The sequence below is a fragment of the Xenopus tropicalis genome, chromosome 2, assembly GCF_000004195.4.
Source record: "Xenopus tropicalis strain Nigerian chromosome 2, UCB_Xtro_10.0, whole genome shotgun sequence".
Lineage (NCBI taxonomy): Eukaryota > Metazoa > Chordata > Amphibia > Anura > Pipidae > Xenopus > Xenopus tropicalis.
In genome coordinates, this window is record NC_030678.2 from 105,151,191 (window position 1) to 105,643,511 (window position 492,321).

Sequence of the window (492,321 nt, forward strand, 5' to 3'; positions counted from 1 at the left end):
ATATATATCACGAAGCGCCACCACAGAAATCATCATACTGCATTTCAGATTCCAAGGCCTCTTAACAGTAAGTTGACCCCAGGAAGGGGAGGGTTTGTGGCAGGAGCGGGGAGCTGCGGAATCTTTGTGGCAGGAGCAGGGAGCGGAGGGGGGGCGGGCTTGTGCTTTTCAGCCCATACAGACACGCTGGACAAGATGGCGGCGCCGTTCACTGAAACAAGTATGTAAGTTCTAGTATGTGTATCTCTGGAAATCTTTTATTAGGCAAGCCAGGAATATAGTGTTTTTACACAGCAATACTACTATTTAATAGTGTGCTTAATAGATTTTTACTTTCCTTCTCCTTTAAGAGAAGAAGTGAATCGCCAGCTGCACTTCATCTCTACCTCATATAGTTACATTGGGTTGAAAAAAGAGTCCATCAAGTTCAACCCTTCCAAGTAAACACAGCACACACAAACTTATACTGACCTATCTATAAACCATATATACCAACATCAATACTAACTGTATTGGGGAGTCTGTTGTACCATAGTTCCCCCCCCTCCCCGGCTCTTCTCTTACCTTTAAATATAGCAGCACAGTTGGGGCAGGGAAGTGCAGGGGTAGGAGGGACTGTACCAGCATTTTACTTGCCATTCCCAGGTGTCGCTATCGAAAGACCAAGGTGATGCCTAATAAGTATGTAAAATCGTAACATGGGGGTACTTTTTTTGCCTGCTCAGTCTTCCAAGAATGCACAAGAATCAATACCTCTGGGCTACATGAAAAGACTTCTTACTGTTTACTTAGAAGCTATAAGGGATGAAGCCTCAATTATTATGCAAATCTGTATGCTGCTTAAGTCTAATTTTATTATTTTCCTTGCTATAGGGTTAAAAATTTGTTCTGCAGTGTTTCACACAAGTTTGTTTGCACCATTACAATGAAATGACAACAGCAAATACATATGTATGCTTAGATACCTTGCAATTTTCTAAACAGCATAAAATGTATAAACAACTTTTACAATTCTGCAATGTCATGTGACCTCTATGGATTTTGCAGTTATTTTTTTTTCTGCACTTGCAGGCATGAACTAAATCTTGCAAATTTGTATATCAGTGTATAGGAATTACTTTAATTTCTTTTTGTTCTTCTAGTTACAATTGTTTGAGATGGGAAGTTTGAAAGTCTTCGGGTTTTTGAGGACCTAGTAAGGAATCTGAAGATAGAAGAGAGGCTTTTATAGGGTGCAAGTTCATGGTTTTCTGTTCCAGCAGATACCTTGGGGCAGTCAAATTTCATTAGGGAGCCAGTAGGTCTATCTAATGGCTTGTTGCTAAGTACCCAGCTTCGGCAGTTTGTGTGCATCCAAGTCTGTATTTCAGGATCAGTCCTAGCCTGATGTTGAGAATGGTGCCTTGAGTCTATAAATGCTACTGCGCAGACCTTGCTCATAACTTCTTTTCTTTTCTTGCACAAAAGATCAAGAAAGACTAGTCCCCCATAACCATGTGCAATAAAAGCCACATTCTTAGCAGCACTTGTTGAAATGAAATGATCCCAAACATAACTAGTATGCTCTTCTGGGGAACTACAACATCTTTTAGGTATAAGCAGCTTTCTGCTCGTTCTAAGCAAATCACTCCCATCACAGGGTACAGACATAGATAGCTCTTCTTCCTTTTTAATAATCAAGTGAGGCTCTTCTTTCATTTCAACAAAATTGTCATTTGGATTTAACACAATCAAAGACCCATACTCCCTCAGTGCAGTTTTAATGTATGGAATTTGTGTTCCCTTTTCTAGAGAATGGTGAAATATCACTTTTTGCCCCCACTGACCAGCTCTAATAACACCTTTGTCTTGAAGAAGGACAAGTAGGCTTGTTGGCACGCCCAAGCCTTCCTTACTCATGAAAAAAAATGACTTTGGTTCTTCTTCTTTAGCATCGATTGGAATGGGAATCCTCTCAAGATTGCATTCCTTCTCAAGAAGTTCATATACGTGAAGGGTTATCAACTTTCCAAGCATTTTATAGCGTTTGTGGTTCCTTTCATGTTCTTTTTTGTAATAGCTATAGACAAATGGCTTTTTTGTAAGCATGTGTCTCAGTTCACCATTTTCATTAAAATAGTACTCCAGATCTTCCATGTTTTGGGAAATTTCAACATCCATTTTGAACCTCAACAGTCCTTCCATCATACCTAAATTTTACAATAAATTGTTAGTACAAATAACATTTAACATTATTTACTCAGTAAATTTAACTTGCCTAATGTTACATACAGTGTTTCTATGAGAACTTTTGCAGTTTACATTCTTTTTTTTATTTTCAGCTGTTTGTGTTCTATTTAGAATGCTAATGCCAGGTTTTTGGCTCATCTGAGAATTGGGGTTAAGTAATTCCAAGAATTGCATAGAAAATGCATAGACATGTCTCTGACACTCTGAGAGCTATTGACCTGAAGCCTGCCCAGCAGTAGCAAACTGTCTAACACAAGTATGGGACCTGTTATCCAGATAAAGGATGTTTCCCTTTTGGATCTTCATACTTTAGTCTACAAAGTCTAAAAAAAAAAAGTCTACAAAAAAAATCATTCAAACATGAAATAAGCCCAATAGGATTGTTTTGACTTCAATAAAGATTCATTATATCTTACTTGACATCAAGTATAAGGTACTGTTTTATTATTACAGAGAAAAAGAACATTTTTAAAAATTTCAATATTTTGATTAAATGGAGTTTCCAGATAACAGATCCCATACATGTATCATCAAACTGTTGAAGATAGAAAATACATGTAAATTGCAAAATTACTTAGAAAAGTACTCTGAATAAGTTTACATTGATCATTTATCATTGGCACTCCTTCAAAACGTAAACTAAATGCTTGAAAAAACAAAAGTGAAACATACTCTACTCCGGCAGTTTAATAAAAATAAAGCTTTAATTGTTGCAGGGCCAGCTGCCCAGGGGTTGATGTAAAAAGCCTCCCAAATTAAAAGCCTGTATTCAGCACATCCAGATGTCATAGCTCTGAAAAAGTAGTTTTAAAGGAATAATGTAATGGGAAACATGTTTTTTTTTAAAACTCATCAGTTAATAGAGCTTTTCCAGAATAATCCTGCATTGAAATCCATTTTTTCAAAAATACAGATTTTTTTTATATTTAATTTAGAAATTTCACATTGGGCTAGCCATATTCTTCATTTCCCAGGGTGCCACAGCCATGTGACCTGTGCTCTGATAACCTTCAGTAAAACTTAACTGCTAAACTGCAAGTTGGAGTGATATCACCCCCCTCCCAGCAGTCAATCAACAGAACAATGGAAAGGTAGCAAGATAGCAGCTCCCAGTAAACATGAGAATACCACTCAATAGTAAGAAATCCACATGATTTTCCATCCACCTTGATGCTGTTAATAATCAAATCTATCTTTCATCTCCAATTCTCAACCCAGAGCTCTTAAATGGCATCTCTTTCTGCCTGTCTGCTATATCTGTTTGTCTGTCCCAACGCTACCTTAAATGAACCCTTTCCCTGCCAACGACGTAGCTCCTACGTGCTGGCATTAAAAGTAATTAGACGCCAAGTACGTCAGAGCTACGTTTTCTTTATCTTGCACTCGTTCTGTGCACTCACCGCTTAATCCGAGTGAAGAGAACGAGCGCAAGCTAAAGAACACCCTAGAGCAGTGCTGTCCAACTTCTGCGGTGCCGAGGGCCGGAATTTCTCGCGCATACATGGTGGAGGGCCGCTAATGGAAGCCAATTTTGACCACTCCCCCCTTTTAAACCACACCCACTTCAAACCACACCCATTTTATCACAATGGTGTTAGTGCAGAAAAAACCCAAATGCTTGGTCCTCACTGCAGGGATATCAACCATCATTCATTTGTGAAATAATTATATTATGTCATATTAAGACACACCCTAAAATCCATATGACTTCTCCTCCCCTGTGGATAGCACAGCAACCCCCAGCATATAATTACACACCTTAGGGACCATTTAATGGCTATTTCCAACTGCTAACAAACTCCCAGAACAAACCCCTGCCAGGTTCACCTCCCACAGGCAGCATAGGGTAGAAAGAGTATGGCACACACAGGCAGCACTCTGCCTGGCCTACGCTACCTGTGTGTGCCATACTCTGCCTGCCCTATGATGCCTGTGTCTGCCATATGCTGCCTGCGTGTGCCATACCCTCCCTGCCCTATGCTGCCTATGTGCCATACTCTGCCTACCCTATGCTGTCTACACACAGGCAGCATAGGCCAGGCAGTACATACAATGTCTGAGGTGTGAACAGACGAACAATGTGAGTGATTACAGCCCAAGCCTGAGGTGTGAACACTGCAGGGGTGAACAATGCATAGATTAAAAACAGTACAGGGGATTACATGTTTAAACAATACAGGGGGATTACAGCCTGAATCTGAGGTGAGAACCATTCAGGGGGGGGGCAGTTAATCTCAGTACTGATACCATTTAAAGCTTACACAAGGGTAAAACATCAAAGCAGCCAGACAGGTGGGGGGCCACAAAGAGGGGGGTCGAGGGCCGCATGCGGCCCGCGGGCCACCAGTTGGACAGCACTGCCCTAGAGAATAAGCACAGGTGGGAAATAAGTGGCCTAGGGGCCTCATAGGAAAAGCCAGACGCGTAGATTCTACATGCCTGGCTTTTCCTGCTCTCCCCCTCCCTTCCTGCGCCGCCAACTCACCGGATCCAACACAGAAGATGTCCCTGCGTCCCCTGCGATCTCCAGCTTCTTGTTCCCAGGTTAGTGCCACACACACAAACAAACACACAGTCACACACTTATTGCACTAATACACATTTATACTTACACAAACATACATCTTGGGGGTTTGGGGGGTTTCACACATTCACAGCACTTACACTTACTTGCACACACACACAAACAATACACATTTTGCCTAGCGTACATGCACACTTATGCAATTTTGTGAATTTTTTTTTTTATCGTTTTTTTTTTTTTTGCCTGAAAAAAATGTTTTATTGCCATTGCGGATAGCGTATTTGCTAACCATACTGCACAATACCTTTTGTGTATTGTGTTGCATTTTTAGTCATTTTATTGCATTTTTAGCCATTTTATTGCATTTTCAGTTATGCATAGTTGTTGTTCGCTTGACTTTGTAAAACTAATTTGCCCAAGCCAAAATATGCAAACTGTGATTCTGACAGCAGATATCACTAGGAAAAAAACACACCGATTTTAGTGATTTTTTTGGGATGTTAGCAATTTTATTGCATTTCATATTGTTCTTTGTTACTTGTGGACATTTTGTCTGCTGTATTTCAATTTGGCTTCTTCTGTACACCACATACTTTGGTAAATCTATGCAAATTGGGCATCAAACTGTTCAGTAAACCCCTGGCGTTCATATTTACAGTGTTTTATGTTGGTACGTTATGAAATGTGGGGTACATAATGGGGCAAAGTGCAAGCTTTGTAACTATTTTCAGAAATGTTATAATAACAGTTCTGTTTAGAATAGCTTTGTAGTTTGGTAATTTGCAGTAGAAAGATGTATTTACCCATTTTTGTTTTGTCAGAATGGGTATTTTTGGAAACTATATGGTTTTCTAGGGTCTCCATACTGTTAGGGGGTCTTATGGCACATAATACACATACCGGGTGCAGTAATTGCACGAGCCGGAGTGTCATATGTGAAAATTCATATGCACTATTTTTATTTGGGTGCCCCTGTACGCCACAAATCTATGCATATAGGGCATCAAACTGTTCAGTAGACCCCTAGCGTTCATATTTGGGGTGATTTGCCTTTCTATGCAAGAGATAAATGCAGCAAATTGCAACATTTTTAAGCTATTTTCTGAAATGTCATACAAACTTTATGAAAGCTTTGCAGATTGGTACTTTGGTGTAGAAAGAATGTGTACTTTCTATATATATGGTTTTCAAGGGTCACCCTACATTTCTTCTATCCCACATAAAACTAATGTGTTTATGAATTAGGTAAAGGTAAGCCATGAAATTAGTGTGCACCAGGTTAATTTTGGGGTCTCTAAGTGCCATGTGCTTTGATAAACCTATGTACAGTGGGCATCAGTTCAGTAGACCTCTGGGGTTCATATTTAGGGCGTTTTATATAGCTACCTAATGACCTGTAGAATATAAGATGCTGCATATTGGAAGTTTTGAGGTGATTTTTGAAAATGTCATCAAAATTGCTACATTTAGAAAAGTTTTGCAGCTTGGTACTTTGGAGTAGAAAGACATGGGTACCCATTTTAGATTTCAGGGAATGTGTACTTTCCAAAAATGTATGACTTTCTGGGGTGAGTGTACTTTTTACTAGCTTTATCCCACATAAAATGATGTAAATGTGTTGATTTTGCAGAAGCTGAAATGACAGAAATGATAGTTCATATGGGGATATGTTCACATTGGGGCCCCTACATGCCACATACTTAGGTAAACCTATACATATTGGACATCAAACTGTTCAGTGGACCCCTGGTGTTTAAATTCAGGGTGTTTTATCTTGGTACCTAATGATATGTGGGAGATAAGATGCTGCAAACTGGAAGCTTTGAGAGGATTTTTTGGAAATGTTATCAAAATTGGAATTACACAAAAATTCTACCATATTTTGAAAGCTGGACTACTGTAACTCTCTATTAATTGTCCTTCCCTTCCAGTGACTGTTCTCTCTCCAGTTCATAATGAATAATGCTGCCAGGCTCATATACCTCTGCCAATCCTTGCTCTGGCTTCTGCTACCATCCAGAATAACATTTAAACGAATGAACCTCACATTCAAAGCAGTTTACAACTCTGCCCACCCTACATCTCCAAACTTACCTCTAGATACTCACCAAACCGCTAGTTATGCTACTCTTCTCTCATACCTCCTCACACACTTGCATTCAAAACTTTGCAAGGGATGTACCCCTTCTCTTGAAATCTATCCCATGTTCTGTTTGACACTGTCCCAATTTCTCTGCCTTCAAAATATCTCTAAAAACACTTATATGTAATGAAACTTACCCTCATTTAGTTTAGCTTAACTTCAGTGTGCTGCTAGAAGCAATACCCTCTGCTCTTAACTTGCATACTTCTGGACTTGCCCTTTCCCACACCTTGTGTCTCAACCCCTCCTCCTTATAGATTGTCTTTTTAAGACAGGGCCCTCTTCACCTCTTGTATTGGTTATTGGTTGCTTTGCATGTAATTCTGTTCAATGTATAAAACCATTTATTGTACATCAGTGTAGTATATGTTAGTACTTTTTACAAATTAATAACAATTACAAGAAGTGCTCAGGGGAGAAATTACTGCTTGTGTACTTTTACTTTCTAGGAGTCTTTAGTTCTCTGTAAAGGGAACATATGTGTCTTCTGTAGAGAATTATAATTGTTTTACAGAGCTTCTAAGAAAGTTTTTTTTTACTGTTCAATGCAGTGGCCCACAGAAGCTGCACATCACTAAACACCCCTCAAGAAAATAATGCCTGACTTACCTATTGTGTTTTTAATCCCATTAAAAAAAACATCTAAATATTTTAGCTTGTATCTATAACGAGCAGAAGCCTCTTTAGCTCAATTTTTGGTATGTATTTGTATGTACACTAGTCCAGTTTTTATACAGGCTGTTCTGTTCAAAACTGTCATTCTGGGCTTCAGTGTTGTAGAACCTAGACAAAACTTGGCCAATCCCATAAAAAAAAAATCAGAATAGTGTGTGGCATTACTGGGACCTGGACAACCAAATGGGGCAATAAATGACCTTCTCCCAGTATGGGGGAAAGCACTGCTTAATCAAATTATTAGTTGAGGCTTTAACTCCCTGTAATTAAATCCTCCTTATTGACAAAATGAACCTTTATGATCACAATACACCCAAACACCAATCCACTTCCTTGATAAGCCCACCCTTTCCTGGGGTTTGTGTATTGAGGCTGTTCCACCTAACAAGGGACACTTGGGAATACAAAGAATGGCACACAAATATCTTCCAATAGTTCAGTTTCTTGCAGTACAGCATTGTATAGCAGACCTGAAAAGGAGGAGGTCGGTCATAAAAAATGGGCAGGTTTGAGCAGATCTGGCAAATGTCAGGGTGTAGCTGGCCATTACTTTTTTTCTTATAGAAGGCTCGCACACTGGATTATAATTATTCAAAATCTTTTCCATCAAAACATTAAAACCGCCTGGCACGTTTCGTCCACATTGGACTTAATCATGTAGCTGGCCATTAGCAGGTAAGAATGGGCCATGATCTAATTTTTCCCTCATTTTCTAGTACAAATGTTGGGCAGTTTGACATATTGTTGTTAGTGCTATAAAAATGATGCTTGCATCAGAGAGCTGGGTTTGCCATCTTCGCCTGGCCAGTAAAAATGATACTTGATGCCAAAGTTATTATGGAAGAATGATAAAAATATAGGAAGGAAAAAAAATAAAAAGGTTATTTTTATAAAAAAAAAAAAAAAAGACTACCCACAGCTCCCATTTATGTTGCTCTAGCTCCCATACATATGCATATAATAAGATACGTACTGAGCTGCAGGGTTTACAGTCACTTTACAAAGGGAAGAGGCAGAGCAATATCCTTCTGCAACTTAAAAGCTTATCTTCATTAGCGTCAAAATGCAAAAAAAAATCCTAATTTTTGTATAAACTTACTAGTGAATGGGATATAATTTCACTTTTGCAAAGAATCTGCTCCGAGTTTCTAAATAGGACTACAACAAACATCCCCATAGCACATCTTCAATAAACATAATCCACAGCAGCCGCTGAAGCTGAATACCGAACACCAAACTCCATTTTTGCACTACTCCATCTATGTGCCTTAATCGAAAAGTTACACACACAGTAAGGTAAGAACACAACACTACTACTAACCCACGCCACTTCCGCCTCCACTCTACTTGTTGTCACGTGACGCCTCCAGCTGAGGACATTTACCACGTGATGTTTTAGCGTCTCGTCAAACCCAAAAGTATTACGTCACATCCGCGACAAAAAAAGAAACAAAAAAAAAACCGAAAAAAAACCCCCACAAACGAACAAAATGTTATATCATTGCGTAGAGGCTGTGAGCTAACATAGAGAAGATGTGTTATTTAAGACTATAGCTTTGTCTCTTTCTTTACCGATATTGTTGGTTCCGTGGATGTAATATATGTGCTTATGCTTGTTTATCAGATGGTGCCAGCCTGTAGTCTTTTATGTGCTGCGATGCTCTTCCAGAACGACTTCGGTATGAACGGCTGACGCTTTAACGCCTCAGCGACGCACCATATAAAGGTGAGACCAACACGATATCTCTGCTGTTTGTAAGTACACATAAACACAAACAGTGTCTTTACATTCAGTTCTGAATTTCAGTGTTCACCTAAAGAGATTAGGCATTAAGGTTTTATGATGATGAATTTAGTATTTGTGGAGAAAAGAAAGGCAGAGTAAGACAAAGATCTAGAAATGTTTGAGAAAATCTGGTCTCCCCTAATATTGGTATGTACACTACTTGGATAAATCCTTTTGCCTATTCGTTTCACGTGTCTGATTAATCATTGTTTTTTTGTATATTATTTAATTCATGCTGTGAATTGAGTTATTTTCAATTAATTACACATCCTTTAATTTTCAGTGGTCAACTTTATTATGGAAAAACACAATCAAGAATCTCCATCTTCAATACAGTCAAGTGGTAGAGGCTCTGTGGTATGTAAAGCTGTAACATATTTAATTTAATCTTCTATGGCTCTGTTCTTTTCCTCTTTTCTTTTATGTAGATGTATGCAGTTTTTGGAATGAAGACATGAAAAGGGAGCAAATCTTTTCATACTACTTATTATTTTTAAAGTTTTTCCTTGAGGCAACTAGAGTAATTCTGATATCAGAATTAAATGATAACCGATACTGCACTTGTATTATATATTGGTCTTGACCTCTCAGACTCCACTCATAATATAAGTAGTACTACAATAAGGGGGAGGTGCACTGTATAAATAGGACGTTCTATGAAGGTCACATGGAGCTGATTGTCAGCCAGTGGATAGCACAGGATGATAATCTGCCCCTACATGTAAAAAAAAAAAAAATCATCTTGTTGTGTCTGCACCTGGAACTATTGAGTATGTCCGGGTGCAGGCACACCAGCCAGTATCCACCAACAAACACAAAACGTGGCGTTTCTTGGCGGATATCGACTGCATGTGCCTGCAACCAGGTGTATTCATTTCTTCCGGGTGCAGGCGCAACTAGAAGATTTTTTTTAAGCATAGGAGGCGGATTGTGAGCCTGAGCTTATCCGTGTGCCCTTGCCCTTAAAGGGAACTCAGACCTTGATAAAATATTATATTATCAGTTTAAAACTGCTTATACCTTAGAAAAAAATAGAAAATTTATGTAAGTTGCAGACTTAAACAAGGATGTACTCTGAGTAAGTTTGGATTTAATTATTTTAAAAAGCGTATGTTAAAGGAACAGTAACACCAAAAAATGAAAGTATATAAAAGTAACTAAAATATAATGTGCTGCTGCCCTGCACTGGTAAAAGTTGTGTGTTTACTTCAGAAAGTCTACTATAATTTATATAAATAAGCTGCTATGTAGCCATGGAGGCAGCCATTCAAAGGAGAAAAGGCACAGGCACATAGCAGATAACAGATAAAACACTATTGTATTCTACAGAACTTATCTGTTATCTGCTATGTAACCTGTGCCTTTTCTCCTTTTTTCCAGCTTGAATGGCTGCCCCCGTGGCTACACAGCAGCTTATTTATATAAATTATAGTAGTGTTACTGTAGCAAACACACCAGTTTTACCAGTGCAGGGCAACAGTGCATTATATTTTCATTACTTTAAAGCTCTTTCATTTTTTGGTGTTACTGTTCCTTTAAGTTATCACATAAATTAATCACAACCATACACAGTAGAAATGAATAATTTGTATATATAGATTGTATACAATACAAAAGAGCCAGAACCTATATCCTGCAAATTCTATCCTTTGTGAGCAGGGTCAGATGAACAAGCAGTTCTTTCAAACAAAAAACTAAAATGTCAACTTAATTCTGAAAGTTCAGCTTTCCAGATACTTTCAGTTCAATTGGGAAAAAAAGGAAAAAGCTAATGGCAAACAAAAACCCTTGTCACCCTGGGCTCTAAATAAACACAGGATTTAGATTTAAGTCCCTTACTATGACTGGTCTCCTACTGGGATTCACAGCTGTAACCAAAATACAAGTTCACAGATTCACTGTGCCTTTTTTAGAACCAAAGCTTCCCTTTTCAGAGTCGTTTTTGGTTTTGGGATTTAATAGACTTGGGCTCACTTACTACTGCAGTTGCACAAAAATGAACGCAGTTTTTGCTCGCATTGACACTATTCATTAAAGGAACTTGTGTCCGAACATCCTCTTTGTAGTTTCCTGTAGTGTCCGTGTCTTTTGTTCTGATTAGCATGCAAGTGTGCCTATTGACGCAGGGGAACCCTAAAGCATCCATAGACTACAAGCTGGTGGTAATTACGCCTTCCTGACAATTTTTAGTGCAATGCATTTGGTTTGCATAAAAACACAAGGACAGCTGTGCATGTTTTGATGCATTAGGTGCAATTGCATTAGGCTGCAATTACACTGGATTTGTGAGGGGAAAAAAGTGGCATTCCAGGTAAAAAAAATGTTGAACACCGCACTTGTGTTCCTAAATGAGCCTTTTATGGTTTGTGATGGGGAGCCTTCCCCATTAGAAGAAGACTGATAGGGAGAAAAAACCCATCATGTCCCTTTTATAAATTCCACCAAGATACATTAGTCTCTAGGACCCCTGCCTTGCTGTATTATTAATAACTTGTAAAACATTTACTGTGACTGTACCATGGTGAGAATTTGGCAGCAATGTCATGCATCCATCTTGGGCTGCATCACTTTCGGTTGTCGCCTCGGTGGCCCAGGCATGTGCAGTGTTTGCTGAATCCTGGGGCAGCTTCCAGGGCACATGCTTGGGTTGTTGATCATTATGCATTTTTTGTGAATGCCACAAGCAACATCATTCCATAAATGACTGATTCCTAGCAGTATTTTGACTTTTTCCAAAATGTTTTTCAAGTATGGGTTTGTCACGAAATGCCACCACAGACGTACGTGACCAGGCGGGCGGCTGTAATGGTTAACACATCAACTACACAGTTTCTCACTAACTTGTGCAATCAAACCCCAAGCAGCCCGAACCCACCAAACTTAACAACTGCCGCCACCACGTTTTAAAGGCCGCAAGCACCCAAGTCTAGAAGTTCTATTGCACACTTCACGCTTTACAAGCGAGGCAAATCACCCTTGACTTTCTAGCTAAGCACTCTAGCAGACACTCCAGCAGACAATGCAAGTTAGTCTACAGACAACACACAACTTTCCCGCAAGCAAACAAAGGGTTAAGCAGACACACTTTCCTTCTAACTAGCGAGGGGTTAAAACACATTTAACATACACACTCCGCTTAAGGCATAAAAGTTAATTTAGATTACAAAGACAAACTTATTACATTTTATATTTAAGAATCCAAAGTGGACAGTGCATATATTATATAAATACAGTTAATGTTACAAAATGACATACAAGTTGCAAACAGTTATAAAATAAAAAGGGATACAAAAGTCCTATGTAATTCCTGTTCCAGGGGGATGGAGAAATAGCGACATTTGGTAACTGGCTGTTCTGGTGATATTTTTATTTTCCAGCTAGCCTTAAATACTTATGGGTATTCACCAGAATTATCGAACCATGAGCTTTATGTGGGAAATGGAGTTCTCTTTTCTTAGACACCAAACACACCAGGCCTAACACATATTATTCTAGTTTTATCAGAATATTGGATAATCCCGAGATGGATCATCGTAACATGGTAGTGTTTGGACTCTGTGGGGAGCTCTATGGCTGGGTGTATGATTTTTATCTTTAGTAAAAGATATTTATTTTATGAGCCTAAAGAAATATTAGCTAAGAATCTTTCCTGAGATAGACCACCCCACTGTAGCACAAGTATGATAATTTAGTTATTGTTGATTCATTTGGCCCTGTCTGGCTCTTCACACCTCACAGTCCCCTAGCCAGACAGTCTGTCTTCAGTGTCTTTTAGGGGGTATTTGTGAATTACCCCCTACTGTGAAGGGTTTCCCTCAAATGTGGATTCTAAACAGACTTCTAAATTGAAAACTTAACCCTTTACTGCTCCAACATGACAGGGTTACAAAGTGCCACTAACTTAAGACAACTGAAAGGCATTGCCTTTTGCTATTCTAAAATTTTAAATAGATAATAACACTGCACAGCAGATTGTAGAAAATAAATATAAATAAATAAATATATTACCACAATGGTGGCATTCCGCTTCAAGTTTGTACTCTGGTGCATGGTAAAGCAATAATACACAGTCCAAAAAAGATCAGCAACACCGGGATTTCTGTACATCAAAAAGTATATATAAATGTGCATATACAGCGTCTTGTGCTGGCCATATAAGGTAATGTATTATGTGACAATTATCCAATCTGGCTCTGCAGCTGTTAGGTCAAACATAGTTATACAGTACATAGTTACATTACATAGTTAAGTTGAGTTAAAAAAAAGACCAAAGTTCATCAAGTTCAGCCCCTTCAACCGAACTCAAACGGCTAACTCTTTCAATCTGTCATCACAGTTAGCTTATCTGCTTTTTAAAATCTGCATGCAGGACACACATTGTTGTAATTTCTGCCATTTGAAGGACAGTATCCACCTACAAACACTTTTGCTAAAAATTAGCACATTAAATATTACTTGTGTTGAAATTACATTTTGAATATTATTATATTTTTAAAAAAATTATGTTTTCCCATTTTTTTGCAATTATAAACCATGTATTTGAAAGCTGGGCAATTTTTACTGAACTAACTCCCATCCTTGCTTTAAAACAGGGCAGTTTGTTCAAAGCAACCTATCTACCTTTGCAAAAGCAAACCCCTTCCAGCCTTTCAGCAGTAATTATTTAGCTTGTCAGAGGTTCTGCAGGATCAGGAAGTGACAGGAAGTACTAAAGTGAAACTAGCGTCATATACTTGTTTAGTGCCAGAATATATATTTATATATGTTTGTGTGTGTTCAGTACAAGATCTCTTTATTGAGCTGTTTATTGACCCATATGTTAAAACTCTACAAAATTAACAGAAGTGGCTGATTATATATGTATACAAAAGCAAAAGCTATGGAATTTAGTATAAACCTGCATGTTTAATTGCAATCATTAGTGTAATTTTCTTATTTTGTTTTTAAAGTTTCGTATACCAAAGAAAAAAGCAGATGATTGGTCAGAAGAAATTCATTTGAGTTCTCCTTTATCAAGATTAACTGAGCCTAGCTTCAAAAATGTAACTACCCGAAAGGTAACTGGACTGTTTTACTTTTTGTTAGTCAAAAGAGCTAATAACAGTCCTTTGTGTAATGTTATCATTATGAGCATCTTATAAGCTTTTAAAGGAGTAGGAAAGGTTCAATCACTGGGGGGTGCCAAAATGTTAAGCACCCCACAGTGATTGTATTCACTTACCTGATGCACTACAGGGCCCCGGTCTGGTGCTCTTGTTAGCAAAAAAAAACACACTGGCCAGGGGACATGCAGGTACATGCAGGCAAACAATCCTCTTCCGTCTTCAGTCTTTGCTCTGGCTGTTCATGTGCAGTAAAGCGAAAAGCCACATTTTAAAAAAAAGTTGTCTTTTTGACTCTATTGTGCATGCGTAGGCCCCAGGATTACAGTGAAAAGAGAAGGATGGATGGAAGAGGATCGCTCACCTGCATGTACTATAGGCTGTTTCGATTTTATGCTAATAGGAGCCACTAGCCCAGGGTTTCAGGTAAGCGATCTTAATCACTGTGGGGGTGTCTAACATTTGGTACCCCCAGAGATTTCCTTTCCTTCTCCTTTAAGGAGATAATTTAATTCATTTGAAACTTTCGGGCTTGAGTTGCTTTGAAAATAAAAATTAACAAACAAATTGATATTATAAAGATTTAAAGTCACATTTCTCTTTTCTTGATTAGGAGGCACAGAAACTGTAAGCAAAAGTGCTTTAGCTGTAGAGGGGATACTAAAGACAAAAAAGCTTCTTAGTTTATATGTGATGCAAAGCCAGCAGGTTTAAAGGAACTGTAACACAATTTTTTAATATTCAAAATATCTTTTTAAAATACTTTTATTAGAAAATATATCATGGAAAAATTACAAAAGTATAAGTGGTTTTCTTGAAAATTAACCTTTCCATTAATTTATTGAACTCAGGCAGCAGATCTCCTCCAACTCTCGTAGCAAGCTTCCGGGCAGCTCACCCCTCCTCCCCCTCCCTTTCCCCGTGCAGGCTTACATAGCGATCCGTTGTTACAGGCAGGCAGTCTTAGCTGTCAAGTAGAAACGCTCCATCCCCCATCCCTCTCCCTACACAATCCCCAACAAAACCATAAATCACTCCAAAAAACGACCCCCGAAGACTCTAAAGAATGCGGCAAGATAACTTCCGGATTAGCACGGAAGCCAAGGAATCGCCGTATCGCCTTTTGAAGGTTTGCCCAGTAAATCAGTTGTAATATAAATTATTCAAAAACCACTTATGATGCTGCAATTTTTCCAAGATACATATCTTAATAATAGTATTTAGAAGGCATATATTAAAACTTAAATATTTGTGTTACTGTTCCTTTAAGCTGTAGTTGCCCCCCCCCCCCCATCACTACAGGACAATTGCCTTTGGTTCCTGCCTATATCCATCCTGAGCATCAGTGGTGTAACTAGATGTTACTGGGCCCTACAGCAAATTTAATTTAGGGCCCCAAAGCATTGGTATGTTGACTTATTTTATCAATATTGAAGTTGCTCATTTTTAGGGCTTTGCTGGGCCCTTTACAATCCTTACCACTCCCTACAACTGCAGGGTTCCTCTCCTCTGTAGTTACCTCTACAGCCTTTACACTTTGATGTTTTAAGCCCATTTTCACTAACCCACTGTACCCAATCCTTTCTTTTGTGCCATATGTGCTGTGCAGGCACCTGCAAAACATGTTTCCCTAGTTTTTTCGTTCTCCTTTGGCAGCTGGAAAGTTGTCACTACTTCCTTTGGCAACTTTTTTGACCAAGAGTAACAGATTCTTTTCAGCTGTAGGTTGCAGCACTCTTTTCTGTGCTGATTTGTTTGGTTGATCTTCCTCTCTATCTTTAGGGCTTTTTCACAGAAAATCTTGTGTTCATTTGTCTCCCTTCAGTAGAGCTTATTTGGTAAACAACTCCAGTATACTGCCTTGCTGCTTATTTCAGTTACTTGGTAACATTTGTTTTCTGAGCATTTTCTGCCTGCCACCCCCTAAGGAATAACTTCCTTATTCAACTGATAACGTTCTTGTCATAATGTCTGACACTTAGGACAACACCCCAAGTAATCTGGTTCTTCTTCCAGTCCTGTTTTGGGTAACTTGTAGAAGTAACAAGACAGTACCCCCTTGCTCCTGCAGTTGACAGCACCTTACACCTGTAGTTTTACAGACCGTGGCTGATTAAAGCTGCTTATTTTACCCCTATCTGGCTTCCAAAATATAGCAACAGTCTGTATAGGACTCTTTGTAGAATTTATTCAGGTCTGCCATATGTATTCGCACCCAAGTTTATGTTAAAAGTCAGTCTTCTGAAAGGAGGTGAGAGTCTTCTTAGACAAAAGAAGCAAGCCGGTTTCTTGCCAGCTTTTAAATCCCTTATTCCCTTAATGTGCTTAGATTTATCCTTGCTTACAGCGATGCAGTCATATATGGTCTTTCCTTATGGGAATAGACTTTTTTGCCTCCCGCATCTACAAAACCTTCACGCTAGATCTCTGTCTCATTTGACCTCTCACCTACTGGGCCAAATCAAGCTAATTGATCCTTGGGCCAGTGGCCAAATTTCAGCCAATACAACTGTTTTCTGAGAAGATCTCCATTGGGCAAGCTCTTCTGTGCTCCTCTGTGGGTCAAAAACTGTCGACTCAGTCTGGAGGGGCTGAGTTAGATTTGATTAGCCCCTGTATGGACAGCTTTAGTTTATTATCACTGTTTAAGGAGCTAGTACAGGTATAGGATTTGTTATCCAGAAGGCTCGGAATTATGGAAAGCTCGTCTCACGTAGACTCCATTTTAATGAAATAATGTCGATTTTTAAAACCAAGTTACTTTTTATCCGTAATAATAAAACAATACCTTGTATTTGATCCCAACTAAGATATAATTAATCCTTATTTGAGGCTATTGGGTTTAATTCATGTTTTATTGAATTTTTAGTAGATTTATGGTATGAAGATCGAAATAACAGAATACCGTTGGTCCAAAAGAGCATTCTGGATAATAGGTTCAATACCTGTAATGGACAAGATATTAACACACTTGACTAGATGTAAAAGCAAGCTTCTCCTTCAGATTAAGAATTGGCCCTTTATTGTCATCCATTCTTATTTTCATCTGTGTTTAGGAAAAAGTTCCTAAGGAGAACAGATTTCAATCCAAATCTTCCCCATAAACTAAATGAAAAAGCTTGCCCAGATCCTCCTAGGATATGTCTTTTATCTGAGGGTGTACCAACCTCAGGAAATATTGTCTCTATTGTGTCAGACTAGTAGACCTTAAAACTGCTTAGATGATTAAAAATTTTAGATGTTTTCTGGCCACTTACAAGCTTTGAATTTTCTGTTTAATGGATGTAATTGGCATGGTAACGGAAAGCCTTCAGTGGATCCTTCTCTGTCAAGGACCAGTCTTCCACCAGAGTTGCAGTCTCAACAGAGGCAAATAGGCATCTGAAGTTACGTTTCACTTTTTTTGGTCTGAAACTGGAAAGCTGGGGTGGTCATCAAGGGAGCAACTTCCATCAACTTCCCATCAATAGGACCTTTATCCTGATGGTGCACATTTCCTTCAATGTTGGAACAAGGAATTGAATTTCTGTATTTAGAGAAATTATCTTTCAAACTAGGAAAACGGTGACAGCACAGGGTGATGATCCTCAGGACACATTTAAAAATGATTTTTCTCTTATCTATATGCATGTGTAGTCAAACACTTTGCCGCATGGTGACTTTTATAAACCCAGTGTGGCAGATTTGCAGAGCTCAGAGAGTCTTTAGCCATTTTTGAAGTTGTGCTAAAGAGGTACAGAGTGAATTTTTAATGGAGAATGTTAAGGGTTTATTCTGACATATAAATAATTAGTTATTCTTAGTCATTAATACTATTATCGTTATTGCAGCGCCCCGGGGATTCCTCTTATGCCTCTTTCAATAGAACTCGAAATAAGGACTCAAATGCCTATTACCAGTCAAAATTTGATCCATACCGGTGTCGTAGGTAAACTCATTTAAATATATATATTTTTTTAAATGATCCTCAGTAGTAGTAGCAATTGTAATCGTAATGCTCTTTGTATAACTGGGCAGCCATCTGACATTTCTTTCCTGCCCAATCAAAGATCAGGATAGCTTGTTAAAAGCAATTACCATTGTTTTGGTTTTCTTTTCCTTTTCTAGCTTCCCCTGAAAACTAAGCACTGATGATGATTTTGAGATAGGATCTGTAAGCACTGTAACAAAATAGTTATCATGGCTACTTTTAACAGTTTATGCACTGTACAGTTCTAACTGCCATCTGCTTGACTTCCAGAACCATGGATTAGAAGTTTCTCAGTCTGTCATGTCATGTGTGGATTGCACAATGCTATCAATCCCACACATAAATAAAAACCCTTTTCACTGAAATTGTTGAAATTGGCCACTTGTATAAACAACTGCACTGCTGTCAGTCAGACAGTGTACACTGCACCAGTGTATGGCCACTTTTAGACTAATGTCATTTGTAGTTAATTCTCTTACGGTAGCATGTGAAAAGAGCTGCTTCTTTTAGGTTTCAGCATTTCCTCAAACTGCATTCATAAACAAATCACAAGCAGGTGAATATGGATTATCAAAAGTCGCACCAAGCATAGGTTGTATTATGACAACTTTTACAGCTATGAAGTCTTCAGTTGCATTTTGTACCTTTGCTGCCATAAAGATCCACTTAGTTGATTCAACACTGGTTGAAGTTACTGCAATATGCACGTTACTTGCTTGGTTCCAAGTACTTATTTTCATCTAGCTAATTGAAGAATCACAATAGCTTGCTGGATCATGAGTAAATGTGCATGTGTGTGGTGGGACTGATTTGAAATTTACAGTCTGTTAATGGTATGGGGTATGTACTGAAATTTAGGATTTTTTTTCAATTAACTGTGATCCTCAAGTATGAATTTGACTATTTTGGTGTTTCCAATTTTATTTTAAGAAGTGAACTCTGGGGGGTATATAACGAGCCAAAGTCACCAAGTAAAGAAGAGCCCTGTGAAGTCTTTAAAGCAAGAAGGTGTTCAGTGGAACTGATAAGTAAGTTAAAACAAAAATGCTCTAAAAATTGTTGAGTCATTGTTCAAAATTAAAAACGAATATGTTATTCTTTTTACACTACTCTATTCAGCTAGAATGGGAAGTACCAACTGCACATGGGACCTGAATGGACTCCATGTGTGTAGAATTGAAAAAGGGGGCATTGTAAAGGAGAAAATGTGGTAAAGGGAGCTTTTTACAATAAATGGGGAAGCCAGTTCATTGGTTCATTATATAAATTGCATTACATATTAAACATAATCCCTAAGACTATGGTTTTTCTTAATCTATGTATATAGAGACTGACTTTTTCCCAGCTTTACTACATGCCCCATCCAGCCAAGGGAGAGAATTTGGCCCATCTGATGAATCACAAGGCTGAGGGATTTTACTGTTCCTGTAAAGAATGTTAAAGTATAACTTTTCTTTTCTTTAAAAGGAATTCAAGAAACAATTCAGCAAAGTAAAGCGTGTAGAGATGTTAGTAATACAAGCAATTCATCCCTAAAAGAAACGAACAGTAGAAGGAGTTATTACGAACAAGTTACGAGTGGGAGTTCTCAAAAGGAACCTGAACAAGAAACTGTAAGAACCATATTGAGCAGAGTGTGTTTAAAAAAACTTGTACAATAAAAAAGCATTAAGGGTCACTTTTTAACTTTGGAGGCATAACACTCTCACACCATTGTGCTCCTAAATGCCTAGGTCTATAGACTGGAGGGTTTACAACTGCAAATTTGGATGCCCTGCCTTATGACCAATTAAAATGATATTTAGGATGAATGATATTGCTCTGAAATAACTATATTTGGGAAGATATGAGTATATAATCCATTGCAGTGTAATGACCCTTGGTAATCCTCATGAAATGGCACAGAGTTTAGTTTTTGGGTTGAACCCAAAAAGTCTTAAAACCTCTGGTTGACATTCTGTACATAATTTAGCTCTGATATCATAATCACTGTTCTTGAAAAAAAACTGTATTTGTATTGAGTCTTTTTATAACATTTTAACTACGGAACTTATAGCACTAGTGAATTCTGTATTATCTGTTTATCTCTAGAAAAGTCCTGTGAATATGATTTCTTCTCCAAGTAAAAGCAAACGTGATAGAACATACTGCCAAAAACTTGCAGAACAGATGCATAATAAATCAAGTTTACTGCCAGAACAGGATTCTGTCTGTGTGAATGCCTCTCCTCTGGAAGAAAATTTGCACTTATCTACAGATTCACCCAACATTGGAAGTGTTTCTACATTGAAGAGCAACAGTGGCACCACATTAACTGGTGATATTTCTGGCAGTCCTAATTTAGTTAAGCATACATCAAATAATGTACAGTTGTTCAAAAGAAATGTGAAAACCCATATCTCCAATAAAGCAACTCCATCTTCATCTGAACCAAGTAAGAATTGTACTAACATTGGTATTGTGTCTGTTACAACTGTGACCAGGATTTGTCATGCAAAAACTAGAGAATGTAATTTATTTTACCATTTATGTGGGAGGTAGTATACAGTTAGGGGCAGATTTATTAACATTCTGATTTTTGTGGTTTTAGAGGTTTTTGAAACCACACACATCTACCAAAAATGTCTACTCATTTATTAAAACATCTAAATCAAAAAAGCATGAACAAATTAAAATGCGGAACATAAACAAAATAACAAATTTTCCATAGTTTTTACATTTTTTTACAAATCTTTGTGGATCTTTGTAAAAAAAACTGAAAACCTCTAAAACCACAAATTAAATAAAGATTTTTACAATTTGCCTAGGACAACTCCCATCAACTTCTACATGACCACAACAGATTTTAGATGATGATTTAGATAATGATTTTGTATTTCTGTTTTTCTTGCCTTACTTGCCTTAATCATACAAAAGTATGCAGGATATGCTCCTGTTTTTATGATCATGCCAAAATGTGATAGAAAATTCTTTCTATGCAGATGTTCACAGAAAAGAAATTTTGCTTGCACATTTAAGAATTATTTGTACTTATCAAGCCATTCTGACTTGGGAAGACTGCTTGAATCTAGCTTCTCACTGGAACTGCCATTAACAAGTTTATGCCAATGAACTAACAGGCTTCTTTCTTTTAGAAAGATACTGGGAAGCATTCCGTTTTCTTTCCTTTACATACACTGTCCACACTGAGTATCTTTATTTTCAATTGGCTATCCGAAATTAATTACCGTATTTTTCGCCGTATAAGACGCACTTTTTCTTCCCCAAAATGGGGGGGGAAAAGTTGGTGCGTCTTATACGACAAATATACGGTACAAATATATGCACACATCCCCCGTGAATGGAGGTGAGCACGGGCGCGCATGGACACATGTCCGTTCAATCGCGCATACCTCCCCCGTACCTCCCTCCACTTGTCCTGCCGACACTTGAGCTGAAGCTGAAGATGTAACGCGCACGCACTCACCTCCGTCCACAGGGGGGCGGGGTGCGTGCGTGTTACATCTTCAGCTCAAGATCACCGCACGGCCAATCACAAGTTGCTCAGTACAACCCAGTCGCGCTGCATTTTGGGATATGTAGTTCTAAGGAGGCGATTGGGCACGGATGGGCTTGTCATGAGTGGCAGTCTCTGGCCGTTCTGGGGAAGCAGGATGGGACCAGCAAGGGGCAAGTCATTGGTGAGTAGGAGTGGAAGTGTAGTGGCCATTGTAACTGTGTAATAAGAGTGTAAGCTCTTCGGGACAAGCCATTAGTTAAGTACAAGTAACCCCTTTCCCTGCCTACCAGCGCCTATGCACCAAGTAAGTCCTTTTCACACTGCCTTTTGCAGTATTTGGTTCAGAATCTTTTTTTTCTAGATATTCCTCCTTTAAAATTGGGTGCGTCTTATATGGCGAAAAATACGAATATGAAAATATGAATTTTTTATTCAATGACTTTATCAATGCAACTCTGAAAGAGGTATATGATTATACATTTATGTCAATGTTATACAAATGTCTTAGAAAATTTATTTGAAAATATACTTTCATTTCAGGGGTGACACAAGCACTGGGAGGGTTTAATCTGCCTTCTGGGAGGAAAGGACACTAAAAAGACATAGGCTGATACCACCTGTTTTTCTTGAGGAAGACACAGTTTTTAAACAAATTAAAAAATTTAACAGGTTGGCTGTGGGGCAGAAGCTCCAATTCTGCCCCCAGAGACCACAGAGCTTCACAGAATGGCAGAAGCTTTGGCTCCCTGCTTCACTGCACAAGTAGGGGCTCTCTGGGGGACCTGTCATCTATGAACTGGCCTCCAGCAGAAAAGTATCATCTCTGACACCTCCACTGCCAACATTGTCATGCATGTACACCTTCTCCCACTCCCCCTACCCCAGATGGCTAAGATATTTTTGCTGATCTCCTTCTCTTGCCTGTTTGTTTTTCATTCTTTGGCAAGGCAGGTTGTGACATAATGCACTGGATGTGCTTTGCTTCCTTTTCTGCTGTTAGACCCACCTTTGCCATGGCATGGGTCAGTCATGCCTTCTCGAGGTCTAGGCTGAATAGATTTGTCAGGCAGTCTTAGATGGCTTTGGCAAAGCTGCCGTCCTTCCATTTTCTCTGTCAGGCCTCTGGCAAGATGATTGCTACGTTAAACTTCCACGATTTTGCATATTGCATGATTTACAACTTTGTTGGTGCACAATGGTTCTTTTGTTTTAAACACTGGTAGTGGATTTAGCTTCTAAAAAATCCCTGGGAAGGGTATGTTTCGGACTGAACAGGACAAGATCATTAACCAGGAAACTATGGGCAAGAACACCTTATTCCCTGTAAACAAATCTAAGAAACCATTCTCCAGTTGCCAGTTCTGGCCTGTAAGTTCCTTTTATTCCAAACAGACCAGACAGCCATCTTCCTTGAAGGGCAAAGGGAACAGGCTGGCCTGTCTTCTGTAAGACTCAGAGGTCTTAGTTTTTTCCTGCAGGGGATTGACAAAGACCTCCGTTTGGCCTCCCTCAGGACCTTGTGGGTTTCCTGAGCAATCTGCTGTTGGAACAACATAAGGACCTCCCTCCTAGAGGTGGCCCATGTGGCTTCTATAAATTCGGTGGTCCATAGTTGGGACCTCAACTGGGTTCTGTTGGCCCTGACGCAGCCCCCATTTACGCACCTTGCCCATGAATCTCCTCACATGGCAAACAGCTTGGATTTTTTTTTTGGTATCTTTCTGCCCTTTCCTGTCAACCTCCTTCCTTGTTTTCTATCAGTATAAGGCTGTGCTCTGGCATCTGCCTTTGTGTCTACTTTTCATTTAAACCAGGAGATCATTGTACCATTGTGCTGCCCTCATCCCATACACTCCAGGGAGGCAGAACTTCACACACTTATGAGCTCTAAAATATTATGTCCAACAGTCATATATTTATTCGAAGGTCAGTGGGCTGCTTCTTGAGCATCTAAAGACCTTGCTTTCTTGGAACAGATTTGTAGAGCAGTCACCTGGTCCTCCATTCACACCTTTATCCGCTTCTATCAAGTACATATGGCTTCCTCAGCAGAGTTGCCTTTGGCTAGAAGGTACAGCAGGCTTCAGTGCAGGCATATGTATAATACATTTTACCCACGCTTTTTTGAGGACTGCTTTTGGACATTCCTCCAGTGTCTATGTCCCCTTGAAATGGAAGAGAAATTAATATTTGTGTTACTTGCAAGATCCTTCTGTCTCTTCATTGAAAGGCAAAGACTGACAACCCCCCATACATTGAAGTTTTGCTCAGGTGCTCAGAGTGTCTTCTATGTTTGTGCTATACTACCTTGGGTCAGGCTCTGTAGTGCGACATTTCTGTCTCCCCCACCCCCTTCATTCCTGTCCTCAGTTGCTCCCCAGTGTTGTGTATGTATGTATGTATGTATAACTTTATTTATAAAGCGCCACAAGGGTACGCAGCGCTGTACAGTCTTACAGAATACAAAATTACACACAGGGAGGACAAGTGATATAATAAATAAATACAATAAATATATATATATATAAGTGCCATGTGGTATGAGACACAGTAGGAAGGAGGTCCCTGCCCCGTAGAGCTTACAATCTAAGTGGTTGGGTAACATACAGGCACAAATTGGAAGGTAAGAGTGCATCAGGTATGGGCATTTGCCCTTAAGCGCAGGACTGGGCAAAATAATGTTTTAGTGCTCCAGAAGGTAACAGCTGAGTTTTTTCTTAAAGAGAGTAGGTGAGTTTTCCTTACGGAGGGATTCAGGGATAGAGTTCCAGAGGTAAGGAGCAGCGAGATAGAAAGGTTTAAGACGAGAGAGCGCAGTGGGTGTCGATGGTGTAAAGAGACGGAGGCTCTGAGAGGAGCGGAGGAGACGACCAGGTACGTGCAGGGAGACCAGTGAAGAAATGTAGTGAGGAGCAGAGGAGTGAAGGGCTTTGAATGTCAGCAGAAGGATTTTGTAAGCTATCCTTTGCTTGACAGGCAGCCATGCTAGTGAGCTTAATTGAGGCTGAGCAGGATCCCTCTTAGGAGAGAGCAGGAGGATCCTGGCAGCAGAGTTTAAGATTGATTGCAGGGGAGAGAGGTGGGTGTCTGGGAGGCCGGTTAGTAGGAGATTGCAGTAATCTAAGCGGGAAAGGATAAGGGCATAGATTAGTGTTTTAGCTGTTGCTTGTGAAAGAAAGGGGCGTATCTTGGCAATATTGCGGAGGAAAAAGCGGCAGGTTTTGGCAGTGTTATTAATATGGTTAGAGAAGGAGAGAGACTGGTCAAAGATAACCCCAAGGCAGCGTGCAGAATTTACAGGGTTGATGGTCATGCCATCAATAGTAATGGTGAAAGGAGGAGGAGGGCCAGGTTTGGGCGGGAAGACCATGAGCTCTGTTTTAGCTAGGTTAAGTTTGAGGTGGCGTCGGTTCATCCAGGAGGAGATAGCCAGGAGGCAGTTACCAATCTGGGTTTGGACATCAGCGGTTAGTGCAGGGGTGTCTAAATATATCTGGATGTCATCTGCATATAGGTGGTATTTAAGACCAAAAGAAGAAATAAGGTCTCCTAGAGAGAGAGTGTACAGGGAGAACAGCAGGGGACCAAGCACAGAGCCCTGAGGCACCCCCACACTAAGCGTAACCGGGGTAGAGGATTTGTTAGTAAGAGCGACAGAGAAGGAGCGGTTAGAGATAGGAAGAGAACCAGGATGCAGCTTGATCCCGGATACCCAGAGAATGGAGAATTTGCATAAGAATAGAATGGTCGACAGTATCAAAAGCAGAGGAAAGGTCTAGGAGAATGAGAACCGAGTAGCGTCCTTTGGCCTTGGCAGTCTGGAGATCATTTGCCACTCTACATAAGGCCGTCTCAGTGGAGTGCGCAGGGCGAAAACCAGACTGCATAGGGTCCAGCAGATTATGGGTGCAGAGGAAGTTAGTTACACGAGAAAAGACAAGACGTTCCAGGAGTTTAGAGGCTAGGGGCAGGAGAGAGACAGGACGGTAGTTAGAAAGGCAGGATGGGTCCAGTGTAGCCTTTTTAAGAATGGGTTTGACACATGCTTGTTTGAAGAGAGAGGGAAAAGTACCAGAAGCCAGAGAGGAATTGAATATGTGGGTAAGAGCTGGAGTAAGGGCAGGGGCACACTGTTTTAGTAGGGATGAGGGCATAGGATCCAGCGAGCAGGTAGTAGGCGGAGAGGATCGGAGAAGCTGAGAAACTTCAGACTCTGTTACGAGACTCAAGGAGCTGAATACGGAGAGAGGAGATTTAGGAAGGTTGAGATTACAGGGAGTGCACTCCAGGTCAGTTGCCTGTGAGAAGTCGGCTGTTGTTTTCAACGTCTTGTTCTATTGCAGTTTATGGCTTTAATTGTTTTTATACTTTTTAACTCTGGGTGGTATCTGCCTCTAAGGGGGTGTAACCTTCTGGGGTGAGGCCAACCGGGCCAACCTTTGTCCTTTCCTTCAGGAAGGCAGATAAAACCTTCCAGTGCCTGTACCACCCTTGTGATAAAGAGAGCAAAGGACTTCACAGGTTAGACAAAAAAAACAAAAAATGCAATATATATAACCGAGCACAGCTAAAAGAGCAGCTTTTACGCTACTCACCATATGATGACAGTCATAAAGGTTTCTTATTGGTCAATTGCTTGAATTGAATTGGGTAGGTTGTAGTTGTGCATTTTAATAGAAGCCACTCTGGGACTACAAGTTCAGCAGGATCTGCTGCGTTAAAGTTAGGGTGAAGACACATGGAGCTACTAAAAACAGCTACTTGTCACAGCTACTAAAATATACAATGCTGATCTTTTAGTGGTAATTGTTCCTGCGTGTGTTTTAGGCATTTCTCCCTATTGTCTATCGCAGTGTATTTTCTGTCATTTATTTGCCATGACAAGGAGCTGCTACTGAGTAGCTCCGTGTATCTTCACCCTTTATAGAGACCTCCTGCTGTCTGTTAGAATATATGACTTGTCCTAACTATGGGTTGGCCATACAGCACCAATATTATCGTACGAAACCTTGCAAAAAGATGCTCTTGGTAACTTAAAGAGCCTAAAGATTTGTTTCTTTTTCCTTATAACCTCAATTCTTTAAGTTGTGCTGTCAAGTGATGAAGAAGAAAGGAGCCATGGAGAAACTGCAGAATCTGTTATGGAAAAGCCCTTGACTGAAATGATTGACATGAATGAAGGCACTGAACATAATCAATTGTCATGTAATGAAACTTCAAAGCTTATGGTATGTAATTGTTTGCTTTCTGTCTGACTGATTAACCTGTAGGAAAAAAAACTTGTGCAATATAAATGAAAAAGTAAGAAAGAGAGAGATTAAATGGTGTACTCTGGGGCAGAGTATCAGGACAAGTAAATCTTTGGTGAAATGAACTGAAGCACAGGAGGGGTTGGATAAGTAGCTACATACAAAAGGGGTGCTACTCCGTTATAACCACAAAAACACAAATAAGGTAGCTATTATAGTGCATTGTCATTTATACCAGGTAGTCTTTTGGGAGGTGTTCAAAGGACACACACCCCATTTCTGTGGAAACAAAGTTGTTAATACCTCCATATGGGTACATGCTATTTTTTATGAATAAGGTATAAACTGTAATAAATATATTTTTAATTTGACATGTCTACTATAACAGTACAATTATATATTGTTTTCTGAGTGATCTATGTCTCCTTAAAAGGAGTTGTAACCCTCCACAGATTAAATGATATAATTTATATAATTAATAATATATTATTAGTATTTAAACATTTATATGGCATATTCATAAGCAGTACATGATTTAAAGGGATGGTTCACCTTTAAGTTAACTTTTAGTATGTTATAGAATGTCCTATACCTAAAGTATATTCCTATAGTATGTTTTATATATTGTTTTTAATTATTGCCTTCCTCTTCTACATCTTTGTAGCTTTAAAATTGGGGTCACTGATTTTGGAATCCAAAAAAATGATTGCTCTGTGCATCTACAATTTTATTATTAAGGTTACTTTTTATTTCTTATCTTTCTAGTCAGGCCCTCTCCTTTCATATTCCAGTCTCTCTTATTCAAACCAGTGCCTGGTTGCTAAGATAAATAAGACCATAGCAACCAGACAGCTGCTTAAATTTCAAACTTAAGAGCTGCTGAATAAAAATGCAAAAAACTGGAAAACCACAAAATGTAAAATCAGTTGCAAATTGTCTCAGAATCTTAACATCTGTAGTCTACTAAAAATTAATTTAAAGGTGAACAATCTAATTTAAAGGTGAACAAAGCTTGCCTTAATAGCATTGTACACAAAATGGTGCCTGCTTGCTTGCTGTGAAAAAAATATTAATTTATATAGCATAAGTAAAGTTTATTTTGCTCAACTAACATGATAGAAAAGGATCTGGAATTATTTCTTAGGGTGACGGGTCCCGTTTAAATGCTGGTGATCTGAATAATCAGAAAAATGTGACCTGAACTTGCCAGATATTCTTTGGTGATATCACTATCCAAACAGATTTTCCCTTGTATGGTCATCATTAGCTTAGGTTTAAAGAGAATTTTTTTTTCACCAAATTTTGAAAAGGACGACAAGCATTCCAGACTCAGAGGGATCTATAAAAACTTATACTTTATTCCAACATGTTTAAAAACAAAAGCCTGACGCGTTTCGTGCGTTTGGGGCACTTCATCATAGGCCTATGATGAAGTGCCCCAAACGCACGAAACGCGTCAGGCTTTTGTTTTTAAACATGTTGGAATAAAGTATAAGTTTTTATAGATCCCTCTGAGTCTGGAATGCTTGTCGTCCTTTTCAAAATTTGGTGAAAATCTCCCTACAGCTGCGGGTTCGGGGCTGCAAGCACCCGGACCACCACAGGACTCTGGTGAGCATTTGTTGATTTCTCTGCTTCCGAACTATTTGCTGATTATATCCAGATCTTAAGCGATTGACTCGGGGTTTCCACACCCGGGTCGGACTAACCGTTTGGTATTTATTCCATCTTCTATTTATTAAATAGGTGGATACGTTTAGCTCTGTGGCCAGATCGTGCTAATTATAGCCTAATTGGCTAGCTGTTAATTTATACATTAGCCCAATATATTAGCTATATTTATTTACTTAGTTTTCGGTAGTTGAGAAATTCAACTTAAGTTTACGCTCTTAGAGCGTTTACAATTAGGTTTAAAGAGACGTCTCTTGGAATGGCCAAGAGGGGGGGCGATATGGGACATAATGCAGCCTATCCATTTTACCCAGTTTAATTTTTACACTGAAATGTTTGTTTAAATAGGCAATGAATTAAACCTGCAGAAACAAGATGGTTGCTCTCCCAGTCTTGCAAGATTTCTTTCTTTCTCACTGTCATAGCTAAACCAAGCAAAGACTACTCCAGGCAGCACTGTAGTAAATGTAAACAAACCTTGTAGATAAGGCGTAGTTGATTCAGTCATTTGTTAGCGTAATGATGTCACTTCTTTACACCACAGTAACACATAATGAATCACTAAATGTATTCGGTACATTATCAATTTAACCTCTTACCTGTTAAATGTAATATGTCTGACAAAATATACATTGTCAATGTATCCACTAACTTTTTTTATGAATGATTTTTTGCTTTAGAAACATGTTTATCTTCCTGGAAAGGAAATCTTGTTTAGTGTTCTCCCAGAGAGCAAAGTCTTAGAATTAGAATTTATGAATGCATACATTGGCACAAGGAAGGGACGAACAATTGGCCCTGCTAAGGTAAGAACTGTAAACTGCCTTTTTAATGTGTATTAATTGTACCATTAAAGAAACTTTAAAGGGGCACTATAAGCCTTTGGTTATTTAGCCACCCTGCTCCCCAGCCAGGAATAACTATGAGGCTAGAGGTAAAACATTTCTGTCTTTCTCTTACATTTCTAAGAAAGTGCCATGTCTGCTATGAGTCAAAGCGAAAAAGAGTGTAGAGAGTGCAGCTGAACTCTCTACATTAGTATATCTGACCCCCCATGTACAAAGATAGATCTTCACCCCTGCCAGTTGCTTAATAAATAAGGAGAGTAGGTCTAAACCATCTACATCTTTAATTGTACTCTACATGGAGGGACTGTATTTTCTATTTAAACTGATTATTTAAAGGAGAACTACAACCCCAGTTATAAAAGCCCCCTAAACTGACCTGCATTGACCCCCCTTACCTCTCCCTTCTCGCATAGTCTATAACTTTACCCCCCTTACCTCTCCCTTCTCGCATAGTCTATAACTTTAAAAACTGGCCCTATAGAAAAACCCAACCTAAAAAAGCAGAGCATCGCAGAAGCATACCTGGGCGCCATCTTCCATTCAATAGAAAATGCTTTCAGACCCTGCTTAAAGGACATGTATCAGTTGGGCATGTCTCCCCCACCCAAATGGCATCATTTGTACTGCATATATCCCCTCTGTTTTCTAGCACTATCACATTTTCCTGAAGCAAATGGCAGCTTTTACCCGGTGACCATTTTTCCCCTGATACATAATCAGATACATAAATCTGCAAACAGCATACACACACACAAACCCTTTTTCAGCATACATTTCATCAAGAATACAGGCTCACACAGGCACAACTGTCTTTGATAAAGTTCTGCTTTGTTTGAGCACTGTAAAAATAAAGCTGAGCTCAGGAGAAAAAAAACTAAAGCAGACAACTAGATCTGAGTTTCTGTGGGAACCAGCAATGCCATCTCTTCACTGGATGCTAGACTGGAGGGCGTGATTAGTAATCTGAGCTGAGAACAACTGAGCATGCCCACAAGCCAACAGCCAAAGCAATTTCCCGAGGGAGGGGGCTGAGTGGGTTAGAGGAGAAGGAGGAAATCTAAGTGATAAAGGGGACGCTGCAGCCTTACTATTAATCTCTGGACAACCAGAGTGGCAGGTATTGAAAGATTTCAAAGAGGCTGTTCACTGATTAAATTTTTGTTTGTGGGGTTTACATGTCCTTTAAGCAAGCACAGTTGGGGCTATATCTTAGGGCATTGCCACTTTAATGCCATAGTACAACTGTTCTGTGGACTTCATTGGGTTTGGTCATGTCTGTGGTATTTCAAATATTTATATAATTTTTAATATGTGGCAGGCTTCAAAGGATCACAAAAGGCATTAATCCTGATCATACAAAAAGTATAATTAAAGGTAAAAGTATACTTAAAGGAACAGTAACACTAAAAAATGAAAGAGCTTTAAAGTAATACATATATAATGTACTGTTGCCCTGCACTGGTAAAACTGGTGTGTTTGCTACAGTAACACTTCTATAATTTATATAATAAGCTGCTGTGTAGCCATGGGGGCAGCCATTCAAAGGAGAAAAGGCACAGGTTACATAGCAGATAACAGATAAAACACTATTGTATTCTACAGAACTTATCTGTTATCTGCTATGTGCCTGTGCCTTTTCTCCTTTGAATGGCTGCCTCCATGGCTACATAGCAGCTTATTTATATAAATTATAGTAGACTTTCTGAAGTAAACACACAACTTTTACCAGTGCAGGGCAGCAGCACATTATATTTTAGTTACTTTTATACACTTTCATTTTTTGGTGTTACTGTTCCTTTAACTCCCTGCAGTAACCATTTGTAATTGAATGATGGGAAATGAAGTTGGAACTTCTGGTTATAAATTCTAAATGGAGCAAGTGGATATGTAATTCTCCTTTTTCAGCCAGTGCATTTGTGTGATAACTCTGAATTAACACAACATTTCTTTCTTTTCTCTTCTCAAGTTTACTGCTAAATCTATTGATATACCACTGAGAGGTAAGAGCTTCAACATAGTCCTGTGTTTTGGTTTTTTTTACATTTTAAATATTTTTTAGTAGATTCAAGGCATGGTGCTCCATATTATGTAGCAATTATGAAAACATAATAGATACTATCTGCCTGTCTGGCTGGCATCCTAAATCTTTTTTTTTTTCCCAATATAGTCTACAGTAGTGTAGATAATGTTGTTTATTATCAATGTATTTGATAAGTGTTTTAAAATCAATTATAATCAAACTCAAAAGGACATCTGTTGTGACCATTTGATTACTCAAAGCACACAAGCGATTGTCAGTTATCACAATCGTTCACGGAGACCTTAAGGGCAGGGGTACATGGGGAGATTAGTCGCGGGCCATCCCACCAGCTTGAATGTAAATCGCCAGTGGGATGGCATACACGTTGCTGCGATATCCCGCAGTCGCCCGAAGTTGTCTACATTCAAGATGGTGGGATGGCATTGTGGGGAGATTAGTCGCCCGCGACAACGGAGATTTGTTGTGGTGCGACTAATCTCCCCGTGTACCCCTGCCCTAAAACTACCAATTTAAAGCCACACTGTTAGGTTTATTGATTATTAATGTATTCTGACTAGCAGGCATAATAAGGTACTTTGTTTTTACGTGCTATAAAAAGATTAGCATAGTAATACTTCTAGAATTCACAGATTCTACAAATCGGGAACAGGATACTATACGAGTAGATCAAAAAGGACATTATAGTTACCCAGATATGCAAAGAAAATGTAACTACTTGTATTGCATATTTTTTGTAGAACTTTTCTTTGCTTGTCAGCGACAGGAGTCATATCTTCAGTTTGCAGTTAGCATTTTCATCTGTGGAAGTGTTGAGGAAGATGTAATTCCAAAATAAATCCTTGTGTTCTGTTTGTAAAAGAATGCTAACACAGTATGGTTTTGGCTGTCTTAAAAACAGTCTACTGTAATAAATCAGAACATTATAACAGAATGAAAACAGGTTTTCTTGAATTTTTTTAAAAAAATCCATGTTTCTGCTCTCATATTACAGTCTATTATCTGATGTGTATCTAAATTTGACCAAATCAGACTTTCACAAGGCTCTTTAGAGAAAAGCAAAAGTTCTCAGTGCCTATTCTGCTGCCAGGTGGGCAAGTGTTAAATTAGCTGGGGGAATAAGTGTGATAGATGTCACTGTATTTCAAACATGCAAATAAAAAATGTTGCAGTATTTTGCAGTGCAGGCACCTGATCTGGGACACTTTTTGATGTCAATATTGACACTGTATGAGCTCACTTTTCTCGAAATATAAAGTACTGATTTAGCTACCAGTGACATACCTACACTGTGCAGGAACCCTCTGCAAAAAAATCTTCGGAGGGGCCCAGTGCTTACTGCAACCTTTATCTTTACAACATATTTTTATACATAACAGCAAATGTTTACTTTAGCTGTCATTTTCCATGAATATGTTGCTAACAACATCTTGTTTATAGGTTCTGATAAACAAAGATGAGAGAAATGTTTTCATTTATATTAGGGGCTGCAGAGAGATATCAGTGGATAATCAGTGCAGTGATTTGCAAACAACCTTTCTTTTTATTGTAGTGACCCTACAGAAAAATTGTACAGTTTCATTCAGCACAGCGGTACTGTGCAAGTATGGTGTGTGGGAAACCGACAAAGACTTTGTGAGGAGCCGTGCTATAATCTTCCTCTGGGTATCTTCTGACAATGACATAGAAATGCAGCTAGGAACCAGCATAAAAAACCCTGTGTGTAAGTAGATGATCACCTGCCTTTAGTAATTTTACTACTAAACAAAAGTTTAAAAAGTAGGGAAACAATACAGCATATCATTTGCATTTTTATTTTCTGTTATGTAATTTATAACAATTCTAAATGTTTTATAAATGTATCATAGCCTTCCAAACTATGCTAAGTATCCACCCTTCCAAAAGGCAGAGTTTGGTATAGGTGAACTCCTTGTATCCATCTATTTTTTCATCTATCTTTTTTTTTTTTTAACCTCTCTGACCTGGTTCCTCAGTTAGAAGCTAATCCTTTCTTTTGCTTCCCTGTGCAGAGTGAGTTCAGGTCTCTCATCAAAAAAAAAAAAATGCACAGACTTGCTCCTGCTGCCTCTAGGCATGCCCAGAAGGCTCTCCAGGTCGACTAGAGTAGTCAAATTGAAGAGAGAACTGAACAGGAAGTGGGGGCAGGGCTTCACTCTGCACAAGGAAGCAAAGGAAAAGATTAGCTTCTAACTGAGGAACCAGGTCAGAGAGAATGCTGGGACAAAGGTAGGTAATTCTGGAGGCTTTTTAGAGTAATTTTACTGATAGAAAAAAAAAAGGTTTACCCAGCTACTTGTCATGGCTCCGTGGGAAAATTCGTCGCCCTGCGACAAATTTTCGGTATCGCGGGCGACTAATCTCCCCGCAATGCCATCCCACTGGCTAGAATGTAAATTGCCGGTGGGATGGCATATGCGTCGCTGCGATGTCGCGAGGCGACTAATCTCCCCATGTGCCACTGCCCTAAATGCCAGAAAATATCCTGCCATAGACAATACTGAGAATTGCCTCTGCTAAAACACACATAGAGACAATTATCAGTAAAAGATTAGCATTATATATTTTAGTAGCCACAACAAGTATCTGCTACTTGTAGCTCCATGTTTCTTCACCCTAAAAAACATCCAGAACATGTATGGGTGAAGACACACAGAGCTACTTAGCAGCAGCTACTTGTCATGGCTACTAAACACCAGAAAATACCCTGCCATGGACAATACTAAGAATTACCTCTACCAAAACACACGTTGAGACAATTATCGGTAAATGATCAGCATTGTCTATTTTAGTAGCCATGACAAGTAGCTGCTAATAGTAGCTCTTCACCCTAAAAATTATTTTGTGCTATATAAATAACTGCACAGTGTTGTGCTGTAGAATACTATCAAAACCGTATTGAATTGAGAGAAAGAAAAGGAAAATCAGACTGACATTTAGCCATGTATATTTTCATTTTTAGATCAAATTTTCAGTCTGTCGGTTATATTATCTAAATTATATTTCTAATTGCTTACAATGTGTGTTAACTCATCCCCTACTATTCTCCATTTTTTAACAGCAAAACCAGTTGAATTTATTTTCCTTGAATTAAATGTCATGCTTTCTAAAAAGGAACAGGATGTACTGAACGAAATAATGAATGAAGCCAGCAAGAAGGGATCACCTGGTCTCAAAGATATCATGTCTTGGCAGATGGCTTGTCCCCTGTTTAAAGATCTGCCACTTGCAGAAAATGCATTCATGTCAAACTGTTTACCTGCCTTTCAAAAACAGCAGCCTCACCCACCAGAAGCTCTAACCCTCCCAGAGCATTCATCAGAGGTATGCTGTGCATTTAGAAGAATGATTAAAGGAACAGTAATATTGCATTACACTTTATAGTACCATTGCCCTACTCTTTGTAATAAATGCATTTGCTTCAGAGGCACTTATACAATTAACATAAATAAGCTCCTTTGTAGCAGTGGGGGCTACCATGCGGGGCTGTATGACCTACTTTGCATAGATGTCAGCAGATAAGCTATTTAGAATAGTACTTAATTGCTTATAAGAATTACCTGATGCCATTCATGACTTAAAACACATACTAGGTGATAGCCTATATATAATATAATGACATCCCCTGCCAAGAAGACCATTGTTTGCTCTTTGGCCTTAAATAAGATTTTGCGTCAGAATTTTAAATGCCAAGCTATGATGTTTGGTTGCCTTTTGTGCCTGTGTATTTAACAATTTAAAAACACCCATACTCTTCAATGAAAGGGATGGGAGCCACTACATGAAAAAAAAAAATCGCCACATAATTTAACCTTTGACTACATGTATAATAGCCAAGTTCGTAGTATAGAACATGCTTCCCACACTGCTGACTGGGTAAAATAATTTGTACTTTACTTTTGTTTATCATTTTTAGTGTTCAAGCCCAAAACAGGCTCCAAATACTTACACTCTTTTGCAAAGGCAAACAGGCAGGCTTTATTCTGCATCCTTGGTACCTAAGCAAGATAACGGATGGACAGAAATGAGGCATGCTGGTTCTCTGCTGAAGTATGTATAGTGTGTTTGTTTACATATTAGTACCCATAAAACTAGAATTATTTCCGAGGCAAATGTAAATGTTGTCTTTTTGTTTAAAACTGTTTGTTTAAAATCTGTAGGTGATGCTAGGAGATGTAGGCCTATGTAGTGAACAACCATTGTTTAAAATATGATTTTATATTTGTATATTTTAAAATTTGTGCTTAAGCAGATTGTTTCTTTATTGTTTAGCCTTAGCTTTATTGTTTGAACCAAATACAGGTGTGGGATCCGTTATCTGGAAATCCATTTTAATCAAATAATTCAAATTTTTAAAAATGGCATCTGTTTTCTCTGTATTAATAAGTGTCTTGTACTTGATCCCAGAAAAGATCTAAGCAATCATTAGTAGTTGCAGAAAAATGCTATTGGATTTATTTAATGTTTAATGATTTTTAATGACTTTTTTTAGTAGCCTTTAGTTATGAACACACACACTTCTGCTAATGATTCACGCTGGGTTCTGGGACCTTTTTTAAGATATATATTAATCATGATTGAAATAGTACACTCAATGTGTTAATGAAAGCAAAAGGGTGACTTTATTGCACAGTTGAGGTTTCAGCCTCACATAGGGCATTTACGAAATAAGAGGTTTTTCTGTTGGGCTGTTAAAGTTATAAATTTTCTTTTACTTAGACCCGGAGCTTGCAAAATCCCAGTTTTATATTTTTCATTTCCCAGGATGCTACAGCCATGTGACTTGTGCTTTGATAAACTTAAGTCGCATTTTAATGTTGCACTGCAAGACACCTATGGTAGATATCAGAATAGCACTTAACAGTAAAGCTGGCCATACACACACCATTAATATCGTACAAAAGATCGAAAATCGCCACGTGTGTGGCCAGCTTAAGAAATCCAAGTGTGGCTTGGGACTCCTCCAGTTACATGGGAGTAGGAGAAACAATAGGTTACCTGAAAGCAGTTCTAATGTGTAGTGCTGGCTGCTTCTGAAAGCTGAGACTTAATGAGGCACAATGCACTAAGATGGCTGCCTACACACCAATATTACAACTAAAAAAATAAATTTGTTGGTTTAAGAATTTTAAATAGTACAGTGAATTATTTGCTATGTAAACAGTGTAATTTAGGAATAAAAAGTACATCATAAAAATCATGGCAGAATCCTTTAAATTTGGTTGGTTTGTGCATAAGATCTTATTGGAATAATTGTATTCATTTCTGTTGGAGGGTTCTGCAAGAATGTTTAATCTGATTAGGACTACAGTGCAGATGAGACTTTGTTTAGACAAAAAAATGGTTAAACACACAATAGCTGATAAACACACTGTAGAAAAAAAGACAGGACTTCTGCTTCAATGAAAATAATATGGCAAGTACAGGATAAGAATAAATACTATGTTGGGTCAAATAATTTTTTTCAATTTTTTTCAATTTTGGTGTTATTGACCTTTCAATCCAATTTGTATAGGGATTTTTGAAATATAAATGTATTACAGACTAAAGGAATTTTCCCACTATTTTTAGACTGATAGTCTATCCTCCTCCTCCAACAAAAGGAGGTTTGTGTGTAACAAATGAAGATCTGGATTGCCTGGAGCATGGAGAATTTCTTAATGATGTGATAATCGACTTCTATCTCAAGTGAGTAACATAAAAGTGCATACAATAATATGAAAAAAATATTAAAGGCTAAATATTGCAATACATGGGATATCAGTAAATAAGATTTGTTTCTTTGGAGACTGTAGTACTGTATTAATGATTGTAATCATTAATGACATGCCAGCTGGAGCTTGTTAAGTAGAAATGACTTGGAAAGCTAATTATGTGCCTAGATAAGCAGTTTGATGGGAATTGTATTGCCAGATTGTGGATTGTTCAAAGACAGAAAATTGTGGTTAAAGCAGAGGATAATGTGTATTGGATACACAAAATACCCAGTGTCTGTTTTAGGGAAAAGATGAATGCTTGCAGAACTGCTTATTTAAAATCCAATTTACAAACCTAACCAACATCCTCACTTTTTTCAACTCATTTTCTCCAGACTTCTTTTAAAATATACCACTTGTTCTTCTTTGGTATATATTTATCATGCTGTGTAAAAAGTGGAGTAAAACATCACCGCTGATTTTGCTTGATTTGATTAAAAATAATCTTGTTTAAGTGTCCATTTGGAATATGCTAATATTTTAGTTTTTTTATTGTCTGCAGGTATCTTCTGCTGGAAAGGTTTCCAAAACATTTTGCAGAAAGATCTCACATTTTTAGTAGTTTTTTCTACAAGTGCCTGACAAGAAAGGAGATTGCCGCAAATGAGAGCTGTGCATCACTTCCGTAAGTTCTTAATCGTCAAATTTGTCATTTTCTACAGATATTTATTTCTGTGTTTGTGTGGGAAAAGAATTATAACCCCCTTTGATTTGTCCGTTGGATAAGGGGGATGAGGTCCCTAAACCGACATCACCTATGTCCGCCGTTTTAATTAGCCTTATATCGCCCACGCGTAGGTGAACATATCGGAAAAAGATCTGCTTGCTTGGCGACCTCATACAGTGTATGGCCACCTTTAGGATTAAAGCAGATTATCTCTGTTGGAGGTAGAAAGATCAGTAAAGTAATCATGAAATGCTACACTCATATCCAACCATGACTATAATTAATTACAACTATAAGTACAAACACAATTTCCAAAAAGATAGGCATTCAATTTAGCATATTTCCAAAGTATGGGACCTGGGGTTTTCCAGTATCGTGCTTTTTAAAGTACAAAAAATTTGTATTTCAAAATACAAAAAAATCGTATCTGATCGTATAGTGGCCGAAAAGCACGGTTTTTCGTATTTGAACGATCATACAATGCAGGAAAACCTTGCTGTCTTTAATACTTTTGTGCATGACTTTGGAAGCCTCCCATAGGGGACTCAGTGGCACTCTGCATCTCCAACCTGGCCCAAAGAAAGTCACAATACCGAATCTTGAATGAATCCGAAACTTTCATACTCGGCGCGACAATACGATTTTGTTGCAATGTGTGGAAAAAGTCGCAGTAAATATGCAAAAGTTGTAACCTTTACAAAAAATAAAAATTTTTTGTATTTGGGCTAGTCGTACTTGATTAATTTGCCCCTAAGTCTACTAAAAAATAATTTAAACATTAACTAAACCCAATAGGATTGTTTTGCCTCCAGTAAGGTTTAATTATATCTTGGGATCAAGCACAGGGTAATTTTTTATTATTACTGAGTAAAAGGAAATCCGTTTTAAAAAATTTAGGATAACGGGTTTCCGGATAATGGATCCCATGCCTGTATATATTGTATATGTGTATATATATATATATATATATATATATGTATATATACAGAAAATAATAATCATCTGTGGCCAGCACACCCTTCAATGCTTTATCAAAAATGTTATTGAAAATATATTGTTAAAACCGACGTTTCAGTCCTCATTAGGATCTTTCTCAAGCCTTTTTTACTGGAGGGGTATATAGAGGGGGGTGGGTTTGTATGGTCTTTTGGTTTGTCCCTGAGGAAGAGTACAGTCAGTACTCGAAACGTTGGATTTTTTTCAATAAATTTTTTCACTTTATTGTTAAGTCCTTGTGTGTGCGGCTCTCTGTCCTCATTATATATATATATATATAATACACACACAATCTATAGGTTTTCAGCACACCAACAGGCCGAAAGCCATAAAGCAAGTGAAAGTGCTGAAAAGTACTGTGAAGTGTTCAGTGCTAGGCAACATCAGCCTAATAAAGTGTTAAGCAGCATTAACATAATAAAGTGACTTAGTGAAAACTGTTAGTCCAAAAATTACAGGTATGCATAATATCATATAAAAATTCATATAAAATTCCATACAGTAAACATTTGCAGTGAGAGGCTGATGTTGCCTAGCACTGAACACTTTACAGCACTTTTCAGCACTTTCACTTGCTTTATGGCTTCAGCCACTTTATGGCTGTACACTGTGATGTCACTTCCTATTGATTTACTGGTTTTTGGTGATAGAAGGCATGGATGCCCTGAGAAAGGTCCCGATGGGGACCGAAACGTTACGCCGGCTGTTTATGCTGTTTTGAATATATGTTTTGATTTTTCACAAGAAATCCCGGGGTTATATAAATATAAACAACGAAAAGACATAGCACTCGCAGGGCACCCAGGCAATGTATATATATATGTGTGTGTGTGTGTGTGTGTATTGCAAATCTGATGCCTAGCCTTGTACTATATTTTTTTGTTGGGTATTCTTTTACTATAACCCTGGCATGTTGTTATAGTGTCATAAAGAAATTTTGACTTGCATCAGTACAGTACTTAAAAATTATGTAGCTACCTAATTGTAGCACTTGGAAATGTATATCCCTAAAACTTGGTATGATACAAACTAAATATGAAATAATTTGTATGCATATAAAAAAATCCTTAAACACAAACAATTCTTGGCATATGCAAGACATTGGAGGATTTGCAGACTGTGCACTCATTGCTTAACACTAGTATTTTTTTTTTTTCTTTGTCAATTCCAGAGCAGCTCAGCGGCGACATCAGAGAGTGAAGACTTGGACTCGTCATGTTGACATCTTCACAAAAGATTTCATATTTGTGCCAGTTAATGAGAAGTAAGCAATAGTATTAGGTACTCAGATATCATAAAAAACATGTTGGTTTCCTTAAAGGAATACTGTCATCAGTTAATAGAGCTTCTCCAGCAGAATCCTGCATTGAAATCCATTTTTTAAATTATGTTTAATTTTGAAATTTCGCATGGGGCTAGCCATATTCTTAATATCCCAGGGTGCCACAGTCATGTGACCAGTGCTTTGATAAACTTCAGTTACACTTTACTGCTGAGCTGCAAATTGGAGTCATAGCACCCTCCTCCATTGCCTCCCCCCCCCAGCAGCCGATCTGCAGAACAATGGGAAGGAAGCAAGATGGCAGCTCCCAGTAGATATCAGAATAGCACACAATAGTAAGAAATAGTAAGCTTTCTGAAGAGTTACAAAGTGCCATTGTGATTTGGATTAGTGGAAGAGTATATATGCTGAGGACTTCCCATACCAGTCAGTTGAACTGAAGAAGCTGCTCGGATGAGTAGTGAAACGTCTTCAATGATTACTAAACAAGTCCAGTTGCTTTAAATTTATTTATACTAGATTAAGGGGCCGATTTACTAATCCACGAACGGATTGAAAGCATCCGAATGCGTTTTTTTCGTAACTATCGGTATTTTGCGATTTTGCCGTCGCGACTTTTTCGTAAATTGTCATGACTTGCGCGAATTGTCTCGACTTTTTCGTAGCCATCGCGAAAAAAATCGGAAAGGTTTGCCCGCCGTTTACTTGCACTCAATACGAAAAAAGTCGCGACAATTCGCGCAAGTCGTACCGGCTACGAAAAAGTCGCGACGGCGACGAAAAAATCGCAAAAAATACGAAAAAGTCGCAAAATGTTAGTTTCCAATCCAATTTTTTCCCATTCGGGATTCGGATTCGTGGATTAGTAAATATGCCCCTAAGTGTTTGTTGATTTTATTTAAAACAATTCATTAAAAAAAGAGCAATAGAATAAAACCTGTGGAAAATAGACTTGAAATTTTAAATTTGTATTCTACGCGTCATTTTCAAACAAACAAGGTCTCAAAAAACCCTGAAGGATATTAAATACCCGAATTGAAAAAAATTGCTTAAACATTCAAGTTTAGGAAGCCCAAATTTGGATTTATAAGTTGTTTATAAGCAAGAAAATTTGCAAATCACAGCAAAAATTTGAATTTAAGCGTTGATTAACCAGTCTCTTAGTTTAAATCATTATGCACACTTATATAGGTGTGTGTGAAAGTTACTCGCTAATTACATTTTTTTGTTGCATTTGTATATTTTGACGTAATGGCTCTGTGTATGTTTGTGTTTGTGTTTGATTTGTTTTTAATTTTAGACGGTTTTCTTTTGCAGTTCCCACTGGTATCTTGCAGTGATATGCTTCCCTTGGTTAGAAAGTGCTGAATTTGAAGAGAGAAACTTTGATTCTACTAACCTATGTGGTAAACCACCTAAAGAGGCCTCAAATACTACATGTTCAGTTATTGTGTTCAATGACCATCTTGAAAAAGAAGAGGAAACTATAGTTGATGACAGCAGTTCTGATGGTGTGTTTTGTTAGCATGACTCGTTAGTTAATACTACTCTGAAATGTATATGTAGCTTACCTCAGACGTGACCGCTTTCTGTCCTCGTCCTAGTAATTATAACAAGTAATTTGCTCCCTATATGGTGAATATGGTTTAAAGAGATCTCTATTATAGGAATCTATACAACCTATTTTATGTATGTAGTGAAGAGACTAATATAATGATAGCACATGTTGCATTATTAAAAGTAGGGGTGCCCAGATTTTGTCACCCTGCGATATACTCTTGCCGCCTGGCCACTGCCATGAAATCTACCCTAATAAGAATAAATAGCAAAATCTATCACATGGTACAAGCCTCAAGAAAAAGTATGGTGGGAAATTTCCCACCAGCGCAACAAGCCAGTGTTAGCCTGTTCAGTGTTTGTGGGTCAGTTAGCATTATAAACACGAGTTTATCAAAATCTGAATTTATTTTATATCAGGGCAGGGGTAGTCCATGAAAGGTGCGCTGCTACTTACTGTGTATAGCGCTCATTTTTCCTCTTGATGTGCTTTCCTCTTGGCGCGACGTATGCATTCCCCCAGACACAATGACATACGTGCGCATTCCCCTTAGACACGCCGTACTTACGCATTCTCTTCTGCGCGTTCTTATGGACGAAGAAGAATGCACTCTTAAAGGAGAATGTGAAAATAGCTTGCGGTCTACCATAACTTTAACTGGGATCGACTGGTAGACAGTGATCAACCCCTGGCCACCCCTGATTTAGAGTATGAGAAAACAATTTTGCATCAGTTTATTATGCCAACTGACAAGATTTGTTAATTTATCCAATATACACAAGAAACATGACTGTTCATATTTCTTCTTTAACCCTTTCACTGCCAGCCTTTTTGGACCAAAGTGGCAGTTTTTGAACATTTTGCACTGTTTCACTTTAGGGGCCTTTCCTCTGGGGGACTTTTAGTTTACCCAGGGAAACAATATATTGTTTTTTTTTCTGGACAACCTAAGCTTTCAAAATATGGTAGAAATTTGGTGTAATTCCAATTCTGTAACAAGATATAGGCTTCTAAATGTCTAAATTTTTTTTAAAAAAATCACATTTTCCATAACATAAACACAAATACCAGAAACAAAAATTATTTTATGCACAAAAATACAACTGATTTGGAAACTCCCATGTCTCCTGGACGTGCCAGTACCAAATATATATAGTTTTATGAAGATTTCTCACTTGTATAGGTCAAAAACTCCCAGCAGTACACTACCAAATTTCCAAAGCACTGCTTCAGAAAGCTGCATACTTTAGATTTCAAGGCCAAAAAATCCACTAACAGAAGGTTTATCCCAGAAAATTACACATTTCTGGAAAGAACAGATTCTGGGGAATCCAGAATAGGCACAACTGTCTGTCTACTCCAAACTATCAACTGTCGCAATGCTTTCCTATGTATATTGGTTTTTATCAAAATTTGTGATGAAAAAAAAATCACTTCAAAGCTTCCAGTCTATAGTATCTGATCTACTATAGGTCATAAAGTAACCAAATAAAACACCCTAAATATGAACGCCAGGGGTCCACTAAACAGTTTGATGCACAATATTTATAGGTTTACCAAAGTATGTGGCATGTAGGGTCCCCAATGTGAACATACCCCCATATGATCTGTCATTTCTGTCATTTCAGCTCCTGCAAAATCAACACATTTACATCATTATATGTTGAATAAAGCTAGTATAAAGTACGCTCACCCCAGAAATCCATATATTTTTGGAAAGTACACATTCTCCCATGTCTTTCTACTACAAAGTACCAAGCCGCAAAGCTTTTCTAAATGTAGCAATTTTGATGACATTTCCAAAAATCCCCTCAAAGCTTCCATTTTGCAGCATCTTATCTCCCACATAGCATTAGGTACCAAGATAAAACACCCTAAATTTGAACGCCAGGGGTCCACTGAACAGTTTGATGCCCAATATGTATAGGTTTACCCAAATATGTGGCATGTAGGGGCCCCAATGGGAACATACCCCCATATGATCTATCATTTCAGCTCCTGCAAAATCAACACATTTACGTCCTTCATGTAGGATATTGGTACAAAAAAAGTACACTCACCCCAGAAAACCATATATTTTTGGAAAGTACACATTCCCCTGAATCTAATGGGTACACATTTCTTTTTACTCCGAAGTACCTAGCCGTAAAGCTTTCCTGTTTGCCGATTTTTATGACATTTCAGAAAATTTCCTAAAAATGTTGCAATTTGCTGCATTTATCTCACACAATTTCTTGCATACAGAGGAAAATCACCCCAAATAGGAACACCAGAGGTCTACTGAACAGTCTGATGCCCAATATGCATAGATATACCAAAGTCTGCGGTATGTACTGAACCCAAAATGAAAATAACGCATATGGATTTCTCGCCTGCCAACTAAGCTTTTGCACAGAGCCCCCTGACAGTGTATTATGTGCCGAGACCCCCCAGAAAACCATATATTTTTGGAAAGTACACATTCTGATGAATTCAAAATAGGTAAAGTTATTTTTCTACACCAAAGTTACACATGGCAAAGCTATGCTAAAACAGATCAAGAATACTAATACAGGAATAAAAATGCAATAAAACCACAAAAATTGTGTGAATTAGTGAAACGACAAAATAAGTCACACGACAGTGTAATTAGTGGTCAGAATATCTGATCCAATAGTCACGCTATCAAAATAAACAGTTTTTAGGGAAAAGAAACTAAAAACAAAGTGGTAAAAAAATTTTTAAAAAAAAAAAAAAAAGTGTTTGTGTATACATGTGTGTACATGTGTAAAAGTTGTGTGACCGTGTGTAAGTTTGTATATTAGTGTATATGTGTGCAAAATAAAAAAACAAAAAAAAGGAAAAGAATAAACAATATATTTTTCCCCTCCTCCCACATTTACCATGCAAAATCAAATCCATGAGGAAGCAGTTTAAGTAATACTGACACTGAAAAACTACTCTTCAAAATATTAATGTACATAAAAAGTTACTTACACAAGAGTCTAGGCTATGGGTTCCTAAATGCATTCTGTAAGTAATTACTTTCAAACTGATCTACAGATGGTACAGATGTAATAGTAACCTTTACATGCTTCCAGGAATCGAATACCAGTTAACTATTTTTGTCTTGTATAATTTAATAAAGAATGTTACATTACAATAATTTTTTTCTTTTAATTTGTAGATTCTACTAGGCCATCTCCTCATTCTGGATCAAATAAAAAAAAAAGTCGGGTAAGTTGAAAATTTACAGGGCAGGTTAAAAGATACATTTGCCAATGAAAGTAGAGTACTGCATTATTTGTTATATGAAAGGATTGTTCTTTTGTGTTTTGTTTACCAAATCTTAAATAATCTGATAATTTACTAACACGCCAGTATTTTACAGGAAACTAAAGGGAACCTGTGTAGGAAAGTCTGTAAGAGGTAAAAGCACTTTCTTTTGTATTGTTGTATGAAACTGTCCCTGTAGTGATCCATAACAAATATACTCATAAGCCAATAACATATATTTCTGGTAATTTACGTTTTCCCCCAAATGAATCATTGTCTCTTGCCTATTTTTGAGATTCAAAAAGGATGCACTTACTGGGGTAATAGAATTGATAGGCTACTCCTGGATATGTTTAAAGGAACAGTAACATCAAAAAATTAAAGTGTTTTAAAGTAATTAAAATATAATGTGCTGTTGCTCTGCAAAAAAATATGGTGTTTTTGCAGAAAAGCTACTATATAAATCAGCTGCTGTGTTGCCATGGGGGCAGCCATTCAAGCTGGAAAAAAGGAGAAAAGGCACAGGTTAGAAAGCAGATAACTAGTAGATAAGCCCCATATAATGGGGGTTTGTCTGTTGTCTGTTATCTGCTAAGTAACCTGTGCCTTTTCCCCTTTGAATGGCTGCCCCCATGGCTACACAGCAGCTTACTTATATAAACTGTAGTAGTCTTTCTAAGGCAAACACACCAGTTGTAGCAATGCAGGGCAACAGTACATTATATTGTTATTACTTTTATACACTTTTATTTTTTGGTGTTACTGTTCCTTTTAAGGGGGTGTTCACTTCTTAGTATTTTATAAAATGGACGGTTCTTACCAACTTAGCTTAGCTTTTTTTTTTTAAATTTTAATTTAGTTTTTAAAATAGGGGTCACTAACCCCTGCAGCCAAAGAAAAAAACTTACTCTGGGAGGCTATAATTTTACATTGTTGTTGTTATTTGCTATTACATATCTTTCTGGTCAGACCCTCTCCTATTCATATTCCAACCTCTCTTCCAAACTGCTGCCTGGTTGCTAGGGTAAATTGCACCTGCAGCTGCTACAATTTCAAAATGGAGAGCTGCTGAACAAAAAGTTAAATAAACAATTTAAAACTGAAAGAAGACTAATTGCAAAGTGATCATCACTCTTACATCATACTGAAAGTTAATTCAATGGTAACAACCCCTTTAACCAGTTTCTCCCTTGGTTCTGCTTTTTCCTCTAAGCAAGAAAATGCAGTTCTGTTTTAAAAGGAATGATAGTTTTTAAAAAGTGTCTTTTAAGTTACTATAACTGTCCTTAGGTTACCTTCACAGATTCTTTTGTGTGGACCCCTATCCTTCAGTGTAATATTTAAGACATTGAAGTGGATTCCTACCCCTGCTAATCTTCTTTTACCATATGGTGAAAACTATTTCAGCTGGTTATTTTCTAGTGTGTAATATAAGTAATTGCCTACTTACTTCCTCAAATATATGATGTTGGCTATCAGTTTAACTGTCTACTTACATGCCATCACATTAATGTTTTATACTTTATTTAGTGAGGAATACTTGAAATAGGCTTCTCTTGGCATTACAGATTTTGCTTTGTCACGGCTCCCGGCTTGTTGGTTTGAAAGCTCCAAAGAATTGTTCTCTTAATAGCTCTTCAACGTAATTTATGACATACAATTCTAGCAGAATTTGTGAGAGGGATTTGACCAAGGGACATTTCTAATTCCGTTCCCATGGGGTGGGTTTATTGTGCATAAATTTGCTTCACTGTGGGGGCTGTACTGGAAGGAGTGCGCTGAAACACTAAACACAGACATTACTGTGCATATCCAATTTAATCTGTGTTTATTTTATCATTGCACTCCCATCAATAAAGTCTCCATAGTTTATACTGGAGTCACTGCAGTCACATGCAGTAAAATGCACAAAAAAGCCACCACAAAAAAACTGTCTAGGGCCCTAACTGTGCTGTTTTTATATTTTATTTATGCAGAAGTGTTAACATGTGATTTTGTACTTTCTAGACCATGCCTTCTGATCTTCGATTCTTTGAAATCTGGATCTGTTCAAACTACTGTACAAGTTTTAAGAGAGTGAGTAATAATTAAGTTTACTAAGTAAATTTTAAGTATACTAAACATATCTTTCTCTTAACTTCTGACAGTGCCAATATTTTCTATATTTTTCTGCAATATTATAATTAGTACAGAGGAATAATAGTCTTTAATGTAGTTTCATGGTTTTCTTTCCATATATATATTTAGCAGAGAAAACAGTGGAGCTAATATAAATATTTTCAGAAGAGATATGTACTTATAAATGATAATGTATGCCAGGGCAAACTAAAATTCTTTAATGTTACAAAAAAAAACAAAACAACCCCACCTTTCTTATTAGGAATTTGCAACATTTTTCATCAGGTTTCACCACAAGAAAATGCCCATAGACTCCAAAGGCTTAAAGCAAAACAAATTTACTTGTCACAATTTCTATTATTTGGTTATTGTAAAACATCTTTTAACAACTCCCTCCATCTTTGAGTAAGAACAGCCCAGTGCTATAATGGAGAATGAGCACATTTTATTTTTGTCTGAAACAATATGTAATCAGCCATTTAATATACAAAGGCATACTGATAAGAGTAAAACATTTCTCTCTCATTTCTCACTGTCCCAGTGACTTGGTAAGAAATTAGTTGAAGGCCGTCTGGAGATTTATCAGTGCTAATTTATTTTAACATTTCATTGCAGACAGCTAGAATCACTGGAAGTATGCCTTATCTACATAACTGACATCTTGATAATTGATCTCTTGATAATGTGGAGGTGCATTTTTTCAGGAGGCAGTTTTGAAGACATGCCATGTTTGTGGCACTTTCTGTTGTCCGCAATGGAAAGTAATTGCAGTCTCCTTCACTAGGGTGTTTGGTGTTGTACTTCAGTGTCTGTTATTATCTTACATGGTGATATTCTAAATCAGTGATACCCAACCAGTGGCTTGCGAGCAACATGTTGCTCACCAACCCCTTGGATGTTGCTCCCAGTGGCCTCAAAGAAGGTTCTTATTTTTGAATTTCTGTCTTGCAGGCAAGTTTTGGTTGCATAAAAAACAGGTGCACTGCAAACAGAGTCTCCCGTAGGCTGCCACTCCATAAAGGGGCTACCAATTAGCCAATCCTAGCTTTTATTTGGCACCACAGCTACATTTTTTATACCTGTGTTTCTACCTAACACTTTTTCCATTTGAATGTAGCTTGCAAGTAAAAAAAGGTTGTGGGATCCCATGTGCATTCCACACGGGGCTGATTCTCAGTCTGCAGAAAAATGCTTGCCTAGAATCAGCCCCTCCTCTGGCTTCAGCCTTCTACCTTGCTTGCACCTGGAAGGTATCCGGCCAGGTCCTGGGGCGTGCGGCAGATATCAGCTTTGAAATTCAAACTCTCACATTTTTTGCCAATATCCGTGGCATGTACCTGCACCCAGATGCATCGTGTCCGCCTGGGTGAGGCTAATGCTAGCGGATGGGCTGATTCCCAGCCTGTGTTCTTCCACAGGACAAGAATCAGCCACATGGGGCTGATTGGTATAAAAAAGTCAGTATAAAAAAAAGATTGCTGCACTATATGCACTGTTTACTAAAAGAAACAAAAACTGTTAACTTTCAGTATATATTTTTGCATTCTAGTTTTTTGTTTTTTATTTATTACTTTTTCTTGTAGGTACCTCAAAGTGGAATGGGAGGTTAAACGAAAAACTATGCGCGAGTTCAGCAGGTCAAATATGCGAGATTTTTATCCTAAAGTTCCAAAGCAGAATAACAGCACAGACTGTGGTTTATTTCTTTTGCAGTATGTAGAGAGCTTTGTTCAGGTATGCATCAAGTTACAGTTATATTTTAACTGGTAGACTTCCAAGCTAGATTACCATTTACCTAATGATATCAAATCATAATTCATCTGGTTTGTATATTCATATTTTTATATTTTATTTTATAGCAACCTATTGAAAATTTTGATTCTCCAATACATTTGGAAGACTGGTTTCCACTCACTGTGGTAAAGAGCAAAAGAGAAGAAATTAGAGACCTGATCCTGAAACTACATTTACAGCAGGATGGGAACAGTGGGAATAAATGTTAACCCATGTACTTTGCACTGAAAAATTACACAATTGCTAGGATGCAGTCTGCCTTATTGTTTGTGTGAAAAGATACAACGAAGCTTTGTTATTATTTTAAATACCAAGAAACTTTATTTAAATGAAAGCTGTTATGTAAATATTTAATAAATATTTGTAATTAAAGTCTAAGAATCCTGCTTCTAAAAAAGATCATCTTTATGATAAGCTTTTAAAGGAATGTTGTTCAGGAAAAACATATGCTATTTGCTATCCTGAAAATATATAAGCTCCCTATTGAAATGAGAATATATAATTCATTTATAAAAAAGGTTGTTCAGTGTTAGTAATATGTCTCTCTGCATGTAATCTAGTTATGTAAAATTTATTGGTATGTGCTCCCTTTGCTTAGAAGATGTATTAGAGCAAACTGTGACCGCCACAAAACTGCATGTAGGGGGTATAGGGAAGTGTACATTGATTATTTTAATAACATTTTTAATTGATTATATTTAGAAAGTTTCATAGTTCCATGAGATAAAGCTTTAATTGTAATTTTCATGATAGTTCCCATTTATTATTATTTATATAGCGCCATCAATTTACGCAGCGCTTTACAGAATAGAGGGGTACAAAAGACAGAACAGTTAACATGTACATATAAACAATTCACAAAAATGGTTTGCAATTGCATTTGGATGAGGATCAGAGACACTAGGGGGAGGGCCCTGCTCGCAAGAGCTTACATTCTAAAAGGGTGGGCTGAGACATAAGGTCAGGGTAACTAGCATGGCGTTAGAGTTCATGTAGGTGTGTAAAGTGACAGTAAGTGCGGAGTGGAAGTTTAAAACGAGTGGTTAGTGAATGTTTGGGGGGTTTAGGTTATAGGCTTGAGTGAAAAGGTGAGTTTTAAGAGACTGTTTAAAGGCTTGGAGAGTCTGGAAGTGCCTAATGGGACGGGGAACAGAGTTCCAGAGGATGGGTGCAGCGCGTGATAAGTCCTGGATGCAAGAGTGAGAGGAGGTGATGAGTGAGGAGGAGAGGAGGAAGTCATGTGTAGAGCAAAGGTTATGTCTGGGGGTGTACTTGGGGATTAGGGTGCTTATGTAGAGTGGTGCGGTACCAGTGAGTGCTTTGAAGGCGAGCATCTTGAACTGAATTCTGTACGTGACAGGTAGCCGGTGCAAGGATTGGCAGAAGGGGCTGCACTTGTGGATCAGCAGGAGAGGTGTATGAGTCTGGAATTAAAGGGTTTATCTTTTTTATGTAGACATGAAAGGGTACAGTTGACTGAATTCCCAGAATATTCATCCTTTAATTTTGTTAAATACCGTAACAGAAGTTGCCATATTGCCTTGAATTGTTAATGGGAAAAATATGTTGTCTTTTCACTACAGCATAGTGGTATTTATTTAATAGAAGGTGGTGAAGTGTGTTTGTCAAGTTGCTTTTTTTTTTTTATACTAATGTACATAGATGTATGTATGTATAACTTTATTTATAAAGCGCCACAAGGGTACGCAGCGCTGTACAATCTTACAGAATACAAAATTACACACCGGGAGGACAAGTGATATAATAAATACAGTAAATATATATATGTATATATAAGTGCCATGTGGTATGAGACACAGTAGGAAGGAGGTCCCTGCCCCGTAGAGCTTACAATAGATATAAAGTGCTGCTATATATGGTGCCTCACCAAACTTTCTGGGAGTTCAGCAGTAGATGGATGTTCCCTTAAAAGCATAAAGTATTTGAACCTTCAAATGCTCATGTATAAAATATACAGGTTCTTATATATTTGTGTTACTTATACATACAACTGCTGGAAATGGAAAAACAGGATTATTTGTTAAATGAGTTATGAACAATTTAAGTAAAAAGGTGCCATTCATCAACACAGTATGGTGAGCTGTGCAAAAATGCGCTGAACCCGTTAACCACCTCCTTTCTAATAGTGGATTTGTGTTGACTAATCCTATCATGTATTGGTTGACCCGTTTCCCCCACATACGCAAGTCCGCGCGGAGACTTCTGAGTCACATACATAATGACTCTTTATTTAAAACCTGCGTCTAAAAGTCACAAAGTATGAAAAAGTTGCAGAAAATACGCACAGTACGACCAAATACGAATTTTGTGTACCTGTCGTACTTTGATATATGTGCCCTTATATGCTTAACATTAGCCCTAGGATGTGCACTGTCAAAGCGCAAAAAATTATCATTATGTGTTGGTTTTACGTATAAACCATGGTGTCCAAAAAGATAACGGGACACAGGTATCCCAGTAATCCTTAAATTATTTAATTGTGTAGATCAGTGCTGTCCAACTTCTGCGGTGCCAAGGGCCGGAATTTCTCTCACATAGATGGTGGAGGGCCGCTAATGGAAGCCAGTTTTGGCCACTCCCCCATTTTAAACCACACCCACTTCAAACCACACCCACTTTATCACAATGGTCGCTGATATCAACCATCATTCATATGTTAAAGAATTATATTATGTCATATTAAGACGTACCCTTAAATCCATATGCCTTCTCCTCCCCTGTGGATAGCACAGCAACCCCCAGCATATAATTACACACCTTAGGGACCATTTAATGGCTATTTCCAACTGCTAACAAACTCCCAGAACAAACCCCTGCCAGGTTCACCTCCCACAGGCAGCATAGGGTAGGCAGTGTATGGCACACACAGGCAAAACTCTGCCTGTCCTATGCTGCCTGTGTGTGCTATACTCTGCCTGTCCTATGCTGCCTGTGGGTGCCATACTCTGCCTGCCCTATGCTGCCTGTGTGTGCTATACTCTGCCTGTCCTATGCTGCCTGTGGGTGCCATACCCTCCCTGCCCTATGCTACCTATGTGCCATACTCTGCCTACCCTATGCTGCCTATACACTGGCAGCATAGGCCAGGCAGTACATACAATGTCTGAGGTGTGAAGAAGTGAACAATGAGGGTGATTACAGCCTGAGCCTGAGGTGTGAACACTGCAGGGGGTGAACAATACAGAGATTAAAAGGTGTGAACAACACAGGGGATTACATTTTTAAACAATACAGAGGGATTGCATCCTGAATCTGAGGTGATAACCATGCAGGGGGCCAGTTAATCACAGTACTGATGCCATTTAAGGCTAACATAAAGTTAAGCCATCAAAGCAGCCAGACAGGTGGGGGGCCATGCGGCCCGCGGGCCGCCAGTTGGACAGCACTGGTGTAGATGATTATGAGCTCATAATGCCATTACAAAACAGGTGATCTAGAAGCTGCTAAGTACACCCCCAGAACTAGCAGCAGGTCACATCCTCAGTGCAGAAATGCTGCTGTCTCCACGTGAGATGCCATAAATACATGGTGCTTAAAGTACTCTAATATTGCCAGGCATTGAGCTAATCCTTTGTCTGATGTCTGCTGCTTTTTAGTGACCTTGCTCTGTAATGATAAGATTTGCTTGCAAACAGTTTTTTTTTTTTTTTTGCATCTGCCCAATAAGGCATGAGGGATTATTTACTAATGCATAGAAGCCCACCACTTGTAAAGTCACAAACATTATCATTAGGGCTACCATTGGGATCAGTGGGGTGTTCAATCAGGGGACCTATTGTAGAGGGGGGCCCCAAGAGTATATATTAGATTTGCAGGGGATGGAGTATGGCTAGGAAGATTGGGGTGTGGCCTGGCTGGGAGTGGACCAAAAAGATGTGTATTTCTATTTCTGTGCTATTTTACACCGCTTATGACCATTGTGGCAAACCCACTGAAAAGAATAGCTTGTCTTAATTATAAAAGCGCATATGTCAGCATGCATACACCTATTTTTACACTATTATTTTTCCACCATCTAAAGGTGCCATACACCTGGCAGATTTCAGCTGCCAATCTGGGTCCTTCAGATCAATTCGACAGCTTATCTGCCAGTGTATAGTCACCCCCCAACAGGCCAACCTGACCAACATGTAGCCTAAAATTGTCGAGATCTCAATTGGGCAGGTTTGATTTTCCTGTTGGATCAGGTACCGCTTTGGCTTGTTGATGTGTTCCTCAGTCCAAAAGCGCCTGTACCCACTATATTAATGGCAAAAAGGTGCCCATACACGTGAAGATCTGCTCGCTTGGCGACCTCGGGGGGGCCATATTTGGGAACATGTAATTCTGTTCCCAAATTATAGTGGCGACAATGGGGCAGTCGGTTTGGGGGACTGCATCAACGAGCCGATGTGGCCCCCGATCCGACTAAATCTTTTAACCTGCATGATCGATATCTGGTCAATTTCAGGCCAGATATCGGCCGGCACTCCTCGTTCCTGCCCCTACACGGGCCGATAAGCTGCAATCGGCCCGTGTATGGCCACCTTTAGTTGGCCTCTCGATAGCGGATCGCGACGAGTATGGCCATCTTTAGACATGGTGTGTGCAAATCTCTTCTTTCTCACTAGAACAGGAAACTGGCAAATTGCTAGAGTTTTCCCTGAGTAGACTGGAACAATCAACATATCTAACATGCTTTAGCTCTTTGTGTTTAGTTTGATATGTTGTAATTGGGAATGTGGAGTGGCCTCTTATGAATAATGCAGCCATTCAGAGTGGAGTAAACAAAAACAATGGATGTCCCAATAAAGGATGCTTCCAGTCCCAACCTCTAAATGGGCTGTCTCTTCACACCATGATGAGCCTGGCTAAAGAGCTTAAGTGCGTAGATTAAACCTTAAAAAAACTGTGTCCTGTCTCCATCTGTTACACAGAGCTGTCAATTTCCCTCCTGTGTGGTTTCAAAACTAAATAGAATGTTTAGTCAAGCAAACATGTATTTTTCTCTAGTGTCTTAAGGATCTGAACTTTGTTTTTTTAGAATTTATCTGATTAATCACAGACACGTATACACATTTCTTACTCCAATCAATTAAAAAAAAAATGGAACATCTTCTATGGCACCTCTTCTTGGGGTTCCTTTGCCTTGCACTGATGGATGGAGAGAGGCAAACTCTTGCAGGTATGAGATCTTCCTCTTTATTGCACTTAAAGCAAATGTATCCTTGCTTCTTGTTAGGTTGTACCTCCCTTCTAATAACTAGAAGTACCTTTTTTAATATTTGGTTGTGGTTAGTTCGTGTTCTACCATGTATGTTCTATGATAGTATTTTTGATAATTATTTGTTATTATTATTTGGTAACATTGTGCACTACTAACGGGAAGAGGGAATTGTCTGTACTAAGCTTGAAGCAAATTAACAGAGCATTAAAGTATAGGGAGGGGGCACAGGGCAATGCAGGAAGACTTGGATCTTCAGACTGAGGAAAAGGTACAAATACATCTTGACTGCAACTCTTCAACTATTTAGAACTAAATTTCCCATCACTCCCTGACAGCATTTGGCTACTGGTGGAATGCTAGGAAATGTAGTTTGCAGTTTGAAGGCCCATAGTTTGTCATTGCTTAAAATAAAATATGTAATTAATGATTTTGCTTGGCCTCTAGAGCAAGTGTTTTTTTTGTTTGTGTATTTTCTGCCCGTGGTTTACTAAATAGGGATTTTTTTACATGAGGTTCCAGTATAAAACACTTGAGCAGATGGAAAAGGCTTTGAGTAAGTGTCTGCTTAATAAATCTTCATCAGCAAAATTTGCAGGAATCTGATGCTAAGTATAAGATGTGGTTTGGGCAGCAATCCTGTGTTGTATTGAGTTGTTTATACTGCCCCAACAGTCAATTTTGTCAAACCCCACCTTGCAAAAAATACAGCAGCAATGCTGCATGGTGGTAAATGACTTAGACCCATGCCTGCTGGTGGGATACTCCAAATGGCATTGCCTCACAGGGGCCTGAATTTAAATAGTCGTTTCCCTGTATGAGAAAGCTTATCATTAGGACTAACATATACAGGTAAATTCAATAAAAGCCATTACTTGAAAAAATATTTGCAATGCAAAAATGTATTGCTTTGTGCCAACGGTTCTTCCTCTGTGCAGATTTAATATAGCTTTTGTGAACCTGGAAATTGTTTAGTGACCACATCTGCCAGTGGAAAAAAAGCATTTTATAGTTTGTTCCAGTGTACTGTATAATAAAACTTCTTACTGAAAAAGTTATTTTTATGCCAAAAGAATACACCATCTTTATGCATGCTTTAAAGTGCACTATGTGCAATGCAATGATTTATAAAGAATAGTACATTGCAAAATGAATATTTTCATTCTTATTTATTTATTCTGCTTACAACTTTTGTTACATTTCACCCATGGTATTTTGTAAACAGTGGCCCTGCAGATTGTACAAGGTATTTTTGTGCAGTTGCAGTGAGATAATGAGAATGCACTGGTGCAGAAGGAATGTCCTACTTTCAGACTTTCTGGTTTCCTGTGCTACTTGATCCAACAAACAGAGGGACACTGACAAAATGAGTAAAAGCCAAACAAATATTGAGAAGGCATAAGATATATACCTGGAGAATCTTATTTGTTGGCTTTAATGAAATATAATTATTCAGTTTTCCCTACTGTTTCTATATATCTTCTCATATCTTACTACGTGAGATATGTACTGTTTTGCAGTTTGTAAAATAAACTTTTGCAAATTCTTATTCTAGAATTTGTAATTTGGTTTGTTACAAAGTAGCAAAGGAATTTAAAGGAATTCTTTCGCTTGGTTGGTATTGCTATGTAAATATGATATATATATATATATATATATATATATATATATATAAAATCTTTGGAGCAGTCTGTGATTAATATATACATTATATATTATACAGGTATGGGTTCCCTTATCTGGAAACCCGTTATACAGAAAGCTCCGAATTAAGGAAAGCCCGTCTCCCATAGACTCCATTTTAATCAAATAATTCAGAGTTTTAAAACTGATTTCCTTTTTCTCTGTAGAAGCAGAACAGTACCTTGTAATTGATCCTAACTAAGATATAAATAATCCTTATTGGATGCAAAACAATCCTATTGGGTTTAATTAATGTTTTATTGATTTTTTAGTAGACTTAAGGTATGGAGTTCCAAATTACGGAAAGACCCCTTATCCGGAATACCCTTGGTCCCGAGCATTCTGGATAATGGGTCCTATACCTGTACAATCAAATGCACTCTATCTATCTGGTACATCTACATAGTTAAACAACCCACTACTTAACTATTTGCAGAAGGTGTAAATCCAACTTCATTTTAAGTAACATTTCCCATTAATTGGGGCACTTGGAGAATGCAGCTGTGCAAAAAGCTCTTCTGGGCAGGGCCCTCTTCACCTCTTGTATCAGTTATTGGTTGCTTTGTATGTAAATCTGTATTTTCAGTGTATAGACCCATTTATTGTACAGCGCTGTGGAATATGTTGGCGCTTTCAAATACATGTTGTTATAATAATAAACTCTATAGCCACACAGCTGTATTCCTTTTAATGCACTCCTTTTAAAAGTAAATCTAATTAAATACACTTAATTTTAAAACATCATTCCATATGTAATAATTAATTCCCCTTTCAAAGGAGTATAAATGTTGTAGGTACGTGACTTTCTAAGTCTCACAGTCATTAGTGGACTGGTTTTTGATCTGAAGGTGGCCATACATGGGCCAATCGTAGCTGCTGATATCGTTCCCTTAGACTGATTCGCCAGCTTATCGCCCTGTGTAGGGGCAGCAATGACAGGTCTGCCCGACCGATTTGTGGCCTCAAATCGGGCAGATATCGATTGGGTAGGTTAAAAATTGAGTCGGATCAGGGACCGCATTGGATCGTTGATGCAGTCCCCAAACCAACTGCGCCCATTACAGTCGTTATAATTCGATAGTTTGTAGTTTGGCCAAATGACCGAATCAGCTTAAATTCCCCCGAGGAATTAGGTGGGGATATCGGGAGAAAATCGTACGATATTTGGTGCCTGTATGGCAAGTCGGCGAGTCGACCGATATCGCAGGAGGTCGACTCGCCGAACACCAGGTTGAAAGATTTTGATCGGGCGCCATAGAAGGCACCTGAGCAAAACCTGCCTTCAGGACTGAATCGGCAGAAGGAGGTAGAAATCCTATTGTTTCTACCTCCTTATCTGCCGTTTCAGCCCTGAACGGTTAGTGGCTGATTGAACGATCTTTCGTGAGACCGATGGTCGCAAAGATCGCAAATCGCCACGTGTGTGGCCACCTTAAGGCACAATCTCATTCAAGGCCTTACCAATCAGGTATTAGCCTGTGCTGTTTTTCTTGAGTATTATAAATGTTGATGTTAATGCTTTTTAGAACTATTGTTCTCAGACTACAAACTCTTTGGTGGTAGCGTTCACTGTTCCTGAAAGTTTTAAATGTAGAGGGAGATTAATAAAACTACCAAAAGCACCAATACACACAAAGAAATCCTTAGGAATCTTCAAGAATAATTGACCTCTATAGAGCAGTTTATAATTTTAAAAATGATTATGAAACAAAGTTTGGAGACATGATAGCTGGAAATCGTTGTATTTATTATTCCCATAACCTTAATGACCTTTCCACTACCTCATAATAATGGACAACTACAGCCAAACTCCTAGAGTTTTAGGACCATTCTGCTACTGGTGACAAAAGAGGCACTCAGGTACATAGATGACTTCATCCTAATTTGGTCTGGGTTGGTATGTAGGGACTTCTATGATGTTTTCCAGATGGTATCATTAAAGATATTTGTTTCAAAGGATGACAGCTGTCATCCCTATCAGTCATTGGGCATTTACTTGCTGGGCATTGAGATAAACACACCTCTAGAAGATGCTCAGTCACCTCTATGAAACAGAATATGGTCTTGCAGTTTGTTTTTTTAAAGAGGTACTATGAAATGATTACATGAAATGACTATGAATTCATGTTTATCACACAATGTACAGTCTAGCTGATTAAGGCAAGGGCAGGTCAGACAGAATTACAGGTATAGGATCTATTATCTGGGACCTTGTTTTTTTATATAAGGGATTCTCTGTACCTAGGATCGTCATACATTAAGTCTACTAAAATATTTAAACCTTTAAAAAAACCTAATTGGATTGTTCTGCCACTGTACAAGTTATCATTTTATTATTACAGACAAAAAGGGAATCCTTAAAAATCATTAATTTTTTTGTAATAATTTCCTTAAAATGGCCTTCTTGTAATTCAGAACTTTCTGGATATTGGATTTCCAAATAAATGATCCCATACTTGTACATAAACAAGGTATTCTACAAAAATAACTGATTTTAATAAATGGATTTATCTATTTCTAAATACATTTTGACAACAAAACACTACTTATTTTGACACCATTAAATGCAAGATACAGTTATAAAGTCTGAGAGTGGTTCAGGGAACATAGCATCCAGTGATATAATGAAGTAATGGCACATTTTACAAAGCAAAATGAAAACAAATTTTGTGATGTTAGATTTGATGCTACTGAGACGGTTTCACTGGGAAGGTGGATGCACAAGATTTCATGAAAAGTGGATCAATGCAATGTTTTTATTTATTCATGAAAATATATGGCAGTTTAATATATGTGGTCATTTTAACCTGGATCTCATGAGAAGATTATGTTTATGTTAGATTTCCTCCTAACTTTCTTTGCATTGTATTTCTAGAAATATTTTTTACTACCATGTAGGGTTAAGGGTTAATCCCATGCTACCTGAGAACTTACCCCAGACAGCTAAATTATGTCACATGTTTCCTCTAATCTTGATGTCAGGATCTGTTCCCTTTAATGTATTTCAGCAAAGAAGTTTGCTTTTAAATTCTACCCCTGCGTCATGGTTGAGCACACGTGCTGGAAAGAAGCTTAAGCCAGCAAAACATGCGTATCTGCCATGCTTTGCAACTAAAAAAAGAACTTTTTCCAAATGTCTGTCCATATGTTTTTATGGGTTTTAGAGGCCTTTTAAAATAATTTCACAGAATAGGAAATAAGAATGCTTATTGGCAGAAAAAGGAAGTAATTTGTATGAAGCGAGTCTCCATTCTCTTACATATCATTGTGTTTGATTGTTTCACATGGTGTAATTACAACAGGGGGGCAAAATGCATGTGTAAATCAGCTTTATATTATATGTGAGCTGCTTGTAATTTTTGGTGGTTTTATTCTGCTTTTAATGTAAGCAACACTTGGGGAATTACGGATAAATGGAAACTCTTCAATACACACACTCCCCTTATTGATAATGTCTGTTTAATGATTGAGTGACTTATGAACTGATGGAAGTCATTGTCAGTAAGCTTATTATATTGAAAAAATTTGAGAAATAAATGTTATTGTTACAAATTGTATTTTGGAAATAAAACGGTTATAAAAGGGAGTTTATACAGCTACACTGTAAGTGATAGAACAGCAACCATTTACCACTAACATAGAGGCAATGAAAACTGCAATGAAGCCTTGCAATGCAATGAATGTGTCGGTGCTATATAAATGAAATGAATTTTCAAAATGTTTATTTTCAGACCTCAGCACATCTGTGGAAAATAGCTTACAAAAAGAAACAACAGATTTATTTGGAACAGAAGTTGGAAGTGGCTCACTGCATGAAGCACTAAAGTCGCCTCCAGCCAGTGCAGCACCGCAACTCTATAGAAGTTTCCTCAGGAGGAAAAAAAGATCCATTTTATTTCCAAATGGAGTCAAAGTATGCCCAGAAGAAACTATCGACCAGGCCCTGGCAAATCATATGAAATTTTTTAAACTAAGGGGTAAGACAAACAAATTTCAATAAATGTTAAACTTAGAAACCAACAGTATTTCATAAACCGTAAGTGTAAGAAGCCACCACACCATTTCACTCCTTCTCAAATTCTTGCAGAGGCCTCCAAAGCCCTATCAGACATATTTTTTCATTCCAAAAAACAATACATTTTCACCATATTAATATTTTTATCTGACTTGTCATGCCAGTAATTTTTAGTTCTGTCTTTTTTATTAAAGATCCCCCTTTTATTTCTCACAAAAAAACTGTTATGGAAGAGGATAGGATTTTGTTAGGATAAAACATACCCATAAATGTGCATTCCTTTGCAAACCATCCCACTAACTGCAAGGCTCCATGAGATTGCAAGATACTGCAGCCCTAGAAATAGTCAAAAAGGCTGATACCATTTTGCTTAAAACTAGGGGGGGTGTTATATGAAATTTATTTACCCATCTTGTGATACTAAATGCTTGAATCCACCAAAACTTCATAATACACAATAAGGGGGATGTGGGAACACTCCAAAGCTGAGTAAAAATATATAAGTATAATGGAAATGCTACTGATCTGGCAAAATTAGCCACAAGCATACAATGCTGTTTCACCAATAATTTTGTATCTCTGCAAGGGCCTATACTTTTTAGAAAGTTATGATCATATGATCAAAATTGGCAATTCTACATCAAAGTAAAAATTACTACATGAAGGTAAAACCCATATCTCCCAGCTACATTTTTCATAGGCTGGCACCTCCATTGCATAGTTACATTTCTTGGGATAAGTGTCTACTGACAAGGGCATTGGTCCCAGTCACAGGGCTTAATCCTCCCCCGCCATTAGCTTTTATAGGAAAGACGTTGCCAATGCCACAGCATTGGTTACACTGGCTTAATCCTTCATAAAATTAGGTAGTGGGAACAAGACTTTAAATAATGCATATTAGGGTTGGTTTGCAAGCACTGGTTTTAATTTGTCCCAATTTAGTTTCCTACAAGTCAGAAAATTACATCAAACATTTAATTGGTTTCTACCTATTGCACCTGTTTGAACGTATGTTAGTAAATTGGCTATTTTATTTGGAAATACTAGTATGGCAAGGGTACTTGTGCTGTCTTTCCTTGTAGGACAACTTTTTTTTACTAGATAAAAGGGCCTGCTTGTAGTTTACATATGTACATAGAAAACAAACATTTTGTGGTTAAATCCCTTCTGTTAATGTAATGCTTGTGTGCCATTCAGGAAGATGTGAGTGGCATAGTGCAGGTAAGGGGTATATTATCTGTACTGCTTGGGATTTGGGTTTTCCTGGACAAGGTGGTCTATTTGGAACACCATCCATTAAGGCTACTAAAACATTTAAACATAAAAAAGCAATAGCATTGTGTTGACTGTGTTGACACAAACACTAGGTTAGTTATCATTATCAGCTATAAGGTCCCTTTTTTTAACGTAAAAAAAGGAATTAGTAAAAAAATAAGAATTAGATACTGTATGTTAGTGTAACATCAGTGCTTTGGGCCTATTACTGTAGAACCACAGCCTAAAACAGCTGAACCCCAAATATTACAGCATAGATAACTTGACTCAATTTGCACACACAATATTGACTTATAGAAAAGTTTGGGAAATAGTACTGGTTTATGCATATTAACCCAATCAGTCTACTGACTGAGGGAATGAGACAACCATAAGCTCCTGCCAGGTTTTCTTTAAGACTATAGTATATCCCTAAACTAAGCTGGTTAAACAGCTGACATTGTCATTAATGAAAGGAGCAGGATTTGAAGGTGATTAATAGGACTGCTAAACAGCAGGACATCAGTTATGTAACATTTATAACCTTGGTCTTAGGAAACAAATACAATACTGTAAAAAGATCTTTGCTCACATGTTGACTGTTAGGAACAGAACATTGCTAATCTAACTAGCAGGATAAATTATGTCATAGCTTAAAGAGTAGGTATCAACTGCATACTTATAATCTGGGTAGTGCTATGACTTCTCAGGATTCTTATGGCCCTGTTTAACTAGACGGGGAGAGAAGCCAGTCATGCCTACTTTCCCTTATGGGTAATGCAGTTGTGTTCAGGCATTTGATGTCTTCTGTTAACCTTGTCTACCTGAGCTTACCAGCAATTTATAATAAATACAGTACAATGTAGTTTAAGAGACCTGCAGCTCTGTCAACAGTATTAGTGTATATTCCCTGCAGGCACTCCAGCTGCTGGATATACTGAGGTTCAGAGCTGGGACGAGGAGCTCTGGAACCCAAGGCATGAGTACCCATGTTAATGGTGAACACAGATCAGGTGATACAGGTGTCACAAGACAAAGATCTTTCATAAAATAACCTATAGGAAGTCAAAAACAACGTGGGGGGGGGGAGGGTGCCAAATAGATTGGCTATTTGTATCCCCTATGTGAACTGGTAGCCTATGGGAGGCTTTGTTTGCCAGTACTTGTTTTTTTATGCAACAAACATTTGCCTTTCAAGTCAGGAATTAAAAAAAAAGCTGGGAGCAATATCCAACAGTTTGGTGAGCAACTAGGGCATCAAAGTCCTTCACACTTTATATATTCTGTTTGTTTGTAATGTTCTTTAAACTCCCATCAGTACAGCAGTGGTGATTCAGTGTAGGATAATGCATAGCCTTGTCAGACTCTGAGTGTTGGCACCCATAGCCCACAGTACATAACCCAGTAGTCTTTTTGGGAGCATTGTGCAATGAAGGGTGTATATAGTGACATGCACAATTTTAAGTAAAATTACTACCAGCACTACATAGAGGCAGATCGACTGACTCCTAAAAAATACAATTGACCCTACTTTGTGTGCATGTGATATGGTCCGTAAATTGTAAGCTCCACAGTGGTAGGGAATGATGTTGAGTTTTGTGTGTTTGTACTATATAAATAAATGGATAATGATATTTGAATGGGGTAGCCCTGATGCATCCCATATTTGAGCTTCTTTTTTCTATATCTTTTGTCATTTTTCTTCCAATTTGGTTTCCCTGCTTACATTGCACACCCATGCTCAGGAATGCACATACCTAAGTGCACGTGTGTGCGCGTGTGAGTGTATCATGTAGACACACACGTGCAAATGCTTCTCAGTTCCTGACATGAAGATGAACCCTTTGTAAGTAGGAGAAAATGAGGTCCTTCTCCAGTGGATTCATTACTTCATAAATAGACGCTACTGGCACATTAGCCAGATTACACTTCCCCTTATTGTGTCTAGTATAATCTCCTGCACGGCTTACTGACAGAATGTAAAAGCAGACAGCCAATTATGGCGTGTGTCTTAAAGCCTTTCATTGACTAAGTGAAACTACAGGGTCATTTAAATGAACTTCTAGTCTTGACTCATTAACCTATGCAATAAATATATGGCACCAGGAGAGCAATGAAATCTGTAGGCCAGTTACAGTGACATTTGGGGAGAAAACATATACTCTGAATGCTCCCCTTATAATTAGACCAATATTTGGGGGAGCATGGTCTTTCTGCTGTCCTGACAGATTTGATTGACTTAGCATTTTCTCTGCTGGCCAGGCAACTAGCATTCATAATTACACTGACATATTTTTATAAAATTGTCAAGGCTTGGCTTATGTACCTTGTCTGTGTGACACTGATTATTGTCAGTGGAACCACAAGACCCAGTTTTCTGACAGAATCTAACACTACTAAATATCTTGCACAACACAAAACAATTACATGTTTATGTCTTCTCATGCATCTGCTAAACCTATACACATAAGTATTCATTTAATATTCATTTAAATAATGACACCATATCTGTGGTGCAGTAATGGAATTACTGTATTTTTCATTATTGTACCTACACTTTATATGACATGCATGATGGGACTATGCATGGATTTAGTTATACAATTTACCTACCACTGGAAAAACCGAGATGTCATGATGACTAAACAACAGCAGAAAACAACTTGTAATTGATCAACTGGAATAGGGCTTTAGTTAGCTAGATTGATCACTAATCAATGGGGTGATTTCTTAATATATGATTAGTCTGTTTTTGTGTTGTTTTGACTGGATATTATTATTACCCTTTTTATATAGCAAGGACATATTATATATCTCTTTACAGAGATATTCTATAACTCTGCATTTGTAACCATCATTAATCAGTGAAACACTGGGGGCAGTCAAGTGGAGCTGCTGAGTAAGAGAGAGTCTGACTTATATTTGGCACATCATTAATCTTTTTATCTGTTGAGTCCCAGTAATTAGTGCTATTTCCCTGACAGCTCTACTAATTAATGCCTAGCTCTAAGAACAGACCAGAAACTGCTGGGAATCAATTATCTACCTTACTGTCTAACCTGAGTTGAACTTGTACTTACTCTGCTACCCTCAAAGTAGAAAGAAGGACATCGAGCATGATGTCCTTCTTTCTACTTTGAAGTTATTTCCCCTCAGCTGCGGGTTCGGGGCTTTGAGCACCCGGACCATTGCCGGACTTTGGTGAGCATGCTGTTTCTCAGACCTTAGACCATTTTAAAGTGATTGACTTTAAATTTCAAGCGGCAGGCTCGGGGTTTTGAACACCCGAGCCTTATTTGATTACTTGGTACTTATAATTTGTTTCTTTCTTTATTTATTCACTTATTTACTTTTCATTTTGTTACACTTTGTCTTCTGGGAAACTTTGTTTTGAGGTTTGCTCTTGGAGCGACTTCTTTCCTTTTTCTTTATTGTACTCTGCTACCCTGCCTATAACCTGATGCAACAGGGAGGCACATTACTTCAATCAAGGCAAAAAGTATAAATAGAGATGTCATATATATGTCATTCCTAGGGTCTGCACAGAGCACATGTAAAATTTTGGATATGGGGATTTTCCACAAACATTTTCCCAAACGTAACATGGGGTCAGAATTAATTGAATAATTATGAATCTGTGTTACCATAAATTAAATGGCAAAGTGTCATATAAAAAGGTACTAATAATTACTTAAATATGAGGTAATACCAGGGCTATCAATCACATGCATATTTTTATGTATTTTTTTTGTATTATAATTGCTCAAAAATGTTGGTGGTATAGTGGTGTAACATTAGTTTTTAAACGAAATTGATGAAACACGTAGGGCAGTGCTTGGCGGTGACACATGGGAAAGCTGTTTTGTCCGTGCTAGTGCGACAGCTCCCAAACTTTTGTTGTGCTGTAGTCTAATACAGCATCCTCTCTAATACTAAGGCTAGTTTGAGCAGATGGAAGCGTTTTACTGTGTGCTACAGGCAATAGCGCTATTGGGAAAGTTGATGAATTTGGAGCCAGTGGTTGGTTGATAGTGTGGCAGCCAGGGGGAAGGTCAGAAAGCTGTATGGGCAGCAAAATGGGGTTAAGGACAAGCTGCACACTTACCATTAAACTGATTAATTTGGTCCCAATTGATTATATCTAGATTTAGTTTAAATTGGGAAAGATGTGAATACAGCACATGTGCCTTTATTGAACAGGAATGAATATTTCTCAGTCAATTTAATTGGTAGGTGCAATACAGGCAATTAAGAATTAGATTTAGTTTATATTTAGTTTTTAGCAACTTTTTACTTTTTTCTCCTTATATTCTCTGTAATTTTGTAAATACAGTTTATTAGCTGATTCATAATAAAAGCTATATTTTAGCTACAGGCACAAAAAAACATTTATTTAGCTTGAGCCAGAATTTATTGTCAGGAAAACTATTTTAATTGAACAAAACACTAATAGGTGTCAGGCTTTTAAACCAATTTTTGATTTCTGGACAAATTTTCTAGATTAAGAATTTTATATCCTCATGCCAGTACCCAAACAATTATCACTCAAGTCATTCAGTTTCATGTAATCTCACACTAAGCTGCTGGCGCCAATGACCAAGTGCCAAGCTGCTGAGAGAATTTATTTGGCATTAGCAGTTTCTATTGATAATAAAGAGTAACTTCACAAAACACACCTTAGCTTGCTGTTTTAAATATTTGTAAATTAACAACTCACTTTGCCTATGCAAGCCACAACATCAAACCAGTGAGATGCCGGATATCCTATCCATCCAAAGTTTTAGCCTGGTTACATAGGCCATAGGATTAGCAGTGAACATTCTACCAATGTGCTTAGTGCACATGTATATCTTTATTTACATACCATGTTCATGCCATAAATTGCTTCAAATATTACAAATTGCCCAATCACAGTGGTTGGCCTGCATCTGGTACAGAAGCATTTACTTGTCATTCCTCTTGAATACTCATGCTATACCCTAGGGATAAAAAGGATTTTGATCAAGAGTTATCTGTATATTGACAAATCAGTGCTCTTAGACTGGCAAAGTTTAGTACACTACTGCAAGAACACTGTAGGCATCAAAGATGCTCCTTCTGCTAGTTGAGACAGTTGGCATAGCATTCTATTATACCAGAAGCAGCGTACCTTTTAAAATTATGAGTGATCATTTTGTTTATTATAGCACAATACAACAATTCTGTAAATGGAAGCCATACTCTTTGGTTGACAGTTGTCTGTATACAGAAACTTTTAAACAGTAAACACTGTCGTATTATTTAACCTTGTTTCAAACATCTGCAGTAAGGGAATATGCACCAGCATATGCACTTCGTTTTGGTAACAACACATACTAGTAATATCCTGTAAAAGGTGGTGGCAACCTTTTCCATCTAACTCTGTATTAATTATGTTAAGGGTCAGATAAGGAACTGATCTATCTCAGCTAAACAGACTACAAAAAAAATAGCTATTAAATGACTGTGTGTGTGTAGCAGTGACCCCACAGAAAAAAAAAACGTAGCATTATCAAAGGTTATGATACCTGTATTGGCTTAAAAAATAAGTCCTGGCTCTGTTATCAAAGTTTTTGCATTTTGCTCATTATTTATCTAATAGTTATAGTGTGCCACACTGGTACAGTGCATTAAGTGTTATTTTTTTTGTGAACACATTTATCTATAGTTTTGATAATTATATATATATATATATATATATATATATATATATATATATATAGTGCCTTTTCACACTCTCCAGTTCAATCCCTTCAATGCAACATTTATGAACCATGTAATGTTAATATATATTAGCCCAAATCCTTGTAATATATATACATTTTTAATAGTGGAGAAATCTTTGCCGGCACAAAAAATTGTAAACGTGTGTTTCTGCAAAACAGTTAGAAACTAGGCTTATGCTAATAACTTGTTCCATTCAGCAAAGTCTGTTTGTTTTTGTGCTGCTTGTGTCTAGTATGCCAAGAAACAGTCTGGGAAGTTTTCAAGATATTCTGGGACCGTCTGCCTAACCAAACAGAATACCAACGATGGATAAAGTTGTGTGAAGAGGGCACTATGACAGCATTCGACATTGGAGCCAAATTTAGTACTTCTCAAGAACATCACCAATTACTCACAAAGGTACATAAGTGATAAACCTAAATCACATGGGGCATACAATAATTTATGTATAAAATTGGAGTATTGTGCAAGATATATATTTTATTGTGAGGCTCTTAATACACACTCTATATGCAACTATGAAAACCATAAAAATTCTATTTATATTAAGCTTAATATAAGCTTAATAAGCTTAATAATATAACGCTTAGCATGTGTTGCTATCTTTTCCAGCATGGCTGGCTATGCTATATACACACCACAACTGTGGTACAGTAGTTGGGTTCCCTCTGTAACCCTTTGTAAATGATTTGCCATTTTTTTATTCATATCTCTTTCTTTTCCTGCTAAAAATAACCCTTCCCCAAATCTACTATTTAATTTACAATTACAGGTCAGTTCCAGTTTATTTTATTAGAAAAATTGTCATTTACAATATATGCTGTTATACAGAGTATAAACAGAAGCAACATCAATTTCTGTTAAAAAGCTTAATGTACTTTGTAAAGTTTTTGATAACTGATGTCCTTCCACCTCAACTGAGAAGACTATTTATTCAGGCCATCTTTTCTTTTTTTTTTTTTTTCTTTATCTTTTCTTGCAGAAACTGTCAATAACTAAACACGCATCCAGTGGGTAAGTTCCTTTGTTAAAAATACACACACTTTTTATTGTAGGTAATTATTACAACTGAAGATTTTTAAGGGACATTTTAATACTTATAACTTTGTACGCATCAGGGTAATGTACTGTGGTCTTTCTAGGCCTTGTTACCTGATTACATGTTTATTTTTTATACAGTAGACTAAAGAATGGGACCTTCAAGTTGGTTGCAACTAGGGAATATTTTAAGCTGAATTTAATTTCCCCTCGCAGTGTTTTCACATGTGTTGTTTACATTACTTTTGCCAATGAGAGACCAGTCATGTTTGTAGCAGAGCAAATACACATATTAATTAATATTAATTAATGATAATGATACTGATATCTAAGATGTTATTGGATTCTTATCTCATCATTAAATAACACCTTATACATAGCACTTCACAAATAAAGCAGTTTTTCTCAGCAGTCCTTACCCTATGTTTTTGTATCACAGGATATTATCACACTGAAAAGCTATATAAGTATGGTTTAAGTATACCTCAAAAAATAGGGGCACATCTAGTATATGCAAGTGATGCATGCATTTATCTTAAATCAGTGCAGCTCTTCTATCTGAATTTTCTATATGCAGCAGTGATTTTCACATGATTTGCTAATGTTTTCATAATAATCATAATTTAAATAAGAATCCATGATTAATTAATTAATACAGCAGCTGATGATATCGACACTAGTAAAAAAGGGGTTTTCTGTGGTCTCTTAAATGTAAGACTGTTGATGCTGGTTGTACAACCGTAAAAAACATATACATCCTGATTTATGACAATAAATTGGCCCAATAACTGTGTACAACTTTTCTCTTGTTCATTTATATTTAATATACATTTTTGACCAAATGTTGTCTTTACAAAGGTCTTGCAATGATTGGTCCTGTGGGTAAGTCACTACATATTATACATACTTATATAAGGAATTTTGCTGCAGAATTCCGGTTTACATTCTGGGCATATTCTGTCTGTTTTACAATTTATTTTTATTTATAAATTCATAATATAATTGGGTATATATTTAGTTTAAAAAGGGATGTGTAAAAGTAAGCACTAGATCCAAAGGCTCATTTACAACTGCACCCACACAAAAATGGATGCAAAATATGTGGAACTGCAATTTGTGACAAATTTCACTTTAATTTAGACAACAGGCTTTATTTCTATAGCGTTGAATGTGATCAAGCTCTTTAACTTACATATTGTACTTGTATTAGAGAGCAATGTAGCTCTTCTAATTACTCATTCGCCAATAACCTCGCCTACACCCCAAAAAGGGGATTAGTGATTAGCAGAATGTTTAATTTCAAATAGAATGATTCAGCAACACCCCACAGAATAACCAATGGTCAAATTACATAATGTGGTGCTAGCTTAAAAGGTGGGAAAATAAATTATGAGTAGGAAACAATACATGTCTGATTACTGGCAAAGCAGAATAAAAAAAAAATCTTATAGAAGAAAGAGAAATTCCTGTAACTGGAATATATGATCATATTTTAATATTCTTTGTCAACTTTAATTGAACAAAATAATAAAAAATAATATGTGTATTCAAAAATGGAACCCCATCTGTATCAGTTTGTGGTTGACGCCTTGCATGCACACAAAAATGTCTCAATTTTTAATTTTTATTTTAGTGAAATGATTCTGATCCATTAATTCTCAAAAATGTGGACCCAAACACATGCCCTATAAACATGGCCCCCTATCTGCAGATAGAGTGATGCTCCAATGATAATGATAAAATAAGCTGGCCATCTTGTACTTTCTGTTTGCGTCCGTCTTTTGGAAATATGTTTCAATTTTACAGCACTGCATTCCAGTATTACATTTAATTTTGCTGATAGTTTTCTATATTCTATACTGAAATGGGGGCAGACAATTTAGTCAGCTTAGTAGCAAGACTCCCCAAAATAAAAAAGATGGACTTGCTAAAGTGTACAGTGAGAATACCCTCCCACAAAAACCAGCTAAAACATGGCCAAGAATTTGTAATAACCATGAACACATGATGCATCTTCAGCTATACCTTTTTGTCTTATTTTGAATGATGTTCAGCAAAGACATTGCTCCATGGTTTCACCAGTGCAGGTAAGGACTGCCTTGCTTGGAGATGCTGATTCCATGCTCATGTAACGCTAGTCTGCTTCTAGGTGAGAAGGTTACTTGTTAGTTTGCCTTACGCTTGCCTTTTACTCATAATCTAATAGATAGCTTTAGCTGCTTTACAGCAGATGATAAAAATCTGTTCTCTTCTGAGAAAGCTCTAGATGGTATTGATCTGCAAATACATATGTAAAACCTGCAGCCTATTGTAAATTAACCTCATAATATACATAAATCACTCATCAATCACATAAATACAAGCTGTCAGTGCTACTATTTCTATTACCTACTAAATTCTGCAAGTCCCTTACTTACCAACAATTCACTACATTGTAGCAGATGTGTTTAAAGGACATGTCAACCCCCCAAAGATTTTTGCCCTATAAAAGAGAACATAATTCCAAGCAACTTTCCAATGGGAATTTATTGAACTTTTTTAGTGCTTCATTTTTTTGTAAAAGTAACTGCTATTGAAACCAGCATTTGCCGAACTCCTGGTTATTACTTTTTAAACAATGTTGAAAAGGTCAGTCTCCTCCAGCAAGACAGGTCTGTCAGTCTGCTGCTTTGTGTTACATTGTTTCAAATGCCAGAGCCACCAGGGCAGAGAATAGAAAAAGACAAACACTGCTTTTAATAGCAATTATATATACAAATAAGTAAAAAACACTGCAAATTTGTAATAAATGTATATTGCAAAGTTGCTTAGATTTGTGTTCTCTTTTATTAGGCAAACACACATTTTGGGTTGACTTTTCCTTTAATATGTATTATATAATGGCTCATTTGCTGTATAGCTAGCCATATTTCTGATATAGCTGAAGTTGAGATTCTAGTTTAAGAAGAAATATACTTTTTATAGCATGTTTTTCTCTAAAATTATTTCACAATTCATAAATAATCAGGGCACAAATGATTGTGCCCAATGAATACTTTTCAATAGATTGAGGAACAGGGCACACAGAATATAGAAAAATAGAAAAACCTTTATTACATCTTAGGGTTTTTGTATCTAAGATGTAATAAAGTTTGTTTTCTATTTTTCTATATCATGGTGTGCCCTGTTCCTCAATCTATTGCTTGATTTTCCATACTTGGGGACTTTCAGATAGCCCCCTTACAGTGATCACTCAGCTTGTTGAATGAAATTTGATTATGGTGTGCCAACCTGATATGTACGGTTCAATTAATATTTTTTAGCTATATGGAAAGTTACATTTAGTATAGGGACTAGTTCATGCTGGGTTTTGTTGCCTGGCAGATAAGAAGCTATAAACCCATTTCTGACATCCTAGAAGCCTCATTGTCAAAGTAGGCAGGGGACCAGTGAGACCAGCGATGGAGAACCAGTGGTGCAGCTGTGACATACTCCATTGTTGCTAAGGCCCTGAAAACCAACAATTGGACTTCAGAAGAACACTTAGAGCTGAATTAAATAACTACATCTTGTTTGTTAAATATCAAATATTAGATTTATCAATTTTCAAGGTTGTGTTTTAAAAAAATTTTTTGTTTACTGTGAACACATTCATTTCCTTTGATTACACATCAGTTTGTTTAAATGCTTAAGCTAAATCCCCCATAGACTCTAGAAGTTCAGCATGAAAATTGTTGAGATTTTTAAATTTGAACATTAAAAACTGTAACACAATCATATTTGAGGTCACATGTTTTGTCTTGCTTTTCTCAAATCACAAAAAACCATAGATCCAAATACAGATATATTTCCCTCAAAGTGTCCTTGTTAAAAATAATTTTTTGTTGTTTTTTCTCTGCATAATAATAAATTAGTGCCATATACTTAATGTTAACTAAGCAAGCATGAATACAAATTGATTGCAATAATAATATTTTTTAGCCACAAGGCAAGCAGAGCCAGACTGGGGGGTGCAGGGCCACTGGGGATACTGCCCCAGGGGCACCCAGCAGCCCCCAGCTGCTCACCTTAACCCCTCCCCTGAGATCAGCGCCCAGGGTGAGCGCAACGAGGATCTGGTCTGGGCTAGTGGGCCCACAGGATTTTTTCCTGGTGCCCCACTGGCCAAGCCTGAAAAGCAAGGGAATCCGCATCATGAAAAGATGTATGATCTGTAAAACCCTATGTCTATAGAATATTTACCCTATGTATACATTTACTGGGCCTTCTCAAATCAAACACTATGATGCAATTGTATTTTAATAGGATTGGTTTTAATGTCTTGCAGATCAGAAGCAACCCCTTTGCCTTCAGCACATGAAACTACAACATTTCGAGGTATTTTCATGATTGATTAATTTTCTACTTTTTCTTAGTTTTAATTTCTTTGACTATTTTTGGAAACATTGTGATTAAAATGGATGTATGCAGCCGCTTCATGATCTTTTATTTCTTTCATTTGCTTTTAGATGCAGCTGCCAATGTGCCACTGTCATATGAAATATCAGTGGAAATTGATTCACCCACAGATTCTTCTGAGCTAGTGTCTGAGGAAATTGTATGTGCTTTAAAATATATCTAACCCTTTTGACCACTGGATTATATGCATTTTTTTTAGATATGTTAGAATAACAGCACAATGGGCAACTTTCAGGGGCAGATTTATCAATGTTTGAGTTTGATTTTTTTTCACAATTCAAGTTTTTTTGCACTAAAAAAAACTAAAATTATATTTCAAAAACTCAAATGTCTGGTGTTTATTAAGTTCAAAAAATTCCAATGTAAAAATTTGCTATCTAAAAGCTTGTGAAATTCTAAAGAAGTTAATGGGAGTTGCCCTAGGTAAAGTCAAGCTTGAAAAATATGAGGTACTCGAGTCTTTTATTCAAACAGTTGATATGGGATGTTATATATAAGTCATTATATGTTTCAGAAAGGGAAAAGTAAAGGAATAGGTCATACAGACTGTACATTAGATAAATGCTAATTTAACATGGTGATAATAAAATACCATTCATTTACTTTTTTGGATAATACCACATAAGTAGAGAGGGGGATGACAGCCCAGTTATTGTCCATGGCAAATGGTTGGGTGTCATCTGAAAGGTTTATTTCACTGACTGCCAATTATGTTACAGGCTCCTCTGAACCAGTAGGAAGTAGGCTCAACTACATCTTTAGAAATAAAAATCCCCACAAGCCAGAGGACTAAAATTATGCACACTAGATGTGGTTACCAAGAGGCATACTTTCTTTTTATGTCCAATTACTGTCTTAATTAATTAATAATTAATTACTAATGAGTATAGGGTTGGTTGAAGGCATCCTTTCCTTCAACAAAAGGAAAGAACTTATTAGATTGGTGCTCGGTTATGCCAAGAAGATGGTGGCAGCCCTTAATGGAGGCCGAATGGTCAGACCTGGTATATAAAGCACTTCATCTCACTTAGGTTAGTTTATAAAGAACTAAGTTGCCACATCAAATTTAATAAAATATTGGACCCCAAGCTTAATGCTAATTCCTTTGATAATATAGCTGAATATCAACAAGTGAAAGTATATTATTTTCACAAGTTTTTATAATTTGTATGATTGTTTTCAGATAAACAATGAAATAATGCTGATGACAGAGAAGCCATTAATTCCAGTGTTAGAGAAGATGGTAGAAATAAGTATCATTCTTCCCAAGGAGACATATAACACAGAACTAAGTGACAAGTCTTCTACAGCACACCATAAGCTTACAGAAAAGTTTCTTGATCAGGTATGGTTAACATAATTATTCTAGTTCTGTTATATACAGGTATGGGATCCCTTATCCGGAAACCCGTTATCCAGAATGTTCCGAATTGCGGAAAGCCCATCTCCCATAGACTCCATTATAAGCAAATTCTAATTTTTAAAAATGATTTCCTTTTTCTCTGTAATTTTAAGACAGTACCTTGTATTTGATTGATTGAATAAACAAAAGGTGTTTATTCAATCCACATCTAAGATCTAGATGTGGATTGAATAAACACCTTTTGTTTCACCTAAGACCTGTGAGTGCGGGACATTTTCACTTGCTGTTGTTCTTCAATTCGTTGGGACTGCACCCAGGCATTGTTGTTTCTTCCGTAACATAGTTCTGTGATTATGTGTAAAAGCATTTATGGAACTTTGCTTTAAAAGTACTGAACCTTTGAGAACTGGTAACAAGTTATATATTATTAGATAAAAATAAAGGGTTACACACAGCCAAATTGAATTCTAGAATACATTTTTCCTAAAATCATATATTGTTTGATTTATATGACTATTTTTTTTCAGGTGCAAAATATATTTGACATTCTGCCAGGATACAAAACAATGTTTGTCCAAGAAATAAGGTATTGTCATATAAATCCCTTAACTGTATTATAATGCTGATTGACGTTTTTCATGAGCTTGGGAACTTTTGATCCCTGTAACCTGAGTGCCATTGCTGTGGTTTCTATGATCTAGACTATAAATTAATCTTTTTACTTATATACCTAAATATAGATAGAAAAATATTAATATTGATTAATATTTTTCTATTTATATTTAGGTATATAAGTAAAAAGACTAATTTATAAATTGCTAAAGAGTAAAAGAAATACCAAATTATTTCCAAATATATATATAATTACAGAGAAGGTTGGAGCATTGATATCAGAATGAGCTTAACTGGTTCATGATAGCAGGGAAAAAGATACTTACTGAACTGGTATTATTCTTCTGTTTACACAAATGAGTTCCTTTTAACAGACCCACTTTGAATAATTGAAGTATTGGTTGTTTGGATGATTTAGGATTATGTTTAAAAGAGACTAGACCATGTGAAAGTAAACAGAGGTCCAAGACCTGATGGCATTCACCCCAGAGTACTAAAAGAGTTCATCTATGTAGTTGTCAAACTACTTTACTTCACCCCCCCAGCAGACAATCAGCAGAACAATGAGAAGGTAGCAAGATAGCAGCTCTCAGTAGATACCAGAATAGCACTCAATAGTAAGAAATCCAAGTCCAGCTTGGGACTCCTCTAGTTACATGAGAGTAGGAGAAACAATTGGTTACCTGAAAGCAGGTAATGTGTAGCACTGGCTCCTTCTGAAAGCTCAGACTCAGGCACAATGCACTGAGATGGCTGCCTACAAATCAGTATTACAACTAAACAAAATATACATTTATTGGATCAAGAATAACATTTTAAAAGGAAGAGTGTACTTGCTATGTAAACAGTGTTATTTAGAAATAAAAAGTACACCATAAAAATCATGACAGAATAGTGGATAAAAGGCTGTTCAACTGTAAGCAGTGCCTGTCAATAGTTATTAAAGCAAATAATGCAAGTACTCTCTAACATAAATAAGAGCATTTATGTAAACATAAATTTGTTACCTGTCTGGTTTTGACCAGGAGAGCCTAGTTTTTGGAAGGGCTGTCTGGGTCAAAACTGCTTTCCCAGTTTTCCAAATTAGGAAAACCAAGCAGGACTAGCTCATATTATGATTGGCCAAACGCCATGCCATAGCCCCGCCCCATTATGCCACCGACCTGCCTCCATGACATCACCGCCACTCCATCTGTCCCCCTTAATGTCACCGCTCGCCCCCTGCCCAGAGTAAGGAGCTGGGAAAGGTGCCAACCCTATTATATATAGGCATTATGGTTGAACATGATGGACTTATGTCTTTCTCAACCTAACTTACTATGTTACTATGCTTCTATTCTTTATAGATTCCTTTATAGATTCCAAGGCCTCACCTTGAGTGTGCAGCATAGTTTTAGGACCTAGAACTAATAATGGGGTAAAGAATAGCAAAAAGACTTGCCCAAGTTTTACATTCAAGGACATTATAGACAGATTGCAGGAAAATACTTTTTCACAAAGGACATATAACAAGAGGCCATTCCCCTAGAGGAGTAACAGAAGCATTAAGGGTGGTTCTTTACGGTGAGGTTGTGGAATGCCCTTCTGGATGATGTCATGATGGCAGATTTCATTAATAGTGGCATGGACAAGCAAAATATTTAAGGGTAAAGTAATCTCAAGATCGACAGTTTGTTATACTGTATTCTTGTCAATGTAAGTGTATCACTGGGTATTTATATATATATGTAACTATATGGATAAATATATAATATAATAAATGTATAATTTTTGTTAAGCTTTTCTGTACTAAATTTATAGACCTGTATCTGTTTTGTAGCGATACTTATATGTTATTCTATTGACACAGTAAAATAAAGTTTCTCTTTTGCTTTTTAGTCCTTCCCTATTGGATGACAGGTAAACATTTCTATATGTAAAGCATTTGTAATATAACAAAAAAATGTCAAACTAAGATTTACATTAACAAAAATTGTGAAATACAGAATAAACTAATTACACACAGACCTCCTGCAGTGCAGAGAGTTTTAGCTGTCCTGACACACCTGGAGCTCCCTCCTGGTGCAGAAGGCTTTGTGCCAAGGGGGGGGGGGGTGAATGGGTTGGTGGGCATTAAAAAAAAATGTGTTTCCCCCTTACTGAGCCTCTATTAGACCATACCTCCAGTGGCAGAAACCTGGGTTAAGTAGAAAGACTGTACAAAATAAAAAACTGTTTGTAATATAGTTACTTAGACATCTGCTCACTCCAGCCTTTCTAGATTACATTTTTGCCTAACATAATGGCCAGAACACTACTTCCTGCTTTCAGCTCTCTAACCTCTTAGTTAGTCAGTGACTTTAGGGGGGGGGCACATGGGATATAACTGTCCAGTTAGTTTGTGAGCAAGCAGGTCATATTCAAAAGCAAATTAACTGAACAGTTATGTCCCATAAGGTCCCCCTCAAGTCACTGCTTGGTTACTGGCTGGAAACAGCTTAGAGAGCTGTAAAGCAGGAAGTAGTTTTCTAGCTATTACGTTAGACACCTGTTCACTCCAGCCTTTATAGATTACATTTTTGGCTAACTAACTATTTTAAAACATTTTTAATTTTGCACAGCCTATCTATTTTAGCCAGTTTAATTTTTACACTGAACTATTTCTTTAAGAACTATGCTGTAAGAACCAGGTCTATGCAGAGGTCCACTTGCCACAGGTACTTTAGAAATTGCCAAATCTGAATCCTAAAGAAAAATCCTAAAAAATCCCAAGTTTGGCCAGGTTCCAAACTTAGTCCTGGATTTAGTGTATCCCTTATCACCCATATAAAATGGTCCTGTATTATCTATATCAGGGATCCCCAACCTTTTCTTACTGTGGAGCCACAGTCAAATGTTGGGGAGCCACACAAGCATGAAAAAATATTCTTTTGAGATGCCAAATAAGGGCTGTGATTGGCTAATTTGTAGCACCATGAGGACTGCTAGACTGCAGGAGGCTCTGCTTGAAGAAAAACTGTGTCTCTGTGTTTTTGAAACTTACCTCCAAGCCAGAAATTTAAAAATGGGCACTTACTTTGAGACAACTGGGAGCAACATCAACGGGGGTGAAGATCAACATGTTGCTTACAAGCCACTGGTTGTGGATTTCTGAACTAGGCAAACCTTTTCAATTGTTCTACAATTTGATTCAGATAAGCACACTTTCCACCCGTGTATGTTTCCCTACTGGCAATTCGCATTTTAGCCAGCAGGAAGGAAAAAAGGGATGTTTTGTTGCCCACTGTAGCCACAATTTATCACAAGTGACAAAACATGTCATGTGCCATTGTCCTATGTCAGGACATATATAAATGACCCATATTATATGACAATGGAGTCTGTTAAATATTTAAATAGAGATGTAGCGAACTGTTCGCCGGCGAACTAATTCGCGCGAACATCGGGTGTTCGCGAACGCGGAAATTTGCGGACTTTTGGCGATGTTCGCCATTTTGGGTTCGCCGCGTTTTTTTTCGCGCCGCATTTTTTCGCCTCGGTTTTTTTCGCCGCGTTTTTTCGCTTCAGTTTTTCTCCTTTGCGTATACATAGGAATAGCTTGCGGTTTTTTTGGCGTTTTTTTGGCGGTTTTTTTTTTGGCTTTTTTTTGGCGTTTTTTTTACAAAGTATTTTTCAGAGAAATTTTTGCTTGATCCCCCTCCTGCATGCCACTGTCCAGGTCGTGGCACCCTTTAAACAACTTTAAAATTAGTTTTCTGGCCAGAAATGGCTTTTCTAGGTTTTAAAGTTCGCCTTCCCATTGAAGTCTATGGGGTTCGCAAAGTTCGCGAATATTCGCGAGTTTTGCCGAAAGTCCGCGAACGGGTCCGCGAACATTTTTGGCGATGTTCGCTACATCCCTATATTTAAACATCGTTTGAGTGTGGCAACATGTTGTATCCTAATTAACTCTAGGATGCCTGTGTGGAGGAATACCTGTTCATTTAAATTTGTGCTTTCTATTTCTATATATCTCTATGTCTGTATATTTGTCACTAAATGTTACACTTTTTGAATATTTAGAATTGCTGTGGAAGTGCGCTTCGCTGTGATTTTTGACGGCGACGCAGATTCTATAAATAATGCTTCTATGGACCTCATGAATGATAAAGATGAAAACAGTATATTTAATGAAATTGAGGACAATCCTACAGCAACTAATACAGGTGGTAGCTTTAGAAGTTACATAGAAGAAATGCTGCAAAAGCAAATGTTACTTAGAAACCATACCCTGGACTTAGCCGTTGACTCACTTCAGCTAATAAAAAGTAAGTGACATTTAGAGAGACAATAACATTTTTTTTTCATTGATTATTTTCTTTATACTATTTAAAGTTATTTTTATTGTCAGATATATTTTAAACCTAATATTCAAATGTATAAATATTTATTCTTGCATATAACTATGCATTTGGAGTACTTTTTCTTGTAGAGGTTTCTCTTTTCAGTCCTTGCACCTAAAATATGCCCCTAAAAGAGAAAAGTACATATATTTTACAAATGGTTACATTCTATTTGTTGAGCTTAGTTCTTTTGTTCATCTCTGTGCTAGGGTAGCATGGTAGTGTCCAGATTTAGCCTGATATAGTACTGATATAACATTTTTACCAGTTATTTTGCACAATAGTCTAACTGCACAAGACTGATCAAGGATAATTGCTGATTGGCTGACATGGGTTACTGTACAGGGACAACGTAGCATCTATTTTCCACTTATCCACTATATCTCCTTCCAAATATACGCTGCCTTTGGTGATATATGTATACTTCTCGGTTACTTTTTTTTTTCTACAAAAGAAGGTCCATTATTTATTATAATAAAGAAATTACATCACTGAGCACCAATTATAATTGTTGACATCACCAAGCACAGTTTATATAATGAATTAAGTACCCCCTATTGCAAAAGAGAAGCTCCACGACCATATAAAAGCACAATGCCAAAGGCAGAGGGCTTTTATACAGGTCCTGGAACTATGAGGTGACTTCGAATATCTTGATATTTTACAACAGAAGGTACATTATATAGTATAATGCACAAGGTTCAGCGAGCCATGTGCCAGAAATTACATCACTAAGAGCACCGAACTGCTGACATCATTAAGCACTATTATAAGGATATCTTTTTTAGGATATTGGTGGCTCTTGTGTAATCCATTGAAACCAGCACCAGTAAGACATTTTAGAAGTTTTGCTCCCTCTATACAGAGATTTTGGGAGGTATTCAGGCTATTATTTTTTTTTTTTTAAATCTATAAAAAAAATGTCTCATCATAGACAAACAAGATTACAGTTTACTAAAGGCAGTATATAATAACAACCTGTCATTTCTTTTTAACTAGTAAGTAAATGTTATTCTCTACATATATCCAATGTGCTGAATATGTTTCAGAGAGATATTTGCAGTTTTTGACATTTTTCTCTTAAAAACCAGCAATGTAACAAGATTTTCTGTTATTTTAGTAGAAAATGCTCCATTAGATTATTTTAATGAGTGGACATCTATAACGGAGAAGCCAACATTTCCACTTCCGTCAACTGCTGATGTTGTAAGTTAATTAAATGTTTTCTGTGGAAGTTCGTGATTGCATCTAATGGGATTGCTAGAAACTGAAAATACCCTATTACCAAAACACAAAAAAATAGGGTTAGGATTTACAAAGCTTAATCTTTAAGACCCCACCCACTATTTACTTGTATCACATTAACACATTTTTGGAAATTATTTTGTTTTTGTAAAAGGCCAATGCTGCAACTGGGCTTTAACATCCCATAGCACTGAAAGGGGGTTTGAATGCTTAAAGCAATTGAACACATTCCAATGAACTGACACACTAATCAAAGCAGTAAAGGATTTTAACCCATTAAAGACTTTATCACTGCCAGGATAATTTTCCTGAAAGTCAAGAAAATGTTAATCTATCTGGATTAAGAATGTCTTTGCTACCTTTGCGCTACATACAGTATTGAAAAATGTGTATCTGTGGTGCTTAAACCATTTACTATAAACCTATTGGGGCGTCAATGTATATCAAAGTCATAAAGATATGAACCTGAGGAATGTAGTGTTTATTTGCTTCCCCCGAAACACTGAATATTTGTCGCATCTGTGGCTAACAGACCAACTATTGGCCATTTTGCAGTGCATGCACCTTCCTATCTTTCTGGCTTTAATCTATCTGGATTCCCCAATTTGATAGTAAATCTGTCCTCACATAAACATTTAATTTCTTTAAAAACATTTGTTACTGCTGACTAAAGTCAGTTTTTATGCTTTAATTTTGTAAAAAATGTGAAATAGTTGTATAGGCTTTTACCTATACCTTTAATTTAAAGCACATGTTCATGAATATGTCCTATTTCTCTTTTATAGAACAATGCATTACAAGCTGAATGGCTTCCAACATCACATTCAACATTAAGGAATATTGTGCCTGCAGCAGAAAATAATGAACAGCAAACTACAAAAAGTGAAGTTGTAGTGGAAAATGTAGTTATTGCAGAGAACATTGCAAGCACAGTTGAAGACACAGACCTAATTATTAATGGGTCTCCTGGTTTTAAATACAGTTTTACAACTCCAGCTGTGCCTACTGTTTTGCAGGAGAATGACATTATTACCTTGATGGAAACCAGATTGACTACAGTTCCTAGTTTAAATATTGAGTTAGATATTCAAGAGGAATCTGGAGATAATGAATTGCTTCTATATGAGCAGTCTACTATATTGTCTGAGCAAGTGCCAAAAAGTACATCAGCTTCTACCAAAACCAATATTTCACCAACCATTCTGCCAACATTTGAGACTTCTTCACCAGATGAAGAATCTAGTGCAGACATTGTGACATCTGCTATAGCCGCTGAAGAGCCTGCATTAAGTGAATCTTCTTTTGAAAACAAAATAAAGGAAATTGGAAGTACCATCCTTACTCATACTGAAAATGATGCCTTAGTGCTCTCAGTTGACACTTTAACAAAAGGGAATAAATTAGAAAAAAATGAGCTACTGATAGAAGACAATTTACTGCCAACTAGTGTACAGCCTGAACATGTTATTCATTCTCATGAAGGATCAGGTTTAGATTTTGTACCTTTTGTAAAGGAAGATAAGACTGAAAATATGCGTTGGACTATATCAACAGTGGAGCCTCAGCATTCTGTTAACCAAAAATATAATGGTAATGATATAATGGAGATTCCAAAAGTACATGACAACAAAGACACCTTGAATGAAGAGGCTAACAGAATGAATAGTGTTTCAATACTTAAGGAGTCTGAACAATCTGTTACCTATTCATCTACAGAGGAGCTGGTAAATCTACCAGAAATGTCACCAACAGAATCTGCTCCTGTGTTATGGACATTCGAAACTTTGGCAATTGAGCAATCGTCAGAAATGGATATATATGACTATTCATTCACTGAATCAAATAGTTTAACTGAATCAGCTGTGGAATATGCAACTGTAGATACATCAGGTGAAGAGATTTCATGGATAACAACCAATTCTCTACAAAGAGAAGAACTGTCGTCTTTGAAAATCATGTTTTCAGAAGTGGACACTGATGGGACTCATAGCTCCGCATCTACTGAAATACAATCATTAAACCCAGAGGTCCTTCATTTTACCACATATCCACCAATCAGAGAATCTGGATCTCTTTTTAACACAGAATCCAATAAAGATAATGCAATATTATCAACATCATTAGATGCTGGAAATGAAGAAGTGGAGACAGACGTGACAATTAGCCCAAATAATGAAATACAGGCATTAAATCAGCAGGTCCTTAGTATCATTACATCTCCACCAATCAGAGAACTCAATTCTCTGTTAAACACAGAGAATGCAGTTTTACCAACAACAAATTTTGGAAAGGAAGAAGTGCAGACAGATGTGACAGTCAGCTCAGTCTCTAAGGAATTACAACCATTAAACCTGCAGATCCTTAGTCTTACTACACCGCTACCAATCAGAGAACATGATTCTTTGTTAACCACAGAACATGCAATATTAGCAACAACACTAGATGATATCAGTGAAGACGTTCAGACAGAAGTGACAGTCAGCTTAGTCTCTACAGAAATACAACCATTAAATCCACAGCTCATTAGTCTTTCTACGTCTCCACCAATCAGAGAACATGATTCTCTGTTATTAACAGAACATTCAATATTAGCGCCGTCATTAGATGCTGGCAATGAAGAAGTTGACACAGATGTAACCGTTAGCTCCATCTCTAATAAAATACAACCATTAAACTCGCAGGTCCTTAGTCTTGGTACATCTCCGCCAGTGAGAGAACATGGTTTTCTGATAAACACAGAACACACAATATTAGCAACATCACTAGATGCTGCCACGGAAGAAGTAGAGACAGATGTGACAGCCAGCTCCATCTCTAATGAAATACAACCATTAAACTCCCAGGTCCTTAGTCTTAGTACATCTCAACCAATTAGAGAACATGTTTCTCTGTTAAACACAGAACACGCAATATTAGCAACATCACTAGATGCTACCATGGAAGAAGTAGAGACAGATGTGACAATCAGCTCCATCTCTAATGAAATACAACCATTAAACTCGCAGGTCCTTAGTCTTAGTACATCTCCACCAATGAGAGAACATGGTTTTCTGATAAACACAGAACACACAATATTAGCAACATCACTAGATGCTGCCACGGAAGAAGTAGAGACAGATGTGACAGCCAGCTCCATCTCTAATGAAATACAACCATTAAACTCGCAGGTCCTTAGTCTTAGTACATCTCCACCAATGAGAGAACATGGTTTTCTGATAAACACAGAACACACAATATTAGCAACATCACTAGATGCTGCCACGGAAGAAGTAGAGACAGATGTGACAGCCAGCTCCATCTCTAATGAAATACAACCATTAAACTCCCAGGTCCTTAGTCTTAGTACATCTCAACCAATTAGAGAACATGTTTCTCTGTTAAACACAGAACACACAATATTAGCAACATCACTAGATGCTGCCACGGAAGAAGTAGATACAGATGTGACAGCCGGCTCCATCTCTAATGAAATGCAACCATTTAGTTCAGAGGTCCTTAGTCTTATTACATCTTCACCAATAAGACAACATGATTCTCTTTTAATCAAAGAAAATTCAATATTAGCAACATATACACCATCCAGAGAATATGGATCTCTATTTAACACAGAACCTGATAAAAATAATGCAATATTAGCAACATCATTAGATGCTGGCAATGAAAATGTAGAGACAGATGTGACAATCAGCTCAATCTCTGATAAAACTCAATCATTAAACTCGCAGGTCCTTAGTCTTATTACATCTCCACCAATCAGAGAAAGTGATTCTCTGCTAAACATAGTACGTGATGACGATAATCAAATATTAGTGACCTCATTAGATGCTAGGAATGAAGAAGTTGACACAGATGTGACAGTCAGCACCCCCTTTAATGAAATACAGTCAATAAACCCACAGTTCTTTATTCATAGCACAATACCACCAATTCACCAATCACAAGTCACAGAACTTCATTCTTCTGTTAGCACAGAAACCACAACTCCACCAATCAAAGAACATGCCCCTTTGTTTAGCACAGAAACTAATAAAGAGAATGCAATATTAATCTCATTATCAGATGCTAGGAATGAGGAACATACATTATTTACAAATGATCAATCAAATATAACTGATGAAATGCTGAATACAGTCCCAAACATTATTTCTAATAAGACAGATATGTTACTTGACTTTGACAGTACAATCAAAGTAGATAATATTCCCACTACTTATAAAGAGGATTTTGACATAGATTCGGTGACAAATTATAAACACATTTTTACTGATGCCTCAATGGAACCAAAAGATACGCTGAGTTCTGCTGTTCTTTCAGTAAAAAAAGAGGAAGAAGTAACAGTGGAGGTTCAGAACATATCCTTAGAGTTAGATCACTTAAGTACAGTTTATTATCATCCTGACATGAGTCCAGAAGAAAGAAGCATAGTGGCTAAAAACATTCATTCCCCAGACCTGGCTGGTGTGATTTTCTCTTCTCATGAGAAGGGTGGAAATGTTTCAGCTTCTGCAAGAGCACTTGTGGTGTTTTTCAGTCTTCGTGTCACAAACATGATATTCTCAGAGGATTTGTTTAACAAAAACTCCCCTGAATATAAAGCTCTGGAACAACGATTTTTAGAACTGGTGAGATATATTTTCAAGGGTTTCTGGGGCTTAGACAGATGGGACAGTTGTTGGGAAAGATAAAGTATTAGACTTACACAGCCTCAAAATCATATTGAGAACAGAAAACATAAAAACTGCCTATGCATCTGCCTGTAGAAGAAAGAAGGGGGACAGCTTTATAAAGGTTTAGAAAATAGGTTTGATAGTGATTATTTATCATTATTTTGTAGAAATGTATGTAGTAAAAATTGATGGGAACTGATAACATTTTGGACCCAGTTGTACTGGTTGCCCATATATTTGTTACACTGCTTATTAAAAGTTGACAACATAGACAATGTCTTGAAAGAAGTCATGGTAGATGTGGTGAATGCACATTAGTATGATTTTTACTTGGCAGCTTAAATAGTGCATAATTAGCTAGACGCAGCATTGGGGTGAAGAGACATACAGTAACTGCAATATGAGAGGAATTGATGCTTTAATTTTTGGGGGAATTCCAGTAAATAAGAACTGTGCAGTTATAGTAAGTAACAGATCTTTGGGGAATGAGCAACATGGGCATATCCAGAGGAGATTAAGGCCAAAAAACCTGCCCATACACTTAGGGGCTGATTTACTAACCCACGAATCCGACCCGAATTGGAAAAGTTCCGACTTGAAAACGAATATTTTGCGACTTTTTCGTATGTTTTGCGATTTTTTCGGATTCTGTACGAATTTTTCGGATCCAATACGATTTTTGCGTAAAAACGCGAGTTTTTCGTATCCATTACGAAAGTTGCGTAAAAAGTTGCGCATTTTGCGTAGCGTTAAAACTTACGCGAAAAATGCGCAACTTTTCGCGTAAGTTTTAACGCTACGCAAAATGCGCAACTTTTTACGCAACTTTCGTAATGGATAGGAAAACTCGCGTTTTTACGCAAAAATCGTATTGGATCCGAAAAATTCGTACAGAATCCGAAAAAATCGCAAAACATACGAAAAAATCGCAAAGTACCGATCATTACGAAAAAAACGCAATCGGACTCCATTCGACCCGTTCGTGGGTAAGTAAATCAGCCCCTTAGAGATCTTAGTTTGCTAACGGCAAGGCAGGCTATCGGGAGGGCCTCATACATTGGTCTTTAACTATTGACTCTGTCTGGAGGGGACAAGTCAGCAGCTTTTATTGGCAGGTGTATGGCCACATTTCATATCTGCTAAAGCTATATGTGCAATAGCAATTTTGTTTCTGATGACTCCTCCTTAGGAAAGTTGCCATTATAATAGTTTTAAATTACAGAACTGTTCCTGCATTGAACTAATGTTGTTTGTGGGTTGTTATATATGTGTGTATGTGTGTGTATATATGCACTTGAGGGTTAACTCTCCTAATTTTCCTCTTTATGTGTTTTAATATGGTTTCTCCTCGGTACAGGGTTTCTGTCTCTTTGGTGTCTGTTTCAGTCACGGGATTGGGTGGAACCCTGTCTCTGGGGGGTGTGTCTGTCTTGTTTTTACTATTTATATTTGAATTGGTTTTAAAGTGACTATGGTCTTGATAAAGGTCTCAGATACAGACCGAAACGTTGGCCTGTCGTGTAATGTATTTATTATAATAAAATTTATGTTTTAAATGATTCCCGGTGTGCACCAATATTCACTAGATTTTATAAATATAAATATAGGGATAAAAAATATTTTGTTATAATGAAGGCAAATCTTGCTGGATGTTGTATATACTTGGGTTTAAGGCATGCCAAATGGTTAGCAGTTAATATACATGTATGTATAGTACATGTATATATGTAATATTGTGTATATACATGTATTTACAGACCTGCAATATCTTTTTTTTTTTAGTTGGTTCCATATCTCCAGTCCAATCTTACTGGCTTTCAAAACCTTGAAATTTTGAATTTCCGTAATGGCAGCATCATAGTAAATAGCAGAATGAAGTTTGCAAAACCTGTTCCTCGAAACGTGACCAATGCAGTGTATGTCATTCTTGAGGACTTCTGTAACACTGCCTATCAGACTATGAATTTGGCCATTGACAAATACTCACTGGATGTTGAATCAGGTACTTAAATATTTATATATCTATGAGGTAGATTGTGTGCAAGGTATTTTGTGTTTGAGGCACACATAGCCTTGTATCAGACATAACTTTCACTTTTGCATGCATTGTGGACAGTGGCGTAGGAGCGGGTTGCAGCAGCAATATATCCCTGATTGTGGGATCTTTTTTACTTTAATAGTAATCTCCCAAATGAAGAGGTGGCCTGCAATGCAATGGATATACATATATATACTTGCAATGTATATTGCTTGCAAGTCAGAATGAACACCTTTGCATTTAGTCAGTACTGATTTACTCCTAACAGTGTGCTGTGGCAGAAAAAGTAGGTACACAGTTAACAGCCTAGTCTGGGTAAGGGTAAGAGTTAGTTAGTAGCAGGATTTTGAGGGTTAGTAAAGGATAAGAAACTGAGTTTAGCATGTTTAGCACACAAGGGGAATCCTAGGATTACAGATCCAGAGATCAGTCATCAAGAGACAGAAGGCATAAAATAGGATGATTTGAGGATAGAAAGACGATTACTGGAGGTGATGGTCGAAGAACTGAAAAGGGCTGATACGCAGCTTTGAAAGAAAGAAAATAAAATTGGTGAAATTATTTTGTAAATTAACATTTAAGAAGATGTTGCCCTTCAGTCATTCTGGGATGCAGTTTCCAAGCAATAAATATATACAATATATAAAAGTCATACAGTAAACATGCCTATGAAGCCACATTAGCACATTTGACATAAGAATAGCAATATTACCTATTGCTACAAAATTCCAAGTTTTCATTGGTCACAAAAATCAATGAGCTTGAATTTCCATTTGCATAGACATGGCATTAGTAGCAGGGGTCCTTCAAGGTTCATCTCAAGCAACATTGAACATACTTTATACTTGAATTATATGTATCTTTTCTCCAGGCAAACAAAATGACTTTTAACAGCCTTTCCTCCTAACTAAATCTAATTCAGTAATTTTAGACCAAATTGGTCATCTTTGCTCCTTGTGTAAGTCCACCAGTTATATTGAGTGACAGACATCCAGTCTGACTAAGGTGGTTGCCTAGGAGTTTAACATCATGTCAGCCAGTGACCTGATGTACCTGTGCAGTAACTACTAAACAGTTTATAGCAGTGATCAAATCAGTGCAACTTGTGTGGCCAAATTGCATAAAATCCAGATGTTTAGCCCCATGGCCAAATGATGCTCATCACAGAATGATGAGTAATGATCCAACTATAAAAATAAAATCTTATTCTTAAAACTGGGTGCCCAATTTTCACCACAAAGTCAACCCATAATAAATGAAGTCACCTTCTCAGAATGACTGAACGCCCTTTGCTACCTGGAGATGCATAATAGCAAACAAAAGGCTTTGTTTTATTAAAATAATCTTCATATGATTAATAACTGTTCTCTCTTACAGGAGATGTAGCTGACCCATGTAAATTCCAAGCATGCAATGAGTTCTCTGAGTGTCTCATAAACAAGTGGAGTGGAGAAGGAGAATGTGTCTGTTATCCAGGATATGTTAGTGTGGACGGCATGCCTTGTCAGAGTCTGTGTGACCTAGAAATAGAGTTTTGCCAGAATGATGGCAAGTGTGATATTATCCCTGGACAAGGTGCTATTTGCAGGTATTAGCTTGATGCTTTACTTCCATTTATGTGTTTGCTTCTGTTTCTGCGACAATGTGTGAATTTGCTGAACTTGTCAAGCTGCTAAAAATCTGATAACTTAGCTTACTGTAGCTGCTCAGCACTATCACAATCTTTCTACCTAACCACCAACAAAATCTTTACCAATCAGATTAATTTGATTTATAATCTACATTTTTTCAAATCGTTTTATGTGAGTTTTAAGTTGTTACTATCGTTGTTACAGTGTTTCTGCGATATGATCTGTGACCAGCTGCTTGTTTTGTGCTGTGTATTGCAGTAATGTAAACCTTTGTCACCTTCAGTCATCCTATATAAGACATGGATAAAGTCAAATATCTCCAGGTAGTGAATAGAGCATGGGGTACATGCAACTCTGCTTTAGCGGGGTGGACCTTTGCTATATGGAAGGTGCTTATGGTGGATGTTGCAGAACTATACCTCCCACTGCCACTGTGTAGTGCAAAACTTAAATAAATGACACCAGGAACCCTTGCAAACCAAACTGTTACTGTTTATTATAGTAATAGTGCAGGGAAATCAATTCTCACACAGAGGAAATAGCAACAGTACATCTGAGGATAGAAGAGAGGATGCCCACCGGTTAATCCCACCTCTGATAAGTCTGGGCAGGGTAAGACACCTGTCAGCACGGCACCACAATGAAGGGCAGTCTGGTAAGATACCTCAATCCTCTGGTTGAATACCTTTAGCTTTAAAGAGTCCTACAGCCGACTATGGATCAAGTTTTAGGTACTAGCCTGTATCCTGTGTCTTAACTGTGGCCCTATGCTAAGGCAACGGTGCCTGTATGGAAGGGTACTTCCAGCTAACCTTCTGTTTAGAGCCAGAAACTGCTCTTACTATCTGTAGCTAACTATCTCACTCTTCTAGAGAGTTCTATTCAGGTGTCCTTTATGCTTGCTATTCCTCATTCACGCTCACTATCCCCGACTTCTAGAAGATAATATGGTTTCTTTAGGGTAGGCTGGCTTTACTGGGGCACTGTTGATCCCAGGCTCAGAGGAACTTTCACCTGAGTCAGCAGATGCAGCCAAAGAGGAAGACCGACCCCTTTGCTAAACACTATATGAGAGTGCAAAGGGAGTAGTCAACCAAATTACCAATAAGGCATAAGTGCAAAGGATAAACTAGATACAGTGGCTTGCAAAAGTATTCGGCCCCCTTGAACTTTTCCACATTTTGTCACATTACAGCCACAAACATGTATCAGTTTTATTGGAATTCCACGTGAAAGACCAATACAAAGTGGTGTACACGTGAGAAGTGGAACAAAAATCATACATGATTCCAAACATTTTTTACAAATAAATAACTGCAAAGTGGGGTGTGCGTAATTATTCAGCCCCCTGAGTCAATACTTTGTAGAACCACCTTTTGCTGCAATTAGAGCTGCCAGGCTTTTAGGGTATGTCTCTACCAGCTTTGCACATCTAGAGACTGAAATCCTTGCCCATTCTTCTTTGCAAAACAGTTCCAGCTCAGTCAGATTAGATGGACAGCGTTTGTGAACAGCAGTTTTCAGATCTTGCCAAAGATTCTCGATTGGATTTAGATCTGGATTTTGACTGGGCCATTCTAACACATGGATATGTTTTGTTTTAAACCATTCCATTCTTGCCCTGGCTTTATGTTTAGGGTCGTTGTCCTGCTGGAAGGTGAACCTCCGCCCCAGTCTCAAGTCTTTTGCAGACTCCAAGAGGTTTTCTTCCAAGATTGCCCTGTATTTGGCTCCATCCATCTTCCCATCAACTCTGACCAGCTTCCCTGTCCCTGCTGAAGAGAAGCACCCCCAGAGCATGATGCTGCCCCACCATATTTGACAGTGGGGATGGTGTGTTCAGAGTGATGTGCAGTGTTAGTTTTCCGCCACACATAGCGTTTTGCATTTTGGCCAAAAAGTTCCATTTTGGTCTCATCTGACCAGAGCACCTTCTTCCACATGTTTGCTGTGTCCCCCACATGGCTTGTGGCAAACTGCAAACGGGACTTCTTATGGTTTTCTGTTAACAATCGCTTTCTTCTTGCCACTCTTCCATAAAGGCCAACTTTGTGCAGTGCACGACTAATAGTTGTCCTATGGACAGATTCCCCCACCTGAGCTGTAGATCTCTGCAGCTCGTCCAGAGTCACCATGGGCCTCTTGGCTGCATTTCTGATCAGCGCTCTCCTTGTTCGGCCTGTGAGTTTAGGTGGACGGCCTTGTCTTGGTAGGTTTACAGTTGTGCCATACTCCTTCCATTTCTGAATGATTGTTTGAACAGTGCTCTGTGGGATGTTCAAGGCTTTGGAAATCTTTTTGTAGCCTAAGCCTGCTTTAAATTTCTCAATAACTTTATCCCTGACCTGTCTGGTGTGTTCTTTGGACTTCATGGTGTTGTTGCTCCGAATATTCTCTTAGACAAGAGCAGCTGTCACAGAGCAGCTGTATTTGTACTGACATTAGATTACACACAGGTGCACTCTATTTAGTTATTAGCACTCATCAGGCAATGTCTATGGGCAACTGACTGCACTCAGACCAAAGGGGGCTGAATAATTACGCACACCCCACTTTACAGTTATTTATTTGTAAAAAATGTTTGGAATCATGTATAATTTTCGTTCCACTTCTCACGTGTACACCACTTTGTATTGGTCTTTCACGTGGAATTCCAATAAAATTGATTCATGTTTGTGGCTGTAATGTGACAAAATGTGGAAAAGTTCAAGGGGGCCGAATACTTTTGCAAGCCACTGTACATGGGTCTTTGCCCACTAACAGCATAAAATAGGAAGTTGTAGGGTTTAAAGCCATAGGGGCATATTAACCCTATGGGTCCCTACACATGTAATGTATTTCATCCGGTCATCTGTTAGCTACTTTATTAGCTACTTTATTAGATAAGTGTATCAGAAAATTAGTCTACAAATGCTACACCTGAAAGGTAAATTACAAAGGTAGAGCAGTGGGCAAAGAACAAAGCATAAGTTAAGGTCAAAATTGTTAGAATAAGGATTGAGTCATTTGCGACACTTGGCATTAAAATGGCATTAGTGCATGATTCTTCTGGCATCAGTCTGTTGCACATATTAACACAATCCACAATGGGAGCCCTGTAATTACCATATGCTAGGGAGCAATTAGCTGCAGCGGTCCCCAAAGTCAATTGTGCACGATTCATCAGAGCAGACTTGACTGACACAATAGTGCTTAAAGCACAATTCAATACACTATGGAGTCAATATGCCCAACAGTTGTGGGCATTTTAGTACAAGAGCATTTGCAGCTGCATTCATAAATTCTTCTTCTTATATGTTGGCCTCTGTAAAAGCAAAAGCCACCACAGAGGACAAGAAGAGAAAACAGGCTAGTCAGTAGAACTGACCAACATATGGCAATGTTATTTCAGTTTCCCTACAAAACAAGAAAAAAATTGTAAATTACAAAATTGCTCAAAAGAGTAATTTTATATTAATTTGTTTCTTAGGTTTGTATGACCTTTAAAAGTTTATCTGCATGTTTTCTAATCTTGTAAAAGATAGTCAATGTGACTAACAGATTACATTTTTTCTCAAGAAAGTATTAGATGTTTATGTCCTTAGGATGCTTACCATTTATACCTTATAAGTTTCTATGTAGTGATTTATTAAGGTGAAAATCATCCTGTCTTAGTAAGAAAGCTAAATCTCCATGTTAGAAAGGGATCCATGAAAACTAGGTTTACTATCAGCATAGCTATGGCTTATGTATTGTAATATTAGCAAGGTTTTTTACTGGTTAACCAGTAACTTATCTAACATATCTAGAAGTACAAAATTAGAACTTGATAAACTTGGCTAATTCCTTCTCTCCTTGGCTATGAGAGTTGATGTCATAAAACAAAAAAAAATTCTGGGATTTTGAGAGAACGTGACAGTTCTTTGCACAGGGCTGCTGATCCTTACTTTTATTAAGAAATCACAAGCATTACCCTGATTTATTACCTAAATTAAACAACACACAATGTTCTTCTTTATTGCATTCTTGCATTCTTCTCATAACTAATGATATTTTGCAGGTGTAGAGTAGGAGAAAACTGGTGGTACCGAGGAGAACATTGCGAGGAATATGTATCAGAGCCTTTAGTGGTTGGTATTGCCATTGCCTCAGTAGCTGGCTTTCTCCTTGTAGCTTCTGCTGTCATTTTCTTCTTGGCAAGGACGCTCCGAGTTCAGAACTCAAAGGGTGATCAAGAAGAATCCTTTGGGTAAGTCCTCTTCAGTAAAATGTCAGAGGTGTAGAACTGATGTTAATTTGGCTATATCTGTCTACAAAATTGTTTTTATCTAGCATATGAACTATGATTTAATTATTTCTTATTTCTAAATATTTCTTCATGTTTCATTAGTTACTGTAGTTAATATAATGTATTAGTTTTGTTCAGCAGAACATTTGGAATAAGAGAGTACCTTCACTTGAAACACAGAAAGAAATCGCCAGCGCTCGGTCTAACCCACGTTGTAGTGTTGACCAGCTGTAGAAACTGCTGGGGGACTTTATTTTAGTTGCATCACAGACTCAATGTCAATAGGCAGTGTAGGACTCATGTACAATGAGGGGCCTTGACGTGGCACGCGAGCTTACATATTTTGGCCAAAGTGTGGTACTAACACCTCATTTTTTGTAAAAATTATTTTTAAAGGCAAACTAAGCACTGGCAATCTCTTTTTTCTCTTTGTGTACCCTCACTTGAACCATACATATGTTACACTACAGGAGACCAAATGACAGCATATCATCTATTGAACATCCTGTGAAGTACAATCCTATGTATGAGAGTGACATTACTGGTTACAGCCATTACTGTAAGAGATATCCCCATTACTCCTCGACCACATCTACCAGTCCTGAGACCTCTGCAGACTTTAGCAGTGAGGAGATTCGGCATATCTATGAACACAGTGAGCTCTCCAAAGAGGTAAATATTGCCATATACCCTTTCCCCAAAGCCGCCTGCATCAGTGTCTGTTTACACAAACCCATGCTAAACAAAAACAAAACAAAAAAAACCCATAATGTAAACAGTACAAGTTGACATATACTGTATATTGTAAATAGTAAAACGACCTACTTAGGTCTTCATCTTTCTTTGGCTTTGATCCAACACTGCATGTCAATCATGTGATGCAGACATTAAACAGAAAGAAAACAGAATACACCTGACACAAGACCCTGAACTATGTGATTAGTAATCAATTTATGGAAAGTTCTACAGAACCCAGGTCTCATTATTACTATTTTTTTTTGTTCTTGTTTGTTTTAGGAAATTCAGGATCGAATAAGAATCATTGAGCTTTATGCAAAAGACAAACAATTTGCAGATTTTGTGAGGCAGCACCAGATGTAAGTTATAACTGTTGCAAACGTCATACATACAGGATTTAGGTGTTGTTTGGTTTTGTATAGTTAACAGATAAACCTACTAACAACTACTGATGAATAAATGCACGTGAAAAACACATTTTATATGAACTTTAGTATTGGTTAAAATTAAGGTTATTGAAGCTACTGTTTCTCTTAAACTTTTTTAAGCTTACATGTCATGCCATCTAGTGGCACAGTGGGTATAAAACCATTTATACATCAGCATGATGAACGTATTTATAACTTTATTAATATAAGCTATGCAGCCTGACACTGAAAATGATCCAGGGGTGTCTTGATCATGCCCACTCCACCCCATGCCCCTGTTCTGTCAATACCACTCCTCTGTTACACCCAGGCCACTCCATGGTCTGCCACTGACATGAGTGCCACTTCTGTGTTTTTCATAGCCAGAGGGGGAGGGAATACTGCAGGTGACCAGGTGAGGGGGAAGATCAGCATGATTTCTAAAAAAAAAAAACTCTGTATATATACAAATCTTGAAAAGAGGTCCTGGTGGGTGTTTTAAGGAACTTACACACTTCTCAAAGAAGATGAAAATATGTGTCAATCCATGAAAATGTGAATGCGACTTCTTTGAGCAGTCAAACATGCTTCTACTCTATGGGAAAATCTGCAGTTAATATTAACTGCAATTTGCAAGGGGGTTTTAGGGTTTTTTTAGTTATAGTTCAGTTATATATAGTTTATATAGTTCTTTCATTACCATTTTACCTGGGATTTACCAGGGCATGCACTTCAAATTAGTTAAACAAAAAAGCCGGAGGAATAGGAATAGATGCGAACCAGCAACGGTAGGAGAGAAGAATTCCAACATCCCCACCACGTCCAGTGGTCCGGGGGGTGTGGGAGAAAGACAGACCGCCATGAGAGAACGCAGCTTCAGTGGCGGTGTCATTCTGCAAAAGCCAGGTTTCTGTTAGTGCGAGGAGATGAAATGATTTAGAGCAGAACAGATCATGGATTAGTTTTTACACCCGTTTCGAGAAACATTCCGCCAACGGCGAAATGCAGACATTTACCAAGAATCCATGCCTGGTGAAAAATTTCACTTATCACTATTTGCGACATGATTACAGGGGATTAGGGGTGTTTGGATAACCTCTGTTTTCTGCCTGAGCTCATGTTGTGTGTGAAATTGTTCTAAGTTACCTTAAAGCAGAAAATGAGCCATGATTAGTGGTCTTGCAATCCTGCAGTCTGAGAAAATAAGATATATACAATCATTTATTGTATATATTCTAAACATAAGAGTATATATGCTGAGAATTTCCCATACCAGTCAGTTGAACTGAAGAAGCTGCTTGTATGAGTAGTGAAACGTCTTCAATGATTACTTAACAAGTCCAGTTGCTTTAGATTTACTTATACAGGTATAGGACCCATTATCCAGAATGCTCGGGAAGGGTATTCCGGATAAGGGGTCTTTCCATAATTTGGATAATAAAAAAATCAATAAAACATTAATTAAACCCATTAGGATTGTTTTGCATCCAATAAGGATTATTTATATCTTAGTTGGGATCAATTACAAGGTACTGTTTTATTTCTACAGAGAAAAAAGGAAATCAGTTTTAAAATTCTAAATTATTTTATTAAAATGGAGTCTATGGGACACAGGCTTTCCGTAATTCGGAGCTTTCTGGACAATGGGTTTCCGGATAAGGGATCCCATACCTGTACTAGATATAGCATGACCTGGATGAATGAAAATCTTCATAGTCTAAACATAGTTGTCAGTATTCCTCCTACCACTATTACAGTTTAAATGCAGTGCAACACCATCCAGAACAACTAGCATTTCTCTCTTATCCACAAGCAAAGTTATCCACTTCTGTTCCAACAATATTTGCTTTGCATTCCTTTCTTCCACAAACAGTTCATTAGCAAAAGCCACAACATTTGTTCTCAGAGCCATCTTGACCTTCTGCAGATAACATACACGACTAGGTATTGGCAGTTTATTAGAGAATCTAGGCAGCTTTCTTTATTATGTAAACATGTTTCTTGTGAAATTAAACTGAAATTTCCAGCTAACATGCTAGTGTGTAAATCAAGCAAGTTGCAGTTAACCTTGTGGTTCTAGCAAAACTCTTATTTGAAATGTACTTCTGAACTGGTCAACCATATTGCATTCTGTGTGACTAACAATATAGACCTTGAAAGTAAAAAGTACAGTAGTATGCACATTTCCAACAAAAGGGTTTAAACCTATTATAGTAGACAGAGTAATGTTATAGAGCAGTCTCTAAGTTTGCTCCAAGTCCAATAATCCATAGGAACCAACAACATTTTTAAATATAAAATTTTAAATTCTACCATCTGATCAGCTGCTTTTAGTTTCTGTTTCTTGTCTGAGCCTGTTGACCAGTTTGGTTCCTGTTGGTCAGTTTGGTTTTACATGTTACATACATGTTCAGATTTTAGTCTTCTTCCAACGAATGTTCAGATATTGATCTAACGTTTAAATGCAACGATCTAAAACTAACATTCAGACTGAAATTGTAGGATAAAGCCCTAAAAATGTTCTGAACATGAAATAGTTGGTAGACACCAATCATATGAAAGTGACTTCCTGGAAATGCATTGTAGGTCCCCCGAGGATATCATCAGATACACAATATAATGCCCAGATTTTATCGTAACCGATCAAAATGTTCTAACCTGTCCAAACGACTAATCAACGGTCACCATGGTACGACAATTATAGGTTCATAAATCATCCAAAACTAAGTACGATTATATCAGTGTGTGTATGGCCAGCTTTAGAGCTTTGATATATTCCTGGAATGAAATAGTTAATACAGTAATGCTTAATATGTAAGCCAATAGACAATGCCTGCTTAGATAAGTACAACAGCTCTTACATATATATATTTTACTTCTAATGGATAAATTGTTGTTACCTACACAGGTCTGTGGACAATGTCAGAAAAGCAAACCCTACAAGTTAAAAATTCAGATATTTCCAACAGTTAAAGGTAAACATTTTTCTTAAAAACTCAATGAAACATTCCATAAATGTCTTTTAAGCAACACTGTTTTAATGTTCAAAATTGCATAGCAGAGGTCTACCTTCTAATAATACAAAATGCTGCAAATTGCACTCAAGAAAAACAGTTGTAGGTATGATATGTAAATAACAATAACATTTAGCATTGACAATATAACAGTATTGGATATTTACTTTTATATGTGTTGTGTATACAGATAGGACTGATGGACTTTTAGAAGTAATAGGGTTTTTCAAAAACCAACATTGTGGCTTTACTATAAGTATCACCATATACAACTTCTTTTTAGAGTATGCATTCTTTATGCCTGTCTAATTTATAACAAACTGGCTTTAACCAACAACACAACATCATTCCGTTTTAATGCATCATATGGTATATCTGCCAGTGACAGCAACACATAAAAGAAAATGATTATGTATTATATGATTTTATTTAAATAATAACAGTATTTTAAATGCTAGTTTATATAAACCTAAATTACCAAAGGTATCTGGGAAGTAATATGAAGAATCTTTCATAGTTTCTTTCCAAACAGGATACAATGACTGTTTACTTAACACTCATGTGGTTACATTATTCATCAGCTATCATGATAACCAACTGGCCTTTTACTGTCATTTCAGGAGGTTTTCAGGATGGAAGATGAAAGGATCCCAACCCATCACTCTTGCCATTACAGTAGAGAAGCTATTTAGTTAAACTGTATTAAAGTGAAGTGCATGTGTGCAATGTGTATGATATTAGTATGGCTGTACTGAAGTGTATAAGTTGATATGCTGATGAATGCTGGCTTACAGACAGGGAAAACAGCTTTATAAAATAACATTTTAGGTTTGACAGATGTTTGTTATAGCAATATTATTTCATTTTAATGTAGAACATAATTCTATTTTTTATACAGTGACATTAGGCTTCCTGGATTTTTTTGTAAAACATATGCAGCTGTACATAAAAATGGATAAAACAATGTTTTGTTGCTGTCTTAACTGGGATAGGGCCAAAAAAGAGCTTTTCCTCAAGGGTGAAAGAGAATGTAATAGCTTACTTTATTGTTGTTAATTAAGAAAATGTAAGTAGATGAAAGTTTACAATATCCAAGCAGGTTTTGGTCTGTGAAGAGAAATCCCACCCATAATGTACAGGTTTAGGTCAGTGTCAACACAGCAGGGCACTTGATGGGGATTCTTAGTCCTGTCCCACATTGCAGCCCAGCATGTATGTGTTGTATTGAAGGGTACTGGAGGCTTCCTGCATGCTAGGCTGTCCCCAACAGCTAGTGGCAGTATATATTACAGCTTGATACCCTCTGTAACAGTCATGCACCCAGAATACAGGACTCAGCACTCTACATTATAGGTCTAACCCAGCCACAGCCTGTAGCAGAAAAAGAGAGCACTGGGCTATGGTTTATGACAGTGCTAGATGGGGTAAATAATATAGAAAGTTGGTATGTGGTAACATACCATGTGGTAACATGTCATTTTAATCATCAAAAGCAATGATCAGGTAACAAAAAAATCCATGGCGCATGGTTGGGTCTAGAGAAGAATCAGGTGGTGCTTGATATATGTACAACCTTCCTGTGGGATTTTACAGGATAATAAGGATAAAAATGGGATGAAGCTAATCTGGCAAAGTGCAGACCCATTTACAGTTCAATGTGTTACTTACTTCCAGCCTTCCCCATCAGTGTCTAATCTTGCAGTTTTGCAGCTCCTCTTCAAGTCTTGTTATGCCTATAATTTTGGTGGTTGGCCCTAATGAATGGAACAACTGAAATGGGGCCTTACAAGTCTATGGCATTATGTACTGTATTTGTCAGTTTGGCAGCAGGTGGATTGATGGCATACTATATGGGCTGGCCCATGTATGGCCGCCTTTAATTATCTGTAAAGCAAGTCAAGGTTAACAAAATGTACTTCCAATTTAAATAGCTTTATCTATAGTGGACAGGCATAAAGAATTTATACAAATGAATTTATACAAAGCATATCTAGCATAACTAGCTTCAGTACAGTAAGCTCATTGGGATATGCACATTTGGCACTAGTACGTTACACCAAAGTGGGCCCAAATGACATATCCTAGACTATACAAAATGTGCATTCTATATGATTACTACTTTATTGCTACTGAAGAAATGTTTGCTATTTGTTGTTTTATTACCATAATTCAATTTGATCTAGGACATTCTTCTAAGTACTGTAGAAATATATATGAAAACTCAATTTTACAATTCACTGTTTAATGTCTTTCCATTTTTCTTATAGTTTTTGAGAAAACAAATTGATTTATTTTTGTCCTCCCTGAACATAACAATTGTATTCATGATACAGCCAAGTGTTATGCTATCTGTAGGTGTCTGAAGTCAGGTTAATACACTGAGAAAATCACTGACTACCTCATCCTTACTTTATACTTATTTTTTCCAAATGCAGCCAACTGGCTCTTGCTGTCTATTGGGGACTCACATCATGACAGGTTGCACTTGGTTGCAAGAATTAAATATAAAAAGGTTCTGGAAGAACATTATTAAAATATGAAATATTGCAAGAACTGAAGTAAAATAATAAAACCACACTTTTAGTGACTTTGTTTTATTAATTATGAATGTTATTACTTTTTTATTATTATATTATTTATGACTTTATTAATCATCCTCTATGGCTTTGGGGATTTTTTTTACTATTCATGTAAATGTACCTTAAAGGTGTGCCTTTTGTATTTGTAAAACAATAGCTGTTTCGTAGAGCTCAAAGGTACACTTAAATAACCACAGTTAGTTGTTAAGGGCTATTTAAAGGCCAATTCTAAGCAGCTTTTCAATTGGTTTTTTATTTTTTAATCTTTTATATTTTTTTAATTATTTGCCTTTCTCTTCTGCCTCTTTACAGCTTTCAAACAAGGGTCACTGACCCCAGAAGCCAAAAAACTATTGTGAGGCTACAAAATTCTTGTTATTGTTACTTTTTATTACTTATCTTTCTATTCAGCCCCTCTACTATTCATATATCAATTTCTCAAGACACTACCTGGTAACTACGGTAAATTGGACCATAGAAACCAGATAAATTCCCAACTGGAGAGCTGCGGAACAAAAAGTGAAATAATTCAAAAAAATGCCTATAATAAAAAATCCCACAGAAACGAATTATATCTAATAAAAAATAAAAAACCTGAATGTATCTTCCATTTGCTTTTTCTTAAAACAGAGCAGGCTTTAGTAGTAGCCTGTTGCTTCTCTGCATACAGAGAGAAGAATAATAATATACATAGACAACAGCTTTTCTCATGCTTGTACTGTGTATAGAGGAACATCTTAAAGGCCTCGCCAATCGGAATCCTTTTTCATAAGGTGCCATCTGGGAGAATTCTCTTCATCTTTGCTTAAAGGGGCATTTTTTTGTGCTAAACAAGGCAAACATGGAACTTGAGCTACTGAATACTTGGTTCTTGTGAGGTATATAATTAAATATCGGTATGTGACTTTCCCTTTGTTGTGACTATTTTTTTAGCAGGAGTTCATTATGCAGGCAGATTATCTAATAATCTATGCTGCAAGGACAAACTATGGAGTATCTTCAAGAACTAAAAAAATACATAGATTTTTTGTGACTAAAACAATAGTCGAAAAGTATATTTAGCCCAAGCCTTTTTAATTGAATTTATTGAAATATACAGTTTCATACAAATCAACAGCTTCAAAAACATGTCTATAACATTTAGACAAATTGCCAAGATTATGGCTGTATGACTGTGTCTGTTTAGGTACTGCTCATTCAAACATCCCCAATGAATCAATGGACCAGGACATTTCTCTATATTGAATGACTTATAATGATATAAGATTTATTGAAGTTTAACATATTCTTGATATGCATCTGTTGACAGCCCAGTAGCCACTCAAAGGATAAAAAAATATATAGTTCAGATGCTTGTAAACTGGGCAGGGCGCAGCTTGCGGCAGTATGTATTACAGCTGGACTGGGATGTATGACAGGGATATGAAAAATAAAAATATAGACAAACAATCAAATGTGGTGAATAATAGAAGGTTAGTTACACATCACTCATGTCATGTATCGTTACCTGACAATACCAAGGATCACTGAAATCCCTTTGCTTAAAATAGAATCCAAGGGTTAACGTTGGATTTGGAGAAGACCCAGTTGGTGGTTGATGAATGTACAAACTTCCAATTGGATTTTGCAGGATCATAAGGATAAAATGGAGTTAAGATAATCTGACAGGGTGTGGCTTATCCACTCCATTCCCACTGCAAAGCTTGCCTTATGGTATTTTCCAGCCTTTCCAATTGATAGATCACCTAACCTTGAAAAAATGTGTGTTGTGGAGCACATTGTTTTGCCCTATTCATTGACCAAATATCTGATGGCTTGTTCAAGAATGGTTGAGTTAGCATTTAGTAATGACATTTATATCGCTTTCTTTACACACAGAATTTAGACTGTCCCAAATGTGATTAACTGGACATGTAAATGGGACACGTGGCTTGGTGAACATGAGCATTTTTTGTTTGTGTGGATAATTCTAATAGATAGATTTAAGTATGTCCCTTCTTCAGTGCAAGGGAACTAGTAGTAATACTGTCTGTGAATTATCCCTATATATCAGTATGCGCAGAAAGCAAGAACCATGTCTTAATAAACTACCTGTAAATAATAATGATATAAACAGCAGTCAGAATATGTCATTCACTCTATACTTCCTTTTTTTAGTAGGTTTTTAGGATATCTGTTACACGTTTTCTTATATGTAGTATGGATATTGCAGCTGTTATTGTTTAGATCCTTTACTGAAAGGGACTAGAACACCCTCTGGCACCAGAAGCTAAACTTTTTTCATTTTGTACTTTCTTACTTTCTGTATGTTCTTAAATGGAAAGTTTGTGCCAATATATTTTTCTGTTATAGACATAAGTCTTATTGAGGAGAAATGAAAGCTGACATTTACACTTAGCCATAAAATATATAGTATTTAGTTATATTGTCAATGTTATCCTAACGTACATCTGTATAGAGTTTGCACATTTTGAAATAAATAATCTCAAATCTCTCTTTTCTTTGGATTTGTTTAGAGAATTGTATTATTTGTCTTCTTCCATATAGATCTCACCACACATGCAATGTATTGATATCCATAATGAAATCACACCTGAATGCCAATAAACCACAGAACATACCTAATGAATAGTATGAACATAATGGCCAGTATTTTACAGGCCACAAGAAAGATAACAGAGATAGGAAGGTTGGTATTTTTTTCGAGAAAAAGTGCCAACATATACACATCAAAAGACAAGATACTATGGGGCTGATTTACTAACCCACGAATCCGACCCGAATTGGAAAAGTTCCGACTTGAAAACGAACATTTTGCGACTTTTTCGTATGTTTTGCGATTTTTTCGGATTCTTTACGAATTTTTCGTTACCAATACGATTTTTGCGTAAAAACGCGAGTTTTTCGTATCCATTACGAAAGTTGCGTAAAAAGTTGCGCATTTTTCGTAGCGTTAAAGCTTACGCGAAAAGTTGCGCATTTTTCGCGTAAGTTTTAACACTACGAAAAATGCGCAACTTTTTACGCAACTTTCGTAATGGATACGAAAACTCGCGTTTTTAAGCAAAAATCATATTGGTAACGAAAAATTCGTAAAGAATCCGAAAAAATCGCAAAACATACGAAAAAATCGCAAAATACCGATCATTACGAAAAAAACGCAATCGGACTCCATTCGACCCGTTCGTGGGTAAGTAAATCAGCCCCTATATGTTGCCTTAGTCTGTATAAAAAAGATAGCTCCTCAGAAGCTTACCCACCCTCTGTCCTGGATCCAGAGAAAGGAATATCTAAAATTTAGCAAGTTTTCTTAACTAAAAGTTGAAGCTTTATGTTTTTTTGCCTATTAAAATGGCACCTGGAGACAAGGTTTGCAAAATTGCACCTTCGAGACTCTTTCACTAAGCACTTGCACCATATTCAGAGCCAGTTGATATATCAAAGTTCAGTGCTAGCAGATGCAAGGGAGCCCTATATCTATCCTGTGTCCTTGGGGTTCTGGAGCTTTTTGTGTCCCCTGTCCCCTGGCATGTTTTTCCCATGACTCCTAAATGACATCTAAAGAAGTGGTGTGCCAGGGGATGCCCAAGTCCCATCCATGTGCTGCCACTTCTGTATGCCACTTTGGCAGGTGCAGGCAGCACTGAAGATAAAGAGAGGATCAATTTTTCCCCTATCCCAGGAATACCTAGTTAGATGCAAAGCTGGTGTAAGAGCCCCATGTAGTTACATCTTACATAATAACATATATTTACTGCCAAAATTAAGTTGTTGATTCCTGAATTCTAATTTTGCTTAATAATCTTAGGTGTAAGTCCTACGCCTTGTGACCCTGGACTAGTCACCTAATCTCCTGGTATCCCAGCATACTTAGTGTGCTTGTAATGGCTGCTTTTCTTGGGGGAAATTCACAAAAGTGGAAATATCTCTTTTTTGGAATAAAACACTATCTACATATTCACAAACAGAAATCCACCTAAATTCTGACTCAACCACTCCTTTTCAGTTTTTGGTAAACTTTTGTGAATTTGTCTATAAAAAGACAATTAAATGACATCTTTCCCAACATTTTCAAAGTGGAGTTCAATGTAACTCTGTCAGATCAATTCTAAGCTGTTCTGTTTTATTTTGTTTCACCCAGTCTTGTTGGGGGGCATTAATATATTAATGGGGATTAACAGCCTATTCTCAGGTGACAAAAACAAAAAAGTGTAATTTATACAATCTTGTATATAGTTTTACCTCACATTTGCATTATTGTGCTAGTTTTATTTTAATAAATTAGGCAATAATAGTGTTTTGAGTGAACATATTGTATAAATCTTTATTTAAAGGAAATGTTGCCTCCCAGACAAATTCTAAGTTTTTGCAGCAGTTTAATCACCTTAATCACTTCCCTGACACTTTCCCCAACTTATCTGTGCCCCCAAAGCATGTCCAGAACTACAGAGCTGCTTTAAAGAATTGACCACCACCTTTAGTGGTGTCACTTCTGTTCCCAGCAGCCATCTTGGTGATCAGCAAGCAGCATATGCACACTGGAAGCCACACTGGGATATTGGGGTGCTGTGTATCAAGCCCAGCAGGGCACTGGTAAAAAAAACCTGGGGAGCTCTGGTCCTGTTGGATCCCTTTTCACTGGGCACATTGGTGGGTGAGCCAGATTGCTGTTGACCAATAATCAGTGGGTGGTAGAGATGTAGTGTGGTGGCAGAGTAATGCAGGGGGTGGGCCCTTAATTCACTTCCTCCCATGAGCCCCAAATACACCACTCTGACACTATGTGCATGTTTCTAGTTGAAATTGAGACCCCAAATGAAGGAAAGCTTTGTTGTTTGGTAGTTTGGAATGTAAAGCCATATTTACCCATTTTGGATTCTGCATATGAACCAAAAATATATGGTTTCCTGGGGTGAACCTACTTTTAGAGGATTTTTGGCCTTGGAATCTTGATTTCTGTGGCAGTGCTGTGAAATTGTGGTGGTAAACTTATTTATTTTTACTCATACAGGTTAGAAATCTCTGTAAAACTATACATATTTGTTATGGGCACATTTATGAAACATGCAGATCAACAGATTATATCTTGTTACAGAGATGGAATTACACAATAATTTATAAACCATTAGAAAGCCCAGCTTGTCCTGAAAAAAATGATGTATAGTTTTCCTATGCAAACTAAAATTTCCCCTTCAGGAAATGCCCCATAAAGTGAGATGACTGGCAAATCAAATCCAAATTCCTGCTGGTAATATCATTATTCCAAGGCTCATGTGAATGTGAGACTGGGTTTGATGGCACACTGACAGACTTAATAAGAGCTATTTATTAAGAGAAAAATTTCTAAAAAAAAAAAAAAAATGTTGGTAAAATGACATCTAAAAGAAGACAACATCTGAAAACTGTTTATAAGACATATTCACAAAGGTGGAGATAGAGGTTTTTGAATGAGGAAGAAAATGTGACAAATCTATCCCCACTTTTATTTGTCTCAATATCACCACTTTTCTGAATTCTCCCCTTTGAGTCCCAGGGGGAAAAGTGCTATATACATTATACCCTTACTCTCAGCTCCTTTCCCTGCACTATTGGAACATCTAAGAAGTGGGACTTATCCAATGAAATGATGAATATTGCAATTCTGCTGAGCAACAAAAAAGAAAATGCTACTGTTGGTATTGCCTTAAAAATTCAGTGGTGATTAGATTTTTTTTTTTCACTAAGGCCTCACAGAATTAGAATTGTCAAGATACAGGTACAAGCAGGCCTTGGAGTTACAACTGTAACAAAAGATAAAAAGGTTTGGCCAGGTTCTAGTAAAGGTGATTACATAAAGCCCTAACCATAGATTAGTGGAAGCACTGGGAGCAGAGAAGTGCTCTAAGAGTATTAAAACCTAGAGGCAGATATCTGGACAGATGACCCATAACTGAACCTTAGACAAATCTTTGAGTACATAATTGCTTTTGTCACTAAGCTTTTGTCACGGGATTATATGAACATTGCTTTTTAGGTTTATACATAACCCATTGTGTTCTTCTTTATGCTAATAAACCTTTGGGAATTATATGCAAGGTGTACTGCAAGACCCATTTACCTTAGATGCAAGTTTTAGTTTAATATTTACAAGGGTAATGTAAGACAATGTTCTGCTGGGCTTCAATTTTTTTAAACATTTTTTGTGGTTTTTGCAATAATTTACTTTTTATGTTCTGCAACTCCCAGGCTTGCCATTTTATCTCATCTTTGTTTGCTTCAAATAGTGAGGCCATGTAAGGCAGCGGGTAGCACTGCTAACTTGCAGCTCTGGGGTCCTAGGTCTGATTCCAGACAAGGTGCTATCTGCAATGAGTTTGAGTATTCTTTCTGTGTCTCTATGGCTTTCCTCCAGGTCCTCTATCTTCAAAACATCAAAAACAGAAGGTTAATTGATTCCTGATTATAGTGTGTGTAAATTTGTTTATATAGTGCCTGCAAGTAATGCATTGCTCGCAAAAATGTAACAATACAAAATACAAAAATATAAAAAGTGTTGCCAAGTAAAAAATAGTGATAGGGACTTAAGATTGTAAGATGCAGTGAGACAGGGAATTATTTCTAATCACTGTAAAGAGCTGCACAATATGTCAGGGATATATTTAAATAATGAGTAAAAATAAAATAATATAACTAAACCCTCAGCTCTAGAGGACTCATTTACATATGCCCTAGTGTTAATTGCTAAAATGGATACAGGGGGACTTTAATTATCTGGACATTGACTGGAGTAATGGGTTGGCCAAGTCAGAAAAAGCTAGTAGGTTTGTAAATATGCTAAATGACAACTTTCAGGCAGTTCAAGAACCTACTAGGAATGATTCTCTTTTGGACCAGGTAATAAGTAATAATGCTAAACTCATCTTTAACATTTGTGTGAATGAGCATCTTGGGAAAAGTAATCATACCATGATCTCCTTTGAGATTATGTTGCAGAGACAGCTCTATAAGGGAGTAAATAAAACACTCGATTTCAGAAGGACGATGTAATATCTTTAAAATGTTGCTTAACAAGTATACAGGTCAGTATATTTCCCTTGTAACCTGTGCATGACATCACTTATGCAACATCAGTGCCTGTGACATCACTCATATAACGTTGATGCTTGCGTTTAGGTCCAAGGTGCCTAGGGCAGCTAGATACACCCCTGAAAAAAGGCAAGCTAGAATAGAGTTGAAACGGGTATTGCAGCAAGGAGTAAAATAAATACAAAATTATTTTTTAAAATGTAAATAGTAAAAAAATGAAGCAAGAAGGGGTGGGAACCTTATTATAACAGGGGGGTCAGATGGTTGATGAGAACAGGGAAAAAGCAGAAATTCTGAACTGCTATTTTTCAGCTGTCTACACAACTGCGAAACCAGCTAATCAAGGCTTCCCTTTTAATAGACCCAATTCTAGTAATGTAACTACTGATGCATGAGTCACTCAGGAGGAAATTTAAAAGATACTTGAACATGTAAAGGTAAACAAAGGTCCAGGACTGAATGGGATTCATTCCAGGGTATTAAACGAGCTTAGCTCTGTGATTGCTAAACCTCTTGACTCAATTTTTCAGGAACTCTGGCATGGTGCAGAGAGACTGGCTAATTGCTAATGTGATGCCGTTATTCAAAAAGGGATCCTGTTCTCAGCCTGAAAACTATAGGCCTGTTAGTCTGACATCAGTGGTAGGAAAGCTTTTGAAGGGGTAATAAGGGATAGGGTAATTGAATACATTAGTAATCACAAAACTATATGTTTGTGCCAGCATAGTTTTATCACTAACTTGCCAGGCTAATTTAATTGCCTTTTTATGAGGAAGTGAGCAGGAACCTTGATACTGGAATGGCAGTCATAGGCGGATTTTCAATAAGGCTAGGGGAGGCTAAGCCTCCCCAAACCTGCTTGGCACATTAAAAAACACAAAACAAAAAAAAATTTCATTCCATTTCTGCACTGTTCTGGAAATCTTCTGTTCCTGCAAGCTCCGGTTCTGCTGTGCTCTGATTAGATCTTTCTTCTTGTGGATTCTCCAATCAGAGCACAGCTTTCTTGACAGACAGTAACATTGACCATTAAAAGCACAGATGCAGACAGGGCTCAGGAGATATTACAAACTGAAAGCAGTGCAGAAATGAAGACTGAAAAGAATTATCTGCAGATTGTTAACTTTACCTGAGAATCAACCTTTTGCTGCAGATTTCATCCCACTCCCACAGGTACTATACAGTCCTAAAGGCTGAATCACTAGCTGAAATTAAATAGTTTTTTTTGCCTGACCTGACATCTATAATATCCCTACAGTCTACATTATATTAAAAATGAATTTAAAGTTGAACTACCCCTTTAAGCTAACTGAGTACAAACACAAATGTTTGCAGATCCCCTCACAGAAGTGCACGTATGAATACTTTTCCATCCTAAGCATTTTAGGGTAAAAAAAAGCCCTTCCACCCATACTTTTGCACAGAATCCTTGGAAGTCAGTGGGAACCGCAAGGTAGTTGGGAGGTTCATTTTTTACACCAGCAGCGAATCCACTAAGTCTCACATTAGCTATAGGTCAGGCCCATTTTTAGCCTCCCCAAACAAAAAAGTCACCCTCCGCCTATGGGTCAGTCCTTGGTCCTTTACTTTTAAACTTGTTTATTAATGACCTGGAGGTGGGCATAGAGAGTACTGTTTCTATTTTTGCTTATAATACTAAATTGTGCAAAACTATAAGTGCAGGATGCTGCCACTTTGAAGACCAATTTGATAAAATTAGAAAACTGGGCCACAAAATTGAAAATGACGTTCAGTATTGAAAAGTGCAAAGTTTGATAGAAATAATTTAAATGCAAGTTATACACTAAATGGTAGTGTGTTGGAGGGATTGAGAAGGATCTGGGGATTTTTGTAGATAACAATCTTATTAGAATAATCTAATTCCAGGCAGTGTCATTCTGTGGCTACTAAAGCAAAAAAAGTACTGTCTGCATAAAAAAGGGCATTGACTCAAGGGATGAAAATATAATTTTGCCTCTTTATAGGTCCCTGGTAATGCCTATTATTAGACATTAAGACGGATTACCTAAGTTATTGTAGCATAAGGTGACCAGATTTTCAGAATGAAATCTGGGGACAGGGGGCAAATTTTTAGGCCATTTCCACTTGGAAGCCACACCTCCAATAAACCACTCCCCAGATGGTGGCATGGCACGGCAGCATTTCCATGTATAATACCCCCCAGAACTCACAGCAGAATAAAACAGTGCCTATTTCATGTATAATACCCCCCAAAACTCATAGCAGAATAAAACAGTGGCTATTTCATGTATAATACCCCCCAAAACTCATAGCAGAATAAAACAGTGGCTATTTCATGTATAATACCCCCAGAATAAGAACGTCATTTGGGAAAGCAGTGCAACGGTAGCAGCGCAAGAGTGAATAATTCCAAAGTGAATCCTTCCCAAGTGAACTGAAAACAGAGTTTAACAAGGAGTAAGACAAGAGGAGCAACAGCAAAAGACCGGCCAGCTTCTGTCCATGTGATTTGGGACCCAGCTTACTGTATATAACTGCATAATGTCATTGCTCTTGTTAGTTTTATCTTTTATGTTTGTGCTTCCAAAGGTAACGTCTTTCTTTAGCCCTCCCGCTGACTATCCCCACTCCATAGTAATATCTTCCTTTCTGCTCCATTCAACACACTACTGCTCTTATAATTTATATAACTTTTTAAAAAATCTAACACCTCCAATTAATACCTCACAAAATATTAAAAAATTCAAATCATTCTCCCACCTCCTCTCCCTCTCCTTACTGCTACTACTTGCCGCAGGCGATATCTCTCCAAATCCTGGTCCCCGCCGTATACATATCTGCTTTAGCCCACACAATGCTTTACATCTGGTAAAACCCTCACAAACCACTAACCTGTATAACCAAATTCCCGCTCTCTCCTCTTCTTATCTCCCATTCTCTTGTGCTCTTCTTAATACCCGCTCTGTAACTAACAAAGCCGCTTTTATTCATGTTTCATCTGTTTTGCTCTAAGTCCTTTCACCTTTTTGCCATAACAGAGACCTGGCTCTCTCAGAATGATAATGCTATTGAGGCAGCTCTCTTTTATTGCAGCCTTTCCTTCTCCCATACTCCCCGCATTACTGGCTTTGGGGGAGGGGTTCTGCTCTCCCCTCATTGCCGTTTTAAACTAATCCTTATACCTCCTTCTTCAAGTTTCCTTCTTTTGAGGTGCATGCGGTTCAGCTGTTCCACCCTCTTTTTGTGTGGGTGGCAGTCGTTTACAGACCTCCTTTTACAAAATCCTTGGCTACATTCCTTTCTGATTTTGAATCCTGGCTCTCTTTTTTTCTATGTTCTGACACCCCTGCAATTATTTTGGGAGATTTTAATTGCCACATAGATGACCCCTCTCAGCCCTGGCCCTCTCGATTTCTCCATCTAACCACCTCCTTTGATCTCCGGCAGTGGACTAATACAGATACCCACAAGGATGGTCTTCCTAGATCTGGTCTTTTCCAAAAATCTAGATCTATCTGCATTTAACAGTGAGCCTTTCCCTCTTTCAGATCATCATCTTATCTCTTTTTCTATCTCGCATGCGTCTCCTTCACCTTCTACTAACGCTCAGCCTAAAACCCTGATTTGCAACACTCAAAGGGTGGCTATAACTGCTCTCTCTAACTCTCTTAGTTCTAACCTTTCCTTTCCTTCTGTGCTTCCTCTGATCCTGAGTTACTGGTAAATACCTACAACTCTATTTTATCATCTGCAATTAACACCCATGCCCCCCTGCAGCCGCAACGCAGTCATGCACACAATCCCCACCCCTGGCTTAACCCTCAGACGCGATTTCTGCGCTCCTGTGCACGATCTGCTGAACGCATTTGGAGGAAATCTCGCGCAAAAGCGGATTTCCTCCACTATAAATTTCTTATGGTGTGCCTCAATACTGCCCTATCCCAGGCCAAGCAAGTATACTATAACACACTTAGAAATAATAATAAATCAAACCCATGGTGATTATTTTCCATATTTAACTCGCTACTTCATCCTTCACCTAATGAATCATATCTGAACACATGCCCCAGGACTTTGCTGACTTCTTTAAAAGCAATGTCTATTCGCAAACAATTTTCCCAACCTTCACATACCAGTAATCTCAGCCTTCGAGAATCTCCTCTTTCCGTATTCAGCTCCTTTGATCTCGTAACAGAGTCTGAAGTTTCTCAGCTTCTCTGTTCCTCTCCGCCTACTACCTGCTCACTGGATCCTATGCCCTCATCCCTACTAAAACAGTGTGCCCCTGCCCTTACTCCAGCTCTTACCCAGTTATTAAATTCCTCTCTGGCTTCTGGTACTTTTCCCTCTCTATTCAAACAAGCCTGTGTCAAACCCATTCTTACAAAGGCTACACTGGACCCATCCTGCCTTTCTAACTACCGTCCCGTCTCTCTCCTGCCCCATGCCTCTAAACTCCTGGAACGTCTTGTCTTTTCTCGTGTCACTAACTTCCTCTGCACCCATAATCTGCTGGACCCTATGCAGTCTAGTTTTGGCCTGCGCACTCCACTGAGTCAGCCTTATGTAGGATCCTCCTGCTCTCTCCAAAGAGGGGACCTGTTCAGCCGCACTTAAGCTCCCTTGCATGGCTGCCTGTTAAGCAAAGGAAAGCTTACAAAATCCTTCTGCAAACATTCAAAGCCCTTCACTCCTCTGCTCCTCACTACATTTCTTCACTGGTCTCCCTGCATGTTCCTGGTCATCTCCTCCGCTCCGCCAGGCACTAATGTTCTGGTTTAAACTTTCGCACCTTTCGCTTCAGTTTAAAACTGAAGGAGCAAGCAGGAAGAGCCATCACAATGCTGTCGGGCTACCAGAGAGAATACCAGAGCTGTAGTGCAGATCGCTGCCTTAACCCGTTACCTAACCAGAAGCAGGAGAGAGCACCGCATCACAGTAGGCAGGAGAGCAGGTTCGGGAGGAAGCGGTGCAGGCACAGGGAAGGATATCGGAGGGCGAAGGGGCGGGGCTGACGGCAGATCTCTTGTTCTTCCTCTGTGTCCTGCGATACCAATGGTTGCTAGGGGGATGGTTTTCTGAGGCAGTGATTGGCGACATTTGGTTCACACTTGTAGCCAATGATAAAGCAAATTACTTGACAGGCATTTGCTTTGCTCAGTTTGTTTCTGGACTGGGTGTTGCCTGTCAATACACGGGACTTTTAAACTTTATTTCAGCTGCCGGTGATGGTCCAATGGGCAGGAGGTCTTGAAACGGGGCATGTCCCCGTGATACGGGGAGGAATGGTAAGCATATTGTAGCATAGTGTGGCACAACTGAAAGTTACTGCCTGCAAAAACACAGAACAGAAGACATGCTTTTGAAATATTTATTGTAGTTTCATATCTGTTAGGATTCCATTGGGAGCTATACATGAGTATAACTCTAATACTTTTTCCATTTTTAAACATTAGCTACATTACAGACTCCTCTAGTAGGACAAATATATATCAGAGAACAGGCTAATCTAAAATGATATCTAATAAAGATACTTTGTTTTTACTGTTATAACCTGCAATGTTGGAATTTTGCTATATATTTGGTTTTCTCCACTCCCCTTTGCTGTAGGTTTGGGGCTGTGCACCCAAACCCAACTTCTCTACTGGTGAGTGTTTACTATTCAACACTTTTGGGGGTTATTTCTTATTCTTAATACAGCTAGATTCTCTGGTAGGACACCCTAGAGGTCATTTATGCCCTGCAAGGCTTGATGCAAAAAAATGACTCAATCTGTCATATTTTTTTTTTTTTTTACTTTGTGTCCTACAAGTCTCACACAATACAGTTCAGCACATTGGGTAATAACATAGGTGCTAAATTGCATCAGTGCAGTTAAAAGAAAATATCTGACTAATAAAAAAACATTATTCTAAGCAACACTGCAAAATGAATTAATTATGAATTTGTAATGGTTTTTAAATTATTTGTTTATATTATTGATATTAAAGGCAGTGTGTGTCTGTCCTTTTCTATTCCCTGCCCTGGCGGCTCTGACTTTTGAAACAATGTAACACAAGGGAGCAGATGACAGACCGGAGGAGACTGAGCTTTGCAATAACCAGGCCATAACCAGGAGTTAAGCAAATGCTGCTTTTAACTGCAATTACATTTAAAAATAATTTTAAAGCACTAATGGGGGAATGTAATATAAGTCATAAATGGAAAACTTTTTAGGACATGCTTGAAGGTGGCGTAATCTTTTGAAGCACACATAACAATTTTTTCATAAAGAATTTTTAGGACAGACACTCAATACTGCCACAAACTATAAAATCTGCAAACTTTCTTTCACTGTCGGAAGTGACGGCTAAACAGTTTCTGTGTTCACAAAAGCTATATTAAAGTAATGCAAATTTATTTGCACGGAGGCTTTCATTTTCGCATTACGAATATTTTTCCATTTTCATTTATTACATTCCCCCCCCTACAATTTTTAATACATTTATTATGGAAAGTTGCTTAGTATTCTTTTATTAGACAAATAAACTTTTTTTGGTTGACTTTTAACAATACCAGGTTTGAAGTCTGGAGATCAAACCACTCTTATTAAAGGAGCCATAAGTCTATTCCTTTAAATTGATTTTAACAACTTTAGATGCATAACAGGGAACAAGAGCTTGATACTGTGCACTTTTAGCTTTTATATGTACTAATTATAGCAAACTAGGGGAAGGTGTGCTCTTCACTAAATTTAGGAGCAGATGCAATGAGACTGTGACCACAAAGAAACAAGAGGTCATCTGCACTCACCCATTATCAATATATATAAAACATAAAGAAATTCTGTGCATTAAGCTACCAAGATATGCCCTCCCCTTTAAGCAAACATGGGATTGTTTGTACCTATATTGCAATATACTGTATTTAATCTGGCCAACTACGTCAAATTCATCCCCGGTCTGGCCAGTCCAACACTCAATTTTATGTATGTATGTATGTATGTATGTATGTATAACTTTATTTATAAAGCACTACTTATGTACGCAGCACTGTACAGTAGAATACATTAATACAAACAGGGGTATTAAAATAGATAAATACAAAGTATTACAATAAGCACAAATAAATACAAGATACAGCTGCAATAAGTTAAGAGTCAAAGGACAAAAGAGGATGGAGGTCCCTGCCCCGTAGAGCTTACAATCTATATGGGAGGGTAACTTACAGACACAAATAGGCAAATATAAGTGCTGTAGTTGACAGTGGGTGACATTACAATATAAGTAATATTAAGAATGCTACTGCTTTATTAAACATATACATTATACATCTACATATACATATAGAGTTTTACCTGCAACTTTCTTGCTTTAAAGGTTAAAACTCCCAAATACTTGCTTTTTTTTTTTTTGTCACCGCAGGGATCACCTGACTGTAGCTGGGAAGGTGGGAGCTACAACATGGAGCTGGCCACTGCTCTTGTATAAACTATAGCAAACAAGGGAAAGTTGTGCTTACCACCAAATTTTAAACCATTAGGTAGGGGTGCAATAAGGGCTGTGAAGACAAAATTTATACCAACAGAAACAAGATTTTTCTCTGCACTCACCCAATATTAATATATAATACACAAGAGCCATGAATATGTTGTAAATTATATCCTTATAAATGCAGTTTAGGGAAGTCATTTGTTATAATAGGTGCTTAGTGATGTCATTTCTGTCACATGACTCATTGAAACTTGTGTATTATAGTAAATAATGTACGACCTATTGTAGGTCGTAGGCCATTATTGTGCAAATGGTTGCTCTTTTATTGGCCACCACTGGGACTTGAATGTAGCTAATAATGGAAGCTACATCATGGAGCTGGCCACTGCTACTGTATAAACTATAGCAAAAAAAAGGGAAATTTGTGCTCACCACTAAATTTTAAACCATTAGGCAGGACTTAAGGTGTGTTTGCCTCTTGTTTGTTATAGAAGAGAACTAGTGTGTGTTAAATTAATGGAAAATCTTTATTATACAACTTAAGGGCAAACTCACACTGAGTTGTGTTTACCTAAAACATATTAGGACAGTTCCACAAGAAAGACATTTGTCTCTGACCAAAGGACCTGTATGTCGCTTGAAATATAATTCAAAAATATGAACGCAAAAAGTAACCCCAGCTTTTCATTGTTATAAAAAGTTCTCGGCAGATATGGTACTTTTGAACAGGACATGATACAGATTTGGGATTAACAACAACTACTCAAGCAAATGGCATTTGGGGTCTGGGAGTCTGAATCCTAACAGTCTCAATAAAATTTATAACTTGCGAGGTCCCTTTAAATAATTTACCTTAGTTTCAGAAAATGCTACACCACTTACTTTTTACATTATGATAACTTATTGACATTGATGGTCCATAGATGTGTCTTTCATTATGAGTAATACTTAGTTTTTGCTGTTTGATGATTAGCCTAATACGAAAGTCATGCAAACCAGAAAAACCTCACCAGATAAGAATTTAACGATTAAATGTTTGTAGGGAAGTAAGAGAAATCCCTTTATGCAAGTTAATTTATTATTACTTGAAACATCATCCCTGGCCACAGAATCCACTGAATAGATTTTATCATTAATATTGTAACCAGGCTCAATCAGCGCATCGCAATGTAAGTCTGAAAACATTCCAAATGAATTTTGAATTGTGACCACTAGATGGCATTGTTTATCCTTCCTCTTAAGGACACATCAAGCGGTACCACTTAACTGTAAGAGTTAGTCACCTAGCCTGAGTTTATATTGCTTATATGTGCTGTCAAACACTATGTCCAGAGTCATGTAATAGGCCCAAGTATGCATAAAAGGCATAGTTATTAATTGTTGAGCATTTTACCCACACAGGTTGTTCCTGAAGGATGCCCTACAGCACTCAGCATGTCTCATCAGCTGAGGGAGGAAATTGTAGTTCTGAAGCTGAAGTACTATATACTGGGCACTCCTGTTGCCTATTGACTGTCAAGGAATTTTTGTTTGCATAATAATTCTGAGTTGCCTTGTCCACATGTTAATGTAATAGTATTTTGCATCTATATTTTGCATTAATTATCTGAAATTATTGGGACCTGGGGTTACCAGTTAAGGTGCATATATGCATAAATAAATCCAATAGGATTGTTTTGCCACCAACATGGATTTATTTAGCTTAGTTAGACTTAAGTACAAGATTCTGTTTTATTATTACAAAAAAGAGTAAATTGTTCCAAGTTAGAACTTTTGTTTAAATAGGATTCAATAGTAAACAGCATGTGTGTTTCTGAAATATTCTGGGTAACTATTCTGCATAAAATATACCTATATTGAAATAGGAGTGCAGCCATTTATGATGCTATAGTGAAAGTTATTTATTTTTTCAGTGAAGAAACATCACATTGTTATGGAGCTACTGTATAACTAGGTAGGGAAAAAAAAACATATTTTCTTGGTACAACTGCTGCTGTCAAGCAAGTCACTGCCTTTGTTCTACAACTGTTTAGATAACTTAAGGGAAGGTTGATAAAGGTATTTTTGGGTGAAACACTATGTCTCAGTCAGGGTGGTCATTCCTAGCCAGGAATTTAGCTTACCGATCAATCCCTGGCAGAATGATTAGGTATTTTGGATTTTGGAGCACACAGAATTGTGAGGGGAAGCTTCAGTCCCTCTTTCTTCTGAACTTACTGATGCTTCATCTGTGCCTGACATTGGCAGACTCGCTATGTTTAAATAGAATTGCAGGATGATCTTGTGTCCCTGCCCCGATTGCTTTGGCCATATAGGCACTGATGGTAATTGTGCCTTGTGATCTATTGACTGAAAAGCATATGCTGGTGATCAGAGGGACTCTTAACATGCTGTCTTGTGGTGCTATTATATTCATTTAACTACTGCACTTTATCAAGTTTGTACTGGCAGACACTTCCGCAGCTCAGCACCCATGTGTTTTGATTCATGTGTGTTTATGTAAATGTGACTAGGAGGGAAGTGAGTTCATTTGCTGTCTGATTTGGAAAAGGCAAAGAGACGCAACAGGAGAATGAGGTAAGCACAGCAAAACTGTGTCAAGAGGTGAGATAGAAACCACAAAGTAGAGGGGGATACAAGCAAGAAACTTGCCAGGGGTAAAGCAATAAAATTGTCAGGGCAAAGATGCAGAAATATTTATTTAGAAGTGGAGAGGACTGTTGATGTGTCTCTAGAAATAAAGTTTATTCTAAATAGTAATGTGTTGCTTATGAGAACTAACAGCATTTATTATTTGTCATAGTGGCAGTTTAGTTTCAGTAGGCCAGGAAAATTATTTGCCTTCTGGTTGAATTCACTTGGTCAGAAGGTGCCTTATTGCATTCCTTAGGCACAGTGTCAGTTACTTGTTAGTAATGGGCCATATTATGAAATGTAAGAGTATTAAGAAAGAAATCTGGAAATGAGATTAAGATGCACTGGTCCACCAAGATGAACTGTTTTTGTTAGGGAAGGGTAATGTAGGCAGGGTTGATGAGATCCACTGTTTTATGCTAAAGACATACCCCTTCCTCACAGCAATCTCTTAACTATGGTGCAGTGCTATTAAGAACCTTAAACAACCGATTTATGTTTGTGTTCCCCTTGACAAAGGATTGTGGCGACATGTTATGGCGATTCTTACTTTGTCCAAAGGTATCCGCTTTCTTGTATTTAATCTGTACTGCTGGGTGGTTTGTATTGCACATTGCATTTATCTGACTATTATATGTCATGTTCTTCTGTATGATGAAATGTTGTACTAAATTTGCTAGTAAATTGAATATCCATTTGCAACAAGCATACCACCATTGCGTATTCATTTACTAAAAGGGTGTGTGGGGTGTAAGATAATTATATTATGTCTGTGTTCCCACCTGATTGGTCCTTTGGAACAGGAGCCTGTGTTAGTGTTGCGGTTTACTAGACAGACTCCAAACATGAACTAAAGCATAAGTGCATGGAAAGCTCTAGTGGAACAGAAGCAGCATAACACATAAGTACAGGAAAGCATACACATATATACAACTTTTTTCAACATGAGAAAAATACATTGAATTTATGAAAATATACTTTGCCTATTCATTTTATTTTTTTATTATAAAGCATTGTTTTGCTTTCATGTTTACCATCTTACTAAGATAGAGAAACTGAACTCATTATAAAGGACCCATGCCTTTCTGCAGAGGGGTATTCTCGTTATCTGATTATCTAACGTTCAGTAACCAAACATGGGACAGCTTCAGTGGCCCTTTGTGTCCTGTTTAGCTGAAGAAATAACAAAATACTTGATTTTTCATAATTAAAACAATAGGCAAAAAGTATGTTCAGCATAAGCCCTATTCACTGCTTCATGTAAGACAATTCCCTTTAATGAGGATCTTAAATGAGCTAAACCAGTGCTGTCCAACTGGTGGCCTGTGGGCCAATCCCCCTCTGTGTGGCCCCCCACCTGTCTGGCTGCTTTGATGGCTTTGTGTAAACTTTAAATGGTATCAGTACTGAGATTAATTGGCCCCCTGCATAGTTCACACCTCAAATTCAGGCTGTAAACCTTTTAATCCCTACATTTAATCCCTCTCTACATTGTTCACACCTCAGTTTAGACTGTAAACCCCACATTGTTCACCTGTTCACACTTGTAGGAGCAGAAGAAACCCACAAATAAACAGTGCACACTATTAAAAGAACATATACTGAGGTGGTACTGCAATTAAAAAGTTTTTTCATATATAGTTATTGTGCAGACTGTGGGAGCAGTGCCAGCATTGTGTCACTGTATGCTGCCTGTGTGTGCTATACTCTGCATGCCCTATGCTGCATGTGTGTGCCATACTCTGCACACCCTATGCTGCCTATGTGTGCCATACAAACAGGCAGCATAGGGCAGTCAGAGTATGGCACACACAGGCAGCATAGGGCAGACAGAGTATGGCACACACAGGCAGAATAGGTCAGGCAGAGTATGGCACACACAGGCAGCTAAGGGCAGGCAGAGTATGGCACACACAGGCAGCATAGGTCAGGCAGAGTATGGCACACACAGGCAGCATAGGGCAGGCAGAGTATGGCACACACAGGAATGGTATGACAGGCATATAATGGCACACACAGGCAGCATAGGACAGGTAGCGTATGGAACACACAGGCAGCATAGGGCAGGCAGAGTATGGAACACACAGGCAGCATAGGGCAGGCAGAGTATGGCACACAGGCACAGTGGGGCAGGCAGAGTATGGCACACACAGGCAGCATAGTGAAGGCAGAATATGGCACACACAGGCAGGGTAGGGAAGGCAGATTATAGCACACACAGGCAGCATAGGGCAGGGAGAGTATGGCACATAGGCAGCAAAGGGCAGGCAGAGTATGGCACACACAGGCAGGGTAGGGAAGGCAGAGTATGGCAGGTTTTTGCTGTACTACCACCATTAATATTGGTATAGTCATGTGATAACACAGGTGTGGTTTCAAGTGTGTGTGGTTTAAAAAAGGGGAGTGGCCAACACTGGTTTCCATTATCGGCCCTCCGCCATGTAGGCTGGAAAAATTCCGGCCCTTGGTACCACAGAAGTTGGACAACACTGAGCTAAGCAATAAGGACTATGGCACATGACGTGATTAAGGGTGTTTTGTCACATGGATGATTAAATGCTTGGTAGACAGACAACCGTAAAATAAGGTTGTGTTTAGAGCCATAAAGCAATAAATGTAACTTGGAAAATAAACAGGTGTAATTTTGCCCTACTAGACAAGGTCTTTATTTTCTGACTCCTTAAAATGCAGTTAACTGAAATGAATGCAGAAAAAGACCTTGAACTATACTGAAGGAAGCTGCAATTGTTGTTTAAAAACCATGTACTCCTTATGTAAAGAAACTGTGTATAGTATATGTAATAAAACTTCTCACTGAGAAAGTCACAATATTTGAGCAAAATATAGTTCAAATTCATTTTGTACTCAAATGAATATAAAATGGTTTGCTAGATCTACGGTGGCCATGATTGTTTGCAGTGAAGGGGTTAAAGATATTTGCTTTACAGCTTTGGATACAATAAGACATAAAAGGCAATGCTTGTATTAAAAATGATGGTAAAATAATGATATATTAGTGAAATATGCTACTTTGATGAAACTTCCAGTAAATCATGAACTATTTCACTTTCATTCAACCTTAACATGATAAATAAAAATGAGGATGAAGTTTTGTAAATTGATCAATGCACGGTCGAAGTGTGTCAGAGTAGGAAATGTTCCTCCACTTATGGTTGACTTTTAGGGTCATTAGTCTATGGTTAATGCATCCATAGTAAGTACATTTTAAAATATTATTGTTGTAAAGTGATCTACACATTACAAACGAATGACTGAACATGGAAAACCACATCTCTGACTAGCATAGATCAGATCCAGAAGGCGCGTGCAGCACTTCCATGCTTTACATTTGAAAACTCAAGACCTTACATTCAATAACTACTTCAAGAAAATACTTTAATACCCCTCAAAAAATATCTTTCCGCACATAGGCAGATTATGTTGACCAATTTTAGCCAAACTGGCCTGACTGTTTGTTATTTATCTTGAAATAAGCAGAACTGAATTTGCCATTTATCGGTCATCAGCCAATAAATACCATAAGCGCCTGAGTGATTTGGATATTTGGTAACTACTAGTAACTACTGCTAGGCTAGGGCTACGCTAATTGAACTGAGGGACATGATTGCCTCTCACCATGTTGGTGTTACAATAAAACTCCTGCTTGAGTTGTATCACCTGCCCCTTGTAAACATCCATCAGAGTATTCTGTGCTTCTATTCTGTGCTTCTTAAAGGAGATTATTTGGATATTTTGTAAAAAACAGGATTGAGAATGTTACTACAAATTCCTTCCAATTCTTTCAATAGTAATTGCAGCTCTTATGGGACTCAGGCTAGACATTTGAAATAAATAGTCATTTCACATTTCCAGAAACCAAAGTCCTGCATTAATTATATTTTCTTAAAGGCTCCACCCTATAACGGGTTAGGCATCTGTTCTCTATTTTATTTTTCTCCTAAAGAACGGATCTGTATAAACATGGTTAAATAAAGATAAGTATATTTACATTTTTAAATATAATATTTGTCTATTTGACAGCTGTACAATTGGATGTATTTAATTCATATGACTAATAAACAACAGATATACTGTGAAATTGTCTCACTAATACGGTCAGTCTCCCACTGCCTCTGTAATGCGCAGTGTTTCTCATTTAGCCATAACACACAGAATAAGCCAGATTTAGAGGAGACCCATGCTCTTTTGTCTGGCAGGCATCTTGGATCAACTACAGAGCTCATTTGATCAAAAGCAAATTAAATCAATTCCATAAAACACTTCATGAAGTTATTTGTTAATTGATGACTTGAGCGGACAAAATAGAACATCTGATACGTTCTTATGTTTAAAAAAAAATGAAAGTCTCTAGTGCAATATTTTAATTGTAATGATTTGATTATTCTAGCTGTTTAAAAGAAAATGCTGCCCATATGCGGAGCCTGATGGTTTTCAGTGCAGCTTTGGCATTTGGTCCTTTGGGATATGCGAGGAAATGTCAAAGAATTTTAGGTCTCATTTACTAAAAGTGAATAGTTACAACTGTTATTACCCATAGCAACTAAACAGTCTTGATTAGCCTTCAGGGATTCTTTTTTTTTTTACCTAGGCCTCATTGGCTTGTTATTAACACCTGGCTATGACTTATTATCTAAATTCAAGATAAAGATTTCTTTTCTCCTGAGGCTAAATGGAGAAAGCTTCAGATAGGGTTTTTTGTTTACAAAGGTTTTTCTTAGGCAAATGTCTGAACAAGATATACCTGTATCTTTTTTCCTATATGTAACTGTGTAATAATTTGCCATATAAATCAAGCTTTTGACTGTTTCCAATCCTTCTTCAGATATGTCTCAATATAGATTAGAAGCGTATGGGAGTAGCTGAACATTGTATCATGCAAGGGGAAAAATACTGGCAATAAAAACAGAGATCTTGCCTGATATTTCCCAATTTATGCAATAACAGGCACGGATGGGATCAGCCTATCACTACACACAAGGGGGATTTTGGCAAGAAAATGCACACATAAGCATTTTCTGGAATGAACTGCCAGCATTGTCATTTTCTAAATTGCCGTTTTGTCTAGAGATTGGCAGGCCTTCCTTTGGCAACATTTCTCTTTGTGTAAAAGTTTGCAACACTTCACCAAAATGGATTGGAGTCAATGTGAAATTACATTGCAACTAAGATGGTTTTAGCTCTCAAATAGCATACACATTGCCCTACCTTGTTAGAGAAGCTTCTTTATACTATGCGACAACTGTTATTCATAGAAAAAAAGGCTCCCATGTTGCCAATCTCTTTCAAACATGGCACCCACAAAGCTCTTTAGACAAGGGGAGGGCTGGTGAAAGCTCAGATCCCATTGGTTGATGTAGAAGGCAAGTGGCAGATAAGAATGACATTTTCATTTTTTTCCAACACAACAGATTGCATTTTTCCCACAACAAAACAGACTACATGGCAAAATTCTAGTGTGAAACCACAAATAGTTGTGACATTAGCCTTAGGGAAAATAAGGTTTTTTCCTGAAAATGTAGAAAAGTTGCACTAATAAACTTTAACCTTGTTTTAATAAAAGTTGTCTACATTTATATTTGAACTAACAATCTACCGTTATGGCACACCTCATCAATATTAAGTGCTGTTTTTAACTTATCCCACCCTATCAATGTGGTGAATTCATTTGGTGGGTTCCCATAGCTGACCACTGGCAATTTGCTGTACTGCACATAGGGCAAAGACACACACCGATGCGACTAATCTAAATGACTTTCCTGCCATAGGGTAGTGTATAAGTCGCTGGGACTAATCAGATGCATTTTTTAACTGTGTAGATTAGTCGCCCCAACTATTTAAAAAGTGCTGACTAATCACCACTAGTGATGGGTGAAATGTTTCGCCAGCCATGGATTCACAGGGAATTGACGTGTTTTGCCATGTGGAAAAATTTTCCGCACGTCCAAAAATTGTCGCAAGAATAGTCGCAGCCATCAAAAGAATAGGCGCACATACATACAGTGGAGGAAATAATTATTTGACCCCTCACTGATTTTGTAAGTTTGTCCAATGACAAAGAAATGAAAAGTCTCAGAACAGTATCATTTCAATGGTAGGTTTATTTTAACAGTGGCAGATAGCACATCAAATGGAAAATCGAAAAAATAACTTTAAATAAAAGATAGCAACTGATTTGCATTTCATTGAGTGAAATCAGTTTTTGAACCCTCTAACAAAAAAAGACTTAATACTTAGTGGAAAAACCCTTGTTTGCAAGCACAGAGGTCAAACGTTTCTTGTAATTGATGACCAAGTTTGCGCACATTTTAGGAGGAATGTTGGTCCCACTCCTCTTTGCAGATCATCTCTAAATCCCTAAGGTTTCGAGGCTGTCTCTGTGCAACTCTGAGCTTGAGCTCCCTCCATAGGTTTTCTATTGGATTAAGGTCCGGAGACTGACTAGGCCACTCCATGACCTTAATGTGCTTCTTCTTGAGCCACTCCTTTGTTGCCTTTGCTGTATGTTTTGGGTCATTGTCGTGCTGGAACACCCATCCACGACCCATTTTCAGTTTCCTGGCAGAGGGAAGGAGGTTGTCATTCAGGATTTCACGATACATGGCTCCGTCCATTTTCCCGTTAATGCGAATAAGTTGTCCTGTGCCCTTAGCAGAAAAACACCCCAAAAGCAAAATGTTTCCACCCCCATGCTTGACGGTGGGGACGGTGTTTTGGGGGTCATAGGCAGCATTTTTCTTCCTCCAAACACAGCGAGTTGAGTTAATGCCAAAGAGCTATATTTTGGTCTCATCAGACCACAGCACCTTCTCCCAGTCACTCACAGAATCATTCAGGTGTTCATTGGCAAACTTCAGACGGGCCTGCACATGTGCCTTCTTGAGCAGGGGGACCTAGCGAGCCCTGCAGGATTTTAATCCATTGCGGTGTAATGTGTTTCCAATGGTTTTCTTGGTGACTGTGGTCCCTGCTAATTTGAGGTCATTAACTAACTCCTCCCGTGTAGTTCTAGGATGCTTTTTCACCTTTCTCAGAATCATTGACACCCCACGAGGTGAGATCTTGCGTGGAGCCCCAGAGCGAGGTCGATTGATGGTCATTTTGTGCTCCTTCCATTTTCGAATAATCGCACCAACAGTTGTCACCTTCTCTCCCAGCTTCTTGCTAATGGTTTTGTAGCCCATTCCAGCCTTGTGCAGGTCTACAATTTTGTCTCTGACATCCTTGGACAGCTCTTTGGTCTTTCCCATGTTGGAGAGTTTGGAGTCTGCTTGATTGATTGATTCTGTGGACAGGTGTCTTTTATACAGGTGACTTGTTAAGACAGGTGTCCTTAATGAGGTTGACTAATTGAGTAGAAGTGTCTAACCACTCTGTGGGAGCCAGAACTCTTAATGGTTGGTAGGGGTTCAAAAACTTATTTCACTCAATGAAATGCAAATCTGTTGCTATCTTTTATTTAAAGTTATTTTTTCGATTTTCCTTTTGATGTGCTATCTGCCACTGTTAAAATAAACCTACCATTGAAATGATACTGTTCTGAGACTTTTCATTTCTTTGTCATTGGACAAACTTACAAAATCAGTGAGGGGTCAAATAATTATTTCCTCCACTGTACATACATACATTGGAAGAATAGTCGCAGGCGTCAAAAGAATAGTCGCGTGGCCAAAATTGTCTCCAGAATAGTCTCAGGCATCAAAAGAATAGTCCAAAATTGTCGCAAGAATAGTCGCAGCCATCAAAAGAATAGGCGCACATACATACATACATACATCGGAAGAATAGTCGCAGGCGTCAAAAGAATAGTCCAAAATTGTCGCAAGAATAGTCGCAGGCGTCAAAAGAATAGTTGCAGGCATCAAAGGAATAGTCGTGGGCCACAATTTTTTTCCGCGCGACATCACTAATAACCATGTGTGTCTTTGCTCATAGTTTTTCTGTAATTACTTTTATATTTTATGTTATTACATTTTTTGTCAGTATTTTCTTCACTCTTTTTTATTTATTATTTGTCCTCGTTGGAATTTATGTAACCACTGGAAAATGGAAAGCTTTTCCATTTATGTTTTCCGTGTTGATCACGTAGAAGCCTGTTTGCTAACAAAAAGTCAGATGCCATCTTTTTCCATGAATGTTCTCCATATATATATAAAACCTGTTTGTAAGGACTAACCTCTTCCCCAAGAAACAGAAGGGAAGGGTAAGGATATCTATACAAAATATGGGTGACGTGCATTTGCATGACCAGTGACAAGGCAGGACTACTATAATGTAAATAATGGAAATAAAGTGAAGTCTGTTCAAATTATATTCCATTTAGAATCTACTCTTTTTGGCAAATGAAGTCATGCTGGAAAACTAGTTTCAACTTAAATTCATGATTGAATAGTGCATCCAAATGATGACAGATCACTGCCTGCCAAAAATAGAAGGGTAAGTCTTTGGCTTGTTACCTTTATTAAAGGGATCCTTCACTCAAAAACGTTTTGACATAATGAAAGAAAATATGACTCTTATATAAATTAGTCTCAATTGCTCATTGGTTTTAAGGTTATATGTAAATGTAATTGCTAAAACTCTGTCTGTTTGGTTCTTTATATTCTCTGCACAAGATCAGACTCCTGAAATGGGGTAGCAGAAGACATTTAATTAACAGACCTGGAGGAGAACAGAACATTGTTTCAAGAATCCAAACCAGGAAACAAGAATGGGTAAACAAATGCTGCTTTTAGTTGCCATTACATTTATAATTAAAGGGGAACTATCATGAAAAATGTTTTTATAATATTGAAAATATAAATTCTAGACAGACAATTTGACTTGAATTTATAGCTTTTAAAAATTTTGCACCGTTACAAAGTTATGGCTAATTATTAAGTCAGCCTCCCATCCCCCACCCTCCAGAATCTCTGGCTCCCTGGTCTGCGTCAGTGACCCAGAAATGTGTGAGTGACGCAGAAATGTGTGAGTGACAGAGCAGAGTGAAAGCTGATTTTATGTGGCATGTCATATGGCCACACCTCTCAACAGCAAACGTGCAAAGGGAAAGTAAAGGAATGGAGCTGGGCTGGGTGCTTTATTTATACATATAACAGTCCCCCCTGTCTTCCTGGCAGGGACGCCTGCCATCTTCCCTGACGCCATGTCAAACTCAGGGGCGCTCCCTTTATATTTGACACATGCGTGCAATGACGTCACATGGCGCAAAAATTCATATATTTAACGGGCGCTTTGCAGAATGTAGGTTCTGTTTCTCTAAAGTTCCTGGATGTGTTTTTGTCTCATTTCTCTGTGTTTGACCTTGCCTGATCCTGACTTTGACGATTGCTGCCTGTCCTAACCCTTTTGCCTGATTTTGATCATGCTTTTGGATTCTGATTTTGTACCTCACGGTACGTCAGTACGGCTTTTGACCTTCGCTTGATTGTGACTTTGCCTGCTCCTCCATAGTAATGCTTAGGTTCCCTAGCCTGCTCAGAGCACTTGCCCTGATTCTCTCACATAAGTCCTGGCGGCACCCGAGTAGCAGAGGGCTCCTCCTGAAGCGAAAGGTGGATGTTATAGGCGGAAGAGTGAGCTCAGACCAGGGACCTTGGCTTTTGTTCTGGGTTTTAGGATACCGTGCGTGACATAAGCCCACAAAAGATGTTAATGTGAACTATTTTATCTAAGTAAACAGATTTCTAACACCAGCCATAAATGATAGACGAATTATCAACCATCACTAGGGGGCACATTTACTTACTCACGAACGGGCCGAATGCGTCCGATTGTGTTTTTTTCGTAATGATCGGTATTTGGCGATTTTTCGGAAAATTGTCGCGACTTTTTCGTTGCCATTCCGAATGTTGCGCAAAATCTGGCGATTTTTTTCGTAGCATTACTACTTGCGCGAAAAGTCGCAACTTTTTCGTAGCCTTCGCGCCGAGTACGAAAGATTCGGATTCATTCAAGCTTCGGTATCGTGACTTTCCTTGGGCCAGGTTGGAGCTGCAGGGTGCCATTGAGTCCTATGGGAGGCTTCCAAAATCATGCTAAGTCTGAAAGTTTTGCCCGCCGCTTACGAGCGCTCAATACGAAAAAGTCGCGACAAGATACGAGCGCATCACAATGGCTACGAAAAACTCGAGTTTTTTCGCGCAAATCGTATTGGTAACGAAAAAGTCGCGACAATTTCCGAAAAGTTGTAAAGGCGCAGAAAAAAAATCGAAAAAAAATACGAAAAAGTCGCAAAATGTTCGTTTTCCAATCGGAATTTTTCCAATTCGGATTCATGGGTTAGTAAATGTGCCCCTAGGTCTCACTGTATTAGACCCCAGTATATGCACAAAGGCAAAAGTGTGAAAGGAGCAACACAAAACACAGTGCTTAGCTGCTAATTGTTGTTGTTCTCATGTCCGAAACATTGTGAAACCAATTACAATTAGCAGCTAAATATTGTGTTTTGTTTTGCTATTTTATTTTATGCAAATATCAGGTTTGTTTTGTGATGCCAGGTTTGTTTTTGTGATATCCATTTTGTGATTTCATGGGGGTCCGACTATGACTATGTGAACTCATCCAATGTAGATGTACACATTTAGAGACAACAGGAACCATTATTGCTCCAGTCATACCAAGGTCTCATATATTTGTGCCATGGTGGGAAATTGGAAACATGGCAGCACTCAGTTGTACTGAGACCATAAACTCCTTCAAATGGATGTCCAGAAACAAATATGTTTGCATCAGTCGAATGGATATATGCTTCCTAAATATGGAACCAGTAGAAACTTCCTTCCAATTAACACTGCTACAAACTCAGCATATTTTAATTAATTAATTGAATTTGTTAGCATTTAGTTAGTATTCAAGTTAGTAGTTAGAAATGTCAGTGCAACCTGCTGCTGTTGGTGCCTGTATTTAGTTAGAGAAGCCTATTTGAATAAATGTATTCTTTTGTAATACTGTATTTTATGAATACAGCCATCCTTTCCTCCTCTCCAGAATATTTTTTTGTATTTGACATTAACAGGGCATAACTGAGGTGAGAAACAGATATGCCAAAAAGGTGAGCAAACTGTTATTTTTCCGTATAATAAATGGAATGTCTTTTGGCCTCTGCCTGGACACACCTAGACAATGCTAGCCCAGAACCTAGCCTTTAGCAACAAGGACAAAAGGTCATTCCCTATCTTTAATATATTATAGAGTGTTCTTTTTGTCCCATTCTAGATCTGAAAAACTAATACATCAGCTCCCTGGTTATCTGTTTGACCTTTCTTAAAAAATGGAGATTAAGAAGAAAATATATTGACCTTTAGAACCCAGTGACCTAGCCTGCTAAGGTGACTAACTAACTCCTTTAACCTTCTGAAATTCCATACATATATTGCACATTGTTATGCTTTTGTTCATACTACTACTAAATATATGGAAATGTATATATAAACTGATTTCTGTTTAGGTTCTGAGCCATGTGTGCCATAAATAATATGGTACAAATAATACTTAATAAGGTACAGGCATTAGTATTTGCATACTAGTGTATTATAAGCCTTCTTTACTTCACAAGCATAAGTACAAATCACTAAAGTGGATGCAAAATGAGTTCACAGCACTCACCCAGCACCTGACCAGGGAACTAGCACTTATATTGTAATGTCACCCACTGTGACTTACAGCACTTATATTTGCCTATTTGTGTCTGTAAGTTACCCTCCCATATAGATTGTAAGCTCTACGGGGCAGGGACCTCCATCCTCTTGTGTCTTTGACTCTTAACTTATTGCAACTGTATCTTGTATTTATTTGTATTTATTGTAATACTTTGTTTTTATCTATTTTAATACCCCTGTTTATATTAATGTATTCTACTGTACAGTGCTTCGTACATAAGTAGCGCTTTATAAATAAAGTTATACATACATACATACATACATACATACATTTACAAAAGTACTGTGTACATATGTTCTCCTAACAACCTGTAGCAGCACCAATATGCCTGTCCAGCCTGTTCTGATGAATGAAGTGCAAGTATGCTGAGCTATGTTTTATATATTTATGGTAACTGTTCTCATTTGTCAGCTATGATTGCTACTTGTTTCTACTAATACATCTAGACTAAAACAATCAGCAATATGCCTTGTTCAGTTCCTTGAATTTAGGAGCTCGCTTCATAAATGCAGCCTGTAGTCTAGCTTTTTTTAGTTACTTTGTTTATCTTCCATATAGATCCCAAGCTATAATGCTATATTCACTAATTAATTATTTGCTATTTTAGTGACTATACTCTGCTATGCATTAGTGTGTAGCAGTTCCTAGAACCTACCAGTACTATTCAGGTTCATTCCTTTTGTGACTGCATTTCAAGTTTACTCTGCATGCCTACCCAGGTTCCATTTCTGTATCAGTTATCACAATCGCTATTTAAATAATATTGTATTGTATTGCATAATTCATTTATTAAGGGTAAGCTTCTGTGCTACTCTTTGACATATGACAAGGATATGACAAGTGATATTCCAAAAGTAATCAGGTTCCAGGCATTCCATCACAAAACAGTCTTCACAATAGTCTGGATGCTAGTAGGTGAGCCAGCAGATAAGCATCGTTCAGACGCTCTGAGCGTATTTTCGCGACTTTTTCGTATTTTTTGCGACATTTTTGTACTTTGCGACAAAATTTGTGCGACAAAAACGTATTGTCGCGCCGAGTACGAAAGTTTCAGATTCATTCAAGCTTCGTTATCGTGACTTTCCTTGGGCCAGGTTGGAGCTGCAGAGTGCCATTGATTCCTATGGTTGGCTTCCACAATCATGCACAGAAGGATCAAAGTCAGAAAGGTTTTCCTGCATTTTATGATAATTCGGTACAAAACTTTCGTGACTTTGGGATCGCCAATACGATATTATCGTGACTAATACAATTTTTTTCGTAAGCACATTCATGATATTTGTGATCTTAAGAAATTATCGTATTCAATCCGTATTTATCCTATTCGGGATTTGAACTTGTGTTTTCATGAATGTGCCCCTAAGTCTAGCTTTAAAGGAGAAATGTGGCACTGGTGTTGCTTTTTGTCCCAGATATAATTCATCACTTTTTGTTACAGCTCACAATTTGCTGTACTTTAAACATAATTACCCTGTTCACTGGAGAGCACTCATATACAGTAAATGATGTTTAAAAGAATGAAGTAAGGCACAGACTTAAATTTCAGGATAAAGAAATGGCTTACTGATTAAAATATTTCCTTTAATTTTTAGATATTAAAGTCTGATAAATATTATTACAGCTGAAGAAAGATACCAGTTATGTGGTTTTAGTGTATTCTTAATAAATGGACAATTATTGTTGCATCATTTATTTAATTGCCCTGAAAAAATGTTCCAGGGTTAAAGTGAAATCAAACAATTCCAAAATAATTGTTCAAATAATTCATGAACAAAGCAATAAGGTTTCCAACTGATCATACAAAAGGGCCCTATATGTTTGCACTCAAGCTGAGCCCTGCAATCATCCTGAATACCTCGAGAGGGAGAGCAGTACCAATGCAGCATCTGTTATTTAGCTTCAGTTTGCTTCAACCTTTGAATACCGATGTCTCTTTCATTTTATAACAAAGGATTATGAAATCATGAGGGGCAGATTTATCAATATTCGAGATTGAGTATTTTTGCCATTTAAAGAGAAAAGCCAAAGAAGGTGAATATGCTTGAGAATTTTTTTCAAAAACTCAGTCAAAATGTAGGCAAAATATACACATAAAACTCAGCTTTTGAGTTTCTATAGTGGCAATTGTCTCTGAAGCTTTCAAGCAAATGGATTTTATCCATTTATCAAAATGTGAGTTTAGAGCCTAATACATAAAAGTTCACCCATGTTCTATTCATTCCTAGGGGTTTTTCAGAAGTGTATTTATCAATTGGCGAGTTGTAACTTTCACCCATTGATAAATATACTTCTAAAAATCCCATTGGAATCAATAGAACGTAGGTGAGTTTTTATGATTTAAGATGTAAACTTAAAATGTAAATTTTGATAAATCTGCCCCTAGATGTATTTTTTCACAAAGTTAGTTTGTCAGCCTGAACCTAGTGAAATGTGCACCAGTTTAAACTTTATACACCAAAACTTGTCATACTCATATTTTAGTAAATTGCTGATGTCAAGGGGAATTTTCCTTAAGCCATGGGGGGGGGGGGGGGGGCACATTTACAGTGTAATTCAAGAGGAAGAACTTTTCCACATTTTCCTATATACCTCAATGGAGCTTTCATGCAATAGATGATGTGATTCTTTTTAAACCATGAAAGATTTTCTCTTTAAATGGAATCTGGCCCTTTATTTCTATAAAACTATAAATCCTATTGATGATAAAGCAACACTAAAACAATACTGGCAACACATTTTTCAAATTTGTAATGCAGCACTGCCATCTCCAGTACCCAGTGTCTCAACAATGTCACTTAGTTTTGTCCAAAGTACTGTGTTTTTAGAACTACAGAAACTGGAAACTACAGACCCAAATATGCATGGAGCATGCATGGTTACTACCCAACCACCTAAAGTATTTTCTAGGCATTTGTACCTGTATTTGCATTGGTATATTTAAACTGCTGTGGCTTTAAGCATCTCTTGTAGTTTGAGTATAGGTTCATATCGATGACAATGTTTAGCTCAAGCTGCAATAATTTTCATGCAGCTGGCTCAGTGGAGGCAAATTGCATCATATGAACATTGCTTTATGGGAAGCACAAAGTTTACATATTGTTGGTGACATCGCTCTGACCTGTATAGTCATATTCTTAAAGACATTTATGATTTATTTTAGCGCAGTTGGGAGATACTTATTTTCCAAAGAAAATATACAATTGTATGACATTTGGGACAATGAATTATTATTTTCAGCAACTGTCTTGAGAACTGAAAAAAGGAATCTTAGTTTGTTTATGCACCAGGTGTATGTGTAGAACAGCTGGAATGGATAACCTCAGAGGGCTCTGTGGGGGCTTTGGGACAATACATCAATATAGGGCTCTGTGGCACGAATGCTGGTATAGGCTGGTGTAAGCCAACATGCCCCACTACTTGGCTAAGTTGGGAATATTAGTTAGTGTAACTAAATAGTGGCTAGTGGTTCTCACACACACATAAAAAAAAAACCCACGGCAGCCCATAGCACCAGATGTTACAGCTCCACTGTAGAAAAAGGAATGTAGCTTTTTATTTTTTGCTGGTTTATTAATGCTGGATGCTTGTAGATGTGTAGGGATAATAGGGACAGACCTTGCAACAATCATTTAGTGGCTGTTACGCTAGCCTATGTGAAATAATGCTTTGTGTAACATATCTATATAAAACAATGATGCTGCACAAATTGTACACACTGGAACTTTTTGTTATTCTATATTAAATGCATAACTGTTCTGGTTAGACTTATTCACTAAATAGACTTAACTATTGCATTTCTACAATACTAGGAAATAGTTTCCCTTAGTGCCAATGTAGAGAGATCTTGCTGTTCTCTCCCCTTCACACTGAATGAAATAAGCTAAATGATGAACAAGTTTGATGGACTCTGGTCTTTTTTCAACCCTATGCAACAATATAACTATGTAAGTTAAAGGACACGTAGAGGGATGCCTATGACTACAGTGCTGCTGAATGCAGGTAGCATTGTATTCATGGATTCTTTATAGAGTTGGAATGCCCTCTTCTTGTTAGACTCTCAGACTGGGTCTTGCTGGGTATAGGCTCAGAAATAGAATATGGGAGAAGAGAAATTAAAGATATGATACAGATAGGAGGTTATCTCCTATAAAATCTTTTAGTGTGTAATAGTTAAGTTAAAAATCTCAATCAATACTGTGCAATATTCAGTGCCTCCTACTCTAACTAGAGTCTAACTAGAAGGGGGCACTCCAACTCTATAAAGAATCCAGTTGTGTTAACTCTTGTTTTGGAGTGGGTAATCATCATATAATAACAAATCTTTTTGGTGCTATCAGCATTATATTCATGGGGTGCTGCAGGTGAATGCAGAGACCTACAAGTTTGGCCCGTGGGCTGCCCGAGGGGGCTCCTTTGAGCGTCGGAGGGGGTCCAGGGGTGTGGGGGCACATCGCTAGTGTGGAGAGCGCAATTGTGGCTTTTATCCACTCCTGTGCCGGCCACTAACAACTTGTTTGACCTAAGCCATACACACCTCAGAACGCGGAAACATAAGAAATAAAGTTAGTTAAGCATGAGCATATGAGCCTACTGTAACCAAAAATCTCCATCTCTTAACAAAGCCACATTCTCCACATCTGTCATATACATAAAATATATTAAGGGATTAGACATTGCACAAGAAGCAATTAGTTACTTAAAAAATGTTTTCCTTTTCAATCCTGTTAACTTCTTTGCATGTTTGTTTAACACACATTGGGTATTCCTTAGTTTTTTCCTTAAGGGAATAGATTTTGAACAGTAATGGTAACATCAGGTTAAAGGAACAGTAACACCAAAAAATGAAAGTGTATAAAAGTAATTACAATATTAATGTACTATTGCCCTGCATTGCTACAGCTGGTGTGTTTGCCTCAGAAAGACTACTATAGTTTATATAAGTAAGCTGCTGTGTAGCCATGGGGGCAGCCATTCAAAGGAGAAAAGGCACAGGTTACATAACAGAAAACAGATAAACCCCCATTATATGGGGCTTATCTACTAGTTATCTGCTATGTAACCTGTGCCTTTTCTCCTTTTTTCCAGCTTGACTGGCTGCCCCCATGGCTACACAGCAGCTTATTTATATAGTATCTTTTCTGTAGCAAAAATACCATTTTTTTGCAGAGCAACAGCACATTATATTTTAATTACTTTAAAACACTTTAATTTTTTGATGTTACTGTTCCTTTAAATAACAACCATTTTTGTTCTATGTTTTTTTGCTGGAAATATCATGCCCCAGTCTATGTTGGCCACTGATTATGTCTAAATTTCTGCTACAGAGAAACCTAGAACCAAGAACATTTAAAGAGATGCAGAATTCACAAGCATCTTTTTAAAACAAAGCTAAAATAATTAATTACTTATAAACCAACATTCCGTAGAGCTATACAATTTAATTGTTAACATCATTTTTAGGAGTAAATAAAATATTTTTTTTTTGTAGATATTTAAGGTGTCAAATAGAAAGGGATCTTTAAATCTACACTTTTTTTTTTTTTTACATAGGAATGTTCTTTTTCCCTTGTAACTGCACTTAGTGATTTACACAGAGTGAAACCTTGAATTCTATTAGTACGGGACTGATGTAATTGGTTTCAAAGGTGCCACTAACACTAGCAGTTAAAATAGGACTTATGTAGGAAGAAACCAAAAATGACTTCCAAAGATGACAGGGGCTTAATTCTGACCTTTAGCAAAACCACTGTGATTTTTTTACCAGTTTTCTGTACGTAAAATGTGTGCATGTTTTGTGATATGCATTTCTAAAATTGTAAACGAAGAGTTTCCTGCTTTGAATATTGGCAGTGAAGCTGAGTTAACATATGCATTATTCTATTTGCCAAGAGGATGTGAATTAAAAGGGCTAAGTCAATATCATCAGTACCTTGTGGATAGTGTAAGAGCTGAAAACATTTGACAGCAATAACTAAATATGTTCTTCATATTAGGGATTGCAATAACTCTCAGCACTGTGGGTTCCTGGAATTTATATGTAGCACTGTTGGCTGGCATGGCTATGAGGCATGATATATTAAATAACATTAGTGGCGGAATTAACTTAAACTCCTAAAAAAGCAGCATTGAGTCCAACCTCAATAATACTCCACTGTTTGATTGCTTTCACAGAAATGCTAAATTTTGCATTGCCAACTTATAAATGGGGCCCACAAAATGTGAGCATTGTGAAAGAAATAAGAGCAGAACAAATGGAAAGGTAATAAACTAGAAAGGCTCAAGTTAAGGCTTTTGGTTATGCCACCAAAGGACTAATATTATACTTTTTGTGCTGCATTCTTTCAAATTTCCTTTATTTGTATTTATAAGGGGTTAGATTCATGTTCTAATTGTGTAATTTTTCCTATTATGTATATGAACTGGTGCAGGTGAAGGTGAAGATGAAAAGGTATTTTATATAATATGTTTCCACCTAAATGTATTCATACTCTCACTTATAGTAAAAAACCCTAGAAGCTCCCTCGGTTTGTTTAAGATTGCAGCTGCCATTTTAGCTTGGCCTTTGATAGTTCAGATCCCACATTCCTAAGGGAGGGGGGAGAAAGTTTTTAGCATTCTTAAGGGGGGGGGGGAGCAAGAGAGGGGAGAGAGGAGAGAACTGAGCAGACTCTGGCCCTGGGAATTAAGAATTTTTCTGATAGAGGAATTCAGATACCCTAAGAACATGTTTACAAAAAGGAGGACTCAGTGCAGCGTTTCTGTGAGTGCTTATGGCTGTATTTACATAGACCTTTCTGATAAAGCTTACTTAGTTTTTACCTTTCCTTCTCCTTTGATATGTACGTTTTCAAGCATTTACATAAAAAAAGCCTCCAAAAGTCAAATCTATATAAATATATATAGATAAGGGAAATGCAAGAAACAGAAGACTCAGCACTCACAGGTCTCGATGAAAAGTCGACATTTCGGTCACATATAAAGACCTTTCTCAAGAAAAATAGAAAGGTCCTAACGTGTGACCGAAATGTAATTTTTTGCACGTTCAAGAATCCTTTTGTTTTTTCATCAAGTCCTGTGAGTGCTGAGTCTTCTGTTTCCTGCATTTTCCAATTTCCTATGGCAGCACCCAGGCATTTAACAACTTTGTGGAGAGTGCCCTCCCTCTACTATGTTATAGATAAGGGACTATCTATGTATATAGATAAAGGAATATATGGATACACTCTGCATATACTCTATCTGTATATAATCAAACTGGAGGCCTGCAAGAATTGCCCCAGGAATGCCCAAGAACTCCATGGATGTTATTGAATAATTTTTATATTATTTGGCTCATAAAATGCATGGGATATATAGTTCATTATATACAAAATGGACACTCATATACTGTATAGTATAAAGCTAATTTTCACTAATTTCTATTAGTCACTGTATTGGAGTAAATGTTAATAAATTATTATGGTGTTACTCTTAATGGTCTAATAATTTTTGCTACTCTGGGGAAGTTTAAAAATTATATATATATATATATATATATATATATATATATATAGAAGGATATTGAAGAAGCCGCTCACGCAGGACTTAAGTGCAAGCAAAGTAGTTTATTCGGGTAAGTAAACTGACGTTTCGGCTGACCCTCAGCCTTTCTCAAACTTTGAGCCGAAACGTCAGTTCACTTACCCGAATAAACTACTTTGTTTGCACTTAAGTCCTGCGTGAGTGGCTTCTTCAATATCCTTCTTTGTTCCTGTTTGGAAGACTGCACCCAGACATATCTATATTAACTAAACTCTAATTTCTCTATATATATATATATATATTTTTTTTTTTTTTGCACATGGTCTACTCTCTGTTACCTATTACCTTTATTGTTCTTATTCAAATTGGACTCGCCTGTTGCAACTGCCTGTATGGGATTCTTGTAGTGGTGTATTGGTGGAGAAAGTTAACTACAGTGAAGTACATGTACAATATTAAATAATAATGAATTGGGAACCAGTGGTTCTTGCGACAAAATGATAAACTGTTTATTAGGGGGATCACAGTATATAGTAATTATTGCTTTCACACAGGTCATTTGTTTATTTACTAGGTTAATGAGGGATTGCACAGTTTCTGCATTAGCTCTCTGGCAAAGCAGTTTAACATATAAACCAAATAAAAGAACAAACAGAATACACACAGTTTAACTGATGTTCCTTGTGAAAGGCTAAGAAGATGTTTTGGTCTTCATTTCAATTTTTTCCATAAGCAACCATTCCACTAAACTTAAGAAGCAAAGCAATTTCAAGATGTATCTCAGGAAGTATGGTGAATCCATTTTCCAAAACTTCTTGCATTCTGAGCCAATAATAAGAAAAGGAGGCAAGGCTTTCTAAACTATAGTCTTATGTGTGCTATTGTCTTGATCACAGTGCGGTTTAAAGCTAAGCATGCAATAATAATTTTGCTGCTTTGATTCACTTGAAAAAACTCATAACAAACGGTATGATCATTTTTATATATTTTTTTTTATAGTTGACAGTTAAAATCATGGCTGGAATTTTATTTTGTGTTTACAATCTTTTCGCTTTACAGCCATTGACATCCCTTTAAGCTAAAACTTGTGTGCAACAGAACTGAAATGAATGACTGCACAAATGAAACCTCAACTCTTTATTAAGATAATTATTTGTATTTCTCATAAATTTGATTTCCCATTATGTTTACGGGTCCATCTTTGGTCTTGCCTATCATGTCATATGTAAGTCCTCAAATGTATATGCACTGAGTGAGAATAATGCAATGTGGCTGATAATGATGAAAAAAACAATTAAATGTTACTTAGTTTTACAATCATACTACCTTAAGTTGTCCAGCCCCTTTGTACAGGTATGGGGCCTGTTGGGGATCTAAGGTTTTCAAGGGATCTTTTGGTAATTTGGATCTCCATACCTTAAGTCTACTAAAAAAAAATATGTAAACATTAAATAAAGCCAATAGGATTGTTTGTCTCCAATAAGAATAAATTATATATTAGTTGGGATCAATTACAATGTACTCTTTTATTATTACAGAGAAAAAGGAAATCATTTTTAAAAATGTGAATTATTTGATTAAAAGTTAGTCTATAGGAGATGGCCTTCCCGTAATTTGGAACTTTCTGGATAAGGGATCCCGGATAACAGATTCCATACCATAACTTTTTTTTTTTTTGCTAACTCCTCCTGATTCTGACACTTGAAGCAGCATGGCAGAAGTCATGTAAAAAGGCAATTATAATTATATTTTCTTTCATTTTGCAAAAAAGTTTTTGCTTACAGAATGCATTTAAACTGATTACAGGTCATTGCGGGACTAGATGCATAGTCTTTTGTAGCCAAAATCGAATCAAGGTCATGATACCAGAGTAGGGTAAATGAGACTTTAACCCAAATTCCAGTCAGAGCAACAGTATGCATGGGCCTCTTCATGTCACATAATCATTACATCTAATTTGTTGATATGCTGCACTACTTGCACATTAATAGACTAATGTATGTGTACCACATGGTCTAGAAAATAATATTTTTCACTGTTAGAATGTTAGAGTACAATGTTAGCGTTCTGTCTGTTGCTTAGACTAAAAGGATCTCTCTGGAAGGACAGAAATGAACATAGTGTATACTTCACTTAACAATGTGTTTTGACAGACGTACCATTTTGTCAGAATCACTTGGTGAGGTAATAGAAAGAGTATTCAAAGCTGAAAAATATAAAAACAAGGAATGAGTGGGGAAAATGATGATGGATTTAAGAAATGGCAATAAGTGATCTATGGTTAATGGCGCTTTAAAGAAAAATAGGGATAGCAGAACTAAAAAGTCTTACTTTATCTAATTATGTTTATTCTAGCACAGAAATACCCAGCTATAGATATCAAACCACCCAGAGCATATGGTTCTGATTCAGTACTGCTAGGAGATGAATTATAAACCCCCCAGATTTCCAAAATACTAGAGGCATACAATTATTATGTATTGCCCTACTTTATTACTCCAAATTAAATTATAATGTGCGTTTACATAACAGCACTTTAGGGGCCTACTTTAGCCACAAAAGGTCCCTTTCTACCAGCCATGAAACTTCTTTCCCCTTTTGTTTGTTTATGTTAGGACTGCATTCATTGGTTGCATTCTTATTGGCTTCTCATTGAAAGAGGGCCTGCAGTTGGAAATCACCTTTATCCTTCAAGTATCTTGAGAACTTTTCCACAAACTGCCTGCCCCCTCTAAAACTCAAAGGGTATATTTCATTAAACAGTTTATTTTATTTTGCCTCCTGAATTAGTTATTTCAAGAAATTGACAATATTTCTGCCTTCCCAGCCTCTGCTTTTTTGTTTTTAAAGGATTGTATTAGATGACCAGTCCTATTATTTGGTAAGGCTTTTTTTTCCAAGTATATCATTCTATAATACTACAAAAGATTGGACAAGAGGAGTTGATAAAAGCCAAGTAACTAATCACTTAGTAGATCCATAGTATTGAGAAGAGACTTATTGCAAAGGAACTCATTGTTGCTTATTGGGAAGAAATGCAGGTGTGGGCTTACCCATGTTCCTGGCCCTTTACTGAATTAGGCCCCCTGCTTTATGCCCAATGATCTACAAGATTCAAATATTGGGAAATAAATACAGGTGTGCATTCCTACTTTCCTAGCCTGTGCGCTAATTTAGCCTCCCTTTTAATGGTTATGTTAAACTTTAAGAGATTTCTGCTTAAAGGAGAAAGAAAGGTAAAAACTAAGTAAGCTTTATCAGAAAGGTCTATGTAAATACAGCCATAAGCACTCACAGAAATGCTGCACTGACTTCTCTGAAAAAAGATTAGTTGTGTCTGTAATTCCTGTGCCAGAGACACACAGCTTTCTGTTTTCTGCTCTTTCCTGCAAGAATGCTAAGAACTCACTCCCCCCCTTAGGAATGTGGATCTGAGCCAATCAGCAGGAAGCTGACTCATAGTCTAACTAACTGAGCATGTTCACTTGGTCTGTATGTCTGTGCAGGAGTGAGGCATTATGGGAACTTTCTTTACACAGCTCAGCATTTTTTCTTCCTGTTTGGCTTCAGATCTTCTGAACAGGAGAAATATGGGGAGACTTAAGGGCACTATTGAGAGAACTGAAGGTATGTCTACAGCTTGAGATTAACTCTTTGTTAGCCTTTCCTTCTCCTTTAAAGGGAATGTCAAAAATAATTGTATAAAAATGGTATAAATTGTTTAAAAGAAAATATAATTGTAAACTTTCCAATATGAATTTATTACAAATTATTAGTGCTTTAAAAGTTATTTGTAAATGTAATTACTATAGAAAGCAACATTTCCTGAACTCCTGGTTATTACTTTTTAAACAATGTTGCAAGTGCCAGGCTCCTCCAACAAGTCAGGTCTGTAAAATCTGCTGCCTTGTGTTACATTGTTTCAACAGTCTGAGCCACCAGGGCAGAGAATAGAAAGCACAGGCAAACACTGCTTCTAATAGCAATTATAAATACAAATAACTCAAAAACCATTACAAACTTGTAATAAATGTATATTGCAAAGCTGCTTAGAAATTACATTTTGGTTGACTTGTCCTATAAGTGAGCATGATATAGGATTTAGGTGTCCAAATATTTTGGACAAAAGGGCCATGGGTATGGATATGGGCTAGTTATAACAAAACCTGAGTATGATTTCTCAGTATCCACTGAGCTCACTGGGAAGCCTGCATACTAATGAGTTAATTATGTCCCTCAGCTTAAAGCTGTCTGGGTCCCTGCTGGAGGTTCCACCCTGCCGCAAATCACTGCTATGTGGTAAGGTGCATGTGTTCCTCTACGGCTCTTTGCTACTGACTGACTGGCTAAAGTTTTTTTATTTATGGATTCAGACACAGTGGGTATTTGTACTCTTTATTATACCAGGTGATTTCAAGACTGACTGGGGGTTCACACTGCTGAAGCTGACCTTTGTTATGGCTCTTGACTCCTGTGGCATTTTCTATGGTCCTTGGCTTGAGTTGCCACTGGCTTTTTCTATGGCCCTTGGCTTACATGGCTGCTGGTCCTCTTTGTTCTGTTCACCTCAATATGTGCTTAAGCAAAATTGGTTCAGTTTGTTTGAAGTTTGCTTTGGCCTTGTGGTGGCTCACACTGCCACTGCAGGACTGTACCCCATAACTGTTCCTAAATATGACTGAATAATTTAATCTGACTAAATAACGCAATATAGCCTGTAACTACACTCCTAACATTGAAGCAGGCAGTAACTCCAATGCAGTGCATGCTCTAGTGGGCTGATTCTCCTTGGCTTTGCACTAACTAGTTTCAAGATCAGAAGGCAATTTCTCTCAGTATGCCCTCAATGAAGCCTCCAAGGTTAGTGCCCCATGCATGAGTAGTGCAGCAAATTGCAGAACAGAACAGCTCTCTTCCCCATAATCTGTCAAGCAGATGATATAGAAAGCAGCAAACCTAACTATGGCACCTCAGCTTTGAAATATGTTGTTTTTTTTCTTCATACAGTGACTTAACATATTTACGCTAAGAAATATTTTTATTTTATTGGGCAATTTATTTGGACAAAGTGGAATATTTGGACACATCTCTTATACATTTTGTTTTGGAAGGATATATGGTATTCTTTGTCTGGCGAACACCAAAACATGAATAACATGCTGCTTGGGGTCCTGCCAATCCACTTTGGGCTTGATCCGCACTGTAATGTAAACTGAAAAAAGCACTCCGACCCTAAAGAATACTGCTAATTCAGCACTAATGAAGTCAGAATTCCTGTAAAGCCTGACATGTTATATATTATATAATACAAAAGCCGTGAATGTCCTGTAAAATATATCCTTATAAATGGTTCTTGGTGATGTTATCAATAATAAATGGTGGTAAGTGATGTAATTTCTGTCACATGGCTCACTGAAACTTGTGTATTATAATGAATAGTGCACCCTCTGTTTTAAAATATGAGAATATTAGTTGTCACCTCAGAGTTCCATGACCTGTATAAAGGCACTGGGCCTTTTATTTGGTCATGGAACTCCTCAGTAACTTACAATATCTTTATATTGTACAATAGGGGGGATATTATTCACTATATAATCTTGTTATCTGGTACTGGTGCAGTTTCTGTGGGCTAGGAGTTTGATTTCAGTTTTCATGTCAGTATCAATATAAGTGTAAAGGAGTGGCAGTCACACCAGCAGCATTTTTTTCATTTAACCCATTCCTTACTGAGTCACAGGGATATCAGGGGTGTGCATCCAGACCCACACCCCCTTGGGTCCTGCTGGAGCAGCAATAAGGCATATTGCCCAACCATGGCTACAGTCCCAGTCCACAATTTATTGGCCTATGTTTGGGGGCTACTGACCAATATATGGCAGGGTTGAAAATCGCATTGGATGAGGACCGGTTCTTTGAACCTCGGCCAATGGGTCCTGGGTCAACAATTAGATCAACCTGATTTCATCCAGCGTGTAAGTTGTCAAATCAGACTGAGACCTATTCATTTGGTGACCTCTTCAAGCAAGCAGATCAAACAGTTGGACAACTTATGTCAGCACATAACAACAAATTGTTAGGTACGAAGAAAATTTGAAAACACATATTCTAGTCCTTATTTTGACTCATGAGACTGGGACTGGCAATCAGCAGGGCTGCTGGAAGATGCATAGACACTATTTATTGGGCTCATGGGGGCTGTTTGGGCCTCTGCATATTGGAAATGCCAGGGCCTATTTAGCTATAAAAAGAAGGCATGGCACAAATAAATACTACAGGGGCAGGCCAGAGCCAAGTGACCAGCAATTTATCAGTTACACAGATATCACAGCAAAGAAGATCCTCTCTTTTTAGCACACGCACCCCCCATTTCCTCTCTCTCCAGAAGCCTCCAATATCCATGTCATGTGGAAAATGTGCTAGCAGAGTGTCATTAACCACAGAAAGAGCTTCTTCTCCTTTTGTCTACCAATTTTCCTTCTCTGGTGTGTCCAAATACAGTGTATGAGATTCTCTCTTTCTCACTACAGATTTACCTGGTGCTTTCTAAGGATAAGGGCACAAAGGGTAGATTCTCAGCCTGACAATCAGCCCCTATGGTTAAAAAATCTTCTAGTTGCGCCTGCAGCTGGAAGCAGCTGATATCCGCCAACAAACGCCTGACCTGCGCTTATCAGCAGGCTCTACAAAATCCAGTTTCCTAACAGGTGCTATATCGCTATATTGCCTGGGGGCTCTTCCCTAAATACTCACTCCTTGTTGGGACACGGGCTGAACTTGCTAGCTCTCCTATCTGTCTCTCACTCCTATAGTGAGTTAACCACAATATTCTCTCTATCTAGTCCAGGTGCAGGAAGGTGCAGCTTCCAACCTGGTCTGGACTCAGTATCATCTGTCTGTCCTGTAGATGTTCTTAGGACACAAAGGAAGTGCCTGACTAATGCACTAAATTATATAGGGGGTTGTGTAATAAAAGGTACTAAGTTTGCTGAGGAGCAGTCACCCATAGCAACCAATCAGCAGGTAGAATTTACTGGTCGCCTGTTTAAAAGCAAACATCTTATTGGTTGCTATGGGTTACTGCTCCTGGGCAAACGTAGTGCCTTTATTAGATAAGGAAATTAGGAATAACTCTGCTACAGGCCAACCTTATGAGATGGTGCCACCTAGTGGATAAACTAATTTTAGCCTAGATATATACACCAAAATTATTTAGATCTGTGACCCATTTCTCTGTGCACACAGGTTTTACAAGTGCACAAAATAGATTAGTGGAAACATTTGCTTTGAGATTAGCTAATATCACTTTCAGAATTTGCCCAAGACCTAGTATTCCACAGTAATCTATTAGATGTTTGCTTTCAAACAGGTGACCAGTAAATGCTACCTGCTGGGTACTAGACCTGGTACAAAATGTACAATTTTTATTACATTAACTTTGCAGAATATATTGTTTGTGCAGAAGGGCAGGGTCCATTTTTGTTACAGTGCTGTATAAATAAAATACAACAAAAATTATAAAGGCTTTGAGTGCTAGTTTGTTAATACACTTCACTGTAAGGAATATTTTTGTCTTGGAAGTGTTAATAATATTATAACTGCTAAATCCATATTCAAATACATATGAGCTTTATTCTGTTTTATCTGACTTTTAATCCAATTAATTGTTATAGTATACTATGACAACTTTTTATCTAAAGGGTAGGGAAAGTGAAAACCTATTAACACATTCTGTAATTGTGCAAGATAAAACATGCATATTTCCAGTGTACTCCCATTAGAAATTAGTTACTCTTCTGCCAATAACAGCAATTTCTTCCAATACATGCTTATCTCTTAATCACAAATGATTCAAGGTAGCTGTTCTCCTTGCTGTAAGGATGGGCATGATCATATTGCTTGGCACTGCTTGACTGCCAGCCAAGAGCAACAGGAAATAACAAGCATGCCTTCTGCTTTACCATTGGCAGTTGGTCTAAGTATCACCCAAGGCCATCCTGAGAACAAGAGAACAGATTCCTAGAAGAAGCAGGAAATATAAAAGCATTTGAAGGAATCTATGTTAGTGGTATATATTTTCTAATAGCGCACATAGGGCATTTTGTTGAAGTAGAAATGAGTGTCACCCAACTCTCAGACCCTACTCCAAAATCCATAAATGAATAGAAGAACACGTCGTAATCCAAATTTGGTACTACTGTACAGTTATTTGTTTTATTTATAGCTTTGCTGATATCTGTAAAGGCATCTGCATCCTCTTTAGCACCACATCACTATAAATTTTAATATACCTTTAGCCCATTTTTAATAGGTTTTGGTTATGCTATAAGTTTGGGTTGGATAATTGGTTAGTGGGTTGTACACTAACCCAAATACAGACCTTAAAAAAACTATAAACGGTCAATTGCAGTAATCAAAGTACAATTTTGGATGCGAGGTGCAAGGATTTTTACTTACAGTACAATGCCACAATGACCAATAGTGTGCTTTGCACACTGTACTTGCTCTTGTAAATGAGCCCTGTTAGCTCCAGTTGTCCCCAGCGTCAATAGGCACTCTTGTACATAATTCCCTACAGGAGGTTGGACAGATACAGCAGCGTCAAGTGCAACTATGCAGAAGTTTTAGGAGCTGCTTTGGACATAAATACCTTCAATGAATGGTGTTGATTCAATCATCCACTGCATTTATGTGTAACCGCAACTGTTGTGATCTTAAATGAGAACTATAGTCTACTGTATGTTTTCAAATAAGAGCCTTGATTCTTCTAAAAGTAAAAAAATATTCTGTAAGTAGGTTGAACAGGTATAGATGCATACATTTTGTTGTTATTCTAGTAAATTGTGGTTAGACATAATAACAGACATTTTAAAAACCTTTTATCAGTAATGATAAGAGTATTCCAAAAACAGATATATGGCAAGCCAAGAGTAACAAAGTGAAATAACAGCACAATAAAAACTGCCAATGGATTCTGCACTAAGCAATGCCAGTTTTATTGAAAGAATTTGCTAATTCCTTGTTTATTTCATATTCTGTGAGGCACTGTTTCCATATGGAAGTGAATGCAGTCACTGTCCAAGCCAGGATTCCTCTTTTACCCCCTACAGATCAGTAAATGCGTGCTTACTTGCTTTCTAGTCACATGCCCTTTAAAAGTTAAAGTATGTTCATGCTGAGTTGATCTTTTCACAGTTACTGCTTCATTGTTTTTTTATCTGTAAGGCTTACTGTAGCTATACAGTGTTCACATCAAGGCTGGAAAACAACAGCTATCTGGCTGTCATCAAGACAAAATGTTAGCTTTCCAGAATCAAGTTACTGCATCCTATTCTATAACCCTCTCCCCATATTTACTACTTTTGATGCTATTGTTGGCTGGGGAAAATGCCTAGCAACAAAAATACCAGTCTAATGATCTGAGTAAAGTATGAAGGCTGATTACCACATTTAGCCCTAATGTAGAGGAGGGGGGTTACTGTAATAACAAGTACAAAGTTTGGTTTGGGCAAAGGGGGTTAAAAAGGCAAACTAATTTCTAGCAGTTTTTTTAGCAGGACATTATTAGTATTACTATACTTCCAATATCAAATGATGTACCCTACTCTACTCTCATACAAACTATAGCCTCACTAAATGGGAGACTTCTGCCCTATTTGAACTCTTCTACAGTCTACATCCCACAATCTCACATCCTACAATAGACCCTCTCTAGTGAGGTAATTAAAGAGACTGAAAATAACTCTACCTCAGCTCTTTATACCACTATAGGAGAAACCTGATGCTACCTGTACCAGTTGTATCTAATCATCCTTCCTGACATCACACCGGGTTGGATTAGAAGAAATATAACTGAATAAGGATTAGTGATATGTGTATAATTGGTACTTCGTGATGTAACTTATTTCAAAAGAGTTACTGAATTTTGTGTTTTATAAAGCAAAATGGACTTTCCTAAATCCCTAAGGTTTCGAGGCTGTCTCTGTGCAACTCTGAGCTTGAGCTCCCTCCATAGGTTTTCTATTGGATTAAGGTCCGGAGACTGACTAGGCCACTCCATGACCTTAATGTGCTTCTTCTTGAGCCACTCCTTTGTTGCCTTTGCTGTATGTTTTGGGTCATTGTCGTGCTGGAACACCCATCCACGACCCATTTTCAGTTTCCTGGCAGAGGGAAGGAGGTTGTCGTTCAGGATTTCACGATACATGGCTCCGTCCATTTTCCCGTTAATGCGAATAAGTTGTCCTGTGCCCTTAGCAGAAAAACACCCCCAAAGCAAAATGTTTCCACCCCCATGCTTGACGGTGGGGACGGTGTTTTGGGGGTCATAGACAGCATTTTTCTTCCTCCAAACACAGCGAGTTGAGTTAATGCCAAAGAGCTCTATTTTGGTCTCATCAGACCACAGCACCTTCTCCCAGTCACTCACAGAATCATTCAGGTGTTCATTGGCAAACTTCAGACGGGCCTGCACATGTGCCTTCTTGAGCAGGGGGACCTTGCGAGCCCTGCAGGATTTTAATCCATTGCGGTGTAATGTGTTTCCAATGGTTTTCTTGGTGACTGTGGTCCCTGCTAATTTGAGGTCATTAACTAACTCCTCCTGTGTAGTTCTAGGATGCTTTTTCACCTTTCTCAGAATCATTGACACCCCACGAGGTGAGATCTTGCGTGGAGCCCCAGAGCGAGGTCGATTGATGGTCATTTTGTGCTCCTTCCATTTTCGAACAATCGCACCAACAGTTGTCACCTTCTCTCCCAGCTTCTTGCTTATGGTTTTGTAGCCCATTCCAGCCTTGTGCAGGTCTACAATTTTGTCTCTGACATCCTTGGACAGCTCTTTGGTCTTTCCCATGTTGGAGAGTTTGGAGTCTGCTTGATTGATTGATTCTGTGGACAGGTGTCTTTTATACAGGTGACTAGTTAAGACAGGTGTCCTTAATGAGGTTGACTAATTGAGTAGAAGTGTCTAACCACTCTGTGGGATATCAAGAATCCAGAGAATTCTGAATGATACGGAAGACTGGACAAATTGGATTGTGTATGTTGGAGAAAAGATGCTTCAGGTTGGACATGATTATTTATTAGTAATGTTTGAATCAGTCCAGTTTCGCTTTGCCGGAAAATTTGCGAAACAGGTGAAAAATTTGCAAAAAGTCACTACTGACTTTTTTTTAATGTGCATTATTTTTTTGATGTGACCGAAACTTTTTTGACGCAACCACAACTTTTTCCTCACTCGGCACATTTTTTGCGGCCTTTTCGAGAAAGAAATTGCCAATGGCGAAATGCGTAATCATTATTTGCATCCAGGGGCATCCCTTGAAATTTGAAGAAAGATAATTTATCTTAAAGGACAACTAAAGTCTAAAAATGAAAATGGCTAGCCCAGAAGTAGCCCTATAATAATAATGATCTTTGCCTTAAAAGTTGTTCGCAGAACTGCACATCTTGGATCTTATTAGACCATCTTTTAAAGGTCAGTGACACCGCACATGTGCAATGCATGCTGGGCTACTGTTGAGAAGTTTATGTAGGGAAGTTTAGGGGTCATCAGAGACCGTCCAGCAGAAAATTAGGTTTTTCTGTCATTGAAGCTGATGCTACAGAGCTGATTAAATTGAGTCAGATTAAATTCTGATGCAGTATTCACTTGTTACTGACCTGTCATGCAACGGGAATCTGAATTGATTACTAATTAGCCTTACACTGTGATTTTTAAAAATCTGAATACAATGTTTATTTTGAGTTGCTCCCTGGTAGCAGCTTAGAGCATGTGCTGTGAATCAGCATTGGGATCTACTGTGTGCATCTTTGGAGGCTCAGATCTTCACTGCTTAAGAGCTGTGGTTGCAATGGGCTGGCACAAAAGTGCAAAACATAATGTGTAACATTTCTAGCCTACATCTGTGTTAAGCTTTAGTCCTCCTTAAAATTTAAAAAGTGTTTTTTAAAGTGGGAACTGTAAAGTACAATGCACTCTTTGATGTAGTTGTATAGACGGGTGCATGTGAAAGTTTGGATAATTCAGATACCACCAGTAAAACTACTAATATTAATACTCCAATGTTGTTTCAGGGACTGATGCAGTTGACCCCTGTTATGAAGAAAGACTGGACGAAATTGGATTGTTTATGTTGGCGAAAAGATGCTTCAGGTGGGACATGATTATTTATTAGTGACGAACAAATCTGTCCTGTTTTGCTTCGCTAAAAAATAAGTGAAACTGTGGAAAAATGTGCAAAATGCTGAAAAATTCATGAAACACAGCCACCACATGACTTTTTTGACACATGCAACTTTTTATATGTGACCACAACCATTTTGAGGCGACTGTGACTTTTTCTTTTCACCAGTAAAGCTACTAATATTAATACTTCAATGTTGTTCCAGGGACTGGTGCAGTTGCTCTTGTAAATTGTTGAACTTTGCTAATATATACAGTATACATACTGTACAATGACATAAATACAGAGGAATCAGACTCAATAACTGCTTTCTCTGTAGGGGGGGCTTAAGTTTGACCCTTGACCTATGTTTGCAGCTGGGGAGCCGTTGCGGGCCTGGAAAAAAATTTTGTCAGGGCGGGGGGTTGACACTGATACTGTATGTCATCCTTCGCTAAGAATCTTATTCTTTGTATTAATCAAAATGAAAAAGGTAAAATCCAAATAAAGTCAAAAGGGGTAATTTACAATGTTCCATATAGTGTGCAAAGTGCAAAAAAAAGGCTGCAGTGTGTAAATAGCAGCAGTTTCAGAGCAAAAAGGCTCCCATTGCTAACAGATCACTGACTGTGTTAGTGAGCGCTAGCGTATTAGTGAGCTTATACACCCATTAGTACTGTTGCACTTGTAACCCTTTCTTTGCACACTCACTTAATTAAGCTGTGTAGGGACCCATAGGGTTAAGTTCCCTATGGTGTTATCCCCTACCTTTATGTTATCTATGTTGTAATAGGGCAGAGCCCTCTACACTCAGATTACAGTATTAGGCTACCCCCTATAGGTTTAGCCAGGTTGACCACTCCCCTTGTGCAGACTATATAGTGTCTGGCACAAGGGAGTGTCTTCCTCTTTGGCTGATGTTGTCCTGAGGCTTCATGTCATCGAGCCTGAGGCAATTAGGCCCCAGTAAAGAGAACTGCTGATTTGTAAGTCGGGGACAGGGCCCCGTGAATGAGATAAAGCCAGCACAGTCAGTCATATGTAATAGCACCCTCTAGGAGTGGTGAGCATAGATAGCTTATTTAGTAAGGGCAGCACTAGCCCCATCAAAGGAGACTGTAAGGGTTTAGTCTAACCCAGGCTTTGTATGCCTTGCTGTAGGGACCACAGTTAAGACGCAGGATTCAGGCAGTTCCTTACCCTGAACCATAGTTGGCTGGAGGGGATCCGTTCCAGTAAAGGGCATCCATTCCTGGCATACAGCTAATACTCTGCATATCCTCCAAGTGGGCTATACTGTTACCTTGAGTGTCACATCTGCTGCTGTTCTCTGTGACCAAGTTCTATACTGCTGTGACTGTGAGTATATACCCTGATGCACTATTCTATATGTGCCTTGTCCAAATAAAGTATCAATTCAGTTAACTGCAAGAGCTCCTGGCGTCCTATCACTTATTATATTGCACAACACCAGTGTGAGTTGTAGTTCAACTACCTCATCTAGCCTGACATAGCTCCCATATAGCGGAGGCCCATTCCTGGGAAAGGGGGTTGAATGTAACCCATGCTCTAAGTGCCCAACTAGCCTGGTAATATACCCCTATTAAGCCAAACAAGTGTTACAGCTGTATATAGGCTTTAGTACAGGAGATTTTCGTTCTCTTTGAATTATAAGACACTGATTTTAGCGCAGTGCCTCCACCTAGTGGACACTGAGGAGCACACCTCAAGGGGGTTTCCACTAGGAATAATCACACACAGTTGCAGCAATATCAAACTTTATATAACTGTTGAAATAGAATGTAAAACAGCTTAGGGATAACTGAATTTCCTGTCCTGAGGAACTTGTGCAGTCTATCCACTCCTGGCACAGTCTCTGTAGGTGCCCAGTCCCAACTTGGATCCAGATAGACCCCAACCCTTAAATCAGTTCAGTCCCTTCCCAAAGAGCTTTTAAGTACCCCCAGGTAGCGCTACCTGCCCCAGAGTACCTTCCCCTTGGAAAAGGTGTCTGCTCCCACGTAGCAGGCAAACGAGCGATACCTGTTCACACCAGGGGACACTCACAGATATTCCACAGAGGACTTTGTAAGCACTGGCAACCAAGCAGACTCTTATCCTTTCAGTCTGAACTCACAACACTTGGTACTGGCTGCTCACTCTGTATCTCTCTTTCAACAACTGGCAAAAACAACAGGGCTCCCTTTTATCAACTCTGGGCCCGCCCCTTGATTTTTGGCTCCAAACTTAAGCACACCTCTTCCCAGAAGTGCACTGGGGCCTCCAGCCAATCGGGTTCCTCCCCAGTCTGGATGATGTCACAGACTGAGAAACAGGGGACAGAGTTCTCTGATCCCCTACACACTTGTGCCCCCATGTGTTGTAAATGTAGTGATTTTATCAATTAAATGAAAAAATTGAAGTCTGTAGAAAAAAACTGGAACTGAATTGAATCTCGTCCATAATTTTTACACAGTTGAACTTTTATATAACTTTTTCTCACTTATTTTAACCTGGCCCATTGTTAGAAAAGCTCCATCACACTATACTACAAGTGATCTTGCACATACTACATATCCTTAGTCCCTTTACTCAGGCCAGAAATGATCAAAATCAGGTTGACTCAAACTCCCATTTAATGTGGGAGCAAGGGGCAGAAATGACATCTGCTGGGAGTGTTTTTTAGTTGCAAAGCAGACCACCTGGAAAAATGAAAGCAAGTATTTGTGAAAAAGTTAACCTTGGGCAAAAGCAGAAATTTTGCTGCAAAACAATACCTGGTGAACACATTTGCTCATCCCTTCAAACAATCCCTTAAAATAGATATAATTGTATAAATGTATCTCCTGCAGACATACTGTGAACTCAAGGTACTGAAACAACCAGAAACATTAATTTCAGGCATTTATGCCTTCAGCAAGGTTCTCTATCTTCCAGCTATTATCAGCAAGGGTGTTCAGACATGCCATCACAACGGAATGCTTGTTGCCACTTTGTCATCCTCTAGACTGCTGACCCTCCAGAACCATTCATTTTCACACGTAACATGAAAATAAAGTTGCATTCTGGGGAGGTTTGGCTTTGTCTTTATGCTTGCGTATGCTGTTTTGCTGTATAGGTCTACTTTGGGCTCGGTCACAAGGATCTCTGTATTGTCAACTGTTTTAGTGAGATAAATATAACATTTTAACCCCAAACGTCCCAAAATAGTCAGCAATAGTCAGCAATAATCAGCACATGGAAAACTTACCATAAATGTACTTTTACCTACTACTATAGGCCATAAGGCTATGTATGGGGAATACTATTTGCATAAAAAACCATTTGGTTTCTAGAAGTGAGTACCGTATATACTCGAGTATAAGCCGAGTTTTTCAGCACCAAAAATGTGCTGAAAAAGTAACCCCTGGCTTATACTCGAGTATATGGATTTAAAGATTTAACTCTCTGGCATTCCTTGCGCGCAAAAATTTTGTGACTTTCAGAACGCCAATACGGCATTATCGTGACTATTCCAAATTTTTCGTAAGCATTTTCGTGATATTTGCGATCATCAGAAATTATCGTATCCAATCCGAATTTTACCCATTTCGAGCTTCAAACTCGTTATTTGATGAATGTGGTCCTAAGTGTATGACCAGCTTTACTCTCCCAAATCATCCTGACTCAGTCTGTGTAGTCTTTATTCCATCTAATATTCCCTATACCCTGCAACACATATCATTTAATCTTTTTACGCAGGCTGGTATAATTTACCATACCCCAATCTTCCCTATCATTACTTTTGATAACTCCATAATCTTTTTTTATTCACGAGTACAGAAGAACATTAAGCTCAAAAGGCACATGCCCCTTCACATTCCTGCCCAAAATGTACTCTTCTTATAGATCCAATGTTGAGCATTGTAATTTTACCTTCATTTTACTTCTGATGATTTTTCTCTGGTGTTTTTTGAAATTCACATCTGTAACTTGAGGTCTGCAATCTATAACACTTTTATGTCAAATTCTTTCTGCTGCTAGCTGTTACTGAATCATGTGCTAATTGCCTTGTACAATTAACTTACAGTATACTAGTGTTTCCTTCTTTCATAGCCTGCAATATGCATTTCACCTACAGCTGTATTCAGCTTTCACAATTTTAGGCATACCAGTTTGATAACATCAACAGAATTATTATAAAATAGTCAAAAATTATAACTTTAATTTTAGAGAACATTATATGTCCCCGTTAAACCTGCTAAAGAACTCCCTACTTTAAAGTTTCCCTGAAAAGAAGGAAAGCATGGCAGAATTTCTTGAAGGAGCAAAACATATTTTGGGAAATGCTACTGCATCAGAAAAAGGGTATCGCCCTCTCTAACAAACTAACCAAAAACATTTTGAGTGGTATTGTCTGGATTGTTTTCCCATCAATACTGATCTGAAGAGGAATAGTATTGCCAGTTTTTAGAAAATCCTGTTTAATAGGTTTCTAGCAATAGATCCATTGCTACATACAACATATATAGGTACTACAGTTAGGGTAAGACACTTCAAATGCTTTGCTGCTCTGTGTGTACGTATGTTATCAAATGGGGCCACAAAATATGTTTATGCCCCTAACTTCTCCAGGGCTCTATAGACTTCTAAATGTTTTACAGAAAAAAACTAGCATGTAGCATATTGATAATACACCCACATTGGCAATTGTTACTGAAGTAAGGCAGGTAAGTTATAAAAAGTTGTAGTGTGAAATGGTAAATAAGTATTAACACATTCTTTGCCCTAAATTGCAGGAAACATTCACTAACACCAGTCAGGAGAATTGAGCTGCAATAGTAGGCAAGTCAAAGACTGTTCTAATGTAAATCAGTAGGTAAGGAGTAATGAGCCAAGTTTTACTTTATTTTTGAGTAACAAAGACAATGTGAATACTGCTTGTATTTGACAATAAAATATCAGGGGTAGGGTACAAGACACTGTCAAACCCTAAGCAAACAACAGAAGGGAGAGAGAAGAACTTTGATCCACAAGCCAGGCACAATGTTAAGGAACACAGTCAAGAAAATATGAATGTTAGGTCACAGGAGCTGAGCCTAAATCAGCTTGGAACCTGAGGTACGGGCAGTCCATAAATAGGTGAGAGACTGGAAACATGCTCTGGACTAGGCCTAGAGGAAACAATGATTATTTGTTTAGTTTATTACTAATCTAATTTTAAAATCTATTTATTATTTTTCCCAATAACAGACTTTTAAGCATTTGTATGAATCTAAGTCAAGTCTCCTATAACATCAGAGGAAAAAAATGGAGATGTAGGACTCAAAATATGTCATTTATATAAGGGTGAAAAAGCTAAAAATAGTCAAGCTAACTGAACTTATTTGCAAGCCCTCCTGCTACATATGAAGTCAGTGTAAGGAAACAAACATTGACTCCATAGTCTCTTTTAGCTACATTAGGTAAAGTGTATCAGGTCAGTTCTGCATCACCAGTTGTGGGGGTACTAATAAGAATACCTTGAATTGTGGTGGGCTTGTGTCCATGCCTCCAGCAACACATTAAAATACTAGGCATATTCTCATACTTAGGGGCAGATTTACTAACCCACGAACGGGCCGAATGCGATTTTTTCGGAAAATTGACGCGACTTTTTCGTTACTAATACGATTTGTGCGAAAAAACGCGAGTTTTTCGTAGCCATTCCGAAAGTTGCGCAAAATCTGGCGATTTTTCGTAGCGTTAAAACTTGCACAAAAAAAACTTTTTGCACAAGTTTTAACGCTACGAAAAAAATCGCAACTTTTGGAATGGCTACGAAAAACTCGCGTTTTTTCGCGCAAATCGTATTGGTAACGAAAAAGTCGCGCCAATTTCCGAAAAGTCGTAAAGACGCCGAAAAAATCCCAAAAAACGAAAAAGTCGCAAAATGTTCGTTTTCAAATCGGAATTTTTCCAATTCGGTTCAGATTCGTGTCTTAGTAAATGTGCCCCTTAGGCTCTGCAGATCTTTCTGAACTTATATAACAATGCCCACTTGTTGATATTCCATATCCAGCCAGATCTGGTAGACATGGAACTATATACAGACAAAAAAAAAATGAGGTCCAAATAAATATGGACAGAGATGTACAGGCGTATGGTGATTTATCCCTTAAAGTTCAATTAGTATGCATTACTGTCCTCATCGGTTTTACTTTTCTAGACTATGTAGTGGCACATACTGCAGTGTTTGGACTGAAATAATATCCTACATATTCTATAAAAAGGTGTGGTGTAGGGTGTATTTTATTCTGAATACATGTGAAGTAAATGGAAATGAAGCGATTGGCAATCATCAAGTAACTTGCAGTAAACACCTCATAATTTGGCAGATGTTTCTACATAAAGTAGCGGTTAAATAAGTGTCAGTCTGTTCTTGAAAAATTAAAGACAAATTCTTGTTTACAGATTGAAAACCCAGAACATATTAGTGAACTGTGTTGGGGCAGACACATTTAAGAAAGCTCCTTTTTAGATCCTGAAGTCAGAGCCAAAATCCATTATGGGAGTAATAACTCTGCTTACAGTTCTCTTTCTCTCTCTCAGTGGCACATGGTTTAAGATTTACTTCATTCGCTCTTCTATCCTCAAAGGAAAGTACATTTAAACCCAGTCTTAGATATTGTATTGTAATAGTGCAAAAACTATACCAATAAGCCAACAATATATTTTAAATGAATGGAACCTTTTCAGCAGGCCAGCAGTCTGCTTAAAGTGTGTGAGGTTTCGTCTGTCAAACACAATGTGATTAAATGTCATAGTTTCAGACATAAATAAATAATCTTTATACATCTGTATTAAATAAATTTTACATTGTATTGATCTTGCACAGTCTGTAATTTTTTTTCTTTGACTGTAATTTTCAGAGTTTTTTGGGTGAGTAAAGCACACAGAGTAGTGACATCAAATGAAAACGGCTAAAGTGAGTTTTATTCAGGAAAAAATAATTCTTCTTTTACATATATTTGCTCTGGTTACAAAAAGACAAAAGTCTATAAAATTCAACCCTTTTAAATGACCCCTAGTGCACATATATATTTAAACACATATGTATACTAGACTTATCAATACACTCAAATATATAAATATATGTGTACACATACTTATACTAAGATAACATCATTATACTTGTCCAAGACATCATCCAAGCCACTTTTAAAGGCATTTCTAGAATCTGGCATCACCCTGCAGAAACCTCACTGCCCTCACTGTGAAGAAGGATTTTTGCTGCTTTCAATGAAAGTCTAAATGGGTGACCTCTGGTTCTTTGATCTTTTCTATGCAAAAAAATATATATTATTTACAAAAATACCCGAAATCATTCTCAACTAAGGCGGCCCCTGACACTTTTCATTTGGTATAAAACTAGCATTTAAGTCATTTCTACCAAAGTGCATAACCTTGCATTTATTAACATTAAACCTCATTTGCCAAGTCTCTCTGCAATGCGGTAAAATCCTGTATTGAAAGTTTTGGTATCATTAACAAATATAGACACTTCTAACAATACCAGTCCTTAAGGTTGTGAAAAAAACAAATTTAAAAGCAAAGGACCAAGGACAGACCTTAGCAGTATCCACTAACAACACTGGACTAGTTAGAAAAGGTTCTACTTACCATCACTCCTTGTAATCTATCTTTCAGTCAGTTTTCTATCCAAGTATGGTGCTGTATCAAATGCTTTTGCAAAATCAAAGTGATCACATCCACTGCCACAACAATATCTACCTTTCTTCTTAGCAGCTTATTAAAGGCAATTAGAATTGTCTGGCAAAATCTATTGCACATAAAACCATGGTGGCAGGAATTCAAAGAATTAGGATTTGAAATTTTATTCCAGTACCTTAAGCCTTATTACCTCAAGTTTCCTGCCACAAATGTTTAGGTCTGCTTTTTTAGGCTGAGTGCAGTATGACTTTTTGAATAATAGCACCACATGTGGTCTATAGTTTTCATACTGACAGCAGGATCCCATTTTGAATGATAGGAGCACATTAGCAATCAGCACCTTGCCAGACATCAAAGGATTCTGGAAATTAAAGTAGAGCTGAGCTCTTTTAGTGCTCTGGAACAAATACCATGAGGTACTGGCCCTTTGTTTACTGTCACTTGTTCTTCTGAACTTCTCTCACCAGCCATCAATAGTCACATTAAAGGAGAAGGAAAGGCTAATAAAGCATTAATCTCATGTTGCAGGCACACCTTCAGTACTCTCAATAGTGCCCTTAAGTCTCCCCATATTTCTACTGTTCGGATGATCAGAAGCCTCATAGGAAAAAAAAAACGCTGAGCTCTCTAAAGAAATTTCCCATAATGCCTCACTCCTGCACCAGTACCAAGACTGGTGTACATGCTCAGTTTGTAAGACTATGAGGAAGCTTCCTGCTGATTGGTTCAGATCACACATTCCTAAGGGGGGGAGTGAGATCTTAGCATTCTTAAAGGAAGGGGGAGCAGGAGAGGGGAGAGAGGAGAGAGCTACGTGTCTCTGGCACAGGAAAACAAAGAGACAACAAACCTGTTTCTTTTGACAAAGAACTCAGTGCAGCATTACTGTAAGTGCTTATGGATGTATTTACATAGACCTTTCTGATAAAGCTTACTTAGTTTTTACATTTCCTTCTCCTTTACAGATGAAAAATAAAAGTTCAAAATCTCTGCTTTTATCATGCTCTCAGCAACCAATTTACATCGATCAGATACTAAAGGTCCAACCCCTTCTTGCTTCTATTTATATGTTTAAACAATCGATTTTTTCAATTTAGTTTACTTCTTGGTGCAATGCCCTTTTTATTCTCGGTTTTAGTTTGTCCAGAATTCCATGTGATGACTCAAAAGCACCAACCAGGAACCTTCAAAGTAGTTTGCTCTACAATTTATCTCCCGTCCCTCTGTGCGTATGCTCAGGGCCACGTTAATAATGGGATGGATGGAGCTGTAGTTCTAGGAGCAAAAGCAGTCTCATGATTAAGTCCTGGAAGTTTGTTGCAAAAGACTGGTCCAAAACTAGTATAAAGTAAATGATTTGCTATTGTGCTAATTATCTGAAATGCTGTGTTTTCTTTTTGTATAAAAATTAAAGTGTGATTTTGATAACTATGTACATGTATACATGTTGCACATGAATGCTGCATGGCCCTGTCCCTATAATGTATTTTATAAATGTTTCTTTTGTTTAAAGCCTCTGTAAAATTGGTTTGTTTCAAATTTTCACCTCTAGTCATGTAAGGTCTTTAATCCAGCCCTGACCATGGAGTTAGTTTATGTGCAATGTAAGGGTCGTAAACTGCAAGACCGGACTTAAAGAAAGATTGCAGATATATACTGGGTAAAACATTGTTGGGCTAGGGGTCCTGGAGGTCAGCAGGGTCCATGAACAAGATACTCCTCCATGCCTGCGATAATAGATAGAATTTTTCAGTCTGTAAATAAACCTTTGGGTGTGACAGAAAGTTTATATTCATGACAGTGATAGTGACACAGATGGGTACTAGGCATTCCTTCACTTGCTGAAATATATGTAACATTAGCTTTTGAATCCAAAGTTAAGCCACAGCATACATTGCAAGGTCAAACTAGTAATAAGCAAAATTTCGCCATCTGCAAACGCAAAACTGCAAAAAAAATTCACAGAGACAAAAAAGTCAGCAAGAAAAACATCGCAGAGGCACAAAAAGTCACCAAGAAAAATGTCACACGGACAAAAAAGTTGGCACAAAAAAAAAACCCCCATTGACTTAAATGCATTTGGAGTTAGAAAAAAAAGTTATTCATAAAAAATGTTGTGCATTGAAAAATTTGCCTATTGTTTCCAGTGTGTTTCACAAATATTTAGGTGAAGCGAAATGGGACAGATTTGCTCAATACAAGTCAAAACATCAGCACTGGATAATCACCTATTAATAGCCCTTGCAGAAACACTATAAAGTGTAATAACACATATATATTCACAGTTAAAAACCACTGCACAATTCCTATAACCCTCCCCATTGCTAGGAAAGTCATTGCTGTTTATCTTTTATACCCTGTGCAGGCCAGATCCTTTTCAAAGGCCATACAGAAAAAGAATGCGGAGGTTTGGTTAATTTATTGAAAAAAACACCTCCATCTGTCAAACCCTGAGACATACACTCCAAATAATATTATCAATAAGCAAGTACAATTGTGTAGCTATATATTTATACTGTAATCCATTTACTAGTCTCTATTTCCCAAGAGCCTTTCATCCTATGAAGTTCTTTAGACAGCTTCCTTTTAACTGGATGATCTCAACCCATGTTATTTTATTAGGTAACGTCTGCAGTAATACGACAAGCTGCTTTTGAGCACAGATGCCTGTTACTGTGTGCTGGTCAGCAGCTGCTCAAACAAAAAGGGTGCCTGAGCAATGCTATTTTCTTATGTGTGTGGTAGCCACCCATTGTGATGCCCTACTTGGTCCCTTGCATACAGCCACTTTTTTAAGCAAATGGAACTTAAATGTTTACAGCTCCTTAAGTTTAAATCCAGTTGTTAATACACAAGCAGCTAAACGTGTGTCTGTGTAAAGGATCATATACTTATTAAAAACAGAAAGTTGATGAGCAAGATATATATTACTTTATATGAATGAAAATGTGTAAATAATTAACTGATACAGGCATAATTTCTTAATTGGTCTGAATAATAACATTCCTTATTGTGTTTTTAACTTGAAATTTTAAAGGAATCGTAACACTGCCAAGTTCCATTTTAGCTTAAAATGGCCAGGTACACTTGACTACATAATATAAACTTTAGTGAGGAGAATATATAAATATTTCTAAAAGGTTTGTTAGTAAGTTCACTGTATGTAATTTACACAGCATGGGCATGTGTACTGTCAGTGTAAGAAAGCCTAATAAGGAATAAAAAGAACAGAATTTTGGCAAATAAAAAGGACAATAACTACTGAGATTTAGCTTCATTGTTTTGGAAGGTTTCTGTAATATTTAGTTGCAAACAGGCTGGAGCTTTCTATGAATAATAAGCCCCAGTGCATAAGGAAAACTGATCTGTAAAATTGAGTCAGCTGATACATGTTTGGGAATTCTATTGCTTTGGATAAATATGCCATTACTTAAGAAAAATAAGGCAACCTGGAGTTTCCCATATGGCATCCCTCTGACCAGACTAAGATGTGGGGAAAAGCACATGCATCAGATAACATGCTATATATACTTTAAATACACAGCATGTATTCAGCTATGGAACATTCTGTCCTGTACACATCTATGTGATGTTTAAACTGCATCAGACTTAAACTTCTCAGCTGGAAGGAACCCTTGGGGGATTTCCACCTAAACCTAACCCTGATCATATGACTAAAATAAAAATGGAGTTGAGAGCTCAGTGGGTGAAAGTGTTAGCAACCAAATATCAAGGACAGGTCCACATTTGTCAATAAGATTGGAAGTCTAGATAACTCTAAATTGTCAAGTGGCTGATGGAGTCACCAATCCCAAGATGAGAAGGAAATGATTTCTGACTCTTAACCCAGATCATGCCACTACAGGTCATTGGGAGCTATTACTAAATTGCATCTATTCAAATCCACTGGGGGTTGCTGCAGTACTGAATGAAAACCTTGTCTACTGGACTCATGCCAAGTATATCATGTTATGTGATAACGTTACTACACAATGACCAAATTCATTCACCCCCGAAAGCTTTCTATCTCTATATGAGGCAGGGAACTCATGTCATCTGGTAAAGGGTGCACAGTAATGTTACAATAATTATCCTTTATCCTGACCTGTTCCACAGCTGCCCCAGTGGTGGTTCCAATTTATGGCCCCTATCACATTCACAAACACTGCAGTTAGTTTTATCAGGAGCCAATTTGGCTGCCTGTATGATATAAAAAAACTGCTGAGAGGCTAGAATGACTTATAATACAGAGAGACCATTAATTTTAAATGTTGGTAAATTTTACTAAGGGTAAACTACAATTAAACCATCTTATTGTTAAATCCTTTGCCCATGCATGCAATTTGCATTTGGGAATAATAATTCAGATGCTACTGCAAAATAACTGGAACTATGTACCGGAAAGCAGCATAGGGAAAGGAGGAGAGTGTCACAAAGCAAAAACTGTTTCTGGGTAGCAGGCTTTTAAGAGCCACTTTATCTCAAGGCTGAATTTTTGACATTCTAGAAACACTAAAGGAATGCACCCTGTTGGAATGAAGAGCTTTTTGTGAACACAAAGAGGACTTAATTTTTGTTCATTAGTGTTTTTCTATTTGAATAAAACACCTCCCAATGTCAGAGGACTTAGAAGAATGTCTACAGCATGAAAGGATAGATAGGCAGGTGCTTAAGTACTTTTATGGGATGCCTACTCTCTTTTGTTTTAAAGAAAATGAGGTTTGTTTTATCACTTTATCCACAAAAAGGCATTTTTATGAGGCCAAGACCTTAAGTCTTGTTTTCAGTTTACTAAATGTACAGTAATTATAAACTGAAATGTGAGAGCAGCAAGTCAGACAGCAGATGCTAGCACTGGAAGGACAAAACATTTAAGGGTGCCCACTATTACTGTTCTTTTCCATGGCGGAGGAAAAGTCAAGATTGGCAGTGGTTTTGAGAAGTAATTTAAAAGACATATGAATCTGCCAGGAAAGGAGAGGAGAAATACAACAGTATAAAGATGTCTAAAGAATAAAAACTGGCCTGGAGTCACAAAGCGGCGTTCTGCCACAACAGGAAGGAAACATCAACCAATGTTCTGTTTTTCATTTTCTCCTGGTGCTCAGCGACCAAAGTGCACTGTTATTAAAGGAGTGGCACTGTTTAAATATATAACTCATATACAATGACAGTTTTGTATCAATCTGTTTTGTTATACTAGATGAGCAACATTTCTTGTACTTCTACCTTTAAGTAGTTTTACAAAATAGAAATTGAAACTAATGAGAGTACTGTACCTTTAAAAATGTCAACTGTGGCAATGTCACTACCCATTTATTTATTGTCTTACCCTTGCCTTCCCTTCTTTTCGTTTAATTTTATTGTTAGTCTCTCCACTTTTTTCCTTTATGTTTGTTACAGACTGCTAGTCACAACCTTTTAGGGGAAATAGAAGAGCCCTGGCAACCCCATTTTTCACCAACGCCCTTTGGGGCCCCAGACTTTTTGCTGCAGATTAGACAGGGGTTCTATACATTTCCTAGAGTGTTACAGTAATGTGGTACAAAAGGGGTCAGGCAGAAGCAATGTCAGAGTCAAGCAAAGGGTCGAGGGCAGGCTTCAAGATTCAGTGTTAGTGATGAGCATATCTGTCCCGTTTTGCTTTGCTGAAAAAATTGTGAATCTTAAATGGAGCGTCAATTTTGACGCGCAACAATTCTTTTGACGCCTGAGACAAATTATTTGACGCTAGCGACAATTCTTTTGATGGGGTGACAATTTTTGAACGCGCGGCGAATTTTTCCACTGCAAATTTTTTCAGTCGTTTCATGAAACAATCTGCCAATAGCGAAACACTGAAATTCGCCACCAATCCATGCCTGGCAAAGCATTTCACCCATCACTATTCAGTGTCAAAAAACCAGATGAAGAGTCAAAACCAGTGGAACAATTGAAGACAAAGCTTAGCTTAGTCTGGATACACAGAGTGAGCTTGGGCAATGAAAATAAGCAAAGGTGCGCTATTTAAGTGACACCAAAGTGACGTCAACGCGTCTGCTGATGTCACTTCAAACACAAATGAACATGCGCGTGCCACACCAGAACACGTGCTAATTTGCGTGACTGCTATGCCTGCAGGAAAGAGCGCGCTGGTCTCCCAGCACTATCTACTTTCCCATTCATCCTCAGCTCTCCCCTTCTTACCCCCTTACACTTTAACTCAGCTATGGCCTTTTTTGTTCTTCCTCTCCACACTTCCCCTGTCTTGTGCTACCAACAAATTCCATTTTGTTTTCTGCAGTCTTCTTCTCTCTTCAATTTCTTCTGCTTTCTCTTTTTCCCTGTCACTGCCCCCTTTCTCTTGTCTAATTCTGCTGTCCTTTTCATTCTGCTCACCGTTTCTCTTTTGATCACTCTCCTAATGCCATTGCCTCTTCTCTTAAGTAGTTCCATGTTACATTTTTTGCAAGCTCTTTTGTGATACTTTTTCATGTATTTCTTTAGGCCGCTTTCATCTTTAATCCTCTTTAATCATCTTTCCTCTTCCTCAGTGCAGTAGAGCAACCATGACCCATACAAGCAGTTGCATGACATAAAGCCATTAGATTTTTTTTTTTTTATTTCTGAGTAATCTGTGTTTCCTTTGCTCAGTTATTTTGTGTGCCAACATACCAGCAATCAAAGGAGTTATACAAAGAATGGAGAAGAAGCAGGAATAAAGAGCTTGAACTGAAAAATATGGCACAGATTGATAGAGACCTGCAGGTTAAGAAGATTTTAAAGGGAAAGAAAGGGCATGATGTTGGAAAACCATGCTATAAATGATTAGCTTTCGGATAATGTTACTTCTTAAAGGAGAAGGAAAGTTACAATGTGCAAAAGGAGAAAAGTGCAATGGCCAGGGTGTACACAAGTGAGCATTCCTCTTCTTCATTTGGTCTTCGCGCATGTGCAGTAGAGTGAAAAGCCAAACTTCATTTGTTATTTTTTTTTTTAGACTAAAAGACTACAGATGATTCAGTTTTCTCTGAAGGAAGAATAAAAAAAATATTTGTGGAGGCCTCAACAATCTATAGAGGAGGCCATATTTTTAAGCACTTTATAATATGTTATCAGCAAGTGGGACATCACAGGGTTCTCTGGGAAATACATCTTTTTCCTTTTATATACATGTAACAACACAGTGCTTCAGCTATAATAGGGAGTTATTTGCTAACCTTTAGGGGAATATGCATACATGGTAGCAAGCTTTACCTTGTGCTTAAATACAGGAGACACATTAAGCAAGTGATTTATCAATGGTCAAGTTTGATTTTTTTTCTTGCGCTTAAAAAATTCAGATTTGAATTATGGTTCAAAAACTCTACTGTCTGGTATTTAAGTGCAAAAAATCCGTCGACGGATCTCACAGTTGGTGAGCAACATGTTGTTCATGAACCACTGGTTGGAAATAACTGGGATAAAGTATCAAAAAGTTATTCCCATATAGAAACTCATAGATGTTTATTTTTTAAACATATGACTAGTAAATGCTATCTGCTGGTTAGTTAGCTAGGATTCTAGACAAGTAGCATATTTAAAGTGATACTTACAAAAAACTCCTCTTCAAAATAATAATGTACATTAAAAGTTACCTATAGGTTGTGCTGACCATTTTCCACAGATAGGGCTGCTTATATCACTTAGACTGTAAGCTCTACGGGGCAGGGACCTCCTTCCCACTGTGTCTCATACCACATGGCACTTATATATATATATTTACTGTATTAATTTATTATATCACTTGTCCTTGTGTGTAATTTTGTATTCTGTAAGATTGTACAGCACTGCGTACCCTTGTGGCGCTTTATAAATAAAGTTATACATACATACATATAAGTAATTGTTACTTGAAGTTTTGAAAACTGACAGTTTTGCCAACCTGACTGTCCCTTCTTAGCCTGGCAGTTATAGCTTCTAATGCTGATGGACTCCTGCTGCACAAATATGGCAGCCCCTTCATACAGGAACATCGGGGATCAGATAAATAATGTAAAAGTATCAAGCAAATACTTGTATGGCAAAATTATAAAGAGCATAAAAAGACAATGTTATGAAAGATGTAAAAAAGGATTAATTTCTGGTGTCAGTTTGAAGATTTGTATTTTATTGTCATTGGGGCACAAAGAAGTTCTGCTAACTGTTTTGTGAATTTATGGAATATATACCTGTAAGAATCTTGCTCCAGATCTATTTATAATGAAGTCACCTTCTAGCTGCCATGAAAGCTGTCTGTGTCCTCACAGAGACTGTACTGTGGCAAATATGTAGGTTGTCTTTTGAAGCAAATAATTGCATGATATGTGTGTTTCCCTTTAAGCTCAGTTACTAGGAAAACCCTCCATCTGCAACAAATTAGAAAACTATAGAATATTCAGAGCAGACCAACAATGCCAAAAATTCCTTCTAAAAAAAAATGTGGTCGATTGAATTTTCTGAGAATAAATGCTGCAGTAAATATATGACTTTACACAAATTACGTAACCTCATGCAGTATGCCTGAAAATGTAATAAAACTGAGTTAAGCAAGAGCTGGAAATCATACCAGTGTGTCTTTTATTGGTATATTTATTTTTATTATAAAACCAATTTGTCATATACTGCCGATCCCCAACAAACAACATTTAGGCACTTTTTACAAATATAAATAAGTGCAATTTTCAGTGTATGCTCCTCACTTCAGATACCTCGTGTCCCAGGTATTATTGAACATTTAGGCACTGTAAATATCAAATATGGACAATTGAAAATGACGCAAATAAATTCCAAATTATTAGAGTCATATTATTCACATTGCTCAAATGAACAACAAATATGGATTCAGACAGAGTTGGTCTGGGGGGGGGGGGTCCCCCGCCGTGCCCCCCTAACCCCACCGCAGGGGCCCCCGCTCCAGCCCGACATCCTCCCCTGAGCATGAAACTTACTTTTAACGCATCAGGGGAGGGACACTGGCAGCTGGAGGAGTGGCGAAAGCATCGTTTCTGGGCCACCAGGGCCCACCAGGCCCAGTCCGACCCTGGATTCAGACCCTCAGGCCATCATTTATAACTTATGTAACTACATTCAACTTATAGAATGTGTCCTGATGATCTGAGACCATCCTACAAAATCTCTTGTGTAGCTTATCCTTCACTTGGTGGGTGATGGCAACTAAAATATTAGCTCTTAAATTAATAAATTCTTCCTGGTAATGCATGTAATTTCCATAATAAGCATCAGTTTGCCTTCTAGCCAGCTACAGCTCTTTCCACTCTGCTTCTTGCATCAAATAACACAGGGAAGGCTTAATTTTAGGTTTAAGTTAAAACTTTTTTTTTTATTTAAAATAATTTTTACTACAGCAAGTCTATTCATTATGCATATCTTGCCCAGAAAACAGTTTGTCTTTTTAACATTTGCATCATTGTTTGAGGTTAATCTAACTGTGTCTAATCCTTACCTAAAACCCAGGCATCATAGGGTTGATTCACTAAAGGTCGATAAGCGTTAACACATGCTTTTTTGTGTTAAAATTTATGTGAAAAAAAAGTGTGATTCGTTAAAGTATTATCGCATGCGTTAAGTCACATATCGCGTGTGGTAAATAGTGCGCAACAAAATGCGTTAATTTTAACGCATTGCGTTAATTCTCGCGTAGAAATAATACTAATGCATGATTCACAAACACTTAGACGCGCTAAATATCTCATTAGTCTATGCGAAAATTAACACCTACTTGGGGCAGGCGGTAATTATAGAAAAGTACAGTTCATGAGCTTTTGACAACACAATATGGACTTTGCAGTGTGATTTATTCAAGTATGTGTTGGCCCTAGAGCAGGGGTCAGAAACCTTTTTGGCTGAGTGAGCCATAAACACCACATATTTTAAAATGTAATTCCGTGAGAGCCATACAATATATTTGACCGTGGATGCTGCGGGGCAAGGTAGGGTGGGTCCCAAAGATGCCGGATGCGGATGCGATGCAGAGGAGGGCGTGGCCTGCACTTGGCGGATAGAAGACGTGTTCTAAGGCTTAGAACAGGTCTTCTATCCTCCGAGCGCAGGCCACGCCCCCGTTTTTCTTTTTTTATTAAAGATTTGGCAGCGAGCCAGATGCAGCCATCAAAAGAGCCACATCTGGCTCCCGAGCCATAGGTACCCTACCCCTGCCCTAGAGTGATGTAGCCTCCAGTTTGCAGGGAAATGGTCATTTTCAGAACAGTAGTTTTCCGAAAGTAATGGCGTGTATGGCTAATATGGCGACAGTTTGTGCGTGCTGCGTTAACTAGCGCGCATTGCATCAAATACCGCACGAAAATAGTATTTGCCACTTAAATAACGCAAACAGCATCGCGTCTAAATTAACGCAAGTATCCTTTTAGTGAATTGTGTGTTAAGACGCGAAAAATAAGACCCAATAAAATTTTTAACGCATGCAATAAATAGGGCTTGTTTTAACGTACCTTAGTGAATCAACCCTCATGTGTGGTGCTAATTGTAAACTTTCACAGAGTCCTACTGTTTTATTTTTCTGTTTGTTGCCTGGACATTTCCCTAATATATTGCTCTGTAGAAACTGCCAGCAGTTAAAGGGGTCCTCTACCCAAAAACAATTTTGTTGCACAGTGAAAACAAATGTTAACTTAATTTTTTCAATACGCAATCAGAAAGGTCTATGTAAATACAGTCATAAACACTTACAGAACTGCTGCTCTGAATCGTCAGTGAAAAGAAACACCACATTTATGTTCTTTTATTCTGTATACATGATCTTCTGTGTCAGACTTCCTTCTTAGAAAAATCCTTCAGGTCCCAGCACAAATCTGCTCAGTTTGCTCCTCTCTCACCCCCTTCAGCGCTCTCCTCTCTCTGCTCTCTCCTCCTCCAATCACTGCTGTGTAATCTGAAACAGAAACAGAGGGAGATTCTAAAGCATTCTGCAAAAAAAAGTCGCCGTAGAAAAAGTCACCACTAAAAAAGAGTTGCCATGTAAAAATAAGACACCACTAAAAATGTTCATAGACTTCAATGTATTTTGCAAAAAAAGAAAAACTGTAAACTTGCTGTGTAAAACGTTGCTGCAAAAACATTTTGCTGCAAGAAAAAAGTCACCACGGAAAAACACCCATTGACTTTAATGTGTTTCACAAATACTCCAATACTACAAATTTTCCAATGGTTTTGCAACTTTTCCGGCAGATTCACTCATCACTAAAGAGAATCAAAAATAACCAAATAGGCTCTGATATTTAACTATTAGGGATTTGTACACATTAGGGGTTATATAATAAAATGCACTAAGTTTGCCCAGGTGCAGTAACCCATAGCAACCAATCAGCAGGGAGCATTTACTGGTTATCTGTTTAAAAGCAAACATCTTGGTTGCTATCTGTTACTGCTCCTGAGCAAACTTAGTGCCTTTTATTACATATGGGAGTTTATGTTACAATGTATGTGATATTAGGGTGTAATGACATGTGTTTGACTGTCTGAACCATCGTACACATCTAGTTTAACATTCTTTCAGCCAGTTGATTTATAGCTTGTCTTACTGGCAGCCCTGTAAGATTTAAGTCTTACAGATTTAAGTCAAAAGACTTTTGGGGCCCTGTAAATGTATCATGTTTTATTACAGTGCATGCTTCTTCCAAGAATTAATAAAAAAGATACTATCATCCTCACTATCATCAGTATATGACTTGCCTCCTGCTGTTCCAGCCTTAAAAATTGTTTCAATAACTATCATTATAGGGGAAGTGAAAGATTTTGCAGAGCGAACAAATCCATCTTGTCTTGTAAGGCACATTCTTCTAATCATCAGACTTGCTGCTAAACAGTATACCTGTATCAAGATACCTTTGGCATTTACACATTTTCTGCTTCTGATATTTGATATGAAGCCTGCTGGGCTAATATATTCTTACACTCTAATAGTGTGATATCTTGCACCTTAATGATTAATGATCACGTATAGATACATACTGAGTATCCTGCAGTTGGGGCCTGGAGCACTCAGAGTTCACCACACTTGCAAGCTAATACAGCATGTCTATTCTCCATTTTTCATGAAGAGGCCCCAATGTTTCAAACATACATGTGTATGCAAGAGAATAACTTTAAAAAAAACAGGGTGCTTTTAGATACTAGTTACTTACAAGTCAAAATCAAATCAGAAAGGTGCTAAACAACCATATTACATCAAGACAAAATCTATATGGTAATTCAAACTATTTTTCTAAATCACAGCTCAAGAGACCAGAGCACATGTAAAGGGCTATTGCAATCACATAATTTGCTTTCTTTTATAATAAAAACACTCTATTATTACTATTTTTTTAAACAAGCATTATATGTGTTCAGTGATTTTGTTATATTATAGCTTCAGAATTCTTGTATTTATTTCATTTATAAGACAGGTATAGGACCCATTATCCAGAATGTTTGGGGCCAATGGTATTCTGGATAAGGGGTCTTTCTGTAATTTGGATCTCCTATCTTAAGTCTACTACAATAGGATTGTTTTGCATCCAATGAGGATTAAAGGAGAAGGAAAGACTAATAAAGAGTTAATCTCAAGCTGCAGGCATACCTTCAGTTGTCTCAATAGTGCCCTTAAGTCTCCCCCTTATTTCTCCCGCTTATAATCGAGTCAATAAGTTTTTCCAGTTTTCTTAGCCTCGAGTATATACGGTACATCTTTTTGAAACATGAAAATAAATAAATGTATTCTTTATAATGCATATATCTACCACATAATCAAACCACAAAAATCAAGCCTCCATATACAAATATGAGAGGTTACTGTAAAACAGATTCACACCTTAAAAGATGTTACTAGCTGTTTTTACATTTCTAAGAAGACCCACTGCTTATGTCCTGTGCACAAACATTACCTCACGCATGTATTGCATGCAGTCTCCTTTGAATTGAAATCAGAAAGTGCTTTTTTTTGTAAATTCCTCATTGTCTTATTAGAGAATTGTGTTACCCTGGCCCCTTTAAGTTTTTCACAGTACATCTGTTCAAATACAGTGCTGCTCCAATGCACTGTCATCTCAACAACTCATGTTGAAAGTCTGGTTTAAATTTGGATTTAATTAGTTTTCCTTTGGTTAGAGACTCAAGGAAAAACACTGTTGCATGTTAAATTCACTGCAGTTTTGCCATGTAATCCATGTAATCTAAGAAATACTTCTTTTGAGTAGACCAGTACCTTGTATCTATTGCTCTACAAGATATTTCCATCAGATGGATTGGAGCAAAATAGAAAAATATTTCAAGGTTACTTTCTAACCTGTTATTTTAACAACTTGAATCCATCTCTCAGAGATCATTATCTGGAAATTTCAGTCTTGTTTATAGGGTTTCCATCTTGTATCCAAGCCTTACAAATAAACGAATGATGTAAAGCAAGAGATAGAAAACGTAAGAACATTATGTTACATTGTGACACTGTATAATTAATTATAACACTCAGTTGTGCAATCACAATTACGTCAAAATTGTGCAATAGATGAAATAATACCAAATGTTATGGTCTTCATTAGCCACAAAAAGTTTGAGGTGGAAAATGATACAGGAATTATAGCAGATAGCAAACTAATCACTGTGCTCGTAATGAAAGTACCCCAGGTTGTTGCCTTGTTCATGTGATTTGCACTAAGTGAAACTTGCACTGTGATTTACCAGAAACAGAACCTAATTTTCAGATGCATTGGCTTTCAAAGCCCTATATGAAACTGCTTAATGTTCAGGTATCAGGACATCAAGCACATATATACTGTATGTATATATATATATAATATATAATACATATATATATATATGTACATAAGTAGAAAGTACCGCACTTAGTGGGACTTAACACTCAAGTCAATATCATATACAGTTATGGGACCTGTTACCCAAAATGCTTGGGACCTGGGATTTTCAAGGTTTTATTATTACAAAGACATTATGGATTTCGAGAAAGCTGATCCCTGTATAATCCAATATTTCAAGCCCCTTTTCAGAATCATTCCAGCGAACACAAAAAAACCCTGAAGAAATGTTGGGTTATATATGATGCAATTACTTTGACTTAGGTATAAAGGATTTGGGTGCTAAGTCCCATTAAGTGCAGTAAGGCCAACTGATTATATGTTGTTTTTAGAGTGTGGGAGTAAACCAGAGTACCTGAAGAAAAGAAGATACATACAAACTTATTGCAGATAGTGGTATCAAGTACAAGGTTTTATTATTGCAGAGAAAAAGGAAATATGTTTTAAAACTTAGAATTGTATAATTAAAATTGAGTCCATAGGAGATTACCTCCCTTAATTCAGAGCTTTCTGGATAACGGGTTTCCAGAAAGCTGATTCCATACCTGTATAATCCAATATTTCATGCCCTTCTTCAGGATAATTCCAGTGAACACAAAAAAACCCCCTAAGGAAGACATATGTGAGTGACCAAAATGTTGGATTATATTTTATATAATTACTTAGAATTAGGTGTAAAGGTTTTAGGTGCTAAATCCCACTGAGTGAAGTAATGCCAATTGATTATTTGCTTTATTTAATCAAATGTTTTTGGAGTGTGGGAGTAAACCAGAGTACCTGAAGAAAAGAAGATACATACAAACTTATTGCAGGGCCAAAGTTTTGTCTGACTCAGACTTAGGACAATATTGCAGTGAAGCGAAAATGCTAAACACAGAGTCAGTGTGCTCACCACTAGTAAGTTTTACTTTAGTCATAATACAGAATACTATTATCATCATCATGACTTTTTATGCCTGTTGGTACTTGTTATGCATCTTATGTTTGGCTAATTTTGTGACTGCACTATACATATAAAATATAATGTACTTGAAAATAAGGTACTGTATGTAAGTGAGTACTGGGTAACCCCCTTTAACTCCAGGCAGCGACGTACCCATAGAGGAAGCAGGCACCACAAAAACAAAAGGGCCTGGACTGTGGGGTCAGCTTCCTCTATAGCTGTAGAAATCCCTATTCCCAGCATTTCTCCTCCTAAAAATGAGCTGGTGGCACAAAGTGGCAGGAAGTGGAGGATGTGAGCCGGTGGGCAGGTAGCAGGGGAGAGGTTGCTGTGTGCACCATGTGCCTCTGAAGATTTTCTGGTAATCCAAGGGGTCAGGAAAAAGTCAGGATCACATCTCTCCCAGTAGAAAAGGCCGCCACAACTAGATCATTTATTGAAAAACTAGATTGTGTTCTTTCATTGCAATCACAGTCTGCATCCAATTAAACTAGGCTACATAAACACCTGATGCAATTTTAGGACACTGGCAAACAATAATTTACCAATTACAAATGAACATATGCTTTAAATTACTGTTCCGTTGTTGTATCACTGTTTTGACATTAAACTGTACAAAAACGTCACAACAAAAATATGCTCAGTAATGCACAAATACTATGAGATAATTATTTTGCATTCCTTTAATATGATTGATATTAAATGAGGTTTTGTTCATTATGGGTGTTTTTCATGTTTGCCTAATCTCCCACCTGTTAGCACATTCAGAACTTTTCTTTAAAAACCAAGATGTGACCTCACTATAGACATTAAAGGTCAAGTTGCAAACAGATTCAACAGAATGCAGAAAAAGTTATATGCCAAGCATAGATGAATTTACATTAACATTTACTTGAATTATCAATTATGTGTGACTTTTACATTTCACCAATGAAAAATCTGGAAGGTTTGTAAAGACAAGCTTGTTAAGTTCTTTTGCCAGAATAGTCTAAGAAAGTTTACTTAGTTATCAAACCTGCATTTGCTTGCAAACTGGATTTACACCAAGATTACATTATAGACGTTATATAGAAACATATGGGTCAATTAACTAAACGTCACAAAATTTGCACCATGTCTAGTTTCCTATAGTAGTCAGGTGTTAGCTTTCAAAAAAGTGACCAGTAAATAGTACCCACAGATTGCTTGTTATTGGTAACTAAGCCAGATGAAAACAGACATTTTTGATATATTACTCCAAGGGGCACATTTACTAATCCACGAATCTGAATCCGAATGGAAAAAATTCGGATTGGAAACGAACATTTTGCGACTTTTTCGTATTTTTTGCGATTTTTCTGTCGCCGTTACGACTTTTTCGTAAATTGTCGTGACTTTTTCGTAGCCGTTACGACTTGCGCGAATTGTCGCTACTTTTTCGTAGCCATTACGATTTGCTCGTATATTGTCGTGACTTTTTCGTATTGAGCGCTCGTAAACGGCGGGCAAACCTTTCAGACTTTGCATGATTTTGGAAGCCTTCCATAGGACTCAATGGCACTCTGCAGCTCCAACCTGGCCCAAGGAAAGTCACGATACTGAAGCTTGAATGAATCCGAAACTTTCGTACTCTGCGCAATGGCTACGAAAAAGTCGCAACAATTTGCGCAAGTCGTAACACTACGAAAAAGTCGCGACAATTTACGAAAAAATCACAAAATACCGATCATTACGAAAAACCGCATTCGGACGCTTTTCGGACATTCGTGGATTAGTAAATGTGCCCCCTAGTGTCTTCTGTCTGCCTTGTGCTTACTCCTGATATTGCCCAATATTTTGAAACATAAAAATTACTTCCTGGCCAAGTGCCTGGACACCTTTGACTTGAGTTGCTATCAACCTGCTGTCTGTCTGACTTGGCTTTTATTCTGCCTGTCTAAACTTTTGATTGTGACCTTGACATGACATTTTCTTGGTGGTATGGTGCTCCGGCAGTAAGACTTCTTGACCATTAACAAAATTTTTGTGGAAACCAAAAAAATTTGCGAAGTAATATCTGTCGGTACTTGAGTAACTGAAGGTCAGACCCAGTCCCAAAAGTTACTGTTACAAGTAGATGTGCCTAGATCAGATCTCTTATGCTTCTACAGGGTTTGTATTGAGTTGTCATATATATAAACTAATGCTCCTAAAAGTCCAAAAAATGTATATTATTCAAGTTATTAAACAATCTTATATTGATCCACAATTTCCCTAAACTATCAGTCACGGTTATTGCTGTAAGTGTAGTAAGGATTTACTTCTCATGATCTTCAATTCTACATGGACTTCCAGATAATAAACACGATATTAAAAAATAATTGGACCAATACATAAACCTGTTATTCACAACAACTGTAACCCAATCTGAAAATATTCTATGATTTTGCTTCCTGTGTGCGAGATTTAGTATTACATTTTGAAGGGACAACAAGGATAACTGTCTGAAAATAAAATTTGTTTAAGAAAACAGGTTTTAAAAAAACCATTGGAAGCAGTTAGGGATTAAAGAGCATCTTTAGTAAAGGTTTAAAGTAAAATCTTGAAGTATTTTTGCCAGCTGCTAGAAATGATAAAAAGCCATTATTTGCACACAAAATGAAGGAAAAAGATTGCCAGCACTCAGTTTGCCTTTAAAAATAATTTCACACTTTGGCCAAAATATGTAAGCTCGTGTGCCACGACAAGGCCCCTGAATGCACTTCTTACACTGCCTATTAGCATTCCATGTCTGTAGTGCAATTAAAATTAAATTAGCAAACAGCGTGACAGAGTAGTAGCACTTAACTCTACCGTTAACTCAGGAGCTCTAGTGAGAAAGTAGGGAGCTTTTAAGCTCCAGATAATTATCCTACACCTGTAAATAGTTCCTGGTTCTAATGGCTGAATGGAAGCTAGAAGCAATATTTGTCTAGAACTTGTACACAAAGCAGCAACTTACATGACAAGTTTTGGTGAATTAGCTTGAGACTAGTGAACATTCTTACTGCCCAGTAAAATTTCTCCAGTGCAAAAGTGAATATTTGCCCGAGAACAAATTTTTGCCAAGTGGAATGTTCCTTACATTTCTGTATAGTTGCGTCACTCAATCCTTCTGATCTTCTTTTCTGAATTGAGTGCTGCTGCACTTAGGGAAACCCTGAAGCTACAGTCTCATCCTGACCAGGAGTTAATCCCAGGGTCCCCTTTGGGCCCAGTTCTGGGCATACTTGCACCTAGAGAATAGCACACAAATATAACTCTCCATGGAAAATATATCTGGGAAATATATCAGACCATAATCTACAGGAAGATTTTGACATCAGTAAATATTTTCACATATTTTCCTCATGGAAAATAAAGCAAAACTTCCTAACACTTTTTTTTCCCACAGGTGATAAAACAAAAAGATTTTTTTCTGATCTTTGATAGATGTGCCCATAGATCTTCACACAGAACAAAACTGAAACACACTGTAAAAATTTCAAGGAAATCTGTCCAAAAATTCTTTCAGCTGCATATCATAAACTTGTATATACCTTATAACTCTTACCATACAATACATTCTAGAGTTCATAAAGCCCAGAAGTATAGAGCATTCCAGGATCCCCAAAGAGACACTTTAATATTGTGGGTGAAGTTATAAAGAAATTATAAAAGTGCACCAAAACATGTTGATCCGACACCATGCGCCTAAGATTACATCTAAATCACAGACTAGTTAGACTACAAGTGAACCAAAGATCATAAATGTCAGATGGTAGGCTATTTATTAAATAAATTGAGTCTGCAGAATAATTTATGCAGTTTAATTTTACTTCCACATAACATGACAGCTTCAATTTAGCAAATCTTTTAGAAATCTGCTAGAATTTTATAAGCAGGGATCATAAATTACTCTGTGCCCACATGCAGCTGCTGGAAAGTGCTGCCAGAACTTAAAGGTCACGAAACCTAACCCAGGCTGCTAATGACTCTTCAGTGATGCTAGCTCTGTTAAGTGCATACTATTGCTTACATATACTGTACTAAGCCTCCTCTGTTTTACTTTCGACCCCTACAGAATAGTCATGCCATACTTAATAAAAGCACTTTGCACTTGAAGTATGAGTTAAAAGATCATGAATGTGTGCTGATAAATATAAATGCATCACAATTATGTAAAAGTATTAAACAATAAAAGACAAAGACAATATAAAAATAGAACTGTCAGATATAAAAAGCTATGCTTTACTTCTAGAATGTTTGAAAAATAGCACAGTTTCCCTCCTGAAAATAAATGTAAATAGTTTTGGTTAGTCCACTGAGCTGAAATTTCTTCTTAAAGGAGAACTACACCCCCCAGCTATAAAAGCCCCCTTAACCTCTCCCTTATTGCATACTCTGTAACTTAAAGAACTGCCCCTGTCGCAAACCCCAACTTAAAATTGCAGAGAAGTGCAGCTGTCTACCTGGGCGCCATCTTCTGTTCAATCATAGAAGCTTTGTGTCTCACCACCATCACAGACCCTGTTTGAGCATGCGCATTTGGGGCTATCAGGAAATCAGCTTCAACCGCGCACGCTCAAGCAGGGTCTGTATTGGCGGTGAGACCTGAATCTTCTACAATTGGTACCAGCCAACCAAATGTTTCAAGAAGTTACAGGTCACTACATTACATTCTTGATACCATATCTTGTGCAGAGAATGTACTGTAAAAATATACAAGATCAGGGCCGGAACTAGGGGTAGGCAGAAGAGGCAGCTGCCTAGGGCGCAACGATTGAGGGGCGCCAGGCAGGAGCCTCTCCTGCCTACCCCTAGTGCTACTTTGTCATTGCCTCCGCCGCTTGTCATTAGCGGTGGAGGCAATGACCGATCTAATCGCACCGCCCCCCTGCACCTCCTCCTGTGCTTTGGCGTGCATGCGCCGTTCAGGGGGAAGGGGGCGGGGAGGTGGGCGGAGTTGGCCGACCAGGTTGCCTAGGGCGCCTGGTATGCTTGGCCCGCCCCTGTACAAGATACAGATCTTCCCTGAAGTAAGCAAAAGTTAATGGATAAGGGGCAATTTAAAAATTGACAGATTGCTTTAAAAATTTCCTACATATGTCATAGCAAGTGTCAACATGATTTGATTGTTGCTCTTTAACGTGATTCTGATACCTGTGAACATTAAGCATGGTCACATACTCTTTGGAAGTTAACTACATATTGTACTATTATATTTTTTGCTAATGGCTTACATTAAGCACGTTATTTCCTAAATTTTTAGCTACCGCAGACCCTTTTCTGCATAAATATTGTCATGCTGCTTCATGAGAAGTGTTTGAGAATAGGGAAAACTAGGGAATGTAGTCTGCCCTCCATCTGGATGTATATTAGCTAGGGGCCGGACTGTGACAGCAATAGCATAGTTGGTTTGAGAATAGTTTCTCTTTTCCCACTGACACTTTTTATGATTTATATATATTTTTGTAAAGCTTCTTACAGTTCGCACCCACGACTCCATCCCAAGGGCTTGTCCAAACGAATTGCATTAGAAAGTGTACTGTTTAATCCTTTATATAAGGCTAAAGTAGATCAATAACAGAGGAAAATGCATGAAATTTGCCAAAATGTAGGGATGCATAAATTCAACATACCCCTGGACAATAAAATCCTTCTGGCTTTTCTGTCAGAACTGAACTTTGTAAAGAAAATGGTGCAAAGAATTATGTACAGTTTGATGACTGCAGATGTTCTTTACACGAGAAGAAATCTTTTAAACTGTTTTCATACAGCTTTGACTTTTTTTTGCCAAGGCACGGGCTTTGAATAACATTCCTGTGGAATTTTTTTTACTTCTGAGTTTAGCATTAATTTTTTTTCATGAACCCTTGAATGGTAGTCTGGAACTAACAGAATGTAACAATTTGTCACAACGTGGATTCGTTCTTTTACAAGGGTTTACACAACGGAAATACCATTTGTGTGGCTATTAAAAATCAAGTCTGAAACAGAATAGAATAAAAAGGTTTCTGTCTCATACTGTGCCATTCAGATGGCCTGTTTCCTAACCATCTGGTATTTGCACTTCTCACATGTAGATCAAAGTAATTTTTTTTTTTAAAAAAAACTTTATTGTAATAATTAGGACTTGATACTGAGACTACAACATTGTGATCATTACTATGAGCTATACCTTAATAAGAATTAATTTCTTTACAACAGATGTAGCCATGTCATTCAATAAAATGGGGGAAAACATTAAAATAACTGTGATAGTGTATTTTTCTCCGATATTCTTTTATTCTTCTATTTCCATCACCACACCATTGTATTCTGTATTCTGTTATCTGGTATCGGTAATGTAAACTTTTTTCCTATAGCACAATTTACTTATGGACCTGTAGTGCACAAAGTGCAATAATGGACACAATCATCAGTTTCTTTTTTACCTACAATGTAGTATTTTTCCCATAACTCCAGCATCATTGCCAGACCCGGATTTCAACAGTGGGTGCCCCTATGCCTGCACCGCTTGTCGCCCCTTGCACTCTCCTTGGTGTCAAATGTGCGGGTACACATATGTGCACGTTTTTTTTTTGTTGGGAGCACTGGGGATTGGCGTCAGGAGATTTAAAGAGTGATCAAATCTCCCACACCTCCCCAGCACTACAGAATGAATTTTGATGCAGCCGCCAGTATGCCGCCCTACGCTCAGGCCTTTGTGGCCTTCACAAAAAACTGGGCCTGACCATTGCAGTCTCCAGGGTGTAATGCCCTTTGGAGAAATTGCGCACGATGAAGCATTTGCTTCAATGTAAATCAAACACATTTGTGCTGAAAATTTTGTGAGTCCAGATAGCATCACCCCCATGATCAGCATCAAAATAATGAGTAAGCCTGATTCTTTAGGTGCTACTGCCACTTTGGGAGGTGGCAATAGCTCTAGGGTTCCTCTGCAAACATCATAACAGGAGATGGGTTGAAAGCAGCAGCACCAAGCACAACTATACGAAAGTACAAGGAGTAGCCTACGACATAAGCACCTTTAACAGACAATGACTACAGCAAACTTTGAGCAACCACAACTGCACTTGTTGTAAATGACTCCTGTAATGTTTACCTGTGCATCATATAAATACATACCAAACCCTTTGTGCTACCAAAGTCAATTTGCTATATATTAGTATTAAGAATTGGTTGATTATAATATGTAGTGAGTCCCATGAAGTCTCAACTATATAAAATTACAATTAGGGTTAAAGTGTCTGCAAATATTATTCTTATTTAACTGTTTATATTGCTTGGATGGTAACCAGGAGAAGTACTGTAGAATGCAATGCTTTATGGTATAAGTACAGTCTCTTTTTGGTCTTTAAACTGTAGTTAAGTTAATAGCTTTGCCTGAAACCCACTCGGGTCCCACCTGAACAGAAAGAGGGCCTCACAAATGATACCTGTTTAAGCAACAGTGCCCTATGGAAAGCCTCGTTGTTTGGAGAAAAATTTTTGCTTATGTGCAAATCCCACTCAGACGGGACAGGATCTTCCTTCTTATAATCCTTCCTGGTTTGAAATTACTCAACTTGGACCCAAGTGAAATATTGCAATGTGCATCTCTGGGAAATACATGCTTGATATGTTTTTATTTTAAAAGATTGGCCCAACACTCTTTTTCATGTCATCAAAACCCTGCCCAACACTGGCCAAAAAGAATTGCGTGTGCTCATCTTCTGTAAGGTATAGCATGGGACTCACCAAAGCCAGTACTTTTAAACAAGTCCCATTTGAGCACTGGTCTCCAGTGCTTAAACAGGACATTATTGAGTTAGAGAGGGTCCAGAGAAGGGCAACTAAGATGGTAAAGGGTATGGAAAGTTATGAAGAAAGATTGGCCATTTGGGTCTGTTTACACTGGAGAAGAGGCGCTTAAGAGGTGACATGATAACTATGTATAAATATATAAGGGGATCATATAATAACCTTTCTAATGTTTTATTTACCAGTAGGTCCTTCCAACGAACACGAGGGCACCCACTCCATTTAGAAGAAGGGAGGTTCCGTTTAAATATTCGGAAAGGATTTTGTACTGTGAGAGCTGTGAAGTTCTGGAATTCCCTCCCCGAATCAGTTGTGCTGGCTGATACATTATATAGTTTAAGAAGGGGCTGGATGGCTTCTTAGCAAGTGAGGGAATACAGGGGTATGGGAGATAGCTCTCAGTACAAGTGAGGGAATACAGGGTTATGGGAGATAGCTCTTAGTACAAGTTGATCCAGGGACTGGTCCGATTGCCATCTTGGAGTCAGGAAGGAATTTTTTTCCCCTTTGCAGCAAATTTGAGAGGCTTCAGATGGGGGTTTTTGCCTTCCTCTGCATCAACTATAAGTTAGGCAGGTTATATATAGGCATTATGATTGAACGTCATGGACATATGTCTTTTTTAAACCTAACTTACTATGTTACTATGTTACTATTTAACTATGTAACAAGCCATATTCATATCTACATTTAATACATCTGCACATAGGCTTATTGCATACATATGGTTTTGAAGAGATTTGCCTTACAATCAAAACCAAGCCTAAAATTGTTTTAAAAAAGAATTTATGTGCACATTTTCTGTAAAGGATAGCATGGAAATCACCCAAGCCAGCACTTTCAAGCAAGTCATATTGATATCTATATGGGCAGTATGCTGTGTTCCCTGTGTTTTCAATTTGGAATAATGTGGTGGGCAAAATGCCTAAAGTTGTTCTGTATGCCATTAACGTAAGCATGTTATGGCTTGACAAACATTCTGTAAACAGAATAACTGCTCTTTTTGTCATGACTTGTTTGTCTGTAAATCAGTAAAATTCTAATGTCTGCCTAATAATCTTGTAATATCATAATCACATATGGTATACACAGAACTGAGAACACTGGTGTTGAATAGCTGTGACCAAAAGTATTATTAGCATCCTCTGATTGTCACCCAAAGTTATGCAACTGTATTTAAGCTTCAACATTTCATTCAACATTTAATTGTAGGAAATTATAGAACAGACCAACAGAATGGGTTTAAAACATAAAATCTGTCTTAAAGAATTGGCAATAGGGAATAAAAAAAATGTTTAAATTGCTTACTGAGAAAGAACAGAACTTTTCATTATGTTTTTTACTGGCCAAGGAGAAGGTCTGGAAATTACAATACATGGAGTAAAAGTAAATGGCCAGACCAATGATATATCTGTGTAGCCTAGACATCAGAGGAGAGTACAGGTGGTATAACCAGATGTATCCTTGAGAAAACTATGTAAAAAATGTACTTTCAATGAAAATACATGGCATTTTGGAGTTCTGCTTTTTTTCCTCTGTTATTATTTGTTTGTGGTTAAAGATGCAGTCTGTATACATAGGGGTTGATATGTACTGTATATATATGGTATAAGTAATCAACTGTTGGGTCTGGTTCATAATCATGCTACTGTTTTTTTTAAATTTAGGGTATTAAAGAAAAGAAAGCTATGATAAGTTATACACTGTAATGGAAAATGTAGTAGATCTATATCAGGTAGCAGCTGCAAAAATCTCATTAAATAGTAGTCAAGCATAAAACATATAGATAAACAGATAGAGAAACCACCCTGGATTGTGGTGTTATGTTTTAGGCACAGGTATACAGACATCTTCATGGATATACTCTTTGACCGATCAATGCATCCAAAATAAATAAGGTTAATTGTTACATTGTTACAAATAAGGCTAATTGTTTACATTCCATGAAGCCCAAAAAAACCACATCAGTGCAGTGAATGATATAGAGCAGTGCTGTCCAACTTCTGTTGTACCGAGGGCCGGAATTTTTCCGACCTACGTGGTGGAGGGCCGATAATGGAAGCCAGTTTTGACCACTCCCCTTTTTGAAACCGCACCCACTTGAAACCACACCCATGTTATCACATGAACATACCCATATTAATGGTTGTAGTACAGCAAAAACCTGCCATACCCTGCAATACCCTGCCTGTGTGTGTGCCATACTCTGCCTGCCCTGCCCTACCCTGCCTTTGTGTGTGCCATCCTCTGCCTTCCCTACCCTGCCTGTGTGTGCCATACTCTGCCTGCCCTACCCTGCCTGCCATACTTTCACTGTGTGTGCCATTCTTGGCTGGTTTGTGCCATACTTGGCCTGTGTGTGCCATACTCTGCCTTTCCTACCCTGCCTGTGTGTGCCATACTCTGCCTTTCCTACCCTGCCTGCGTGTGCCATACTTTCCCTGTGTGTGCTATTCTTGGCTGGTTTGTGCCAAACTCTGCCTGCCCTACTCTGCCTGTGTGTGCCATACTTTGCCTTCCCTACCCTGCCTGTGTGTGCCATACTCTGCCTGCCCTACTCTGCCTGTGTGTGCCATACTCTGCCTTCCCTACCCTGCCTGTGTGTGCCATACTCTGCCTTCCCTACCCTGCCTGTGTGTGCCATACTCTGCCTGCCCTACTCTGCCTGTGTGTGCCATACTTTGCCTTCCCTACCCTGCCTGTGTGTGCCATACTCTGCCTTCCCTACCCTGCCTGTGTGTGCCAGACTTTGCTTGCCTTATGCTGCCTGTGTGTATGCCTACAGTGACACAATGCTGGCACTGCTCCTACAGTCTGCACAATAACTATATATTAAAAAACTTTTTAATTGCAGTACCACCTCAGTATATGTTCTTTTTGTAGTGTGCAGGGATTATTTGTGGGTTTCTACTGCTCCTGAGGTGTGAACAGGGGAACAATGGGGGTGATTACAGCCTGAGCCTGAGGAGTGAACACTGCAGGGGGTGAACAATGCAGAGATTAAAAGGTGTGAACAACACAGGGGATTACATATTTAAACAATACAGCCTGATTACAGCCTGAATCTGAGGTGAGAACCATGCAGGGGGGGGCAATTAATCACAGTACTGATACCATTTAAAGCTTACACAAGAGTAAGCCATCAAAGCAGCCAGACAGGTGGGGGCCACACAGAGGGGGGTCGCGGGCCGCATGCGGCCCGCGGGCCGCCAGTTGGACAGCACTGATATAGAGGTATAGGACCCGTTTTCCAGAATGCTCGGGACCATGGCTATTCCGGATAAGGGGTCTTTCTGTAATTTGGATCTCCATACCTTAAGTCTACTAAAAAATCAATAAAACATTAATTAAATTTAAAGTGATACTGACACTAAAAAATGACTCCTCAAAATATGAATGTACATAAAAAGTTGCCTATAGGTCATGTTGATTGATTTTCGCTGAGAGATTTGCTTTTGTAAATAATTGTTACTTGAAGTTCCTAAACCTGACTGTTTTGCCAACCTGACTGTCCCTTTTCAGCCTGTCAGTTATAGCTTCTAATGCTAATGGACTCCTGCTGCACAAATATGGCAGCCCCTTATAGGGGAACATGGGGGATCAGACAGGTAATATAAAAGCATTGGGCAAATACTTTTATGGCAAAAATGAAGGTCATGCAAAGACAATGTTATGATAGATGTAAAAAAAAGGTTTGGTGTCAGTATCTCTTTAATAGGATAGTGTTGCATCCAAAAATGATTAATTATATCTTAGTTGGGATCAAGTATAAGGTTCTGTTTTATTACTACAGAGAAAAAGCAAATCCGTTTTAAAATTCTGATCCATTTGATTAAAATGGAGTCTATGGGAGATGGGATAAGTTCCACACTGCAGCTCCAGTGTCTCACCTCTCTCCCAGGAGAGAGCAGCCCAGACACTACCCTTGGAGCACCTTTTAACTCCAGGTGAGGCTAAGCAGCCCTTACAGCTGCACAGACCCTTAATTTCACAGCACTTTGTGCTGCTTCACAGAGGATTCTAGGAGGTATTTACTTTCCTTCTATGATTTCCCCAACCATATTGTGGCTTATTTTACAGATATTAAGTTTCTGAACTATCAAATGTTTCTTTTATTGTGCTTATTAAATAATGAACATTCATGTTTCAGAAACCTTAATTCAAGTTTGTAAGTTTTAGTGCAAAAAAACTTAAGGTGCTGTAAAAACTTGAACTCGAACTTTATTAAATCAGCCCCTATGGGGCCCATTTATCAAAGTACAATCGCTTCCAAATACAAAAAAAAATCGTATTTTTTCGAAGTTTTCTTGCTGTGCCTTTTTCAAGCTTCGGTATCATGACTTTCCTTGGGCCAGGTTGGAGCTGCAGAGTGCCATTGAGTCCTATGGGAGGTTTCCAAATTCATGCACAGAAGGATCAAAGTCAGAAAGGTTTTCCCGCTGTTCATGATCATTCGGATATGAAAATTGAATTACTTTTGAAACGCCAATACAATATTATCGTGACTAATACGATTTTTTCACAAGCATTTTTGTGACATTTGCGGTCATCAGAAATTATCGTATCTATTCCGAATTTTACCCATTTCAGGATTGCCCAGCCCAGACACTACCCTTGGAGCACCTTTTAACTCCAGGCTAACCAGCCCTTACAGCTTTTTTCTAAGTTTTTGTACCTTGTGTATTTTCGCTGTTTTTTTTTTTTTTTGCTAATTTGCGCAACTTTTTAAAGCTTCGGTATCATGACTTTCCTTGGGCCAAGTAGGAGCGGCAGAGTGCCATTGAGTCCTATGGGAGGCTTCCAAAAACATGCACAGAAGGATCAAAGTCAGAAAGGTTTTCCCGCTGTTAACGATCGTTCAGATACGAAAATTTCATGACTTTCGGGTCTCCAATACAATATTATCGTGACTAATACAATTTTTTCATAAGCATTTTCGTGACATTTGCGATCATCAGAAATTATCGTATCTAATCCGAATTTTACCCATTTCCGGATTGGTACTCGTACTTTGATGAATCAGCCCCATTTAATGTCTCCACAAAATTCTACACAAAAATGCACACACATTGCATTATGGGGCAATTTTTATTTTTTGCTCTTGGATAAATATATTTTCATATGGTTTGATAATTCTTTGTTTATGTTAATGTATTAGATATATCCATGTCTATCTTCATCTGTTTGTTATTTGCTTAAATATTGAGTGTAATATTTGTTTAAAATATCCAAGTTCCTGCAAAGTGCATTATCTTTACAGTTACCACAGTTTCAAAGCAAATAGAGTAAATTGCCAGTGGAATTACAAGGTAAAATGATTTGCTGGAAAGAACAGTAACTTTAGCCAAGATATAAAGCTGTTCAAGTATATACTGTATATATAGCTGAATGCAAGTTTGGACACCCCTTGCTGAATTACGTATTTAGTTAATTTTGTAAGTGAATACTTGTAACAACCACTGCAGAAATCTGTGTGGTAAACAACATATTTCCAAATATTAATGCACAGTTACATATCATTTCACATACTTTAAAAAATAGAGACAATGAAAGCAGTAATTGTGTTATGTGCAAAATTTTGGAAATGCTAATAAGTCAATATTTTCTAACACCCCCTTTGGCACAGGTCACATATAGTTAACATAAACAAAAATCTTCAGCACACCACTTACATACATGTTCTCAAAGGGTGCTTAACTTCCACAGCCTGCACCTGAAGAAGGGGTCACCCCCGAAAGCTTCTGCTGTTTGTACATTTCTGCAAATAAAATGATTTAAAGGCATTGCCGACACACTGGAGTGCTTCTTCCCCTTTGCAAAGACACATATAGTTAACACCTTCTGTAACAGCTGAGAGTCTTTGAGTTCTTGTTGTAGAGTTTTTGCTCACTCTTCCTTGCAGATGTCTAATTTAGAGACCTTCTTGGGCTGTCTTGAATGTTTACTATCAACCCACAGATTTTCAATGTTTTTTTAGTCATTAGACTGTGAGGACCATTCCAAAACCTTCAGCTTCCTTTTCTTTAAGTAACTGGTAGGTTTTGAGGTATGTTTAGGATCATTGTCTTGTTGTAGGAGCCATTGTCTTTTCGGCTTTAGTTGCTTGACTGTTTCACATTAGCGTTCAGAATTTTCTGCTATATAGTGACATACATTTTCCCCTCTACGTGTGCAATGTTTCCTGTGCCTCTGACTGCCACACTACCCCAAATAATAATGGATCCAACCCCATGCTTGTCTAGATGTTGTTTTGCATACCTCAGATGTTGATGTTAGGTAAGACTTTCTCCTGAAGACTATTCCATGCATATCATGCTTGTTCAAGCAACACTGATGTGGCTCAACAACACTCCTGTTTCAGCAAAACCTTGCTGTAGGTTCTTTGCTGGCATATGAACTTTCCTCTGAACATTTCTAAGGACAAATTTTGGTCTTTGAGATTTTGCATTGACTTTCACAGGTATGGCCCTAATATGATCACCTTACTCCAACGATTATAATTACCTGATACCCGCACCAGGTGCTTCCTCCTGTTGTGGTGGCCTAGCACCAGCAGGGACTGTTTTAAAAAAAAAAAACAAAACTATTGTTCCCCCAACTGGACTCCAGACCTGTTAGCCCGCACCTCTGGTGGGGAAAGCAAATGTAGGGTGATTGGTGCCCTTTAAGCTCTGCAATTGTCAATAGGTCATAACTTTTACTTAGTGATGAGTCAAACAGCCCTGTTTCACTTCACTGAAATATTTGTGAACTGACAAAAATTTGTTGAAGTATGTGTTAACTTTATTTTCTATTCTACTTCACTTTTTAAATAATATTGTGTTCCTTTTATATCTGAAAAAGAGTACTTAACTGGAAACATGTGTGGTTTCTCAATAAAACAAGATTTACAACTGTTTGGGTGTCCTGTTCCTCATCTCTCACTTTCATAAATTCTTTAATATCTGCATACACTTCTCAGATTATCCCTGCAGTCTATGACAGTTTATGACATTACGACTGAACATTTTTCAAACCCTAAATGCCTATTTATAAAACACCAAGTACTGATTTAAGCAGCAACATCTAAAACCAAAGATCTCATTTACAACTGCCACAAGTCCAGGAGTCATATGGAAGGCAGGAAATGTAGGGCCCAATGTGTGTGAGGATGACACACAATTAGGGAGTGGTGGGGGAACACCTAACTGTCTCTACCCTCCAATTTCCATTTATTTTGCATTAGATATCTTTTGATATCTCTTAGTGTCCCCTCATCATCCATTGAGATTGCAGGTGTCCCTTGGCTTTTCTAAAGCTAATTAGACAATTTCAAGAAAAAGTGTTTTACACCTAGAAACCATAGGGTTCATTTACTTATAACCCAGCCAGTGTAAGAAGTGTAAGAAAACCCACTAAGGGGTAAAAAAATGCAACTTAGTAGGTAATATAAATGGAGAAATCCAGTGAGTTAAGGAGTTTTGTAAATGATGGAAAATGCTACATAATTTGTAAACACAATATAATATATAGCCAATATGACTACTACTCATCTATATTTTTTTCCTGATTTTATTGTAAATTGCCCATTTTCCATATAACAAAATATACCTTAACTTTTTCAGCCTTTTAAAGTCTGTTAAACAGATTCTGATACCCATAGTTAACTATGGTTAACTACAAGATGGTTTTCATGTATTTTCAGGTAAGGGACCTATTATATGGAAACGCGTTGTCATCCAAAATAGCAGAAAGTCGTTTTTTAAGCAAGCCAATGTTTCATAATAAAACAGTATCTTTTACTTCATAATAACGTAACTAGTATAAATCCATGTTGATGACCAAACAATCATATTGGATTATTTAATGTTTAAATGTTTGTAGTAGCTTTAAAGAATGGTGCCTGAAAAAAAGGAAAAAATGCCTTATTCAGGTCCCATACTTATATTGAAAATGTATACACAATATAATATGTCTTTGAGCTATTATCAACAATTTTAAACCCAAGGCGTCCAAGTTAAATGCCTGCCTGTCCTGCCGTAATACCAGCCCTGGACAGTAGCACTACTGTTTGAATTTCAGAAAAAAGTTGACTATTTGGCTTTCTTGCCCCTCCCAAGTATTAAAGGAGAAGGGAAGGCTAGTAAAGAGTTAATCTCAAAATGCAGGCATACTTTCAGTTGTCTCAATAGTGCCCTTAAGTCTCCCCATATTTCAATCATTCTGATGATCAGAAGCCAAACAGGAAAAAAACCCCATAATGCATCACTCCTGCACAGACTGTACAACTACAACCTTAGTACGCACATGCGCAGTAGCAGGAGTGCCCCCCATAGAGTCTGGTAGCCATGGTGACGCCTGCATAAGAAGTGTATGCAGGGTGAGCCGAGGCCACAAGAAGAAGATGCTAGCTGGTGCAGGGGGGGAGCAGAGCAGATCGTTCGCCGCCGGTGCTGGGGAGGGAAGCGGATCGGCTGGGGGGGGGAAGGGCGAAACCATGTAATGTGAAGAGGCGCCGCAGGTGCAGGGGGGGGAGCGGAGCAGTGGCGGCAGGGTCGCTGGGGGGGTGTGGCGGCGGTGGTCGGTTGCGATACCATGTCAATTGAAGGGACGCCGCCAGTGCTGGGGGGAGCGCCCAAGGGGAAGGGGGGGGTGCGACACCATGTCACTTGAAGAGGAGCCGGAGGTGCTGGGGGGGAGGGGAGCGGAGCGGCGTGGGGGTGTTATTGATTGGGTGCTGCACCTTGTCACTGGAAACTCTAAGAAGCTCATAGTAAGCTCCATGTGCCCTCTCTCCATCTCTCTCTTTCCCTGACTCTCTCTGTCTCTGGGGGGGGGGAGAGGATGTTGGCGCCTGTGCAGTGGAGAGTAGTGAGGGAAAGGAAGTGGGCATCCCTATTAAAGATGGCGGCGCCGTTCACTGAAACGAGTAGGTAGTATGTAGTAAGTGTATCTCTGTAAATCTTTTATTAGGCAAGCCAGGAATATAGCGTTTTTACACAGCAATAGTAGTACTATCTAATAGTGTGCTTAATAGATTTTGACTTTCCCTGTCCTTTAATATGAATGTTAACAAAAGCATCAAAGTCTGTCGTTCACCACCTTATACTTAATTTATTCTCTTATAAACATCTTGAACAGTAATCCAAACAAGCATATATATCAGAGACGAGAGTATGCATAGTAAAGAGGAATCCTACGAAGTGTAAAATATGACTTATTAAATTGTTTCATTTCAAATGCTTCACTGCGATTAATCAAAGGTAAGACATCTATTTCCAAGAAAAGTATTTGTGAGAAACATACATGTCTCCTTTACAACCTCTGGAATACTAATAATCATAAATCAATGTCAAGTGGTAATTAATGGAAATTGCTGATAGCTCTATGTACATATTTTGGCCTCAGGTTCTGTTTGAAGGCGACCAGTTCATGAGTCTAGCAAGTCTTCCTGTTTGGAAGCCTGATATAATTTCCTTAAAACTCTGTCTCAGGAGATCTTTGTACATGCCACAGATTATATAATAGAAGGGCCCTGCACAAAATCAAATAGCAGTTATACTCTGTCACAAAAAATAACCTGCATTGCCAGATCTAAATATATTTGTGAAAATTGCTTGTCTACACTGTAAGGCACCTCTCTTTAAAGTAGAACACTGCCAATTTGTCCTGCTTTTTCTTGTAAATTAAATCATTCTTTCCTTCTACAGTATATATACTTGTAGATGGTACCCTAAACTGGGCCACATTAGGTTGTTTTATAAAGCGCCATACAATCTGCCCAGGTTCAATGACCCATAGCAACCAATCAATAGGTAGCATTTCCTCGTCTTCTGTTTAAAAGCAAACATCATGTTGGTTGCTATGGGTTCCTGCAGCAGGGCAATTACCCATATGGGGAAAAATGTCTTAATGCCGTAAATATATTGATATGAGTACAGATTTTTTGTCTTTGTCTCTCCTAGTGTGCCCCCTTTTTCTTTCTCTTCTTCTTTTTTCTTTCTACTCACACACTGTTGTTTTTATGCCCCCCAATCTATATTGTTCTTACTGTTCATATCTGCTCAACCATTCCCTTTGTCTACTATGTTATCTCCTCTCATATGCTGTTTTTTTACTGTTCTGTTCTCCTTCTATTCCTCCATTCTCTACCACCATTCTTATTCCTTTTCTAATTTTTTTGTTGCTTACCCCATATGGCATTTTCAATATTTATCTGATATTTATCTGATCTCCATTTAATTCCTAAACCATTTTATTACACTTTGCACACTGTCATCTTTCCTCTATTTCTTTCTTTTTTTTATAGCAAAATGCAAAAATGCAATGTTTTATTCGGCCTTGTGCCTTTTTTATGTTTAAAAAAAGGCTCATGGCAGGCAGAAACTTTGTATTTGTTTGGAGTCTAAGCCCACAATGAGCTGTACATTCTCCTGAATCATAAACACATTTGCTTCACAAAAATAGTTCAGTGGTTCTTTAAATCTTTGTAGAGAAAACTTGATTTTCCTCTGACATTGTACCATTGTAACCCCACTTGTTGAGCAAAAGTCATATCAGTGAATATATATTTAAATAAATACAATAATCTTGTGATGTCAGCAGTTCCAGTTATGAGACACTATCTTCCAGTAAAAGCATAATATCCCTGGAACACAAACAAGGGAAGTCCCACACTGCTGCACTTTGATGAACTAATGGGAACAAACTGCAGTGTTTATATCCAGACTATATTTGGCAGTATCTGTCTAAGGAAGAAGTGTCAGTGCCGGAGAATAATAAATTCAACCGGTGAAATGTCCACTCATTTTCTATTACAGGATTCCCACTTAATTTCAAAGTTTTCTTTACTGCTATACTATGCAAAACTGAGTGTATAGAGTATATGATCCTATACCACCGCCAGGTCTAAAGTCCAGCTTAACTGCTCTTCAGAAGTGGGTAAGAGCAAACAGTCTAAAATTAAATCCTGATACAATAGACATACTGGGCTAGAGGGCTTCCTTTGACAATATGATGGAAAAGTCAGCAAACTATCTTTTAAAAGTTGGGTTAGAAAGTAAAGGGCTGATTTATCAATGTTATAGGGACAGGTACTTAATTATATATCTAGCCAAAAGTGCAGCATACCCAGGCTCAAGGCAGCACTGTTATTAATTCCTGTCAGAGGCAAGTGCAGAGTTTCCTAGCACCTTGCATTGCTTAGCGCTCCATTAGATTGGATGTTTTGAATAGTGTGAAAGCTAGAGGCATTCCCTGGGGCACACTCGTGCAGCCCTTTCCCCATCTCTCCTGTATTGCCATATTTTTTACTTGTATTTTACCCATGCATTATCTCAAACTAGAGACCCAAGTTTAAATCTTGGCAGAAACTCTTTGTGACAATGAGCAAATCACTGAAAAGTTCACTTTCACTAAGGTTCTTCCAGATTATTTGTACTTGCACAAATAAGGATTTTTCCAAGCTTGATTGAAAAAATTATAAATAGTTAATATATAAATAGTATAATATATAAAAAGTTCTGTTCAAATATGTGCACACTGATGTCTTGCAATGACACAACATCTTTACATTTCTTCAAATGGCAAATTGCAGACTCCTGATGTAAGGCATGATAAAATTAAACTTTATTCCTTCAGTTTCTTACAAATGGAACACTGATCTCTATTTTAACAAACAATGATATTTATATAATATCATTAGAATTTAATTAGATACAATGCCCTCACATATTCCAGTTGAATTGCACTTAGTAAAGGGGATTTTGTATGATAAAAAGTACCTCTGGAATCTCTGCACAGCATATGATAAAATCCAAGGGGTTTTCTGGTGTGAAGATAACCATTTCCAGACCCATTTTAATGCACTGCTCATCTATATTCAAGGCTTACCAATTTGCTGTTTAACTCTATCACTCCCTAACACAGAATGTAATTACTCAAAGCAACTGAATACATTTTTACAAACTGACAAATACAAATACTTTTTAAAAGTTTCTTTTAAAAGTTACCTGACTTCCCAGCTCAAGCTTTTCTAAACCTACCCCCCCAAATGTTATCAGTATATCTTTATTTTTAGCATGCCATATTGTTCAATCCAGGTACTTTAGTATTACTCTAAATTAATATAAACATCACACTGTACAAGGAAAGAAATGTGTTCTCTTTCGTTGTTATTATCCTAGCAGGGTCAAATGAGGTTTTGTTCTTTGAAGATTTACAAGCAGAAGACACCTCATGTATTACAGTATTACAAGCACAATTTTTTTTTAGCCAAAAGAATAAATCATTATTAGCTTCAGGCATTACTAAAAGTCAGAAAAAGAATTAGTGACAGAAAAGCTTAAAACATTGCTGCTCTGTATCTGAAGAAAAAAAAGGTGGCTGGGGAAGAGACATATCTCAAGGCTCTTATCAATTAAGTGTCTGCAGTACCACATGTAGTGTAAGGTGACTTGTGTTCCTGCAAGCATAAAGTATGTAAGACGCTACTTCTCATGCCTTTTACACTCTTTTTAAAATAAATCCACCACAACAAAAGAAACAACATTAACATATCAAACTCTTAACACAATGATCCCCAACCAGTGGCTCGTGAGCAACATGTTGCTGGCCAACCCTTCCGATGTTGCTCCCAGTGGTCCCAAAGCAGGTGCTTATTTTTGAATTTCCTGTTAGCAGGTAAGCTTTGATTGCATAAAACCCAGTGTCATTACCAAACAGATCCTTCTGTAGGCTGCCAGACAACATTTTGGCTATCAAATAGCCAATCATAGCTCTCATTGGCACCTCCAGGAACTTTTTTCATGCTTGTGTTGTTCTCCAAAACTTTTTCCATTTGAATGTGGCTCGCGGGTATAAAAGGTTGGGGTCCCTGTCTTAACACATTTGATGGGTAGCAAATAGTAAAAAATCTAATGACAAAAAAGAAGTATTGCATAATCTGGGTATACAGCCCATGCTTTTGCCAGTAGGAATAAAATTAAATTTTAAAATAGTATGCTATTATTTACTATATTCATATAGTTAATTTTTTTCTCAATTTCTGTAATAACTACAAATTAACCCTATATTTGGAGTTTTTCTCAAAAGGTAAATCATTGTTTTTATTTTATCCAGACAGCTAAAGAGGCAGCACTGGCTTTATTTCCCTCTCCTTTCCAATTTTACACCCTTTCTATTGATTTATTGTAAGTACTGGTTCCTATGAAGTAGAACATCAGGTTCTGAGCATGATTTAGGGTATGCTTTCAATACATGCAGTTTAAGGTCCACAGCAAAAGGTTCCATATTCACGCATACATAATCATACCTAATGTCATCTGGCTAAAGAATGTTCAAAACGCTAAAATCTCTCATGTGTCTGCCACATTTTGCAGTAGCATAGCAGGGTAGGGTACCCCTGTCCTAGATAATATTGGTGAATATACAGCTACTTTCTAGTGTGGAATGTGGAGATCAGGGGCTGTTCCAAGGTCCACAGTTTCCTGACACCTGTTGTACTGATTCATTTAATACCCAGCTTATCTACCATATGATTCCATAACCTACCAACCCCCAGACAAAAACATTCCTGAGGTCTATTATATACATTATACACCTGGTGGTGCATCCGTTGGAATGTAATAATAGTTGCCACACTAGAAAACTGTGTTTCACTATGTAAAACTGTTCTCCAAATAACTGCATCAAAAAGACTTACTTTAAAGGGGACCTATCACCCTAAGAAATAATTCCAAAATCTTTTCTATTGTGTGTGTCAAGCAAAATAAACGTTACTTACCCAGCATAAATTATATGAATCTTGTTTCCCTCAGTCTTGGTTCACAGTCACAGCCAACAGGCAGGCAGGCATCATTTATAGGAGCTTTGTATTATCCTAAAATTTAGTTTATGCAAATATAGAGGTCATAATGCCCATTACACAATTATAGACCGTGAGGAGGGAGGGTGAGTGTGAGGAACATAGAATGAAGAGTGGAAAGTGAAAGTTATTGCCAGCCCCACCTGAGGCATAGAGGCAGGAAAGATTGACAGATAAAAATTTAAAAACCTTTATAATGGGTATGGATGATTTACTAAAAAAGATTTTGGGTTTCAAGTGTAATTAAAAAAGTTCCTTTATTATACAGTGTTTTACGTCTGGGTTACAGGTCCCCTTTAATGAGCTACTTGAAGGTTTTGTTTGTGTGTGTTTTTTACAACTTTTCTTGCACAACTATTTGTAAGTAACAATTTGAATTATTATAAGAAAAATAAATTTTCATTTCCTTTGACTGGTGGCATATGATAGACCCACTCTAGCTACAGCAATAAAACAAAAATAGTTATCCACCAATTCAACCTCTCATGGGAAAATCACTGTAAATCTGTGTCATGCCAGCATAGTATTTCCCTGGCATGTCCAGAGTTAAACTTTGCAGCATTTGGCTTTGTGTCCGCAAGAGACCCTTAATTAATTAAATATGCCTTTGGGGACCGAGCTGCTCTGGAGGTATATGCCGCTATTTCGTCTGTCCCCCCAGAACAGGAATTACATAGAACCATTCTATTGGTGATGTATGTAGGTTTCTGCATTTTTAGCCCTTTTTATTTTATAACTGTTTGCAACCTGTATGTCATTTTGTAACATTAAGGGGCCGATTCACTAGAGGCCGAAAAAACAAGTTATATTTATAGCATGCGTTAAAAATATTATCACTTCTTATATTTTGAGAATTTTAGATTCACTAAAAGGACCTTTTTCTGAATTAAGATGTTATTGTCATTATTTATCTGGCGATGACATATTTTTAAGCGATATTTTAACGCATGCAATATATTTATGCATTATTTCATAGCACACGATATTAGCGCACGCTATTACGCATGTAACCATTACTTTCTGAAAACTACCATTTCCCTGAAAACTGGAGGATGCATCACATACTTGAAAAAATCCGACTGCAAACTCCATCTTGTCACCACAATTTTGTTTAGTAACTCCTACTCCTGGCAGGCGTTAAGTTTCACAGTAATTATCGCCACATTTTATGCTTTTAATGCTTCAAAGATGTCTGTGAATTATGCATTAGTATTATTTCTATTCGATAATTACCTTAATGTGATACTTTATTATCAAACACTTTTTAATGCATAAAACTATGCGTTAAGCGTTAACGACCTTTAGTGAATCGGCCCCTAACTGTTTTTATATAATATATGAACTGTCCGCTTTAGATTATTAAATATAAAATTTAATAAGTTTGTCTTTGTGCTCTAAATGAACCTTTATGCCTTAAGCGGAGTGTGTATGTTAAATGTGTTTTAACCCCTCGCTAGTTAGAAGGAAAGTGTGTCTGCTTAACCCTTTGTTTGGTTGCGGGAAAGTTGTGTGTTGTCTGTAGTCCAAGGGACCGATATCGGCAGCTACTATCGGCCTGTGTATGGGGGACCTTAACTTGCATTGTCTGCTGGAGTGTCTGCTAGAGTGCTTAGCAAGAAAGTGTAGGGTGATTTGCCTCTGTGAAGCGTCAGTGTGCAATACAACATCTAGACTTGGTTGCTTGCGGCCCTTAAAACATGGTGTTGGCAGTTTTTACGTTTTGGCAGGTTGGGACTGTTTGGGTGTGACTGCACAGGTTGTTGAGAAACTGTATAGTTAATGTGTAAACCCTTTACCCGCACGCCTGGTCACGTACGCCTGTGGAGGCATTTGTGACAATCTGTAAAGTCAATCATTCTTTAAACCAAGAATCTGTATTGTTTTAGAATTATGGATTGACATGCATTTTAAATCTAATCAAGGAATTAACTCCAAATAAACCTTAGGTAGTGAAGTTAATAATTTTATGTCCTTTAATGAACATACACAGATGAGGTTAGGATCCAGTCATCAAGGATATGATAAAGAGAAATCAGGTTAGAAAGCAAGAAAACTGATGGTGTAATGGAGAACTTCACATTATTCCATTCGCACTGATAAGATATTGGTTTTATTAAAAGGATTCAGATATTTCCATGAAATTGTGGCACCAGCATCTGCTCAAAATGTACATCTGATACACATTACAGTGATCTAATAGACATTGATTAGTTTCAGTGTAGCTTGTGTTCTACTGAGAACTGGCAGAAGCAAGAAGGAAAAATTGAAGCAGTTGCATAACATTAATATATCTAAGATTAAATTTGTGAAGATAGACAATGAAAAATATTTTATGGTTTGTGTTTTACAATGTAAGACAGCTGCATTTATCCTAAAAAAAAATCTTCAATGAAATAGCAATTTTCAAATTACCACTGGTCCTTATAAAGTAAAACATCATGTTCTGAACATGATTTTGGGTCTGCTTTCAATACATGAAGGTTAAGGTCCAAAGTTGATAGCTCCATATCCATACATACAGAATGCCATGTGGCTAAGGCATGTAGAAAATGCTGACGCTACTCATACTTCTGCAGCTTCTGAATTGATTAATTGCTACAGTTAGTAAGAGGTTCATACTATAAATATTCAGAGGATGTACAAAAAAAGGTTGACACTGTATGTGAGTATAAATATATAGTGTATATAGTTAAAATAATATATTATTACTATAAATAGTATTACTAAAATGTATGCAGGGAATCACTGCATTGAATGATACTGGGCCAGATTCAGTTCAATCAGAAAATCTAATCTCACATGGGTCCCCATTTACCAGCAGTGGGAGAATTTGTACCTGGGCAGTAACTCCTTGCAACCCATATGTTTGCTGACCTAAGACAAGTGCCTTCCCAAATGACCACTAAGGGGCAAGCCCTTGCGTCCCTTAGTGCTCTCGCACCTCCCAAAATCATAAATACCCCTTTAGAGTTGATGTGGTTGAAAGTAACTTGATGTTAGTAAGGTATGATCAAGTACTTGATTTAAATACTACAATTAAAAAATTTTGGGAACAGTGGCTAAATAACAACTTAACATATACCTTTTCATGCAAAGAAGCCATTCATTCATTTTTAGGGATGTAGCGAACCTCAAAAAAAAAGTTCGCGAACCTGTTCGCGAACTTCCGCCGAAAATTGCGAATATTCGCGAACTTTGCGAACCCCATAGACTTCAATGGGAAGGCGAACTTTAAAAAATAGAAAAGCCATTTCTGCCCAGAAAACTGATTTTAAAGTTGTTTAAAGGGTGCCACGACCTGGACAGTGGCATGCAGGAGGGGGATCAAGGGCAAAAACCTCTGAAAAATTGACACACGCCGTTTTTCGAAATGATCGGTAATTTTGCGACTTTTTCGTATTTTCCGGCGCTTTCGTAAAGTTATCGTATGTTTTGCGACTTTTTCGGAGCTTTCGTAACGTTATCGTAAGTTTTGCGACTTTTTCGGAGCTTTCGTAACGTTATCGTAAGTTTTGCGACTTTTTCGGAGCTTTCGTAACGTTATCGTAAGTTTTGCGACTTTTTCGGAGCTTTCGTAACGTTATCATAAGTTTTGCGACTTTTTCGGATCATTCGTACCGTTATCGTAAGTTTTGCGACTTTTTCGGATCATTCGTACCGTTATCGTAAGTTTTGCGACTTTTTCGGATCATTCGTACCGTTATCGTAAGTTTTGCGACTTTTTCGGATCATTCGTACCGTTATCGTAAGTTTGGCGACTTTTTCGGATCATTCGTAACGTTATCATAAGTTTTGCGACTTTTTCGTACCGTTATCGTAAGTTTTGCGATTTTTTCGGTGCCGGCGAACCCAAATTGCGAACATCACGAAAAGTTCGCGAATTTGCGGACTTGCGAACACCCGATGTTCGCGCGAATTAGTTCGCCGGCGAACAGTTCGCTACATCTCTATTCATTTTATCTCTATATCAAAATCACACAACACTACCTCTCTCAGTAGTATGTATGTACTGTATGTATGTATGCATAACTTTATTTATAAAGCGCCACAAGGGTACGCAGCGCTGTACAATCTTACAGAATACAAAACACACAGGGAGGACATATAATATAAATGATAAGTGATATAATCCATGACTGCTTTTAAAGCAAGCAAAGCATTCTTATGGCAAACCATTCTTATGCTAAGAGCAAGACCCATGTTTCAGTGGATGTAATTACAGTATGTCACCTACATCATCACTAGGAAAAAAAATGGATTAGAAACATTTCTGTATCTGATTTTTCTTTTTTGTATTATATTCCCATATTATAATTCAAGTTTAAGTTTTAGTTTGGCTAATCCATTACCCTTTATTTATCTGGATGCTTTGAACTTTGTCCAGTATGCACTTTCTATTGATGGTTGTCCAAAACTATGCTCTGAACTCGAGATGTGGTCTAACCAATGATTCATGCCAAGGCAAAGTTAAAAATGAATTGATTAAGGAAAAAAAACGGAAACATTTGAAAGGTTTATTTACGGAAATAATTCAATAGGTTTGACTGCCTTTAATTGTGTGCTAAAGCCATTAGTGAAGTTATTATCCTAGTTAAATAGTCATGCATGCTTTAGTGTTACCTGAAAACATGTACATTCTAGCCTGTTTCTTAATGAGCTGTTACATATGAAAATAGATTATTTATTCTATGTATTTGTGCATTTTGGACATGCTCCTAATGTGTATGCAGTCGCTCTGTGGCTTTCCTGCCCTGCATTGTACTTTTTAGATTTTTTTCTAAATCTCCTTTTTATTTTTCTTTGAACTACAGTTACAGTGCCCTGGGCACAGTGTATGGTTTATATTGAAGATTATTTCAATTATTATAGTGACACAATAAAATAGATAATTTTTATTACTCCCTGAAGTTATTTTTACATCCTGAATGGAAACAAATGTGCCCTTTTATGTTTAAAGAATTTGCTCTTTGTTTGTTATCCTGAATAAGACTGCTATCATACTTCAAAAATAAAGTGCCAACTTGTTTTACTGATGAAAGTAAAGAAAACCAACTACAAAAATATTAACACAATCTGTTAAACTCTTTTTTCCATAAAGTCACAAAAGCATTTTTTTCCTTAATAACTTTTATCTTATTAATCAATATAAATGCCTGAGAAAATGCATGCTATTAAATCAAAATTGTAGACATTGGATTAGGGGATTGTATTGTTGTATAATCCAGTTTCTTAAAAACCCTTTTACAGCACCTACCCTGAGGTACCACTGATGAAGTCACGCCAGTTCTTTTCTTCTGAAATCTCCCAGTATTGAAATTGGACACTGGATCACATGGGTCATTGATATGGGTGGACATTTCCCTATTGATCTCCATAATCTTTAGGTGGCAATGAATAGTTTTAGATGGGACAGACATAACCCTATATGTAATTAAGGCACTAAGTTTGCCCAGATGCAGTAAACTATAGCAGCCAATACAATGTTTGCTTTTAAACAGGGGACCAGTAAATGCTACCTGTTGATTGTTTGCTATGGGTTACTGCACCTAGGCAAACTTAATGTCTATTACATATCCCATAGTGTTTTGGGTACTAGAAAGTAGTGTGGTTTCATGGCAAGTACCATCGGCGGTGATGCCTACATAGGCAAGCATGCTGCAGCAGGATAAAGATGCCAGCATCCAGAAATTAAACTTGCCAGAGGGACTTGCCAGGACTCAGAGACATCTTTATTCTATATGCTTGTTCACTCTACAGAATACAGTATGTGAGTGCATTTTACAGTTAAAATTGAGTTTAATAAAAAGTTTTACGCTATTGGCACTACATTTGCCATACAGGTTATTGCGCATAAAGATTAATTAGACCTACTGAGAAATCAATACTCCACCTATTGGAAATTGGTGGAAGGACTTCTGATACAAGTAATACTGGCTAAAGGGCTATAGTGGAAGGCTAACGTGGTTCTTTATAAGACAAGCTGGATTTCTGGCGCCCAGAGACCGCCCCCATTCCCCATCCCCTCATTCAAGATCACATGTGTGCGCATCCACTCACATACAGAGGACTGGGGACAGGACATGCTGAGGTTTTCTGTGCGTCCTTTCCGCAGTGCTCCATATGTGAGAAAAGTTCAGGTGTGGCTGAGTGGCATGCTGCTCCTAAATTTGTGCCGACTTAGGCCCGGGCCTTTGTGGCCTCGCCACAAATCTGGGCCTGAGTGCTTTCTTGAGTGAATTTTTTGGCACATAAAGGTGGTTCCTCCATGTTTTAAAGTACTGCTACACTATATCATTTTTATGCTTGTCTTTCCCTAAGCCCTTTGGGCGTTGGTTTATTTCAGGTAATGATGGAGGACTGGGTAAAAAGGCCTCATGATAAAATCTCTGCTATTAATGTAAAGTACATTTCAAAGTATGACCTGTAGCTCTTCTCTCCAAAAGATTTGTTATATCTGAGATAAGAATATCAGAATTTCTAAAATATTTACATCTTGGGTTTTGCCTACTAACTATTTCAAACAGAGGAATTATAAACACTCCACCCAAACTGCTAACTGTGTAGTGTTTTAGGGCTATGACACCTGTAGACTTTGGGATCACCATATGGAAGGTTTTTAACATGTGGCAATCCCCATTTTTCTTTATTTATAGGTATTTTTGGACCCTTTCTTGCACACAGGTGATATGCAAGTGCTACTTATGTCTTTGCTCTTAATGCTTGCATGGTGTACTGTGGAGTACAATTGCAGTGCATAATAATTGAAGACATGTCAAAGAAATAATTTGTCTACGATCCTTCAACATTAGATGGAGTAGAAATTGCAAAAGCTCAAAAATCATCTAATGCTTAAATATGCATCTTTTATATTTATAGCATTGATAATATGTTACAAGAATATGGAAGCCACCCCAAATTACATATCTTCTCCTTCTTTAGACTACTACAAACAGCATTTCAACATAACCCCTGCATAAAGAGAAATGGAAGCTGTACCAGTATATGTGTAAAGTATCAACAGAATCATACAGTATCCCACTCACTTGATGCAACAGATTTTTGGTGAGTTATAAATAAACAATAAAACCCAGGAGTGATGCAATAAAAAATGATTTTTTTGGAACAACCACCAAATGCATACATAAAAAAATTTAGATATTTCCCCGAAATGGCCAGAAGGTGGCTTCAAAATGTTTTGCAAGGTAACACTGACATTTGGCTTAGGAAAAATGTTATACTCTGAACTGGCTGTCATTTTAGCCCTTGTCTTTCTACAAGAATGTCAACAGCCTAAATGGTATAATCAAGCACAGATAATCATAAAAAAATCTGAGATTCCTCTAACAAAGGACATTTCACAGAGCTTCTTGTAAGATCTTTCAATGAATGAATTATATGGCATTCCTGGCCAACTCTGGGAACTGTGCTGATGCAAACTTTTATATATAAGTATTCAAGAACACATTTGTACTCTGTGAATAAAATATATAATTTCATAGCATGCAAGTCATTTGTTGTTTTCGGTACATGGCACAAGAGGTAATATAGCTCTATATATTGGTGCTATCATATTACCATAACATGTGAGATATACTGTATACAATTCTTTAACATATGGGAAAAAAACTTTCCCTTGACATCAACATTTCACAAACTTGTAGCAGTCCAAATAGGAGAAAGGGTTCATGGCTAGGAGGCATGGGGTCTTGCAGTCAACAATGGGCAGTACTTGGCTTGAAGGGTTTATAAGTAGGGTTAGTGGACTGGTTTGAGCAGTTTTGCTTGCAGCTGTTGGAAATGCTGCAAGCAGGAAGAACTAAAAGTAATCCAACATGGTTGCAGAAGTCTCACCCTATGGATATAGTGCACTGATATACACACAAAAATAATAAATACAGAGGTAGTAGATGCAAAAAGAATAATTTCAGTACAATTGTTTAAAAGCATGCTATACTAAAATGGTAGACATAGCACCAAAACATTATCAATAGAAAGAATACATGGACAGCACACATTTTAAAAGTGTCAGAAAGTGGACAGTTTTGCCAGAGACTGACATCAATGCTTAAAGGGCATAAACTACAGATAATTGTGGAAACTTACAACACCCTTTTAATTATGAATTTGCTGTGTATAGTAAACACCGGTGGTTAGGCCAACTTTCAGATAGCCATATGAGTTAAATGTTTCAACTCTTTTTAGAAAATGACGTTACAAGCAGCATGCCAGAAATCAAAATTAAATAATCATTTGTTTGTATGCTCACACTCCATTTTGTTGCATTTTGACTGAGAGGATAAACATACAGTATTCATTCTGAAAGTATTTAGTCCTTTGGAATGCAATTTTTTAGTATTATTTCTAAACATGTGGGTCTTGCCCCCTATATGAGGGGGCCCCTATACATTCTAATTACTATATGGGGGCCTACCCTAAAGGCCAGCGAGGGTGAAATCTGAAGTATGCTTTGGATAACCATATAAAATAGCAGGGTGTCAGTTTTATCCATGTTTCCACATACAGGTATAGGACCCGTTATCCAGAGTGCTCGGGACCAAGGGTATTCCGGATAAGGGGTCTTTCTGTAATTTGGATCTCCATACCTTCAGTCTACTAAAGAATCAATAAAACATTAATTAAACCCTATGGAATTGTTTTGCATCCAATAAGGATTATTTATATCTTAGTTGGGATCAATTACAAGGTACTGTTTTATTACTACAAAGAAAAAGGAAATCAGTTTTAAAATTCTGAATTGTTTGATTAAAATGGAGTCTATGGGAGATGGGCATTCCGTAATTTGGAGCTTTCTGGATAACGGGTTTCCGGATAAGGGATCCCATACCTGTATCTGTAACTTTCTTATAAGCTAACTGAGAGGTTTGAGTCAGAGGGGGGCCTGCTCACAGAAAACCAATGCATTAGAATAAGTAATATAAAAATTAATAAGGTTACAAAATTGGAATGAAGGCTGTCAGCCTACTAAACATTTTGCCTTTATAAACAGATAACTACAATAATTCCCCAATTTATCTTTATAAAGCAAAATTACATCTAATTAAAGAACTTAAAAATTTTTTTTATTCAAAGCAGAGATCCCCAATTTTTTTTTACCCATGAGCCACATTCAAATGTAAAAAGACACGGGGAGCAACACAAACATAAAATATGTTCCTGGGGGTGCCAATAAGAGCTGTGATTGGCTATTTGGTAGCTCCTTTGTGGACTGGCAGCCTAAATTAGGCTCTATTTGGCAGTCAACTGTTTTTTTATGCAAAACTTGCCTTCAATCCAGGAATACAAAAATAAGCACATGCTTTAAGGTCACTGGGAGCAACATTGGAGGGGTTGGTGAGCAACATGTTGATCTACGGGGCTGCAATTCATAATTGCAGTAGAATATATGCAGAGGCATATGACCAGAGTGAATGAAAAAAAGAGCTCAGCTGCAGACCTGTTTATATGCCTCCTATGCCAAATCAGTAAAATCATTATATCTATATATACTCTAGGAAAATGTATGCCCTCCTCTTTGTTTGTCTTTTTTCAGTAGTGCCCTCTCCACCTTTGTCTCAACTCCTTGCATGTGAATATATTGACTATATAATTCCAATTTCTATTAGTTGAAAGGCAATCATGTGCAACAACACTTCACTATAACACCACACAGTACTTTTATACAGATTCCTTTGTACTCCTTTGTAGTAGCTGAGGCAATAGATCTGAGACAGTCAGGGGCATATTTTAATTAAGGCTTGGGGAGGCTACGTCTCTTCCAGTTTTTCAGCAGGGGGTGCTCTTCCAAAATATTAATGGCCTGCTCGGCAGAAGAAATAAGTACACAGGACAAAACAAAGAACCCTGTAACTCTTTTGGGAAGGCCAGGAGTGAAAGGTATACTGCAGGCAAATGAACAGCCACAGCCGTTCTTTCTGCTGTTTTTTCTCTGAATGGTCAGTAGGTCAGGTGGCACACCACTGAGGTGGTAGGAAGGGGCAGACCTAGGCAGACAAGATGTTCTCTCACACCCAGCTGGAATGGAGATGGATAGAATAGGATGTAGTCTGTGGGCCATTCAATAAGGTGGGTGCCACAATTCTTGGCCGGCGCATGCGCAGTAGAGTGAAAAGGCAACTTTTTTATTAAAGTTCGGCTTTTCACTCTACTGCGCATGTGCATGCACAAGTGCGAACATGGAAGGAGGAAGCGCTCACTGCAGGTACCCCAGAGGAGAGAGTTGTGTGTTTCTGGCAACACAAAACAGACACAACAAATCTTTTGACAGAGTGCAGCGTTTCTGTAAGTGCTTATGACTGTATTTACATAGACCATTCTGATAAAGCTTACTTAGTTTTTACTTTTCTTTCTCCTTCAATAAATCCTGAGCTTTATTATGGTACACTTCACTTCACGGGGAGACAGCATACATACAAAGGTGTCATATTTCCCAAGCACTTTTCACTGACAGCTAATTTTATTCAAGCTTTGTACAAACCAGTAAAAGTGAACAAAACCAAAAATATTAATTCAATTAGGCATCATTTATAGACACCAGCTTCTTTGCTGCGTTGGTGGGCTGTCCCCAACAGGTTGTTTAATCACATTCTTGAATTCGCGGCTCAAACAGTTGCAGTTTCTGTTCCCCAGAAGAGAGAACACTGAGTTAATTACCTTCCTGTAACCTGTGCAACTTACTAATCAGTAGCCAAAAGCCAAACCCTGACTTAGAGTAGGGGCTTCCCACATATCTGGCAGGAATCTTAATATAAGCCTCCCTTTCTAAACTTTTCCTACAGTTATTTTACAGAAGTGTAAAAAGTGAATTCCCATACTGTATTGGCCAGGTAAACAAAGATGCTAAATGTGCACCCAACTTAGTGCTTTGTATGTGGGGCAGTACAGAACTGGACCACAAACTGTGAATATAAAGATTAAAAGGTTAGTCATCTGAATTATTAATTCAGCTAATAGTTTCGTCCTCTACATGATCCATATGTTCACCCATTTAAAAAAAAAAAACCTACATGAGGTGGAGATAATGGGCAGCAGCAGTAGTGGGAACCAAAGAATCTAATGGATCCACCTACACAAATAAAAGAGAATTTTTCCTTGTGTAGAAAAACCTGCAAAATGATTTATTATTGTTGGGATATCCTTAAATATTAATATCTTTTGTAAGAGGAGAAATGAGAAAGGTATGAAAAGTGAAAAAGCAGTGTGATTTTGTTTGAAGCTTAGGAGTTGCAATGTGTGATTTGGGATTGTGGGGTTGTCAAAATATAAAAGAATGTCTAAAAAAAGTGACTTTTGAAATAAGAAAAATTATATTTGCCAATTGTAATTCTAAGAGGGATTATTGAAAGAAATGGAAAGAGTGATTAGTGCAATAGTGAGGGATGACAAAACTAGCAAGAACACATAGGGAACCAGCCAAAGAAATCATATGCTTAGTTTAATGGCTACACTAGGCCTAGTGGTAAACCTAAAAGGGATTTATATTATATGTGTAAGGGTAGGTCAGTCATTTACATTATGATGCAAAAGGTAGAGTACTAAAAGGATGGTTTCCTAAATAGTTCAGTAATAGCAAAATAATAACAATATTTTGATTGTTAATGGACTTTCCTCTGCTTTTGAAAAAATCTTTGAGGAGAAGTCATGAACAGGGTCAGTACAAATTGTTTTACAAAAACTGCTTTCTCCTTTCTGGAGCCCATCTAGTGCTCTAGTGTTCTGGCATCTGTCAAAGAAGCAGATTCCCAAAACCTAATATGATCTGTTATGGCATATAAACTTCAGGTGATTCTCCTTGTGTGTCAGTATCACAGGACCTCAGGACCAAATAAAAGAAGGGTAACACATCCCACAAAAGGAACAGCTCCTCAGGGTGAGGACAGGGCTGGTTCTCGCAAAGAAGTAGCGGCTGGGCAATATGTAGGAACTTAATCAGTAGGCATGGTAAAAAAAAATCCCTGGATCAAGGCAAGCAGAACTAAATTAGAGAGTATGGAGTTTGATAAAATGCTTACACAAAGCAATGGTATCAATATTGCCAATGCGCTGGTTGTGCCTATTAATGTGAATAAGATCCTCAGTACAAGGTACAGCATACAAGGTCACTACAGAGTCCTGTACTTTACATCAGCCATTGACTAGGCATAAAAGTTACAGCATTCTTAAAAACATTATACAAGTCCTGTCTGAGATAATTGGGGGCTCCAGTAACCACGTTGTAGGGGAAATTGTAGGGGAAAAACACATCTCTGCACATTTGTCCCATTTATATTGGATATATCTCATCATTTCATCATATCCCCTTTTTTAAGTAAGGCCCACCCTTTATGTTGTGCTGATCCATTTGTGCAGATAATCATGTCAAATGTAGATTGGAAAGGATTAACCAAGGTTAAAGAACAGATATTAGAGAGAACAAAGAATTATGAGAGTACTGACATAAAAGACCTACAGTAGAGGGATACATAAACTCTTCTGTGATGGTCCTAATTCAAAACAGGAAGGGGGTGGGGATGTTCCAACAGGAATGACTGGAAAATAAAAAAAACAACAGCTTTTTTTCTCTAAAACTTAAAGCTTACATCATCCTGGCCATACACTATAAACTTGAAAAGCACTGAAAACATATAAAAAGATAAGTAATCTCTATATATCAGGTTTTTTTTAGCAGGATGCCACTGTCAAAGACACTTTACCATAAAAAAACAGATGGCTAATCCACCTTGTAAGACATATTGCCAAATCCATCCTTCCTTTATTTACACCAGATAGGTACTCATTATTTACAGTCTTTGCTGCAAAAAATTCACATATAAAAAGAAACACATTTTCTGTTAGATGAAATAATAGTTGAGCAGTTTGTAAATTAGGTTTTTGAATTACCAATGGGGATGTAAAAAATAATCATAAGTCCATACTATTTATTGGCTTAACCCAAATATAGCTGCTGCTTCTTTAAAGGTTAAACCCCCGGAGGATTTGTTTATGATGACTGGGCACTGTGCAAAGTGCCAAGTGCACTTCTCACATTGCCTCGATAAATCCCTGCTTGTGGAGCACAAGGGGTTTTATATACAGCATTGGCAGTGAGGTGACACAGGCTTCCCCTGGCACTTCCTACCTTTTGCCTCATTCATGATTTGCAAAGACAGGAGCACCAGAGGGAGCAAGATGCAGGCAAAAGGTATATGGCGTCATTGCACCTGTGCAAGCTGCACCTGAGTACAGTTTTCACAAAGGATGAGCAGGTGCAAGTGGAAAGAGCATGGGCTATATGGGGTGCAGCTTTGTGCTCCTTATAGTTCTGATGCATGCAGGCCTAGTCATTTATCTGATCTTTTTTGGAATTGCAACATGAAGATATATATTTCCATGTTGTTTAATTAAAAATACAAGAAAATGCCAAGTTAATAGATCCCACTCTTCTGTTACCCTATGGCCTCTTACATTTGAACTAGCTATTATCTCACTGACTTTAAAGAAGGCCCTTTGAATTTTAGGCATCTGAAATGTACTGCTGTGGTATATAGAAAAAGGTGGGTACTATGCAATACACAGCAATGGTGCTAGAGTTTCAATATATAAAGAGTTGGAGTCTATGTGCTCGAGTATTGTGGATTGTTCTTTTGGGGTCTGGATGGCTTTACAATGGACAATGGCATATACAGTCATTTTTATGCAAAAAGTTATTGTATATGCACTTTGTGGCCCCTGGCACACCCTAGCCTATGCATCTCAATAAAGCTAGGGGGCATTTCAAGGGTTGCACATGTACTGCCATCTCTGAATTCAGCACTGCTCGGCACATACATGAAATCATTTAGAGCAAGGTTGTTTGTGCATTTGTGTCCTAGTCTAGGTTTGCAAAGCACTGCAATACATTTTTGTATGAACCATGCTATCCATGTTTTATCCTTAATATAAAGAGTGAAGAGAGTGAGAAGAAAGTTTATAGTAACTTTATTATTGTGTAAGCATGTGATTTTAGTGCACGACAACTTTCCAGACAACATTGTTTTCAGCCAACTGCATCTTGTGATTACATTTTCATAAGCTGAAAACAGCTTGAAAAAGCTAAAAAGCTGTTGTTGGCCTACAGTCTCTGGCTGCTCAGGGATCCTGGGAGTTGCAACACAGTTATATGGCTGCAGTTAGGCATTCGTGCCTCATTACTGAGGTCCCAATTAAACACAGACTGCATTCTAAAAATGCTGATATTGGCAGGGACTTGCTTGCTGATGGTAAAGTGCTCTGCAAAACATATTGTTCCTGCTGTATGAAACAGAAACACATAAAAAACACCAAAGTGAAACAATCACTGTATGCAGTCACCTTAGAAGCACACAAGGTTTGTATTTTAGCTTGCCTCACACTTCTTACAGACCTGCAAATCCAAAAGCAAAAGCTACTATGCTCCCAAAAACAATCCCAAGAACATTAATTAATCAATAAAATAGCTCCTCTCTCTGCCAACTGTTTTGCTCTTGGCATTGGTGTAATCTCAGTAGTTTTACATCTGGGTCGACCTATGCCAGACAAAAGTACTCCCCTGTATTAAGAACATTTAAGAAGCAACATTGCAGGACAGTCTGAAAAATAGATTAAATATTCTTTTGGTCATCTTTCCTTATTTATTAAAACATCCAAATAAAAATGCATTTTAACGAAATCATAAAAAAAAACTCAACTACCTAGAATTTGTCTTTTATTCATAATTTTAATGGGTCAACAAGTTTGAAATTAACTTGAAAAACTCAAATTGACTAAACAGTTACAGTTTTGCCTGGGACAGCTCCCATTGACTTTTACATGACCTTGCAAACTTTACATTTCAGTTTTCCTATAATTCACCGTCAAATTGAGGAAAAAAAAATTACAAATGTTAATAAATAACCACTTTACAATTTGCTGACGAGAAATGTTGTGGAAAATATTTCTTTTTTTTTTTAATAGGAATGAACCAAAGCCAGGATTTGGTTAGGGGTGCTATCAAACCCTTGCACTTTTTGCAGGATTCAGATCTGGAATCCTGCAAAAAGAGCTAGTGTTTGATAGCACCCCTAATCAAATCCTGGCTTTGGTTCATTCCTAGTAAAAAAAAGAAATAATTTCCACAACATTTCTTGTCAGCAGATTAGACGTAGACAATGACCCACAAGCAGCTGACATTATCACCAAGTTTTCCCGGGATAAAAACATGTAGCTGATGATGTGGAAAGAGGCCAAGAAGGTCTAAGCGAGGCACCAAAGAGTAGGCAAGCGGAGGAAAGTGCAGGGCCAAGCTGGCTGGGCCCCCTAGGTAGCCTCACCGGCCTTTTAGCTATCTTGCCTCCCCCTCTACAGTTTGACTGTCTGGCACAGTACTGATCAGTTAATGAATTGATTGCACACTTTGTCATCTGTCTTCTAAGCCTAACATTTTCCCTATTAAAAGGTTTTTGAATGCTGTTATTTCATAAAATAACTAATTTTCCCTCTCTAGGAAAATTTGCAAAACACCATTTCTCTGTACCTGGTATAAGTAATGTAGAATTCTCTCTGCATCAGTGCTGTCACATTTTGAGAACATGACAAACTGACAATGTTTCGTGATAGATCTTAAAATTTAAAATAGGTGGTGTTCTAGGTTCTCTGTTCTTCAGTATGATTCATGGTTTTAGAAGCTGGGAAGAATTAGCCAGCATATGCTGAACATAAGATTTTTTTTATATATCGAGTGATATATGCTCTAAGCTTGAATAAAAGGTTTGTGTCTTGCCTGCTGTACTTTTATATATTTCAAAGTTCAAAATGCTCATCTGATGTACACGGGACCATGATAACAGAAGTTATGCACTATGTATGGACACCTGACAGGTCTACAAGACTGCAAAGACACTTAAGATAAGTAATTCCTAACATGAAATTTGCAACAAACCAAGGCCAAATACATAGTTACATAGTTAAGTTGGTTTGAAAAAAGACCAAAGTTCATGAAGTTTAACCCTTTCAAGTGAACCCAGCACACACAAACCCATACTGACCTATCTATATACTCACATGCACAAACCATATATACCAACATCAATACTAATTGTAGATTTTAGTATCACAATAGCGTTGGATAATATGCTTGTTCAAGAAATCATCCAAAGCCATAACAGAATCTGCCATCACAACATCAGTAGGAAGGGCATTCCACAACCTCACTGCCCTCACCGTGAAAAACCACCTACACTGCTTTGAATGAAAGTTCTGTTTCTCTAATCTAAAGGGGTGACCTCTGGTGCTCTGATCCTTTTTAGGGCAAAAAAGAACATCCCTGATCTGTCTATAATCCCCTCTAATGTACTTGTGCAGAGTAATCATGTCCCCTCGCAAGCGCCTTTTTTCCAGAGAAAACAGTCTAACCTCATAGCTTAAATCTTCCATCCCCTTTACCAGTTTAGTTTCTGCACTCTCTCCAGCTCATTAATATCCCTCTTAAGGACTGGAGCCCAAAACTGCACTGCATACTCAAGCGACATACTCAATGCTCTTTTTTATACAAGACAGCACTTTATTTGCTTTAGTAGCCACTGAATTTCATTGCCTGGAATTAGACAACTTGTTATCTACAAAAATCCCCAGATCCATCTCAATTAAGGATACCCCCAACACACTACCATTTAGTACATAACTCACATTCATATTATTTCTACTAAAGTGCATAACTTTGCACTTTTTAACATGTAACCTCACTTATATAGAACTTATAGTTTTGCACAATTTAATATCATCAGCAATGCCCAGGTCATTATTAAACAAGTAAGAAAGCAAAGGACCAAGGACAGACCCCTGCAGTACTCCACTAACAACACTGGCCCAATTATGCGGTTTAAAGCACTAGTTAATATCCAGAGGAGGTACTTAAAGGTGAACTATAGCAAAAATGAAAATGTAATACAAGTTTAATCTTATAGCAATAACCAACTTTATAAACATGGATAATTAAATATTCTATATTTTTCTGAATAATGAAATTACTCTACCCTATAGCTCTCAGCAATTAGTAAACTGATTATCTCAGAAATGGTACACAGTTTTCAACTGACTATTTTTAGAAGTGTTCTTAATTTCATGAGCTGAAGCTTATGTGATTCTGGTTTGGATTCTGTTCAGAACTGTAAGGTCGAGGTCAAAGCGTCACTAAAACCTTGCGTCTTAGACTCCCAGCACTATCCACACTACTTCACAGAAGCCAAAAGTCTGAAAATGGCTACTGAAAGGAAAAGACACCTGCCATCCCTGAACCAATGAAGATTCCCAACCTGCCTACAGGGCAAATTTACACTTTCATGATGTCACACATATTTCAATAATAGAGATCTAAACCAAAAAAAACCCAATATCAGTATATATTGGCTCAGAGAATTTCTTTAAGAATATCTACATGACCTTGCCAGCTTTTAGATGAAGAAGTTTTGTATTAGTGTTTTTGTGGTTTTTATGCTTAATAAATTATAATCAAGGATTTAGTTCGTGATTCGGGAAAGATTTTCAGCAGGATTCATTTTTGTCTGAATCCATGCCTCTGGCCAACCCGAATCCTTAAAATTACATGACTTTTTGTCACAAAAACATGGAAGTTGACATTTTTTTTCTTTTTAACCCTTCCGTATTCTAATTTGCATATGCAAATTAGGATTCAGATTCAGTTCGGTAATCGGCCAAATCTTCGCAAAGGATTTGTGCTTTGGCCAGATCCTAAAATAGGTGCATCCCTAATAAATTATGAATTTTTTTGTGGTTTAGAGTAATTAATATAATTTCCAATTTTTACGCTAAAAAATATGATTTGTTAAAACAAACAAAATACAAACGTTAGTAAATCTTGTCTTTATTGTTACTGTAAATGAATTAAGTCTTTTAGCAAAAATATTCTACATTATAGCTCCACTTACCAAAAAAGCACACAGCATTACCTGTTCACCTTATATATGTTATTTAACATATTACTCTAAATACTAATTTAAAAAGTAAAAAAAATAAAGATGAATGAGTAAAAAAATAACATAACATATAAAACATAAAAGCTTTTTTTTGCAACCTGACATAGAGTACTCTGTCAGCATCAGACTAAAAGGCAAATACCCCTTAAGTGTATATTATTTTTTCTGTCTATTCTACACAAAAACAAAGATTTTCATAAAGAGTAACAAGTAGTGATGAGCGAATCTGTTCCGTTTCGCTTCGCCGAAAAATTCGCGAATCTTTAAAAGATCCGCGAAACGGCGAAAAATTTGCGAAACGGCGAAAATGTCGTGCGACAAAAAAAATTTGTCGCCCGCGCCTATTATTTTGTCGCACGGCTATTGTTTCGTCGCCCGCGGCTATTATTTAGTCGCGCGGCTATTGTTTCGTCACACGCAGCTATTGTTTCGTCGCCCGCGGCTATTGTTTCGTCACCCGCGGCTATTTTTTCGTCGCCCGCGGCTATTATTTTGTGCCGCGGCTATTGTTTCGTCGCACGCGGCTATTCTTTTGACGCCCGCGACAATTCTTTTTTTGACGCCGGCGACAATTTTTGGACATGCGGCGAATTTTTCCGCGGCAAATTTTTTCATCCGTTTCGTGAAACAATCCGCCAATGGCGAAACGCGGAAATTCGCAGCGAATCCATGCCTGGCGAAACATTTCGCCCATCACTAGTAACAAGGTTTATATTAAACTAATTTTAATTTTTCTGTAAATATGGAATTGCTTAGAACATAACAAGGGCTCTCAAACCACAGGTTAGACAATTGCACTGTTAGCTTGTATAGAACATGTTGGATATATAACTGTAGCCAAATTTTATTGCTTGTGACTTATAATGACGTTTTATTTTACAATATTGCAGTGACTTTGAACTTAACATTTTTCTGCTGAACTCAAAACAATGTTTTAAAAACATGTCAGGTTTTTTTCCTCTCTCTTTGTGTTTTCAAGGCAGGGATGAGGTAAGTGTTAATTATGGGTGGGCACTGGCAAGTTTAAACTTTCAACACAGCAATATTGTTAAATCTGGCAGTCGAACAGGTACTGCAATGATCAGCTCTGGGGCTGGTGGCAAGAGAATATGTCATTATGGGCTTGATTCAAAGTAAAGTGCTCTGTCACTAATCCCAAACTTTCAAAAAGCAGTAGTAATATGGAAACTAGTTAATCCCCCTCAATAATGGATTCCTGCTAACAAAACATTCATAACAAAAGAGAAAAGTGAAGATATTGTATACTGGTAATCTACCTTGCAAGGACCACACATGAAATAATATCAGTTCCTCAGTTTGCATTGTTAAGCTCAATACATAACAAAAAACATAATTTTTCGGGATTAAATACATTTGGCAAAAAGCATGTTCAGCACAAGTCCTATTCATTTAACTGAAGGGGTATACCCCCCCTTTTTTTGTATGGCCTCTCATTACAAATTAGTAGTAGTTTTAGATGACGTAAACAAAATAAACTAGACTAAAAACATATGGTTAATCTTACGAAAACTCCACTAAATCTTCTGACACTATTTGTGACTGAATTATTATATAAGTATATCTCACTTACTTAAATCTGATCTAGTACTTGCTAGTAAAACACTTCTTTACTTTTAACCCTTTGATCTATTTTAAATTCACAGTCTTAGGTTTAGGGTCGTTGACTTCTGCAATGGCAGTTAATGCACAATCTCTGTAAATGATAGGAATACTAAAAGTTACAGTGTTTCATGACATCATGTCAATATGTAAGACTTTTTAATATTCTTAGAAACATATGCTATAACTGATAATGCGGAACATTATTGGTAATAACTGCCTGTGCAGAATTACAGGGACTCTAAACCCCTGATCTTCACAGGTCTTTATAAAAACACATAAAACAAAATGTATCAGTTTTTAATGATCTGAAACTGCATGTAACTTGTGTTTATCAGTTTGACAGGGAAACATCTTCTGTGAGTACATTAAAGCTAAAGAATTCCCTCCCAGGGCAAACTGTATTTGCATACAACAAGACAGATTTTATGCAACTGACAAATACAAGCTTACTTTGATAATAATTGAAAATGAACACCAGGATATATATATAGTATATGTATATATATATATATATATATATGCAATTTTATTACATTCACATATCTATAATGTTTTTGTTGCATTTAACAAACCCAGTGTCAGACTGGGCCGACTCATTCCTGCTTCCAGGGCCGCCATGGGAGAGTGGGGCAGTCCCAGGCCTGGTGGCTTTTTAGGTGTTGGGGGGGGGGGGGCTGGAGGTGCTGCTGGGCCCCACTACTGTCAGTTACCTGCAGACCTCACATAGGAAAGCAGGAGCTCCTGTGCTGCTCTACCATGACTTTCTCCTACACAGTAGGGAAAGCTGTGTAGAGTACAGAACATTCAGGCACAGGTGCTCCTGTTCTCCCATCTGAGGTCTGCATCTTACTGACAGCAGGGGGCCCCGGCTAAGGACCTCACTGACAGCAGGGAGGCCCTGCTAATCAAGTAAGTGTAGCATTGCTGGGCCCCTATTGGGGGGAAGGTTTGTGACTAGGGCGGGGAGCCCCGGAGGTTACAGCCCCAGTGGGCCTCAGACACCCAAGTCCGACACTGAATAAACCTCTTACATATATTAGAAATATGCAGGACTAATACAGCAGAATACACTGACACAGTAGTTAGATAGTAGTTGCAGGAATCATTTTTGTACCACTTGTATTCCTTTTAGTCATTTTATGCCTAAGGCACTTTTTAGTTTGATGGATATATATTTAACAAATGCAGATGTCTTCACCTTCACTGCTATAAAATGGTAGCAAAATATTTTATATATGAAAAACCATCTTGAAAAAGAGAAGGTTAGAAAATATTGCAGTAAAAAAAAAGGGTTTTCAAAACTTATTATGAATATGCTCAGTAGTATAAGTTTAGAGGCAGAAGTAACTGCTAGGGTACTAGGGGGCCTGTTAATGACCACTGTTCCCCTTCCCACACTACCTGGTGTTTTTTAGTGCGGGGAGGGGCTTGGTAAATACCTGGTAAATAATTTTATTACGCTAAGCACAGTAATCCCTTTAGTCATTAAGTTTTACTGGTGAGTTCTGCAGCCTCTTTATTTTTTTGTATTATCCTTCATTTATATAGTGCCACGTGTTTTATACAGAATGATAAATTAATCACATCAGCTTCAAATGGAGCTTATATACTAATTTACAAAGTTTGTGAACCTGTGAACCTACTAATAAGTTTTCAAAGTGTAAAAGAAATTATAGCATTTAACAGGAAACTCACAACATGAGAAGAACATACTAGGGGTAACTTACTATGTGCGAGATATGCTGCAAATGGAAAAAAGGGCATAATCCTCTAAGATTTTGCACATTGCAACTATGCCCTCTTATGGAACCTTTAGAATTTGGAGAACTTCTTCTCAAAGGGGTTTTTAACCTTTGTACAGTACATCAGTCACAAATCTAACAGTTCACATTAATAGAACAATCTTTGTTCTATTAATGTTCATCTGAAGAGAGATTCACTTCAGAATCATCCCTATGCTGATCCTACACTTCTGCATAGACCCTGTACTGGGGTCAGTGACCCCTATAAATACTACAGTTACTTTTTTACTTCTTTATTTGATGTCACACATAGTACTGGCAGCAGATGTAACTCCTATTGGCTGTGCCTCCTGTCAGTCTGACACTGCTTCCTGCGCCTGTGACAGAGTGCTGTAAATCTAACATAACAGTATGTTAGACTTGTGATATGCCGAGTCTGTTTGCCTATGTCATTGCAATGGAGAAATTAGCCAATTACCTTTCTCTTTATGCAACTGGTTAAAGTGCACAAGCAGTCAATGAGTTGGTCCAATAGGAAAAAAGTAAGGGCAAAGCCTGAACTAGATAATGTAAGCATATAGGAAGTTCTCAGTGTGCCAGTTGTTGTTGGTGGTTTAATAAGATTTTGATATTGAAGGTGAACAGCCTCTTTATGTAAAAGTTAATAAGCCAGGACTGGAGAAACTTAACAGTACAGTTAAGTTAATGTTAACTTTGTTACTGGTAATCTCTACTTCCCATTAAAAAGTCACATTGTATTTTAGCAACCAAGACTGTACAAGCAACACACATATATAAAAGCAACTTCTAATTGAACAAAATATGTGTCCCATCACTTACTGAAAAAATGCGTGTCAGCAGCCCCCTTCTCCAGCCACTTGGATAAGACACACATCACATAGGGTATATGAGATTTAGGAGCATTGTTTGGTGTGGAGAGTCACACTTCCCAATGGAACTGTTTTAAATGAGAAGTAAAGGTAAAAATCACTGGGGGTACCAAATTTAAGGCATCTCCCAATGATTGTAATCGCTTACCTTATACCCCAGGCTGTTGCTCCTGTTAGGAGAACAGCCTCAGCCCAGGTTAGCGGCAAGACAGCAATTCTCTTCCTTCTTCTGTCTTCGCACCACTTGTACATGCGCAGGAGAGTGAAAAGCAGAACTGTAACATAAAATCTGTATTTTCACACTACTGAGCATGCGCAGGCCCTGGGCTTTGGAGGAATGAAAACGGAACGAAAAGGGTCGATCCCTTGCAGCTACCCCAGACTGGTGCAGTTTTCTCCTAACAGGACTACCAGCCTGGGGTAAAAGGTAAGCGGTTACAATCACTGGGGGTGCCGAACATTTGGCACCCTCCAGTGATTTTTACCTTTCCATCTCCTTTAAGATAAGCTTTCATTTCTCCTACTCAGTGTAACTGGAGGAGTCATGACTTGGGTGAGCCGGGCTTGGATTTTTCAGTTTTCAGGGAGCTATTATCTTTCTAGCTACTCATTGTTCTGCTGATAGGCTACTGTGGAGGAAAGGGAGGGGGTGACATAACTCCAACTTTTAGTGCTGCAGTAAAGAGTTACTGATGTTTATCAGAGCATGTCACATGACTGAGGGCACCTGGGAAATTAAAGGGGACCTGTCACCTTAAGAAATAATTCTAAATTGTTTTCTATTGTGTTTGTCAAGCAAAGTAAACTTTACTTACACTATATAAAATATTTTAATCTTATCTTCTTCAGCCTTGGAATTCACAGTTGCATTAAGCACGCCAGCACCATTTTGTGGCACTGCTATCAAAGCAGGCATTGCATCCTGCCAAAATCTTGTTTCTGTGCCAGTATGGGGGGACCTGATGTCCATATCCATGCACTGGTTACAAAATTACATGGTGAGGAGGGAGGGGGAATGTGAGGAGTGCAGCAACATCTAAGAAGTTCGGAATTGAAAGTGAAAGTAACTCTCTTCCCCACCTCTATGCCTAAAGGGCCCCATACATGGGCCGATAGAAGCTGCCGATATCGGTCCCTTGGACCGACTCGGCAGCTTATCTGCCCGTGTAGGGGCAGAAACGAGCGGGCTGGCCGACCGATATCTGGCCTGAAATTGGCCAGATATTGATCGGCCAGGTTAGAAAATCCAGTCGGATCGGGGACCGCATCGGGTCGCTTGATGCTGTCCCCGAACCGACTGCCCCATTGCCGCCTACATAATCTGGTCATTATACCATTATACTGAATTCTAAATAAGTACATATAAAGATATGTACTTATTTAGAATTCAGTATAATGGTATAATGGGTTTAGTGCTTACCAAACAAATATGAATTAACAGAAGGATATAGGTGAAATCAGACAAAGACAAAAGGTCCACTGCACCCACCCATTAACAATATACTGGATAACTTTATCAGTGTCATGCTCACTTTAAAGGAGAAAAGAAAGGTAAGAACTAAGTAAGCTTTATCAAAAAGGTCTATGTAAATACAGCCTTAAGCACTCACAAAAACAGTGCACTGAGTTCCCTGTCAAAAGATTTGTTGTGTCTGTTTTCCTCTGCCAGAGACACGCAGCTCTCTGCTCTCTCCCCTTTCCTGCAGCAAGAAGCTGACTCATAGTCTGATTAACTGAGCATGCACACGTGGTCTGGGTCTCCGTGCAGAAGAGAATGGGAACTTTCTTTACACAGCTCAGCATTTTTTTCTTCCTGTTTGGCTTCAGATCATCTGAACAGGAGAAGTATGGGGAGACTTAAGGGCACTATTGAGACAACTGAAGGTATGCCTGCAGCTTGATATTAACTCTTTATTAGCCTTTCCTTCTCCTTTAATGCAATTCATTAAGAATTCTACAATTCATTATGCATTTTTCACAAGGACTAAATTTTATCTGCAACTTGCTAGTTTTGAAGGTTAAAACTACCAAATGGTTGCCCTTTTATTAGCCACCATTGGAATCACTTGTCAGGAGCTGGGAATTATGGGAGCTAAAATATGAAGCTGGCCACTGCTACTATAATTAATTAATGGATAAGCCATAAAATGAATTAAAAACTGATAAATTGAAAAAGTAAAAGCCAAACTTACTATCCATATTTGATCATAACTAGTGAGGTGTCAACTCTATTGCATTCGAGAAAATTTTGTCTTCTCTTTAAAACTGTAACAACTGTTTTAAACATATATTTAAGAGCAAGCCCAGTTCTTATTATTAAACAAATTAAATAAAAATAAATTTTTTTAAGCACAAGCTAAATCTGCTCCAGACCACAATTTTTTAATTTCTTTTTTCAGTGAGCACTAAAATGGTCAACATTTCAAATGGAGAATAAATGTAAAATGTATAGAAAATAAAAAAGCTGAAATGTATATATTGTGTCAAGATCTAACCTAGTTACCTAAGCTATCTTTAAAAAGATTGATATAAAAGAATAATGCGCTTGACACAAGCAAGTGCAAACACATATCCATGCACAGTTTCTTAGTTACATATTAAATAATCAGTTGGCTCCTACATTTAACATTCTTGGGCTTAAATCCCTCTGTCCAAGAACATGGGGATTTATCATGTGTGTGTGTGTAAGTGTATATACAATGATCTTTCTTCTAAGCAAGCTTTCAGGGTTTCCAGAACTTTGACAAATGAACCTGAAGTTTGAAAATGATTCCGGGAGCTGTCAGTATTGCTTAAAGCAATAGTGTGTCACTATGTACTCAGTTTTATTTGTATTATGTGAAGAGTTAGGTGATTTAGATTTGAAAATATGTTAAATCTCTGCTCACCACAAAAACAAAAGGACCACATTCTTTATATTCTCTCCAGATAGAAAAGAAAGCAGAACCAATAAGCCACACATACTGTATATACTGGCAACCTTCTCTGTGCCCTATCCATGTAACAAAAAAGCAGTTATTTTTGCAGAGTTGCTAGTTTAAAATAGTCAATTATTGACTTACATAAGCTGTCCCATCATCACTGCTCAGTTATGTTCTGGGCACACATGATAGAGGACCTTTGCAGCAGTGTGTTGAATATTTTGGCAGAATCTCATGGATGTTTTAGTGCCCCATTTGCTTTCTTTGGGCCAACGTCTTGATGTAAAAAACTGCATATTAAAACATTTTCTCCTAAGCCAAATGTAAAAATGTAAATAGGGTAAATGTCAAGTTAATAATTTTGTGTCTTGGCATTGCAAAATGATGCAAATAACCCTTTATGCAAAATGCTTTATACTGAAGAATCCAGCTGTATGGCAATTTAGCTATGTGGGCAGGAAAAATGTAAAGCCACATTTTTGTTATACATTGGCATTACAAGAGACTAATCTGTTCGTTTGGAGTCAGTTTGCTAATTCATTTCTTCCATTCACTAACACAGCAAATGGCATCACACAAATTGCCCCTAACAGCTTATGTGACTAATGAATGAGAAATGTCATTGTTCTGAATTGATACTATTCATAGATACACAAATTTTATATATACTAAGAATACAAATAGTTTGACCTTTAAATTCAAACACATATTAACTCAAATGCTTTTTTCTATTTGGAAAAATCTGGTATTATAATTATAGAAGGGCCCATCCCTTCTCCCCTGGCATTCCTAAATTTAGCTCTGATTTGAAATAGCTATCAGCTAAAACCACATGTGGCGTAAGTTAAAAAAATTATATTTAAGCATTATTACAACTTAATCAGAACAAATTTATATGGGAGAAAGTGCTCAAGGAAACGTTTGAAATTTTTCTTAAAACTGTAAAAGTTTATGTTATCCAGGCTCTAAACAATAGACTCTAGACTCTAATCTTGTCAAACATGATTGTGTGCCTATTTATAAGCTTTACAATCCTTCCATAATTGGCAGCCTGTGGCCTACAGTATATAACTAAATGGATGTGAGGAGCTGTAGGCTAGAAAATATTCTAATTTTAACATAAGAGATCTGAACAAAATTATTTTGGGATTATTTATAATCACTAGGACCATTGTTACTTAAAGAAATGGGTATAAATTTGCACCCAATAAAGCATCATGCACAATTAGATTGCACCAACTTGTACTTAGCTGTACAAAAATATTGCACCAATTTGCTGGGTGGACTGACTTTTTGACATGAGATGCAAAGTGCAGAGATCTCCGGCTCCGTGCAGCCCTGTACATAACACATGCCTTACCAGAGGTAAATACACAGGTCCCTTTAAGCGGTGTAGAAGTTGAAGTGCATGTTAAGTATACTCTCTGCCAGCATGTCACCCATTCTCTTACAGCTACAAGTTGTGCCATTTATGAACTATTAATTTACATGAGCAAACATCTGCATCTCCAAGAACTGACATGCAATTTTACTTGGAATTGCAGCAATTGGTTGGCATTCTCACAGTAACTATTTTAAGGGGTGGCACATTTTGCCATTTACAAGTGTAAAAAGTCCTTAACTCACTGCAAATACACCCCATATTCTTTTAAAAGCAAACTTTATTCACAGACTGTACAATGTTGTTGGTACCTAAGGAAGGGAATTGATTTCTTGCCCTTAAACATGCAACATGCAATTTTGCAATTACATTGAAAACCTAGAAACGAATGTTGCAGTGTGAAAAAAACACATTGAGTGTGTGCATTTTTTTCTGCAATAAAGTCCTTCAGTAAATGAGCCCTTATTTGCTTTAGTAGTTCATCTTGCTGACATTGTCAGCACCAGCTTGAGAGCTGCAGGCTACATCAATGATGTAGGCAGAATTATTGCTAGGGGTAAAAAATAAGCATTGTGATATTTGCACACTAGGCATTAATAGTAGGATAAAAACAAAAAAGCTTTCAATAGAATATCAATGGATCTATGACACAGTTTTCTTGTCTGCAATTAGGGTAGCTTGAAGAGATTTAAGCCCAGTCCTCAACATGACTTATAAAACTATATTTATAGGCTTCCTCCTAGCCAGTTACAAGAAGTGTTTGATGCTGCCAAATCCCCATATCAATTAAATTTAGATTCATTTGTGTACCAGTTAATTTCACTTGCCCTGTTCTTTTTATATCTTCTGTAACTATAGCAAAGTTACCTTCTCAATCCATGAATTAAAAAAAAATTGTAAATGCAAAAACTTCAAATTGTATATTGAAATTGAGATTTAAGAAATATACTTAGAATTTATTAGAAGTGGCATGAGTATTTTTTTCCCCAGTCTTTGGAAATATGATTTGATATCTACATATACAGAGCACTAGCTGATATACCATGTCATTTAGGAAATGTTTTACTACATCTATAAATTAATGGAATTTTTCTAAAATAATTTTTCTAAAAAGCACTCTCTATTGCAAAACAAAATCAGTGCTATTGTATGCCACAATGTCATCTGTCAGAGAAGTAGGTAGGCCTTTCTGATCATTGTATATATGAAGTTATATATAGTTATGTTACTCTCTTGTTCCTATTTATATATACATACATATATACGGTATATATTGTGAGAGTTACAGTAAATAAGATTGCTGTTTTTATTTTCCACCAGCATTAAAGGTGATATACAGGTAGTACCAGCAAGTAGTGCTGTTTTCTTGTTAGCGGCTTAGGAAAAGCTGGATAAATGAGTCCCTGACATAAATGGTAAGAGTGTAGGAAAGACCTTGCATTCCGTACTCCATTTAGTATTTCAGTTGGCCAGCAGTAAGTAGCTGCCTGATTGGGCTGCAGGTGAGCACCAAACAAAAGGGCTGTGGGATTACACAGAATTGTTGGTGGTTGGTCGTTGACTGACAGAGTGGTTTGCTCTTAGAGCGGGGCACAGGGCAGTGTGTGTGACTGTGTGAGGAACTCTCAGAGAGGCTGGGGGTGTTGCCTGCCACTGCAAGAAGCAGAGGGGCCATGACCATGTCTATGAGTGCTGGAAAGTCAAGGCTTAGTGAGAAGCCAAAGTGTACCAGAAGCTAGTGAGCTGGTATCCTAGGAGGGGAGAGACAGCAAGACTACATCAGTAGCCTGAGTGTTCACCAGTGTGAGAGTCACCGTGGATGTCTGAAGCTCATTGGGGATGGTGAGAAGCTCCAGGAAAGGGTCCCAAAATGTGAGAGTTACCCTGGAAGGTGAGAACCCCAAAGTGTTGGGAGGAGTTTACCCCGAATAAACTTGTGTTCTTTGCCTGACAAAGTGGTGTCCCTGTCTCTATGTTCCTGATTCTCTGCTTACCTGTCTAGCAGCTAATTCCCCCAAAAATTACATGTACAAGCAGACGGCATGTCACAATATATATTTGTACACACACACATATCTGGGACCTCCAGTATCTTCTGTGTACATGATTTTATTTTTTTGACTGACTAATTTGCCACAGAAGGGGAATTCCTTTGATACCACAAAGCACCTATCTGACTAGTTTCTTGACCAACTGTATTAATATTGGTTACCTTGCATTTTTCTCTTGCTTGCATACATAAATGTATGGTTTTGCGTTTGATATGCTAGAATTGGAAAAATAGGTTCTATAGCATTGGTATGAGGTCTCCTAAGTAAAATTTAAAGTCTACTTCACTAAAAGGGTTAGACAGCCTATTGTATTTGCTTCAAGGAAAGATTTTACAACAAGTTTAAAAAACATGTTTCCTATTTTATTTATTTTGTTTCTTTTAATCTTAGTGAGTGTCTTTATGTCCTCTAGAAAGATGGATTGGCAAATCAACATAAAAGAAATATTGTTGCATGGTCCTCTCATATATTTATAGAAAGTGGTCATAATCACCCATTATGTGCTTCTTCTCCAGTATAAACAATATCAACGTGACCAACGTATCTTTACAAGCAAGATCTTACAATGCCCCTTTTGTGTGCTTTAGATATAAACTGTACTCTGTTCTCTAGAGGGAGGCTTTGAAGTGTTTAGTAACACTTCATTTACTTCTTTTAAGTATATTAAGTTATATAATAAAAGTCACAAAGCTCGCACATGGTCTTCCAAACCATATAACCAATCAGGTACTGCCTTTTAAACAGGTGACCAGCAAATGCTCCATGATAATTGGTTGCTATGGGTTACTAGACATGTTGCAAACATTATGCCAGTTTAACCTAATGCAGGGCAATATTTTATAACTGTGAATTGTCAATGCATGCTACATAGTTATGTCTGTTGTCTGTTAATATTCTAAGGTCCATCTTCACCAGTGATTCCTCTAATGCAACCTACATATTTTAAAACTTCTGATGCAAAATGTATCCATTTTTCTATTAACACTAAGGGGCCCATTTACTTACTCACGAACCAGCCGAATGCGTCCGATTGCGTTTTTTTCGTAATGATCGGTATTTGCCAATTTTTTCGGAAAATTATTGCGACTTTTTCGTTGCCATTCTGAATGTTGCGCAAAATCTGGCGATTTTTTCGTAGCGTTAAAACTTGCGCGAAAAGTCGCACCTTTTTCGTAGCCATTCCGAAAGTTGCGCAAAATGTTGCGATTTTTTCGTAGCGTTCGGATTCATTCAAGCTTCAGTATGGTGAATTTTCTTGGGCCAGGTTGGAGCTGCAGGGTGCCATTGAGTCCTATGGGAGGCTTCCAAAATCATGCTAAGTCTGAAAGTTTCGCCTGCCGCTTACGAGCGCTCAATACGAAAAAGTCGTGACAAGATACGAGCGAATCGTAATGGCTACAAAAAACTCACGTTTTTTCGCGAAAATCGTATTGGTAACGAAAAAGTCGCGACAATTTCCGAAAAGTCGTAAAGGCGCAGAGAGAATCGCAAAAAATACAAAAAAGTCGCAAAATGTTCGTTTTTCAATCGGAATTTTTCCAATTCAGATTCGAATTCGTGTCTTAGTAAATCAGCCCATAAGGGGCCCATTTACTAAAGTTTGTATTTTGTTCGTGTTCAGGAATCGTATTCGTGGATTAAATTAATTACTCAAAATACAACAATTTGTAATTTATTAAGTGTAAAAACCATGAAAAACACATTTATACAAAACTTTACTATCTAAAAGTTGAGGTCATGTTGAAGCTGATGGGAGCAGTCCTAGGCAAATTGTAACAATCTTTATTTAATTTGTAGTTTTAGATGTTTTTATTATTTTTTCAAAGACCACACCAACTATTAAAATCAGAATGTTAATAAGTGGGCCTCCCCCTTGTGGATTCTATTGATCTCATAGTCATCAGAAAACATAACAACAGTACTAAAAATAAACATTTCTAAATTATTGAATAGTTCGTTAGTTAGTGATGTCATTCTCAGAACCTGAAGCCCCACTTTAGTGCAGACAGATGACCCTAATTACCTTGTTCACAATGCAACACTGGTGTGCCTTGCAATAAAAAAGGTCAGTTAGTAAAGCCAAATGCTGCCAAATGCAACCTAATTAAGTTATTTAAGTACTGTAATTTTTACTGATGATCAGTGATAAAATTACTTTCAATTAACTTTACTTTAAAGGGATTCTGTCATGGTATACTTTTTATTTCTAAATTACACTGTTTACATAGCAAATAATTCACTTTACCATTTAAAAATTTTTTCTTGAACCAACAAATGTATTTCCTTTTAGTTGTAATATAGGTGTGAAGGCAGCCATCTCAGTGCATTGTGCCTGATTTTGAGCTTTATAAAACTCATAACGAGCATATGAGCTTTAGGGCTCTGGCACACGGGGGAGATTAGTCGCCCGCGATTAACTCCCTGTTCGCGGGCGACTAATCTCCCCGAGTTGCCTACCCCTGCCATCCCACCGGCGAACATGTAAGTCGCTGGCGGGATGGCAGACGCGGCGGGGCGATTTGCGGAAATCGCCGAAAAAGCCTCACGAGTCTTTTTCGTCGATTTGCGCGAAATCGCGCCGCCACGTCTGCCATCCCGCCGGCGACTTACATGTTCGCCGGTGGGATGGCAGGGGTAGGTAACTCGGGGAGATTAGTCGCCCGCGAACAGGGAGTTAATCGCGGGCGACTAATCTCCCCCGTGTGCCAGAGCCCTTAGAAAGAGCCAGTGCTACACTTAAAACTGCTTTCAGATAAGCTATTGTTTCTCCTACGCAGTGTAACTGGAGTCATGAGTCAGACTTAGATTTTGATTGCTATTCTGATATCTATCACTTTTCGCAAGACAGGTGTCGGGGAGCTGCTATCTTGCTACTGTCCAATTGTTCTGCTGACTGGCTGCTGGGGGGGGCAAGGGAGGGGTGATATCACACCAACTTGCAGTGCTGCAGTAAAGTGTGACTGAAGTTTATCAGAGCACAAGTCACATGGCTGTGTCACCCTGGGGAATGAAGAACGTGTCTTGTCCCATGTACAGTTTCAAAATTACATATAAAAAAAATCTGTTGTGCTTTTGAAAAACAAATTTCAATGCAGGATTCTGCAAGTGAAGCTTTATTATGGGAATTTGCCAGGCATGCAAGTATTTTAGTTCTTTTTCAAAGAACATTTATTATTACAAATATGCTGAGGGTGTTGGCCACATTAAGTTGGAAGATTTACATCCTCCTAAATATGCTTGTGCGTTTGCATACAAAAAGTCACGGTTGCATAAAAAGAGTCGTGGCATAAAAAAACTTACGGTTGTGTTGAATATTTTGTGGTTGCATCAAAGTGGCTTACTTAGCTTAAAGGAAAACTATATCCCCCAAAAATACTTTTTTGGTAGTATGTGCTATTGGGTAATCCTAAATAGAAAATTGCCATTTTAAAAATGCTTAAGGGCTGCCTCTTGGGATCATAGGATTCACAGTGCACACAAACAAGCCAAGGCACGCATACATGCTAGGCCATCAGCCAATGGACAGAGTTCTGTCTTTTGCTTCCACACTTCTTCCTGTTATAGTTAGAGCTGCATTATTTCTGGTCATGTGATCTCTGAGGGAGCACACAGCCCATCACTAAATTGTGGCTCAAGGGAAAGGATGTAAAAGGGCAATAATGACTAATATATATTCCAGTTTGGTGAGATTTTTTAATAGGTCACATAATATAAACTGTTAAGTATTCATTCTGGGGGTATAGTTTTCTTTAATACTTTGTGGCAGATTTATCAATATGTGAGTTTAGAGCTTAATACATAAAAACTCACCCACGTTCTATTCATTCCTATTGGATTTTTAGAAGTGTATTTATCAATGAGTGAAAGTTATGAGTTCACCATTTGATAAATACTTCTAAAAATCCCATAGGAATGAATAGAATATGGGTGAGTTTTTATGTATGAAGTTCTAAACTCACATTTTGATAAATCTGCCTCTGTATGTTACAAAAGTTTATTTTAAAGGAGGCATTTGTCAAGATTATGTTGAAAAGTGTTTTATATGTGACAATCGCAATACCTCTAAACGGCTGGTGTGTGCCATTGCTCTAAATCCAAAAGGTTCCAAACTGCAGGGCTGTAATCCAATCAAGCAAAAACAGTGAACAGCGTGATGTTTAGCTGAAAGTATGAATTGTAGGGATCTATGCTTTTTGTGATTTTTCTGGAAATATATAATAAGGTGACTATATTTTTATATCTGTAACCCTTGTTATAATTTAAGGGGGCCTGCTGGATTGTAAAATGGAACCTGAATCCAGCATTCCATTAAACCACTGTTATATGCTAAGCAACTCATATAGCAGCACAGAAATAAAGCTTAGAGGTTTGCATCACACTCCTTTCCAAATTTGTCACATACTTCTGTTTTATGAGGATCCACGTACATCATCGTAGTTTGAACTTCCCAGGAAAGCTATGCAAAAAGAAAAAAAAAAATCACTCTGTATTCTTTGTGTTCTGCTTTGCAGCACTACCTAATAGTAGCCAGAGAATCATTACATAAGCAACCTGATATTACATATATGCAAATGAAGAGCAACATTTTCAGAGACAGTGTGGGATGTCGTCATATCTCCTCCCACTAAAGCTCATGTCAAAGTTGCAGCCTCTGTCAGTGCAAGAGCAGAACTGCAAACTCGAGATACCTTGCACTGTGTTCCATTCCAGCATCTCTCATTGTGCTGAGGGATTTCAATCATGATATCAACAATCTGGCTTCTGCTCTTCTGTGGGATTATTTCAGAACACCTTGCAAGTTCACAGAAATCAACAAAAGGCAAGTAGCATTTCTTTTGTGTATGAGTTTAGCTCCAGCAAACTTCAAAGCTAAATTCCTGCAAGGGATTCTTTTAAATGGGGGTATAACATATGGCTTGCTGTTGGACAGTGTGTGGGCATGGCAAGGTTTGTTTTAACTCTGATAAAGCTTTCTTTGTTGTCATATATTTTTTTAATTAAGCTTCTCACCTAGTATTGTAATTTGTAATAACAGTTTCATAACAGTGATATAGTGCAAGAGAAATGTGCTTTTAACATACAACCTTTGCCTGTATGTGTTTCAGCTTGATATTATTATATATGTGCCTGTTGTAGTACAGTGTGCAGGGAAAAATCTTTTGCAGAACACAGACACTCCCCCTTTCCTTGCTGGGCTCATCATTCTAAGTAATTTCGTTCTGGCATATCATTGCTCTGCTGCTCTAACAGCTGGTGTCAGATTCAAATATTTTTGGATCTACAGATGTTTGGATTTTACAGAAGTTGGCATGTGTTTGCTTCCACGACCTGATAGTGATTTTTGTTTTTTTGTCCAATAACAAACATAACGTTTTGTTGGTATGTTATGTTTTAGTAATTAAAAAAATGATAGACTTTTCAACATCAATGCCATCCCTTTAAATGTGGTCCCATGTAGTCAGGGTTATGTGAGCGAGCTCTGAGTTCCTGCCCCTGGGTGTGGGGCTTTAACATGAAGTGCCCTTGCTAAAATTACATGTTATTTCATTGGGTGGGAACTGTTAGATGTTATGAGTATTTAAATCAAAGATGTCAAATGTGGGTCCCTCCAGCTGTTAAATGAAAACAGTCTCCTGCCTCCAACAGTTATAGGCTGCCAGGTAATGCTGGTAGTTGTAGCCTAATAACAGCTGAAGGGCCAATGGCTGGGTATTCCTTATTTATTTAATAGTTTTTCAGATGGGGACACATTTAATGGGGTCCTCACATCCCTAACCCTGGCAGGCAGGACAATGACAGAATGTGAAAAGGATTAGCGACACATGGTTTAGTTTGCCATTACTGAACTGATTCCAAGATAGTGCAAATAGGGATACATTATGAACACTCTGACATTAAGCACATTATTAAGTGTTTCTTTTTGCAAACATTAGAAGGAATTTTCTGACTGAAAAATGAAAGCTGAGTAAAGTCAATAAAGAACTTTGAGAGAGTAAACTTTGCACACAGAATAACAGAAGGAGGTGGGGGTACATTACACCACAGTAAAATGGTCATATTGTTAAAATTGGAAGCAAACTGGTAATCATGAAAAAGGACAGCCTTCTTCCCTCATTGTTAACTCATTCATTGGAAGTTTGACAGAACAGAAATGGAGGGAAATGCTCCGGGTAGTGATAAAAGTATTTAGCAATATAACATTTTCCAGCTTCTCTGTTCTCTGGAGACTTATTTTACAGCAAAAACAGCCTGTTTACACGGATGGTATTAAAAAAGGGTATAATAAATATGTTTATAAAAGTAAGGCCAACTTTTATTCTAACCACTACCCCACAGCAACCAATTAGATGTTTTACTTCATTATTCAAATGCACTAAACCATTGCTGTCCAACTTTTCCACTTCAACAGACAATAATCTGATATACAACATGTTTGCAGTCTGACTTGTTGAACCAGTGATGTCATACAAATAAGTCTGTGAAGTCTATGAAGCCCAAGGGGAGCCTGGGGGCTTTTAAAATGTCTTATAGAGGTTCATAGTGCAGATAACTTACTGGATCTGGAACTACTTTCACATACAGTGGCATACAATATATCAGTTGCAGATGACCCTCAATCCCAGATACTGTTACTGATTTCCATTTTAACCAAGTATTTAGTATGCTCAGTATGTCCACACATGTCTAGCCTATGGATATCTAAGTTGCATCTGTATCAAAGAAATACCATTCTTCTTCCCACCCAGGATGGTCACTCCTCTTTTTAAATATAAGACACCTTTCCAAAAAGCATACCAAAAGGAACTACTTGTTCTACTGTTACCATGTAAAATGCTTTTTTTCATAGGTGCTTCATATTAAAGGAGAGTTATGGCCACCAAACATATTCATAGTCAAGTCTAACCTCCATGTCACCTTTCTTATATCACTGGTTTGTTATCAGGGGAAAGCTAGCAACTTCTCTGTGTATTCCTTCCATCATTTTCATTTACATAGATACACTTGTGGGAGATTTAAGGGGAATGTACGGTAGTAGTTGCACATTAGGAGGCTGTTTTCATTTTTGACTTCAATGTTTTTTTAAACAATATTTGAGATCTTTTTGATGGATAAATCTCAAAAATTCAACTTTGGGAAAAACAATCTTGAATTTGTATGAAGTATATTTATTTAAAAAGTCTCCCTTTTCATATGTATATATATATATATATATATATATATATACAATAGAAAAAGGACATTGACCCTATTTGCAACAACAGTTTCATTAAGCAAGACAACCCAGGACTAAGGATAAAATGGACAGCCTAGATCTTTGAAATTTTGGAAGATAAGTCAGCATGGTTTCCCAAACTATGCAGATGTTTTTTATTCATGTTCTTGTTACTTGGAATTTATCTGTAACCATGCTAACTGTACACTTTTGGCAAATAAGAAAGCATTGAGTCTGATGTTGCAAGCGTGGTATGTTGTTTGCTGTGTAGCTTTGTCCCATTGCTAATTGGTACATTTTGGGAAATCCCTGTACAGGCTCATTCATCCTGTATACAAATGTTTCTACTAAAGGTGGCAGCACCCACTTGTCAGATGCTGTATGTCAGCTTTGGACTCTAGTTAGTGTGCATTTAGAAGCAAGTTAATCTGCAGCATTAATCTCTTTGGTGCCAGGGGCGTATCCAACACATTACTCAGATAACTTTGCCTCTAGCCAGCTATTACTGAGCACAGCTCCACGTGCACTCGCATTTGCTACATTTTAACAGACTCTGCCTCACATACATCAGCTGGATAAGTGGACATTTTATTCCAGGAAAATCTGAAGAACTGGTATGATTTTGTCACATTTTTGTCAGTCACACAATTCTGAATAAAATTCTCATGGGAATACAGGCATTGGAACTTTTATCCAGAATGCTCGGGACCTGGAGTTTTCCAGATAAGGGGACTTAGTACAAGGTACTGTTTTATTATTACAGAGAAAAAGGAAGTATTTTTCAAAACAAATTAGTTGATTTAAATGGTGTCAATGGGAAATGACCTTCCAGTAATTGGAAGCCTTATGGATCATACATTTCCAGATAACAGATCCCATACCTGTACCTTCAGGTCGTCCACTCTATGTTTGCAACAAGTAAAGCTAGCCAAACACAAGTCAGTATTAGCTGCTTATTAGCCACGTGGCAAAGACTGCACTGGCTGTTTAAAAGGGTCCTCCCCCAATAGGTATGAATAGGCCTACAGCATGATCTGATTGTGAGCCTGGGAACCAAATAATTAAATCAGCCTGATTTGCTCACCCACATGCTAAACCACTTGTTCTGTATGTGTATTGCCAATTAAGGGCTTTGTCACATGATGAAGATGGCACCCATCTGTCACTGCACTTCAAATAAACAAGCATTTTTGAATCAAAATCTGCTATGTGTGCACAGTGAATGGTGCCATTACTGTCAAAATCTGCAAAACCGGGATGGGTTCAGGCAGCATATGTCATGCCACAAGTTATATAGCACTAAACTGTCCATTGCAGATAAACCTTAAAAAACCTTATTAAACACTATTCAACAGAGCAAGCTAGAAGTACATGGCCATATATTTAACAATGCCAATGACATAAGTATCGACTGCTTAAGCCCTAAGGGATGCAATTCTACTCCAATTGTGCTCCAGTATGTGCCCCTATTCTTTTGATAAACCCTACTCATTTTGGCAAAGCCAAATAATGTTTAAAGGAACATGGAATTTAAGGCAAAGAACTGAGACATCACAAATATTGTAAGTGACATACACCCCCCTGTTACTTTTGATTGCTGCCTGGAAAACCACCAAAACATTTCAGCTGTAATTTGAAATTGTAATTTAACATTTCTTCCATCCTTAAAATATGTAATCAGCATTTGGGAAAAAGTGAAGCACAAATACATATAATGATAGAGCTAACAGTATATAGATGAAAATACCAACACCCTATAACAGGGATCCCCAACCTTTTATACCTGGGAGCCACATTCAAATGTTAAAAGAGTTGGAGAGCGACAACAAGCATGAAAAATGTTCCTGAGGTTACAAATAGGGGCTCTGATTGGCGATTTAGCAGCCCCTATGTGGACTGGCAGTTTACATGAGGCTTTGTTTGGCAACCAAAACTTGCCCAAAAGCCAGGAATTCAAAAATAATCATCTGCTTTGAGGCCACTGGGAGCAACATCCAAGGGACTGGTGAGCAACATGTTGTTCATGAGCCACTGATTGGGGATCACTGCCCTATAAGGTCCAACACAAATTCATTCAACAAACACCACATGTGGTCTGAGTGGCTGTTTTGACCTCTGTCTTGGATTTGCTGCAATAATAATAAAGAGTAATAATAATAAGAGTAATAATAAAGAGTCACTAGTACCATTGATGTCATTGAGAAAAACACAAATCATTGAAACATGATTATTCAATACTTCATATAGTTGTATAAAGCTTTAAACGTATGATGCATTGGCACAAATATGCGTGCAAACAAATTTTACTTTTATATTTTGTCAGTATATAGCTGCATACAGGCATAGAAAAGTATATGAAATATGAAATAAAGTAGATGAATTTTAAATATAGCACATATGTAGCACTTTATCTTGGTCCGTTGCTGCCCTAGGCACCAGACCACAGTGCACCCACCCACCCACAAATGGGTGGAGGAAGGCCTCAATCAAGAAATCATTCATGACCAGTTTCTTGATCATTTTTTAGTTAAATTCAGTAATATGGTGTTTTCTTATATATCAAGAGGGCATTCATCCCGTTCTTGAAACTAAAGTATCTGCCAGTACAGGTATAGGACCCGTTATCCAGAATGCTCGGGACCAAGGGTATTTGGACCTCCATACCTTAAGTCTGCTAAAAAATCAATAAAACATGATTGTTTTGCATCCAATAAGGATTATTTATATATTAGTTGGGATCAATTACAAGGTACTGTTTTATTATTACAGAGAAAAGGGAAATCAGTAGACGGGCTTTCCGTAATTCGGAGCTTTCTGGATAATAGGTTTCCGGATAAGGGCTCCGATACCTGTACAACAGTTTCAGGGAGAAAATTTATCAACTTCAAAGCGTTCACTTTAGAAAACCCTTAAGTATGGATAAATCATGTCTCAGTTACAATTGGTAGAGACGCTCATTGCTCTTCATACCTTTGAACACATATAAGAAAACGTAAGCATTCATAATTAAAATTAATCAAAAATACGGTTGGTGTATATGCACACACATAGTAGGGATCTTGGAACCTCAGCTGTGAATGATGTTAATCATAACCAATAGATAAGTAGACCACTACATTTCATGCCATTGCTTTTTATATAAAGGATAATAATAGACTAATCTGATTAATTATTTCTATGGCAACGGCATACTTGGCTGTATTCCATAACAAAAGTCATAGTGTCTGCAATCATTCTGACAAGATTCTCTTTTTGTCTTGAGTGGGTTTTACTTCAGGTGTTTTATGTCTATAAAATGTATTGTCTTTTCCTTTGGCCTTGATTAAGCTGTTGTTGAATCTGGCTGATTCATCCTTCTTGCTAATCTTAGCTGTAAATAAAAGTCATGAAGACTTTATATGGGTCATCGTGACAGCTTGCAAGTTTTATTCACTGAAATTATATTTTGGCTGCTAATTTACAAAACAAAAACCCATTATATATTGTATTGGCAGTATACATTTTTGGATACTTTCCCCAGAATATTATATTTCTTTGAGCAAGATTTAGCTAAAGCAATAATGTATTTTGCCATAAGTGTTAGATGTTGCATATTTTACATTATAAAGCATCAAAGTGATTTCCAAATGTCTACAGATATCTTTCACAGCCATGCACCTATACACTGATGTCATGTATAATAGCAAAATATAAATAATTATTTAGAATTCATGTAAGCATTAGAACTGTAAGAACTTAAAACACAATACTTGAGGAAGCTGTTATCCAAGAATTTTTACAACTAGCAAGAGCCTTCACGGAGCATGACTTGGAGGTCAGATGTTACAGAAACACCTTTAAGGCATAATAAAAGAAAATGTTCTTGTGCAGAGAGTGCACAGCGGAGATCGTGAAAACTGTTTTTTTTTCTTCACTGCTTTCTGTTAGCCCTTTAAGTGCCCCTGTATTATTATGGCAAATTTATTATTGTACATAAAATTCAAAGCATCCTGTAAATATTTTGGAGGAAATATGGAGCATGAGTAAATCTATTGCCTGTTCTTTTCCAAAACATTACTCATATACAAAGATCATGAAGGTGGAATATTTGGCTGTAAGGCCTATCAACACACTGAGCATAGACTATATGTGACACATATTTTGGTGTAAAGTACAGGGCAACACTGATGTCATAGGGTCTCATCCTAAAGCCTAGACCGCAATTACTCTTGTGAATTGCATCTGAAATTGCACTATTCACACTGCACAAATGAGCCCTACAGAATCTAACTGTATACTTCCATAATTTGTCTCTTGCTTTCTAATGTGCTCTTTGATGCGCAAAAAGGCTTGGTTGTTGTAAAAAGATTTTTTTCTCTGTACACCTCAAAACTGTACATTTTCATAAGCACAGCCCATGTGATTTTCTTCATTCCCATTTGTTTGTCTATCCGTATAATCTCCTGTTTGGGTAAAATGTTGGTGATTTATGAATTACCTGTAATAGTTACACCATTCTTTATCCTGTCCATTGCCTGATATTCCATATGGCTCATCATTTGATCTTCTCTATTACTTCTTCCTCTACTGGCAAACATATAAGCAAACATATAAGCTATGTTTTGTTTTCACGTCATTTGTACTAGGGTCAAACTGATGACCTTTCCATTTTAGAGTCTGACTCTAAACATCAATATCTGTACATTTTAAAAACTAAGGCCAGGGGCAAATGGAGAGGATTATCTGCTTTCCTCAACACACATTTTTTTTACCAAGAGGAAGGTAAGAGTATCAACTGTCATGCACTTCAACTGAATGCATTTTAGGGACCAATATTCCCTCTGTGTAGCCCCACACAGAGTTCAGTGGAACTACAGAAGAAGTGCATGACAGAGGAAAAAAACACAAGACAAGTGCAAGTCCCAGCCCTGGTTTGTCCACAGACCATATTTTGACTAGTAAAAAGTATATATATATATGTGTATAAAACTCAATTGTTTTAACAAAATTGCACTTTAGATCACTCACAGAGATGGAGGATTTTTTTACAATGTTTTAACAAAATTGCACTTTAGATCACTCATAGAGATGGAGGATTTTTTTACAATGTTGTACTTTCAAACCGTCCACAGTAGTGGAGATATTTCTAACATTGTTGCACTTTGGATTATAGTGTGATACTTAAATGCAATGTATTCAATGTGGAAAACTAATGCACTTTTTTTTTGTATCAGGAAAGCAATGATTATTAATACTTACATGATGTCGGGGGTTAATGGTCACTAGGGGTTAATGTGCATATGATGTCACTGGTACTCCCTGGAATCATGGGAGGAGGCTATTTAAACACAGTTGTTGTATGTAATTGTACCTTGAAAAAGGTCCCAAAAGGGACCGAAACGTCGGTTGTACATGCAATTATAATACACTAATATTTGTTTGAACCACAAGACCCTTGGTGCTGGTTGTGTTTGATTTGGTATATATGTGTACATATATATTATGTGTAGGACCTGGAAGAAGTGTTTGACATCAAAAGTAATAACATTTTATATGATTGGCCATATCATAGAATCAACAACTGGACTGCATAAATGTGAAAAATCCTGAAGGAAAACATTATCCCTAAACAATGTAGCTCTCTACATAAAATATACATTATATAAAATAGCTTATATATAAAATAATATATATATATTATTATATATAATATAATAATTGAGCTACTGTAGCTCCCACTTCTTATCTCCTACACTTATCATGGATAATATAATGTTATAAAATATTTCAAAATCATAACAAATTCCACCCATATCTTCTGTAAATAACTTTCTTAGCCACACAAAATATATATTTTCCTTTTTCTTCCATTCTTACTGCTAAATAAATGACTTTTTTTTGGAACTAACACTTTTGTATTCTTGTTCGCTATTTTTTTCACTTTCAAATATCCCCATGAAAACACAACATAAAATATATTCTACAGAGTATTAGACCACATTCATATGTTATTCCTGCAGTTTTAAAATTCTTGCACCAAATTAAAATGGCATTGATTTTGACACTAGTTATTACTTAAAAAAGAGGTATCTAAGAAACCAATTCTGCATTCAGTTTCTACTTTACCTAATATTGTTAATATTATGAAGAACTGTTTAACTGGGGAATTTGGAATCCAGTTTTGCACAGATGAAACCCATTAAAGAAGATTTTTACATTAGCTAGCTATAAATAATCCTTGGCCTGACACCTGCAGCTGTGTCTGCAGCTGAATTTTGTCCCATGGCAGCTTCAGGATTTGCTGTTGGTTCTAAAGCTTCTTCAGAGCTCAACATAGATGATTTTTACATTTGTCTTACTCTGCATGAGTAGAAAGTATCCTTTGTGGATTCACAATTTCAGTTTTTAGTATTTTGAGGTGTATTTGTACCTGCATGTTTTACAATTGCATTTAACTGGCTATTTTACCAGGGTAGTTGCCAACATACTAAAACAGTGTGTTTGTGTTTCATATGAACATCAAGGACTTGGCTGCCGAGAGGCCAGATGAGCAGGGGGCCCTTTCTCTGACAGATGTACCTTACCAATAAATAATGACATTGACATTTAGTGGATTAAAAAACAGCTACAACTTTATTAAAAATGAAGCAACCTAAATAGCATTATATGCCAGGAAGGCATTTAGCATTTTGATGGCTTTATATGATCAGGAAGGATGGGAAGGGCACAGTTTGGAGAGAGCGTGGCATTTGTGCTCAGGGAGCCCTATAACAATACAGGAAAAACTAAAATATGGGTGGGGTAAGTTAATGAATCCTGCCTAGTAAAACAAACAGCCCTTGATTGCTGGCAGGCAGCCATGGCCCCTAATCCACCAGGTAGGAGGGAGGGTTTCTAATAAGATTTTTCAGTGCCTTGGTTACATAGCTTTTAAGGTGACAGCTCAGAAATGTTTTTTCTAGTCCAAATCTAATTTCACGATACTGTAATACCATAGATATATAACTAGAGTGCACAAAAGTTCTATCATATATCTGAGAAATAGCCCTAAATGCAATACAGACAACAACACATTTAAAGCCTTCTATACCGGAAGAAGGGTTATTGATTTCTAGATGACAAGATGTTAATTGATAGTAATTTCAAACCAGTATCTTTCTTATAAGTGTCAGCCTTATGTAGTTTATTAAAGGGTTGATAGAATAAAGCACAGTTGTTATAGGGGGTGGGATTGTTGATGAAATAAGGTCAGGCAACAATAAAGGGCTTTTTGTAACCCTGTTCTATCCCATATGCTGAGAACTTTATTTCATGAACTCACACAAGCCCTTAAATTACATTTAATATTGGCAATTGATTTGATAAATAGAACAGAACTTTAGAAAGCAGTATGGTTATTCTGCATGTATTCAGGTTTTGTCCACCAACATAATTTTGTTTAAATCTGTAACATGGTATGTAAGTGAAGGGAAAACACATTTAGATTTGTTTGTAGGTGGATTGAAGGTGACATTGCTAGTAACATATCTAAAAATCTGGGAGACACAATATGTAGGCAATAGCTCTACTGCATTTTTTGAACAAAGATGGATAGCATAACTTTCTTCTTTCACCCGAGTTATCCCTAAAAGCCTATGCTATCCATCTTTTCTTTTTGTGATAAATACAGTAGAGCTTTTGCCATAAAATGTGTGTTTTTCACAGTTTATGATTATGGCATATGCTGTGATACCAGTGTGAGCAACCAGGTCATCTAAGCCCCAGATCAAGCATAGTGTTGTGACACCATTGTGGTATGGCATTACTAGTAAATCATGTAATCATTAAAGTTTTTTTTATAACTGCTTTGAAATTAGTTTCATTTGCATGTTTTCACTCATTACATTACTATAAGCAGACCCTGGGACTTGCTGGGAACCCATGAGGTATAGGTGGGCCCAGAGGGGCACTGACTGAGGGGCGCTAAAATGATTTTGCTGTTGGGTCCAGTAACAGACAACTTCAGCAAGCCGAATCGATGCATTTATTGGAGAGTAACCCACAGCAGTGGTGATTTATTGCGGGTAACTAATCTCCTTGTCTGCCATTGCCCTTAATGTTAAAATAAAAATCTACAAAACAAAATGCAACAGTTACCCATTTAAATACAAATGTGATCGAGTGTTAAAACTCGGATTATTTTCAATAAAGCATATTCTTTATATTACCTGTATTATATGTGTTAGGTCTGCAGTAATGGAGGTAAAATGTATTATAAACTAAGAAGTTGTTGAAAGGATGGAGTATTTCGCTTGTTTCCACTCATCAACAGAAAAATGTTCCTTCCCTTTCCCTTGCAGCTATCTAAGCTGGCATGTTTAAACCTGCATTCATAAACAGAGAGCGAAAGAGGGCAACATCTAGGCCTCAGTGACATTCTGGAGAGCTTACAGTGCTCTCCATGTTCTATAAATGGAACAGATGCATCATACTTGTCATTTTACCAAAACATAGAAGATCAGATGGAACTGTGTTGAGCTATGTCTTCCTAGATATTATAATTTTGTTCTATGCTGCACATTCTGTGCTCATTTACACTGTAATGTTCTACTTACACGCTTCTCCATCTGCATGTGCTACAAATTATTTTCACATGCTGACATATCCCCATACATTACTTTAAGTATGTTTCCTCATATAGTGCAACCACAACTGATAAAAGTCACTGTTGGTGTGGTGTTAACATTCCCACAAGTTCCTTTGCAGTGCAACCAATGTCTTTTACTATTTTCCAGACTCTGACTGGCCTTCAAAATACTCTTATCTTTGTAGCGAAATTGCTGCTGATTTTGTTTTTCTTGAAACTTGCTTAACAACAAATGCCAAGTAAGGAAAAGCAGAACATAGAATTGCTATGTTTAAAACTTATTTTACATAAAGGTAGCTACAACTACAAGTCCCAGCATCCCCTGATAGTGATGTGGCTAGCTTATCCTAAAATATAAATATTGAAAACTGGCCTGCTTGGATTTCCAAGACTCAACTAGAAGTTATTAAAAATAACCTGGTTAAGGCTTTAAAAAATAGAATGCAATAAAAGTATGTTTAACTTGTCCTATATTGCTATCAGCCCATACATAGCTTTTGTTATTATTTGTCTGTGTTCCTGACATGCTCTATCTACTAACTGCAAATTCTGCTATTACTACTTCTGGTTTTATAGTAAATGAAAATATAATTACATTATCTAATGGCTTCCACTCCTTTTATAAAAGACACAAGCTATGAACTACAAATGTGTGAATTATTGTGTGTTAGTTAAAGTGTTAACTCACTCGCCTTTATAGTTTCCCTATAAGAAGTACAGACAGAAAGTGTATCTTGATATGTGAGGCAATCAAATTACAATTATTGCTCTTTGAAATTGGAATTTCTTATTTGTCCTTGACACACCTATATTTCTGGGAAGTAATTTATTATATCATCCTTATGAAGAACATACAGTTATATCTTTTGTAATGTTCTCCAGTAGAATTGCAAACCAATGGCAGAAATGTGCCATATTCCTGCATGCCAGATATGTAATAAAAGTAAGCAAGATGCCGCTTTGTGCAAATACCTGTGTGTTCCCTATATTCTAACACCAGGGTAGTCAGGCTGAATATAGCAGAGAGAAGGTACAATGGCAGTTTCCAGAGATGAATGTTTTCCTCAGAATATTTATGAAACAAAAGCATTTGTGAAAACTGTGACCCTCTCAGGTAGAACTGGTTTGATCAAAGATTGATCAAAGTGCCAGTCTTCACAAACATCAGTTACTTATTCAATTTTTGAAAAGCTCAGAGTAATGGATGAGAGGCTAAGTCGCAATGAGAGTTTGGGCTTCCTGGGGCTGTATTATAGTTGCTGGTATTATGATATCATGAACACTTTTATATGTAACGTTGAATGAATATCTGCAATAAATAGTGTCTTGACACAACATTATTTCTGCAGCAATAGGCTCTACATTAGCCTCTAAAAGTGCAGCTTTTAAACACACATAAAAAGACTCACAAAAGGAATTTATTTTATGACCCTTGTTGGTAATAATGTGCTATACACAGAGTGCATAACTGACAGCAGTAAGAGGTTCAGTACATAAAGCCTTATTTTAGCAGGCAAAAAGTACCAGGTATCCATTCACCTTGTGTTTCTTGGTGCTCCTGCATTGTGCATCCTCAGAAACACAGTAGGGGCAGGGGCTGTCCAGGGGAAATCTGTGTGCCTCAGTATGCTTTTAGTATGCTGCTTGTTGTGCATCATTTTAACAGCTCAAAAATATTGTCCATGGTGCAAATTATGGGTGTTAAGGTGCAAATCAAAAGAAGCATGGTGTTTTGGGCACCTTGACTCTTTTATAGTAATGGATTATAATAACAGAATCATTGAATCTGAGTTTACATAACAGTATATTATACATGTTATTCTTACAGACTGGCATTGGAGTTGTTTACATTTCATTCAAGAACAGTGGTTGTTCTATCTATACCAAGCCAAACTGCTCACATTCATTTTATTCCATTAAAATCTGCAGATGCAGTGGTGAAAAGTGGTGTTGCCTAAAGGATAAAGCTGGCCATACACGCACCGATAATATCGTACGAAACCTCGTTTCGTACAATATTCGGTGCGTGTATGGCATGTCGGCGAGTCGACCGATATCGCAGGAAGCTGCTTATATCGGTCGACTCGCCGATCGGCCAGGTTAGAAAATTTTGATCGGGTGCCATACAAGGCGCCTGACCAAAATCTGCCGTCAGGGCTGAATCGGCAGAAGGAGGTAGAAATCCTATTGTTTCTACCTCCTTATCTGCTGTTTCAGCCCTGAACAGTGTGTGGCGGATCTGACGATGTTTCGTGCGACGATGGTCGCACGAAACATCGTCAGATCGCCACGTGTGTGGCCACCTTTAGTATCAGTAACAGGAACAAAAATATGCCAGTTTGTGACATTTGCTTAGGATCACTTTATTAAATTTGAGACCTTACAGAAGCATTTTATATTGCCCATAAATTGTAAACGTCTGCCCATGAAAATTAACTTTGTGCTGATTTTGATGGCATTTTGGGCACATATTTAGAATGACCTATTTAGAATGACCTGAAGCAAAAAGAACATCAGTTCATTTGTAAGAAAGACATATATATTTAAATTGTAGATCTTACTATGTGTGTTACATGAGTATTTCAATCCTGTTAAAATTACCGTATATACTCGAGTATAAGCCGATCCGAATATAAGCCGAGGTACCTAATCTTTCCTAAGAAAACTGGAAAAACTTATTGACTCAAGTATAAGCCTAAGGTGGGAAATATAGCAGCTACTGCTAAGTTTCAGTAATCAAAATAAATACCAATAAAATTACATTAATTGAGGCATTAGTGGGGTATATGTTTTAAATATTCATTTTAAAAGAAAAACAGTAAACTAGCTCTGTAAGTGAAGAAGAGGGTCAACAAAAACAATATGAATACTACCCCACGCTCATTGCGCATTGGCAAACTGGCAGCAGACCCGGTTCCGGAGAACATGTAAGGGGAACTAAGTATTGCGACTGGAAGTGGGCCAGGGCACTGGAGGGTCTGGTTGCGGGGGGCCTAATTTGCACACAAAGGACAGAGGGTGCTAGTCTGGAGGGACCCTTGGCACCTTGACTCGAATATAAGCCGAGGGTAACTTTTTCAGCACATTTTGGGTGCTGAAAAACTAGGCTTATACTCGAGTATATACAGTATATAGATCCATTCTATGAATGATTTATAACTGATATTTTTTTATTATAAAAATCTTCCAATAAATAACCTATTAAAAAATCTGTATGTCATAGAACCATTATTAATATAACATTTTCTTGTATACTAGCTGGGAAAGTCCATCAGTTAAGCAATACATGTGTCAAGTATTGCCAAAATTGTACACTGAAGCCTGTTGTACAAGCATTCCAAACTAGCAGTGTTAGCATGTTTTGAATTATAGGCAATGGAAAGAGTGATCTTTTTAATAAAGATTTATTCACAACAAATTGACAAATTATTTTGTTAAACAGCCTTTTACTTGTAGCTGGGAGTTTGAAGCATTTCAGTGTTGAGTAACCAACTCCACAAGGATCAGAAGTTTATCTCTTAAGGCTGCACAATTTTCTAGCCATGTTGGCTAATTATGGCAAAACTGGCATACCAACTTGTACTTTGTGTTGCCTACTTTATGTTGAACGATGTTGGTGTGGGACTCTCAATCTGGGATTAAGTACTATGAAACGTAAGCAACGACTGTGGTGCTCTGTTGTGAACAGCTACTAGTGTATCCAGGTAAAAGCTTGCATTGGCGCAGTCCATGCTTGTATAAAAAAAAATACCACAGAAGAAATCGTAACTTAATGTTTTAGCTGGATCCCCGTTATTTGTCAAAGCACACTAGCATGTTGACAAAAGCTGGGGAGAGTAGGTTTGTTATATATAATAATATATAATAAATCACATAAGTTCTGTGAGTTCAAATTTCTACCATATATACAGGTATGGGGTCTCTTATCCAGAAACCTGTTATCCAGGAAGCACCACATTACAGGAAGGCTATCTCCCATAGAGTAAGTTTTAAGAAAATAATTGTTTTTAAAAATGTCCCTTTTTCTCTGTTAAAATAAAACAGTATCTTGTACTTGATCTCAACTGAGCTGCACAAATCTATATTGGTGCAATAATAATTCTATTGGATTTATTTTGGAAGCCTTCATGTCCTAACCATTCTGGATAACAAATCCTATACCTGTATGTATCTTGAGAAAGATGCTGACCTAATAAATCAGTGCCTGGTAAACAAGTCTCTGGAGTGCACCATCTTTTCTGGTTGTGCTCCTTATGGTAGCACTGTGGCTACAGGAATGCACTTGCCACAATCAGGTTGATGTATCTGCCCACTGTGAATGGAAATACCCTAGAGGACAGGAATATGGTATGTACAGGAAGTGGAGTGAGTGTGCTCATGCAAAAAAAAAGCTAAGGAAAAAACTTGTGAGTAAATGTTCATATGGTTTTGGATTAAATAACATTAATAGTCACCATAGGCACTGTCAAAGGCAAGTTGTACAGTACAGTCTGCCAATAAATCAGTCTGTACTGCTTTTAGAGGAACAAGCTTTGATTTTGTTGAACATATTATGTGGCTTTGATTTTTGCAATGTTATTTTTGCGGAAACTCTGCTGTAAATAAACACAGTCAGGTACCCTAGGTTTTGCTGTCTTTTACAAAAAGTATTACCACCTCTGCCATTTAAGAGAATTCCTCCAAAACAAAGTAAGTTTTTATCAGTGGACGCAACCCCTACCCCTGTACAAACATTTCATGTTATATGCCAAGATTTATTAAAAACATAGCAACCGATTTCTTAAAGAGATACTGACACCAGAAATTAAACCTTTTTTTACATCTATCATAACATTGTCTTTGCATGACCTTCATTTTTGTCATAAAAGTATTTGCCCTATGCTTTTATATTACCTGTCTGATCCCCCATTTTCCCCTATAAGGGGGCTGCCAAATTTGTCCAGCAGGAGGCCATTAGCTTTAGAAGCTATAACTGACAGGCTGAGAAGTGACAGTCAGGTTGGCAAAACAGTCAGGTTTAGGAAGTTCAAGTAACAATTATTTACAAAAGCAAATCTCTCAGCAAAAATCAATCAACATGACCTATAGGCAACTTTTTATGTACATTCATATTTTGAGGAGTCGTTTTTTAGTGTCAGTATCACTTTAAATTTTTTTAAAAATTTTATTGCCTTTCAATAAAATCCACAAACAGCAAATGCCCTTTACTTGTTCTTCTTAGCTTAAATGAAAGTTATTTTTTTATGGCAAACTTTCTTCACTGACCATCCTCTGAAGTTCCACAGAGCATACTTCAGTGTCAAATGTCGAAATGTCATCAATGAAGAGCCTTATTGTATGGTATTGCCCTTAAAAGCTTTCCAAAGAAAGACTACAGTAGCGAAAACCATACATTCGGTACCTTATGCATGAATATGCAAAACTGCTATTTAAAATCTGGCTCCAACATTCCATCTTTGTAAGTAAAAGTAGCAAAAATTACCTAAATGACTCATGAAATTGTAACTTTACTTCCACTACAAACCTAAAACTTCACACCCCTAGCACAAGTCAAGTCTAGCACTTAAGTGAATCTTTCCTCAACAAACATATAATATTTCATTGAAAGTAGAATGCTATGTTCCTCTAAATGTTTGTTGTATCTTAGCCAAGTGGCATACTTTCAAATATGTCAAAAGTGATAAACATTTCTAATATGAAGGTATGGTCATTAGAATAACAAAATGTATACTGCTTCTTCCTTTGCACCCTTGTTCATTTAAATCAATATAATATGATTTCATCACACTTTAGGCAGGTCTTAACTTAGTATAGTGGTTATTGTGATATTTTGGTATGACATTTATACCTGTATTTGATTATATTGCTCTATAATGCTTAATTTGAATTGAAAAGATAAGCAAAACACTGTTCTATGTGATAAATAGTCTTGGTAGTTAACACTTGTTCGGGCTAAGCAAAGTTGTACCAGACCAGTGTCTCAAAACAACTAATCAGATGCATTCATTTATTGTTCCAATAGCCCTAGTTTAACTGTTATGCAAATACAAATAATAAAAATTGAGGCCTCTTTTTGTTAGGCTTAAAGGCTTTACTGTTCATTCCTGCAACTAGCTACATATGATCTGTCCATGTATAACTGCCATAACTTGCATAAGCTGCACAACCAACATCACACATTTTCAGGGGTTCTCCCTGAGTCCTTTTTGGATGAATAGGACCTATACAGGAAGTAGGCTGTGAAAGTACAGTACTTGAATAGTCTTATTGACTCTTATGTTGCCATCTATACAGTAATCTGTATTTTGTACAGTTTAATAGGAATGATCTGGTAGTGCAATACATGAATAGAAAAGGAAAATAAATAAGGGGCAATTTAGGAAACCCCTGCGTGCAAGTGCAAGAACACCAAGGGGTGCAAGACTGTGCCCCTTAGTGCTCATCTTCGGAGCACTTTTGCACAGGGGTGTGTTACTTTTTGCACTGAGAGCCACTTCACCCTGTACCTAGTTTGCATGGTAGGGGTGTGAGTACAGAAACTTATGGACAAAAAATTTCTATTAATTCTATTAATGTTTCTATTAATTCAGTTTAAATTTTTCCAATAGACTTCAATAGAGTTTTCACGTGATAAAGTTTTGATTAATTGAATTGCATCTCAAGGAATCAGTTCTGGGCTTCTGCATCTATTCAATAATCTAAAGGTAAAAAATGTTTATTTGAAAAATCCACACTGAGGAATGTCACCCAAGGTAACAGAATTGCCATTTTGACAAAACCTTTATTTCCATTTTAAAAAGGGTTGTTTATTTTGTTAGGTTTACAGTACATTTACTCGCTTTTATGTGCACACTACAATAGAATTCCAACAATATAATATTTTTGCTTCACTTGACAAGAACATTTGTTCAGCAGAAACAAGAACACATTTCATGCAGTGGCATGGTGCCCAATTTAGTTTGCGGCTGTGGTGACACCGCAGTGACAAAAATATTTACATCTCAAAGAATGTGCCAACCAATTTCCGGAAATATCTTCATGATTATAGTTATTAATTTAAATTATTTCAACAAAGTCTGGATACATTGAAAGTCTTATATTGCCAGAACTGGGAACATCTGTAGAACAAATGTTTCAAATATAGTTTATCAAGCGTGCTTCCTTTGTAAAGCAATACAGTATTTCCAGTGACGTGACTTAATTTTATAGCCTCCAAGATACATTTTTTTTCATACTGAATATTGTTGTCTTATGGGTGTGCTTATTCACTATTGTACTGACTAAATTGTCTTTTCATTTTTTATTACATGCTAATTTAAATCAACACAAAAGTTTTTTAGTGAAAAAAACAGACATTTATTGGCTCAGAAGATTTAACACAAATTCAAAAAAACATAAACCATACTATACCACAGTGGAAAGGAAAACCCAGTGCCTCATGGTACCACTCTCCTTCCTTAATTATGACATTTGCAACAGATTTAAGGAACACAGCTGCTTTTTAAACCTCTTTTTTACAACAGGCATCTTTATACTACTTTACATCTATATACAAATGCATGTTTTACATGGAGTGTCATGGCATTATTGTGGATATGTTTGTTGTACAATGAACGCTTTATATAGAGTCCTATTTAAGCAAACAATTTTTTTTGACAAATTACCTTTTTTGTAATAAACATAATATTATAATGTACAAACATTATAATATAATAAATATGAATTACCTTCTAATATATAGCTAGCATAAATCCACATTGATTAAATTATTATTTGTTGTTTCTATTAGCCTTTAGGAATGGTGGCCAAATTAAAGGCCTCATATCTGAAAAAAAACTCAGATCCCAAGTATTACAGATAATAGATCCTTTATTTATATTGTAAATGAGCACTCACAGGATTTGGCATGAAACTCATTTATTCAATGTTTTAGTCTACCGGTAATAGCTTTCTAAACACTACTTAGATATAATGCAACCCATTTACAGTATATTCCATACTCCTAACTGATTTTTTTCCATTGACATGAATGAGTAACACAATAGAATAATGGCATAAAATATTCATAGTAAATATGGCAATTAGCTTGCTCAAAATAAAATATAATTTTATAAATCTGCCATTTATTATACACTGCTTTTTACATGTTTTTTCCAGCATAAACAATTTTAATTAGCATGATAAATAGGCCCCCTTAATAAATTTGACAATTAAAACTGCTGGGAAAATGCCAGAAAACATGTTTGTTAAATGACCCCATTTATGAATTTCAGTTTTTGCAATAAAAATATAACTAACAACATTTCAGTCCAGGAATTGCTATTATTTACACCATCACCATATTAAGATCACCAACATCAAGTTTGTGGCCCTCAACAAACTCCCTACACCACTACTTTCTCCTATAACCAGTAGTGTGAGTACTTATCTGAGTTTATTAAGGGAGATTATTATGGTTTTAATTTATTCTCTCGTCAAATGATTGTTGGGAGAAAGGAAGCTTAGGGGAAGACCAGAAAGAAATGTGTGTTGTTTGCATTACTTTGTTTAACTGAAATAGCTCAAGGCAACACAAGGGTATTGAAGATATGTAACAAGGGGCAACATTACATCTGCAAGAAACAATGCAGACAGCATGACATTTTCCAGAGGTTTGGACCATGCTGTTTTTTTGTGTGGAAATAATTTATAATGAGAACATACTTATAAAGGGGAACATTAACCTTGAATTCAGAATGTGTCTATCACTGCCTTGCTGGCAGGAGGCAACAACCTTTCTGTTTGCAGCTTGCTAAAGAATGTACTGTACAGGCAGTACAGAATAAACAATCCAGTTCTAAAGACTCCACAGTACTGTTAAAATGCAGAGACTGGTTTGAAAAAGCTGCAATAAATTAAGAACAGACAATAAAATACAATAGTTTAGTTGCCAAACAAAATCAAATAGTGACATTATAGTTATTGATTTTCAACAGATACAGCTCATATCTCTGATGTGTTTCTTTTTTTTTTTTAAAAAAGGTTTCATTTGAATGTAGAGTAAAGATTTGTCCCTTATATCAGCCTCAGACACTGTTTTTTTTTTTTATTTATACTATAGTGCCATAAAAGTAATCCCACTTCACTAGTGATAAGCAAATTTTTTCAGCAGGCATGGATTTGCAGCGAATTTCTTCGCAAAACTTTCAGAAAAATTCGAGGCTGAAAAATTCGTTGTGCAGAATTTTTTTGTTGCGCTTCAAATTGGGCGTGGTCGCGTACAAAAAAAGAGCGTGGTCATGTCAAATTGGGCATATACAACCTATAACATATTAACTTATGGTGATGTCACTTCCTTAATAGGTAGATTATTATTGGCTTTGTAAACCTTATTTGGTGTGGGGTGTGGTTGCCTTGAAATAGGTCCCAATGTGGACCGAATCAAGGGTGGCACACCGCTTCAATCCTCATCCCGGGTGCAAGGTAAAATAAATATTGAAAAAAAGACCAGCAACACCAGATCTATTGGAAAAAATTAATTGTGTATTAAAAAAAATGCATGAACAGCCAACGTTATGTTTCGGTCCCCGTCGGGACACACTGTATCACTTCATTGAACGTTTACGATATTTTAAATGTCATGGATTATATTAGAGCACTTAGTATGCACTTTTAACATTTTAACAATTATTATTTATTGCACAGATCACTTTGCAGCATAGATTGTTCACTTTCCTGCAACAGTCACTTTATGGCATGTCTACATTGATGTCATTTCCTGTTTGTTTGGTCACTATAGGTATAAATAGGTCATGGGGTTGAAAAACATGTTGCCTTGAGAAAGGTCCCGATGGGGACCGAAACGTAACGTTGGCTGTTCATGCATTTTTAATACACAATTAATTTGTTGCAATAGATCCGGTGTTGCTGGTCTTTTTTTCAATATATATATATATATATATATATATAAATATGTTGTTGTCATCAGAAAAATGTTTACTTATCCCTGCAACAGCACTCAACTCAAACTGGAAGTCAAGAATGGCTGAGCACAACTACAAGTCCAAAGAGTGCATTTTGATGCAATTACCTTGAATGGGGTTTAATGCACAACTTGCAAGAGAGCAACTGCACTTGTGATCGTAAACGACTACTCACATGTTCTGCCCTACATAACATGTAGCATATATAGCATATTGAAAAATACCAAGGCTCATTTATAATCAAAAGGGCAAAACTCTAAAATAGCTGCAAAACTAAGGATACACCATTCGCAAAGGTTCTTGCACCCATACGCACTTCTAAAACTGGGTGACAGCACCAATGTGCCCATCTAGCCTGCAGCATTACATGCAAGCATGGGTGGTAATTCTTGGGAACCCTTAGCATGTTATGTCATGTTTATATTCACAACTTAATTGCACAGAGCAAATCAGGTGCTAAAACTGTGACACTGTCCATTGTTTGCTGCAGTATATATTAGTGTGTTCATTATTGCTTCAAATGCTAGTTGGGGCATTTTCTGTTTTGAAGAGGAGAGAGCCACTAGGACAAACATGATTTTGGACAAACAATAAAAACTGTAATAGGAATATGAGAAAATGTGGTCAGATATTTTTACATAAAAAATATTTACCAGCATCATTCATAAAATAATTTATTCAAAGAACAGTAGGATAAATATTGAATAATAAAGTATTATTATATTAATTCTGGACAGTTTTACAAGGCATAAGTGCACTTTTCAACATTTGCATCCTTGGGTAAAATATGAAGTTAATAAACATTGTACCATCAATTGCCCTTTATTCTATGTGGAATTGACTCATCAGTCCTAAAATGTTATAAGTGGAATATTGCTTCATTCTTCCAGGAGGACAGATTCCAAGTTATTTGAGCGATGACAGGGAGAATCTTCTCAATCTTAATTCCAAAATCAACAAAAGTTGCTATATTCATATTGCCCATGGGAGAAGTTAAACTTCTCATGATTCTCAAACTGGGACTGCATAGACCTGGCTGTGTAAATAAAGACATTATCATCTTAACCACTTTATAGCTATAAAAAATATTTGTTTGGTAATGCCCCTGGTTATGTAAAATGTCAGTGTAAAATTCTACATTTCTGCCAGTGCCATTAGAGACCATGGTACTAGGTTTTAGGATTGTAGGCTTCTTTAGACATTGCCCAAACTGCCCAAAGTTGACCAAACTGTAAAGGATGAATTATTTGACCACATGATGTCTTTCCAGTCATTAAATGCCCAGTTCACTCTTTTACGGGAAGCAAAATCTAGAAGATGATCTTTTTTATTCAACGTGAATGCAATCATAGCCTCAAACACAATTACTTCACAAAAATTTTTATCATGAACTCCTAGTACATAGGAACCAATGACCTGTCCCCTTGGGAAATCAATGAAGCCATAACAGTTAATACACCCTATACATAACAGGAAAGTGCATCCCTATACTGCCACACCTTTAACAAAGTTCATTTGCAGCCTTTTGGTATAATTAAGGTGGGGGCGTAATAGTCAGGCATAATAATCAGGCACAATTTTATTGGTTACAAAAAAGTCTTTTAACAGAAATTTCATAAAACCACTTAAAAAGTTATAACCCAGAACCATTTGCATCTGCCACTGCCCCAATGCTCCAAATGCGTAGTATTAAATATTAGTCTACAGTTACTTAAGAGTAGCTGCCTGCATCCGCAGTATAATCCAAAACAAAATATCAATAAGTTGTTAAAGTAACCATAAGTATAACTGCAGTAAGTGTATCAACCAAAATGTTATAGTAGTTACAATGTATAGATACAGTTTAACTAAGTCAGGAGGACTATTAATAACTAAGTTTAATGCATAAAACAGGTGACAGCTATTCACAGAAAGCAGGAAATAAAAGCACTGGAAGTTCTGATGGTAGCAGTTCCGACCTGATATAATTAGAATTTATAAAATATCTCTTATAGTATCACAATAAGTAATAACTGTACAAAGTATTACCAAAGTTAGGAGCGTGAAAGAAAAAATCTTCCACGCATCTATTGCATTAGATCAATTCATGTGTCTGTTCATAAAACATTTTCATACTATCATGTTTTATCCAGTATTTTCATTTACATGCATTTTATTTACACACCCTAAATACACATGCATTCCATCAACTTGCAGTGCATTCAAACAAATGCTTTTTGCACTATAACTTTTGGATTAGGATCAGTTGAAATGCTTTGTATGTTTGGAGTTTGATGTAAGTTTCTGTATTCCAATGTGTCTGTGTTTAGCGCTTTGGATTGTCTTCAAACTTAGTTGCCAAACCTGCTACCTAAACATTATGATAATCTTATGCCAAAGCAATATTATAGACTACTGTATGTGAAGCAATGCACCATGTTTGCAAACACAAGGAAAAAGCCAAGCACTCGAATCTACACAAAAATGAACATAATCAAACACAGTTTTTAAAATACAAAATACAATTTTCTAAAAATATTTATATTGTAAATTGCTTATAAATACAAAGTCAATACATGGCAAGTATTAAGTACCATAACAAACATGCAGAAAATATATTAACTTTATTTTCTAGTTCCACAGCCTTTTTTTCTTGCTGCTACGGACACATTCATGCTGTGAGTTGATGACATATTTTACCTGCTTTAACTGGCTGATTTTACCATGTCAGCAATTTGGCATTTACTACTGACAAATAGAATGCTTAAATTGTTTACAGGAGGAAAAAAATGTTTGTTTGACGAAGCACACTAATGAACTATTTATATCTTCAAAACTATTATGAACAAATAATAAAACCTGTTAGTGAATAAGATATAATAATTGTCTCCTTTTAAGGTTGGATGCTGATGCACTTTTGTATTGTAATTTTGCTTTATGCTTAGTAGGGACATTTGCTCTGACTACCCTGTGGCTTAACTGGGGGCAGACACAATGATGCCCCATATGTTTAATTGTCTACCTAAGGAAAAATAATTGAAAAATGCAGGTGGTATACAATTAACAATTCATATTTTACTACAATTTAAACATAATCTGACAATTTGTATTGTACATTACAAGGGAAATGGTTGGCTTGATTGATTTATTTAATGTGAAAATTGTAAAATATTTCTTATATAAAGAGCTACACCTAGGCATAATAATCAGGCACAATTTTATTAATTACAAAAACATTTTAACAGACAGAAATTTCATAAAACATGGCCTATGGTGCCATCCGTGTGTTTGTACTCATTTTTCTGAATGAGCTTGTTTGTTTAGGACCATGTATCTAAGCATTTGCAGTCTGTTGGTGTAATAAATAAAGATAAAGTCTAAGGGGCTAATTTATTACTGGCTCATGTACTGGAACACTAAGGGGCACAAAAGCACCCCTTTTATTTCTTATTCACTTCAAACTTGCCGTTGAGGTAGTGCTGCATTATGCAGGTTGAGCTGGATAAAAACGCAGGCAGCAACATATTCATGAAGATGGCTACAGGACTCATTTCAAATAGCTTGAAAGGCAGGGTACAAAGAGCAAGAACATGGCTGATTGCACCTGCTTTTGCACTTTGCACCCGGCCTTTCATGTTGTAAATGACCCCCCAAGTATTTTCAGACTTTTCTGAATGTTTTGGTTTATACTACAAGCACGTGCTTGTGAAGTTTACCACTCCAACCCCCCCCCCCCCCCCAAGAGCGCGTTAAGTGCAATGACACATCCCAAAACTATGAAGTGCAGGACACTGCAGTCACTGTTCCTTCATTTTATATATACAGAATCATCTGTTTTTCTGGCACAAGCAGCATATGATCTTTGGCATTTAAAGTGGTCTGAGAAAAATGTGTGAACAAATCAGCTTCTCAGATTTTCCACTTTCTAAGACTTTTGCTCTTTGCATTTGTGAACACTTAAAAGGAAAAAAAAAAACAACCACAAAAAGGTTAGGAATAAATACATTAATGAATAACTGTATTGTTTTTTTAAAAAAATAATGTTTCTTTATTTTAACACATTCAGAAAACAATCATTTAGCTGGTTTGTAACAATAAAAAGACAGGACATGGAAATACTGCATAATGGTCAATAAACATATAGTCGATGTTTACTGACTGAAGCTCAGTTTTGTTACCGTTATATACTCGAGTATAAGCCGAGTTTTTCAGCACAAAAAATGTGCTCAAAAAGTAACCCTCGGCTTATACTTGAATATACCTCCCCCAACCTCCCTCCACTTGTGTCCGTCCTGCCGACTCTCGATCTGGCGATGTATCGCGCTCGCACCAACCCCCCCCCCGTGCACGCACTCACCGCCGGGGATACATCACCAGATCCAGCACAACTACTGGAACGCTCCCTTCATGAGAGCGTGTGCCTGTATGGGCTGCTGCGATATAGTCCCAGGCTCAGCAGCAGCAGCAGACATGTTCCCTGCGCTACTAAGAAAAAGTCGGAGCAATAGAGAGACACGCACCTTCACATATAAACATACTGCCCTGCATTAAAATGTACTTCTGCTTCTTAATTGTAAAAGCTTATCTCCGCTTATAAACAGTGATCATGCTGTTTAGCTAAGCACCTGCAGCTCTGATTTAAAAGGATTGAAACCAGATAAGGCAAATCAATCTAACAGGGAAGGACATGAGCAAGAAAAAGCTGGAGAAATAGAGAGAGCCTACAGTGCACATCCATCTGCACAATGAGCCAGAGTAAGTGATTGGTACAATAACTTGTTATTTACAAAAATTAAATTTGTATTAAGTCCAGCATCAACAATTATTTTGCCCTTGTAACTACTATTGTAGTACTGTGGTGGGACTTGTACACTGGTGTCCAAGTACTTGATAATTAGTATGGCACCTTCCTTAGCATTCCCAAACTTGCTTTTGTCTGCTGCTGTAGCATTTTTCATTCCCTAAAGTTATCTATTTATTTATCTGTTATTTATTTGATTATTGAAACTTAGCAGTAGCGGTTGCATTACCCACCCTAGGCTTATACTCGAGTCAATAAGTTTTTCCAGTTTTCTTAGGTAAAATTAGGTACCTCGGCTTATATTCGGATCGGCTTATACTCGAGTATATACGGTATATGTATTGTAGGGACCCATAGGATTAAAAGCCCCTATGGATTTAAATCCCTACACTTCCTTATTCCCTAGTTGCTGGGCAGATGCCTAAGTATCTTTTTTTTTTTGCTCATTTCCATTTGTCTATCATTGGCCCTTAGGCTTATGAATACTTCCTGCCACACTTTAATACAGTGCTTGGCTAGGTGTGGATCTTCCTCTCTGCCCTTCAGTTGCTGGACCAGCTGGATGTGCTCCAGGGAGACTGGGATCAAAAGGGCCAGAAAATGTGCTGCCCTAGGCCTAGAGGGACCATACCTCTAGTGCAGTCTGGGAGCAGCCAAGCCGCAAACAAGGCCTAGTCAGCAACAGGGGACCAGTTGTAATAGCACTTTCTAGAAAAGTGAGATAGACCTAGCTAGATGTAGCTATAAAGAGCAGCCTGTGCTCAACAAGGATTGATTTCAGGGAGTTTCTCTCCCCTAGGCTCTGCTTACCTAAGTGAAGGGACCGCACTACTGACAATGGAATAGTCGTCTCTCTGATCCAGTGTTAGCACTACTTTTGCTAACTGCATCTTTGTAGCTTTTCCATATTTGTTTTGCAGGGTAAAATGTTATGACCAGTTACACCAGTAGATTTGTTACCTGTGTCATCACTTGAACTATAACTGCAGTTATAGCAGTTAACCCAATCAGAAATATAGCTCAGTCATCTATGTATATCTGAATACAAAATGCGTGTCCCACTTCTACTACTATCTTGTATATTTTTTAAATCATAAGTATATCTCAATTCTTCAAATACAATCCTGTTTGTAATTACAGAATGTCCCTATAACAAATACTGTTAATCCTCTAATGAAAAGGTCCAATATTTTGTGACTTTATTGTCCTCATTTGCACTACATGCATCAGTTAAATTAACTTTCATACCAAAGAGCCAAAGTTAATTCCAATGACACATTAGAAAACTATGTAGTGCAAGGACATACAGTGCTTGTTCTCTATTTTCTCATGTACAAAATCATCTGTTTTCTGGAACATGCAACACATGATAATTGGCATTTTAAAGTGGTCTGAAAAATTGTGTGAATAAATCAGCTGCTTTATAGTTTCTGCTTTTCAAGACCTTTTGCACTATGATTTTGAGAACAGTTATTGAAAAGCTGCTTACAGACAATGCCATCAATGTAGATTGCATTTCTCTTTCTACTCTGCAGAACTAAATTAGTTTTAGATATAAAAGATGATTATATTTGCATATATAAAAATATATACTGACAATTCTTTACACCATCATCATAATTAGAATACAGGCATCGGTAACACACTATCACCTAGTAAAGCATTGTTTGAAATATATGTCAAGGTTTTTTTTCCAGTTTTTACAATCCTTGATCAGTAAGATTGAATATGCATCTTACTGATCAAGGATTGTAAAAACTGGAAAAAAAAACCTTGACATATATTTGCCTGTTTGTGTACTTATTTGGTTTATATGGTAATGTGATATGGGTTGATTAGTTTCCACCCAATCTAATAACCCATAGCAACCAGTCAGCAAGTAGCATTTACTGAGCACCTGCTAAAACTAAACATCAATTGGCTCCTAAACAAAGTGTGAATTATATTACATTTACCCAGTGTTACATAACACAAAAGTGTGCCATAAAGCAGACACTGAAACTAGAATACAGGTATTGGACCTATTATCCAAAGTGCTTATGAAGGTGGTTTTTTTTATAAGGGGTCTTCCTTTGTTTGGATCATTTAAACATTTATTAAACCCAAGAGGATTGTTTTACCTCCAATAAGAATTAATTATATCTTAGCTGGGATCAAGTACACAGTAGTGTTTTATTATAACTGAGAAAAATGAAATTATTTTTTAAAATTTTGAATTATTTAATTAAAATTAAGGTTATGGGAGATGGCATTTTCCTAATTTGGAGCTTTTTACATAACAGGTTTCTGGATAACTGATCCCATACCTGCATATGTCAAACCAATATTGTACAACAAACTGAACAAATTCATACACTGACAGTCAACCATTACACTTTTTGTCAACAGACAAATTGCTCTCATAACAGAAAAAACATGACATATTCAAGTCTGACAAGTTAAACCAGTGTATAGCTTAGCAGTTAAATAATATTATAACATAAATTAAGGTATGACACACAATGAGCAATTTATTGTCTAAGGAAATGTATTAATTAAGAAGGGTCAACACCAATGTCTTGGCAATTGCACATAAAATGATGTATTGCTATTAACATTTATAATGAAAATTTGCAGTAAATTGTGAGGAAATAAATTAGCTTTTCCTTTCAGAAACCATTTTTCCTTTACATATCATATAAAGAGCAATATCACAATCAACCTGTAAGTTCTTCCACAGAAACAGAGACTGCTTAATTCTTAATATCATGATGACTACTTTCTATACATTTTTCAAAACATGTCTACATAACATTAAGTACATTTGAGGGTGCTACAGAACAAATTCAAATGCCCACCCTGCATGTACAACTTTATTTAAGCCTTATAATTCCCTGACAATGAGAACCTTACTAGTCAAGTAAGCATGATCTTTTGTCACTGGGGAAAGCATGGTTTAAAGTGGTTACTCATGTCAAAGAAAACTGTCTAATGTTGCTCATTACTTGTAGAGAGATACTGTAGATACTATATAATAATAGGCATTAACCTAATGTAAGCAAAATAAAAAGATTGTCAGCCAGTATTGGACTACTATATTAGCATATTTCTTTTAGTTTTAGCGCAGTGTAGACACTTACCTAGTCATGGTCATTCCTGACAAATTTTACAAGCAAAGTCTGCAAAACGAAAGCCATCATTAGATAACTATATTTTCTGTTTTAGGACGACCCATTTTGTGTTTCATATTGGAAAAACTGTTTGCAAATGCAGCTAGTTATTGGGGAATCATTGCTCACTGCTGGAGAGGCCAAAAAGCTGACACTGTAATTTATTTTATGTTTATATCCATATAACTTTTGAAATGACGCCATTCAGTGATTGATGCTTGGTTGTTATGGCATTTATTACAACTTTACTACACTGCCTTGGGCTTTATCATAAATATTGTTTCAAAAGAAGAGAGGCTATAATAGTTTGTTTGCGTATGCTGTCAGTAGGTCAATACCCTTTTCTTTCTGGTAACTATAATGCAGCAATTTATAAGAAAACTACTTAGCAGAATTTCTGGAACAATAAAAATGCTTGTCAGAGAAAAGTGATCAGGAAATTGGTGCTATTCAGGGGAAAAATGGCACAGGAAATCACTTTCCTTTATTGTTGTCATTGAGAGCATGTGGCTTGTTGCACACCAGAATATGACAAAATATCCTATGGCATCAGCAATGGACTTACCGCATTTAGTTCTTGAAAGTATGATGATGAAAAATATTTGAAGGCCTTTGTGTTTAACTAATTTGTTTCTATAAAGAACAGTTCTTCCTCTTTATGTAATTTATACCAACTTATTCCACATGATAACATTTTGGAAAAACAAAATTCTCTTTAGGCTGTTTTATGGCAGCTTAATGCGTTAAGTTTTATATTTGTCCATGTAGATAAAACCATTGCATTCCCCAAAGCAGAACACAAACCATACTATCTATCAATCTATCTATCATATATTTATCTATCTATCTATCTGTCTGTAAGAGTACCTGGTGGTCTAGTGAGGCGGCGGGGACGCCCGCCTCTCCATGCGTGCCGATGTGTGCCGACGCGCGCGTCCTGCTCTTCTGGCGAGCGGAGGTGTGCGCGCTTCCTTTTAAGCCAGTGCGATGTGTGACGTCATCGCGCAAGGCGCGAATTTCAAATATTTAAAGGCGCCTGTGCATAAATTTGTTGCCCAACTTCAGTTTTGCCTCCTGGTTACTGTTTTCGCTTGACTCGTGTTTTGACCCTTGCCTGACCCTGACCTTGCTGATTGCCGCCTGTACTGACCCTCTGCCTGTTACTGACTACGTTTTCCGGAATTCGATTTTGTACTTCGCTGCCTGTTCGGTTTGACCTCGGCCTGATCATATCGTCTCTCCTTTTCAAACCTTGCATAACGCTAGGTTCCCTAGCCTGCTCAGAACATTTGCCCTGGTTCTCTCACAATAAGTCCTGGCGGCACCCCAGTAGCGGAGGGCTCCTCCCGAAGTGAAAGGTGGATGATATAGGCAGAAGAGTGAGCTCAGACCGGGACCTTGGCTTTTGTTTTGAGTTTTGGGATACCGTGCGTGACACTATCTATCTATCTATCATATATCTATCTATTTATATATTATCTATCTAATGTTGAAGTCTGAGCATAATGGGAAATGCAAAAACAAAAACAAATTTACAAACAAACATAAAACTAACTAGATAAAAACACCCTCTATCTCAATTCTGCTTCAGAAGGGGGATGCAATGTTATCAGTAAAGAGTTGCCCCCATGCATCTTTAGTTCCCTAGTAAGGTCATAATATTTACACATAAAATTCCAAATCATTGCCATAGTACTTATGTGTTATGGTTCAAAAACAGGGCTTCCATAATATTTTTACTACTTGTTTCCTGCAGTATAAATGTGGCTGTTCTTTTCTCTCATCCTAGGATGGGTGGCAGGGACATCCTAGTACTGGTAGGGCAGAAATTTTATGGTAGGAAGCCTTCTCCAGTTACTATATGGCGAAGGTCCACAAAATTATTAACAAATATATACCTGTTACAGAAAAGCTAATATTTGTATACACTTCTAGAGAAAAAAATCCTGCATCAGGGTCAGGTACCTGTGGAATAACGACAAAGCAGTTGGTAACAGGATGCAGGCTATTTAGTTGTGGGAAGAATTTTTTGAAGTTGAATTTTTCTACTGTGTTATGATCTACTTAAATGTAACATCACTTCCATTTTTTGTGACATCACTTGACTGGGATCACGTGGCTCTCATTGGGGCAGGTCGGAAAATTTGGAAGATGTTTTTGCGCTGGTTTGGGTTGCCTTGTGAAAAAGCAGATGCATGGGTAAATGCTGTTAATAGTTAGGAGAATGGAAAGATGCACATAATTCCTCTTCTGTACACAGTAATACGCTGAGATATAAGCTGTTATAATAACTTAGCTTTATTTGTTCTTCAAAGTAATCCAAGGAACTACATGGAATGTAACAATAGAAAGAATTAAGTATTTTTAGAGGCAAACTTTTCCCTTTTAGCTTCTGAATGCAGCTATGGTGTGATATTGAATAGTATGTCTCAGGATTGTTTTATCATTTTATAACTCTTGCACGTGTTGGAAAAGCACTATTGGAATCAGTGTTATCTTAAATAAAAAACAGATGTGTTTTGTGAAAATTTAAAAGAAAAGAGCTAGAGTCAATGTGAAGTCACATTGTGTATTTGTTTGTTTTGTGAAATACCAAGACAACTCATGTTTGATATTGCTGGCGCCTTTATCTGCCAAACCATGTCTCATCCCAAAAGTCTTCTTTAAATATTAATAAAATATATTGGACATATCTAAAGAATAAACCACACACACATAACGTGTAGCTTTCCTTAGAAATCCTCCTATAACATTAGACAGAAATTAGCTTGGCCGTTTTGAGTAGATCATTTCAGAAAAATTTAAAGCCAACAGTTTGAAATGTTTCCTAAGAATCATCCTAAATATAGATATAGAGGTTGTCAGTGTATTCCAAGTTCCATGAAAAAGCATTATTAATGATAAAATAATCATACTAAATATTATTTTGATTACAAAAACATGTGCCATTTTAAGAGCTACTTATCTAAATGTGTTTTGCAGATTTATATTTAACTGTCATCTGACAAAGCAACATAGTTTGATATACAACCACAACCATTCTGAATAATTATTTTAAAAACTTTTATAGCCTGTTTGAAAGATATATAAATATTACATAGGTCCAATATAAATACGCAACCAAAAAAGCCGTGTCTGGTGTAACCCCTATTTGGCTGTTTTAGTCAAAATGTCCATCTAGGATAGAGCATGGAGTACATGTGACTCTCTTTCCACAGGTTGAGCCTTCGCAAAGTGGAAGTGTCTATACGGAGGTTGTTGTGTAACCTCCCACTGCAACGTGTATGTGAAACGTGCAATAATTAAGCATGTGGACACCCAAGGAAAAAGCCCTTGCAAACAAAGAATAACTGTTTTTTTGTCCCAGACAAATGATGGTAATGCAGGGCAAATCAATACTCACTCTCTGATGAGGTATAACAGGATTTCAGCAATACAATTGATGTTAATGCAGAATAAGCAATTGAAGTATGGAGAGGGTGTTTATCCCTCTCATATAGAGTTTGGGTAGGGTAAGACAACTAACAGAGTGACAGGGTAGAGTATTGGCAGGTAAGACTCACCCAGTCCCTGGCACTTCTGTGTCCCTAAGCTAAGGAAAGTAAGCCTGTAGGAGACTACTCCTTGACTCTCTTCTCCTGGGTGGAGCAAGAAAAGCTGCTCTTTTCCAGGCTTCCTGGAGGCATCCACTTAGGTCAGATGCTGCAGGAAGGAAGAACCACCCCTTTCCTAACACTATGTTAAAGTGTGGTAGAATGTGGTCTAGCCTTGGGCCAATAACAAGGTATATGGTAATACCAAATAGATACATTCATCCTTGCCTAGAGACAAGGAGAAAGGAAAGGTAGGGTGTAAAACCATATGGCCACATTAACCCTATGAGTCCCTACACTAGCTTAGTGGCAGTATACCCACCTTTTCAACATTAGAGGAATGAATACGGTTTGTGTAGAACATACAGTACTGCATAATGTTATAATTAGGAAATATATGTGGTTTTTGTTATTTATTGAACTAAACAAGGCAAATCTAAGTTTGAAATTACTGTCACATTCTACTTAAAGTTCATATGAACTAATTAAAATAAATCAGTCCACTGAGAAGCCCTCTGTATAGTGCAAGAAACAAAAAACAGTGAAGTATACTAGTACAAACCCTATTTATTGAACTAATATTAAACAACATTTTATCCCTATTGATCTCCATAGGTTGCCTAGAGGGGGTCCTCTGGCTCGGCCCGGCACTGGGCAAGACTTAAAGCTAAACTACACAGAAACTTTTGAAGGATGGTATTGAATTGACAGAACGTATCCTACAAGTTAGATGTAGCTTTGTGGCTCAAACAAACATTAGGACTGATAAAAAAATGGAATGTAAATTGCATATATTTGTTGCCATACACCACGACATGCCACAAGGGAACACTGCATGCTGTATTTTTTTCCGACAAAACAAAAGGGTGCATTCACTAACCTAGATGCAGTGTACAAAGTACAATTTTGAGCGCAGTCACCATGTTTTTTTCCCACAATGCATTGTGTTTTCCCAGAATTTTTCAGAACTGTCTCTTGCAACAAGTGCAAATTTTCACTGGCAACAAATCTCATCAGACAATGTCCCAAAGACAAGAAACTCAAACTGCAGATGATAAAAAATTTACACTTATACTTCTGCGCCACTGCTGCCTTCTATGTAGACAAGCAACCTACCTACAAGCAACTGGCAGTGCTAGGGACGGGCTTGGTCACTCGAGAATGGGGAGGGCAGTGCAGCGAGGGTAAAGTAAAGGCTCCTAGCTTTAGGTGCAGCAAAGCCGGGCCCCCCTTAAGAGCCAAAACTCACCCAGGACAATTGTCTTCCCTGTACCCCCCTGATGGTCAGGAGGTGGCAGTAGATCCAGGGTTCCCCTGCATCAAGAAAAGGAATTGCTGCTTGTATATCTCATTGAAATGCATTCAAATGCCTGTTGTATGTAGATGCAGAAACAAAACACACCATCCAACTTTATCTGACTTTCATTTACAGCTGTGGGGATCAATTTTTGCAGGATGTGGAGTGGAGTGCTGTTGCATGACAAGATTTTGTGGGTCCCTTAAAACCGGACCCACAATATCGGATCAAAGTAGTTTAACCCTTTGGGGAAGATTTGCAAAAGATTATTATATTTTTTCCTGAGTCGTAACAATAGTTATTGCTTGCAAAAAAACAAAAATAAAATAAGTCTAATCACTTTTGCGCTATTATTTAGGTAACTAAATAGGGCTGAGAACAGTTTAACCACTTTAGGGCAATGGCACATGTGGAGATTTGAATTGCAGCAAGTTAATTACATTACTTGCAGCGATTTGGCTTATTTGTAAGGGAAATGCCTTCTTTTGCATTTTCCAGTGATTAAGCAAAACAGCCTCAAGTAATGTAAATGTTAGTGAAGGGAGTGGCATTTTCGTGAGATTTGTCACCCATGGTAGCGAATTTTTACAGCAAGCGACAAATGTCCTTGTGTGTCATTGCTGTTAACCTAGAGAACAATTGACAGTGGTGTAAGTGGAAAAAAGGTTAACAAATGAGATAAAATTTAAACCTTAGGAAGAGTGCCAGAAAAATGTTAGGAATCACAGTTTGACATTTGATAGAGTTCTTCCTAAATGTTGTAAATATGTTATTTCTTTATGTAGTAGGATGTTTGCAAGTTAAATAAGAATGTGTGGTAATAGAGTTTAACATAAAAATGTATTTAATTTTCATTATTACATATTCTTTAGTATGGTACAATACAAGACCTATACAAAAATTGGATATTAATATACAAAGGTTTTTGATATATCATCAGATATGAGATTTTACCTAGCATGTTTGCTGTAGTTATACCTTTTAATGTGTAAACGTGGGTTTGAAAAAAAATGTCAGAAATGCAAACGGGTAATACCAGAGAATATAGCAGAAAAAGAGGTTGCATTATATGGATAAGTTTGATGTCCTTAAAAATAAATTTCCCAGGGGAAAATATATGCTACGGGTCTAGTCATCTATAGCAACCCATTAACAAGTGCCTGGACAAACTTAGTGCCATTTACTTTATACAAAAAAAATAACCCACCAACCCATTAGGATAGGGGGTGTAAGAATAGTACTAAGCTCACCTGCAATTTATGGGAGGAGTTTAGTGTCACGTTATATCATGCCTTTATTTCCATACTGGTTGTGATTGTGTATAGGCAAGAAGAAAGTAGTAGGCTGGGGTCTGGACTACTATCAATGGGGTACAGGGGGTACTGCTGTCAGGGGCTCTGTAAGAGAGGATACCCCAAGAGATGTAAACATGTGTGTTCCACAAAGGGGTTGGGGCTTGTGAGGACCAGGTAGGGTTTGGCTAAACATTGTCAGGGTTTTGGCATAATGGGGCATGACTGGGGTGGATCAGGCTGTGTGTGCTGCCTATTCTTTTATTGGAACCCCATTCTACTTGTTGGTGTGGCTGGAATGTAAAAAGTCTAATATTCTCTGACAACATGTAGGGCTTTAAAAGTGGTGCAGGTACAGCATGAGGCAGGTGTTAATTCCAGTGCTCCGTTGTGTCCTGGACATGTTACATTACATTTTACTTCTCAGGGAAGCAGACTGAACCATAGACAAAAAATACTATACCTTATTTGTGCTTGCAGAATATTCATGGCTCTTGTGTGTATTATATAGCAAACGAATCATGCACAAAGACCTAGTGCTTTTAAACAGGTGACTAATTTTTTACAACAGGGTTACATTACTTATTAATACCATATTTAATCACCACTTACAACCAGTGACATCACTAAGCACTGTTTATAAGAATTACATTTACAGAATATTTATGGCCCTTGTGTATTATAAATTAAAGAAGACCTAAACCCTAAAAATGAATATCTCCCAGGTCTTCAAACTTCAAACGTCACAGGGGGTCACCATCTTGGATTTTGTTAAATGTGTCTGTGACACTCACATGCTTAGTGTGCTCTGAGCAGCTGTTGAGAAGCTAAGCTTGGGGTTGTTGCAAATTATCAAGCAGAAAATTAGGTTTGTCTGTCATATAAGCTGATGCTGATTATTACATTCTGATGCTAGCTGCACTGGATTAAGAGCTGTATGCAGAAATGAACTGTATTTATTACTAATCAGCCTTATATTGGACATTTATATTCTGTATATACAATATATTGTGAGTCTCATTAAGTGACAGCAGCACAGAGGATGTGCAGGGAAAAGCAAAAAAGACAATGGGGAGCCGCTGGGGTATCTTTGGAGGCACAAATCTTCCCTGCTAAAGGGCTGTGGTTGCCTTGGGCTGGTACTGAAGCCCAAAACATAATGTACATCAGCCTATTTCTTTAGTTAGGTTTTAGTTATTCTGCTCTGTAATCAACTTTATACATGTTTCATAGATAAAATGTTTTATTGGGTTCAAAAGGGATCAAATGTCTCCACTCTCTCCATTACTACAATATTGTTTGTAAAAGCATGTATTTTGTTTTAATAGTGGGAGTGTCATGCTTGGCATCTAACAGTACAGTTTTGAGCCATTACTGTGATTATACTCAGCTGAGAAAACAGTGTTTGATTTGTTTGCAATGCTAGCCTATACCACTTATTTCCAGGAAATGAGTGTATCATTTTAGTAAATGATGCATTAAAAAAAAAACTCAGATATAGAATCTAATGAAGCTGCAACCACGCCATAGAGGTCATTTGCTGACACCCCAGACACAAGCACTAAGGGTAGTACTTTTGCTGGACTTGTATCCAGGATCTAGCTGCAGTTCACACTTCACATTAGATAAAAAATACACCTCTGGAGGTTGTAGTACTAAAAGATGCGCAAGTTAACGGACAGATGGGGGGAGACCTACTGCAATTCTTCTACCTGCAGAGAGAGAACAAAGTGCAAAAAGCATGATGGATTCTGACCATTTTTTGCACTTTGCACACTGCCCAGCAGGTAGTAAATTAAAAAAGTATCTGCTTCAGGTAGGATGCACTCGTACTAGTAATAAGACTAAACACAATATACTCTATTCCCATATATAGAAGGTTATTTTAGTAGTTAAAAGGCAAACAGTGCAACAAATACAATTACAGATGTAACCAAAAGTACAAAAGTTCAGTGTATGTGCAGCTTCCTTTAAATAGTATAAATATCTTTTACTACTTTTATCTTTCTAAGATGGACTTATTTACTAGCAGAGAACTAACTAGTACTCTAAACATAGAACCAATCACATAGAGGAAAATGACTTCACCAGCAGCCGTAGTTTAAAGTGACCTAAGACCAAGGCTCTTTTCTCTTATAGTATTTTCTTCTTTTCTGCCTTATGTCATGGCAGTGTTTTGATTTTCCCACTGTCACATTAAACTTTTTACTGTATAACACTGTATCCATAAATGAAAATAGCTTGAGACAGTCACACTCAAATAGTACATGTAAATGAATATTAAATAGTAAATAGGAGTGATAGCTTTACGCAGCTTAACTCATATGTCTACTCTTTCTGGGATATGTAAGTACAGCATAGAAGTCACCCCATACAGACAATCTAAGTATCCTTCAGATTACTCAAAAATCTGAGGTTATGTTCTGCTCAACAATGCACGGAGAACCAGGACCTCTGGCATACTTTACAAGATCCTCATTCCTGTTTCTAATTATCAAAGAAAGAAAACAGCTAATGTCTCCCAACCTTTTCTGACCACTACATAAGGATGTAACTACAGAGGAAGAAGACCCTGTGCCTGCCAGATGGCCCTGAGCATAGAGGGCCCAGTGAATTTCTAATTAATGCAAACTTTCAATAAATCATGTAGAACAGGTCAACTTACTAAATTGAATTTGCGATGGGGCTTAGTTACATCTTGTTACACTACTGCCAGACTAACTGATCTCCCCCAAGGGTCATTTCAGGGCATTCATGCTTTCTATGACATAGTTCTATGACATTCTGATCCTATCTCAGTAGCTAGAATCGCTTATCAAATAAGAACAGTGGGATATTTTGCACATTTAAAAATGACAGCTGCACCTTTGTGGAGATATTTACATTTGCTAAATCTACCACATTGCCTTGTATGAATGTTTTTAGCTTTTGTTTATATTAAGAACTCAATGGGTATCTAAGAGAAAAGCAAGCATGCTGTTTCTGGCATTGGTTTATTTAGTAATCATATAACTTGTGAGGGGAACCGGAGAATATGCTAGAATTGCTTAAGTAACATTTTTTAATTTACATTTCCTCTTTTTTTCTCTACTGGTCCCAAAAACAACATTTAAGAAAAAAAACATGAAATGATCTTTTTTCACATGGGAATTAAAGAAATGAAGGAACATTTGCTAATTCTACGGAAACGTATTACATTCATGTCCATAGAATAAGCACATTAAAGGAACAGTAACACCAAAAAATTAAAGTGTTTTAAAGTAATTAAAATATAATGTACAGTTGCCCTGCGCTGGTAAAACTGGTAAGTTTGCAACAGAAACGCTACTATAGTTTATATAAATGAGCTGCTATGTCAACATGGGGGCAGCCATTGAAGCTGGGAAAAAGGAGAAAAGGCACAGGCACATAGCAGATAACAGATAAGCTTTGTAGAATATAATGGGGTTTTATCTGTTATCTGCTAAGTAACCTGTGCCTTTTCTCCTGTAAATGGCTGCCCCCATGGCTACACAGAAGCTTTATTATATAAACTATAGTAGTCTTTCTAAGGAAAACACACCAGTTGTACCAGTACAGGGCAGCATTACATTATATAGTAATTACTTTTATACACTTTCATTTTTTGGTGTTACTGTCCCTTTAAACACTAAAATGTTTTAGTTATTTAAACTGAAATTAGTCTCCTTAATGATATAATTGTTTTTTCTATATTTTTGAAAATTTTTCATACATTTATTTACATTCATATATATCACATTCACATGACATTCCAATATTTACACATTTAACAAAAGCAAAAATGAAAATGTCATACATAATGGCATCTTTTTATTTAATTGTAGTGAAATCCAGAAACTTGTAATGGAGTGCACTTTGATTAGGGGGCAGTTACATCAGTGAGAGGTGATGATCAACTTCAGATTTATCAAACTGTATATAGCATAGTATATTTTATTGACTTTACTGACTTATTTTACTGATTTTTGTTTTCCATTAAATTAGAAAAGCTACCATTCAATTTAACCTTTTTTCTTAGTTATAGTATTTGAGCCTTGCTACTTGCCCACATCTGTGTTATATTCACCAGTTTGTGTGTAACTTTTAAAAATTTTAGTCTGCCATGCCAACACTAAACCATTAAGACAAGGTGTCACACAAGTGGCTTTTTGGATTTAATTTACAAGTAACCTCCCTACACTGCACAAGTAACTACATTTCTAGCTAACAGTATTTAATAATAACTGTATTTGGTTATTGAACTTAGTGGCATTTTGATAACATAATTTTTCCAAAATTGTTTACATATACTGTATGTGAAACATTTAAATCCAACTTGTTTAAATATAGTAGCAGAAAAATATGACACCCCTCCCCAAAAAAGAAATCATATTTATAAAGAGCAAAAAGTACCAAGTCACAAGATTTTTTCTAAAACCTTATAACAGAGAGTAAAGATGAAAATATATTTTACTGTAGTTCCTAATTGACCCTCTTTCCTTTTTTAAAGTCATCAATCACATTCTCAGACAGCTGCATTCCGCTTCAATCTCTTCTTCACAATAGACTTCCAAGAATCCAAGAATAAATCGTGGTTGTTGAAAATTCTCTTTTTATTTTGTAGTGTCCTTAACACAGAATATTCCCCAGGCTGTTTAATTTTTAGCGGGTGGTATGAGAAAGAATGAGACATATGCCACCAATTTTGATCCACAAACTAGTTATTGCTGTTAGAAATATTGTTTTCATTTACATAGCTGAAAATATAAAACAAACCATACTTAGAAATTAATATTTGAGCTTTTTTCCTATTTAGTGTTTTTTACGTGTTTTACCTTTTATATGAGTTTAACATGTGTTTACATGTATCTTAAATATCGTTGTGGCAAAAAAAAAAGTTAATAGGTCATCCTGTAATTAATCTCACACCTCTGACATAAATCCCTTTTTTAAGCACACACAGACTCAATAAACACATCAGTCTCTAAATAAATAGTGTTCATTTTAGACTTGAAAAAAATGTGCCCTAGCGCGACATTGCTTAGGAACCAATTAGCAGTTTTTGCTGCTCTAGGGCAATTAGATAAAAAGCAGACATATAATTGACTGCTAAAGGTCACAGGCCTAAGGCAAAGTTTACCCACTTAAGGCCTTTCCCTTTACGTATCTAAGCTTATTAGCTGGTAATTAATCATGTTATTTACCATTTCAGATATTTTGTAGGATATTAATGAGATAATTTATTGCTACTGTCCAGAGCAACATATGTACGATGTAATGTTGCTCACTATTGCTTTTTACAGTGATTATACATGCCTTAAATGAATGTGTAATGTTGTGATGACAACTATTCAAGAAATAAAACTTAGTGCTGTATGTTTTTCTTGTACATGTACATAGTTTACAATGTAATATAAGAACCTGAAATTATCAGGTCAGTAGTTGAAGGCAAAATCAGTTTTCGGTAATATTTTTAAATGTTTTTTTCTCTCACCACAGTGAAAAAGAATAACTTGAAAGTGCACATAAACGCAACTGGTGACACGCTTGTTATGAAGTTTCTTCGTCCAAATGAAAATCTGAAACTTGAAGGCTTTGTTTTGGGATATGGGAGCAATTTTTTTTCAAACCAATATATACAGTGGCCAGAAAATGGAAAGTCTTATGTAACAGAAGTTGGTAAGTGTCAATAAACAATACCACTGATCAGAATTATGAATATGCTGCAGAAAATACATATATATACATAAGCTAACATAAAATGTATACATAAGAAATACATTTACTGGAAATCACCAATACCAAAAAAAAGAACAGAATGAAGCCTAGTAATAAATCTATATTAGTACAGTAAAGGTAAAACATGGGCCACGAGTTTGGTCATTATTCATATCAGTAGGATTTCTTCAATTAGAAGGGGACAGAATATGTGTTTTGGTTAAATGTAGTTCAGTTAAAATTGATTATTATGGTATGTGATTAGTGCCAATTTTTGTACCATGTTTTCCCCAAGAATAGAGTGGTAATAAAATGTCATACCATGGATATTTAGTAATAAGAATTACAAATTCTCAACAAATCAACATTTCTTAAGAACAAATCTTTTTATGTCTATTGGCATAATAACTGTATAAAGCTATTTTAAAACTGTTTTACAAACAAAATAGCATTTGTAAGTACACTACTGAATCATATTAACTATTATAATGACAAATGACAAAAGAAACTAAACAGAGCTCCATCATATATTTTTGTTACTGAGCAACATAAGTTTAGGCTTGTTCATAGTGCATCACCTGAGGCATAAACTTTTATTTGACATGAATGCTTAGTAAAATGTGTCAGAAGGAAAAATGCTGAAACAATCTAGTCCAGTTTATCCTTAAGGCATTTAAAAAAAGGATTAGTATGTTTAATGTTATATTGAATGCTACTAATATTCATTAAGCATTTTAATCCCGATTTAAAGCAGTATATAATATCAGTCAAATGATTTTTCCATATAGTGTCACTTTAGAAGTAAAGTTAAAGATAATATAACATGCTATAAACTATACTATAAAGTAAAACGATTTCTAAAAAAAAAATCTCCCTGGATCAGAGCTCAAAAGTGAAATCTCAGGGGTTGATCTGTCTGTCCATCCCATGTCCTTAAACAGAAATTAACAACATGTACTGTATGTTAAGCTACTGAATATCTGACATCAGGTAACACAATTTAATTCATGCAACATGAGCTTTAGGCTAATGCCCCATGGAGAGATTAGTCACTCACTATAAATCTCTGCTACCGCGGGCAACTAATCTCCCTGATATGCCTTTCCACAGGCAACAAAGTGAATTGCTGGTGGAAAAGCATATGCAGCCCTTCAATTTTTGAAGTTGCATGAAGTTGCCTGCAAGAGGAAACTTTCGGAAAATTCGGAAAAATAAAGCAACGCATACGCCTTTCCACCTGCAATTTACTTTGTCACCGGTGGAAAGGCATTTTGGAAAGTTTAGTTGCCAGCGGTAGCCTCTCTGTGGGACCTTAGCTTAAGTTGGAACAAGGAACACAACCTTTTCAAAGCATTTTAATAAATTTCAAAATTGTGGGGGTGATGTGACTTGGGTCCATGGGACTTGCTATTGGCTCTGCAGGTTTGGCTGTCTTTGTATGCTTTGAGTTAAAGTTCATCCACTGGATCCATGTATAAAAGCATAATTACTATTTTACCTTACAATACCACACCCACAAACCTTACTATGCTATAGTTTAGTTTGGTTGGTTTCCATCATCACGAATGTGGGTCAGAGACAATCATCATAGTTGGCACAACGTCATAACATTTTGATTGCAAACCATTGTATTGCAAAGTGACCTTGACAGGCCAGTACAAAGCTACTCAGCTACCTCCACCTTGGTGTACCTTTTGATCAATTGCCTACCACCCTGCTCCACCTAATTACCTGGTTATTTGGCCAAATAACCATGTTGCTCACCATCCTTTGGATGATGCTCTCAGAGCCTTTTATAGGCTGCCAGTCGATATGGGGGATGTGGCTCATGGTTCAAAAAGGTTGGGGATCCCTGTGGTAGTCAATAATTTTCATCAGTTGCAATTTTCTTACAATAGACACTTTTAATCTGTGGTCTGATTATCCAGCTCTGTGGGATTTCCAATTTCCATGCATGGCTAAAGTGTATAAATTGATTTTGTCGTTTCTACAGAGTTTACAGCCATATGTCACAACAGGCCAAACAAATGCCTTATAGCTTATAACCACAGTCAGTAGTTACAGGGGAACTATCATAAACATCCACATTTTTTACAATTTTAACTTAATCTCTTGTAAATAAGGAACATTATACATACAATTAAAATGTTTTCACTGTTCTTGATATGATCAAGTTACCCTTCACAATCCTACTTTCAGAGCCAGATTTTTAACAGTTATGATAGTTGTGTCTTTTAAAGCTCCGACACATAGGGGCACATTTACTAACCCACGAACGGACCAAATGCGTCCGATTGCGTTTTTTTCATAATGATCGGTATTTTGCGATTTTTCGGAAAATTGTCGCGACTTTTTCTTAGTCATTCCAAAAGTTGCGCAAAATCTGGCGATTTTTTCGTAGCGTTAAAACTTGCGCGAAAAGTCGCGGCTTTTTCGTAGCCATTCCGAAAGTTGCGCAAAATATTGCGATTTTTTCGTAGCGTTCGGATTCATTCAAGCTTCAGTATGGTGACTTTTCTTGGGCCAGGTTGGAGCTGCAGGGTGCCATTGAGTCCTATGGGAGGCTTCCAAAATCATGCTAAGTCTGAAAGTTTCGCCCGCCGCTTACGAGCGATCAATACGAAAAAGTCGCGACAAGATACGAGCGAATCGTAATGGCTACGAAAAACTCGCGTTTTTTCACGCAAATCGTATTGGTAACGAAAAAGTCGCAACAATTTCCGAAAAGTCGTAAAGGCGCCGAAAAAATCGCAAAAAATACGAAAAAGTCGCAAAATGTTCGTTTTCCAATCGGAATTTTTTCAATTCGGATTCGAATTCGTGTCTTAGTAAATCAGCCCCATAGTAGCTGTATGTAGCGAGACTGATCAGTTGCACTTGGCCACAGGCAGTTCTGTGAAAGATTCATTCACTGAAAGTACTTGTATCAATATGCACTCCTTGCACTTCCTCCTGCCTCCTTTTCCAAATTTCACACAGTGCTTCTACAGTACTGATGCAGATAAATGCTGGAGCTACCACCACCTTTGTAGCAGGGGATTGCTTCAGGGTTCCCACAGCATCATTTGGCACTCTGCAGTTGCAATAAAGCAATATGGCGCAGACATCACTCTTGTGCTGAATGCCAAAATGATACTAACTGGACAGGGCAATTACTTTGCATCAAAGTACCTGGAAACCACAATTACCACAATAATTGGGTGGGGGGAATAGCATTGTAGGTAAAAACATGGTAGTTGGGTTTAGTACGTGTTTTGTATGTAGCAATATACTTTTATAACTTAGAAGCAATGACCTACCTCCAGAATTACTGTGTCTTCACCGTGGTGACTGGGTTGCAATGGTGACAGGGTTTTTGTAGCTGTTACACAAGCAGCCAGCACAGCACCATTTAAAGATTTGTTTTTTTCAGTTTACTCATTACAAAGAATGCCGATGCATATACAGGAACTTATGTTCAGTGCCCCTTGCTCGTCTCTCCAGAAATATTCAGCTTCCTGATGCGATAGGAGCTCCATGTTTCTAAATTGCTACCACTGCTGTGCTTTGGGCTAATGTAGAAGCACGCTTTTTCCCCCTGGAGCATTTTCTAACCAGTGTTTTTGTGGTGAGAGCTGTCTGTACTTGCTGAGTCAGGCAGTTTCAATTTACATCAATAGGAAGTGGTGGAATGGTTTCAAGCAATTCTCTGCTAATAAAAAGACTGGGGCTCATTTATAAACACAGGGCAAACTGAAAGATTGTACTTAACAGACCCCATAGGCCTACATATGACCAACAATATGAAACCTAACACAGAGCCACCAACTACAATAAGAATACCCTAAACTTTATCAACTGCAACCACAACAGAAATGACATCTATCCAAAAAGAGAACTACAGAGATGGCAGGAGTTTCAAAAACTACCTCTGCAACAAAGGACCCCAAGGACACCATAAACTAGTAGCATGGTCATGGAGGAGATAAGGACCCTCCCCACAACATAAAGAAACTAATTTAATGGCGCCTGTTCCAAGGTATATTTATAATAAATTCACTCATAATATGTAGCTGGAATATTCATGGCCTGAAGATCCAACGTAAACAATCCAGACCTTAAATAAATGTGGCATTGACACCCACTGGCTACAAAGAAGGAATTTCCTGTCCCAGCATAGTAAACAAACCAGGAAGAAAGATATTAATTCTGTGTCAAAGCCTCAGACTTTATATTCTTAATGGCTGCACCAAAGTAGATTCACTAGGGAGATATACACAAAACACCCATGTAGTTAGCAGAGTCAAGCACTATGACATACAGTATACCCTGCAAACAAGTGCTTTCACAGTGAAATACTCCTGTTATATCACAATTACATGCAACCCCCCACAAGTCCAGTCTCTACAACATGCCAGCTTCCTTTAAATGGTCCATAAAGTTTGCCATGAAGTAGGAATTGGTCGCCAACAGACCTGATGTTAAACAGCTGCTTGAAATCACATATGTGAAAACTACACAATGGGCGAAAAAAGCAGCAAAGGACCTCAATAAAATATTGCATACAATGTCTAAAATTGTGACCTAAAAAGACCCACTAGAAGGGTCTAATAAATGGTTTAACATTGAATGGAAGGCAATGAGAATCTAACCAAAAACACAGAGAGCCAAACAACCCAGACCTGAAGGTAGGCCACAATGACATAAAGAAATTACAAACATTAAAAAACAAATTTATATCTCTGACAACTTGAGGATGGTCTGCAAGACAACACATTCTTGGAGAAATAATCACATCATAATATAAGTATAATATAAATATATATTGTAATATAAGCTTTATCTCATGGTAATGTATAAATATAAGGAATTAAACATTCAGTCCCATTTCTGAAATAATCAAGTTATTTTGCTGAGAGGGGGATAGTGAAAAGTAAATTGAACATTTCAGAATGTGTATAATATATAAATGTTTATATTTATAAAGTTTCTTATTCCAGTGAGATGAAGCTTACATTACATTTTCATAATAGTTCCCCTTTAACTATTTCAAGGATTTCTGCAAAAATAGAGAAAACCCCAGAACTAAATCATATCCTCAAAAAAGCTAAACGCCTTAGAGGAGAAAATCAAGAATCAAAGTCTTTCAGTGTGAAAAAGCTAGAATTCTTCCAGAGTTCTAAACGTAGCTCCCCAGAAACCCATGCTGCAATAGCAAAACTGTTGAACCTGGTCATGACTGTTGACTGCTTCCCATGGGAATGGAACCAAGGCCTCATAATACCTATCTACAAGAGTAGGGAGAGGGATGAGCCAGCCGATTGCAGAGGGATCTGTGGGGGCAGAACACTGGGAAAACAACATTTTGGATAAAATAATCTCACTTTCCTAACAAAGCACAATGTTCTCAGTCAAAGCTAAGCAGGGTCCACGCCAAAGCATTGCACCACAGATCATGGGCTGGGTAGAAATTTATATATAGCTTTTGTGCAATCACATTCCTTCTTTAGAAACTTGGGAAGGAATAAATCTTTAGGCCCCAAAGCAATCAAATTTACTGTCACAAAGCATTTAGAGTGTTCCCAGCAAATAATAAATTTGTAACTGCTACAGCAGACAGGTAATTAGCAGTTAGAAGGCGACAGGTAAGACTTTTTTTATTGAGCTTTGCTGTTTTGCATTATTACTATGATTTACCCAGATCATTTCTGTAAGATGAAGTAAAGTATTTTGGCATGTTTCCAGCTATAGAATTTTGTACATTTGAGGTACAGTGTATAGGAAACTCAATATTTCATGTTTTTGAAACGGAGTTCTTAATAGTATAAACAGAGAGGAAAAGTACTTTGCCAACTAAAAAGTGAAATAAGTGTAGAGTGAAAGAAACCACTGCTTATACTAAATAAATAATTGTCTTTTTTTCTTTATATACTGTCAGATCATGTCCTGAAATATATGGTACCTTAAATTAGCAGGGAATAAAAGTATCTGCTTTATATCACTTGGACTGCTCTGTGCATAAGTATAAATATTGGAGATGTAGGATTAAGCTAAGGCAAATATTTGGATATATGTACATTATATCTGCAGCATTAAGGGGAAAAGAGGCTACAGCTGCAGATGTTTTATTATAAAGTAAGTTATAATAGTTTAAAATTTATTTTGAGATCATAAACTAATGAATGTAGTCAATGTATTGTTAATATACAGGACTTCACACTAAATCCTGGATTGAAAATTTTTTATGTATTTTGTTCCACTGCACAATGTGCCTTGCTCTTCCTTTATATTTTGCAACAATTCCATTGGTTTATACCAGCTGACAACCATTGGTCTGGCTCCTGCAGCAGGAATGGAGAGCTCTGTAGGTACCAGATTTCCAACACCATTCAGAATCCCTGGACTTCAGAGCAGGAAGGACACTAGTGGGAAGAAGGTCAGGAAAATGTATAGGCCAAAGTCAGCCCTAGATTGTGGAAGGAAACAGATAAAGATCTCAGACAGTAAACTGAATGAATTAGGGAAAGAGATTAACAGAACAAGAGCGCATTGCTCACGACAAAGGGCACTTGCGGTGCACGGCGGTGCATTACATGTTCCTACATTAAACGCTTCACCACATTTACCAGTACAGCAATGGGTGAGAGTTTTGAGTTTATGTATATGTATGCCAATTGCAATACTTGTTTTGTAGTATACTTATTGACCTGTTTAGTTTGTAATGTTCAATATGTGGGCTGCACCATTAGTCCTTTAAAATGCAGAATGCGGGAACATATTGGACAAATTGTATCTAAGAGTGGCAACAGTCCAGTTTCAAAACATTTTATACAGTTTTGCAATGGTGATGTGTCCCAGCTACAGATACAGGTGATAGATGAAAGCAGAGATAGATCCACTAGGTTACTGCATTTGGAGGTTAAATGGATTTTTAAGTTAGGTACACGTCAGCCAAAAGGATTAAATTCTGTTTTTGACATGAGTTGTTAAATTGCCTCCAGCTGGGTAAAACCCTTTGATAAAGTTAATATTTGATATGGTTAAGTTTATAGTAGGTCCTCTTTATTCGCATTGTTTAATTGCAGTTTAATTTATTGCTTTATTTATTTTATTCACAGAGGTGTATATTAGTGCTGAATGTTATTTGTTTACAAATAATAAGTTTTGTGATTTGATGTATTGTATTATGCTATAAGGAAAAGAGAGGAAAAAAATTGTGATGTCACTAACTGCACTCCCTTTATAACCTTGTGATGTTTTGTATGTTATCCATGCCTATGATTTAGTGCGCCTGTGCACGAAACTAGTTAACCTTTGACTTGTAAATGAGCGAATAAAATTCGATTTTAATTGACTCCTGTGGATGGTCCTGCTGTATGAGCACAGCTATTTTTTCATGTACGCATTGCTGCTAGGTGCAAACTTCAGTGTCACATAAACTAGTGCCCAGTTCTATAACTAATGGCTGTGTTTCTACTTGTAAATTAAGACCCTGATATTAATAGATACAGTATACTGTAAGTTACTGGAGAAAATCATTTGAAATATAAAATGCTATTCTCTATTGCTGATGTAAACTGATGTGTAATACTTTTTTAGACACAATGCATAGGTTCTAAAGATATATGGTGATCATTTAATATGTATACACTTTGCTAATTCCTTTGTTTCCATAACTAGATGGTTGTTCTTGATAAGACATATAACAAGCAATACTGTATATTATGAAATGTCTTTCCAGTCACTCTAAATAGACAGTTAGGAACAAGTCCATCAATAGCATTAACAGTAGTATCATCAAAGAATCTCAACTGTTAGTTGCCCCATACATGTAACCTGCTACAAATACAGTTACCTGAAAAGCATCAGGTGACAAAAGTCACTTTTGTGGCACCAGCTTTATCATAAAAACGTCTTAAACACATATAGCTGAAACAAGTGTCAAAATGTCACAGCAGATCATGCTCTGGATTTGAACCCTAGATAGTATGAAGGGTAGCTGACATAGTGTATGGCTGGGGCAATCTAAAGTACTGCTGTTCATTTAAGACAGATGTATAATAGCCACTTCTAAAGCTTGCTATATGTTCATGCTCAGACTTGGCTGTGCACTTTTGTAGCTTTAATTGTACTGCCTGATCCTCTGGGCATTTATACAAGTTCAGGGACTAGTTTTATGGAACAGTCTCTTAGCTGATTTGTCTGAAAAAAATATATTTGTCTTTCTCTGATATCTGAGTGAAAAATACAAATGCTAGCACAAACCCCCTTATGTAAATGATACAAATTAAAGGCACTAAGTTTATCCAGGTTCCCATAGCAATCAATACGATATTTGCTTTTAAACAGGTGACCAGTAAATGCTACCTACTGATTGATTGCTGTGTGGTATTACACCAGGGTGTGGGTTATCAACACTGGGCAAAACTGAACCTGGCAGTAACCCATGGACATCCTCAAATTATTGATTTTTATTATTCTTCCTGCAGCTGGCTGAAAAGCTAATAACGGTTTGCTTTTGGTTACTGCCCAGGTGCAAGTTTGCCCACTGTTGAGGAATGAGCCCTATGTCTTTTATTACAAGTGCTTCTATATCAGTGCCAGTAATCTTATCTCAACAACCTTTTCAACTGCTACTGCTACTGTCTTCCCACTCATCCTCTTCCCTTTTCTAGCTCCTGGAGTAATCCTTATTAAAAGAGAAAATAAACTTTCCTACCACAGTAACTTCAGACCAACCCATCAACCCATCAAAAAAATATAAATATAGTATACTTTAAAAGGTAACTCTAAACAAATTCTAGAATACATAAATAAAACAAAAAAGGGCTTATACAACAACACACCATTGTATGAAGGTTGTACAACCTTTATATGATTTATTATCCCATATATATATATATGTTATATAATATATGAAACTATTGGCAAAAAAAATTACAAATATGCAATGATTTCAAGGAAAAAGAAGAGATAATAATATACCCATTTGGGGACTGTAGAGAAATGCACTGTATAATGGTACAGGTATAGGACCTGTTATCCAGGTTCAGGATAAATGGTTTTCTGGATAAGGGGTCGTTCCGTAATTTGGATATTCATACCTTAAGTCTACTAGAAACTAAAAAAAAAAATAGGATTATTTTGCATCTAAAAGGATGGTTTTAGTTTATATGGGTTTCACATTTTATAGTAGCTATAAAACTTTTTTTAGCACACATTTTGAAAATGTTCTAAAAGAATTATATCAGCAATAGACCACATAAAATCTTATAAACTTGATCCACTCTTTCTTTAGCCATACTCTGGCACCAAACTGTGTGGGCTGCCTGAGGCAAAGAGGTGTCTTATCTATTATCTGTCTCTATATCCTACTATGTGGGCTATTATACATTAGGGCTTATTAATCTCTGTAGACACAGTGGTCAACTTGCATTGAGTTGCTTCTAAAACCAATTTCATTAAAGGTACTTGAGTCCAAATGTGCTCTACGCACTTTTGTATAGTGTGTTCAGCAGTGATCAGCCCTTCCTTCCATTCTAAACTGAGTGCTGCTGCGTCTATTGGCCCATGTTGCTGTGTTAATCCTGGAGCTACTATTATCTCCTGACCAGGCAGTAGCTTTAGGGTTCCCTCAGTGCACTGCGTCAATTGATGCAGCACACTTGCAATAAAAGAATCTGGCACAAACAAATTCATGAACACTGGAACTGACACGAACAAACACTGGAACTGATGCAAACAAACACCAAAACTGATGCCAGGCAGACTGATGAAATATTCAAAGCAACTGCGTCTGCAGTTGAGCCAGATGCAGCACAGTTGCATCTGATTCAATATCTACATTGCACATGGAATGCTGCATGAATGCTGGGAAAAACGATTCACTAAGGGAAACATGGCAATGTGTAAGAAACCACTCACTGCACCAGGGTAAGTTAATACACCCTATTATGTTTTGATCACAACCACCTGCTGCAGATCAAACAATCATTTGTCGATCATGATCTCACAGTGGTGAATGGATTTTGGCTGAATTTATGTGGCGGGGGGGGGGTTCTACTTTATTTTGACTTTATTTGGCATATTGTTGCAAGTCATCATGCTATTTTGCAAGTTTGTACCATGGCCTGCACAGCTCCATGGATGCAAATCTTTGCACCGAAGAATAGAGTACACATTTAGCAGGGCTCGATCCATAAGAGATTTCTTGGGCAGGAAAGGAGGTGTCATTCTGATGTGTAAGTTATGGATTGCCTGCATCTGCATTTTTTAATGAATTCTTAATCTGCAAGGTGCAGTGCACAGTAAAATTCAAAATTGCAAGATCCTACTGAATACCACTGTAAATAAGGCATACACAGCTTCACAGATGCAAATCTTTGCACTGAAGAATGGAGCAAGTATTCTACAGGGTTGGATTAATAAGAGATTGCTGGGGCAGGAAAGTAGGTGTCATTCTGATCTGTAAATTATGGATTGCCTGCATCTGCATTTTACAATAAATCCTTAATCTGCAAGGTGCAGTGCACAGTAAAATTCAAAATTGCAAGATCCTACTGAATAACCACTGTAAAGGCCCATAGTGGACCAAAATCAGCATCAATCCTGCTGAGTTAAACAAAGTACAGAGTTTACATGTTTACGCCTGTTAAAAATTGCCATCACACTTGCATGCTTACCTTTCCAGTAAGGTCACACTCAGCTTGTGCATACATGTTATCTGTACTGAAATGGAAACTTTTGTTGCAGAAATATAATATAATACTTTAATAAACTATGGTTATTGCAGAATCAACTTAGATTTGAAAAGGTGCTGAAATATATATTTACATTTCCCTAAAAATTGCACCTTAAATCATAAAATGGTATTTTGTGGATTAGTTTAGCATACACACCCTGGGACTAATATATTAACACAGTTTTTTCTGATGCAAGTTAGACTGATCAGAACATTAGGGTTGATTCACTAAAGTGCGTTAAAATGTGCGCTATTTATAGCATGCTTTAAAATTTTTATCGCGTCTTAATGCGTTATTCACTATGCCATACATGGCCATACAATACTTTCGGAAAATTACTGTACTGAAAATGACCATTTCCCTGCAAACTGGAGGCTGCATCACTCTAGGGCAGGGGTCGGGAACCTTTTTGGCTGAGAGAGCCATAAACACCACATATTTTAAAATGTAATTCCGTGAGAGCCATACAATATGTTTGGCCTCGGATGCGGCAGGGCAAGCTAGGGTGGGTCCCAAGGATGCCGGATGCGGATGCGATGCAGAGGAGGGCGTGGCCTGCGCTCAGCGGATAGAAGACGTGTTCTAAGGCTTAGAACACATCTTCTATACTCCGTGCGCAGGCCACGCCCTCGTTATTTTCTTTTTATTAAAGATTTGGCAGCGAGCCAGATACAGCCATCAAAAGAGCCACATCTGGCTCCCCAGCCACAGGTTCCCTACCCCTGCTCTAACCCTTTATCATATGTGAGATTTGTGAGAGTGTTAAGGGCAGTTCACCTTTAAGCAGTATGTTATAGAATGTCCCATTCCAAACAAATTTGTAACTGGTCTTCATGGAGATTTGGGGATACAAACAGCAGTATCAAAATTCTAACATGGAAATGAGAAAATGCTTTGTAAGTAGGGATGCACCCAATTTTGGGATTCGGACAGACCCCCAAATAATTTGTGAAGGGTTAAAGAGAATCACATGCACAGTGCAGAGAAAAAGTCCAACTTCCCGAACAGCTTCCCAGTTTCTGACAAAAAGTCACTTGATTTTAAAAGGGTGGTTTAACTTTTAGTATGTTATCGAATGGCCAGTTCTAAGCAACTTTTCAATTGGTCTTCATTATTTATTTTTACAAGCTTTTGAATAATTTGCCTTTCAAGCAGGGGACACTGACAAAAAATGATAGCTTTGTGAGGCTACAGCTTTATTGTTATTGTTACTTTTTAGTACTTATTATTCTATTAAAGTTCTCTACTAAAATCAGTTTTTTATACAAATCACACCCTGGTTGCTAAGGTAATTTTGATATTAGCAACCAAATAGTTAGGATCCAAATTGGATACTAGATTTGGTGCATCCCTATTTGTAAGCCTATGTTATTTCATAGAAGTAATACATAAAGGAAACCATAGGTTGAATTCATAGTGTATGGGACATCCCATAACCCATGGGACCTTGGCAGATTCATGTTAAAGAAAATGTTTGTCAGTATTAAAATTCTGCTCTGATAGGTGGGAGCCTGGCTACCAACAATGTTATCCCATAGGATTCAGATGCACCCCTGATTATTCAGATCACATTCCGGCACCTCATATTTAGCAAATAACTAGAACTTCTTTAAATAACAGATATAAAGCCTGTTTTGCCATACGTTCCGAAAACTGTATTTAATAATAAATGGGGCATTCTGTTATTTTTCATAGGAGCCGGCGCATAAGGAAAAGTATTTCCAAGAACAAAATCTTTTACCTGACGAAGGGGCCTTAGAGCTCCGAAAGCTTGTAATGCATTTTTATTGTTAGCCAATATAATTATAATTTCTACAATACTCTATTAATACAATACTACAATATTTGTGTGTTTTTTTTATTATGAATTTATTAGAACAATCAGATTCCCAACTACAGAGCGGGTTTTGTCAGTCTCTTCTCCGGCCTCTTCATTATCCCAGGATTAACGTTGCTGGGAGAATATATCGTTTGGCTGGCCTTTCCCATGATATTGCCTTCCTTTTTTGAATGAGTAGAAGTAACTTACAGTATCTCCATCTTTTGGCAGATTAGATTCAGAAGCTGATTCTCTCATTACGTTGCAGCTTATTTTCTATCCAGCCATGTAATGTTTAGTTTGGGTTCCAATTCAACCACACAGGAATCTACTTTTTTAGGAAATTCAGTAAACTTCCTTCTCTCAAAGCAACCAATGAGATGTCTTCTCATTTTCTTGCTCTCATATTTGCAGATGGGGGTTCCGCCGGACAGGAACTCAAATGCATTAGCAATAGCATAAACCCCACAGTCATAAGTGTTTTCTTGTTCATCAACATCCAGTATTTCCATAGTTCCTTCAGGATCATTCACTAGTTCACTATAGCATTCATTTATCTGTTTCTTCAGTAAGGTACCGTGGTGTTTAGTCACAGCGCTGTCTGCAATCTCCACATGATCCATTTTAAAGCAGCTTGTCAACCAATGTCTCTCTACACTGTCATAATGTATCTGTACTGATGGTCCTTTAACTGCATGAAATCCAATTTGGGAAAGGAGGCAGCTTTGAAGCCCCTCTGCCTCAAACTGGATTTTCAGCAAGGACTGAGCTGCATCAATGATTCTGTCGTCCAGACATTCCCTGCCTCGCAGGGCCATTTTATGCTCTTGTGTCAGGTTCAGTTCAGGGATCCAGGCATCAGTCCCCTCAGGGAAGGGCTGGCCTGGAACTCCAATGTACTTGCAAGAATCATCAGAGAATTCATTCTCTTCATCTGCATAGAATCTTAAGCATGATTTGTATTCATCCGTTATCTTTTCTCTCTTATTCTTTTCCTCGGCCTTGATAGTCTGTCTGTTGTACTTTCTTCCTTTCCTTGCCTCCTTTTTGTCCCTTCTCTCATGTGAGAAGGGTGTGATTTCATGCTCCTTATTCATCCAAGGAATGAAATCCGGATCAGTTTTCCATTTGTCAGTTTTGTAAGTGGATGGCTCATTTGTGCAGGCATACAGGGGTCTGTATAAGCCCACAGAGTCCCATTCTGGTTGTTTCTGTATTTCTGCCTTGATAAGGCGTTTCTTAGCTTTCCTCTCTTTTCTGGCCATCGTTTTGCTATTTCCCTCCGTTAGGCAGATAGTGGAGGGTTTTTCTTCTAATTCCACCTTGATGGTCTGTTTCTTATTTTTCTTTCCTTTCTTTGTAACCTTTCTGGTCTTTTTCTGCGTTTTGCTTTGATGTTCCTCTATTTTGCAAAGAGGGGAATCAGGTTCAGGTTTCTGTTCCTCCTTTTTGCAAGTGGTGGAATCATCTTGATTTTCATTGCATGTCTCAGGTCTCTCTTCCTCTAGGCTGTTGGTTGAGAGATTCTGTTCCTTTTCATCTTTGCATTCGGATTCTGTTATTTCTTCAGGTTCCAAATTTGAGAGATTCTTTTCATCTTCACATTTGGATTCTGTGGTTTCTACAGATTCCACAATTGCTACCTCTTTGGTGCTTTCCTCTATTAAGCAGAGGGTGGGAAGCTCACATATCTGTTCCTCATCTGCGCAGGCACTGAAGTCTGTGCTTCTTTCTTGCTCTGCTTTGCAGGGGACGGGGAGCTCGTTTCTCACTGTTATGCAGGTGCATAAGGCAGTGTTTAGTTCAACATTATCGGTGCAGGTTTGCGGTTCTTCTAATTTGTTTGTTTTCTTAAAAAAACAAAACTTTGAAAAACATCCAGAACGCTTTTTTGTCTTTGCTTTATCTTCTGCACTACATACATTTTTTGTTGAATTTTTGCTTATATTTTTTATAGAACACAGTTGAAAAAGTTTAAAAAGTCGTCTGATACAGCCAAAGCGCCTAACAGAGGCCATGGTATAACCACAGTCTAAAGTGGAAAAGATAAATTATAATTAGTAATTATGTTATAAAAGCAAGTTCTTACAAAGTCTACTAATTCTCATGATCACTAGTGTAATGTAACAATAACTATCATGCACTCATACACAGCTGGTGCACAATTAATCCCAAACAAAAATGACAGTAACTTGGGATTTCTGACCCTCTGCTCCTCTTAGACAGTCACCAAATCTAAATATAAAGAATTGTGATGTAAATTATCTATTTTGACCCGGTCATGTCCATTTTGACACAACTGCGCCTAATTTTAGCAGAAGTTTTGCGTAACAATTTGCCATTGGCAAAATTTGCTGCGAATCCATGCCTGCTGAAAAAATTAGCTCATTACTATATATAAGTTTTTTAGTGCAACTTTTCTAAAACCTTATGCTGCTAGTGTATACTGGTTTTATAGAAACAGACAGTCATGTCATGATAATGTCACATGACAAGGCATTTAGGTACTGGAATTAAAGATCAGAATTACAATTGGAATATCAGGTTCAGGTTAAAGCAAATTTTGTCGTTATAATATTTATAAGATTCTTTAAGATCTTTAACTTTTACATACAAATGCATTTATAATTTTTTGTACGTGTTTATGTACACACACACACACATACATAAAAATCTCTTGTGTAATCAGGACTTAAGAATAATAAGTGAAATGTGTTAAACAATTCCTATGAATATAAATATAAAAGGCTAAAGAAGTGTAACACTACAGTTATGGAAACCCATTATCAAGAAAGCTCCAAATTACAGTACAGCCAACTTCTATAGACTCAATTTTAACCATATCATTCTAATATTTAAAAATGATTCCCTTTTTTTTCTCTAATAATAAAACAGTACCTTGTATTTAATCCCAACTAAGATATCATTAATCTATCTTGGAAGTAGAACACTCCTATTGGGCTGAGTTAATGTTGAAATTATTTATTAGTAGACTTAAGGTATGGAGATCCAAATTAGGGAAAGACTCCTTTTTCAGAAAACCCCCAAATCCTAAGCACTACGGATAACAGGTCCTATACCTGTACTAAATTGCATTCAATTCTATATTTAAGCATATTAGAACTTGTAGCTGGAACTTGTCAATCCCTGTGTATTTTTTGCAGAAGTGTCTAATTCTAATATGTGTTTATGCAGCTTTTAATGCAAATTGTAAGCCCTTATGTCATTACACATTTATTTATAGTAATTTCATGGTAGACATTCTTTATTTATGTATAAATAACATACTTTCTAATAAGCAATAAAGAGAACGATCAGTTCTGAAACACAACTTTTCTAAAACTTTTGTTCATCTCTGCCAGTGTATACAGATTTGCAAATTGTAATAAATTAAAATAAACACATTTGGCCACAATTTGTACTCACCTCTGCCAGTCACTGAGTCTGAGTAAAGACTGATCACACTGTGCCTGTGATGTGTGTAACCCTTCTTGGGCATTGTGATGTCACAATGTCTGTATCATGTCACATGACCAAGCATTGTGGCACTAGAGATAAACATCATAACGAGTCATATAAATGTTACAGTATTGAAATCTAAAACTGGAATTTCAGTTTTGTCATCGTAGCAATTATAAGACTCTTTATGATGTTTAACTAAATTACATGCAATTGCATACAGTATATAATAGGCATATATATATATAAATACCTCTAGTGTAACTAATACTCAAGTGAAATGTATTGAACAACTGAACAACTGCAATAGATACAAATATAAAATGTATATGGATTGCTGTATTGAAGTATATTAAAACAAGACTGTACAACAATGGCAGGTTTGGGAAGCATCAAGTAATTTTAGCTGCAGCGACTAATTCTGATACTGTAAGTGTTAATACAGACTTTAATTCACATTGAAAGTGCTTTTGTTATTATTCATTGTTTGAGGTTTATATATATTTTTATCATGTTTATACACATCTTTTAGAATAATCTTTGTTAACACAATTTAGGTTAGTTTACATAGGCTTGCTCATTTATATAGGAACAACATACTTTCTAATAAATTAAACATAAACATATTTGACCAATTTGTACTCACCTCTGCCAGTCACCAAGTCTGAGTATAGACTGATCACACTGCGCCTGGGATGTGTGTAACCCTTCTTGGGCATTGTGATGTCATAATGTGATGTTGCAATGTCTGTATCATGTCACATGACCAAGCATACCTCTCTAGTGTATCCAGTACTCAAGCAAAATGTGTCAACAGTTGCCATGGATACAAATATAAACTGTATATGGACTTCAGTCCTTCAAATTTGTTATAAAATTGTATAAATATCTTATAACTGTTACAGTGCCAAATAATAAAATGATGAAATCTAATTGATGCAGACTAAAAGCCATTAGTTAAAAACATAGTTTTGACTCAGATATTGCCAAGTGTGTGTTTATTTTACTGTGACCATATACTTGTACACCTGTATGAACTGTATTGCCAGGCAGTGTAGCAATAGTTAAAAATCATAAATGTACATCTTTATTCATAAACAAATAAACATTAGATGTGCCCTAACCTAAAAACACAAAGCATTGGGTCATAGATTGGTGAGGGGCCCCTAGTTTTTACCCAAACTGATCATTTTTAAAATGATGTACGTCCAACTATGGTTATGGGCTGCACTTGAATCCAGATGGTTAAATCAATATCAATTCAGGCCGCTGATGTTTTACTTCATAATTGGCAAACAAATACATTTAAGAATACATTGGAGGTGAAATAGTTCCTTACAAAGGGTTAAACATATCTCAGTTATCATTAGTACATTATATGTATCTGTACCACATCATGTGCAATCTACATCCCAGCATACAGATTCACACTCCAAGTGAGAACATTGAGGCCCATATAGTTTACATATAAAGGCGCAGGCGTGTTACATACTTAGCCAGAACCTTTTTTAACATATTCAGATGTGAGCACATTTACCTGTCTGGACTAAGTCTGAAGGGGTGATATGAGACTACATATGGAGTTCATATATGCTTGCCAGCTACAGCTGCTCAATTTAGAGAGGTGTAGTTCAACATTAATTGTAAGTTGTATAACTGTGTGTATATACTTAAAGATATGTATATAAGAGGTTACTTGAGTTTTAGAGCAAGTAGACAAACATTTTTACATGGGGCTAATCTGACAAGCCAATGCTGTAATGTAAAAACGCTTCATCTTTGGATCAAGTTAATATAAAATTAATATTAGGGAGAACATGGCGCTGCTTTATGAATCCAGTGATACAACAGAATTTTGACTCCCTGTACCTTTTCTACCTTTGCTGCTTACCTAGTTACCTGTCATTCAGTTGTTTATACTGTATGTCACTGTGGTCTAGAAGCAACTCTTATGGGTAAACTGCAAAGAATAAATTGCTAACTAAACCTGGGAACAAGGAATATGCTTTGATCATTTTGTGGACTTCTAGTCCTGAACATGCTTTAACACTTGATTAACTGTATGTTCAGATCAACAACACGAGGATCATTTACAAAGACCCAGATAAAAGTGCAATAGCACTAAGGGCGTAAGAGCCATAAGGTGGTAAGTACAGGGATCTATTGCAGCCTGGGTCTGCCACCATAACTTGGGTTTCTAAATGATGTTCAAGTTAGGGAGACGGGCTCTGTGTAGTAAGAAGGGTTCATTGGGACCGGGATTCACTGGGATTTTTCTTAGTTTTCGGGTGGGCCAATCTGACCCTGAGCCAAAACCAAAGATCATATTGTTCCATTCATTTACAAGACATCTGTAAAAACTGAAAAAATAAAAATGTATGTGTTATGAGTCATTTCTTTATTCGAATTTTCAAGAATGTTTTACTGATAAATCTTGAAAATTTGAGTTTGGCAAAGCTGAATTTGTAAATTAGAGACTGCAATCTTGAACTAGAAAGGGAAGTTTGAGAACAAACTTCATGTTGGGTTGAAAAACGTGAAGTCACTGAATGAAATCTGATCTGTTGTTGATGCCGCCCACATTTTCTAACCTTGGACCACAGTTATACAGTAAAAACCACTGTGCAAAGTTTGGGGACCTTGGTTTTAATAGTGATGGAATGGCAGCAATTTAAATGTCAAAGATTGACATCTGATTGGCAGTTGGTGGCTCCACCCACTTTTACTATTTTTGCACTGCAGTCCCCTAGTGACCAACTATGCAAAGTTTGGGAACTCAGGCATAAACACTTCAGCATTTTACACTTCACAATGGAAAGTAAATAGGTGAAATGTGATTGGCTGTTGTGGCTCCGCCCACTTTTCCAACCCTGAATACGTAGTCAACCAGTGACTGACTGTGCATAGTTTGGGAACCTTGACATAAATAGTGTGAGAAAGGCAGCATTTTAAATTTAAACCAAAAGAATTCAATAGGTAAAGTCTGTATATGTCTCTAGATTTTGTATCATGAAGAGCATTTGCAGTGTTCCCTTATGCTGTATGGTTGGCTAGTCTTTTATTTTAGAAACCTCAAAACCTGCAATACCTTTACTAAACTCCAGTTTTACCTTGAAAATTTTTTTGTTTTTTATAGTTTTTGAATTATTTGCCATTCTCTTCTAAATCATTCCAGCTTTTACATAGGGGATTTACCCCAGCAGCTAAAACTATTACTCTGTGAGGCTACATTCATTGTTATTGTTACTTTGTATTACTTATCTTTCTATTTAGGTCCTCCTCTATTCATATTCCCAACTCTTGTTCAAACTGCCTGTTGCTAGGGTAAATTGCATCATAGTAACCAGATAGCTGCTAAGATACCAAACTGGAGAGCTGGGAACAAAACCCCAAATTGCTGAAAAACCATAAAAAATGAAGGTCAATTGCAAATTGTTTTAGAATATAAATGTCATTTTTATACTAAAAGTTAATTTATAGGTGAACTACCCCTTTAAAGGAGAAGGAAATTTAAAAACCAAGTAAGGTCTCTGTAAATACAGCCATAAGCACTCACAGGAACGCTGCACTGACTTCTCTGTCAAAAGAAACAGGATTTGTTGCCTCTTTGTTTCCCTGTGCCAGAGACACGCAGCACTCTCCTCTCTCCTGCTCCCCCCTCCCTCAATAATGCTAAGAACTCCCTCCCCCCCTAGGAATGTGGATCTGAGCCAATCAGCAGGAAGCTGACTCATAGTCTAACCAACTGAGCATGTTCCTGGGTCTTGGTCTTGGTGCAGGAGTGAGGCATTGTGGGAACTTTCTTTACACAGCTTAGTGTTTTTTTCCTATGAGGCTTCTGATCCTCTGAACAGGAGAAATATGGGGAGACTTAAGGGCACTATTGAGAGAACTGAAGGCATGCCTGCAGCCTTTCCTTCTCCTTAAAATAAAGAAAGTGATCAGTATGTGTAAAAGAATGAATGATAAGGAGCATGGGAGCATTCTCTACCTAAAAGTATCATTTTATTGAAAGGGTACCGCACACACAGGGGCTTGATGCATGACCAGTGCTCTTCCTCAGGAAGGGAGGATTTTTTTGTCCCTGAGGAAGAACAGCGGTCGTGCTCGAAACATTGGAATTTTTTCAATAAATACATTTTTCTTATGCATCAAGCCCCTGTGTATGCGGTACCCTTTCTATATATTTTCCCAGTTAACCTGCACCCAGGGCATTTGGACTTGTTACGGTGTGCTCCTCTCTGTTCTCTCTCTCTATATATAACATATATTCAAGGGTAAAGCATGCTGGGAGCTGTAGTCTAGCACCATTAGGACTGTTTTCTTAAAGCAATATTTCTGAATAAAACCCAGCCCCCAGCTCTCTACAGCCAGCGGCTGCAATAAAATGCTACAATGAGAATCCCACCTGACCTGTATAAATCTGCCTCCATGCACTTTTTATCTGTATTTGATGGAAGCATTAAGCACAGTTTCTCCAGCCCTGAACAAGTCTGTCTTTTCTCCCCATGTCTGATTCCAGTGTCATATAATGGAGCCAAAATGCCAGAATAATCTCTGTATGTAAGGTAGCAGAGAGATGCCTGACACAGTGTTCGGAATCGGCATTCTCAACAATAGGAAGAGCTGAACTGCAGCTCCTTCATTGCTGCAAAAATTTGGCCCGGCAAAAAGTCACAGTCTTGTAAAATAAGTGGAAAAAAGCTATGAAGCATCAAACATGCTGTTCTTCTTACAATGTACATTTTAATTAGCATGCAGTAGGTTTGTATGTAAATACTAACATTGGACGAATCTGTCCTGTTTCGCTTTGCCTATAAATTTGCGAAAATGCTGAAAAATTTAGTGAAATGCTGAAAAAAATTGTGAAATGTGGCTACTGTGTGACTTTCTTAACACATGCAATATTTTTTTGCATGACCGCAACTTTCCTCACTTGTCAAATATTAGCTACATTATATTACACTGTAACTAGACTTGGGGGATAAAGGACAGACTTGTTTAATGTTGGGAAGGCTGCGCTTAATGCTACAAATACAGCAACAAAGAACATGGAGCCAGATTTACACAGATTAGCTGGGATTCTCATTGGAGCACTATTGTCCATTAATACAGCTGTGGGCACTAGAGAGCTGAGCTTGAATTGTTATTGAACACATTTGCTTTAAGAATACAACCCAACATGCTCTAACCCAGGGGTCGGGAACCTTTTTGGCTGAGAGAGCCATAAACACCACATATTTTAAAATGTAATTCCGTGAGAGCCATACAATATGTTTGGCCTCGGATGCGGCAGGGCAAGCTAGGGTGGGTGCCAAGGATGCCGGATGCGGATACGATGCAGAGGAGGGCGTGGCCTGCGCTCAGCGGATAGAAGATGTGTTCTAAGGCTTAGAACACGTCTTCTATACTCCGTGCGCAGGCCACGCCCTCGTTATTTTTTTTTTTATTAAAGATTTGGCAGCGAGCCAGATACAGCCATCAAAAGAGCCACATCTGGCTCCCGAGCCACAGGTTCCCTACCCCTGCTCTAGGGCCAACACATACTTGAATAAATCACACTGCAAACTCCATATTTTATTGCCAAAAGCTCATTAACTGTACTTTTCTATAATTACCGCCTGCCTGAAGTAGGTGTTAATTTTCGCATAGCCTAATGCCATATTTAGCACGTCTAAGTGTTTGTGAATCATTGTGAATCATTTCTGCTTGCAAATTATGCATGTGGTAGCGATATGCGACAACGCACGCATTAATACTGTAGTGAATCGCGCGTTAATTTTCGCGTCTATTTTAGCACAAAAAAGCATGCGATAAAAATGAACGCACTTTAGTGAACCAACCCTATTATTGTTATACTTTATATTATACTTTTTATTATATTATATATGATAATGAGTCATCTTATGGCTGCACAGTGATTCTTACAATTTATATTATGAACCATTATTATTTTCAAAACTTCTTGATTAAGGAGCCTTTCTTCAGTCTTGTTCTGCTTGATTGCCTATTTGGCACAAGCTGTGGGCTTGAGGTGTGCATGACCTAAGTCATTTAATATAGTTAGGATGAGTTTTCTGTATGAAGTGTCATATTTCTGCATTGATATAAATATATGAGCAAACTCACTTGGGTCTAAGACATTAGTATCCCTCCATGCAGAATGAGTGCCTCTAAATTGTTTAAAATGTAAACTAAAAAGTTTCACTAAGCCTCCTTGCTTTCAGTGATGGGTCTGACGAGTCAACACATGGATCACTTTGTATGTGAAAACAATGCAAATTATTCCTTGTCTCTGATACTAGTGATTTTTTTTTATTTTATTTTGAGGTATATTGATACTCATACCTGACACACTCATCAAGGTTAGTAATAGCTGAATTAGCATACTGTTCACTGTTGTCACTGTATAATATAGCTAATTTTTCTCTTGGTGCAGAGACTATTGACTATTGACTATTGTAGGGACCCATAGGGTTAAATGGTCCCTATGGCTTTAAATCCCTACAGGTTCAGTTCCCTTAGTTGCTGGGCAGAAGGGAATGTATCTAAGTGAGTTCATTAACATGTGTGCTATTGGTTAGAAGGTATAGTGACCACATCCTGCCTGACTTTGGTATAGTGTGGGGAGAGGAGTGGCACCTTCCTGTTTGTTTGCTTCCACCTTAGGGACAAGGTGGATGTGTGCTGAGAGCCCAGGGCATGGGCCCAGGCCCAGTTGAAGTCGGGGAACAGGGCCCCGTGAATGAGGCATTAGATAGTGGCAGGTGTAGCTCCCTTTATAGTACACTCTAGGAGTGTAAGGCAGTTAGGGTTGAGCTAGAATGAGCAGCATTGAGCTCCTGCATAGGATTTGCAGTTTTTCTGGAGATATTTCTCCCAGGCCACATTGCCTGTAGTGTAGGGATCCAAGTGAATAGGGAATCAGGATAGAGAATTCCCTGAGGCATCCACTACAGGGTGTGTCGCAGAGGTGAAGGGAGATTCCTGCCAGTCTGCCCGCAGGAGAGTGTGAGTCTGAATATACACTCGGTATGTGTTGCATGTACCACTGGCCTCTGAAGCTGTATTGTGAGTAACCTTATGGATGTTCAATAAACACTTATTATTTTGTTATTTGCAAGAACCTCTGGCGCCCTCTGTTTTCATTTTTCTGCATAGCAGCAAGTGAGGTGTAGTTGCACACAACACCCTCACCTTCCTCTTCCACTTAGCGAAGGCCCATTCTGGGTAAGAGAGTACAGTGTAACCCATGTTCTACTGGTACTAGTCCGGGAAGGCAGCTATTGGGCTGAAATAGAGGTTACACTATGTACTGCTGCCTAAATACTTGAATGTATTTTACAGTGTGTACATTGAAGGAGATCTAATGCTGTTGAATATTTTTATACTTACATCACTGTTTTTAGTAAGTGGAATATGTCCCAAGAGGATAAAGCAATGAGTGAAATACCATTTTTTAAATAATTATGAACCCAAATTTCTTCACTCGACAGAGCATGTTAAGGGAAATGTATGTTTGTTGAAATAGACTGACTGCAGGATGTGGAATAGCAGATTTAGGTTTCAATGTAATGCATGCTGTAATAAAATGATGCCTCTCAATCTTGTGAGCAATGTGCTGTTTTCATTAAACATGCAGTCAAGGGAAAAGAAGTATTTGCCCTGAAAAATTTTAGGGCTTTACAAATTTTATGCTGGAATTTGATTTTGACTTTTTTCCAGGTTGATTTCTTTTCTTGCATAAGCACCTTGATAATACTAATAAATATGAAGCAAAATATGGAAAATATATTATTCTCCAAATTCTCAAACGTGACTAAAACAGCATGTTTTTTGCATATTCTTTAATACATTAATGCATTTTAAAGCAAAAGTTATGATCCCAAGCTGGTCAACTAGTCAACAGGAAGTAGTACCCTGGTGATCTTCTTCAAAGGTCTGTCTGTAGCTTTCAGTTAAAGAATTTCGAGAAGAACACAATTAGAACATCATGCTGTAGGAGGTAAAAAAGAGAAATCCTTAGTCATGGAATTGTATCTGTTATTTTTACAATTTTCTCAATTAGTCTATTCTTTTTTCATGTTCCCCTCTTTTCTCTTTGGTATGGATCCAAATTTTACCATGATTTTAATGCAGTTCCCAATTCATTTGCGGAATTCTAATCCAGGCAAATATCCATATTATTAAACTGTGTAAATTTGAGGTATTCTGTCCCTGCATTTATTTATTAAATGACAATATGATTCCTTTACTGTTCTATCAGTGAGTATTTTCTCTGTATTATTCTGTACTCCTTTGTCCATAAGTCATGTTCTTCATCGGGACATTTGGCGAGTGAACTGGGGGGGTGAATTTTTGTTGTAAGTTGTAATTATTGGCCGGCATGTTGGTCTGAGTTATGTTAATTCTTTCTTGTGAAGTTTTTAATAAAAACACATAAAAACCCAAGGTGGAAACCACCAAAGTCTAGATTGTACCTTTTGTTCTCATTTAGTAGAGGTCCAGTTTTCCAAATAATGACAAAGAAGTGTGCAACCCATTATAATCACCACAATAACCTGCTTCACATATATATTGCTTACTACTGACATTTTAAGTACAGAATTTGTTGCTACCCTGCATTATTAGTTGCATACACTATTACTATTAGTGCTCAGATAGGGCTTTAACAAACAGGTCTTTGCTTGTGCATTTCCCTACCCTGGGTTTTTCATGACTTCCACCACAGGGGAAGACAGGAGTTAACGCAGCACAATCTTTTCTATCATGTTTAATTCACTGATCTGCAGGGGAAGTGTCAAATGCAGAGGACATCCAACTAGAGTTGAGACTGAGTTTAAGAGCCCCACAAACAATGATTTCAGCCATCACTGGGAGTGCTGCTAAACACCAGTGACCCTCAGAGCTGGTTACTCTGTTTTGTTTTCGAGTTTTATGGATAAAAAGTTCATTCATTTTTGGGATATTTAGTTAAACGTGCTACCTATAAAAAAAATCGGTTGATAGCATGTTTTGGCAAACAAAAAATATCAGTAGCATTACATAGATGTTTTTGGGGTTTGGTAAAGTGAGCTACACTTTGCAAAATCAAACCATACATTACAACAAAATGTGTTATAGTGGGAAGCTAAACCACAGCTGTGGATTAGCATTCTAAATATATGGTTTGGGCAGACATTTTTATTATTTCAGTATACTTAAAGCAGATGGTCTGAGGTTCTAGCAAACACATAAAAAAATCCAAGACTTTTTGTTGTATCATACAGCTACATTTGCATTGAATATGCACAAATGACTTACATTTAAACAAAGAGATTACATGCTCTTATGGACAGGTCTTTCTTTTTGATTGTATACCTGTATATATAGTAAGTTCCGCCTTTGTAAGCCTGCATTCTTGATGAACTCTGAATAAGGATTTTTGTGCACCTGTGTTGCTGATGATGTGTAAGAGGGAAAATGGCTTTTGGGTGAAAGCTGCTATTTGTTTTAGGAAATGTAATAGTGCTGGGAAACAGAGGTCATTTATGAGTACATGCAGTACAAATGATGTGGTTTGTGGGGGGGGGGTGTGCCCAGCTTAAATAAGGAAAATGTAGGGTTTACATGTCCTTTAAAACTTCTGTTTTTGCTTTCTCCTCACTTGCTTATTGAAAATATTCTGAAATTTCTCATTTACCTCCTTTCTGGGGTCTGATTAGTGGCCATACATTACAAAGCTCATACTGCTTTATAAACATGTTGTGCCACTTGATAAAAGACACAGTAGAAAGGAAATCTCTGCCCCAAACAGCTTACAATCTAAGTATAACTACACTGCACAAACCCCACTGCACAAACAATTATGTTTGGCAGTAATTGTAGGCCAGAGGGTACTCTGTATGTTCCATTGCAGCCAGTGGGTATTGTCATTTTTAGATTCCCACAGCATCGAACTGGGCCGCCAGGGTACCGGAAAAAATCCCGGTGGCCCCAGGCGGCCCAGATCCGATCCCCCCACCCCCACAGGGTGCTCCCGGTGGGCCCTGCAGTCCCCCTCTCCGACCTTGGAGCACTAGAAGCTTCATAATCCCATTAACCTTTAAAAAATACATTTCACACATTATATTATAGGCCATCTACTTGTAGAGGTAGAAAAGTAGGTGTCTGAATGAAAGTAGAACTATTACCCATTAAATGCAAGGTTTTTTTTACTTTCCTAGAAGTCAGTGGTTTATCCTCTTTTATCACAATATTTATGTCACGCTTCTTTTCATAAAGCATTGCAGTACGGCTAACAGTCTGCTGCATGTCTTACACTGAGCTTTGCCAGATGCTTAATAGGTACAGGAACATTTTTATTAGCTTCATGATAGTGTTTGTATTATAGACCAGATATAATGGTTTCTAACTAATCAGCAAGGTGTATTATTTGTGCTCAGTGTCCCTAGAACTTAAGAGTAGGTTATAGGTATTCCACAGGATTGAAAATAAGTTACTGTAAGTTTAATACAGCAACAGCATTTTTAAAGATAACGCTAAGTGGCATATTTATTATAGTATGTAAGAAAGCATAACCGGTGATGTTTCCCATAGGAACCAATAAGCAATTAGATCTTAACGGTCAACTACCAGTTATAAAACAAAAGCAAAATTCTGATTGGTTGCTATGGGCAACATCATCTGTGATGTTGGTTTAAACACTATTATAAATATGCCCCTAACAGTTTTATAAGAGCTAGCTACAAATTGGGTGCGGTCGCGTCAAAAAACACGGGCAACAAAAAAATAGACAAAAGAAAATTGACGCGGGTGACAAAAATAGACGGGGGGCGGCAAAGAAGATGAGGGCAACAAAAAAAAATTCTGCAACAAATGCAGATTCGCTCATTACTAATGATGGCATGACTGCAGAATTATTGAGTGTAGCTTGCCATACAAGGTTGCCAAACTATCAGCTCGTTGGCCTAAATAATGATCCAAGATGGGCTGGTTAAATTGTTGGCCCATACATCATCATTTTGGGCCCTTATACAGGCCATCTCAATAAGGTCCAAGTCTGCAGCTCCAGTAATCTCTGGCCATGTTTGTACACCCTGATAGATTTGTGACTGCCTATTCCTGTCACAAGCATCTATCAAAATCTGTCAAAATTTCAAGTACTTTTTAGACTGCACTTCTACTGGATTAGTGTTGCAATGAATTATAATTAGGAAAAAAAGAATAGGCTTAGGATGCAATCTATACTCTTTTGATTGTGTTTATATAAAGCCTTCCTCCTTCAAGCTATTACTGCAATTTGATATGTTTCTTTTGCTAGTTGACTACTGCCAAATGTGTAAACTTGAATTAATCTCTGTTGTTGAAGAGCTTACATAATTATGCAATGCAATACTTACTCTTGCTTTCTGCATTCGACTGTATAAATTGAGTCACACAATACATTAATTACTCTTATTAGTGAAAGACTATTACACTGTTTGGTTACATGTATTTACAGAAAAAGCTTGAACACTGACAAATTGAATTTATTAGAGGTCATTTACTATTCCTAAGGGCACAAATGTTAGAGCACCAAGGGGCTAAGACTGCAGTGTCTGAAGGCTCAGACAAGCCCTGTCCTTCCCACCATATTGCAGGACACCGGTGGCCGGGGGAGCGCAGACAGGGATTTTTCTGGGTTTTTACCAGGTTTTTTCCCGTGCTTCATAATGCTTCATAGAGCACATTATTCAAGGGGTTAGCTGCAGGTCTCTGCACAGTGGCCTGCAGCTACTCTGCAGTAGCAGCGTGCAAAGTGCAAAGCTATGGGCAATTATGGGGTATTTTTTGAACACTGCCTTCTATAACGTAAATGACCCTTATTGAATTGGTTTGCATTTTCTTTTTATTAAAGGAGAAGGAAAGGTTACAACTAAGTAAGCTTTATCAGAAAGGTCTATGTAAATACAGCCATAAGCACTCACAGAAACGCTGTTTCTCTGTCAAAAGAAACAGGATTTCTTGTCTCTTTGTTTTCCTGTGCCAGAGACACGCAGCTCTCTCCCCTCTCCTGCTCCCCCCTCCCTTAAGAATGCTAAGAACCCCCCCCCCTTAAGAATGAGGATCTGAGCCAATCAGCAGGAAGCTTCCTCATAGTCTTACACACTGGGTATGTACACCGGCCTTGGTCTTGGTGCAGGATCAAGACATTATGGGAATTTTCTTTACAGAGCTCAGCGGTTTTTTTCCTATGAGGCTTCTGATCATCTGAAAAGGAGAAATATGGGGAGACTTAAGGACACTATTGAGAGAACTGAAGGTATGCCTGCAGCTTGAGATTAGCCTTTCCTTCTCCTTAAATATCTATATGAGGAGACCTTATCTTACTCAATCTAACCACTCATGTTGCACTTTGTCTAATTTCACAATAAATTGTTTTGCACAAGGTTATTGACAAATCTTGTTAACTAGTGGGTTCTACTGGCATCTTCACTGGCCGGTCAGGAAGTACATACAGGCTTTGGAGTAAATGGTCAAATTGCTGCCTTTTTGTGATACATGTTTGTAGCAACAGTGCATTCAATTCAGTCAAGTTAACTGCTCTACTGGAAAGTGTGTATGAGATTTAACCTCTCCTGCATCCTAACCCACAAATTATCTTTTTTTCAATCCAGTCATATTAGTGCACTTATATGACTTAATATATGTTTTAAAGGGACAGTATACAGGTAAACTGAAACTACTCCAGGTTTGGTTCTTGTAAGGATAACCAATAAGATAACCAATTCACAGATAAGATTACTAGTTCAAATATTGATATCTGCTTATATGATTAAAAATCACAGCAAAGGGTAAGATGAGGAAGTTGTTTACTTATAATCTAATTATTTATCTCGCAAGGGCCAAATATGGGGTAGCTTCGGTTTCCTTGTCTTTGTATGTAAGGCTGAAGATTTGTATTGACATAGAACAATGCTGGCTAATGACTTCTGTTATGGTTTATATAGGTGCTGCAAAATGTTGCCCTATATTGTAACTTTATTGTAACCTTATAAATGATTGTAGGTTACTTATAAACAAGCTGTGATTGGGGTGGTTCATTTCAAATTCAGGCAGTGACAAGTGTAATGCTTTTTTTAATACTTACTATGTACCATATAACCCAAATTTCCATTTTGTTTCAGTAAACTGCTTCTACATGGTTTCTTCACTTCTGGTGTCCAAAATAGCTTTGCGTACATTTATTGGGCATCTCATTTTATAAAAGTACATTGTACATACATTGTCCACACAAAGTATAAGGGGTTTTAGTGTAATGTTTTCTCTGCTGCTGAATTGGAGAGGAATTTAAGCCTAATGGCTATAGTGTTATAGTACCTTTTTAAGTTCAACAAAATCACTAGCATAAACTAGGACTAACTTTTGCTGATTGTCTTTTGTACAGTAATGTATTTTCTATTTCTAGATGCAGAACCAAGATATTTAATTGCTCTAAAACCCAATGAAAACAGTAAGAAGACCTGCAAAGGTAAATGTCCTCTGATGTGCTATATGTTTTTAAATCATGTTTTACTTTTATAATAATATTATGCATGATGGAATAAATACCAATTTGGAACAGCTATAGCATTAATTTATACTTAATTTATACAGCAGCTGTTCTTGTAGCAACTTATAACATGCAACAAAATTATGTTTGCATATGTATCATAAACCAAAAGGAAAGTAAGCCACAATTATTTTGTACATTTTATTTCATCATATGGGATGCTTAACTTTATTTATATAAATGAATATAAGCAAGCATTAAAGGAACAGTAACACCAAAAAATGAAAGAGCTTTAAAGTAATAAAAATATAATGCACTGTTGCCCTGCACTGGTAAAACTGGTGTGTTTGCTACAGTAACACTACTATAATTTATATAATAAGCTGCTGTGTAGCCATGGGGGTAGCCATTGAAGCTGGAAAAATTGAGAAAAGGCACAGGTTACATAGCAGATAACAGATAAGTTCTGTAGAATACAATAGTGTTTTATCTGTTATCTGCTATGTGCCTGTGCCTTTTCTCCTTTGAATGGCTGCCCCCATGGCTACATAGCAGCTTATTTATATAAATTATAGTAGACTTTCTGAAGTAAACACACAACTTTTACCAGTGCAGGGCAGCAGCACATTATATTTTAGTTACTTTTATACACTTTCATTTTTTGGTGTTACTGTTACTTTAAGCAAGAGTACAGTTCAAGTTTCCCACAAAGAAGCTACAAGTAAGCTCTCCTTCCTGGGAGGAGAAAGTTTCATCTTTTTTCACCCACATATCTGGTTGCAAACACCAAACCATATAGGGCTTATATTTAAAGGTTCCATATTCCTGGAAATTACTTCTCCCATGACTTAAAGTTGAATTACCAGACTTTCATATGTAGTTAAATTAGATTTGTCTTAATCCATTACAGTGAATGAACCTTATACTGCAGTTATTAATCACAACTGTAATAATACAGGTATGTGAATGTGCTGTATTCTCCTTGAAAAAAACAGTTTAGCATAGCCAGAAGTACATTTTAGGTTTTAACTTCTCCTGAACTATAAAAAAATAATAAGTTATATAAAATAGCCATTTCTAACTAACATTGTTTTTAGATAAGAACCCTGCTGCGAAACCTCTTCAACTGGTTATTGGCACCTTGACCCCAACATCAACGTTCCTCTCCTGGGGCATCCTCATAAATCCACAGATTGACTGGTCTGTTCTAAACAAATGTCCAAATGACAGGTAAATGCATAAAAATGTTATGTTTAGATCTACATTTCTTTACTTTTTTGAAACTAGCAACTCCTTGATGTTGTGTTAAAACAGTTGTGTTAAAACCTAATATCCATAGGAAAGTATAACAAAAATATTTAAAAGAAAAAACCATCAGCCATTTTTTGAAAGGGAAGCTACAGTATGTAGCTAAATTAATGTGCAAGCTAGGAGCTAGTATTTCTGTTTCCTGAAAGGATCAGGTATATTTCAGTCATTCATGAAGTACATCACATGTGATATGTTATGAGCTGTCTTATTAAGAGGAATACTGCTAGGGCACGTTCAGTTACTAAGGTCCATTTTCTATTTTTCAGTGTAGTGCTACCCATAATTTTGGAAACCGAATTCTGCCAATTTAAGTACCATACAAATAATAAAAAGAGGTCCTCTGTACTTACCCATTATCAGTATATGCATGAGTGCAGGACATTAAAGGAGAATGCAAGTCAAAATTTAAAAAGCATACTGCCCAATATTCCTCCTATTGTTTAGTAAAAATGCCACACTTTTGGCTCACCTAATCAAATATTTACTCAGTCACACTTACTTCACATTTTCTAGAACAGGCAGCCATCTCTAAAAAGATATTCTCCCTTCCTTTCCCTCCTTGCTTCATACTGCACATGTGTTTCATTCCCTCCCCCCACTCCCCTCTGCCAGATCCGCTTCTGATTGGCTGGTGGGCATGTGTAGCTCAGAACAGGAGACAGGATCAAGTTAAATACATGCTCAGAGAATAGGAAGGCTGCCGCTGGCAGCCTACAGGAAGGACAGAGAGATTTCAGTGATGTCACTGTAGTCTTCACACTGCTGTAGGCTGCCAGCACCATATCTCAGAGAAGCAAGCAGGGATCTGGGAATTTAGATATGCATTAAGTACTTAAAAAGAATGCCTTTAGACTTACTTTTAATTTATATTAACCTTTCATTGTCCTTTAAGACATTTTGTGCATAAAACTAATAAAAATGCCCTCCTCTTAAGCAAAACAGGGATTGTTTCTCCACTGTAACATATTCATATAATCCATTGTCTCACCAATCCTACACTCACTTTCATCTGAAAGTAAATGCTACTACTTCATTTTATATTTTTTACAGGGACTAAGCTTTACCCAGAGCTTGCTGTTAAAACTCAAAAATGGTTGCCTTTTTAATTGGCCAACAATAGGATCTCTGTAAGTAGGGATAATGACAGCTACAACATGGAGCTTTGAGGTAGCTGACATTTTTTTGATGTAGCTGTCCAGCTTAAATATATTGCAATATGCAGACAAACAAACCCTATTTTGTTTAAAGGACAGGGCCTTTAGTAGCCTTATGCACACAATATTTTAATAACCTAATCATATTTATGATGGGTGTCTGCATTGGGATGCTTGTCTTTTTCTGTACACATTTTGTAGTCACACTCTTGTTGCACCCCTTCCCAAGACTTTCAAATTGTTTAGCGGTAAGCACATGGTAAGAATAAGGCCTTCTTTTGAGCATTGCACCCAGGCATGATCTTTTTTTGCACCAGTAAAATAACACACAATTATAAACCCTGGAAGAGATGACAGCATATCATCTAACTGAGGGATGTTTGCATGCTTAGGTCCAGGTAGACTAATTTGATTTACAGAGGAAAAATGTAATTCTTATGCTTCCTCCCACAGTTCAGAGACAATCCGCATGGAACTGCAAATGACTTGTGACCCTAGATATCATACTAAAATTGAGACATTGTTTTGCATTTAAGATATGATGTTGCATCCTAAATTTTTTTTATCTGTGACAGACATTTGTGGATACAAGTCACTAAAATAACTACACAATTATTGGCAGGTTATTGGCCAGTAATTCCAGGGTCCCCATGGCTGGTGGGTGTATTGGTAGTAGCCACAAGTTCTATAGAACAGGTATAGGTGCATGTACCATTGTTAATAAATGCATGATGAACATGCATTGTAGCTATTTGCAGTTGCCCCAAAGTTGGTCTTTCATTTTGTGAAGGTAATAAGAATCAAACCTGGAGTTTTCCGGATAAGGAGTCTTTCCAAATTTGTATCACCATACCTTGCAAACTAAAAAATAATTTTAAACATTAAATAAACCCAATAGAACTGTTTGCCACTAATGTGGATTATCTTTTAGTTTGAATCAAGTTCAAGTATGGTAAACATTAATCATTTTCTTAATATAGAGTCCAAGGGAGATGTCCTTCTTGTAATTTGGAACTTTCTGAAAATCAGGTTTATGTATAAGAGATCCCATACCTGCATTATCTATTTTATGTATTTATATTTATGCAAGTACATTATTAAAATAAAATATAACACATAACAATTATCAGTTCTCAATAAACCAACACGCTGATGTCACTTAACATTGATGATCACACTTAATGCTCAGCTTCTCATCAGACTAATATGCTTTAAAGAAAATACAGCAACAACTACCTAGAGTAGGTTATTTAATTCTGAACTTTTTTAGACTTTGGAGGACGATTTACCTGCTTAATACAAACCCCATCATACCCCACCCCAGTCAGTCCATAGATAAAACCCTGTTGGACCCCAAGCTACCCATGCCATTCTACATTTTCCCAGACCAGTTAGACATCCTCTAGTGGCACATCCCCACACTGGAAGATAAAGTATGTGCCTATCCTGCTTAGCTGTAGCTGTAGCTGCAGTCATTAGACTGCTATGTGACAGGACCATGCTATAACTGCAGAGGAAAAGTCATTCTCTCTTAAGTTGGAAGCATAATGTATCTCCAAAGAACAGCAATCAGTTAAAATAAAAGGCCTTTATCTGGGCACACAAGTAGTTTTTTTTCACCAGGCATGGATTTGCAGCGAATTTCCGCATTTCGCCATTGGCGAATAGTTTCATGAAACTTTTTTGCAAAACTTTTTGTTTTAAAAAGGTCAAGTAAAAATGTTTAATGTTATTATTGACCTCTACTTCACAGGCGTTTTTGTCTAAGTCTATTGTATGATACCTTGGCATATGCCTGTCTGTGTAAGTAAGAAGTTCTGTAATGTTTTATAGTTTTCACAATTTCCAGTAGTCTAGATTATATATCATTGTTTGTCATTAAAGAAGAAGTAAACCTTTTTCTAGCTTTAAAATGACTCTAAACAACCCCCCAGAATAACATACCTTAGTCCCTGCATTCAGGCTGATCTGGTGTCAACTGCTTGACTCACTGTGCGTTCCTAGAAAGCTTCTTCTCTGTCAGGCATGCACAGAAGGCTCTCCCAGATTAGTAGAGTTGAACAGGAAGAGGGGGCAGGGCTTCACACTGTACCAGGAAGTAGAGGAATGGAGCTGAATATTCCAATTTATAAGTGAGAAACCAGATCAGACTGAATGCAGGGACTAAGGTATGTTATTCTGGGGGTTGTTTAGAGTCATTTTTAAGATAGAAAAAAAAGGTTTACTTCTTCTTTGTGGTGATGTCATCTAAGATACACTAATGAGAATTAAAGAATTAAAGAGATACTAACAGTATTTTGCAGTGCTACTGTATTTCCAGGACCCAAGAGTCAGGGGTGACACTTTTCTGGTGCTATAGGCACTTTTTGTGGTGCTCTAGTGACATTCCAGTCGAACACAAGAAGTAGTTTTGCTGCCCCTTTAGCAACCAGATACCCTAAAGCATTCCTTACACAGTTGGATAAGGATTTTGAGAGACTGTTGCCTTCAAGAGTAATAAGGGTGTTCACTGAATTAACATGTTTATAAGTGTTTATACCTTTTACTCAATACTGGCTATGTCTGGACACTGTGTAACTTATCATTTGTACCTAATGGACAGCAAGTAGATGTCATAGTCCTATGTGAATGAGTTACTCTTAGTTCCAGAGCACTGTTATTATTAACATAAAGCGTGCTTTGTGGTATTAGTGCTATTTTCCAGATATCTCATCTGTTTTACATGTGATCCTCACTTTCATCTTGAAATGTTATCTCTTTCCTAATCACTGAAAGATGGTTTTAGGAAACAAGAAGCAACCACTTTGGCTTTTTTTCTTACAGTAAAGCCATTTGCACATCATTACTAATTATGCCTGTCAGTTTCATTATCATATGAATCCTTGTTAAGGTTAGAAAGAAAAATTGCACTGTCATTTTTTTTTTCTTCAAATGACCTTCCTTTGTGACAGTTGCAGCAGATTTCTACATGCAGTTATCCAGATGCAGCAGTTGTTAAAATTACAGTCACTTCTATGTGCGCAGTCACAAGGCATTTTATATAAGACATCGGCCTTAAGTAGCAGTGTGCAGCAGTTTACCTTGGAGAGTAAAAAACCATCCTTGATAACTTTTAAGGAGAACTAAACCCCCCATAAATCCCAGCCCCCCTTCAACTGGACTTCCTTCTTGCTACCTCTCCACACAGTATATTCCATTCAAAAGTGTTCCTACTTGTAAATCTGTCATAAACATGCAGATATGCGCAGTGGATTCACAGGTGCCATCTTCTGCCTTTTCAGATCCTCCTTAGTCATTCTGCTTAAAGGGAGCCTGCAGAAGCATGTCCTTGAAGGCTGCCTGTAAGCAGAGTGAATGAAGACGATATGAAAAGGCAGAGGATGGCCATGTGTTTCCAATGTGCAGCTCTGCATGTTTATGACAGATTCTCAAGTAGGATCATGTTTGAACAGTATTTACTGTGTGGGGTGGGAGCAGGGAGGGTGGGCAGTTGAGGGGGGCTGTGGTTTGAGGGAAAAGTTGGCTCTACTTTGAGAGCCGAAATTCCAGTTTTTGAACCATAAAAGATAATCACTTGGGGTGGGGTCATCAGGAAGGCTGCCTCAGGTGGACACAAGAACTTATTTACTATAGTAAATATAGGGTTGATACTCCATTGAAGAAGTGTGTATAAGCCCTTTGTCTTAGCCAGGACTAAATTGTGTTAGTCTTCCTGCTGTTTAGTGCTTAACACCTCACATATAATAAAACACAGAAAAAAAGTTATTTATATACGCGCTAAATTTTTTTCCAACAATTCTCATGCAGATTTTATACAGTTCGCTACAGAGAAAAAAATAAAGACTGGATGTACCAACTCTGCCCAACAACTGAAATTGTTATTGACAGCCTAAAGCCAAGTACTATGTATGAATTTGGCGTGAAGGATAACACAGAAAATGGAATCTGGAGCAAGTTATATAATCACAAGACAATCCGTAAGTAGAAAAACAGCTGTATATCTGTTTCATATTTCTATTGTATGCCACATAAGCAGAAGGTTCCAACAACTGTTATATTAGGAAAACTTGATACATTAATAACAAAGTAACATGGGTTTTTTTTTACAGTAGATGTCTTTTTTATTCCTGATATTTTTTGTCCTCTTGTGTCTTTTAAATGGGTAGAAGATGCACAGGCTGTAAGAAAGGTCTGCAAATAATGCAGCGTCTCTAAAACAAACTAGTGATAAATTAAGAGTGAATTTAGCAATTAAAGCAAATAGTCTGGCATTTACATTGTGCAGCTGGTTTATATTAATGGCTGTTTGCCAACCTTTCCTAAAGGCATCACATCTCATAGAAGCCTAAATGCTTTCTAAATTGTTATTATTTATCCACAAGCACAAAATCAAATGAATAATTATATGCCTGCTTTAAAGTACTATAGAACATAAATGTCCAATAAAAATCAGCCATCATTTTTAACTGTGTGCTAAATTTTTATTTTCTGTGGTATTTTGTAAAACAAAATATGTGTTTTTATACTTAACAACCCAGTGTTTGTTCCATACAACTAAGTTTAAAGTTTATTATCCTACTCTATGCCTCTGTGCTACACATGAAAGTGAAAAATCAGGGTTGCTTCTAGATTACAAAGGTAGAATCGCCACGCTGACTGTATTAAAAGTGTATTAGAAGTGTCCCTGACTTTTCTAATCATCTGTTAATATTACTGTGTTTGCTTCCAGTGCTTCCTTGTGCTTTCATAATCACCATTTTCAGTTTTCATATGAAAATTATACTGGGGGACCCACAGTTGGTGTCTGAAAAACGATATGGTTTATAAAAACCTCTGCTTCTAGTATTGGGGATAACATTGGGTCCCCAATGCTGTTTAGGTAGATGCCATTTAAAGGGGCAGTAGGTCCCTTGTTCATCATAAGTTTATTAAAAATGATTGGCGCTGAACATACTTTTTTTTCTATAGCTTTAATCCCAAAAATGTATGGTTTTTGCTAAACAGGGAAAACAGTGAAATTGACGCTCATCCATGTTTGGTCTTTGCGAGGTAGCTAATAAAATAAACAGTGCTTATATAACCCCCTGGATAACTTCAACTTATCTTTATAAGGGCTAAACAGTAGCTTTAATTTCCCTGTTTGCCCTGATTAGCTCAAAAAATAACCAAAAACCATATTTTTTTTGCCTAACACTAGACAAATATGCTGCTTAACACAAGCCCTAATATTATATTGTTACAATGAAATATGGTAATTGTAATTAAAAGATAGCTCATAATCAATTTTTGGGTCATAATCCTTACTTTTAAACTTAATCTAGGTGCTATAAGAAAGGTTAAGAAACACTGACTTCCACTGTATCTATTTTGTTGCAGCAGCTAAGAGTAAGGATAATGGACAAATCCAAAGTACTAATAAGATTTCAAAAGCCATCCTACAGGTATGTTGTAAACTTTTTTTTAAAATTCGCCACTAATTACTAGTTACTAAGCATTAGATATACCTCCCTTTGCCACTAGAACATCTTCTCAAAATACTTTTGAATGTACTGAATTTTTGAATTGTACTGTTTCTATTGGCATATTGTATCATTCTTTAGAGACAATTTCCTTTGGTTCTGTGTAAAATTAAAGGGATGAAGTCTTCTCTGTACACGTGCCATATAGTTAAGTTCTGTATAAATATGGCATTTGGGTAGGCGGTTGACTACATCCAATTTCTTATGACACTCCCTTTAAATATATTTAGCAATGTATTTAGTTATACCAATGTCATCTGTTATCTGGAATGCTTGGGACCTGGGGCTGCTTGATATTTATGTGGATCACCATATCTTAAGGGTCCTAAAAATGATTCCAAAATTAAATAAACCCAATTGGTTTGTTACGTCCCCAATATGGATTCATGCAAAAGGAAATTTATTTTAAAAGCTAGAATTATTTGCCTAAAATGGACTCTATGGGAGATAGCCTTCCTATAATTTGTAGACTTTCAGACAAGGGATACCATACTGTATATTATTATGGAACAAAATGATAACCATAATTTACTCATTACATCTATATAGCTTTTGTCAGCTGATCCAGATATTTAACATTGCTTAGTTTACTGTTTTGATTTTTCCATCTAAATTTATGCCAACAAATAGAATTTACACCCATGACATTAATATCATTTTGTTTTGAAGACTGTAAGACTGTAATATGTAAAATATTTCCTTTATCAACCTAAACTGTAGCAGTGTCTTGTGACCCCCAACACAGCACATTTGTGTAGAATAAAGTAACATTTATTTTTTAACAGAATTCCATTCACTCTTCCAACCCATACACACACTAACCTCAGTCAATAGTAGCAGGTTTGCCTTCTTAGGCCCTGGGATTTGCATATTTGTGCATATGTGCCTTTGGACAAAGGAAAGCATTTAAAAACTACAAGTCAGAGGAGACACAAGCTGCATTTAATGAATATAAACATTATAACAAATGTTGTAAAACAGCAACCCGGAAGGCAAAGATAAAAAATGGAGAGCATTGAAGAGAGCATAGTATAAAGATGCAGGTTAAAAGTGTGGCTCCTTTAAACTATAGTAACAGTATGGCTATAACAGATACAGAAATGGTAAATGTGTTAAATTAGTTCTTTTCTTCAGTGTATACAATAGAGAAGTAAAGATTCCAAGACCCACCTAATAGTGGCTCAGCTCAGTCTAGTCAGTGGTTTTACACAGGACATGGTGCATAAAGGCTTACTAAAAATAAATCTGAACAAGGCACCAGGGCCAGATGGGGCATAGATTGTTATGTTCAGATGCATGCTGGAAACTGCAAGGGCCTCTGTTTGTATTCTACTGAAATAATTAACAATCAGTCATGCATTGAACATATTTTATAGGTCTCAAATTTTAAAGGCATATCCTAGTAACCCTATCCCTCGGTATGTAAAAAATCCAGATGCTACAGGGCTTATTCGAGATTGATAACTTTATGTCTGCATTGGATAGACCCCACAGTAATGACCCCACATGCATTAGATTAATAATCAGGCCCCTGTTGTGGGGCCTTTAGCAGCATTAATATTAAATCACTATGTGCATAGGACACCAGATATAGAGAAGTAAACTAACATGGATAATTCAAGTTCTTAACATAATCTTAAAGGGATACTGTCATGATTTTTATGGTATACTTTCTATTTCTAAATTACATAGCAAATAATTCACTCTACCATTTAAAATTGTATTCTTGAACCAACAAATGTATTTTTTTAGTTGTAATATTGGTGTGTAGGCAGCCATCTGCTTTCAGGTAACCCATTGTTTCTCTTACTCCCATGTACCTGGATGAGTCACAAACCAGACTTGAATTTCTGCAATTCTGGTATCAACTGGGAGCTGCTATCTTGCTACCTTCCCATTGTTCTTCTGATCGGCTGCTGGGAGGGGGGTAATATCACTCCAACTTGCAGCTCAGCAGTAAAGTGTGACTGAAGGTTATCAGAGCACAGGTCACATGATTGTGGCACACTGAGAAATGAAGAATATGGCTAGTAACATGTGAAATTTCAGTTTTTTTGAAAAACGGATTTCAATGCAGGATTCTCCTGGAGAAGCTCTATTAACTGACGTGTTTTGTGCAAACTCCTCCCAACATAAACATAACAGTTCACAGTTCATCAGCAAACAGTTCATTAACATGCTTATGATTTGTCCCTTTTTCTAGGCTCTCTGCTTCCAGGGTAACTCTCACACTCTGGAATAACCAGGGCTTCTCACCATGCCCAATGACTTTCTCACATTCACGGTTACTCTCACACTCATGAACACTTGGGATACTCAGTCAGCCCTACTGTCTCTCCCCTCCTAGGATACCAGCTCACCAGCTTCTGGCACACTTTGGGTTCTCTCTATGCCTTGTTTTTCTGGTACTCATACACGTGGCCAAGGCTCCCTCTGCTCCTAAAAGTGACAGGCAGCACCGCCAGCCCCTCTGGGATTTCCTCACACAGGCAGACAGCCTTCCTGCCCTGTGCCCTGCTCTGAGAGACCTTTCTCTGGGTGACCCTTCACTTGGGTATTTAATACTTCTCTGGGGGACTCCTCACTTGGTCACGGCTCCATCTGCTCCTTGCAGTGGCAGATAGCACCCCAGCTCCTCTGTGAGTTCCTAACATAGGCAGGCAGCCTTTCTGCTCTGTGCCCTGCTCTGAGAGTGAACCCCTATCTCTGAGTCCCCAACTCAATCACCCGCTAATCACCTATCATCAATGCTGTGTAATCCCACAGCTCTTTTATTTGCTGGTCACCTGCAGACTATTTGATAGCCTCTATATGGACTGGCAGCCTACAGGAGGCTCTGTTTGGTAATACACTTAGTTTTTATGCAGCCAATGCAAGCCAGGAATTAAAAAATAAAACCTGCTTTGAGGCCACTGGGAGCAACATTCAAGGGGTTGGTCACTGGTTGGGGATCACTGGTTTAGGGAAACCCTGGAAATAACACCTCTGTAGGGCCAATAATAATACCAGGACAGAATTTCAACCAGATGCTTTGTACTTTGCATTTAAATTAACACTTTAACTTTGTGGACAAGCTGTATTGGCAATGTATTGTTGCAAGTACTTTTGCATTTATAAGAGTGTAAGGTAGTGTACAGTATGTTTTAAGAGATAAAGGGTATGAGATATCTTGCCATACCTCAATAAATAGTACAAAACATTGATTGATTGAAAACAGAGTTTTACTTAGGTTTTGGAAGCATTACTTTGTATTTTTATTTATTTTTACTGCAAACATTGTTTCAATGTTTTCCATATTTTGCATTTCAATGTGCATATGGAACATGTACATAATTTTTATGTCCACACCTATTTTGTAAAATGTATAATATAAAAATACATTTCAAACTTTAGGCCCTTTCAGATATTGAGGTTTTAGTTTTTGTATCACTTTTTTAAAGAAAGGATGTTTGTATATTTGTTGAGAAATGTATTCTTCCTTCTGCAATCCCTTTAGATCTCCATAAGTGTGTGTTTATTGCTAGATTACAACACTGACTCATAAGTTGCTTATGGGATAAAGTAGTAAATTAAGCCAAGCATTTTGACATCTTAGAAGGAATAGAAGTGAAGCAAAGCAGGATCACTGCCAAGTTCTTCTGGCTGAGTTTTCATAACAAACAGTAAAAAATGGCTACCCAGCTGTCAGTAATGCTTTAGCTTTAAACACATGCATATTTTTTTTTAATGTCCAGCATCATAACACCACAACAAGTGGCTAAAAAACTATAAATGAACTGCAAACTGCCCCTAAATAAAGGGTACATTTGACTCTCATTTTCGGAATGAGTTTTGTCATAGTGGAAAATGCCATAGAATATAATGTGCAGTCTCATGTATTTGTTAAATAGACACCAAAACTGTCACTGCAAATTCCATGCCCCTACTTTTTCAGTAATATTTGGGTGCCTGACCCATCAGTAACCCTTACACTTAACCCTTAAACTGACCTAGTACTCACTGTTAAAAGTCCCATTTACTCTCCTGCCAGGCCCAATACCTAAGCACCCAGAACCCCACACAGAAACATGGTGACACAGTGGGTAGACTAAATTGCAGTGCTGAGGTCCTTGGTCTGATTTTATCAAGAGCACTATGTGCAAGGAGTTTAAATTGTCTATGTCAGCCAGAAAAGAAGGCTGAATGTGTGACCGTCACCCAAATTGTATCACCCCCAATCCCACCACTACCTCAATGATTAAATAATCAATGTTCCTTACTAACTATTGTAAATTAGTAAACCTATGAGGAACTGTATCATTACTATAGAACCATTCTATCCACCTTCTGCACTACATTTATGTTATGTTAAATTAAATTTTAATGCACTGAAAGCTTATGTAACTCAACTATTTTTTTGTATATTAAAAGCAGTTAGCACTATCTTGAATTTAATCGCTAGACACTGCATATTTTAATAAAGGGAGAGAAAAATGTTTATGCTGCAATATACCCTAAGCTATTACAATTACATACATGAGTACATTTATTATTTATTTTCTGTTATTTATATAGCACTTACACATGACAAGGGGACTCCTCAATTGCCCTTTGCCTTCAGCCATCCCTCTGAACCCCATTGTTACATACATTAATAAAACACCAGGAGCCGGAAATGGGTAAAAAGAGGCCACAGCATGTATTTACATTTTATCAAATAAATAGGACCTTTTGGCAAATAACCCTGTCTGGAGCTGTCTCCAGTTTTCCTCAGAAGGGAAACAGTTCTTGCTTCATTTCTTCAAAATGCCACTGCGGGGCCATCAATGGATGAACATTGTACTAAAAGTTTTACAGCTTTAAAAATGAAAGCATATCAATTGCATGATTTATGTTACCATCGCCATAGACTTAGGGGGGCATTTATTAACATTTAGATTTTTGTGGTTTTATAGTTTTTTAAACCACAACTAAAATAATTTCCACAAATGTCAGTCATTTATCAAAAGATCTAAACTGAAGAAGCACAGAAAAACAGAAAAAAGACATTGAAAAACATGAAAACCGTGACTTTTTCATTTTGTTGCTTGAAAACTGTGTAAAAACTGTGCGAAAATTACAGTACAGTATTACAGTATTACCGCGTGTTAAGTCGCACGCCGAAATAACACTAACGCATGATTCACAAACACTTAGACGCGCTAAATATCACATTAGTCTATGCAAAAATTAACACCTACTTGAGGCAGGTGGTAATTATAGAAAAGTACAGTACAGCAACACAATATGGACTTTGCAGTGTTATTTATTCAAGTATGTGTTGGCCCTAGAGTGATTTTGCCTCCAGTTTGCAGGGAAATGGTCATTTTCAGTACAGTCATTTTCCGCAAGTATTGGCATGTATGGCTAATATGGCGTGCGTTTATTCGCACAACTATATGCGGCGACTATTTATATGCGGCTACTATTTTTATGTAGTGACTATTTATACGTGGGGCATTGATTAGCGCGCGTTCCGTCAATAGCTAACATGGCAACTATTTATACGCAGTGCGTTGATTAGTGCATGTACCGTCAAATACCACACAAAAATAGTCTTCGCGACTAAAATAACGCATGCAGTATCGCGCGTAAATTAACGCAAGTATGCTTTTAGTGAATCGTGCGTTAAGACGCGATAAAAACGCATGCTATAAATAACGCACATTTTAACGCACTTTAGTGAATCAGCCCTAATGTGTGAAGTGATATAATGATAATGTGATATTCCTATATTGTGCACTATTGCTCTCTTGACTGTCCCTACAACTAATAAGAACACATGATGGCTGTGGACCATTTTCAATGTTTTTTGTCAAGCAGCTATAAAAATGTTTGCAGCAACAGAAGAAGACCCAAATGCCCATGTAATTTTGAGACTGCTTAGTGCCAATCACTCTGCTGTCCTGCATTAAATCCATTTTCAGTTACTAATATTTAAGTGTAATGATTATAAACTATGCCCTTTTGAGACATTGCTCTATACAAAACTTGTTTCTTTCCAGCCTGCATGAAAGTTTTACAGTGGTACAGGGTGTGGCGCTAAAATTACTTAGATAGAGCAAGGTAAAATAAGGGCACAAAAGGATTAAATGCCTTGCCCAGAATAACCTAGCTTTGATCCCTGAGCCTGACTCCTTGTATTACTAAGTGCTGGAAAGCACCACGTCTCCTTTCTTGGTTCTTAAAAATAAGATCTACAGTGAGTGATGTTAGGATACAGTTTCAGTTATGGAAATAGACATGTAAAATAAATAGATTGTGTTAGAAGTATACATAATTAATCCTGCACATTACTTTGCTATTGTGGATGTTGCTTATGTGGGTGGGGGAATACAATCCGCTTTTGACTTACAGAAAAAATGAATGATATTGGCTTCATATTTATCTGCCAAAAACAAACACCCATGATCATATCTCTGTGTGGTTGTTGTATAAAGAAAGCAGTGTGCAGTTCTACTGTTCACTGCAAACACAAATTGCATTAATGGTTTTCATTTGCAAGTTAGTTCTATGCTTCAACACAGATCTTCTGTTTGCCTTCTTGTGCTGCTGCTCTTAGTTCTTTTGTTTAATAGCTGAAGAGGAACTGTTACAAAAACGAAAATTTAATATGAGCTTTATCTCATGGAAATAGGAAACTTTCTTTTAAATATAATGAATAAACAATTCTGTACTTTTTCTGAAATAATCCAATTACTAACAAGCCACCTCTAAGCAGCCTGGCTCTCTATGTGCAGCAGAAGGAGTTTTTAATGCACAGTGGTGATCCAAATTACTGAAAGATCCTAAATCTGGACAACCCCCATCCAAAGTACTCTATAAAAATACATCCTATGCCTGTATTATTTATATAGCATCAACCTGTTTACACCAGTCCTTGTCCCAGTTGAGCTTACTTACATTCACTTAACACACTAAGGTCAGTTTCATTAGGAGCCAAGTAACTTCCTTGCATGTTCATAAAAAGGAAACTAGGGTACATGGTAGAAACCAGTTCCTTGCCATACATTCTCATTAAATGTCTATACAAGAAATATAGCAGCACTTACTGGTCACCTTTTTAAAATCAAACATCTGATATACTTGAGTAGGGACCACAGTTCAATGAGCAATAGTAGTATAAGCCACGCAATCTGAAAAGCTTCTCATTCAAGTAAAAGGGAAGTAATTGGAGCTTAGCAGCAGCATTTAAATCACTGTTATAGGTACTAAACATGTCCAAGTTTCTTTCCAAGTTTATTTTTGTTTCTACAACCAATTCTTTTTCTAAAAATGCCATATTTAAGAAAAATCATGAATATCTGAATTTCGATCACAGGAAAAAACACTACTGGGCAAAAAAATCATACACTTCCATTGACTTCTATGGCATCTCGTTAGGTTTTAGAGATGGTGAGATTTTTAAAGCAAAAAAAAAACACAATTGTGGCAAACCCAAGATTGCACTGGTAATGACTGGTAATTGAGATTTTTTTTAACACAATTTTTGCAAATCACTAACACAGAAATCTGCTTTTAGAGTGTGTTTAAACTGAGGAGTTTAAGCGAGTTGAGTAAGAGTGACAATGGTGGGCAATTATTTTCAAGGGTAAATGAATTTGCCTATATATATATACAGTATGTGGGTATATGTTGCATAAACTATATTATTGTTACATTTAATTCCTAAATTACCTTTGTACTGTTTGCAGATGGCCTCAGAAGATACAAAAGCATTAATTCCTGTAACTGTGATCAAGCAAGGTAAGTGCTGCTGATTTTCACTGGAGTTTTATTAATATAACTGGAAACAAATGAGCAGAAGGAAACCCCTTCAACAGTTCCAATGCATTTACTGGATCATGTTGTGTAATGTAATCCTTTGCGTAGACAACTGCATCATGCAAGGAACATTGAACAGGACCTTCTGATGCATATCTTTTTTACTATCATTAAAGAGGCACCATCATTTATAACTATCCAAGATGCAGTGTAAATGTAATCAATTAATACAAAATTGTAAACATCTTTAAAATTAAAGTGGGTGCCCTGGTGATTTTCCAGCAGTTTTAATTTTTTGACTAATTAAGACTTTCCATACTGTCAAGGAAAAAAAATTAAACTACATTTCTAATATCTCACTTCAACAAAAATTATTTGATTTTTGTAGTCAGTTGACCTGAAATACACATGCACAAACTCTATCTGATATCCATTAACACCAGATCTACTGGATTTTCTATAACTTTAGAAATAAAATACTGTTATCCTTCACTGGTTCAAATTTTGTGTTTGCTTCAGGGGCTTGAATATAGTGTATATCTGTTTATTTGTAGGAGCTCATTGGGCAAATAGAAACCTTAAATGTAAAAATAATGTTTATTATTTGGATATACATGTCCCTTTACAATGATTGCACAAAGAGTGATAGTGGACATTAATGAAATACTTATTTGTAGTTAAATAACTTTGAACCAGACACTTTTCAGGTGCACAATTAAATAACAATTGTGTAGTAATGTATGTTTAGGGCTCTATTTAATTCCTTATTGATGACTGAAATGTTTTCTTATTCACAGGATTTTTGAATCTTACATATTTCAACAGTCAAACTAAAACCGCAAGTGAATCTACAACTGAAAAACACAAAGGTAAATTCAGTTTGCATGGTAAAAGATTTATTATGTGGCTTAGTATGTGAGCTTTAGGTTAAGTGCTACCTGCAACAGCATCAAGTGAATATCCTACACTGCCTACCAGCTAAAGTAAATTGTCTTTAAATCTAATGATTCTGATTACTCCTCTGTATGTTCTAGATTGTAACTGAGTGGTGGTGTGTCTGTGAGAAATAACAAATAGGGCACATGGTGTAAAGTGCAATTTATGAGTGCAAATTGCTTGTTTTTTTATTCACAATGCAGTGTAATTTGATCCATTGCAGTTTCAGTGTGAGGATGGCTTCACTTGCAGCATGCCAATGCACTTGGTGTTAATTATGCCATTAGTATAAGATTCACTAGGTGCAGTCTGATGCAACTCAAAAGTGGATCCTTAGAACTACTGCCACTTTGTCCATGCTGATGGTATTTCCACTGTTTTTTTTAGGAATGCACTTGGGCACCATTCATCAGAGCTGCGCAGGTGCAGGTGTTCCTGGAAAATACTTTTATTTAAAAGTTTAGTAATGCTCTTGCACTCTCAATGTCTGGCTAGACATCACCATGTAGAATGATCTTGAATACTAACAGGAACAGCGCTCACATTAAATTAAGGCATTGTAGCAAATTTTATGAGGTCACAGACTAGATTGTGGTAAAGTTTAAAGTTTCAAGAGGAGATGCAACATAAGTGCCAATTGTAAAAGCATATAACCTAACCCCTTTTGAACTGAATTGAAGCTTGTATCATTTGTTAAATGTTTGATGTAAATTACTGTACTTACAAAAAGCCATTTAACAATTTGATTTAGTCCTAATAATATTAGTAGTAGTTTAGTGTTAAGCAAAATCAAACTCAGTTGCTGGTTTATCCTACCTCGAGGAGTTTGGGCAAAATCATTGCAAAACAGGTGAGTGACCTCCTGGACTCACTTGCATTTATTGCAATCAATTGAAAACAGGACTGAAACTAGGGGTAGGGAGGAGAGGCACAAGCCTAGGGTGTAATGGTGGGGGCGCTAGGCATATACCTCATTTGCTGCCTACCCATAGTTAGGCCTCTTGTAACAGCGCTTGTTTACACACTTTATTCACATACCTCAAACTGACAAGCGTGAGCAAACAATGAGCACACGCAGGCAAATGAACAAGCACAAGAAAATGGGCGAGCTAATAAAGATCATGGCAGGGGTTGCCTAGGGTTCCTAGTCAGCTTAGCCTGGCACTGGCTGTAAACAAAGGACAAAGCACTGCAAATGATGAAAGTGCAACAAGAATTTTAGCCATATTAAAACACAAAAACTGACATTTATTATTTGCATGCAATAAGGACCAATATTGTTGTTTGCTTCATAAGGGGCATTGAGTGCCTGTTTCTTGTTGCCAGAAATATGTTGCAATAAGTGGCTGGTGTGGTTTTATGTTTAGAATTTGTTTTGCCTATGTGTCAATCTGTAAGCCACATGCAGGAAACATCCTTGTCAGATCTTTCCAAACAATTGTGGTTTAGATCCCCTGGCAGGTTTTCTATTAGTCTTCTCCAGAAATCAGTAGGCTTTTTCAGTCCTCCAAGCAGCTTTTCCCATGGAAAATTTTCTCTAGAAATGTCTTTCCAGCATGGAAGAGTACGCCTTTAGCAATTCTGCCTATGTGTTACTAATTCTGAATCTGGAAAAAACGTTATATGCATTTCCCAGAATGCATTATTGTGCTTTTGCCATAAGAATACAGAAATCCAAACTGTAGCTTATTCATCCACAATTTTTAACTAAAATTAAAATATATAACATTTTGCTATGTTCTGCCCATAACTGTGTTATTATGTGGGTATAGTTGGATTGGTGGAGGCACCAATCCTGTGTCCCCTGTGTCCCCACTTACTATGGGGGTCAGGTATAATATTGCTGTTACTTGGCATGCCTCCACCCAGGGTAGGGACAGGTTAAACTGAAACTATCCCTGAGACCACTTAGTTACCCTGAACTCTGGCGATGAATGCTGGGAGGTATTAACCTTGCTACCTCCTGGTGGGGCTTCCCTCTGCCCTTTCTAGATATTCCTGTCTGTCACTCCTAGAGCGAACTATAATATAAACTCCTAAGCTAGAACTCGATCCTGTAGCTAACCTCTTCACAGAGGGAGGTTCCAGGACTAAAACCTTGCACAAAATGGGTGTCATCCCTTTTTATATTGCAGCACACTGCCACCTAGTGGTTTCTGCTGAATAACAGGGAAACTCTCTTTTCACACATAAGCGACCAGGACCACCTTTAGGTGTCCATAACCCATAAGGCCACCGTCTGGTGTCTGTCTAAAGGGGAACCCACCTAAGGGGCCCAAATCTTTGGGATCCCTACATGTGTAATTACTTAGTGGGCATATTTAGAGTTGGTGGAGGCACCAAGAAGACTATGGGGAGGGGCTTCAAAAATGCATTAGTTTTGGCACAGAAACAGATGCAGTTGTTGTGTAATGCAGTGTCATTGTTTAAAGGTATATGAATCCACTTACCATGTTCATGTCGCTCCTTGCATTACCGCAACCAGCCTACCTTCTCTTGTGTCATGTGCAAGTGCCCCTATCGCCATGGGAAAGTTAACTTTTAGTATGTTATAGAATGGCCAATGCTGAGCAACTTTTCATTATTTACTGTATTATTTATAGTTTCTGAATTAGTTGCCTTCTACTTCTACATCACTGACCCCTGCAGCCAAGAAACTATTGCTCTGTGAAACTACAGTTTAATTGTTATTGCTACTTATTTTTCTATTAAGTTAATCTCCTATTCATTTATTAGTCATTCAAACAACACCCTGGTTGCTAAGGCAAGTTGCATCCTAGCAACCAAATAGCTACTAAAACTCCCCAAATGGGAGAGCTGCTGAATTGAAATTCTTAAAAAAAATATGAATAATAAAAAATGAAGACCAATTGAAAATTATCTCAGAATATTACTCTCTAACTCATACTAAAAGTTAACTCAAAGGTGAACAACCCCTTTAAGTAGTAAGGGCTGCCCCCCTGGGATCAAATGATTCATGGTTCACACAAACAAGCCAAGGCATACATATGTGCTAGGCCACTTATGGACAGAGTTCTGCCTTTTGCTCCCACACTTCTTCCTGTTACAGTTAGAGCTGCATTATTTCCTGTCAGGTGTTCTCTAAGGTAGCACTTAGAGCATCACAAAATGGTGGTTCCAAGAGCAACATGTATTAATATATGTATTCTAGTTTCTTTAATAGGCTACTTAATACAGTATAACCAAGCTGTTGGTTAAGTATTCATTCTGGAGGTATAGTTTTCCTTTAAACTAGATGTTTAAACACTGTTGAAAATAATGTGGAAAATTTCTGGCAGACAACCACTGAAAGTACTTGAACAATGGTTAGCATTTTCAGTAAAATATTATGCAGCCAGTAATAATTTAATAATTCAACCTGAGCATGACAAAGTAAGCATGACATCTAACTTGCTCTGATTTGGAATTTATTCTTAGATGATTCACTTTGAGTTTCTATTGCATTTCTGCTTAACGTTACAGGTGTGTTATGCAATGTGTCTATTTGAATTTCTTTTGATGCAGCTCTCCTATTTGTTTTTTAAACTATTATCTAGTTTACTAGAAACCAGATAGTTAGTTGGGTCAAAAACTTGATTACGACCAGTGAAAGGAGTTGGATTGCTAAATGTACAATCTAAGTGGTTGGGTAACATACAGGCACAAATTGGAAGGTAAGAGTGCATCAGGTATGGGCATTTGCCCTTAAGCGCAGGACTGGGCAAAATAGTGTTTTAGTGCTGCAGAAGGTAACAGCTGTGCTTTTTCTTAAAGAGAGTGGGTGAGTTTTCCCTAAGGAGGGATTCAGGGATAGAGTTGCAGAGGTAAGGAGCAGCGAGATAGAAAGGTTTAAGACGAGAGAGCGCAGTGGGTGTGGATGGTGTAAAAAGACGGAGGCTCTGAGAGAAGCGGCGGAGACGACCAGGAACATGCAGGGAGACCAGTGAAGAAATGTAGTGAGGAGCAGAGGAGTGAAGGGCTTTGAATGTTAGCAGAAGGATTTTGTAAGCTATCCTTTGCTTAACAGGCAAGATACTGTAGGGACCCATAGGGTTAAATGGCCCCTATGGCTTTAAATCCCTACAGGTTCAGTTCCCTTAGTTGCTGGGCAGAAGGGAATGTATCTAAGTGAGTTCATTAACATGTGTGCTATTGGTTAGAAGGTATAGTGACCACATCCTGCCTGACTTTGGTATAGTGTTGGGAGAGGAGTGGCACCTTCCTGTTGTTTGCTTCCACCTTAGGGACAAGGTGGATGTGTGCTGAGAGCCCAGGGCATGGGCCCAGGCCCAGTGAAGTCGGGGAACAGGGCCCCGTGAATGAGGCATTAGATAGAGGCAGGTGTAGCTCCCTTTATAGTACACTCTAGGAGTGTAAGGCAGTTAGGGTTGAGCTAAAATGAGCAGCATGAGCTCCTGCATAGGATTTGCAGTTTTTCTGGAGATAGTTCTCCCAGGCCACATTGCCTGTAGTGTAGGGATCCAAGTGAATAGGGAATCAGGAGAGAGAATTCCCTGAGGGATCCACTACAGGGTGTGTCGCAGAGGTGAAGGGAGATTCCTGCCAGTCTGCCCGCAGGAGAGTGTGAGTCTGAATATACACTCGGTATATGTTGCATGTACCAATGGCCTCTGAAGCTGTATTGTGAGTAAACCCTGTGGATGTTCAATAAACACTTATCATTTTGTTATTTGCAAGAACCTCTGGCGCCCTCTGTTTTCATTTTTCTGCATAGCAGCAAGAGAGGTGTAGTTGCACAACACCCTCACCTTCCTCTTCCACTTAGCGAAGGCCCATTCTGGGTAAGAGAGTACAGTGTAACCCATGTTCTACTGGTACTAGTCCGGGAAGGCAGCTATTGAGCTGAAATAGGTGTTACAATACCATGCAAGATATATGTGATAATTCATAGTGGAAAGTGACAGCAAATACAAAAGCCAGCACAAATATTTCCATATTAGAAGCTCAGCACTTTGAGAACATACCAACTGCTGTATATTATTGATATATTATTTATGGATACCTATGTGAATTGCTGTTCATGCAAGTATTTTTTTCACTATATCCCTTATGGATTATAAGGTCTGCATCTTATTGTACAGCACTGAACCACTTTTTGTGCTTTATAAATATGTGTAATAATAATAATAATCTCCACTACCCAATGGAATATAAATAACTGCTTTATATAATGCCCGTGCAGTTCAATAGACTGCTATCTGAAAAACAAATGTATTTAGCAAGCCGCAATCATTACTTTTCTCAAACATTTGTAATATACTGTATAGCTTTAAATGGTCAGATTTTGTAGTTCTATGAGTAGACACTCACTATGAATGACAATTTTCAGTTCAAGATTGCCTTTTCTGATGAATTCCAATATTATTGTTAGGTGCACAATAAATAGTATCTGACATAACATGTATGACATGTGCCAATAAAGGAGTAAAATAGTTCCCAGTGATTCACATACAAGTTGCAGGGCACAGTTGCAGAAGGGAGATGGGGGTCAGTTCTACTATATTTGCATTTAACATCAATCTTTAAAAACATCTTTAAAAAAAATGTGCTTTTTAAAAATGAATAATTGCAATTTAAACTCAAATGCTGTTTTCCCTAGACATTTGATCAGAGCATGCTTTTGTGTCGGCTGCTTGCCCTAAAACTTTAGGTACTTTTCTATAAGTTACACAATGTTAGACTATTTTGGAAAATCACCATTACTGAAAATGTCCCTAAAAATATTGGTTGCTGAACCAGTGGTCTGGTACGGTAAGTTTAGTTGGGGGGGGGCAAGCCAACCGGCACCCTAGGCAACACAGACAGCCACCTAGCCTCTGCTCCCTGCCCCCCTGGTGTGCGTGTATGTGCAGGGGGGGGTGGGACGCCACACAATATCAAACAGCGGAGGCAAGGGAGAGCCAGCTAGGGGTAGGCAGGAGAGGTACCTGCCTCATGCCCCACCATCGTTGCACCCTAGGCAGGTGCCTTTTCTGCCTACCCCTAGTTCCCCCCTGAGTTTAATATATAAAATATAGCACATTTGCTAGAACCATATTTTTTTAGACCTAAGTTCTCCTTTGGATTTACTTCAGCTAAAATGAGAACAGGTGTATTCACAATATGCTGTAAATTAATCATGGTAAATTACTTATACTATGACAGATAGTACTGAGAGTCAGAAACTGTTTACTTTGCACTTGTGAGAGGATGATTTGGGGCTGGATGACATCCATTATGGCAGTCTTTCAGAATCCGCGTTGATATTTTTTTGTTCAGTTTCTACACAGCTGTGACAGTTCTGGCAAATATTTAGGTACTTTCTTCTATTTTTTGGCTATATCTTCCTTTTAATAAAAGCACACAGAAAGCCGTTTTTTAATGAAAAAAAAATGCTGTGTAAAAGTGATCTATGATGGTAATTTTTGTCAGATATGTTTAAATCCTCACTTCAGAATAACTTCATTGGAGGGAAAATATTTGCTTTACAATGCATAAAGCATTGGAAAGTAGACATTTTTTGTTGCTTACATAAATCCATTGTTTATTAGCCAAATACATTGTCAACACAAAATATATTATTTTAGGTCTAGTGTTTTTTTTTAACGGGAACATCCATACTACATTCTGCTTATCAGCTATATATAAAGTTTATATCTAGAATTTGACTTTATCTTTATTGTGTGGTGAATTGTGCATTAAAGAAAAAGAATCTCACCAAGTTACTGGTGTTGATGAATATTGCATTTATTCATAAGGATTTCCATATAGAGGTATACATGGCAATTTGTCTTACGGAAAGTCTTTGTGATATGTATAAGTATATCACAAGGGAGTGATTTTTTCCTTGAAAGGTGCATATTAAAGGTCATGAAGGTCTGTCTGAGGCAGAGACAATACCTGACAATATGTCATGGTGTTATAAAACAAAAGGTAAAGCAGTTCTTCTTTCTAGACAAGGTAACATCTAAAACAACTAGAAAAAATAGCAATAATGAGCCCCAAAATCGGAATAGCTTGTGTAGGGACCCATAGGGTTAAGCTCACTATGGCTTTATCCCCTACCTATTCACACCTTTACTATTATTGGGCAGAAGCCCTTGTACTTAGTTTACAGTTGTATAGCTATCCCTTATAGGTTTAGCCTGGTTGTACACGCCCCCTGCAGACTGATATAGTGTCTGGCAGGAGGGTGTGACTTCCTCTCTGGCTGCCGGTCTGCTACCTGAAGCACCACTCCATTGAGCCTGGGTACAGATCCGGCCCAGTAGCCACATATTCATCCAAATTAAAGTCGGGGACAGGGTCCCGTGAATGAGGAGAAGACAGTATAGCAGCATATTTCATAGCACCCTCTAGTAGTGGTGAGTTCAGACAGAATTATATAGAAAGAGCAGCCATTTGCTCCATCAAGGATAATAGCAAAGGAGTAGTCTTCCTAACAGGCATTACTGGCCTTAGGTTAGGGACACAGAAGTGCTAGGGAAATAGGTTAGCAAATATGCCTTGCCCTAACCTCCAAAAGAGCATGGGACTATGCCGGTGAGCTTTCCTACCTATCACACTGTTGGTGTTCTACCTGCCCAACCCTTTGATGAGAAGGGATATCCAGCTAGTTTTGTATAAACCTGCCATAAAATACACTGGTTTAAAAGAATAGCCCATTCCTACTCTAACTTGTTTATAGTGCCAGCTTGACTGCTTATACATATTTTTTAATTATGTAATTGTATTCTAGGGGTAAACAGTAGCTGGGGCAAGTATGCCTGCAGTAGATTTGCTATTTTCTATCAATCTTTATATTACCTACCATGACTGGGCACATAAATGGTGTTAATGTACATTGATTAGCTGATTGAATCGATGACAAAAATGGTGGTACTGGTTTCATAGAGATAAAGGGTTTTTTTGAGATTGTTGAGTTAGTAATTCACATTTTAAATATAATTTGACATTCTTTGTTTAGTAACATCTCCCATGAAACTTGCATCTCCCATTATGAAGAACCTAAAGGTTACTTACTTCTTTGCTCACTCTACCACATAACCCCCCCCCCCCCCTCTGCTTCGGCCCGATTGGGATGAAAATAATAAGCCATACTGCTGCTATGTTGCTTTGGTGAACCAAAATGTTGTTTTGGTATCCCTACTGCTTGGGATATCTGTCCTAAGGGTATATTTGTTCCTTCTTAGTGACCCTCAGAGTAATTTTAAGTCTCCTTTCAATAACATCATTGGCATCTCATTTTCAATATTTCTCTTTTGTTATGCAACTGGACCTGGATCACCAAGAAAAATTTGGTTAGACAACAAAACATCACACTACAGTCTCTAAAAATTTTTACTTATTTCTTTGGTCACTTTACCACATTGTTAAATAATCTTTGGCATTACCAACCTTAAGTGAATAGATCCTTTAATGGTGTCAAACGTCAAATTAAAGCCACACATTACACATTATTCATTTGGTATGGCTATCGGTTGTGTACTTTGTTTGTGTGCTCATTTAGTCTGCTTGTTTGCTTATTTATTTATTTATTTGTACTGAGCAACAGGACAGACAGCTGCGTCTCTCCAAGGGGTAGATTTATCAAAAAGTGAGTTTAGAGCTTAATTCATAAAAACTCACCCATGTTCTATTCATTCCTATGGAATTTTTAAAAGCTTATTTATCAATGGGTGAAAGTTAGAACTCACTATTTGATAAAGACACATTTAAAAATCCCATAGGAATCAATAGAATGTGGGTGAGTTTTTATGTATTAAGCTCCAAACTCACATTTTGATAAATCTGCCCCCATGTCTCCCGTCTAATAATTTCCCAGAATTAATACAATTTTAAGCAAACATCAACTTAAAATACTCCTAAACACAACAAGATCCTGAAAATACACTGAACAACACCAAAGAATGAGTAGAAGAGTAGTGTTTTTTTACTGAATTATTTCCAAATGTGAAAGTATTGCTTGCCAAAAGCCACTTTAGACACTTGTCTTTAGAATGTATTTTTCCTAAAGTCACATTTCCTATAACAAAATGCAGCGATTTTAAGCTTATATGAACTAAAGTGATTTTTTTTACATCCTGCAATGCTTTTCATGTGTTTTAATTTAACATATGTTTTATATTTTAAATGTGCCAAAGGTTTAAATGTGCTCCTTGATATAAAAAAAATATAAAATGAAGCTTGCACTGAACAATAAAATCTTTTGTTGATAATGTAAGTAAACATGATGTATCTGTAGAATGGATAAACATACTGAAAAAAGATGGGTTGTTAGTAAGGTTTTGTTGAGGAGCAGAATTATGGTTTCCTGATGTTCCACTAGTTTCACAAGAAATGTATGGCAAATATATGTCATCAATGCTGTTGGCTGCTTCATACTTTGTGAAAACACTACACATTTAGGTCTTTAAACCTTTTTTAAGTTTGAGAAAGGGCTTGTAACAGCTGGAGATCTCTTGTCTGGGAAAGTGCTTGTGCAGGCCTTTGCTGTGTAAAGTAGGTATCTGACAAAGAAATGTGACAAACCATGGCACAGATTTTATTTAGCAGCTTTTCACAGGGGTGGCAAGGTAAAGACTTGAGCACTGAAATTCCGACGTTTCAGTATAAATTAGTTACTCAAATAAACACTTCTCCTGAGTATCCTCACACATCCTCATATGGAAAATGCACTAGAAGAGTGCCATTAGCTGTTGACAGGGCCTCCCTATCCTATAAAACCTTTCTTCCTGCTTCTCTGTTGTGTCTAGCTAACAGTCTAAAAGTTTTTCCTGATCTGTCTCACTACAGCTCCTCCACATGAACACTCCAATTCCCTAATTGGCACACAATTGCCCAGGGTCTTGCCCCAACACAATCTTCTAGTCAAGACCACAGGCTGCCCTTGCTAACTATCCTGGCTACCTCTCACTTCTAAAAGTGAGCTGACATCAATCTCCTAACACCCCTAGTCCTAACAGGGTGCAGCCTCCAACCTGGTCTAGCTCCAAAGTCTGTCTTGACTTTAATGTTATCAGACCAAAGAGGAAATTCCTGGCTCCTGCACCTCCTTATATAGGCTCCTATAAGGGTTTTTCCCTACAGGCCATCCTGAAGGTTAATGCCACACGCTGGCTGGGCTGAATATTGCCTTGAATATTTACATAAAATAAAACTCTATTTCACCTCATTAGAAGCTGGAACACAAAACATCTTGGGGCACATTTACCAATACACGAATCCGAATCACGAATGGGAAAAAATCGTTTTGGAAACGAAAATTTTGGAAGATCGCAAATATCACGAAAATGCTTACGAAAAAATCGTATTAGTCACAATAATATCGCATTGGCGATCCGAAAGTCACGAAATTTTCGTACCGAACAATTGTAAACAACGGTAAAACCTTTGCGATTTTTTCGTGCAAACGTCCGAAAAAGTCGTGCGCCATACGAAAAAGTCGTGCGCCATACGAAAAAGTTGTGCGCCGTACGAAAAAGTCGTGCGCCATAGGAAAAAGTCGTGCAAGTTCTGCTATTCCGACTCAAGTTCAAAAACTTTCTTGAATAACTTTCGTACTTAGACATGCCCCGTGAAGTTTTTAGCCTGCTACTAAGGAGCTACTGAAGTACAAAACTACAAAGTAGTAACTGTGGTAATTGTGTGGTTTTGTAAAGGTTTCCGTATGATATCATATGAGGATACTTTGCAAATGAAGACAGTTATGGTTCTAAAGATGTTACTGGACTAAAATTTCTAGCACCCATCAACATACTTTGCTTTCAATAGGATTTCTTAACGTTGCAGTAAAACAACATCTAAAAGACCATCAGCTGCTCATACCTGACTACTTAACTGAAGTACTAAACATACCCTAAATGAACCTGGCACATTTGATACATTTGTTCCACTAATATTCATGCTTTGTCTTGAATGCCATGTTTGGAAAAGGCCCCTGTTGCATCCTGTTCTCTGTTTAACACTGTTTCATATGTGGGGGCATTTGGATCATACTATATAGTCATTGATGACTTTAATACAACTCTAAAGCTTACTTTACTTTATGTACTTAATAAGAAAATGCATTTAAAATCACATATTTATGACCAGTTTCAAATTATCTTAAAATAATCTTGATAAAAAAAAAATATAGAGCATTAATAAACATTCCCCATATTGTTTTCACTCTCTTTTGCTGTAATTAATATGTCATTAGTCTGATTTTTACTTTTTTACTGGGATTAAATATATGCATAGTGTTTGCCAAATTGGAGATAATTCCCTTTGGAACCTTTAAATTGATGTGACAGATGTTTTTCCTCAGCTCTTGATGAACTCCCTGGTTGTAATTGTTTGAGTTCTTCCTGCTAAGTTTAAAAATATTGTAAAACAATACTTTAAAAGGAAAACTAAAAGTCTAAAGATTAGTATAGTGAGAAAATATGTATTTTTTGTCTTGTGTGAAAATAATAACCATGATTATATTCAAAATTTTAACCTTTTATTTTTTCATAGCTACAGAACCTCCATCAATACCCAAAACCACAAAAAAACCTAATACAGAAGTCTACAAACCAGGTAATGTGATTTCAGACATTTTATATTATGGCAAAGTTCTACATTATGTGATAATGCTTTCTATGAATAAATGAGGTATGCATTTGCTATTTTTCATGAAATTTTTATTCCAGGTATTTTCCAATAACATTAAAGCAAACTGGAACTCAAAATTATGGTTATTGTTTAAATATTTTTATTCTAGCGGAAATCTATGTATGACTCTATTCACATCTCATGCCATTGTCTGTTATATTGCTATGGCTTCTCAGAGGAAGCAGTGTATTTAATAAGCATGCTAGTTATAAATGAGCAAGTTCATAAAATCAAGTAATAATGTGCATATTTTTCATTTCAGGAAGTTTAAAAAAAGTTGAGCACATTTCTAATTGTATTATTGCCTACATCTTTGTCATTTTTTGAATTTTTTGTAGCAGTGACAGATCAACCAATTGTGGAATATTTAACTACAGATTCGCCAACTGGTGCTCTAGAATTGGTCAGAGGAACAATGGGTAACATGTCATCCATGCCACTTTTCAAAGCTTTACAAAGAGTGGTTCATTACATCATGTAGTTTCTCTTTCTAGGAAGTCATCGCTGAACTTTTCCATTTCAAGGCTCATTCCTTTGCATTCCACAGCAAAACACTTCATCTTTTATTGTAACTTTAATTCTTTGTTCTTTTCTAGCTGCTTCATAATTGCTTTTAGCTTCTCCTGGTGCCAGACCATATTTTGTTATATTCTGGTTGCTTTTCTAGCACTAATGAATTAGTTGTTATTAATGTTTTGTCTTTCTTTCAGAATCCCTAGAATCTCAGTCTGTTTATCCCTCCTCTAAAACATTTGCATATGTTAACCATGGAGAGCCTCAGAATAACCCTGGTAAATACTGGTACAATAATCCAGGTTATGAACTAAATATACTTAAAATATGCACACTTTTAGTACTACATTTAGCTACATTTCTTTAGTTTAAGCAGCTCTACTGTAAAACCATTCAATGTCTAGTGTCCAGCAATGTCTAGAGATCCAAACTAATAACACATGGGAAAGCAATATAAATATTTGCTACTCTTTATGAAAAAAGAGATTACTTTTTCTCATCTTTTTAAAATTATATTTTTGTATTGTTTGTCCAGATACAGCCCCCAGTCTGATTTAGAAATAGTCTAAACCAGACTATGGAGAAAATTTCAATATGTAAAATAAAAACAAAAAAACACATACACACACACACATATATATATATATAGGCATAACTAGAGACATAATGAATGGTTTAAGAGACAGGAAGTGAACCAAGGTATGGCAGTATTTATAAGTAGTTAGCTAGGTAAGAGAAAGCCTAGTGTGGGGGTTTAAAAAGCATTCTGTTTTTGCTGGGCACCCCGACAGATTTATAAAATTATGAGACAGTAATGGAGAGACCAACACATATGTAGTTCGGTGTAGTTATAGAGAAACTGGTTATGATAAAGACTGATGGTGGTAATCTGTTTAGCTTGTCTAGCAAAATAGGAGACCTAGATCACACATACAGAAAATTATGATACGACTGGTATTACTGACAGAAGGTAGGCAGGTTGTTTTTTTTAATTTAAATGGGGGAAAGAACGAATATCAAAGGTGGACAATTTTGTCTATATGTAAAACCAGAATTAAAGAAGTATACTTATAGATGGGAATTTTTAGTTGGACATAAGCTTGCTAAGTTAGTTATCACTGGAATAGGGTACACACTTACCAGTGTAAATAAGGAGGCCCATCTATTATTTCAAATTTAAAAAGCTTCACAAATAGGATAGGTGAAAATTTTGTGCAAGATCGATTACCCAGATATTGACTATAGTAATGGGGTAACCAAGTCAGAAAAAGCTAAGCTTTTTTGCTAAATGGTAAATTTCTGTCTTAGCTAGTCAAGGAATCATCTCGAAAAAGTTGATTTTTTGGTTTTACTAACAGTGGGGAATATTGCTGATAACATGGTCTCCTTTGAGCTTGTGCTATAAGGGAGTCTAACTCTGCAGTTGCTAGACAGAAACTTAAATCTTTAGGCTGTAACTTAATTTAATTCATTTATCTAAAGCATTTATTCAGAACTAAATGGAAGGCTGCTGATTAAAAAGTAATATTAGCCTTGATTATACCATTTGCACTTCAATGAATAGCTTGTTAAGCTAGGTTATGCACTGGGCAACATATATATGTAATTAAATAACAATATAATGACATTGGGTCTTCCTTAACTGAGGAAGATTTGGGGTTTATTGTGGGTAATTCTAGTTAGTGTCAGTTAGTTTCAGTTAAAGCTAATGAAGTACTTTCTTGTACTTGACTCAGGCATTATTTGCATCTTTATAAATCCCTGGCCAGACTTCACCTTGATTATGTAGCACAATTTTGGGTGCCAGTCTATAGAAAGGATATTGAGCTAGAAAAACTGAAGAGACATGTAACTAAATTGGTAAAACAAATGGAACAATTCAGTTACAAGATAATAAAATAATAAATAGGTACAACAGAATTATTATTAAATGCCAAAATATAATTTTCATCCTGTTTATTTTCTATCAGTATTTCCAATCAGGCAAACGATTCCTGAACCAACTTACATTTTCTACAATCCATTGCTTTTGAAAACTTTTGAAGATTGAGATAATTCCTCTGTAAAACAATCTGTTTCTTAAATTGTGATCCAAATCAATTCCCAGTAAGGTTCAGAGCTTGTTCACTGTGTTTTAGTTTTATAATTCTCATAATTTTAAATGCATTTAAGGTTTATTTCTAACAGTATATATTTTATAGCTTCATTGTAAAATAATTATAATGCTACATCATCCTGGCCATTGGGGCTTTTCCAGCATTACCGTGTTAAAGGAAGTAGCCAAAGCCAAACTGGATCTGTAAAGTCATATAACTGAGTAGTTTTTTTTTGTAAGATACATCATGTATTATCTCATGTACAGTATATTCCTCTAAACAGCATAAAGGGTCAGGGGTTTATGAATAGATTCTTGAAAATGGTTTGATAATGTCCCTTGATTGTCTCCTCATGTCCCTCCAGTCATTTGGTAGTTTGTGAACACAATTGATGATGCTAATTTTTTCAAACTTTCAAACACACAAGGGTATCTATTTACTAAAGGCAACTAATGTGTGAGATGAATTATCAAATGCACTTTGCCATTATTTTTATCAAGGTATTGCACTATTCATTATGCTTTTGTGCCTCTCAAATAAGATTAATTATTCTGTGCATTAATATAGGAAAATATATAAAATATCTGTAATTACCACAAACAACAAATGTGAATTATTTCTCTAGAAAGCAGTATCAGTATGCGTTCTCCCTTGCATTGTTTCATAAAACTCAATTTCCCACCGTTTCATTTGCAGTATAAATATAAATGATGATTAGCAGCCTGTCAGTATACAAGCCCCAGTTTTGGTCTATGCCTTGAATAACAATAGATGTAAAAACCTTATTTTTAAGCAAGGTAACACTGAGTACGCTAACCATTACTTACAATTTTTTTGTTTTGTGTGTTAAACCCCGTTGTTAAAAACCTTTTGACAAAGAAATCACACCAATCATCTGACTGGAGAGAATACCTCATGAAATTTACTCATGCAGTACTGCAGTGATGAATTGAGAGATCAGATTAGGGATACACTGAATCCAGGATTGGTTTGGGATTCGGACAGAATTTGTCTTTTTTCAGCAGGATTCAGACTCAAGAAAGCAAAAAGTAACTGCACACTCAAGAAAATAAATAAAAGAGAAAATGTATTCAATACAAAAACACATCATAACAAGCATAGCCCAATGCGTTTCAACCCATAAAGGATCTTCATCAGGAAGAAAAAATTTAAAAAAGGGTTACGAAATGGGTTTTCTCTAATGTCTTTGCATCTCCATTGTTAAATATAATAAAAGGTGTGCGCTCTTACACTTTGCTATATTGACAGGATTCGGATTCGACTGAATTCATGGTCCTGACCGAACCAAATCCGAATCCTAAAAATCATTATTATTATTAACATGTACAGTGGAGGAAATAATTATTTGACCCCTCACTGATTTTGTAAGTTTGTCCAATGACAAAGAAATGAAAAGTCTCAGAACAGTATCATTTCAATGGTAGGTTTATTTTAACAGTGGCAGATAGCACATCAAAAGGAAAATCGAAAAAATAACTTTAAATAAAAGATAGCAACTGATTTGCATTTCATTGAGTGAAATAAGTTTTTGAACCCTCTAACAAAAAAGACTTAATACTTAGTGGAAAAACCCTTGTTTGCAAGCACAGAGGTCAAACGTTTCTTGTAATTGATGACCAAGTTTGCGCACATTTTAGGAGGAATGTTGGTCCCACTCCTCTTTGCAGATCATCTCTAAATCCCTAAGGTTTCGAGGCTGTCTCTGTGCAACTCTGAGCTTGAGCTCCCTCCATAGGTTTTCGATTGGATTAAGGTCCGGAGACTGACTAGGCCACTCCATGACCTTAATGTGCTTCTTCTTGAGCCACTCCTTTGTTGCCTTTGCTGTATGTTTTGGGTCATTGTCGTGCTGGAACACCCATCCACGACCCATTTTCAGTTTCCTGGCAGAGGGAAGGAGGTTGTCGTTCAGGATTTCACGATACATGGCTCCGTCCATTTTCCCGTTAATGCGAATAAGTTGTCCTGTGCCCTTAGCAGAAAAACACCCCCAAAGCAAAATGTTTCCACCCCCATGCTTGACGGTGGGGACGGTGTTTTGGGGGTCATAGGCAGCATTTTTCTTCCTCCAAACACAGCGAGTTGAGTTAATGCCAAAGAGCTCTATTTTGGTCTCATCAGACCACAGCACCTTCTCCCAGTCACTCACAGAATCATTCAGGTGTTCATTGGCAAACTTCAGACGGGCCTGCACATGTGCCTTCTTGAGCAGGGGGACCTTGCGAGCGCCTGCAGGATTTTAATCCATTGCGGTGTAATGTCTTTCCAATGGTTTTCTTGGTGACTGTGGTCCCTGCTCATTTGAGGTCATTAACTAACTCCTCCCGTGTAGTTCTAGGATGCTTTTTCACCTTTCTCAGAATTATTGACACCCCACGAGGTGAGATCTTGCGTGGAGCCCCAGAGCGAGGTCGATTGATGGTCATTTTGTGCTCCTTCCATTTTCGAACAATCGCACCAACAGTTGTCACCTTCTTTCCCAGCTTCTTGCTAATGGTTTTGTAGCCCATTCCAGCCTTGTGCAGGTCTACAATTTTGTCTCTGACATCCTTGGACAGCTCTTTGGTCTTTCCCATGTTGGAGAGTTTGGAGTCTGCTTGATTGATTGATTCTGTGGACAGGTGTCTTTTATACAGGTGACTAGTTAAGACAGGTGTCCTTAATGAGGTTGACTAATTGAGTAGAAGTGTCTAACCACTCTGTGGGAGCCAGAACTCTTAATGGTTGGTAGGGGTTCAAAAACTTATTTCACTCAATGAAATGCAAATCAGTTGCTATCTTTTATTTAAAGTTATTTTTTCGATTTTCCTTTTGATGTGCTATCTGCCACTGTTAAAATAAACCTACCATTGAAATGATACTGTTCTGAGACTTTTCATTTCTTTGTCATTGGACAAACTTACAAAATCAGTGAGGGGTCAAATAATTATTTCCTCCACTGTATTTATAAAGTGCCAACATATTCTCCAGCACTGTACAATAAGTCATGTAACTTTTCGTCACTCGGAGGCTGAAAATTTTTTGCTGCACGTGCATTTCTTTTTGGTCCTTCATTGCCTTCATTTGCATATGAAAATAGGATTCGTATTCGATTCAGTATTTTTTCATGAAAGATCCGGTTTGGCCGAATACTAAAATAGTGGACTCAGTGCATATTACCTCTCATTTTAGGTGATAAAGCATGTGTTATTTCATATCAACCTTTAAAACAATAACAATCTGCTTTCAATTTGCTCCGAAACATTACCATTTCAGTGTGCCAGTGGTGGCAACCATTAAATTTGTGGAAAGCACATACCTGTATATTAAATGCTAGTTCACACAAATAAAGGGAAGATCAATACAGGTATGAAACCTGTTATCCAGAATGCTTGGGAGAAAACCACATATAAACCTTTCACACTAGAAAAAATAGTATACATATATATATATATACTATATATATATATATATATATATATATATATATATATATATATATATATATATATATATATATATATATATATATTAACCAAAGTACGCTAGCCTGTCAAAAGCATTCATTTAAAGCCAAAGGTATTAATATGAAGTTGGCCCTTTTGTGGACTGTTGGATTTTTGTTGGTGGAATTTGCTACTGTTGAGCCACAATAGTGAGGATGATGATGTGCCCTTAGTGTAGTTGCATTTTGTAGAACCATTTATAAATGAACACCACAGTTAGAAATTGTATATATTTTTAAAAACTCATAGTCGCATCAAAAAACGTGAGAGTTAAAAGTCGTGCAATAGCAGCATTTCGCAATTTTTTCACCATTTAGCGAAATGATAGATGATAGGAAGATACATCATTTTTGGCCTTGGGCCTTCAGATCTGGCACTGCCCACCCTTGCTCCAAAGGCACCTTTTACAATACAATGAGAAATACCCATCCTTTTAAATGTAGATTGCATAGGTTGCAAAAGTTCCCACACAAGATTGTTTTACCATATTCTTAAAGGGAACAAAATTGGGGTATTACTGTTTTAATTTTAGATTACTGTAAATTAGCTGTACAGAATGAGGCCTCTAAATTTGTTGTTTAGGCCATTTACCCTGTAAACAACCTGGATATAACTCAGTATTTGTTATCTAAGTAATTAATTAGCACAGGGGTGGGTGGCTCATTGTTGCACCCTAGGCAGGTGCCTCTTCTGGCCTTTAATTAACAACTACCCAACTGTACTCATCAAATGTTGTACAAAAGTGGCAATCCATGGCAAACAATTAGATGCGCTTGCATTTTTCTACCTCAGTCTGGTACTATGGGATACTGCCCAAATGCAAATTTACTCAGTGCTTATAAATAAGCACCAGTGTGTATTATGCTCTTGAAGTACAGGAAAAAAAATTGTCACCTCAAGCTAGTTTAAAAGTCCTAAGCCCTGAGATGGATTAAAAAAAGAGAAAAAAGGAAATCAACTTCCTAAACAAGTCTTAAGTAACATAACATAAGCAAGAAGGCAATGCATGCCTCAGTCTGTGTATTTAAGTAAATATAAAAACCTGCATGCAAATATATCAGTAGTCAGTTTATTGATGGCTATTAATACACCTTTTCGAAAATTTATGAAAAAAGAAAGAAACTGTGATTATTTGTATTTATCCCAACAGCTATTCAACGCATGTCAACTGCATCATTTCAACCCAAAAATTCATATACTGAGTGGTCTATATCCACCCCACGTACAATAGGTAATGATTAATATCACTGGTTTTCCAACCAAGAGCCAAGCATGGTCTATCTTTGCTCCATGTTTGTTCTGTTTTGTTTTATTAATTTCCATAATGTCTATTCACCCACATCATGTGTGCATGTAAGGGGGTTGGGATAAATAAGGCTAAGGAATCTGGTATGAATGGTTTTAGAAGTCACATTTTCTGCTGTACTTTGTTATGGGGAGTTTTCATTTGCAACATCTTGATCATAAGCAAATGCGTGTTTCTTTTTACATTATATAAATTGCCTTTGGGCTAATAGTCTAAATAGTTTGGAATATATAATCTGGTCATATATTTTAATAATAATTTGCACCTTTTAGGGCTGCCTTTGGTTTCAAGAATGATTTCTGCTCCAGATGCCATAACAGAGATAACAATCCCCAAAGCACAATCAGGTTTCACTCAGGGTAAATCTTGAGCATTCTGATAAACCAGTAGAAAGCTTCTGTCTGTCTAAAAATATTGTTCCATTTCTATGGCTTTCACTGGGCTGATGCCATCCTTCAATCAATTTTATTTTCGAGTTAACTTTGCATTTTCAGCATTAACTCATTACATTCTTTACCTGAATATATTTCATCTGTAATATATTTCTCATGTTCTATGCTTAGACCTTTGATTTCCCACTTACACATCAAATTGTTACATCAATGTTCTTAGAACTGATACTCAGATGATAACTAAGGATTTTTCTTTATTTAGTAGAAAGAGAAAAGGAAATGTATACGCAAGATTCCACTGAAAAGTCAGAGATTACCAACGGTGACTGTTCTTTTCATAAATTTGGATTTTTATAGTTGTACAATTCTCAACAATTCTAATTAACATGTCCTTTAAAGTAAAAATAAAGAGTCTTACATAGATTAGTTATTAAGTAGCCAGTACATAATGATGGTATGAATTTTTTCGCACTGAGGACATTCTTGGTCAGAAGGCGCTGGCTGCTTCTCCTTCATAAACTAATAGCAAAAGGGGGTGTTATGCTTATCATTGACTTAAATCACATTGACATCACATCCTTTTTGTACTACTGTCAAATATAAAAGCATTTGGCTGATACATTATATAGCTTTAAGAAGGGGTTGGATGGCTTTTTAGCAAGTAAGGGAATACAGGGTTATGGCAGATAGTTCTTAGTTGGTCCGATCTTGGAGTCAGGAAGGAATTTTTTCCCCTCTGCGGCAAATTTGAGAAGCTTCAGATGGGGTTTTTTGCCTTCCTCTGAATCAACTAACAGTTAGGCAGATTATATATAGGCATTATGGTTGAACGTGATGAACGCACGTCTTTTTTCAACTTAACTTACTGTATTTCTATGTTACTATTTGTAGCAGTAAGCCCAGTTTTCCTTTTTGCAATTAAGTTACTTGCATACATCTGATACTAGGGGGACCGATTTATTATTTTTCCACTAAGGGATCAGGAAAAACTAGGTGGTTCCCAGACTGGGTTCTGGGGAAAAATTAATACAAAAAACTAAAAACTATTGATCATGTTTTTTGGCCTTTACTTTTTATGTGTATTTCATAAAAACTATTCTAGAAAATGTGAATAGTTTATACCATTTTTATGTTTCACTGTTGCTGTTTGTATTAATTTAAAATTAATAGCAGTATTTTAGCTTGTCTTATTTTTTATTCCAGTGGACAAATTAGAAACGGAAAATATAATTTATTTATTACTGTGTTTTTCTAGGTCTGTGAAGGCCTCTTTGGTGAACATATTACTTTTTTGTATTGCCTAAATAGTAATCATTTTAAGGGTGATTGGCCAGGGCCAGTATTAACTTCTAGTATCATTTTAGTGCTATAATCTCTTTAACAAAACCCTACATGGAACAAGTCCTGACATAATTTAGGGGCTTTGGGGTATATACTAGAAAGCAGATAGACAGGACATTGTGTGGACAAAATGAGATATACTAACGTTAAAGACTTTTTGCAAACACATATGTGTTAAATTTAAATGCAGTGTGTATCCATATATGTGTATATATTCATTCGGTTTTCAAATTACACTTCTATCTTCTGATTCAGTGATGGATGTTTCTCCAGAGATTTATCCAATATCCACTAATGTTCCAGACGTGAACTCTCACATACCTCTTGAACACCATGGGAAAACAGTGGGTAAAGGCTTTCATTTTTACTTGTAAAGCATATCTAGAATTTCACGTCACGATTTTCTAGTTTATATGCTGGTTTGTAGATTTTAGGAGGTAAGAATAGAAGATGTATGAGCAAAAAAAAAAATCAGTGATCTATTGTTGCTAACACAATTATATTTTCGTAAAAAGAATATGCAAGATTTGAATTATTCTTCAACATACAGGTACAGTTCTGATACTGGAGGCTACAATGAAGGGTGAGCTTGATGGACAGATGTAATTATGTTGGAAAGCTGCTTGGAATTGTATTTTTAATATTATATAGATAGATAGATAGATAAATATAATTTTCATTATGGGTGGGATTTCCCATTAATGTATCTGTAAGATACATACAAACATATTCACTCATGGTTCGCTCTTTGTTTAACTCAATCCGTTGTCCATTGGTGCAAGTCCTCAAGGTGCACCTGGCTCCAAAGTGCATATATCAAATGGCAAAGGAAAAGGAGAGGAAATGCACACAAGACTATTTATGATGGTGTAAAAAATACCTCCAAAACTACTGATTGCAGAGTTCAAACCACTAGAATAACTAACATTGAATAACAAAAAATACAACTTAGATTCTAGTTAAGAATGTAAACAGAAACATTACTCTCAAGTTAAAAGGCAGTTTCATTTGGTAGTAATTTCTGTGTGAATAATTGTTATACCAACGTTCTTTGAATCAATCAAGTAAAACATGCACATTTTAGGTCTGCCTTCGATTTCACCAACATTCTTACCATCCGCAAACATAACTTGGAAGACAACTGAAGAACAAACCAGTACTAAACAGGGTAAAACAGATTTATTGGTTATTATTATCATCACACAGCAATAACTTTTTTCATTTCTGTGCTCAAATTATGCTAGAATCACTTTATTGTGATTACATAAAATTGCTTTGCTCTTGATCATATCTCTGTCACATTGAATATTCTTATGCTTGTATCCTATAACTTATTTGTTCTATTCATACCAAATCTCAAATATTTATTTGGACAAAAATAGCCTTCAGTTTTTTCCATACAACAGGTAGAAATATTTAATTGACAATTTCAATACGCCATTTTAATCATAAAGATATGATGCTAACTGGGAGGGATAATGGAAACATTTTCTTTTCTTAGTTACAGGAATAAATGAACCTTACACTGAAGATGATTTAAACATTACAGAAAATCAAGATACTGGCAATGGTGATTTTGCCTTCATTTTTTTCTTAGCTTAATTTTATAGAAAATAAGGGGTTCTTTATCAAAATAGTGTAACCTGATATTAAGGGTATGATTTATTTAATGTTTGAATTATAATCCTTTTCATGATTTGAGTTTTTTTGTGCTAAAATTCGTATTATGATTCAAAAACTCAAATGTCTGTTATTTATTAAGTGCAAAAAAATCCCAAAAACTCAAAAGTAAAAATTCAGCTTTTCATATTTATAAATAAGCAAGAATTTGAGTTTTTTAAAATTGAATTTTATTGGAATTGGAAAAAAGACTCAAATTCATAAATTTGAAAATGTATATATAAGCCCTTAAGCTTTATTAACTTTTTAGATTAAGGTCAAGGCCACTGTGTATTTAGTTGGATGACATATCTACATCTTCCACCCCACGTCTTCTATTGCACTGAAATATATTGAAGAAGCAAATCAGCACACACATGGGGCAAATTTTAATGTGGAATGGAGAAATGCACCATGTGCCCCTGGCCTAAAAAAATTCAGGGCTTTTTTCTTCTTTTCATTTTCGATCCATAGTTTCATTTGTTTATGCTTTTTCAATTCAGATCTTTGAATAAATGACTAGAAATTCATGGTTTTAGTGGAAATCTAAAACCATGGAAATCGGATATTGCTAAATCTTCCTCTGTTTATCTTGCCATGTGATATGCGTGGTTCTTGACTCACCTTATGTATTTATTGAATAGCGATTGCTTATTTATTTAGAATAGGCAAGGTGAATTAAAATATATCTGTTAGGAAACAGAATGACAAAAACAGGTGGTATAAAAAATAGACATATATCTGCAAGTTAGAGGTTTTTATTGTGGATTAAAAGTTAATCAGTCATCCAGATAAATAACATGCAGCCTCTTGTTTATAACAAATTAGAAAACGATGCCCCATATATTGGTTTTGACTGTGGTTTTGAATAGATATACCTTTTTTGTTTGTCACAAATCTGTTCTTTGTAAGAATGTCATACTTAGGGGCAAATTCATGAACAGATAGATGAACATGATAGATTTGCATTAATATATAACAATTGTTGTAATTTATTTTATCCAAATATCATTTCAGACCAATTTTGAATGACTCATTCTGAATTAATCAAATATTATCGATCAATTTGTAACACCCTTCTAGAAAAGGGAATTTGATTGTTATTGATATTTGACGTCCACATTTTTATCAGGTGCATCGTCCCTTGTGCCCACAATTACAATGGAATTCTGGGAAAATGCTTTGGGGAAAAATGGCCACTTGTGTTTTAAATTGCACTTTGTAAACTGCACTTGCAATTGTAACTAACCTCTTATGTTTAAATAGTACATAGGTTTTATATATAATCATATTGGACAGCTTCATACATTAATTGTAAAATTATTTGCTTGAATGGTGTTCATTTCCTAACTTAGAATATGGTCGTTTTAGGTCTTCCTATAGTCCCATCAACCCTAACTTCTCATCTGGAAATAACAAAGAAAATGCCGGCCTTGATAATGCTAACAAGTTCCAAACAGGGTAAAGCTTGTGTTTTCCTACAGAAGACTTAGAATTCATATCACCACCATACTGCTTCCATTATTATTTTTGACTTTCTCAAAACCATCATTAACCTGTACTATAACTTTATTTAGGAAAATAGGTATATACTGTAGGTATATTATTTCTGTTTTGTACCTTTTATTCATAGTTTTACCTTCCACGTAATTGTTTTGTTATTCTGACAAAGAATATGGTATTTAATGCCGATATTACCAATTGTGCAGCACCTTAAAAAGAAATAGAACAGCGGCCAGGTATATGTATAAATTGCTGATTGTTTTAAGCAACATGTGTTTGTAACACAAACAGAAATAAGTAAAAGGGAATACACCTGTTGCACATATTTAGTGAGTGTTGTGTTATATCTCAATGCTACCACATTGTCACATGTGGTGTATTCTCCACTGATTGGATTCAGAAGTGCCTGAAAAAGGCACAACTGCCTCTTACTTGAATGGAAGACAATGGTATTTTTCAGCCTGAAAAAAAATGTTTCTATTTAAATGAATGATCAGTTAGTTAGTGGAAGATTCTGCTTATGTGCCAGCTGAAATACAATTGCCATCAACCTTAGCCTAGGCTGTAGGTAGGATTGCTACCTGGCCAGTATTTTACCAGCCTAGCCAGTAAATTGCAGGAAAATTTGCAGTCCTCAGTGGCTATGTCCCCAGCATGCCCCAATTGCCTATCCAAGTGAACTCACCCCACACTTTTTAACCCCCAACAGCTCTGTAGCCCTGCCTACTCACCCAATTTTCATCTGATCCAGTCTGGTTACATCACAGCTCTGCCCCTTTTTGTGTCACATCTCCTCCCCTTTCTAGCCCTGCCCCTACGTCATCATCTCTATGCAGCTGATATTGCCACTGAAAAAGGTGGCAACCCTAGCTGTAGTCAGCTTTATATATTATGATACTTACTAGAGTTCTTTCTTTGCACATTCCAGTCAGCAGTTTAAAATTATATCTTTCTTCTGTTGTAAACTAAAGTTTGACATCTGAAAATTTGTTTTCCTGTTATTTCATAAGATAAACTTTCAAAATGAAACATTCTAGCTATATTCAATAAAAATACAATTTTAAATAAACACACAGATTAAGAACAATTTGAGTTTCTATCAACTTAGTAAAAATGTGTACATTTTAGGTCTGCCTTTGGTGTCATCAACATTATCTCCTACTTCAGCTGTAACAATGAAGAAAACACCTGTCCCTGAAGATCCAACCAGTTTAACACAGGGTAAACTTTGGCCTGCTGATCATAAGCTCCTCAATAGCTAAAGCCATTACACATGTGCTTTCACATTAAGAGATCACCCTCCATTTACTTTTATGTGTAAACATAAAAGCGCCTTTGTCATTCATTATTTCCATTTTAAGATAAAAATTTCACCCCACTCTCATACTCCGCCTTTTTTCTCAATAATTTGTTTTATTTATTTTTTTTACCCAGACCTTATTTCTGCAAGGTAAATATTATATTTAGCCTGTTAAAAATTATTTTTCTTTAGACATGAGGTAGGCCAGTGTGAGCATGGCATACCTAGTACATCTTTAAATTTAACCTTTTGTAAACATGTTCAGCCACCGCTGCAAAAGAGGTTGCCATATACAGTACAGAGTAGCTCTGTTTGATGTAGTCTATTTCATTAGGGAGATCAGGAAGGGCAGCCAGGCAGATGTAGCTTGGGGGAAAGCTGACTGTAGTCATAACTAGTAATTGTCTTGGAGAACACTTTTTTTAATGGCCATGGGCTGGAGGCAGCCATTCAGCCATTTTATTGAAACTGCCCATTAAGCTCCGAACTTAAATATCTTTATAAAATATGAAAATTCTATTAACTACTTTTAACAGCGACATAAATATATGCTGGGTGTAAACTGGAGCCTAACAACCATATAGTTTGCAACTGGAGGGCTGGTAAACAAAAAGCTTGATAAAAAAACTAAAATTTGGCACTTTGTCACTGTCTATATAATACTAAAAAGTTATGAACTAGCCCTTTAATCCTTCAGCTAGAGTACTTTGTAATGAAAAATAATAACTTCTCAAAAAAAAAGTTTAGTCACCCATTACAGCAACTAATCTGAGAACTGCTCATGACCTAAATCAGTGAGTGCAAAGCATGACATGTGCAAAGAGTGCCTGATATTAGGCTCATATAATCTTCATAAAGAATAAGTAAACCTTTTATTTAAAATCCCTAAAAATACTCTAAACAGCCCCCAAAAATACATACCTCTCTTCCTCTTTCTAAGATAGAAGCTGAGCCATTCTGCAGAATCATGCAGTAGACGGCTATTTGACCAGCTTCCTATTCAAAGGAAAAGGAAGGCACAGTACACTAAAGGGCCAGAGATTCACACTACAGATTCAGTGTATTGAGAGAGGTAAATCATTTTGGAGGCTGCTTAGAGTCTTTTTATTTATGAATTTTAAAATAAAAATTCTTACTTATCCAAGTAACACAAAATGTCTTGCTGCCATCCTATCTGTAATCCATTTCATTAACCTAAGATCAGAGCTTTATATTGCTTCACCTTTTTTTTTTTTTTTTTTTTAAAAAGAAAATTACATACAAAATCTTTTACTGATTTAGTGATGCATTTTTCAGCAGAGATGTTCCCAGCATCCCCAGATGATAGACAAGTGAGCCTTTATACACCTTTTCAACAGCTGAGGACTACAATGGGTAAAGCCAATTTCTGTAATGCCCTGTGTACATTAAGCTGTATAAAAACAAAATCAGCATTTTAAAGTAAAAAAAAAAACTATTGAAACAGGATAGGATATAAACATGTTTCTGTTGGTTTTATGGGATGGTTTATATAGTATACATTACGGGTATTTTGTTCCAGCAAAATATTTTATTGTATGCATTGGAATGCAGGAGTTTGTGCACGTGCGCTGGGAGGGGAAGAAGGGGGAAGCAGCAGTGGGGTCGCCCATGTCATACCGATTTAAATAGGGTTTATGATGTTTCAAAATGCAACATAGTTTGCTCTGCATTTGGTCTATAATGTGCAGTTTACATAAACAAAATCATAATCAAGTTTGCCTGTAAGTAGGAATTCTATTTTGTATAGACTCCAATTTGTGTGTGTTGCCTCATTGAGAATATGCTTGTTTTAGGTCTACCTTTAATCCCAACAACATCATCTCCTATTCTGGACCTTACAATGAAAATAACACGTATCTCCGGAGTACAAACAAGTACAAGTCTGGGTAAACCTTGATACTGCTTATTTTGGAGTTGTAGAATTCAAGGCTTACACCTTTATGTGAAAAAATAACATATATTTTGTATATGTTACATTGACACTGTTTGAAGCTAATAGCTATAATGCGATTGCAGGCTTTCTTAGTGTTGCTCTCAGCAGAGGACTTATATCTGTTAATCTCTTCTGTTCTTTTTGTGACATGTTTTCATGGTTCAATGGCTTACTTCTCTTGGGCTTTTACAGAAAAAGTGTTCTTATTTGCTCTACATATAGTGGTAATTAAAAATTATTGCACTGACTAAAGATTTCATATGTGTGAAAGAAATAGAATGAAAGAAATAAGGAGTCAAAAGAAATAAGCTGTCCATACAGGCTAGTTTTCTTTTATTCAGTCATCTTTAGTGTGCCCAGCTAAATTTAATGAAAATACAAACAGTGTTTGCTTATTTACCATGTTTGACATAGTGATTAATGTTTTCAGCTGAAAATTTTCCAGAGTCTTCAGATTTACCACAACAAAGCACCAACGTGCCTCTCAAACAGCAGAGGACCACACTGGGTAAAGGTGGCTTTTGTATTGCTTTGGCTGTCTTTGCTCTACTGTCGTTGTAACTTATTTGTTATGAAAATACCAAATTTGTGTCCATTCTACCAATGATTTAGCCATTCCTTTCAGATAAGGTGAAGTTGGTTAATTTAGAATATTTTCAAGCAAAAAATGAATTCTGCTCTTTAAAAATCATCTTTAATTCAGATGGCCATTCTTTTAGATAATAAAAATCTGTTTTCTGTAATGCCCAGTTTAGCAGGTTGAATAGATATGGTGTATTTATTCCATGTTTTTAACATGTTCGGGGTTGATGGATTGATTTAAATACATATTTTTATTTCATCATCTTCTATGTCAGATTTTATTAGAAAGGTTATTTGTCTTTGTCATATCATCTTGATTTTATTTCAATTTGTCTTTACACATTTCTGCCCTAAGTGCGATAAAACGAGCGCTATTTATAGCATGCGTTAAAAATTTTATTGCGTCTTATTTTTCGCGTTTTACTTTTCTGAAAATGACCATTTCCCTGCAAACTGGAGGCATCACTCTAGGGCCAAAACATACTTGAATAAATCACACTGCAAAGTCCATATTGTGTTGCCAAAAGCTCATGAACTGTACTTTTCTATAATTACCGCCTGCCCCAAGTAGGTGTTAATTTTCGTACAGACTAATGCAATATTTAGTGCATCTAAGTGTTTGTGAATCATGCCTTAGTATTATTTCAGCGTGCTAATTAACACATTCGGTTGCACGATATTTAATACATGCCATATGTGACTTAACGCATGCCATATGCGACTTAACGTATGCGATAATACTTTAGCGAATCGTGCGTTTTTTTCACATCAATTTTAATTCAAAAAAGCATGCGATAAGCGTTAATGCACTTTAGTGAATCAACCCCAAGTATCTTATTCAGCATCACCAGGGCCCTTAATATACTTTTTTTGTGCAGACAACAATTTTTTGTGTGTACTTGACTGGACACATGTGGACAGCTTAAGGGGAACATTGCCTACATTGAGACTGTTGCAAAATGTTCCCAAAAACATCCATATTGTCAAATTGCTTTCCAATCCTGTTCAATCATTTATAAGTTTTATTAGGGACACAGGGTAGATTTCATCATTTGAATCTTGAATTGAATTTGAATCTAAATTTAAATGAAGAATGGCAAATCATGAAATAAATCGGGCAAATGGAATTATATGACCCAGATATCATTAAAAGCTATCCATTAGCTGGGACCACTTATCATCTTTGCCCTATTTGTTTTTTGTAGTAGTATTTTCTCATTTTCATGGCACATGTTAAATGAACCTCTGTTCCTTACTCGGAAAGGAGTAGTTCATTGTCTTTGCTTATTTCTCTTGTTTCCACTACGCTATGACCATTGTTTATATTTTCAAGGCCTAATTTAGATTTTTTATAATATATGCGTCTGAAATTATTAGTAAATTATTTTGAATAATTCCATGTAAGCAAGTCTAATTATATCCTTATATCCATCTCCTTATAGCTGGTGCTAGCAAGTGGTCTAACTATACAGATGTAGTTATCTGTTTTTATTCCCATGCTGCTATATAGTAAATATATATGTTTCATGGCACAGCCAGGGAGCAACCAATTACACTTGAGCAACATGCCACACAATACATTGCTCACTACTATGTAGAATGACACCATGGTGTTGTAGTAAAGATGTCTAGTGAGGGAAATAATTTACACATTTGAAAAAGTCCAGCGCTCTTTGTTTTGCACACACAAGGGCTCATTTACTGTACAAACACTGGGCAATTTTGCAACTAAAAAACAATCAAATTTTTGCTATATTTGCTCTGCCTACAACTGACTAAATCCTCAAAATATAGTACTTTGTAATGAAAAATAATAACTTCTCAAACAAGCATTGTCACCCATTATAGCAACTAACCTGAGCATTGCTCATGACCTCTAAATGAGTGAGCTCATGGAGCATGACATGTGCAAAGCGTGCCTGATATCAGCCTCATATAATCTTTGTAAAGAAAATGTAAACCTTTTATTTAAAATCCCTACTAATACTCTAAACAGCCCCCAAAAAAACATACCTCTTTTCCAGCATTGAGTTTGATATAATTTCAAAGATAGAAGCTGAGCCATTCTGTGGAATCATGTAGGAGAAAGCTATTTGACCAGCTTCCTATTCAAAGGAGAAGGAAAGCTCAGTACAGTAAAAGGGGCAGAGATTCACATTAGGAAGTGATTGATTTCTGCAGAATCTTTTAGCTTCTGTCTTAGAAAGGACACCAGATTCAGTGTATGGAGAGAGGTAAATCATTTTGGAGGCTGCTTAGAGTCTTTTTATGGATTTGATATAAAAATGCTTACTTATCCAAGTAAAACAAAATGTCTTGCTGCCATGCTATCTGTAATCCATTTTATTAACCTAAGATCAGAGCTGTATATTGCTTCATCATTTACTTAAAAAAGGAAAATTACATACAAAATCCTTTACTGATTTAGTGATGCATTTTTCAGCAGAGATGTTCCCAACATCCCCAGATGATAGACAAGTGAGCCCTTATACACCTTTTCAACAACTGAGGACTACAATGGGTAAAGCCAATTTATATAATCCCCTTTATACATTCAACTAGAAAGGTGCATAAAAACAAAATCGGGTTTTTAAGTAAATGCGTTAGTAAAAAAAAAATTAAACAACTTAAACGTAGGATATAAACATGTTTCTGTTAATGGGATGGTTTATTAGCTCCCATATAGTATACATTATGGGTATTTTGCTCCTGGAGATTGTTCTTTCTGCAAAATATTTTATTGTATGCATTGGACTGCAGGATGTCATTGTTTCTGCAGGGCTTTACTTTTATGGATTGATGGATATCTAGCTTTGCCTTTAAAAAAGGTGGGACTAGCAAGGGGAATTAGGTTAACAATAAAACAAATATAATATCCTAGGCCCTTTTAAAGGTTTTGACTGTTGTAGGACCTAGAAGACTTCATTCATCAGTAGAAACTAAAATATGATTAGACATTTATTGCTGACCTAAAATATTTGCCTTACCCACGACACAGTTCCACAGTAACTCAGAAGGGCAGAGGCCATCTAATGCTAAGAAAAATAATGTGTGTAATGCCATTTTAAAAAGTAGGCATGCACGCCTTCTCTGCTCTTGAAATGTACTGCACTAGTCAAGAATGGTTGTTGCTTTGGAAAATGTTTTCTTAAAAAATGAATCAATTGATTTGTGAGCTGCTGTGTATCAGCTAAGCATGTACAGGATATTATTAGCTTGTGCTAATATTATCAAACTGTTAAAATGAGAAGCTAAAAGAAAAGACTGTCGTGATCAGCAGTAATTGTTCTTTTTAAAGTTAATTTCATTTTACTTGCTGTTCAGGAGAATATAATAAGAAAATAACATGCTCATGTCATACTGATTTAAATAGGGTTTATGTTGTTCCAAATTGCAACATAGTCTGCTCTGCATTTGGTCTATAATGTGCAGTTTACATAAACAAAATCATAATCAAGTTTGCCTCTAAGCAGGAATTCTATTTTGTGCAGACTCCAGTTTGTGTGTGTTGCCTCATTGAGAATATGCTTGTTTTAGGTCTACCTTTAATTCCACCAACATCATCTCCTTTTCTGGACCTTACAATGAAAATAACATCTATCCCCGGAGTACAACTAAGTACCAGTCTGGGTAAACCTTGATACTGCTTGTTTTGGAGTTGTAGAATCACATTATCATTTAGGGCTTACACCTTTTATGTAAAAAAATAACATTTTTCGTATATGTTACATTGGCACTGGTTGTAGCTAATAGCTATAATGCAATTGCAGGCTTTTTTAGTGCTGTTCAGAGCACTGTTCTATTTGTGACATGTTTTCATGGTTCAATGGCTTACTTCTCTTGGGCTTTTACAGAAAATGTGTTCTTAATTGCTCTACTTAAAACATATAGTGGTAATTAAAAAATATTGTACTGACTAAAGATTTCATATGTGTGAAAGTAATGGAGTGAAAGAAATAATGATTAGAGTCAAAAGAAATTAGCTGTCCATACAGGTTAATTTTCTTTTATTTAGTCATGTTTAGTGTACTCAGCTAAATTTAATGAAAAGATAAACAGTGTTTGCTTATTTACCATGTTTGACTCAGTGATGAATCTTTTCAGCTGAGAATTTTCCAGAGTCTTCAGATTTACCACAACAAAGCACCAACATGCCTCTCAAACAGAGGACTACACTGGGTAAAGGTGGCTTTTGTGTTGCTTTGGCTGTATTTGCTCTGCTGTCTTTGTAACTTCTTTGTTATGGAAATACCAAATTTGTGTCCATTCTACCAGTGATTTAGCCATTCCTTTCAGATAAGGTGAAGTTGGTTAATTTAGAAAAAATACCTTTAAAAATCATCATTAATTCAGATGGCCATTGCTTTAGATAATAAAAATCTGTTTTCTGTAATGCCCAGTTTAGCAGGTTGAATAGATATGGTGTATTTATTCCATGTTTGCAACACGTTCGGGGTTAATGGATTGATTTAAATACAACATATTTTTGTTTCATTCTTTTCTATGTCCGATTTTATTAGAAAAGTGATTAGTTTTTTTTATATCATCTTCATTTTACTTTAATTTGTCTTTGTGCAAATCATCCTTAAGCCTATTATACCATGGGTTCAGCATCACCAATGCCCTTAATATGCTTTTTTGTGCAGACAACAATTTGTTGTGTGTACTAGACTGGACACACATGCATGTAAACAGCTTAAGGGGAACATTGCCTACATGGACACTGTTGCAAAATTTTCCCAAAAACATCCATATTGTCAAATTGCTTTCCAATCCTGTTCAATCATCATGAGTTTTATTAGGGACACAGGGTAGATTTCATCTTAATTTAAATGAAGAATGGCAAATCATGAAATAAATTGGGCAAATGGAATTATATGACCCAGATATCATTAAAAGCTATCCGTTAGCCGGGACCACTTATCACCTTTGCCCTATTTGTTTTTTGCTTATTTTTTAACAGTAGTATTTTCTCATGGCACATGTTAAATGAATTTTGTAAAAATATCAAAAATGAACCCTTGTTCCTTACTTGGAAAAATAACATTGCTCTTTTGTTTTAATACATTGTGTGCACTTCTTTCTCCATGTAAAACCTTGTTAGTTTCTATAGAAGTCAATGAGAGTTGTCATACCATAATCGAAAACTCAAATGTACACAAATGAGCATTTTTTAATTATCTACATAAACATACACTGCATTATAAGCAAATATAATTATTTTTGTTTTTCAAAATAAAACAATGAATACACTAATAGAATAAAAATAAATACAAAAGTTATTTACAAATAAAATGAAGAGCTAAGTATTAATAGATAAGAGGAAGGAGGTCCCCAACCCATAGATCTTGCAATTGCTTGCATTATATTTTCATATCTGACAGCAAAAATTATATTAATATTAAATATATCTATAAATTATGAGGAAACCAGACAAAGTAGGTACAGATTTATTATTGCGTGTCATGCTTTAGCATATTATCACAGTTTTGTTTTCTTTTGTTAAAACAAGTGTTGTGCCCATATGCTACAGAGAAAAAGATAAGGGGGCAAAGGCAGTTTGATCAATAAAAGATTTCCTATTTGACATATTATTGGCTTTTTTAGCAGAGATTGTTCCAGAATCAACAGATGTTCCTCAAGCGAGCACTGACAAACTTCACACACATTATAGGACCACAGAGGGTAAATAAAAGTTCTCAGACAGTTTCACTTTTTTCTCTTCTTGATGTATACATCTTTTTTCAGCCTGCCATCTTAAATCAGTAGAAAACTTGTGGTTTTAATAAGGCATAACTCGGTTTATTGCGACTTCCTCTTGTGAAACATGAGTATTTACTGGCAGCCAGGGTGCTCCAAGAGGCATCACTTTGTATGAATATCTTGGAGACATAATTGTAGTTCCAAGGTAGTGCCAGGTCTGGGTCAAGAAAAGACATATGGATATGGATAAACCTAGCAAAGAAGGACCTAAGATCTGCTTTAAAATTTCCATTTTAAAATGTTATTTCTTTATCCCAAGTTATTAGTAATCTTCCTTTCCTAGTGTTGCTGTTTAGCAGTGTTTTGCTTGCTGCTAATAGCTAATACAGTACATCCTACTCTATTTGCTGATTTAACAAAGCACATTTTAATAAGCATCACCACAGGAATAAAACTACTCATATATCATCTGTTGCCCAAATTTTTCTTTAGCTACCAAGGACAAACAGTCTATGTATATTCCTGCTACAATATCCAGCTTGGAAAATGAACAAACTCCCCATGGTAAATCCCATATTTTTATGTCTATATATAAATAAAATTAAATTAAAATTTAAATATGTTACATCAGGCATGTATTAATGTATCTGTAGTGTAAACATTTTAATTTCAGGAGCATCACACTACCATTCCATTTGTTTTTACCTTGATTGAATGTAAACCCTTTAAGATAACATGTTGCTCATCAACCCCTTGGATTTTGCTGCCCTTGGCCCCCAATAGTTGTATGAAAATTAGGTGTAAAAAAGCCTTTTTTTGCACCCCCAGGTACATTTTTCATGCTTGTGCTGCCCCCCAACTTTCTTTACATATGAATGTGCCTTACAGTTAAAAAAAATTTGGGACCCTCGCTTTAAAATAATAGTTTAATAGATTAGGAGAGAAATAGCTCTACACACCTTATTTGCCTTTTAGGGGAATAGACCCCACTTACAATCATAAAAGCACTTTTGCCACTGCTGCATTTCTGCAGACATTTTTAATACCGAACTGGTGAAAACTGAAAACATTAGCATAAGTTGCTTCTTTTTAAATTTTCAGTATCTTTATCTGCCCCACTGGAAGCATATTTCAAAGAAACAAACAAACCCCTGTGACATGTATGTTCGTGTTAACACCAAACAATATAAAAAAACAATTTGTGAAATTATAACTGCATATCTGATATATCTGTAATTTGGACCATTACCATGCCTAAAGGTCCTTCTCAAAATAAACATGAAACCCAAATTGCTATTTTATTAACACATCCATGCTTATTATAAAGGCATTTAAAGATCCCAGCTGTCAATCATATATTGACTGGCTCTATGTCTTAGGCGGGGCAGACAGTTACATTCACTTTCCATTCAGCACTTTCTAGATGTCATTACATTTCTCACTTTCTCCCTCCTTCCTAACCATCTAATTGTGTAGTCAGTACATGGGCATGTGTATCAGGTCCCTCATTCTTGTCATTTTCTTAAAATGGACACTGTGGGAGATGGCCTTTCCATAGTTTTTTGGATAATGGGTTACTAAATGTTGGTATTATTGAGTCTTCATGTTCACTGATACTTTTGAGCTATTTTCAGCCATATCATTGGTACTTAATATTTAGCACATCCAGCAATGGATGTCCTCATTGATGTTTATAGGACTTTACCATTTCAGCATTAATTTACTACACCTTTTTGTTTTAGAATCGTCAATCCATTCAGGCATTTACAGTAGCCCACTCTTTCAAAACACAGCAAGCCCATCTGTTGGTAATGTTAATTCTTGTTTGATGGAAAACTGCTTTTTTCCGTGTGTCATTGTGAGAGCATAGCATGAAGTCATCTGCACCATTTTCTTCTTTAGCAACTGCTGTACTGTACTCTACAAATACAGCATTGCTCTTTCTATGTCTAAGAGTATCTAAATTATTTATGTTATTTTTATTTTTTTCTTAATGGTATATACATTAAGTTGCATCATTTGCCTCCTGTTCTTGAAGTTCCTGAATGCAACAGATATTCTTGTGCAGCCTCACTGCTTCCCTCAGGAATGATATTTGCCACTTGCTTTAGTCCATTGAACAGTTGAAAACATTGGGGGTTGATGATCTTAAAATTCTATTGTACTGTTAGTTTCTTGCCAGGCTTCCGAGTTTCCTGGATAAGGAAGTGGTTATCTAAAAAAGTAAAGTGTAAAGTGTATTCCTGTAGATTTGCAACAGAGAGAGGTATCATGCAATAAATAAAAAAATGAGAAATAAAACATGAGATGCCAGACTTTTCTTGTGAAATTAGATCTAGTCCTATATTCTAAATTTGGTTTGTAGACAGAATTTTATAGGAAAAATTGCCTAAGTTTGCCCAGGTTCAATAACCCATAACAACCAATACAATATTTGCTTTCAGATAGGTGGTGCATGCTGGTTGAGTGCTATGGGTTACTGCTCCGGGGCAATCTTTAAGGCTGATCTATCTTTGCCAGCCCATGTTCAGGCAAATGACTGCTGAAAGAAAACAAGCAAATTTGCTCTGACGTGCTGCTGAATGGGCTTGTTTTTGTAAAAAATATTGAGTTCAGGAACAAACTTCTCTTTCAGAAACTGATTGCAAACACAAATGGTTGAAGGTTAATAAATGTGCACCTTGGTTTCTTTTATTACATAAGTATATTGTCTAAAGGTTTTATTGCAAGTTTCTCTTTTGCAACAAGTGGAAAAATATAAAACTACATCATTTTTTTTCTTATAAATCTCCCCTCAATGATTTCATTAAAAAGCGCCTGAGATTATTGCAAGCTTTAGCATGTTTCTCTTTTTTTTCTTAAAAATGTACCAAATAAAATTTTCTCTCAATAATCTTGGGATTTTTCTTTCAGAATTGGTTAAAAGTCTTCCAGTACCTACCAACCCCCATCATTTTGCTAAAACCGAAGTGCCTGTAGTCCCACATGGTACATTACTGTTTATATTAATGCCATTTATACTGCAATTAAGTTTAAACTATAAATAGAACCCTTTGTAGCATTACATTTTTTTCTAAATAAAATAAGTATTTTCTGTGACTGCCAAAGAATATTATTTTACATTGGGGGGGGGCCTGATTGCTGATTGTTTAAGGTTTTTGGGTTGAGCAATTATAACGGAAACCCTGCATGAGTTCCCTAACTCATGCAGGGTTTTGGACAAAAATACTTTGTTAGTTGAGGATCTGTTCCATGCAATTAAATACAACCCCTTTTGAACAATTACTAACATTTTTGTACATTCAGTAAACAGAAAAGATATATTAGATAGAGATATTACCTAAGTAATTTCTTGCATTTATTGATTTTCCTTGTAAAATTGTAGCAGATATCTGGTTTATACTCCCTTCATGTATATTGATCCTATGATGGAAGCCTTTTGCTAAGAGGCAATGGTGTTAATGGTAACAAAACTGGACTAGGGCAAGAGTGTGCTTGTATCTGTTTTAAAACATTTTGAAATGTCAAGTGCTGAAAGCTGTTAAGGACAAAACATATTGGCTGATTTCTGTTTCAACTATACTGCTGGGGAAGCTTGGATATGTGGGTTTTTTTTTTATTTGCATTTACTCTCCATATACTCTACATATATATTTTACTTTAAAAACATCTGTGCTGTGTTGTTGCAAAATGCTGCCTAACTTCCATCCTTTTTATTCTACTATTTATTAGTAGAAGTCAACATCTGAGATCGGTTTGCCTCTGCTGAGTTTTACCAAATATTCAGCTTTTTTACAGATGGAATTCCTGCTGTTCCTGCATTTCCAACATTCTATTCTCATATAATTCCTTATTCCTGTTTCACCTTGTTGATGAGTTCTAAACAGGCTAAGGGAAACTTATACTATTTCTTTCAGAAATTCCATACCTACAAACCTCCAAACCTAGCCCTAGTACAGAAGCACCACGGATGGAATCTGGTAAAAGTAATACATATTAAAATAAAAAACTCCTCTTCTAGTGAAAGATTTGTTTTATTGTTAACATCCCTGACTTTTATTTTTTTAATTCACCCCAGACAGCACACAGTCAGTTTCTGAAACAATTACAACTGAGGTGCCTCATATCTTTGAGCAGGAAAAAGTTGTAGGTAATGTCAGCCATCCTATTTTAATGTTTCTAGTGACACCAATGAATTTGGTTTGGAAATCCTTGTCTGCCTCTTCTCTATATGTAATCTTCCACTTAAATAATCTCTTATATCAGACAGAATCACCAAGGTGGGCCGCATACCTAGCTGGAATTATGGAAAAATGAATGTACTATAATTGCCATAATTATGTACCATAATTGTTAGCTAAGGATCTGTTTGACATAGCAGTTGAAGTCACTTGCTTTTGATGTTCACCATAAAACCTTCTTTCAGTCAATATTTCTAATTTCTCAAAGTTCAAACACGTTTTTTCTTTAAACAGTTTTGATAATATGAAGGTCCCTGTGGAGGAACTACAAGTTGGGCATAGTGTTAAATTTGCATACAGCACCACTAACTAGTAAAAACCTAGATTCCCATCTAACCTTCATAACTACCTCAACTCCACTAAAGCTACTAGAAGTAATAGAAAATGGCCATGGGACTAAACATCTACAGTGGAATCAAGGAAGTTACACACAGTTGGAGAGGCTTTTCATTTTTTTTTTTATCCCATGTCGATGATCTTCTTTTGTCAGGGGTACAAATCTATAGATAAGAAATACAAAATAGTCATTATAAGCATTTATTTACAGCAACCACTGAAGAGCAGTATGTTCAAGAGCTTGGAGCGGTATCAAAGCCAGAAACAAAGCCCACAACTGGTAATATTCTGAGAATGTACTGCATGAACTTGCTTAATGTGTTGTTAATTAGAAATGTGGCAGACTATGGGTTATATTTATTAAATGACTTCTCATGGATATTTTAAAAGAATGCATTTGACATAAACTCATCAGGGAATATTTTAATAAGCCATAAAAATATTCATGCATAATGTAACACAAATGTTTGTTGGGAACAATATCAAGGTTTTGTGTTTTTTAATCTGTAAATACCATAGAGTACGTATTTCTAAGTATTTTTAATGTATTTTTATTTGACTGAATTCTGTTGCCTTAAATTGATTTTCTTAGAACCCCAAAAATCTTGATTTTTCCCTGCGCTGTAGATCACTGCCCTATAGATCTTGAGAAGATACTGTACTGACCAATATTTTCTCTATTGTGCAGTGATGAGCAAATTTTTTCAGCAGGCATGGATTCACAGCACAATTGCATATGTCGGCACTGGCGAATTGTTTCGCGAAACTTCAGCAAAATTTCACCACAGAAAATTTGTGGTCGCGTCAAAAAAGCCACGGTCTTATAAAAAAAAAACGGCAGTCATGTAAAAAAAATGTGTTAACGCATCAAATAAATTGTGACCCACATTTCATGAATTTTTTGCGACAGATTCGCTTATCAGTACTATTATGTCAAACTGTGTGTTTATTGCACTTTGCTGAAAAGTAAAAACACCTACTTCAGGAAGTGTTATGGTCTGGGATTCCTTTGCGTTCTGAACCTACATACAAAACTGATTTGCACCCAATGAATTGTACAAATACACCATTAAAAATTCATAAGTACATATGTGCCACTAATTATACAATGAGCACTTGGGTGTTCTCACCCCTAACTTTTTCAGTATTGCCAGTCAGAATAGGGCACAAGTGCTTTTAAAATAAGCAATAAGGGAAGCAGTTTTTAACCCCTTGTTGCCAACAAAGCCAACAATATAAAAATCATTAACCATTACTAAATCTTCTAAAGCTGGATACAGGAAATTCCAAATTTGTTATGTTTGTGAAAAATCATATGAAAGTTGCTATGCTGTTTGTTTTACAGTTACTTTACAGTTAAAAAAAAGTTTTATTGACTCCCACAATTTGGTTATTTTTAGCGATGAGTATATTTCTGGATTGCTCAGAGTACATATTGCTTTATCAGTAACAGTATGCTAGTTTGATGCCAAACTCAGCCTGTATTATGGTTTTGCACACACTTGTTGATCATGGTACCTTTGGTAGGCTTTGTCAGCAATAACCTAAATGTTATTTTTAAAAAATTGGTTTTGCTTTGAATATTCTTTCCAGTTCCCTTTAACTGAAAAATGTATGCCATTCAGTTTTTAAGGAAACTCAAGCAATCAATGTTGTAGAAGAAGCCAGAACAACAGAGGGTAATTAAAGCTAACATCTATTTTCAGTTTCTAATTATCATACATTATATATTTTTTTTCTTCTAGGTAATTGTCTATCCATATGTTGTCCAGTGCTTACTATAGAAGGAAGCTTTTTTTTTTGTGATCTTGTTTTGTGTTATTTCAGGTCATGATGCATGACTCAATTACTTGAATTTTCTACTTGATAAGCGACTTAATGAGAAAATAATTCACATGGTTTATTTTTAATTTCGCACTCCGCTCTTAAATTTGTCTTTTAGTTCAAATGTCTTCTTCTCCTTCTGCACCCAAAGAAACTCTGGCAACAGAAAAACCTCTACCAAAATTTGGTAATCAATTATTCTTTTGATCAGCCATTAGTCATGCTATTGGAAGTAGCCAATTAGATTAGAGAGTAAAGGCACAAATTATCCATAGGTTGGTTAACAATGTAATTCTGTTCCATGCAGATCCTAAAGAAACTCATCATGTACCAATTAATGTTATCAGACTTCATATATTTGGTGATCCTAATCCAACTATTGGTAAAGATTATTTTTACTCAGCTTTAATAGCGTCTTCAGTATTTTCCAACAAATTAACCCAAATAATACGTTTCCATTTGAATCCAAGGCTTGCTTAATTTCTTGTTTGTCTCTCTTTATATTTTGTACATGTTTGTATTGGAACAGCTAACCCCCGATGCATGGGCTATGCATCACACACATGGACTGTACTTATACTGCTTGTAATGTAGCTTCAAGCCATTTTTACATCATGCTTGCATATTTTTCATTGTTGCTTGAAAGAACCTTATATTTTGGGTCATTGTCTTTTACTGAATGAAATAGTACTATGATCCTTTTTTTTTTATTATTATTTTCCTGAATTGAACTTAATAAGAAATTATGCATTGTAGCTTATACATTCAACAAATATTAAGTGTGATATGTAAATTAACAAGTACAGAGCATATTTTCTATTTAAGAAATCTTCAAATTATAAATTATTTAAAATTATTACTGAAAAAATATGTCTATGAAGATTCTCATTCATCCAGGTCATGATATACAGTATCTAGTAGAATTAAGTCTAAAACAACTGGACTTTTCTGAGTTTTTCTTGAAAACGTTTCACCACTCATCCGAGTGGCTTCTTCAGTTCAAATGACTGGTAGGGAATTCCCCGGTAGTTTCACAATAGTTCACACTTCCAGTCATGTACTTTGAAGGATTAACACAACCAATATTTTAACCAAATATAGCTGAATTAAACTTCAATTGCCCTTTTTTGCAGAGGAGATCAGCAAAGTAATAATATAGCCACTAGAGAATTCAATTTTAGTTATGGCAATGCCTCTGCAGAATCACACAGAATAAAAGGACCTACTCTGCAAAATAAAGAGGTAACATACCATAAGCAAGGGACAGACAGTCCCTACATATGCAGTACAAGATATTTTCCTTTTTAAGTGTTTACAAGATGTAATTTATGCAAATCTCAAGGCTCTTTATTGAAAATTTACCAATCAAGGTAACATTTCAACAAATTCAAGTTTTTATTTATAAACATGCTTGGCATGCATGTAACCTCCTTATAAATGCAGTGGCAAATAATACAGGTTTTTAATGGGTATATACTACATATATGTATGTATGTATGTATGTATGTATGTATAACTTTATTTATAAAGCGCCACAAGGGTACGCAGCGCTGTACAATCTTACAGAATACAAAATTACACACAGGGAGGACAAGTGATATAATAAGTAAATACAATAAATATATATATATATAAGTGCCATGTGGTATGAGACACAGTAGGAAGGAGGTCCCTGCCCGGTAGAGCTTAAAATCTAAGTAGTTGGGTAATATACAGGCACAAAGCGGAAGGTAAGAGTGCATCAGGTATGGGCATTTGCCCTTAAGTGCAGGACTAGGCAAGATAATGTCTAAGTGCTCCAGAAGGTAACAGCTGAGCTTTTTCTTAAAGAGAGTGGGTGAGTTTTCCCTACGGAGGGATTCAGGGATAGAGTTCCAGAGGTAAGGAGCAGATATATACAGTATATACCCTTTTCTCTGCCTCCTGAAGAAAGTCCCTGTGGGGGACTGAAACGTTGAGGTCTGTAATGTTCCTTTTTCATATTTTGTAATAAAATTTATCTTTTTTCAAATATTTTAAATCCTGTGAGTGCTGACACTTTTTTGTCTTACTGTATATATATATATATATATATATACATACATATATACACAATATTTTTCATAGATGTATATGGCTAAATATACTATTGTTAACAGGCATTAGCAGTGTGCTATTTGACATTGCATGGGTTCTCCCTCGCTATATAAAGGCTGAGTCTTGCTACCAGAAGCATGATATCAGAATACTAACAGGGCTAATCTGATGTCAGGAAACTACACATTCAAGAGAAATGTTGTTTTTTCTGTGCCAGATACAACTGAAAAAAGTATTTCTCCTAAACCCAGAGCCACAACTGAAAGTCCTTCTTCAACTGCTGGTAAATGCAATATGTGCTTTTTCTTCATAGAATTCGCCTCCCCTGAAAAAAACAAAAATTTACACTCGCTTCTGTTGTATTTTGTACAGCTCCTACGACAATGAAAAAGATGCCTATACACATAATTAAACTGCATATATTTGATAATCCTGAAGCCACAGGTAGTAAAGTTGTAACCATAACGTTATGCCTGGGTCCTTTTTGTGCTGCTAAACATGGCTGAAAATGCTTATCCAGTGTTATGGAATATGAGCAGTTACGCACACTTCAAATATTCTCGCTTACTCGCCAGTACTTTGATCTAATATATATTTCAGCAAATCCCTTTCTGGGTATGTTGCATTGAGCTAAAGATCCTACTAAATGTGCTTCAAAGCTTTATACCAAAATAGCTTTCCTCTTAGAAAACTTTCCATTAAGTGCCTTTTACAGATGCCTTTTCTATCCGTTTTTACTTTTCTGCTTTTTGCTTTTTTCAATGATCACATAAAAGACACATTTTTTTCATAACAAATGTTCTTGTATTTATCTTCCAGCTCCAAGTGAGAATCTCACCACTTCCTCTCCAACACCAAAAACAACTCAACCACATACAATCTCACAATCCAAACCTGGTAATCAGGCATTTAAATATTTTACATTTATCCACAAGGAGAAAATAAATGGCAGTATTAAGGTGTTGTTCAGTCACTCCAAGGCTAATACCATTAAAAAGTTAATGTAACTGAAGGGCTAATGATCTGGCCAAAAATGCTACAAACACAGAGAAAAGAAAAAGGTCAATGTACATTGCCTGGGCCCATATTTTTTTAAGGGATTCTGTCCTGATTTTGATGGTATACTTTTTATTTCTAAATGAAACTGTTTACACGGCAAATAATTTACTCTACCATGCAAACACTTCGTCCATGACAATGCAAACAGGCAGGAAATGCCCGTCTTTGAAAAATATGACCACAGGTTATTAAATAGTATAATAGTATAATGTGAATTGACCATTCTCCTTCTATTTTGTGTTTGTGGTCAGATGCAGTTCAACTATGTTTTGCATTTACTGGGAATGCACCTACTGCTTCTTTGTATTGTGTAACAGCCTTAAATTCTATGTAGCTGAAGCAACTCGAAGCCTTTCCATTTAATGGTGTTCTTATGCCTTTAAACAAAATTTTATGTCTTGGAGATCTCTCCCCATTTATAAAAGCTGAGGAGTGGGAGTTAAATAGCCTATAGCTCCAGTATATCAGACACTTTCCTTAAGGTAGCGCAGCCAAGCAGGGAAGCATCACACTAAAAATATAAGCAGAAGTAACTAGTTGAGGAAAATTACTAGTAAGACTAGTACACAGACATCCACATGTGCTTGACTGTAGGAATCACATAATGAATGGTTAAGCCAAGTGATGTGCAGGTGAAGAAAAACATGGCCCTGCGGGTATTGGGCCGGCCCACAGATTAGTAGTTCAGCAACAACTACATACTCTCGATGTAACTATGTTAAGGTGCTATTTTTTTGGACACATTAGACAAAAAAATATCAGCAGCGATTCTAGGTTAGAATTAATAATCTTATTAAAAACTCTTTTTTTTAACTTACAAATAATATTTAAATACTCTCCACCATGAAACTGGATTCAGGTATCTATTTTTATCACTACTTTAACCTGCTTTTAACCACACTGCGCTTCTTTGTGAAATGGGCAACCACAATCAGCAACTGCACCATGAAACTGCCAAAGTTTTTCTGAATAAATATACATTAAACTATACTTTTATTGTTCTACAGCAATAAATGTGGATTGATAATTAGTTTGATCTGTCATCGATATCTGCTTTGTTCTATATCACAGCTCCAAAACCAACACAAAGAGTACCTATTAATGATATTAGCCATCAATTATATGGAGATCCAGAAGTGTCTTTGGGTAAATTTTCATTTTCATATTTATTTCTTCCTTTCTACAGAGTTTATTAAATTCAGTGTAGTATGTGCAATTCCTACTGTGAAGGCGGAGGTAGGATATTTCATAAAGCAACATTTTTGTGAATTTAAAAAACTGTTTGGCCTCTAAAGCAAACAGAAAATATGTAGTAAATAAATGTAAGGCTGTGGCAGATCATTCACAGCTTTCAAAAACGGACATCTTTCAACTGTTTTTTATTTCATTCAGTAGCATTTGATTGATAATTGTCGAGGGTAGATGATTGAAATATCATAAATATATATATTTATATATATATATACTGTAGATTTTACTGTATATTAGAGCCCTTTTACCTAAAAAAAGGCAGCTGTGCTTATCTGAAGATAAAATATGGTCTAACAGTTCTTAAGTTATAGAGAACTCAACTAGTTTAACTACATAACTGTTATCAGCTATTATCAGCATAACTTTTTGTGGTTTCCAGCTCATTAGCAAATTCATTTTTAATGCTTTTTATGAAATAAATATTACATTCTGGATTTTCTGGCAAAAAATATTATAGGGAAGTGGGCATCTTTTAATGGTGGCCATTTCTTAACATTTTTCTGAAAAAGGTTTCTAAAGGTTAACTACCCCAATTATAAAGCAGAATATGTTCTATAGGCAATATAGAATTAAAGTAAATATGTACAAAAAATCACAATATCTACACCAGTATATCTATTTTTGTTTGAAAGCTTACTTCTCTAAAAATGTGCAAGGTATTTTGTAAAGTCTTTAAAATGAGACTTTAAGATGGTCATTTATATAATAAAGTATTAATAGATAACCTAAAACTTTTGTACCTTAATGTTATAAGTGTCAACTATATGGAATGTAAGCCAGATGCTGTATGAATGCACAATTCTTTTTGCAAATATGTTTGGCTAACTAAGCAACCCTCTACCCAGCAACCCTTGGAAGTTAAGGCAAAACCATGTTTGCCTATTTCAGAGTACTAAAAGTATGTAATTTAATGGGCAACACTACTTATTTACACTACTTATTCACTATTTATATTTGCAGGGGAACTGTAGTGCCTGGCTTTTTTTGCCTAGATACTTTCACTTATCTATCTATGGATAATATCTTCATCTCATCCTCTTTACCACTTTTTTAAATGAAAAGCCATTATTTTTCTTGTTCTTTAGTGGTCAAAGAATGATTTATTTATATGAATAGCTTACCTTGCCTTACCTCCCTTTACTCCCCTTACCTGATATTGTTCTCCTTACAGTCACATTTTTTAATCCTACCTTATTCTTAAACCTTTTACCCCATGTTGCACCTTTTTATCTTTCAATCCTTACCCCATGTTGCACATTTTTATCTTTCAAACCCTTATAATATTTTCAGCCAACTGTGTCTCTTCCCAACCACTACTTTTATATATTATAAATTATCAGAATACATGTCCTTTGTATTTGTTAATAGAGAATGAAAGCCTCAGATAAATGTTAGTATAATCATATGGACACCCTTTCTTGCATTTGTGAGAGTAACACTCCACATGTGGCACTCACCTCACAGGGCAAGCCCAAGTCATTCTACAGTGGTATAGGGCAAGAGTGGGTACCTGGTACTTGTTAGCACAGTGCCTCCATGTAGTGGGATCTCAAGTAGGTGTTAATTTTCGCATAGCCTAAGTGTTTGTGAATCATGCATTAGTATTCATTTCTGCGCGCAAATTAACGCATGCAGTAGCAAGAAATTTAACGCATATGCGACAACGCACGCGGTAATACTGTAGTGAATCACGTGTTAATTTTTATTGCATGCTTTTTTGCGTTAAAATAGACACGAAAATTAACGCACTTTAGTGAATCAACCCTACAGTGTCTTATGAATGTATATCTATTTATCTATTATTAAGGACGAGGTCAGGCAAAGTATTAATCCGCTTCTCTCAGGCCTGTGCTTTTCTTCCTGGCTGAGAGAAGCGGATCAGCTTCCATATGCCGCTCTGTGTGCATGCACTAAAACCTATGGCAACAGCCAGACACGGACGCTGCTTGAGCATGTGCAGTTTGGGCTATCAGGAAATCAGCTTCAGCTGTGCATGATACCCGAAGCTTCTACAATTGAACAGAAGATGGCGCCCAGGTGTGCAGCTGCGCTGCTCTGAATTTTAGGTTGGAGTTTGCGACAGGGGCAGTTTTTTAAGTTACAGAGTATGCGATAAGGGAGAGGTGTGGGGGGGGGGGTCGAGGCAGGCCAGTTAAGTGGGCTTTTATAGCTGGGGGAGTGTAGTTCTCCTTTAAAAAGTGTCATCTCACAACATTGGACTTTTTCTACAAGCAACTGGCGCAGTCCAGACTGGAATCAGCTGTGCGTGCTCAGTGTGAGCGGTCTCTTAAAGGACAAAATTTAACAGAGTGAGATTTATCATTCAACCTAGCTGTGCTAATCTGCTTGTTCTCAAAAGGAAAGGAAAATAGACTAGATTATGGTGGCCAAATCGGTGTTGTATGGGCAGTGGACTTGCGCAAAAACACCTCTTGCGGCTCTTGAAGGCCCCAAGGGGATGAGGGCCTGAGTATGATCATACCCCATGTAGCTACACCACTGTATGGGTGGGCGGGCTCCCTAGATATACTACCATTTATCAGAGGCTTTACTTCTCCTTTACGTATTTGTAGTCTGAGTCTGTTTTTAAATCAGCTAAATTGGTGAAATAATTACATTTATGTATTCACCTATTATCCATTGCTAAACAAATTCAGCCAAAATTATAACTAAACGTTCCATATTTACTGTAAAAGGACATCTTTTTGGCAAAATAAAAATTTACAATTCAAGGCTAGTGATGAGCAAATTTTTCCGCAGGTATAGATTCGCAGCGAATTTCCACATTTCCCCATTGGAGAATTATTTTGTGAAACTTCCGAGAAAGTTCGCTGCCTAAGAATTTATTGCGTGTCAGAAAAAGTTGCGGGCGCATCAAATTAGGCGCGGTCAAAAAAGACACAGTTGCGCGACAAACGCGTTTTGCAAATTTTCAGCCATTTCACAAATTTTGCTGTCATTTTGTGAATTTTCTGGCTAAGCAAAACGGGGCACATTCGCTTATCGCTATTCAAGGCTTATTTTTGAAGCTTTTTTAATAGCAACAGAAACCAGTGAAGTTTTTTTTCAAAACAGTAGACATCACTACTTTGATAGTATATAAATAGGCCCTAAATTTAAAAATAAAAATTAGGTTCCACAAAGTTTAACACCCCTGCCTTCATGGTTTTTGCTTTTTTTTAAGCTCCTTTTATGGCTTGCACACCCACAATTCAGCTTTCAGCAATTTGCCATTCAGCCAACATGAAATTACTATATAAAGAAACTGAATGTTGCACTCCATTCCATTTTTGTGAAATAAGGTTTGAATATTCAGGATTGTAAAAGCTGTTCTTCTTCCAGTTTCAAACACAGCACGACCTCCTCCTCTGCCCAAAACAACACAAAGAGCTGAAACTCCACAAACCAAACCTGGTAATTACCTTAAATTAGTCCTATAAGAATTTCTGAATATTTTTCACTTGAAAGGTAAAAAATGTAGAGTAGGTCATACCTTTAGTGGCTAATTAAAGAAATTATAAAATGCGAGCTTTCTGGACTACTTAGGTCCCTGCTTCAGACATGGTATACACAAAAACTGAAAAATCATGACTTTTGTACACACTAACGCAGAGTAAAAAATTGTTATTAGTCTGACAAGTTTGTGTAAAATCATTCCTGTACAGATATTGATCAATATTGCTCACCCAGTGTCCTCTGTAGAGGTGACCAGAGGCGCTGCTGCCATGAGGTGAGTTGGCAGTGCTCCCAACTTTACCAGGATTGGCAAAAATCCACTCCTAGTAACTTTAAGAGCCACATTGTCGTTTCTTAAACTGGAAATTCAACGCTGCTAGTGCAGAAAGCACAAATGCACTCTCCACACTAGCAATGTAGGCCCCCCCTGGACCCCCTCTGGTGCTGTAAAGGTAAGTGTGGGGGCCGAGGGGAGCGGCGTTGCAGGAGGCGCCTCAGGGAAGCTCAGGGGCCCGAAATGCCTCTGGAGGTAATGGAAGTCCTGAGTCAAATTTAAGAAAGTCTTTTGAAGTATGTCCACTGTGTACAGATTTTACAAATCCATGAATTTATATTCCAATTCCTTTCACTCTTGTCATGTTTTGAAGTTACCCATTAGTATAGTGACTGGTAGACCATCGGTACTGTGGTTGTCGCTGCAGAAATGCGCTGCTTGCTAGGGGATCCATATTCCCACAATTTTAGATCTCATTCACCTTTAATGGTTCACCATCAATTTATCTTTTAGTATATTACAAAATGAAAATTCTAATCAGCTTTACAATTGGTCTTCATTATTTATGTCTTTGAGTTATTTGCTTTCTTCTTCCAACTCTTTCCAGCTTTCAAATGGGGGTCACGGGCCCCAGAGGCCAGAAGGAAAAACTATTGATCTGTGAGGCTACAATTTTATTGTAACTTTTTATTACTTATTTTTATATTCAGGTCCTCTCATTCATATATCAGTCTCTCATTCAAACTACTCCCTGGTTGCTAAGGTAATTTGGGCCCTAGCCACCAGATAGCTGTTGAAACTCTAAGCTGAACAAAAATTTAAATAATTAGAAACTACAAATAATAAAAAATGAAGATCAGTTGCATATTGTCTCAGAATGTTACTTTCTACATCATACTAAAAGTTAACTCAAAGGTGAACAACCCCTTTAAAAAGCAAATTGTCAAAAGAACCTGAATGAGGGATGTTGATAAACAGCTGCACGGGACTCATAACAAGTTTTTACTCTGTGCTAGTGTGTATAAATGCCATGATTTTTCAGTTTCTGTGTATATCACATCTGAAGCAGGGTAGTAATACAGAAAGCTTACATTATATAATCTACATAGTCATCTACATAATAAAAATCAAAATCATCATTTTTTTTGGTTTTGGTCTATGGCTAACATGGTACAACACTCTGTGATTTAACAGTATACATTTACACAGTATTCTCTATGACGTGTTGTAAACTACATAAAGCAAAATACCCCATCTGCAAGAAACTACTTTAAATATACTGTTCATATTTGCGATGCAATGTTGTTGCATATTCAGATACAACAGTCCTTATATAACTGAGGTTTGCCGCTCATATGTACCATCAACACATTTTTCCTAAGACAGTCTAATTCTAAAGTGCCTGGCTGTTTTATGCCATGCCAGCATATTCAAAATGGTCTAGTTTAGATAGAGGTTGCCAGTGTGCATGTGTAAGAAAGGAAAGACCTTCTCTGCATGTACATTGAGAAATGCAAAGCCATATCAGCAGCTCTAGCATGGTAAATATATGAATTTCCTTTAATCAGTATCATCATAAAATGCTGTGAATATAGAATTGGAATTGATAAGGGAACAGAGTGAGTCCGCAGTCTGGCCAAAGCAATATATGAATACATAAATGCCATACAAAGCAGTTACTGTTATAAGTGTCAGATGTAGGTGTCATATTAGTAAGTGCATGTCTCATATTAATTAGTGCATGTCTCATGTGATTAAATGTGGATAATTAAATTATGTCACATCATATTGTTGAAAAAATCATAAAAAAAACAACATGAGGAAGGGAAAATTGCCAGTACATAAAGTATACTTTCTACCGGATGTAATTTTTAGTGTATATTGATTTTTTTTCCACTCCTTATAAATAAAGTTGTATTCTAAAACTTAACAACATTGCATGGATTTCAACTCATATTTGGTTGTCAATAAATATTTTTTTTCAGTTCCTAATGAGACGCGAAAGGTTTTTCCTTACAAACCCAAAAAACCTCAGCCGACTGCTCAACCACGTAAACCTGGTAATGCTCTAACAGTTTACTTGCTTTTGTGGGGGTTTTTTGTGTAAGGAAAAATTCACACTTCAAGGAATGTGGCAGACCACAGATGGGCAATACTTTCATTTTACATGTGGTTCTAAATCCTGCTCTATTGCACTCTACTGTACTTTTTCCTGAAAGTGTGATTCATGGTGGCCATTAATGGGGGGTATGTTGCATAATGTATATGCACTGATATGACAAACAAAGTCTGAAATTAAACTCTACATTAGGTATTATAGCATCTTGGAAAACCTTATGTTTTAGCATCTTCCAGGTTTCCAGTTATTGCAATAACATTTTTTTTGTTTTTGAAATTCATTTTTATTCACTATACTATACTAAAATCTGTTTTTAAACACTAATATATATATTTTTTAAAAATGCTATTGTATTTTCCTTTTTCAGTGAATGTAGAATCAGCTCTTTTGCAGTGTGCCTATGTAAATTCCATTAAAGCAATCAAACAAAAGCAGTCCTTTTAAACAAAGGGCTCTGGCATACTTTCTTGGATTAGTAATGTTGTTTTCAGAAGATAAAATTGTTTTTGACAGCTTCCACAGAAGCACCAGGGGACTCCATTAAACCTAAAATTCCACCGCAAACTCCTGAGGCCACATTTGGTAATAGCAAGCATTCTGCTGTTGTTATATACTTGAAGAATGGCTTATTTTATACTTTAGCACTAGAATGCGCTATAATTGTGAATGGATGTGCAAGTTTCGCCAGCAAATCATTTCATATTTCTTCTTTCATTGAAAATGCATTGCCAATTTTAACAAAATCTATTCATGCTTTATGAATGTTAGCTATAAAAAAATGCAGCATGCCACCATCACCATCTTTTTCTTTAGTCATCCTGGAAACAAATCATCTCCTTGCTTTCAGTATTAACATTAGCATTTTTCATTTCAGAGACAACCTTTCCCATCAAAGCCATTTTGATGCAATGAACTGCATGGGCAAACTAAAGGAATCATCCCAGTAGCAAATTTCATTAGAATTTTTTGTGGTTAATTATAAATTGTGTTTCTAATTTCAGCTCCTTACAAGCTGCAGCACAGTTCTCAAAGACCGAGGACATCAGTTGGATCTAGAATCAACCCTGGTAATTATTTCATTGTAATTCTGTTGCCTTTGCTCAACTATAAGTACTGTTACTTGTGTTGTTTTGGAATTCATTGTATTGTACTTTTACAGTACTATTACCTGCCGCAATCATGTATATTGCTACATTGCCAAAATTATGCTAACTGGGTTCTTGCAATATGTACTATATGTATGTAAAGAAAGCAAATCTTAAGTATGACTATGAAGATTTTCATTCATCCAGGTCATGGTATATCTAGTATAAATACATCTAAAGCAACTGGACTTGTTAAGTAATCATTGAAGACCTTTCACTACTCATTCGAGCAGCTTCTTCAGTTCAACTGACTGTTATGGGAAGTCCTCAGAATGCAACTCTAACAAGTAACACCTGTTTAAAATAGTTGCATGATACTTTTTGGTAATCCTTTAAAAGTAACTCCACAGCATTCACACTTATGTGAGTTTCAGATGTCACCTCTCTAAAGAGTTACAAAGTGCCATTGTGATTGGATTAGTGGAAGAGTATATATGCTGAGGACTTCCCATACCAGTCAGTTGAACTGAAGAAGCTGCTCGGATGAGTAGTGAAACGTCTTCATACGTCTTCAACGTCCGCTTTATATTTACTTATACTGGACAAATCTTAAGTAGTATCTCAAGCAAAACTTCAGAACATGAAAGTACATGAAAGAGGAAATAGGTTTAGTCACTTAATTTTAAACCAGAAATAATGTATATTTGGCACTTTTTGAGAATTTCTATGAGAATTTATATTGGATATTTTGTTGTGCCTTGAGCTCACAGAAACACTAAGCTGAGCATTAGAGAGTATCTCTCTGTAAAGGTAGCCTAAAACTATGGGCCTGCCATTTTGTTCTAAAAATGAATACATAATAAGCAGATAAATATTCTTGTGCTTTTATATTTGATGAAAGAAATATAGTGGTGGGGGGCCTGCTTTAATTTATGAAAAAAATAAAAATAGATACCATTTGGTCTGTGAAAAGTAATATATATTTAGATCCTTTCATATTTTGCCAGCTGCACCATACATTACATGCCAGTAAATAATATATTGTTCACCCACCACCCATCTCTAGGTTGAAGACTGAACTCAAAACTTGTGGTAGTTATAACAGATTGAAAAGTAAAGGGATAAAAAGGCATTCATCCAAAAGCCTGTTTTGACCACAAAATGTCTGTAGGAAAGAAATTAGTTCTTAAGAGAAAATATGCCCAAATCTACATTACTATCCACTGGCCAAAAAGTTACAGTGGAACAGAGGGACTGAGTGCACCTATAAAATTATTCACTCACCATTTATGTGTTGGTTGAGAACTAAACCTAAAGTCAACTGTGGCTGTATAAGATTAAAAACAGACAAGCGTGACCAATTTTAACCAAAGAATGACCAAGAAAATATCTGTTTCCTTTACTTAAGGATATGATTATCTTTAAAAACAATTAGCTGTCTGAGTTGATAAAAACATTCAGTTTTACACGGTTACTAAGCTTACAATTTTAAAATACTTTGTGCTATCTGGGATCTGCTTGATTTACCCAATAGGAATTATGTTTATAACACAACATAAAAAGTTGTTTTTTGGAACAGCCTCATGAGAGAAAGCTGTTTATTCTCCTGGTATTTTAACTGGAGACATATCCGTGAGAAAATTATGTTCATCTGTTTGGCTTTTTAGAAAATGCAATATACAACTTTGCATTGTTTAGCTAGGGTGAAAGAAATAACCCAGAAGTCTAAGTAACATTAGTCAGTCCCAATAATCAGCCTTTTTACCTATAGCTATCTTCCTTACAGAAAACATCTTCCTACATTACAGTTAACAATATTACTTTACACCCTTAAGTATACCATTTAAAAATCACACCATTCTCATCATCCAGTTTACAAACCATCAGTAACTAGAGTGTGTCAGTCTATATTTCTATTGCCTAAAATATGTTTTTCATGCTTTTAGGTTTAGGACTTTAAGATCACTTATGACCCAACATACAGTCATCCCCTACCTTACTTCACCAAGATTAAACAAAAATATGAAAACAATGTAATTGTAGTCATAATGCTAAAGTTCCAAAGATCTCTAGTACAGCAAATAAGTGATTACCTTAAATTCACCCTTACTGCCCAGTATGAGTGGAACAAAAAGCATTTAACTCAAAGGGAAGCATAAAAAAACATTACATGTATTAAAGCTATGCTCCCCACATACTGCTCTGGACTATGATTTCTTCTGCTCTTCTGTATATGCACACAATGTATTTACCATTTATATTTCCACACTAGTAATGCATGGGATGGCCCGAAACCTGCATCCCTGGAGAGAGTGGGTTGGGCTTAGGTCAAAAAGGATGGGTTAAGGTGGGTGCAGGTCATGAAAGTAATGACTTGAAGCCCTTGGCATTAATCTCAGAACAATCTATAGTCAATTTCATCAAGCCTTGCTGAGCTGATGTAGGTGGGGAGTGCCTAACAAACTTGCATTCACTATCAACCATTTCTCAGGCCTTCTAAGTAGTTATTAAGGAAGTGTGAAAAAGAGCTCTGTAGGTGCATCACATGGCCCCATCAATACACTTGCTTTTCCCCCTTCTGTCTCTGTAGGTTTCCTCTCCTTCACTGATTGTCAGCTCTTTCTTTATAAAATTCTCTGAACTTTATTAAAGGGGAATTGTCACCCTATGAAATAATTACAAATTATTTTCTATTCTGTTTGTCAAGCAAAATAAACTTAATTTACACTATATAGATAAATAATCTAAATTGTGGAATTACACACAGCAAGCAAGAAGACACCCAGGCCCAGATTTGTGGCAAGGCCACAAAGGCCCATGCCTAAGGCATAAAATTAGGACTGGCATGGCCGAGCCACCCGTAAAATTTGCTCACATACGGAGCACTGGGGATGGGATGCGCAGAACACTTCAGCGCGCCCTGTCCCCAGTACTCCATATGGGAGCTAAAAGGATGCTCATGCATGATCCTGATGGGGAAGGGGGGGCAGAGAATGGGTGCCCCAAACAGAAATCCAGAACTGAAAGCACCATTTGGTATCACCTCAAAATCTTATGTATGCGCCATAATGGGGGACCAGATGCACATATCTATGCACGGGCTACACAATTAGATCATGAGGAGGGAGGGGGAATGCAATTGCTGAATGGAAATTGAAAGTAATTGTCGATATTGCAATGTATGATTGACAGCTGGGATGTTTAAATGCCTTTATAATGGGTTTGGATGTGTTAATAAACAATGAATTTGGGTTTCATGTTTAATTTAAGAAGGACTTTTATTTTACAGCTTTTTATGGCTGGGTGACAGGTCCCCTTTAACTGATTTAAATGTAATTACTGAGCTCATATGTATGTTTTATCCTGTAAACCTCAGTGAAGCCTTGCATTCTTCTGTGGAAGTATAAAAATAAATACTTACACTCCTCACTCTCTCACCCCCTTTTGGCACATAAATATACACATCTTGATCCATGCAATGGAGACAAATGTTCTATACAGTAAATAATTATTCTAATAAATTATCCTAAAATATATTAGAAATAGCCAACATCATTGCTCAATACATTTCCAAGGAAGGGTAATTTCTTTGTATTGCTTTATGATAAATAAATTTAGGGTTTGTACACATTTAATATTTCTGAAATTGTTTGATGCAAATGTGAAATGCAGAAAAATTATCACAATCCATGTACCTGTTCATTTTAGTAAGAATTCATTGCTTTATAGTTTCCTGCAAAAAGGTAAGTTTTAGCGACATTGAACTTTTGGGGTTCCTATTCTAAAAGCACAAGTATGAACATTATCCTTCTGCTCAAATAGAAGAAATTAGTAAATTTCTTATGAAATACCGCACACTGAGAATTATTTACTAACAGCTTTATTGATAGCAACAATGTCACAATTTTGATCTGTGACACTGCTTATTGTATGACTGCAAATTTGCATGCAAGCTGCCAAATGCTTCAAACTTGCCTGTGTCATATGGGGCTGCAGTTTCATTTGTGGTTGATCACCCTTCAGTTGTCTGGCTTAGCAGAACCCTCAAAAATGCAAACTTCTATATAAATATTTGGGAGCTGTAGTGAGTTGCCTTCTGATGGATAACTTGTCAGGAAGTTTAAAGCTGAATCTCTTTTCCACATAGTTAATGTCACTGTAGCTTGCTCCTGCCAGAAAAGAAAAGCCCTGGAACACTTATAGTAACAATAAGTCTGCTGGCTGTAGGCAAAAGTACACCAGAGCAGACATTTTGAACTGAGTATTTCATGTGTGTTGTTTAAAATGTTGTCAGTTTTCAGTGTAAACCAGAAGAAAAACCCGCATAAGGAGATTATTTTATAATGATTCAGGCATTCTATTTTATCTACTGTAATCAAAAACAAAATCTTTGATAAAAGAGAAATAGTAAACATGTTAGGCAGTCAAGTTGTTAAAAGAAAAATATATTTGTGATGAAAAATAACATTATGTAACGTTTTTTAAAGTTTTGTTTGTTTTGTGGAAAAATACTGAGGCTCAAAAATCCTTATTTTAAAATTTGACTTCTAATTTCACAGCATGGATTGACATGGAAATAATGAAGTTTACGTACATGTCTGAAATAATGTTGGCATTTCATTCCTCTAAGGGCTTGTGCTATGTATTCCTCTAAGGACTTTCCAAGGAAAAAACACTGTGGCAAAGTCTCCAAAAATATTCTTGGAGACAATATTGTTGTGGTTATGTCACATTAGGTCATTTTCAGTTTAAAACAGGATTCTGCCTGCATATGTCTGCATATTTCTCATGGTCTTTTCTCAATAACTGCTGCTTTATCTCTCATAAGTCTGGCCAGTGCCAGGCCTAGGGCTAGGCCTAGGGTTAGGCTCTATAAACTTAAAAGTTTATTTTAATTAAAACCATGGTAGTATACATAAATGGCAGCTAGCCCTGAGAAAACCCAGCCACATGTAAAGCTCTGACACTGTTTATTAAAGGCATGCAAACACCTCTTAAAATATAAATATGTAAAAAGTGCAGAGCTTACATCTAAGCATGTGTGTTGATCACCATTTTACTTCCCAGCACAAACATTTCAAGCAGCATTAAAGCAATCCCAACAGGAAGAATTTATGTGAAGGCTGTCATGATACCAGGATGTATCTAACTTGAGCCTGTCTTCTACTGTGACAGTATTTTACATAATGTGGATAACAAGTCTTGTTAACTGCAATTTTTTTTCTCAAGAGCATCTTTCATTTGTAAAGCCTGTAAACTAACACAACAGTACAAAGCTGCACTCAGAGGACTTATGAATCCAACAGTTGTTTTATTTGAGGAAAAAAAACCTAAAGTTTTAGGTGGTCAAAATGCAGTAAAAGCCTTAGGGCTCTGGCACACGCGAGTCTTTTTCGGCGATTTCGGGAAATTGCGCCGCCGCGTGTGCCATCTCGCCGGCGACTTACATGTTCGCCGGTGGGATGGCGGGTCATGGCAAATCGGGGAGATTAGTCGCCTGCGAACAGGGAGTTTTGTCGCGGGCGACTAATTTCCCCGTGTGCCAGAGCCCTTAAATGCACTATTTGGCTGAAACACCATTAATTAGCAAGTAAGTTATATCATCCCAGTGAGACAAAAAAGGAAACTAATGCACCAAATTAAAACTTTCAGATAAAATGCAAATAATTCCAATGCACACCACAGTACTAAGCACCACAAAAAACAGTGGACTAGAGATATTTGGAAACAATATAAACATGCTATCAAAACTGTAAAATATGTTGCATATCATACATTTAACTAATCCATGGTGAAGTAAAATTCCTAAGCACAGGATACAAAAAGACACACATAATGCAAGACAAAATTTAATTATTGCTCACATATAAGTGAAACAATTATAAATAGGCTACTTGCTTCGGAAGGTTGAAAACCAGCATATGGTATTAATGACTAAGGATACAATTACATGGATGAATATAACATTTTATGTAACCAAAAAGAATGCCTGTGATGGAATGCATGTCTCACTGTGATGATATCACTAACCTGTATGGGATGGGGTGGGTGTCCCTCTGGGCTTAATTACCTGCTAATTAAGTGTTTTTAAGCCAAATACTGCATTTAAGGCTTTTACTGCACTTTGACCACTGCAGTTTAGGAATTCGCATATTGTACAAAAGCACTATGACAAAGGCTGCAGACCCAACTGAAACATTAGGTTTTGTCCTTTTTTAGCGTTTAGTAAACTAAATTTCCAGTACCAAAACATACTGAATTTTGACATGATTCAAATAATATAAAAAATATTTTGTTATTGAACAGGTTTTTAAAAGTTAAATGAAGGGAGTTGTATAGGATGATTTGCTCAATAATAATGGTCGTTATGAATATACGTTATACATTTTTGTGCATGGATAAATATTATTCATGTTCTGCTTGTTGACTGACTGTTTTGCGTTGGCATCCAGAATTTGCTGATTTATAGTGGAATCCATTCTTCCCTCTACATGTACAATTTTTCCTTTACCACTGGCTGCCACACAACCCCAAATCATAATTGATCTACCCCCATTTGACATAAGATTTGGCAAGAAATGCATTGGGGATCATTTGAAGGGTTTGAATTTGATGGACTTTATCTTCAACCCGAATTAACTATATAACTTTGTATCAAGCAGATTAGTAACAGAGGATTTTATTATACAGTTGCAAAAAAAAGCTTACTTTCCTACCTGTTACTGTTACTTTACAGCAGCATTTCTCAAACTGTGAGAACAGGCTCCCATGCCATATATACATGGAAGAGCCCTCTACTAAAATTTTCATGGAGGTTATGTAACTGTGTGTATAACATTACTATTTGAAGACAACTGCAGAGCGTCTTCTAATTTTGGTAGTGATGTTTCAAATAGGTGAGGCCCAGGTGTTGACTGTGACCAAAATGGGAGGCTGGAAATAATTGGGAACCAGAAGTAGTGAATGAACATAAAATTAAGAGTCAATATAAAAAATATATCTATATATATGTATATATATATTCAGGGCAATCCTAATTGTTAGTGTTTGTGTATTTTTTTTAAATAATTTTTGTCTTTTTTTTTTAATAAATTAAAATACCCACTTAATTTTTTTAAATATCTGCACATTGTCCTGGTTGAATACCATATTGAAAAATCTTAAGATATACAGTGGGAATAAAGGAGTAAAATGACAAGTACTGTATATAAACATGACCTGATATGATGGTCCTACCTTGAGAGATTGTGGGACTGATTTACTAAAATAGGCATTAATTGCACCCATTCAGCTACCCAGAGCAACCATTTGCAATCATTTGCTCTGGGTAAGTACATGATGTTATTAAAGCTGCCCTTTATGAGATGCAGAGCTTTTGTAGAGCCACCTGAAACTTTAGAAGTCTTATCAAAGACAGATGGAACATTTCATACAAAGTGTGTTCCACTATTAATCCTGAAAGTAGGGAGCTGTTTCATTTGAAAAAAAAATGTGTTATTGTTAATTTATTTAAGCAATATTAATGTAGAGTTTTGTGCCAAGAATATATAACACATGGACGCTGTTAAATGTGAAATCATTTTTTATTTTAACCTCCCCTAGACAGTGGTGTATGAGAATATGCCAACCATAATAAACAAAATGGTCGGCTTTATTTAACGTAGGCATCTTTGTACTGTACTGGTGTTTTTAAATCTTGAACTGTATATGATTTTGCAGATCAAAATTAATGGGATAAATGAACTGCATGTAAACTAATCATGAGTGCCAGTTTGTGGAAAGACACATAAAAAATAATATCAGTATTGTTTATTTTGTCTTTTTCTGCATTGGCATTTTAATGTGAATTCATATGTGTTATAATAGCATTAATTTAGAAGCTGTCCACAAACTGTTTAAGTGGTAGAGTGTTCAGACAAAATATTCTACTCCATATTGTGCCCTTTTGTCATCTCTGTTGACTTCATTGGTGAAAAACTTGCATATTGCATTACTGTATATTTTATTCACATTTGTCTGTAAATGTAATAGTCAAATAAGTGTGAGGTAGATTTTAATTAGGTAGATTAAATGTTATTCCTCAACACAGTGATCCCCAACCAGTGGCTCAGGAGCAAGATGTTGCTCACCAACCCCTTGGATGTTGCTCCCAGTGTCCTCAAAGCAGGTATTCCATTAATTCCTGGCTCGGAGGCATATTTTGGTTGCATAAAATCAAAGCCTCCTGTAGGCTGCCAGTCCATATGGGGGCTACCAAATAGCCTGTTACAACCCTTATTTGGCACCACAGGAACCTTTTCTATGCTTGTGTTGCTCCCGTTTTACATTTAAATGTGGTTCACGGGTAAAAAAAGGTTGGGGACCCCTGCAAAGGGTAGAATACAAAGTGGCAAAATTGCCCCCCTTAGTACTAATTCAATAAGAATTTTTGTCAGAGACCTTGCTGTGTTTTGCACCCACTGCTGGATTAGAAAGGTTGCAGTGCTGTTAGGCATCAAGCAACTCTGGCCTTACCACCGGCCATAAGGCAGCCAGTATGTTCAGGACACATTTGCAGCCTGCACCCTAAGTGCTTCCTAACTAGTGCACAAGTCAGAGGGTGTCAGGGGGGACACCTACATATCCCCCTCCCAGCACTCCTCTTGAGTACAGTGCACTGTGGAGACACCATAATTACAGGTACTCTAATTGTGTAATATGACTTGGCTCATAACTGAGACCTTCAATATACTTTATCAACTTTGTTGCTCTTCTTTGTGTATTAGAAATCAAAACTACACTGAATATTCTAGATAAATCCTTATAATCCTTATAAGTGCTTTGTAAAGGTGGTGAATATACCACCTTTGAAAACAAATCAACTTGCTGGCCCTTGCTGCAACTGTTTACTATTATGTATTATTATTATTTAATATCAAGTGCATCTAAATTATTCTCCATAAAGTATCTGCCTGCATATTTTAAGCAACAGATGCATACCTTTACATTTAGTAACACTAAATCTAATTTAATACTACATATATCCTACTACATATATACTACAACACCACTATCTAATTTCCAACAGAAGGTGGAGCTTAGTAATGAAATAGCAGCTTTTCTATTTGGGACGATAAAAAACATTTTTCATATACATTTAAGAAGCTACTAATATTTTTCCATTCAAACCTCTGGTGGGTCTTACATTACAGTATCAATGGGCTGATAGCTTCCACTGGTATTTTGGGAAATAGCATCAAGTAAGTGTAATAAAACTGAAGGCATAAAATAACATATGGTGTGTAATAAGAACATATGTGAAACAAATTGGTTATTTATGTTATTTGCTTCTGTTTCCATTGTTGTCTCAGAGACCTTTTTATTAACCCACTGCTGTGAAATGATCCCCTGTATTCCTTCTACAAACTTGTGTCATCTTGCAAATTAATAGGCACATACTAAGCACTTTTAAAAGTAACTGTTAGGATACATAAAAGTCCTAATACCTCATGTTTAACTTTAAAACACCATTGCCTGATCTCCATAAAAGTGGACATTTCTCTGTCACTGAATGTTGGAAATAATACAACACTGCTGCTGCAGCTGGAACCAGTATCCAATACACCGTTTTGAGGTTATCCATTTTTCTGTGTAAATTTGTGAAGTTCCATCCATTTGCATATATTTTCAGCTGATTCTGGGGGTGGTAGCATAGAAATATGTGGACTACGTGCTACTGATTTATTTGTATATGCCCTCTGATGTCCATGTGTTTTTAACAAATATTGGTGATGAAATCACAACACAGACCTTAAATGAAGTGCAAAAAAAATTTCACTTCCAGTACCCCAAACAACATACTGAATTTTGACATGATTCAAGTGATATTAAATATGTTGTTCTTGAACAGGTTTTTAAAAAGTGAAAAAACGGGAGTTCTTTTGGATGTTTGCTTAATAATAATGGTCATTATGAATATGCGTTATACAGTTTTGTGAATGGATTATTCATGTTGTTATTATATATCTCTAATACTGGAGACATGATGAGATACATTGACAGTGTGTCCTAGCCCATAGACCTGTATGTGATTGAATATGTCATCAATATGACATGCTTGAGAAATATGTCATCAAGCAGTCATGTGACCTGCAAGGTTTTAAATGTTGAAGCACTTGTAAAATGAATCGTAGTGTGATTGATAAAAGTGAGTGGAGACTCTAGACAGTAAACTGAACTAAAGTGGATTTACATATAGATTTATATTAATATATATATATATATATATGGTCGAATGGCAAATTAGTTCATTTTGTCAGTGAAAAGTAATAAACTACTGCAAGAATTGTTGTGTTAGAAAATGACATATTTGCAAGTGTTAGTGCTCATTAACATTTTGTTTCACAAACTTTATAACAAAAGTTTTTTAGTTCTTGTTATAGGGATATAACACTGACTAATTTATATAATTTATATATCAGACCTTAGCCTCACTAAAAAGCAGAAGATCTTGCATTACTTCACCCTTTTAATAGGGCCAAAAGTAGAATAGACAAACAAAACATTGAATATAGGGCTTATTGCAAGTCATGCTGTTCAAAAATTTTTAAGTCAAATTTGAAAGAATTATCTATTGAAAAATCTTAAAAAGTTGAATGAAAAAGATTGCCAGCTAGAACCTGGCAATCTTTAATTAAAGTCACAACTCAAATCTTTCCGTTTAAGTTTTTTAAGTTAAAAGATACTGTGAGTTTTAGGTGCTGTGTCATGGATAAAATATACCTATTAACAAGCTGTAGTACATTATAAATATTTGGTAAATACATGTATTCAACTAATTGGAAAAACTAATTGGAACAAAGCAACATAAAAATTTTATAGAAAAAAAATCAAATTCATCAATGTGCCCCCTATCGGGTCCCCAGCCAATGACAGCAGTGGGCACACGATGATGACGTGTCCACTGCTGTCCCTTTAAATATCGCCCCCTATTGTCGCCTCCTTCACTCCTGCTGCGCACGTGTGACTGCTGGACCCCCCTGCTGCCTTCCTGCCGGATTGGGTCGCCCTGACCACCTGCCTGCCTTGGGTGAGCTGAACTACAACTCTACAACCACTGTTTATTTTGCTTATTTCTATCTAAACTGTCTAATTTTTTTTTTCTATTTCTTCTTCTGCTTTTCTTATTATGACACTTTTGCACACATACAGACAACTTTGCCAAGCACACACATACACTTACACACACTCTTACACTTTTTTTTTCTTTATTTTCTTTTCTTTCTTTCTTTGCTTTCTTTGGCAGTCTTTTTTTCACTAAAACTTTGTTTCTGATCTTGTTCTATAATTATTTGATTTATTTGGTTGCATTTTTGTGTTTTTTTGGCGTTTTCATAATTTTTTCTGTTTTTTAATTATTTTATTGCATTTTAACTTTTCTATTGCTATTGGGTGCTGAATTTGCAGTGACGTTTGTGGATCCAGGGCTCTGACCACCGATTTCATTGCAATTATTGTTCTTACATTGCTTTTAGTGGTTTTATTGCATTTTCGTGATTTGATTTTATTACATTTGAATTGTTCTTTATTGCGTGTTTAGTGCCCCAAAAAAGGTTGCTTCTGCAGTGTTGTTGGTAGATCTTCTGTTGGTTTAGGTGATTTTAATGGATTTTACTGATTTTATTGTGTTTTCTTTGCATTGTTCTTTATTGCATGTTTAGTGCCCCAAAAAAGGTTGGGTTTTCAGTGACATTTGTGGATCGAGGGCTCTGACCACCGATTTCATTGCAATTATTGTTCTTTCTTTGCTTTTAGTGGTTTTATTGCATTTTTGTGATTTGGTTTGGCCACGCCTTTATGTGCACCCATACATATGGGGTATCGTTTTATTCAGAGTGGTGTCTCTGAATAGCTGAAGGTGTGCACTTTTTGGAAATATATAGTTTGCGGACTAAATAACTGCGGGTAGTGCACATAGAGCGCAGCCCCCCCTTATGCATTGCCCCTGTTTGGGGGCATTTGTTGGCCACGTCTTTATGTGGGGTATCGTTTTATTCAGGGAAACTTGCAGATTGATGTTTTTGGTAGTTGCCATGGAGATTTTGTGGAAAAATCTAGGTTTGTATCTGGTTTTTCCTTGATTTCTGACCAAAGCGCTGATTTCTGCAAGGGACTGCGCCACAATTTTCCATATAGAAAGAGAAGAGTGGTGCCTCTGAATAGCTGAAGGTGTGCACTTTTTGGAAATATATAGTTTGTGGGGGTTATTTCACAGGTAGGGGGGTTAACACTGAAAAACTGCAGGTAGTGCACATAGAGCGCAGCCCCCCCAATTTTTTTTTGTAATTGCTCTTATGTATTGCCCCTGCTTTGGGGTGTTTGGTGGCCACCTCTTTATGTGCACCCATACATATGGGGCATCATTTTATTCGGGAGAAGTTTATCTTTCAAATTTGCCTTGGTTTGAAAATCTTTCTGAGATTTTTTTTTGCCAAATCCCCATTTGATCTTGCGTCCAAGTTTACGTTTTAGAAAAAAAACAAAAATGCAAAAAAAAGCTCCAAATTTCACGATGCACTGACAAAAAGTATTTGGCTTTTGAGTGAAAACTAGATTGCACCTAGAAACCTGAAGGTCTGTAGTTTCTAAAGATACCAAACATGAGGGGATATTTTAGATTTACGTTTAAGTTATGCTGCATCAACAGTTACAAGCGCTTTTCCACTTTGTTCTGGTGTGATATTGTACAAAGTACTGCTTTAGTTTGGGGGTTACTTCTGGACAGGAACAGTGAGTTACCACCACATATTTGGTATCATTGGGAGTATCAGGGCTTTTACAAACAACAAAAAAAAGTGTGTAAAATCAACTTTTCTATGAAAAAAAACCTCAAAATATACAGAATTTTCATATTTTTTTTTACATATTTCACCCAGAATACACATCATATCTCCAGAAAAGTTATAAAATTCAGTGTGTATGTCGAAGCCCAATTAGTGACGAAAAAAACAATATATAATTTCCCTATTTTCATGGAGGTTTTCCTACCAAAAAACATTGTTAAAGTGAATGAGTACAAAATACTTAAAAAACGTCTGGCACTGGGGGGAACTGAAATGACAAATTCGGCTGGCACTTAAAGGGTTAAATCCCTACATCTCCTAAATTATCGATCTCTGTGTAAATAGACTTATGAATTAGGACTGACGCTCCTGAGCAGCGGTTCTGTGTAAAAATTAATGAATTATTTTTGTTCAAGTGATCTTAATTTGATAAAAAGCAATTAATCATGTAAACACAGAATATATATTATCCACGCTCATACAAATTAATTGTTTTTAATGAATCATTGTTTGTTTAGCTTTTTTGTGGGTCCCAATTTTAAAGAGTTGTTGATTCTCTTTTTAACTTAATGAATTTAAAGTTATATTTTAATGTTAAAGGCACTGAAAAACTTTCGTGTGAGTTTACTTTTGATTAAGGTTGTAAAAACCATGTGCTTGGCTTAATAGGATATTTAGGCTCTCTTTCTCTGTGATTTTTAAGTCCCATATGTTTGTCAATATATAAGAGGGGTAAATAGCTTCTGTGATTTTAACGTTGCAAGCATATCTGTACATCATATATATGAACTATACATCATATGAGTTTGAAACATTATGGTAACAGAAATAAAAAGCCAGTGTAAGAATGTAGGTATTTCTGATGTTTTGCAGGTGTTTTACTATAGCTTGCTTTGCTCATCACTATGTAATATCACCATACTGCACACCTTGCTCTCTAGCTTCAGAATGACTTGCCCAATAAAAAAAATTGTCAGTGGCTTTTATAAATAACAATTGCTGTATTCCCTTTGTACACTGCGCTATTTCATGGAAACTGTGAGTCACTGCATGTGGCAAACCATGCAATTTTCTTTTTTCTTTACCATTTCCAACAATGCAATGCTTGAAATAATTAGAGCTAAAACGTCTGTGCCCAGGGATCTTTCCTGGTAAAAAGGTGGAATTTATGGAGTGATAAAAAAAGTCTCCTTGGAAAAATAAATCTGTCTGCTCTGTGATCTAGCATGGGATTCTTCACTGGTTTCACTGAACATATGTTCTTACGCCACCTCTGCAGCCAGACATGTTTTTCTTATTTCTAAATAAGGAAAATAATGCTATTTTCAACTGTATTACACTAATATAAGAAAAACATAAGCAAATAAAAAACTGCTTTAATGTTAATAGCTTGTTTTTGCTGTTGGCCGACTGTGGCAATGCTGGCATCATTGTTTTATCTGGAGCAGCAAAACTGTTGTTGGCCTGCAGATATGCTTTCTTAGGTTTCTAATCAGTGTGTGGTATTAAACAAATTTAAAATAAACTGAGACATGTTTTATTTTGTTGAACAAAAAACTCATTAAATTGACCACACTTGCACTGTAATACCCCCCACCCCACTAACCATAACTCAAATATAGCTCAAATAAGCTTCACTTTTTGGCATATGAGGGATGAGCCATTTTCCTTGTGCAATGGGATGAAAGACTTTCATCATTTGTAGGGGGAGCAAAAAAAGGGAGTAATGTCTTTAGGCTTAAGAAGAAGAGTAGGAGTAAGTACTTAGTATAGGTTGAGAGGAATGGGATGTTTGATGTTGGAAAGAAAGGGGACTTGCTTTAGGGATATATGAGGGAGACAGTAGTCTTATATTTTTGAATGTGACTAATGGATTTTCCTATAAAATTATTACAATAAAATTGTGAATTGTGACCCGTGGTGTTGATTTAAAGTTATTAACTGCTGATATGAACCTCTGTAGCTCAACATTGTTGACTGGGTCATATGGGCAGCCCAGTGTTCCACATAATTTCAAAGGAACCGCCCAAATACCAGTGTTGCTTTCTCAGCAACCTCATCAGAGGCAGATTTGGGGACGGTGTCACATTTATTAGTGGAAAGAGGGTAAAAATGACATCACGGACCTGGGCTTGGGCCTGCTGGACCATTCCAGAAAGTCTAGCATAAATTGTATGAATATTGGCTGCAAAAGCTATAGATATTTTGTTGATACCTTGCATGATTTTTTCAGTACAGAATAGTTAAACTACTCTATTATAATGTATTGCTCTCTTTCTGAGGTGGCAGACTTTATGACAGATCAAAACTTCTTGGTGTAAGTAGAAACATTTCAGTGGAAGTAAACACTACCATCAGAAGAACATATTCAGGTACATGTACTGCTTGAAATGCAGAATTAGTTTGATCTGGATTGCAAATAACTGCACAGATTCGTTTAAATAATAATTGTATTGTATTGTCCTTTGATATTACCTGTTAACTGTGCTTCTGATAAAAGCACAGTAGGGGCTCATTTATCAACACCATGGGCAATAACCCATAGCAACCTATTATTGATTGGCTTTATCAAGCCAGCTGCAGGTAGAACAATGAATGCAGCAATTTGATTGGTTGCCATGGGGTTACTGCCCACAGGCAAATTTGCTCAGTGTTGATAAATGACCCCAACTTCATTTTACTTTATTTAAATGTACAAGGAAATACCATAAATATTGACGTGTGAATCTGTCCCGATTCACTTTGAATGCCAAAAAATTTGCAAAATTGGCAAGTTTCGTCTCATGCCAAATGTATTGCAGTAAATGGGAGTTTTTTCCTTACTCCAAATGCTAACACCTGAGGCATTGTTCTCACGTTATTGTTGCTGTGAAAATTTTAAAGGCAAATTTTTGCTGTGGTTTTTGCACACAAAATTTGATTTTCATTGCAAATCCATGCCTGGCCAAAAAAAACCCACTTATTTTACCTAAATCTATAAATCCAGTTGAATGTAAGTGCATTATAACACATATAACTAGTGATGAGGCAGATTTATTCAAAAGTGAGTTTAGAACTTAATAGATAAAAAACTCACCCACTTTCTATTCATTCCTATGAAATTTTTAGAAGTGTATTTATCAAATGGTAAGTTCTAGGTTTCACCCATTGATAAATACACTTCAAAAAATCCCATAGGATTTAATAGAATGTGGGTGAGTTTTTAATTTAATAACCTCCAAACTGACATTTTTATAAATCTGCCCTTGAGTGTACCATTTTCTTAACAGCCATGAGACACTATGGCAGACTTTTTTATTAAGGTTATCTTAAAGAAGATATATATATATAGAGAGAGAGAGCTAGTGACAGGCACAGTAAAGAGAGGCACTGTATAGCAAAATGGCACAGACATAATCACAGCAAAGAAGCAGCTGGTCTAGCATGTAAGTAATCTCAGAATAGGTGTCGGAAGGCACTTGCATGCAGTGGGTTCAGTGCCATGCTACAGGGTATTTATGACAATGGCAGTCAATTTTGTACTATGTGCGTCGAGGGCACTGCTGGTTATGACCAACATGGGGCGCACCAACTGTTGTCATTGAGCAAGAGTTGCCCATCATAAACTGGGTTAGAAACCTTGAGGCTTAAGAGAAATTAAATAAAGCATTTGGATGGTCACATGGCTGGGCTGGTGACTCTTTTTGGTCAGTGACTATGTGTAAGTGTAAGTGTGCCTATGAAACAGAATGTACCTGTGCATGCCAGACTCCAAAGCTGTTGTCTATGATAAGGTGGCCGCACAGTATGCTGATACACAGAGGTGCTGTATTGCACAAGTGCAGTTAATAGTGGCCAACCAGCGACTGGGGCAGATTTATAAAACATTATGTTTTTAGGAGTTGTGCTAATGCATACCTTTCCTAAAATAAAAAAATAAAATGCTTGTACTTTTTTTTTCTACAATGGATGATTTGTTTCAGTGCAAAAAAATTTTGTACAAATAGTTAATTTCTCTAATTTCTCTAACATTTGTATTAATTGACAAATTAATCTAGTTTAATAAATATCTATTAAAACATTGTACTGCCTGAAAACCCTATGGTGTACAATTTGGCTAACAAGTTGGTTATAGGGTTATTGAACTAGTGCAATTCAGCACTTATACCACGAACATTTTGCGACTTTTTCGTATTTTTTGCGAATTTTCGGCGCCTTTATGACTTTGCGGAAAGTGTCGCGACTTTTTCGTTACCAATACAATTTGCGCAAAAAAACGCGAGTTTTTCGTAGCCATTACGATGCGCTCGTATCTTGTCGCGACTTTTTCGTATTGAGCGCTCGTAAGCGGCGGGTGAAACTTTCAGACTTAGCATGATTTTGGAAGCCTCCCATAGGACTCAATGGCACCCTGCAGCTCCAACCTGGCCCAAGAAAAGTCCCCATACTGAAGCTTGAATGAATCCGAATCTTTCGTACTCGGCGCGAAAACTGCGAAAAAGTCGCGACTTTTCGCGCAAGTATTAATGCTACGAAAAAATCGCCAGATTTTGCGCAACATTCGGAATGGCAACGGAAAAGTCGCGACAATTATCCGAAAAATCGCAAAATACCGATCATTACGAAAAAACCGCAATCAGACGCATTCGGCCAGTTCGTGAGTAAGTAAATGGGCCCCTAATGGTACACTAAAAGGTTAATTTTGAGATTTTGCATTGCACTGCTTTACAAAGACACCAAGTACAGAAATATACAGAAGCAACCAATATCGCAATTCTGCACCTAACCAATTGCAACATTGCACAGATAGTGAGGCATCTTAAGTGAGCTCTGCGTCTGAGGTCAGACAGAGAGGGGATGAAAGATAAGCACATCTACCTGAGCTATATGAAGTGATTTGAAAATATTTATAAACTCTAGTGCAAACATATAACAGAAGTTTATCCCTACAGTGTCATCAGCACCCTTCCTTCCTGTCCAGCCAACCATAATGCGCAGACGACCTCATGCCACCAATGTAACAGGTCGGCCAGGTAAGGACTTACTTAAGCTCTGTGTTTTAGCTCTCTGATCCCCACTCTTTATAATCTTCCACTCCATGGCAAATGTATTTTCTAAAACCACTGCTCACTTTCATTAACCTCTGTTTATTTTTCTGCATTATGGTTTGTGTCATTTCCCACTGTCTCTGTGCTCACACAGAAATAATTATTCTAATGTGGAAGCTGAAAAGGAATCAGCAGAGCTACAATCCTTGGTTCACTAATAGGCAGAAATCTGATATGCTGTGTATAATACTTACTGGGACTCACAACTTAAACTCTAATTATTACTGACAATTTGGCTTACGTCCATTAAGAAGTATGAGTACATTGGACAGAAGGAGCATAGATAGTGCTCCAGAAGAGAGTCATTATTAAACCATATTAGTGCGCACAAATTTATATGACAAGCACTTAATTTGAGAGATATTTTACCTTTTGTGAGGTAAACATATAACAGAATCAAAACAATAAGTGGCCTATAATGTGTTGCACAGAAGAAGCTATAATAATAATAAATCAAAGGTTCTGACAACAAAATAAACTCTTTTATTTTCTTAAAAAGGCAGTGTTCTGATGCCACGGGCACCTTCAACTGCCCGGCCAAATCGTACAGCAGTGTCTATAAAGGCCCCAATACCATCATCAGCTTCTCCTGAACCTGAAGATACTGGTATGTTTCTTGGGTTGTCCAGAATTGTTCATTAGAACATGATAAAGTCCTACTTTTTATGATTCTAACAAATCATATATATATATATATTTAAATTCATATTCTATTTTTATAGTTCAGAATTAAACAATACATTCAAAAGTTATTTACAGGACCTAAAATTTAAAGGGACAGTAACATTACGAATATTAAGAATTTAAAACAATTAATACACTTCAATGCAGAGGGGATCATTTATGAATTGTGCACATAACATCACCATACATGAAGCACTTTCATTTAACCCTGCTCCTTTAGAGGATCATTCTGTGCCATTTGCTTTTTGCTCCTTTGTAAAAAATCAAAGGAGCACCATAATGTCAGAATTTAACATGTAGATGTAGACTTTGCACTTGTTCCTCAAAGAAAGAATAACAAAAAGAGGAAACTTCTGAAAAGCACCAGCAGTAACAATGATGTTATAGTTTGTTTGTTGATAGACTCCCCAAACCAGCTTCATCACAATTAGCCTGTTCAGCAACAAACAATAATCCTGAATACATATGCATGCAATTAGATGATTAATGAGGGAGAAAACGAAAAAAAACTTGTAGAGTGGCCACAATGACCATTTAAAATGAAAAATGTAGTTTATTATTTTTTAAAAATATGAGATGGAGGGCATAAATACATAACATTGCTCATATGCCTCCTCACGAGACCTGACATCTCAACACAAGTAAATGGAGGTAATTTATGATCAAAAGCTGCATATGGTAACAGATGATGATTAAGATGTAATTCTTTATTCCCTTACAAGAATGTTGCCTATAATGTATGTATTCACTGCTTATACAGTGCTATAATGCCCAAATAATTCAATAAGTGTCACTTGATACACTCACTTTTAAATATAGCTGAAATCTACATTCCATCAGTGCAGTTAGGATGCATGTTTGATTTGTTTGCATGTTGGCCAAATTTGCTATCCCAAGAATGGGCTAAATCAGTCATAATCAGTAACAATGAGCCAAATACGTGATATCATCAGTGATTTCCTTTGGAATCACTTGCTAGGTAACCCACTGGCCTCCTCCAGTCTTCTAAATACATTAAGATGTAGCTTATACTATTCTTTGGATCGCAACTAAAAATATGTTGAATATTCAGGAACTTTTCAAATATACAATAATATTTCAATTATTTTTGTTGAAGGTGTAAAAGCCGCTACATCAACTACAGTCATAAAACTTCAATAATGTGTCTCCAGTCTTTTTATATGTAACAGATTAAAATAAGCAATTTTATTGCTGGATTTAATCAAATAAGAAATTTAACTTCAGAAAATGTTATACAGTATATATATATATATAATTGTGTGTGTAATAATAACTACAATGTTATTGAAATAACTCTTAATGTTACTTTTAGTTGAAGCCACTGTGTTCAGTCCAACTCCAAAATCAGAGATAGACGCTCTTGGGAAAATCAGAACCACAGGTATGAAATGGCCTGAAAGAGGGTGAACTGCTCGGCTGTAAGTTTTTGAGCTATATTCATTTGTCGCTAAGCAGGACATTATGCAAACACGCCTGTTCAAATCGACATTGAATGGGAGATTTGTAGCATTTTTCGGCTCCTTTATCACAGTAGTTAACAAAACACTACCTATATGTACCTTTACCCCTAGGGGTTGTCTGAAAAAGGGGACACATATACTTTTTCTTACCGGCTAGAAAGAGTTTACAGTTTGGGTAATTAATGAACAAATGTTCCTTAAATGGCAACTATATCTAATTTTGTAAAGTTTCCCTTTGTAGAGATCTAAATTTAATCTTAAAGTGAATGCTCTATTTCAGATGTAAAAAATAGCATTCATTTTGAAAAAAGATCAGGATTATGTAATATGTTTATGAATTAGAAGTCATACTATTGTTTATGCCAGCTAGTATAATTTTGCCATAACCACAGAATCACGTGTTATAAAATTAAGACCACATACTGAATCCTAATCTATTTTGTCACCTCACTCAAACCATATTTCTTACTAACATCTTTTTCTGCAACACTAAAGATATAAAAAATGATTATTATGACAATTTATTTTGTAGGTTAATGATCTGCAGCACAACAGCAACATACTTAATTCAACCAAAAAGGAATATATTAAATGGGTGCATACACAAATGAACAAAATGTGTGTAAATTTACAAATATCCCTTTGTAGCAGATCTTTTAGTGTTTTGCTGTCAAAAGTCTCATTCAAAAAACTTCAAAGAAAAAAAAATGACCAGTACATTCTAATAACTGTGTCTAATGCCTGAAAGGTCACTTATCATCCCCAAAATGCTTTTGCTTGCCCACTGGAGCTGCAGTATGAGATGGGCTGTTATTCAAAAGGGGGACACGCTTATGCTAACAATGGTGGTGATCAAAGCAGGTTTGTTCCTAGATGCACTGCCAGCCACAATGCCCCACATATATCCCATAATTGCCTTGGAACTGAGGTTCCAGGATAAACAAATGTCCCATATTTGCATATGCATACAAAATATGGCTAATATGGCCATTGCAACTCGGTGCAGTTCAAGGCAAAAGCTTGCACTTGTTGGTTTCAGTATTTTTAGGCCTTCCTGGAAGGGTGTTGCTCTGTTGCATGAAGAATTTAAGATCTTATAGGTGCCCTTTAAGGCTCATTTCATACTGGGCTGTTTCTGGCATTAGTTTCTGGCATTTCATTAATCATAAAAAGTAGTGTGGCATGTAAAATGGAAAGTAGCTGCAGATGGAATATATTCCAAACTATCATTAATCACAATTCATTTTGAAGTGGGTTTTTAGATGTTTAGAAAACAATGAGAAATAATTTTAGCTAAATCTATTATAAAACATAGTGGGGCTAAAAATTATTGAAAACTTGGTGACCATAGTGATGCCCCAAACATAGTAAGGGACATACTGGGAGTCATTTATCAACACTGGGCAAATTTGTCCATGGGCAGTAACCCATAGCAACCAATCAGTTGTTGCCTTTTTTCAGCCAGCTGCATGTAGAACAATGAATGCAACAATTTGATTGGTTGTCATAGGTTACTGCCCATGGGCAAATTTGCCCAGTGTTGATAAATGACCCCCAGTATGTCCCTTACTATGTTTGGGGCATCACTATGGTCACCAAGTTTTCAATAATTTTGTACACATTAACATATATAGAGAGTTTTAATTATTAAACAATAACATAATTAACTGACAATTAAAAAAAAATATAAAACTCATTTTAAGAAGACAACTTCTTCATCTTTCTAAAGCTAAAGTTGCCACATTCAAATATGACATGGTTGGTGTTAGTATCCACTATACCTTTACAATGCAGAAAAGATGCCATGGGCCTAATATAACTTTATGGACCTTTTTTACATATCACTAAGTGTGTATGAATGGTAAGGTATTGTTAAAGAAAAAAATGTTAAATGAGCTGCTGGGTAGCTGTCTAGAAGAGGTGGCTTTTTGAGTGTGATAGACTTTTTGTTTAGAGAGGAAATTTTAAAACATAGGTGAAACATTTTGAGGAATAAATAAGTTGATATGAGAAGATGGAAATCGTTTGATTTTGATACTTACTGTTACTTATATTATTGTAACAATGCTCCTTGCAGGACCACATATAACATATATGACCAAAAAACAGGAACATCCATGCTCAATTACAGAATCTCTGAAGTATTTCCCAACAGAAGAGGCCACAAATCAGGAAATTGTCAGCCGTCCAATGAATCCACCATCCAATCTCACAATAGTCACTGTTGAAGGATGCCCATCCTTTGTCATTCTAGATTGGCAACCACCTGAGAATGATACAGTCACTGGTCAGTATCAACGTGTTTCCTTTTTTTGACTAATTTTTGTGTTGGTGACAGATTCGCTCATCACTGCAGAGGAGGGGGACATAGTCATTAGCAAAAATCTAGTTAGCGTTTTTATTACGCAAGAGGTTGTTGTGTGTTTCTCATGTTAAGCAAGCCTACACAATAAAAAAGTACCCATGGATATCTAGCCTTAATGTTGTAACTGAGTAGAAGAGGCATTGTGATGAATAACTCTGGTGGCAGTTTCTCGTTCAAATGCCACCTTGGACACTAATTCAAAGGCATTTAGTATATTTTTAGTTGCATAACTGTAAGCAGGACAAAATGAATATAAGCCAAACAGAGAGGGGGCTAATAGTGCAGTTACAGTTATAATTAGGGTTTACCTTCTACAGTATCAGTTTCTCTTTATTAGTCAGAAGAGTATGAAGTCAGAGTCTGACACTAGAAGAAGGTTTTAGGTTTTAGAAATTGTATTATTACACATGGTGCTCAATTTCTAATACATAATATACATTCATATACATATATAAATTCTGATACACACTACAAATTCATATAAAATCATTCAAAAATGCTGTTGAGTCCATGTAGAAGTTTAGCGGAGTTTGTCTTAGCAAATTTCCAGTGTGTTTTCAATTCGCTTTATTCAAGTTTTTTTAATACATTGGTAGACTCATTGAAAAATAGAGTAGAATGTGTTTGTTCTACATTCTTTTTTTCATGTTTTTTTCTATTAAGTTTTCAAGATTCAAAGCTTTTAATAAAGAAACCACATTTGAGTTTGACTTTCTTCGAATAAAAAATAATTTAAAAATTCACACATTCAAATTTTGAACAGGCCTCATATACTGTAGATCTGAAATAGTCCTTAATATGATTTCTCAACCTTTTGACTTGACTCAAGCAATCATAAATCTGCCCCTAAGTGTTGATGGAATCATTCTCTATCTTTAAATAGCTATGCAGTATGTTTTTATTGTATTAAGACACATACAGCTTTTCTTTCTTGTATGTTTATATACATTTTAGTTTAATTTTGCTTAAAAATCTAAAAATATTGCCCTTTATTTCAGAATATAAAATCATTTCTACGGAAAATGGGGCACCACCAGGAAAAGACCAGTCAATAATAACTACAAATCAGACATTTCAGACAGTGGAAAATCTAAAACCTAATGCAAGGTAAAAATAAATGTTGTGTAATTTTTAGTGAAGATTTAATTCTTATTTAAAGGACATATTGATTTAAGTTATATATATTTTTATTTATGTTTTCTGGATATTTGGTAATTATTTCACTATCAAGACTTTGTCAGAAATTATTGTAGTTTATTTGAAATTGGAGGCTGTTTTAGGGTAATTATTAAAACATGTAACAATATGGCTTGAGGGGTACAGCATCAGAAAAGTTGCCTAGAGTGACATTAAAACTAAATCTGGCTATGGGTGCCCTTTTTCTAGTCTGTTCAGAGATCTGTAGCAGTAAACTATCCCTCATATATAATAAAAGGCACTATGTTGGGGGTTATTATTATTATTACATAACCCCCATAACTATATTCATATATATCTTTCAGTTGACGTTCAACTGTTCAAATGCAGAAATGCAGATGCTGACCATACTCTTAATGAGAATTTTAAAAACCTGTGGCCTTCAGCCCCACATTTCTAAAAAGTCTGTAATTAGAGATATGTATTATATAAAGCTCATTTGGAAATAATACACAGAGACAATGAATGAGCAGAGTTTCTTTCAAAAGCAGATCAGAGTCAGGTAATTGTAAATTAATATTAAAATGCTATAATCAAGCTACTTGACCCCTTAATCATAACAGATAATTGAAACATAGCAGCTGGTCTCTGTCTGAGGAGGTGAACATATACTTTTTCAAGTCTTCTGGTGGATCTGGTTGTATTTCTCTGTGTATCTAGCTAATAGTGATATGTTATGTTCTGCATTTACTGAATTTAATTACTAAGCTACATACTGTATAATGAAAGACCATGGCTGCTAAAGAAAAAAAATCTGTGCAAATGCTAATTAGGATTTGGAAGGGTTAATGTCACCGCATAAACATGGAAGTGTAACATTTAACCCTTCCAAATCCTAATTAGCATATGCTAATTAGGATTCAGATTCGGTATTCGCCCGAATCCCTTAACATGGATTCGGGGGTTTGGCCGAACCCGAAAAACTGTATTTGGTGTATTCCCAATATATATATTTTGTGCGACTTCTATTTTGTTCTTGTATGCTGTTTGCATACTTTGCAAAGACTTTGCAAAGACTTTGAGAAAGGCTGCTGTGGCAGTCGAAACGTCAGATGCATTTTTGCTAATACATTTTCTATTTATTTATATATATATATAGTATATATATCAAAGCCAAAAATAGAAAGCACTCACAGCTACAACGTCCATCAAGTCAGTGGTTTATTTCAGCATACTATGCTGAAATTAACCACTGACTTGATGGTCATTGTAGCTGTGAGTGCTTTCTATTTTTGGCTTTGATGCATTACTTTGGTTAGCACCCAGCCGTTGCTCTGATATTGGTGAGTGCCGATTTTTATGCAATACTGTATATATATATAAATATATATATATATATATAAATTGCCAACCTAATATATTTGTGTATCTTCTTTTTACTTGATGTGGTTACTATTTTTCAGTTCTTAGGGGAGATGTGGTGGGACGCGAATTTATTTAATGGTAATTCCATGTTTTTTTCCCTTCGTCTGTCAATTATAGTTAAGAGCGATGCTATTCCACCATCATCAGTCCTACTCTGCCAATGAATCCTTTAAAGGTTCTTGTGTTTATCCAGCTGTTTGTTTTGGAAAAAATATCCTTTCCTACTGTAGGACTTTTCCATTGGCTTCTACCTTAAGAAAATTTGGAATATAAAAATGGCTACTTGCCTGGCAAAGTGTGAGCCAGACACCCACTGTTTATAGAATAGTTGGTTGCAGTCACATATGCCAGAAATAAAACCACAGCACTTTTTAAATTGTTTTGTAATTTGTTCAATGAAGAGTCTAGAGATTTAATTAGTATTTACCCTCTAATCACTGAATTATGCAGAGACAAAATTCACTGGAAACTAAAAAGTAATCATTTGCATTCTGATGTGTACAAGAACAGGGCTGTCCAACTAGAGGCTGTGAGCTGGATGTGGCCTTTAAAGGGGATCTAACCTATATAGAAAATAAAGTTACCTAATGCAAAGTGCTCTTTTTTCTATTTTTACAAAATACTGACTTTGAAAGAGAATTGATCTGAAAGTCTAAAACTGCTTATATTTCATAAATCCCTTAAATAAAAATAAATGTACAAAAGTTTTCAGTAGAGCATTTATTTTCTATTTGGGTTTAGACTTGCTTTCGCTGTCAGTGTAAAGGTGATGTCGCCAAGCGAGCGGATATTCACCCGATGGCCCTGGGGCCAAACGATCAAATTATAACAACGGGTATAGGAAAAGTCGGTCCGGGGACCGCATCAACGAGCCAATGCGGTCCCCGATCCGACTAGATTTTCTAACCTGCCCGATCACGATCTGGCAGATTTCAGGCCAGATATCGGTCAGGCAGGCCCGTCGGTAGTGCCCATACATGGGCCGATTAGCTGCCGAATCGGTCTAAGGGACCGAATTGGCCTTTGTTTGGGGACCTTTAGGCTGGGTTCAGGTGTGCTTTGTTCCACATAACTAAAACTTGTGTATTAGAAAGAAAAGTATCATTTCATTATAAAAAACTGAGAAGACCAGTCCAGCACACCTTCAATATGTAGTTAATAAGGAAACCCACTTTGGCCAGATCACAGATTTGGCACTTTAAAGAGTAGTACTTTTTTAAATAAATGTTTTCATTTAAGTTTTTATAACAATAAGATTTTGCATTAATTATATTATGTATGTATGTATATCTTTATTTATAAAGCGCTACTTATGTACGCAGCGCTGTACAGTAGAATTCATTAATACAGACAGGGGGTTAAAGATAATGGATAAATTCAAAGTATAACAATAAATACAAATAAATACAAGGTACAGTTGCAATAAGAGTCAGAAACACAAGATGAAGGAGGTCCCTGCCCCGTAGAGCTTACAATCTAAATATTATACCCATTTGGGACACAAAACATTACAGGCATATACATAACAAAAGCTTTTCCACTCATGTAAGGTTTTAGAGTTCAAAGTCTTTGTAGCATCTGGTGAGTGTAATCAGAATAATAGAGGCAGTACTGTATATATATAAAACAATATATATTTAGAAAGGTAAAACAACTGGACACCACAAGCTGAAGTGTGCCATGTTATCTTTCAAGAGTTAGGGAAACCCAATATTCACAATATTAGTTTAGAAAGGAATTGATAAAAAAGATAGCCTTTACTGTACAAGCTAATTCAGACTAAAGGCTCATGGAGCAGTTTTTTGAGAGCATTCCACTTGCTATTGTAAATAAATTCACAGTGACATTAATGCAAAAGAATTTTCAGGAGATTTGTCACCCATGGGTAGCACTGTCTTTCTGTGGGCAACAAATCTCCACGTGTACCATTATGTGAATGGAATTGCCAATTTTGCCAATTTTACCGTTTTCCAAATGGGGTTGTTTCTCTACTAGTACTGCTATTAGCCTCAAGCAGAGTAGACAGCAACATAGAATATGGAGCTCCTACCAGTCCTGGCAGCAGAATTCTTCAGCAGAGGTTTAAGGGATTTGCTATCTTGTTACCTGCCGGTTTTGCCGGCAGGCAAGGGGTTGCTGGGGTGGAGGGAGGAGGTGGACATCACTGCAGCAATAAACTCTTTATCAGAGCACAAGTCAAGTGGCTGGGGGCACTTGGGAAAGTAAGGTACTTACTAGCCTCATGTTCATTCGAAAACGGGATATCAGTACAGGATTCTGCTGGACAGCACTATTAACAGATGTATTTTGGAAAAATCCGTTTAAAGGTATACTTTTTTCAAAACACATTACTTAATAGTGCTGCTCCAGCAGAATTTTGCACTGATGTCCATTTTTTAAAAAAGCGAACAGATTTTTTTATATCTAATTTTGAAATTTAATTGGGATACCTGTTTCCTTACTTTTCCAGGTTGCCACAGCCATGTGACTTGTGCTCTGATAAACATCTGTCTCTCCTTATTGCTGCACTGCAAGTTGGAGTGATTTCACCATCCCTCCCTCCCTCCCTAGCAGTCAATCAGCAGAAAATTGGGAAGGTAGCACGATAACAGCTACCTGACACCTCTGCTAAAGGATTCAGCTGCCTGAACTGATAGTGCCTCTATAGGCTAATAGCACTGCTGGCACTGTCATAAATTTTAGAGAGTGGTAAACAGGCCTATGACTTCAGTCATTTCTCTCCCATCAAAATACACTGTCCCATAACTGGCCCTTGTGCCATTAGCCTCAGTTAGCTGGTACGTTCACCCCAAGAAGGAGGCAATGCTTAGAAATAGTAAGCCATGTTAGGGAGGTTGGGACCTGTAACACAAAGTTTCTTAGGGAGTTAGTATATTTTTCAGCCCCCACCTTCCCCCGCTTGACAGCTCTGTTAAGGGATTAAAGGCTTTAGAATATAGCAAAATACCTTCATGTAAAAAAATAGGTTTAATTTTAGACTACAATGTTTAAGTATTTTATTTCTGCCCTCTTAAAAAATGTATTCTGTGTTCCAACATTCCATGTGGTATATCAATTACTGTGCTTTGTTCCTTAGGAAATTGTCCTACATGGAGATTTTTATTCTGTACAATGAATATAATTTGTCACTGCTATTAAATTGTCAATTTGTCACTGTTATTAAAAAAAAACACATTTATTTATGCAAATTTAGGTGAATTATTTCTAGCTATGTAGCCCTAATACAAAAAGGTTGACTCAAACACAGGGATGACCTACCTACAACTTTAAGCTTTGAAGGTTTGATACACATGCAGTCATAGATTTGTGTGTGAACATCTGTATATAAACACACAAGCAAAAAGGATAAAGGAAGTATCATACATTTCTGCCTAAAACTTGTCACAAAATTCATCTTTGAATTCTAATATGCTTAAATGAATTACAGTAAAGAATACAGAATAGAAGAGTAGATTACAAAGAGTAGCTTTAAATAAAACATTTTCTAATGGACCAGTGTTGTTAGAGGCATACCGCACCAAAGGCCACACCATTAGACTTGAATAGTGGCTTAGATTATTACTTGAACAAGCATAATATCCAAGGCTATTGGGATATTAAGAGCTGAGTTAGACAGTATAGGTATTAGTACAGTATAGTTTATATATGTGAGTTTATAGATAGGTCTTTATACAGTGGCTTGCAAAAGTATTCGGCCCCCTTGAACTTTTCCACATTTTGTCACATTACAGCCACAAACATGAATCAATTTTATTGGAATTCCACGTGAAAGACCAATACAAAGTGGTGTACACGTGAGAAGTGGAACGAAAATCATACATGATTCCAAACATTTTTTACAAATAAATAACTGCAAAGTGGGGTGTGCGTAATTATTCAGCCCCCTGAGTCAATACTTTGTAGAACCACCTTTTGCTGCAATTACAGCTGCCAGTCTTTTAGGGTATGTCTCTACCAGCTTTGCACATCTAGAGACTGAAATCCTTGCCCATTCTTTTTTGCAAAACAGCTCCAGATCAGTCAGATTAGATGGACAGCGTTTGTGAACAGCAGTTTTCAGATCTTGCCACAGATTCTCCATTGGATTTAGATCTGGACTTTGACTGGGCCATTCTAACACATGGATATGTTTTGTTTTAAACCATTCCATTGTTGCCCTGGCTTTATGTTTAGGGTCGTTGTCCTGCTGGAAGGTGAACCTCCGCCCCAGTCTCAAGTCTTTTGCAGACTCCAAGAGGTTTTCTTCCAAGATTGCCCTGTATTTGGCTCCATCCATCTTCCCATCAACTCTGACCAGCTTCCCTGTCCCTGCTGAAGAGAAGCCCCCCCAGAGCATGATGCTGCCACCACCATATCTGACAGTGGGGAGGGTGTGTTCAGAGTGATGTGCAGTGTTAGTTTTCCGCCACACATAGCGTTTTGCATTTTGGCCAAAAAGTTCCATTTTGGTCTCATCTGACCAGAGCACCTTCTTCCACATGTTTGCTGTGTCCCCCACATGGCTTGTGGCAAACTGCAAATGGGACTTCTTATGGTTTTCTGTTAACAATGGCTTTCTTCTTGCCACTCTTCCATAAAGGCCAACTTTGTGCAGTGCACGACTAATAGTTGTCCTATGGACAGATTCCACCACCTGAGCTGTAGATCTCTGCAGCTCGTCCAGAGTCACCATGGGCCTCTTGGCTGCATTTCTGATCAGCGCTCTCCTTGTTCGGCCTGTGAGTTTAGGTGGACGGCCTTGTCTTGGTAGGTTTGGGGTTACAGTTGTGCCATACTCCTTCCATTTCTGAATGATCGCTTGAACAGTGCTCCGTGGGATGTTCAAGGCTTTGGAAATCTTTTTGTAGCCTAAGCCTGCTTTAAATTTCTCAATAACTTTATCCCTGACCTGTCTGGTGTGTTCTTTGGACTTCATGGTGTTTTTGCTCCCAATATTCTCTTAGACAACCTCTGAGGCCGTCACAGAGCAGCTGTATTTGTACTGACATTAGATTACACACAGGTGCACTCTATTTAGTCATTAGCACTCATCAGGCAATGTCTATGGGCAACTGACTGCACTCAGACCAAAGGGGGCTGAATAATTACGCACACGCCACTTTGCAGTTATTTATTTGTAAAAAATGTTTGGAATCATGTATGATTTTCATTCCACTTCTCACATGTACACCACTTTGTATTGGTCTTTCACGTGGAATTCTAATAAAATTGATTCATGTTTGTGGCTGTAATGTGACAAAATGTGAAAAAGTTCAAGGGGGCTGAATACTTTTGCAAGCCACTGTAAGTATGTGCGTATGTGTGCTTTGGGGTTTGTTTGGAGATGTAAACTTGATGGACTGTGGTCTTAATTTCAAAACAACTTAACTACGTAACTATGTATAGTATCTGCCATATAAAACTAAAATTCTAATACAAGAATATATGCTATTAAAAATATCCTTTTATTTTTTCTGATGTTATATAGTGACAAATATAAAAATAAATGTCATTTTTTATAGGATCTCCTGACAGTCTTTCTATATGTGGCGAGCTGATATCTATACCAGGGCCAGAACTAGGGGTAGGTAGAAGAGGCACCTGCCTAGGGTGCAACAATTGGGGGGCGCCAGGCAGGAACCTCGCCTGCCTACCACTAGTCCGCACTCCCTTGTCATAGCCCCCGCTCGTTGTCATTACGTGGTGGGGGCAATGACACCCCCCCCCGATGTTAACAGTAGGGGTGGTATTTGGCTTAAGCTCTACTATGTGTCATGTATAGCAAACCCCAGGGAAGTATCTGGATTCCTGCCTCAGTGTGTTTTTTTGCTTACAACAGCCACCTTTGGCCTTAGGCCTGGCTCTTAGGTAGGTTGTCTTACTTAATAAGATTTTAGTTATTCCCACAGGGGTAGCCAAGGGGCCCAACATATACTGCAGAGAAGAAGCTGGAAAGAGCTGGATGTACAATTGCGAGACAAACTCGATATTAGGGTCAAAACCAGGAAACAACACAGGGGATAGGACCAGGGACACAGGAAGCAACAGAAGGATTTAGAGCACCTAAGAACAAACAAGCTTGAACTATAACATGCAGTGTGTGGGAATTGTATAGGCAGGCTGATGGTTGCCAAGCCATGCCTACATGAAAACTCAGATACCCAAATCAGTGAAACAGAACCTTAGCTGTCTGCTTACATAGAGTAGAGGTATGACAGACTGCAAAAAACCTGCAGGTCACTGATTCAAATCCAAACAGCATATTACACTATGTAGCATAGACCACTGTCCTTACCTTCCCCAACACAACTTCATACAGCACATTCCTACACCAGAAATCTTTCTGGTCTATAAGGAGGAATGGCTTGTATTATGCCTTCTATGATTTCCTTTTGTTTATGCTGTTTATCCTAGTTTATGTTGCATGCTCTGCCACTGCACACCTCTTTGACCTATGATCGTATTATACAAGCACATGCTTGCAATTACCTATGAAAAGGTTAAACATTTCAACATGAGTCCTTTAAAATGGAACTCATAGCTAGTTGTTAGTTGCCTAACTACTGGCCTGGGGACCAAAAAGAAAAAAAAATCTACACTCTGGTTCCCATCACTTTGATTGCCAAAAAGTGTGTATGGTGAGTAATGAAATACATCATGGAAATATCCCCACTGCTGACATATGAGCAGCATATATCTTACACTTAGGGGCACATTTACTAATCCACGAACGCTCCAAAGGCGTCCGAATGCGTTTTTTTTCGTAATGATCGGTATTTTGCGATTTTTTCATAAATTGTCGTGACTTTTTCGTAGCCGTAACGACTTTTTCGTAAATTGACGCGACTTTTTCGTAGCCATTACGATTTGCGCAAATTGTCGCGACTTTTTCGTAGCCGTCGCGGCGAGTACGAAAGTTTCATTCAAGCTTCAGTATCGTGACTTTCCTTGGGCCAGGTTGGAGCTGCAGAGTGCCATTGAGTCCTATGGAAGGCTTCCAAAATCATGCAAAGTCTGAAAGGTTTGCCCGCCGTTTACGAGCACTCAATACGAAAAAGTCGCGACAATATACGAGCAAATCGTAATGGCTACGAAAAAGTCGTGAAAATTCGCGCAAGTCGTAATGGTTATGAAAAAGTCGTGACAATTTACGAAAAAGTCGTAACCCCGACGAAAAAATCACAAAAAATACGAAAAAGTCGCAAAATGTTCGTTTTCCAATCCGAATTTTTCCCATTCGGATTCGTGGATTAGTAAATGTGCCCCTTAGAGTGAAAGATTATATTTTCCAAAATTAATCATACAGTTTCTCAATTTAAGATATTCGGAAATCCATACGAAATCTAAGTGCATGGTAGTTTTTGAAGCTAATCCCCATGACCTATATTTATACCTCATATACTGACAACTTTTGTTGTCTTTTGTCCTGTTGTATACAACCTTGTATTTTCAACCTAAAAAGTGAATTTCCATTTCTACAAATAGGCACACAATGGAATTGTACCTCTTCCTGCTTAAATAATAAAACCATGCTGTTTTTCAACTTTATGGTGCAAAGAGGACCGTATATAAATAGATAAGCCAGGGCCAGTGCCTAGGGTGACAGCAGTAGTAGGACACAATGCAGCTTTGAATATGTGCCACCTTTGTGCCTCACTGTAGAATATTGGCAAATCCTGTATTATCTTGCAGGTAATAACAAAAATTAAAGGCCCATAACCAATCTTCCATCTAATTTGTTTTCTGGTTGTTTGTTAAAAAAATGCAAGGATGTAAGGTGTAACTAGCCCTTTAATGAACTCGTGCTTGATATTCCACTGTATGAAATTACTTACTTAGAACATTCTTTCTGTAAAAGGCAATGATATAAGAGCACAAGGGAATATAAATGGTTCTATGTTGCCAGAAAACATAATCAAAATATATGTATACATTGCCCCATGGTTAAAATATATTATGAAACACTCCAAACAAATTAGGGACTACTGTTTGAGAGCCATATAAATTAGCTGAGAAAACAGGGACCCTGTGTGGTATATCTACCTGCTGGAAATTCCATTTGTTAGCTTTGGATGTATTTCACTTTCACAAATATTTTTCTCACTGCAAGAAAGCTCCAGGGCAATACTTCATCTTGTGAGACTAAATTAAATAAAAACCATGCTCACGTCTGTAGCATTTCCACTCTGGCATGTAATTTTAGCAGGGTGAAAGCAGACAGGAACAAAATATACCTGTAAAACTCAATGACATATCTATAATACATCATTTTTCTCTAAAATATATTCAAGGCAAGGTTAGTGCTTTGCATAATATATGGATTAAAATTGCCACTCCGGTTGTTCAAAGGTCAATAGTAAGGCTGCAGCATCCCCTTAATCACTTAGGATTCCTTCTCCTCCTGTAACCCACTCGGCCCCCTCCCATAGGAATTGACTTCGGCTCTTGGCTAACTTAGCATGCTCAGTTCTTCTCAACTCAGGTTTATCAAATGTTTACCAAAAGTTGTGGGTGTGGATTTACAGTTTAAGGGCTCATTTTTCCATCATTCTTAAAGGAAAACTATACCCCCAGAATGAACACTTAACCAACAGTTTATATTATGTTAATTGACTTATCTAAGAATCTCGCAAAACTGAAATATATATATATATATCAGTAAATATTGCCCTTTTACATCCTTTCCCTTGATCCACCATTTAGTGATGGGCTGTATGCTCCCTCAGAGATCACATGACCAGAAATAATGCAGCTCTAACTGTAACAGGAAGAAGTGTGGAAGCAAAAGAAAGACAGAATTCTGTCCATTAATTGGCTGATTAGGCCTAGCATGTATGTGTGCCTTGGCTTGTTTGTGTGCACTGTGAATCTTATGATCCCAGGAGGCGGCCCTTAATTCTTAAAATGGCAGTTTTCTATTTAGGATTACCCAATAACACATACTATTAAAAAGTATATTTTTATGAAAATGGTTTATTTAGATGAAACAGGGTTTTACACATGAGCTTGTTTATGCAATATATTTTTATAGAGACCTACTTTGTTTGGGGGTATAGATTCCCTTTAATAGTTTTTAAAAAGTTTTTAAAAGTTTTACTCTTTCCAGCCTCCCTAGAAAATAATAATTTCAAATTCTAAAAGGTACTCACTAAGGAAGAAAACAGGTAGCTAAGAAGGTCAAGGAGGGTCCTATGAAAGGATTGCAAAACCCTGGAAGGTCAGTCTCAGGAAAGGTCCCATTTCCTGGGTGGAGGGTTTCGGGAGGACCTTTTCTGCTTTGACTAGCTATTAGTTTTTGGTCCAGTCTATAGGTAGAAACAAGAATGTTCTATGACTGTAAGTTTAGCAAGGGCATGTGAGTAACAGTAAAGCTTAGTAAAGGTAAATATGTAAATCAATATATTTTCAAATAGAAGTCAGGTTTATAACAAGTCAGATTAAATAAAGCAAAGTGCATCCTCTCTCACTTTTTTATTATATTCTCCATTATTCCCTGCTTTAGACCAGAGCAACAATATATTTTTTTAAATTAATGTCCAACCTTCTTGAAGTTTATTTTAATTTACCGTTTCTTTGTTTTGCTATTGTAATTATGATTCTTGTATACTTTTATTAATTCTAATGGACTGTGAAGATGATGTCTTCACTTATTATTTAGCAGTAGTTTCCCATGTAATGTTATTTGGGCAATAGTCCCTGCTATTCCCAGCAGAGCACTTATTACAAACTATGAGATGGGCCCTTATTTTAGAACTGAAGGGTTTCCCATCGATTTTAATAAGCAAGCAGCTACGTGTCATGGCTACAAAAGACAATGCTGATTATATACTGATAACTGTCTCTATGTGTGTTTTAGCAGAGGCAATTCTTAGGGGCACATTTACAAATGCACGAACGCTTGGAGCGTTCATTTGAATGCTCCGAGCGTATTTGCACCAAATTTTTCAGAGCTTGTGCAACTTTGTCGACTCCCGCGCAAATTTTTCGTACACCCCCGTGACTTTTTCGCAAGCTTGCGCGAAAAAATTGGAAAGGTTTTCCCGCTGTTTACAATTGTTTGGTACAAAAATTTCGTGACTTTCGGATCGCCAATACGATATTATCGTGACTAATACGATTTTTCCGTTAGCATTTTCGTGATATTTGTGATCTTCAGAAATTTTCGTATCCAATCCGAATTTATTCCATTTGGGATTCGAACTCATGATTTGATAAATCTGCCCCTTAGTATTGTCAGTGTATTTTCTGACGTTTAGTAGCCGTGACAAGTAGCTCTGTGTGACTTCACCCTAAAGGTGTTTGCATTCATCACAGCAATTATTTCTAATAAAAAGTGAAATTATATTCATCAGTGTTTTGTACAGGCATAGGATCTGTTATCCAGAACCTTTTATCCAGAAATTTCTGAATTACAGGAAGGTCATCTCCCATAGATTCCATTATAATCAAACAATTCAAAGTTTTAAAAGTGATATCCTTTTTCACTGTAATAATAAAACAGAACTTTGTTCTTACTTCAAAGTAGGATATAATTAATCCTTATCTGAGGAGAAACAATCCTATTGGGTTTAATGTTACAATGATTTTTTAGTAGGCTTAAGATATGGAGATCCATTCTGGATAACAGGTCCCATACCTGTATTTGGTTTTCACCCATAATATAATGTTCTTTGATTCTCATTTTGGAATGTTTTTACAACAGTGCTGCTCTGTCCTATACTATAGTTCATATTACGTCTGCCAAGAAACTGGAAACCTTAGTACCATGAACACCTGAGCATCATGTCTGGGATTTTTAAAAAATGCTCATTCTAGTATTCCAGACTATTCATTGTTTCAACATTGGCTTGACAAGGTATCATTGCTTCCAGGGGAATGTCGGCCAGATTGTATTTGCTGCTTATTATATTTGTACAATGTGAACTGGCAAAACTGAGAATCCACAGTGGAGTTTAAATTGAAATAAAAGGCATTCCTATATAACAAGCTACACAACTGTAAAGTATTGGTTCAATATAATACATTAAAAAAGCTTAAACTCAATATTATTATATAATTTAGTGGGCTCTGTTAGCCAGTTCTGTTATTGATGGCTCCTTGCCCAATTTGAGGCTACATATTTTGGGAATTTTGGGGTTCTTATTATTCCAGACTGCCTACCCTGATTTTAGTGTAACCCTTTCTTGGCTGTAACCAAGCCAACAGCATGGCTAGATTGGTTTAGGGCATGGGGTACATGTGACTCAATTCTTCAGGATGGGCCTTCGCTAAGTGGAAGTGACTGCTGTGTGCAGTGCAAAGTAACAAATGGGCGCCAGAAGGTTCTTGCACTTGAACAATAGAAATGGGTTTATGGTCAGAGACAATCAATATGCAGGGTTATAGCAATACTCACACAGAGGAGATATCAGGCAATTGCACAACAGGTAGAAAAATATGGTGTCCACCAGCTTTGCCCACCTCAGCTGAGGGTGGGGGAGTTAAGGACCACCAAGCAGCACGGCCTCCCTATGGAGAGTAGCCTGGCCCAGTATCTGTATCCTCAGGGTGTCCCTTAGCAGCCAAGGATCCCTCACAGCCGACTATGGATCAGGGATAGGAACTGACCTGATACCTACCTCTTAACTGTGGTCCTGTTCTAAGGCACAATGCCTGTAGAGAAGAATACTTACAGCTAATTTCTACTGGTTGGAGCCAGAAAACTGCTCTTTCTAAATAATCTCACTATCTCACTTTCCTAGAAAGTGCTCTTATAAATTATCCTGATACTTACTACACTCCTCATTCACGGGGTCCCTGCTCCCCCGACTTCACTAGAGTTAGATGCAGACTCACTTTACTGGGGCCCTATTGATCCCAGGCTCAGTGGAACTTGCACCTGGGTCAGCAGATGCAGCCAAAGAGGAAGACCCACCCCTTGCTAAGCACTATATCAGAGTGGAGTATAAGGAGTGGTCTCCCTGTTAAAGGAACAGTAACACCAAAAAATTAAAGAGTTTTAAAGCAAAACAAATATAATGCACTGTTGCCCTGCACTGGTAAAAGTTGTGTGTTTGCTACAGTAACTCTACTATAGTTTATATAAATAAGCTGCTGTGTAGCCCTGGGGGCAGCCATTCAAGCTGGAAAAAAGGAGAAAAGGCACAGGTTACATAGCAGGTAATGGATAAGCTCTGTAGAATACAATAGTGTTTTATCTGTTATCTGCTAAGTGCCTGTGCCATTTCTCCTCCGAATGGCTGCCCCCATGGCTACACAGCTGCATTCTTTATATAAACCATAGTAGTGTTTCTGAGGCAAACTCCCCAGTTGTACCAGTGCAGGACAGCAGTACATTATATTGGAATTTCTTTTATACACTTGAATTTTTTGGTGTTACTGTTCCTTTAACCAATAAGACACATATGCAAAACTCTAAACTGATACATGGGTCTTTGCCCAGTAACAGCACAAACCAAGGAAGCTGCAGGGGTTAAAGCCATAGGGACATGTTAATCCTATGGGTACCTACATTAGTTTGTGATCATTTAAATGTATTCCTATCTCTGTATCTTGCAATTATACATAATTTGGTGGCTGCAGAGGAGGGCTGCCTAAATCCATTGGGATAAGGGGTGTAGTAAGGGAAAAGTATGTGAAAGGGGAGGGTGATTAACCAAAAGAGGCCTTGCTTGGTTCACTACTATAGGAAACCCCATACTTTGCTGGCCATGTCCCAAATTCTTATATTTCTTCTTCTACTCTCTACTCCTCTTTTCTTTTTGCCCTTACAATATAACTGTGAATACACACTTTTCCCATTGTCTTCTTTAGGCACCACGGGCACAAGACAAATCTGTGCAACTGCTAACCAAATCAGTATCTTACATAGGAAATTTGCGTTATAGCTAGAGGCATTTATGTTTGTTTATTTACTTTTTGACATTTATCATTTCATTAACTTTTGGTGCTAATGAGCATTATTATGTGATTAATAATAACAAATCTAATTTATTTTTTTTTAAGGGGAAGTAATCCAAAGGGTAGTCACTTCCAGTAGAAAGTTCTTCAAATCTGTGGTAATCTGTTTCCCTTTACCAGTATTAAGCTTCAGATTGACCAGCTGCAAAATAAATTCTCATTAGGTAACAGGGGTTTAGGTAACAGGGCACAATATTAATTTATGTATTGGGTACAAATTAAAGTTAAAATAGAGGAAGGCAAGCAGAAAATAACTGCTATAATGTGCACAAATCACAGGAGAAACTTGTGTGATAAATGCTCCTCCTGTCACTAACATATATTCCATATATGAATACCAATAATCTGTGATGTCCCTGTCTAGCGTTTTCTTGGTGAGGCCATCCAAAGTAACAGTATTTTGCCATTCAAGCAGTATTGGCTTAATCTGTCTTTGCTGAATGTTTTTAATGTAGATCTGTGAAATTAATCCTGATGACTTTGTTGTTAAGCATGCACCAGATGCAAGTGGAATTTTGATCTCTAAGCTCGCTCATGACACATGTTGTAACAATGATAGATTGTCTCTCTTACACAGGCCTTTATTGTCTTCCAGCTGGTATAAGGAAAATATATCACCTTTTTTATTTTGACATTTTCATTTTAATATTCTTCTATAATAGTCCCCAATTTCCTTTATTTTCATGTAACATCTAAAAAGCATTTTTTAAGGTTTTAAGTATTCTGGCAGTGTTCCTAGTGGTAACAAAAGCTTCATTTATTTCACTGCCTTGGTTTTTTTTTTTATTTTTGTATCTTTCTATTTATCATTATCACTTGTATGATGTGACTAGGCATTATATTTAAAATGATTTATTATTCATCATTCTTCAGATATTAATTATACATATAAGATATTACCCTACAAACACAGTGCTTTAGTATTATGTTCCAATTTTGTCTTCTAGTTATCAGTTTCTAGTGATACCAACAAATCCTCTTGGTGAAGGACCTGCCAGTAACACAGTAGAATTTAGCACAGAATCAGGTATGTTTGTAAAAATGCCTGTGGGCCACATTACACCTCTGTAACGATGGTAGGATTGCAAGCTATAAATACAAAATATGTTTATTTTCTTACTTTGTGGCTGCAGTCACACACTTCGCAGATAAACACCTGCAGTGAGATGGTGAAGGACAATATTACAGGGGACAATACTGAATGATAAGCGAGGGTCAGGAGGAAAACTGCACACCTTTACATAATTGCACTTTTCCTCCCATTGTCCTTGGTAATGCAAATGATGCACAAGCCTTAGGCTGATGCCACACGTGGCGTTTTTACGCCGCATATTTTTTAATTCTCTCGGCGGCTGAAAAACGCACAATATCATCATCCATAGAAATAACTTGAAGGAAACCACACAATGCGTAAATACGCTAGAAAACACCTTACCACGGAATTTTCAAGCGTTTGCCGAAATACGCCGTAATTTGCACAGCAACCTATTCCTATGTATACACAAAGGCAACTGCCAGACCTAGAGGAAATACGCAGTGTTTTTTACTTTTTCGCACTATAAGCACCATGGGAAACGGGATTTGCTACGTCACCAGTACTAGGCTGAAAAACGCCATAGTCAGGGGCTTGTGCGGCGTTTTTAGGCTGAGAAAATATGCAGCGTAAAAGCGCCACGTGTGGCATCAGCCTTAAGGATTTGCAGTTCAATATATAGATTCTGTAATTGATAGGGGTACTGTAATGTTTCAGGTACAGGTATGGGATCTCTTATCCAGAAACCCAATATCCAGAAAGCTCCAAATTACATGAATCCATCTTCCATAGGCTCCATTTGAATTATATCAATTCGAATTTTTAAAAAAGATTTCCTTTGTCTCTGTAATAATAAAACAGTCCTTGTACTTAATGGTAACTAATCTGAATGAATTTATATTGGTGGCAAAACAGTCCTATTGGCTTTATAGATTAAATGTATTTTTTAGTAGGTATGGTAATTCAAATGTCCCTTACCCTGAACACCCCAGGTTCCAAGAATTCCAGATAATAGATCCTATACCTGTATATCACATACATAATCATGCATTCACTATGTTGATAGCAGTGTTGGTATCTTTTAGACTGGTGGAGCAATTTATTTCTTTTCAGTAAAAAAACACTAAATATTAAATTGTATTAGTTAGATAATAATGTTTTAATTGTATTGATAAGACTCAAGATCACTAAACTGGAAGCAATACATTTAGGATTAATAACATTAATTCAGAAATTGTAGGAAAAAGTAAGGCACACTAATAAACAATGATGATTCCTATAAAATACATTTTAAGGTTTGGGTCTCCCTTAAAATAGAGACATATGAGACCCCCACTATCTAGGTCCGGAAATTCTATTTGAAAATCCATTCGCAATAATTTTATACTCTGTGGGAATATATGAGAGATTTCAGTTCCATGGCAGCGTCCCCAGCAAACGGTACATCTGGAGATAATTATTCCCTGCCAAATAGCATGCAGAGATTATATGTGTGTGACATGAGTCTGTTCAACCTCCTTCACATTCAAGGTTCATAGAATTGAAAGTTATATTCCTTCCTTTAAACTTTACATAGACACACATCCCTATATACTGATGCAAAGATAAAAATTATTATTATTATATGTAATTTTCCTGAAAACATTATTAACCATTTCCATGGTTTTTTTTTTCGCAGCTGACCCTAGAGTGAGTGAGCCTGTTACTGGTAAGGGCCATTGACACTTGTCATGCATATACATTGTAGGTTTCTTACAGCTATAACACAGGTATCTAGTATTGTGAGGCAAAATAGCAATTAAACTGCAAGTGCATAGAGTCGAAAGTTGAAGCTTTTTGCCCAGTGCAGCATGTACATAACCAGAGAGTATTTGATTAGGCAAGGACCACTCTCAAAATGTCTGCTGAGACTTCAGTAAATTAATGTACTATGGCAACTATAGTTATTTCTGGCATTTAAGAATATGAAGCCAGTTTCACTTTAGTACTTTCTGTCACTTCCTGATCTTGAAGAACTTCAATGGAGCTGATAAAACTAATTACCAGTTCACTGAGAAGCCCCTGGTAATAAATTGCTCAAAGGCTGCTTCTTACAGAAGGATGGAGTTTGTTCAAAGGTACAAACTGAATAAACTGGTTTATAAAGGAAGGGAGGGGGGGGAGTTCAGTGAAAATAACCCAACTTTAAACTTAGTTCTTTGTGATGGCAAGAAACATATGGATTTTTAAAATTACAACATACAGAATGTAATTTCAACACAAGCCATATATCTTTAGGTGTCAACTATTTGGATATTTTTTAATCTTCAGAGTAACAAAACAGATTGCTTTTAGACATTAACTATATATCAACACAGGAAATATTTTTTGGCTTTTAAGCATTCTGACTCCCCAAAGAAAATCTTTAATCCTTTCTGCAGTATTCCCATTTTATTTATTTTTTATTGCCGCTATTAAATAGAAGTTAACATTTGGAATTTAAAGTGGACATTATTCTGAATTGTGATGGACATAGAATAGTTTGGGAAAGGAAGGTGACGGCAACAGAAAAAGCAATGTTTTGCAACTTCAACTTGGCTAATGTTTGTTCAGTGAATATAAAGAAGAGCAACAGAACATTTAATTAAAGGTTTTTCACATCTGCACAGAGTACAGTTGTTGACATAATAAAATTGTTCTAGCAGAACAGACAACCACTATCCATTCATTCTCAAGAATCCACACTTCATGTGGTTTAGGCATGTAAAGTAATTATTTTAAGATCTCTATGTACTACAGACCGTGGGTGGTGCCGGGTGTGAGGTTACAGTACGATTGATGAGCTGTGAAGTCACTTAAGCGCTATGGTTTCCAGTGCTAAATGTAAATTAACCCCCCCCCTCACTGTTAAATACAGGGACCACAATCACAGCACTTTATCCCCTGCACAATGCATTCATATATCAAGCCCTATTTGTGGGATTGTTTTATCCATTTTTATTGTACTGTGAACATAATTCCTATTTTTTGTAAACATGAGCACTTCTATTTTTAGGTAATTATGGTGATAACTGCAAACAGTAATTCACAATATAAAAATGCACTGACAACTCCTACTGAGTAGCCATCTTTGGTTAATTTTCTCTCCCAGATTTCTTTTATTGCATTGAGTTGTTTTTTATTTTTATAGCACAATAAATGATCTGTGTCTATGGCAACCACAACAGCCTGCATGTTGTACCAGGATTAAGCAAGAAGAAAGTTCTTTACTCAGAGCAGTATTTTTAGAGATACTAGAGAGTGCAGGCTTTTATATTACATTAAATTGGTGTCTGACCAATTACACTTAAATGCATCAGTTATTTTTAGGAACCTGCCATGTTTACTATGAATTAGCAGGGGCTCCTCTTCATATATACAGTGGCTTGCAAAAGTATTCGGCCCCCTTGAACTTTTCCACATTTTGTCACATTACAGCCACAAACATGAATCAATTTTATTGGAATTCCACATGAAAGACCAATACAAAGTGGTGTACATGTGAGAAGTGGAACGAAAATCATACATGATTCCAAACATTTTTTACAAATAAATAACTGTAAAGTGGGGTGTGCATAATTAATCAGCCCCCTTTGGTCTGAGTGCAGTCAGTTGCCCATAGACATTGCCTGATGAGTGCTAATGACTAAATAGAGTGCACCTGTGTGTAATCTAATGTCAGTACAAATACAGCTGCTCTGTGACGGCCTCAGAGGTTGTCTAAGAGAATATTGGGAGCAACAACACCATGAAGTCCAAAGAACACACCAGACAGGTCAGGGATAAAGTTATTGAGAAATTTACAGCAGGCTTAGGCTACAAAAAGATTTCCAAAGCCTTGAACATCCCACGGAGCACTGTTCAAGCGATTATTCAGAAATGGAAGGAGTATGGCACAACTGTAAACCTACCAAGACAAGGCCGTCCACCTAAACTCACAGGCCGAACAAGGAGAGCGCTGATCAGAAATGCAGCCAAGAGGCCCATGGTGACTCTGGACGAGCTGCAGAGATCTACAGCTCCGGTGGGAGAATCTGTCCATAGGACAACTATTAGTCGTGCACTGCACAAAGTTGGCCTTTATGGAAGAGTGGCAAGAAGAAAGCCATTGTTAACAGAAAACCATAAGAAGTCCCGTTTGCAGTTTGCCACAAGCCATGTGGGGGACACAGCAAACATGTGGAAGAAGGTGCTCTGGTCAGATGAGACCAAAATGGGACTTTTTGGCCAAAATGCAAAACGCTATGTGTGGCGGAAAACTAACACTGCACATCACTCTGAACACACCATCCCCACTGTCAGATATGGTGGTGGCAGCATCATGCTCTGGGGGTGCTCCTCTTCAGCAGGGACAGGGAAGCTGGTCAGAGTTGATGGGAAGATGGATGGAGCCAAATACAGGGCAATCTTGGAAGAAAACCTCTTGGAGTCTGCAAAAGACTTGAGACTGGGGCAGAGGTTCACCTTCCAGCAGGACAACGACCCTAAACATAAAGCCAGGGCAACAATGGAATGGTTTAAAACAAAACATATCCATGTGTTAGAATGGCCCAGTCAAAGTCCAGATCTAAATCCAATCGAGAATCTGTGGCAAGATCTGAAAACTGCTGTTCACAATCGCTGTCCATCTAATCTGACTGAGCTGGAGCTGTTTTGCAAAGAAGAATGGGCAAGGATTTCAGTCTGTAGATGTGCAAAGCTGGTAGAGACATACCCTAAAAGACTGGCAGCTGTAATTGCAGCAAAAGGTGGTTCTACAAAGTATTGACTCAGGGGGCTGAATAATTACGCACACCCCACTTTGCAGTTATTTATTTGTAGCATCCTTTCATGTATGATTTCCAATCATGTATGATTTTCATTCTCACGTGTACACCCCTTTGTATTGGTCTTTCACGTGGAATTCCAATAAAATTGATTCATGTTTGTGGCTGTAATGTGACAAAATGTGGAAAAGTTCAAGGGGGCCGAATACTTTTGCAAGCCACTGTATCTTTGTCCACTGTGAATATCTAAATGTTGAGATACCAGGTGGTTTCAATTAATTTAGTCTTAAGATTTCTAGCTTGAAGGTACACCATGGTGTAAAAATGCTAGCAGCCTTTGTAAATGCAAGTGGTAAGCAACAGCTAATAAAGTGGGTCATATGACCTGTGTCATGGATAGACTCATTTTTAGGTGGTAGTCTGGAAAAAGGGAGTAGTTTATTACCTGTTATGAACTAAAGTTTGGAAAAACTGAAAAATTGGCAGCAGTATTTGAGGACAATTAATGCCAATGACATCGAAGAGCATGTAAAATATTTTCTTTGAAGCAGAAAACATGGTTTTAATCGCAATGTATTTACTATCTGCTCTGCTGCCTCCAAATAGCTTCTATATTTTGCCTAAATAAATTACTACCCTTATAGGAAATTAAATAGGATTTGGGGTAAAAAGCCCTATAACATTAAATAAACTCTAGCCTATTTATTTTCCCTAATTGTATATTACAAAATCTTTGTTCTCCTTTAATTTACATAGGAGGAAAGGATGCTATCTGGACGGAAATAAAATTTAAGTCAGACTCCTATTCGGAATGCAAAGGGAAGCAGTTTGTGAAGAGGACCTGGTACAAGAAATTTGTAGGAATTCAACTCTGCAACTCCCTGAGATATAAGATTTACCTTAGCGACTCACTTTTAGGTAAAATACTTTATTTAATGAATTTATGAAACTTTATTCAGTTATAACATTTATTATTCTATACATGTTATGTTAAAATAATGGTTTTCCCTCTTGATTCTGTCGCTAATGATTCTATGTTAGTTATTGAATATTGAATATTGAGCTCATTCTAGTATAGTTGCCCCAGTGAGCAGCTATGCAGGTCCTATTTATAAAATACATCCTGTAAGGAGGTGGAAAAGTTATAGTGCATGAGAATGGAACATGTGTATGGTTAATAAGTGTGAGTGTAACAGTGGAATTGATGAAGATATGCCTAACTAGAAGGACCGTTGATGTGACTTTTACTTCAAGTTGGAAAGTGCAAATTGTTTTGATGTATGATTGTGTACGTACATCCTCTGGTGTGCCAGATGCAAAATAAATGTGTGAAGTTAAAAAGGGAGAAAGTTCCCTGTGTGGATATAGTGGCTTCCAAAAAACATCTGCCTGCCATTCCTACTTACCCATTATCCAGAAAGCTCCCAATTACAGGAAGGCCATCTCCCCCATAGCCTATTTAAACCAATAATTCTAATTTTTTTAAATGATTTCCTTTTTCTCTTTAATAATACAACAGAACATTGTACTTTGATCCTAACTGAGCTGCATAAATCTATATTGGCGGCAAAACAATCCTATTGTGCTTTGGGTTAGGTGAAGCCAGGTTTTGATTGACAGTTAGGTCTAATACATCCTTTGTGGGGTTGCATCCTTTGCCTAGAAGAGGTATTAGAGCTCACTCTTTTAGAATAACCAGCTTTGGCAGAATTCCTGTTGCTCTACATGCATGATTTGTGCCAGAGTCAGTTATTTTGTGTGTGCTGGAGTTGGCCATTTGAGCTTGGAGCGCCACCTAAAGATGTATTAGAATTATTATTATTATTATTAACATTTATTTATAAAGCGCCAACATATTCCGCAGCGCTGTACAATAAGTGGGTTTCATACATTGGACATACAGAGTAACATATAAAGCAATCAATAACCGATACAAGAGGTGAAGAGGGCCCTGCCCAAAAGAGCTTACAATTATCTGTCAATAGCTCTCTACCTACAAATAATACAAACGACAGGCTTCTCACAACTCATTCTGCAGGGGATCACTGACTTCCAGGTTCGGAGCTGCTTCACACTGACAGGTGACTGCTGCATAAGTAACTGAAAAAACTTTCATTATCTTAAAAAAGGAGTTAATTCAATAAATACATTAAAACCATGAGAAAACTTTCTTTTGCATTCAGAAATCTAAAACTGTTCTCTTTGCAGTGTTCTTATATGACTGTAATCCCTTTTGGCTAAATAAGACAAAGGTGAAGGTGAAGGATTACGTCAGGAATTTGTCAATTGCAGGGTTGATAATACTCACAATCCAATGGAGGTATAGCAGCTATTCAACAAATTAAATTTCAGTTCAAGCAGAAAGGTATAGCGTCCACAGTTTTATCCCACCTCAGCAGAGTGTGGGCAGGGTAAAGACAGCCAAACAGCCCAGCACCACTATGGGGAGTAGAAAAGGGTAGTTATATGAACCCTTAGGGTTATCCACCTTAAGTGGTCCAGATCCCTCACAGCAGACATGGATCAGGGATAGAATATATCCTGATACCCTTATCACTACTGCAGTCCCTTCACTAAAGCAGCAGAGCCTTTAGGAGACTACTCCTTTAACTCTCCTCTCCTGGCTGGATCCAAGAAACTGCTCTTTCTAGCTAAGTACTGACTCACTCACTTTCCTAGAAAGTGCTATTACAGAAATAACCTGTTCTAGATAACCTCGTTCACAGGGTCCCTGCTCCCTGACTACTCTAATGGTGATGAGTTCCCTTAGGGCAGAACACTTCTGGGCAGTGTGGATCCCAGGCTTCCTGGAGCACCTCCACACAGGTAAACTGCTAAAGGCCAAGAAGGAAGATCCACCCCTTCTCAAACACTATATTAAATTGTGGTAGGCTGAGGTCTAACCTATGGGCCAATAATAAAGGTATACGCAAATACCAAAATAGGTACTTACTTTGCCCAGTAACAAGGAAATGAGGAAGTGTATGAGGAAGCCATAGGGCATATTAACTCTATGGGACCCTACATGACCATATCTTTTAATTAAGTATTGTTTACCAGTCCTATCCCCTGAAACAATATATATATCTTGGCAGGCTTGGGCGGGGGTATGTAACGTCCACGGGGGCTGCTTCCCCCGGGGCTTCCACACCCCCTCTGAGGCCCCCGCCGCCTTGCCACTCACCCACCACCAGCACCTTATACTAACTTTTTCTGTGATCGGGGGAGGAGGGCAGAGGGGGAAGCAGTGGGGAAGGGCAGACGGGGATCAGCCCAGTCCAACCCTGGATCTTGAATCACAACCACGTTCCTTATAAAATGTTGTTGGACGCTTATTCCTCTCAATCAACTTGGATTACAAATACCATTTATGTGTTATTATATTACCTATTAAGTCCAGTTCAGACCTAGCAAAATTCATTATTTACCATAGTAAGAAAAATAAAGCAGCCACCAAAACTTTTCAGTCTTTGGTAATTTAGCCATTGAAATAATGGGATCTCTGTAACAGTTTGGTACAACTTAGATTCAGTTATAACATTAACAGCAAGTTCAACATCACTTATGGAAAGTTTTGGAAGCTTTAAGTGCAACATGTCTTGAAGAAGAAAGTGCTACTACGTCAGTGCTCAAGATATAGGGCCCTATTTTTTGTATTGTACATATTTTAAAAGATTTTTGCCAGGTGGCAGCATATACCAAAACATATGAAAACATTATGCTCACATACAAAAAGTAAGATGGGGGAAATCCTACACATTACATGGATATAAATCTGCCACCCTATACTAAATTTATCAGTTTCAGTGTTGTATTTCCCTAGAGAAGAATTAACCCTATATTGCAAGCAAACCTAATTGTAAATGGGAAAGTATAATAAATGAATACGATCATACAAATGGTTGCTCTATTCTAGGATTTTTATATCTTAGCAAAACAATGCTAATGACTCTCTTAATCTAAAACACCACTGACGAGTCAATCCATTTGCATTTTCGACTGAAAGCTAGCCAAATGAGAAAAAAATGGCATTCTATTCCCAGCTACTATTTCTGTACAGCACAGCTGTTTTGTAGCTGAAATGCAAGAATATTTCATTTTAACAGGTGTGTGTCACATGGCCTTAAGTTGACTGGCAGTTATAAATTAATGGCAATTGCTGTCTTACTTAAATGAAAGGATGCTCTAATAGATTAATTATCCATTATAAGGACAAGTGTGGGAAGCCAGAATTCTTTTAGGAGCACACACCAAAACTGTCTACAATATATATATATATATATATATATATACTGTATATATTAAAAAAAAATATATATATATATATATATATATATAGTAACAGCAGAAAGCACTCATGGCTACTGGATCTGCATAAGACGTTCACAGATCTTTATTCAGGACCTATATCAATGACCTATATCAATGTATACATTGTGTTTACACGTAAAACATAATACGCACACAAAAAAAGTAAGATGGGGGAAATCCTACACATTACATGGATATAAATCTGCCACCCTATACTAAATTTATCAGTTTCAGTGTTATATTTCCCTAGAGAAGAAATATCTCAATAAAGCCTACTTTGCACTAATTGCTATATGTTTATATTTCTCTTTATTTTACTTTAAATAGGAACATTTTATAACATAGGGGATCAGTCTGGTTTTGGAGAAGATCACTGTCAGTTTGTTGACTCATTCCTGGATGGAAGAACAGGACAGCAACTGTCACCAGAGCAGCTGACAACAAGAAAAGGCAAGTATGACTTAATCTACTGCCAACACAAGAATTTTATTCCTCAGCCATATATTGAGATGCTTCACGTGGTGTGATCCCTACTGCAATTAGACAACTATTCAAGATAGGGAAACAAACAAATAGCCTGGTTCAAAGAATTCATGTGAGGCCTGCTTTCATGTCCTTGAAAGTATTAGCCATCCAAAAATAGCTGTTAATGAAACATTTTAGGAATGGTAGCAGTGGGAACAACCCCCTCAAGTTTATTTAAAGTTTACATTCTCTTTATATTATATACAAAGTTCAGAGATTAAAAGGTTTGTGTATTATCCCTCTGACACTCATTTTCTTCTGCAGGATTTTACAGGGCAGTGCGCCAACAGCCTGTTGATTTTGGAAATATAGGAGGAAATTCACAAATCAGATACGTCCATTGGTACGAGTGTGGCATCGCAATACCCGGGAAATGGTAGGAAGACTCCTGGAGAACAATTCCACTCACCCGATTCTGAATTCCCATTCTTCTTAAGGGAAACATGCTAGCTTTTTTTTTTTTATCCTTGTCTACTAATGTAAAATATGTATTAAATAATGCAGTATAAGGAGATTATAATGGAGTAAACATTTTTAGAATAGGCTGCTTCCATATTTATCAGATTTATCAATATAAGAAAAGGATATTGTCTTCATAGGATAAAATCTCGGGAAGCTGGCTCCCTGTTTTGGTATTTTTTTGAAAAAAAAAAAGCAGTGTCTATATTATTTATCACAATGTTGTAATAATATTGGTGCATTGTTCCTTTAGTTGCGTTGTGAAAGCATAGAGAGAAATTCTTTTTTTTTCCATTAAGCATACTGTTAAAACAATGATCATTGTCTATTATCAACATTGTCCATGTATTAATTTATTTAATAAAATGCAGGGTAGGAGCAACATGAATGTTAGAATAGCCCTGAATGGAACATTTCTTTGTAAAGGTTGCTAAATGTCAGTGCTAAGCAAACGATTCATTGCAAAAGATCGCGCAGCAAGACGCAGGCTTTTGCCCAGTGAGTCATTCACTGACCTATAGATAAACCGCCTACGTCAATTTGCGCAGGAGCGGCGAAGATGAGCGACGCTTCAAACAAGGCAGGTACTTAAACAACAGGTTTTAGTGCAAGATATTTTACATTAGACTATAGATATCGATATGTTAACTAAAAGCATGTGGTTTATTAAAAAAGAGTAACTTTCTACAGAATGTACAGTATATCCTGAAAAGCTTTATTTCCAGTGAAACTTGGTTTTGTTTATGAAATGCAGTATATGAACTCTATAATAAAGACATTTGGTTTTTTTAAAGACTTGATTATTGTATTATGTCATACATTGTAGAGACTCATGAATGGCGAAGGCATTGGTTTTCCCCTCCATACTGGCATTACTCACAAGAGCTCCCACCCCCATGCAGATAGTCAGTACAAGTGCAGGCACGGGGTCTGCTCTAACATAGTAATAATGCCACTAACGGGGTTATTTATCAGAATTCATATTTGTGCAATTTTTTATACACTCAATGAACTCAAAATTTAAAAAACACAGATGTAAACTTATTTATGAAAAAAGACAAATAAAACAGTCAAATAAAGCCATGGAAAGAAACTTGAATATTATTATTTATATAGCACCCTCATTTCATGCAACGCTTTATAGAGTCAATGGTACAGTTATGGGACCCGTTATCCAGAATTCTTGGGATCTGGGGTTTTCCAGATAAGGGGTCTTTCCGAAATTTGGATCTCTTAAATCTGCTAAAAAATAATGTAAATATTGAATAAACCCAATAGGATTGTTTTGCCACCAATAAGGATTCAGTATATCTTAGAATCAAGTACAAGGCACTGTTTTATAATTACAGTGAAAAAGGAAATATTTTTTTTAAAAATGTGAATTATTTCCTTAAATGGAGTCTATGGGAGATGGCATTTCCGTAATTCAGAACTTTCTGGATAACAGGTCCCATACCTGTACAACAAGACCAAACAACTTGAATACCTTGAATTGAAAATATGGCTTGACTTTGGCTCAGACAACTCCCATTGACTTCTATAGAAACTCGCAAGCTTTTAGATGACAAATTTTTACATTCGAGTTTTCAGGTCTTTTGCGCCTAACAAATATTAGACATTCGAGTTTTTGAACAATAATTCGAATTCGAGTCTTTTTAGTGCAAAAAACTTAAATCATAAAAAAAATCAAACAAAGTTGATAAATCTCCCCCTAAATACCAATATTTAAGTTTTTTAAACCATAATCGAAATTCATGATCCTTAGCATAAAAAAAATTTGAATTGTGAAAAAAAAAATCCTAATGTTGATAAAGAACCCCCTAAATGTTGCCAGCCACTGATGTCCGTACTTCAGTCCTGCAATTTATATTCTTAAAACAGCTTTTACAAGAACCAGAACCATTAAAGCTGCCGCTCTGTATTCCAATTTGGACATAGGGGGCAAAACCCAAGACCAAAATGATTGAAGTGTTATTTCATACAAACAGATTATTACTGTATATTCACAAGTGTGTTTGCATGTCATTCAGTCTGGTAGCAGCTGTGGCAGCAAAGCTTATTGGTTCTGCCTTGTCATCCTACAGTACCTATGGGTTTTGCACATTCAGTGCCACATAGGCCAATAGTTAAAAACAGCCCAAGCCTGCAGGTCCACAATCCCCTCACAATCTCATTGTTGCTCCTCACGCCTAACAATAAAGCATAAAAGCACACAAGAATGGATATCCCATGTAATTTTTATGATCTTCTCCAGCATTAAAGGAAAACTATACCCCCAGAATGAATACTTAACCAACAGATAGTTTATATTATGTTAAGTGACTTATTAAAGAATCTTGCCAAATGGAATATATATATATCAGTAAATATTGCCCTTTTATATTCATTCACTTGAGCCACCATTTAGTGATGGGCTGTGTGCTCCCTCAGAGATCACATGGCCAGAAATAATGCAGCTTTAACTGTAAAAGGAAGAAGTGTGGGAGCAAAAGACAGAACTCTGTCCATTAATTGGCTGAGGAGGCCTAGCATGTATGTGTGTCTTGGCTTGTGCACTGTGAATCCTATGATCCCAGGAGGTGGCCCTTAATTCTTAAAATAGCAATTTTCTGTTTAGGATTACCCAATGGCACATACTACTAAAAAGTATATTTTTATGAAAATGGTTTATTTAGATGAAGCAGGGTTTTACATATGAGCTTGTTTATGCAATATATTTTTATAGAGACCTACATTGTTTGGGGGTATAGTTTTCCTTTACAAGAAATCCATCTTCACTGGGAAGCTGAGCATTGCTAGAGAGGGTCTGGCACTGTAAGGCAACAAGCAGGGGTTTTCTTCATTTAGCAGCCTTCACAGAGAAGATTAAATCTGTACCCATGGCTTCCAAATGTTTTGACAGAAGGGAGCTTTACACTTTGACAAAATAGTCATCCAAATATAGAACAACAATTCGTTGTCTTGTTAAGACTACAGCCTGCAGAATGTCTTTGCTAAATACTCTCACAGCTGTAATTAGAGCAAAACTGCCATCTGCCTGAGCTGGCGGCTCTGTGCTCGCACTACTTCTGGTACCTAGAAATGGCACTTTTTGGCTCAATTTTTGGAACACTTCTCCACTCCTATGGTGCTTATGTGTTTTGGTGCTTTAATATTGTCGGATTAAGTGTGAAAGGTTGTTACGGGTTGACAAAAGAGACAGCTCCTGTTTGGTGCCTTAAAGAGCCAGATGCTTTCTAGACAAGCTCACTGGTGATTATGTATTTTCTCAAAGCTGAAGTTGATAAAAATCAACTTGGCAATTCATCATTGCAATTTGTATGTGTTTTTCTTTGCCAGAGCAAACTCTTAGCCCTGACGGAGGATTCCTATATCCTTTTTTATTAGCTAAACTTTCTATTTGCATTGTCCTTACTTGTCCATGAGCCTTTCTGCCATCATTTGTGTACATAAGAGGTGTCCTGTTCCGCATCAAACTTTATCTAGGACATCTGGACAGTTTCCTCGAGTTGTTAGGCGCTGTTCCAACTGAGGTGACTGCAATCTTTTATTTCTGCTGTGATTCTCAGTCTGCTGCCAGCAAACCTGAGACTTGTTTTTCTAGCTTTTCTAACTACTGTCTATGGGCACAGTAATTCTTTGGGGCAGATTTACTAATCCACGAATTAGAATCCCGAATGGGAAAAATTCAGATTGGTAACGAAAATGCTTACAAAAAAATCATATTAGTCACGATAATATCGTATTGGCGATCCGAAAGTCACGAAATTTTCGTACCGAACCATCGTAAACAGCGGTAAAACCTATCCGAAAAATTCGGTGAAATTTGTGCTTTTGTAAATGTGCCCCTTTGACTCCAGGCTGGTGGTTAAAGCAACAAAAATCCTTAATTCGTTCATCTGAGAAAGCAACTCTTTCCCCCCCCCCTTGTATTAATTATTTAAGCCTTTAACCTTCTCATTCATTGCTTGTTCACATTTCTGCACCCAGGGTTTTTCCCAAGCTGCACCCATTCTCTGAAACTCTCTCGCTGTCCCATTAGACAACACTTTAAATAACCACAAAAAACACCTTCTCCTTCACTCATAGAACCTAAACCCTCAGCAACCCAACAACCCACCTACCCCCTACTAATTACTGGTTTCCCATTATCACTATGTACTTAATTACTAGTAGTAAGCCAGTAAGCCAGTAGCCAGTAAGAACTAAAGCGGAGCACTTTGGTCATTTCTTAATAAAATATAATATAGACAATAAACTGTTAGAAAGGGAGGTATATTGGATTTATCATCTTAAGACCACAAAACAGTATGGGGGTCTTAATAGGGAATGGGAGGTTTCATGCTATTGTAAATAATATTAGGTAACTATGTATAAAAAGCAACTGCAATGAATTGATGGTGAAACCCCCATGTGTAAATTGTACCATACTTGGCATGGATATGTGCAATTACAATTAATGGGCTGTATGAAATCTTCCAGTTAATATACAATTTGTTATAAATAATCATGTTTAAAAAAGGTATATGTCTTAATGATTAATAGTTATCATGGCTGTGTTGGATTCTAATCCCATGAGTGGGTTTATGTTGTTTTTAGCTATTATGCTGATGGGGTTAATTGTTGTTATGGGTGTGGATTGGTGTGCCTATTTCAATATGTGGTGGATTTGGGACACCGTAGTAGCTTCTGCTGAAGTGACGTGAAGCCATGAAATACGTTAAGCTTTTTGGGGTGATATCTCTGTCATGATTTTAAAGATAGCAATAAAAGTGACTTTTTATTAAGAAGTGACCAAAATGCTCCGCTTTCGTTCTTACTGGCTATTGGAGAGTTATGCCTGGATCGGAGATGCTAGGAGGCATGGTAGCCCCGAACTTTGATGCAGCTAGATATCCTGGTGAGTGCTCCCCTGTGTTAATTAACGCATTACTATCTTAACCAACATTACCTCTACTCACCTGACTGGACACCATAGGGGCCGATTCACTAAAGTGCGTTAAAACGTGCATTATTTATAGCATGCGTTAAAATTTTATTGTGTCTAATTTTTCGTGTCTTAACACGCGATTCACTAAAAGCATACTTGCGTTAATTTACGCGCGATGCTGCTTGCGTTATTTTAGTTGCCAAATGGTACTTTCTTTCCGCATGTTTGCTTGACAAATGAGACACGTGGGAGTTATGTTTAGCAGTCTGTTGCTATGCCCCTTCATTCATTTACTTTCTACATTTATGGTACTACATGAAGTCACAAATATACATATGGAGGCAGGCAATTAAAAGAAAAACACTTGCTTTATTTTACAAGCTAAATACAATAAGGGTCATTATGTGCAGAATATGATTACTTGACAATTTAGTTAGAGCAGGCATTGTGCCACACAGCTCCATATTTCAATGTGGAGGGCAAAGTTACCCCTTCTTATAAAGCGAGCATACTGTACATCCCCTTAATATGCAGACCATCTAGCAGACCAATTCCTGCTGCAGCAATTCCTCTGTACAGCACAGTGGACAAGAAGGATCTAAGCAACTTACTGGAGTTGCTGCCCATACATGACAAAGAGAGACATTAAACATTCTTTAAAGAGCTGTAAGCATGCCTATGTTCTTTAAGAAGTTTTCCCACCAAATATTTAGAAAAAGAACCATAAATCTTAATGCCACTAACAGATGTTAAGGGTCTGACTACAGACAAGAACAATAATTGATGTTGGTATGCTAAAGGTCAGGGTCAGTAGAGCATGTGTAACCTTTCAACTAAAGAACTGTACAGAAGGTCCTTCATTACATGAATGGAGGATGCTTTCAACATCTAGATTAGAGCAGAAATGATCAAAATGCATCCTCAGGCCCCAAAACAGATCATGTTTTAGAAATGTTCCTACCAAAGCACAGCTGATAATGGCTTATTTAAGCCTCTAACACTGACAGTGACGGATCATGGCTAAGAGCAGGATAGTTAAGTCAAAATGACCAAATTTACCTTTTTTTTGGACCTTTGGAGTATTTTTCAGGAAATGTAATAGAGGCTTTTCCTTGCTCTTTAGTAATATAATATCAAAAGTAGATACAGCTGTCAAGTATGATCAGTTTTGTACCAAACTCACAGCTGTTGCCTCAAATCTAGCAGATTTATTCAGAATGACAAAGAAAGCATATCCACACAACTGCTGTGTTTCCACTATATCTGTAAGGAGAGCATGGCCTCTGCTCAAATATTCATAGGTACATGCCCTGTTATGGTTGTGCTAGAGGGACACCGAAGCTGTCAAGCTGGCCCAGGCAAAACCATTCCTGCTTATTCCATTGCCAGTACTATTTCCTCTAATTGGAGTTGGCGGTGTACAGAAACTATATGGTATCCATAGGAGACCTTTGACTAGTAACACAGACAGCAAGTAACAGAGGTTCATTAGACAAACTAGTTATAGATCTAGCTTTATTAAAGATTCTGAGCGGAAATCTGCTTAATGTGCACAGCAGGGTACCAAAGCAGTGTTTATTATTAACCATGATACTGGGCCTCTAACCCATAAGTTACTGTAGCTTATAGAATGAAAATCAACACCTGATGTTATAGAAAGACATATTCTTAGCAATTTTTCAATTGGTATTCATTTGTTATTTTTTTAGCTTTTGAATGATTTGCCTTCCTCTTCTGACTCTTTCCAGCTTTCAAATAGGGGTCACTGACCCCAGCAGCCAAACAACTGTTGCTCTGTGAGGCTACAATTTTATTGCTATAGTTACTTTTTATTCCTTATTTTTCTATTCTAATTCCAGTCTCTCATTCAAATCAATGCCAGGTTGCTAGTGTAATTTGAATCCTAGCAACCAGATAGCTGCGGAAATTCCACTGGAGAGCTGCTAAACAAAAAGCTAGATAATTTAAAAACTGCAAATAAAAACTGAAGAAAATTGTCTCAAAACATCACTGTCTACATCAAACTAAAAGTTAAAGGCAAACATCCCCTTAAACCCACAAGGGGGGTCTCCTGTAGCAATAACAAGTCAACCTGAGTTTTCCTGTGGACAACCAGAGCCGCTACTCATTAAAACTACCCTTTTAAATCATAACCGTCAATAGAATTCTAACTGTTCATGCAGCCACGACAAGGTCTGAATAAAATACATAGTGAAACCAGTCTGCTTAGCTCTTGGGTGAAGTTTTCAAACCTTCAAGTGTGTGGGACTTTCTAGGTAATAGAATGCATGGCGCAATGAGTTATTCATGTCTGGTCACACTGCACATTTATCAGTAAAGCAATCACACTGGAATTATATCAAGCAATTTAGTGGGCTATAATGTGCTTATGTTTCTCTACTTGACAATAGGATTGAGGATGAGGATTTCTTATACCGATATTAGCTATTGTGTCCTAAAATAGAGTTTCTTTAACAATCTGCAGGTAACAAACAAAGGTTTTGCCACAGTGGTTTATACAGAATTATTGCAGTCTGATGTATTCCTTTAGTTCTGATCATGATAATGGATCATCAGTTTCTGGTCTGGAGTTAGTGTATTGCACTGCTTTCCTTTGCTGTAAAAGAGGTTTCTAAACCTTTCCAGTATCACCCCTCTTGCCCATCTTTTCTTTAGCTCTGACAGCAACAAATCCCATCGGCTGGTTAGTGGCACAGTTTCTTCTCCTCTTCTGGGAGTTCTATTGTCGATTTCCCCCCCCAACTTATAAACATTGGCCAAAGTGCTCTTGAAGGAAATTTAAAATCATGCAGGTGAAATGTCAACTTTTGCTCATATCTGTAAAATTGTAAAAATGAAGAAATACAATTCTTATGGAAAACAACACAGAAATGTATACAAAAGTACATATAGACATTTCTACTGTAAATATCCTTAAAGCAGAGGCAACAAAAAGAACGCACATCATTTCATTGTTTTATTAGCCTTTAATGTGTTAGAATTTGTACATAATACCTAGTTTAAACTTTAGGACAGATCTAATTTAACACATCAGATCATTAAAAACAAGCCAAATAATGGGGGTTGCCATTTGCATTGTGTCATAGTTTTGACAAGGCCGGCTAGTGTCAAACACATTTTTGTATTTGAATGTCTACTATAGAGAGCAGGTACTATCAAAAGCAGAAAAGAATAATTTGGTCTCTACTTGAATTAAATTACACAACATTTAGTGAAAAGCAACAGTGTGCTGAGAAGCACACTAAGCTTTTCCTCTGATGTCTGAAACATCAGTACAATTTAAGCATAAGATTGGAATCTATTGGGATGGATATAGACCTAGCAGCCATTGCCTTGGCAGTAATAGTGAGAGTGACATTTACCGGTAACCAGGTCCTGGCTGAGCGTATCCCTGACCAAATGGTAGGCGATTGCGCGCATATGGGTTAGGGCCACTTGGGGGTGGGGTTACAGTACTTCCAGGGGATTGTGTAAATCCTGCCCTAGGCTGATAGCTCCCTGGTTGGCTTGGAGCCAGTCCAGGTTGGGAAACAGGAGGCGGATTGTAGTTTGCAGGCTGAGAGGCTTGTGTAGTGTAAGTCTGTGGAGGGTATCCCCCAGCCTGGTACTGCTGAGGGGGCTGTGAAGCCATTTGCTGTTGCTGCCCTGGGAACCCTGGAGCTGGAGTCTGTGCTGCTTGCTGATTGTAAGCTGGATACTGAGCTGGTTGAGGAGTAGCTTGCTGATTGTAACCTGACAAAAAAAAACAAACAAAAAATAAATAAAAAACAAAGAAATAAAATTACAAAAAGAAAGAAATAAAAAGACTGAAACAATGTCTGGACAGATTACATTATTTGCGAAACCTAAAGCTCTGGGACCGCCTAGGCAGAGCTTTGAGAAAGTCAGAATAAAAATAAATTATTTAAATAAATGCCCAGTTATGGCCTGTTTGTGTTTCCAAGGGATGGCAGACAACCAGTATACATTAGATACCAGGATTTCATAGTAACATAGTGAGCCTATGCGGTTTTATCTAGCAAATTAACTCTTGGTTATTCACATTTATACATTGGTGTTAACTGAAAAATACAAAAAACCCAGGTAGACAGACTGAGTAAAAAGGTTTTGTCCCTTTATCCAACACACTGCAAAAATCAATGTCCATTTAAACAGTGGTCTCTGGGGGCCATACAGACAATATAATGTGTTGGAGAGAGCATGTTTAGCTTGGTTAATCGCTCAGTGGGTCAAAGATGTCCAATGTTTTGATTACACTGTCCCATTAAATCTCTCTCTTACCAGAATACTGCATGCCGTAGGGTTGCTGAGGCTGGGCTGGAGCTTGGGGCTGGCCTTGAGGAGCTGGATAACCAGCAGGCTGCTGTGGCTGTGGATACTGTTGATATATCTGTCCTATAGGGGGGAAAAAAGAAAAAAAATGCTTTTACTTTTAGCCATGAGAGTATGGGGAGAGTATGGGGAGAGTATGGGGAGAGTATGGGGAGAGTATGGGGAGAGTATGGGGATTGCAACCGGGTTCCTAGTCAGCTGAAATATACGCCTGCACTCCTAGCTGTGCAATACTGGCTTTGACTTGGAAATGTTATACTGTCAGTAAACAAAATACAGGAAACCAATCATTTATAATTCTCGTTTAAGACTTAAGCGTAAAATTAACCACAAGATTAAAGGGCTTGTTTATCGATTTTTAAGTTTGCTTGCTTATTAACGTGATAAACATGTGTGATTAAAAAATCCCAAATGCTCTGTGAGGCTACAGTTTTACTACTACTGTTAGTTTTTATGACATTTTTCTATTGAGATCCTCTTCTATTCATTTTTCACTCTCACATTGAACTACTCCCTGGTTGGTAAAATAATCTGAACCCTAGCAACAAGATTCAAAACCGGAGAGTTGCTGAACAAAAACTGAAGAATTTTTTAAAACTACAAATAAAAAATGAAAACTGATTGTAGATTGACTCAGAATATTACTGTCTACATCCTACTAAAAGTTAACTTAAAAGGTGAACAACCCCTTTAATAATTACCAGACATTTGAAACTCGACGGTTGATAAATCCCCCCTGTTAGTGGGACTAAATTATTTCTAACAAGATATTAATAATTTGCAGTCTTACTTGCTGCAAACATCACCAGAGCTGTAGTCTAATCACTTAGAATTACACCCGACCTGCAGACAAGTGACAAACCTGCTCAGACCCACTACCTGATTAAATCCTCAACTACTTTCTCCATAACCTTCTACCTGTCATAAAAGTGTAAGGGGAAGGTGAAAGGAATAAACAAGTTTGCAACCACCAACCTGCATCCATACCCTGCATTCCTGCAACCCACAGTTCTGCAGATAACCCACAGGTACCCAATCAGGCTCTACAACAGAGCGTCCCACCTTCAGTTTATATAATGAAAGTTGTTGCAGCTATTCCTTTTACACTTCATCTGCAAGTTCTGTTTACTTATAAATGTCCTATACTATTTTTATCCCTCACAATACATATAGAAAATGTTGTGGATATTTAAAGGGTTTGGGCACAAGCTAAATTCACTTTAGCATTACTAGCAAAGAAAATGGCACCAGTTCCAAGCACTAAACAGTTCCTGGCCATAGCAAATCAGTCCGTCAACCCATTTCACGGATATGTGAAGGAGAACTGTAGCCAAACATTGTAGGGCAGAAATTCCACACATTATGCTTTGGGCTTCTGTACCAGGCCAAGGTCTTCACAGCCCTTTAGCAGGGAACATCTGTGCCTTTGGTGATCCTTTTGGCTATCAAAACTTAACAACTTACTCATAATATACTGTACATATAAAATCTGTATTGCTAACCCTGCCCTTTCTGGTCAGCAATCATTCATTCAATTCTAAAACATGTGTTTTTGTAGCAAGCCTTTCCATGTCCCAGTACAGTACGGAACAAAAAAGTATAAAATCTCCATGGAAAATAGTTACTTTATGGTATTAATGTGTTAGTAGAAGACAGCATCCTAACCTTCAATCTGACCTGCTTGCTGCTGGGCTCCTGGGTATGATGGCTGCTGAGTCTGAGTCCCTGGTGGATGTGCAGAGGAGGAAGAAGCAATGCTATCTGGCGTGCTGGAACGTTCCTCTACTGGTGCGCTAGGAGGTCCTGCGAGAAAAAAGGGAACACAAAAGTATAAAATGAAATTCTTTATGCACCACAGATAAACTGCTTTCAAGAAATGTATTAGAATTAACACTGACTGGCTAGCAAGACGTATTCCTCTGTGTGTACCAGTCCTGCCATTTGTATCTAACTAGTTTCTCAAAACTTAAGCAATGCCACGGCAAAGCCAAAATGACTGATGATTATATATTTACTAACAGTTTCAGTCTTAATTAATTTTTATGGAGGCCAAATATCTTTATGGCCAGGTCAGGACACTACAGGCTTCTTTTTATGGTTTCAATATTTCTATTCAAATCTCCTAAACATGAGGTTTATTAAAAGCTGTTATCTGTCTATGGCAATATTATCAGGCACCACTCTATAGCCCACTAATAAACATACCAGTGACTTGCTCCTCAGAAAGTCCAAATGCAGACATGACATTTTTGTTGATTTCATCTGGGTTCTTCAGTGGATCAAAAGCAGACATGCTGGCAGCCATAACTTGGGTAGATGGTTTAACAGAGGAATCTGGTGCAGGTGGTTTCTCTTCTCTGCCATCCACAGCTTCTGTTGTACAGCAGATAACAAAACTACTTACATCCTGCAGTTACAGATTTACAGCAAATACCATAAAGTACTAAAATTACCATTGTCGGGAAGGCTGGACGGTATTCCAGGTTCTGCAGGTGGTTCCAGGCAGTCCAGCAACCGATTAACTTTGTTACGTAGTTCTATCAACTCCCGGCGGAGATACTTTACTTGACTAGATTCCAATGGTCTTGGCTGTCCATTTACTATACAGAAAAAGAGACAAGGTGATTACATTGGCTTCCCTTTGGCACATTTATTAGTGATACAAATAAAAGTGAACTTTTCAACTTTATGATTTATTATTGTTACATTAAAGAACAATAGATCATACATGTGCAATGAACATGTGCTTAGCAATGCAGGGGAGAAAAACAATTGCTAAAGGGAAAGGACGCAGAGGGCCCCAGCTTATAGTCTAGATGAAGTAGAAAGGAAGCAGAAGAAAAAAAACATATGGACCAAAGAGTGGAGGAGAAGATGGATCCATGTAAACCAGCAGCATCTGACTGACTGGCACAGCCTGACAACATCTGCATAATAGTGCATAGTGTGAAACAAAAAATGTGGCTGGTAGCAAACATCAGAACAACTGCAGTGCCAGAGAATACACAGTACAGGAATATTACAGAATTGTGGTTTCACGCTTACATACATATCCCATATATGTTGCAACAAGAGCAAGGAGTAGCCCATCAGCTGCCAGTGAATTCATGGAACATTGGTCACACCATTGCCCATTTATTTAACTGACTTGTGGTGGTTGGAGACCATTATAATGTAGATTATACTCCTAAAATCCTACCTCTCACTTCCAAAAGAAAGCTATTATGCTGCTCAGAGCATGTGGGGTGAGTAAGCAAAGGTCAGTGAAAATGTAAAACAGATGGCCCATAAGACAAACCCAAAAACTGCTAGGAAGCCAATGAGTTACCAGCTCTTGCAGGATCCAGTGGCCAGATGTTAGTGGTGTTGAGAAAAAAATGCACTATAATATTGTATTTGTTATACAATTACAAAACTGGGGGGAAAAAAATCAAGCACTTTACAGACAGTATAAAACATAGTTGTTAATGTTTGTTAAAAGTGCTACAATGTGAATTTAGAGCAAGAACAGAAACTGAAGTGGGCATCAGAAGCTGTAAAGCACATTAACATTGATGAGAAAATGCAAGTCTCATTATCTGATCTGCTTTCAATGATATTAACAGTTTCTTTTTTCCTTCCAAATGAGACCTATGTGAGTAACTCTTTGTGAGCCACTGGGCCAACAATATAATGGTTAATTATATATGCACACATGATATCCAATGAGATGCATCTCTGCATAATGCTTACTGTAATGAATGACTGACTAATGATGGCCACCGGTAGGTGCCTTATTTCAGCCCTGCGCAGCTTCCCAGATTATACAGTTACTTACAGTATGTTGTATTTTTGATCTGACATGGACCCCAATGCTCTCACATGCTACGGCATGACGTGGTTATGGGCACTGGCGCAGCAGCCATAGGTCCCACTTGGCATCACTTTTAAATATTTTCTCAATTGTGAAAAGTGTTTCATGTATGTAAATAAATGCATATGTTTAGGGTTGGCATGCAATGGACTCAGATCCTTGTAAACCTTGATTCTGAAAATACTCAAAGCCTCAGTGTAAATATTTCACTCACTTTTCTACAGTGTCACTTGATGGAAGCTGCATAGAAATGATTTAAAAAAAAAAAAAAAAAAAAAAAAAATAGAAAAATACACTAACTCCAGTGCCATCTAGTTTCAGGAGCTGGAAACATAGGAAGCTGTAGCTCTGGCACCAATAAGCACACAGGACCAAAGGACCAGGTGGTTAATCTACTCATCTCACTGATGATTTAATATTGGTTGTATTATATTTAATCCATATGCATTTGGATCCTTTAAGTGAATTAGTGGTCTGCCTGCCCTATGCTGCCTGTGTGTGGCATACTCTGCCTGCCCTATGCTGCCTGTGTGTGGCATACTCTGCCTGCCCTATGCTGCCTGTGTGTGGCATACTCTGCCTGCCCTATGCTGCCTGCGTGTGCCATACTCTGCCTGCCCTGCTCTACGCTGCCTGTGAGTTTCATACTCTGCCTCCCCTACCCTGCCTGCATGTGCAATACCCTGCCTCCCCTACCCACCCTGCCTGTGTGTGCCATATTCTTCCTGCTCTACCTGTGTGTGCCATACTCTTCCTGCCCTGCTCTATGCTTTGTGCCATACTCTGCCTCCTTAGGGGAGGAAGGGGGCAAATGTATTGAAAGATATGGTTTAATATGACTACCACCATTAATATGGTTAGGATCTTAACAGCTGTGATAACATGGGTGTGGTTTAAAGTGGGTGCAGTTTAAAAAAAGGGGAGGGGTCAAAACTGGCTTCCATTATCGGCCCTCCACCACATAGGCCTAAAAAATTCTGTCCCTCAGTACAACAGAGGTTGGACAGCACTGCACTATACGATCCACTCGTGCAAGGTCTCCAAATTAGTAAATCTATCCACCGATATGCCCACCTAAATTGGGCAATATTGGACTAATCCAATGATTTGGCCCTAGGGCCAAACAATCATCCAGTTACAATGATGGTAATACGAGCCATCAGAGTGAGGAACGCACTACCAATGCAGTCCTGATCCAATGGGAATATCAAAAGCTGCCTGATCGACATCTGGGCAATTTTCAGACAGATATTGGTCGGATAAGCCTGTCTGAGGGTCCCCATATCACCATCTTAAATCAGTCAGTATATGGTTATGTTAAGTTATAAGTAAATGTAAAGCTATGTGGAACTTACCATTGCTATATAAATAAATGATGATGACTAAGGCCAGTTTTTAAATACAGAACCACTCATTTAAGCACAAGTAATAACATACCCTAGCCCATGCCCAATAAGCAATGAGCAAAAAGTACATACTTACCAAAAAGGGTGAGCTTTAATATTCTACTGCACTGGATGGCAAACGACAAATCAGAGCTATCAAATATTGTTATAAGATCTCCATCTGAAAACAAATACAAACACAAAGTAAGCACTGGGGTCATATTTGCTGCTTGAAGAGCTTCAAGTAGAACAAAATACAAATATTGCTTTGAACAAAAAAAAACCCAGAAGAACTTCACAGGCTGTTTTCTCATAAAAAATAATCTCTTGGATTATAATGCATGGTTTTATCACTCTTAAGATGAAATGGCAATGGGTTGTATGGCTTTAACCACGTGACTATGACCTGGAGACTTGGCCTTCCATTGGGAGTGCTCGGCAGCAATTACTTAAACTCAGCTCCAATGACCTCCCTAAAGCAGGGGTGTTATCCCACATGATGCAGGGACCCCAAAGCTTTGACACTAAAAATAGTCATGATACATCCCAAGCTGGTCAGCAGAGACACAGATGCCTAATTGTAATTCCTATGGAGATGTCTGGGGAGGGGGGCATTGGGTAGCATTAGCTGGGTTTGCTTATATATGAATCAAAGGATGTTTATATCTGTTTCTTGATAGTTATCCAATGTTTACTTCATACAAATACTTATTTACTATTTAAATTTTACTGTACATCTTATTTATAAAAACCTGATACAGTTCAGCAATATTTTAGCCACTGTAACATAATATTCAGAAGATTTTCAGTGTGGTTTTTTTCCTGTTCATGCAACCAGTGTATCATTTCTGGGCTACTACTGCCACCAAGTGGAGATCCCTATTATATAATGTTTTGCAGCAAACATCCCAGCTGCATGATGATGTGGCAAGACATTAAATGGGTTGGCAAGGCCAGTCAATATGTAGAAAAGCTTTAAACACAGTAAGGCTGAACATCTTATGCTGAAACATATAAGCTGGAAGAACACTGTGTTCTAGTGGCACTATTGTAAAATGATGTCTACAAAGTGTGCTATAAAAAATGGACACTTGAATTTAGAAGAAGCTGGTAAACAGACAATTAAAAAAATGTTAGTTTGACAGTTTCTTTAACAAATGTGTTACAAAATCTTGCAGTACAATATGCATTAAGCTTACTATTAGAAGTACTATGAAGTGTTGCAGAGAAAGTAACCTTTTCTTGTACTTACAAAAATGCAGCTTTTAATACAGTCTCCAAGTATCCTGGATTAAAGGGTGACCAGAATGATATCACATTACTTAAACTTGCCCTTTATCACCCTACGTAGTAATACAGTAAAAGCCTTTCCTACCAGGCTAAGTCAATACAGTGTACAATGTAAATTAGAGTGTGCGCCAGCCTGACTGGACACATAGTATATGTTCTACACTTTACAAAATCTTTGGCAAATTTCAGAATGGCATTTCAGACAGTCAAAAGAGACATTAAAAAGACTATGGGAAATATTTATCATGCTGTGTAAAAATAGAGTACAACATTACCGGTGATGTTGCTCAGAGCAGCCAATCCGATGCTTTGCTTTGGTTTTCTAACTGTTGAATTCTAATTGCTGATTGGTTGCCTTGGGCAACATCACCAGTAATGCTTCACTCCACTTTTGATAAATATACCCCCTAATGTTGGCTATACACAGTCAGATTAGAACCTTCTCAAATTGGCCCATTTTGACTGATTTTGCCATGTAATGGCCAATGTAAGGGCCCTGTTCCATAGCCGCCACTGAATAAAATATGGTCAAATATCTATTAAGTTTGAAATCCCACTGGGTGAGGTCCACAGCAGCAGGTTGATGCAGTCCTCTATTAACCGGTCTGCATAGGCTTCTGCAAGATCTAAACATATGCCCAAGTCCATGCAAGCTAGGGTTGCCACCTTTGCCTGAGGCTAAACCCAAACAAAGGTGGTGGGGCAGATGGCATTGGGGGTGTGGCAGCGATGTTGAATGTGGGCATGATCACATCAGAGGCAGTCACAATGATGTCAGTGGGATTTATAATGCTGAAGTGGGTTTATTGCATCATTTGATGCAACTGGCTGGATTTCTGCCCAGTTTTCTCAGTGTTTTCAACTGGAGAGGAAGTTTCGAACTGGCAGCCCTTTGAAAAATTGGGATGTCCAGTTCAAAACCATACGGGTAGCAACCCTATCTCTATTTATATTCTGCCTGATGAGGAAGTCCAATCCTTTAATTAAAGGTATGGGATCTATTATACAGAAATAAGTTATCCAGAAAGCTTTGAAATGCAGTAAGTTTAAAAAATGTTAATTGGTTGATTTGCTTTTTTATTGTTTCTGTAATGATAAGGAATTGATTGTACTTGATGATAACTAAGCCATGTTGAGGTGAGTATCTTAATCTTTGTTTTTCATTTATTGGCCAGATTTTTGTTCGGGTTTCACAACTCTGAAAACCGAACAGACAGTTGAGATCCGAACAGGCCTTAGAAAAATCAAACTGTTCGGGTCATAGCCAATTGAAGTGACAGATTTGGCCCTGCACATGGGTGGCCAAGTCAGGAAAAGAATTGCCCTTTGGCAACCTTGCCAATTATTTGATCTATTTGTGTATGCCAAACGTAAAAGTCCATACTCGGCAGCCTAATTGTACATTGCTTGGTCCACTAAATATGACAGATCCGACCATAGCATTTATACCAAACTACCATGCTGCTGAATCCACCAAGCATCATCTTGCACCTGCATTCTAATACACATTATTGTGCACTCTTGTCTAACAGCTTGCAATACAAAATAAAGATTGTAACAATACATTAAGATAAAGAAGGCTAAGCAAAAGATGGGGCGGAATATTGGTAGGAACTGTAAAGTGAAATGTATAGTAGAAAATGGGACACTAGATGAAAGACAGGATAAATAGCGGAGTGGACTCATACGGCATAAGGTGGTGAGAATGGTACATTGGCAGGGAATTAAGAAGTGACACTGAGGGAAAAGAGTAGGAACAGATAAAGGTAAATTAAGGGGGGGAAATTGTAAATAATGTATAAAGCAAATGGAGTTTGCAGGAAAATGTAGTGGGGGGAAAAATGGTAGGGAAAAAAAATTCAACACACAAGCAGTTTCAATAATGATCCAAACAAACACACAAAATGGTAACTGAAACTCAGGTGAAATGGGGCTCATTATCCAGAAACCCGTTATCCAGAAAGTTCCAAATTACGGAAAGGCCATCTCCCATAGACTCCATTTTAATTAAATAATTCTCAATTTTAGGAACTATTTTTTTTTTCTCTGTAAAACTTAGTCAGTACCTTGTACTTGATTCCATCTAAGGATATAATTAATCCTCATTGGAGCCAAAACAATCCTATTGAGTTGAATTACTTTCTAGATAATTTTTTTAATAGCCTTGAAGTGGACCTGTCACCCTAAGAAATAATTCCAATTTCTTTTTTATTGTGTTTGTTAAGCAAAATTAACTTAACATACTATATAAATGATATAGATCTTGTTTCCTCCAGTCTTGGGAATATACAATCAGAGCCAGCAGGCAGCTGCCATTTTGTGGGCACTGTTAATAAGGCAAGCTTTGTATTACCCCAAAATCTTGTGTATGTGCCAGAATGGGGGACCTGATGCCCAGGCCCATTTACTGGCTACACTATTAGATAGTGAGAAGGTAGGGAGAATGTGAGTGCTGAATGGAAAGTTTAAGTACTTGTCTGCCCCGCCACTATGCCTAAGGCTTAGAGGCGGGGCAGGCAGTATATGATTGACAGCTGGGATTTTTAAATGCATTTAAAATGGGATTGATTGTGTAAATATAAAAATGAATTTTGGTTTCATGTTTAATTTGAAAAGGACTTTTATTATACAGATTTTTATGTCTGGGTGACAGGTCCACTTTAAGGTATGGAGAACCGAATTATGGAAAGACCCCTTATCTGGAAAAAACCCAGGTCCCGAGCATTCTGGGTAACAGGTCCAATACCTATATTGTAAAATCAGGCAATGCCCTAAACCAGGGCCGGAACTAGGGGTAAGCAGAGTAGGCGCCTGCCTAGGGCACAATCACTGGGGGGCGCACTTTAAGGGGGAAAGATTTTTTTTTTGTACAGTACAAATGGGGGGCAATATGAGGGATTGGCTGCTGCTGGTACAGTACAGTTAGGGGGCAATATGAGGGATTGGCTGCTGCTGGAACATTACAGATGGGGGGCAATATGAGGGATTGGCTGCTGCTGGTACAGGTACAGATGGGGGCAATATAAGGGACTGGTTGCTGCTGGTACGGTACAGATGGGGGGGCAATATGGGGGATTGGCTGCTGCTGGTACAGTACAGATGGGGGGCAATATGAGGGATTGGCTGCTGCTGGAACAGTACAGATGGGGGGGGGGGGCAATATGAGGGATTGGCTGCTGCTGGTACAGGTACAGATGGGGGGGGCAATATGAGCAATTGGCTGCTGAGCAATTGGCTGCTGCTGGTACAGTACAGATGGGGGGCAATATGAGGGATTGGCTGCTGCTGGCACAGGTACAGATGGGAAGGCAATATGAGGGATTGGCTGCTGCTGGAACAGTACAGTTAGGGGGCAATATGAGGGATTGGCTGCTGCTGGTACAGTACAGATGGGGGGGGCAATATGAGGGATTGGCTGCTGCTGGTACAGTACAGATGGGGGGAGGGGGCCGAATATGGGGAAGGGGATTGGCTGCTGCTGGAACAGTACAGATGGGGGGGCAATATGAGGGATTGGCTGCTGCTGGTACAGGCACAGATGGGGGGGCAATATGAACAATTGGCTGCTGAGCAATTGGCTGCTGCTGGTACAGTACAGATGGGGGGCAATATGAGGGATTGGCTGCTGCTGGTACAGTACAAATGGGGGGCAATATGAGGGATTGGCTGCTGCTGGAACAGTACAGATGGGGGGCAATATGAGGGATTGGCTGCTGCTGGTACAGTACAGATGGGGGGGGCAATATGAGGGATTGGCTGCTGCTGGTACAGTACAGATGGGGGGCAATATGAGGGAGTGGCTGCTGCTGGTACAGTAAAGATGGGGGCAATATGAGGGATTAGCTGCTGCTGGTACAGGTACAGAAGCGGGGGTAATATGAGGGATTGGCTGCTGCTGGGGCAGTACAGATGGGGGCAATATGAGGGATTGGCTGCTGCTGGAACAGTACAGATGGGGGGCAATATGAGGGATTAGCTGCTGCTGGTACAGGTACAGATGGGGGGCAATATAAGGGATTGGCTGCTGCTGGCACAGGTACAGAAGGGGGGGTAATATGAGGGATTGGCTGCTGCTGGGGCAGTACAGATGGGGGGCAATATGAGGGATTGGCTGCTGCTGGGGCAGTACAGATGGGGGGCAATATGAAGGATTGGCTGCTGCTGGTACAGTACAGATGGGGGGGGCAATATGAGGGATTGGCTGCTGCTGGTACAGTACAGATGGGGGGGGCAATATGAGGTAATGGCTGCTGCTGGAACAGTACAGATGGGGGGCAATATGAGGTAATGGCTGCTGCTGGAACAGTACAGATGGGGGGCAATATGAGGGATTGGCTGCTGCTGGAACAGTACAGATGGGGGGCAATATGAGGGATTGGCTGCTGCTGGAACAGTACAGATGGGGGGCAATATGAGGGATTGGCTGCTGCTGGTACAGTACAGATGGGGGGGCAATGTGAGGGATTGGCTGCTGCTGGTACAGGTACAGATGGGGGGTAATATGAGGGATTGGCTGCTGCTGGTACAGGTACAGATGGGGGGGTACTATGAGGGATTGGCTGCTGCTGGTACAGTACAGAAGGGGGCAATATGAGGGATTGGCTGCTGCTGGCACAGGTACAGATGGGGGGCAATATGAGGGATTGGCTGCTCCTGGTACAGTACAGAGGGGGGGCAATATGAGGGATTGGCTGCTGCTGGTACAGTACAGATGGGGGGGCAATATGAGGGATTGGCTGCTGCTGGTACAGTTCAGATGGGGGCAATATGAGGGATTGGCTGCTGCTGGTACAGTACAGATGGGGGCAATATGAGGGATTGGCTGCTGCTGGTACAGTACAGATGGGGGGCAATATGAGGGATTGGCTGCTGCTGGAACAGTACAGATGGGGGCAATATGAGGGATTGGCTGCTGCTGGAACAGTACAGATGGGGGGGCAATAGGGCAATATGAGGGATTGGCTGCTGCTGGAACAGTACAGATGGGGGGGGGGGCAATATGAGAGATTGGCTGCTGCTGGTACAGGTACAGATGGGGGGGGCAATATGAGGGATTGGCTGCTGCTGGAACAGTACAGATGGGGGGCAATATGAGGGATTGGCTACTGCTGGTACAGTACAGATGGGGGGGCAATATGAGGGATTGGCTGTTGCTGGAACAGTACAGATGGGGGCAATATGAGGGAGTGGCTGCTGCTGGAACAGTACAGATGGGGGGCAATATGAGGGATTGGCTGCTGCTGCTGGAACAGTACAGATGGGGGCAATATGAGGGATTGGCTGCTGCTGGAACAGCACAGAAGGGGGCAATATGAGGGATTGACTGTTGCTGGCACAGGTACAGATGGGGGGCAATATGAGGGATTGGCTGCTGCTGGAACAGCACAGAAGGGGGCAATATGAGGGATTGGCTGCTGCTGGCACAGGTACAGATGGGGGGTAATATGAGGGTTTGGCTGCTGCAGGTACAGTACAGATGGGGGCATTATGAGGGCTTGGCTGCTGCTGGTACAGTATAGATGGGGGCAATATGAGGGATTGGCTGCTGCTTGTACAGTACGGAGGGGGGGCAATATGAGGGATTGGCTGCTGCTGGCACAGGTACAGATGGGGGGGCAATATGAGGGATTGGCTGCTGCTGGTACTGGTACAGATGGGGGGCAATATAAGGGACTGGCTGCTGCTGGTACGGTACAGATGGGGGGGCAATATGAGGGATTGGCTGCTGCTGGTACAGTACAGATGGGGGGGCAATATGAGGGATTGGCTGCTGCTGGAACAGTACAGATGGGGGGGGGCAATATGAGGGATTGGCTGCTGCTGGTACAGGTACAGATGGGGGGGCAATATGAGCAATTGGCTGCTGCTGGTACAGTACAGATGGGGGGGCAATATGAGGGATTGGCTGCTGCTGGAACAGTACAGATGGGGGGCAATATGAGGGATTGGCTGCTGCTGGTACAGGTACAGATGGGGGGGCAATATGAGCAATTGGCTGCTGCTGGTACAGTACAGATGGGGGGGCAATATGAGGGATTGGCTGCTACTGGAACAGTACAGATGGGGGGCAATATGAGGGATTGGCTGCTGCTGGAACAGTACAGATGGGGGGCAATATGAGGAATTGGCTGCTGCTGGAACAGTACAGATGGGGGGGCAATATGAGGGATTGGCTGCTGCTGGAACAGTACAGATGGGGGGCAATATGAGAAATTGGCTGCTGCTGGTACAGTACAGATGGGGGGGCAATATGAGGGATTGGCTGCTGCTGGAACAGTACAGATGGGGGGGGCAATATGAGGGATTGGCTGCTGCTGGTACAGGTACAGATGGGGGGGCAATATGAGGGATTGGCTGCTGCTGGAACAGTACAGATGGGGGGCAATATGAGAAATTGGCTGCTGCTGGTACAGTACAGATGGGGGGGCAATATGAGGGATTGGCTGCTGCTGGAACAGTACAGATGGGGGGGGCAATATGAGGGATTGGCTGCTGCTGGTACAGGTACAGATGGGGGGGCAATATGAGGGATTGGCTGCTGCTGGCACAGTACAGATGGGGGCAATATGAGGGATTAGCTGTTGCAGGTACAGGTACAGATGGGGGGGCAATATGAGGGATTGGCTGCTGCTGGTACAGGTACAGATGGGGGGGGCAATATAGTTACATAGGGTTGAAAAAAGACCAGAGTCCATCAAGTTCAACCCATCCAAGTAAACCCAGCACACACAACCCACACCTACCAATCTATACACTCACATACATAAACTATATATACAGCCACTAATACTAACTGTAGATATTAGTATCACAATAGCCTTGGATATTTTGATTGTTCAAGAACTCATCCAGGCCCCTCTTAAAGGCATTAACAGAATCTGCCATTACCACATCTCTAGGAAGGGCATTCCACAACCTCACTGCCCTCACCGTGGAAAAACCACCTACGTTGCTTCAAATGGAAGCTCCGTTCCTCTAATCTAATATGAGCAATTGGCTGCTGCTGGTACAGGTACAGATGGGGGGGGGCAATATGAGGGATTGGCTGCTGCTGGCACAGGTACAGATGGGGGGCTTTGGGGCAATATGATGATTTTTTTTGGCTGCTGCTGCACAGGTGCAGATGGGGGGCAAATGGTAAGGTGGGAAATGGTAATGCAGAACGTGGGTTGGGGGGGGCACTGATTGAAGCCCTTGCCTAGGGTGCCAAAATATCTTGGCCCAGCCCTGCCCTAAACACATATGCCTGGGAGGTACTGACCAAACAGATTTCATTCATGGACAGGTCTGCAATGGTTAAGGAAAACCAAGGGTAAGGGTCACTTACTATTCTGTGATAATGACTGTAGAAGTATTACACATGCACCACTAATCCACAGTAAAGCAGGGAAGACATTTTCAACTTTGTTTTCACCTATTTGGCATTTATATATTTATCTATTATTTTTAATTAATGGAGATACTGACTCCCACAAATGCCCAACATGGACAACACACTACACATGCAGCATAAGGTTGCTGGCTAGGTTATGTGACAAAGCACCATTATGCTTGAATATGAACAAAATCTAACACACTTTCTTAGGTCTCTAAATACCCATAAGTGGTCTGGATATATGTGTGGAAAGCAAAGTTCTACAGAATTTTGCATGCAAACGAAATAAGGTGGAAATAAGGACAAAGGATTAACAATAATGCATTTGCTTTTTGCACACCTTAAAATATATCAAACTTGAAAGCGTTCAAACACAAGTGCACACAGGGCAAAAACAATGGCAAACTATGGCATGTTTGAACATCGTGCAGTTGCAGCGACATTTTTTATTTTCACACAGATCAGAAAATAAAACTGAAGTTAAATAAAGATTTATGCAACAAAAGGGAAATACACCCCAAAGATATCTGGAAGAAATGAAGACGATACCAACCTTCATCTTTGTACTTGATGGTCACCTCATCATTAGTAAGGAGCTTTCCTCTGAAAACTCTTTGCATCATCAGCACCAGCTCATCATAGGTAATGTCTTCATTGTGAATTGGAATTCTTCTGATGTCTTCTCCCAACTGAGCTTTTATAATCAACTTGCCACTTAAGTCCAGTTGTCCATTCATTGTGGGCTCCGTGGTGATTTAGGCAGCTAGAGTTCAAATGTAAAACAAACTGGATGATATCAATTTGGGAAAAAGAAACACTCATAATAAGCGAACTGCATCTGCACTGTGATGCATCTCTTGGGTAGCTATTTGTCTTTAATAGACTGGAGAACCCTAGGGGCATTTGAACCACAAGAACCATGACTGGAGAAGGAATGGCTCCTACTAATGGATCCATGAGATCCAAAATGAATCATTTGATTAATTGGGTTGGAGTGAACATACCTTTTGCTTATCATTTATCACAAGCAGTACATACAGTGGTTCTGAAACATTTGTGATTTCTTTAAAATGTTCTATATTTTTATATGAATGTTACCTAAAACATCATCTAATTTTCAAACAAGTCCTAAAGTAGATAAGGAAAACCTAGTTAAACAAATGAAACAAACAAAAAAAAAAAATATTATATTTGGTCATGTATTTATTGAAAAAAATTATCTAATAACTGCATGTGGCAAAAGTAAGATTGTGGTGTGTTCAGTCAATGAGAGTGTGGTGTGTTCAGTCAATGGGATGACAATCGGGTGTAAGAGACCCTGTTTTATTTAAAGAACAGGGATCCAGCAAAGCCTGATAACATATACAACACATTTGTGTATCATGGCTCAAATAAAGGAGGTGTCTGAGGAAAAAAAAAGTTGTTGATGCCCATAAATCTGGAAAAGGTTACAAGACTATCCCTAAATAGTTTGGACTCCACCAATCAACACATTCAACATTCACAATGTTTACAAATGGAGGAAATTCAAGACCATTTACTCTACCCAGAAGTGGTCGACCATCAAAGATAACTCCAACTGCAATATGTCTAATAATCCATGATGTTACAAAGGAACCTAGAGTAACTTCTAAGCATCTAAAGGCCTTTCTCATGTTGGTGAATGTTGTTGTTCATGAGTCCACCATCGGGAGAACACTGAACAGCAATGGTGTTCATGGCTGGGTAGCCGACCGTCTACAGTTTGCTAAAGATCAAGTGGACAAACTAGAAGGATACTGGAAGAAGGTTTTGAACATGGACGAAGCCAAAATAGGAATTTTTGGCTTAAATGAGAAGCATTACATGTGGAGAAAGAAAAACACTGCATTCCGGTATAAGAACCTTTTCCCATCTGTGAAACATGGTGGTGGAAATGTTCTGGGTTAGGCCTGTTTTGCTGCATCTGGGCCTGGAAGGCTTGCAATCAATGATGGAACTATTCTGAACTATACCAGAGAATTCTAAAGGACAATGTCAAAACATCTGTCTGTGAAATGAATCTCAACAAACAGTGGGTAATGCAGAAAGGCAACGATCCTCAACACACAAGTCGTTCTACCAAAGAATGGTTAAAGAAGAATAAAGTGAATGTTCTGGAATAGTCTACCAAGCTGAGGCTGTTCTGTATGGAGGAATGGGCTAAAATTCCTCCGAGTCAATGTGCAGAACTGACCACCAGTTACCGCAACCGTTCCGCTGCAGTTATTGCTGCACAAGGGGGTCACACCAAATACTTAGAGCATGATTCACTTACTTTTGCCACACGCTAAATACAATAAACACATGAAGAAATATAATCATTTTTGTTTCATTTGTTTAACTAGGTTTTCTTCATCTACTTTTAGGACTTGTTGTGAAAATCAGCTAATGTTTTAGGTCACATTCATATAAAAATATAGAAAATTTTAAAGGATTCACAAGCTTTCAAGCACCACTTTATATATGTTTTTTTACTTCTTGCAATAAACAGGCCAAACTTAAAATATATTTCAAAAATAAAGTGCCATTTTACTTCCTGACCTTTATCAGCACAATCAAACATATCACCAGGCTTCTGCACAACTTTCCTTATATCACAACCTATTAGGTTGCAATTTGGGAAAGAGAGGGGTTTGCTTATACACAAGCTGTAAAAAAAAAAAAAAAAAAAAAAAAGAAGATCATATATAGCCACTTTAGGGCCAAATGATCATTCTTATTTAATTCACATATTTTGTGATTCATTTAGCATCAGTACAGTAAGGATCTTATCAGTCCTTAAAGGAACAGTAACACCAAAAAATGAAAGTGTATAAAAGTAATAACAATATAATGTACTGTTGCCCTGCATTGCTACAACTGATGTGTTTGCCTCAGAAAGACTACTATAGTTTATATAAGTAAGCTGCTGTGTAGCCATGGGGGCAGCCATTCAAAGGAGAAAAGGCACAGGTTACTTAGCAGATAACAGATAAATCCCCATTATATGGGGTTATCTACTAGTTATCTGCTATGTAACCTGTGCCTTTTCTCCTTTTTTCCAGCTTGAATGGCTGCCCCCTTGGCTACACAGCAGCTTATTTATATAGTAGCTTTTCTGTAGCAAAAACACCAGTTTTTTGCAGCGCAACAGCACATTATATTTTAATTACTTTAAAACACTTTAATTTTTTGATGTTACTGTTCCTTTAAAGTGGACCTGTCACCCAGGCATAAAAAGCTGTATAATAAAAGTCCTTTTCAAATTAAATATTAAACCAAAAGCCATTTTTTTATTAACACATCCAAACCCAATATAAAAGCATTAAGAAATCCCAGCTGTCAATCATATATTGCTTGCCCCGCCTCTATGCCTTAGGCATAGAGGTGGGACAGACAGTTACTTTCACTTTCAATTCAGAACTTATTAGATGTTGCTGTGCCCCTCACATTCCCCATCCCTCCTCATTATTTAATTTAATAACCAGTGCATTGACATGGGTATTGGGTCCCCCCCATACTGGCACAGAAACAAGATTTTGGCAGGATGCAAAGCTTGCCTTAATAACAGTGTCCACAAAATGGTGCCTGCCTGCTTATTGCAATTGTGAATACCAAGGCTGAAGAAAATAAGATTAAAATAATTTCTACAGTGTAGGTGAATTTTATTTTGCTTGACAAACACAATAGAAAACAATTTGCAAGTATTTCTTAGGGTGACAGGTCCCCTTTAATGTCCTTTGTATTTAGACTTTTGCAGTTCTACCATTAATATACAGAAAACATTTATTAAATTAGATTTTAATATTTTCCACACATAACTGCAATAATGAAAAACATAAGTTTTGCTATAGTATTACTTGCCATATCATTGTTTAAGGATCCCTCCATTGCTCTGTGGCAACAGGTGTATGCTGGGATGGCCAGTTGCTAAGAAATGTCAAGAAGCTTTAAACCACAAATACCTGACTATACCATACCTAACTAATAAGTAACACTAAACAGAACCAGTCTGTTGCTGCAGACACTAATTCTGTGTGTGTGTGTTTCAAAAGGAATCAACTTTCATAATTATGTGGACAATGAAAAATTGAGCTTTTCTTTATTGCTTTTAAATTATTTCACTTGTCTGCTTTCCTGGAGTTTTTCAGTCATTTCTAATTATACCATGCCTAAAAGTTAATCAAAATAATTAACATCTGCATATTAACATACAGTTTAGTCGTTTCAAATTGAAACAGAAATCACAAATCTCTAGATCTCCAAGTAAGCCAAAGGCTAAGAGATTATGTTTTCACAAAAATGAGTTAAGCAGCTTTCCAGGATGCACCGTTCAAACAGGTAAACATTAAATACTGGAAAGTAAATAATAAAACGTAATACATCTTCTGACACATTACAAAGGTGTATTCCTTTTCCCAATTTCAGATCTATTATGAATAAGCATGTGCCTTTAAAATTAAAGTAAAGGCACAGGCAGAATAACCTGATTGGTAAATTATTTACTTGTAATGCCTTCTGGAACTGGCCCAAACACATATACTTTTGTCTTTTTTTTTTGCACATGTTTACAATGGGTCAATAGCTGGTGAAAACACCTAATACTATCAGAAAGGGAACGATAAAGCTTTCTATGTTTTGGCTTACATTAAATTGCACCTCTCCCCTCAAACTGTGGCACAGCCCAAATCAACTGGGTTAGAATATGTCCAATAAATCTGGTTCAATTGTATTTTCAGGATCATCATTCTTCAGTTCTAACACATTTTAGCATGTACTAATCACCAGCTGAATTTAGGATTTTATGATGGGTGCTTGTCAGGCAGCAGGTGTCAGCAGTACCCACTGAATATGATGGATTAATGGATGCTACCAAAAATGGTATTTATTTATAGGGAAGGATAGTAAAGCATAATTCTCAGCACAGTTCCATGACAAATATAACAAATCCTATGCAATCAATTTTGCAAGAAATTTTACTTGGAATGTTTTACCAGTGGATAAATATGCCATGTATCCCAGGACTTTTCCAACTTGCAGCTACACAATTACAACACATATCCCCCACCAGCAGTAGCAGCAGACTTCCCTGATGCACACTTCAGGACAGAAACTGAATGTTCATACAATCAATCAGGAAAAGCCAGACTGACATGTCTGACTGGTAAAACACTTTCTATGAGACATTTCTATTACTGAAATTTACAGAATATGAATGAATATTATGGGAACTAAATGTAGATCTATAAACATGTGGTATCAAGAACTTTATAGCTCTTAACCTGCACAAACATTACTCAAGTTTTGTAGTAAACACTTGGAGAAAGCTAATAGGAGGTGAATTCCCGTAGATCTACAAGTGCCCTATTACAAATAATTCCCTCTTCCTGTAACACTTGCAGTATGCACACAAATTATTTCATAAATGAACAGAGAAATGGAAGCTACCTCACAAAGTAAATAACTTGATTACCAGTATACAACCTCCTCTCTTCATTTTGTCCCTTGTTATGACTATTTATAATGAGTTCATTATAGAGGGGGATTATCTGTGTACTGGCTATCTAATTGTCACAAAAATACCATGGAGGAGCTTAGTTGAAGAAATAGCACACATAGAACTTTTATGATTAAAACAATAAGTAAAAAAGAACTGTTCAGTCCTGTTAAGCATTGAACAAGCGGGCATACTTCACCTTTAAAAAGGCAAAATGAAACATAGAAAAAGGATTATGTCTTAATAAGATAAAGCCAAGTCAATGAAACTATGTAAACTGTCATTATTGATGATCGTTAATAAAAAAGAAGTTACAAAAAAAAAAAAAAAAAGATAAAGCCAAGTCAAAATATAGAAGGTTCTTGACTAACTTTATGCTGGCAACCCTAGGCCTTTAAGACTGAGATTTCACACAATCTTATATCATCAAGTTGTGTTGATCTCTGGACTTATGATGTGGCAACTGAATGTCGGCTGAGGTCATGGTGAGCAAGGAACAGAAAACCAGAGACCCACATAAACGTGTTGCTTCTCACCTTTCTGCCATGTGACAGCAACAATGAATTAGATGTCAGGGGTGAAGGTTTTCTAACCACAAGCGGATCTTACATTAACACAGACTCTAACTCTCTGGGCAAGTTGGTTTAAGATGCCCATGATTATATATATAATATACACACACCTGTATACATCCTTACCAGGAATGTTCAACCTGCGCCACTTTAACTATTAAAAAATGAACATGAAGCTCTGACAGAGTAATACTGCCAGTGGAATACTAAGCGAAAGTTATGAGCAATTATATGATTATTAAACAAAACACGTCTACAGAATCAGTATTAATATTTTGGCTCCACCACCAGCCGGCACAGCGTGAGCCACACCCCGGGGCCCAGCTCACAATGCCGATGTTATCACATTCATTTCCAGGTTTGACTTTTACCTGACGCTGCTGTTCGCTCCCCCGTAGATATACCGGGCTGGTTACCGACCGCCGTAAGATTAAATGCCAAGGAGACAGGGTGAGGGCGGCAGTACTAATACCACTTCTCCTCCTTCTGTCTGCCAGCACCGCAACGTCAGGCGCTCGGAGCAACCAATCAGACGCAGTATAATCACTCCAAGTCTACGCGTTCAGCGCACAATCTGTACGTGGCAAAGGAGGAAGCGAAGCGAGCATGCGCATTACAGCTTTGTGGCACAGCTTAGCATAGGACGGTGCTTTCGGGAAACTGTGTTTCTTTTTTCAATCAACTTTATTAGTGCTATGTTTTTCAGTAAACTTTATTACTGTCAAAAATTAAAGACAAGCAACCGCGGGTTATCTGTAGTTTTGCGGCAGGCTGGTCTCTAGGTGAGAGCCGTCCGTTTCTGAAAACCAGACACCAAGAAATAAGCCCCTTCTGATCCACTGCACAAAGAGTTTCCAAGGCCAAGGTACAGAATCAGCACACAAAGTAACCATCTCTGCTTAGTGAGTGAGTTTCACATTTGCCTGTTGTGTTTCCTGATGTGACATTATACATTGCCGACATTTATGTACAGGAGTGTGGATAATGCTTGGTTTGTACCTGGATACTTTTTAACTAGTTTTGAATAGGCGTCACGGTGAAAAGTGCCCTCTGTGTATATCTGTGCCAGTAGGCACTTGCTTAAAGGATGGTCAGGAAGATGGATGCAGTTTAGTGTCTCAAGTTTGTATCTCAGTATTTACTTTTCATCATATTTTGTACTTGGAAATAGTAACATAGTAAGTTGGGATGAAAAAAACGACTTCTGTCCATCACGTTCAACCATAATGCCTGTATATAACCTGCCTAACTGCTAGTTGATCCAGAGGAAGGCAAAAAACCCCATCTGAAGCCTCTCTAATTTGCCGCAGAGGGGAAAAAATTCCTTCCTGACTCCCGGATATTTAAAACGAACTGTTAATGTTATAATGTTTTATCAATGCATGATTATATAATACCAGCATATTCCCCAGTGCATTATATAGCAGTCCCTGCCCTAGCAGATCTTACAGTCTAAGGTCCCTATAAGATTTATGCATTGTAGGGTCCGAATTATCAGAAGCCACTTAACCAGAGAGCCCAGAGGAAACCCACTCTGACCAGGGAAGAACATACAAACTTCAGTGCCCTGTCAGGAATACTGCTCTTTAATGCAGATCTGTATTCTATTACAGGTATGGGATCTGTTATGCGGAAACCCGTTATCCAGAAAGTTCCGAATTATGGAATGGCCTTCTCCCATAGACTCCATTATAAGCAAATAATTCTAATTTTTGAAAATGCTTTCCTTTATCTTTGTAAAAATAAAACAGTACCTTGTACTTGATCCCAACTAAGATATAATTAATTGGAGGCAAAACAATCCTATTGGGTTTATTTAATGTTTAAATGATTTTTTAGCAGACTTAAGATATGGAGATCCAAATTACGGAAAGATCCCTTATCCAGAAAACTCGAGGTCCCAAGCGTTCTGGATAATAGGTCCCATACCTGTATTACCAAACATCAGTTCAGGATGGCCTGAAGGTGAATTCTGGAAATCGTAGCGACGTGTATGCCATCCCACTGCCGGTTTACACTCTTGCCGGTGGGATGGCATTGCGGGGAGATTAGTCACCCGCAGCAACAAAGATTTGTCGCAGGGCAACTAATCTCTCCATCTGCCACTGCCCTTAGGGTAAAGACACACAGAGTTACTAGTAGCAGCTACTTGTTGTGGCTACTAAACTCCAGAAAATACCTTGCCATAGACAATACTGAGAATTGCCTCTGCTAAAATATATGAGCCAGGGAATTATTGCCCCTGGAAATATTTTATTAATTGACCAAGTAATTGACCCATTCGAATAACAAACTCTGTCTATTTTGCGGTTTAAAAAAGGTGTGTCTTTTCTTGCAAAAGACTGTGATTATTTTGTTGCACCACTGCACATTTGATGTCAGTCCTTTCACCTTAGCAAAATAACAATTGTTAGGGAATTGGTAACTTTATTTTAGGTAACTTGTGTATGGTCTCATAAGTTCCTTCCTATCTACAGCAGTGAGAATTGGGCTATGGGTGGATGGTTATACAGAAATTAATCCTGCTGTCTGATTCTTGTTGCTGTATGAGCACATGAATGGCCAATTGACATAGCTCTAGTGCAGGGGTGGGCAAACTTTTTGGCTCAGGGGCCACATTAACATTGAAAATTTGACAGACTGGCCGGGCCAGCATTTCCCCGTTTCCGTTCATCAGTTTCCAGATGCCAAGTAGCAGAGTCGGCGGGCCAGATTAAAAAGGCCAACGGGCTGGATGTGGCCCGCAGGCCGTAGTTTGCCCACCCCTGCTCTAGTGGATGGACCAAGGGTAGGACAGTCACATTGCAAGTGAAGTGCATACTTTTTCCAAGTCACTTGTTAAACTCTGTTTACATCTTGTGCGCCTTTTGTAGCTTATTCTTTAAGCATCTATGTGTGATATACACATCTTACCCTAGATTAAAATTCTGTCATTGGTCTTCTGGAGACTAGGGTCCTTGGTTGGCATTTTCAACATACTTAGCCTTGGGTTCCCAAACTATGGGCTTGACCAAGATCATTTCTAAGCCTATCTTGACTTTTGGGGTCTCCAAACCTGGGATATGGGCAACATTCAGTCCTTCATATGTTTTAGAATTCTAAGCCCCAAGCATTCTTCCAATAACTGTCAAGCAAGTTAAATTAATTTACCTTGCTTGACAGTTGTTTATGAGCAGGGGCTGGCAACTCTATGTACTCTTGCACCTTGTATTCAGAATAAAAAGCATAAAATAAAGTGCTCTTATTTTATCTGTGGCACCTGTTTGTAAGCTGCAGGCAAACAAATCAACTTGCATCTGCTATATGCATTGATAAAAAATGTATAGAAAATTATAGAGATTTTAAAATGCATCAGTTAATAGAGCTTCTCCAGCAGAATCCTGCATTGAAATGCATTTTTTAAAACCGCAAACAGATTTTATTGTATTTCATTTTGAAATTTCACATGGGGCTAGCCATGTTCTTAATTTCCCAGAGTTCTGCAGCTTTGTTACTTGTGCTCTGATAAACTTTGTTCACACTTTACTGCTGTGCTGCAAGTTGGAGTGATAACACTACCCTCCCCCTTCCTCCAGCAGCCGGTCAGCATAACAATGGGAAGATAGCAGCTCCCAGGAGATGTTAGAATAGCACTTGACTATAAGAAATCCAAGTCTGGCTTGGGACCCCTCCAGTTACATGGGAGTAAGAGAAACAATAGCTTACCTTGAAGTAGTACTAATGTGTAGCGCTTGCTTCTTCTGTAAGCTTAGGATCAGGCACAATGAACTGAGATGGCTGCCTACACACCAATATTACAACTAAAGAAAAAATTTTTTTTGCAAGAATAAAATTTTAAATAGTAGAGTGAATTTTTTGCTATGTAAACAGTGTTATTTAAAAATAAAAAGTATATCATAAAAATAGTGACAGAATCAACACAACATTTTTAGCTTTTACAGGAATGTTTGTGGAATACAAACACGCCTATATCATATGGCAGTTTAGTGAGGCAGAAATTATTTCAGCACCCACAACACAGCTATGAAACCATTTGCATATATAAAACTATGCTTAGTCGTTACAGGAAGAGATTCGAAATACTGCTCATTTGAGCATTTCTTTCAGGCAATGCTTAGTTTGCCCTCTAGATGGAATCAAATATTCAAAAATAAGGCACAGGCAGTGGCTATTGACTTAAATAGCCACTTTCCTAGATCTAACATGTATCTTACTTATTCTTACAAGGTAATTGTATCTTGTACTAACATTGACAATCACAACCATTTAGCCACCTGCCCTTCCCTACCTTTCATCCTACCTGCTATGCACAATGGCAGCTTTTACAGTTATGCAGCTCATCCTGCGGACAGGGCCACTTCTGCCATGAAGCAAGGTGAGAATCCTACCTCAGGCGGCAGAGTACGGCAGGTTACCAGGGGTTTAAATTCCAAAGCTGAGGCAAAACGCTAACAATTAAAAGGTTGATTAAGTAAAACAATTGATATATTAATGCCACTATTAGTTGTCCCACACCATGGGGATCACTGAACTTACAGTCTTAGTATACTCTTCAGCCTAAAACAGCCTCTTTTGGCCTCAGATCTCTGTCTCATCTACTTGTGTGTCACCAAGACTTAGTATGCCTAAGGCTTCTAGTGCCCAGTTTCATAAGGGCATGGCTAAATTCAGTCAGAGGGTAGGAAGAGAAGGAACCAATATAATCAAGGTTGGGCAGGCTAAGTTGAAGCCTAAATAGTAGGCAACCTACAGAATCAAAAGAAAAACAAAACTGATGTCACGGAAGGGCAATGTCTGCCCTTAAGAGTGTCTATAAAGGTGGCCATACACGCACCGATATTATCGTACGAAACCTCGTTTCGTACGATAATCGGTGCGTGTATGACATGTCGGCGAGTCGACCGATATAGCAGGAAGCTGCCGATATCGGACGACTCGCCGATCAGACAAGTTTGAAAATTTTGATCGGGCGCCATAGAAGGCACCTGACCAAAATTCTCCCTTCAGAGCTGAATCGGCAGAAGGAGGTAGAAATCCTATTGTTTCTACCTCGTTACCTGCCGATTCAGCCCTGAATGGTGTGTGGCGGATCTTACGATGTTTCGTGCGACCGATGGTCGTACGAAACATCGTCAGATCGTCACGTGTATGGCCACCTTAAGTACTAGTACTAACAAATCCTCTACCCCGGTTCCGCTTAGTGTGGGGGTGCCTCAGGGCTCTGTACAGGGAGAACAGCAAAGGACCAAGCACACTCTCTCTTTAGGAGACCTTATTTCTTCTTTTGTTCTTAAATATCACTTATATGCAGATGACATCCAGATATATTTACACACCCCTACACTAACTGCTGATGTTCAAACCCAGATTGGTAACTGCCTCCTGGATGAACCGACGCCACCTCAAACTTAACCTAGCTAAAACAGAGCTCATGGTCTTCCTGCCCAAACCTGGCCCTCCTCCTCCTTTCACCATTACTATTGATGGCATGACCATCAACCCTGTAAATTCTGCACGCTGCCTTGGGGTTATCTTTGACCAGTCACTCTCCTTCTCTAACCATATTAATAACACTAACCCCTAAGAGTTGGCGCTCACAAATCACTCAAAATCAATCAATTTATTTCCACAATCAATGAATAATAAAAAAAAAATAACATATAATTCATACAATATAAATACAAGTAAAAATAAAACCAAAGTGCATGTTTTCTATTTTACACATTAAATAGGAGAAGATATTTACAACGTCAGTCAATGTTATTATCAATAGATAATCAAACAGAGAGTGGGTTATTAGGGTAAATAGAAAATGTTGTGGCTGATAAATCACTTAATCAATTAGAATCATGTTCCTAATTTAATAAATAGACAAAGGAGGGGTATGAAGTGGTGTGGCCATTAGGCTACTAAATCTATTAGAATCAGAATCTTAATTCATTAAAAAAACTTTAAAATATTAAAATACATTATGGCTAGTCAGTTGTTCAATCAATTGGAATCTGGTACCTAGTTCATTACATACAAGAGGAGAGAGAAGTATATCAGACTCACAATTAAAATAGTGTTCTCATAATTCAAGGATAAATACAGTATAAACATACGGCAGTTACTATAGGCTTACTCAGGTCCTGCTATATCTAGCCAGAACATTCAGCCAGGAGAAATAGTTTTTATAAACAGTAGTAAATTCACTTTGACAATTTTAGAGCGCGGATAAGGTTTGCACATATTAATAACACTGCCAAAACCTGCCGCTTTTTCCTCCGCAATATTGCCAAGATACGCCCCTTTCTTTCACTAGTATCGGCTAAAACACTAATCCATGCCCTTATCCTTTCCCGCTTAGATTACTGCAATCTCCTACTAACCAATCAATTTTAAACTCTGCTGCCAGGATCCTCCTGCTCTCTCCGAAGAGGGAACCTGCTCAGCCGCACTTAAGCTCTCTTGCGTGGTTACCTGTTAAGCAAAGGATAGCTTACAAAATCCTTCTGCTGACATTCAAAGCCCTTCACTCCTCTGCTCCTCACTACATTTCATCACTGGTCTCCCTGCATGTTCCTGGTCGTCTCCTCCGCTCCTCTCAGAGCCTCCGTCTTTTTACACCATCCACACCCACTGCGCTCTCTCGTCTTAAACCTTTCTATCTCGCTGCTCCTTACCTCTGGAACTCTATCCCTGAATCCCTCCGTAGGGAAAACTCACCCACTCTCTTTAAGAAAAAGCACAGCTGTTACCTTCTGGAGCACTAAAACACTATTTTGCCTAGTCCTGCGCTTAAGGGCAAATGCCCATACCTGGTGCACTCTTACCTTCCAATTTGTGCCTGTATGTTACCCAACCACTTAGATTGTAAGCTCTACGGGGCAGGGACCTCCTTTCTACTGTGTCTCATACCACATGGCACTTGTATGGACTTCTATGATCACTGATCTGTTTCTATTTTATACCCAACCTCAAGTCCCAAAGGAAGCAATCTGAGCAAACCAACACAAGACATCGTAGCAGACTTTTGCTAAGGAAATTTGCATACATTGTGTTCCCTACCACCATAGTTATATTGTGTTTTTGTCTTTTTCTCATTTGCCCCATAGACATTTGTAAAGCTGATACGCTGATTGTCATAGACAGAGTTTTGGAAGCAGCTTATCTGCAGTTGGGGCATTATCCCGTAATGCTGCATGAGACACTGGTGCGATTAACCAAACACCACGCTACACATGACCTTGATCTTGATACACAAAGGCATCCATCTCTTCTGGGAAGGGTTGTAATGTATAATGAATTCAGTCTCTGTGCTTTTCAGAACACCACACAATTGCTCCATTGAGATGTATTGTATTCACAATAAAATGATTTGCATTTGCTTGTGAACCCACTTTACATCAGTCCACTTCATTTTTTTTTTTTGATCCTCTCAATACTTACAGTATAATTTTTTATTTATCTTTCCATCTTGCATTTCCAAATACAATTAATGATAACCTGGAGCTTTCATTACTTGTACAAATGAAAACATTTATGCATTCCAAGTTAATTATCATCACCAGAACAGTATTTTTTATTTTCTTTTCCCTAGTGTGTATATGTTACAATCTATTAAAGGGGGAAATTACCCGCTTAAATCTTCAGTGTAACATATGTTTTACTTTGCAGCCATCTTTATTTATCTACATGGCAGAACATTTTTTAATTTGTACATTTTTGTTTCATTTTCCAAACATACAAATGATGCAAACTGTAGGTATACATACGTTTTACTTAACCAGGAATAAACATTGTCATAATAAGAAGTTCTTGTATGTATAGTGTCATTATTGCTTATGGAAAAAGGAATAATACATTAGGTGGGGGGTAATTTGAGGTTGGGTTTATTTAACAACAACTTTTAAACTAAGCTTCTCTAAAATATGTTAGTGCTGTTTTTTTTTTTTCTTTGGTCAACAAAAATATAAATACAAAAGCCTGTATTGTTAAGACCATGGTTGTTCAGTATAACGCTACTTTAAATTCTACATCCCTTAAGGATTAGATTAGCAATGTATTGTGTGCTATGGGTTGTTTTTGCACTCACATGTATCTATCTATCTGTCTTTCCATTAGATAAACTCGACATTCGGGCTAACCAAACATTCAGGCTAACCTTGCCAAATGGTGAGTAGTATCTTGAAAATGCTCTTCATTTTATTTGGATTTAAGGAAACTTTTTTTGGATGTATTGATAGTTTGTATTATAATAGTACAAAGATTTTATGTACATTTTGTTAAAGATATGGGAGCGGAGTGGGATAGGGTTCATGTTATAAAAATGCCTAACCTTTGCTTTCAGAATTAAAATTACCACAATCACTCAGCTTTCCAAGGTTATAGTTATATATTCCTTTAACTTTTAAGGAAAATATCTTGCAACACATGTCTGCATACAGAACAAGCTTTTTAGTTTTTTGTGGCTGCAATATGTAGCTCACATTTGGTGCAGGCCACATGTCTGATATTCTGCTAAGGGAAAAAAATACACCCAGAATTCAGTGAGAAGTTTATGGAATAGAAGGTGTGAGTAGGTGCATAAACATTAGCACTGCCAATTCCTGTTGAAGGCAATGGGAGCTGCAGAAAGTGCACAAGTGGCATGAGTCTTCCCTCTTTTAACAGTTTTAAGGGAAGTCAGCCAATCTTTCCACTTTTTCATGGGGTGCATCTGGCTTTCCATCCATCCATTGGACGGTATTTGCTTTTCTCACTGATCCAGCAACACCCAGAGGGAATTGTATTGAAAGCTTTTCACAGATCAGTAGGAAGACACTAAGAAAATAAATTCTTGTCCCTTTGTATGATAAGTGAAAAATGAATGTAGCACCCGGAGCTCATTTTTTTTTCTTGTAAATATTGTTTATTCTTGAAACTATTAGCTGGAGAAGCAGCTGTATTTTAGAGTTTTTTTATGGTCTCCAGTGAGCCCAGGGGATGTTTGTTTTGGCCTTGACATCGTCATTGTTGATGGGAAGATTAAATAGTCCTTTTACCTTATGGGAAAATGAGCAGATGTTTAACTGATAGCTATATGTTACTGCTAAAGGCACTCTTTATGATCTCCACTGACATACAGGATATTATAACTTTTTTGTAATCTTTAACAGCATTTCTTATGGTATTACAGCCTTTTAAAGCATTGAGAATGTGAGGGAATAAACAATATTTTTGTATACGCCAGACTGCTGCTTTCTGTTTAAAGTTATTTATGAGAATGGGATGGGGGGGGCAGGTTATGCTGTTCATTGTCCCCTATGGAAGCAGCCACATGAGAAAATTCCTTGTTAGCTTTTCCCAGTCACGTGCACAAACACTTCTTCCCTGTTATTCTTTTTCTGTTCTCGCTCATAGCACTTTTCATTTGTTAAAATATCGAAGATGTTACTTTAAAGTAATACTGGCACATACCAACCATGTGTTTTTCTTTTAATTAAAAACAGCTCTCCAATGTAAATTACAAATGTTTTTTTACAGTATTTATAAATGTATTCTGTACTTTGCTGCTACTTTTACTTTAGTCTGATTTATCAAAATGTGAGTTTCAAGCTTAGTACATAAAAACTCGCCCACGTTTGGGAGTAATTTCTCTGTAGGTTTCTAGACTGATAAAGATTAGGGAGAAAGTCAAATATTGTTTAGATGTTGCAGTGATATCACTGCTTGCAAAGGAATTAAACATATTTCAGTATTGCTTTTGACACATACACTTATCTTTATGTATATACTGTACAATACATTTAGTGCTAAAACATGCATGCTCCCCTAATTTATATTTTCTTTCAGGCAAGCATACCCCATCATGAAACTGAGCCTTGGTATGCAGGGCGGGTTTATGCCAGGTACTGGAAGCATTACAGCCAGGCAATGTATTGGTTGTACAGGCACAAAAGAGCATACAGTGTGGCTATGGCATCTCTCTCATATCCCTCTTGGTATCCAGCTGGAAATGTTCAGAACAGGCGATATTCTGACTGGGAAGGTGGTAAATCATCTCAGTCTGACATCTACTTAAGGCCACACCGCCAGGTCATACATCCTCAAAGGACACGTCCATGTTTAAAAGTATCAGAGTCCAAAGAAATAGAGTCTGAAATGGAGTGCGATAAAGAAGTTACATCTGATTCTGAGGAAGAAGGCATTGAATGTGACACCACCAACATGGAAATCACAGAGGAGTTGCGACAGTACTTTGCAGAGACTGAAAGGCACAGAGAGGAGTTAAGTAAGTGTCAGTCATTCTCCATAATGTTTTATCATACAATACAAATAGTTTGATCAGTTTGTTGCAAAAATGATGTGTAAGGTAAATGGTTACTTTTGTTTCTTTAGCTTCTTCATGCAGTGTCTATCATCAAGCCAGTACTGTATTGTAGTAGTGCAGGGGTGGGCAAACTACGGCCCGCGGGCCACATCCGGCCCGTTGGCCTTTTTAATCCGGCCCGCCGACTCCGGGTCCCTTTAAATAATTTCTGGGCCCTGATTGGTTGCGCCTTGTGCGTGCTTCGTGATGTCAATACGCAGGGGGCGCAACCATAAAAAAAGATGCAGCGGGGAGCCGGGGAACAGACGCAGCCGAACGATGGAGGGAGCCACAGGTCGGGGAGATGGAGGATGCTGGGGGTGGGGGAGCTGGTGGGAGGACGTTGGCCCGGCCTGGCCCGCCTGTGAGTCAATGTGGCCCCTGAGCCAAAAACTTTGCCCACCCCTGATGTAGTGGGAGGATAATCTTCTTTATCACATTGGGGGACAGTTAATGAAATGAGACCCTTAATAAGCAAATCAATATAAGTTGCATTTTCAAATCCAAAATCTGAAAGAACTGGGGCAATGTTTATTGTAAGTGGTAGCTTGCAAATGTGCTACTATAGGGTCAACAAACTTGCGCTCACATAGGCTGCCTCACACTGTTCCCTTAATCAGTGCTATGGGAAATTAATAAAATATTCTGTTTTATTTATGATCCCAAATCTTAGATTATCTGACATGGTAATCTTTAGTTTGTTTGTTTTTTATAATAATTACATTTAAGCTGGCCATACATTGAAAGATCTGCTTGTTTGGCAACCTTGAGTTGGGTGATATCGGGCTGATCCAATTGTTTGGTCCTAGGGCCAGAAGAACAAATCACAATGGCAGGTATACAGAGCATTGGGATGAGTCATTGCCACAGCAAGATTTGTAAACTTGACTGCTTGATATCTGGCCAATTTTCAGCCAGATATCTGTGGGGAAAGGCCATCAGTGCTGTAGCTGCCAAATGAGCTAAAGCTGCTGCTAAAATCTGCCTGTGTATGGCCACCTTGCACTTGATCAGATAGCCCTGCTCAAAAGAGCTTACAGTGTGAAGTATGACACATACCATTACTTGAACCAATAAATTAATCCCACAGGAAAAATATATTAGCTTTTAATTTTAAAAGCATACATTTGTTTCCCAAAATGCTTGTGTTAAAGGATGTGTAATGCCAACAAAAAAGGTTTGCTAACACTAGGGGGCACATTTACTAACCCACGAACGGGCCGAATGCGTCCGATTGCGTTTTTTTCGTAATGATCGGTAATTTTGCGATTTTTTTTTTTTGGCGTCTTTACGATTTTTGCGTAAAAACACGAGTTTTTCGGCGTCTTTACGATTTTTGCGTAAAAACGCAAGTTTTTCGTAGCCATTACGAAAGTTGCACAAAGTCGTGATTTTTTCGTAGCGTTAAAACTTGCACGAAACGTCACGCCTTTTAAGTTTTAACGCTACGAAAAAGGCGCGACTTTGCGCGCAAGTGTTAACGCTACGAAAAAAATCGCGACTTTGCGCAACTTTCGTAATGGCTACGAAAAACTCGCGTTTTTACGCAAAAATCGTAAAGACGCCGAAAAACTCGCAAAAAATACGAAAAAGTTGCAAAATGTTCGTTTCCAATCGGAATTTTTCCAATTCGGATTCAAAATCGTGTCTTCGTAAATCAGCCCCTAGGCATGTTATTCATGGCTCTCTACAAAACTAGAAAATTAAAACATTATCTATTGTAAAATAGGACTTTTGTTGCAAAAAAAATGGTTTTCTTTGGTTCCTGTCTGTGCATACTTTTCTGCCTAGAACTGCCTTTAACAGTACCCACACTACAGGGGAACCTTTAAACCAAGGCTATTATGCAAAACCAACATGAATAATATATTTTTGTAAGAATTTAAGAATATTAATTGTTTAGGCTTCATAGGAAGTATTGCAGATACAGGAAAGAAAAGCAGTCCCTGTATTATATTTATTATAATTGTCATGAACTTTTTGTGTGTGTGTGTTTTTTTTCTTTTGTATGTATTATCAGCTACATGGTAAAGCAATAACCTAAGTTTTGTAAGAGAATAGTTTTGTGGCCATCACTCAGCCTTATTAGCAACCCGCTTCTATAGAAATGTGGCTGTAATTTATAATGAGTATATATATTAAGAGCTACATTGCACTGTAAAGCTAGTGATTCCCCCAAGGCTAAATCATCATGTGCAGCTCAGCTTCACTTACACATTGTAATCCCACTCTTTTAAGTTTCCATAACAACAAAACACAGTACTTAGAAAGACTTCATTGACACGACTCAATAGAGTCTCTTGAAGCAGGACAGAACTGGAAGCACTGAGAAACCAAAATAAGAGAAAGACTTGGTTCATTGGTGCATTTTAACATTTATATCGCTTGCTAAGCCTTTGCAAGGCTATTTCTTTCTTTTGTTTACCCATATACCAGAAGCAAATGTATATTTTTCACCCCAAATTATAACTAAAAGTGATTATCAATAGCAGGAGGTGACTTGTGGAACTATTTTCCTTCTCTTAATTTATTCCTAGTATGTGTATGGTGTAGTCTTCTGTTTTTACAGACTATCATCTGCCAAGTTGTATTTCTTTTAATAAATATCAGTTTATCACTCTCTTATGTGATTGTTCTGCTGCTTAGACAAGTTATGTCTGTGTGCATATTTATAGTTATATTAAGAGGAAGATGTTTGTAGGTGCGGCTTAATCTGATTTACTGTTGTCGTTTTTGTCACAAAAATTTGGTAATATTACCCATAGAACAAGAACAAATAACCCACTGGGATATAAAACAGTCGCTGAGCCCCGATAAAGCCAAAAATGACCCTGATCAAAGGATAGATCAAGGGGGACTTCAAATGAAAAAAAAATGTGGCAACCACTGATATACCATGAAAATGGAAATCAGTTTCCTTCCCATAATTCCTCCAGCTTTGCAGTCAATTGGAAGTGCAATAATTGTGGTAAATATATGTAGTTCTCAGCTCTAAATTAAGATGCCTACTCTTTGGGTTTAGTTGCTTTTGCATGCCATAAGAGCATCATTTCCAAAGCCTATAACATGATTTGTGTTGCGCTGCACATTTAGTTGTTAGATGTGTGTGCCACAGTCCTAAACCATATATAGGAATACATTATATATCAATGTGCTATATTTTTAAGTTTATTCCATACTAATTTTTTTAACAAGTGCTCGGTGGTACAATGGCTGCTTTAATCTACAAAACTAGCATTTTCTTATAAGGAATAACATGCTGCCTCCTGAATGTGAAGCACAGATTACTTAATAGGGCCATTTGGCTGACCTGTATGTTTATGTCTTTCAATATTCATATTAAGATAAAGAAAGTATTTCTTATCTCGGATATCACTTGTATGTGTGGGAGATGGTTCACTGGAAACCCTTTTACATATTAGTTGCTCTTCTACAAAAAATATACCTTATTAAAATGCCATTTATTATTATTATTATTATTTATTTTCTTATAAAACTTCATTATTTATTAATCAAGCAATTTTTTACCTAGACCTTTAACCATGGTTTTTGATATACTGACTTGCTATTTAAAAAGCTTGCTGTGCTAATACATTTATTGTACAGGTATGGGACCCGTTATCCAAAATGCTCGGTACCAGGGGTTTTCCGGATAAGGGGTCTTTCCGTTATTCGGATCTCCTAGCATAAGTCTGCTAATAAAATTATTTAAACAGTAATTAAACCCAATAGGACTGTTTTGTATCCAACAAGGATTAATTATATCTTATTTGGGATCAAGTACAAGGTACTGTTTTATTATTAGAGAGAAAAAGGAAATCATTTTTAAAAATGTGATTTATTTGATTAAAATTGAGTCTATGGGAGATGGCCTTTCTGTAATTGGGAACTTTTTGGATAATGGGTTTCCGGATTAGGGGTCCGATACCTGTACAAACCAAAATTTATGTGACATAAAAATCATTTGGTAAGAGTAAAAGTATAAAGATGATATCCTTTCACTATTTCTGTTTGTTTTTGGTGGCTGGTTGGTAATCAAATTAGCATTAACACTACCTTCAGATTTTGTCTGTGTTGTGATTTCTGGGATGGTGAATAGAGGCTCTTTTAGCATATCCTTTGACTACAGTTTTTTTTTTTTTTAATTATTATTTTTAAGTGAATCAGGTACTTTAGTGGAAAATAGTTTATATATTAAATTGATTCCAGTTTAAGACACTACTCGTAATGTGAAAATAAGCCTGCTCAGTTTTGATGTAACCTATTTGGTATTCAGGATACAAAGAGCAAGGCTTGGCTGTATTTTAAAACTTAGAAGCTTCTGGAACTTTGGCACTGGAAGCTGAAGAATAGCTGCAGGTTGGTTAAGCAACAAATCTGCTTAGTGGAAATGAAATCACTCTTTCCTTTCTGTATGCCATTGCTTTTGCTGACAGACCCAGAGTGCTAAGAGGGTTTTTTTTTTTGTTGTATTTGTGTGAGCACACAAGCTTCCCCCTGTCTGATTGGATATGACTGTCTCGTTAGGGCTTCTAAAGAAACTTTTTATTCTGAACTTAACAACCCAAAGGTTCAGCAGCCATACAATACCAGTAATCCATGCCTAAAGAATTATTTACAGAAGCTTCTGTTACCGTTAGGCCATCGTGTAAGTGTCGGTGACGCTGCACATGGTTTGTGTGCTCTGAGCTTCTGATGAGAAGCACAAAATATATATGGACACGCCTCCTCTGTCACATGATAAAAGGGCACACCCCTGAAATGTTGTTTGTTCCTTCTTGACACATTAAACATCAGGGACTAGTTGTTGCTTACTTGCTGAAACTTACTGATAACAAGCTAAGCTTACGGGTTGTTTAAAATCATCAAAACATTACAATAAATAGTTTACAAAATGCACTAATTTCTGCCATGTAATGTGATTCTGAATTAATAATCCACTTTCTGTCTTTAATTTTATATTGTTTATTTACAATATATATTTTGAAGCCTAAAACAGCAGCAACAAAGAATATAGGGAGGTACTGGGAGCATCTTTGGAGGCGCAAATTTTCATTACTCCTTTTATTAGTAGCCAATTTCCATTTTATTAATATGACTAGAAGGTCAGAAGTGAATTATTTTAATCTAAACCCATACCTCCCAAATTTCTAATGGAACAATTCAAGATAATTTGGCCATGCTATACCAGAACCTGACTGTGATTACAGAACCTTACAAACTACACAGTACAAGAACCAGTGATGTTCAGCTTTTCTAGTTATGGTCAGAAATCATTCTCCTCATTACCTAGCTGCTCTGCTGTTGCTCTTTGTAAACATCCAAAAATATCGTGGTCATTCCTCTGACAGAAACATGTTTAAAGAATTAGAACAAGCTAGGTTTTATAGCAAGAAATTGGGTTGTCAGGACTTGGCACATAGTTTGGCAAAGCCACTTTATTTTTTCCACTTGATGTTTTCTTTTTTCCAACCTGGCATTCACACTGCAAGAGATTTTGAACATTCCCACATCCTACCTCCTCCTTCCCCCTCATATTCTTTTGTGTGCCTGGGCAATGCATTTGTTGCCCTTTATAAAGAAAAGACATGTAGAGTCATTGAACCAATAACTGACTGCATCCAATATTCTACATTCTTTTCTGTACATCACCCTTCCCTTTTCTTATTCTTCAGTGGGCATAAATGTGGTAAAGTGACAAAGATTCATCCCATAAGATTGTTTTTTATATGGAATGGCTAGTCAGTTATTCCAGTGGATTTTTTTGTTTGTTTGTTTTTAAGCAACTAAGCCTTTTTCCTGGTCTTGTATCTAAAGGTCTGCTCAGTAATATTTCTTTATCAACACTGACTCTCTTCTGCCACTTAGCTGCCTAGATCCTGCTGCAAGTTTGCCACATCCTGGATTGCATTAATTGGGCTGCATAGTTTTGTGTCATCTGGAAACATTGATACAATACTTACAGTACCCTCGCTTAAGTCATTAATGAACAAGTTAAATAAACGTGGACCCAATACAGAACCCTGTAGGACCATATCTTTTAATATCTAATTGCACTATTCTGACTCTGGAAGAATGTAAGGGACACAATGAAGTACTCAGGTTTGCCAGGGTGGAAGAGGATGTTGTGATATGTTTTGACCGTTAGGGCACATTGTGTCTGAGAATTTGTTTTCTGAATATGAAAAACTAATCCAGTATATTGTAAATTATTTGTTAGTATTTAAAAATTTTTTGTGGTAGGGAAGTTTTATTTATTTTTTGTTTTGACACCATATTTTCATTATTGTAGGAAAGCAACAGCAGCTTGAGGCGGAGAATCATGAACAGTATATAGCTGCAGATCATGACCTGCATGTAGCAACAAGGACGTCAAAAGAGCCACCCTCAGAAAGACCTGGAGAAAGGCGCAGAGCAGAAATGAAGAAACTGTATGGTGAAGATGCCCCAAAAATCCTAGGGATGGAGACAGCCATGCAGCTTAACTTTGATAGACACTGTGACAAAAAGCAACCCAAGTACTGGCCCATCATCCCACTAAAGTTATGAGTTATTTACTGGAATATGAACTCCTGTACAATGTAATGATCATGTAAATCACCACAGCTGTGTCAGCTAGTGAGATAAATGATGTTTATGTAACTTATTTGAGGTTTTTTTTGAAGATATAAACATATATAGCCACTGTAGGATTCTTATGTCAATAAACGGAGACTGGAAAATTGATTTATGCAGCATTCCATCTTTTTAGTTTATTACCATTTCTATCCTTTTAAGAGTTTACATATAAACAGCATTCACATGCCTCGTAAAAAGTATTTGGAAACAACATTTTATTTCAGTCTGCAAAAGGTTTTAGTATGACTGAAATGGTAAAACATAAAATATTGTTTTTAAACAGGGGTTGTCCGCCTTTGAGTTAACTTTTAGTCTGATCTAGAAAGTAATATTCTGGGACATTTTGCAATTAGTCCTAATGTTCAGTTTCTGTGGGGTTTTTTTTCATTATTTAACTTTTTGTTCTGCAACTTTCCAGTTTGGAATTTTAGCAGTTGCTAGTGTTCAAATTACCATGTAGTGGTTTGAATGAGAGACTGATGTATTTATAGAAGAGGACCTGAACAGAAAATAAGTAATACAACTTAACAGTATCAATAAAATTGTAGTCTCACAGAGCAATAGTTTTTTGGCTACTGGGGTGAGCGACCTCCATTTAAAAGTTGGAAAGAGACAGAAGAAGAAGGCACATGATTCAAAAACTAGAAAAAAAACAAATAAAGAAGACCAATTAAAAAGTTGATTAGGATTGGCCATTCTATAACATTTTTAAAGTTAACTTAAAGGTGAACCCCCCCTATTTAAAATACAAGTAAGTGCTGTAATTTTTTGCTGTTTGTATTTCATATACTGCAATACCACCCAGGCAGAGTTTGGTGTTTATGGATATCTTTCTGTGTGTTTGGTTAAATATGTATACATCCTGTATATAAGTAAAAATATAAGAATTGAAGCAGATTTAAAAATGAAAGGCATTTCTGACAAAATGTTTTTGCTCTATTTTGCTTTTATATATTTCAAGTATGGGATTTATTATATGAAATATGGTATTGCCATTTCCCATAGTCTTATTTAACTAGCAGTTGTTTATATTTGTAATTAATGGTAACTAAGCTAGCATAAATCAACTAGAAAAGTAAGTTTGAGAACAAACTTCATGTTGGGTTGAAAAACATGAAGTCACTAAATGGGCTCTGCCCACTTTCTCTAACCTTGGGCCACAGTTATATAGTAAAAACCACTGTGCAAAGTTTGGGGACCCCGGTTTTAATAGGGTCTGAATGGCAGCAATGTAAATTTCCCCACTGAAAGCCAACGAGTGACATCTGATTGGCGGTTGGTGGCTCCACCCCTTTTTCTAACCTGGAACTGCAGTGACCCAGTGACTAACCCTGCAAAGTTTTGTGACCCTATGATTAATAGTTAAGGAATGGCAGCAGTTAAAATTTAAACCAAAAAAAGTCAATAAGTGAATTGTGATTGGTGGTTGTGACCCCGCCCCCTTTTTTTAACCTTGAGTCGAAGTCACCCAGTGACAAACAGTGGGCACTCGGACATAAATAGTGTGAGAATGACAGCACTTTACATTTAAACCAATAAAATTCAATGGATGAAATCTGATTGGCTGTTAGTGGCCCAACCCACTTTTCCTATTTTTGAATTGCAGTCCCCCAGTGACCAACTTTGCAAAATTTGTGAGACTGACAGCATTGTACACTTCACCATTGAAATTAAATAGGTGAAATGTGACTGCCTGTTGGTGGCTCCGCCCACTTTTTTCTAACTTTGAATGGCAAATACCCTGTGACAAACTCTGGAAAGTTTAACAACCCTGGAATTAATATTTAAATAATGGCATCAGTTTAAATATAAACCAATGAAATCTAATGGGTGGAAATGGATTGGCTGTTGGTGGCTCCACGCACTTGTTCTAGCCCTGAATATGTAGTCAGCCAGTGACTGACTGTGCAAAGTTTGGGAACCCTGGCATCAAACCAATAAAAATCAATAGGTGAAATTTGATTGGCTGTTGGTGGCTCCGCCCACTTTTAAAAACAAAAACTGCAGTCCCCTAGTGACCAAGTGTAAAAAGTTTGGGGACCCTGGTGTTATTACTGTGAGAATGGCAGCAGGTTGAATTTCCTTCAAATCAATAGATAAAATCTGATTCGCTGTTCACAGCTCCGCCCACTTTTGGGCATCCAGCAATCATCATATTTTCATTCAGGCTGAGCCCATGACTATGTGATTCAAGTTTGGGGAGTGTAGCCTCAAAGCTGTAAGATTGGCAGCAGTTTCAATTTCCCCATTAAAGTCAATGGGTGAAACTTGATTGGCTGTTGTTGGCCCTTCCCACTTTGGGGTCATCCAACAAATGTCGCTGTTTCATTTGGGGTGACCCCATGATTATGTTATTCAAGTTTGGGGGGTGTAGCTTCAAAGCTGTAAGTGTGGCAGCAGTTTGAAAATCTTCCCTGTCAAAGTCAATGGGAAAATTGGGGAGTTCGGAGCGGCTCCACAAATAGATGGGGGGTGGGATCGCTTAGAAAAGCACAAGCAACCTGCTCCGCTATAGGGTGAAGAAGTGTGGGGAGTTTGGGTGCTGTACCCCTAAAACTGTAGGAGGAGTAGCGTTTAGAAAATGGGGGGCGCTAAGAAGAAGAAGCGGAAGAAGAAGCCAAAGTGGAAGAACAGTCTGGGGTTTCAACCCAACACAATAACTATTAAAGCACTAATAATGTTTAACAAATTGATATTGGAAAGTTGCTTCGAATTATGTTTTCTTTTATGAGGCAAAAAAATATTTTTGGGGTTGACATGTCCTTTATGAAAATATATGAATGTAAATTTTTCAAAAAAAGTATTATATGAACTCCAAAAATATAGATAAATTAGGTACATTTTGTTGCATGTTGAAATTTCATATTGCAAAACAACCCATATGATAAAAAGGGCCCATTGACTTCAATGTATCTTTTTGGGGGAAAACAAATGTTTTGCAAAACATTCACTCGAGCCAGTATAGTCCTCCACGACCATGGAGATTATTCATACTGGCTCCCATTCACTCAAGCCAGTATAGTCCTCCACGACCATGGAGATTATTCATACTGGCTTATCACTCACTCACACATTCACACACTAAGGGTAGGGGGATCCTATCTGTATGTTTTTGGAGTGTGGGAGGAAACCGGAGAACCCGGAGGAAACCCAAGCAGCGACGGGGAGAACATACACTTAAACTCCTTACAGACGGTGCCCTGGCCAGGATTGAACTCATGACCAGTGCTTCTGTAAGGCAGCAGTGCTACTCACTGCGCCACCGTGCTGCCCAGTTAACTGACTGCCCATATAGTAATCTTGTCTTTTCCAGCTCATGATGTCATCAGTGCAGCTGTCAGATAGGGCTACTTGTTCTATGGAGTAATACTGGGGCTGACAGTATCCCAAAATGCAGCCTTTTCTCCTAGTATCATATTCCCCCTTCCTTTAACTGTATAATGTCAAATATACAATTGGTTTACAATGCGTTTTACTGTTTTAATGAGGGCTGGGCAAGTCCTTTCCCTCTCCCACAAGAAACAGTCATAACTGTAAGTGACAAACAGAACTGTGCAGTAGCAGCAGCCCAATTGTGTGTTTAGTGGCGCTGCCCCAAACTGGAAGGTTATACTGTGCCCCAATATCAGCAGTTGTCTCATTCCCAGCACTTTTATTTCCACGCAGCTTCTACTGTGTAACAGTCTCCATTAAAGCACTAGCTGTTGGATACTATGGTACGGCCCTCCTCCTGCCAGCAACAACTCCCTTCAACCTTATATTATACATTGGGGGGGGGGAAAACATGACGATTCCTGTCCCAATGCGTCTTGCCCTTTGCAAGATGCCCCCTAAGACCTGATAGTGCCAGACATGATGGGTCTCATCAAAGGCTATTATAATGTAAAAGTTATTTGATCAAATATCCCTGGGTGGTCAGACTGATGTTAGAGGGGTTTCAGCCTTTTCCAGATCTCTATAATAACTAAAAACACTGAGACTGTTTGCCAGTGATATGAAGGTGGAGGGAACAATGAAATCTCTTTAATTGTCACCTTGTGCCAAGTTAAGATGGGCAACATATGTTCTGTTCACATGAGCAGGTGGAAAGGGGCTGCATCTGGGCAAACTGATGGGCTGTAGTTACGATTAAACTAAATAAGAGGAGTTTGTTCTGTTTGCCTCATTTTTTTTTTTATTTGTCCACAACCAGCAGATGTGTTTCCTGCGACAAGCAAATATTTCATTCTGCGCTTATCTGCACTCTTGCACTTTTTTTTGACAACTTTTCTACCGCCTACAGATCTGGCAAATGACTTTTCTTCTTGAAGTCATTGGCCCATCTAGTCATTGGTTGGTCAATGTATGTTAAATATTTATCATACCCTGGACATCTGTGTACAATATAAAATAAATGGAAGGATGCCACATATGTAAAAAAAATCACTGTTTGCCCAGTAGCAGTAACCCATAGCAACCACTAAGATGTTTGCTTTTAAATAGGTGACCAGCAAATTCTAAATGCTGATTGGTTGCTATGGGTGATTGCTCCTGGGCAAACTTAGTCACTTTTTTTTACATAGCCCCCAGTGTTCTATTAATTCTCTAAATCAAAATCATCCTCAGCTTCTAATCCATGCTGCGTGGTGCATTTGCCCTGAAGCATTACCTTGCAAACACTACTAATCTTTGTGGCATAGCAAGTTCTTAGTTGATTTATTGTCGAGGATTTAATAAGAAAGTCAGGGGCTCTAGTGCAATACTGTAGTAGGTAGAACGGTAGTTTTTAAGGGAATCTGGCATGGGAAAACACACAGATTTCAATGCAGGATTCTGCAGGAGAAGCTCTATTAACTGATGCATTTTTGAAACACATATTAAGTATGTTGAACTGGCCAGTGGGTTAGTGTGTAACCAGTTAAACACTTCTGTGGACTTTGTCAGTTGTTATTCATAAAGCATGGCCATCAAACTGGGGAGAGAAAGAAACATATTAGGATCCATATTTTCTTTTCTGAAGCCAGAACTTAGAAGCAGATTCAAAAAGCAATGCAGCCTAGTTCTTCTCTTTGTAATGGCTGCTACATTGCTATTTGATACAAGTCTGTCTAGTTAGAAAGTATTTGCTGCCCCTTACCCTGACCCTTTGTCTCCACTGTACTTTGAGGACAGTGTTTCTGGCTGTTGGGTTTGACATCTAGAAACAGACATTACTTTTCATGGATTGTTACTAATGCACTTTAAAACACATTGTAGTGGGCACCCAGCAAGCTACAGTACAGGAGTATACATCTCTACTCAATAGATGCAATTAGAGACTAAGCTCCTGGGGCATCATTCATGGGCGTGGCCTAATGTCTGTCTGTGCAAAGATATAACATAAATATGTCTTGTAGATTGTAAGCTCTTTTGGGAAGGGCTCTCTTCACCACTTGTATCGGTTATTGATTGCTTTATATGTTACTCTGTATGTCCAATGTATGAAACCCACTTATTGTACAGCGCTGCGGAATATGTTGGCGCTTTATAAATGCCAGTTTGGGGACCCTGGTTTTAATAGTGTCTGAATGGCAGCAACTTAAATTTCCCCACTGAAAATCAACAAGTGACATCTGATTGGCGGTTGGTGGCTCCACCCCCTTTTTCTAACCTAGAACTGCAGTTACCCAGTGACTAACTCTGCAAAGCTTCGTGACCCTAGGATTAATAGTAAAAGAACGGCAGCAGTTAAAATTTAAACCAATAAAAATCAATAGGTGAATTGTGATTGGTGGTTGGTGGCTCTGCCCACTTTTTCTAACCTTGAGTTGAAGTCACCCAGTGATAAACAGTAAGTACCCTGGCATAAATAGTGTGAGAATGACAGCATTTTAAATTTAAACCAATAAAATTCAATGGATAAAATCTGATTGGCTGTTAGTGGCCCAACCCACTTTTCCTGTTTTTGAACTGCAGTCCCCCAGTGACCAACTTTGCAAATTTTGGGGACTCAGGCATAAAAATTGAGAGACTGACAGCATTTTACACTTCACCATTGAAAGTAAATAGGTGAAATGTTATTGGCTGTTTATTGGCTCCGCCCACTTTTTTTCTAACTTGGAACGGCAAATACCCAGTGACTAACTTTAACAACCCTGGAATTAATATTTAAATAATGGCATCAGTATAAACCAATTAAATCTAATGGGAGGAAATGGATTTGCTGTTGGTGGCTCCTCCCACGTGTTCTTACCCTGAATATGTAGTCATCCAGTCACTGACTGTGCAAAGTTTGGGAACCCTGACAAAAACAGTGTGAAAAAAGCAGAATTTTAAATTTAAACAAAAAAAAAATCAATAGGTGAAGTCTGATTGGCTGTTGGTGGCTCCACCCACTTTTTTAAACCTAAAAATGTTGTCCCCTAGTGACCCTGGTGTTAATACTGTGAGAATGGCAGCAGATTGAATTTCCCCATTGAAAATCAATAGTTAAAATCTGATTGGCTGTTGGTGGCCCCACCCACTTTTTCTAACTCTAAACCGCAGTTACCTGGTGACTAGCTCTGCAAAGTTTGGGGACCTTAGTATTAATATTTAAAGAATGGCAGCAATTTAAATTTAAACATATGAAGTCTATATCTGAAATCTGATTGGTTTTCTAAACTTGGAACATAGTCACCCAGTGAGAAACTGTGCAAAGTTTGGGGACCCTGACATTAAACATGTGAGAATGGCAGCAGTTAAAATTTCCCCACTGAAAACAATGAAAGAAATGTGATTGGCTTTTGGCGGCCCCGCTCACTTTTTCTAACCTTGAGTACGTAGTCACCCAGTGACTGACTGTGCAAAGTTTGGTAACCCTGACATCCAACCAATAAAATTCAATAGGTGAAATCTGATTGGCTGTTGGTGGCCCCGCCCACTTTTTCAAAACTAAAACTGCAGTCCCCTAGTGACCAACTGTGAAAAGTTTGGGGACCCTGGTGTTAATTCTGTGAGAATGGCAGCAGGTTGAATTTCCCCATTGTATAAGATAAGTAGAACAGAGAACATTCATATGGCATGATTTCTTAATTGTTGTAGGCTTGCAGTTCTCTGCAATCCTTTTGTCTATCAGTTACACACTGTTTGGAGAGAGTCTCTGGAATTCTGTTGAAATGTTTACCCAGAGGCTGCATCTTGGATATAATCTTAAATTTAAGGACTGAATATATCAATACACTATTTTCTAAAGCAATCAGCTTGGAAATGAATTGTTTTCAAATGAACCTTGAGTATAGCCCCCAGGCCCAGTTTTTAAAAGCTCATTAATCATAGAATTGTATTTAATAAAGCCTGGAAAAAATAGGTTGATAGGTTTGTAACCAGTATATAAACATCCCAACTAAATTTTAATTTCCTCTCTGTTTTTTTTTCTGTTGCAGAATGTTTAGGCAATAGGCCAATGTTCAATACTGGTCTCTGTTTCGATATATCTGTCTTCTGTAAAACTTGGGCCATACAGTTTACTAGGGCAACCTGTAATATTTTATCAGATGTGGCTAGTGCCACCTGACTCTTTAAAAAGTACCCATACATATATTTTTTATTTGACATACTATCATCTTGAAAGGTATGGTTTAGTAGAGCCGAAAAATCGATTTCCTTTAATTTGTAGAAAGTTATTACCGCTTTTTTGATTGCTTATTTCATGTGATTCTGACTCTAATTGCTGCTTGTCAACACCACAGTCAACCACAGGCATCACATGTCATTCAAATGAATAGACATAGCTGTTGGTAGTAAAGGGCTTATGAATGCCAATCATGCAGAGAGGCCCATGGCAGTAAAATGTTTATGTGCTATGGCACATGATGCATTTTGACTGCTGAAAAACCACAGTTATGAATGCCATTCCCCGCTTTAAATGGCCCTGTGGATAACTGCGGACCTGCAAAACATGTATATAATCCCATGCAATAAAACTTGCCATGCTCATATTGAGTACCTAGTATGGTAGTCCAACAGTCCCCAATGTACTATAGATATTGGATTGTTTGTCCATCAGGCAGGTTTAGAAATGTAATCAGCTAATGTGCCATATCTGCCAGTGTAGGGTGCATTTACAGAAGTAGGATGCGCCACTGCTTTTCTTCACCTCCTGCCTTGCCGATTGTTGAGCTTTTGCCTCAAATTAATGTAACAATAAAGAAGCCATATATTGTACAACAACTTAGTATATTTGTATGTTAGTATGCTTCAGTTTGGCTGCTGGCTGACTGGTCAGATACAATATGGGTTCAGTCCATGTATGGATGTCTTAATGATCCCTTTCTAGTGAATTTTGGCCCTAAATGGGCATGGATGGATCCCATATGGGGATTACAAAGAGTGAGTATGATTGTTTTTGAGAGAGAAAACTTATATATGTAGCATACAAAAATAACTAGATCTTCCTGCAAAGATCCAAACACAGGTATGGGATCCCTTATCCGGAAACCTGTTATCCAGAAAGCTCCAAATTACGGAAAGCCTGTCTCCCATAGACTCCATATTAATTAAATAATTCAGAATTTTAAAACTGATTTCCTTTTTCTCTGTAGGAATAAAACAGTACCTGGTACTTGATCCCAGTACTCAGTACTGAGTAAGTTTGTGGCACAAATAACACATACACTACTCTCCAAAAATTAGAAACATTCCCAAGAGAAGTCACAGACTTGGGTCAAATATTTTTAAAGTATCTCAGGCACAAGTATCTCAGGCACTGTAATGGAATAAAAACTAGTTTGCAGACTGAAAAGAAGCAGAAAAGTGGTCTGTTAGGTTCCCTTTGTTTATACTCATGAGAGCATTTCAAATTCCCACTCAAGTTGTTCACTCATCCCGTGAGTTATTATTATCACTTATGTATAAAGTACCAGCATATTCTGCAGTTCAGGGACGTTTTTGGCCCCTGAGCCGCCCGAGGTGGTTCCTCCGATGCCACCCCCTCGGCCCCCCGCACTTACCTTTACAGCACCAGGGGGTTTAAAGTTTCCAGGAGCGACTTTTTGCCGCCCTTGGTACCTTTGGGAGTGCTGCTGTCTGAGGTGAGTTTCAGCTCAGTTTGGTAGATGGCTGTATACACTGAACATATAAAAATGTAACTGATAACCAATCTAAGGATTATAAGGGGCTCTGCTGTACAGAGCTTACAATTACATCCCAATATATTTACAAAGTACAAATTATTTAAAATCTAAAACACATGAACGTAGTCTGGGGCGACTTCATGGACAAATCAGGTAAAACCACCACACACTCCAAAAATAGAGCAAAACCTTTACACAACTTATGTGATATTTTACAGCTACACAACACATATCGACACCTACACCCTATAGCCAAAGACTACCCCTTCTATTCGGGAGTACACAAAACCCATTCAAGACTAGACTATATCTTTGTCTCCCGGCAATGCTGCCGACGGTTCTAACAGCCAAAATAGGTAACATTGATATATCAGACCATGTCTTAACTTCTACTGGACTAAAACTATTGATCCCCCAACCACGCTCATATAACTGGAGATTTCCGACACACCTGTGTTCTAGTGAGGACTTTCAAACTTTTCTAAAAACTAGCTGGGCAAATTATACTGATGACAACATTAATCATTGGGACAACCCACAGCTACTTTGGGCGGCGGCAAAACTGGTCATGAGAGGACACATAACATCATATCTAATTACACAAAGAAGACATTACAACGAAAAATACAACCACCTCCACAAACAACTAACAACACATTATACAGCCTACAAACTCACAAGAAGACAAAAATAAATACACAGAAACCAAATTACTTTTTGACACTCTATTGACAGAAAAAGCACATCAATCATTGAGCTATACAACACACAAGTTTTACAGACATGGCAACAAATCAGAGAAACTTTTAACAGACCAGGAATGCATTCATACAAAAACTCAAAACACCCGATGGATGGACACAGGACCCGAACCATATAACAAACATAATAACTGACCACTTTAAAAAACTATACCAAACAGTAGAGGACGACCCACAGGAAGGCATACAATTCTTGCGAGAAGCCGGACTCCACAAACTCTCGGTACAAGACCGTGACATCCTAGATGCACCTATAACAGAAACAGAAATATAAGGAACAATCAAAAAACTAAAACATGGAAAAACACCAGGACCCGACGGTCTCCCAGCAGAATTTTACAAACAATTGGCATCAGACATAACCCCCATTCTAGAAACACTTTACAACAACACCTTGCAAGGACACCCACTCTGGCACAAAGTCAACGTTGCCAGGATAATACTAATCCCCGAAGAAGGCAGGGATATAACTGAACCAAGCTCATATAGACCCATATCACTGCTAAACCAAGACATAAAAATACACACTAAACATAAGAAAAACAATAGATACCTTACAACAAGAAACATAAGAATGGAAACACATCAACCTAACCTTCTCCGGCAGGATACATTTCATTAAAATGTTCCTTTTTCCAAAACTTCTATACCCGATGCAGATGTTACCATATTATATCAAAACAACAGACTTAAAACGGTTGAACAGCATCTTCAGAACTTTTATTTGGAACAGAAAACGCCCCAGAATAAGTCTTACTAAACTGGAACAACCCAAACACCTAGGGGGACTCAACCTGCCTAACATTAAAGAATACAATGAAGCAACTCTTCTCAGATACGTAGGAGACTGGTTACTAAACAGAGATCTCTACACAACCACATCACTAGACCAACACCTAATCGGAAACTATTCCATCAATTACTTACTACACACACCTTCAATACAACTCCCACAAATTACACAAGACAACCCCTTATTCATAGACACTCACAATTATAGACACAACATATCGCTTAATATCTCTCCATACCTGTCATGGACAGGAAATAAAAACTTTTCCACAGGTCTCCACAACCCTACTCTACTTCAATGGAGCAAAGACGGACTCCACAACATTTATGATCTAATGGGAAAGGATTTCACAATCATATCTCAAACCAACATGATTAAAAAATATCCATTTACAACCTCACACATATATCTACGCATACAAATAACCCACTATGCTACACAAATTACAAAACAACTAACAGACAAGGACAAAAACAGCCCAATCAACCGAATCTGGAAAGAAAGAAATACAAAGCAAAATACATTCACAATATACCAAACAATCAGAACTTTAACTAACACCGACAACGAAAAACAACATACTTTCAAATGGACAACCGATATTCCAAACACAAACACATCAGACATTCTTAAACAACACACGGGGGCCATGAAACTGATTCCTGTCAGTAAATACCAAGATATGATAATACAAATCCTTCATAACTCTTACCTTACCCCAGAGAGAAGACATAAAATAAGCAACCTATCATCAGATGAATGTCTCAGATGTCGCTCCTCAAAGGCCAATCTAATACATGCCCCAAAATACGAATCTTTTGGAAAGAAATAGCCTCGTACTGGACAAAGGTGACGGAAAAACCCTTTCAAATAAAATTAGAATGGGCATTGTTCCGTACAACTACATGTCACACGCACCTAACTAAACCTGAAAAATTATTGGCGGGGAGACTGTCGGCAGCAGTTCGGAAGACAATACTACACCAATGGCTAACTCCAGACACTCCATCCATAACACTAGTAAAACAAAAAGTACACCATATGCAGGGGCGATTCTGGACATATCGCCGCCTGAGGCGGCTCCTGGATGCTGCCCCCCCGCTCCCCAGCGCTTACCTTCTGAGCGCAGGAGCGGGTCCGGGGGCGGTGAGATCGCTAGTGCAGAGAGCGCAATTGCAATTGTTTAACCACTCCCCTTGGCAGACTATATAGTGCAGTGCTGTCCAACCGTGACCCCCCTCTGTGTGGCCCCCCACCTGTCTGGCTGCTTTGATGGCTTACTCTTGTGTAAGCTTTATAAATGGTATCAGTACTGTGATTAACTGGCCCCCTGCATGGTTCTCACCTCAGATTCAGGCTGTATTGTTTAAATATGTAATCCCCTGTGTTGTTCACACCTTTTAATCTCTGCATTGTTCACCCCCTGCAGTGTTCACACCTCAGGCTCAGGCTGTAATCACCCATATTGTTCCCCTGTTCACACCTCAGGAGCAGTAGAAACCCACAAATAATCCCTGCACACTACAAAAAGAACATATACTGAGGTGGTACTGCAATTAAAAAGTTTTTTAATATATAGTTATTGTGCAGACTGTAGGAGCAGTGCCAGCATTGTGTCACTGTAGGCTGCCTGTGTGTGCCATAAACACAGGCATCATAGGGCAAGCAGAGTATGGCACACACAGGCAGGGTAGGGAAGGCAGAGTATGGCACACACAGGCAGGGTAGGGAAGGCAGAGTATGGCACACACAGGCCAAGAATGGCAAACGCAGTGAAAGTATGGCACATGCAGGCAGAGTAGGGAAGGCAGAGTATGGCACACACAGGCAGAGTATGGCACACACAGGCAGAGTATGGCACACACAGGCCAAGTATGGCACAAACCAGCCAAGTATGGCACACAGGCAGAGTATGGCACACACAGGCAGAGTATGGCACACACAGGCCAAGTATGGCACAAACCAGCCAAGTATGGCACACAGGCAGGGTAGGGAAGGCAGAGTATGGCACACTCTATGGTTCCGGCACTCGGTACCACAGAAGTTGGACAGCACTGATATAGTGTCTTGCACAAGGAAGTGTCTTCCTCTTTTGGCTGCATGCTGTGTTCTGGGCAGAGCTTCAATTGAGCCTGGACCAGAACATAGGCCCAGAAGCCATTTGTATCCTAGGGGACCTCATACCCTAGTGATAAGTCGGGGACAGGGCCCCGTAAATGAGAACAAGCCAGCACAGACAGTTTATTCATAGCACCCTCTAAGAGTGGTGAGCATAGTCAGCTTATTTAGCAAGGGCAGTTAATAGCCCCAACCAGGAGTTGTAAAAGGGTTTAGCCTACCCCGGCTCTGTTGTCGTTCTTTAGGGACCGGTTTTATTAGACGCCAGGTACTAGTGTTAGGGGCTCTCCCCTGGACCACAGTCGGCCGGAACACTCCCTTCTGAAAGGTCTTCATCTCGGGTATCAGCTAATCCTCTGTGCATTCTCCAAGTGGGGTATTCTGTTCCTTGAGTGTCACATCTGCTATATCCACTGTGTCCAATTCCTATACTGCTGTGAGTGTGAGTATATACCCTGCTGCACTATCCAGTTGCTTTGTACAATAAACCAGTAATTATTTCATCATAAGAATCCTCTGGCGTCCATCTATTATTATTTACACCACACACCTCAGCTAGTGGTAGTTCAACTACACCCTCGCTCCATCTTAATTCTCCCATATAGCGGAGGCTCACTCCTTTGTATTAAGTGTCGCATGTAACCCATGCTCTCCATTATACTACTAGCCTGGATTTGTCCTTAAATAGGCCAAATAGGTGTTACATTTGGCGCCCAACGTGGGGCCCGAAGGGTTAAAATTAATTTGAAATTTTTGGAGCCATTACCTGAGGGGCTGAGTAAAAGTGTGTGTCACTTTAAATTTTGCTGACAGGCACTGCCGGACGCGATAGGCAAAAGGCGCCTGCAGTCCTGATCGTAAAAGCATAGTACTAATTGGCCGTGGGTTCAGGCTTGGGGATTACCCCATGTAATCCCATTGGCCGGTGGAGCTGTCAATCACCGCCCCTATACTTTTGGTGTTCTTTCTACAAGATCACGCGAGAGGCTGGTTGTTTGTGAGAGTTTGTCGCCCATTTTCCGAGAGATTGACGTCACGGTGGCCATCTTATGCCTCGCATCTGAGCTAATTAGACGCGTGCAGAGAGCTCCTGCTGAAAATTTGGATAGCGGCTGCTCCCATTTCAAATCAGCATACCTAAATTACCCTTACTGTGCCTAGCCTGTTACTGCTAAACCTGCACATAGAGGAAGGTCCGTGTCCTACCAGATTCGCGGCTGTGTTCTGGACCAGAGGCTGGATAATACAGCATATCATACCCGTGTGCCTACCTCCCCAAAGCGGCTGTACCGGAAGGTCAATCGGCAACGGAAGTTCTCCGGTAGAACCAGGGCTCACGGCTGCGACCTGGATGTACTGACCGGAAAGGAAAGCACCGAAAGTGAGTACTAACCGCGGCTGTGGAATACTCCGTTACTTGTCCAACCTGCCAGAAATAAATAGATACCGGCAGTGGAACCTTATCGGTGCACAGTCAATACCAACCGCGCTACGGAAAAGTGCCCGTTAGTATACTGGACATTGATCCTGAAGGTCGCCTAAGGACCGCTATAGCGGTTTGGGACCAACAACAGAAGGGGCTTAATATTCACTGCTGCGGCTGCGGGGTGAGCTATTCATTGATCATTGGCCCTTCTGGTGCTAAAATGGCTGGTGTTACAGATAAACTTCAAATAAAACAAGAGGCCACAGACAGTGCCATATCTATGCAATGTCCTAATTCCCAGCACAGGTACGTGTGGCTGGGTACGTTTGGCCAAAAGAGTGGGGAAGAAGGGGAGACATGGCTAGTACCCTATAGTGGCTGCAGTAATGAGGAATTCGAGCAGGCCCTGGGAGATGTGCAAGCCAGATGCCCTGGCTGCAACAACACTTGTTGGGTTGGGCCTACAGTGAGGATAGAGTCCCCATCACCATGTAAAGAGGGCACCTCACCAGTTGCAAGCCTACCACCTCCCCCTGTCACGCCAACCCCCAGTGCAGGCCCGGTTAGACCTGCCACCCCACCAATTGCAGAATCATCTGGGGATGCCCTATTGTCACCTACCAGCAGTGATGATGAGCACGGAGCACCTCCTTCAGTGGCCAAGTCAGAAGCTATTTGGCCTTACAATAGGGCCACAAGGGACACTGAGCTATCCCAGAAAATGGAGCCTTTAAGTTTTTGCACTGGCAGAGGGAGAGCACGATCTTTAACCTCAGAGGGGGCTAGTGCTGCTTCGTCCAAAGGATCCAGGATACCAGTTGAGTACCATGGGCATTGCCGTCATGCTAAGCCAGATTGGGGCAATATGGTATTTGGGGGCACTGCTGAGACTGTCCCACAGAGAGAAGAGAAACCTGCACCTTTACGGCCACCTCAGAGCCGGCCAGAGGGTGCCATTGTTTTGCCTGACACTCCACCGCCTCACTACACCTTCAGCAAAGAAGAAACATGCTGGGTGGCTCCAGGCCGTGCAGACCCAGAGAAGTATCGGGTAGTGTCATGGGTCCAGAGACTGATAAATAACAAAGTTTATGACCTTTGGCAGTTCTACATGCCTTACGCCCCAGAGTGGGTTTATGATGAGGTGGAGAAGCACTTAGATGAGTGGCTGTACGGTGAAATATCCAGACGTGAGAAGCTTGGATTTGGGGGGCTACTTGCTAAAACCCCTGAGAAAAGACATCAGGATGTCGACTATCTAGCCAACATCGCCCGGGAGTGGTGGTTTGGACGCACAATACTAAAACACAGAGTAAGATCCTGTGGAAAGTATGAGAAAGATAAGAACTTCGCACTACTCTCGGACCTCCCAAGTGGAGGCAAGATAGATAAACCACGTCTCCTACGAGGTGACAAAAGCAAAGTTCGATCGGAACATGCACTAAAAACCCCATGCTGGTTTCGGATATCCTCCACTGATGGGATTTTCCCCCGGGTGGGAGGTGGGTTATGTTCACCTGAAAGGTAAGGGCAACACCCACCATATTTGGGCATATGCCTTTTGGACTCCCGAAGTTTGAGTTTAAGGATGTGACCCTTTTCTCTTTAGTTACCCACAGAGTGGGTTTGTTCATATTGTTTGCATGTTTTGGAAGCCTCAACCCTGAGGACTGTAAAGTTTATATAGAGTTGGGTGTTCAAGAAAAGACTGCTGCGCCCCATCCCACTACAACTTCTACTTCAACCTACCTCACCAAGGCTAGGACCCATTGCCTAATCCACACCTACGGAGTGCATGTCGGGAGATTCATGAACACTGGGTTAGGGTGGAAGGACATGGATTTAATAAAGTTGATGGGTGGGAATGTGTCACAGTTAAACTTGTGCCCACTAACATTTCTTTACAGCCAAGCATGTGCCTGGGGACACCTGAATGAAGGCAGGATTGTTCCCATGTGTAAGTGTGTGCCTGAGCACCCCTGTTAGTGATCAGGAAGGTGACTCAAGGTTCTCTAAGTATTGTGCCTGTTATACCTCTGTTGCAGAGTCAGTTGGTATCTCAAGGATCTTTGTAAGAAAGTGCCTGAGTGATCCACTGTGACACTCATGTATGTATATGGTTTACAGAAACGTAACTAGTAACGAAACAGTTAATATTTTCTGTGCCTTAAAGGAACAGTAACACCAAAAAATGAAAGTGTATAAAAATAATTACGACATTATGTACTGTTGCCCTGTGCTGGTACAGCTGGTGTGTTTGCCTCAGAAAGACTACTATAGTTTATATAAACAAAGCTGCTGTGTAGCCATGGGGGCAGCCATTCAAAGGAGAAAAGGCACAGGCACGTAGCAGATAACAGATAAAGCCCCATTATATTCTACAGAGCTTATCTGTTATCTGCTATGTAACCTGTGCCTTTTCTTCTTTTTCCAGCTTGAATGGCTGCCCCCATGGCTACACAGCAGCTTATTTATATTAGCTATAGTACTGTTACTTTAGCAAATACACAACTTTACCTGTGCAGGGTAACAGTACATTATATTTTAAATACTTTAATACACTTTCATTTTTGACGTTACTGTTCCTTTAAAATTTTCATTTTACAGCTATCCAATGTACCAGATACTCCTCAGGAGAAGGTATCAGAAACGGATGTAAGGGTACTGTATTTTTGCACTAAATCAATGCACTACTGTTTATTGCTTGAAAAGTGTACTTATTGTTATTTACCATTGCCGGGTCGGAGTGGATTTTTCCCCCGGGTGAATGTAGGGACCCATAGGGTTAAGCTCCCTATGGTGTTATCCCTTATCTTTTACTTATCTGTGCTGTTATAGGGCAGAGCCCTCTACACTCAGATTACAGTTATTAGGCTACCCCCTATAGGTTTAGCCCAGGTTGACCACTCCCCTTGGCAGACTATATAGTGTCTTGCACAAGGAAGTGTCTTCCTCTTTTGGCTGCATGCTGTGTTCTGGGCAGAGCTTCAATTGAGCCTGGACCAGAACATAGGCCCAGAAGCCATTTGTACCCTAGGGGACCTCATACCCTAGTGATAAGTCGGGGACAGGGCCCCGTGAATGAGAACAAGCCAGCACAGACAGTTTATTCATAGCACCCTCTAAGAGTGGTGAGCATAGTCAGCTTATTTAGCAAGGGCAGTTAATAGCCCCAACCAGGAGTTGTAAAAGGGTTTAGCCTACCCCGGCTCTGTTGTCGTTCTTTAGGGACTGGTTTTATTAGACACCAGGTACCAGTGTTAGGAGCTCTCCCCTGGACCACAGTCGGCCGGAACACTCCCTTCTGAAAGGTCTTCACCTCGGGTATCAGCCAATCCTCTGTGCATTCTCCAAGTGGGGTATTCTGTTCCTTGAGTGTCACATCTGCTATATCCACTGTGACCAATTCCTATACTGCTGTGACTGTGAGTATATACCCTGGTGCACTATCCAGTTGCTTTGTACAATAAACCAGTTATTATTTCATAATAAGAATCCTCTGGCGTCCATCTATTATTATTTGCACCACACACCTCAGCTAGTGGTAGTTCAACTACACCCTCGTTCCATCTTAATTCTCCCATATAGCGGAGGCTCACTCCTTTGTATTAAGTGTCGCATGTAACCCATGCTCTCCATTATACTACTAGCCTGGATTTGTCCTTAAATAGGCCAAATAGGTGTTACACATATTTTTTACATGGATTGGCTGGAGGCAACAACTAGAAAAGAACAAAACACCGAAAAAATTTTCAATACATGGATCATATATACATCCTCCCTACCTCAATCAATCATACACCTTATAGTCTACACATTCAGTCAAACCACATGGTATGACACTTAAGGAACATCCACTCTTAATTGAAGCATCCCAGTACCTCCAAAACTTACAAAACCAAGAAGCTGATCAACAGAACCACAGACCCCCCAGGAGCCAACAAATAAATAAAATATTGACAACTTATCAACAATGAAAACCAACTCTCACAAGGCCTAGGAAAAACAGGTATGAGCCGAAAGTTCAAGTTTTGTTATAAACGTTAAATTTATATGTCTCATTCTTTAACACCCCATTACTTGCTAGATACAAACACAAGACAAAATGCCACTACAAATGTTGTAATGGATATGTTTGATAATCTGAAAATAAAAACAAAGTTTAAAAAAAAAAAAATATAAAACACACACCACTAAAATGGCTTACAAAAAAATCATATAAAAAATATACTCATGTTCATTCTATATAAAACCCTTTTTTGGAAAACCCTAACCTTAAAATTGCTTTTGAAGACAGCATTTATACCGATAAGTGATCAGCAACTAACCTGCATACAAATTTATATACACATTTATTGAAGTGTTGCTAATTGTATCCATAATTAAAGTACATATCCCTTTCTGGCATTTTCACTGTTGCAACAGATTTATAATATTAGATTTTAATTTATGTCATATGGTTATTAAATATATAAGCTTACGTAAGAGGGCTCAGGAGAACTATAAGCCTAAAACCCTTTTGGGGACTCAGGCCCTAATCCACATTTAATATCTCGTGATTTTGCCTTTAGTACCATTTTGCTGGTAGATTGTATGCCTTTGGCCAGCAGTGGAACTAGAAACCACAATACACTTAAGAATATAACCAGTTTGGTAAATATATCTTGAAATACACATTAGTTCAGACCCAAGTGGAATTCCATTGCTGCTAGTCTGCTCTTTTTAATCTTACATTCGGGCAGCCCTTCATGCATATAGTAAGAAAGAGTGCAGTGCTTTTAGTTATGTTTTTACCAGTTAGGTTTCCCATAATTACTATCATACATTAAAGAATATTTTTCTGTATGTTAGAATGTGGCATTTATGCATATTAATGTTATTCCCCTTTAAAATGTTGAATAAACCAAGATAAAGAAGGGTTTATTTGTTAGGATTCTATTACATTGTATCAAATAGGCAGGTACATTCTGTTCTAAAATCACTTCTCACAGACAAATCCTTTAGATAAAAACTATTTTTACAATTTTTATTTTATTCAGTGAAAGATATCATATTTATGTAGGTCAATGCTCATAGTATGTATATATTTCCAATAATAGTAGCATTTTTAGTTCTGTTTATTGCATTTCATTCCATATTGCCCAAAGGAGGAAAACTCCAACAGAAAAAAGGGTTTTGTAGCTCTTAGTGTGTCAGATTGCCCTACTTACCAAACAGCTAAGTTTACTTTTTCAGTGTCTTTGTGTATGCTTGGTAGTGTTCAATATGTACCGCATGCATTCTAAAAACAGATTTGTTTGATTGCTGTCTTTGCATATTCTCCAACAAGCTAAAAACTATTTCCTGACATAAAACACCTTTCCATATGGGAAAAAGTCTATTCCAAACTACCAAAGTGCAAATCTTTCCTTAGTGTTTTTTCCATAATTTCTGGAAATCACCTTACAACTTCTAATTTATAGCATATTAACACCCACACCCCTATCATAAATATTAATTTCAGAGGTCTTCTGAACCATATGATACCTAACATGCATAGTACATATCTATGTGACTTGTAGATAACCCAAAATGTAAATAATGCTTACTTACTTTCATGGCTGACACTAAGGCACCTGCAAACAACACAGTGCTTCCATTTTATTGTGTAAAATTAGTACCCTAAAAAATATATTTTTTTTAAAGCTAATTTTCTGAATAATTTAATGTGGTCAAATTTCCTGATCCACCAGCTGCTGTGCACTGAACTTTGGCATGTTGGTCTATGTTATGTTAATCTTTTCTTGTGAAGTTTTCAATAAAAAAATAAAATAAAAACCCTATTGGCTTCTAAGGAGGACACAGGCACTTTACTTTACTTAAAATCTAGAGAAATATTTTTCAGCCCTAATGTGCAGCAGATGTTGAATCTATGATCTGTAGCACAGAAGGGGTTCAGGAAGCAACAGAGGCTGTTGCAATGCATGGGGTGGGCAAGGAGAATACAACCCGGATTCCAAAAAAGTTGGGACACTAAACAAATTGTGAATAAAAACTGAACGCAATGATGTGGAGGTGCCAACTTCTAATATTTTATTCAGAAATTCCATTTTCACCACTGTGTGGCATCTCCCCTTCTCCTTACAACACTCAACAGACGTCTGGGGACCGAGGAGACCAGTTTCTCAAGTTTAGGAATAGGAATGCTCTCCCATTCTTGTCTAATACAGGCCTCTAACTGTTCAATCGTCTTGGGCCTTCTTTGTCGCACCTTCCTCTTTATGATGCGCCAAATGTTCTCTATAGGTGAAAGATCTGGACTGCAGACTGGCCATTTTAGTACCCGGATCCTTCTCCTACGCAGCCATTATGTTGTGATTGATGCAGAATGTGGTCTGGCATTATCTTGTTGAAAAATGCAGGGTCTTCCCTGAAAGAGATGATGTCTGGATGGGAGCATACGTTGTTCTAGAACCTGAATATATTTTTCTGCATTGATGCTGCCTTTCCAGACATGCAAGCTGCCCATGCCACACGCACTCATGCAACCCCATACCATCAGAGATGCAGGCTTCTGAACTGAGCGTTGATAACAACTTGGGTTGTCCTTGTCCTCTTTGGTCCGGATGACATGGCGTCCCAGATTTCCAAAAAGAACTTCGAATCGTGACTCGTCTGACCACAGAACAGTCTTCCATTTTGCCACACTCCATTTTAAATGATCCCTGGCCCAGTGAAAACGCCTGAGCTTGTGGATCTTGCTTAGAAATGGCTTCTTCTTTGCACTGTAGAGTTTCAGCCGGCAACGGCGGATGGCACGGTGGATTGTGTTCACTGACAATGGTTTCTGGAAGTATACCTGAGCCCATTCTGTGATTTCCTTTACAGTAGCATTCCTGTTTGTGGTGCAGTGTCTTTTAAGGGCCCGGAGATCACGGGCATCCAGTATGGTTTTACGGCCTTGACCCTTACGCACAGAGATTGTTCCAGATTCTCTGAATCTTCGGATGATGTTATGCACAGTTGATGATGATAGATGCAAAATCTTTGCAATTTTTCGCTGGGTAACACCTTTCTGATATTGCTCCACTATCTTTCTGCGCAACATTGTGGGAATTGGTGATCCTCTACCTATCTTGGCTTCTGAGAGACACTGCCACTCTGAGAAGCTCTTTTTATACCCAATCATGTTGCCAATTGACCTAATTAGTGTTATTTGGTCTTCCAGCTCTTCGTTATGCTCAAATTTACTTTTTCCAGCCTCTTATTGCTACTTGTCCCAACTTTTTTGGGATTTGTTGACACCATGAAATTCTGAATCAACATATTTTTCCCTTAAAATGGTACATTTTCTCAGTTTAAACTTTTGTTCCGTGATTTATGTTCTATTCTGAATAAAATATTAGAAGTTGGCACCTCCACATCATTGCGTTCAGTTTTTATTCACAATTTGTTTAGTGTCCCAACTTTTTTGGAATCCGGGTTGTATAAGAATATCTATATTCAATCCTCGTTACCTTTCCACTTGGCAAATCTTTCCTTTTTCTCTTTGCCAAAAAAATTGTTGTATGGGAATTGTTTTGCGGCGAAAGCAGGTGAAAAATGTTCATCACTAAGCAGAAGGCATTATTTTGTTATAATATACAAGAGCCATAAATATTCTGTAAATTATATTCTTATAATTGGTGCTTAGTGATGTAATTTCTGTCACTTGACTCACTGAAATTTTTGTACTACAATAAAGTACTCCTGTTGAAAAATATCAGTATATTAGAAATCTTCTCAGGGTTCCATGAACCTGTATAAAAGTACTTGGCCTTTAATTTAACATAATATATAAATGTAAAGATTGGAGTGATATTGTTCCACCTCCCCAACTTTCACTATTATTCACTCTTTAAAGGGCAAGGAAGGTGGAATCACCTGTGCATCCACAGTGATCCTAGTTGTGTACTTCAGACCCCAGATATGTGCTCTTCTTCTTTCAAAAATGCACCAGCCTAGGTACTCAGCACTGCACCACTTCAGTGCTCCAGCCCTCTGCAAGTACAGCTGTTACTTATATGTTTCTAAAAGTTTAATTTGGGGGTGTGTTTTCCTTATAAGATATGAATTCTATCAGCACATAACATAATTGTAAAACAGTGACATTTCAGATAACAGAATATAGCAATATCATTTAATCTATATATCTTTTATCACATCTTATAATGATGTATTATAGAATTTTTTTTATATTCCCCGTAATGATTAAAATGTCTTAGAGTAAAGAATATTTCACCTGTAGAAACACCAGGGTATTTTTTCCTGTTAAGCTTTTAATCCTAGATTATCCTATTTAACATACTGTGGATGAAACTGAGAGACTACGAGGTTCAAAATATGAAAACCCTTGCATAAACTGAAAATTTCAGTGTATTTTTAGCTCTTAGTGATATATCTTGATAAATATTTGCACATTCACAAATCCATGAACATGGCTATTAACCTAGATTCTTATTAGTGCACGCAGTGGTACAAACTGCATCAGTCATATATCAATGGATATAGGAATGGATTACAATCATATATCAACACATTACAATACATTTATCAATTTTGCAAGGAGTAGGGGCTAAACTCCTTGGGAGATTTTGCAGGATGGAGTCAGATGTAGTTGCATGGGTTAAAATATAATAGGAATGATACAAAAATCTGATATGTAAGCTACATGAAAGGATTGCCACCCAACACAACATGCCTTCTTCCAACAAGATAAAATCTGATGGAGTCTGACAGACTTTTTTTCTGACATACATTGACTGTCGGATGTAGATGCATGAACAAAACAAACCATCTGACTTTATCGGATCTAACTTTACGTTACTACTTATGCAGATCAGATTTTGTAGGATCCTACTAAATCTTTTATGTTGCGTGGCATTGTATGGTGTTGCATGCTGTTGTTGCATGACAAGATAAAATAAAAGCTGACCCACAAAATCTCATGAAAATCTCTTATGTACAGTGGCTTGCAAAAGTATTCGGCCCCCTTGAACCTTTCCACATTTTGTCACATTACAGCCACAAACATGAATCAATTTTATTGGAATTCCACGTGAAAGACCAATACAAAGTGGTGTACACGTGAGAAGTGGAAGGAAAATCATACATAATTCCAAACATTTTTTACAAATAAATAAGTGCAAAGTGGGGTGTGCGTAATTATTCAGCCCCCTGAGTCAATACTTTGTAGAACCACCTTTTGCTGCAATTACAGCTGCCAGTCTTTGCACATCTACAGACTGAAATCCTTGCCCATTCTTCTTTGCAAAACAGCTCCAGCTCAGTCAGATTAGATGGACAGCGTTTGTGAACAGCAGTTTTCAGATCTTGCCACAGATTCTCGATTGGATTTAGATCTTGACTGTGACTGGGCCATTCCAACACATGGATATGTTTTGTTTTAAACCATTCCATTGTTGCCCTGGCTTTATGTTTAGGGTCGTTGTCCTGCTGGAAGGTGAACCTCCGCCCCAGTCTCAAGTCTTTTGCAGACTCCAAGAGGTTTTCTTCCAAGATTGCCCTGTATTTGGCTCCATCCATCTTCCCATCAACTCTGACCAGCTTCCCTGTCCCTGCTGAAGAGAAGCACCCCCAGAGCATGATGCTGCCACCACCATATTTGACAGTGGGGATGGTGTGTTCAGAGGGATGTGCAGTGTTAGTTTTCCGCCACACATAGCGTTTTGCATTTTGGCCAAAAGTTCCATTTTGGTCTCATCTGACCAGAGCACCTTCTTCCACATGTTTGCTGTGTCCCCCACATGGCTTGTGGCAAACTACAAACGGGACTTCTTATGGTTTTCTGTTAACAATGGCTTTCTTCTTGCATAAAGGCCAACTTTGTGCAGTGCACGACTAATAGTTGTCCTATGGACAGATTCCCCCACCTGAGCTGTAGATCTCTGCAGCTCGTCCAGAGTCACCATGGGCCTCTTGGCTGCATTTCTGATCAGCGCTCTCCTTGTTCGGCCTGTGAGTTTAGGTGGACGGCCTTGTCTTGGTAGGGTTACAGTTGTGCCATACTCCTTCCATTTCTGAATGATTGCTTGAACAGTGCTCCGTGGGATGTTCAAGGCTTTGGAAATCTTTTTGTAGCCTAAGCCTGCTTTAAATTTCGCAATAACTTTATCCCTGACCTGTCTGGTGTGTTCTTTGGACTTCATGGTGTTGTTGCTCCCAATATTCTCTTAGGCTGATGCCACACCAGGCGTAGGGCTGATTTTTTCGGCAAGCGGAAAAACGCTTGCCGAAAATTCAGCCCTACGCCTGCTACTTGTGCCTGCACCCGAATGAATGGGATACGCTCGGGTGCAGGCACATGTAGCCGATATACGCAAGAAAACGCGAGACTTTGCATTCTCTCGCGTTTTCGTGCGTATATCGGCTACATGTGCCTGCACCCGAGCGTATTCCATTCATTCGGGTGCAGGCACAAGTAGCAGGCGTAGGGCTGAATTTTCGGCAAGCGTTTTTCCGCTTGCCGAAAAAATCAGCCCTACGCCTGGTGTGGCATCAGCCTTAGACAACCTCTGAGGCCGTCACAAAGCAGCTGTATTTGTACTGACATTAGATTACACACAGGTGCACTCTATTTAGTCATTAGCACTCATCCGGCAATGTCTATGGGCAACTGACTGCACTCAGACCAAAGGGGGCTGAATAATTACGCACACCCCACTTTGCAGTTATTTATTTGTAAAAAATGTTTGGAATCATGTATGATTTTCATTCCACCTCTCACGTGTACACCATTTTGTATTGGTCTTTCACGTGGAATTCCAATAAAATTGATTCATGTTTGTGGCTGTAATGTGACAAAATGTGGAAAAGTTCAAGGGGGCCGAATACTTTTGCAAGCCACTGTAGTTTAGCCCTAACAACTGCTTGCATGCTTGCAAGGGCACTTACAAATCTAGTCCTCTGAATTAACATATGGTGGAAGAAAATTGGTACATTTCCATTTGCTCTATCAAACCGAATGTGCTGTACACCGCAGTATCAGTTTGATAGCTCATTATTATCAGAGCTGTCAACGCCCCTATTTTTTTGGGAATTATGTGATTTTGAAGGCTCTCCCCTTGTTCTCTACCTGTTTTTTTACTTTAGCAGCGGTTTTGCCCATGCCCGTAACGTCACATCCGGAAGCATATACTTATAGGACATAGAATCCCTTATTTTAGGGGCCCCCAACCTTTTTTACCCATGAGTCACATTCAAATGTAAAAAAAAGTTGGGGAGCAACACAAGCATAAAAAAGATCCTGGGGTGCAAAATAAGGACTGTGATATACTTTTTGGAACCCTCTATGTGGACTGGCAGCCTACAGGAGGCTCTGTTTGGCAGTATACGTGGTCTTTATGCCTCTCAAACTTGCTTTCAAGAAATTTAAAAATCGGCATCTGCTTTTAGGCCACTGGGAGCAACATCCAAGGGGTTGGTGAGCAACATGTTGCTCACGAGCCACTTGTTGGGGATCACTGCCTTATTTACTAGTGGGAGCCAAGTTATTAAGTGATAACATGTGAACTAAATGACTAAGTTTTTGCCCTGGGCTGGTGTGCCTTTCAGGAAAAAAAAGCAGCATTCTGAGGGAAAAAGTACTTATGTTATTCACTGTGGGTGCCTAGCATTGTCCCAGTGAATAATGGTTTTCATTGTCCATTAACAATGAAAGAGCTCCTGCAGGCTCCATGACAGCAAACTGACAGAAGAGGATAAGAAAGTGGTACCTGTCAACCCCACTATGCAACATACTAAGACAATTGAAGCAGATGTAAGTGGGCTGGGGAATTCTCCTTTAAATAGTGAAATACTGTGAAGAATAACTACATGAGGCTAAGTATTGATGACTGGTGACTGCCTATAATACTATGAATGGCAACTGTTCCCAGTGCAGCTTAGCAAGCAAATACAACTATTCTATTCATTTCTGAAAACAATGTGAAATGTTTAGTAAACATTGTTGAGCAGTTCCGATTTACTTAAATTCTGAAAAATTGTATTGACTTTTGTATGTACATCTCATAAAGCAGCAGATTAGTTATGCTAAAAGTTATGCACACATGGCATTTTGACTACCACTATAATCGGGTCACTCGGGAAGAAATTCAAAAGAGACTTGAACATGTAAAGGTAAACAAAGGTCCAGGGCCGGATGGGATTCATCCTAGGGTATTAAATGAGTTGAGCGCTGTGATTGCCAAACCTCTTCACTTAATTTTTCAGGATTCATTGAGGTCTGGCATGGTGCCGAGAGACTGGCGGATTGCTAATGTGGTGCCATTATTTAAAAAGGGATCCCGTTCTCAGCCTGAAAACTATAGGCCTGTTAGTCTGACATCAGTAGTAGGAAAACTTTTGGAAGGGGTAATAAGGGATAGGGTACTTGAATACATTGCAGTTCACAATACTATTAGTTTGTGCCAGCATTGTTTTATGCGTAACAGATCTTGCCAGACTAATTTAGTCGCCTTTTATGAGGAGGTGAGTAGGAACCTTGATGCTGGAATGGCAGTTGATGTCATCTACTTGGACTTTGCTAAAGCGTTTGATACAGTACCTCACAGAAGGTTAATGATCAAATTAAGGAATATTGGCCTAGAACATAATATTTGTAATTGGATAGAGAACTGGCTGAAGGATAGAGTACAAAGAGTGGTTGTAAATGGAACATTTTCTAATTGGACCAGTGTGGTTAGTGGAGTACCGCAGGGGTCAGTCCTTGGTCCTTTGCTTTTTAACTTGTTTATTAATGACCTGGAGGTGGGCATAGACAGTACTGTTTCTATTTTTGCTGATGACACAAAATTGTGCAAAACTATAAGTTCCATGCAGGATGCTGCCGCTTTGCAGAGCGATTTGACAAAATTAGATAACTGGGCAGCAAACTGGAAAATGAGGTTCAATGTTGATAAGTGCAAAGTTATGCACTTTGGTAGAAATAATATAAACGCAAACTATCTACTGAATGGTAGTGTGTTGGGGGTATCCTTAATGGAGAAGGATCTAGGGGTTTTTGTTGATAACAAGTTGTCTAATTCCAGGCAGTGTCATTCTGTGGCTACTAAAGCAAATAAAGTGCTGTCTTGTATAAAAAAGGGCATTGACTCAAGGGATGAGAACATAATTTTGCCCCTTTATAGGTCCCTGGTAAGGCCTCACCTTGAGTATGCAGTGCAGTTTTGGGCTCCAGTCCTTAAGAGGGATATTAATGAGCTGGAGAGAGTGCAGAGACGTGCAAGTAACTGGTTAAGGGGATGGAAGATTTAAACTATGAGGTGAGACTGTCGAGGTTGAGGTTGTTTTCTCTGGAAAAGAGGCGCTTGCGAGGGGACATGATTACTCTGTACAAGTACATTAGAGGGGATTATAGGCAGTTGGGGGATGTTCTTTTTTCCCATAAAAACAATCAGCGCACCAGAGGTCACCCCTTTAGATTAGAGGAACGGAGCTTCCATTTGAAGCAGCGTAGGTGGTTTTTCACGGTGAGGGCAGTGAGGTTGTGGAATGCCCTTCCTAGTGATGTGGTAATGGCAGACTCTGTTAATGCCTTTAAGAGGGGCCTGGATGAGTTCTTGATCAATCAGAATATCCAAGGCTATTGTGATACTAATATCTACAGTTAGTACTAGTGGTTGTATTTATAGTTTATGTATGTGAGTGTATAGATTGGTAGGTGTGGGTTAGGTGTGCTGGGTTTACTTGGATGGGTTGAACTTGATGGACACTGGTCTTTTTTCAACCCTATGTAACTATGTAACTATGTAACTATAATCAAGGAGGAGAAATCCTCATATTAAAGGACATGTAAAGCCTACATTTGCCTACAATGTATATCAGTTGGGCACTTCTCCCCCACCTAAATTGCATCATTTGTACTGCATATATCCTCTCAGCTTGCCAGCACCATCACATTTTCCTAAAGCAAATAGTAGCTTTAACCCGGTGGCCATTTTTCCACTAAAACATAATCAGATACATTTATATCTGCAAACAGCATACACACACAAAACCTTATTCAGCATACATTTCATCAAAAATACAGGCTCACATAGGCAGAACTGTCTCTGATAAAAGTTCTGCTTTGTTTGAAATGAGTTCAGGAGAAGAGGTTAGAAGAAAAAAATTGAAGCAGACACCTAGAGCTGAGTTTCTATGGGAACCAGCAATGCCATCTCTTCAATGGCTGCTAGACTGGGGGCGTGTTTAGTAATCTGAGCTTAGAACAACTGAGCATGCCCACAAGCCAGAAGTCAAAGCAAATTCCTGAGGGAGGGGGCTGAGTGGGTTACAGGAGGAGAAGGAAATCTAAGTAATTAAGGGGAAGCTGTAGCCTTACTATTAACTTCTGGACATCCAGAGTGGCAGGTATTGAAAGATTTCAAAGAGGCTGTTAACTGATTACATTTTTGTGTGTGGGGTTTACATGTCCTTTAACTAAAGATACAGCTCCTGTTGTTATAAAGTAAGGTTAATTGTCATTGTGTCATTTCTATGGGAGCCCAAAAGGATAATAGTTATCCCATGCAAAAGCCTAGAACCTTACAAGGACCACAGATATTTTTGTCCCACATGTAAATTAAGAAAACACAATTTAGTCATGCACCTGTTACTAAATGTTATAGAAATACTGAGAGCTGTTGTATGTGTGCATGCAGTATTTGCATGTTTTAACATCTCTGTGCAAACATGTCCCCTAAACATATTCTGGTACATTGGTTGGTAACATAAGTTACAATGAACCAACCCTGCTTGCTGCTGCTAACTTGGTACCAGAGAAGAGGGTTAGAAATAGACAACTTTTTGAGAATTGTAAGCAGGACTGGACTTAGACCCAAAATAGGGCCTGGCTTTTCTTGTACGCAGAGGCCCAAACAGCCCCCACCAGCCTACAAAATAGTGACAGTCTATGGCACCTTACAGCAGCCCCTCTGGCATTTGCCAGAAACCACAGATTGCCAGTCCGGGCCTGATTGTTAGACAGTATGGTGAATGCCATTAGCCTGTCTTGAATAGGTGTTGCATAGTCTGCAGCTTAAACTGTTGATTTTCAGAAGTAATCCATTACTTTACATTACTTCTCATGTTTTCATCAAGCCATTTTTATTTTAAACTGATATGCTGCACTTTTAAAACAGCAGTTCTTTAAATATATGCTTCCAATACACCCACATATTCCTCTGTGTTCAATACTGTTAAACTAATTAAAACAAATTATTGTGTGCTCCAATTCTGCCATCAATCATGATTTCTTCTTGGAAAAACATATAACATCACATATAAAATGGTACCGTGTCAAGTCAATTACTCAATTGGTGTGTCAAGACACATTATTTTCCTGCATGGGGGATGTGTTTTTGTGCTTTCCTTGCAATGAGTAATTTCCCATCACTTGCCAGAATATCATAAAGAGATCTGCTGCAGTTACAAAAGGCAAACAGGGGGAAACTGACAACTTGTCTCCTAGCAACAGTGTCTTTTTAATACTATTATTATACCTATATTTCAAGGTGGCTGCATGTTCGGCTGAGATATACCACTAGGAAAACACTTTTCAAAAGATGATTCCATAATTAAAATAGATGTTTGTTTAAAAAAAATTATCAGGTCACAAAACCTGTCTTTAAAGGGTAGATTTATTAACATTCAGATTTTTGTGGTTTTAGATTTTTATGAAACCACAAATGTCTAGTCATTTATTAAAAGATCCAAATTGAAAAAGCACGAATGAAAAAAGACGCAGAAAAATGTTAAAACCACTTTTTCGTATTGTCGCACAGATGCAAGCGTCAAAAAACCCTGAAAACCTTCAGTAATGTTAGACATGTATTAACTCTAGCCATATATCTTCCCTATGCATAGGATACTTGCAAGTGAATACTGTGCCGGACACATTTTGTGATGCAATGATGCAGATATATCAATGGCTATAGTTGTAGTAGGCACCAACACAAATACTGGGGGATTGATGTAACCAGTAATCAGCATGCAATTTAAAGTATGAAACTGACAATGTTACATTGCCACGTGTAGCCTACTGTGCACAGAACATATAAAGATTTGGTTGCATGCACCTGTGGCATGTGAAAACCATTGGCTTGCCTAAGCTACTGCAATGGGTACAATAATGTTCTATTAATTTCAGGCTATAACACAATATAAGACTTCTAATATGTCTATTAACTGGGATATTGTATACTGTGTGGCTGCAGTGTGGACTAGAATGGTTATGGAGCTTGGGAACGTTTAAGAAGTTGTTTAATTTTTTTATGTGGAATAGTAGAAAGATACACTTTTAAAGATATACTCAGTGTTGGTTTAAATGGGTCTCGGCAGGTTCCATCTCCCACATTCTTTGGCAGGAAAATGTGAGAAAAGTGTCATGACCCAAATCTTCACCAATCCCCCAGTTTACTCCCAAACAGATAAACCCTGCCCCCACCCAAAATCCCCAGCCAATTAGAAGCTTTTTTAAATATCTCTTTATTCATTTGAATCCCTTTTATTATAGTAAGACATGGACATAGCATAGACAAAGCAGTGTTGACTGAGGCTACTTGCAAACAGACATATTAAAGGAAAACTATACCCCCAAACAATGTAGGTGTCTACAGAAATATATTGTATGGTAAATAAACTATTTTCATAAAAATATATTTTATAGTATTATGTGCCACTGGGTAATCCTAAATAGAAAATTGCCATTTTAATAATTATGGGTCACCTTCTGGGATCATGTGATTTACTGTGCACGCAAAAAAACCAAGGCACACATACATGTAAGGTCACATCAGAAAATGAATGGGCAGTTCATTGTCTGATGTGACCTGGGAAGTTCTGCCTTTTGCTTCCACACTTCTTCTTGCTACAGTTAAAGCTGCATTATTTCTCGCTATGTGATCTCTTAGAGAGCAAACAGACCATCACAAAATGGTGGCCGAAGGGAAAAGATGTACAAGGGCAACATTAACTGATATATATCTATATTACAGTTTGGTAAGATACTTTAATAGGCCACTTAATATGATGGTTGGTTAAGGGGGTATAGTTTTGCTTTAACCATACAAAGCATCCCTTTTTGCACAATTGGTTTTCACTGGGATTATGTAAGCTATAGTTCTACAATAGCTAGAGGTTTTAAAGGGACAACATACCCCTTGTTCAACATGAGTTCATGTTGAAGAAAAGGAAATACTGCCCCTTTAAGGGTTACACCAATTCTTTGCTCAAGCTTGATTCATTCTTGCATCCCATGAGCTCTCTATTTTCTAGCCATAGGCAGTAAACAGAAATATGAAGCAACAGCAAACAAGAAGGAAAACCTAATACATATGCATATACACAAAAAATCAATATGTGCAAATAAGCTTTTTAAACAAACTAGTGAGACAATACGAAATAATCAAACAGATCAACTTTAGAGCAAGAAACATACAAAAAGCAATGGAACATTTGTTCTGTAAATTGCAGATGATGTTCATAAGGAGTCTATCTGAGGGCCAAGAAACCATAGGAACAACATACAGTAAATGCAGTTCATTGATCCAGTGCCTATGGAATCTATTGGCAGACAACAAGTGCATGACAACAGCCTTGAAATAAGAAGCTTCTCTGACCCATTCAAAGAAACTGACACTGTTCAGCAGTGTGACTTGCCAGAGCCCCAGGGAGTTTTTAATCTGAAGCTATAATAACTGCAGACTGAAAGAGAATATTCCTAGATGGATTTTTTTTTAAATGTGTAGCTTTCCAGAAATACCTTAGATTTGTGTACAGTTGTTTAACAAGGCATTGCAACATAATTTTTTCAGAATTTTAGAAATATACATTAATGCTAGCAAGTCAGCTTATACATATACATGACATATAGTGGAACTAATTCCTCCAATATTGTTCCTTAAAGTTCCATAACAAAATAAATAGGTTGCTATATTTTTAATAACAGAATTCAGTGCTGGACCAAGCTGGCTGGGCACTCTAGGTAACACAGCTGGTCACCTCGGTCCACTGCCACCTTGTGTGTTCGCTCACACGCATTTGTTTGTGGTGTGCAAATTAATGAGTGCCTGAACATGTGCAGTCATAAGGGCTTACACTGGGGGTTGGTGGCAGAAGAGGTACATGCCTAGCACCCCCCACCATTGCACCCTAGGCATGCGACTCTCCTGCCTACTACTAGTTCCAGCACTGGCAGAATTCCACCATAATCATGGACACCCTCTAAACAGCATAGTCAACATATTTGTAAATGTTGCAACTCCAGTGTGCCAGAAACAACTTTAGCATGCAGCCTCTCTGCCATTTCCCCAATATACACAGATTTACAGTAACATTAACTATGTGGAGCAGTTCTGGTTGGAAGAATGGACCTTAATCAACCTTAAATGGGTGCAATCTTAGCAATAGCACTGTGTGCAATCCTAGTAAGCTTAGTAATTCTCTAAAATTGCTTCACATGGTGGCTCTATAATAAATTAAAGTATGGGGCTTAAATATTTATAAAAACTATTTATAAACTTAATTTTGAGTTATAGTGCACTGGAATATCACAAAAAAACATAATTTCAATTTAGACTTGTTATTCAGTAAAATGAAAGCACTGGTCATGGGTATGAATACTTTTGCAAGAAGCTGAATATCATAGGTAATATCCTAGTGAGAGGTCCATACAACAGAAAGATATAAACTTCAAAAGCAGTCATCTGTGCTTTGCCGATGTGTGCCATAACCAGACACTGGCATACACTTTTCAGAAAATCCTATTTCTATCCTAGGAGAAGTTTACTTTTATGAGTAGTTATAAGATTTTCTAGTATTTTGGCTGGGATTTTGTTTCACAACGAATATTCTAAATCTTTTCCATAACACATCCTGGTGTTTTTCCCCAAAGAAACATCAGATTTTCTCTTTTCCTTGCATTTGGCCTAGTTTTTTTCTCCCAGGGAAGTTTACAGTTTCCTAAGAAATATTCCCTAGCTTGCTGTAATGGTGACACTTCCATGGGAATCATTGAAGAAATAGGGAAACGATTAAGACAAAAGGCCACGTGTGCTTTTGGTTTCCCACAGATGAAGTGTGGGAAGAACAACAGGGTTAAGAGTGCTGGGGGCTGGGAAGTTAGTTA

The 492,321-nt window shown here is 37.6% G+C and overlaps 6 protein-coding genes across 44 annotated transcripts; 4 read left to right on the forward strand and 2 right to left on the reverse strand.

Moving 5' to 3' along the window:
* Positions 1-767: 767 nt before the first annotated feature.
* On the reverse strand, positions 768-8,975 carry LOC100216245 (putative protein FAM172B). Of its 3 annotated transcripts, none has more exons than XM_018091617.2 (2): positions 8,893-8,975; positions 768-2,189 (listed from the first exon to the last, which is right to left on the reverse strand). In XM_018091617.2, the coding sequence occupies exon 2, from the start codon at positions 2,185-2,187 to the stop codon at positions 1,120-1,122; it is 1,068 nt and encodes a 355-aa protein (XP_017947106.1). In that variant the 5' UTR covers positions 2,188-2,189; positions 8,893-8,975; the 3' UTR covers positions 768-1,119. The 3 variants fall into 3 exon arrangements, with proteins under 3 accessions (XP_017947106.1, XP_017947108.1, XP_017947110.1); XM_018091619.2 differs by lacking the exon at positions 8,893-8,975 and adding an exon at positions 8,671-8,882; XM_018091621.2 differs by lacking the exon at positions 8,893-8,975 and adding an exon at positions 4,715-4,984.
* A 19-nt stretch (positions 8,976-8,994) lies between these two features.
* On the forward strand, positions 8,995-49,559 carry senp7 (SUMO specific peptidase 7). 6 transcript variants are annotated; one of them, XM_031896988.1, is made up of 22 exons: positions 8,995-9,297; positions 9,641-9,714; positions 14,307-14,414; positions 18,290-18,387; positions 19,360-19,457; positions 19,897-20,042; positions 20,521-20,863; positions 27,014-27,156; positions 29,529-29,654; positions 31,663-31,696; positions 33,287-33,457; positions 34,814-35,076; positions 35,669-35,802; positions 37,324-37,440; positions 38,011-38,133; positions 40,343-40,435; positions 41,771-41,964; positions 45,178-45,227; positions 45,382-45,419; positions 47,274-47,342; positions 48,968-49,118; positions 49,244-49,559. In XM_031896988.1, the coding sequence occupies exons 2-22, from the start codon at positions 9,655-9,657 to the stop codon at positions 49,385-49,387; spliced, it is 2,703 nt and encodes a 900-aa protein (XP_031752848.1). In that variant the 5' UTR covers positions 8,995-9,297; positions 9,641-9,654; the 3' UTR covers positions 49,388-49,559. The 6 variants fall into 6 exon arrangements, with proteins under 6 accessions (XP_031752848.1, XP_031752851.1, XP_031752852.1 ...); XM_031896989.1 differs by lacking the exon at positions 8,995-9,297 and adding an exon at positions 9,329-9,504; XM_031896991.1 differs by lacking the exon at positions 14,307-14,414 and having other exon boundaries at positions 9,029-9,297.
* A 4,237-nt stretch (positions 49,560-53,796) lies between these two features.
* Positions 53,797-99,862, forward strand: impg2 (interphotoreceptor matrix proteoglycan 2). Its single transcript, XM_012957622.3, has 20 exons — positions 53,797-54,363; positions 59,817-60,062; positions 67,332-67,498; positions 68,082-68,113; positions 68,996-69,019; positions 72,444-72,493; positions 72,625-72,713; positions 73,758-73,919; positions 74,465-74,523; positions 76,428-76,448; positions 78,591-78,835; positions 80,031-80,116; positions 80,941-84,777; positions 86,605-86,824; positions 88,238-88,448; positions 92,531-92,719; positions 93,229-93,430; positions 93,776-93,855; positions 96,812-96,878; positions 97,538-99,862. The coding sequence occupies exons 1-19, from the start codon at positions 54,285-54,287 to the stop codon at positions 96,849-96,851; spliced, it is 6,039 nt and encodes a 2,012-aa protein (XP_012813076.2). The 5' UTR covers positions 53,797-54,284; the 3' UTR covers positions 96,852-96,878; positions 97,538-99,862.
* Positions 99,863-225,257: 125,395 nt separating this feature from the next.
* Positions 225,258-413,594, forward strand: abi3bp (ABI family member 3 binding protein). 28 transcript variants are annotated; one of them, XM_031896031.1, is made up of 54 exons: positions 225,259-225,510; positions 266,082-266,261; positions 295,729-295,791; positions 296,910-297,042; positions 302,085-302,254; positions 303,657-303,718; positions 311,509-311,560; positions 312,376-312,447; positions 324,014-324,076; positions 324,490-324,570; positions 324,862-324,942; positions 331,417-331,497; positions 331,845-331,931; positions 332,227-332,286; positions 333,561-333,653; positions 334,390-334,473; positions 334,807-334,875; positions 336,336-336,425; positions 337,596-337,688; positions 339,064-339,141; positions 339,582-339,674; positions 340,152-340,229; positions 342,747-342,824; positions 343,841-343,933; positions 344,408-344,482; positions 345,911-345,988; positions 346,499-346,570; positions 347,749-347,814; positions 348,920-348,994; positions 349,924-349,992; positions 350,085-350,156; positions 350,795-350,863; positions 352,209-352,262; positions 352,526-352,594; positions 352,715-352,789; positions 354,701-354,766; positions 354,856-354,927; positions 355,303-355,380; positions 356,614-356,688; positions 360,136-360,207; positions 362,509-362,583; positions 363,156-363,224; positions 363,644-363,709; positions 378,831-378,920; positions 381,480-381,560; positions 382,135-382,242; positions 383,653-383,721; positions 385,878-386,087; positions 387,164-387,272; positions 402,635-402,714; positions 404,399-404,428; positions 408,261-408,422; positions 412,143-412,265; positions 412,605-413,594. In XM_031896031.1, exons 1-54 carry the CDS (start codon positions 225,432-225,434, stop codon positions 412,718-412,720), a joined length of 4,638 nt encoding a protein of 1,545 aa, XP_031751891.1. In that variant the 5' UTR covers positions 225,259-225,431; the 3' UTR covers positions 412,721-413,594.
* Positions 413,595-420,693: 7,099 nt separating this feature from the next.
* tfg (trafficking from ER to golgi regulator) lies at positions 420,694-442,573 on the reverse strand. 2 transcript variants are annotated; one of them, XM_012956810.3, is made up of 8 exons: positions 442,426-442,573; positions 436,539-436,748; positions 427,418-427,501; positions 424,536-424,682; positions 424,288-424,455; positions 423,748-423,885; positions 422,032-422,145; positions 420,694-421,482 (listed from the first exon to the last, which is right to left on the reverse strand). In XM_012956810.3, the coding sequence occupies exons 2-8, from the start codon at positions 436,720-436,722 to the stop codon at positions 421,109-421,111; spliced, it is 1,209 nt and encodes a 402-aa protein (XP_012812264.1). In that variant the 5' UTR covers positions 436,723-436,748; positions 442,426-442,573; the 3' UTR covers positions 420,694-421,108. The 2 variants fall into 2 exon arrangements, with proteins under 2 accessions (XP_012812264.1, NP_001007962.2); NM_001007961.2 differs by having other exon boundaries at positions 420,697-421,482; positions 423,760-423,885; positions 442,426-442,434.
* Positions 442,574-442,708: 135 nt separating this feature from the next.
* gemin8 (gem nuclear organelle associated protein 8) lies at positions 442,709-459,113 on the forward strand. 4 transcript variants are annotated; one of them, XM_012957133.2, is made up of 4 exons: positions 442,709-442,956; positions 450,161-450,211; positions 451,871-452,309; positions 458,680-459,113. In XM_012957133.2, exons 2-4 carry the CDS (start codon positions 450,209-450,211, stop codon positions 458,934-458,936), a joined length of 699 nt encoding a protein of 232 aa, XP_012812587.1. In that variant the 5' UTR covers positions 442,709-442,956; positions 450,161-450,208; the 3' UTR covers positions 458,937-459,113.
* The last annotated feature ends 33,208 nt before the right edge of the window (positions 459,114-492,321 follow it).

Coding starts and splice junctions, on each gene's coding strand:
- LOC100216245 (XM_018091617.2), bottom strand. CDS start 2,187: ATGATGGAAGGACTGTTGAGGTTCAAAATGGATGTTGAAATTTCCCAA.
- senp7 (XM_031896988.1), top strand. CDS start 9,655: ATGGAAAAACACAATCAAGAATCTCCATCTTCAATACAGTCAAGTGGT. Junction 18,388..19,359: donor GATCCATACCGGTGTCGTAG/GTAAACTCATTT, acceptor TTTTATTTTAAG/AAGTGAACTCTGGGGGGTAT. Junction 35,077..35,668: donor TCCCAGAGCATTCATCAGAG/GTATGCTGTGCA, acceptor TATCATTTTTAG/TGTTCAAGCCCAAAACAGGC.
- impg2 (XM_012957622.3), top strand. CDS start 54,285: ATGGAACATCTTCTATGGCACCTCTTCTTGGGGTTCCTTTGCCTTGCA. Junction 74,524..76,427: donor ATGTTTGTCCAAGAAATAAG/GTATTGTCATAT, acceptor TTTGCTTTTTAG/TCCTTCCCTATTGGATGACA. Junction 93,431..93,775: donor ACAGTGAGCTCTCCAAAGAG/GTAAATATTGCC, acceptor TGTTTGTTTTAG/GAAATTCAGGATCGAATAAG.
- abi3bp (XM_031896027.1), top strand. CDS start 225,432: ATGATATCAACAATCTGGCTTCTGCTCTTCTGTGGGATTATTTCAGAA. Junction 324,077..324,489: donor TACAGAAGTCTACAAACCAG/GTAATGTGATTT, acceptor AATTTTTTGTAG/CAGTGACAGATCAACCAATT. Junction 363,225..363,643: donor AACTCCTGAGGCCACATTTG/GTAATAGCAAGC, acceptor TTCTAATTTCAG/CTCCTTACAAGCTGCAGCAC.
- tfg (XM_012956810.3), bottom strand. CDS start 436,722: ATGAATGGACAACTGGACTTAAGTGGCAAGTTGATTATAAAAGCTCAG. Junction 424,683..427,417: donor ATTAAAGCTCACCCTTTTTG/GTAAGTATGTAC, acceptor TTTTCTGTATAG/TAAATGGACAGCCAAGACCA. Junction 423,886..424,287: donor TTCTGAGGAGCAAGTCACTG/GTATGTTTATTA, acceptor TTTTTCTCGCAG/GACCTCCTAGCGCACCAGTA.
- gemin8 (XM_012957133.2), top strand. Junction 452,310..458,679: donor AAGGCACAGAGAGGAGTTAA/GTAAGTGTCAGT, acceptor TCATTATTGTAG/GAAAGCAACAGCAGCTTGAG.